The sequence below is a fragment of the Notamacropus eugenii genome, chromosome 6 (assembly GCF_028372415.1).
Source record: "Notamacropus eugenii isolate mMacEug1 chromosome 6, mMacEug1.pri_v2, whole genome shotgun sequence".
NCBI lineage: Eukaryota > Metazoa > Chordata > Mammalia > Diprotodontia > Macropodidae > Notamacropus > Notamacropus eugenii.
In genome coordinates this window covers 261,336,544-261,813,408 of record NC_092877.1, presented here as the reverse complement: position 1 = coordinate 261,813,408, position 476,865 = coordinate 261,336,544, and the positions used below count along the sequence as shown (strand labels likewise).

The 476,865-nt window shown below is 37.1% G+C and overlaps 1 protein-coding gene, 1 long non-coding RNA gene and 2 pseudogenes across 37 annotated transcripts; 2 read left to right on the top strand and 2 right to left on the bottom strand.

The window, feature by feature from the left end:
• Nucleotides 1-5,826: 5,826 nt before the first annotated feature.
• Nucleotides 5,827-13,489, bottom strand: LOC140512877 (uncharacterized). The gene is made up of 4 exons (XR_011969958.1): nucleotides 12,908-13,489; nucleotides 9,909-12,186; nucleotides 8,694-8,776; nucleotides 5,827-6,271 (listed from the first exon to the last, which is right to left on the bottom strand). It is a non-coding gene; the product is annotated as an uncharacterized lncRNA (long non-coding RNA).
• Nucleotides 13,490-29,052: 15,563 nt separating this feature from the next.
• On the top strand, nucleotides 29,053-276,014 carry LMO7 (LIM domain 7). Of its 36 annotated transcripts, none has more exons than XM_072622249.1 (35): nucleotides 29,155-29,274; nucleotides 30,244-30,314; nucleotides 110,065-110,135; nucleotides 128,991-129,060; nucleotides 164,409-164,515; nucleotides 211,214-211,244; nucleotides 212,382-212,495; nucleotides 214,279-214,477; nucleotides 215,089-215,163; nucleotides 218,483-218,735; nucleotides 219,937-220,236; nucleotides 220,581-220,784; nucleotides 222,398-223,117; nucleotides 224,234-224,263; nucleotides 229,219-229,336; nucleotides 231,441-231,583; nucleotides 233,270-233,720; nucleotides 234,395-234,703; nucleotides 244,574-244,691; nucleotides 245,907-246,068; nucleotides 247,156-247,343; nucleotides 248,270-248,330; nucleotides 250,407-250,463; nucleotides 250,619-250,660; nucleotides 252,321-252,346; nucleotides 252,673-252,777; nucleotides 254,749-254,841; nucleotides 255,292-255,704; nucleotides 258,268-258,333; nucleotides 260,354-260,403; nucleotides 262,327-262,540; nucleotides 264,222-264,509; nucleotides 272,290-272,398; nucleotides 273,703-273,805; nucleotides 275,248-276,014. In XM_072622249.1, the coding sequence occupies exons 2-35, from the start codon at nucleotides 30,246-30,248 to the stop codon at nucleotides 275,268-275,270; spliced, it is 5,382 nt and encodes a 1,793-aa protein (XP_072478350.1). In that variant the 5' UTR covers nucleotides 29,155-29,274; nucleotides 30,244-30,245; the 3' UTR covers nucleotides 275,271-276,014. The 36 variants fall into 36 exon arrangements, with proteins under 36 accessions (XP_072478375.1, XP_072478371.1, XP_072478376.1 ...); XM_072622252.1 differs by having other exon boundaries at nucleotides 29,194-29,274; nucleotides 215,089-215,181; XM_072622248.1 differs by lacking the exon at nucleotides 29,155-29,274 and adding an exon at nucleotides 29,310-29,459 and having other exon boundaries at nucleotides 215,089-215,181.
• Nucleotides 276,015-379,060: 103,046 nt separating this feature from the next.
• On the top strand, nucleotides 379,061-383,286 carry LOC140512333 (peptidyl-prolyl cis-trans isomerase A pseudogene; annotated as a pseudogene).
• A 3,475-nt stretch (nucleotides 383,287-386,761) lies between these two features.
• Nucleotides 386,762-388,658, bottom strand: LOC140511368 (phosphatidylinositol-binding clathrin assembly protein pseudogene; annotated as a pseudogene).
• Between the last annotated feature and the right edge of the window lie 88,207 nt (nucleotides 388,659-476,865).

Below are 476,865 nucleotides of genomic sequence, written 5' to 3'. Positions count from 1 at the left end.
TTGTGTTCTGACTCCATAGTTCTTTGTATGTGGATGGCATGTTGCATCATGAGTCCTTTGGAAATGTTTTAGATTCTTGCATTACTGTGAAGGGCCAAGTCTATCAAAAACAGTCCTCACACACTGTGGCTGTTACTGTGTATAATGTTCTCCTGATTCTACTCACTTCATTCAGCATCAGTTCATACAAGTCTTTCCAGAAGTCTGCCTGTTCATCATTTCTTATAGCACAATGATATTCCATTACATTCATATACCATAACTTGTTTAGTCATTCCCCAATTGATGGGCATCCCTTCTATTTCCAGGTCTTGGCCACCACAAAGTGATGTTATAAATATTTTTGTATATGTGGGTCCTTTTCCCATTTGTATAATCTCTTTGGGATACAGTCCTAAGAGCAGTATTTCTGGATCATAGGGTATGCACCTTTTTATAGACCTTTGGGCATAGTTCCAAATTGCTCTCCAGAATGTTTGGATTAATTCATAGTCCACTAGCAATGAATTAGTGTTCCAACTCTCCCATATCTTCTTCAACATTTATCATCTTCCGGTTTTGTTATTTTAGCCAGTCTGATAGGTGTGATATGGTACCTCAGAGTTGTTTTGATTTACATCTCTCTAATCAATAGTGATTTAGTCATCCAGATTTCTTTAAAAATATTTGTTCATTTAACAAGCCTTTCTCTCTCTCCCTCATTGAGAAGGAAAATAAAATAAAACCAAAATTTCTTGTAATAAATACACAGTTAAGCAAAAACAAATTCCCACTGCAGCTATTGTTTCAAAATATGTCTCACTCTGCCTCTTGTATCCATCACCTGTCTGTCAAGAGGTAGGTAATATGCTTCATCACTAGACTGCTGGAATTGTGGTTGTTCCTCGCATTGATCAGGGTTCTTAGGTCTTTCGAAGTTGGTAATCTTTACAATCATGTTATTATATAAATTGTTCTCTTGGTTTTGCTCACTTCCTTCTGCATCAGTTTACAGAAGTCTTCCCAGGTTTTTCTGACAACATCCCTTTCACATGTGACTTCTTCACAAGCTTTACTGTCCATCCAAATGTAACTATTAGCTATTCATAAACTCAACATTCCATCTCTTGGAGTATTCCTGCAAGATATTCCCTATGCTTAGAAATATACTCCCTTCTCATCTTTGCCTCTCAGAATCCTTCCTTCCAAGCTAAGCTCAGATGCCACCTGCTACACGAAGCTTTACCTGATTTCTCCCAATTAGTAGCCAACCAATCCACTAATGACTTCATTTACTTATGGTGTGCTTTGTATCTTTTCATTCCCACAGTACAATATAAGCTTTCTGAGGGCTTTTAAAAATTTTTTTGTTTCCAGAACCTACCATAATGACTTGTATATCATAGGGGATTAATAAATGTTTGTTGAATTAAAGTTGCAGGGTGTTGCTTTTTTGTGACTTATTTTCCCTGTTAAGGAAAAGATATGTATTCAAACCTGATTTTTTTCTTTCAAAAAATTTTATTTTTAATTTATGGAATAAAATAAGCATTTCCATAGCATAGTACAATAAAAAGATGATTGCATATAAGCTGCAACTCTATTACATACAACTTGTTGTTCCTTTCAAATAGACAACAAAATTATTGGGGCAGGGTTTGGGGGGGGGAGAGAAGAAAAAAAAGAAACAAACTTGATTTTTTCTACATAGGTTGGGGAGGCAGGATAGTGTTAACTACTTTGGATTCCTGACTCTACTAAGGATGTTCCAGTGAGAGAATATTCAATTTTATATTGAAACCGAGAAGATTTACATAATTACAAATCCATCAGGCAATAAGCAGTTTTAATGATTCTCTAAGTTTTGACACGATACTTAGTAAAACAAAATATTGAGTTATTTCTTATTTGAATTTCACATCTCAGGTCTTCTACTTGCTGCTTATATAATCTTGGACAAATCATTTCACCAGGGAATTCTCTACCTGGACTCCTATTGTTCAGCACCTCCCTCACAACATCCTCCATTTCACAGACTGATTCTTAGAGAATCTAGTTTCGTTGATCATTCTGGTGGAAATCAAGGATGAATGAATTGATGCTCATTTGGGAAAGAGCATTGAGATGTGTTTTCCTTTTGTTTGCTTTGCAGTTTTGTCCTGATTAAATATTTTGCTACTTCAATGTATAGTTCTTACCTAGTCTGTTAGGTACAAGTTGAATTCCTGGAATCAGCTTCTTCCTGGACTTTTCTTCTCTCTTTAGAGACCTGAAGAGAGTTTGGAAACTCTCTCTTCTCTCTCAAAGTTGAGTCAGAAGATCAGAAGCTCTCCTCTATCAGGCTCTCCTCAGCTCTGCCCCTTATCTGGGGAAGGAAGGAGCATTGACTAATCCCTCTCTACCAATAAAGAAAGCCTCATGCAAACAGGCTTTGAGCCACAGGTTACAAGTGGAAACTGGATTACATTTTGTTAGGGCTTGTCCAGGATTGGTTGGTGGAATGCTGAGCTCAATCTAAAACCACCTGATAAAACACTGCTGGTATTTCAATAGTGGACCATATTTGAACATTTTTTTTTTCAGCCTCACTCCATCTTCCCTCCTCCCCCAAGCATAAACCTTGCTAAGAAACCTGGAAAATGTGATTCAGGAACCAATGTACAGAATTGACGTACTTTTAAGTTTAATCTGCATTATTAACACTTTTTCCATCACTTCCTTAAGTCATTAGACAATCAACAAAACAATAAAGCAAACCCCAGTTTATGTTTGCTAATTTCTGAAGTACAAATGCTTGTAATGAAAATTTAACAATTGTACTCTTAGATACTGGTACAAGCTAGCTCCAGCATATCCCTATAAAGGACAGTAGGTTTTTTTTTGCGGGGTGGGGAGGTACCTACTGAATATAATGAGGAAAATGAATGGGTTTTATATTATGTTCTGTACGTTTCAGGAAATGTAAGATAGTGAGTAAGGCATTTACTGGATGAAAGACCAATAATTGCTAAAATATACATCTTCAGAGAGATTCCAAGAGAAGGGAATAGTTGAAAATTCCCAAACCCTCCATTTCTGTCAGGAACTTTTCAAGCAAGCTGAGGTCCATTAGAGGTATAAAAACAAAAGTGTGGACTATGTATGGATAATATGAGGGAAGTTGGTGGTGATAGAGGAAACAAGTCAAAGCTTATTTGAGCATGGGCTCAGATTGCAGAACAAGTTATTTATTAGTTAAGTACTACCTCAAAGAATAGTCTGATAAGAGTATGCCACAGAGATCATCACAGGATGGCTGAGGCCTGATGGAGAAAATCAACAATTACTGAAGAGTTCCAGGGATTCTGTCTTTGACATTGTATGTATATTGAAGATGCACATCCTGGGGTCATGGCTGGATACCAGTTTGGTAAGGCTAGAAGCATCTAGAATACCTATGTAGGGTCCTGAGGACCTGTCTATCTCCCAACAGGAATGAGAGAAGGCTTCTGACTTTGGGCTAAGGCAGAAGTAGCTGCAGAGACCCAAGCAGTTTCTCTGGAGTACATAGGCTAAATCCACCAAACTCAAGGGATTACTGGGACTGAGAGTGAATACTGTAAGTGATTAGACCAAGCAGTGGAAACAGTCTCACAGTTCTACAGAAATTACAAAGAAAGACATTTAAAAACTATTAAGGAAGACTGTCGAAGTTATCAAATTGGCTAGAAGACGCTGGTCTAAAAGTTGTTAATTAACAAGTACCAGTTCTGAAAAAACTTTTTATCTTATATTGTTTCTTATTTTATCTCCTATCTTATCAGGGAGTGAGTACTAATTTTTACCATCTTCCCTCCGTTGATTGATTGGTTGAGTAACCTTCTGGCTGCGACTCCGATAGTTCATGTTCTTGGGTCAATTAAATACAAGGCTACTACATTTATACATTACTTCTGGGTTTTTCTCTAATCCATTCCTTTAGTCCATTATTCTATTTCTTAAACAATATTAAATTTCTTAATTACTGCTTTATAGTATAATTGCTCAATTCAATTTCCTAAATTACAAATGCAGCTTTTTTTTTCATTCAACTCTAGATTCACATGTAATAAGGATTCAATGTGGAGTTACCTTGGATAATAATTACAATGCATCTCAGTTACTTCCAGTCCCCATTTATTTTCCTAAGAACTTCTAAAGGTCATCTAAATTCAGCTTGCATTTTACTAACAGGCCAGACAGGAACTCAACATTGAAACAAAAAAAAATTTAATTGAGAGAGAATTGTAAAACAAAAGAAACACACATCTCAGCACTCATTCCAAAGTCAATGCAAGGTCAGCTCTGATTTTTACTAGACTAACTAACCCAGGAAAGAGATCAGAAAAATGGCACAGTGAATAGGCGACCATTTTGAAGCCAGGAGGACCTGGATTCAAGTCCTATCTCGGAGTTATGGATTTGCTCTACTTCTGGGGGAGACTGGTCTCTAATGAAAGAGCCAGGTTCCCTATTCTCATACTCTTTGGTTCCGTGGATAGGGTATTCAACAGTGGCTACACCCCGGTAAACTGTCCTGGTGTATGGGCAAAACTAGGTTGAGAGTAACCAAGGGGTCTCAAAGCCATTGGTGAGTCAGGGGGTGCCTCTCCCAAGCATGTGAAGACTTCCTCTGGAGGAATGGGCAAATGAAAACAGAGATTGGTTAGACACTGAAGACACCAAGGTCATTCAACTGCATCTTGAGCCATCCTCAGTCATCTTAACTCTGTCCTGCCACTTGACTGTGATGACTTTGGAAGAGAGTGAGGCTGAGGACTTCATGCAACTCTGCCTCACTTAAATCCAATTAGGCACGAATCCAAAGACATAATCAATAGCATTATACTATTTTTATCTATCTCAAAGTCCTGTGGCAACAGGCAAGTGATGAAGCAGCAAGTGTGGATACGCTGGGAGTTGTAGTCACAACCCTGCACACAGGCAGCCTAGGCTATAGGGTCATCTTCTCACTGGAAGTAGCAGTGGGATTCAGCAGTCAATGGGGATCTGAGCAGCCTTTTAAGGATTGCACTGCTTTCCTCCTGGTGTGAGGAAAAGGTTAGAAAATGTGCCCTAAAAATTGTCTGCTTACCCAACCCTGGCCTGATTAACATAACAGGTGGGGATCCTACTTTGCTGTTGAAACACACACACAAAAACTGTGCAAAAACTTCTACAAAGATGATTTCATTGGTACATGGAATGTGCACACACATATGTAACACAAAATCCAGTAGACCTGCAGATGAACAGCTCTTGTTGCAAGAGAGCTCAGCAGGTATCACATCCAAATAGCAGCCCTGAGTGAAACAAGACTGGCAAATGGCTAGCTTACTGAATTCAGAGCTAGATACATGTACTTCTGGAGTGTCTGTAGTGAAGGGGAGCAATATGAAGCTGGTGTAGGTTTTGCAATCAAGACTAATCTAGTCAACAAACTTTAAATGCCTACCAAAAAGGGTGGCTGACAGACTCATGACAATGCAATTGCCACTAGCAGGAAAATATCATGCCACCATCATCAGTGCCTATGCTCCCACCATGATGAACCCTGATGAGGTCAAAGAAAAATTTTACAAAGAGCTGGAAACCCTTATAATCAATGTGCCAAAAGAGGACAAGCTTACAATTGTGGGTGTCTAATACTAGAATAGGCTCAGACTAACAGCCATGACAGGGAATCCTTGGATGGAATGGAGCTGGAAACAGCAACAGCAATGGTTGCTTACTCCTGAAGACCTGTGCATCTCATGACATTCTGTAAAGTCAGTCATGGCAGCACACCTGAAGAGTGCTGCTGTGAATGATTTTAAGGGTCAAATTACATAGTATAATAAACTCTATTTATTCAGCAATAAACTAAACATTGTTCAATAAAGTAAAGCATAATATTCATCCAATATCCTTAAGCAAAACATATCATCTAATACATACATCTGATAATAATAGTAACATCCTTAATCAATACCAAGTATCCAAGTAAAGTTCTTTTTCAAAATACCACACTATCCACCCCTAAGTCACAGTACAAACAATCTTCTTAATCAATATCAAGTGTCCAAAGAAAGTCCTCTCTCATTTTGACTAGAGGCTGACTTCCAAACCCCGTGGCTCTTCCTGTGTGGGCTGACCACTCTCAGCTCTTCCCTGGGTTCACATGCAGGCACCTTGTCTGCTCCTGCTCCTTGTTTCAGCTCATGGGGACTGTTCCACTCCAAACTCTCCCTGCTTCTGCCTGACAACAGGCTCCAGGGGCTCCTGTCTGCAGCTTCTGTTTCCACAAAAACAAAGCTTAACAGGAGTATAATAATATTTATACACATTACCAGCACCATCATTTCAATTCACTCATAAAGACCAACAGACAGGACTTCTGTCTGAGAAATCAACACAGATCAACAGACAGGGCTTCTGTCTGAGAAATTAACAGAGATTAGCAAACAGAGTTCTGAGATCACAAACCTTCTTCCCATTAGCAACCCCCTGCCCCTCAAGCAAGTTCCCCTAGCCCACTCACGGTCACTTCTCACTCAGCTCTACTTCTGTTTCTTCTCTCTCAGTTCTGCTTCTCTCTCTAAGCAATACTATATATATATATATATATATATATATGTATGTATATATATGTATATATATACATGTATATATAGATAGATAGATAGATAGATACACACACATATATGTATACACACACATATATGTATACACACACACATATATACACACTGTTTCCAATCAAAGATTCTTGATTGATTCAATCAAAGGCAAGACTCGATCAAAGGCACTTGACTGACTAAAACTCAATCTAGAAAAACAGCAAAGAATCCTGCTTTGCTTGCCATCACACCTTCTCTTTACTAACACTATCTTCCATTTACCTAAATATAATACTTCATGAATACACCCTTGAAACAAACATTGACATTTAATAGACTATGTGACTGGAAGGAGGATGGATAGGATGTGAGAGTGATGAAGGCAATGTGTGCTGCAGAGTGCTGCACTGATCATAGACTTATCCTCTCCAAGCTAAATATTAACATTCAACAAAAGTGGTGGCTGCAAGGCAAAATAACTACTAGAAGACTTAATGTCAAGAGATTAGAATGCTTCTCTGAACCAGAACAGTTTGTTGCTAACTTGAAGGGAAACTTGAGCCAACACAAAGTTGGCAACACACAACTGGGCAGGAAAAGGAATGGGTAGTTTTCAGAGATTTGTCATACCGTGTGTCATTTCTTCATCTGGGTCAGAACACTTATAAACGTCAAGATAGTTTGATGAAAATGACAGGGAAATTCAGAAGCTGATAAATGAAAAATGAGAACTCCGCAGGGTTTACTAACAGGATAGAAGTCAGCATTTGGTTCCATCAAAAGTCAAGCAAAACAAAGTTTAGAGAAATGTAGGATTCTTGGCTCAAGTAAGAAGATAGATGAAATTCAGTGTTATGTTGATAGTAACAATCCAAAAACCCTTTTATGATCCTTGAAGACTATTTATGGGCCAAAGACCTACGGTGCATCTCACTACTTACTGCTGATGGTGCCACATTGATTAGTGATAAGGATATGACCTTAGAGAGATGGGCTAAACACTAAACATAGTGTTCTCAATAGACCACCATCAATCAAAGCCATTGATCATTTACCTTGAGTTGAAGTCAATACCTCCCGAGTTGAACTTCCAACCAAAGAAGAGGTTTTGAGGGCCATTAGACTCCTTTTGTGTGGCAAAGCACTTGGTGCTGATTCTATTCCAGCTAAAATTTACAGGGTTGGGGGTCCATTGCTCATACAAAAGGTGATTGAAATTTTCTAGGTTATTTGGCAAGAAGAGGTTATCCCTCAGGAGTTCAAGGATGCCTCAATTATTTACCTCTGTAAAGGTAAAGAAAATTAGATAGTCCTGTGACAATCACAGTGGGAGGTGGGGTCCTCTCTCAGTCATTGCTGGCAAGATTCTTCCCAGAATCCTCCTTAATAGGATGATCCTTCACTTGGAAGATGATCATCTACCTGAAAGTCATTGTGGCTTCAGAAACAGCCAAGGAACAGTCAATATGGTATATGCTGCCCAACAACTCCAGGAGAAATGCCAGGAGCAGAACAGAGATCTACACACAATGTTTGTAGATACAATCAAAGCTTTTGATACTGTTTGTCCTGAGGGCTTATGGAAAATTATGTCCCAGTTTGATTGCCTGGAGAAGTTATTCAGTATTTGCATCAGTTTCATGACTGCATACATGACTGGCTTCTGGCTAGTGGATGATCCTCTTGAATTTTCCCAGTCACCAATAGAGTGAAACAAGGCTTGTGTGTTTGCTCTCATGCTTTTTTAGCATGATGTTTTAGTTATATTGTCAAATACGTTCAATGAGGAAGAGGATGGCATCAAGGTCAGCTGCCACACTGATGGTAAATTCTTAAACTTGAAAAGGCTACAAGCCAAGACTAAAGTGGAGGGAGAGTTGGTACATGATTTTTTGTTTGCAGATGATTGTGCACTCAATGAAGCCTCTGATGCAACAAAGTATGGATCAATTCTCTGCTGCTTGTGCTAATTTTGGTCTAACAATTAACACCAAGAAAACACAGGTGCTCCATCAGCCAGCACCACACCATCCATATGCGGAACCATCTGTTAGAGCAAATGGAGAAGTTCTGAAAACTGTGGATAAGTTCACTTACCTTGGCAATGTACTTTCCAGGGATGTACACATTGATAAGGGATTGACACAGACGTTGCCAGAGTTAGTTCAGTGTTTGGGAGGCTCCAAAGGAAAATTTGGGAGAGAAGAGGTTAATTAGACTGACTACCAAACTGAAGGTCTACAGAGCCATTATATGACCTCATTATTATATGCCTGTGAAACCTGGATAGTATACCACTACCATGCCAGGAAACTGAATCTCTTTTTTTTTTTTTTTTTTTACTTTTTTTTTTTTAATTTAACTTTTAACATTTATTTTCACAAAATTTTGGGTTACAAATTTTCTCCCCTTTTGTCCCCTCCCCCCCCCAAACCCAAGCATTCTAGTTGCCCCTGTGACCAATCTGCTCTCTCCTCTATCCTCCCTCCCTGCCCTTGTCTCCGTCTTCTCTTTTGTCCTGTAGGGCCAGATAGCTTTCTTAACCCCTTAACCTGTATTTCTTATTTCCCAGTGGTAAGAACATTACATTTGAACCTAACACTTTGAGTTCCAACTTCTTTAGCTCCCTCCCTCCCCACCCCTTCCCCTTGGAAGACAAGCAATTCAATATAGGCCAAATCTGTGTAGTTTTGCAAATGATTTCCGTACTAGTTGTGTTGTATAGGACTAACTATATTTCCCTCCATCCTATCCTGTCCCCCATTACTTCTATTCTCTTATGATCCTTTCCCTCCCCTGAGTGTCGACCTCGGATTGCATTCTCCTCCCCATGCCCTCCCCTCCATCCTCCCCCCCACCGTGCTTGTGCCCCTGTCCCCCACTCTCCTGTATTATGAGATAGGTTTTCCTATCAAAATGAGTGTGCATTTTATTCTTTCCTTTGGTGGAATGTGATGAGAGTAGACCTCATGTTTTTCTCTTGCCTCCCCTCTTTATCCCTCCACTAATAAGTCTTTTGCTTGCCTCTTTTATGAGAGATAATTTGCCCCATTCAACTTCTCCCTTTCTCCTCCCAATATTTCTCTCTCACTGCTTGATTTCATTTTTTTTTAAGATATGATCCCATCCTCTTCAGTTCCCTCTGTGCACTCTGTTTCTATGTATGTGTGCGTGTGTGCATGTGTGTGTATGTACTCCCACCCAGTACCCAGATACTGAAATGTTTCAAGAGTTACAAATATTGTCTTTCCATGTAGGAATGTAAACAGTTCAACTTTAGTAAGTCCCTTATGACTTCTCTTTGCTGTTTACCTTTTCATGGTTCTCCTCATTCTTGTGTTAGAAAGTCAAATTTTCTTTTCAGCTCTGGGCTTTTCACCAAGAAAATTTGAAGATCCTCTATTTCATTGAAAGACCATTTTTTCTCCTGAAGTATTATACTCAGTTTTGCTGGGTAGGTGATTCTTGGTTTTAGTCCTAGTTCCTTTGACTTCTGGAATATCCTATTCCATTCCCTTCGATCCCTTAATGTAGAGGGTGCTAGATCTTGTGTTATCCTGATTGTATTTTCACAATACTTGAATTGTTTCTTTCTAGCTGCTTGCAATATTTTCTCTTTCACCTGGGAATTCTGGAATTTGGCCACAATGTTCCTAGGAGTTTCTCTTTTTGGATCTCTTTCATGCGGTGTTCTGTGGATTCCTTGAATATTTATTTTGCCCTCTGGCTCTAGAATCTCAGGGAAGTTTTCCTTGATAATTTCATGAAAGATGATGTCTAGGCTCTTCTTTTGATCATGGTTTTCAGGTAGTCCCAGAATTTTTACATTGTCTCTCCTGATTCTATTTTCCAGGTCAGTTGTTTTTCCAATAAGATATTTCACATTATCTTCCATTTTTCAAATCTTCTCGCTATGTTCTGTGATATCTGTCTTTCTCATAAAGTCCTTAGCGTCCATCTGTGCCATTCCAGTTTTGAAAGATTTATTTTCTTCAGTGAGCTTTTGAATCTCCTTTTCCATTTGGCTAATTCTACTTTTGAAAGCATTCTTCTCCTCATTGGCCTTTTGAACCTCTTTTGCCAATTGAGTTAGGCTAGTTTTCAAGGTGTTAATTTCTTCAACATTTTTTTGGTTCTCCTTTAGCAGGGAGCTGATCTGCTTTTCATGCTTCTCTTTCATCCCTCTCATTTCTCTTCCCAGTTTTTCCTCCACCTCTTTAACTTGATTTTCAAAATTCTTTTTGAGCTCTTCCATGGCCTGAGCCCATTGGGTGGGCTGGGGCACAGAAGCCTTGATTTCTGTGTCTTTGCCTGATGGTAAGCATTGTTCTTCCTCATCAGAAAGGAAGGGAGGAAGTGTCTTTTCTCTGAGAAAGTACCCTTCAATAGTTTTATTTCTTTTCCCTTTTCTGGGCATTCTCCCCAGCCAGTGGCTTGACCTCTGAATATTCTCCTCACAGCCACCTCGCCTCCTGATCCTCCCAGCCAGCATTTGGGGACTGAGATTCAAATGCTGCTTCCCGCCTTAGGGCTTTTGGCGGGGGCAGGGCTGCGATTCACTGTGAGAATTAAGTTCAGATGGTCAGGTCGGGGCAGGGCTGCCTCTCAGGTACAGTTCCCTCAGGGGGTTTATGCACAGACCTTCCACAATGGATCCAGGCTCCTGCCCGCTTGGGGAGCCCCTGTCTGCAGCCGCCTCTCAGCTTCTATCTCCCAGGGGGGCCCGAGCCATGGGGGCACCCCACTCCCCTCTCGACCCGCCAAAGAGACTCTCTCACCGACCCTCGTCACCTGTAGGTGGGGGGGCTTGTGCCGCCCGCTGGAGATCCCTTCCCTGAAGCCTGCTCGGATCTGTACCTCTCGGAGCTGCGGCCGCCGCAGGTCTGGGCTGGGCTCCGCGTCTGCAGCGTGATGGACCTTTTGCGAGAGGTTTGCAGGTCCCTCTGTGGGTGGAGGGACCCGCGTGGCCACAGGATATCCCGTCTCCGTAGTCTGCTAGGATTTTTTCCTCACGGTGTCGTGGCTGCTGCAGGGCTGCCCTCTGCTCCCAGTCCCGGCGCCCAGTCCACAGCGCGAAGGATCCCCCGCGAGAGGTTTGCAGGTCTCTCTGGAACAGAAATCTCCCTCGCTCCAATATTCCGTGGCCTCTGGGTGCAGAATTCACCGTGAGTTGGTCCCCTCTAGCCGTTCTGTGGGTTGTGGGTTCAGAGCTATGTGTATGTGCGTCTTTCTACTCCGCCATGGAAACTGAATCTCTTTTGTTAGAATTGTCTTAGGAAGACTCTGCAGATCACTTGGCAGGATAAAAATACCAGACACTGAGGTCCTTTCTTGAACTGAACTGCCATGGATTCGAACTCTACTGTAAAGAGTGCAACTCTGATGGGCTGGCCACATTGTTCAAATGATGAATGCATGCTTGCCGAGAAGACTATTTTATGGAGAACTAATACAAGGCAAGTACTCACATGGTGGTCAGAAAAAACATACAAGGATACTCTCAAGGTCTCTCTTAAGAACTTTGGAATTGATTATGTGATGTGGGAGACACTGACACAGGACATGTCTTCATCAGAGAAGGTGTTGTGCTCTGTGGGCAAAGTAGAATTGAAGCAGCTCAAAAGAAATGCAAGATGCACAAATTTAGAGAATCCACCCCAAATGTTCACATGGACTGTTTGTGCTACACCTGTGGTAGAGCATTCTGAGCTTGTATTGGTCTTATCAGCCACAGTCAGACACACTTGACTCTAACATATTGATGCCAAACCCATCAACTTTTTGGTTCATTGTGTCCCCTATCCATGTGCCCTGGGGAAGATTTATTGATCACTTAGGGTGTGGCTTATGTATAGAATCTCCCCCAAATGGAGAGAAAGTACTCAATGTACAATTTAAATGAAGTATGGGACAGCTATTTATTTTTCTACACACAGACATAATGTCCAAAGACTCAAAAACTCACAGAGCACATGGACAGACAGTTTAAGCCAGAATTCATTAACTTAAAACTACTGTTAAGTCTTTCAGGAGTGTGATACTTAAACCTCATTAGAATGTACAGCAGTTTGTGGACCCAGTCAAATAAGCAATCCATATTTCATCTCAGTCCTGCACCCACCAAATAACTACATTCCTTCTGTCCGTGGTCCCTTTGTGGCCAGTTAGCTCCACCTGATAGATCTAGGACTTCTGGAGCTCAAAGGATGCCTCTAAGCCTAAACATACCCTCCTTGAGAATGATATGGTCACCTACTTGGGAAGGGAAACACAGCATGGAAAGAAGGTTGGGGGGAGAGGAACAAGCTTACCCCATTGAAGTTCATATTCACCGAAGAGAGGTAAAGGTGTGGGGAGAAAGGTTTCCACTTATTCCCCAAACCTCTTAAGAGAAAAAAAAACCTGGTGTATGAGTGAGCACCTTGTTATCATAAGAGAATCAAAGAAAGAGAGTAAGCTGGAAATTCTCTCCTTTAAACTCACATAGCACTCTGCCTCATCTCCCGCAGTTATAGGGCAGCAAAGGACAAAAGGATTGCCCAGGATTTGTTGCATAATGCCAAAGTTCCAAGTCCTTCCAGCACAGAGCAGGAAGGATAGAGTTCATTTCCAAACCTGCTGTGGTCTTGTGTCCCACTTGTGGCGGGACATAATGGGGGGGTGGGGGGTGGAAGGGAAGGACGCTTTTGCCCCTGTGTGAATCCTCCAATCAGCTCAATTCGAACAGCCTATGCAAAGCCTGCCTTACCCTAGGCAGCTTAGAAGGGGTCAGTGCTAGCTCTGAAGCTTTTCTCTCACCTCTGAGTCTGGCTGTTTTCAAAACCTACGAGCTGTCTGTTCATAGCTCAGCTGGGTTTGGCTCCTTTCAGAGAGTACAGAGGCAGCCATTCCAGGTTCCGGGGCTCTGTTCTCACAGTTCTTTGCTGGGCTTGTCTGAGCTCAGCTCTCTTTAAGCTTGGGGTGAGAGGTGGGGTGGGGGAAGGGAGAGTCATTGCTGTGCCTCTTTTGTCTGAGCTCAGATGATTCTGTTTTCTATGCTACTTCTGTCGTCTCTGTCCTGTCTGAAAGCTGGGTAGCCTTTTGTGAAGTGACTCATCTTTATGCTAAGGTGACAGACCAAAATTACCATTTTTGTCAGACATACCACAAATAGGCAACTGACAAGTGTCCCACGTTCACAAAAAATTCTAGTTTGGGGGGCTTCAAAGCCTTTAACTTCAAATTTCTAATAAGTCGTTCTTAGTAAATTAGCTGCTGGGAAATAAAACACATTGGGATCTTTGCCTTGTAAGTGCTTTTCTCTGAGGGACTGTTTTCTCAGTTCTCTCAGAACTGTCTGCATTTCTACTCCTTTTCCCAAAATTGTCCAAATCTGAAAGCAGCAGAAACACGTATCTAGTACTGAAAGAACCTTTGAGAAAGCAGCTCCTCAGAGAAAATTACTTTGAGAGAAACACACTGACCATTCTGAGAAAACCTAAAATCAGCCCTCAGAGAAAAAAATACCAGACAAAAGGACATGACAGCCAGAAATAGGCATGTCATAAAGAGGGTTAGGGCAAAAGAAAACAAATTTACTTTGGGATGTAGTGAATTAGTGATGCAGATGGGATATTTAAGGAGAGACATCTTATGGCCAGTTGGGGAAGCTGGTCAGAAATCTCAAGGTCATGTTCTCAGCTTTAGTTTCCTGATACTGCTGATGTAAGTTTATGCCACACTATTTTATCTAGGGGCAGCCAGGTGGCCAGTGGATAGGGCACTGGGCTGGGAAACAGGAAGATTCATCTTCATGACATCAAATTCAGCTTCAGACACTTACTGGCTGTGTGACCTTGGACAAGTCACTTAGCCCTGTTGATCTCAGTTTCCTCATCTGTAAAATGAGCTGGAGAAGGAAATGGCAAATCACTCTAGAATCTTTGCCAAGAAAACCCCAAAATGGTGTCATGAAGAGTCTGTCATGACTGAAACAACCGAATAACAAATTGCTAGCTAGCTTTGGTTATGTCTCCCTTCCACTCCTCCAGTTTTTGTAAATATTGTGAGGAATGGAAGAGGACTTTGATCATCCATGTAAAGTTGGAGATCATGTCATCTACTATAAATAGATAGGATTGGAAAGGAAATAAGGTAAGATCTAGAACCAACTGTGTAGAGGAGGAGGTAAGGAGTGTCTAAGAGTAGGGTAGAAGCATTGCAGCAATGCGGGTCCATTGGAGGTTGTATAACATAAATTGGTAGTAGGTGAAGTCAGCTTGATTGATGTGACAGTTAGGACTATAACCGAGCTGCTGTGATGCCTCGTTCAATACTCATTGCCCTACACCACATAACCTCCATTGTAGATTTTGTCTGGAATGTTTTCTTTCCATTCTTTTTTCTATATCTTGTAATTAATTGTAAATAGAACCTTTATAATTAAAGTTTAACCATGTTATATAAATGCTTTAAAAACTGCAAGACCAGTTCTCCCTTTAAGGGGGCCAAACCAAAAATTGAAGCTTAGAGTTGGTGTCATATTGGTTTATTTTCTCTATTATAAACCTTTTACCTGATCTTCTTGACAGACCTGATGATCAGTATAGAATCTCAGAATTCCTTAGTTTTAAAAATCAACATAAAAGCTCAGATTTCTTTATTTTGTAAAATGTAGTTATGCTTTTAAAATTACGCAGATAGCTAAAGTTGGGTTTTAGTGTGTTGTTCAATTATATGCTACTCTTTGTGACCCCATATGAGATTTTCTTGGCAAAGATACTGGAGTAGCTTGCCATTTCCTTTGTCAGTTCATTTTACAAATGAGGAAACTGAGACAAACAGGGATAAATGACTTTCCTAGGGTCACACATTAAGTGTCTGAAGCCAGATTTGAACTTGAATGTTTCTGATTGTAGGCCAGGATACATTATCCATTAGCTGCCAGTAAATTTAGGTAGCTGTATGCAAATAAACCTAAAGGCCTATAATTGATAAGTAGATACGAGTAGATCATAATGGGACAAAATAAACAAGAGGCAATTAGTATCAGCAAACATATTATCCTGATTTGGAGGGCAAGCAACAAATAATAGACAATATTGATTATTTCCAGACCCTGGCTAAATTTGTTGTTTTAAGTACTGCCAGTTGTAAAATTAATCTCTGTAGGTCCCATTAATTTGTGTAATGAAATATTAGTAGTGTATTTAAAAATGAAACACACTTTATATTTTTATTGACAAGGTTATATTAACAACCATTTTATCAAGCACCTACTATTTGTCAGACACCATGGTAAGCACTACAAATAGAAAGAAAGGCAAAAGCACTCTATCTCAAAGAGCTCACCATCTTGTGGGACAAAGTAAATACAAATAACATAAAGACAAGACAAATTAGAGATAATCTCAGAGGGAAGGCAGGAGCATTAAGGAGGATTAAGAAAGGCTTCTGGTACAAGGTGGGATTTTAGTCCAGACTTAAAGGAAGTCAGGGAAACCAGGAGGTGGAGGTAAGGAGAAAAGGCATTCTAGGCATGGGGAGCAGCCAGTGAAAATGCAAGGAAGGAGTTGGGAGATGGACTCTCCTGTTGAAGGAAGAGTAAGGAGCCAGAGTCACTGAATTGTAGAGTACCTGGAGGGGAGAAAGGTATAAGAAAATTGCAAAGGTAGAAAGAGGTCAGGTTATGAAGGTCTTTAAAAGTCAAATAGAATTTTATGTTTGAAGCTGGTGGTAATAGGAAGTCATCTGAGTTTACTGAATGTATGTGTGGGATGTGGAATTGGGGTAGAGGAATTTATTGGTGAGTCATTAGCATAGAAGTGAAAATGGAAGCCATAGGGTAGAAGGCAGTCCCATGAGGAGAGAAGGCCAAATACAGAATCTTGAGTAGTGCTCATGTTTAAGGGAAGGAGATGATAAGGTAGCTTAAGAAATAATAGAAATGGTAAAAGAGGCAGGGGGAGGACCAGAAAAATACAATGTCATAGAAGCCAGTAGAGGAGAAGGTGAGGAAAAATAGAATGTAAATTTCTTTGAGGACGGGGATTGTTTCTTTTTTTTCTTTGTATTACCAATACCCAGCACAATGCCTAGCACTGTTGTTGTTTTTCAGCCTTTTTCAAGCGTGTCTGACTTTTCCTGACCCCATTTGGGGTTTTCTTGGCAAAAATACTGGAATGGTTTGCCATTTCCTTCTCCAGCTCATTTTACAGATGAAGAAACTGAGCCAAACAAAGTTAAGTGACTTTCCCAGGGTTACACAGCTAGTAAGTGTCTGAGGTCAGATTTGAATTCAGGTCTTCCTGACTCCAGTTCCAGCACTCTATACCTAGTTTTCAAATGTAGCTGAAAAATCATACATCCAAACTAGAAAATGTGCATTTTCAAAGAGGGAAAAGATAAATGTGGCATATATTGGAAAGAAATAAAGAACAATTAGAACATGAGAGAGGCCATTAGATTTAGTAGTGAGGAAGTCTTTAGGGATCTTGGAGAAAGCTCCTTCATTAAAGTAGTAGTACTTCATATGTAACCCATAGCAAATTGTTTACCATCATAGGGAGGAGGGAAGGAGGGAAGGGAGAGAGAAATTGTGGAACTTAATAAAAAATGAATGTTAAAAATTGTCTTACATGTAATTAAAAAATAAAATACTAAAATAAAAATAAAAAATAAAACAAAAAATTAAGTAGTGGTGCTTAAAGTCAGATTGCAGAGGGATGAAGAGTGAGTGGGTGGTAAAGAAGTGAGTATAAATTAATTTTTGTAGAATTTGGGCTGTTAAAGGGAGGAAAGCTTGCCTGAAAATCTGGGTCTAGAGAAGGTAGATTTCATTTTTGTTTTTAAGCAATGGGACAGCCTATTTGTAGGCTGAGGGAAAGGAGCTAATACTGAAGAAGAGATTGGAAATATATGTGTGTGTGTGTGTTCTACTGGGGATCACAATATATTAGTAGAAAAGAAAATACGGAGCACATAAAAATGTTCTTTTCTGAGGGGGACTTACAATTGGAGGAATCACAAAGGACCTTTTATAGGAAATGGCACCTGTGCTCAACCCTGAAAGGAGTAAGGTGTTTCAAAGGGAAAAGATGAGGAAGCCAAGCAATCCAGACATGGGGGAGAGAAAAAGATAGACAAAGAGAGACGGAGACAGAGAGAGACAGAGAAGATAACCAGTGGAACAAGGTTGGTAAGGAGACATGAAAAGATGTGATCAAAATTATAGGTAGAAAGGTGAACCTTGACAAGGAGGAGATATATCCCCTTCTTTAACTTCTCTGGGCCTCAGTTTCCTCATCTATAAAATGAGGAGGTTGGACTAAATAACATCTGAAGTCCTTTCCCACTCTAACTCTATGACCCTTTGAAAGTGGATAAAAGAATGAAGGATGGGTAAAGATGTTGAAAGATTTAAAAGTGTGGAGGCAAGGAGTCAGACGCATTAACACTGAATGAACTCAACCTCTTCCATAAAGTAAGTAGGAAGGTCATTCGCAAGAGGAAGGGTAGAAGGATGGAGATAAGGCCTTGAAGAAAGGAGCTTTAGAATAGCACCTGTAGAATCATGGAATCATAGATTTAGAGTGTGAAAGGATCTTTGAGAAAATCTAATCCAATTCCCTGATTCTGGAATATGAAAGAATCAACAGGAGAACAGGAAGATTGTGGGACTTCACTTGAAATTAGATAGCAAAGAACTGGGTTAGATGTAGGCAGCATAATTTCATTTCCCTTTAGTAGTGTATTCTTTCCCCTCCCCACCCTCCCTCACCTCTCAACTACCCCCACACCAAGCCATCCTCCTTCTCCGCCTCCCCAGGAGTAGGGACAGAGGAGGCAGACAATAGCAGTTGTCTAGGTTTGGCAAGGGTGGACATGGTCAAAGGGCTGCTCCTCTGCTTGTCATTTAAAGCCCTGTGCAACTTTTCCAGGCTGATTATGATTATTTCCCCTCATGCACTCTACACTTCAGCCAAACCTTACCTTGGTGTTGTCCATAACCAACTTTTTGTAACCTGATTCTGTGCTTTGGAACAGGCTGGGCCCCATGTCTGGAATGCTTGGCTTCATCATTTTTTCCCTTTGGAACACCTTACTCCCTTCAAGGCTGAGCACAAGTGCCATTTCTTATGAAAGGTCATTTGTGATTCCTCCAATCATTAGTCCACCTCAAAAAAGAACCTTTTTATGTGCCCCATATTTTCTTTCTGTTAATATATTGTGATGCCCAGTAGAACATAAACTCATTGAGGTTTAAAGTACTTCTTACTTTTATATTCATATCCTCAGCACCCAGCACAGTCCCTGGTATCATATAGTAGGAGCTAATTAAATATGTGTTTAGTTGATTAAAGGGGATAAGATATTCAAAACTGGAGGAGAGTGTATAAATTATTTAAATGGCTGACTCTAGAATCAGGACTGAATAGAAAGAGAAAAAGGAAGCCAGAATAGGTTAGTAAATTAGGAAACTATAAAGGGAGATGAGAATGAAGGCAAGACAAGGCAAGAAGTACTTATTAAACACTTACTGTATGTTCCAGGTACTGTGCTAATTGCTGGGGATAAAAATACAAACTGAGAGAATAATTCATAGCCTCAGAAGTAGAGGCATCTAAATAAGGAAGTAGACAGAGTAGATGTGAGTTCAGATCTAGCTTCAGATAGCTGTTTGACCCTGGGCAAGTCACTTAATGTCACTCAGCCTGAGTTTCCTCAACTATAAAATGAAACTAATAACATCTACTTTCCAGGTTTGTTGTAAGCACAGCTCTTAGCACAGTGCCTGGACATAGTAGGAATTTAATAAATGGTTGCTCCCTCCCTCCCCTAAAGGGGCCTATGTTCCAAAGGGTGAAGGCAATTCACAAAAGGGACCTAAAAACTGGTTTAGGGGTGAAAGAGAAGGTAGGGGCATGGTGTTGAAAATCTGGAAAGTCAGAATCACAACTGGTTGGAGAGTGAAGGTTGGCCAGTGAAGGCCCTCTTCAAAATGGAGGCACCAGGAGGAACTCAGTAACAGAAGAAGGAAGCCTGAATGATGGAGGGATGTTCCAGGATGAGGATATTTCAGAAGTTGAAGGAAGTTCAGGTTGAGACTGTTTCAGAGGCAAAAAAGTCAGAAACTCAGCTGGAACGTGTATAGAGAAGAGGAGAGGGGCAGAACAGGTGTAAGGAGAGGCGATAATGGGCAGAGGAGAAATTCAGAATTTAAGATCTTGAAGGTGGCTCATTTTAAGTGATGGTGAGATTATTAAAATGTAACTGCCCTGGTGAGTGGCTGCAGGAGATGGAGGTCATAGGAGTTGGAGAAGTTTCAGGAATTGTGAAGAATGTTATGACAAACATGTCTGATATGGATACTGGTATCTGAAAAATGATGACAGGAGAAGGGACTGAACAGAAGACTGAGTCAGGCATTCATGTAAAAGTGGCAGGTCCATGTGGTCAGCAGATGATAGCAACAAAATAGGGAGCAGTTTGGTTAATCCTGTATCATGAACTGGTAGTCTGCAAGTGACAGTGGAGACCAAGAAGAATGCCAACCCCACCTCCAAGCTGGATGAAAAAAACAACTATTTGGGGTTAGTTTGGGAGATCTGGGAGGGACCAAGTTTTCTAACAATAGGTTGGGGATTTCAAAGGATAAAGTGAATGGGTACTTCTTCACTTCTGTCCTCCAAGGACTGAGAATTTTATGGGTTTCTCTTTGTTATAGAAATTGAAATAAAAGACAATGACTCAGCCTTCAAAGAGCAGGGACACAGCTTGGTTTTCAACTGCAGCTATTTTGAGAGCTACTGAATATAATTGTTGACAAAGAGTTTAAGTGTTTTCTAATCTAAACAGCCCCTCTGTACTGTTAACCCATTAAAATGTAAGTAGTTTAAAACATTTTAAAAGTATATATATATGTATATTATATATTTATATGTGTGTGTGTTATTTTATGTGATTGTGTAACTTTCTGTGTGTTTGTATCAATCTGTCCAACTAGCTTACAAACACCTTTCTTATGGTCAGGAAACCTATTTTATATTTCTTCGTAACCTCTATAGGAATTAGCATGGCATACAACTCATGTTCCTTAGATATTTCTAGCCTGTTTGGATTATTTTCTTGAATTTTTTAACATTCATTGTCTGCAGTGAACTTTGTTGTTCAGTAGTTTTTTAGTCATGTCTGACTCTTCTGGACCCCATTTGAGGTTTATTTAGCAAAGATAATGGAAGGGTTTGTCATTTCCTTCTCCAGCTCATTTTACAGATGAGGAAACTTAGGCAAACAGGGTTATGTGACTTACTCAGGATGACACAACTAGTAAGTATCTGAAGCTGGACTTGAACCCAGGAAGATAGAAGTCTTTCTGACTCCAGGCTGGGCATTCTATCCACTGTATCACCTAGCTGCCTTTAAGCAGTGGACTAAATAACTGTAAAATTAGCATAGGCTTATGGGCTTTGGCAGGAAAGAAATTCTTAAAGGAATATCATTCAAATTATTGTTCTATATTTTTCTTAGCTACAGTAGTAAAAATAAAACTGTCTTTACTAAAACCACAGTGCTATACTACTGTGGGAGAGGAAAAAAATCTATCCAAAATGATGATAGTACAAATTCAGTATTTTTATCAGTCATTTTAAGGCAGTATTGGGTAAAGAAGGGAATGATGAAAATTTGATTGTGAGCCAAGACAGAAGAGAATTTAGGGAAGGTATGGTGGGAAGAGTAAACTAACCTGCCCTGCCTCCCCATGCAAGTTATGTTAACTTTTCCTTAAAAGGCATTGAAATTGTCTTGAGATTTGAATGCTTTAGGAGATTAATTCTCTGGTGATAATGTTTACTATAAAATTTTGAAATAATCTCTTTGTTCTCTCTGAAGCAAACTCAGAGCGTGCCTCTTCCTATGTGAACAAAGCCAGCCAAGGCTGACTCTACACTCCTTAAGAGACCTTTAACCTAAGACACTGTATCTTGAATAATGAGACTTTCCTTTGTATCTTATTATCTATAGACATATACTATGTTATGGCATATTAGTGGTAAAGAAAATATAGACATCTTAGGTCGTAATTTCTATGTGAAACTTTGTCAAACTCTGTTATCTTGTTGTATTTACAACCTATGCAATTAGGAAATTCCTTTCTAATGGTCTAGTTAGTCACTTATGGAGATCATGAATCTGAAGGACACAGAACACTTCTTTGTCCTAAAACATATTTAAGGCTGCCCAATTCTTTGTATTGGTAGCCAGAACATTTCTGGCTCCATAATGCATTATGTTACCGTTTTCTTTAATAGGGAATTGATTAATTAATTAATTAAATCATAAAATGTATGCATTTTTAGCCTGTTGCCTTTTCTTAAATTAAGTTTTCAGGTCAACACTGGCCATTGATGCAGCTTCCTGGTTATCTGGTTACAAAATACCTAGGACCTTGAGAAGAGATAGTAATTTTTTAATTGTTTATTTTTAAGCAATAGTTAAGCATTATTAAAAAAAAACCTCAAAACTGTTTAGGTCAGGTTAGAATATATGAAAGTCCTACTTCTGCTCTGAAAACCATTTTCTTTAAGAATTCTTGGCCAAGCATGACCCTATCCTAGACCTCATTTCCTTGATCAGGTTAGACCTAGAACAGGAGGGCTAGAATGGAATTCAAATGACTTCAAGAGGAGGATGACAGTTTCATAGAATTTTGGAACCGCAAAGCTGGAGAGGTCCTTTGGAGACCATCTAGTTCAAACTTATGATTTTATAGATGGGGAAAGGGAAGTCTGAAAAGACTTGTCCATTTCTGTGCAGCCATTAATGAATGGTAATGCTGAGACCAGAAATCATATCTCCTTCCTAGTCCATTTCCATTTCCCTCCTAAAATATATTGCTTTCCTGATCAAGACCAGAACTAGCTAAAACCATGCTTGGAAAAAAGTTCTTTGAGGGTGAAAAGCCTGAAACAAAGCAAGAGAACATTCTGATGAGAATAGGGTCGGGATGTGGAGGGAAGGAGTCACAGATGATATCTCCAGTATGAATGCAGTTGTACTGGGAAGGGGTGACCTGTTTCCCCCACCTTGTACCCTATACCTTTAGAAGAGTTTGGAAAGGGGAGTCAGTGTGGAAATTCATTCTCCCAGTAAAAAGAATGACTCCTGGGATGTCAGACTCCTGGGATGTCAGCCTCCTGGGACAAAACTCCATTAGCTCTGTACTAAAGTTCTGTTTTGGGTTACTATGTTAAACTTAAAAACTTGTCAAAATTTGTTTAAAAATTTTGTAGTCTCAGATACTTTTTCTAAACTAGATTTATTAGACTCCTTAACAATCGCATGTTAAATTATTTCTATGCCTCCTTTTTATATAACACAATCTACTTTTATCTTTTAAAGGGGATATGAAAGTATATAAAGCTTCATCTTTTTAGGGTAGAAATGAATGATACAGAAAAGTGAAATGTTTAAAAAAAACTAAACACAGTGTATTTTGTAAATGTCATTCTCTTGTTTGGGTTCAACTTGAGACTAAACTCAGCATGTATTAAGTATGGCTAGGTCTTTACAATGAGATAATTATTATTCTTAACTGGAATTCAATCACAATCCAATTCCAGTGAATAGCAAACTCCTTGTTTCTCATTCCAGGTGAATTTAATGGTGAGCATCATTTGCCAGAGTATGGCAGAAAAATGAACAAATATTCTAGATGGGAAAACATTTGAACAAAAAAGGTTATATTTATCTTTGGTTATTTTTACTATAAATCCAATTTGGAGGCAAATTTGTTTAAAAGATAATTTTAGGAAGACCCTTTGTTTAATGATGTAATTTTGAGTTCCCTCAAGAATGCAGCATTTTAAACAAAAGAAGAAAAACATAATATAAAAATGTCTATAATTTTATGCCAAGTAACTTAAGCCAAATGGTAGGAAACCCCTTAAAAAGAAAAGAATACCAGAAGAACTTGAAAGCAGAGGAAGAAAATAACTTAACTGGCTCTGGAAATGATGGGTTTAGGCACATGTATTACAAGTTGCCCTCACTGGCTGATCTCTTAATTAGCTGTCTGTGCAAACAGGTGAAGGATTGATAGGGCCAGCAAGTTTTTCATCCCCATCTCTTCCCTCAACAATTTTGCCAACAGAGCTTCATCTCTCTCTCTCTCTCTCTCTCTCTCTCTCTCTCTCTCTCTCTCTCTCTCTCTCTCTCTCTCTCTCTCTCTCTCTCTCTCTCTCTCTCCCTCTCTCTCCCTCCCTCTCTCTCTCTCTCTTTTTTTCTCTCTCTAACACACACACACACACAAAACCACACACCCCTAAATCTCCCTTAATTTAGTGAGAAGGTAGCATTCACTCTCTTACCACCGCAATGCATGACCTTTCTCCATATTTTCTTACTTGTTGGAGAAATGACAAAACAGGACTTTCGCATTTTTTTTCCCCATTTACTGTTTTCCCATTCTCATCCCTTCCCCCTCCCTCCAATCCTCCAGTTGTCCTCTAGTTATTCTGTGACTTCAGCTCTGGCTTCCATTTCCAAGTATAAGGTTGAGCCCTCCTACTTGAACTTCACTGTGTCAGGGCTGGTAGTAACCTACACCTTTAATTATGATAACTGAGGTATACGTTTTTGTGGTTAGGGAGGATGATCAGGACTTGGTTATTATACTTGATGTGCTTTTGCCTTCTTTCCAAAAGTAGTTCTTGCTATTAATTAAGAAAAGGTGTTGAGCAGTAAAACAGAATTCTGGCATGAGAGGTATCTTTAAGATGAAGGGCTGTCGTCAGGGATATACCTTAGTTAGTTTCCATGAGATGTTGAAAGTCTAAGACTTTCAAGATTTTTCTTTCGCCCTACTGAAGTCACTTTTTTTTTTTTGAGAGGACCCTCCTAAGAACCAAGGCAACATGCTAGATTGTGCCTTTTGATTTGTAAATGCCAATTTTGTATTTTAAGAAGGGTAAACTAAGTAGGTGAGTAAAAGAGTATAGTTAAGGCAAGTTTCATATTTGTGCTACTCCCTTGAAGATCTCGTCAGGTTTTCTCTCAATCTATTTGTTTTTTCATATGAGGATTTCTAAGGTAATCTCTTATAAAAATATTTTAATTAAAATATATTTTATTAATGCCTTGTCTTTTGTTTTTATATCACAATTACTTATGGGAAAATGATTTTACTAAACTATCTTTGAAGCAAGATTAGAATGCATGGAATACTTGTGAATATACGTTAAAATTGGGAAGATGCAAGTCTTACCATATCATGTGACTTACTCATGGCAGCTTGCCCACTACTCTTGCTCCTATGGCTCTTCATTGGGTTGAGTGACAACACCATTAGTATGGAAGACCTCTAAACAAGCCATAAAATTTGGCTTTCAGAAATATACTGACATGAGCTGAGAATTCTAGGGTCCTGGCTTGGAGAGATGAATGCCTAACCACACGCCATTGGTGAATACATTGCTGTTCTGTTTACCTTTTAAGTGACTTGACAAACAGAATTAAACTAGGTAATGATTATGTGATGAAAGGTTCTAAACAAATTTTTAGACTAAAAAAAAAACCACAACAAAAAGCACAGGGTGGCAACAATTAGGTAGTGAAATATGGTATTATTCCCATTTTACAGTTGGGGAAACCAAGGCAGGCAGAGTTTAAATTACTTTCCCGGGGTCACATACCTAGTAAATAAATATTTGAGATCATATTTGAACTCAGGTCTTCCTGATTCCAGGCCCAGTATTCTAGCAATTTTGACACCTAGCTGCCAATCTGATTATTTTAAGGTACAATTAATTACCCAGAGTTCAACCTCCTTTTAATGATCTTTTAATTTATATTGTTGTAATCATTGTGTATATTGTTCTATTTATTTTACTCTGCATCAGTTTATACAAATATCCCCAAATTTCTCTGAACTCCTATCAATAATTTCTTAAATACATAATAATACTCCACTATATTTATAAAACTTTTTTTTTACAACCACTCCCAAATCAATGGACACCTATTTTGTTTCCAATTTTTTGCAATCACAGAGTGTTACTACAATTTTCTGGATATATATTAGACCTCTATTTCTGTCTTTGACTTCTTTGAGATACTCTGTGGTACAGTTTACTGGATCAAAGGATATGGATACTTAAGTCACTTTTCTTACATGATTCCAAAATTATCTACAGAGCCCAAATTTATCTACTGTTGGGTCAGTTCATAGCTCCATCAACAGTGTATCAGTGTTCCTGTTTTGCCATCATCTTTCTAATAGTGACCGTTTGTCATCTTTTAGGTCAGTTTTTCTTGGACTATCCCTGAATCTCACTGAGAAGGCCCTGTATTATTCTAGGATTGATACATTCAGCATAATGTCATCTACAGAATCTGTACATTGCCCTGCTCTAGACATGCAACTGGAATGTAGATGTCTTTATGCACACAGACGTACATGCCACCCAGATTAAACACAGACTGCCCAGAGTTCTCAACTGAAATAATCAGAAATGTAAAGTAGGTATGAATAAGTCTTTAATTAATTTAGAAAGAGTGAAGTACTTTGATCACTAGATGAAATCAGATGAATGCCATGCAGGAAACTTATTGGGATTGTTAGAAAAATCAGACATTCTTCTGGGACAAGGTACATTACATCAAGTCAGTTCAAGATTGAGCATTCCAGAAAGAGATTGCAAGAGTAGTCAACTGAATGGTTGGTGGTTTAGAGGATTCTCTTTTGGGAGAAGATTGAGTTGTTCTCTCTCTCGCTTCATTAGTGTCGGTAGGAATGTCCAGCATGCTGGTAGCATTGTCTCTTTCCACCTCCCCAGCTGAAGATAAAAAAAATCCCAAGGGAAAGCAGTTTGAGGGCTCCACAAAGCCACTGACCTTTGGAGTCCAGCAGAGAACTACACCTAGGGGAAGCCATGAGGATTCCTTAAAGGACCAAAAGGGCTTCCAATATCCAAGAACTGTGATTTTATCTTTTGGTTACATGAGCTTTCTAAATTTTGGTTTACTTTTCCAATGAACTTATGTGCACCAGTGAGAAAGTACCCTTATATTTCAGGGGAAATGTTTGTGTTCTTAGTATACTAATTAATATAGCTAATTGTCTGGGAATAGCTAATTCTTAATGGGAAGCACACTGGATGGGGGCTCATGGATGACATATTGGAAATCTTCCAGCTCAAGTATGTCCCCAGAAAAGTTTGATACACAAAAATGGTTATTTTAGAAGGATCAAGTACTGGGTAAGTCCCAGACTCAGTGGGGGTGATTATATATTCCATCCTGCTGTTGGCAAATACTAAGAAGGCAGAAAACTCCTATGTTTCTCAGAAAGTCTATGGCCTCCTATCCCCCACCTCTGTCTCTCTTTTCATGGCTATACTGATTAGTCTAAGGAGTAAGCTGAGTATGGATTGGCCCAATCAGAATTAGGTCAGAGCCCCCCTCTACAGGTTAATGTTGAATTTGCTTCATTTCAACAAATCCTAGTTATGTGACCTTGGGGTCAGCTCCCTAGAGAAATAGAGGAAAATTTGATACAAAATATAGTATCTTTTTTTTTCTTTTTTCAAACCCCAAAGAATAAACAATTTACAGTGTGACATTTAACTCGTAGGTATATGCCTGCAGCTTCTCCTATATTCTGGCTTCCTATTACTAGGTCACCCTAAACCCAGGAGTTCTAAGAAAGACATATTTCGATTTTTTTAGCCCCCATTCTGAATATTCTTTTGAGTTGGCAAAGCAATACTGGAAGTGTAAGATAGTTCTCAACCTATCCCATCAATTGAACTGATGTTCTACTCAAACCTCAGTAGAGATGCTAGGTGAAGTACTCAGAAACTTCATTTATTTATATTTATTTGCTTGTATTCATTCATTCATTCATTCATTTATTTATTTTACTTAGGAACTTTAGGTGTGGGTGTTGGCTTCTCCTTTCAGTACCAGTCATAGATGCTTTTCCTTTTGATGTTTAATTGTGTCTTTGCTGAGTAGTGTATCACATACCCTTGACTCTCCTTGACTGACTTTCTGCATCAAGATTAGGACTGACAAGATATAGAACTGAGGTGGTCAATAAAGTGTAGATTCCTAACTTCCCTGTTACATTTATCTTGGATAGGCATTGGAGCTGGACAATTTTTGGACCAATTTTATTGGAGATAGAGAGTAGACTGGATTGCCTTTCAGAAATTATGTGGTAAAAGCTTCTTAAAAATCAATATTCTTTCAGTGATACTATATGTACAGCCCTCCCTCACTCAAAACAGTCAAGTGCAAGTCATGTCATCATTTCTCTGATAGAATAGTCTTCTTTGGCAATGAAGGATGAACACAAGACTATATGGCAGTGACCATAGAACACCTCTACCTATGAAGAATCAAAATTTTGAACAACTCAGAGAGACCCATGTTGAGGGTAAGTCAAGTTACATCCTGCATTTTGTCAACCTTGATTTGATAAATGGTATGAACTTCCTTGAGAACATGTATGACTGTAATGGATGGGAAGACCATTCTTGTGGTCAAGGAGAGGGAGTGAGTGAATAGAGTGCTGCACTGATATTCAAGAAATATTAAAAAACCTAGAAGAAGATCTCTAGTACATTGAGTAGATCCCTGATGAAGAATTTCTTCCTTCCCTTTTCCGGAGACTATTTTGAGCAGATGTACTTGGCAGAGCAAGGCTGGTCTCATGATATACCTTTTTAGCCTGAATAATTTTACTCTAGGTATGGGGAAAGGGTATCAAATAGGCATGATGGATAGTATTACAGCGATTCACTGGAGGGCTCAAGAACATTACTGCCTAGAACTCAGTTTCAAGTCACTTAAATGCCTAATCACATAGGGTAGTGATGGTGGTGATAATTTTTTTTAATTGAGGGAACTAAGGAGCTACCCCCTTCACAGGCGAACAAGCATTGGCCGGTTTTCTTCCAGAGATTAAGTCATGGAAAGGAAAGACTTTGAAGCAAGGGGCTTGAAGAGGCAGGAATGGTATTCACTGAAGGAATTCCAAGGTGTCTTAGGTCGTTTAGACAAAAGATTGATGGCATCCCTCAAACAGCTGTCTCCGCAGCTCCTTCTTGAACCGGGTTCACAGGATGCGGCCTGAGCAGACTTACAACCGCCCCTCCTGCCCTGACGGAGATACTCAATGGCGTTCAGGTAAACAAGAGAGACCAGCCTCTCCACCAGGCAAGTTTCCAGCAATCCCAGTGTGTGCCAGAGCTGACCTGGGGGAAACCACACTGGGAGGGAGGGGAAAGGCGAAGAGAGTAGGCTTCATTCTCCTGCCTCCCAGCCTAAAGTTATTTGATCGCACAGAAAGTGAGTGGGCTGCGGGGGCGAGCTGCAGGTGACCCTCACCCACCTGTAGGAAATGTGAAGGAGGAACGAGGGAGAGGAACGAGAAGCAGGGGAGGAGGGGCTCTTTGGAGAGGGGGGTAGTTTGGGTCCCAGTCCCGACGAACGCTACCCTCACCTGCCGCCAGGAGTCCCCTAGCAGGGAGGGAATCTCGGGGGGAGGAGAGAGGGGGCTGGGGCTGCGGCTGGGGCTGGGGCTTGGGGGCGGGGCGGGGGCAGAACACCTGGTGGGAGGGCGAGGAGCTCCTCTCCCAGCTTCCAGGCGGCTCGAGGAGGGTGCCGGCGAGCGTGCCCAAGGCTGGAGTCCCAGGTAGAAGGGGCTGGCTCGGGAGCCCAGCGAGGGGAGGGGGCCGGGCGAGCCGATCCCAGCTCCGAGTCTTGGAGGGGCTCCTGGCTGGGCTGCCTCCGCGGGGCGGCTGCGTTTCCGCGGCCAGGGCACCCAAGAGGGGGAAGTTTCTTGGCTGGGAAGGATGCGATTGTGTTGAGCTATTCCTGGTATGTCGGGCACTGGCCCTGCAGCCGGGAGCTCCGAGGACTCGGTTTCCAGGGGATCCGGGAAGGGAATGAGCTCCGTTCGGGGAGGGATAGGGGCCAGAGACCCCGGGAGGGAGGGGACGGGACGGGACGGGACTGGGAGGGCTCTTTCTCCGGGAGGCTCAGGCTCCCCGGGGTGGCGGGCTGCCCTCCCCCTGGGGCTTGCCCTCCGACGTGGATTTGGCATCCCACGGCTCAGACAACCTAAACCACAAGGGCTGGCACGGCCCATGCCCAGGGCACAGCCGGAGGAGTAGGCGGCGGGCGGGCCGAAGCGGCTGCTCCACATGGCCCCGGGCTTCAAAGCAGCTGCGTCGGGGCAGCCAGGGCCGGGAAGGCTGCGGTGGTTCCGGGGGAGCGCAGAGGAGGGGAGCTGCTTTTGAAGTTCAAACAGTTCTTGGGGCTGTCTCTCTCCTCCCCCTTCTCCCCTTCCCCCTCCCATCTTCCTTCTCCTCTCGGACTGCCCTGGTCCCTGCGGACCCTGGTTCGTTTTCAGGGCTTTGTAGAAAGCAGTTTCTTCAAATTCTTGTGGTTTCGGGGCATTAACAAACTCCAGAGAGCAACAAAGGGGAAAGGGGACTGGGACCATTCCAGGCAGAGTGGAGTGACAAGCCGCGCTGCCTCTTGGTCCCCAGTCCCAGAGCAGCCTCGTTAAGTTGTGCTGACCCCCCTCCCCAATCCCGCCCCTCCTCGCCCACCCACCCATTTCTTTCTCTTTCTTTTTTTCCCTCCCCTCTTCCTCTAGTCATGGAAGGGAGAGAGGATGCGGAGTCCAACTGTGCTGTAGCATTCGCTGAAGCTCAGAGATGGGTGGAGGTGAGTGCATTCCCCCCCCCCTTTTTTTTTTACTTTCCCCCCTTCACGATCTGGTGGCTTTACAGGGGGTTCAAGGGTGACGTTTAAAACCCAAACTGCGTTATTCTTAACGACCCTTCCCTCCCTTCATCTTTGCTACATGGTGGGAGACAATCGATTCAGAAGTGGGTAGTTAGCGGGTAAACTTTTAACAGTTCGAGTCTCTGTCTGTTTTTTAGCTCCCTCTTCCCCTGCAAGTCTCTCTTTCTATTCTTTAAATTATTCTTAAGGTGCAGAGTGAAATAGGTGGTAGTTTGTCCATCACCGTATCAGGTGTCCAGATCCATGCGGACTGTACCAGGATCAGTTGTCTCCCTTGATCCTATCTGGGTCACAATCCAGAGGATGTAATGGTCTGGTGGAATCTCTGCACTAAACCAAAAGGGAGGAAAGAGAAAAATATATTCCTTTTGTTCATATATGACTAAGATGCTGTAAACATCAACCGAACCAGGTTTGTCTCTGTATGTGTGTCTGTGTGGAAGGGAGTGGGGCATGGGACTGAAGCGGCGAAGGGACTTGAAGGGACAGAGAATGGATGAGTAAATACTAAGGCAGTAAACTTGCCTATGAGATTTAGGAGAGGATCTCTAGGGGAGTTTTAATTCTCACTGATGAAGGCTGCTACCGTATTCCTGGGCTTCTAGTACAGCATAGGAGTTCTCTGCTTTCACTGTGCCTTAGAAACACCATCTTCTTGTAGTTTTCTATTCCCTAATTTCCTTTTTTAAAGAAATGTGAGCTCCTTGAGATTTTTCTCTCTGTGCCTTTACATCTACGCTTTGGGTTGAGTTTGTCCCTAAATAGGTTTTCAGGATGATTCCTGGAAGCTTATGGAGAAAGAACACTGGTGGGGAAAAAGTTTTCTCAGTAAGTGTGCTAGACTAGCATACACACACACATAATGTATATTATATACATATATTCACAAAAATGGCTTATTGGAACATTGTCTTGCACATTGGTACTCTTAGCATTTGGAACCAATGTTTATACTTTCTTAGTTTATTGAAAGATGGTTTTTTTTGGAATGAATTTTTGAAGACTATACCACACAAAATGCAATTTTTTAAAGAATGTAAGTTTTAGCAGGTAAAAAAACAAGTAATAGATTAATTTCTTTTTCCTCACAGGTTTATTTACTAAGCATCTCTTTGGACAGACATTTTGATCCCTTAGCTTGAAGATGAATTTTTTTCCATATTTTTAAAAAAAGCATGTAGAAGGCTTGAGTAGGCTAAGAAAATAATATAGAGACTCTTTAATTGAAATGAGAATAAAGGACCTCCCTCCCCCATTTGCTTAAAAGAAAATAACTTTTCTCTGTTTGGCTATATTTTTAAGTATGTACTGCAAAAGTAAATTTGCATGTATCATTTTTTTTGAGACATTGTCCTGGACATCTTAGAAGAGGAAGTGTGTGTGTGTGTGTGTGTGTGTGTGTGTGTGTGTGTGTGTGTGTAGGAGATCAGAAAGAATGGGGTATTTTTGCTGTTGTTTATATTGGACATTTTACAGTTTCTAAAAGAGTATTCATGGTATTTGTATGTGGGACTTCATGCTTCTCTTTTCTTTAGAATAATTATAAATATGTTTGACTTCCACAAGTGTGTGTGTGTGTGTGTGTGTGTGTGTGTGTGTGTGTTCTGGTTTCTTTGAACTAAAAGTTCAGTAAGTATTGCAACTTTCCCATGAACTTAATGAAACCTATATTTTAGGATCTTCCATGAAATAATCCCAATGAAGGAATGTGTATTTGTGTTGTATAATTATGTTAAGTATATAAACTTTTCCTCTCCTCTTTCCTCCAAGTTAAAGATCTTCAATGATTTTGAAATTTCCAATAAAAATATTTTTAAGTGTAAGATTATGATTTTGGAGGAAAATTACTGTGCTAGAAACTAGATAACTAATTTTTTCAAAGGATGTATCAATTTAATATAACTAGCCAATATAATTAAAAATAAATGATTCTTTTAAAATACCAGCAGCTATACAAAGGGAGAAGTGTTGTTTGTGTGAATATTTTTACTTCTAGAAAATGATAGAAAATATTTACTGTTCAGATTTTCCAATCTTAAATTTGTAACCTTATCTTTGTGGTTATCATGTTAAGGAAAATTTAAGACAAATTTTAATATCTTTTATTCTCTTAAAAAAAAGAATGAATATAGAATGAATATACAAGAATAGCTTGGATTCTTTCATGGTATCAACTCCTTTCTGACTAAACTAGAACCTTATAAATAATAAGCCATAGATAAAACCTTTTTTGACTTTCACATTTTTTGGCTTTCACATTTTCTTGACTTTTTGAGGTAGGTGGAAAAAAGAAAGATTGTTTTTTAGTTTTGTGTTGTACTTGTTGAGGCACTTTTGCCCCTTTTCTTTTCTCTTTCCCCCCCTTCCAATCTCTCACCTCTAAGCAAATTAGCAATACAAAACAGAGACTTTAATTTTGCCACTTTCTATTCTACTTTTCTTTGTGGTTTTGAATATTCAAATATAATTGGTTCTAGTGACCTTGAAGGCTCTAAGAGTACTGTTGACTACTAGTACTAGCTGTTTAATTTTTTTTCTTTCTTATTCTGATCTTACGTACTTGTGAGTAACTTGATGGAAATAAATTTTTATTATTGGGGAGGTTGTGGAAAGGGGAGGCATGTAAAATAGAGTATGAGGTTAAATGCTATAAATATCATGATGTCAGAATGCACAAGTTTGTGGTTGGTTTGATTTTGGTGGCTCTAGGTTCAGTAGGAACTATATTAGATAATTTTTTTAATGCCTTTTGCTTTTATATCACATTTCATACCTTCCCCCATCCCCTACTCAATGAGCCATCCTTCGTAAGGAAGATTTTAAAAAGATGGAGAGGTGTGGCAGTAGAACAGTGGACAGTAGTTCATCAAAACTACAAACATACGAACTACTTCTAATGGTATAGACAATATTCCACACACATAATCCCTTACTTCTGTAATGAAGGTAAGAGAGTTCATATTATATTTTTCAAAAACCTGAAAACAATATGGTTTGAAATGTAACTTGTAATATTAAAAATGTGGTAGAGCTAGTTTATGACTAAACAACTTTATTTTTAAAACCAAGTGTACTGTAAGTAGTTAGAAAGAACAGAAATTTCCTTGACAAGCTGGATTTGAACAAGGTCGTAGAGTACAGCATGAGACATTTGAAAATAATTTGCACTCTTGAATTCTGGTTCACTTCTCATCTTTATTATCTTTATTCTATATACCTTTTTTTTTTTGAAACCTCTGTCTCTTAGTTTTGTGGTTTGTGAGCACTGAAAACTCTGAGTCTTCAATGAACAAATAAAAAACCATTGGATTTGAAAAACTGAGTTTGTTGTGCTGAATACATGGGAGGGGGGGAAATAGTCATTAATTAGTAAGCTATCTGCATCCAGAGAAATAACTGATAAATAGAATTATGTATAGAATAATTGTATATATATGTGTGTATGTGTGTGTGTAGACACACACACATACACATATACTTATTTGTGTCTAAAGATAGCCAAGGGGGGGAGAAAAAAGAGGAAAATGAATTTACATGATACCTTTATTATATATTTAAAAGGAATACTAAGTTGTACACAGTAGATTTGCAGTTTCATGTATAATCATCTTCTTTAAAAAATACTATGTTATGTTATTGATTTAGATACATTAAAACAGTATATATGTAAAAAAGTAAGATATGTGCTGCCGTTCAGGGGAAGAATATGGAAGGGGTGGGGCTGGCAATTGTGGAACTAGTTTATTGTATGAAACAATTTCCCCACTGCCTCTCTTTTCTGTCCTTTGGGTTTTAATTTTTTCTGTCCAATTTTTGACCCTTCACTTTGCTGACTCCAGTATGACCTCCTTTCTTAAACACCACCAGTAAGAAAATGAATCCCTCTACTGAGACCTGTTGCCTCTGTCCTCTTGTCCTCTTTTTATAAGATTGTACTAGGTTTTCACTTGTGACTTAACTCTGTCTTTTAAACATTAAATTTTCTCCAAGCATGAATCATTCAATCAAAGGGACCATGTGACTATGCACTGTGTGAAGTGCCGGGGATACAAATACAAAAAATGAAACAATCCCTACTCCCAAGAAGCTTATATTGTAAAAGCGAAGAGACAACAGATACATATAAAAATAACTGTAGCATTAGCATAAAGGGAACAAACACAAACATGTACAAAATAGTGAAATACAAGGCAATTTTGGAGGATGTGTACTAGCATTTGGGATCAATGAACTATAAAGTTGGTTTCCTGTATCCCAGGTGGTATTTACTTGTGTCATATCTATCTTTCTATAGTATATCTGGTATTAGTTTTAGCACAAGGCTATGACCACTAAGATCAGGGATTGTTAGAAGTTATTTTTATTTAATTTTTATTTTTTAAATGATGTTGAAAATCTTTTTTTGTGTGTGTACATTACCATAGTTTCCCCTATTTCCCTACTTCTACCCTCTCCCAGAGAATTATTCCATATAACAAATAGCATTTTTTATAGACAAGCAAAAGAAGAGGAAAAAAATTCAGCATAGCTAACAAATACATCCAAAAATGTCTAACAATATATGCAATGTGTGACACTTGTGAACCTCATATCTTTAAAATATTTTGGTAACCACTTCAATATTATTGGTTTCTTTTGTAAATACTATGTATTTATGCATTTAATTGCAAATACTGTGTATTTGTGCATTTAAAGACATTCTCAAGAAGGGACCATAGGCTTTACCAAATTCCCAGAGGGATCCATATTACAAAAAAGGTTAAGGACCTTTGGTTTGATGTGATTTCTTTTTCCTCTTCACATTCTCCAAAGCTGAGCTCCTTGTCTGGGGGTAGATAATTGAGGACGGTCTAGGAATCTGCTTTTCTTCCCTTCTCTGTATTGAGTACTAGTACACTTTCTTCTGCCCTAATGCTGGTCTTTATTTTTTTTTCAGATTTTCTGCAGCTCCTGTCAGGCTGTTCTAATCTTTTTACTTCTGTAATGTTTTTCCTTAGGAAGATGCATCTGAGCTCTAGACTACAGTGCTGGTTTGGAAAATGCCAACAATAAACTTTATTTTTGCACTGTAGAAATTTTTTAAAAAAATCATTTTGTGTTTTTATGGTGCTTTCCTCACTACAGCTCTGTAAAGTAGGCCCATTCCTGGCTCTGCCACTTAATACCTGTAAGACCTTGGCCAAATTACTTCCCTTCTCTGGGCCTCATCTACAAAATGAGGTTGGACTTTAGGTTAATATTTAATTCTACTAAAGCGGAATTCTAAGTTCATTGACAGTTCCAAATCTAGGATTTGCATTTTATAGATGAGGAAATTACAACGGAAAGGGGTTAATTGAATGTGCTTTGACAATCTGGGTCTACATAGGACTTGGATTCAAGTATTGGGTAAGGGTAGAATTAGATGAGCTTTGAGGTTCTTTTCAGTTCTATGATTATGACTTACCATTTGGTAGTGGTTAAATGGCACATAGTGATACAGTGATATAACAGTATGAAAAACAAAAGAAAGTCATCACCAAATGAAATGTTCAGGGCTCAGGGAAATATTCATTACTCAAGAGACCATTTCAGAATGATGTAAAAATGATGAATGTTACAGGTAACTTTTAAAAATTTGTGCTCTGGAGGAAGAGAAAGTAATATCTGACATATGAAACGATATATTTTTCCTTCACAAGGTGAAAGTCTTCTTTTTCATGCCTTCCCTCCCCATCCTTAGCCCTAAACAATGAATAACTGAATTTAGGATGTTAGATTCAGTGATCTTCCATTGTATGAACTCCTTGGTAATGATATGAAATTTGTATAGACTGACAATTAGAGTTACTGTGGTGGATGAAGCAATGGAGTTGAAGTCAGCAGATGTGGTTTAGAGTTATAGCATTGCCTTTTACTTTGTCCTTGGATAAGTTGCTATACTTTTTTTTTAACCTTTAGTTTATCTGTAAAATAGGGATAATAGTAGTCCTACTACTTACGTATTAGGGTTGTTAGTAGCCAACAAGATTTAGAAGCTTTGCAAGTTGTGGTTTTCAGTTCTTTTTGTTTTAGTCACTTTTATTTATGGCTTGACAGAGAAATTCCTAACCTTTTAAGTTTTGAAAAAAATAAGTTGAAAGCTTGTATCTTAGTACTCTTGTAGCATAGGTGGAAATCTGTACTTGATACTCTTAGGCAAGATTTGAAACACCTTTCTATAGCCCTGCCTTGATAGTACCCAAAGTGAAAAGTACTGACCCTCCTTGTGAATTGAGTTTCTATAATTTGTGTTTTTATAGTTTTTCAGATCTTTCATTCTGCTATAAAAATCCAAGCAAATCGCAAATTAAAAATTTTAGTTTACTAAAAGTTTATTTAAATTGAGCATTTTTTGTTTTATTTTTTAAATGGTAGTCGATCAATTTGGAAATTATCATATATTGGTATTTGAATATGGCGTGTAAGTGTTGTATACTATAGGTTGTGAAGACATTTTTTTTTAACATTTAGGAATGAATTTAGGTCTGCACATACTTTCCAGGGTAACCTGCTAGGTTTGCCCTTCATTCCCCCAATTAACTGGTTGGTTTTAATTTCATTAGTTGAGAAAAGCAACTGAAAATGAAGAAATTTGTTAAAGTGTTCTTCATATTCCTTGTTATTGGCATGGAGACTACTTTGGATTCTGAAAGCCAATGGCTAGATGAGCTTAAGTCCTGGGGTGTCCAGTTTTGAGTATGGGCTTAGTATTCTATGGTAATTCTACTTGTTGGAAGAAATAGCTCATGTCAATGAACTCGTGGATTGTTGAAGGTATAGTATAAGTTGCTTCAGTCCAAGTTGTCGTTGAAGTCATTTCAAAACATGGATTATGAAGTTAAGTTTAAACCAGTGGAAATGGATTTTTGTTCCATTGATTATAAAAGTTCCGGAATCTATGTAGATATCGCTAAGTAAACCCAAGACAATTAGGAGATGAGTACTTAATTGAAAGTATGTGCAGAGTAATATTATCATGTTGTGTTAAAAAAGTATTTGTGTTATAATACCTTGAGAGTGTTAAATGTATGGCCCAGTTACTCAAATGTGATCCTACCTTCTTTCTTCCTGCTCAGGTATAGGTACTCTTCACTATTTCTCTTTAGTGTTTACCTTAGATAGAGATACTGATAAAATAGATAACACACTGTCTATACAATTTCATAATATTATAAGGAGATTATTATTCTGGGGGATATTCTATTATTTTAGGGAATATTCATTTTTGCATCTGTTTGATTTTTACTGGATGAATTTCTAGTCTCTTTTGAATACAGTTTTCTCATTGAGATCCAGGATTAATGTTCCAGGGTTTGCTGTGGTCAGCACAATGTTATCCTCAAACAGAAGTATATGAACCTTGCCATTCACAAAGAATACTTATTCCACCTGGACCTTGCACAGGGAGGGCCTCCTCTGCGACAGTGTTGAACACTGTAAACCAGGCAGACATCTCACTATTTTGTATCTTACTTGGTGCTAGTAATCAGGGTTGTTGAACAGTGGCTACCAAGATATATATTTGTCCATATTTAGAAAATGTCTTTAATTAAAATGATTTTACATCTTAGATGTACAAGTCTAATCCAAAGACCTGTTGAGTCGATAAATGTGAGAAAAGATGATAACATTCAGATCTGAGTCTCTCTGTCTAAGGAAGTTATTTGAAACTTTTCAAAAAAATTAGTTTATTTTTAATTTATGGAATAAAACAAGCATTTGCATAACATAGTATAATAAAAAAGATGGTTGAACATGAAACAGCAAATCTTATGTACAACTTTCTATTCCTTTTTATCATGTAGATTTCTTTTTTTCTTCCCCCCCAGACACAAATAAGAATATATGTGTAGAATTATTCTACACATATTTCTATTAATCACTTCTTTCTCTGGATGCAGATAGTATGTTCGGTGGCTTAAGTTTTTCACCCAAGAATAGAGATAACAGTTGAATGTTGGGTGGTAAACATAGCATTCCATTTGTAATCAGGAAAGGAAATCAGATACTTATTAGGTGTATGACCCTGGAGACATCATCTAAACTCTCTATGCCTCAGAGTCTTCATTTGTAAAACAGAAATGAAACTAGCATCATTGCTTATGGAGAAGCTCTAATGAGACGATCTATGTAAAATACTTTGCAAACCTTAAAGTGCTATGTCAAATGTGAGCTATTTCATACATCTAATTAGTCAAACAGTGAGAATTTTTAATAATACTCATATCTCAGGTTAGGAAAGGGCTTTCCTAATAGAGCAATTCTCTAAATCTTGGATGACCAAGTTTATCGGCCATCAGATGTACAAACGGATTGTGTTAGATACTGAAGGGTACACATTCAAGTCCTTCCTTTTTTGATAAAGATTTGACTTTTAAAAAAAAAAGTGCTTATGTAATAGCCTGACTCTAAACCTGTTCAGGTCAAGCTCTAGTCTTCTTGGTTAATGTGTAAATCTGAGTTACCATTAGAAGGCTAATTTTGTGCCAATAATAATGAAGAAGGAATTTATTAATAGATGGTTCTCTGCACTAGAAAAAAGCACTGACTTTGGAATTAGGAGGTCTCAGTTGAAGTTCTGCTAATTACTAACTCTGTGCTTCTGGGCAAGTTATTCAAACTCTTTAAGCCCCTATTTTCTCATCTGTAAAAGGGGGACAATACTAATTACCCTGAACACCTTGCAGGGTTGTTTGTCAAGTAAGGTAAGTACTTGACAAACTACAAACTTTTAAGTGGGATACAGATGTAAGGTCAGGGTTTTGTTTAATATCTGCTTTGTGCAGAGTAATGTGCTAAGCCTGGGTAGGCATGAGGAAGGAATGAAAGACAAGACTACTCTCTAAAAGCTTACAAATATAAATGAGAAAGCAAGATAAACACACATGAACGAGATTTACTTGGAGCAGGCATCTGCTTATGTTATATGATTTCTAGGCTTAGGAGCTTGACTTGAAAATTCTTACCTTGTCTGTTCACCTAATGGAAGAATTCCTTTCATAGGGGATAGGAAAAGTGGAATCTAGGGGAGTCATCACACTTGCTTGAATTCAAGGATCAGTTGTTAATGTTAGTGTCTTGAAAGTGAGCTTTGATAAGTGAGAAGAATGCATCAGGGAATTGATTTATTTGTTTTTGAAAGAGTAGGAGTACAAAGGAGGAGGGAAAGTGATAGATTATAGAGTGGAGATGATGAGGGATTATTATTTTTATCAAGGGGATTACTGGAAACATAAGTATCTCCTTCAGTTTTTTAATAGGACTAATCTTGAACATAAAAGGGTTATGTAATGGCAAGGCAGAATAGGATTAAGTATTAAAGCAAGTGGGAAGATAAATGCCCAGTGCTATAGAGTTTAGGTAAGGAGGCTATTAATGATGACAATTTGGATAGCAAGAAATGAGTGAGTTGGGGAGAACATAGGCAAAGATGGAAGCCAGAGGTCTTTGGTGGAAATGGGACTATCCATGACTGATGCGTTTAGTAATATAATCGTGGCAGCTAACATTTTGGTAGCTTATCAGAGTTCACAAACTATTTTGTATACACTATTGCATTTTGACTTGGGCAGCTAGGTGCTGCAGTGAACAGACTCGGGCCTGGAGTCAGGAAGGCTTGTTTCCCTGAGGTCGAATCTGGTCACACTTACTAGCTATGTCACCTTGGACAAGTCACTTAACCCTGCTGACCTCAGTTCCCTCATCTGTAAAATGAGCTGGAGAAGAAAATGGCAAACAACTTCACTATCTTTGACAAGGAAATCCCAAATGGGGTCACAAAGAGTCAGATGTGACTAAAAATAACTGAACAACAACATTGAGTTTCACTCCAGCAATAACTTTGTTCCGTCTGCTAAATATTGTTAATAAGTAAGTGATCATGTGACTCTGGATCTATAATTGTTAAATAGGAGATACATGTTACCGTAAAGTATTTGCCAGTCATGGAAGAGATCCTGTGCAGATTCCAAACCTTTCTTTTGATTGTGAGATTCTCCAAGTGATCCTATTTGCAGATCAGCATGTTTTAGTTGCATTGAACCTCCTCTGTGAAGCAGATCTATACTGTTTGCACATATACATTATACTGGAAAAATCAAATGTATAAAACCCCCTACATTTCTTATATTATGACATGCAACTGTAGCACATAAAGGCTCTGGGGCTTACTCTCCCAGTCCAATTTGAACTAAAAGTTTGGGTTCCCAGGGGAGGTTGCCCCCCCCACCCCCACCCACTGACTTCTCTACACCTTGATCCTGGAGGAGATTGAACTCAAACTTAAGTAGTTGCTATGAAACATTTCTTCTGAAATATATATATGTATATATATATATATACATATATACATACATGCATATATATATGTGTGTGTGTATATATATATACTTTCTTCTATGTTTCAGTCCCTGGGGACAGTGGACTCAAATTCACTTCTGGGTGTGACCTAACTAATGAATGAGTCTCTCTCTTACAGGCAGGATGTGGTATCTTGGCTGCTGGCTTGGTCCACTGCTTGGCTGGGTCAAGCGGGTTACTCTTCAGGGCTTGGCTGGTTTGGCTGTTGTGGCTATGACCGTTTTTGGTCTTTGATATTCATTCACCTAGAATGGGGAAAGAAGAAACCCAGCATAGGCAGAAGGAACAAAAGTACCCTATGTCCAAAGCCACATGGCAAACCAGTGGGTTTTATAATGTTCTTTCTTCCTTCTCACTTGAAAGTTAACCAGGAAAAGAAAGTTCCTCCATTGTAGCCACTCTCAATTCTGACTCAGTAGCCAATTAAAAACCTTTAGGTGACCACACACTAAGCTAACAGAAAACAGACTTAGAATAGCTGCACGTGCTCCGAAGTAACGGACAAGACCCTCACACTGCACATTTCTAGAAGCGGGCCCACACATGGGTTGGCATCAGGCAGAGCAAACCACACATACTTTAAAGTCTGGGCCTCTAATGGCCAGTTTTCTTGTTATAGAATCACATAACAGCTCATTGAATTAGTCCACTTGTATGCACTTTATACATGGATAATGAGTTTGGTTCCAGAATTGAGGACACAGGGAAGAATCTGGGAAATTGTGTAGGTGTTTTAGTAATTTCACACCCTTCACTGGAATAAGAGCTCATCTTTAATAACAGTAACCTTCAGGTGACACTATATGGTTGCTTATCATAGAATGCTAATCTCAGAAGAGCTATGTGACAATCTCAAGGGTGATGAGAAGATGAATAGTGCAACATATTGAGACGCTCTGTGCACTAGAAGTGGTGAGACAGGGTGAGACTAGGTAGTGCAGTAAATAGAGCACGAGCCCTGGAGGCAGGAGGATCTGAGTTCAAGTTTGACCTCAGACACTTACTTGTATGACCAGGGGCAAATCACTTAATCCTGTTTGCATTCTCCCCCAACCCCAAATGTTAAAATAAAAGAAGAATTGGTGAGACGTCATTGAGGCTATTGTATTAAAGGAGTTGGGCTGATCATATGCTGAGGATGAAAAAGAATAGATGGACAATGTCTAGTTTTATTTCTGTATTACTAAAAGAATAAGAGAAAACTTTTGTCCAATTGAGTAGATCCTCTGTAGAGGATTTGTGGGACCACATGGAAAAGAGTTGCAAATGACAAAGCCTGAGGAATTGTGGTCTGTATTAGTTTAGCCACACTGATCAAAGGATAGGTTCATTAAAACGTTTATCAATACAATTAAAATTATAAAAGAATGGAAAGTCTTACTTATTGTCTGCCTCCTTGCTTTTCAGATATGAGTACTTAGTCACGATCCATTTAATATTTCAAAGTATGCTTTAACATCTGAACACAGTTTGGTTTATTGGAAAACAGTGAATTGTGACCCAGTCTTTATATCATTTTTATTGGGCAGCTGAGATTTTTGTTTAAGATCTTGGGAATGAACAAATGCTTTAACATGATGAATTCAGTTCCTCAACTGTACTCCTGTCATTTCTTCCCCCTTAGGGATGGCTTTGCTATCAGTTCCTTGCTATAAATGTATTTAAAATATGAGCTTTACACTGTTGTACTGAAGAGAAGCCCTTTACGATAAAAGAAAGAAACTACTTTATTATACTGTTGAAAGTTACTGCCATACAAGATATATGCCTCTTTTCTTGTACTTTTACTATTCCCTTGCTTTCAGATACTTTTCTGATATTTGATGTTTGCCAGATAAGAAGAACTAAACATCAACATCACTATTTTACTAAATTGGTGGTAAGTGTGCACAGACTGAAAATACTCAGATAATACCTATCAAAACAGATTTATAGAAAGGTAAAATTTTGCACGCCGTGAAAAGTTAATGATGTGTTCATGTTGTGGGTTTCTCTTATTGCTAGCCAGATGGATCTATGAATACAGCCTTCTCCCATTGGTAGGTTTTCCCCACCTGAAGAATCATAGAATTTCTCTGGACCTGAGAAGTTGTCCAGTCCTTAACTAAAAAAAAGTATCTCTGAGAATGTGCCATCCTTCTTGGTCTGACTTAGCCTGCAAGATTCTGGGGCATTGAATCTAGCCTCTTCATCCTCTGCACTATATGAAATCCAAATCTAGTCTGCACTGGGGCTTTATTTTGGTATGAATTTTGTGATGAAGGGGATCATTTGCCTTCCTTTTTTTTTTTTTACTTTCAAATACCACAAACTGGAGGCATAAATGTTAATTTAGATACCCCATATGTGTGAATAGCTTTTTATGAGCAGCAGGGTCTCTAACATTGAATTTTGATACATACTGCTGCAACTATAAATCATAGACCAGTTGTACTTAAGATTCTTCACATGCATAAATAAAATTTGTGTTTTTCTGATTTCCTTTAAACTAATATTCTAATGCCCCCTATGTTACTGCGTTGATATGAGGAACAGTTATTTTCTGCTAGTGTTCTTCTAATCTGTACCCTTTAAATTGTCATCTTGGTGAAGTACTCTGAAGAAATTTGCCTTTTATTCACTCGTCATGGAAGAAAAACTCATAAAACATTTTTTTTCCACCCAGGAAATACAGTTATAATGCCTTACTAAAAATAAGGAACAGTTTTGAAGAGAAAACCTTTTGTCTAGGTGAAGACAGTGAGTGGCTTTTGGGGGTATTTATATTTGAATAGTGCTCCACTACTCAAGGATAAAGTCTACATAGCTGAATATTTATGCCAATTTTTGAGCAAAGTTAGGCTTGAAAAATGCTTGAAAGTGCCAGGGATATTACTAAGATTTAGCTTGCCAAATAGTCAATATTTTTGAAATTTGGCTCTAACCATGGTAAAAGAATGTCTTTGACTGCCACTCTGCTTTACTGTAATCCTTTTGTGTAAGGAACTGAATCTAGTTTTCTTAACAGATTCCATATGAGAGTCTGGCTTCTTTTAAAAGAGCCAATCAGAATCATTCAAATTCAGTGGTTGTGCTGAGTTTTAAGGCAATTGTCTAGTTGTTTAGGAAATTGAAATAATAATTAGTGATGGCAAAATGTTTTGCAAACTTAAAACGTTTTGGAGAAAAATTACCCCTTGAGTTGGTTATTTGAGTATCAAAACATCTGTTCTAGCACTCATCTCAACAGCTGAGACCTTGGTAAAAAAAGTGAAGGTGCATTGCTCTCCAGTCAACAAATGAGAACTGGCATGGGTAAGACCCAGACCTGGCACGAAGTTATTCTTGGTTTCATTTCTGGAGACACTGGGAATTTTTCATGATTTACTCTATAGGACTTAGGGAGCCTTATGGCTCCTTCAAACTATTATCTGTGTCTACTTATGCAGTATTTTTAAACACGCTTTGGTTGTAGGTGAGTGCTTCTTTCTGTGACGAGGTAGCTGAGTATTGTTCATGTCTGTATTTTTCCAGTTCTCCAGATAGATGGGGCTGCTGATTATTAGCAAGATTTTGACTGGTTTCACTGGTATTGTGTCACATAAGCTTGGGGAAGCGGGCATTGGGAAACTCTTACTGTTGCATCATGATGACTTTTTTTTGTTTGTTTGGTTTTGGGTTTGCTTTGGATTTTGATTGTGGTAACCTTATCTGCAAATGTGAGTTTTGGGAAAATGACTATCATCAAAGCAAAGTTCAAAGTAATTGCATTTACTTTTAGTAAATTTCATTTAGTCATAAGCACAATATTTGTTTTTAAATATCTGTGATTTCTAGATTACATTTCAAGATGCCAAATATACATTTAATGTTTTTGTACCTTTCATCTCCCCCAATTCTACCTGATTTCTAATTGCAGATGGCAAAAACACAGTTTTGAAAGTAGGGCAGGTGCATTCTGCAATCTGTTTCCCCTAGATTTTCAGTTTTTCCACTGTTTTCAAGTGCCAACTGTCAGTATATAAAATAGCAGTCAGAGAGAATAAAAAGTAAAGTCTGTTTTTATTTCTCAACTTTCTTAAGGAGTGTTCCAAGATCAGGTAACAAGTACAAGACAAATAAAGGGGAGGGGAAAAAAATCAGTGTGGCATACACAATTCTCTGCAGCCATTTTATCTTCTGAAATTAGCTGGTTTGGGAGTGAGTTTTGTGCCTATTTCCTAAAGGCCCACTTTTTTATTGCATTTTGTATTTTTTAGCATTAAAAATCAGGTTCAGTATCATGCCTTTAACTTAACATTCTCCAAAGAGAGATTTTCTACTGCTTGGCAGCTGGTGGCAGAGAGAGATATTTAAGCTATGCAATTAGAGCTACTCAGATGTGATTAAATTTACGATTGCTGTATGTTAAATGCGTAGTAGAATCTTGTGCAGTTTCCACTTGGGTTACCTACAAACTATTTCTTCTTAACCATTCCTGTGCCTGAAGAGTGAGGCATTCATTGATTTTCACAATTCCAGAAATATGGTGCCTTGGAATCAGAAGAATAAAACAGTATGTTTTTGTTGTTTTGTGATGCCAGACTTTGTGATCCTATTTGGGGTTTTCTTGGCAGAGATAACAGAGTGGTTTGCCATTTCACCCTCCAGCTCATTTTACAGATGAGGAAAGTGAGGCAAACAGTTAAGTGACTTGCCCAAGATGCCATGCCCTTTACTTCATCAGGTATCATACTACATTCCTATAAATAAGTGAATGTGAGACCCAGAGTCAAGTATTGTCAAGTAAATGTCTGAGGCTGGATTTGAACTCATATCTTCCTAACTCCTAGACCAGTGCTGTATCCATTGTGTCACAAAGCGGCCCCTTCAGAGAGATAAGGGGGCAAGAAAAGGGCAAGATAGTTTAAGAAAGGTGCAAACTCACTGTGAATGATTACTAAAGAACTAAGAAAGGGTGATCTGACTCATTTGCTATGATTTTACTGTTAGGAAAATTTTTTTTATTCTTTAGATGAGAAAATGGGAAACCTTTGTTACTATTTATTGCAAAATATATTTTAAGTTTAGATGCCCTTGGAATCTTCTTACTTTCAGTAAGATATTAAAAATCCTACTTTAATTTCTTATGTAAAATGCAAGGTGAATTTTTGTTAAGGTTCATTTCTTTCAGCCTCAGTTTCCTAATCTGTAAAATTAGGGGGTTAAATGATCTCTATAGTACTGTCCCAACTCTGGAATTTTGTGATTCTGAGATGACAAATGAAAAGTCTGCTTGCTTGAAGATGATATCTCTACCTTACACCCTTTAATTTTTTTTTTAAAGGGAGTAACTTAGAATTTTAAAGTCCTGTATTTTCACATCTGTAAGGCTAAATGGTCAGGAGACTAGGTGAAAATCAAGCAATGAATGATACAAAGTTCCTTCCTCGGTCCTATATCTGTAATTACTCTTGGAAAATCAATTGAATGCTGTACTTGGAAGATTTTTTTTTATCTGTTTGTAGAAACATTTAAAATTTTTCTTTCGCCAGAGGCCGTTGACGCCAAGCATCATCACTTTTGTCACCTTAGTTTGAATTCCTGTGATGCCCTGCTTTAGAGTACAGTTGATGGAAAATGCAGCTTCTGTTGGATAATAATTACAATTGTCATAAAACACTTAAAAGATTGCAAACCACTTTTTATAAACCACAAATACACTATCTCATTTTACCTTTATGACAACTCTGAAAGGTAGGTATTACTGTGTTAATTAAAGTGTTGTTATCCCTATTTTGCCAAATGACTTGCTCAAAGTTGCACAGTTGTTAAGTGCCTGGGGTAGGATTTGAACTCAGATCTTACAGATTCAAAGTCCATAGGACTCTCTCTGTGCACGATGATGCGTCTCATGAATGATTTGGGTGTTGAATGTGACATTACTACTTATTATGTGTGTGTGTGTGTGTGTGTGTGTGTATGTGTATGTGTTAGTGCAAATTAAAATTCAGCTGGTATGGAAGAAAATTAAAGTTCAGTTGGTGACATATGCTTACAGTTATCCCTTCCACATCATGTCTTCCCCCATCGTGGCTTTGATATATTGCAAGTCAGCATAAGAAATTAAATGGGAATTTTATGACAGTTTTACAGAAGCTACAAATGACGCAGAAAACATTTAGAAACTCAGAAATCCACATAATATATATATAGTATTATGTAACATCAGCATATTTTATCTTTTAATACCATAATAATTCAGACTTTTTCTCTGGTACAAAGGGAGAGGCAAAAATTTTTATGTGGCTTTTCCAGGTGGCAGGAGCTATAAGCCCCTAACCCCTTTGATGTGGAAGGAATAACTGTATTTGGATGAATTTTCAATCTCATTGCAGCAGCTATTCACTCCATCAATATGGATTTCTGTCTTGTGCGCTTCTTATTCACACTTTTCAATAAATTGTCCCTCAAGGATCTCCCCAGTGCAAGATGGGAAGATTGAGCATATGAATATACTGACTCTGTCTGAATCAAGAGAGGCCTAGCAGATGTAGAATTTTTGTGCAGCGTGGAGAATACATATGGCCATGAAAAAGGGGTAAATTTGTAGGGAACTGGTTGAAGCAAATAGCTCTACCACATTCTCTTCATCTTGTCTCCTGATCTGACCCTGATTTCCTTGTCTGAATCACTGTTCCTGTAATTGGTTTCTTACTCCTTTTGTAATCTCTTAGATTTTTGTACTCCCAAGAAACACTGGGGTACCTTACCTAGCATTTGGGTTTATGCTAACATGGATTCCATCTGGAACCTAATCCCCCCACTCCCTGAGTGGGGCATAGCTCTAGTACCTAAAATAGCCCCAGTATCTACTCTAATCATGAGTTTATTGTCAGGTGGTCCTCTGAGAAAGAGCTCTCCTCAGAGGAAAACGCTCATTCTTGATATATGACCATTTGATCCTCTTACTCTAGCTATATATTCTTTCTTTTTTCCTTCAAATCAAAATAGTTTTATTTCTCATTAATTGCCTCCAAACAGTCTCCAGAAGTGGAAGTCGCATTTATATAAAACTATACCTTCTTAAAATTCAGAAATAAAAATTTATAAATGTACTACACTCTAAGAGAATGATTTATTCCTAGTCTTATAGAATCATGGAATTTTTTTAACATTTTATTTTCCCCAAGCGACATGTAAACACAGTTTTAAACATTCATTTTTAAAACTTTAAGTCCCAAATTCTCCCCCTTCTTCCATCTCCACATTCCCTCATTGAGAAGGCAAGCAGTTTGATATAGGTTATACATGTGTAGTCATGCAAAACATATCCATAAACAGTCCTGTTGTAAAAGAAAACATAAAAAAGACCTCCAGAAAAATAAAATAAACAAAAAAAATATACTTCAGTCTGTATTCAGACACCATCAGTTCTTTCTCTGGAGACGCTTAGTGTTTTTCATCGTAAGTCCTTCAGAGTTGTCTTGGATCTTTGTATTGCTGAGAATAGCTAAGTCATTCACAGCTGACTCTCCTACAGTATTTCTGCTACTTGTATACAGTACATTTTACTTTGCATCAGTCCTTGCAAGTCTTTCCAGGTTTTTCTGAGAGCTGTTTTTTTTGATGATAATTTGAAGTGGAAATTTTTAAAAAAAAATTATTTTATTTGCCTTCAATGTTCTACAATCACTTTCATATATCTGAGTTTTTTTTCCCCTCTCTTCCCCTCCTCCCTTCTATTCCCACTCCCTCCCCGAGGTGGTGTGCAATCTTATATAGGTTCTACACATACATTCATATTAAATACATTTTCACCTTAGTCATGTTGAATAGAAAAATTAAAATGAATGGGAGAAACCATGAAACAAAACAAAATAAAACATAATACAAAATAAAATGGTCTGCTTCATTCTGTGATCCAATTTTATAGTTCTTTCTCTGGAAGTGGCAGGTGTTTTGCCTCAAAAGTCTGTTGGAAATTTTTTAGGTCTTTGCATTGCTATGAAGGACTAAGTCTATCAGAAAAATTCCTCTCACACTGTTGTTGTTGTGTACAAAGTTCTCCTGCTTCTGCTCATTTCACTCAGTCTTTCTAGGCTTTTCTGAAGTCTTCCTGTTCATCATTTCTTATAGCACAATAGTATTCCATTACATTCATATACCACAACTTGTTCAACCATTCCCCAATTGATGGACATTTCCTTGATTTCCAGTTTTTGCCTACCACAAAGAGAGCTGCTATAAATATTTTTGTACATGTGGGACCCTTTCCCATTTTTATGATCTCTTGAGGATACAGTCCTAGAAGCGGTATTGCTGGGTCAAAGGGTATGCACATTTTTGTAACCCTTTGGGCATAATTAACAAATTGTCCTCGAGAATGGTTGGATCAGGTCACAGCTTCACCAACAATGAATTAGTGTTCCAACTCTCCCATATCTTCTCCAACATTTGTCATTAGCCAATCTGATAGATGTGATGTGGTACCTCAGAGTTGTTTCGATTTGCATCCTGAGAGCTATTTCTTACAGTACAATAGTATACATCATAATCATATACCATAGCTTACTCAGTTATTCCCCATTTGATGGTTATTCCCTCAATTTCTAATACTTTGCCCCCAGAAATGAGTTGCTATAAATATTTTTGTACATATATATCCTTTTCCTTTTTTTTCTTTTATCTCTTTGGGAATACAGACCTAGTAGTGGTATTGCTGTGTCAAAGGGTATGTAAGAACCATGGAATTCTAGCATTGCAAGAAACATCGGTAGTCGTCCATTTCAACCCTTACCTGAAATTTTTGCTATTACATGCTCAGTAGATAATTATCCAGAAGAACTCTAAAGAAGAGGCGCCCACTGCCTCCACAAGTAGCATATTTCACTTTTATCCTAACATCAAACTTACATGTGACTTTTCAGAATTTCCTTGTTCCTGTTTGGGCTGTGAGATTGCATCTAATTCCCTTTTCACATACTAGTACTTGAAATGCTTGAACATTAACTATATATTTTAATAATGTCTTTTATTTTACTTCTATCGCTCACATCATTATAGGTAATATGCTGTAAGTTTATTTACACGCATTGTTTTTTTTTTTCTTCCATTTTCTTTTGGAAAGGGAGGAATAAGCATTTATATTTCACCTACTTTATGGCAGGCACTGTGCTAGTGCTTTGTAGTTATTCCATTTAATCCTCACAACTCTGGGAGATAGGTGGTATTATTATTATTATTTTACAGATGAGGAAACTGAGGCAAACAGAGGTTAAGTGACTTACTGAGGGTCACAAAGCTATTACTGTTTGAGGCTAGATTTGAACTCAAGTCTTCCCTACTCTATGTCTGGCACACTACCCACTTGCAATCTAGCAACCTCTAATTTCTTTTGAGATGGTAGTGTCCCATGATTTTCAGTCATGGAATATCATCAGGAAAGTAAAGGTGTTACAACACAGACTTTTGTTGCCTTGAGTAGCTTTGGATCATTAGAAACTCGCCATGTCCCCAAATTCAGTTCAGTTCCAATTCTTTATTATCTCATCATCCATTTTCAGTGTTTGTCCAAGATAGATAGTTATTCCCAAATAATTATTTATCATGTGGGATAACTCAGTGGACTACTCATCTAATTGAATGTCATGGTATGCTAGAAGGTTTTTTTTTTAAATCCATGTTGCTTTTAAACTTTTATTTCATTCTTTTTCATTTAAGAGACATTCAATTCTTTTCTCTCTCTCTGCCCTGTTTACCCCTCTCCCCCCCCCCATCCTGGAACAACCAGGAAAATAAAACCTTTGTAATAAGCAAAACAGATTGCCACATTGGTCATGTCCAGAAATACATGCATCATTCTTCATCTCAAGTCTTTTGCTTCCATCCATGTTGATTTTGCACTATGGGGAATTAGATGAATTCCTTTCATTGTGCTGTGGGTTTCTGAGGAGGTTTTGCAGTATTCTGGGCCCTGGTACAATTAGTAAGGTAACATTTGTGAATACAAGTATTTGGAGAACCTTAATAATAGGGATGCAGAGTATTTGGACTCTATGTAAGAGATTTTTTCATAATGTGATAAGTGCCTTATGTGACCATATTTATCTCTTTTATTCTGTGCTTGATATTCATACCTAGGGGATCACTGAACAAATCTTTAAAGTCACACCTGTCATAGAATGTTAAATAATTTTAGGCAGCCAGGAAGTTCAGTGGATGGGGCTTGACTCGGAACCTGAATAATGTGAGTTCTAATCTTACCTCAGACGTACTTAGCTTTGTGACACTGGGCAAGTCACTTAACCTCTGTTTGTCTCAGTTTCCTCATCTGTAAAATGGTGATGATAATGGTACTTACTTCCCAGGGTTGTTGTGACCTTCAGCTTTAAAGTACTTGGCATGCCCTAAAGTGCTTCATACATGCTATTGTTGTTATTAACATTGTGGTAGATATATGGGAGATAATTTAAGACTCTTCAGTGCTATATTTTTTCCCACTGAGTCAAATACTTGACTAAAAAATAAGCACAATAAGCTTGTGCTTTTTAAAATTATAACATTTTATTTTATTTTCTGTTCTGAGAGTTTATATTCTGTATACCTCTGTCCTTGTATGGCCAAAAGAGACTTGGTCTGCTATAGGAAATCACATGTGAAAATTGGCCTCCTTTTATAATGTTTTCCTTAAAGGTATCCCAGACATGTTCACAGACTGGCCTCATCAAAATGTTATAATGAAAAAGACATAGTAATCGATAGGTGCTGATATCTTCTTGGTCATGTTTATTTGGTAAAAGTTACTTGTCTGATCTTTTCCATTCCTTTATAATCTTTTCCTAAATGCCTTAAAATTAAGTTGCTTTTCTCCTATAGATCCAGCCATTCTTCCCATTTCCTTTTCTTTAAATATTTTTTTTTTTTCTGGGCAATTGGGGTTAAGTGACTTGCCCAGGGTCACATAGTTAGTACATATGAAATGTGTGAGACCAGATTGGAACTTGGGTCCTTCCAACTCCTGGACCAGCACTCTCCCCACTACACCACCCCTCATCATTTCCTTTTCTTAAAAGCCTCTGACACTGCCATATTATTGTATATTGGATTCTAAGATGGTAGAGTCCAGATAAGGTGGTTATATTATTGTCATCAATAAAAGCAGATTGCTATAGCCAAACTGGTAGATCTGTGCTATTTTACATTTGTTTGTTTTCTTGTAATTTGTTAAAGTCAAAACGTGCTGACCTTTAACTTACTTGGGAAATTCTCTTTCCATTTTATTATTTACTATCAATGAACATGCTTCTACCCACCTCTTTGAGGACCATGTCTTGAGAACTATTCTTTTGATTTGGTAGAACTCAAGTATAATGACTTCTTATGTATGTTAGAACACTTAAACATAAAAAATAAACCTACTAGTGGTGACATTTAAAAATTATTGGTTTTGTTTTTTCTTATACCCTGAGATGATTATACCACAAGGGATGAGGTAAAATACACATTTTTTTTTCCCTTTTGGCTGGGATAGGGACATAGGCATCTAGCCAGGCTTATGGTTTTTTTTTTTCCTTTTTAACCTATTAAGATAATAGAGAGATATAGTAATGAATGGTCCTCAAAAATCAATGGATTAGTAGTTTCATCTGTGGTGGCACTTTGGCTTTTTACCTATTATGCTTCTTCCAGTGTCTATAAGTAAGCAATCTTAAAGATACTCAGTCTCTTAACAGTTCATTTTGAGGCAAGTGACTAAATAGAAAGGCAGTTTATACTTTTCCATACCGAATAAATACCACATATATTTGCAAACAGTCTCTTATAAACTTAGAAGCAATTAGAATGATTGGTGTTTGCTGGAGCTAAGGCCCTGTGGTATGATGAAAGGATACAGGACTTAGAATCAGGAAAACTGGGACCAAATACTGGTTCTGACATTTACTGACTGATGTGACTGTATGCCAGTCACAGCCTCTTTGAGGTTCAATTTCCTCATCTGGAAAATGGGGCTAATAATGATTGTACTACCTACCCTACAGAATACTACTCAGAAAGTACTTTGGAAAACTTGAAGTGTTACAGAAATGTGAGTTACTGGATGTTAGGTATTTTTCTGTTGTGGATTATTGAAATATCATGTTCTTGACTTTGAAAGCTTTATGTTCCTTAAATAGTAATTACTGGTTTTGTTATGTGTCAGTGAGGCACAGAACACCACTATCTCCAAAGAACTAAGGATAAACAGCACACAGAGGGCAATGGAAACATGGCGGACCACTAGCTTGTGAGTTCCTTGAGAGCAGTCACTGTTTATTGCCTTTCTTTGTATCTTCATTGCTTAACACGGTGTCTGGCACTTTATAGGTACTTGACAGATGTTTATTTACTGACTGACTGACTGAGCAGGCTGCGATGTATTATCACTCAAGAATTCCAAAGAAGAATAGGAGTCAAGTATGGAATTGTATGAGAGAAAGAGAAGATGGGTTGTTTACATGTTGAGAATGACAAATGACAGGTGGGTGCCTAGAGTATCCTCTGGATGTTGGGACAAAGTAAGGCAGGCTTCTAGCATGTGGATGAACTTCTTGTGGCAAACTTCCAAAGAAAATAGACAAGAGTTGTACAGGATGGGCAAACATGGATGGATTGTGATTTGCAGGGTTGGAAGGAAGTCCCCAAATTGTTGAGATCAGAAATCCTTTGAGGGTTGAGTAATGTATAGTATGGATTTTCTATAACAAAGTTGTGATGATAAAGCAAAAAGGAATTTTATATACCTTTATTAAAAGTTACATTTTAAATTCAATGATCATCTATGTGAGGTACAAAATATCTACAAATACCTTGAGTGTCTTTGCTGTCTCTTCAGTAGTTGAAACTAGTTTTTTTTTTTTACTTTTTACTTAAAAATCTCATAATGTACATATTTATTTCCCAACTTAAAAACTGGACTCCAGCATTTCCTTCGACAATCATGCATTTATCCCAAAGTAATACATATCTATTATGCCCTGAGGTTGTCATGGCTATGCTTTACCCTAGATGCCATGTTTAGCTTGTGGTTAGTTGGATAAGGATCTCATGAACCAGGACTTGGAAAGCCGGTAGAAGAATTCAAGCCAAGAAGTTCATTTGGATACGAAACCAAAGGTTCTTGGCAAAAACCTCTTCAATCTTGCTGGCTGCAGAACGCTGTATTTCAGTACTGTAGCACACTGGAAATCTGAGGACCCTAAAATATGAAAATATTAGGCTAAGCATCCTTTATATCACCATTTTCCTGTTTTCTTATAATGATAGTCTGATGATAACCCACAGCATCACTATTTCAAATTCCTCTGGGCTTTCTAAGTGTTGGACAGGAATATTAGCTTCATTCTTTAGATATTTGTTTTCTCAGTTATCTTTGGATGCATTTTTCATACTTTAAGCACTTTTTATTTAATGTCCTTAATGAATTTATATTTGGCTATTGCTGTTGTGTGCTCTCTTTTGGTACGAGCTTTGGAGTTTTTGCTAGGAACACCATTCTTCTCTAATTGTAATACTTTGCAGAAGTATTCCCAACAGGTAGGCAGAACTATGTATGCTGGAATGAGAGGGTCACGTAGGTGATCCTAAAGTCCCTTGTGAACTCAAGCATTGGTGGTTCTGTCATACTAGACTGAAGAGCAAATGATTTGGGGAATCAGAAGGAACTTTTTAGAGAACTGATTCAATCTTCTCTTAAAAGTGAGGAAATTGACTGCTGTGAATTTTATACACGCACACACACACACACACACACACACACACACACACACACACACGAAACACTTAAGCACCGAATAGCATAGCTGTCCAGAAGTTTTTGAAAAGTCTCAGGCCCTGAGTCTGATTCTACAGGTCACATGTGAAAATCATACATCCAACTTTACAGTCATATTCCTTGGAAGATGCTTATTTGAATAACGCCGTGTGCTATTAATCTCAAAAAGTTTTGTGAAAAGCTAGGAGCAAATTTCTTGTAGGATGTTTGGCAGAAAAAACTTTCTTAAGGTCTGAGATATATAGAGAACAATTTGTAGGATACTTTGGTGCCTTACAAATAGCTCCTTGTTATCTTTTGTTAGAAAGGACAACTATCTCACCTGTGCTGCTCTATGTGTCCTCTGACTTTTCAAAGTATTTGTAGAGCCTATTTTCATGTAAATAAGAATAATATCCATCTTGCAAATGCCTTCTTATAAATGGAAAGATTAATTAAAATTTGTGTAAGGTCACAGGAAAGGCACTGGAAATATTTTAATAATATTTATGTAAGTGATATGTGATAATGCACATATATACACATAAATACATATATATGTATAATACATATAACATAGTAGTGAGCACTAAAGATTTTTTCCTTTCATCTGTGGCCGTTTATTAGGAAGAATTCTAAAAATTAGCATAAGGGGATTTAAGAGATAAATGCTTATTAGGATAATTTTTATTTTTAAATTGTTTCTCTTTGTTAGTATATTTTTCTACCCTTTACTGAGTTTAAATCTGAATATATGCTTTGCAATTCATTCTTAGAAGAAAAGTAAGGTTCTGTGAACTATTTATAGAGCAATTCCTTTGGATAGAAATATCATGGCCAGAAGACTTTTCCCCATCATATGACAAGGAAAGCTGGCTGAATCTTGCTTTTCTGTTGGCTAATAAAAAAATGACTAATGGTTTCAAATAAATGGAAAAAAAACTTTCAAAGCTGGTGAACCATGGAAAAAATATACACTGCTCTTAAATCATAAATCACTGATTTGAAACCATGTGGAAAAAAGCATAAATGAGGCAGTTGTTACTTTATTTTAACCCTCAAATCTAATTTTATTTTCAACTAGTCTCACTTCCTGTTTGTCAGTGAGGCAATATTTGTGAATAACTTGCTTGTTTCATTGACTGTTTTTTTTTTTTAAACTCCCAAAGGAGGATGTTTCCTTTCATTTCAGAAAAATTCAAGACGTTGACATTTTTTATGTTTATGTATAACCTTGAGTTCAGAGAGTGTGGGATCAATAGTGACCAAAGTTGTATTTTTCATCCTGTTCAATGTGTCTACTCTGCATATTTCTCAATCAGTTAATCAACCAGTGTTTATTGAACTTCTGTCATGTGCCAGGCAGAGACACAAGTACAAAGACCGAAACAATCCCTACTTGAAAAACACTTGCATTCTCTTCTCTTTTTCAAAGTCCATTGGTTAATGCATAGGACTGGGCTGACCTTCTGGGAGTAGGCCCCCAGGGCATGATTTAGGAGCCCCCTTCTCCCAATTATCTCTTTTGCTGTTTGGAATGTTGCTTGCAATTCCAGCATTAGTTTTTATAATTCCTTTGCATAATAGTCCTATCTCAGAAGACACAACACTTTTAAGATTTCTTATCAGTGATTCTCTAACTTTAGAGGTAGTTAGCTGCCATGTACTTTGGAGAAATCAGATGCAGGCTCTGGGAGAAGATATATTCCTTGTGAATGGGAAGAAATGCTTTAATAGGAGTGGAGAAGGTGCCAAAGACAGTTGACTACTTCAAGTATTTTCCAAGTTTTTTAGTTTTATGAAGAAAAAAAGGGTAGCAGAAGTGGAAAAACTGTTTCTTGCACATTAACGTTTGAAGCTAATATCCAAGAAGTAGGTATTAATCTGACATGAGTTCTTCCCTTTTCAGCTGCACTGAATCTTTTTCCTCCAAATGCCATCAATTCCTTGCATTTAAAAAAAAATACACAAGTCCACAAATAATCTTTGACCCTGATCTAAGCCTTTAATCTACAGACATCTCAGCAGTCAGCACTCAGTGAATGTCCTTTCTCACCCCTCATTTCTTAACCTCTTGTAATTTTGCTTCCATACTTACTACTTCACTGGAATTTCTCTCTTAAAAGACACCAGTAACTTATTTTTAAAAACATTTATTTTTTCGGTTATCAAGTATGTTTTCCTCCCTTCCACTCCTCCCCCCCAGGGGGAAAAACAACAAAATTTTAAAATAAATAAACATAACGAAGCAAAACAAATCCCTATGTTGGCCATGTCCAAAAGTGTGTCTCATTCTGTAGGTGAATGTGTCAGGAGATGTTACCAATGACTAATTTTTTAAAAAATTTAATTTAATTTTATATTTAATTCTGAATTATCTCTTACCCTCCCTCTCTCCTACCCATTAAGAAAACATTATGAATATCTATCTATAGCCAAACTAACCAAACATCTCCGTTAACCATGTTTCTTCCCCCTACTTCCCTCTAAACTCTTTGGTCTGCACTCTGATTCATTACCGCGCTATCTGGAGGTGGATTTGATTATGAATCCCCGGAACTGTGGTTGGTTCCATTGTGTCGATTAGAGTTATTCAATTTTTCACAGTTGTATGCCTTTACAATATTGTTGCTCTTGCATAGTTTATTCTCCTGGTTCTTATCTTACTTACCAATGTCTTCCCCCCTGCGTTTTCTTTGTCCTCATCTTTCTTCATCTCTGTAGCATTTTACATGGTCGTCCAATTCCCCCTTCTTGCTATTCTTATTTCTTCTCCCTTGCTTCTGTGGATGGGGACTCATGATTCTCCTTTTTTCCCTTTGACTATTCTTTCTCTGCTTCCATCCCCTAAATGTAAGTGTTCCCCAAGGCTCTCTTCTTCCCTTGGTGATCTCCATCTGCATGACTTTTGGCTGCTACCTCTGTACTGATGATAACCAATCCTTACCTCCAATGCCTTGTGTATCTCTTTAGCTCTAGAATTGAATATTTTTCATCTACTGCTAGAATCCTGTACTGAAATGTCCCATTAACACAAAATATTAATATGTTGAATATGAATTAATGATCCTTTCCCTCCCAACTTCTCCTCCTCCAACGTTTCCTACTTCCCTAAATGGAAGCATCATTCTTCCAATTACCTCTCCTCACATTATGTCATCTTTGACCTCATCCCTAAGTTGATCAATTTGTAGGGCTTTTTGATTCTGTGTAATATCTTTCGTGTCCATGTTTTCCTTTCCCTAACTACTGCTAGCATTTTCATTTGGACCTTCATTACTGTTTCCCTGGAATAGTGCAGTAGCCTTTACCTGGCTTCCTTGCCTACTTGTATATATATATGTCCAATCTCTCCTATACATCCAGGTTAATGCTCTTAGGCTATAACTCTGATCATGTTAGTTTGTTGTTATATAATAAGACTTGTGAATTTTTTTCTTTGTTAGGAATAAAAGGAGAGACAGAGTAAGGGAAAATCTAGAGGGAAATTGGGGAGGGAGGTTAATGGGAGTTAACTTGATATAAGGTAAAATAAAGCAATAAAAAAACTAATGAATCGTGCTAACTTAGTGGAATGTATACACATACATATATTTAGATACACACACACACACACCCCATACACATGCTCAGAGTCAGGAAGATTAGATGCTAACCATGCATGTTCTAGCCACTGCCACCTGGTCTGTGTCTGTTCTACCTGCAGTCTGAATCGAAGAGGCTGACAGGGCAGCTTGCTTCTCTTGCCAGCGCTCCAAAAGTTGGCTTAAGGCTGAGTTTTTGTAAAGGCTAAGATCCTTGAAGCAGGTGAATGTCTCCTGGATCTGTGCCTGAACACAGTGTCTTAATCATGCTCATTTCCTATCCCCTTTCTGGATGGTTGCTTTCTTGTTATATAGTGGGAAAGGGAAAGGAGAAGGAAGGGAATAAACATATTTACGTTGCCTACTATGTGCCAGACGCTGTGCTAAGTGCATATTTCAAGTATTTTCTCATTTGATCTTTACAACAAGCCTGCAAGGTAGGTTTCATTATTATCCCCCCTTTACAGTTGGGGCAGTGAGGTGGCACAGTGGGTGGAGTGCCTGGCTTGGTGTCAGGAAAACTCATCTTCATGACTTCAAATCTGACCTCAGACACTAGCTAGCTTTATGATCCTGGGCAACTCACTTAACCCTGTTTGCCTCAGTTTCCTCATCTGTAAAATGATCTGGAGAAGGAAATGGCAAACCACTCTAGTATTTTTGCCAAGAAAACCCCAAATGAGGTCATGAAGAGTCAGATACAACTGAAGCAATTAACAGCAACAATGACACAGTTCAGGAAACCAAGGCAAACAGAAGCGACTTGTCCAGGGTCTCACTGCTAGTAAGGAGGCTAAATGTGAACTCACGTCTTTCTGATTCAAGGCCAAGCATTCCTTCTTTTCGCTGACAAGTTCTCACTGGTTTGTGGTTATAGGAGTTGTGTTGCTTTTTGAAATGATAACTTATATTTACAGACTTTAGATACTTATTAGCATACCATTTAATTCTAAAGTAAAAAAAAAAACTTTATCTTAATTCTGTTCGCATTTTCCTCTGCTCTGCACAAACTACATAAAAAATTTTAATATATGGTAAAGTTTGCAGAGCGTTGACTTCCTTCATGTAATTTTCACATGTGAATCATCCAGCATAGACTTTGGAATTTGCAGCAGCTTTTAGCTGTCTCAATTACCTTACATTCTTGAGAGACAGCGTTACTTTGTTTGTCTTTGCAACATCCCATGAATGAAGGAGTTAGGAAGGAAGGGGATTTTCTCGGTATGCCTCCTCCTTCCCCCTCCCTTGAGGTTGTTATTCAAGTCAAGATATACATTATATACATATATACACAATATATGCCTATATATATTACATATATTACATATAATATGTAAGTATCAGTTGAGGGGGGCACTCAGATCAGAATAGGGGAGAGTAAATGACATTGCTGGTCAGGAAGGTTGTGCAGTTAAGGAAGCCACTAATCCCAAGCAATTATGTGGTTAAGAGAGTCATTTTTCTCGCTCCCTCTCTGTCTCTCTGTCTCTTTCCTCTCCTTTCCTCTCCCTTCCCCTCCTTCTCCTTCTTCCTCTTCTTCCTTTCTTTCCTCCTCCTTCTCTCTCTGTTTCTACGTCTGTCTCTCTCTCTCCTCTCCCTCCCCTTTTCTGTCTCTGTGTCTCTCTCCCGTTAAGAAGAACTGGTAGAATGTTCAGGACCCTTAGACATAATAGAGGGTTGAAGTACTGACTTCCAGGGCAGCATAAAGGCTTGAATAGTAGGTGTGGTCACATATGAGTGACTAGATCTACTCTCCTCTGCAGAAGATAGTACATACTTACCCCTCATTGGTGTCCCAATGAGGCAAGGGAGCTGAGTCATTGTTAGGGACTCTTTCACTGTGCTGCTATTTTTAAAAGATTAGGGGCAGCTAGATGGTGCAGTGGATAGAGCAACAGTGCAGGAGTCAGGAGGACCTGAGTTCAAATCTCACCTCAGACCTTTGACACTCACTAGCTGTGTGACCTTGGGCAAGTTACTTAACCCCAATTGCCTCATCCTGGGCCATCTCCAGTCATCCTGATGAATATCTGGTCACTGGATTCAGATGGCTCTGGAGGAGAAGTGAGGCTGGTGACCTGCACAGCTCTCCCTCACTCAAAGCAAAGTCAAGTGCAAGTCACGTCATTACTTCTCTGATAGCATGGTCTTCTTAGGCAATGAAGGACGAACACATGTTTTTAAAAGAGTAAACAAAATCTTTTAAAATTTGTAATCCTTGTAGTTATGAAAGACAATAGAATAGAAGACAGAGAAGGGCAGGACTAATATATCTTTGATTTATATTCTATGTAAAAATTGTTTTATTTGACTCTTGTCATGGCACTTATGGTATAAGTTTTTTTTTTTTAAATCATGGATTTTAATATCTGATGCTATGCCTCTACATTGTGGTCTTTTTTTTTTTTTAAATTCATCCATTTAATGTCATAGCCCTTTTCTTTATTTTTATGACTGCTTCCAGGTGTGGTCTTTCTGACATTTTTGTGCTTTATTATCTCTTGGATTGCCTTTGGAAAGGCAGAGTGATGGAAAGAAACATGGAAGCTGCAGAGACCTGGGTTCATGTGCTAAACCTGACACTTAGAATTTATGAGACAAAGGACAACACCCTTAACTTCTCAGTCTTAACTTCCTCATTTGTAAAATAGAATATCTGCAATATCAGTTAATATGATGTAAAATACTTTGTAAGCCTTAAAAGTACTCTGGACGTTTCAGTCGTTTTATAGTGATTTTTGTTATTACCATCCCTTTTCATGTAAGCATATAGCCACAGTTGGACACACTGAAACTTCACTTTATCATGGCGATGTCATTTGGGTCCTCTTTGAAAACGAAGGAAAACAACCAGTAGGTTTCAAAAGTTTCCTTATTTTAATTTTTTTTCCACGCAAACTGCAGTAAAAGTATTTCAGTAATTGCAATGAAAGTCCTTATTACTAGTAGTTCCATTTATGATTTCAACAAGCTTGAATTTAAAGTATTAGATGTAAAAATCATTTCTTCACTGACACTGTATGCTAATGCATTAATATTTTCCCTTCATTTGGATGTGCTGAGTTTTGGCTAATATTATGAGAGGTGCTGAAATTAGATGTCCATAATCAGATGAGATGTGCATAATATTCCTCTTGCTTCATTACTTTTCAGCCAGTCATTTACAAATTACCAAGCTGAGGGGCACAGATTAATGGCATTCCTGTCTTACAAAAGGGAAAAAAATCCCTCTGGTCATAATGAAATTGTGACTGTGGTACTATAAACTTATTAATCAGGTATATTTTGGTTTTGAGGAACACAATGTGACTTTATACGAGCTTAAAATACCCATTTAAATTTAAAGGTCATATCTATAATTGCGATTCTTTATTGGTATTAAGAATTGCACTAGTTTCATTTGATATAAATTATTGTGTATTGAATTCTTCAGATTAGACTGTTCTTTTAGTTAAATATTGAAACCATAAATTGCTTCTGCATTCTTCTTTGTTTTCCTTTATTGAAAATTATATTTGCAATACCCTCTTTGAGGCCACCTACTCAATTCCTACTCGTACTGGTTAGTCCCCAGAAGGCATCTTACTACTACTATCAGAATTCTAGGGATATCCCTGAGGGGATGAGTTTTGAGTGCTATGGTTTATAAGTTCCAAACTTATAAGTGTAGTTTCCACTTAAAATCAGCTAGACTTCGTTAGTTTTTAGCAAAGGTATTTGTCAAGATGGTCTAGCAAAAATAGTCATTACAGAAACATTCCTCTCAAAGTCTGGAGTATGATCACTCACAAATATATATGTGGTCCATGGGGAGAGTGTATATAAGCTTAAAGTGTGTAAGAGGTAAACCTATTGGGAATCTATATGTTGAATCCATAGACAACATCCACTTCTCCATGAGAGAGGCCTGGAAGCTGCTCTTTGAGGGGACTCTCGCTCTTGTGCGCATGTTTTGTCTTCTTGTCCAAACCCTCCAATGATATGGTCAATGAATAAGGGAAGGAAGGGAAGAAACTTGGCCTCCCTACTCTCCCCACAGAGTGATTTTTCTTTAGTGGGCTTACTCCAGCTAGAGTTTTCTAAACTGGAATTCTTCCACCAGTACTCTGATTTATCCCTTGACTTGGCCGTCATTGGATTGACTGCTATTTTTGTCCATGGATCCAGAGAAATGTCTGATTCTTTCAGCCTTTTAAACTGATCCCTTGATGGTATCAGCTGCTTTCATCTATCTTCACAAATTGATTGAAATCTTATACCTACTTGAAACTATTGATTGACTCAGTTAAGAGTTTTGGGTCTTCTGTTATATTAGTTGGGATGGAATCCCACCTTTACATAAAGAAAAGGATTTTATTGTAAAATAAGTCAAATAATTTTGACTTGTTTAAACACAACCACTGACCACTTTGGGTAATGCTGGTGATCAATAAATAATACTGTAAAATGAGACCTAGTAAGCATCTCTAGGAATTTTCTGAATAGGAAACTAGAATTTAGGACCACAGGTTTTGTTTTTATTGCAGCTACTCACTGGAAAAGAGAGTATTCAGAAGAGAGAATTACAGATTTTTTGGGCATGTTCTAGTTTTGAGGAGGGTAGCTAGGTGGCCCATTGGATAGAGTGCCAAGCCTGGAGTCAGGAAGACCTGAATTCAAATCTGACCTCCAATGCTTATAACTTACTATAATATTTATAACTTACTGTGTGACCTTGAGTAAGACCCTGTTTGCCTCAGTTTCCTCATTTGTATAATGAGTTGGAGAAAGAAATGGTAAACCACTCTAGTATCTTTGCCAAGAACACCCCAAATGACATCACAAAGAATCAGACACAACTGAAATGACTGAACAAGTTTTCAGGAATTTCATTTTTTAAGTAAAATTTTTTCTCTTCTAAGCCATTTGTTCTCCTTCCATTCTTTTCTCCAGAACTTTTATTTAATTTTTTCCTCTTGTTTTACGTCTTCAAGGTATCTAGCAGATCTTGTGGACTACCTAGATGACCTCTAAGTTGTGGCTTTCAGTCTCAGCTTAGAGTTGTATAGAGTTAAGTTTGCAGTAATTTTTAATACTGGACATTGTTTTCTTTGATTACTCATTTCTCCATCTTTAGTTCCTGAATTCAGGCCAGGTTCTATTCTCTTATTTGCCTTTGGGTGTGGTGGTCTGCCAGGGTTGTTTGGCTGGGCGTGATCTTGCCTTGGTTCGTTAGGTTCTTGTACTGACTTCCATTTTCCAGAATTTAGTCCTCTTGAATCTTTAAGGTTCAAATGGCCACATCTTCAGGGTCCTTTCTGATTTCTCAGGATAGAATATTATGGACTTAAAGCCCCTGGGCCTAGACTGTTGGGTTTAAGTGTTATGGTACCACATTGATCTGGTTAGCATCAAGTTGCTTGCTACCTCTCTTTTTGGCTTTCAAGATTTCTACTCTGGGACTTTCTCAGGCCTCTCTTGTGATCTTCAGACACAGAGTGTTTAAGGCTATGGGTTTCTCTGGAGGGTCTCTGGTCACTCTGGGAGGTTATCCTTTATTATTGGTTATACTAGTAGGGTACCTCGTGGCTAACTTTGTACAGTTCTGGTACAGTTTTGTACAGACTTCTATAAGAAGTTAATTCCTACAGTTTCTCACTTGAGTTCCTGACCATCTGGTATGACCTCTAGCATTTTTGCTGGAGTAGATATGTGGGAGTGTGGTGGCATATTTCCCTTTCAGAATTTGAAAAATTCTCAGATTCTTCAGTCTTGGAAGGAGAAGCTCCTTTTTGAGGCTCAAGCAATACTTTTCTCTTTGACATCCTTCACTCTTCCTTTTTTCTCAAGCACTGTACTCAGTCAGTTGCCAAGTTTTGCTGATCCTACCTCTTTAAATCTCTCAGATTTGTCTCCTTTCTCTCTATTCCTTCAGCTTTTACCTTCATCCCTTATTGATTGTGCTACTACAATTGCCTTCTGCTTTACTTTCCAAAATCCATCCTCCGTACAGCTGCCAAATTGATATTCCCAAAATGTAGATCTGACCGTGTTATCCCCCTGCTAACAAGACTGCAGTGGTTTCCTGTCGCCTATAGGATAAAATCCAAATGCCTCAATCTGGTATTTAAAGATCTCCACAACCTCACTTCCACTTAGTTCTCCAGGCATCTTTTGAGTTGCTCCCCTTTCTAGATGCTCTGCTCCCCTCACACTGGCCTAATAATCGTTACTAACTAACCTGCTATCTTGAAATTACTTTGTATTACTTTGCGTATACTTTCTTTTTGCTTAGCATATTGTATGCCTCTAGGGGGAAAAAAAGCTTCCTGAGGGCAGCAAGGAATGTTTTGTTTTTGTTTGTGTGCCCCCAGTGCCCAGAACAATTATACCACATAATTGGTGCTTTATAAAATTTTTGTGTTGAATTGAAAGAAAAATCATTTGTATCTCTCAGATTAAATTGTATATAGTTTTTAGAATCCTTTGTGCACTTAATTTAAATTCAGGTCCATAATCTCTTTACATCATCATCGAGCAAGTAAATCCAGGAGAATGGTAAAAAACTGATTGTTACTAGCATGTTATCAGTTAGTACTTCCATGTATCTCTGTAATATAAGAATGTTATTTCTGGGGTGCTGAATCATAAAAGAGTAAGATGAAAATTTCTTCTTACTGTTTATTTTTCTAATTCTTAAATTGATTTTTAACTATTGAATGAAATATAGCTAAATAGAGCTAGATGGAAGACAATATTTGGTTAATCAGAATGTCCCTTTCCCCAGCAATGCCAGAATATAGGATATTTACCAAATATCTTTCCATCACTCAACAAATATTTCCTGTGCCAGGCACTATGAGTGATAGAAGTATAAAACAAAGTCGATAGAAATATTATTAGGTCTTACTAAGTCTACTTTTTAAGCATCCAGAAAAATTGTTTTTCAAAGAGACTAAAAATGTCTCAACTCTTTTCTGTTCATCTGGTCACATTAACGCAAGGGAGAGAATAATACTCCTCAGGATGGTAGTATGTAGGAACGTGGACTTGTGTTGGTGCCTCAGAGAATATAGTCAAGTGAGCTTAGGACTCTCAATATTTAGAAATCTTATGGTGCTATTTGAACTTGAGCTGGTATCATTGCTTTATCTGAAAAATTTTCTGTATTAAAGAAAGTAGTGCAAATAACGTCAGACAATTCAAGGACGAGATATTTTTGTAGATCTGTACGTGATAATGTTTTAGAACCTCAAAGAGAAGGTTTCAGATTTTTCACTATTAGATTTGCATAAAGTTTTTTAATGTGTTAATACATTTTTTTTGGATTCTTTCCCTAAACTCATTACTTTCTGCACAGGAGCAATTCTGAAGCTTTTTTTTTTCTTGGTGTATCATGGCCCCCTTTGGTGGTCTGGTGAAGCCTACAGACCACTTTTCAGGATTATGTTTTTAAATACATAAAATAAAATACATAGGATTATATGGAAACCAATTATTAAAATACGTATATATATATATTTACACATACATGTATATGTATTTAAAAGCTACATTCACAGACCCTTGCTCTATTACAATCTAATATCATTATTGTTTGTACTTTACTTTCAAAGAGAACTGGTAACATCGAAGGGTGATATCTTGACTTAAGTGTGAAATTATATATTTAAGTGAGGCAGAGTTGTAGTCATCAGCCTCACTTTCTCTTCCTGAGTCATTGAAGTCCAGTGGAAGGACAAAAGTTAAGTCTACTGGTGATGGTCTGGGATGCAATGGATGACATTGGCATCTTCTGTGTCTGACTAAAACTCTAAGAGCTCCACAGTGCCTGCTTCAGCAACTTTCATGGATCTTGTTGGAACAAACTGTTCTCATCTGCCCATTCTCCTGGGGTAAGTCTTCACAGACTTGGGGTAGACATCCCTCTAACTCACTGACAAGTTTGGGGCCTATCAGTTACCCTCAACCTGGTTTAGCCTCTCTGCCAAGACGGTTTACCAGGGTATGATCACTGTACATGTTACAACTTCTTGGAGCCACAAGTTAGTGAATCAAGTGGACCACCAAAGGTGGATGAGCAACTTGGCAAGCCCTCACTCCCTAGTCATCCTCAAAATCCCATAATTCCCTGCAATCTAATTTATAAATAGTACAAATATGAAAATTAGATTAGCATAAGCAGTATTGGAATTTGCTCTGGCCAGTTTCCCACATAACATTTATTCATTTAAGTTTAGAGTAAGTTTAATCCTGTAAAATACATTTTGTAAGCTTAGCTTTAGTTGACATAGCTATCTGAGCATCTTGTGTGCTTGTGTTGAATCAAAGCTTTTAGTGCTTTTTTATGGTTGTGAGGAAATGAAATAAACACTAATCACTTTACTATATGCTACTTGCATAGCCTTCACCAGTGCCCATGCTTTTATCTTCAGCTTGAATACTCTTTAAAATTATGAAATGATTTATGTCCTTCCCCCCCGCCCTTTTTCGTAATTTAACTAAGCTGGTAGGGATTGGCTGTTGATTTCCTGACTGAACTAACTTAAAACTCTACTTTCTGGAGACAGCTGGTAGACACATTTAAAGCTTGGTCTCACTTGCTTTGAGTGTGTTCTATTTTTAAGACTGCCAACCAGTGATATTTCTTCTTCCACACTGTAGTCTGTTTCTTACATATTTTAGTAGTGTATGAGAGATTTATAGACTTTTATAGATCTACTTTGGGATTCTTCCTATTTTTGAAATTTAAGGGTTAGAAATGAATTGCTTATTGAAATCTCAGTTCATTCCTCATTGTGGCACAAATAAGAAATGTTGAATATAAAATAGACTTTATTTATTCCAGTTCAATGACAGTTTTTGTTCTGTACCCTTTATTTGTACATTAGTGGTTCAGTAGTTGAACTGAGAAAATAAGTGGTTTCTAAGTGCCCATTCAGTTATTCATCCAAATGTGTATATTTTTTTTAGTTAGTCATTTTTTAAAAAGATTGCAAAATATTTAGTGATGAATAAATGAATGGAAATGAATTAATTAAGGGTTATGTACCAAACATTGTGTTAAGCACTACAAATAGAAGAAGGGGACAGTCTCCGCTCTCAAAGAGATTACACTATAATTAGAAGAGACAGTATGCATAGGAGGAATCACTTGCAGGTTGGATGGCAACATTGGGGTCTGGAGTTCAAATCCAGCCTGAAACACCTACTAGCTGTGGGACCCTGGGCCAAGTCATTTAACCTCAGTCTGCCTTCCTCCCCCCCCCCCCAAAATTTGTTAATTTATTTGTTTTCAGTTTTCAATAATCACTTCCATAAATTTAAAATTTACTCCTTCTCCTTCTCTCTCCCTCCCCAAGATGACATGCAATCTTATATGGGTTCTACGCATACTTTCCTATTAAACACATTTTCACATTAGTCATTATGCATAGAAGAATTAAAATAAGTGGCGAAAGCCATGAGAAAAACAAAACGTAATGAAGGAGAAAATAGTCTGCTTCATTCTGTGTTCCGACACCATAGTTCTTTCTCTGGATGTGGATGGCATTTTGCATCACGAGTCCTTTGGGAATGTTTAGGGCCTTGCATTGCTACGAAGGGCGAAGTCTATCAAAAACAGTCCTTGCGCACTGTCGCTGTTACTGTGTATAATGTTCTCTTGGGTCTGTTCTCTTCGCTCTGCACCAGTTCATATAAGACTTTCCAGGTTTTTCTGAAGTCCTGTTCATCATTTCTTATAGCACAATAGTTTTCCATTACATTCATATACCACAACTTGTTCAACCATTCTCCAATTGATGGGCATCCCCTTGATTTCCAGTTCTTGGCCACCACAAAAAGAGATGTTATAAATATTTTTGTACATGTTGGTCCTTTTCCCATTTTTATGATCCCTCTGGAATATAGCCCTAAAAGTGATATTGCTGGCTCAAAGGTATGCACATTTTTATAGCCCTTTGGGCATAGTTCCAAATTGCCCTCCAGAATGTTTGGATCAGTTCACAGCTCCATCGACAATGAATTAGTGTTCCAACCCTCCCACATCTTCTTCAACATTTATTATTTTCCTGTTTTGTCATGTTAGCCACTCTGATAGGCGTGATATGGAACCTCAGAGTTGTTTTGATTTGCATCTCTCTAATCAATAGTGATTTAGAACACTTTTTTCATATGACTATAGATAGCTTTAATTTCTTCCTCTGAAAACTGCCTTTGACCTTAGGAATACTGCAGTGGATTATCCAAGGGAATCATCTCTTGGTCTCATAGTGTTAGACATTTTTATCAATAACTTGAATAAGGGCATAAACAACATACTTTTCAAATTTGCAAATGTCACAATATCCTTTGACTATGTATCAATTGGGAAATTGATAGTGGAATTGAATTAGAAGATAGCTATTATATCCTTGGTAAATCTTGTCTTCTTCAGGACAAACACCCCCATTTCTTCAAATGGGGTATTCTTAGAAATTTGACTCAGTTTTCTATATATTTTATAAATGAGACCTTTATCACAGATACTAGTTGTAAAAATTCTTTTCCAGTTTTCTGCTTCCCTCCCAATCTTGGTTGCATTGGCTTTGTTTGTACAAAAAAATTTCAATTTGATGTAATCAAAGTTATCCATTTTGCATTTTATAATGTTCTCTATCTTTGTTTGGTAATAAATGCCTCCATTTTCCAAAAATCTTTCAAAGAAGCTATTCCTTGCTCCCCTAGTTTGTTTATAGTATCAGTCTTTATACCTAGATCATATACCCATTTGGACTTTATTCTAGCATATGGTGTCAGGCATTGGTCTATGCCCAGTTTCATCACACTATTTTCCAGTTTTCCCAGCAGTTTTTGTCAAATAGTGAGTTCTTGCCTCAATTTCTTCATCTCTAAAATGGAGCTAATAATAGCACCTATTTTCTAGAATAATAGTGAGGATCAAATCCAGTAATCTTTGTAAAACACTTAGCACAGTGCCTGGTACATAGTAGGCACTAGTAATGCTTGTTCTCCTCTCCCCTTCTTTCTTCCTCCAGAAGGAGAGGACTCTGTGAAAGTCCTCTCTTCCCCTTGGGAAATATTGGCAAAAGCAGATGGTAAGACCCAGTGGTGCTCCATCTTACAAGAAAGGTTGTAACTGGGCAAAACAATGGGGCCTGATTTACTGCTCTTGGGAAGCAGAGAATGTGCCTGTGGTTTGGAGTAGAGTAGATTCTCTGGGTTCCTTTTTACAGATGTAGGGATGGTAGTCAGCATCCATCTGTGAGGAGGAAAGGTAGAAAGAATATTAGCGAAGTGTTGTTTAGGGGGAAGGACTTCCTTTAGGGCCTTGCCTTGCTAGGAATTTGGGCTGGGGGTGGGGTTGGGCGAATAGGAGGGAAAAGGAGGGCACCTAACATCGACTCTAGGAGGTCAATTTGGAAGAAGTGCATTAAAAATGTTCACTCTGGAGATACTTAAAGATTTCTAGCTTTTAACTAGAGGAAAAGGCAACTTTTAAATTTTATGTCCATCATGTTTCTGGTATTGTATATTGATGTTGATGTTTCTACCTAATTTGGTTTCTACTGAAATGGAAAAAATAATCACAAGCAGATTTATCTTTGGAAGTTAGTACATCATGGAGAGAGCATTATTTAGTACTTAAAGCTTATTATTGTGGCTCACATTTCCTTCTTCTTTTTATTTTTTAATCAGTTCCTGACTTTCACTGACATTAGTACGCTATAGTGGAAAGTATCTTGAAATTGCAATCAGAGGAGCTAGGTCTAAGTCCTACTTCTGTCAGCGTTACCATTTCCCATTCCTGCAGTGCATTGCTATTTTCTTTAGATTGTGGAAAACCTTCTCTGAGGCTCAGCCTAGGTCAGCCTCACCCTCTATGAAGCATTCTTTGATTCTTCACCCTCTGAAGGAGAATCCTCTCCTTTCTCTAGCACTGTGTATAGAACATTCCTTTGCCCCTATCACACTCACACTGCCATGTTTATTGGTGTATGTCTTGTTTGCCTTACTCTATCGTGGAGGAACCATAGTGCAGCGGAAAGAGTGTTGGGTTTGGAGTTAGAAGAATCTGGGTGTCTGTCCCAACTCAGACACTAAAGCTGTGGACAGATCACTGAACCAATCAGAGCTTCAATTTCCTCATTTGTAGAATGGGGATAGATGGCATCTACCTCAAAGTTTTGGGGAGAATCAAATGAGGTAATCTATGTAAAGTTCTTTATATACAAACCTTGAAGCTCTATGGAACTGATAGAAATGTCAGTTTTTCCTTTGAATTCCTTGGTCCCTGGTACAGTGTCTTTTATGTAGCAGGTGTTTAATATATTTGCTAAATTGAATTTCTGTCTTTTGACAAGTCGTTGGGCTCTCTAAGTCTCAGAGTCTCCGAACTGAAAGGGCCTTTAGTGACTATCTTGTCTAACCCATGCTTTAATAATAACTCTGTAGCATACCTGATCAGTTGGTTATTGCTTAAAGGTTTTCAGTGATGGAGAATTGAGTACCAGCAGGGATTCCATTCTGCTTTTGGATTTCTCTACTTCTTTGGAATTGTTTCCTTACTCTGAAGTCAAAATTTGCTTTTTTTGTGGTGATTTCCATCTATTGTTCCTTGTTCAGACCCTCCTGGAGACAAAGAGAACAAGGTTATTTCCTCTTTTGTTGTCATAGCTCTTTAGATAATTCAGTTCAGTCATTTTTCAATTATGTCTGACTCTTTGTGATCCCGTTTGGGGTTTTCTTGTTAAATATATTGGAAAGACTTGCTGTTTCCTTCTCCAGTGCCTTTTACAGATGGAAACTGAGGCAAATATGGTTAAGTGACTTTCTCAGGGTCAATCTGAGACCAGATTTGAAATAGGGAAGATGAGTCTTCCTAGTTGTGCCACATAGTTGTCTATATATTCAAATGTTAGAAGATAGCTGTAACATCTTTAGTAAATCTTCCCTTCTGGACAAACACCCTCGTTTCTTCGAGTGATTATCAAATGACATGATCTCAAGTCCCTTAACTCTTCTGATTGCCTTTCTTAGAATACTCTTCCTTTTGTTGCTACCATTCCTGAAGTATGACACCCAGAAATGAACGTTGTATTTCAGGTGTGACTTGATGAGGTTGGAATATAAAGGGACTGTGTCCATCAGAGCCTTAGGTGCTTTCCTTGTCTTGATGCTGCCAAGGATTAATTTGCTTTTTTTCTTCTGTCATGTTACGTTGTTGACTACTGTTGAGCTTGTAGAATGCTAGCATCCCTCGTCTCAACATGCCTCTCCATGTATAAGACTTAATACATGTGTCTGTTAAATATAATTTTCTTAGCTTAAACGCTGTGTTTTCACCTGTCAAGATCTTTCGGTTCCTAACTCTGTCACTGAGTATTTTGGCTATCCTTCCTAGCTTTGTGACATTTGCAGATTTGAGAAGTATGTTGTTTATGCCCTAATTTAGGTTATTGATAAAGATGTCTAACAGTATGAGGCCAAGAGCTGACTCCCTTGAATAGTATTCCTAAGGTGACATTGACATCTTTGTGATGACTGTGTCTGGCCATTCACCTGGTCATCCAAATCTACCTAGTTGTGCTAATAGCCTTACCTCCATGTCTCATTCTTTTCCATAAGAGTATAAACTAATTTTTATCATAAATTATTTTTACTGAACTTGTTGATAGTGGAGATATGTCCTAGACTCACATTTTGAACCATGTTAATTTAAAAACTCACTTAAAATCTTGGAACAACCTGAAAATAATAGGGTATGTGTATATGTATGTATGTAAAAGAACATGGTTGAAGTAGTATTCATGTACAGATTATAAGAAACCGTGACTTCAAAAATAAGACCATTTTAATTGCTGGAGCAATATAAAAGGTCTAAATTTGTTGATTTTATTTATGACAGATGAGTGTTAGAACAAATACAGGAATAATTAAAAGAAGGAGCTGCATTTCATTTTTGCCTTGTTCTGAGAGAACATTTTTAAAAATTGTAATTCAAAATACTAGATAGAGCAGGGAATTTGGGAAAATAATGTCAGTACTTTAATACTATGTGCACGGCTTTTCTCTGTCCTCTTGTGTATTCATCTAAAATTTTCTTTGACTAAGACAAATTTGAAACAAGCAATACTCCAGGAAGCCAGGGCCTGGAGATAAATAGAGATAAGGGAAAAGCCCTTGTGTAAAAAGTTCCCAGCTCTGGCAGCAGAGGTCAGAATACTTCTGGAAATACACTAGTTCACTTAGAGCTGAGAGTGTAATACCATAGAAGCAATGAAATGGTAGTAAGGGGGATTTTATTTCCCGCACCCTTTCCACCCTCCCCCCGTTGTGCTTGTGTACTACAACCTGCTCTTTTCAGTGTCGGTGTAGGTTAGAAACAATTGAAATGCTCTAGTACAGATATAGTACATTTCTCTCCCCATGTCTTAACTTAAACATTTTAAAATGCAGAGTTTAAAATGCCACTTCTTTAATGAAACAGACTTTTAAAAAAAATTTCCCAAATAAATGGCAGCAGGTAAAAACAAGTACAAATGGTTTGCTCTTTGAAAGGTGAACAACACCAAAAAAACCCACCCAGCAATCTAAGGGTTGGAATTATCCACATACTGATTTTTATGATAATACCCATACACTAATAGAGGAATAAGTTGTGAATTACATTCAGTTTTTAAAATGGAAATTCATTTATAAAGTTGATGGAAGGATAGAAAAAGGCCGTTTAAATTGCTGGGATAAAACTTTTGGATCTCATACATCACTAAACATTCCAGTCCAACTCCCTGACCCTGTTTTCCTGCTTAATGGAAATGATGGCATTTTGAAATTCAATTCATAATTGTTAGGTAACAGCTACAAGATATTAAAATTGTTTCTACCCCTCCCTCCGCCCCCATGATTCCTCACGCTGCCTTAAACTCTTTATCTCTACTTGTCTTTTGAAAGTAATAATGTCTGTAAGACAGGATGCTTGTTTTCAAAATGCACAATAAAATATTTTTGTAAAATAAAGTACAAATAAATTTGTGTGCTTTGGGACCTGATGGGCCTTCCTTTTCCCCTCCATCTTTCTTGGCTTGTTCTTGTATTCCTGTAGCTCAGTGAGTAAATTGAAAAGCACATCAAAAGCTATGCCTTCTTTGACTTGGTCACTCTTCTAATACAATTTAAAACAAACCATTTCTCCAAGGAGAGGGGATTTGTCTTTTAGAATCCTATATAAGAAGCAGTGTGTGAAGTGATCAATGTTGTATAAATATTATCAAGCTGTCATTACTGAAAAGCTATTATGGCTGACCAAGTTCCAGGGCATTTGCTTTGTTTCACAGCTGCCAATCCATGGTCCACTAAACTATTGATTTTCAAAACTTTTAATACCAAATATTCTTCTTAAAAACTAGGGGCTTAAAAAGATGTACCCCTGACAGAAGCAATGAAAAAGTAATACCTTAACATAGTGTGAATAGGTCCTATAAATGAAAAGTTGCAATGACTAAACCTCCAAGGAGAGGAGCAGTCTCTTGTTTTGTCTGCCCAAATGATATAGTCCTCTTGTTAAGAGAAGAGTGGGAGAGGAGAATGACACACTGATTCAGTAATAATGTTTAGTGGCAAAAATTTGTCTGTATGTTGAAAATGGAGTTCTTGCATAACAAGTACATATTGTGTTCGTCCTTCGTTGCTGAAGACCATGCCATCAGAAAAATGATGACATGACTTGCTCTTGACTTTGTTTTGAGTGAGGGAGGGCTACGCAGGTCACCAGCCTCACTTCTCCTCCAGAGCCATCTGAATCCAGAGACCTGATATTCCGCAGGATGACTGGAGATGGTCCAGGATGCACTGGGAGATCTTGGGCCCTTTAGGCCAAGGTCTTTGCAGGCACATACTTATACACTTTATTTAAGAGCATGAAAGTTCACAATTCTTAAGCTTACAATTCTACAATTACAATTATACAAATTTTCTCATCTGATGATAGCACCTACCCTCTAGGGTTATCTTTTAAATTTTATTTTAAATTTATGGATAAAACAAATATTTCCATAACGTGGTACAGTAAAAAAGATGATTGGACTTGAAACTGCAAATCCACCACATATAACCTGCTATTCCTTTCAAACATACAACAGAATTACCATGCAATTGTTTTCCTTTTTTCTCCTCCCTTCCCAGAGTTGGTTACCTTTAGAATAAATAGGATTTTATGTAAATTATTCCATACATACTACTATTTATCAGTTCTTTCTCTGGAAAATAATGCTCCAGGCTTATTGTGAGAAACACATAAGCTAACATGTAAAGGACCTTGCAGCCTTTAAAGTTGTGTGTATATGTTAGCTATGAACCTTTAAGACTTGATGCTGAATTAAGTTGGACAAGAGAGTAAAACTTTGAAAAGTTTATTTGAATTGAGACAAGGAAGTTAAGATTTATAAATCAAAAGAATTTCATTTGGGCTAATATTTTCAATCAAGGAGACTAAAGTTTACTTAATTTTCATTTATAGATTGCATACGAGTATCATAAGAAATAGCTTAATTTTCTCCAAGTACAGTTATGAAATATATACCCTTATATTTCTCAAACTCACACTGAATTCTCACCCTTGAATACAATAGGCATCGGGATTCTTATTGTAATCCTCTGTCACCTCAACTCTTTCACTTATTTTCGGTTTCTGCCTCCCCACTGGCTTATTTGCTACATCCTACCAACATACCCTTGTTTCCCCTACTGGAAAAACATCTCACCTGATTCTTCCATTCCTGCTACTTATCCTCCTGTTTCTCTTTTGTCCTTTGTAGCTAAACTCCTCAAAAAGGCTGTCTACAATAAAGGCCTCCACTTGCTTTCTTCTTATTTTCTTCTTAATCCCACACACTCTGGCTTCCAACTTTATCATTGCGTCAGAACTGCCTTCTCCAAAGTTATCGATGATCTTAGTTGCCGAATCCATTGGCCTCTTCTTCATCCTCATTCTCCTTCACCTTTCTATAGCTTTTGATATAAAGATCACTCTCTCCTCCTTGATACTCTCTTTTCTAGGTCTTTAGAACACCAGTTTCTCCTGGATTTCCTCCTACTATCTGACCACTCCTTCGCTGGATCCTCCTTCAGGTCATACTCTCTAATCATAGGTGCCTTGGATGTTCTGTCCTGGGTCCTCTTCTCTTCTCCCTTGATATCACTTCATTTGGTAATCTTATCAGCTTCCATGGATTGAATTACCATCTTTATACTGATGGTTCTCAAATTTACCTTTCCTCACCCAATGTCTCTGATGACCTCCAGGCTCACATCTCCAACTGTCTTTCAAACATCTCAAACAGGATGTCCAGTAGACATGTTAAATTCAATGTATCCAAAATAGTACTCGTTAGTTTTCCCCCTAAACCCTCTCCCACTTCTACTTTGCCTATTACTATAGAGGGCAACACTATCCTCCCAGTCTAGCAAATTTGCAACTTATGTGCCCATGAATAACTTTCATTTTCTATGTTTTTAATTTTATGTATTTTACATAGCTATGCATCTTGATGTATAATTCTTTAAATGTGGGTTTATTTCAATGATAAAATTTTTCTTTATTTATGGAGGAATTTAATAATCCACATATAAGAGGGGTGTATGTGTGTGTGTGTGTGTGTGTGTGTATGTATGTATATGTGTGTGTACATTCACATACTCTGCCACTCCATTTCATTGGTAAAGAATTTATATATTTTTATAGTCTGGAGTATACAATACTTTGACTTAGGTTTGGGAGAGAGATCCAAGAAGACAGATGCTACCTCCAACTACAAAGATGAGAGAACTTCTATAAACTGACCAATGATTCTAATTTATTCAGTGTCACTTTTACACATATTTCCACTAAGACGGTGAACATTTTAATAAACAATGATGTTCTTCAAAATATTGCTTATATTTTTATATTAAGTATGTCCCTGAAGCTCATTTGCAATTCACTGTAAATACAGAAAGAAATTACGCTTAAAAACACATAACAGGAATTGAGTTAAATACCTGGAAAATGAGAAAAAAAATCAACTCATCCCTAAAAGGTGCCCTCCAGTATGCTATCTTAGCCTGAAAATATTTATACGATATGCCTCAAAAGTCTTAGTGCAATTTAAAGCAATTAAAAAAAATGCATGAAGACTTTGGGGACGTCTTTATTAATAGGGTTACCTAGGATAAATTCATAGTTTTTCAATGTTAAGGATATAAAACAGAGAAGCGGGAGCTTGTCTCTCTTGCATATAGCAGACCTATGCCTTTGTTAAACTTTCCCCTTTGAGAAAAAGTTACCCCCAGCACCCAAGAAGAATTACTCCCTTGTGAGTCAGGTGTGACTGACTGCAGAGAGAAAGGGAGACTCTGAATGGCTGTGGTGAAACGTAACACCAGGGAGGGGAGCTGTGCTTTGGGAGAGGTTGATCCTCCCTTGTACGTGTAGTCCTTTGTCTACAATTCTTCTCTTTTCTGTTAATCCAAGCCAGAATTTGGCCACGCCTGAAGATTAGGTTTGTTCTCTTTTGGAAACTTCCCCAGTTTGATGCATTCCACAAGTTCAGTAGTAGAATGAGAAATTCAAACCTCTCTTTACCCGATAACAGATGAGAGGCCTTTGCATTATTAACATGGCTGAGAGGGCATAGTGGATTGAGTAGAGAGCTGGCCTTGGATCCAGAAAGATCTGGGTTTAAGTCCTGTCTCTGACAAGCACTGGCCAAGCGACTTATATCCTCTTAGGGATCTAGGTCAGTGGTGTCAAACCCAAATAGGAATGGGGCCTACTAAATCATACATAAGGAACCCTGTGAGTGCTTATTGATTTAGAAAACCACATATTGACATTCTCTTTGTTTTGTTGTATTTTATTTCACAATGACATTTTAATTTGGTTTCAGCCATCCTATCAAGTGTTGTGGGCACATGAATGTTTGACACCTCTGATGTAGGTAACTAATGTAAATAACTAAATAAGGCTAGAAATAGTGTTGGTAGAGGAAGTTTCCTCACTTGAGATTTCCCTATATCAACATATTTTGTATTCTCTCTTAATACCCCGCTAAGAAGCTTTGAAGTAGAAAAATGGAAGAAGACCTCTGTATCCCCTCCCCCCCCAAAAAAATTCTAGGTTGGTATTTAGTACTAGCATATTTCTACAAAAGTAGGGTAACAGTCCTCAGAATACTACGTGTAAGACTTTTTTTGAGAAATGTCTGCCTACTGGCATCTCTAATTGCAACTTGAGCCTATATCTTTTAAATCCGTAATTGAAGTTTTGAATTTGAAGGCTTGTGAAGCTTTGTCATCTTTGAATCACACCTTGTGATGTCTCAGGCATTAATCCTTGTGTGGTTGCTTGGCTCTACCACCTATGTCTGGGTCAATATAAAGGCTTGAAGGGGCAGTTGTCATAGGGTACAGGTTTGACTATTCCCAAGGTGTCATTAAAAATTAAAATTTCTTTCTCATTATGACCTTTATCAGACACCAACGTTCCAATATACATAGATGAACAAAAAAGAGGATTGCATATAAAGTCAAGACTTTCTGCTAAATAGTTTGTTTCTTAAAAGTTAATGTAAAATATAATTAAGGTAGTTGTGTAGTGTTGTGACTTGGAGTAAGGAAGGCTTGAGTTCAAGTGCTGCCTCAGCTACTTTATTAACTGTGTGACTCTGGACAGGTCATTTTGTTTGTTCATCTCTATCAGAGGGGGCATTATGGACAGTATCTGGTGACACCCTGCCTGCAGGTGAATCAATACTTCTTTTGTGGGACTACATTTCAACATGGGAGGGTACATGTAAGGAGGGAGGGGAGCAGGGGAATAGAAAGGAATCAGTGATGCACCTGGATTAAATCCAGGCTAGCAATGAAGGGACCTCTGTGATCTCAGGAAGACAGAAACCTGCAGGGGAGTGGGTGAAGAAAAGGGGAGAAAGCTTGAAAAAGGGAGGAAGGTAGGAAACCTTCCTTACTTGGGAGGTGAGAGAGGATTCCACTGTGCTCCTGTGAGTGAAGAGAGGTGGTGGGTGAAAGGAGAGGACCTTGGGGAATTTGGTATTTGAAAAGTCTGCTTTGCTGGGAGAGGAGGATCTGGTACGCCTGGGGGACAGTTGGTACTGGAGGAGTGGGGGAGTATAGACACCAGGAGGAGATTTCCAGGCAAATGTAGAATAAAGGTCAACAAGAAAGCATATAGATATAATGATGGGCTGCATAATTGGGGATTTGGTGAGGGAAAGGTCCTGTCATGAGGCTGTGTTCTCTCTTGCACCTGCAATAATTGGAATTGTTCTGGAAGTGAGGCATGGAAAAGGAGAATGCTCTATAATGCAGTGGCAGGAAGCACCTAGAGGGGGAAGCTTAGGATGAATACCTTGGAACCTTTGACAGCCTGAAGGATACAGAGAAAAGAGAGAGAAAACAGGTAATTATAGTGGTCATAAATCAGAGAACAGGGCGTACAGTAAACAGAAAGAGAAGATGGTTAACAAAGACAGTGAGAACTCCTTTTTGAAAAGGGCAACAAAAATGAAAATTTAAAACTAAGGAACAGGACTAGCTGAAGGGGAGGAGAAAAAGGGGCAACATCAAATGAGAAGAGGGAATCAAGGGTGAGGAGAGGAGGGCCAGTGGGAACAGGGCCACCTTAAAAAAAAAAGATTAAAGTGACTGAAGGAACATAATACAGTGTCTACAGTGGAAGAGGGAACTTGAAACTAAAAAGCTTCTACACAGGCAACATTAATGCATCTAGGATAAGAGGGGAAATGGTCAGATGGAAAAGAAATCTTTATATTAAATTTCTCTGATAAGGGTTTGATTTCTAGGATACATGAACTATATATATGCATACATACACATGCACACACACTGATAACCACTCTTCCATAGATGGACAAAGAATATTTACAGTTTTCAAAAGAGGAACTGCAAAGTATTCACAAGCATATGAAAGAATGCTCCAAATCACTAATAATAAAGAAATGCCGATCAAAACAACCCCAAAGCTTTACTTTCTACCCTGCAAATTGGCAAAAATGACAAAAAATGGCCACAGTGTTGGAGAGGTTGTGGAAAGATAGGTGTGTTAATATATTGTTGGCAGAACTGTGAAGTAGTACAACCCTTTTGGAAAACAGTTTGGAATTATACAAATAAAGGGTCTAAAATATTTATACCCTTTGAACTAGAGATTACATTTTTGACTTTATTCTTCCAGGAGGCCATTGATAAAAGTCTCCTTGTTAATCCAAAAATATTTATAGCAGCACTTTTTGTTAATTGAAAACAAGATAGAAGCCCATCAATTGGGACATGACTAAACAAATCATGGCACATGAATGTAATGGAATATTATACTATCCTGGAAGAAATGATGTGTGTGATGAAAGCATAGAAGTATGCAAAAATCTCTATGAACTGATAAAGAGCCATGTAAGCGGAGCCAAGAAAACAATGTTCACAGTAACTACATCAATATAAATGGATAGAACAATGACACACCAAATAATCAAAAAGTGACTAACAAAATTACAGTAGAAAGATAAAGTGGGACTCATGAGATGAGAAGACACCCCCAACCTACCACTTCCTGGAGTTGGGAGGGCAACAAGTGCTATATATCACATTTTCAGACTTTTTTAATGTGTCCATCAGTCATGCTGACTTTCTTTTCTTTTCCTCCTCTCCACAAAATACTAATTGTCATATGATGTGGCTCTCAGGGTGGGAGAGGGGAGGAATACACGGGATGCTATGGTGCTGTAAGAAACAAAGTATAGCAATAAAAACTTATAAAAAAATAAAAATGGTGGAAACCTTAGAAGAGACATTGACTTGCATCTCTGAGTCCATAATAGGGCACTACTGGACACAGCTTGTTCTAAGCCCAATTGGGAAGATTTCAGAGAAGGATTACATAGGATCCCATTCCCTGAGGCATTCTACAGTGAAAATCAGCTCGACAGGAAAGGGGAGTTCTCTTGAGCAAAGTTGTATGAACACAAACAATTTCAGCATGGAAGAAATGGGAGGCAGATATAACTAAAGTACGAACAAATAAATCATCTAAAAAAAAGTGTGTGGAAAGTAGAATCAAGAACAGGTAACCAAGATTGTATGTAAAATGGTAGCATGATCCTATAAGATTTTCAGGAACATTAAAGTGCGGGGTGAGATGAAGTTTTCTGGGAAAGCATAGTATAACAAAAATGGTTTAGGGGTAGATGGAATAATGGTAATAGTAGAGAGAAGACAGAGCTATTTACTTCTCATTTTGCTTATGTTTTTCTCCATCAAGTTAAATAAATTAAGTGGGACTGGCATTCAACAAAAATGATTGAGAGAATTGAAATCCCAGAACAAGTGAAAAGTTCCAGACTACATCTTCTGAATAGTACTGTATCACTAACTGCCTGCATGATGTCTCTACCCAGCCTCTTGAATTCAAGTGGAAACTGGTATCTTCTTCTCTCCCTTCCAAACCTCCTACCTCCTACAAATAGGTTTATATTGAGAACATCCAGCCCAGTTCACAGTTTTGGGTTGGTCAATAAGTATTTATTTATCAGTGCTATTATGTGTTAGGTATTGTGCTAAGTTCTGGAGATAAAAAGAAAAGAAAGAACATGGTTCCTCAAAGTTTACATTCTAGTTGGGGTGATAACATACAAATAGCTATTTACTTGTAAGTTACGCATAGAAAGTAGATGGAAGTTAATTTCAGAGGAAAGGTACTGGACGGGGATTGAGGTGGGAGGACAGGCCTCTTGTAGAAGGTGGGATATGAGTGATATGTTGAAGGAAGTCAGGGAAAACAGTAGGCAGAAGTGAGGAGAGAGCATCCTAAGTGTGGAATGAAGCTATTTAAAAAGCAAGGCATTAGGAGATAGAGTATCCTATGTGACAAACAGCCAAAAGGTCATTGTAGCTGGATCATAGAGTGCAGGAGCATAAAGTATAAAATGACAGCAAAAATATGAAATTGATAGATAATAAAGTGCTTTAAATGATGAACTATGGACTTAGGTGCATCATGAACAAATCATGCTAGATTCACCTCATTTCTTTTTTGATGGAGTTATCAGGGTGGCAAACTAGAGGATATAGTAAGCCTGGGTTTCTACTTTTTCACAAAGCTCTGTTAATATCCTTGTAGAAGACATGAATAGATAATAGTAGAGTTATGTCAATTTGGAATGAGTTACATCATCACTAATTCTTTGAGTCCAGTAGATTTGTTAGGTCTGAATGGATATTGTTAATGGAGGGCCACAAGGCTGTTTGCTCTATATTTGTTCACATGGTACTAAACTGGGAGGGATAGTTAACATATTGAAAGAAAGAGTCAGGACCCAAAAGATCTTGCCAGGCTAAGATGTGGAGACAAAACTAATAAAGTTTAATAGAGACAAATGCAAAATTCTACATTTTCATTCAGAGAAATCAAAGTACAGGATGAGGGAGAGGTGAGATTTAACTAGAATATAACGATAGGTTGAAAAAAAAACTATATATTTAGCCTGGACAAGAAAAGATTTTTGGGGGTCATGATAGCTATATTCAAGTAATTGAAGGACTGTCACATGGAAGAGGAATGGGTCTTGTTTCCTTGGCCCTACTGGTCAGTATGTACTGGGAACACTGGGCAGGATTTAGAGGATAAAAGATTTCAGCTCAATGTAATGAAACATTTCCCAAAATTTGACCTGTCTAAAAGTGGCCTGAACTGCCTTAGGAAATAGGGAGTTCCCTGTATGGTAAGACCTTCTCATGAAGGTTGTAGGGCTATTTGTCAGGAATGTTATAGCTGGAATTCCTTTTCAGGTACTGCTTAAAGTTGACAAATTCTGAGGTCTTTTCCAGCTTTGAGACTGTACAATATTCTAACTTGAATGTTTAGGAATTAACATGCATGTTCTCTGTCTCCGTGGTGCTTAGCCCTTTAGTTCTCTCAAGTGACAAAATAATCTTTGTCACTCCCAAACAAAATGTTCCCTCTAGTTCAGTTCTGTCAATTTGTTCCCTACTCCCCAAAGGGAAGTGTGCCTGTGTGTGTGTGTGTGTGTGTGTGTGTGTGTGTGTGTGTGTCCATTCCTGAATGAAGGTAGTGGGGTGTTCCTCTGAAGATTACCTTACCTTGACTTTTACTTTCCTTTTCTGCCTTTCAGTAATGGGTCATTTGTGCAACGAATGCTCAGCCATTTTGAGTTCCTACACTTTTATTATAGTCTGAATAACTCCTGAGGTTAAAACTGTACTCACTTAGCCTGTTTACTGAAGCACAGGTTCCACTTTCATGGCTTGCTCACAGTGATCAGCCTTTCTTCTGTCCTCAAGATGTCTCCATTTTTTGTGCTAGGTTTTAGATATGATCACTCCATTTCAGATCTCTACTATGCAAAAAAATTCAAAGTTCTCTTTAACCAGTGGAATCCTCTGATATATCCTTTGCTGGATTCTTTGGTCCTTTCCCCATGCCTATATAAATTTCCCAGGTAGCTCCTTTCTACTTTCAAAGCCTTTAAAAAGAAAAATCCAGACTGACGTTTGGTCAGCCAATGTACTATTTTGGGGTCATCCACTGTAATTTTTCTATCTTTGATAAAATAATCGTTCTGATCCCTATTCTCCTCCCCCCAGATAGATTTTATTCTCCACCTTTGTCTGTATAATTCCATGATCTCTGTTCCTTGGGATTTGCAGTTTTGCATAGTCCCCACTGCGCTCTTGCTGGTCATGTATCTCTGACATTTTACATTTTTATGATATGGTGAAAAGAATTTGGCCTAAAAGTCAGGAGACCTGGGTTTTAGTTTTGTCTCTGCTACTGACTGAGTGAACTGGGGCAAGTCAGAACCTCTCTGGGTTTCTTTGTACAATGGGACAGTTGCTTTAGATGATCTCCAAAAAAAAAAAAAAAATCCCATTGAGCTGGCTCCATATTTCTGTGATTTTGTTCTTTTTTTCTTCTGTAGTGAAGAAGAATTTATAATTAAATATACCACATATATTTGATTAGGGTAGGTATCTTGGCATCCTATCCTTCCTTTTTTTCCTGCCTCAAAGTTTCAGATACTCTTTTTATCTGATCTGTTACGGTATTTTCTTATTCTATATTCTCTAATCTTTTAGAAAGCTGTCTCTGGAGAGGAATAATACGTATGAAGCCTTTTCTGTTGACATATCTTGAATAGGTTGCTTAAAATAATTATTAAATGAGATAATTTTATTCAGAACTTTCCCCCCAAGTATATAAGCTGGTCATTAGATATAAATAATAGGTCACATTTATGTAGTGTTTTTAAGTTTTACAAAAATAGAAGGTTGTTATCCCTAAGTGAAAGGGACTTTTTGAATTTGAGTTTCCTCTTCTCTGTGTAAGTAAGATTTTCTCCTTGGTTACTTTAGGTTTGGGAGAGTATATAATTAGTTGCATTTGACTTGCCCATGAGATTTCCTCCAGAACATAAATCCTTGTGTTTTCTCTTCTTGATTCCCCCAAAATGAAATGGTAACTCAAGGTTCATGATATCTCACCTTTGTGATTTATTTATTTATTCTAATATTTATTCTAATATTATTATAGAATTCTATAATATATTTGGAAATATATTTAGCATATTATCTAATATTCTAATACTGACCTTCTATCTATGCATGTGTCTGGCTCCTATACGACATACCTGTGCCAGGTTTGGTCTGTCTTTTAGTTATTGAACACCCATCCCTCTACCTTCCATATATGTGGGTGCCTGGGGGGTGGGGTAGAAATAGCCTTTTATACATGTAGTGTAGAAAGATAGATTAATGGGAAAAGTTATAAATTGTTCAGGTAGCTTCCTAAGAGGTTACTGGGTAAGAAGGAAATTTTTTTGCCCTTTTGAGTTCCAATTGTTTCATTGTCAACTTTGATTTTGAACAGAATTTGCATTTGTTTTGTTTCAAATAGCAGAGATTCAGTAAAGACCTTGTGAAGGCAGACATGAAGTTGAAGTAACCTGGGTTTATAGTTTCCTTGGACCCTTTTGGTCATTTGAGGTGGAATTGACATGCCACATATTTGACAGTTCTTTACCCTTCTGGCTAGAGTTGTCTCATATTTGTGTGTAGTGGAAGGGAACTGAAATTCTAGTCCATATATCTGGTCATCAAAAGAATGCTAAAGAAAAATGCTAATGAAAAGATGAAAGTTTGGCAATACATTTTAGTCTTCTCTGTATCATGATTGACTTTTAGGCTGTGTTAGTAAGAGGAAGCTGCTGACTGTGCATAAGTTTTATTTGGATTTGCAATACGGAAAGTGTCACAGGACTCTCTGTTCATTGTTTGTATCAAAATGGTTTCACAAAGAACCTGTATTTTTAGATATAATGAGTAGTTCTATAATGCTTGCGCTGACGACTCCCCTGCCCATCTGTGAGGAAGGTGATATTGTAAAAAAGCTAGTCATAGTGTAGTTATTTGGGAAGGAAGGTGAGAAGTAGAAGATGATAAAGTTACATTTATGGAATAAGGTAAGATAATAAAACTGGGGAATTATGGCAGAATAATTCAGGGAGCCATCTGAAAATGACAAGAAGCGTTGAATAGCATATAGAGGGAAGGATAATAAAGGAGATTAAGGGGTTCATACAGTGCTCATAGAAATCATGTTTAGAGTTGAAGAGACTTCCATATAGCGCAAAAGAGTATGCTCAAAATAACAGACCAAGTTGCAAAATTGTTGGAGGTGATTTATTAAAGGAGTTGAAAGATTAGGAAGGGGACCTCAGAAATGAGAATCCTATGGGAGGGGGATCTACTTCCATAGTATATTTTAAATAGTTTTCAAGCATTGGCAATGAGAATGATGACTTCTCCTTTCTACCCTACAATTTCTAGAATAGTACTATGTATATAGTAGGCACTATTGGGATGAATGAATATTTGCTTCTCTTAGAATGTAAAAATCTGGAATAATCAGGAGTCAGTGTAATTGTGGAGAGAATGTAGCCTAGTTAGGATGACATAGGAATTATTCTCCCAATTCCCTCCTCCCCAATCCTCCCTCCAATTCTCCCCTGCTCTCCCTACCTCAACAAATAAGTTTAACTAAGAAAAACAGGGGCAGCTAGGTGGTGCAGTGGATAGAGTGCAGGTCCTGGAGTAAGGATGTTTTTTGTTTAGTTTTTTGGGTTTTTTTTGAGTAGAAAAATTCCAGATTTGTATTAACTTGGCCAAATTAAGTGTCTACTCTATGTACTTGTTAGCGTATTTGGGACTGATAATCTAAAGAAGATTAAGACATGATAAATTGTTGGAAAGACCTATTTCAGGGTCACTTAAGAAAGAAACCAAAGCCAAGCCTATGATCAGATTTGCCTAAGCAGGACATGTACTTTGGCTGCCATGTGTTCTCAGTCATCATGCTACCAGGTTTGGGTACAATAAAGGACAGTTAGAATAAAGATTCAGATGGGGAAGATCACCCTCTTCCGTCCCTCCAGAGAAAAGTTTGGATGGTCCTGAATAGTCTTGACTCTCTTGTGTAACAATTAAAATTAGACTAAGACACAAAGTTCCAAGTGCAATCAATTTATCAGTAAAGCACAAATTTACAAACAAATAGGACCTCAACTTCCTCAGCAAAACTATGCCCCTGAATAAGGGGGACAACTTTATTTTACAGTTTGGGGGAGTATAGAACAAAAAACAGGAAATCATAGGTGGTGAATAAGTTATGATTGATTAAAAGAGCCCAACATCATGAATGGTGAAATCAATATGATTGGTTATAGGGTTGAAGCATGGGGGGCAATATAATTGGTTGGAAATTGGGAATGAGGGGCTAGCAGCAGCCCCCTTCTTCCCTCCTGTGATTAAGTAATGTTCATTGTTTTGAGTCTAGCTGCAATCTTCAGGGACAGAGATAGCAAACCAGACTTCTTTGGATGACAACAAACCAGACATCCTCGAAGGATAGCTTGGTGGTGTAAAGCTACTAGACCAGAATCCCTGGTGTCCACCTGCATTCTTCCAGGATAACAGATTTCCTTGACAACAGTGATTAGCAAGAGAACTGCATTTCTAAACTTAACTCATTGTGGGCCAGCTGAATCCTGAACTAAGATTCTTAGGTTTTTAGGCAATTACAGGACAAAATCAATTAACTGTAAATAGAATCAATTGAAAAAGGAACAGAATCAATCTAATTATTTCACTTGGCAGATGGGGAGTAGGTAGGAGAAGGGTGGGGAGAGATGGAGATTATCCATTTATTGCATTAATAAACAAAAATTTATTTAAAATTATAATTAAGGCTGATAAGATTTTTAGCATATATAAATTCATGGGTTATGTAGATAAGACCAGCTGAGTTATTTTCTATAAGGAAAATATAAGGAGTCAAAGAAATTTTTTCTTTCTTTCTTTCTGTTTTGATCCAGGAATGATCAATGTAATAGAAACATTGCAGCATATATAAAGGAGTGACCTAACGTTTGTAGTGTTAAACTTTTTCGTAGCCGTATGGGTGTGTCTATCAGCTGATAAAGTATAGGATGTTTCTTCTGTTAACTTTTTGGAGTGGAAAAATGCAGGATTTGCATTAAGTTGGCCAAGTTAAATGCCTACTCTATGTATATGTTAGTGTATTAGGGACTGTGATATTCCAAAGAAGATTTAGATGTGATGAATGCCCTCTCTGAGTTGTAGGGAAGATAAATCACTGCTTCCATTATTATGCTTTCATAGTCTACCTTGTCTTACAAAGGGCTTTGGTGGTTCAGTGAAAGAATAGATTGCTTCTGGCTGGGCAGATCACACAAGATTTTATATATATTTCTGTTAGACTTAGAAAAATTGGCAGGTTCCATAAAATTCATTAAAAACGACTATTTTTCATATGGGATGGCTCTTGGGGACAGAAAGGTGAGGGAAATATGAGATACCATCCTGATCTTATAAATAGAAAGCATCAATAAAAATTATTTAAAACACTTAAATTATAGCAATGAGTGGTATGATGAAAGATTTTTTTAAGGGTGCTTCAAGAAGATGTCTGAAGCTCAAAGTTAGGAGCATTTTAAACATCTGGGAAAATGACATGCTGAAGGGCTGTTTTGAGAATTTGTGTGTCCTGTTTTGTATGTAGCAAAATCCTGCCATAGCAACTGTGAAAGAAATGTGAATGTAGCATCACGAGAATCTTCATCTTGACTATTGGATAGTGATGTATCTGTCCTGCATATGCAATGCATTTGACCAAAAGTATAGCTTTAACATGGGAGTCACTGAAAAAACCATTCATCATTGGCTGTACCACTTTCCAGAATATCAGCTTTGGGCTCAAAGCTCCGACATTATTATTAGTCTTACATGGTACAAGTTGATCATTGTCATAATCAGAAGCACTTATTAACAACACCCACATGCCTGGATTGTTGCTAGGAGCAGTGCAAATACAGATGAGTAAATAAAGGCAATAGTTTTTGGCTCTTTTATATCATACTCACCTTTGTTCTATTATTAACTTGTTTCCGAAATTACAGGCTTTCATTGTATGGTCATTAAGAAAGTCATCAACATTTTATATCATCTTTGTGGCTTGCCATTGTCCATGGTGGCCATCTGGCACACCTACAGGCTGTGTTGATAATTATTTCATGAAGCTTTTCGGTGTCCCCATTGCTACCTGCGCAGGATCATTGTCTTCAAATCCAGGTCCTCTCTCTCTTCCATCCTGCCTCTGCTCTGGTGTGGCTGATAAAAATGATATTTGTCGTCCCCAATGGGAGGAAGCAAATACTATTGGCCATAGGCTTCTCAGTCTTTCTTCAGACTCTAATTAGGTCAGTAACATATCTGTCAGAGGTTCATGAATTCTGCTTTTTCCAGAGTGTTTGTTGAGCATGTAGTTTGTGGGTGTTTTCCAGATGGTGCCTTGGGGGTCACTGCTGGCAAGGCAGCCCTTTTTGTTTGCCCTTATATACCATCTTTTTACCCTTCGCATGAATGTGTCTCCTCTGGATCTTTAGACACTATATCACCTTGCCCTCCTCTACCCTTTTTCTAGTTAAATAAACCCTTGTTTTCATTGTTTTTCTTGTTTATCTCCCTCCTCTTTTTACTTCTGAACTGCTGTTCAAGCTCAGTTCTGTGCCTGTTATTGCTGTGTTTCAGCTCTACTGTTAGTCATCTTTCTACCCTCTCAAAACTCAGCTTAAAAATATCTCGCTTCAACCAAAACCAAAGATTCATGGAACATCTGTGCTGCTAGTGCTTTGCCAAGAGTTTGATTAACAGTGGGTGCAGGATTAAAAAAAAAGAGACAATATCTATGCTCTTTAGGAGCAAAATCAAGTTGAGAAGGGATGATGTATGTCAATAACTATAATATATGTCAGTCTTATGATTGAGTGAGTGGTAAATTGTTCTGACAATAAGTGCTCTGGGAGCTGAAAAGGAAAGATCCCACTTCAAAGAGGTGTTTTGGGAATGGGGCTTTGAAGAACAATAGGTTTTTGGATAGGTAGGCATTTGAAGTGGAGTTGAGAGGATTCAGTAGGAAAGCAATATGAAGGAAGTCCTAGAATCAGGAAAACTAAGGCATATTTAAAGATGCAGATCCGGACAAATGGATCTTTTCTTTGTTCCTCACACATGGTCTTCTACCTCCATTCTCTGTGCCTTTATTTCTGTTTCCTCCTCATCCTATCCTTCTCTTCTTCCACCTCACAGAATTTATCTCTACATTCAAGATGCAGGGGAGGCACTATTTTTTAAAATTTTTATTTGTTTAATTTTTAATTTATAGAATAAGACAAGCATTTGTAGTGGCAAATAACTGGAAATTGCAAGGATGCCTGTCAATTGGGAAATGACTGAACAAGTTGTGGTATATGATTGTGATGGAATACTACTGTGCTATAGAAAATGATGAGCTCAATGATCTTAGGAAAACATGGATAGACCTGCATGAAATAGTGAAAAGTGAAATGGGCAGGACCAAGAGAACACTGTATACAGTAATAGCAATATTACTTTAAGAACAACTTTGAGTGAATAAGTCATTTTGACTATTATAAATACCCAAATTAACTACAAAGGACATAGGAAGGAAGACACTGTCTGCATCCAGAGAAAGAATTGAGAAATAGAAATTTGATTTTATGTGTGTATACAACACACACATATATGTGTCTAATGGTAGCAATCTCTGGGGCAAGGGGGAGGAAGGAAGGAAAAAATAAATTAATATGATAACATTATAACATTTAATAGGCACTATGCTTTACATGCTGTCTTTCCTGACACCCCAACTGCTAGTGGCCTCTGTGTGTGTGTGTATTTATTCTCTGTTTCTTCTGTATTTGCTTATATTGTTTCATCTATTATAATATAAATTCCTTAAGAGAAAGACTGTTTTGCTCTTTATATTTGTATAATTAATGCCTAGCATTGTACCTGATATACAAATATTTACTAATGCTTTTTGAATGATAGATTGATTGACTTAGAGTTGCAGATTCTGGTAAAGTAATGTTTAGAGATATGGGTGGATAGATAATCTGGGAGCATGTTATGGAAGGTCATATACAATTTTAGGAGTTTAGACTCAATCCTATAGAGAGTAGGAAGCCTTTGAAGTTGTTGCTTTTTTTTTTTTGGCAAGAGAGTGACACAGTAAAAGTGGTATTATATGGGAAGATTGAAAAGTGGCACCCAGAGTGGATGAAGAGTCCTGAAAAGGGCTCAGCAAGGTCTCACATCAGAGGTGCGAGTCTTCTCTGAACATCCCCTGCTCCCTACATACCCAACTCTCACCTGTGGCTCCAAGAAGCTGTAGCATGCTTAGTGATTGCACCTTGGTAAAACCATTTCAGCAGACGGGCTAAACCAGGTTGAGGGTAATTGACAGGCCTCAAACCCATTGGTGAACTAGGGTGATGTTTACCCCAAGCACGTGAAGACATCTCTCAATGCAATGGGTAGATGAGAACAATTTCTTCCAATGGCCATTGGTCAGACATTGAAGACACCAAGGTCGTTCACTGTATTGTGGGCCATCTCCAGTCATCCTGACTTTTTGTCTTGTCGCTGGACTTCAGTGACTCTGTAAGAGAGAATGAGGCTGAGGACTTTGTGCAACTCTGCCTTACTTAAATCTAATTCACACACAAATCAAGATATCACCTTCTCATGTCATCAGTCCTCTTCAAAAATGAAGGGTGAACGACAACTTAGCACAATACGTAGCACACAGTAAATGCTTAGTAAGTGCTTGTTGCTTGCCTGCCTGCCTACTGTGGGTGAAGACATTAACGGCATGCTTATTAAATTTTATAATGATATGAAGCTGGGATAGAGAGTTAGAATGTAGTATAAAAGATTGGGATCCAAAAAAAATCTAGAAAGTTTGGAACAAAAGACAGAATCTAACAAGATAAAATATAATAGTAGACTTAGGATTTAAAGCATCAATGAACCATGCAAGTAGAGAGATGGATTACATATAGTTCAAATGAAAAAAATTTTAGGGTTTTAGTATGCTGTCAGTAATGTAATGTGGTTGCCCCAAAATGTAGGGAGGTTTTTAGATTGCTCTAACAGTACTGTGTCCAGACAAACCAATGTGATAATCCTTTTGTCTGCAGCACTGGCCAGAGCACATCTTGAGAATTATTTTAAGTTCTGGGCAGAACAATTTAAGGAGGTCTTTGACAAACTGGACCATATCCAACTGAGGGTAGCCTGTAGTCATATCAATGATTGAAGGAGTTGGGGGTGTTTCCTCTGGAGAAAAGAGAACTTCACTGACAGACCTTATATCTACTTTCAGATCTATGAATGTGTCTGTCTGTGGAAAAGGGATTAAAGTTATTTGGTTTGGCTCAACAAAGCAGAACTGAGGACAATGGGGAGAAGTTACTGGGAAGCAAAATTTGGCTACATACAAGGCAGTATTTCTCAATGATTAAAGTTACCTGAAGATATAATGGGCTGCCTTGTTAGGTAAATGAGTTTCCTGTCTCACTGGACATGTTGAATCAGAGGCTGAATGACTCCGTGTTGGGAGTGTTGTGGGGGGAGAGGAGGATTTATGCTTTGGATAAAGCATGGACTAAATGACTTCTGAGGTCTTTTCTAATTGAATGAGTCTATGACTCTGAGTTCTAATTGGTGGACATAGAATCATAGTTGCTAGGGGCTTTAGAGATCATTTAAAATCCAATTCCTTCATTTTACTGATGTACAAATTGAGATCTATACATGTTTAAATGGTTTCTGCAACCTCTTGGTATGTGTGCATTCGGAAATTTCTTTATTATGTTGAGGCAAATTCAATGACAAAAATTGCAACTAAGAAATAGTAGACTTAAATGGGACAGTAGTATGGTTTTGACCTAAAATTTCTTACAAAATTTTCAAAGATGTATCAAAGGCAGTATGTCAGTTTCTTCACTACATTGGAAGTATGGTACAGTGGTAAAAGCGGTAAGAGCTACAGCTGGATTCAGGGAAGGTCTGGGTTCAAGTTACAGTATACTTCTAATATTCACGACCTGTGTGATGATTGTTGAGTCACTTAAGCTCTTTCAATCTCATCTTCCTGATCTGTAGGATGGGAACAGTAATACCTATAATCTTTACCTCACAAAACTTTTTGTGAGGATCAAATAGGATCATATACATAAAGTACTTTGTAAATGTTAAAGGGCTACAAAGGTGTGCTATTATTATGACTACCATTAATAAGATTATTCTTATCATCATTATTAATATGCTAGTGCTCAGGAATTATACTAATAACTAGGTGATAAGGTGTGTAATAACCATTTTCTACTGTTGGTTTTTTAATGGACATGATCTGATGTGACATTCTGAAACTATGTCACTAGATGTAAGAACGCCAAATGCAATTCTACCGTGTTTCAGGCACACTTGGATGCTCTTAAAGACATTTTGATGGAGCCCAGAGTCCTTGCAAGCTTTAGTGTTACATAACAAGCTTTGCTGTTATACCTGAGATGTTTCAGCAGGTGGTGTCAGAGAACAGGAGCTGGGATTTGTACTTTGTCCTGCCCTGATGGAATACATAATTATAGAATTTTAAATCTGGAGGAGACCTGACAGATCGTCAGCCTAGTTTCTTCATGAAGCCCAAAGAGTCCTTTGCTGACCTTTCCTACTGTTTCAGATACAAAATCAGACTGTAATTTGGATCTCCTCTCGTGCTCTTGACATTGTACTAGTTTCAACATGCCTAACCAGTTGGCAGTGGAAGCCCTACGGGGATTTTCCCTCATCTACTCTCTTCACCCACTGCTTAGTAAATGATGCTAAGGCTTTGGTGCCTGTGCTTAGCTTCAGCTCACCATTCACTATCTCCAGACCCTTGCCTTTGAATGACTTTCTACCGTTTCTTTCTGGGGGAGCTTGAATCTTATTGATTGATTGATGACAGTTTCATTTCCTTATTGATATAAACAATCTTTTGAAAGCAGCTCTATCAGGTAAACTCCATTGGGTAACTGGTAGTAACATAAGCAAAGTTTCTCATCTGTTCCCTTCATCATTCCCTTCCCATTCTGAAAATGGAATGTTAGTAAAGTACAATGGATCTGGAGTTTGAGACTTGGATTTGAATCCTGGCTTATTCCATCCATGGGACCTGAGACAAGTCATTTATTTGTTCCTCAGTTGTTTCATCTACAAACTCAACATTTATTAAGTGCCTACTGTGTGCTAGGTACTGTGTCAAGAACTTTACAAATATCTCATTTAATTCTTACCACAGTCCTGGGATATGAGTACTATTATTATTTTTATTTTTTTATTTTACATTTGAGGAAACTGAAGCAAACAGAGATTAAGTCACTTGCCCAGGGTCACATAGCTAGTAAATGTTAGAAGCTGGATTTGAACTAGTGTCTCCTGACTCCACGTCTAGGTTCTTTCCACTGCACTACCTGGCTGCCTCTGTATGGGTATTTTAATTCTTAGAGTACAAACTATGTAAAGGAATGGATGAGATTTATGGGAGGTAGTGTACGCTAATTTCTAGATAAGTGAACTGGAATAAGTGTTAGGACTGGCAGAAAATATCACAGCAGATATTTGCCACCTGTATGTGGTACAAGGACAGAGATACTTAGGATTCTGTTTTTGTTGGGGTCCTTCAAACAGTTTTCTAGTGAACAGCATGAAGACATATCCAAGTTCCCTTAGTCACGGTTCCAGATGGTACCTTTTCTTTACCTTCAGAAATCTTCTTATAGAACAGTTTCATAAAAGCTTTAAAAGTAAACATTTTTTGAGAATGGTTAGAATAGGGAGAAATAAAGGTAACCATTATGACAGTGCATCTAAATGTCTTGTCAGGAGGGCAGGAAAAATAACTCAATCTAGGAAAGTCTGGCACTGGGAAATTGTCCAGAAATAATAAATTCATCTGACTGACTTTAGAAAGATAGGTATGAAAACAAAAAATGACAAGGAAGAGTTTTTTTTTTTTTTTACATATTAAGCACTGAAATATCTCTGCATATTTTTAACTTTTTAAAAAATGGCTTGGGTAGGTGTTTGAAATTCCAAATAGTGTCAGAAATTTGGAAGATAGAAATTGTTCATTCTATAAAACTATTTAAAATGTTTCTGATTATGACAAGGATTTGAGAATATAAGAATAATCTTAAATGTGATAACTTCAGACAGTATAAGAAAACAGAGACAGATATTTAGCTTACTTTCTACCTAGAAGTGATAGTAGGCACTTAATAAATGCATGACTGATGCAATAACTATATTGTCACTATTTTTGATTTTTGAAGGAATCATTCTACAAACATTTGTTGAATACCTACCATGTGCAAATATGTTTTGAATGAAGCAGAAGTTGAGTAGTGGGCAACCATTCACTGTCTTGAAATAGAAATATTAAAATAACTTTCAGGACTACTTTAGTTACATAATATTCTGATGCTATTTAAGAGTTTAAATACAATTTATTATAGGACTCGTACTGGGTGGCATAGTGTATCATTTCTACAGGGTTTTAACCATCAATTGGAAGGTCTTAAATGCAGATCAGTAACTCTGCTCTATAATAGACACATACTATCTCCCTAAGTGAATGACATTTCCCACAGTGATGACTATCATTGCAACTTACTGGAAAAGATAAGCAAAGAATTGCTGAGACTTGTTTGTCCTTGTAAGAATGTTTCTGAAAAACATCACTTGGTTAGTTTTCTGAAACTCATGATTATAGTCAAGAAAGCATTTTAATTACTTGTTTCTTGAATTTTATTTAAATCAGTTTACTTGTTCATGACACTAAGGACCTTATTTTATAATGTTGGAATATCTTGTTTCTTTTACAATTTAAATTGAGACTTCAATTTTTCTATCTATATTTCTAGCCAGTAGACTGGAATACTTGATTCCTAAAGAGTATGGAAAAGTCATTTCATCAGATAAATGGTCAAAAAAGATTTTTAAAAGAAGAGATGAAAACCATGAAAGATCATTTGAAGTGTTCAAGATCATTAATAATCATAAAAATGCAAAATTGAACAACTTCAAGGTATAATTTCCTCCCATCGAATATACAGAAATGGTAAATGATGGAAAAAACCGATGTTGGAGATGTTATGGGAAGAGAGGACAGCTGATTAACTGCTGATGTGTTCAGTCATGTTGGAAAGCAATTTAGAATACATGTGAAACAAGCTACTTAAGTACTTATTCCCTTTGACCCTGAGATCCCACTATTGGGTTTATAGATAATCTGTATCTATGTATCTATACACCTGTGTGTATGTGTGTGTGTGTGTGTGTGTGTGTGTATGTGTATTCACAGCACTCTTTATAATAGCAACAAAGCTAGAGAAATATTTGCCTAATGACTGTAATAGGGCTGAAGAAATTGTGGTATATGAAGGCAAGGGAATGTAATTTTGTTGTAAATAATGTGAAAATGAATAATTTAGAGAAACCAAGGAAGGTTTAGATGAAATGATGTGATGTGGAAAAAAAAGCGGAAGCGAAACTTAGGATAACTAGAATGGGCAATGTTCATTCCATATTATTAAAGTTAAAGCATGCATGTTTCTTGCTAACACATGATAGCTACAAAGATAGAAAGTGATCTGTATTGTTATTGGTTGGTTATTGTCCTTTGTTCTTGAAGAGGACCAAAATGACATCACTGTGCTAGAGTCAAGTTTCAATGTGTCCAACTGTGTTTGATCAGAACAATGTGAGCTTGGAATGCTCTACCAAAGGTCAGGAACAAATAGGCTTTGTGAACTTTTGGATTTGTGCATCCTGCATTTCCTTTGAGCTGTTTCAATTCTGCTTTTCTCATAGAGCATAGCACCTTCTCTGATGTGGGCATGCCATGCTGAGCAGTCCTGTGCCAGTGTCTCCCATGTCATAAATCAAGTCCAAAGTTCTTAAGAGAGATCTTGATAGTGTCCTTCTTCTGACTACCATGTGAACGCTTGACCCTGTATGAGTTCTTCATAAAATGGTTTTTTTGGCAGGGCATTTTTTGTGTTCAAACATGTCCAGCCCATCAGAGTTGCTATCTCTGAAGCAGAGTTTGAATGCTTGGCAGTTTAGTTTGAGTAAGGACCTCAGTGTCTGATACCTTATCCTGCCAGCTGGTCTTCAGACTCTTCTTAAGACAATTCAAATGGAAGTGATTCAGTTTCCTGGCGTGACTCTGATAGACTGTCCAGGTTTCACAGGCATACAACAATGAGGGTAGCACAACGGCTCTGTAGACCTTCAGTTTGGTAGTTGGTCTAATACCTCTTCTCTCCTATACTTTCTTTTGGAGCCTCTCAAACACTGAGCTAGCTCTGGCATTGCATGTGTCAACATACAATTGTGTACATCCCTGGAAAGTATACTACCAAGGTAAGTGAACTTATTCACAGCATTCAAAACTTCTCCTTTGTTGCATCCCATGGTTCCATGTATGGATGGTGTGGTGGTGGCTGATGGAGCACTGTTACAAATATAGTATAGAGCCTTTTCTGTACTCCTCATCTTTCCCTTTTCTAAGAAGTACTAAAAACCTGTAAGAAACTCAAAGCGACTCATTAACAACCTACGATCCACTCTTCTAACCTTTTAAATACTTTTCTTTGCCGTGACTTCTTTTCCTCTTACCTTGTCCCTTTCTAACCTGGAATGAATTCCTGTACAACTTTATCTATTGAAATTTTCTTCTTCCTTTTAGGTCCACCTCAAATACTATTCTCAGCATGAGATCTTTGCTGATACTCTTTCTCCCTGCCTTTTATTTGAAAGCAATGTTTCCCTTCATTCTCCCAGGCCACTTTACTTCACTTTTAGGTACTAATAATTTTTTAAAACTGTTAGTTGTTTGTGTTTGTGCCTCATCTTGTTATTGAATTGTAAGTTTTTAGAGCGCCTTTTTCTACCCTATCTTTTCTATCCCCAGTGCCTAAGCAGAGAGTCTAGAATAGAGTAGTCAGAATAAGTGTTTATTGAATTGAATTGAGAAGTTGTGCAACTATAATTCTTTAAAGCAAAGGGACAAGGAAAAGAATGTTCCTGTCAGGAAGGAGGTGGGTCAAAAAGAAAATTGGAGTTGACAAGTAGAAGAAGACGACATCCCCCTCCCATCCTAAGAAGTACCTTATTTTAGACCTTGTGGAGCCATATTGCTTTCTTTCATAAGTTGTAAGCTAGGACATTGGAGCATGGTACTCATATTTTGTAGCTGAAGGATTCCCTGTTGCTCAGGAAGTTGGTGGAGGTGAAGGAAGGAGTTTGGGCCAGTGCTGAGGAAGTCGTGATAGCTGTATCCTTGATGCTACCATTCTCAATGACTATTCCCATTGAAACATTGCCATACACAGTGGCTATGTTTTTGATTTAGTATTAAAATGTCAGGTATAGTTTGAGTTAAATAAGTTTTGTGGGTTGGGTCAAGCAATCCAACTACTGTGTTTAATGTTGTTTCTGTGGGGAACAATGAATTCCAGTTAACCAAGGCAGAAATAAACTTTTGGCATGTAACCCATTCATAAATTGATGACTGGATAGATTTATAACTTTAAATATGTAAGTGTTTTGGATAGTGTCATCATAGGTGAGCTTAGCTGTTTTTAATAGGTTTCAGGAATTAGTTTGGTTTTGCTTCTTGCTGAAACTTGGCAAACAACTCATTGCCAGCCCTGAAGCAACTTATCCCTTTGTTACATTCTGTGTTTCACTTGTCAATTATTGTGGTTTGACAAAAATAGGAACTGGAGATGGAGCCAAATATTGGTGAGGTTATAGGAAAGTGGGCCATTTTTTCCCCTTTATTTTCAAATTATAGATTTTTGCAGTTTCATTCCTCCACCAGCTAAACCTTGCTGTATAACACAACTTGATGTTGCTGGAATTCCCAGTCAGTATATTTTAAGATAGCTATTCAGTTCTTAAATAAATAATTGAGAGTTAACTATTTGTGACTATTCGAGAACCTGTTACTCTTAACTTTCTGTCTCTCCATTTCACAATTTGTTAGTTTTTCCTAAAAGAAGGTATGTCTCCTAAGAGAAGGAAGGGAGGGGTAATTTAAATCAGTGCTTTTTGGGTACTTATAAACAACTCTCTCTCTCTTTTTTTTTAAAGCTTTGAGGGGGAAAATGTCAGCTAATGACTATTCGGTGGTTTTGAGTTAAAACAATTATCTTTTATTTCAGTGGTCTGGCTGACCCCCATGCCTGGAGGGTACTTCTTCAAGTTGAACTCAAAAGCCACGTCTGATATGAGGCCTTTCTCAGTTCCTTCTGCTCCCTGCCTGTCCCCATAATGCTAGCATAATCCCTTCAATTACCTTCTATTGACTTTGTCTATTACATATGTATGTATATATATACATGTATATACTTAAATGTGTATGTGTTGTTTCCCCGATATGATGCAAGCTTATTGAGGGCAGTGTTGGTTCTGTTTCTGTCTTTGTGTCCCAACTACCTAGCCCTTCGCCTGGCACATAATGGCATCTTAATAAACTCTTGTTGATTGAGATTAGAGTCAGTAACCCTAGTACTTGCAAAAGTAACTTAGGTATGGTCTGAAATATTATGAAATATGATGTGGCTTGATTTTTATGCAGAACTATTGTTATATTGTTAGAGCAATGTTTGGTTAACATTACTTGCTGAATATACAATGTTAGTTAACCAAGCAGTTCGCTATAATTCAGTGGTTGAACCACAATTTGAAAAGATGCTTAGCTTAACATGCCATTCTGACCACTCATTTCAAAACAGGACTAGGATATTTTAGCAGAAATTTCCATGCTTTCATGGAGTCATGTTTGAAATTTATATAAATATCAGTTTAATCTGTAAATACTTTACAAGCAAATTGAAATTTTGGCTAATCAACAACTCAGAACTTGGTAATCTTTCTTCCAAAAATGCTATCCATCTTTTCTTTCCTTAAAAAACAAAACCAAGGTAATCCAAACCTGTTTCTAAAGACGTTTGAAGAACAAAAAAACCTTAATGATTCCAGCATAGGATGAATATATACAAGATATACCTGGGGTCTCCTTGACTCAGAAACATAAGTTGTTATTTAAGGGTTGTAGGTCCTCTCCTTTCCACCAAATATATGAATCTGGTAGCTGAAATTGTACCATTTGGGATGATTTCCTTTTTGATAATTTTTAGATTTTCTTTTATGGTCCTCGTTAAAAATGTAAACATCTGGTAAAACATCTTAAAGTCCATAACCTGTTAGTGTAAGAAGCTTTGTCAGATATCTTCCCTCAAGCATTAAGGAGTATTAGGTTCCCAAATGGGGAAGGAAGCCCCTTAAAAAGCAGATGAAGGAAGCAGAGGTAGAAGAGTGGGGATACTAAGAGAAAGATGCTTGAGGCTTCACATTTTGTCCTTAAAGTCATGTGAAGGAAAAATTAGAGTTGTTACATTTGGCTCCAGAGAGCAGGATTAGGACTGCTGGGTGGAAATTACAAAGAAGTCAGTTTAGGCTTGGTATCACAAAAAAATTCCAGCAATTAGAACTGTTTAAAAGTAGAATGAAAATGCGTTGGGATATGGTTGGAGGTCTTCAAGCAGAGGCTGCCATTGTGCCATTGTGTGGGGATTCCTTTTTTTGTGGGAGTTGGACTAGCTCAGTGGTGTCAAACTCAAATTGAAATGGGCCATTAATTGGTGTATAAGGGTGTCGGGGCTGAATGTTGAGTTAGTTTGAAAAATGAAATGTCACTTATGTTTTTATTATATTTTTATTCATTTTGTTAGCTATTTCCTAATTATATTTTAATCTGGTTCAGGCTGCATTTAGGAGTACTGCGGGCCACATGTGTGTGATTCTGAATCACCTCTGGACCACATGGCCACCTCGCTCCATTCCAACTCTCAGATTCTATGGTAGTTGTAGGATAAATACTGTTTCCTTTTCTGGTGTGAATAATGGGTGCCTGAAATGTATTCCTCATTGTTTCATCATGTAAGTTGAGGAATATTAATAAGGAACTACTGTAAACATGTATGCATTTTGACATATTGAAATGATTTGGTATGTATTAGAAAAATAATTTCTCATTCAACTGGCTATAAAGCAAGCATAGCAGGCCACCCAGTTTGGAATCATGTACAAGTCCCAATTAAAGCAGATTGGAAGATAAATGTGCCCCCCTTTGATAATCTAGATTTGATGACTTATTTTGTGAAGTGCAAATGATATAAAGAATGCTTTCCAGAGAAAGAACTGATAAATAGCAGTATGTGTAGAATAATGTCATATACATACATACATACATGCACACACATATACGCATACATATTTGGGTCTGATAGTAGCCACCTCCTGGGTGGAAGGGTTAGTGGGGGGAGGGAGAAAAAAAGAAATTTACACGATAATCTTGTTGTATATTTGAAAAGAATAGCAAGTTATGCATAGTAGATTTGTAGTTTCATGTGCAATAACCTTCTTTTTTATTGTATTATGTTATGAAAATACTTGTTTTATTCCATAAATTAAAAATTAAATAAAAAATAGTTAAAACGAAAGAATGCTTTTGGAGTTTTTAAAGCTGTTGTTGTCACAAGTATTAGGAAAGGAATTGAAAACAAGCTCTGAAAATGAAAGGAATTGGTTGTTGTCTTAGTCTCCTGAGTAGCTTTGTTGATTTTCCCACCCATTTGGTATGAAGTGGTCTCTGAGGAGCTCTTAGCATGCTTGGGATTTAAGTCTCGTAGATTATGTGGTAAACTCTTAAGTGAGGGTTGGGGCCAAGGGAGTTTAAGGAAAATTCCTTATGGCTCTGGCTGGCTCTTCATACCATTGAGCAATATATCCCTACCGGTTCTTAAGTGGAGACTGGACCAAACCGAAAGGAGTACAAAGGCATCCATCGGAAAAGCAAACAAAAACTTCGAGGCCTTTATCTTTTCTTTCTCTTGATTCGATGGTAATTTCTCTTTCACTGTTTGTCAGAGCAGTAGTAGTAGCTGAAAGCAGATTTCCTCCCAAAGAAAGCCCTGCTGTTTGCTTGCTTTTCAGCCAGCCAGTGATTCTCTGGAGGTGGTAAGACAGGTTTGGTGGTAGTGTTTGCTTAGAATAGGGTAGCTGAACCCACAGCTCCACCCTTGATTTGCCTTGGTAGACTGGTTGTGACTTAGTCTATGAAAACTTGAATTCCCCAGCTTCTGTTCCTACTCCTACTACTTCCAGAGAGAGATCCTTTTGAACAGACTGCCTTCTAAGAAATTCAATGAAATACAATGTTCTTGTAGTAACTTGCACTTATTCTAAGTGTTTTCACACGATATTTTTCTTCAGGGAGGTAGATGGAGGAGGTGTGGATTTTCCCTCATTATATGTGGAGGGGGGAGGGAAACTGAACAATAAAATGATTTGTGAGAGAATTGTTCAGTTAGAGGTGGAGCCTGAATTAGAATCTTGAACTTTCTACTAGACTGTTTAATGGACTCATGGAGGAACTAGCAAGAGGAAGGACAAAGATAATTTTGTTGAACTGGCACACAAGAATGTGAAAAGATGAGAAAAAAATCTTGATGTGTGAGAAGGCAAGGTGCCAATGTCTGTCACTGGGATACTTTTTCTTAAACATTTACCTTTAAGGGGGAAGTTTTAATGTTTAATTGCTCTGAATCACTTAGCCTCATTACATAAATACATCACACCTTGAATAACTTGCTAATGAGTAAGGTTCCCAACAATTGAAAGATGATTTGAGTCACATTTAACTTGAAATGACTATATACATGTGTATATATATATGTGTGTATATATATATATATATGTATATATATATATATATATATGTCATAGCTTTGTTTTGTTTTTAAGAATTATCCATAAACTACATCTCCAGCTGTAGATTGGAACTGACAAGGGTATATCCAGTTAAATAACTTGGATATAGAAGATACTCCTTCCATGATGTCATAGCCTAATTTCTTTCCTTGATTAAAGGTTGTCCTCTTTGGCAAAGACATATAAGTGTGTTTGGAGACAACTTCCCCTCCAGTCATTCTACATAATAATAGTAGAGCACTTACTTCAATCTTAAAATAGCATATCACGTGTCACCATTTGGAGCATAGAGATAAGTAGTTTTTTCCCCTTAAAATTTGAATTTAAACAACAATGACAACAAAATTTATTTCTGTATATGCAATAGAGTACAAAAAGATTTGTAGGAAACCATAAATCTCCATTTCATACTACTTTTTACAAAAACATATAATAAATTCCATACACTGCTTTCAAAATTGTCCTGCTTGCCTGTGCTTTCATTTGAACAATCTATTTGTTTTCTTCTGTGCTTTTAAAATGTTTCAGTGAGCCTTTTCTTTTGGTGAGGGGGTCATTAGTATTGCTAGACCCTCTTTTCCTGTCCCACCCTCCTCTTCCAATTAAAGAACTGAGAAAAAGAATCCTTTTAACCAATAAACAGAGTTGAGTCAAACAAGTTCATATAGTGGCCATGCCCAAAAATGTGTGTCTCTTTTTATACCTTAAGTCCATTACCTCTCTTGTTTGGAGGTAGACAATATGCTTCATATGTCCTTTGGCTGGTCATTGTATTGATTGGTGTTAAACTTTTCAAAGTAGCTCTTCTTTATAATGCTGTTCTCTTTACATAAATTATTCTCCTGGTCCTTTGCACTCTGCATCATTTCATACCACCTAATATCTGCAAATGTCTTTTGTTTTTTCTTGTAGCACAGTATATTCCATTATGCTCACATACAAATTCATTCATCTGTTTCCCTATTGTCTCCTTAGATTCTATTTTCTTTTATTTTTTCTTTTAATTTCCCCTTTAGAATCTGAAAGCTTATTGCTTATAACTATACTTTTCTTCCCTAATTTTTTTCTTCTTTCTTCTATCCCCTCCTCTTCTCCCTTCCCCTGTTGAATTGTCTGCCCCCCCACCCTTTCCTCCATGTTTGTATATACTTGTCACACACTCTAATTATGAGAAATAGTAAGTTATATCCCCTCATTCTTCCTTTTTAAATTAACGTATTCCTGTTACTCTTTTTCCTCTTCAAATCCTTAGAATTTAGCTCCTGTGTTTTTTCTAAATATTTTGGTTTTTTAATTACACATAAAGATAGTTTTCAACATTCATTTTTGTAAAATTTTGAGTTCCAAATTTTTCTCCCTCCTTTCATTCCCTCCCCTCCCCAAGACAGCAAGCGATCTGATATAGGTTACACAAGAACAGTCATGTTAAACATATTTCTACACTAGTCAGTGTAGAAGAATCAGTCAGAACAAAAGGGAAAAACAATGAGAAAGAAAAAGCAGACAAAAAAGTGAAAATGGTATGTTTTAATCTGCATTCAGATTCCACAATTTTTTTTCTGGATAGCATTTCCCATTACGAGCCCTTTGGAATTGTCTTGGATCATTGTATCCAAGAACTAAGTCTCTCATAGTTAATCATCACACAGTATTGATGTTACTGTGTATAATGTTCCCCGTTCTGTTCCCTTCAATCAGCATCAGTTCACGTAAGTCTTTCCAAGTTTTTCTGAAGTCTGTCTGCTCATCATTTCTTATAGCACAATAGTATTCCATTCCATTCATTCAACTTGCTCAGCCATTCCCCAATTGATGGGCATCACCTCAATTTCCAATTTTTTGCCACCACAAAAAGATTTGCTATAAATATTTTTGTGCATGTGGATCCTTTCCCCTTTTTTATGATCTTTTTAGGATATAGACCTAGCAGTGGTATTGCTGGATTAAAGGATATGCACAGTTTGATTGCCCTTTGGTCCATATTGCTCTCCAGAATGTTTGGATCAGTTTACAACCCCACCAACCCTGAATTTAGTGTTCCAATTTTTCCGCATTCCTGGGTTTTTATTATTTAACTCCCTTAGTGCCTGTTGAAGTTATTAAAGGACACATTTCTTTTCTATGCACTAGCATGTTAATACCATCATTTAGCTCCTTCCAATTACTCAAATATATTTGATTTTCTAGATCTCTCTTATATCTGGTCTTTTTACAAAAAATATTTGAAAGTCTTTTATTCTCTCCCTGCCTCACCCAACTCCTCCCACCTTACAATTGTATTCTGCTTTTCTGTGTAAGATATTCTTGGTTATAAACTTATATCTACTGTTTTTTGGAAGATTGTACTAGGTCTCCTAAGACTTGAGTAGAAACTTCCAGGTCTTGTGTGATCCTGATTCTAATACCTTGATTCTTGAATTGATTCTTTTTGGATGCTTGAAATAATTTTCTTTTATTTGGGAGTTCTGGATTTTTGTCTATGTACCATTCCTGGGACTTTTCCTTTTGAAAATTTTTTCAGGGTTTCAGAGTTTGAAGTGTCTTAAAGGATAAGTTAATTCTTTCAGGTTTTACTTTGTCCTCTGGTTCTACTACATCTGGACGTTTCTTAAGTATAATTTTTTGAAATATATAGTTTCAGGCTTTTAGAAAAAAATTGTGATTTCCAGGGAGTCCAATGACTATGAAATTACCTATTGTTTTAATCTTTTAATTTTATTCCAATATTTCTTATTATTTGACGAAGTCATTGATTTCTATTTGGTTTATCCTAGTTTTCAGCAAGTCATTACTTAGAGATCATGTTGAGTCCTATGGTATTAGCAGATTTCCTCCTCCATTGTTTTAGATGGTAGATGTGATGTTTTCCTGTCTTTGATGCAATTTTGGGGATACTAGTTGATTATCACCATTGCCTGCATCATTTAGTATAGTAACTTCATTTATCCAGAACTGATCAGTAGGGTCTTAATTGACTATTCTGATCAATAAAAGTTAATTTTTATGTTAGCTTCTCCTGAGTTACCAATTTTAGTGAGTTGGGATATAATAAAATATTCTTAGCACTGAATATACACTTGACAAATTTTTATGTTTTTAATGCAGAGGTATTTAAGGATCATGAAATGAATATTTCCATTGTTGTTTCATTATTGTAGCTATAGCTACAGAAGATAATAGGAATATTAATAATTGCTCATAGATAAATTGGGTGGTGAGATTGTAATGCTTTACATTTATACAATCTATATTGAGGCCTTTTTTGGTCTTACCTTGACATTTATAGCTTTGAAAAATAATTCCTTAATATAACTTCTTTCTTCAGAAGAATGGATGGCCTGGTGTGGTGACACATGCCCCTGATCTCAGCTACTGGGGGAGGCTGAGTCTGGTGAATGAATGACTTGAGCTCAGAAGTGCTAAATGGCCATAGAGAGTCCATACTAAATCTGGCACTAATATCATAGTGACTTCCTGAAAGTGGGGAGCCATCAGGCTGCCTAGGGAGGCATGGGTTAGCCCAGATTGGAAACAAAGTAGGTCAAAGCATCCATGCTGAATAGTACTGGGATCTGGCCCATGAATGGCCTCTGTGTTTCTAGCCTGGGCAAGAGAGGGAGACCCAGTCCTCTTTCTGAGAACTCCATGCCCCCTTTTTTAAAAAAGGAAGAAAAATATGGCTATTTGACTTTTCTAGTTGTTTTGATTTGGGACAATATACAAACCCTTCACAAAGTCAGGGTAGTCTTTAAACTTATCCTGTTAAATTTCTCCCTGTGGGCACCTGAGGGCATTTGGCAGCTGAACCACCAAAATATAAGCAAACTGAAGCAATTAGGAGTCCCCAGGGAATGAATCATCATGGAGCTTTTTCTGGGCACCTGAATGTTTATAAACTTTTAAGCACCAATACTTTTCTTAGCTAACATTTGCAATGAGAAGATTTACAAAATGTATTGTACAGTGTCCCATAAGTCTTAGTGCAGGCTTAAGTTTTAATAGCTTAAACTCTTGGGACACCCTTTGTGTTTGTATAGTTTGTGAGACATAGCAGCTTTCTTTTTCCTTTCTTTTTTCTTCTTTACAGAAATTTTCTTTGAGTGTATTTCATGTAGTACAAACTGAGTTCTAGATACATGAGATTTTGTTGTGTTTTCAATAGCTTTCATCAACTTTCATTATAATTCATGAAACATTTGTGACTGGGACAGTATATTAAGTACCTATAGTGTGTAGACCACTGCCCTAACTGCTGGGCAACATATAAAGCATAATATGATCTCCACCATCTTTTAGCTTTTAATTTAATCAGGAGATGACTCATGTGCAGAAGTTCCATAACATAAAATATTACATGGTCATAAGGACATTCAAGAAAGGCATAAGTGAAGGGCTATATGAGGTCCCCTTTTATTAAAGGGGAAAGATAAGCGGGTTTGGAATAACTACAGGAGAGACCCTGTGAAGTAATAGGCTAGATTAGATTTATTAAGTGATACCAAGTGTGAAGCAACACTGTGCTAAGTGCTAGGAATACAGATACCAGCAAAAGGAAAGACAATCCCTAGTCCTTATCGTCAGGGCATAGAGATCTGAAAGGGATGACAGTCAGGTGAAAAAGTTGTACACAGAGGCAGGAGCTGAGCCAGTTAAGTAGATGACATGGGTACTTCCTCAAATGGAGGTTTTTGGGGAGGAGCTTATGGCTAGGGAAAGGAAGCAGAAGGGATGGAGATGATTCCAGCATGAGAAAGCCCCTGGGAAAGAAATGGAAAAGTAGTCTGGAGGGTCAGGATACGATATGAGATCATATCCTAAATCTAATACTTACCAGTTATATGATCACAGAGGTCATTTAACTTCTCATAGACTCAGTTTCTTCATCTATAAAATGAGCATAGCAATACCTCTGCTATCTGCTCCTAAGTATCACTTAGGATAGTTAGGTGGCACAGTGTATAGACCACTTGGTCTGGAGTCAAGAAGACTCTTCTTCCTGAGTTCAAATCCAGCCTCAGACACATAATACCTGTGTGACCCTGGACAAGCCACTTAGCCCTGTTTCCCTCAGTTTCCTCATCTGTAAGATGAGCCAGAGAAGGCAATGGCAAACCACTGCAATATCTTTGCCAAGAAAACCCCAAATGGGGTCACAAAGAGTTGGACATGGCTGAAAGAGGACTGCACAGCAATATCTCCTTCACAGGGTTGTTGTATGGCTCAAATGATATTATATAGGTAAAATGCTTTGTAGAATTTAAAATGCCAATGTCAGTTTTTTTGTTTTGTTTTGTTTTTGGTCTAGAAACTGCAGTTTCATTGGTAGAGGAAACTTTTAGTCAGGACAAATTCTCTATTAATGCCGATAAGCACCTGTTCTTCAACCTTAGAGGGAGATACCTGAGGCTATGAAAGGCTAAATGACTCGTTCATGGTCCCACAGCCAGAATGGGTCAGGGTCAGGATGGGAACCTAGTCTTCCTGATTTTGCCTTCAAATATCCATCCACTACCACACATGATCTGTTATTATTATTTATTATCATACCTTGTTCGCTTTCATTATGTTGTTTTTGTGGTTAACTTGTTATCATCTTTTTCAATGGAATTATGGCAGTAAGAGTCCTGAGAAAAGTTGTATTCTGCTATTATCCAGTGCTTTTCTGTTGTAAAGGTGGATAAAATAACTGCTTTTTGCAACTGAAGAAAACTGTTAGAATCTAAGCTCACCCTCTGTAGGCTCATTGGAGACCATCTCCTGTTATAGGTAAGAGAATAGGGATGATATATATCTCATCCTGTTCCCACATGATTTGGATGTCCTTCCAAGGTATCTATAATTTAAGAGCTTTCTGTCTATGTAGTTTATAGGTTAGGAGTAGGTGGTGACGTCTCTTAAAATGATGTTCTTAAATTTTTTTCTGAATCAGTGTTATGTCTGGGAGATTAGTAGCAAAGACTTGATCTGTGATAATGATCTGGTTTTCTAGGTATTTTCATGTTTGTATTGATAGAATGAGGATTTGCCAGGCCATGAAAGACAATAAATTTATAAAGTGTAAGTATAGTCACTAGGTTATGTCTTGCTAGTGTTTGGTAGGTGCCAGTTTTTTATAGCCTGCAGTGATAAGTTGCAGAGTCACTAACATTTAATTGCATAATCTATGTTGATCTAGTGATCTTGATTTCTAAAGGATAATACTACTATAGTTTCCGGTGGCAGTGTCTTGGTCTGGAATTGCTCTTATAAATCCATCTGTTTTCACAAATAAATTTTAATGATTCAACTTTTCAGTGCTTCTCTATCAATTGAGGTCATGTGGCTATCTGCCCCCCTCCCCCATTGGAGGTAAACTACAAATCCAATGATGAGCAGCTATTACCAGCCTTTATTATTGCTTAATGAGGTGATGCCAACTTATTCCAAAAGTATTTCTATAGGTTTTTGACCTCTTGATCAAGTTCCAAGAATTTTTATTAACTGTCTTTTTCTCTTTTTTTGACTTGGAAGCATTAGTCTTTCTAAAACTGCCTTAGTGATAGGCTCTGTGTTTTGTTACTATTATACAGATTTTTATTAGAGTAATTCCTAGGTCATTTATGATCATATTAAAATTCCAAAAGTGCATATTATGATTGTCATTGCATAGGTGTTAATACTTTAAATGTGTTCTTCCCATTAAGCTTTGCTTTCAGTATCTAGTAATTCTCTTAATATATTCAGCCCCAGTCTTCTCCTTGATTTCTTTATGCTTAATGTGTCTTACCTGGAGAACACCTAGATATTAGTAAGTATCCCCTTCATCCACTGGTTCCCTGTGACCTCTAGAGATTCAAGCTCTAAGTCTTTGTTCTCTAACTTTCCTTGCTGTATATTAATGATTTTATACTTATTCAGTCTACATGAGATTTTGATATCACCCTGGCTGGGATTCCCCTACTTTGTCGTTCTCCCATTGTCTCCCATTCCTGCACCTCATATTGGCACAATAACACTGATGATCATTTAGACTTTGAGTTTTTCCTGGGTTTGGTAGCAGTTGCTTTGTACTTTGAAGGATAGGCAGGATTGAATGGGTGAAGGTTGGAGTACATTAAGAAATAGGAAACAGCACGATCAGAGGAAAAGACAGAGGTGATAAATCCCAGGTTGCATGTTGAGGAATAGAAAATAATCCTGTTTGAACTGGAATACATAGTATGAAAAAAGGCAGGCCTGTACCGGATTATGGAGCCTGTGAATTTTATTTGATAGGCAATAGAAAGTCAGTAAATATTTTTGAGAGGAGAGACAGTCAGATCTATGTATAATGAAGATTAGTTTGACAGTGGTGTAAAGGATGGAGTTGAGAGGTGAGAAGTGGTGGTAGGAGAGGCAGAAACAATTATTAGGGGTCTGTTCCAATAATGTAGATAGATGATAATGTCAGTCTTTGCTAGGGTGGTAGTGAAAATAAGGAGGAAGGCAAGAATCTAAAAGGTGTCATTTAGATAATTACATACGAGAACTAAGGGAAGGAGTTCAACTCTTCTGGGAAAAGATTGAATCTAGTGTAAGTTGCTCAAGTAACTTTTGCATTTAGTCATCCTGAGGAACAGGATAGCAGCTTGACTGTGGAGGAATCCTAGGTAGGTCACATCCTGGGCTGCAAACTACTTATGGAAGCGTTGCTCACCCTTAAAGAGCAGCACCCCCTGCCTCACTTTTTTGCCCTGGTTCAGAGGATCAGCTAATGAGAAAATAGCTGTTAATCTCTCCTCATAACTAAATAAAGTGATCATAGTTTAGTCATTCAGTTTATGGACCATTTATTTTGAAGATTAATATAAACAGAATCCATAGAAAAGCTTGATGAGGAGTGTCACTGCACTGATTGGGGACTTGTAAGCTACAGCATTTTAACATGACATTGAATCTTCCAATACAACCTTATACTCAAGATTGCTACTGAGTGAAGTCCATTCCCTTCCTTTTTTTAAGAAGTAGAATGCTACTCATGACATATTAAATATGTACTGTCTTTGGAAAGTTGATAATACACATATAATTGTTAGATAATAATAGGTAATATTTACACAGCACTTTTATGTGCCAGATACTGTGATAAGTGCTTTATAATTATTTCATTTGATTTTCACAACAGCCCTTAGAAGTAAGGGCTTATATTACCCTGATTTTACAGATGAGGAGACTGAGGCAGAGGTTAGATGACCTGCCCAGCGTCACAAAGCAAGCAAATGTCTGAGATCAGATTTGAACTCAGGTCTTTATGACTCCAGGCCCTGTACTCTATCTTAGAACTTGCTACCACTACTTCTTAACAGCTACTTAACATCTCATTTTATGTATTTAATAAAAGGCTATGCTGCATAAGATGGTAATTTTTGTTTCCTCTAGGCTTAGTTGCTCATACTGACATAGTTAACCTCTCCATGAGGCATAAAGAACAGAGCTTAATTTCTTCTCCTGGGAAAGCATTTATTGATGGTAATGCAAACTTTCCAAGTACAGTATTAGACGCAAATTACACAGTCTTATATTCAGTCCTGAGATGTTTTTATTCAACTTGTTGCTAGCCCTGAATGAAATAAAGTTGACATTGAAATCTTTCTTTTAGGCAGTTACTGAGAAAAACTTTGAAAACAAGGATTTTCGAGCATCTCTAGAAAATGGTATCCTGTTGTGTGAGTAAGTATGCGAACTTTTTGTTTTTAATTTATAAAAAGTCTTAATTTTTTCCTTAGGGACTTGGCTTTGTTTTATTCTGGGGCCCCAGACTGTAACCTGAACTCCAGCGTGCTTTCTTACAGATGTGTGCTGTTACCCACAAAGAGGATTAGGAGGGAGTATGAACTGTGTTATTTTCATTTGTGACAGGCTAGATTCATAGATAAATATGCGTGTGTGTGTACACACATGTTTATATATGTATATACATATGTGTGTGTATGTGTGTGTGTGTGTGTGTGTGTGTGTGTAAATTTTCAGTAAAGCATTTGCCAGAAAATTTTATGTTGTCCTGGTGGACAAAGTGGAGAGATGTGTACTAAATTTAACACCTTTACGTAGATTTATGAAATCCACTTTTCCCTTGGAAGAAAGAATAAATTTATCTTTCTTGGCCTCATAGGTACACCTCATAGCAATTTGATAGGACTAGTCATGAAAATCTGTGGGAGGTTGAAAATAGAGAGGACATGAAGTTGAGAGACTCCACTAATGCATTGGCTGATAGTGAATATCTCACAAGATTTTGATAGATTGAATCTCATGTGATGAATCAGTAGAAACAGTAGAAAGAAATAGGAAATCCCACACTTATGAAGCTGAATTTTTGAACCCAAGTATGGGGGAGGCATGGCTAGATAATTGTGAAAAAAGATCTGTGGGCTTTAGTGGCTCACAAGTCCAGTGTGAAGCAGTAGTGCAAAGTTGCAACCAGAAAAGCGAATGTCATCTTTGGCTTCATTGACAGGCATATTGTCCAGGAGTGGGGAGTTGTGAGCTCCACTGTACTCTGCCTTGGTCAGACCACATCTTAAGTACTATGTTCAGTTCTGGGAATCACATTCTGGGAAGGGCATTGCTGGGCTGGAAAGACTCCAAAAGAGGGTTAGCATGGTGGTGAGACAGTGAGACTATCCTCTCTGAGGATAAGGAACTGGACATATTTAACTTGAAGAGAAATTTCTGGGAAGACATGACAATTTCAAGCATTTGAAGGGCAGTCCCTTAGAAGAGGGACCTGATTTGTCTTGATTCTGTAGGACAGACCCAGGAACAATGAGTTAAAGGTGCAAAGACATGCATATCTCCTTATGATGTAAGGAAACTTTCTACCGATTATAGTAGTTCAGGAATAGAATAGCTACCTTTGTATGTGCGGTACATTTCTTTTCATTAGATCTTTAAGTAGAGGCTGAATAATTATTTTTTAGGAATGTGTAGAGGCACAGACTGGATGAGAGGGTATTTGAAGGTCCTTTTAACTCTGAGATGCTGCAATTCTTTGACTAGATGAGTGTATCTCAGCACTTCAACTAGAAAAACAGTTCAAAGGCCAACTCTGTCATTCTTTGTATGCAAAGTTATCATTTTAATAGTATTATTATTATTAACAGTAATCTAATTTGTATACAGTTTTACATTTGTATAAAAATTTTGTAAGCAAAACTACTATTTTAATGTTATATTAATAATTTAATCTGTTTACAAAGTTATTATTTCGATGTTATTATTATTAGTAATCTAATTAATAGCCCTAGTATTGCTTAGGTAATGCTATTGGTGTTACATATAACCTGAGAATTATTTCTTTTACACTGTTGTACTATGTGTCATTGTCCTACTGTATTTTCTACTGTCTTCCAACTTTATGCTTTAAAAATAGTTTTGAGAAATAAATTGTAATCTTTATTTTGCTCTCTGGTCTATCTTTTTATGAGTATTTCATTATCTGCATGTTGTAATTAATATCAGCAAATATATCTTGGTATAAATCTCCAACACTAAATAAATTAGAAAACTATATTATAGTCAGCAGCAACATATTTTTTTCTTGGAGATTCCACATGGTGATCATGAGATAGATCTAACAAAACCTTTTTGATACATTGTCCATTTATTTTAAACAAATATTTATTGAACCCCTACTATGGTCAAAACTGTTCCTCTATTTTTGGTAGCCAAAATAAAACAACATGCCAGTTCCAGAATCGTGATGCCCCTGAATAAGTTTGCCTAGTGCAGTAGAGATTTCATACTGCAAAGGTGTTATCTTTTGGGGGGCACAAAGAGTAAATATGATTTGTACATGATGGCTTCAGCTGATGAGAGAGTCAGCAGAGGTCCAGAAGAAAGGATGTCATGATGGTATAGGTGAGGCATATATGTAACTCAGTAGATGGAGTCTTGGACCTGAAGATAGGGAGATGAGTTCAAATCCTGCCTCAGAAACTTATTAGCTGCGTGACCCTGGCAAGCCATTTAATCTCTCTCTCCCTCAGTTTCTTCATCTGTAAAATGGGAATAATAATGGCACCTGCAAACTCGGGTAATAGTGAGGTAATAAATAATAAAGTGCCCTTCAAACCTTTAAGTACTGTATAAATGGGAGCTGTTATTATGAGATACAGAATTAGAATCACACAATTTTATTATTGGGACACACATCTACTCCACCTCACATGTGATAATAGAATCCCCATTACAATATGTATGAAAATGGTCATATAAACTCTGCTTGAAAATGTGCAGTGGAGAGAAACCAACTATTTCATTCTTCCTACGGATACCTCTAATTGCTGGGAAATTTTCTCTGACATCAATTTTAAATTGGTCTCATTTCAGCTGTCACCAGTGTTCCTAGTCCAAACAGAGTCAGCCTGGTCTCCCTTCTTTGTGATAGCTCTCTCCAAATATTTTAAGGGCTGTCATGTGTCCCCTTCCCCTTATCACCAGGTCTTCTCTTCTCCAGTCTAAATGCTCATTTTCTTCCACTTATTTTCATATGGCATAATGATCTTAAAGCCCTTCACCATGCTGGTTCTACTGGTCAAAAGGGTTAGAAGCAAAAGACTTGGATTCGAGTCCATTTCCTCCTCTGTATAAGGAAGGGATTGGACTAAATGATCTTTGAGGTGCATTTCAGTTCTAAATTGTGTGATCCTATAATAAGTGAGTAGTAAATTGAAATCTTGCACACCCAAACTTTAGGAGTGTTTAATTATTTAAAGCTGCCACACAGGTATGAGAGGAATGTATTCAGGTTCAGCCACCAGAGATGTGAACAAGGACTTTAGGAAAAATGCTGTGTTCTTATTGTCACCTCACCTTGTAGATACTTGACTGTTGCACAGTCTCACAGAACATTGAGATTCTATAGCAAGTGGTTATCCTTTGGAGTCTTTCTTTTAGGAATATAGAACAGATACATATAGAAAGGTCAAGATGAACAAGAACAAAAGGGATAGTGTTTGTGCTTGGCTTTCATCCTAGTACAGTTGTCATTTATTTGAAATACCCTTTGTGATAAGTTTAGATTGTTTAATCCTTGAGGTGTCAATTCAATTGGTCATCTGCAGATTACAGTATTTTTCTGTGTAACTATTCTGTTCAATTATATTTAAGCATGTTCAGAGGGTGCAAAAGATAATCCTTTTGTAGATGTAGGGAGTGAAAGTAGTCCAAAGAGGTTTACACGCAGTTTCCAATGATTCATTGCGAAACAAGTTCTAAACAAAATCTAAGATTTAATTCGAGGTGGAAATAAGTGATATTAAGTGTGCCTATAAGGTAATGAGACACATAGATGTAGTCTTAAAAAAATCCAATAAAATCAAACATATTTAAACATACTTAAAATGATTATTTTTCAAAATGTTTACCATTATTGGAATGATGCTCCAGAGGCTTCATTGCTCAAAATACATTTGCAGCTCCTTTTGAGGATTTTTTTTCAGATTCAGTTTATGGGACAGAAAAATGATCTCAAAGCTGTACAATTATACTTTTTTAGGACTTAATTTTCACTCAGAATGTTATTACTGAACTTGATTACCTTTACTGAGTTGTGAATGACTTTGAGTATTCACTCTAAAAAGGAGAAATACGTATCACTGCTAGAGGTTATTAAAGATATGCCACATTCTTCAAGGACAATTTAAAAAGAATCCCAAAGATATTTTGAACGTGGTTTGAAGCATTTGCAGCATTATTGGAGTCCTTTTGTCCCAGCCTTTCTCCTGTGCAATCCATCCTTCACAGCTGCCAAAATGATATTTCTAAAGCATGGGTTGATCATATTATTCCCCTACTCAAGAAGCTCCATTGAATCATAGTTGACTTTAGGATTTGATGGACTTTTAAAGATGTCACAGACTCCTAGCTGCCTTTTTAGGCTTAAAGCGCACCAATGCTGGGAAAGTTATTATTTTATCCTAGTGGCAATAGAGAAATTTTTATGTGGACCTGACAAGTTAACCTTGTTCTTTCTTTTATCTTCTTATGGGGAATCAATTAATGAGCACTTAGTAAGTGTCTACTATGTCCTAGGCACTGTAATAGGATCTGGGGATACAAAGATATAAATGAAACAGCCCCTGCCCTCTAGAAGGAGTTTACATTCTATATGGGGAAAAGTGTTTATAAGTATATACAAAAATATACATTTATAAATCTATGCAGAAATAAATGAAAGCAATTTTTTTTGAGGAAAAGACTAGCAACTGGGAGTAGGGTGGAGTAGGAATAGCAAAAGGCTTTATGTAGCAGTTGCTGTTTGAACTAAGCATTGATGGGAAGGGAAATACAAAATAAGATGCAGGAGAGAAGCAGTGTCCACTTTTGAGACTCTGAAGAGAAAGGAATTCTCTGTTAAGCTAGAGTGCTAAGTAGACAAATTAGCACTTCTCTAGAAGTGTTAGGTCCTTAAAAACTTTTTTGATTAAAAAAAGACTCTTTGAAAACTGGAGTGGCTCTAGTTGGTGGAATGAAAGGCATTGTCAAACTATGCAGTCATTTGGTCAACAAGATCTTAGTAAGAGCTTACTCCATGCCAAGTACAGAGCTAAATGGTGAGGTTACCAAGAAAGGCAAACACAGCCCCTGCCTGCCCTCAGGCAGTTGATAGTCTAAAGGGCAAAGAACTGGTATAGATATATGCAAGATCTATTCAGAGAAAATGGCGTAATTGCTGGGGGTAGAAGAGACAGAGGTTTTCAGTAGCCAAAGTTACCGCAACCAGAATTGAAAAGGTATTCTTACTATAGTTTATGAAAAGCCAATGTTCTATTAATTAAAGTAGCCTTTTAGTGTGGGTAGGTACTAGACTAGAGTATGCCTAGCTTATTACTTTGAACAATGCTTCAAGTTTATATCACTTTAGGTGTAACTGATCATTCATAATGTTTTAACAGAGCAAGGGTCCTCAACCTTTTTTGTATCTTGGATTCCTTTGGCAGTCTGGTGAAGCCTGTGGACCCCTTCTCTGAATGTTTTTAAATGTATATAAAATGTGCAGGACTATAAAGGAAATCAAATATATAGCTCTCTAGTTATCAAAATATTTTTTAAGAAGTTCACAGGTACCAGGTTAATGGCTCCTTTAATAGTTCCCCTCCCCCCCAGAGAAAAATACAGGTGTTTAGATTGTATGGTAATCTATGTACTCTAGTGGGATGGAACATACAGTGAATAACAAGACATTGCTGTTTGCTTGGTGGGCAGATACTTTAAGTTTAAAATTGTATTTTATTGTAAACTCAATTGTAAAAAAATGACAAACAAAACAGGACAAACTCTTATCCTCAACCAAAGCAACAAACAAGCAAAGAAAAATGCTTTTGTCCTGAAACCCCTTTCAGGTCTGGTCAGAATTCTGCCTGCCTTGGCTCTGTTTGCTTTTTTCCCCCTTCTTTTCTTATACAATTATAATCATTGTTCATATGGTTCTTGTTTTAGTGGTTTTCCTTTCTATGACTTTGTATAGATTGTTCCGCTTTTGCTTTTATGCCTCATATTTGTTGTTTCTGTGTACCACAATATTACCCTTAAAGATTTGCTTGGGGTGCTAAGGTCAGGTGGCTCACCTAGGGTCAAACAGCTAGTATGACAGAAGCAATTCTCTAAGACTTATTAGTTGTTAAGCATGTTCAGACCTTTGTTTGTAGTGGGAGTTTTTTCATTAGGAGTTGCCTGCACCAGTGTCTCCTCTACAACCCCCACTGCCCACTCCAAATATGTTCATTCCCTCTATATAAGTAAACTCGTTTATTAGATGTTGTAAAAATGATAAGAGTATAGATGCTGTTTTTAATTCTTTTAATCCCCCTTTTTCTTATTAAGTTATTCAATCTCCATACATTTATCAAATACCTTATGTACCAGGTGATGGTCATACAAAGGCAAAGTTTACATTCTTTTTAAAAAAATTAATTAATTTATTTATTTTCAGTTTTCAACAATTACTTCCATAAGTTTTAAATTTTCTGCCCCTCCCACACTCCTCCCTCCCCAAGATGGCATGCAATCTTATATGGGTTCTACATACACACTCTTACTAAATACACTTTCACATTTGTTGTGTTGCATAGGAGAATTAAAATGAATGGGAGGAATCATGAGAAAAACCAAACCAAAACATATTGCAACACAAGAGAAAATAGTTTGCTTCATTCATTCCATAGTTCTTTCTCTGAATGTGGGTGGCATTTTGCATCAAAAGTCCTTTGGGAATGTTTTAGGTCCTTGCATTGCTGTGAAGGCCTAATTCTGTCAGAAATAGTCCTCACACACTGTGGCTCTTACTGTGTATAATGTTCTCATGGTTCTGCTCGTTTCACTCAGCATCAGTTCATGTAAGTAAAAGTTTACATTCTAATGGGAGAGAAAGTAGGCATATATGTTGGCATATGGAAAACAGTAAAAGTGTAGGAGGGTCAAACTAACCCATCATGTGGCAATCTCATGGGGGATGAGAGTGGATATCATGATGCAGGGTGTGAGCTCTGCCTCTTAGAAGCCAAACAAACATATTCCCCTCAGTCTGCCATTGATTGTTATGTTATTAATTTTTTCTTACCATGGGTACAAAGGTAGTGTATTGGTATATTCTCATATTATTCCATAAATTACTTAAAACATAAATATTTTCCTCCATTAATCAATGAATTAGTTCTAAGCCCTTTGGAAAAGCATGGGAAAGAAGAAGTTACTGACAAGGATTCCTTATACCCACTGTCCCCTCCCAATTCCTTGAATATCATCACAGTTCAACAAAGCTTTCTTCAGAATATAGATAACTCAGGTGCTTTCAGAATAATATTTTGCTCACCTCACCTCAAAACTATCAATTAACTGATTTTCTCCACATAATAAGATAAAACTTAATTTATTTTTTGTCTAGAATGAAATATAGCTAAACTCAGTTTCCCTCAGGAATTTTCTTTAGTGTATCTTCTCCAAAGAATATATTCTCCATACATTATCCTCTCCATAGTCAATAAACTTGTTCTCAAGAAAAGCAGCGAGGTCTGTATACTCTTAAGTGCTGCAAAGAGACTCTTTCTAGCCCATTCCAGTTAGCTGTTAGTTCCCATGTTTCTTTCTTACCAAAACTTACTGTAATAGTATCTACATTGTGGGAGAGGTTAAGAAAGCTGGGGTTACACAAGTCAATTTTTTTGAGGAGAAGACAGTGGCCTCTAGGACAACAAAGAAAAACCCTTCTGCAGAAGGTAGCACTTGAACTGATTCAGGAAGGTTCAATGAAACTCAGGGATGGAAAGATGGAGATGAGGAATGAATGCATTGAAGTATATAGTTTGTGCAAAGACATGGAGATGGGATATAGAGCATTGTAATGGAGCAGCAAAAAATCCTTTTTGACAGAACCATAGGGTTTTGGAATTAATATGTAATAAGCCTGGAAAGTTAGGTGGGGGCTAGCTTATGAAGAGCTTTAAATGCTAAGTGATATAGTTTTTATTTTCATCTAGAGGTGATAGGGAGCCCCTGGAACATACTGAGTAGAGGGAGTGGAAGAGGTCAGATTTCTACTTTAGGAAAATCACTTTGGCATCTGTATAAAGAATAGATTGGAGTGGGGGAGAAATTCACTTTATATCAGAACCTTTCCATGCTTCTCTGTGTTCTTCAAATGCATTGTTTCTCATAATGTTGTAATATTACATTATATTTATGTCCTGCAGTTTATTTAGCCATTCCACAATGGATTGGCGTTGACTTTGTCTCCAGTTCTTTGCAGAGCAGCACAAAAATGTTGCTACAAACATTTTGGTGTAGATGGGTTATTTTTTGTTAACAAGAACCACCTTGGAGTATAAACCTAGTAGAGGAATTCTGAATCAAAGGGTACGGAAATTTTAGTCACTAATTCAAGATTGCTTTCCAGAATGATTGTACTGATTTACAACTCAACCAACAATACACTAGGTGCCTATCTTTCCACGGCCTCTCCAACTTTGACTCTTCTCATGACTTTTGTCATCTTTTCCAGTTTGTTGAATATAAGGTGAAACATTATGATGGTTTTGATTTGAATTTCTCTTGTTATTAATGATTGGAACATACTTTCAATGTTTGTTACTAGTTTGCTTTCTTTTAAAAACTATCCAAATCCTTTCATCTCTTATCTCCTGGCACATGACTTTTGGATATAACTATGTGTATGTGCATGTATGTACATACATATATACATACATACATATCTCCTATATATCTTAGCTACCAAACCCTTGTCTGAGATATCTGTTACAAATATTTTTTTCCTATTTAACTGCTCTCCTTATTAACCTAGACCCATTAGTTTTGTTGGTGTGGACGCTTTTCAGTTTCATGTAAACATAAGGAACTATGATATCTTTTGTAACTGCCTGGTGTGATGAAGAATTCAACTTCTTTGTATAGCCATGAAAGGTGCAGGATCTATTTCTCTTCTAATTCTTTAATATCAGGGTTATGTAGCTTTTTAAAATTTATTGTGAAGCATGGAGTAAGATGTTGGTCTAAGCATAATTTCTGCCAGACTACTTACCAGTTTTCCAGCAGTTTTTTTTAAATCAAATAAGTTTTTCTTAAATATTTATATTTTTGGATTTAATCAACATTGTTATTGAATTCCATTGCTTCTGATTCTCCCTTGTCTAGACTGTTCCATTGATTGATTGTTCTATTTTTTTAACCAGTACCAAAAGGTTTTCATGCCTGCTGCTTTTTAATATAGTTTGATATCTGGAAGTACCAATCCCTTTCTTTCCTACCTTCCCCACCCCCACCATTATTTCCTTTGATACTCTAGGTCTTGTGTTCCTCCAAATGAATTATATTATTTTATTGAGTTCTGTATAGTGTCCCTCTGATAGTCTGATTTGCCTCATTTATTTTTAACAAACAGAAAATTGTAATGACTCAGAGCAAAGCAATTCTGTAATAGACTTGCTCAATTAAATTTAAAATATGATTGCAAATGTCATAGACATTCTATTATTAGGGAAAATTTTGTAGGTCGGAGCTTTTGAATTATGGGCAAAATGGAATTTGTATATATTTCATCCTAACTTCTCTTCCTTGGGCACCTAGGTGGCACAGTAGGTAGAAGCCAGACTGAAAGTCAGGAAGAGTTTGAATCTGACCTCAAACACTTCCTAGCTGTGTGATCTGGGGCAAGTCACTTAATATTGTTTGCCTCAGTTCCTCATCTGTAAAAATGAGCTGGAGAAGGAAACGGCAAACTGCTGTAATATCTTTGCCAAGGAAACCCTAAATGGGTTCAGAAAGAGTTGGACATGACTGCACAGCAGCAGCCTCTTTTCCTTAAGAGATGTCTGCTTATTAAATTTTTTTGATTGGACCTTTGATTTCACTACTGTAGGGGAGCTCTGGGTGAGGAACCTTATCAGTGCAAGTCAGTACCTTTCTATAATATAAGACAGTTGTGTGGGGCATTGAGACTTTAAATAACTTGTCCTTGGATATATGGACTGGATATACCATAGGTGGTAGATTTCTCAACCTTGGTCTTCATGGCTCTGAAGTCAGCTCTGTATGCCCTTCTTGAATATGCATCTCTGATTAATTTTTCTTAACTCATCTCTAGTCACTTTACATCTAATAATACGATCAATGGTCAGTCTTTATCTGTGCTTTAGTAGGGGTTTCTCTGAACACACCCTGTACTTTGTTGGTTTTATTCTTTTGCTAATTCATCTATCTGCATGACTTGCTCTCTTTCCTTTCTTACCTATTATACGTAATTCCAACCCATACTTCAGAATTCAGCTCAAGTGACACCTCATTTGTTCATTCATTCAACAGATCTTTATCAAACATAGTCATTGCCCTTGAGGAGCATAGAAGAATGAGGGAAATAAGGCATGTATATAAATAATCATAATACAAAATAGAATAAAATATGGACAGATGTTAAAGATTAGTAGGAAGAAGAAAACTCCTAGCTTGGTGGATCATGGAAGACTTCATGAGAAAGTGGTCCCTGCACTGGGCCTTGAAGGAAAGAAAGGATTTCAACAGGAGGAGATGGAAGAAATCTCTTCATGTAGCCATGAATCCATTTTAACCATGTGTGGAGGAAGGGGAGGCCCCTCTGTGTTTGGAGAATGGCTAGAAGTGCAGTTTAACTGGAATATAGTGTTAATGATGGAGAAAAGTGTGAAATAAGGTTGGAAGAGGAGAGTAGAAGATCTTGAATTCCAGGCTAAGAAATCTGTGTTTTCTCTTATCAGAAAGGAGCCACTGACATTTTTTGAGTGAGAAAGTGGTAGAATTGGATCTATTACGAGGGATTTTTTTGTTTGTTTTTTTGGCAGTCGTGGAAGTATCTGTTAGAGAAAGAAGTATATCCTTGTCACAATCTTCCAACAAAACCCATTCTCGTATATGCCTATTATTGAAAACCACTCTTTTTACTCCTTTGCTGATCATAGTGGTGACCAGCATATTTTTTTCAGGACTGGAAATACTATCTATTTAAGTACAGGCAATTTGCACCTATATAAGTGGGACATTCCGTAAATCTGTATATAAAATGATTTTTATGTAATGCAAATTTGCCCCTACTTGCCCACTTCATTGAGCCTACATAACAAAGGCATACACAAAATAATACTTTTATACAAGTCATAAAGTGTAGACAAATTAAATACTGTACCATGATAAACAGAATTATTAAATGAAAGGCAGAGTTAGTGATCAAGTGTATATAATACTGTACAATAAAGTTAACACAGATGTACAGTATATTACCCCTTCTCTACCCACTGTACCTAGCTTTTATCTCTGGTTGACTTCACAACTTATTTTATGATGCTTTTGAGAGATGTTTGGACAGTGGATCCCTTTCCCCTCTTCTATATTTGACAATAGCCAGCAATGTTATCTTCAACTATTCTTTGCAATTTAAAAACTCTTGAAGTATTTAAATCCATCTTTTCAACATAAGAAAAAAATTCACTCAAATAATGAAATGCTTCTGCCACCTATTTCACTAGGAATCATTTTTGGTGTGACCTCGGATTCTGAAGCTTCGCTTTCTTCTTCAGCAGTCTTTGCAGCTAGCAACTCAATCAGATCCACCTTTGACAGTTCTTCTCCATGAGTCTCAGTCAATTCCACATCATTCTTATCCACTTCGAGCGCCAGTTCTTGTGCTAACTTTACAGTCTCATTACTCCCTTCTTGGGAAGTTTCTTCCTTATCAAATCCATGAAAATTGGGAACACGTTTCAAAAATGCTTTTTTCCCAAACTCTCTTTATACATGTTTCTGTTGCATCTTCCCACACCTTTCAGAATTCTTTGCATAAATTCGAATTTGTTTAGTACGAATTTACATAAAGTGAGAACTGGCTGTATTCAACAGAGAAACTTACTGCTGTCCAGGGTATTGATGATGATTATGATAAAGAGAAACTAGTGAAGGTATAGAAGGTAATGGAACCTTCAGGATATGGAGAAATGATTTAGCTACAGTGTGACCTACTCAAGTATATTCACAAGTTCCTAGATGAAGATTATCAGCTAAAAATTCTTGCATTTTAAATGCTTTGTAACCCACTGAAGAATGAGTGAGGCAAAAATTCCTTCTGCCCTTTGTCATGTATTGAAAAAACCTCAGATTACTTAACGTTATCTGTTGGGTAGGGAGGGTCTGGACTTGAATAACTCATTCATACAACAAATGGAAAAGCTTTATGCAAAACAGAAAAGAGAAAAGTAGAGAGGTAGAAGTGGGAAATACTGCTAGTTCTGGAATCACAGGATCTACTCTGGACTCTGCTGCTTGTTATCTGTGTGATCTTGAATAAGTCATTCTTTCATCCAATGATCTCAAATATGGATCTAGATTGATCCTATAGATGTCATGGGATGGTTAAATATGCCTTTCCATAGCCCTTTTCCCACTTAAAATGTGAATCTATGAAACCTTATTTTAAATGAACATGAAGGTTTATGAAGGGTAGAAAGAGGAAACATAATGCTCTTAAGAGCAAAGACTGTGTCCAACAAAAATTGCCCACCTTGCTTTATGAACAGTTTCTTCAGTAGCATCTCTAATAAAGCCTTGGCATCAGGCATTCTAAATGAGTACCTGAAAAGGCTTTAGCCTGAAAGGACCAAGGTCTCCCACTGCATTCTGGGCCATTTCCAATCATCCTGATGAATATCTGGTCACTGGTTCTAGATGGCTCTGGAAGAGGAAGTGAGGTTGGTGACCTGTACAGCCCTCCTCCACTCAAATCAAAGTCATCTGCAAGTCATGTCATCATTTCCTTGATGTACATGGTCCTCTTCTAAAACAAAGGACAAATACAAGCAAGGTGCTAGAGCAGGAGTTCTTAACCTGAGGTTCATCAACTTATTTTTTAAAATAAGTACTATGATAGATGTTTCAATGTGATTGGATTCCTTCATAACCATATGCATTTTATTTTATTAATTTGAAAACATTATTCTAGGAAGAGATTCCTTATCTTTCACCAGGATGCCAAAGGGATCCATGACTCCGACTTTCCTAGGGCAAAGCTTTATGAATAGCAAACCAGCTCTGTTAGAATGGACAGGTTCATTGGCTGAGAAATAGATTTAAAAAAGGAAAAAAAAAACACCCAGGGCAGAAATATGTATGTGTAAAACTCGAGGACTGATCAGTAGCATGAAAGATCATGAACTATATTGAGTGTTTAGTTTTTTTTTTTTGTTGTGACTTTACTTTGACCAATAATGCATAACATGATTTATAGATCTAGAATTGGAGTGTAACCCAGGAGAAACTTGAGGAGGTTGGAATAGAATGAGTTAATAGGGATGGTAGGCAGCATAGTGAAAAGATTACTGGCCCTGGGGTAACAGGACATAGGCTTCAGGCTCAACTTTGCCACTTACTACCTGTGTGACATCAGATAAGTCACTTCATTTCATTTCAGCAAACATTTATTAAGTGACTACTGTAGATATACTAGGCACTGGAAATGACAAAGACAAAGGCAAAATAGTCTCTATCCTCAAGAAGCTTAAATTTGTTGGAGGAAAAGAACATTTACATAGATGAGCTGGTGCCAAGTTTAATACCAAATAAAAAAAATTGTTTTGAAAAGGTGATGAGGGAAGAGCGCTAACAATTATGGGATTTGAAAAGGTCACATATTGGTGGTGCATTGGATATTAGATAGTGGTGTTGGACCTGGAGTTAGGAATACCTGAGTTCAAATCCAACCTCATACTAGCTGTGTGAACCTGAGCAAGTCGCTTAAATTTGCCTCAGTTTCCTCACCTGTATAATGGAGGTAATAATAGCACCTTCCTCTTATGGTTGTAAGGATCAAATGAGATATTTGGAAAGTGCTTAGCACATTTCCTGGCCTCTAGTAAGTGCTATATAAATGTTAGGGATGATGATGATGAAGTGTGATTATGTGACACTTGAAATGAAGACATTATATTAGATGATTTTTACAGTCCTTTGCAGATCCAAATCTATGCTCAGTACTCTTACCAATACCATGTTAATGGGAATATCCAAAGGACTACATTGAGATAAATGGTTCCATTGATCGATTTTATTTTCTGCTGGAAATAAAGACTTGGAAAATAATGATAATTCTTACATTGTGTCTTAAGGTTTATAAAACACCTTATATATCTAAGGGGGTAGGCTACAGTATTATCCCTATTTTATAGATGAATATACTAGTAGTTGACTTGTGTGTAAATGTTCAGAACAGCAAGGTTTCCACCATGTCTTGCTTCTGTTCATCTTCTAAGTTCTGTGACTATCATTTCAAGTCATAATAGGATCATAAAACTAGATCTTAGGGGGACTTTAGAGGCCATCTACTCTAGCCCCCTATTTAAAAGATGAACAAACTGAAGCCCAGTTAAGTGACTTGGCAAAGGTAGAACCATAGATTAGAGATCTTCTGTCTCTAGAGTCTGTTTTCTTTATTATGTTATGCTGATTCTTTCTGTGACCTCAACTTTTGCTTAATGGGATAATAATTACATATAAAAAGTCTTTTATGCTTCACCAATCACTTGACATACCAGATCTCCCTGTATCCTAGCAAGAACCTTGTGAGGCAGGTTTTTTGTTGTTTCAGTTGTATCTGACTCTCTTGATCCCATTTGGGAATTTCTTGGCTGGGATCCTGGAGTGGTTTACCATTTCCTTCTCCAGCTCATTTTACGGATGAGGAAACTGTGGCAAACTGGGTTAAGTAACTTGCCCAGGTTCGCACAGCTCCTAAGTGTTTGAGGTCAGATTGGAACTCAGGAAGATGAATCTCTCTGACTCCAGGCCCAGGTACTCCATCCACTGAGCCACCTAGTTGCCCTGTGAGGCAGGTAATCCAAGTATTTTTTTTCTTCAGAGGTGAGCAAATAAAACCTCAGAGAAAAGTTGTCATTTGTTAAAGGTTCTACAACTAGCTAATGGTGGAGATGCCACTTGAACTGAAGAATCTTTCCGATTTCAAGTCTTAATTCTCTTTCTGTTCCACCCTACTGTCCATTATAGGAACTAAAAATAAAAAAAAACTGAAAATATTTGATATACAGCTTAATTTCAGGTAGTGAAAACAATGAGTCCTGAAGTGGTTGCATGATTTGAATCTGCATGTCGTTGTTTTGTTGGGCTGGAGTCAATGACTGTGTTTTATATATTTGTAATTTTGAACAGTGTGAATCTGAGACCATACAACACATCACAGCATTCATTATTTATACCAATCAAGATCCAGCTATATACATAGATACATGTTATTTATTACATCTATAAAATCATAAAACCTCAGAATAATGGTAGCATATGTGATCTCTGTAGAAACCTTATAATTGAGGAATCGTGTTCTCCGCCTCTCTAATGCTATATTGGAAAGATGACTGGATTTAGGTAGAAATCAGTATTGGTCTAGTTGAAAAAAACATTGTATCTATATTCTGAGGACCTTGGTTCAAATTCTACCTTCAATATGTTCCATTCCAAAAAACATATATTAAGCACCTACTGCATACTGGGCACTGTGCTAAGTGCCAGGGATACAATTGATAAAAAGATAGGAACTTACAATCTAAAGAGGGAGACAAGACACAAAAGGAGTAGGAAAGCAATGAAGGAGATGCCAGGGGTATCTGGTGCAGGGGCATCTTATAGCTGGAACCAGGCAGAGCAGTGGATGCACAGTGGAGTGAAGTGAAGTCCTGGTTCTGCCCTCTATAAAGGCAGTTATTTGATAGTCCACCCTCCAGTCCTGCAAAAGAGAGAGGAGGAGGGAAGTCTTGTCAGTCAAGGAGAAGAATCTTGTTGCTGGAGTTAAAACCAAGCAGAGCAGCAGATGCAGAGAGGAGCAGAGAGGAATGCTTAGTTCTCCATCTCAGTTTTCTTCTCTGTAAAAGGAGGGGATTGGACCTTTGAGGTTCCTTTAAGCTCTAATTTGATGGTCCTGTTATATGTAGTACCTGTGTCACCCTAGGCAAGTCACTTCAACTTCCTAGTCCTTGGTTTCTTCCCATAATGAATGAAGTGTTAGAACCAGGGAGTTCTTAGATTTCATCCGGCTCTGAAGTCCAATATAAGATCCTGTGGTTCTGACCTACAGAAATAACTACTGCCATTAAGCTCACTTAGACCCTTCAATTTGGAAACAGTTCTTCTGTTTACCCAAATCAATTCTTAGGAGAAATAGCCCAAGGACTCTTCCCATAATTATATGGATTCCATTCACGATGCCCAACTTGATGAGTTACGCTTTGTTTGCCAAAGTTGTGTTGGCGTTTTCAGTGCCCAGAATTGACAACTAAACACTGACTATATACTGAAATAATGCAGAGTTTTTCCTTAACATCATTTTTGAAGGAGTAATTTCAGGAATGTTTTTACCCTTTTTTCTAACTTTTTCATTTTTTTCTGTTTTTCTGGTCACTGTGTGCTGATGGTTCATGAGGAAAAGGATGGGAGATGCTATTCCCCCTTAGGCTGTGGCTGCCTTAGGACTAGTCAAGTCAAGTTGTGTCAAAGAAGGGTAAAATAAAACCAAACCAAAAGCAAAACAAACTCCTTAACTTCTTGCTATCTAAGGCCTTGTTTGTGTTACCTCTGCCTTTCTTTTCCCTATTTCAGGCCCTCATAGACACCTTCTCTTAGGCTGGTCATTCAGAGTTAGCTATACTAATATCTATTTCCAGAAGTGACGCTATGAAAAATTCTCTTGGCATTACTAAGCCTGTAATACAAATGAGATAACTGAAGCACATGAGTAAATTGAATAACTTGTCCAAGGCCAACCATGACTCAAGTGGGTGGAACTGGAATTTATATAACTCTCTCTTCCTCTCGCAAAGTTAAAAATGGAGGCAAACTTCCTTGAATTCCGTGGTTTTGCCCTGGCTTTTGACTTCTGACCCTAACTGATGTGTCACTGAAATATTGCTCTTCTAGGGCATAAGTTAACCTCAAAGAGCCACTCACAGGATACTAGTCAGGGATGCTAACTAATTTTTCTGGTCTATGTGAGGCTTGAAATAATTCTTCCCTAATTTTGTTTTTTCCTATGCACCATAGAGCAAATGCTTTGTTTTCTAGAATTAGATGCATATCTAGCAAACAGTGATGCTCTGCAGCTGACTTTCCTTGTCACTTTGGAAGGTGACATCATGCCTTTTGGAGCCAAGGCCTTCCCACCTTGGATTTATGGAGACTTAAACATATGGGTCAAAGAATCTGGCTTGTCATAACAGGTATAGAATGTGCTTAAGTTAATGAGGGTAGGTGTGTTATCATTTGAATTACTATGTTCTCTAAATATGTTTGGGTGTGAAAATACTTTGAAAATCTTCATTTAACAAAGTCCCAGTAATTTTTCCACTTACAAAAGCTATTTCTCTGTCTGTCTGACTCTTTTTTTCTATGTCTCTCCATCTCCTTCTCCCTCTCTCTTCCTCTCCCTGTCCCTCTCTCCAGTGCAGGCCCACATTTCTTACCTTGGACTGGTTGACAGGTTAAGTAACTTGCCTAATGTCATATAACCAGTATATATCAGTACTTGAACTTAGGTTGTCCTGATTATGAGCTAGTCTGTCCTATAATTTCTGGACATTAAAAGCATATCTGATTGGAGAAAAAATTAAACACATTCTTACTCAAGGTTTCAGTTCTCTTTTTTCCCTGATGCTTTTTTCTTATTCAGAACATATCAGTGATTTTAAAAATATTTGATCTCTTTTCCTTCCTATTTTCTTCTTTTTTGGAGCTAAGCTAAGACTTATAAAGTCTTCAATGGAAAGATCATTATTTCAGGACACTCTTTTGGTAGGTGTTAAAAAGTACTTAATAAACCCCAGTATTAGTATCATCACAGATCTAGTTCTGTAAGGGGTCTTAGAGGCTATCATATATAACTCCCTCATTTTATAGATGAGGAAACTGAAGTTAGGGAGATTAAGTGAAAATAAGAGATAGAGGCTGGATTTGAACTCATGTCCTCTGATGGAAGGAATCAAAGTTTTTTCTCTTGTACTATAAAATAGATTTTTCCTGAAAGGTAAGGTATAGTTTACTAATAATTTCAGCCCAATATCCTATCTTATCTTCCCCCTTTCCATTATAGCCAACATCTAGTACTTGCTGGGCCAGTATATAAAGTATAGTTACTATTTTCTAGAAGTTTATAGGCTTCTATCAGTGCCAAAAAGTATTTTGCTCTCTCTTCAGTGTTAAAATACATTCTCATTATGTGTTAAAGTACCAAGAACCTTAGTATAATAATAGACTCTATGGTAATTGTATTAGACCTTCCGGCCCCATCTGGAGGAGTTTTAGGATCTGAAGCTGAAAATTGCATTCAGACTATCATATCAAAGTTTTCAAGCACAGGCTTGAATGAGTTAATAGTAGGGGGAGGGGGAGCTACGTTCTCCTATATTGTATCTTTTAAACTTTTCTGCACACTTTGGGGAGTAGCATTTCACTTAATGAGGTTCCCATTGAGAAACAGTATTATTACCATGCATAGAACCTACCAAGAGAAACATAAATTATATCATTATTTTTTACATCATCATTTAATTTTCTTTTCTTGTGCTTTGGACAAGTACCAATTGGATTGACCTAAGTTGAAATGCTCCTGAAGTCATTTCCTGGCTGTTTTAAATGGAGCTAATTTTAACCATTCCCTAATAAATTTGAAACTAAAAGACAGAGCTATACAATTTACGTGGGTAGAAATTTTCATTTCTTTCAAGGATTCTTTTTATGTGGAACCTAGAAGTGAATACTAAATAGTAATTATAATATTGTTTCTCTTGATTTGGGCAATAAACAATTTTCTTACATAGTTGTTTCCTTTTTATGAGAATGTTGAGCCTGGATGTTAGAGTATTATATTCTTACATGAGGATGTCTTGTGAGTAAACCTTTCTAGAATTTTCTTTCTCTTTACTTTTAGATTCTTCATGAAAGAACAGATGTTGACAGCTTGTAATTTAATACATTTTTTTTTACATTCTCTTTCAGTTTGATTAATAAGCTTAAGCCTGGAATCATTAAGAAGATCAATCGTTTATCTACACCAATAGCAGGTTTGGTAAGTCAATTGTCTTCAGACCTAGTTTTCTTTGTATCTGAAGTACAAGTCAGTTACAGGCAGGCTGTTTTATCTGAATCTGTCATAAAAATAAAGCTTTCAGGATATATCTCAGGAATTTTTATTTTATTTTTCTTGAGTACCTATCTTTTATCTTTTCCTCCCTCTTTTCTGGGAGTTCTTGGTTTTCTCTTGATTTTTCATCTTGATTAATTTCATTCCTCCCTTTAATTCTTTTCTTTGTCATCACTGTTTGCATGGGATCTGAGATTTCATCAGAGTAGGAAACTCCCTGACTGGGAAACTTTTCCCAAAAGGTATGTACAGATGACTCACTTTAACTTAAAGTCTCAGAAAGTTGCTTTGGGCATTGATTTATTCATATGCATCAGAGGTATAGGAGTCAAACCCAAGTTTTCTTGACTCCCAAAACTGACCAAGTCATTATATCTCACTACCCATATCTGTTCACATTTTTGCTTTTAGCACATTTTATCTGGAGCGATATTATTGACCCCAGAAGTATGGCACCATTAGCTGTACAGTATGTGCTGCTTAGTTCCTACATAATAACATGATAACATATAATAACAATAATATTCCATATTTATCTAGTGTTTTAAGGCTCATCAAGTGCTTTTCTTGTAACATCCCCTGATTGTTAACTCTGGTAGAACATATAATTTTCTTATCATTTTATAGATGAGGAAACTGAGGTTCATTGAATTTAAATGACTTGCCTATGGGTAATTAGTACCATAGCATAGAAGACACACAGAAGTGTGTCACTGAAGTGACAGAGTGTATTGTAAGAGCTGCTGTTTCGTTTTTTTTTGCATTACAGGTCTATTCAGATAATTTCTCACATGTCCTAGCTGTAATCTTTAATAACTTCTCCTTTTAGAGCCTTGATTCCTTATCTGTGGAATGAAGGAATTTGACTGGAATCACACATTCTTAGATTGAAGTCAGTGAACTTATTTTGAAAAAAACATTTATTTCACTGTATTTCAGTACACTGCTAGGTGATGCAGTGGATAGAGTGCCAGGCCTGGAGCCTCAGACACTTAGAAGTTATGTTACCCTGGGCAAGTCACTTAACCCTGTTTGTCTCATCTGTAAAATGAGTTGGAAAAGGAAATGGCAAACCACTCTAGTATCTTTCCCAAGAAAACACTGAAAGGGGTCATGAAGAGTGAACATGACTGAAATGACTGAAAAACAACATTTCAGTAAAATTGGTTTCCTTGTAATTCTGTGTATTCTACTTAGGCTTTACTTCCAAAAGGGGTCCATGACATAAAAGAGGTTAAGAATCCCTGGGATCAATGAAGTTTTTCCTGTTTTAAATATTAAGTTCTACATGTGAATGATTCAACACAAACTCTTTTCAGGGTACATGCATGCCAAGAGGATATTAACACAGTCAATAATATCTTTGTAAATGAAAGAAAATTTGTAATTAAAGATAGAAGGCTGACAAGTTTTGATAAGCCATAAATCCTTTAAGAATAAGATGTCAACCTCTTTTAGTTCTGTTAACAAATGGTGAATTACAATAGTGGAAAGGATATGTAATATCACTTTGAACCATTATTTTGCGTAGCCACTTTTAAAGTATGCCCTTTGTAGGCAGTTGGATTTAATGTTTCTTTGGGAGGATCTTTGGAAGACAGAGGATATTTAAAAAAATCAGGCATCAAGAGTTTAGGTGGGAGGGAAGTTAAAAAAATCAGCTTACCCAAATATTAATGTTCAAGGTAATAAAATGGTTGCATAAAATAAACTTTTTTGTGCCACATTTTGGAAAATCCAGGCAACTTGTAATAAAATTCAGGCATCTTATACTTTGCTGTCAAAGTACTTACAGATGCTAAGTGTAGGCTCATTTAATGGTAGAAGTGCCAATGCTGCTGAAACTCACAGGTGGTCTGGAAACCTCATCTTAACATTGTGGTCAAGAGTTAGTTTGGCTCAGGGTGCCTGTTACTGGGGAGAACTTTGTTTAATACAGTAGTAATGGAGATGGCAGCCTTGGGACTCCATATGTCTCCTTGAGGAGTTATAACAGTCTGCTTCTCTTCTGCCCTTGGTTATCATGATGCTGCTAAATTTTAATATTCTTTGCTAAAAAGAACCTAGAAATAAATACTACACATTGAACACACCATTTCTCTTAATCTGGGTAACCAAGCTGTTGTTTCATAGATCCTAGTTCCTTTTATGTGAGAAAACTCAACCCAAATAGGATGTTATTAAGTTCCAATTAAAGTCAAACATTTTGATGGTTTAAAAATCGACAGAACCCAAGTGAGTTAGTTGTGTGCAGTTACTATGTTTTTAAAGTCACTAAGCTGAATAATATTAACTTGATTAGTTAAGCTAAAAGAATTTGAGTTTTGGATTAGAGAATTTTCTTTGCCGTGAAGGAATGACAGTCTAAATTTATTTGGAATTACTCAAATAGGTGAATCACTTTTTCTAACTGAATTAATTCCTGCATTTTGAATTACGGGCATGATGCTCAGTAATTTCATGCTTGGACTGCATGTATTTTGATAAAATTAATCTCTGACCCCAAACTTTGCTGTTTCTTCAGAATGTAGACCAGTGGAGGAAATATCCTACAGATTTTAGGATAGTTGCAAGTTTGGTTTATTTTTGGCCACTTGAGGTTTAAATTATAATCTTACCATTCTCTGATTAGACAGAAATATAACATTGGGAAATGTTTGGATTATAAAAATAAGATATTAAGTGTTCATATTTGGAGCTGTGTACCGAAAATGCTATCTAAATCTTGCTTTCTATCTAGAAATTTAGAACAAATATTTTCCTAAATACTTTAATTTATTAAGCATCTGTCAGCAAAGAATGTTCTCTCGAGTTCACAAAACAGAACATTTTAAACAGGGGTTGGGAACCTGTGCCCTTCTAGATCCTTGGGTGCAGTCTTTTGACTGAGTCCAAGTTTTTTGTTCTGTAAAGTTTGGATTCAGTCAAAGGGTCACACTTGAGGGCCTAGATGGCCACATGTGGCCTCAAAGCTTCGGGTTCTCAAGAATGCATGTAAAGAGCAAGCAAGTCACGATAGATTTGAGAAGCTTTTAGAAGCCCAACCTTTAAGGCATAGCTCAAATGCTACCTCTTCTATGAAGGCTTCCATGGTTTGTCCTCATCTACCCAAGGTGGATTCTAAGTGTAGTCTTAGGACTACAGAGCAGATAGCAGAACTTGTCACCTCTCTAGTTCAGGACACCATGCCCTTCTTAGTGCACTATTTTTGGCTCCTTTGTCACATTTTTGATCCATATTGAGTTTGTAGTCAACTAAAACCTCCATGTTTTTTCACCTTAACTGCTGCTTTGCCATACTTCTTCCATCTTTGTACATGTGACATTGATTTTTAGAACCCAAGTATGAAACTGAATTTACACTTACTGAGTTTCATCTTATGAGATTTGGTCCTACATTTCAGTCTGCCAGTCTCTTTTTTTTTTTTTGGATCCTAACTTAAATATTCAGTATGTTGACTGTTCCTCCTAGTATTGTGTCACCTGAAAATTTGATTAGACAAAGAAAAGTTTGGTTAGGAACTAGTACTGTAAAAGGACAGGTTCATATTGGTACCATCAGTCCATACATCTCCTTCCATAAGCCATCAGAAAGGCAAGGATTTGGGGTTTTGATCATTCTCTCTACTCCCCTTTTACCCTGTTCTCTTTCTCGTTGTTCATATGTTTTACTCATGTTCAACTCTTTGTGATTCCATTTGGGGTTTTCTTTTTTTTTTTTAATTTATTTATTTATTTAACTTTTAACATTCATTTTCACAAAATTTTGGGTTCCACATTTTCTCCCCTTTTGTCCCCTCCCCCTGCCCCAAAACACCGAGCATTCTAATTGCCCCTATCACCAATCTGCTCTCTCTTCTATCATCCTTCTCTGCCCTTGTCTCCATCTTCTCTTTTGTCCTGTAGGGCCAAATAACTTTCTATACCCCTTTACCTGTATTTCTTATTTCCTATTAGCAAGAACAGTACTCAACAGTTGTTCCTAACACTTTGAGTTCCAACTTCTCTTCATCCCTCCCTCCCCACCCCTTCCCTTTGGAAGGCAAGCAATTCAATATAGGCCATATCTGTGTAGTTTTGCAAATGACTTCCATAATAGTTGTTTTGTATAAGACTAACTATATTTCCCTCCATCCTATCCTGTCCCCCATTACTTCTATTCTCTCTTTTAATCCTGCCCCTCCCCATGAGTGATGACCTCAAATTGCTCCCTCCTCCCCATGCCCTCCCTTCCATCATCCCTCCCACCCTGCTTATCCCCTTCTCCCCCACTTTTCTGTATTGTAAGATAGGTTTTCATACCAAAATGAGTGTGCATTTTATTCCTTCCTTTAGTGGAATGTGATGAGAGTAAACTTCATGTTTTTCTCTCACCTCCCCTCTTTTTCCCTCCATTAATAAGTCTTTTGCTTGCCTCTTTTATGAGAGATAATTTGCCCCATTCCATTTCTCCCTTTCTCCTCCCAATATATTTCTCTCTCACTGCTTGATTTCATTTTTCAAAGATATGATCCCATCCTCTTCAATTAACTCTGTGCTCTCTGTCTCTATGTGTGTGTGTGTGCGCGTGCATGTGTGTGTGTGTAATCCCACCCAGTACCCAGATACTGAAAAGTTTCAAGAGTTACAAATATTGTCTTTCCATGTAGGAATGTAAACAGTTCAACTTTAGTAAGTCCCTTATGACTTCTCTTTGCTGTTTACCTTTTCATGCTTCTCTTCATTCTTGTGTTTGAAAGTCAAATTTTCTTTTCACATTTGGGGTTTTCTTGACAAAGACACTGAAGTGGTGTGCCATTTCCTTTTCCAGCTCATTTTTCAAATGAAGAAATGAGATAAACAGGGTTAAGTGACTTGCCCAGGGTCATACAGCTTTCTGAGGCTGGACTGAAACTCAAGTCTTCCAGACTTTAGGTCTGGCACTCTAGATGTTTTTTTTTTTTTTTTTGTATTTACTCATTCTGTCTACCTCCTTTCCACTCTTTCTCCTTTTTTATCCTTAATCTCTCTTTTCCTTCAAGGCTGGACCTTGTTATTTATTATAACCTAATTTATTCTGTATTCCATCATGGTGGGTAACAGCCTGAATTGTTGCTTAAAGGGATGACTTGATGGAAACATAACTTTGGGAATCTGGAGAGCAGTTCTAGCCTCCTCTCCTTCCTTGACGGTATTTGTGTAAGAGAAGATAAGCAGACAATAGGACTTCCTAGAAAGTATTCTCACTGAAATGATTCAGAGCTCTGAGGTCCTTCTGGCCCATACACCACTACTTAGTAGTTGCCCCTGGCTGTAATCTTGAGTTAGCATCTTGTAGCCCTTTAGCAAAAAGGAATTTTAAAAATTATTATCTCTTGACACTTTTTAGAGGAGTTATGTGAGATTCTTATTCAAAATACTTTAACACATACTGCATGGGAACTAGCATCCACCACTTAAGCGTTTCAGAAGATAGACAACTTAGGTGAGACAGTCCTTTCTTTCATGGGGCATCCTACTAGGAAGATATGTCAAGAGACAAATTACTATAATCTAAAGTGATGTATGACATGATGATTATGATGATGATGATGATGATGATGATGATGATGGTAGCTAACATTTTTATAGTGCTCACTACGTGCCAAAGATTGCACTAAGCGCTTTACAGTTGTTATCTCATTTCATCCTTACAACAACATTGGGAGGTAGGCTCTGTTATCATTTCCATCTTACAGTTTTAAAAACTGAGGCAGACAGAGATGAATGGTTTGTCCTGGGTCACACAGCTAAAAAGTGTCTGAGGCTGGATTTGAACATAGTTCTTTCTGACTCCAGACCCTGCCTATCCACTGCACTACTGAACTGCCCCATGTTGACACATGAAAAGGAAGTGGTCTTTTTTATTTTTATTTTTTTTATTCAAGGAGGAAATTATCAATACATTTTTTCTGCAGTCAGAAAGACCCAAGTTCAAATCCAGTCTCAGTTTGGGACAGTTTGACCCCGGGGAGGTTCCTTCACTTGTCTCAGGGTTAAATGATGATAAAATGAGAGTGTGTTCTTAAAAGTGCTTGACAAACTTTGAAGCACTACTTAAGTGCCAACTCTTTCTTTTCCTTCTCTTTCATCCTCCTCCTGCTTTCTCTTTCTCCTTCCTTTTTGCACTTTCTTCTTCTTCTTGTTGCTTCTCTCTCTTTTTTCTTCTTATTTTATAAGGAGACACTGAAGAGTTTTACCCATAGTGCCTTATGCCCCCACCCATTAGAATATGAGCATCTTGAGGGTGGGGACTCTTGTTTTTGCTTTTTTTAATATCCTCAGTGCTTAGCCCAGTACCTGGTACCTTATAAATGCTTAATAAATACTTTTTGACTGACTGAAGAGGGATGTTACTAGATTTATGCAAAAAGTACGATAAATCGGGAATAGCCTCATGATAGACTACTGTTATAGACCAGACCAAATGGATGGTAGTGATAGCCTTTACCAGGATAGTACTAATGGGAACGCAAAGGAAAGTTACATTTATAAAAGCTCTGTGACAGAGATAGCAGGTTTTGATAACTGATCATCTATGAAAGGGGAGAAAGAAGGAAGAATCAAATATATTACCATGGTTTTGATGGTGGGATTCTGGGTGAGTGGTAGTTTCAATGACACAGAAATATTGAAGAAAGCGGAAAGAATAGGTTTTGATGGAGACCTAATATGTTCAGGCTTGGGCATGTTGAGTCTGAGCTGCTACTGGGACATTTGGGTGGCGATATACTCTTAAGTAGTTGGAGATATGGGTCTAGAGTATGGAGAGGGCATGGATAGAAATACGGATATGAGAATCATCTGCCTGGAGGTGGAGGATGAAGGTGCAAGTAAATGAAATGATGAAGGGAGAATGTCAATAGAAGAGGGGAGGGCTGAAAACAGAACTTTTAAGAACATCTACGTTAAGGGGTAGCTGATGGCTGAACATTCAGGGAAGGAGACATATAAAAGATGTAGCCCAGAGAGGTAGGGGAACTAAGAGTATGGTATTTCATAAGCCAAGGAATGAGAAAGTACACTGAAGATGGATTATGAACTTCCTTAACCCCAAATGCCAATTGAATTTGGGGATATCAGGGTCACTGATAATTGGAAGATGAGTGGAGATGGAAGTAAAATTATAGATTCACAGGATCCTAACTCTAGTGCTGAAAGAGATCATTGGAGTCATTTATTCCAAGGCCCAGAGATGTACATTGACTTCCCCAGTGTCATACAGGCAGTAAATGGTAGCGCCAACATTCAAACCAAGTTCTTTACAAATGGTTGATGAGAGAGTATGGATAGTGAGAAAGCAGAGGTGAAGGGGATAGACTACTTTTTAACAATTAAATTTATTTTTTCAGTCAGTGAAAATTTACCTTCTTTCCTTCCTCCTTTATCATTCCCCCAAGAAAAAAAGAAAAATAAGTCCCATTAGAAATATGCGTAGTCAAGAGAAACAAATTCCTGCATTGTCCATATCCACAAAAAGTATCTACCTCAGTCTGCATTCTGAGCCTGTCAGGTAGGTAGCATGTTTGATTTAGAGTCCTCAGGCATTGTGATTGGTCATTGCCTTGATCACATTTCCTGTGTCTTTCAAAATTGTCTTTATAATTTTGTTGTTGTATAAATATTCTCCTCATTCTTACTTTCACTCTGCTACACTGTTTAAAAAATGTTTCTAAAAAAATTCCTTGCTTGTTTTATTGTCTGTTTGGATGGACGTTCTAAATTCCTCCAAAAAGAAAGAAAAAAACAAAACTCTTGTAACAAATAAACATGACTAGTGAGGAAAAGTGACATATTGGCTACTTTCTAAAGTGTCTGTATCATTCTGTATCTTGAGTCCATCACTCCTCTGTCAAGGGCTGGGTAATGTGCTTCACCTTCAGAGTAATACTCAGTTCTTAAATCAGAGTTCTTAAATCTTTCAGGGTTGCTTTTTCCTTTCAATGTTGTTATTGTAAAATTTTTTTCTCCTGGTTCTACTTCTGTATTATTTGTATTTATCTTCCCAACTTTCTCTGAATTTTGTCTTTTTTGTCATTTCTTAAGACACCATAATATTCCATTAAATTCATATATTATCCTTTGCTCAACTGATCCACAGTTTATAGGCACCCACTTCTTTGCTATAACAAATCATTGATATAATTTATTTTGCTACATATCAGTACTTTCCTTTTTTAAAAAATCTCTTTCAAGGTATAGGCCTAGTAGTATCCCTGGGTCAAAAGGTATGCATAGTTTACTGACTTTTGGGGCATGGTTTCAAACTTTCTTCCATCCTGCATGCTACTTCCTGTATAGGAGCCTCCATATTCTTGCATGTTTTATGTGAATTTCATGCTTTGGATGCTCCTTTTCCTTCAGTACTTGGAATCTTCAGCTCAAGAATTATCTCCTACATGTCCTACAAGTCCTTAGACTTCTAATATGCAAATGCTATGCTAGCATCACTGTTATTTTGTTTTATTATGTTCTTATTGTATGCCTGTTGGTTTTTTCCCAGTAAAATGTAAGTTCCTTGAGGACAAATATGGTTTTGTTTTTGTCTTTGACTAGTGCAGTATTTGGCATATTAATAAATGCTTGTTCAATTGAGATAGAAGTATTAGATGTAGGAATATGAATATGAATTCTCCCTCTCTCCCTCTGAGATGGGAGAGAAGTTTGGACTATAAGGGAGTCAATGAAAGTAGAGTGAGTTGTTGGGTAGTGTAAGAGGTGAGGATCCCAATGAGTTTTTGAAATTAGCTTGCTTTCCATCACTTTGTCTAGTGATAGACAGACCAGAATTGGGCATATTGAGTTGTGGATGCCTATAACTGAGGACAATGAAAGATCCAGATGGTTCCAAAGTCTTAGGCTGTTGCTAACTCACCCACTGAGTTATAGCTCAAATGACAACAGTAAAAATTTAGTTATTTTAAAAAATCTGTTAGCCTGAAGGGGAAACTAAAAAGTCACACTTCAGGATTATTGGTTTTCCTTGGAAAGCTATGAAATAGATTTGTTTTTAATATAGCAATTTTCCTTGATTTGAAAGAATGGAAACTTGTTCACCTGTCTTGAAATTATTTTGGGTACAAACGAATTTCTATTTTACTATCCATTATGGTGCTTTTAGGTCTGAATAGAAACTTAATAAGAATAATAAGCCGAATGTAACTGAGTAGGAATAGTTCTTACTTCCTGTAATTTACTTAGTAGTGCCTTTATCATTTATATGCTTTCTTTAGAAAATTAAATAAAGCAGTGGCTCTGAGGTTAGTATGCAAAAGAGAAGTCCAGCAACTCTCTTTAACCTTCTGCCAGCACCAATAGCTGTAGGAGATCCCTAAGGAGAGCCAGGGAGGAGCTAGTTAATAGCAAATAACAAAGATGGACAATTTTTGCAAGTTCTTGGTTTCTGAAGACTGACTGAACAAAGAATCTATTCTTTGGCATAAGCCATCTGTGGGGGAAAAATAAGTTTGTTAATTTATATGGTGGATTGAAATCAAGCTTCCCTTTTTAAAATATAATTTATTTTCCCCCCTCAATTACATGTAAAAACAATTTTTCACATTTGTTTTCTTTTTAAAGTTTTGAGTTTCAAATACTATCTCTCCCTCCTTCCCTTTGCCCCTCCTTGATGTGATAAGCAAGTTAATATAGGATATATATATCAAATTTTCCTTTTCATTTCAAAGAGATTGCTTTCTTTCCCCATTTACCTTGTCAATTTATCCTATACTATTAGCCTTTTACCAATCAATGGGCATCCACTTTGTTTCTAGTTCTTTGCTATAACAAAAAGTGCTACTATTAATATTTTGGTGGATATGTGATTTTTGGCATTGACCTCGTTGGGATTTATGCCTACCAGTGGAAATTCTGGGTTATGTGATTTAGACATTTTAATCACTTTACTTGCATAGTTCAGAATGTAGAATGGTTGGACCAATTCACCAAGTCATCAGCAATTCATTAGTGTTCCATCTTCCTACCATCCCTCTGTACTGGCTCTTCTATCTTTTGCTATCTTTGCCAGTTTTTTTCTGAGGCAGAGGTGAAACCTCAGAATTGTTTTGACCTATATTTCTCTTATTCATGATTTGAGTTTTATTAGGGCTTTCTTTCTTATGGTTATTAATTAGTTTTGGTTTTTTTTTTTGAGAAATCTGTGTTTATAACCTTGGACAGCTTTTTTATTGGAGAATAAAAAATTTTTAATTTGGCAAAGATGTGATCACTGATAGGACAAAGAGGTAAAAGATTTGAGAAGAGAGGTTCCTATAGAATTGACTTGTTGACCAAGGGTTTGAGCTAGGGAAGGCTAGATTGAGAGGCTAGACCTAGGGAGGTGACCTGGGGAAGAGTTGAGGGGCAGTGGATGTCACAGTGATGATGAAGAGCATGGTTAGGATTATAGGCATAGACAGAGATGGAATAATAAAATTCTGTCACAACATGAAGGGATTTAGGAGTTTGTGAACATGGAAGTGTGATACTTGTGATTGATGCAGTCAAGGGTATGAACATTTCTGTGAGTGGCTAAGGTGAAATGTACGGACAGGTCATGGGAATTGAGCAAACTGAGGATCTCAATCATTTGCGTATTTGAGGAAGCTTCAGTATGTATGTTGTAGTCTTCTAGTATGAGGACAGGAATGAGAGAGGGGAGCCTGTGAGTTCAGCTGTTATTGAGAAAGGCAAGGTGATTTGTGATTTATGTGATTTTGCTGACAGTCTCACAGAGCCAGTGTGTGTCAGCAGAGACTCTTGAATTTGGCCCAGAGGTCAGTTCTTTATTCACTAAGCCATAGGTCTCTCTCTTTACAAAACAAATACAAGGTAATGTTCAGGACAGGAGTAGGTACCAGCAACTGGAGGGATCAGGGATCAGTGAATGTCTAATGTGTGTTGAGTTTTGAAGAAAGCTAGATGAAAGTGAGGAAGGATTACATTCCAGGCTTGAAGGACAACCTTTTCAAAGACTGAGGGTAAAAAATGGAATGTCTTCTATGAGGAATAAATAACAAGCAGGCATTTTAGTTGGATTGTAGAATGTGTGACTTAAAAAGTCTAGAAAGGTAGGCTTGATCCAGATTATGAATGATTTTATAATCCTCAGGCATCAGGGGCGTTCTTCTTGAGTGTAGAAATGATATGGTCACATCTGCTTTAGGAAAATCCTTTCATGGAGGGTGGATTGGAGAAGCAAGGAATTTGGCACAGAAGGATCTGTTAGGCTATTATGATAGTCTAGGCAGATGAGGAGGTCTTCAATTAGGGGGTAGAGAAAAAGGGAGAGACGATTATGTGATACTGTGGAGGCAAACTTGACAAGACCTGGCAACTGACTGGATATGGGGAATGAGAGTCATAAATGACTGAGATTGTGAACATGGGTGACTGGAAGAATGGTTGTAGCATCCCCTCCCCCCAAAATAAAGGAAAGATAGAAAAAGGAATGGGTTTTGCAGGAGAAAGTTCTATTCTGTTGTTTTCATTCATTTTATTTCATTTTCATTTCCATATTCTTTCTCTCCCCTCCCTTACCCATTGAGAAGGCAAGAAATAAAAAAAAAACAACCCATTACAAACTTGAAGTCATGCAAAACAAATTTCCATATTAGCCATGTTCCTCCCTTGTTGAAAAAAGAGCAAGAGAAAGAAACAGAAAACTGTGCTTCAGCCTACACTCTGAATTCATCACTTCTCTTCTATCTAAAAGTGGACAGCATTTTTCATCATGAGTCTTTTGGAACTATGGTGGGTCATTGTGTTGATCAGAGTTTATGTTTTTCACAGTTGGCTACCTTTACAATATTGCTACTTGTTCCTCTGGTTCTGCTTACCTCACTTTGCATCAGTTTGTATGTCTTTCCAGTTTTTTTAGTCATCCCCTTCATCATTTCTTACAGTGCAATAGTATTCCATGACATTCATATACCATAACTTTTTTAGTCATTTTCTAATTGATGGCCATATCCTCAGTTTTCCTTTTTCTTTGAATCTCTTTTGGGATCCAGACCTAGTAGCACCGTTGCTAGGTCAAAGGGAAAGTTGTATTTTGGAAATGTTGAGTTTGAGAACTTTATATGCTACAAGGGTTGAACTCTAAGGGAATGTGTATATATATATATATATATATATATATATATATATATGTATATATGTATATATGTATGTATATGTAAAAGTCTAATATTTTGTTTTTTAATTAGCTGGAAGATCACGAAAATGACCCTAAATCCTCTGGATTCATTTGATTTAATCATAGTTGTTCTTTTAAATTTGAAATTCCTTAATGTGTGGGCAATGATCTTCTTTTGAAGATGATGGTTCAAACTCTGGTTTTGCTCATCCCTTATTTGTAATTCTGTTCAACAAATGATTTATAAGGCTGTAGATCTAGAATTGGAGAGGGCCTAAAATACCATCTTATCCAACCCACCCAAATTTCAGATGAGAAAACTGAGACCTGCAGAGGTTAAGTGGATTTGTACAGTGTCACAGGAGTGATAAGCATCAGAGCTGGAATTTGAACCCATTTCTGACCATGAGTTAGTACTCTTTCTTACTATTTACTAATTTATTTTAATTCAGCAAACATTATTTAGTGTTTGCAATGTGCCAGGCTCTGTGCTAATGAAACAAGTTCCTTCCCTCAAGGAACTTAAGTTCTATTGGATGAGGAACTATGGGAGGATGACAAGTCCACATATAAAAGTAAATACAAAATACTTACAGTGTGATTTATTGGGTGATAAATCTTAACATTACCCACTGGATTAGTTTATCACAAGACATGTTTTCATAAAATCAGATGGTGTAGTGGCCTGTTTCTATGTTTACTGTATAAAAGGGTTAATCTCTATTTAGTATTACTATCATAGATGTGGAATGTGGAAGGCGAGGCTGGGAAGGTATCTCCCCAGTCAGGTATGTTGTAGAATTCAGGAAATGTGAAAAGATGCCAACTAACTTAATCTGTTTAAAAGCATTGGTTTTCTTTATCTGCATATTATTACTGCTTAAAGAATTAACAAAATGCCACTATGCCATCTGCCACTGCTAAATAACTGTTTTTCAAGGTTATTTCTGTGGTTAATACTCCAGTTGCTATCCTGTATTCTACCCTGCTTTCTAACCCACTCTCCACCCATGTACTGATAACAAATTCATGAATAGATATCCGAGTACTTAATATGTGCCAGGCCTTGTGCTGGCATTTGGTTCTTATACTTCTGTTGGCAACAGAAAATTAAATTCACACAAAGATCTACCATTCACATTTCAAATCTATTTTCCCATAATACTGTCATATATTTATATTATCTTTTGGGAGGAGTGTTGTAAGCAGTTGGAATATCACCCTAGAGATGGAACTTGACCATGATGTCAATCACCCCAGCATTACCAAGAGCTAACATGCTTCCTCTATCTTCTTCCCTCAGCCCTGGGATAGTATAATAAGTAAAGGTGTAAATGCCTGTTTTCTTTCTTGGGAATGTCTATCTCTGGGGTAGTAAACAGAAATATTATTGCAGAATTTAGGCCAAAGGGAAATTTTTGAGTGAGTAACTGAGTATCTGTTAGTTGGTGGTGTTAAACTCAAATAGAAATGGAGCCCTGTGGTTTACTGAATTAGAAAACCACAAATTGACATTTTCTACGTTGTGTTATATTTTTATCTGTTTTGTTAAACATTTCCCAATTATATTTTCGTGGTCCTGGATATATTCAGAGAGTTGACCTCTCTGTTCTTAACTGTACTGCCATTATGAGCAAATAGATGTATGCTATATCCTTTTGAAAGGAAGCTCCTTAGGTCAAACCACGGATGTTTGTTCCAAAGAAAACTTCATCTCCTTTGGTGGTTGGTAGTGATGAAAATGAACACTTGTAATCCATCTGGCTATTGGAGTAGGCTTGTATCTAGTATGAATACTGAGACAGCTTTTTATAAATTGAGCTAGTAGTGTTATAAAAATGCAAAATTAGGAAAGTGCATCACTGTTTTAAGAGGTGGGCTATCTTTGATGTGGAGTTATAATTTTGTCAGTATAGAGAACTCCCCAATGCACCCTTGCTTTTGCTGTTCATTCATTTCATTCATGCTCTACTCTTTGTGACCCCGTTTGGGATTTGCTTGGGAAGGATACCGGAATGGTTTGCCATTTCCTTCTCCAGCTCATTTTATAACTGAGGAAACTGAGGTAAAGAGGGTTAAGCAGCTTATTCAGGGTCACACAATGGCTAGCAAAGTCTGAGTCTGCATTTGAACTCAGGTCTTCCCGACTCCAGGCCTGGTTCTCTATCCTTCTAGTTGCCCAGTGCACCCTGGCTACTTGCCTACAACTTACAGTCCTAGAAAATTGCCTAAAACACAGAAAGATTAGGCAACTTGCCCAGGTTCACATACCTTTTATGCATCTCAAACTCAGACCTCCTACTACATTATGCTGCTTCTCATTTAGTGCTATTATTATTCATGATTTTGTAGACTTAACACTGAACAGATCCTTAAAGTAATTCATTGGGAACTTAGTTTTACATATCCCCTTTTATATTATCCATCTATGGTCTCACAGGTGCTGATGTAGTCTAATTATATTTGAAACAGAAATCCCTGAGCATTGTTCATCTCCCATGATGGAAGACCTTCAGATGTGGAGAACTCACTACTTCAGGAGGCAGTCTGTTCTCCTTTGGGGCAACTCTTAAGAAATATGTGTTTTTTATTAATGCTAAGCCCCAATCTTGTCTCCATGTAACTTCTTTTAGCTCAACCCTCTAAGCAAAAAGAAATTAACTCCTTTTTCAGCAGCCAGCCCTTCAGCTATTGAAGGCTGTCACATCCATGCTAAGTCTTCTTGATTTCTCCATAGCAGACATCCCTAGTTCTTTGAAAGAATCTTCCAGTGAAATGGTTTGAAGCCCCTTGTGCTTTACTGCTGCTGTATCTCAACCCTCTTGAAGTTTAGAAGCATCCTTTAGTTCTGCCTTTTGTTCAGAGCATGAGATTTGTTAAATCAACTGTGCTGCTGTGGATTATCAGGACTAATTTGATGATCTTGAAAGAAATCAACAAAAAGGAATGCAGTTACCACACCCTTTCCCTTCAACAGATTTTTGAATCTTTTTTTATTCAAGCCTGGTCAGTTGCTTATCTTAATTTGTAGTAATGATCTGTGAGGGAGCAGAGGTAGTTTTTTAGTATATAACATTCATATTTCATTTCAAGTAGGATTGGACTGCATGACTTTATTTCCTTCTGCTTCCATGATGTTAACATTATTTGCCTAGACTTGTACTTACCTTGTAAATTGAATACATGAACGTGGGACATATCATAATTTGACAGACTCTCAATGTGGTATATAGAATGGCATGAAGGCTTGGAAAATATTATTTTAAAGTCATAACTTGTATCATGATTATGGCTTTAATCTAGGGCACTGACATTTTGACAGGGGCAACCCTCATACTCTTTCAGGAAATAGAGGCATCTGGTTGTTTGCGTAGCTGATGTCCAGAAGGCTCTTAGTTCTTTGGGTTGCCATACCTATAACTCTAATGCCATAGGCTTCTCCCTTAATTGGACTTTTCACGGACTGCCTTCTTCCACGTCTCTCCGCTTCTCCTTCTAGGGTTGTATTAAGGATGAACCAAACATTACAACATAAGCATGTAGTCAGCTCCCTCTTAACCTAGTGTGACTGCATCCAAACAGAGCAGTTAGCCCCCTTTCCACTTCCCCACTTAAATTTTTCTGGGTGTCAAAATATTTACCTATGGCTTCATTGCTTGATAATTAGGATAATTTTTTTAATCTATAAAAGACCTGCCTAAATAGAATATAAGTAGAGTTGAGCACCATTTACTTTTTTTCCTATCATCTTGAATTCATAGAATCATAATTCTGAAGCTTGATGGAATTTTAGAGGCTATATAGTCAAGCATCTTCATTTTACAGATGAGGAAACTGAGGCCTAGTGAGGTTATATGATGATCTAAGTTTAAACGGCAATTAAATTGACATGGCTATGATTAAAACTCAGATCTTGTGAATTCAAGGTTAGTGCTCTTTCCATTGTGCCACATTTTGACCTAATTATTGTTGTTAGATAGTTTATTTTGATTTTGAGTTTCTTTGCTCAATTTTCTCATTTATCCGTAGAGTAGATTAAAATAGCGGATACTTTGCCATCAAACTTGAATATATTTTATGAAGTTAGGGAGGCTAAGAAAGAAAATAGTGAGTAAAAATAATATAGATGGAGGGAAATTCACAAATGATAATTCTAACTTTGAATGTGAATGGACTGTTTATAAAATTAGCAAATGGAAATTACGTTTTTTTTTCTCCTTTTTCCATCCATCCTTCTTGCTGGGTAAATTTCATAAGTACTTACCCTTTTTCAGCAGAACAAAAATAAAAGAGTGTCTTTGGATTCCAGAAATGACTTGGATTCAGATCTAGAGACCCAAACTTTGTTTACTTCTGCCAGTCTTAAATGGGGTCTCTAGGGGGTGGAGGTATGCTAGTAGGCATATGTAATGCTTACATTAGAAGAATGTGTATTGACACACAAAGCAAGGAATTGGTAGTTGAGCCATGTAAGTTACGTGTGTACATCCCTCAAAACAGTAGAGTTTAACTGATTCTCACTTTACTAATCTGTTAACCTTATTATTCTCACGGAAGTCAGGTGAGACTAAAGATGAGAGGTTTCCCATTACTAAGATATCCATTAGTTTGAAAAAGGAGTGATAGCACTCAAGTATTAACCTCACTTAAAATCTGCTTTCCTTTAAGTATAATTTGAAATACTACTTGTTTTCAACCTTCGTATATTTCATAACTTGGACTCTTAACTACTTTTAAACCTTTGTGATGAGAAGTTCTGTGGATCACCTCCTGGACTAAAATTGTATTCACTTTTGAACAGCTTGGTGTGATGGGATGAATGTTGAAACTTGGAGCCATAGGACCCCTGAGTTCAAAATCTAGCTGTTACTTCATATCTGTGTGATCTCAGGCAAGTCCCTGAATGTTTCTGGGCCTCCATTTCCTCATATGTAAAAAGAAAGGGGTTGCCCAAGATGACTTCTAAGGAAACTTCTTTTTGTAGATCTATGACCTAATAATCTTATTCTAGAATGGGGGTCCTTAACATGGGATCCATGGAGATTTCAGTAGTCCATTCATTTGGACAGGGAAAATGACATCTTTTATTTTAATATAATTGGTTTCATTTATAACTTACTTTATGGGGCAGCTTTAAGTGATGAAGTAGAGAGAGTAATGGACCTGGAGTCAGGAAGACCAGAGTTCAAATCTGTTCTCTGACACTTACTGTATGACCTGGAGTGAGTCACTTAACCACTGCCTGCCTCAGTTTCCTGAACTGTAAAATGGTGATAATAATAGCACAACATTGTTGTGAGGATCAAATGAGATATGTGTAAAGTGCCCAGCACTGTGCCTGACGTATAGTAGACACTTAATAAAAGAATGCATTTTCACTTATTTTCCTAATGTATTTAAAATGATTATTTTGAGAGGAATCAATCGGCTTTACCAGTCTGCTAAAGGGGTCCATGACAATGAAAAAGGTTAAGAATCTCTGCTCTAAAAGAGTAAATGGAATAGGGTTATTGCCAGCTACTAAACTCTGTTCTTAAAATTAGAGATATTGTGACCCAGCTGACAAAGTGTGTTTGAGACACCAAATGTATATGCATTAGAAGGTGTCTAGGCTTTTCATGGAGTGGTTAGGTGGTGCAATGGATAGAGTGCCAGCCATGGAATCAGGAGGCCCTGAGTTCAAATATGGCCTCAGACACTGACTAGCTGTGTGACCCTGGGCAAGTCTCTTAATCCTGTTTGCCTTGGTTTCCTCTTCTGTAAAATGAGCTGGAGAAGGAAATGGCAAACCACTTTAGTATCTTTGCCAAAAACTGAAACCAAGATTTTTCTCTCTCTGGTATTTCCCTGAAGAGTGTTGTTCCAAGGCCAACTAAAACTTTCTTCCTTTCTTTCTAATGATGCACCTTTGGCCTTGAATATCTATTGCATTTTTCATTTTTTTTTAATCAGTTAAAGAAGCAGTGTTTGCAAACTCTCTACTTTTTGCATACAATTGTCTCATTCTTGAAGGCTCTGCAAGGCAAGCTTAAGATCTGGAAAGGCTTAAGAAGTTGGAAAGATTTTCTGGCCTTGCAATGGATACATATCTGTGGTCCAAGGACCAGCTATGTTTGATAAGAACCTTCAGGTTGGTTGGGAGAATGATGCTAATAGCAACTCACAGAGACTTTCTAAAAAATGAATTGTCAATGATTTCACTAATGAAATTCCAGGTCTTCGAAATATTGAAATACAAGTTCTGTTCTTCTATGGAAGTTGTAAGACCACTAATTTAGAGCTAAGAGGAACCTCAAAGGCCATGTAGTTCAACCCCCTCATTTTATAGATGAGGAAACTGAGGCTTAGAAATGTTTAGTGGGGATAATAGTTGTGTACAACTATAAGGTTTGTAAAAGGATTTTAAAACTTTATGGAGATTATCTTATTTGATCTTTACAGCAACCCTATGAGGTGGATCCTATCATTATCCTCATTTTACAGATGAGGAAACTGAGCTGAAAGAGGTTGAAGGATGGTCACATCGCTAGTAAGGAGCAGAGTAGAATTTAAACTCATGTCTTTCAGATTCCATAGTCTATCCACTATAACATCATGACTCTCAAAAAGACCTTCCTTGATGGGAATCCAAACCAGGTTGCATGGTGAAAGTAATCAGTCTCAGCTCAAAAATGATAGTTTCAGTCAGCCATTCAGCTTTTGCTCTCCCTTTCCCACTCTACTACCCTGCCCAAGTCTCCCAAAAGAATGTGTCATAAAACGTACTGAAAGACAACATGATTTGTTAGCTTAAAATTACTTTCGTAGTGCTGGTAATGATTGGGCACTACTATTCAGGAAACAAAACTTGAATTTTATTCTCAGCCCTCATCTCTTACTCATGACATTGGCACAAGCTTAGGAGTTTCTCTTTAAGATTTGAAAACTCCTTACTACCTCCCCCCACTCCCCCCTTTAAAACCCAGGATGAGCATTTCTATGCCAAGTTTCAGCCTCAAGGGGATTTTTTTTTGAAGTGCTAAAATTAACTGTAGTATTGCTAAAGCAACACTGTAATTAACTTCAGTTAGAGTTTTTAAAACTGTGGCTGAAGTGCCCTGGTAGGATTGCATTATACCTCACAGTTTTTTAAATTCAGAAACACGAAAAGTATTGGAGAGATCTTAAAGTACCTTTCTTGTTCTATGGAAACTGGAAAGAATAAACATTCCTAAGAAAGAATTATATGGTAATGAAATGGAAAGAGGACATATTTTACATTTGGGATTTCGATTCAAGTTTTGATTTAACCACACTGGTTTTCAGTTTCCTAATCTGTTAAAAGAAGAAATTGGAATTATGCCTCCAAAGCTCTAGCCTTTGAGTGATACTACTACTGAGTTTATACTCCTCCTCTTCTTCCTCATCTCTTTTCTCCTTTTTTCTCCTCGTCTTTATCCTTCTTGTTTTTAGAGGGGAGGTGTACATGACTATGCAAGGATTTATTTTGCAGGATTGTACATATTTGTAGTAGTTTTTGTTTTTATATAGAACTAGTGGGGGAAGGGAAAGGAACTGAGAATAAAAGTAAGTTGGACTAGAGATGATCTCCAAGGTACCTTCCAGTTCTAATTCCCATAATCCTATAAGCAAGTACCATAGTCACATTAAATGTGATACTCTTTAGGCCCAGATAAGCTACATCTTAGGATATTAAGAGGACTTGATTATGGAACTACTGTCAGTGACCTTTGAGAAATCAGAACAGGAGAGGTGACAGAAAACTGGAGACAGACAATTGTCTCTATTTTCATAAGGAAAATTATTAAGTAGATGGCTTACAAAAGAAAAAAAGGAAATACTGAACACTTTTTTTGGGTGATATCTTTTGGATTCGTGCGTAAATTGGATTTAAGTGAGGCAGAGTTGCACAAAATCATCAGCCTCACTTTGTCCTCCAGAGTTATCATAGTCCAGTGGCAGGATGAAGTCAAGGTGGCTGGTCATGGCTCAGGATGCAGTGGATAACCTTGGTGTCTTTGGTGTCTAACCAAGCTCTAAGCCTGCTTCATCTGCCTTCATGGCCATTGGAACAAATTGTTCTCACCCGTCCATTCCACCAGATGAAGTCTTCACGTGCTTGGGGTAGACACCTCCCTAACTCGCCAATGGGTTTGAGAACCCTTGGTTACCCTCAGCCTGGTTTGGCTTATCTGCCAAAATGGTTTAACTGGGGTGTGGCTGCTGCGCATACTGCAGTTTCTTGGAGCCACAGGTGAGAGTCAGACGGAACAGGTGGACACCAAAGGTGGAAAGAGCTCTGAAAAGGGCTCGACAGCCATCACACCAAAGGTACTGGTTCTCCCTGAACACACCCTACACCCCTATACCTACTGAAAATTAGAAACATAGGGAAAGCCTGAGAAAAGAAAGAAATGATTCCTAGAAGCTAGCTTTGTTGCACTCGATCAACCATTTCTTTGATAGGGTTACTAGGCTAGTAACTAAGAAATTGCCATAGACGTAGTAGATCTTGCTTCCAACAAAGCATTTAATAGTCTTTCAAGTTATTCTCAGCAACAAAATAGAGAATTATGAGTTAGATGATAGCATATTAAATCAAAAAGCCTTTATTAAGTTCTTGCTATATAACAGGCATAATGCTAAGTGCTAGGTATACAAAGGAAAAGAAAAAAGCAACCTTAGCTTTCAAGAGACATATTTTAATGGAGGAGACAGTATGTACATAAATTGCTTAATGCAAATTACATACACGTAGATAAAAGGTAACTTTAGAGAGGAAAGCACTAGTAGCTGGGGAATGGGAGGAGGAATGGACCTGGGAAAAGCTTTCTGAAGGTTATGTTTTATCTGAGTCTTAAAGGAAGATGTAGATTCTAAGAGTTGTGACTGGTCAAACAAATTGTACTCAGGGATTTTTTGATTTAACTATTGATTTTAACTTAGATGGGGAGTTGGAGGGAGGGGTTGGGTATTGAAAAGAGTAGTAAAGGACTCTGGTTTTCAATGACTTACATCTAACATGTCTTTCAAAAGTTAAATTATATTGCCATGCTTTTTCTAATAAACAGGTAATAAAAATTTGGTAGGGATAGATAGGATGACAATCATGACTTGGTCCATAATTTTGATGGCCTGAAACAAAAAAATATTCAAAAAAAAAGCTACAGAGATAAACATACAATCTTGGATTTCATTTTAAAAATCAGTTGCATGATTCCAGATTGGAAGGAAGTCTGTCTTGGTAGCACTTGACCATTAACCCAGTATGAGTGAATAGTATAATGTGAATGTGAAAATAATAATAAATTTAGACTAGATTAATAGAGTTTTAATATCAACATCAAGGGGAAAATTCCCTCTTTTCTGGTTAAAACATGTTTATAATACTGTGTTCCATTCTGTATCTCATATCTTAAGAGGGAAATTGACAAGTGAGCAAATCTGGAAGAGGAATGATCAGGCTATTAAGAGCTTTAGAAACCATATCATGTGAGGAATGGTTAAAAAACAAACAAAAGAAGCAAAAACTAAAGCTGTAACCTGCAGAAAAGACTCAATCTTCAAACACTTGGAAAGGTATTATGTAGAAGAGGGAGTAGACATTATATCTGAAGCCAAACTGAGACCAATGTGGGGATTTGGACTTAACAGAAGAAAGCACATCCTAAAAAGAGCTGTCAGCATTGGAATAAAGGGCCAGGGTCTCCCATTGCATCCTGGGTCATCTCCAGTCATCCTGATGAATATCAGGCCGCTGGATTCAGATGTCTCAGGAGAAGAAAGTGAGGTTGTTGACCTTGCACAGACCTCCCTCACTTAAATCAAAGTCAACTGCAAGTCATGCCATCATCTTGATATCATGGTCCTCTCCGAGAACAAAGGACAAACACAACAACAAAGAGACAAAGAATTAGCAAAAAGTTAATGAACAAAGAATTAAATGCATTCAGTTTGTTAGTTTAATGTAATTTAATAAAATTAATGAACAAAGAATTTAATAAAAAAGAAGAGAAAAAAATCAGCAAAATCAATTTACATATCAAAGTAATCTGAATTACATATGGTGCTCCACATCCATGGATCCCTACCTCTGCAAAGGATTCGGGGAGAGATATCTTCTTATGTCTTTTCTTTTGGACTGAGCTTGGTCCTTATAATTTCAAATCATTAAGTTTTGATTGTTTTGTACTTTCATTCATTTCAATTACTTCGTTGTAGTTATCAGATATATAGGTATATGTACATGTATACATATATATGTTACTAGTTCTGCTTATTGAACTTTGCATCAATTTATCTGTCTTTTTATGTTTCTTTGTATTTATCACTCAAATAGAGTTAAAAAAGAGAGATAATGCCACTGAGGTAAATGGAACTGTGATCAAGAAAGACAAAGAGAAGGCAAAGATGTTCAACTCAGGTTCAGAACAGTAACATTCCAATACATTCTTGTACCAGAATTTGTTTAGCCATTCCCTGTTTGATGAGAATCCCTTTTTCTAGTCCCTTGTCATAAAATGTGTTGCTATTAATGTTTTGTGGTATAGGGAACCTCTCATATTGTCAGGGATCTCAATGGGGTATTTGCCTAGCAGTGGAATCTATGGGACAAAGGTACAGTCCCTTTAATCACTGTCTTTGTATAATTCCAAATTGCTTTCCAAAATGGTTTGCTTTGCTTGGTTTTCCATTGAAGTTTCAGGCTGCTAGATGGTCAGAGTGTTTCTTATGTCTCAGAACAAGGTTTTTTTAGGACCCCTGGGGCTTTCTTATTTGCCTGGGATTTCCTCAGAGGTGCCCTTCACTCTTGTAACCTCTGAACACAGAAACTTGCAAGGTCTACACACATAGACCATCTATGGTCTCCTGTGCTTTGGTGTGCTGGCTTTGCTGGTGGTTCCCCAAGGCAGATACTCACGTGTATCTACACACAGAGACAGCCATCGAGGGAATTTGTTTTGCTTCACTATGTATGTTACAAAGAATTTGTTTGTTTTTCTTTTTCTTTTTTTCCTTTGGGGTGGAGGTAGGAGGGAGAGAAAATAGACTTCTGAAATGAAACAATTAGAAATAGGGAGATGTGAGAGTTAAATAGATGTAAAATGTTGTATGTGCTTTTAGATGATGACACTATTATTAATTTTACTTAAATATTTTACTTTGTTACAAGACACCTCGTGAAGTGTCAGTAATTTATAAGTTTATAATAAAAAACTATATAGCATAAAACTTTTTTAAAATAAAAGGCACCCCAAAGACTTAAAAGAAAACATATCAATAAAACTAAAGAAAAAAAAGGATCCCATAAACTCTCTAGAAGTCAATTCAGGAGGCATGAGAAATTCTCAAAAATCCTGAACACACAGAGAAATACTTCTTGTTTAGAAAGAGGGGAAGTTGGCCGAAGGGGTGGGGTTACCACAGTATCATCCATCTATATGGAATGAGTATGGAGAAATAATTCATAAATACAGAAGAAAGAAACAAGGGCAGTAAGGAAGATTGAATATGAAAGAAATATGTTGCTGAAAAATAGTGTTGCTCAACATAAATATAAGCAATGATTGTTGAGGAAAACTAAGGATTACTAAAAGTTTTTTTTTTTTTTTTTTTTTTTAATGAAGTTGTGTTAGGAAACAGGACCAAAAGAAAGGCTAACACTCTTTATTGAGATGAATGGAGCAGTGATAAAGGGTGACAGGGTACAGCTTATCAACTTTTATTTTGCTCCTGTTTTCTCTGCCAAAAAGAATGATCTTTGGTCTGGAAAGTACAGAATAATAATGACAGAGAATTGATACCTGAAGATAAGTAAGGAGATAGTAAGAGAGCATTCAACTGCCCTTATTTAACTCAAGTCAACAAGCCCAGAAGAACTGAATAGTAATGAAACAACTGGCAAATGTGATTGCTGATTCTTGAAAGATTGTAGAGAATGAGAATGGCACTAAAGAATTAGAGGAGAACAAATACTCAGAATTTTTTTATGCAGGAAAGAGCAGGGATTCTGAAAACCATAGATTAATGAACTTGACTTCAGTCTTTGGCAAAATTTCCAAATGTTATTTAAATGATGGCTAGTACATATTTTGATTTTTTTTCCTTGATAATTTCATGGAAGATGATGTCTAGGCTCTTCTTTTGATCATGGTTTTCAGGTAGTCCCAGAATTTTTACATTGTCTCTCCTGATTCTATTTTCCAGGTCAGTTGTTTTTCCAATAAGATATTTCACATTATCTTCCATTTTTCCAATCATCTCGCTATGTTCTGTGATATCTGTCTTTCTCATAAAGTCCTTAGTGTCCATCTGTACCATTCCAGTTTTGAAAGATCTATTTTCTTCAGTGAGCTTTTGAATCTCCTTTTCCATTTGGCTAATTCTGCTTTTGAAAGCATTCTTCTCCTCATTGGCTTTTTGAACCTCTTTTGCCAATTGAGTTAGGCTAGTTTTCAAGGTGTTAATTTCTTCAACATTTTTTTGGTTCTCCTTTAGCAGGGAGCTGATCTGCTTTTCATGCTTCTCTTTCATCCCTCTCATTTCTCTTCCAAGTTTTTCCTCCACCTCTCTAACTTGATTTTCAAAATTCTTTTTGAGCTCTTCCATGGCCTGAGCCCATTGGGTGGGCTGGGGCACAGAATCCTTGATTTCTGTGTCTTTGCCTGATGGTAAGCATTGTTCTTCCTCATCAGAAAGGAAGGGAGGAAGTGTCTTTTCTCCAAGAAAGTACCCTTCAATAGTTTTATTTCTTTTCCCCTTTCTGGGCATTCTCCCCAGCCAGTGGCTTGACCTCTGAATATTCTCCTCACACCCACCTCACCTCCTGATCCTCCCAGCCAGCGTTTGGGGACTGGGATTCAAATGCTGCTTCCCGCCTTAGGGCTTTTGGCGGGGGCAGGGCTGCTATTCAGTGTGAGAATTAAGTTCAGATGATCAGGTCGGGGCAGGGCGGCCTCTCAGGCACCATTCCCTGGGGGGGGGGGGTTTATGCACAGACCTTCCACAATGGATCCAGGCTCCCGCCCGCTTGGGGAGCCCCTGTCTGCAGCCGCCTCACAGCTTCTATCTCCCGGGGGGGCCCAAGCCATGGGGACACCCCACTCCCCTCTCGACCCGCCAAAGAGACTCTCTCACCGACCCTCGTCACCTGTGGGTGGGGGGGCTTGTGCCGCCCGCTGGAGATCCCGTCCCTGAAGCCTGCTCGGATCTGTACCTCTCGGAGCCCCGGCTGCCGCAGGTCTGGACTGGGTTCCGCATCTGCAGCACGACGGACCTTTTGCGAGAGGTTTGCAGGTCCCTCTGTGGGTGGAGGGACCCGCGTGGCCGCTGGAGATCCCGTCTCCGTAGCCTGCTTGGATCTTTTCCTCACGGTGTCGCAGCCACAGCAGGGCTGCCCTCTGCTCCCAGTCCCGGCGCCCAGTCCACAGCGCGAAGGATCTCCCGCGAGAGGTTTGCAGGTTTCTCTGGAACAGAAATCTCCCTCACTCCAATATTCCATGGCCTCTGGGTGCAGAATTCGCCGTGAGTTACTCCCCTCTAGCCGTTCTGTGGGTTGTGGGTTCGGAGCTATGTGTATGTGCCTAGTACATATTTTGAAAGGGGAAGCTAAGACCACTAATACTCAGCACAGAATCATCAGAAATAATTTCTTTGGTTTTTTTTGACAAGACTATTAAACTTTTAGATGAGGGAATACTATAGATAGTGTTGTATCACCAAGGCAATATTTACAGCACTGATGGCAAATATGAATATGCTGTTGCAGTTCTAACTTGCAAAGTATAACACTCTCCATATAGAAGGCAGAAGAAAAACATTTATTCAGACACCAGAGAGCCAAATCCATCATAGCAACAAAGGAATACATCATAGTAACCAAGAAGTCTATATTTTCAGGCCGTCCCACAAACATCCTCAAGCAAAATGCCCTTCTCTCACTCTCAGCCAGCTGCCTGCTTCCTTTCTCTCTGATAGCTCTGAGTAGTCTGACCAATTTCCTCTCAGTTCTCTTCCAGCTTTGCCTCCTCCCTTTCTGTTCTACCTGTTCAGCAAGCTCCTCCCACCACATGTGACTTAGTTTACCATATAATTTAAGTAAATCACATGGGCCTGTTAATGGGTGGGAAAGATCTTCAAATTAACAAAGACATATGAACAATACAAGTGTTTACATAGATTTTGGCCCAATGTCTTATGTTATTTGTGTGTAATAGAGTTAGACAATAGTATAGTTAGGTGAAGTGAGAATTAGCCTCATAACTGAATCCCAGAATTGCTCATGGACAGGTTCATGAGCCTGGATGGAGCTCATCAGATGATGTGAAATTAGCCAATTGAATGATGTGACTAGGATAAATAAAGACCTTGATAGGTAGAACAGTGAGCACAATAGAGCAAGATGAAATTTAATGGAGATAATTATAGAGTTTTTGTATTTATGTTTTTAAAAAATCAACGTCTCCACTATAAGATTGTCAAGACATGGCTATACCTCTGTTCATCTGAAGAAGATATGCAATTTTAGTGGACTATACACTCCTTCAATTCTCCCATATCCCCTTCTCCTTACTCAAAGATCAAATACCTTGAATATCTCAAAATCTCTTGACATCACCTCCCACTCTAACCTTTTTCCCCCTAGTTTCTAATGGAGGTTCTTCTTACCGTGGTCAACTACTCTGTGTATTTGTATCCCCTCTGGAAGACTGCATCCTTAGTCAACACATTCTCTCTTGAATCTTCAACCCCTCCATATCTACTACTTCCTCCCTTCCTGCCTTCAAGTAGGTTCAACTCTCTCACATCCTTAAAAAAAAAATCTTCACTAGATTGTACCATTCTATGAAGCTATCAGCCTGTGTCTCTCCTTTCTCCTCCAACTCTTTGAAAGAGGTATTTATACTTATCTCTACTTCCTCTCTTCTCACTCAATCTTCAGCTTTTTGCAATCTGATTCCTGACTTCATCATTCAAATGAAGCTCCTCTTCCCAGAGTTACTAATGCTAGGTTAATGAAATAGCTTCCTATTACTCTTCCTGCTCCATGTCTCTCACTACTCCAGTCCATCTTACACACTGCTGCCAGATCTGACCATGAAATTCCCCTACTCAGTCAGCTTCCAGTGTTGTCTTCTTGCATCTATAAACTCCTCTGTTTATCTTTTAAAGCTCTTCACAGCCTGTCCCTAACCTAACTTTGCAGTTTCATTGGACATTATTTCCCTTCCCACACTTTACAATCCATCCAAATGGACATCCTTTGTGTAACTTGTAACACTCTTCTGTCCCTGTTGACTTTATACTGGCCATCTCTCATGTCTGGGTTGCCCTCTTTCTTCATCTCCACCTCAAAGAATGTCTCTCTTCATCAATAAAAGAGCTTAGACATCATCTTTCAAGAAATTATCAAGGAAGACTGATCTGATATTCTAGAACCAGAAGGTAAAATAGAAATTGAAAGAATCCACTGATTGCCTCCTGAAAGAGATTCCAAAATGAAAACTGTTAGGAATATTATAGCTAAATTGCAGAGTTCCCAGGTCAAGGAGAAAATATTGCAAGCAGCCAGAAGGAAACAATTCAAATATCATGGAGCTACAGTCAAAATAACACAAGATCTAGCAGGTTCTATATTAAAGGATCAGAGGGCTTGAAATATGATATTCAGGAGGGCAAAGGAGCTAGAATTATAATCAAGAATTACCTACTCAGCAAAACAGCATAATCCTTCAGGGGAGAAAAATAGACATTCAATGAGATAAGAGGACTTTCAATCATTCTTGATGAAAAGACCAGAGCTAAATAGAAAATTTGACTTTCAAATACAAGACTCAAGAAAAGCACAAAAGGGTAAACAGGAAAGGGAAATCATAAGGGACTTGATAAGTTTAAACTGTTTACATTCCTACATGGGAAGATGATATTTGTAACTCATAAAATCTTACTCATTATTAGGTTAGTTAGAAGGAGCATATAGGTATGAATTGAATATGAAGGGATGATAACTAAGAAATTAAATTAAAGTGGGAGAGAGGAAATGTTTGGGGGAAAAAGAGAAAGGGAGAGACAGGATGTGGTAAATAATCTCACATAAAAGAGGCAAGAAAAACTTTTGCAGTGGAGAGGAAGAGGAGGGAGATGAGGGGAAGTGAGTGAACCTCGTTCTCATCAGAATTGACTCAAAGAGGGAATAACATACACACTCAATGGAGTGCAGAGATCTATCTTACTCTATAGGAAAGTAGGAGAAGAAGAAGATAAGAGAAAGGAAGGGGTGATAGAAGGGAAGGTAGATTGGAAGGAGGAGGTAGTCAGAAGCAAACACTTTTCAGGAGGGACAGGGTAAAAGGAGAGAGAGAATAGAATAAATGGGGGTGGAGGAATAGTATGGAAGGAAATACAGTTAGCAATAGTAACTGAAAAAAAGTTTTTCTGATAAAGGCCTACACATAGAAAACTTTCTATATAAATAAAACTTTCATATCTTTGCATTTATATCTCCATAGCCCAATGCCTGACACATAGTAGGTACTTAATAAATATTTTTGATTGATTGAATCACCCATAAAATCACATTATAAAACTTGGAAATAATTTTCTAATTTATTTGAAAATCTTCTAGATGAAGAATTCCAGTGAATTTTGAACTCATTTCCTAAAAAAAGTTACAAAATGCAACATCTGACCAGATTAAAAGAACAACTGATTCTAATCTAAGCAGATGGAGATTTGCCAGCTTCATCTCAACAAAGAAACTGAAAACTGTCCTGATTTAATATGCACAGCCAAGAATGTTCTTCTATTTAGATCTACATTATCTTTGTGAGGTGCTTTTTTCCTTTTACAACCATGAAAACAAAAGATTGAAATAAACTCAATTTCAAACATGTCTTTTAATTACCCTATTATGGAATGAAATATTAGGCCATATTAGTTGAAGGATAATGGTAGTGGGATTGGGTAGATACTCAATAGTTGTCTGTCATGAGAAAATAGAATGTGACCCATCTTCCCATTCTCTGATTGGCTGATAAAATAATTCCTTTGGGGACATGCCACAGCTCCCACTTTGCTCTAGATAACCTTGTGTCAACAAGACACATGACCTTAGAGTCAAGGTTGAATGAAGCCATTTGTAGTGAGCTCATTCTGTCTGTTCTGTTCCTCAAAATGCTTCTGCATCCTCTGTCTTTTCATTCTCTTTTGGTCCAGCCTGTGAAGAAGATGCAGCCACTCTTTTTGCCAAGATTAAGTTCTCCCCTTGTACTCTTGATTCCACCCTTTCTGGATGCATACCCCTTTGGATGGCACACTCAGGAATTTCTTGTTTTCTGGCTCACTTCCTTTTTTTGTGCAAATGTACCATTCATTTCCCCTTTCCTTAAAAAAAGAAAACTTCACTTTTTTCTGCCATCTCAACAAACTCTCCTTTCCCCTTGTAGTCAAATTTCTTTAAAAAATAGCTTTACTTCCTTATTTCCTCCTTTCTTCTCAATGCCTTGAAATCTAACTTTGCATCCCACCACCGAAATAAAGTTTTTCTTTCCAGGTTTGCCAACAATTTCTTAATTGCCAAATGCACCAAAAGATGGTAAAGTAAAAAAAAGTAAAAAAGTAAAAGATACTCAGACCTTACCCTTTTCCATTTCTTGACAGATTTTGATATTACTGACCACACCTCCTTGGCCCCTCCTTCCAACTCCTGAATATTTTCCCTTCTCTCAATTTCTATGATACTACGCTTTTCTGGTTCTCCTACCTACTCCCAGTCTTCTTTGTTGGATTGCCCATCTTCTGACTTCTTATTCTCCTTCTTCCTCTTTTTCTTCTTCTGGTTCCTTTTCTTTCTCTTTCTCCTCTTCTCCACCTTGTCTCATTTTGCCTTAGCATTCTCATTTAAAACTTTCCACAGTCTATTTCCATCACCCACTCTTCCAGATGTATTTCACATTCCTTTCACTGTTCATGCTATCTTCCATCTCTGTGCACTCCTGTGCAATTTGCCCTCCATGCCTACCACACAAATGACTACAATACAAATCACCTGACTTTCACCTATTTAGACTCTCAGATTCAAGACCCAGCAAAGATGCCACTTTTTTCTTGGTTGATAATCCTAGTTGTTAGTGTTCTTTTCCCATTCTCAAATTACCTTACTTTTGCTTATCTTTGTATATGTTGCATACTCCAATAGAATGTAAGCAGGAACCATATTTTATTTTTTGACTTTGTATGTCCTCCATGACCAAAAGAGTCACTCAGACATCGAAGATACTTAATAAATGTTCATTGAATTTTCTTGAATTAAATGACTGATTCTGTTATTTCTTTTCCTATCCCATTCTGTTGCTGCCTAAACCCAATGTCAAATGCTTTTATTTTGGAATAACCTCTAACGTTTAATTATTGCTGTGATGTTCAAGAGATTGCTTTTTATTTGAAAAGATTTTAAGTCCACTCTCTTAAATCAACATTGAAAGTTGAGGAATCTTGATGCTGGATTAGAAAGAAGATAAGCTATTTTATGAAACATGATAAAATTCCTAAATAATTTAGAATTTTACTAGTATCTGCCAAATGAATGAATATTAACTCAAATTATGTTTCTTAATAGATTAGAAGACAATTGAAGAATGATATTCTTTGATGCATACACTTATAAAAAACATTTAGCCAGCAGGGATAGGTATAAAAGGAGGCTAATACCAAAGATATGATGAATTAAGCTCCTTTCTTTTTTTGCTGAAAAAGTTCTTCCATGTTATGGACTAGATGATCCCAGAGGGTCCTTTCAACAAAGTAATTCTGTATGATACATTTTTTTGTTTGCGTGTCTCACTATGCCCAATATTCCTTTGATTATTACTTGAAGGCTTTGGAAGGGTTATGCATCAAACTACTGAATCATGGGAGAGGAACATTTTTATTTATTTGTTTTGAATGGGAGGATGAGTGGAGAGAAGGGAAACATCGAAGATCATCTTCTCTTAGTTTAGAATTTTTGCCAAGGGCTTGTTTTGGGAATTAGAATTTCTGAATATGTAGGCAGAACACTGACCTAGGAATCAGAAGATTGTGCTGCCCATCTGATACAGCATTTTATCTTCATGGAAAATTTTGGTAGAAGATATAAACCAATTTCAGTAGGAAAGTGACTCAATATCTGCATTTAAATCATCAATTTTATAACAGGTCCAGTTCATTCATTGCTGATTATTAATAATCTTGAGTCATGTTGCTAGATTCATGAACTATTGATAATTTGTTTCAAATATTTAATAACCGAAACATTTAAATATGATTTGTTTGTAAAATGTTTACCCTTAGGAACTGTATATTCACAATTATGTATATTTACTGTTGCCATAAAATGAACAGGTGCTTCCCATTTAGTATGATTAAAAGTTTCTAGTTCTTTGATAGCAAATGTTTAATAATGAAGGAATTACAACTCTTCAGTATTTAAAAAGAGCTGTGAGTGAATCTTTGTGAGCATTATCCTCTCAATGTAGGTCATAGCCTCTCAGTGTCTTAGACAGTTTTATGAATTGCTAAATTCTCTAAACTGTATTACTTGGTAGTCAACCTTCTGGTGATGAACTCAACTGAAATTGGCTTTTTCTTGTCCTTGGATAATAGTAACAACAATATCAACAATAATTGTTAATAACAATAAAAAGATAACTTTTATGTGGTACTTACTATGACTCAGTCACTGTGCTAAACTCTTTACAAATATTTGATTCTCACCACAACCCTGGGAGGTAGATGCCTTTATCCCCCCCCCCCCTTTTTACATTTGAGGAAACTGAGGCAAACAAAGATCAGGTGATTTTCCCAGGGTCACATACACAGTCTGAGGTCAGATTTGATATCAGGTCTTCTTGATGCCAGGTCCAACCCTCTATCCATCATATCCTCTAGCTGTTATAGTTAGGAACTGAGAGCTTTCTATTTTGGTGGTGGACCAGCTACAGTTTGCCTTCCATTCTTAGAGACTTTGAGGATCCAAGGTTCACTTTAGAGGGCTAAGTGAAAGATTCAACTAAAACTGACTAGAGTTTTATGTAAAGTAGACTCAGAAAGTTCTCTCTGCAGTCTATATTTAGGAATAAATTCCAACCTGCTATTTTGGATTTTTAATTTCTCTGTTACATAGGCAACTCTCAGAATCTTAGCAGTCATCTAGTCTAGCCTCCCACTTTTTTTAAATCTATGGTGAGAGGAGCTACTTTTTTCCCCCCTTAATGCCTTGAAATATCAGAGGAAGTTCTCACAGTGAGGTTATTCAACATGATGGGGAGGATGGTAAAACATTGATGGATAGGCTCTATTCCTTCTTGGTAATCTTAGTCAATTGAACAGAGCTCAAAGTGATGGCAATTAACTTGAAGAACTATCAGGTAAAGTGTGAAGATTTCCTGGTAAGTCCTGGTCTAATGATAGAGAACCTCTGATTTAATCAAAGTTCTTATTTTATAGTTGAAGAAAACAGGCCCAAAGTAAGTGTCTAGCTCAAGGTAACACCATTATTCAGTGACAGAACTACAGTTATAGTCTGACTTCAAGGAATTTAATTATGGTTTGACCAAATTAGTTATTTATTTTGTTTGCCATTTTTAGGTGAAATATTTGTTTGTGTGACAAACACTAGAAGTTAATAGTAAATACATCCCATTTCATGAGTTGAGTTGGGTGTGGTTTCTTAGTGTGTTGATGAACATAAAACATTTGTTTCATAATTTTATATCTTCCCTGAGGCAACTGCCTCCTAAGGTGCTTTGAAATATAAGAGTAAAATTTAAATTACTAGTGGGCACATGTCCAGAAGCTACCATTTAAGACAAGATACTGATCACAATACATCCTACCCTTACTGCATAAGTCATGTATACTTCCAAAAATTCTTCCTTTTAAAAATTTTTAAACAGCAATTCAAATGGTTTTCTTTTATTTTCAGACTGACACAACATATAACCCACCTTATGATATTTAAAAGTAAAACTTCATTACATTATTTGCTGCTGGTATATTTGGTGTCATTCTGTATATTTCAGCCTGTTTTCATCTTGTGATGTTTTAAAATCTTTGAGAGTGGTTCTTCAAGAGATGAGTGTTTATTTATCTCCATCCATCTATTCATATTTGCCAAGCAAATAGATGCTAATTTTCATAACAAGTATTATTTTGCTTATGAATTTATTTTTAGCATTTTAACATTACTCGACTGATTTTTTTAAACATTTTATATTAAATTAAAATCACCAATTGAGAAACCTTCTCTTCTAATGCTTTTCTTTTTATTTTCTTGAAGTTATGAAACTGTATTCTTTTAGGATTTGAACTTTTACAAACACCACTATATCATTCTGCTTAAACTGGCCTCTGGAGGCTGTGTTTTCTCCTCTGTTTAAGACAAACTCCCCCCACCCCCAAAGCCTTAACATTGGAATCTCTAATTAGTTGAAATCTTCAGAGGTGAGTTATACCAATCATAAATTGCATGATTTGTTGCATGAACTTCAATAAGGAATTGAGTCTTGACTCCATTTTTTCAAACTTCCAAAAAGAAAATCTTTTCTTTTTTTCTTCTCATGAATAGATGTCGATTGAGGACCTTCACCTTGGAGTTGTCTGGGATTTGGGCTTTTGGATCTATTTAATCTTTGACTCATTCTTACTAAAAGTGAATCAGGGCTTCCAGCTTGCAGTTCAGTAACGAAAGCTGAGCTTTACTGCTCCACTCCATAACAGAAACCCCACACCTCTGGTCATAAATACCTCCTGTCCCTTGGTTTATCAGGAATCATTGCTCCTTATCCTTTTATGTTTAAGGTCATTTTTCCAATCCTCTCTCCTTTTTTCTTCAAGGATCCAAACGCTTCTGATCACAACTAATTCAGTTTTCTAAAATATTCTTGTTTTCTCTATAACCACCCACTTTGACCTTTGTCTTATAGGGATGTAAAGCTTTCAAGTCAGGAAAGACAGTAGTTGCTTTTCTACCAGGGCCAACTGTTGAGGGGAAGAGAATTCAGTTCCATGACAGCTCATATGCCAGCTAGTGATGTGGTATTGCCAGCATGCCTGAGTTTTTTCAGATATGCTTTGGCATGCCAAGCCCCTGTGAACATGTTATGTTCCCTTTCATGTGTGGGACCATGAGAACAAACTCTCATGGAGTTGGCATTGGGGACAAAGTACTGATTGAATTATCCTCTCAGAGGGTAAACATGTGAGCTATTTAGACGTAGCCAGAATGTATCTGGAATATACTCCATATTAGCATTTGATTTACTCTTGGCATGTAGTGTCCTTTCATTCTATGTGAATGAAAATTAGTTGTTTTGTGAATCAGCGATTCTTTTTGGAATTAGCTGTGACCGAAATCTTTAGGGAAAGGGGGTGGGGAGTGGGGGGAAAAGAGGCTTTCATTTTTCCAAAACAGTTCCTGTGGCAGGTGCAGAGGGTGAGTAATGCACACACCTAAACTCTGTAACTTAGCCAATGAAAAAGAACCTCGTCCTGACTGTTTCCTACGTCCTGTAGTATGGTTTCTCTCTCTGTCAAGGGCTCACTGAGCAACCAAACCCAGCTTCCAGGTGTGGTATTCCACAGCCCTTCTGTAATTTGTGATCATAGAAACAGAATGTTCCTCCTCTTATTTCTTCCCTGCCAACAGTTTCTGGGTGGGTGAATGTCAGTTGTTGGAGTTATTTTTAAAGAGGAGAGGTGAGGCTTGTCGTGCAAGGCTAGAAAGAGGGCGTTTGTTTGCAGAGCATAGCTGACATCAAAGTGTAGATTACTGCCTAGTGGCTAGGCACTTGTCCTATAACAGGTAATGTTTAACGTGCCAGTCCCAAAGATCACAAGCAACAGCAGCAGCTTACGTCCGGGGATAAAGGATTACTCTAGTTCCATCCTGTGAAAGATTGATCTGCTGCTGCCTATGTCTTTTAAAATATATGGGTCTAAATCTATATGAACACATCTTGCTGCCTCGCTTTTTGGAGCCTGTGACTGGGCTTTGAAGTGTGGAAAGTTTTATCATAAAAAACTTGCAACCTCTGCTCTGGGGAGTGCTTGGCTAAGCAATCGCTTTCCGCTTCTTTTCACAGGATAATATAAATGTTTTTCTGAAAGCTTGTGAAAAGATTGGATTGAAGGAAGCTCAGCTTTTCCATCCTGGGGATCTACAGGATTTATCGAATCGAGTCACGGTCAAGTAAGTTTCACCTGTTGGATATCTTAAAAAAAACAAAACAAAACTATGGAGCTGTACTGTTTTCATATTCATTTAAGTGAGAAGGCTTATGGAAAATACGTAGAAAAGGAAAAATTTCCTTTTTATGGTGTTTCAATGAGGAAATTTCTAAAAGTGTAAAGTGGGCTGAGGTGAAATGTAGTTGATAGAGGATGTGTGTTCTGTGTTGCAGAAATTTTAATCTGTACAGTAAATGAATTTGCTTGTTAATATTTTTATTCTTATGTAACAATTTTTTTTAAAAAAGATGAAGACAGCCATTACAATCATAAAGAAATTTGATTTTTCTATATTTAAAACAATCATAAAATGGAATTAAATAATTGCTTTGTTCACACCCCCTTTTCCTTATTCAAAGACTACTTTCACTAAAAGAAGAACTGGATAGTGATAAGGGATATATATATGTGTATATGTATATATATTTTTACTATTTGTATTGCTAAAATATATAGGACTAACATGGAGGCTCCTGAATCTTGTGATTTTTAAATAAATAGTTAATTTATTATTTTAGAAAAATTGGAAAAGAAAATGAAAGTAAGAAGTGGTGTTGGATATTTGCATTTTAAATTGTTCTTTTTGCTGTGGAAATAATAATGTCATTTAAAGTTTTCGAAGGAAATCTGGCTAACTTTATTTTTGTGAGATTCAGAAAGCATATTCTACATGTCTTGCTCCCACAAAATCAATAATTAAGTACTTCCTAAAACACATGACAGGAAACAGTTTTTTACCGAATTATCTTGCTTTTTAATAGTAACTGTTTTCTTGCTGTCATGATTCTTAAGTGTGATATAGGTAGGGCTAAGTAATTTACAAAGGTCAAGTAGAAGAAAATAGAAAACTGTTCTAAGAGAAGAAAATGAAAGATCATTTCATATCAGGCTCTAGAAATCCAACATATATGGTTTTAATTGCTAATGAACTCACCTGTTGTGGAGGATTGCTTGTGTTTTGTTCATTGTCTTACACTACTCACCCTGCACCCCCTGTGTTATTGTGTACTAGCAAAAGGATAAAAATATATACATTGAAAAACATTTTGTGTTTCATTCTCAATTGGAAAGGTGAGGGGTTGGAGTAGGAGGGAGAGAAGGCAGATTTTTTCTGATTGAAAAAATATAATTCAAAATAAGAAAGTTGTTTTGACAGGTTCTAATTTGGGGGACTTGGTGATATGTAAAATGCAAACTATTCACTTCTCTGCTTTGCAAGGTCATGTTTATTTTGATGGACATTAAACATTTTGATGCATTTGCTCTAATCAAAACATTGTTTTGTAAGACCTATCTGATGGGCAAGAAACTTCAGTTTTGAGAATTCTTTTTTATTTTTTTAAAATCTAGTCTTTTCTTGATTGAGGATAAACATAGTTCCCTGAAAAAAATTATAGTTTAGTTTGCCACTTTGAAACTACAGTGTTTGGGCTGGTCATGAACATGGCAAAACTTGTCTCTTGACTCTTAATTTTAAAAAAATGCTTAATAAAAGCTTGCCTAGGTTCCATTTTATAAGATTTTATGGACAAATTGTTAAGTAAAGCCAGCATCTTGGCTCTGAATTGAGTGAAATTCAATTACTAACAAAGTGAAACTGGAAGGTCACATGCAAACACACACACACACACACACACACACGCACACACACGTAGTTGTAATTGTAGTGAGAAATATGCTGAACAACTTGTTTCAGTACAAACCACAAGTCCATAAACCAAGGTGTGTCTTGGTAGCAGCGCTATAATAAAATGACTAATGAGTGGAAACCTTCATTATACCTGAGAGCCCTTCCTGTGTTAATCCCATTTCCTCTTGATCATGGAGAAAAAGGAATAATTCTGGACCTTCCAAGATGGAGGCTAGAACTATAGGAAATGAAAAAGCTTTTTTGACTGTCTGTTCAGCTTTTAATTCACATGGTTTTCAAATGTTGATCAGAACTTTCTTATGCTACTTTTAAAAGATCTGGTAGGTTAAAGGAAAGTCTATCTATGCTTACCAAATAATTTGGATTTATTTAATTTTTAATAAGTATATAATTTGCTTTTAGTGTATATATGATATCTCCTGCTAGTCCACAAAAAATATTTCTTTTCTATTTGTTAGTTTGATACAATACAAACAGATTATATTTTCTATGGAATCCTGGCACCAACTGACATTCTATTTAAGGTGGGTGAGAATTGAGGGTAATTGCCAAATTTACTTTTCCTAGGGGAAATTTTAGAGTGAGAATTACTTATTATTTTTTCCTCTTGGCAACAAAATAGAGAGGAAAAAAAGATTAGTGTTTCTTTTCCTGGAATTTTAAACTCAAAACTGATTTAAAAATACTTTTTAGCTATTTAAAACACTTTAAAAATCAGCAATTCTCTTATATGAAAACAAATTTATAGTTTTACAAATACTGATGTGTATTTTGGGTCAGAGTTGATCCTTTGGAATTTTTATAGCAGTGAGCAGAGGATTGTCCTCTAAATACTTTTGACCATGTTGTTCTGCATAAAAATTGAGTAAAAAACCAATAATGTTTATCTCATTTTAAAATGGGCATATCAGAGTGTTATAGATCTCAGGCTTGCAAGGACTTCTGAGTACAACTCGTCTGAACCCATTATTTTACAGGTGAGAAAGCTATTGTTGCTTAGTTGGTTTGTGGTTGGGTCTGACTCTTAATGACCCCATTTAGGGTTTTCATGGCAAAGATAATGGAGTAGTCTACCATTTTCTTTTTCATGCCATTTTACAGATGAAGAAACTGAGGCAAATAGGGTTAAGTGACTTGCCCAAGGTCATACAGCTATTAAGGTTTTGAGGTCAGATTTGGACTCAGGAAGATAATAACATAACAATAGTTAACAAAGGAATGGACAATATTTATATTTTATGTTGGGCATTGGTAACTGCATTTTAAGAAAGGGGACCAGTGTAAACATATGATTCATATGCTGGTGCTCAGGGAGGGGAGAGAAGTCTCAGGAATTGTGTATTTGTTATGTGTTCAGGGTCAGTCATATGAAGACAAATAGGAGGATTAGGAATTAATAGAATAACTTAATCCAGATTTTGAAAAAAGGAGTTGTTCTTCCTTTGCTTCAGTTTCGGTTTTAAAGGTTAGTCCACAATAAAACCTGTATATAACTAGCCATATAGAACTAATTTCAGAAAAAGAACACCTGTTAGCTCATTCGTATTAGCTGTTTACATTCCTATAGTTAAGTCCAATTACTTGATTTTTTATTGAGATCTCCTCCAATAAGGAAATAGTAGTTATCTGAATTTCCTATTCATGTTATGATTTCATGTATTATAGGGATTTTGGTTTTTTCCAGCTTTGAATATATGATTCTATGACAAACAGTATTATGTGTTTATTAAGCTACATGGGCATTTTTGAATGCAGGGGTCACATACAGAAAACATGGTCTTCATTGGTACAGAGTGAAGCTCCGTCTATACTCTCCTAAATGCAAAAAGACAGCTTCGAAAAGAAAGATAATTGCTGTGACATTGTGGTTAGCAACAAAAGGTACTGCTAGGGGAAGGAACGAGTTAGGATGCTCAAGAAGAGTTGATCGTTTCTCATGGCATACAACTAGCAAGAAAGATGCAGGGCAGACTGGGAAAAGAAAGCTAAGAGACTGAGATGAAAGGGTGAAATGTAGGAAATCTAAAGGGAAAGACTTTATATCTTTTAAATGTCCATGCAGACTATACACACAGATACATACATATATATGTATATAGCCTACTAATATATACACACATACATACACATATACACATAAACACACACATACGTGTGTGTGTGTTCATGTTGTCTCACCCATTTGATTATAAGCTCCTTCAGGGCAGGGACTTTTTGCCTGTTTTTGCATCTCTAATGATTAGCACAGTGTAACAAATACGTATTGGGTGAACGATTGATTGATTGACTATATTTCAATTTTGGTGCCTACTTTCTGGCTGACAATAAACCCCCTTCCCCCAAACCCAACAGTCCCTCTGCTTTTTACTATCTTTCTCCCCCTCTCTCAGTCCTGTGGTTTTCAGGACTATTTATATTTAAGACCATTTTTTTCTCACAATGTGACTGTAGAAAAAGGAATGTATATTGAAACTAATTTGCTGTATTATATTCTACCAGAGAGAGAAAAGGTTACCCAAATTCCAGTATTGATTTATTCCTCCATTTTTATGGAATCTAAAAATTCACACATACAGTATAGATTTTGCAAAAATAATTATGATGTTGAAAGTATTGTGATGCATATAAAAGATTCTAGTAGTGGTTGGAGAATGAAAACAGTAAGAATCTGTATGTTGTCAGCTGCCAATTCCACAGGAACAGCAAGAGTTAGAAGAGAGAAATCTTTGTTAATATTTCTTCTCCCTCACCATGTGAAAATAATGGTTTGGTGTGATTTTGGCTTTTCTCTAAAGTTCAAAAAAATGTTTCTTGATTTCATAGAATAACATTGTCATTACTTTGGGAGCAAAATTTCCAGATGACATAGTTTTTCAAATAGCATGACAAATTGGGGTTGAGGTGAGTGGATTTGTGTGTATTCATTATTCCTATGGATGTAAATTTACCTGCATTAAGTTTCTCATTTGACACCTTATTTTCCAATCTAACTTTTGAAAAATCGCATACTTCTTTTTTTGGAGAGAGTTACCCCATAACTGAACCTTCTTTATGAGCTAGGTTCTTTCCAGTTCTTTGAATCTCACTGATATCCAAATTTGGCACTGTAACCTGAGTCTAGTGACTTCCAGCTGTCAATACTGTTACTATTTTAAAATGTTGAACACCTCCTACCAAGTGGTTAGGAAAGAATAAAACAAAAAGGGATTTTACTGGACTATGTTCAATCAGCTGCCTAAATCATTCCATGGAGTAGTTAGGGAGAGGAGCCACATTAACCCTTTTAGGACACTGTTTTAGTGCATTTGGCAGGGCAGTTAGTACTTAACAGTAGTTCTCATCAGAGATTATATATACATCCTTTATAAGGGAATTTCTTATTACCACAAATCTATTGGCCACTAAAAACTGTGTTGAGGTGTGGCCCTATGTAGCATCCATATAGGTAAAATTTCAAAGATGTTACAGTGTATCCCAGATTTTATTTTATTCCCTATTCATCTCTCTTTCTTATCATTTCTCCTTTAGTGTCTGGTTTCTTTCCAGCTCCTACCATCTCTCTGGGTCTCTGATTCTTATTCATCCAAACTTAGTTGTCCTTCATCCCATTCCTTGAAACTTTTAAATAACTTGGCTAGAAGAGCTAACATCTTAGACTGAATTAGGAAATTGGAAAATAATGATGTGATGAATTAAAGCTGATAACATTTTTATGTTAATGGGGCTGCCAAAAGAGTGACTAATACTGGCAATTTTATATACCCTGAAAGACACGGGGGAGAGATTTGTCTGGAGAGGTCTTTAGATGTCCTTTAAGTCATAGCATGTAAGGGCCATGTCCTCTGCTACCGTTGTGTGATTGACCATTCCAGGCACCAAAACTTCTTAAGTACGTGCCTAATAATGAAAACGTTATTTACCATTAGCAATTAACCCGCGATCAGGTTTTGGTTTCAGTAGTATGAAATTCTCTTTTGTCTGAACAGCTTCATTAAATTATTGGAGATTTTAAACTTGGGCTTCTCAGTTTCAGGCTTAGTCTGTGGAATCCCATCTCTTTGGTTACCTCAGAGGTCTTCTACTTGAAGATAGTTGGTAAGGAGGAACTCACTACTCTTTGAAGCTATTCATTGAATTTTTTTTTTTTTATAAAACTTCATTTCTTAGGAATTTTTTCCCCTTATTATATTGAATTTTGAATTGACTTTATGGCAGAATCAACTATATGGTTTGTGGTGGCCAGCATATTCACTTGTGAATAACAAGTCAATCTGAAGAGTGATAATGCTTATGATGCTAAAGAAGAAAATAGAGCAGTATAGATAGTAAAGTGCCTGCCTCCATTTATGAGTTGAACTTTATTTATAAGGTCTCTTCTAGCTCTAAGTTCTATGATTAAAAACAATATTGATAAGAAGTGGGCCAGGGACAGATCTTTATATATTAATAGCTAACATTTATAAAGCATTTTAAGGTTTTCACAGTTCTTTAAAATATGTTGACTCATTAGATCCACTAAATTTAGATTTATATCCATTAAATACAATGTTTCCCTAAAGGGTGGAAACCAATCCTTTGGTTTCATTCATAAAACCAATTCTTGTAAAACTGTGTTTTTACTTAACCCACATCTCTCCATTTTATCCATAATAATGAGAGACTTTAATAGAATTTCAGCATCCTGAAAGTCCAAGCCATACCTGAAAAATTTATTTCCCCAGGAATGTAACTGATAAATGGTCAAGCAGCCTTTGCTTTGAAGACTATCTAAACCCTGTCTAAACCCTTTGCTGAAACTGATAGGCTGTGTTAGTAGCATTTCTTGATCTATTTATTTATTGACCCTATCTACAAAGGAAATAGGATGTGTAGCTTGATTTAGATTGCAGACAACATTAAAATTATTCAGAAACCTGATAACTAATTAGAGGACAGTTTTTAAAATGAACATAGCCTTCATCTGAAGACTGAATTTAAGGAGTTTACACTAACTGCTTATTAATAATTAATAGATTTGGGGAGATTTGTAGATCCCCCTTTATTTTCTTTTTTCAAGACCTCAGTCTCTGAAAGTCAAGTTAAAATTCTTTTTCTGACCCAACCCAGACCTATAAGGAATCTCTAATCTCAGGTGAATTCTATTCAATCATGCTTGGGTGGAGACAGATCTTTTTTCTAGATAGCCCAAAGCTGGGGGTGGTCTGATATAAAGAGAGTTTCTCTGTCCAAGGAAAACATTTTGTCACTTTCAGCCCCTCATTTTAATATAACTCACCTCCCATGGTGTTATCCAATCAGAGTTGATTGCCACCCCTCAGGAACACCTACTCTTTGAAGGGTATATAAGCTGTGAACCCACTGCCATGATTGTCTTTGGTTTAAGAGAAATGGGCAAATGACCATTAAAAAAAATAACATGATGGTCTTATTAATAAAATGATTAGATTACCAAGAAACTATGTCTTTTGAACCTTTTTCAGTTGCTGCACTTAGACTGCCTTGTAGTCTGTAGAGCAGGCACTGAATAGGTTATTCTGGGTGTGGTGAAAGATGAACTTGTTTGTCCAGTCCCCCTGAAAACCCACAGGATGCTTGTTTGTGATTATGGGCTATGGGTAGGAATCTGTTCCATAGCTAGAGATCAAAATGAAGTTATCTTAGTATTCCTGAAATGTGACAACATGTGACTGATCTCATTAAGACAAGTAGGGATGGGGAGACAGGATTAGAAGCTAACAAATTTGGTCCTTTGGTCTTTGTTTACCTTTAGCTTTCTTAATCCTACCACTTATTTACCATGATATAATATTTATTTTTTCTTCATATGCAGTGTTATTACAGAGGTGAATAGTAACTAAATATGAATCATATGATCTTGGATCTCTCTCTAGGACAGAAGTGTTAAATATGCATCCCACAATGCTCCTGAATGTGACCCAAATCAGATTAAAATGGAATTGAGAAATATTTAGCAAAATATATAAATGAAAATACAATAAAATATAGGTAAAATTACATTTTTTAAAACTGTTAATATGTGGTCTGCAGGGGTCCTTTTGTACAGATTAGTGGCCCCTGTTTTCTATTTGAGTTTGATGTCACTGTTTTAGGGGAAGCAGGGTTAGACAGGCTAGTTGAAAAAGAAGTGAAGATTCTAGTGGATTGTAAACTCATCTTGGGTCAGCAGGCTGTCACCACTCCAATATCTATGCTAAGAAAATCTCAAATGGGGTCAGCAGTGTGATATGGCAGCCATGAAAACTAATGCAGTGGAGATAATGAGGTTACAGGTGGAAAGATAGTACCCAAGATTAGGAGGAATGATAGTCTTGCTTTGGTCAGATCACATCTGGACTTTTGTGTTCATTCTTGGTTTCATATTTTAGTAGACCGTTGACTTTCTGGAGTGTCTGGGGATATACCACCAAGATGATAAAGGGCAACAAGTTCATGTAATAGGAAGATCAGTTGAATGGAGAAGAGGAGGAGACTTGGGGATTTATTATATGTCTGAGTATTTGAAGAGTGTTTGATGTTAGGCTTGATGTTAGGAATGTTAGGAATATTTTCCTGATGATTAGAAATGGACCAAAGTGTCATGAACCATCTTGGGGGAGGAAGTAGGTTCCTTCTCACTGAAAGTTTTTGAGCAACTGTCCAATATGTTGGAGAGGTATTGTATTATTATGTATGGATTGGACTATATGATCTCTGAGGTCTCTTCTGGGTTCTGAGATTTTGTCACGGGTCTGCTTTAGGATGGAATTGTAAGTGCTAGCATTTTGGATTTCTAATGTATGACACAACTTTGGCATTCATCAGGACATTGAGCAATAAATGAATACTTTCTAGGTTGTCTGACTCTAGCATATCTAATTTATAATACTTGGAAATTCTGTTTTCAAAAGCAACATTTATGGTAAGAAAACAAATCATGAATAATTGAAATACTTGGCAGGACAGACAGAGCAGAAGACAGGATACCCCAACAAGCACTGCAGCTTAATACTCTTAAGAGAATGAACTTCCTCATTCTTCAGTTGATAAACGGTCAAAGGATATGAACAGGCAATTTTCAGAGGAGGAAAAAATGAAGGCTCTCTATAGTCACATGAAATCTAAATCACTATTGATTAGAGAAATGCAAATTTAAACAACTCACACCTATCAGATTGGCTAACGTGACAGAAAAGGAAAATGATAAATGCTGGAGAAGATGTGGGAAAACTAGAACACTAATGCATTGTTGCTGGAATTGTGAACTGATCCCAACCATTCTGCAAAGCAATTTGGAACTATGCCCAAAGGGCTAGAAAATTGTGTAAAACCTTTGATGCAACAATATCACTACTGGTTTATATCCCAAAGAAATCATAAAAAAGTGAAAAGGACCCACACCATACAGAAATATTTATAGCAGTGCCTTTCGTGGTGGCAAAGAATTACAAATTGTGGGGATGCCCATCATTTAGGGAATGACTGACTGAACAAGTTGTGGCATATGAATGTCATGGAATACTGTTGTTCTAAGAAATGATGAGTAGGTGGATGTCAGAAAAACCTAGACTTACATGAACTGATGCTGAGTGAAGTGAGCAGAGCCAGGAGAACCTAGCAACATGGTGTGATGATCAACTTTGGTAGACAACTCTTCTCAACAGTACAGTGATGTGAGATAATTCCAAAAGACTTGTAATGAAAAATGCTATCCACATGCACAGAAAAAGCTATGAGGCTGAATGCCGATCAAAGCATGTTATTTTCTCACTATTTTGTTTGTGTTTTTTCTTTCTCAGTATCAGATACTTACTAGCTTGGTGACCCTGGGCAAGTCACTGAACCTCTTTTTGCCTCAGTTTCCTCAACTGTCAAATGGAGAAAATAATAGCATGTATCTCACAGGGCTGTTGTGAGGATTCAAATAAGTATTTGTAAATTCTTTTGCACATCATAGTTGCTTAATAAGTGTTTATTCCCTTCCTTTCCTTTAACTATAGATGAGGCCTTCTTAATTATTAAAGTCCAGTGGACATACTTTTACTTGATTAAGAATTATTTCAAATTAGTTGCAAGTATGTACTTGAAACAGATAGAACAAAAATACCTTAAGTTAGACCTGCCAGTATTTCAGGCTGGATTTCCTCTCATTTATTCAGAAATAATAAGAGTGAGTGGGTTTAATCAGGAAAGTGTCCTGGAAAAGTTAAAAGTTTGAACCATGTTTTAAAAGGTGGGTTAAAACACTTTGTAAAATGATTATTTCCAAGTCTTCTTCTCTTACAACTCATAATTCTTGCCGTTTGGGAGTGCGGAGTACATATAGTAAAGGAATGATTTAAGTCTGGTATTTTATTTGTATCTTACTTATCTTAGCAAAATGGGTGATATTGTATGTAAAACAATGTAAAGTTCACGTATTAAGAATGATAATTCTCTGTGTAGGCAGTAAAACGTAGCTACAACTTGGAACTGCTGGTTTGTCAGAAGCAACCACTTGGAATTTTAGTGAATTCTTTATACTGTTAACCTTGTTAACCAGTTTAAATTTCATTTATTTATTCTTTGATCAGACAGAGTTTTTATATTGGAAAAGTTGAAGAAAGTTTTAGATATTTTCATAGGAAAATGACTGTCATTATTGTTTCTCCTTCTCCCCCTGCCCCCCATCCCACCAAAAGAAAAATTCGAGCTCAAAATATGTGAAGAGCTGTGTGAATATTTAAGAAATTCTAAACAGAAAATGAGCGGATCATTAGGTAGCAAAATATGATGGATGTTAAGTGGAGGCCTAATTGCCCATCCATTCTAGATTTTTCAAGACAATCTTGATTTAAGGAAAAGAAAGTGACACTGAAAAGAAAGAGGACTCTCCTTTGTCAGTCTAAGTTATTTCTAGTAATTGGGTAATTTAGGGGATCAGAGACGATACAGGAAAAGGCAAGAGTATCAGCAGCATCTAGAATAAAAAACTGGATTGTAAGCCCTATGTTTGAATACTAATTATTATCTACTAGGTTACTGTAAGGCTTTGGATAAGTCATTTCAACTCCTGGGATCTCAGTTTCAACATAAGTATAGTGGGAGATTGAACTAGTTGATTTCTAAAGATACTACTTTTAGATACTTTTTTTTTCCACTGAAAAGAGAAAACGGTGGAAGTGAGCTCTTAAAAGAATTTCCTAAAGTTATTAAATAAGCAATATAGCATTGGAGGGAGCATAGCAACAAGTTCATAAATAGGTCCGATTTCTCCCAGAGGTCAGCTGCTTGTATGGTACTCTCACTCTTGGCCTCTTATTACCACATCATGGAATTCTCTGGGGAAAAAAAAAATTCATGGTATCTATTACCTATTGACTTTTCTTAAACAAAACAAACTACCGTATTTAAAAATCACAGCCACTTAAAGTAATCTGAAACTCTCTCAGCAGTTAAGAGTAAGCTACTTAATTGAAAAAATGATTTTTTTCCTCTATCCTCCTCACCCCCAGGAGGAATGACAAGATGACATGGGAACCTAAAGAAAAATAATTTGACTTTTCTTTTGGCCCATATGAATGTACATTCTGCAGGATTTATATTGTCCCCTTTTGGAGAACCTAGGAAGAAAAGCAAATTCTAACTTCGCCTTAATGACTACAGATTATAAATTCTATTATGTCAGTATTAAAATCCTTAAATGAGGAAGATTTTGAAAATAATCAAAAGCGATTTGCTTCGGCCTAAGTTTTAGTTTCTTTAGTGTTCTCTCTCTCTAGCCTGTTAAGAATAGGTATGTTCAGTATGACTGGGCATTTTACTTGGTTTTCATGAGTTCCTAATGCATGGTGACTCCTTTTTGTCATCAGGTTTTGACGGAGGGGGTAAGGAGAAGGTGAACTATGACCTCTAATATTTCCAACTTTAAAAATCACAGAATGGAACAGTTATAGAATCTGCAATGTTTTAAGTATATGTGCATCAAGTTTGAGTCCATTATTTTATCAACTTTGGTGGAATTTCCAGTCATTTTTTCCTGAAATAATATATGGGATGAATTCTCTAAAATGAATGCCTTCTCTTCCATTAAAAGCAGAATAACGCAACTCTTAACAACAAAAGAACTACAGCAGCAGCTTTCCTTATCAGGCAACGTTGGATGGTAGATAAGGTGGCTGACCTTGGAGTCTGGAAGACCTTTCCTTGCCCTGTGCCTCCAGCAATTTCTAGGTGTGAGACCATAGGCACCTTGCTTAGCTGCTCTCGGAGCCTCAGTTTTCAAATATATAAAATATATAGTTCCTCTTCTATGGTTTTCTCATATATAAAATAAGGATAATAATACCTACCTCATGCAATTGTTATGAGACTGTTAGTACAATGTTAATAATATTTACATAGTCCTTACTATGTTCCAGGAATTGTGCTAAATACTTTACAAATTTTATCTCCTTTGATCCTCACAACAGCCTTGGGGGATAGGTTCTATTAGTAACCCTATTTTACGGATGAGAAAACTTAGAGGTTAAAGTGACTTGGCCAAGATCACGCTGTTAGTAAGTGAGGTCGGATTTGAACTCAGGTCTCCCTGATTCCAGGCTCATGCTTTATCCACATTATCTCTCTGGTGTTTTCTTTCTGTATTTAAATATGCAGGAAGGTTGCTTTTGTGAAATTATTTACGAAGAGTCCATCAGCAGACATTTGCCAAGTGTTTCCTGTGTGCCAGGCATTGTGCTACATGGTAGGGATATACAAAGAAAGGCAGATAACAAAAACATCCCTCCCCCACAAAATATCCCCAAAACAACAGCTGGTACCTACCCTCAAGGAACATAGATTCTAATGGAGGAGACTACTTATAGATAATCAGGAAAGTACAAAATATATACAGAGTAGATGTGTATCTACTGACAGAGGAAGTCATTAGTAGGTGGGGGTGGGGGAACACAGGCTTCCTGGAAAAGAGGTATCACTTTTAGTTTAGGCAGAATCAAATGTTCTTTATCCAGAACCCTATCTGAGTTACTATTCATACTGTAGAAAAGTATCTCTTGAGTCTTCTCATCTATATCTGTTGTAACTCAGATTATGGCCCAAGGAATCTGAATGAGAATACGGACCATCTCTGGGTTCAAGAGGCTTTTGGGGTTTTGTTTTAGTAGACAAAAGATAACAACCATAGAAAACAGAAAGGCCTATTTAGAAGTTATGAGAGTAAAATCTCTCTATTATAATATTTCAACTGCAAATGCTCCACAAAGAAAATAAAAAAATTTAGTTGTTTTTTAGTCATGTCTGACTCTCCATGAATCCATCTGAGGTTTTCTTGTCAAAGGCACTGGAGTGGTTTGCCATTTTCTTCTCCAACTCATTTTACAGACGAGGAAATTGAGGCCAAAAGGGTTGAGTAACTTTCCCAGGGTTACATAACTAGTGAGTATCTGAGGCCTGATTTGGACCCAGGTCTTTCTGACTACAGACCCATCCCTCTATCCACTATACTACCTAGTTTTAGATACTAAATCTATTGAGTAGAAGGCTGATCAGTCACATTGATTATTAGCTGAACTTCCACTTTCTGAAAGTTTAAGGTTAGAAAGTGATGATTACTGTTATCCTATTATCATTCCAAGAATCTGCAATTAAGTGAAATGACTTACTTGTTCAGAATTATAAGGGTGGAGATTTATCAGAGCTTAAAATTCCCCTAGACCCCCTTCACTGTTAGTGCTTTCTCCTTATTGATTATTTCGTCCATCCTGTACATACTCTGTTTGTACATGGTTGGTTGCATGTTGCATCCTCTGTCAGAGATGGTTTTTTTTTCCTTTCTTTGTATACCCAGTGCTTAGCACAGTGTCTGACATAGTAAGGACTGAATAAATGCTTGTCAACTGACAACATGTGTCTCATATTTATCCTGTGTTCACTTGCCACCTATTTGAGACTGACGGACACAGGCAGTTTCTGTTGATTGATTTAATATGCTTTTTTGAAATTTTGCATGTCAGTCTCCTGGGTTGAACTGCAGCAGGAGAGGGATTTTCTATTTGTATTTTCTATTTGTTTGTATTTCCCTCAAAGAGCCTAATGTAATGTTTTGCACATGGTGGATGCAGCAGGTTAACAGAACACTAAGATAAGATTTGAGAGTGTTGCTGGACATCTTGTCATTTAAGGGAACTGTCTTTATGTGGGAGTCTAATTATGTCTGCCTTATGAATGTAAAACTCATAAGCTTTTTCTCTAAATGTCAAACGGTTGCTACACATTTTTACTGCAGAGGAAAGCTTCAATTCAAAATGGAAGCCTGTAACAAATATCTTTGAAATTAACCAGCTGCAGATGATCTGATTTAATTACGTATTTTTTTAAATTTAAAGAAGACCATCTAGTCAGTTGGGGAAAAACAGCTGCTTTCACTTAGCCATTACTGGTTTAACAGAGTCTGATTTTACATGCTTTTTGAACTATTTAGAGTTAAGGCACTAAAAAAATCTAAAATATATCCTAGAAGAACAATTAAATATTGAATTGTCTCATTGCACTATTAATGTACTGATGGTAGTCAAATGAATACAGTGCTTGATGTTATTTTAAATGAAGTGGTGAGCAGAAAAAAAACAAACAAACCTCCCAACTTGCTAGTTTGTCATTTTATTTTATTTTTGGTTTACCAAGATCTGGGAATAATTATGAGAAGAGTCAATGTATTTGTGTAAACAAGTTGGCAGATACTTCAGTAACAAATTCCTTCTCCTTAGTGTACTTATAAGGGAAGTGTGTTGGGGAGAGGGCATTTTGCTTTATCTTTTACCAAATTTTAATTATAACAAGGTGGTGTGTTCTATAAATAAAGCATAGGTGTCTATCAATGCAGAGTATAGGCATCTCTACTCTAATCTCACATCTGAAATCTTAAGAGAGCAAAATGTTTCCTTATGGGTATGCAATTGAATCCATATTTAGTTAAGGGAAGAGTAGGCGAGGAGTGGACCCCTGAATTCTTCTAGGTTGATGATCTCTCCTCTCACTAAAATATCTAAATATACTGATCCTTGAACAAAAATTAACAGTTCACATTTTTGTAGAACTTTATGGTTTAGATAGTAAAAATATCGTTTTCCCCATTTAAAGATGAGGAAATTGACACTCAGTTAAGGCTGCCATTTGCCTCAATCATCTGACTTAGCTAGGGCTTTATCCAAGGGCGTCTTACTCCAAATACACTGGATCATGATATCTTCTAATGAACAAAGCCTAATGACATAGGCTTTTATTTTTTTGTTCCCCTTCCCTCCACTAATATGAATTAAACTTAGTCAAGAGTTTGAATGGCAAATTTCTTTACTCAATCATTAAAAGCGTAGTTACAGAGAATGAGGTTGGTACTTAAAATTGATCTCTGCTAGCAGTCCAGGTATAGGTTTTATACTGAGATAGTATGGTTCTGGTAAGGAGGGGTGATGGGGGTGCTGCTGCAGGGAAACATGGTGATTTATCTCACTTGCAGATATTAAAATTTAAAAATATATTTTTTTGACCTAACTTGTGATTTCACCAGTGAAGGGATCTCCTGGAGTAACTTTCTCAGCTAGTCCACATGGGCAGTTTTTCTTAGAATTTAGAAATTTTCCTGATTAACTGAGATGTTAAGTGGCTTGCTCCAGCTCATTCATCCAATATGCATCAGAGAGAGGATGGGAACCCATGTTTTTCTGGTTTTGAGGCCGACTCTATATCCAGTAGGCCATGCAGTCTCTTTTCAAATTTAATTTTTAGAGTCACATGACTGCATTCCAAGAAAGAACTGATAAATAGAAGTATGTATAGAATAATTTTACTTATATATTCTCACTTGTGTTGAATGGTAGCCATCTCTAGGGAGGGGAGAGGGAAGAGAAAAAAGAGAAATTTACACGATAACTTTATTATATTTTTAAAAGGAATAGTAAGTTATACATAAATAGATTTTCAGTTTCGTGTGTAATCATCTTTTTATTATGTTATGGAAATATTTGTTTTATTCCATAAATTAAAAATAAATAAATAAAAAGTCGGTGGCAGCAACCGTATGCTGAGCACTAAACTTATGTTTAGAAGCAAAAGTAAGAGCAGAATCTTTTGTCACAATGATTAGTAATGCTTAACAGGGAAGATGGTATGGGCTTCTTAGTATTTTTTGTTTGGTTTTATTTCCTTAGCTACACTAACAGCAAAAATGGCATATACCTATACTGTTTATACAGAGTCCCTTCCACTACCAAGATGCCGTGAAAGGTGTGACTGGGGCCATGTAAACTATCCAAAGAGCCTCTGGAGTATTGGATCAAGTATGTGACTAGAGTCAGTTATTTCTGATCTTGTCTTTATCATGCCTACTGTGCGGCAGTGGAAGGAAGGCTCGCTCTGCAGTCAAAAGACTTAGATCATATTCTGCTTCTGACACTGCCTGTGTCATTTTTGGAAAGTCTCTTAAGTTTCCCATGACCCCTTCATCTGTGAAATGAGGGGGTTTGGGCAAGATGACCTTTGAGGTCCTTTCTAGCTCTAGTGGTATGATTCTATGACTCTTTTAATTAGTATCATCTTTGTTAGTGTACTTGAGTTTTGTCTTCTACCAGATGACATACCGGGGGCTTGAAATGGTTTTTGAATGAACCAAAGAATGAATCATTGAAATATTCCTCTTGGACTTGTTCTGTTTGAGGTTGAAAGTAAACTTAAAATGTATTATAGGTTTTGCTGACTTTTTTTTGAGTCATGTGTTGTCACTGAAACAGTCATGTGTGGGGTTTGTACAACAAGACCAGCTGCACCCTAAACAAACAAAAAAGTGTCCCACAGATGAATTGGTTTTAGGTCTTGGCTATGTGAGATTGCCTTCTATAGTGTTAACATGGAAAAGACCTTATTTAAAAACCACTCTAATACAAAAAGAATGTTTTACAATTCATGCCTTGTCTAACTTCACAAATGGATATTGACGTTACTGACAGAATTTAATTTTACACTGACTGGCTGAATGAAAACAGTAGCGGTACTTTGGTTTTATATATATCTCTATGGAGATAGAGATATATGCACTTATGCATTAGAAGTAGTATGTTTTTTTTATCACATACATAGGTATGCGTGTATATATATCTATAGTCTATATTGATATGTATAAAACCTATTGCATTTAATTATGTATATATATATATATATATATATTCACTCAAAGTTCCCCTACTATTTTCATCATATTTACAAATATATATACACATACACTTACACATATTCCTACAAGATACTGTTTTCATTCATATATCTATATCTATGTATATATATATATATATATATATATATATATATATCTATGTCTATAAATGCATATTCACAGAAATGCTCCTGGGGTTTTATAACTGTCACATAGATACTTATGAGTGCTTGGCCATGGTAGTACATGTCTGTTCCAGATTTTAGATTACAAAATACGATATTTCTAAACTACATAGGTTTATGCTTTCATAATTTGACTTTGATTTTCAGCATCTTTAATGTGAAATATTTTCTTAAATAATAACAACATTAAATATAATGATATTTAGAAGACTCTTTGCCAGAGTTATAATGCTCTGTTTTGGGAGGTGGAGGTGAGATTTTATTGGTATAGGGAACTTCTAGTAAAGAACTTCTGTCATTGCAGATTATATTCTCTACCATTTATATTATGGAGCACAGAAAGATTAAGTGATTTATCCATGGTCACAGAGCCAAAATGTACCTGTCAGGTTTTCCTGGCTGCAAAGCCAGCTCTTTATATAACTTAACTCTGCCCAAACCCATCTGTGTCAACAAACACATAGAAATTTTTACCATCTTTTGCTTAGGTGCTATTCTAAGAAGTAAATGCTTCTGCTCAGAAAGTTTAAAGTTGAATATTTTGTAATGTGGAGGATAGATAGAACATGAGATTTAGAGTTGAGATGACTGGTTCAAACACTGTTCTTAGACATTTAATAGCTCTGTGACCCTTAGTCTTGGAGCCTCAGTTTTCTTATCTGTAAACTGAAGTAAATATTAGCACCCACTTCCCAGGGTAGTTGTAGTGATTATAGGGTAAGGTATATAGTTAAGTGCTTTGTACACCATGAAGTACTATCTAAATGTTAGCTATTATTATTATATCAGTTAGGAAAAAAATGACACAGAGGCTCATGACTTAAGAAACTGAAGAAACCCCCTTTGTAATATGCAGGTTATAAATAGAGAAAGAGTGATAGATAGTCTGGATACCTGCCCTTTACGGTCTTTAAAAAGAAAAAAGAAACCAGACAGGACTAGTACTACTCTTGGGGTGCCACAAGACGACTTGTAGCAGGTGCTAAGCTTAGAGGCATCAAGTGTTACGATAAATAGCTAGCGTCTAATTCCAGGAAAATGAAACTCTTCTCTAGTTCCCGAAAAGGGCTGAGGCTGATAGACTCATAGGCTCATACATAGAAGGTTAGCAATAGCAGGAATTTAGAGATCATTTGTTCCAACCCCCTAATCCTGAGATAAGGAATCCTACCAGTGGTGGACTGGCTGACATTATACAACTGGTTAATGGCATAGTCAAGACTTGAACTCAGATCCTTTGACACAAAGTTCACAAAGTGCTTGACTCAGGAAGAAAACTTGGTAATGACTCAACCACAGAAACTCTTAGAGGTGGTTAATCACTGCTTTTTAAATAAACGTCATTGAGCTAAATGGTCTTTAAGGTTCCTTCCAACTTCCTAGATCAATGATATAATAACTCCCTTTCAATTAATATGATTTTTATCAGTGTATGAGTTTCATCTTCTCCTACAGCTTTGGAAGTTTCTTAGGGAGTGGTGGGGGTAGACGATGTGTCTTATTCAACTCAGAACACTACACATCCTAGGTAAATAATAAATGTTTGTTGAATGAATGAAAGACTGAATCATAATATTCTCTTACACATGCTCTGTCCAAGGCTGCAAGTCAGGGTAAAATGTTTTACAGAGTTTGCTAACTTTATTTTGAGTCATGCAAAGACTTTTTTTTACTTATTCTGGTCCTTGCTGATTGATCACAGAGTCAAGTGTCACCAATTCACGTGGTGCATTTATATGAATCTTTCATAGTAAAATTGAAGAATCTTCTGGTAAATTGATAGTGACATCAAAACTGAAACAACCGTTGATGCTCCTGACAACTATACAGTTTTTTTTTTAGAAGTATGAACAATATGTACTTAGAAAAAGCAAAATGGTGGACTAAATTCAATCAAGTACAGCAAATTGGTCTTAAATGAAGCATTGCTGTGTTGCCCAGATTACTAAACTCAGATAGTAAACTGAAGTGATAATGTAAACAATAGGTAGACTTTTTATGGTCTCCTCCATGTGGCTTAAAGAGCCTCAAAACATGAAAGGGTTCACCACTATAAGCATTTGTATGTCTACTCTAGGCAGGTTATTCTATTAAATTCTCTGGGAAAGACACTTTAAGAATTCAATACGCATTAATGGCTTAACAACACAGACAGATCAAAGGAGATGAACAAGTTTCCCACTTAAAAAAATGTTTATTTTGTACTATTCTGTACTTGACAAAACATCAATTAACTTGAACAGTTCTTTATGGAAAAATCTAGAAAAGCAGGATGACTTATGAAGCCATGAATCTCTATGACAAACCTTTGACCTTCGAGGTAAACAGTTTTCTAAAGAAGAATTGCCAACTCTCAATAACAGTTCCAAGACCGTTCCAAATAACCAACAAGAAAAAAGCAAATCAAAACAGCACTGAACAAACTGGTAAAGATGAGAAAAACACATATAAAATGTTGGAAAGGCATATTAATACAATGTAGGTAGAGTTGCAGCTGTGACCTCGTCCAACTATTCTCTAACACAATTTAGAATTATACAAGAAAAATCATTAAATAAACTTTTAAATACCCCTTTAACTACATATCTCACTGCTGGCCATATAATCTCCAGAGAGGTCAAAGACCAAAAAAGGAAACTTTCTATGTATATCAGAACATTTTTTGTGTAGCAAAAAAACCTGGAAACTGAGTCATACCAATAGATTGGGGAATAGTGAAAAAATTTTTGGTTCATAAATGTAATGTAACATTATTGAGATTCAAGAATATGAGAAATTCGGAGAATCATGGAAAGACAGAAGCAAAATAAATCATGTTTAAATAATATAAGCAGAATAATATATTTTGCATAAATATTAAAAAGGAAAGCATAAACAAAAAGAGCATTAAAATGAACCTAGACACTGGTGTAAATATAATGACTGATCTTGGCTTTAAAGAACAGAGGAGGAAATTCACCTCTTACTGTGCATCAAGGCAGTGAGAACGTTGCTTGTGCCATTGGACATATTCTGTCACGCCCACTGGTTTTCCTTAAGAATTTTTCTTTGTCACAAGGGAAGGTCACTAGTGTTGGCAGAATGAAGGAAGAGAAATAGAAAGAAGGACTAATTCAGAATAGACTATAAAGTAGAAACAAAATACATCAATGAATCTTTTATAAAAACCACACTTGATTTTTTCATTGTTAAGTGCAAATTAATATATGTATACATTACACAATACACAAATAAGTATTGGCATTTACATATATCCATATGTAAATGCATATACAAATGAGTATAGTATTATTCACAGATGTATATGTGCATACATATATAGAAATTAATATAGTCATATACATATGTATATAATGGAGGAAAGAAGGGCCTGTTGTGTTCTAAGGTCCATGGGGTCATGAAGAGTTGGACGCAACTGAACAATAACAATATATACAAATCAGTATAGTACACATATATGTACAAATGTATATTATATTAACACATATTAATATTAATATAGCATTATATATGTATGTACAAATACAAATTAGCATAGTATTATACATATGTATTTTACAAAGTAATATATATATGTGTGTGCATACAAGTTCATATAGTATTAGTCATGTATATGTATTATATATAAATGAATATAGTATTGTACATATAAGTATATATGCACACAGGACCAGCCAGTTGGGTAACTCACCTCACCCTCTCTTCCTCTCCTTTTCCTCTCCAAAGGAAGATCAATTTGGATGGTCGGAAGGTGCCCAGTTAACATGGGGTTTACTGACTAGTTTCCTTCTTTCCTTCCTTCCATCCCTCTCTTCTTTTCTTTCTTTTTTTTGTTCTTTCTTTCTTTTTCTTTCTTTCTTTCCTTCCTTCCTTCCTTCCTTCCTTCCTTCCTTCCTTCCTTCCTTCCTTCCTTCCTTCCTTCCTTCCTTCCTTCCTTCCTCTCTCCCTCCCTCCCTCCCTCCCTCCCTCCCTCTCTCTCTCTTTCTCCTTCTTTCTTTTTTATCAAAGACCAAAAATTAAACCCATTTCTCCCTGGATAGATTGGACCCCAATAGGTCTCTGTCCAGGCACCACTTAATGGCTGTATTTTGTGTCCTCTTGGCTCAGAGTGAATGTCAGTAGTAATTGTTTCTCACATTAAAGGGGCCATCCCTTGACTTACTTCTTAAAGAGGCCTATTCACTGAATGGGTGTCACCTCACTTAAAGTGAGAACCTGAAAAGGCCTTAGTCTAAAAGGGCCAGGGTTTCTCATTGCATCCTGGGTCATCTCCAGGCATCCTGATGAATATCTGGCCAGATGGCTCTGGAGGAGAAAGTGAGGCTGGTGACTTTGCACAGCCCTTCCCTTACTTAAATCAAAGTCAACTGCAAGTCATGTCATCATTTACCTGATGTCATGGTCCTCTTCGAAAGCGAAGGATGAACACACAACAATACAAATTAGTGTAGTCTTATAAATACATGTATTTATGTGTATTTGTATGTATACACACACACACACGATGCTCCCAAAGGTTTAGTGGAGCACAGCACTAAACATGAGATGTTTAGTGGAGAAGAGGTTGCTATCAATAGCAGAAACACTTGAAATATGATAAGAAGATGAAAATATAGGGAATTTCCAGCAATAAAAACTGCCCTAGGCCTTTGACAGTAGGGGCTAATGACCCCAACATCTCACTAGACCCTGAGGTCACCATTATTAAAACTCAGTTCAGTGATCAATGCTCCTAAGGATTACCCTAAGATTAAGTGTACTGTATTTGAGGAAACAGCAAAGTCTGTAATGGTACTTGCAGAATTTTCTGTGTAAAAAAATTGTTAATTTCTCTAAGCTTCAGGTTACTCATGTATAAAATGGGAGAACGAATGCTTTCACCTACTTCACAAAAGAGGTATTAAAATGCTTGTTCATTTGGATTGGTTTCATAGTCATTTCGAGGATCAAATGAGATTATATGAAGTGCTTGGTAATCATAATCCTTGATATTAATATATATGCTTTTAAAATATGACTGTCATTTCCATGTAAATAAATACCAGATCTACCTTACCTTTTGTAAGCACTTATACTTCTAGTTGTCCTAAAATACCTTCTGTCTAGATGCCTTAACTTCAGTTAACTGGTGTAAAGGCTCTACATGGCATACTTACTTAGTGTTAATTCTTTGAAGAGCATTGTTAAAATGCACTGTCTTTGGGAGTGGTGCCATTAAGCCAATATTATCAATTAATATCCTACTATGAATTCATTTGTGAGATTTTTCAAGCCAGTTTCCTTGTAAGGGCCAAAAGAACTGGAAATAGGGGCAGGGGAGAGAATAGGAGATAATATTGAAGGCTTGACAGGAGCCTTTGTAGGGTAAGCCAGAGTGGGATTCCATATTATATAGTCTTCTATCTGTGGATGAAATCATAAAAAGAAAAAAAAAAGACATTTGAATCACAAGTCAGGGTAATCTAGGAAAATAAAGCTCTGGATATGAAGTCTGAGACCAAATCCTTGCCCTGACACTTACTGCCTCTAATAACCCTAAAGTCAGAAGTTACCATGCCTATCAAGATGTAATTTTCACATATTAAAAAAAACAAACATGAAGGGTCTGTGTTAGATGATTTCTGAAGGTCCTTTCAGCCCTGAATCTGTGATTCAAATGGGGAACTATTTCAGCTTATGCTTGATTACACAGGTTAGTGGGGTAAATACAAAAGTTTAATTGACAGTAGATAGCCTGTTTTATAATTTTGAACTATATTTTCATAGCTTGAAGAGACCTTAGAGGTTATTGAATCTGCTCCCCACAATTTACAGATGATAAAATTAAGGAAAAGAAAGGTTAAGTGACTTGTCTAAGGTCATATGACTGGTAAGTGCCTTAGGTGGAATATGAACCTTAATCTTCTTGACTGCGGGCTGGGAGATGGATCAGTGGATAGAAAACCAGATCTAGAGTCAAGAAGGCTTATCTTCCTGAGTTCAAATCTGGATTTAGACGCTTACTATCTAAGTGACCCTGGAACAGTCACTTAGCCTTGTTTGTATCAATTTGCTCTTTTGTAAAAAGAGCTGGAGAAGGAAATTGCAAACCAGTCTAGTATCTTTGCCAGGAAAACCCCAAATGAGATCACAAAGAGTTAAATGTGACTGGAAAACAACTGAACAACTTTTTGACTCTAAGTTCAGCACTTAATCCGCTATGACTCCATGCTGCTTTTAGGGAAACATTCTTTCTGGGGGAAGAGAAATCTCAGGGGACTATAGAAAAATCACCGTCAAAAGCTTTCCAGAGGAGAAAGTGAGGCTAGTGACTTTGCACAACCCTCTTTCACTTCCAATTCCTTTGCAAGTCAAGGCATTCACCTGCCTCATGTCAACTTTGAGAATGAAGGACAAGCCCTGTCAACAGTACTAGCTACATCTTGGAAGATGTTATTTTTGATCCCTCTCCTACCATAATGGATAGTCCCAGGAAACTAGCAATTAAGAGACAAGTTTTTAAAGCTTCATGTTTGATTCTGGTGATGATGGTTTCAGGGTATGCTCTGTCTCACAAACAGGGAGGATATCATTTCCCTAATCTATTGTTTAGCTACGTACTTTCATAAGGTAGAAATTTCAGGTTTCTTATGCTGAGAAGGACTGAGGAGGGATGCTGGAAAGACCTGGATTCAAATCCTTACTTCATACTGTATGTACAGTTATGTCCTCTTTGTAATTCTGGGTCTTCACCATAATAGAAGAAGATCCTGCATTTGAATAACCTTTAATAATTTTCAAAGTGGATTTATTGAAGTCATAGAGGGGACTCATTTTTTAGGTAGGAGTAGGGCTGGATGTAACCTAAGGATCCTTTGATCTCTGGATCCTATGATTGTCAGGTCTTTTATGCAAACAATTCTGCCAAAGTAGGCAGGGTTGGTATCATTTATTCCCATTTTGTCCATGAGAACAGTAAGCTTCCTGCGAGTAAGAATCAAGCTTTATATTACTTTTTCAATTCTCTACTTCTCTGAGAGTAGGAATCAAATAAAAGTTTGACAGCTTCATCTTTTTGCCTTGCTGTTTTTCTATATTTGCTGCTCTGAAGTTAAGGGTTGATGTTTTCATTTAGAACTTTCTGTAGAAGGAAAAAGAAATACTCAGTGTTCTCAATTTAAAGTAATTTCATCTCTTTGGCTTCCTTTGGGATCCTAAAACCCCAAGAATTTTGGTTGGGAAAAGTCCTCCCAAAGCAATGAATAAGGCTACATTAGTGAATATTAAGTACCATGTAGTTGCTATTTTTAGGGGTTCTTAAAGTGTGTGTATGTGTGTGTGTGTGAATGTGTATGTATGCATGTATGTATGTATGTATGTAATGGAGCCTTTTGGTAATCTGGTGAATCTGATGGACTGCTTCTCAGAATAATGTTTTTAGATGCACAAAACAGAATACTAAGGTTTACAAAAGAAACCTATTATATTGGTATTATTTTAAATATTTTAAAAAGCCAAGTTCATGGACCTCAGAACTGTTGCCCTATTGGGCATATGTATCTAAGGCTCTTGGCTCATAAAGTAACTCTATATGTATCTTATTTTTTTCTGTACAACTTTCATTCTCAGGAATTCCGGTTAATGACGTCTAACTGAAAAGGACAAAATTTCAAGTACAGCTGAAACTTGCTAATGTATTGTATTGCCTATCCTAAAAGTTAAATTTTTACTTATAGATGACAGTTATAAAAATGACACAAGGATGATGTCTTTTCCCTCACTAAACTAAGCAATGTTTGTGCATGTTACTAGAAGCGAATCAGTTTGTTAACAATGTGTTAACAACATAAGGGAAGGAGACAAGGGGCAAAGGGGTCAAATGGAGAGATAGCAGGGGAATAAAAGGGACGTATGGGAAATTTTTTATCCAGGGAATGCAATCTCTGAGTCCTAAGTTGCCTACTGTGCAGGAAATACATCTCTGTTTGTGATTGGGATAATATTATCACTAAATATTATCATTAAATGTTTAATTTAAATTAATTAATAAACTAATTAATTAATGTTTAATTTAAGTTAATGTTGGAGAAGTAGGTTTAGCTTTCTAAGAATAGGAACTATATAATACATAAGAGGTGTTAAGCAGTTTGTAATGATTGTGATTTGAAGTCCCAGCTCATTATTCAATAATGGAAGTTTAAGGATTTTAGTAGGGAGGATCACAGAGCTTTTCAGTCTAGTGCTTGCTACTTTCAGTGCTATAGTAAATATTTACTTATAAGTGTGCATACATATGTAATCCATATGCATATCCTTTTGGTGAACTGAAAATCCCTCAAAGTAAAATTCTTAAAGAATGCTGAATACCTGAAATATAAGATGGGTAATTTTGACTATTTTCAATTAAAAAATTTCTTGTATAAATAAAATCTATGCAGCCAAAAATAGAAGGAATATAGAAAACTGGAAAAAAACTTTCATAGATAGTCTTTCAGATAGGATATGATTGGATTGGAATGTTATTGTGGTGCAGGAAATAATGAGCTAGTTGGTTTAGAAAAACATGGAAAGACGTAGACTTATGAAAGAAGATGCTCTCCACTTTCAAAAAAACAGATGACAAGTAGAAATAAACAGTATGGTCTTGCATATATGTTTGCGAATATATATGTGTATGTTAATAGTTATCTATGTGTGTGTGTGCATATTTATATGTATGTGTGTATATATATGTGTGCATATATATGTATGTGTATATATACATATATGATTGTAGCATTCTTTAGGGCAGGTGTGGATAGGGAGGGGAAAAATAAAAAAAAGTAAAAATAAAAATAAAAAAATAAAGTAAAAAGTGCACAATAGAGAGCAAAAGAAAACCTACAAGGAAGCAAAAAAAAAGCTGAGCAGTTTTCAAAACAATGTGTAATATTTATTATATAGGTTTTCTTGAAATGGAAATTTATTGTTTTATATTGAATCTTCTCTTATGTTCTGCTGTGTATATGGCAGCGTTTTTTTTCGCTTAGTTTGTATTAAGTTCAAAATAAATTTTAAAATTTAGAAAAATAGAGAATACTATATACCAATTAAAGAAATATGCTAAAAGCAAGAATCTGTATGGTTAATCCAATTCTCATCACTAATGTATCTTCAAATCCATCTACACCTTCAAAATTCTCAGTAAAATTCAGTGCTAGTGCCTCTCATAGTTCAGTTTATGTACTGAACACTGCTTCTCAGCCTGCAAAAGTCTGAAAATGTGTAAGGAGTCGTTTTCTCTCTTCTCTACAGAGGAGATGCATTTATCAAGGCTGGTACCTCTGTTACTTCCCTGGCTCGTTTTCGTCCTCACCACTTCCAAACTTTATTGACTGCCGCTGAAACGGAATAGTCAAATAAATGATCCTTCAAAAAGAATTTGTTTTGGTCTTGATTTGGAAGAGAGAAAGTGGTAAAGGAATCAGCTGTAGGTTATATGACATTTATTTGGAATCTTTTAAAAAGTAGATGACATAAAATAGGGATACTTTGGAAATAAGCTTTTAAAAACGATTGAGGAGTTGAGGTAAACATAAATATCCAAGTATTTCAAAAAGAATGTATTTTCTCTGATTGTGCTCATACATTTCGCACTCCTCTCATTGGTTTATATAGGTAAGGCCACTCCATGAATACTGTTGAGTCAAATGCTTCTTCTTCCATGAAGTCTTGCCTTAACTCTCCCCATCCAACCCAACTAGAAATTGTTCTCTGAATTCTCATGGAACTTAGTCCCTTTCACATGCACTTACCACATTCTATTGTTGTATGTTTTCTTCATCCCTCTTTACTAGATTGTGATCTTTTTGAGGACAGAGACAGTATTTTATTCATCTTGGTATCCTATTCAATACCTAGTCCACAGTGTTTTGGACTTAGGTGCTTAATAAATGTTGGTTGAGTTGTATTAAATATCTTTGTGTGAGTATGTGTGCGTTTTGAGATGAATGGTTTTGACAGCCTTAAGTCTGATCATTTCCTTCTGTTCTCTTGCTACTTATACAGGAACAGACTATTACCAATTAGAAGGAACTTTGGAAATGCTTAAGAGAGAAACTTTGATTGTCTAACTTTGATTTTTTAATTTTCTATGGCCCCACTGCCAATAAACAATTATGAATTCAAAGGTTTTTTTTGTTTTGATAGGAAAGAACTGTTTATGACACATGGACTTAGAAGATGCTAAATTCTACATTATAAAAATCATCTCTTTGCAGCTTCTTTGGAATATATTTTTCCCCATAATATAATCAAGTTATTAAATGGTATGAGAACAATAACATTTAGCTTTAGAAGAGATGTTTGGTTTGAACCTTTCTTTTCACATACCATTTAATAATTGTGATTTACCCAATTAATCTTATTCGTTTTTTTCATATTAGGATTTACTTTTGAGGAATCTTGTTACTTGTGTGTTATTTGCAGCATTTTGTTCTCTCAACCCAAGATGTGTGCTTATTTTTGTGCTAAGTTGTCCTATACATAGTCTAGCTAGTTGGTACCCAGAAGTGTCAAATAATAAACTCAATAGAGTCTTGTCATTATTGTAACTCCCTTGGTATAAACACTTTGAGGAGCCAGGTCAGTATGTAAGGGTAACAACAAATGTGAAGGCATTTGCGGATTTTAGCCCTCTGCATACCAGAGCACAATGAGGCATGTTGAGTTTTTCAGTCAACACTTAAACATCTTTGGCATTAAGTCCAAACTTTCAACTTTTGTGTGAGGTTTCTGTGTTTCTTCCCTTCCCTTCTCCCCCAATCCTTTGTAAATGAATGAGCTATTTGTGTTTTCACTTCTAATTGAGTAATGTTAAAGAAACTATACTTTAATTTACTTTTTTTTTTAAATGAGGAAGAAGTTAACTAGTGGAAGCTTTAGGCTTAGTTAAGATGAAAATTTGACTCTTAATGACTTAACCTCTATTCATTGCTCCTGTGGGATGAACTAATGCATATCAAACCCAAAGAATGTTGTAAAGCATGAATGACTGCCAAAAATCTAAATATCAATTTACCAAGATCTCAAGATCATTTTGACTTCAGTCTGGTTCACTGAACACTTCTAGCACCTATTCTGATAGAAGAGATAGTGAAATAGTAGATAAGATTCTTTTAATGGGACACAAAAAGAAAGCACATGCAAAAAGTACCAAGTGAATAGCTTATATAATGCCACAGAGTACCTGATTTACATATCCTCACAGTCATTCCAGAAACATCATATACATATATTTATACTGACCCCAAAATTTTAGTGTAGTTTTAAGCTTGAAAAACTTCAGAAATATAAGTGCTACAAAGTTACAAAAAATATCATTTGAAATTTCAAATATTTGAATTTCTTTTATATTTGTTTAGTTTTATGAATTTTTAATAATAAATTTTAATTCAAATAAAACATGTACAACAATTTCTGGATGACTCTTGCTCAGACTATCAGATTAGTAGAGTGCTTGACTCTCCTTAATTGACCACCTTTGTGATCTGATCTCTTTCTATTAGACTTTTTCTCATGGGGTCATGTCAAAATTTTCATGAATGAGTCAAAATTTCATTCTTTGGATGATGTTAAGGCTAGGATTACAAGTTGAAAATTAACTAGAATTTTAGTAAGAAACATCAGTATTTTAAGATTTTAAATTTATGGTTGTTTGGTCATTTCTGACTCTTCATGAACCTATGGTCCAACTGTCTACAGGGATTCTTTTTGGAGGCAGGAGGGACAAAGGTACTGGAGTGGATTGCCGTTTCCTTCTTCAGTTTTATGCAAGCAGGTGTTAAGTGACTTGCTTGGGGTCACACAGCTAGTAAGTGTCTGAGGGTAGATTTGAACTCTAGTCTTTTGGCCTCCTGTCCTAGTGGTCTGTCCACTACACCACCTCGCTGCTCCAGAATTTTAAATATTCAAGTGTTATTTTCATAAGTTCTTAGAATTTGTGTGTCTGAAGTTCTTAAAGCTTAAAACAGCACTAAGACTTTTTGGGACACGTATATACCCATATAAATACATATGAGCATTGCATATGTGAGGTATATATATAACAATGCTATAGTGATACTGGAGTAATTTCAAGTTACTACTATGGAAAACGTGGGATGCTGAAGGAAAGACAGAAATGATAGGGCATCTGTTTGAAGGAATGACATACGTGATGTCTGAGGAGTGGTCATAAGAAAGTCACATATGCTAAACAGGCTAGCTTGGTTAAAGTGAAGGGCATGGAGTGGTAGAAATAGGTTATGTAGATAGTTAGAAGATGCAGTGTGACTTGACTCCACTTTATGAAGCATAGGACTAAAGCTGGCAGCCTCTGTAGCCTTGTGTGTAAGGGAGTAACACTCTTAAATGATTCTTTAAATACTCTAATTTTAAATGTATGTAATTTATTTATGATGGTTTGGATAGGAAAGAATCTGAAGGTAGTCCATTTAAATGTTGACTTTCTCCAGCCTCCTCCCTGCCATTTTAGGTTCTGAACAGTATTGTAGCTCTTGGAATAGAAAGAATTCTAAGAAATGTTGCATAGGAAAAATTGGTAGAGTTGGTAATGCATTCAATAACAGAGGGTAAAGGGAAAGATGTTTATAATTCCAAGATTAAAAGCTGTTGGCAGTAATGGGAAAGTTGAGGAAATTTAGAAGTTTCTTGATTTTATTTGTTAAAATCAATGTCTTGTCTGTGTTCATTCTTCATTTTCAAAGAAGACCATGCCATCAGAGAAATGATGACATGACTTGCACTTGACTTTGTTTTGAGTGAGGGAGGGCTGTGCAAGGTCACCAGCCTCACTTTCCCCTCCTGAATCATCTGGATCCAGTGACTATATATTCATCAGGGTGACTGGAGATGGCCTAGGATGTAATGGGAGACCTTGGCCTATTCAGGTACTCACTTAGAGTGAGGTAATTCCCATTCAGTGAATAGGCCTCTTTAAGAAGTAATCAGGGAATGGCCCCTTTAATGAGCAAAAGAAAAAAAAATAAGTAAATCAAGCTGGGAGGAAAAGAGCAACAGTTACTACGATAATCACTCTGAAGCCAGGAGGGTCCTGAAAAGAGACTGTAAGTACAGTTTGGCCAGGGACCTAATGTTGTGCCATATATGGGCGTCAAAATACACACGAACATTGTTAGCATCAATGTCTTGTAAGTGTTCTAAGTGATGAGACTTAAAAAGGAAGACAAATCAGGGTCTTCATAACCACAATCTAAATATAATTTTTTTTGACTGATTATTTCTTTAAAATTTGCAATTGGTCTTTTATTACATTTTTACAGATTTTTAAAATACCAAACCTTCTGTTGAAGTCAGAAATTATAAATTTGAAAAGAAAAAAAATCAAAATGTGGTGTATTCAAGTGGAAAATGATTTTCAAGGCAACATAGTGGGCTTGCTTTGAGAGTTTCTTTAAAAAAATATTTACAGCATGCCCTACTATAGGCATGTTGTCTTCCACTTTTTCCTATATATGAGATTCCATCTATATATATGTATGTATACATACACACATATATACACACATATATACATGTATATTCACACATATGTACTTTGATTTCACTAATTATTAAACTCTACCTAAAGTAATTACTTTTTCTGGGTAAGAGCATTTCTTGATTGAATCAGTCAACTGTAGCATTCTGAATCAGAATGTCTGAACATTGTCTCTGTACCTTTGAATCAATCAAAGCCATCGTATGAGAGATTTGATCATGCCCTCAGGAACTTGTATAAAAGGAACATATTATCTCAACCATATAGAGATACTACGGGTCTGAAGTACAGTATTTCGCTGGCATAATCATGGCTACCATATAATTGTCACACCCTGTTTTTTCAGTCCAAAAATTGGTTTATAACCTTTCATAGCATAATTGTGGCATAGTATAATTCTGTTCATCATGCTGCTTAAAAGGTAAACAGAGTATTAATGTATTCACTAGGGGTGTATGGATATATATTTATCTCCCAAACATTGCAAACTCCGAGCTGAGAATTCTCAGCCCATGAATTTCTGAAAGCTGACTTGCACTCAACCCAGTGAAGAGTCATAGATGCACGGAGAGGTGGGGGCAGGTGAAGCTACCATATTTTAACATATATTCATGAGTATTCCATGCATCCTAATCTTTGTTTTCTATAGTTTTATTTATTTATTTTTAGATTTTGACATTCATTTTCACAAAATTCTGAGTTCCCATTTTTCCCCCATCTTTCCCCTCCCCCTACCCCATAAGACCTTGCATTCTGATTACCCCTTCCCTCAATGTGCCCTCCCTTCTATCACATCCCACCCTTGCCTTATCCCCATCTTCTCTCTTTTCTTGAAGGGCAAGATAGATTTCTATACCCCATTACCTGTATTTCTTATTTCCCAGTTATATGCAATAACAATTCTCAACATTTATTTCTAATACTTTGAATTCCAACTTCTCTCCCTTCCTCCCTCCCCACCCATCCCCACTGAGAAGGCTAGCAATTCAATACAGACTATATATATGTTGTTTTGCAAAAGACTTCCATAATAGCCATATTGTGTAAGACTAACTATATTTCCCTCCATCCTACTCTGTCCCCCATTTATTCTATTCTCTCATTTGACCTTGTTCCTTCCCCAAAAGTGTTTACTTCTATTTACTCCCTTCTCCCATTTGCCCTCCCTTCTATCATCCCCCTCACCCCACTTGTCTCCTTCTCCCCTACTTTCCTGTAGTGTAAGATAGATTTCCTTACCAAATTGAGTGAGCATGTTATTCCCTCCTTAAGCCCTATATGAAAAGAGTAAGCTTCACTTTTCCCCTCTCACCTCCTCCCTTTTCTCCTCCATTGAAAAAGATTTTTCTTATCTCTTTTATGAGTGATAGTTTGCCCCATTCCATTTCTCCCTTCTCCTCCCAATATTCTCCTCTCTCACCCCTTAATTTTATTTTTTATAGATATCATTCCTTGTGATTCAACTCAACCTGCGCTTTCTGTCTATATGTGTATGTGTGTGTGTGTATGTGTGTGTGTGTGTGTGTGTGTGTGTGTGTGTGTGTGTGTGTGTGTGTGTGTGTGTAATCCCTCTACCTACCCAAATACTAAGAAAATTCAAGAGTTACAAATATTATCTTTCCTTGTAGGAATGTAAAAAGTTCAGCTTTAGAAAGTCCTTTATGATTTCTCCTTCCTTTTCACATTTTCATGCTTCTCTTGATTCTTATGTTTGAAAGTCAAACAGTTCTGGTCTTTTAGTCAAGAATGCTGAAAGTCCTCTGTTTCATTGAATGACCATTTTTTCCCTTGAAATATTATACTCAGTTTTCCTGGGGAGGTGATCCTTGGTTTTAATCTCAGTTCCTTTAACTTCTGGAATATCCTATTCCAAACCCTTTGATCCCTTAATGTAGAAGCTGCCAGATCCTGTGTTATTCTGATTGTTTTCCACAATACTCAAATTGTTTTTTTCTAGCTGCCTACAATATTTTTTCCTTGACCTGGGAACTATGAAATTTGGCCACAATATTCCTAGGAGTTTCTCTTTTCGAGTCTCTTTCATAATGGATTTTTTCAATATTTATTTTGCCCTCTGGTTCTAGAATATCAGGGCAGTTTTCCTTGATAATTTCATGAAAGATAATGTCTAGGCTCTTTTTTTGATCATGGCTTTCAGGTAGTCCCATAATTTTTAAATTGTCTTTCCTGGATCTATTTTCCAGGTGAGTTGTTTTTCCAATGAAATATTTCATATTATCGTCTATTTTTTCATTCCTTTGGGTTTTTTTTTTTTTTTTGCAACTTTTTGGTTTATCATATAGTCATTAGCTTCCCTGAATTCCACTCTCATTTTTAAAGAACTATTTTCTTCAGTGACCTTTTGAACCTCCTTTTCCATTAGGCTAATTCTGTTTTCTAAAGCCTCCTTTTCCTCGTTGGCTTTTTGGACCTCTTTTTCCAATTGAGTTAGCCTATTTTTCAAGGTGTTATTTTCCTCAGCATTTTTTTGGCTCTCCTTTAGCAAGCTGCTGACTTGCTTTTCAAGCTCTTCCATGGTCTTGGCCCATTGTATATTCATTTTGGAGGTACTGGATGCAGAAGTCTTGACTTTCTCTGACTGTATGCTTTGTTCTTCCTCATTCAAAAGGATGGAAGGAAATACCTGTTCACCAAGAAAGTAACCTTCTGTGGTCTTATATTTTTTTTCCTTTTTTTGGGCATTTTTCCAGCCCGTTACTTGACTTTTGAATCCTTTGTCAAGAAGGGTCCTAGTGCTTCTGCTCACCTCAGGACCATGCTCAGGGCTGAGATTCAGATCAGCTACTCAATTCCTCCGGAGGCTTTATGCTCAGTGCTCCAACAATGAAACAATGGATGCTGGCTGCTGCTTGCCTGCCCTGGCTAGAAGCCTCTGCTGCCTAACCTCTGCAGCCTCCTTGGGCCAGGGCCAGAGGTGGACCCTGCTCCCTTCTCACTCAGGTTGAAAAAGCCCTCTCGCTGACCTTTGATGCCTGTTGGTCGAGGGATCTGTGAACTGCAGCTGCTGCTGCTGAGGATTCCGCCCCCAAGGTCTGCTCCAGCTCTGGTCCTGCTCCTCCCTGCGCTGCGCATCAATGCTAGGCTGGGCTCTGCTCCACATCCAGTGTGATGGATCTTTCCCATCAGCCTTCCAGGTCACCCTGGGCTGGAAATCTCCTCCACTCCATCTTTCTGTGGCTTCTGCTGCTCTAGAATTTGTTGAGTCTTTCTTTACAGGTATTTTATGTGCTGTGGGGGAAGAGCTAAAGTATGTACATCTTTCTACTCTGCCATCTTGGCTCCACCCCCCGCCCCCTATGCATCCTAACCTTGCACCAAAAAGAGATTAGTAATAAATTATTTTTAAGTAATACTGGCACAAATTTTTTTTTTTAAAAGCTTCACATAATGGTCACACCCCGCTTTTTCATAAGTATTGTCTTAAAATCTGCAATAATTATGCAGTGAAATACATAGAATGAAAAACATAAGGAGAGGGGGTAATATAGATTAGAACTGGAAAGAACCAGCAGTCAAGAGTCAGCCAGTGAAATGAGAAAGAAGACAGGACTGAGCTGTGGCAGAGAAGGGAAATATCAGAGGCATCTCAGAATAGAAAATTTGGATTGATATTACTGTTGTACCCACCTACTCAAAGAGAATAGTCTTGAGGAATACATTTGCTCTTTCTCCAATTTCTCCTTCTCCTGCCTGCCTATTCACAGACACTATATAATATTACCTCCTTTTTTTGACCTAAACATTTCCAGTATTTTGCCTCAACCACAAACAAGCCAGTTAAGTAACTCTCTCTCTCTCTCTCTCTCTCTTTCTAGTTCTTCTCTTTCATAGAACAGGCAAGAAGTAAAAACTAAAATGGACTGTGGTAAAGAGTACACGATCATACCTGTCATCTATCTTATCTGTCAATCACCTTTTGAGTTTCTTTTGGCTTTATGTTCTGATTTCTTCATCTTTTCATTTTAAAGATAGTTGCTATTCTTAGATGATGGGTAGAAATTTCTAGAACTTATTGGTATTCCTGCCTGATATAAAAAATATTGAATATTTTGACTTATTAGGCTTAAATAAGTCCATTTATAACATAAATATATATCTATATATCTTAATATTTATCTATCTATCTGTCTATCTATCCATCTATCCATCTATCTATCTATCTATCTATCTATCTATCTATCTATCTATCTATCTATCTATCTATCTACCTACCTACCTACCTACCTACCTACCTACCTATCCAAACCTTTAACTAGAAATAGGGTGAGTGAATAATTGTTCAGTTCTTACCTTTGTATTATATTAGCCTCCCGGAGAGTGTAACAATAAGAAAAAAATTGTCTTGTATAGTTGTTTGCTTATGACTTTTTGATTTATTATTTATGGATGCCTTTTTCCACCAGTGAATGCTTTGCAATAGTAGGAAGCCTAAACTTTCCAAATTATTTTTGTTATCTCAGAATTGAGTCATGATTGTTGGTATCACTTCTCAAGGCCAGAGAGAGGGCTTTGGGTAATTTTCCAACTGTGTCTAGTAATTTAGTAGTCTCATAGTGAAATAAATAGCATTAGAGCTTGACTTGCTTCTGACCTTTGGGAATGAGAAATGGAGTATATTTGATGTACTTATGATAGTTAAGAAATTAGTAGTGCAAGCATTTGTAGGAACATGGGATCATGGATTGAGAGCTGGAAGAGAACTTGCTCAAGTTTAATCATGTGGTTTAAGTTTCATATTAGAAGAAATGCTGCTTTCTATGTAAAGAAGATATATGCTGAAATTATTGTCATGTTTCACTTTTAAATGGATAATAATTTCCTTGACATGAGTACTTCCTTCCCAATGTAGCTCACAGCCTTTTTTGTTTCTTTTTTTGTTGTTGTAGCAATCAGGACTAAGTGACTTGCGTAGCTCCTAAGAATTTGAGACCAGAATTGAATTCAGGTCTTTCTGACTAAGGGGCAATGCTCTGTACTCTGTGCTACCTGTGTGCCCTTTCACAGCCTTTTAGTAGGTGACTTAATGGTGGACCACAACAATTCATTAAACTATGTGATGATTTTCTTTGAACTTAGATAGGGTGGTGTTCAGACCGTATACCACATCTTCAAATCCTTACAGCTTGGTAAGACTTGTCAAAGTTTGTGTTCTGATGGCATAGCCTTTAACAACCCAATGTTGCCTTCACCCTTAGGTAAGACTACTGCAATAGAAGATGCATGAGTGAATTGTTACTCCCACTTTTGGAGGAAGTACCAATGATGAGATCAGAGATTCATGAAAATATGGAAGTAAGGACATTTAGTCACTCAACATTACTAGTGAGAAAGAGTAGAGAAGAGGAAAAAGTGGCCATAGTCAGAAGTTTTGAGGGCATTGCCTTATTTTGGGAATTCTGGGTCCCAGATGGAAGCCATATCCTCTCTTTCTCTCTATCCTTTTCATCCTCATCATGTTATTCATTACTAAGTAACCAATCAAAGAATCATTCTTCCATTGTTTGGAAATTTCTCTGACAGTGGCATCTGTAATTTATCTTAAGATTGCTGAACAGGAAGGACTACCTTCTTGAGTTGAAACAGTGGAGGGGTGGGGATAAGAAGGGCTAAGAGTTAATTATTGTGTGTTCTTCCTGCTGACTGTAGCCAGCCCACAATAGTAGAAAAATATGATTGTTGGTAACTAACCATAATCACCAATATTTGACCTGATGTTGATTGACTCATAGCTCAGCCAACCAGTAATGGTGGGAGAAGGGAATGAGCTCTCTGTGCTTACATTTTAAGTGCCCTCCAACTATCCCTAATACCTCCTTAAGAAAATATTCCTTTATGGCACATAGCCTATGTAGGCATTAATCACTATATGTAAATGTCACCTTTATTATGATTAGGTACTTGTTATCTTTGATTTGGAAAAATCCCTGTGAAACACCAAGTGTGTGACCTTGGGCAAGTAACTTAGTCTCCCTGATACGCAGTTTCCTCATCTTTGTTCAAAAAAAAAAAAAGAAAGAAAAAATCTGAGTTGAACCAGATGTCATTGGTATGTTAGAGCCACTGTCATTTCTATCTTTATGGTTCTTTCTTTGTATACTGCCCACTAGGCCCTTGCCTAAGGGCTCTTCTGGACCCTCCTGGCTTCAGAGTGATTATCAATACTAACTGCTGCTGTTTCCCACCCAGTCTGATGTCTTTCTTTTTCTTGACCTCATTAAAGGGGCCGTGCCCTGGCTACTTCTTAAACAGGCCTATTCAATGAATGGGAGTTGCCTCACCCTAAGTGAGTACCGAATAGGCCTTGATCTAAAGAGCCCAAGGTCTCCCAGTGCATCCTGGGTCATTTCCAGTCATCCTGATGAATGTCTGGTCACTGGATCCAGATGGCTCTGGAGGAGAAGTGAGACTGGTGACCTGCACAGCCCTCCCTCACTCAAAACAAAGTCAAGTGCAAGTCATGTCATCATTTCTCTGTGGCATGATCTTCTTCGGCAACGAAGGACAAACACAACAACAGCACACAACTTCCTCAGACTGGTTCTTCGGGCAAAAAGAATTAAGAGGAGGTTAATATAATTAAATTCACATATGTAGAATGTAGGCCAAGGCCTGTTTTTAGGTTAGTTGTCATAATCCTTATCTAAAACTACTTTAACTATAAATTTCAGAATACTGAAATTCTACTTTGGGGTTGTTGTCTAAAATGGATATAGAGTAAGTGCTTCTTAGTTATTAATTTCAAGTTATGCAGTAGCAAATCTACTTAAATACTCAAAGGAATCGTGTTTTCTTTGGTGTGAGTACCTCTTCCACCATCTGAGACTGTACCTGAAAAATTTGTTACCCTTTGGCCAAACTGGTGATGGGCCTTTCCTTACCATTGTGAGGAGGGTCCTTAGATCAGGAGTGTTTATAGTCATTGGTCTATATCCTAATGGGAGAGAGGAGTAAGGCTTTACCAGTTAGGGTTAACCTAGAACCCCTGCTAGAACTTGTATTTTACTGTCATAGGTCACCTTTGGAATACAATGATGCATTAAAGTATGACTGCAGAGGAATGAAAACTAGCTTGCAGAAGAAGCCAGACTACAAGGGTTATAACTGATAACAATGATGATAATAGCTAATGTTTATATAGCACCTACTATGTTCCTTCCAAGCTCTATGATAAATGCAAATATTATCTGACTTGATCATCACAACTTTGGTAGGTAAGCACTATTATCTTACATTTTATAGAAGAGAAAATTGTGACAGATAGAGGCGAAATGACTTATCTAGGGTCACACAGCTCATAAGGATCTGAGGACAGACTTGAATTCAGGGCTTCATGATTCCACATCAGCCTCTTTATCTAATGTTCTACCTTGCTACTTCTAATAAGGCAATGAGAAAACTGAAAACAAGACCTGTTTTTTTTTTTTTTCTTATATCTATTATGGGCTTCCACTGAGCCTTTTTGAAGACTGACAGATTGATCATTTCCCTTACAGTTTTGACTTTTTTCCTAATAACTACCAGGAAATAATCATAAGATGATAGAATTAGTGGTGAAATATTATCTTATTTTCACAATAAGCCTGGTAGATAAGCTGCTATTATTATCCCCATATTAAGAAAGAGGGGCACAGAGAGATTGAATGACTTACATAGTCACACAGCTAAGTGTCTGAAGCCTGATTTGAACCCAGGACTTTTTGACTTCAAGCCCAACAATATCCACTGAGCCATCTAGCTGCTTCCCAGGCTAGGGAAGTCTGATATTTCTGAAGAGTATTTGTGACTCAGTGTTGTTAATTCGACATATTTGCTCTCTTTTAAATGATGTCATGTTATTTTTAGTATAGGAGAGACAGTGAAAATTAATATCAAATTATTTATAGCAAGACGATAACTCTTCAGTGAAAACATTTGGAATGGAGATAATATTTCTAGGGCCAAGATATTGGAATTCTAAAGAGTATATTTCTCTTGGGAATTTATAGTTAAATATGGAAATCTTGAAATGTCTGTATGCATCCATACCAATGATCGGGAATGGCATGGCTTCTAAATTATGTAATGTAGATATATCACAGTGTGAAAAAAGTTTGTTGTTCTGCACAAGTCAGGTGGCATTACATTTTGTGGCATATGGAGTTTTAAAACCTATGAGTCATAGTAGCTTCACATCCTTGGAAAGATGTCAAATGGTATAAAACTTTATTTTCAGGGATGGAAGAGTGGGTGGAGAGGAGAGAAGGATTTCATTCTTTTAGTTGCTATATTTTGCAATAATACATCTTAACTTTTGTGGGTGGGTAAGTAGTGTTTGATAGCAAAAAAGTAAGGTGGATATATTTCTTCTGGATGTTTATGAAGTATTTTTTCCCATTCATTATTTTCATATTTCCTTGTCCCCTCTCTCTGTTTTTCTCTTCCTTCACCACCCAACCTTGTAGCACAGAGATCAAAAGTAGTGATAATTTTTTTTTTTAAATTTGAAGTGCAGTGCTAGATTGAGTTTGAAATTCCATGAATAATTTATTAAGTGATGCAGGACTGTAGGTTTATTCGGGTCTACAAGCATTTACTGAGTACCTGCTACGTGTCAGGCACTGGGATAGGCCTACAAATCCAAAGAATGAAGCAATGTCTACTTATATGGAGTTTATGGGGGAAGCAGGAAGTACATAGATAAGTAAATAAATATATGTACATATATAAAAATAACATATAAGTAAAAAATAGCAATATTAAACTAATGTAACAAATATTATAAATTAGAAGTAAATAAATTAGTAAATAATTTAAAGTAAGTTTAAAGTTATGAGTTAAATATTAATATGTAATAAAATAGAAAAATAATAAAACAAAATATAAATAGAACAAATGCAAAAAGCAGTTAATGAAAGGTAGTTTGGGAAAGCACTAGCATGTGGTGAGTTTGGGTGGAACTGGAGAGGAATCAGCAAAGGCTCTCGATGTGGACAGAGGGAATCTAGTCTAACCCCTGCATTTTACAGTCATCAGCTTCTTCTATTTCTTATGGTTGTTGTAGAAAGAGGTGGTCAATTTTCTAAAAATTAGAAAGGATTTCATCATAGTTTCCACCAAAATAGATAACAAAATCCTTAGTTCCTTTGAACTCCTAGGATCTTTTTTTTTTAAGGTCATCTCTGGATGCAAAACATAATTTATATGTGAAACTAACAGTGCCATTTTAGGCATCTATTTTGAATTGTTTTCTCACCAAAATATTGCTTGTAATGTTTCAAGAAAGCGTGCTTTCACTTTGTCTTTCTTTGAACGAGGCATTCATTTAAATTCCATTCAATAGACATTAATTGCCTACTATAGGCAAGGTTTTATGGGGACTAAAGATACAAAAAATGAAAAGTGGCTCTGTTGTTAAGGAGAGTAAAATTGTTTTTTGGGGATAGGGTAGGGGTGGATAAAATGTAAATAATGTTTTGTATGATATTTTTTGAACCTCTCTTTTCTCATTTAAAAAATAAATAGGTTAGAGTCACTTCTTGATCCCTAAAGACACTTTCAGCTCTGCTGATTTAGATAAATGCAAAAGAGGGCTGCAGAGAAAGTGCAATGAGAAGCTTTCACCTGGAGGGCAGTGAAATTCTCTGGGTGGGTGTGACTTAGATCTAAGATCTGATCTCTGCTTGCCTCCCTCCTCTCCCTTTCCTGGTGGAGTAGTGGCGTCCAAGCTGGGGGATTGGCTGGCTAGGATTAGGGCAATATTCGTTCTCTTATTTGTGTATGTATGTGGTTGGGTTGAGATTGGGTAATGGCGAAGTTGTGAACAACTCTAAGACTAGTAGTTGTAGAGAAGGTGTTGATTTGCATTAGTAGGAAAAGTTCCTTATTGGGAATTTCCTTCGTCAAAAACAATCACAGGTCTGGTCTTATCCTAAACTGTGAACAATAAACTATAAAGGCAGTAATAAAGGAGTGCCCTGGACTCTGGTTAGGAGAACAGTTCAGATTCCAGCTATTTTAGTGACTAGCTGGGACACCATGAGGCTCTATACATATATCAGTTTCCTTCCCTCTAGAGTGAAGAGATTGGACTAAATGCCCTTGTAATTCGGACATTTAAAGATTGGGAGGAAGCAACAATTCAGTCAGCCAAGCCCTTCTAATTTCATTCTAGCTCTCAGGAAAAAAACTCCCTGATTGGGTGACTATAATCAGGACTGGACTCTGGATTGGCTTTTCTGGGTTTGGACCTTGAAGGCGGGTCCATGGGGAAGTCAGAGATCAGCCAGTGGGTCATTCAAGGCAACTAATACCAGGGTGAGTGGATTTCTGACTAGGGGAGTGGAGGGGTCTTCTGAGAGCTAGGATTGGAAAAGTTTTTTAAAAGTCATTCAGGTGAAGGAAGGGAGTGGGGAGAACTGGTATGGCTTCCACTGAGCCCTTTTGAAGACTGACAGATTGATCATTTCTCTTATAGTTTTGACTTTTTTTCCTAATAAGTACAAAGGAATAATCATAAGATGATAGAATTAGAGATGTGAAATATTATCTCATTTTATTTTCACAACAACCCTGGTAAATAAGGTACCATTATTATCCCCATTTTAAGGAAGAAGGACACAGAGAGGTTGAATGACTTATACAGTCACATAGCTAAGTGTCTGAAGCCTAATTTGAACCCAGGACTTTTTGACTCCAAATCTAACCTTATTCATTGAGCCATCTAGCTGCTTCCCTGGCTGGGGAAGTCTGGGGTGCAGCTCTGTGGTTCTGTAATATGATTCAAGAACTTGAAGGAGGCTTTTTAGAAATTCACCTAGGGATTGCTATAGAGCAAATAGCTCTAGATTCTAAGAATGAGACGGATTGTGTAGTGGTTAGAGCCCTGGACTTGGGAGTCAAGAAGACCTGGATTTGAAACCTGCCTCAGATAGGGCAAGTTACTTCCATTCTCTGAGACTCAGTTTGTTGATCTGTAAAATAATAATTACAGTAACATCCAGGTTTGTCATGAGGATAAAATGAGAGAATATATGTAAAAATGCAAACCATTAAATTCTATATAAATTTAGTGATGCTCCTGCTGATACTGAGGATGCTTTATTTTTGATGTAGCCATAGAACCCAGATGGTGAGTTGGACCCATAGACTTCTGGTGTGGTGCACTTACTCTCTAAAAGTGTGGAGATCTAGGCTCTAGTCTTATTTGTTTGAATAACAAATGACAACTCACTTCTCTGGGCCTCAGTTTTCCCCTTTGTAAAATGAAGGGACTTTGTCAAATGATTTCTAAGTCTTGAGAGATTCCTTGGGCTACATTAACACCTTGTTCCAAATGGATAAGTTTTCTGGTTTCAGATAATCTCCAAATAGAAAGCGAATAAAATGGCATTTTTTTTTTTTTGGAATGAGTTTTTAGGTCCTTTGAGAAATTCGGGGGTGCTTGGCTTAGACTGGCACTGATTGACTATGCAAGGGTGGGGTAGCCTGGCTTGGAGCCAATCTGGATGTTTCTGCAATGACACACTAACATCTTATTTGTTTGCCCAGCTCCCCAGCCTGGTCTTTAGCCAGAAGTAATTTCCTATCCTTAGTCCAGATGCTGTGTGACTGGGGAAGGAAAACATACATAATATGAAAGGCACTCTGGTAAATTTCATTTTGCATTTGTCCTTGCTAAGGGGGAAAGAAGGGAAGGTTTAGAGAAATTCTCGTGCGTACAACTGGTCTCCTCAAATCTCTTCTATCTGGATAATTAGGCAATTAGCCTGGGAGTTTGTAGTTTTCTTGTTCTGCTTGGCAAAGGTAGGAATAGGTTGATAGCCAGCAAAAGCATCTGTTTTGTCTATACTTTCTGGGTCTACAGAAAGAGGTTATCTACCTTTGGTAATTTATATTTTATTTAATTTAGAAATCTTTCCACATCTAGGAACCAGAGATGTTGGATAACTTGTTGCCTTGATCAGAAAGTAACTTTATTTTCATTTATTTACATGTCTTGTAATGACTGTTTAGCAACATCCTTCACTCTCATCTGGTCAAATGCAGAGCATTTGCTAGTGGCCACATATATCTAATCTGGATGACTGCTTGTTCGATGTGTTGTAAGAGGGATTCTTTTGGGGGTATAGGTTGCTGCTGATTTTTTTTTTCTATATCTGTGATTCTGCCAGGTGAACCAAGGAATGATGATAACTATTCAGTCTGCTAAGTTCTTGGTTACACCTGTTAGATGCAATTGTTAGTCTCTTTGGAATACTGGATGTCTTACCTTCTGAGACTGGCATATGAGCTTCATAAGAATGATTTTGCATAGAGGGCTACAAAACTATTCCTGTTCCTTTTGGACAGCTTTGGCCTCCAACCCTCTTTCTATAGGGACTGTGCATACTTGGGCACATGCCAGTTCTGTTATCTATCTCTTAGAACTCTACCATAGGGGAGCTTTTGTCCCAAAGAAAGATATTTTGTGCTCCCCACTTATTCCCTGAATCCATGAGTTGTCTTTGGACATTGGTTTTATGTTTCACAGTTAGCTATATTGTCATTCCTTTGAGATTTATTGATAGAAACTATGAGTGACATCAGAGTAATAACCATAAGATAAACTGCCTTACAGGGAAAGGGTTGGTGTTGGAGAGGATTATATTTTAACTCAGTGAAAACAATAAAATTCACATAGTTTTTAAAGACATTTTTGTTTAGTTTTGAGTTCCAAATTCTTTCCTCCCTTTCCTCCTCCTCCCTTGAAGTGGTTAGCAATCAGATATAGGTTATCCTTGTGCAATTATGTCATACATTTTCTTATTAGTCATTTTGCATACGAAGACTCAAATAAAAGAAAAAAGAGAGAAAATGAAAAACAGCATGCTTCAGTCTGTATTCATTCAGTATCACTTCTTTCTCTGAAAGTGGATAGTATGTTTTATCATTAGTCCTTTGAGATTGTCTTGGATCGCATTGCTGACAATAGCTAAGTCATTCACAATTCTTCACTGAAGAACATTTACTGTTACTGTGTTACTGTGTACAATGTTTTCCCAGTTCTGCTCACTTCACTTTGCATCAGTTCATGTCTTTCCAAGTTTTTTTGAAATCATCCTGCTTGTCATTTCTTATAGCACAATAATATTCCATTACAATCATATACCACAGCTTGTTTAGCCATTCCCCAATTAGCCACCACAAAAAGAGCTGCTGTGAATATTTTTGTACAAATGGGTTCCTTTCCCGTTTTTTTTTTTTTTTTGGATGTTTTAAAGATACAGACCTAGCGGTGGTATTGCTAGATCAAAAGGTATGCATGGTTTTATAGCCCTTTGGGCATAGTTCTAAACTGATCTCCAGAAATTCATATAGCTTTAATCTCTTCTCCACACCTTTGTCATAATATTATAATTCCAAATTTTCTGAACTCTTCTTATTCTCTCAAAGATTTTTTTCTTATCAGCTTAAGGAACTCTAAGTTAACAGACATGGGCTGCATCAGGCTCCTAAAACATTTGGGCAGAAAGATAGGATAGATGTTTGCACAACATTATTCAGCTTTGATAATGAAGATTGTTCTAAATGACATATCAAAATGGGTTGTGTAGGAACACATCTGGCTCCAAGCAAGTCAACATTACCATTCTCTCCTCCCCACAATGATCTGTTTCAGGAGGCAGTGAGTTGTGCCACTGTGACCTCAGGAAGCAAAGGAGCAGCCCAGTTACCAGCTGCAGTGTGGTGGAATTTGCTGTTTGGAAAACAGTGAACTCTATTTTAGCAAATGATTTACTGCTTACATTCCTGGCTTTGCCTTTCAAGGATAGATACTCATTAAATCACTGCTATATGTACCTTTGTACTGGAGGGTGTTATAAATGCATATGATTAGCAAAGAATGTGAAAGGTTATGCAGTCCAAACTTGAAAGTGCTGATCTCAAAATAAGGAACACATCTTTTCTGCTTCCAGTGGATTGCCTTATAATAAAATAAGGAAAATGAAAAGGTGGTGAGCTAAAAACCTTTAAAAAGTGCCCAAGAAAGGATTCAAGAAACCTCTGTTAATTTCCCTCCATACACTAGGTGATACAGGTGTTTTTTGGTCTTTTACCATAGGTCTTGAGGAATCATTTTTGTTCGTCATCCAGTTCTACATTCTATTTGATCAGCTTTGCTTGTGATAAACCTTGGCATTGCCTCTTCCTGTCTTATATCTCAATATCTCCAGTAGTTGTTCTTGCATTATCCTTCCTGGAGTAAACAATGGTACATTTTAGGGAGTGGGACTTAAAATGGCTCAAGTAGTTAAGCAATGGATTGAAAATATGAGCTGTGAATTCTAGTTCCTGAACTGTGGATTTTTGGGGAATTTTAGTGGTGTTCGTAGCAGACTTTCAATTGCCTTTTAGAAAGGAATAAAGAAAACTAATAGACTATAATGAGAGCTGAGGCACTTTAAAGTTTGCAAAACACTTTACATAGCATTATTCCCTTTGATCCTGACAATACCCAGTAAATGCTGCTATACAATGATTCCCATTTTTCAGATGAGGAAATTGGAGAAGAGAGAGGTTAAGTGCCTAAACCATAGCTATTAAGTATCTGAAATAGGATGTGAACACAGTTCTTTTTGACTCCCAAATCTAGCACCTGATACTGTGTAAGGTGAAAATAAACAATAGAAGGTATTTAATAGTCTATCCTAGCCCCTTAATGTCCCACATTAAAAATTGCATTGGCTCAGTAGGTTATGATAGGTTTTTTATTTCTTGAGACTTTGTAAAGTTGGAAAAGGACTTTAGAACTAATCACTATCTTTATCCTTTCTAACATCCTTCATGCATGTTGCTTTTATATGATTTGCATTTCCTACCTGACCGTACTCCTGTAGATTTCTTCATCCTGCCCACAGGAACCTTATCATCATTCAGGCATTCATCAGTTTTGTTATGCCTACCTCCTCAGTGCCCTCTGTCTCTGGGACTCCTCTGTGAGTGGAGGATGGAGTGGAGAACTCCTCTCCAAACTTGCATTTAAGGAGAATGCCTCCACCAGCCATCTCTTCATTTTCCACAAGTGCTGTGCTCTAAGACTGGACTGTTGCATCATATCTCCTTGCTGGGTACTTTCCTTCTCCATGTCCCCAACTCTTTTTTCTGTGTTGTCTTCTTTCGTTAGGTTATAAGCTCCTTGAGGACAGGGATTGTCTTTCTCTTTCTTATTTGTATCCCCAGAACTTAGCAAGGTGCCTGACATATAGTAATGCTTAATAAAAGTTTATTGATTGACTATTCAAGCAAGTCCATTTCCCTGTGAAGACTCTATTGCTTATGTGGTTGATAGAATGCTGTATTTAGAGTCAATATTGCCTGTTCAATACGTACTGCTTGTGTGACTGAACATGTCACTTCATCTCTAGAGCCATGCTTTTCTCATCTGTAAAATAGGAATTTTCTCATCTGTAAAATAGTAATGCAGGGTGTTCCAAAAATCTTAATGAAATTTTAGTTCTTAATAAGTCCTTAATAAGCTCAAAGCTACACTAAAACTTTTGGAGTCCTCTCTACCTTGTAGTACTTACCTCCCAGGCCTGTTTGTGAGAATCGCAGGAGACCCTGCACATTGCAAAGTTTAAAATGCTGTATATTTGAAAATCACCATCATCATCATCTTTACTTTCTTTATTTTCACCCCAGTCAAATTTCTGTATTCAGATGAAAACTACTTGGGCTAAGGTAGCTTAATGTTTTTGTTTTAAAAGTAGCAAAGCAATCTCGTGTACGAACCTGCTGGTGTTTACTGTGGAGTGAGATGGCAGAGGTGGTATTACACAACAAAGACTTTAACTTCTCTCTGTTCAGATTATGTTGAATGAGATTAATGGGAAAAGGTATTCTTATTAACTGGGACAGAGAATTTACACATCATTTTAGAGAAATTTGCTCACTTTTATCAACATTTTATAGTAAATGTGAGTGGGGAATGATTTTATTCTTACCTTTAATGGAGCATCTGCTTTCTGAATCATCAGAAATTCTTAATATTCGAAGTAGGAATTAATAAGTGGTTTTAGCTGGATATATTTTTTTAAGTTTTAAGTTTTCATATAATTGAGATTTGTCTTTTTTCTTTGCAGGCAAGAAGAGACTGATAGAAGAGTGAAAAATGTAAGATACCCTTCTACCTCCACCCAAATTGTGTCACCCTTGCATGTACTAGCTAATAAGCTCTGCTTCTTTTACAAAGACCCTTTGTTTTTGTTAGAAATCATTCATTTGTGAAATCCTAAGTGCATTTGCCTCTAGACATTGCTTGTGCTTTCCTGAGTCTTATTGGATAAGGAGGGTAGTTGGACTATAATATGAAGAGGGCAGTGGTGGCATTGGTATGATTAGAACCAGTACAACATTTTTTTAAGACAAATGTTTGTGTGTATATGAGTAAATGGTGTAATTTGAAAACTATTTGAAAATCTGATTATGTGAAATTTAAAAGTCATTTTATAGAATTTATGAAAGCAAAGGAAATTTTATGATAGAAAGGAAATTGAACAATTAGATTTTTTTCTCAGTATCTTTGTAGTATTAGGGCTTTTGTTTATGATCTGTGTAATTAATTATACATTGTAAAACTATAATTATATACCTCTTGATGTGATTAACAAAAATGGAAAGAGTTTCTGGAAATATTTTCCCTAGACTAAACATTTTAATAAAAATTCAAAGCTCTATAAATAGGTTAATTATTGGTTTTTACTCATGTGTCTAGATACTACTTTGCTATGCTAATTTTAAGTTTTATATTAGTATATTTTTATTATATTTATGTTAGTGTATTTATTTGGCAAGAACTCATCTCCACCCCTTAACTGCTTAACATTTCCTCTTCCCTCCCCTCCCCCCAGAATATGTTGTACAGTTTATCAACATATTCAAGGGCATCTTTAGAATAGCAGCAGAAAACTCTGATACCTTTTAAAAATGTTTTGTTCTTTAGCCTTAAAGTACCCTGAGTTGTGATGTAGCAATTTTTTTCATGTTGTTTGGGTTGGAAATGAGTTAAATGCTTGATTAATTTTTTTTTTTTTTTGGTAAATAGTATTTTATTTTTTCCAATTACATGTAAAAATAAGTTTTCAACATTTATTTTCTTAATGCAATTTTGAGCTCCAAAGTTTTCTCCCTCCCTCCTCTCCTCTCCCCAAGATGGCAAGTAATGTGATGTAGGTGATACGTGTGCAATCATGTTAAACATATTTCCATATTTTGACTATAATCTTAATTTGAGATTTTTTTCCTCTTTAGGTTTTGATTACCTTATATTGGCTGGGCAGGAAAGCACAGAGCGACCCTTATTATAACGGTCCTTACCTTAATCTGAAAGCATTTGAGAATCTTTTAGGACAAGCTCTGACTAAGGTAAGGAAATTTTAAGTATAATATAGTGTTTTAAGTATAATATAATCTCTTATGTAACAAATACAATATGCTATGATATAATCTTTATACTCTGACAATTTTGCATGTAAATATTTGTCAATAGGAAACACCTTGTTTAGCCATCATAGATGGGAATTAGGATGCTGTGACATTAATGTACTGGTACAAATCACCTTATCTCTCCAGTTTTCTCATCTGTAAAATGAAGGAGTTGAATCAGGTTGTTCTGCAAAGCTCCCCTTCCCCCTTTCCTAAAATTCTATGATTTTGTGATTCATAATAAACATTAGTCACATTAATTTATAATATTCTTTTCTAGAAGTCTGATAATTAGATGTCAGACATTATTATATATTAGCATTTGCCAATATATGACATTTACAGCACATTTTTTCTATTTAAAAATGGTTATTCCTTTTCACTTTGTAAACCTTGAAGTATTATAAAAGTGTTAGTTGTTACTATTATTAATATTATGTTAATTGTAGATAATTTTCAAATGATAGTTTGTGAAATTTTGTAGTTCAATTTCATTTCAGAGGGTTTAGAAATAAAAAGAACCTTAGATATCATATCAGTGCCTCTTAAACTGTGCGTTGAGACCCCATATGGAGTCATGAAAATTTAGCAACAGTAAAAGGTTTCTGAATATGCAGTGACCAAAAATTAATTAAAAATCAAATGCCTAGTGAATCTGAAGTGTTTCTGGCAGCACTGGCCCATGTTATATCATACAACATTACTGCAGCCTTGGTTCTGAACACAAAGCACATGCACTTTGCATGGCAGCTACGAAAACTGCTGAACCCTGAAAAGATATTGCAAGTGGAAAAATTTTAAGAAGTCCTAATATAGACTAATCTCTTGGATTAAAATCCTGCCTCAGAAACTTACATGTTTTGAGATCTTGGGGAAGTCATTTAATCTACTTGATGTTTTAATTTCCCTACCTGTAAGACAGAGGTTTGGATTTGAGAGTCTCTGCAGTTCTATCCTAAACTAAATCTTTGATCTCATTTACCTTTTTTGGAGGGAATCCTTTATCTTATTTGTAAAGAAAACTTAGATCCAGAGAAGCTAAATGATTTGTTCAAGGCCACAGAACCAGTAATTTATTGTTTTTCAGTCATTTCAATTGTGTCTGACTCTGTGACCCCATTTGGAATTTTCTCGGCAAAGATACTAGAGTGATTTGCCATTTCCTTGTTCAACTAATTTTATAGATGAGGAAACTGAAGCAAACAGAGTTAAGTTACTTGCCTAGGACTAATAAGTGTCTGAGGCCAAATTTGAACTTGAGTCCTCCTGACTCTAGACCTGGCACTCTATCTACTACACTATCTAGTTGCTTTAGTAAGCTAGAATTTCGTAGAATTTAGTAAACTGAATTTCGATTTCAGCCAAGGTCCTCTGATTCTCCACACAGGTTTTTTACTATTAAACCAGGTCTGCCTCTTGCATCAGTAACACTTTTATATTTTTAAAAATTACTTTCCCATCTTTCTTATTTTTAAGCACTATTAGTTACTGGAGAGGGACTTACCATGTAAATGTAAACCAGAAGCTGGTTTTAACACTTATTTGTCCTTTGACTTACATGTCTAGAAAAATTTGTCTTAGGCCCAGTGGAGGAAGCCCAATACACCCATTGACTGCAAGTACCTTTTGAATGAAATATGCAATCAAAAATTATTAGTAATAGCTAATTAAATTCCTGGAAAGTTAAACTAACCCACTGTTAATTAAAAATAAAATTCTTTAGGCACTTGAAGACTCCAGCAATCTGAAAAGGAGTGGCAGGGACAGTGGCTACGGAGATATTTGGTATACTGAACGTGGAGAATTTCTTAGTCCTTCAGCCTACCACAAAAGAGACGATTCCTTTGATAGCTTGGACTCTTTTGGGTCTAGATCATTCACAAGTGGTTCGTCAGATTTAACTCTGAAAGGGGGCAGTGAAGGTAACTTAATTTTTTTTTAAAGTTATCCAAATAATATATTTTTCCCTGGATGAAAGTGTATGTGTAGTTGTTGGAGGGGATATGGTAGGGAGACATATTTTGGGACAGATAAAGCTAGAAAAATTTAAGGTCACTAAGCAGTTGTGCAATCATATAGCAATGTTGATATTTTCTTCCTTTTAGTGTAATTTCCCCTTTCTTCTCTTCAAATCTATGTTTCTGGAATTTTTAAAAAAAGTTGATGACATAAAATATGCATACCTGTTTAAGACTCCTTAGACCATTACTACTATAGTGGGATGTCAGTTGTCTGTTAAAAAAAAAGCCACGCATTGTTAGTGGCTTGATTTTACATACTACTCATTTCTGAAAGTTACTCAGAGAAACTTCCCTTGTCAAAAAGATGTATAAAATGGGAAAAAAAATATAGTTCAACAAAACCGACAACACAATATCATGTTCTATATACAACATTCTACATCTGCAACCCTAAAGTCTTTAGAGAAAGGAGCATTTCTTTATCTCTTTTCTTGTACCAAGTCATGTCAAGTGTTTCTGACTTTAAAACTCTGCAAGTTCCTGACTGACATTTATCCTGACTGCAATTTCAGGCAAGGAATATTCCTTCCTGGAAAATTCCTCTGGTTCCACCTTCTTCAACAGGAAACAGCTGCAAAATTGGAATTGTGAGTCAGACTGTCACAGTAGGTTTTTTTTATCCTTTTGCTTAATTCATGTCTAGATAAAAATTTGTTTTTCTTGAACTTTTGAATTCTTCAGAATAAACTCCTATTTGCCAACTATTGCATTTGTTTTGAAAAGCAGCTAAACAATCAAATATATTCCCTTTTAAAGTAGATTCATGAATTCTCTTTCATCAATATTTCTGATGCTAGTTACAATTAGTTTCTTCTCAAGGTATTTGATAATATATTTTCATAAATCCCTGTAGTTCATTGTTATTTTTATTTGAGATAATTTTTAATACACAGTTCACCTGAGTGACTAAACCATTAGGGGAGAAATTATGATTGAAATTCTTACTTTATTATTGAACTCTCTAAAGAACTTGAAACATTTAGAGTGTGTGTGTGTACAATCTGTATGTGTGTGTATACACACACACATACATATATATGTATATATAGATGATAGATAGATAGATAGATATAGATAGTGTCAAGGAACCATAATGAGAAGATGAAAGAGAAATGTGTAGGAAAACATAAACATCAGAAAATTCAGAAGTATTAATAATAGTAGAGATGAATCCAAGTCTCTGCTTTAGGATTCATGTCCCCATAAAGGCCAATAACATTGATCTCTTGCTCAAAAATACTCAGTGACTCCCCATTGCCTACTGAATTGCTTACACTCCCTCCTTATCTTGGCATACATAGTTATTTAAAATTGATTCCCAAGTAAGCCATATTTCTAGCTTCGTTTCAGACCTTCCATTTTATGTGTGCTGTATTCTAGTTAAATTGTTTGACCTATGGTCCCTCTTTTTATTCTCTATTCTTTCCTATTTATACCTGTTCTCCCATTTTTATACCTTCACTTGTTCTGTCCTCTCTGTCTAGAGTCCGCCTTCCTCCTTCACTCCCACTTACTGAAATTCTTTCAGTTCAAGCAATCATCTCTTAATAATGTCTTCCTTTCCTTTTCCCCAATTATTCCTACTTGACATATGAAAAGCATACTTTTCATAACCTATATGGATTTTTCCTCTGCATTTGTCATATTGTCTTCATTACTCTCCATGTAAAATTGTAAGCTTGAGGTATAATTATTTATTTTCCTATTTGTGTCCCCACTTACTAACATAGTGCCAAAGACCTAGTAGACTCTTAAATTTTTTGCGAGGGAGGGTAATCAATTGATTGGAACTGTAGCTTTCTCCAATCCTGACACATCTTGGACAAGAAATACTGACAGTGGTTTTAGAATGATGGTGGTTAAGGCTTGGGTGTATAGCCAGTGAAATAAAATGAGTTTCCTCTTTTGGGGATTCAGTGAATTCTATTACAAAACACCTGATATTTATCAAGTTAGTATAATAAATTGAACATCACTAAGTACTTCTTTAATAGACTTAAAAATAAAGCCAATTTACTAATTTTTATTATTCTTTTTCCATATAGGACTTTTTTGGGGTGGCTTTTCCATTACTAACAAGCATTTTTTGAGTCAGTCACTATGGTACATTTGGAGTTAAGTAGGTTTGGGGCTCTCTACATGTGACTCCAGACTTCTTTTTGTGCCTTTGTTTCATCCTGTTCACCTTCGTGTAGTCTGTCACAGACATTTCCATCCTATGTGATATGAAGTAGCAGCTATCTTAGCTTTCATTTCCTCATCAGTAAATGCAGATGTTTGTATCACATACCTTGAAGAATTGTGGGAGAACTTTGTAAATAAAAGTATACCATTCACTAGTGAGTAGGGTTTTAAAAAAATGACCAAGTGTTTACTGTGTTTAGACACAGTAACAACACAAGACACAAAATAACTCAAAATTTCAGCTCTTGGAGTGAAATGATCTAAGTTTTAGTTATAAATTTTCATTAAATGACATACTTTGACAAAAGTTGCTAGTGTGTAATGTTGTTGGAAAAAACACCAAACACCAGACAAACAAATTGAGCACCCATAGTATTAGCTACTTGCCAATTCAGGCACAAACTCTAAGAGGTAGATTCTTAACTTCTCTTGGTGTTATGGGCCCCTTTGGCCTTGGTGAATGAAGCCTGTGGTTTCCTTTTCAGAATGTTTTAATGCTTAAGATAAAATACAAAGGATTTCAGATTATATTGAATTTATGAAACTATTTTTAAAAATTCCAAACAAAAACAAGTTAATGAATCTCAGGTTAGGAAACACTGATGTAAGAACTTTCATCCCCTTTTTCTTCCTCTAGCAACTTGGTGTACTGTCTTTTTCCTATTACTGTAGCATTTTGGTTTTAGGTCTGTACTCTCTCTGTTAGCTGCTGTAGATTCCCTCTCACACTTGGGAAAAACCTCATCAGCTTAGATTAACCCTAGCGACCCTCAGCTTGCTATCTTTTTCTTGCCAGCTGTGTCTTCCATTTCTGCCAACATGCATTGCTCTGAAAGGGTGCTGTTGAACAGTGGTGCACGTGACAAAGGAAAAAAAAGTGGAGTGAATGTGGTAGTAAGAGAAGGGGAAGGAAGGGAAAGAGATGATATCAGCAGCAATAGTTGGCTGTTGGCAACTATATTCTGATTGGAAAATCAAGCCCCTTTCCTTTTTATCCCTCATAAACCTCCTGTCTCTTTATTTTTATCTCCTTTTGTCTCTCTAATGATAGGAAATGTGTTTTGTGCTTATTTAAATCAGAAGACTAAAAATGGATTCACTTTAAAAAAAATTTGTGCAAATGATTTAGCATCATAATACAAATGTTCCCAAAGCTTTTTCTATTGCTACCAATGGTGAACAACTTAACACTTGGCCCACTGCTTCCATTTATTTAGTCACTGATCCAAGATTTTTTGAGATTTGTCTGTGTGTCTCTCCAACATAGACACACATGCATTTATTTACTATATTTGCATTGCTTTAGTTAAAATTAGTTAATTACCTGGGGATTATTTTACCACCTTATTTTAAAAAGATATGACTTGATTAAGACACAATTTGCCATGCAAAGTAGGTTTCTGGAAAACTGTGGGGTTAGGGGCTTGAGTGGGAGGGGACTGGAAGTGAAGATGGTTTGCAAGAGATTAGCACTTTGTTTTCTGCATAGAATGTGGTACAGTGAAAGAATGTAATGCATGTAGCTCCAGTATGCAAAGCAAGTTCCACCTAATGGTTCTTATCGCAACTTCATGACAAATTTCTAAAAATAATCTCAGCAGTTAGCATCAGCAGTGCTGAGTTTCCAAGGGAAAGACAGAGCAAGTAAGCTGTGTGGGTTTCAGTTAGATGCAAAATCTGGAGAGTAAAGCAAAAAAAAATTATATGTGCGCTTCTTTTTAGGTTGTGAGAGTGACACAGATTCAGAACTCACATTCAAAATGCAGGATTATAACAAGGATGACATGTCCTATCGAAGGATATCAGCTGTTGAGCCCAAATCTGCTCTACCATTCAATCGTTTTTTACCCAACAAAAGTAGACAGCCAACCTATGTGCCTGCGCCGCTGAGGAAAAAAAGGCCAGACAAGAATGGGGATAATCGAAGAAGTTGGGCAAGTCCTGTGTATACTGAAGCTGACGGAACCTTCTCAAGGTACTGGTGTCAACATTTTCAAATTCAGCGTATTTTGTGATATTATTTTGATACAGTACTTAACTATGGCAGAGAAAATAGATTTTGGATGTTCTTTGGTAATTTGTGTGTAAATGGTCCCCCTCTCCCTCTGCTCTTATTTTAGTCCTTCATATCTGAACGATTTCTTTCTTCCAATTTAGAATATCAGCATGTGATTTAAAGTTCATATTTTAAATGTATATCCTTGAGTTTATTGGTATACCTCTCAGTTTACCAGGCAGTTCTTAGGGGTTTCATGTTCAGTGTTGTTGTTTTCTTCAATTTCTTCCTATTTTGATTGACCTTACTCAGTGGAGATGAAAAAGAATCATTTTAATTTCCCATCAAATTAGCAGAGCAGGAGGTGGTTTTTCAAATTCAGCTTCAAATCTGATGGTGATGTGTGACTGTGACAGTGGTTCAGATTCAGAGAACGAACGAAGGTTGCCTGACATAATTTTGGATGACTTAGCCAACCGTAGATTCCGAGTGAAAAAGAGGCATGAATGCTCCTCAGCATCTAGACAGCTTTCCATCTTGAAAACCAGCCTGCCTCAGTCTTGTTCACAAAAGCTTTCTACAACTGATCCTTTAGCTTCTGGATTCAAGGAAATGATGAGGTCAGAGAGATTTGTATTGGATCTGAATATCTACCGTGCTGTTAATTCATTTTAATTCAGAAAGTAACACCCCCGAAAGTGTCATTTGTTTTCCTTCCCTTCCTTTTCCCTTCCTTCCCCTTCCCCTACTCCCTTCTCTTCCTTCCATCCTTCCTCCCTCCCTCCCTCTCTCTTTCTTCCTTTCTCTCTTCCTCTCTCTTTCCTTTCTTCCTTCCTTCCTTCCTTCCTTCCTTCCTTCCTTCCTTCCTTCCTTCCTTCCTTCCTTCCTTCCTTCCTTCCTTCCTTCCTTCCTTCCTTCCTTCCTTCCTTCCTTCCTTCCTTCCTTCCTGTCACTAAATAATTGTTCTAAGTGGCTCCAGTGCTTCATTTGGTTACTCTGTGGTTGTGATCAAATGCATCTATAATGCCTTAACTTTGTTTTAGGGATGCAGTGATGAAAGTGAGAACTAATTTGCTTTGTTCACAGTGGCGTGAACTTTGTGAGCCAAAAAGCATGCCTTTTGTGTACTCCTTGTCAAATTGCTCATAAAGTATCTTAACTGGTTGGATGTTTTGAACAGTAAACAGAGGAGGAAGTGGGACACTAAAGTGGAAAACAGGCCAACAATAAAAGAAACTTCAAACTCCTCTAGCTATTTGGAGGAGGAGGAGGAAGAGGAAGAAGATGAAAAAGCAACAGGCACACCAAACATTGTAAAGGATGATCTTTATGTGCGCAAGCTAAGTCCAGTAGTACCCACTGCAGGGAGTGACTTTGATAAGTTTCTCCCCAAAAGTTGGACTCCGGAAGATCTGAGTTGGAAAAGAATTAGAAAGACGTCTTCTTACAAGCCATGGTATAAGGAATTTCAGGGATTCAGGTTTGTCTTCGTGCATGTTTCTGTGGAACTTGTATACTTTGACTTGACTCATTTCCTTTTGAATATATCTTTGTATACAAAAACAGATGTGGGGGGAGGCAAGTTTCTCCGTACTGTTCCTGGCCAGGTCACATCAGCACTTTAAGCCTTCAAGTTTATTTTGGGAGATATTAGATTTGGAAAGAAATATTTAATTGACAAATTTAAGAAATGCTTGGCTCCTGAAAAAAAGAATTCTCCTCCATAAGCAATTATGACTTTATACTATTTTCAGTAGTTCTATTTTTTTTCTTTTCCTTCTTATTTTTCTTCCCCTCTACCTTTCCCATATCATGGCACAATAGAAGGAATTCAGACTCAGAAGATGGGAATTCAATCTGTGAACAAAACCCTGCCATTTTTAGTATGGCACAGAGAGCAGGGGGAGGTTCAGATGGCAATTGCCAAAGACGGTCAATCTTGATGGACCTCACTACCAAACAAGCCCCCACATCATGGAACAGAAATACGGAAAGGAGATTCAGTGATGCTTCTTCTGATAGACCAAGGTTGATATGATTGCATGAGCCTGACCCATCTGAAGAGTGATCTTAGATTACCTACTTGCTTCTGCAACTACACTAACCCAAGCTGATGTGACAATCCTGTTTTTATTATACTGAAGCATGAGATGCCATTTCTTGAATGCATTCAGTATGAAAAATGATAAAAATGAATTTTGGCAAGCTTATGACCTTGACATTTATATAGATTAAGAAAGCACACATCTGAAACTTCAATTTAAGCCCTTTTAAAAGTAGAGAACAACATACCTGTGGCATAGCAATTTAAGATGCATTTAAAAATATAAATATTTAGAAACTTTTACAGTTTTATAGTTAAATGCATGACAAAATATTTTGCTAAGCGCTTTCCAGTCATTTAAAATAAAGATCCAAATATTTCCTTTTTCTTTTTCTAAAATTGAAAACCTCCTTCTCTGATTCCAATCTGGAATTTTATATGTATAAGGAACTACCTGTGTGGCAATGTCTTCCATCACCATAGATCAGCAGCTCATTTGTAACTTGTAACTTCCCAAAATATGAAGAAATTTAGAATTCTTACCAGTGGCACATAGTGTGTGTCAGAGATAGCTCTTAAACCTGGGACTAGCTATTTCTAAAGCCAGCCTTCTGTCCAATATGCCAGGCTAGCTTTCTATTATAACCTGAAAATATGTGGAAATGTTCAGTGGATAATTTTATAATCTCTTTTCTATGCTAATGATTAGGCATTTTAAAGATATTTTTGAATTCTGTGCTTCCCCTGAAATTATATATTAGGGAATATGGAAGCAATATACTTTTGATAAAAGAGGACCTTATAATATTTATGATCATCATTATCATTTCATACGTGCAGGAGAAATGAAAGGATTTATAAATAAGAAGAGTGTGTGTAGAAAAAGTTGAGTTCAAGCCTGATGGGGAGAACAGAAGAAAGGAGAATAACAGTGCATTGTCCTTCTGTGTCTGTGCATTTTAAAAATTTTTCACAGACTGCGATATGTCTATTAGAGTATTAATATGTCTCCCAAATTTGGCAGTTCCTCATTGTTATTCTTCTTCTCATTAAATTAATTTAGGAAACACAGCACAGAATTTGAATCATAGGAATTAGTTAGGTTCATGACCCTGCTACTTACTACCTGTGTGACTTTAGGTGAGTTACTTAAGCTCTCTGTGCCCCAGATACCTTACTTGTCCAACAAGGACAATGGAGCTTACAATGCAACCCAGCTGTAGATCTAGGATCCTTCCCTGGTTAGTATGGTCAGCTGGCATGAAGACAATATTTGATAAACTAAACCTAGGCATAACACTTGCCTTTCAGCAGAGAAATCAGCTTAGTCTAATTCTTTGGTACTTCTGATTTCCTCCGTTGGGCTCTTTTTAGTTAATTGAATTAGTTTTCTATATTTTTTTTTACACCAGATTGTGCAATAGCAAAGGTATGTTATGGTAGGTTCCTTTCCCCCTTCTCCCCTCCCAGATAGAACAATCTCTCAGCCTAAGCACCTAAAAATATTTACATATAAATATTGTTTAGTTTGTCTCATTTAGTTGCCTTTTAAAATAGTTTCTAAGATTCTACCTTCCTTTTCTTTTATATGCTTCAGTCAGTTTTTATTACTTCAGGCCTTACAAACATATTCTGATGACATCTTATCTTCTGAAACAAAGACCAAAATTGATCCCACATCTGGCCCAAGGATCATAACATGCCGAAGGAATGTCTTCTATGCCCCGGGCTACCGAAGAGATGATACTGAGAATGGAATATTGGATCCTGACTTAGAAAATGATGATTACTTTGTTAGGAAAACTGGGGCTTTCCATGCAAACCCTGCTGTTCTTCAAGCTTTTGAAGATTTTAGAAGGTTCTCTGTACCAGATGATTTCATAGAGCGAGATATAATCCTGCAACAGAGAGAAGGTGAACCTGTGCTTCCAAATTTAGAAAAAGATGATATGATTGTTCGCCGAATTCCAACACAAAAGAAAGAGGTGCCTTTATCAGGAGCCCCAGATAAATACCACCCCATTCCCTTTCCAGAACCTTGGACTCTCCCACCAGAAATCCGAGCCAGATTTCTATGTGTACTTGAAAGGACGTCTTCATCAAAAGAAAAAAATAATAGCTGTAGAGTCTTAGTTCCATCTTCTTGTCAAAAGAAGGATGATATGTTGACCCGTAAGATTGAGTCCTGGAAGCTAGGAACAATGGTGCCATCCATCCATTTCACTCCTGGTCCATGCAGTGAAGAAGACTTAAAAAAATGGGAGGCTATCCGGGCAGCCAGCAAAGTTAGGCACAAGAAACGACAGATGGTTGAGAGGTCAGAGTGTGTTTCTGCAAGAATTGCTCATTTATTTAGCTGATTGTCCTGTCTAATTCTTGTGAAAGACGGCAACGTTGTGTGTTGCTAAACCATGCATGCCATGTGCAAATTTGAAAAATTTAGTTTATTTTGCTTTGATAAAATTACTCTTGTCTGGCAGAAAAAAAATAGTGCAATACCATATTTGTATCCCTTGTTCCCTTTTAAAGGTACATCATTTCCTTCTTTAAGTTTATCTGCTCAGGTCCTATAAAGAATGTATATTCTGAACTCCCAAACTTATGAAACTTGCTTGTTACCTTAAGCAAAAGCACAATTCTCCATTATAACCTGAGATTCCTTGGAAAGAGTTAACAGTTTTCCTATTAATTATTGATGTCCAGGCTTTTTGTAAACAACCTGGATATGTTTTGTTTGAGATTGTGCGGTAGGGAACGTGTATATGATGTTGATTTAGAAACTTTTCCTCAAAAATATGGCATTGCAAATTCCATTTCTCTTAATTTTGGTTTTGTCCCAGATTTTCCCGAATTTTAGTTATTTGAAACATTTTTGCTTTTGACATGAGGCTTAACAAGGTTAAATGCAAACTCTGATGAATGTAAAAATGCATGAATTTCATTAGACCTCAGCTACTGAAATTCGTAGAGTCATCTGAGCTTCATGTTTATATAACTATGGTCATTTTTGAAATGGTGCAGTCTGCATTTATGTGTTAAGTGGTTTGTATTTTTGGTGTTGAATTAGAGGTGGACAAATTAGATGAGATTTATTTGGATTAGCTTAATTGATTAGAATGCATCTCAGTTGTATGTGGTATTCGAAGGATCTAAAGATGAGACTTTTTTTTTTAAAAGGATTGCTGATTTAGGTATAATTAAAGACACCTAAAGGATTTTTGCCTAAATTTCATCAGATTTTGAGAAGTGTTATTTAATAATGTTGACTATGTATTCTACAATATGGATAAATATATAAAAACATTTTTACCTTTTAATATTTGTCCATCTCTAGTTAGAATAATTTGTGCATAAAATTTTCAACATTCAAGAACTAACACAACCAGAAAAAATATTAATGACACTTTTAACTTTTGGTTTTCTGGTTTCTTAGACTCTTTCAAAAGATTTCTGATGAGAATGGGTAAGTTTTGTGGAAAAGAATGGAAACCTTTTCTACAGTGTTTCTGTAATTTGTGACTGATAATGCATGTTTATTAAGGCCTGGGCTAAACTGGGGTGCTGTGCGTCATGCATGAGGCTTTAAAATGTTATATGTTTAGGAAAGTTTAAGGAATTTAGGAGCTATGTTCACATCATTCTAGTTCCTAAAATATTACATTGGAGAAAATAATGGTTAGGCATTTAAAAGTCGACTCCTGACTTTTCCCCTAAATGTTTTGAAGGCAAGAGGTAGTTTTAAGTGACAGAAATACTTAATCAGAAATGTAAACGGATCAAATGGTATTTTAATTACTAAATAACCAAAAGAATATATGTGAAAATTCAAGTTCTTGTTAAATGTGTCATATTAAAATCCAAGTGTCTTATTAAAATCCAAATTATAATCTCTTTCCTGAAAGAAATCTTATGCCTGAACAAGGAATGTCAGCATTTATCCATGTAGGTTCCATTCCTTTTGAGGTTGTGTTTGTCCTTCATGACATGGCTTGCAGTTGACTTTGATCTGAGTGAGGGAGGGCTGAGGTTAGATTACTTTAAAGGGCATTATTGTTCATTTTAAAAAATTGTCATTATCTCTGTCCTACAGCTCAGATGATAATCTCCTTGTCAGTGGTACATGCATTTGGAGATTATATTCTTAGATCAAAAGTTAATTTTCTGATAATAATTATTGATTATATTGATTCGTCCACACTGTTACAGTCTCCCTTATAGCTAATCACAAGAGATTTCAAGACTGTTTACAGCAGGGGTGGGGAACCTGTGGTCTTAAGGCCACATGTGACCTTTTGACAAAGCAGCACTTAAGAATTGAGAAGGCCACATGTGGCTTTAAGGCCTCAGGTTTTCCACCCCTGTCTTAAGGGTGTAAACGCCATTCTTTATTTAGTATACTCAAAACTTTGAAAGAATTAAGATAATCAATAATTGCTAAATGTATTCAGTAACAATCTATCCACAAAATAAATTTGATGAAATTTCTGTGATTTAAAAAATACATAAAACTTTAGATATTTTTTTTTCCATTATGGCTATAAATCTGAATTAAACTATAGATATCAGAATAATTCAATTTTATCATGTAATTCACAAACACAGAATACAGTTATATTTAACTCATTTGTCTTTCTACAATTAATATATAGAATAACCATTAAATGTTTTTAGGCAATAGTAAGGAAAGTGCAAAACCTGAAAAAAAATAACCTGCCAAAGAGATGTTTAAGTAATTTTTGGTCCTTAATCAAAAATATCTTCTAAAAATGTTACATTTTTACATTTTAATTCTTCATGCCTTGTACCATGATCCCATTCTTTTAGGGTTCAGGAATTTTAGCTCTCCTGAAAGGTTACTTATTTCAAGTAAGTTGAAAGCAGTAGAAAATAACTGAGAAGTTAATATTTCATAAATTAATATACAGTTTTTAAGTATAAAAGGTAAAAGTGAGTTATTGGGCAGGTCCTTGATAGGCAAAAACTTTTCTATCACCAGTTAAAAATGATTTCTAGAATATTCATTTTTATACCTCATTGGCAATAAAAGAGACTCCATGAATCATATTTAATCATTCATGTTTGCAACTCACTGTGAGGAATTATTTTAACTTGTTTCAAAAACTCGCTTTACAACCTATTTAGAATTTAATGTTTTCTTTCAAAATCCTTTGTAATCTAAGGGAAGCCTTAAAAACATACATTTCAGATATGCTAGTAAAGTAATTTATAAAAAAATGAGCACTAGTTGAGGACGTATATGATCCACAAGAGCATCATCATTTGTGGCTATTTGAATAGCTACCCTTTCTAGTCTCTAAATGTGGCTCAGCTGCCTGAATGGAGCCAAGACAAATAGAGAAATATGAATGTTGTGGTTCAGTATGTTTATCTGTGGTTATAATTAGTAATATTATTGTTTTCTGTAGTTTGTATTTCAAGATTCTGCCACTGATAGTAGTTTTAAGAAAATGCCCTTAATGCATCACAGTAGCAAAGCGTTTGTAGGAATTAAAGTAGTATGCCCAGTAAATTGAGAGTTCTGAATAATGACTGTCTTAGCAGATTATGGAGAATAAATACAATGTAGTGTGAAAGTCTTAGTGGAGATCCTCTTTATTCAAAATTCATCTGTCTAAAAGATTTCAGAAAAATTACTTATGGAATCATGCAAGTTGTTACAATACTTTTACTGTAATTAAAAATCCAAGTGTATACAGATTACAAATAGAAATTAGATGAAGGTTAGGCTTTTGATGTAGGGATTGTTTCATATTTATGTTATTTTTCTGTGCATAATGTTTTTCATGAAGTTTGTAATACTTCAGAGCCTCCATTGCTCATTGTTCTGTCTTATTGCAAAGTAACTACTTATGGAAATGCCATTAACGTTGTCTCTTTGGCAGGAGTTATATTAAAGGGAAAGCAGCGCACTGTACCTATCTAAGTCTTGGCTTTGTAATTTCTGGCTTGCTTTTGTTGAGCTGTTAACATTTGTCAATTTTTTGGCTTGTCTAGCAGGGTGCATCGTGTGTGGGAGGTATTTCACATGTGCATGCTTTTATGTTGCATGGATTTTGGTGTGGTTTTATGAAATTCAAAAACTAGTACTTATTTGATGGTTGTTGGCAGACGTCTCTAGTAATCAAAATTTGACATAAGAGTAAAAGAGTGTACAGAAATAATTTTATAGCATGAAATGAAACCATATAATCTGTTGCCAATATCAATAGAAAACAAAAACTAATTAAAAGTAGCTTTATAATTGAAAATAATCAGCATTCATATATGTTCAACTAATGTATTTTTAGCCAAAAGGTTTTGACTGACTTAAGCACAAGATGAAGGCATAAGAGAAAACAGCCCCCTCCAAACAGAAATGAAAATAGGTCTGAGCTGCATCCGGAGAGATTGGAGCATGGATGGGCAGCTTTCCCATTTATAGGAGTTGTAGGTTCATATTCTAGCCTTGTGGTTCTAGAGGTTGGAACCCAAATCTTAGAAATGAAAATTCTTCATCTCTTTTCCTGACCTCTCTTTGTAGTAATTACAGAGCCACTGAACAGTATTTGGCAAGCTATATTGACATCTCCCCAAGTGGAGCCCCACTCTAGCTAGCAAGAATGTGGTTAAAGGTCAGAAGTGAGGTATGATTTCAGATTCAGAACCACACATATGGCCTGTTTCATCCATAGCTGATTCAAGTTAAAGGAGTGAAGTCCCCAATTTATGGTGTGAAATTCATTCCATTTCTTGTAAGGACTGACTTAGGGAACTTCTGACAATGTATTTTTGGTCCCTTTGGTTCTTTATAAAGTTTCTTTTTTATAGTTTTGAATCTAGGAGCTTCATGAAATTTTATTTAGAAATCAGATACTTCCACAACTAATTAAAGAGCACTATCATCCATTTCCTTGGAGAATTTGGTATCTGGATTGTCTTGAGTAGAGGTCCAGTAGTAGCAGCAGATAGGTAGAGATGTTATGGAGAGAGGAAGAAATTGATATTTTTTTTTTAGGATGCCCTGAGTTCATAATCTGTTCCTTTTTATTTACATATTTTCTCTTTCTGTGGCCTAAAGCTTTATTACGTAGGCTTCCCATCGACTAGTGGAGGCCAACTAGAAGTAAGAGCCTTCCTAGGACAGTGACTTGACCCAATAAGTGACTTGACCGAGAAAGACTCAGGATAAATTCTGGGCTGGTCCAGAGTCCCTGAGACACTTTTCAAGTGCTTCCCTGGTTCCAGTACATTCTCTGTCTTAGTCAAGTTAGGCTTCTTTACTGTCCCTCGAGCAAGACATTCCCGTCTCCCAGTTCTGGGCATTTTCATTGGCTGCTCTCCATACTTGTCATTATCTCCTCATCTCTACTTCCTGGTTGCCCTTTTCAAATACCAACTAAAAGTCTACTTTCTACCTCAAGCCTTTTCTGATCTTTCCCTCTTAATTCAAGTGCTTTCCTTCTATCGATTATTTCCAGCCTATCCCATGTACAATTGTTTGTACACAGTTGTTTGCATACTGTCTCCTCCTTTAGACTGCACTCCATGAGGATAGAGACTCTTTTTCCTTTTATTTTTGGTCTCCCCAGAACTTAGCATGGTATGACATATATAGTAGGCACTTAATAAATGTTTGACTAACAAAAGAGAGAGAAAACACACACACAATTATAGTACAAAATTGAGTATGATAAATTCTGAAGGAGAGGTACAAAGTGTTATGGGAATGCAAAGTTAAGGAAAAATCACTCACGTCAGCAAAGAGTTCAGTTATCATAGCAACGAAGTGTGTCAAGGATCATGTAGTGATCAATTGTGTCAAAAACTTATGAGTGGTCAAAGGATAATAAAAAGAGTTTTTAAAAAAATCAATGGGGACTATGGATAAATAATTTTCAATTGAGTGATGAGGGTAGCCACGCTCACAAAGAGCAGCTTGTGTTTTTTCACCAGAATCTTATAAAATTTGAGGAGATATCAAATTATAATTTTAAATATCCATGTGACTAAAATGTGAGGCCAAACCTTAAAAAATAACTGTGGAGGTGAGGGAAACAGGGATGTAGCTATGATGTGCTTGTAACTACATTTAGTACTTTGCTTAAAGTATTTAGCTTAGTTAGATAAATAATTTGGTCACTGACATTTTGAATGTTGAACTCTAGGCTTAACCATTTTCAGTGTAAGCCAGTACTTTTTAGCAAAACATTTCACATTTGTATTTAATATTAAGGATCTAGTTTCTGGTTTTTAGGAAAATACCACCAACACATGTGATAGTATTATAAAATCATCTTCCTAAAATCAAAGTGCTACAATAGAAATAGGAATGGAACCTCTCGGTACATATCCAGTCTTCTGCTTTTTATGATATTTAACAATTGTACATTTTGGTAATCCCAGATCTTTTGGTTGCAGGAGCAAATCTTTGAGCGATATCACTGCAGACGATGTACATAACTTGCGCCAACTGCGCTATGAGGAAATGCAGAAAATAAAATCACAGCTCCAAGAACAGGACCAGCAGTGGCAGGATGTAAGTACTTATTCCCAAAAGTTGGGAGAAAGGATAATGAAGTGTGGTCTATGCATTGACATGACGGTGAAAATTCTTTTCCTACACACTTTCTAAAGTCGGTCTGTAGTCAACCATTACCCTTTCTTGGCATCACAGCCTTGTTTGGTTTGCTAGTATTTTCTTACAAGATTTTGAGATATTTTTGGTTCTGTATCTCAAAAATAATTATGAGAATGATTCTATTCTCTCGTAATATTCTCAAAATTTTAATCTCTTTAAGCATAAGAGTATATGTATGTGTGTATGCAGGGGAATGGTAAACTATTAGCAGGATGGAAGGTTGAAGTTCAAAAGATAGTTGTTGATTGGGATATATGTTTGCTACACTCATATGAGGAAATTACCTTGCTTGTTGTCTTTATACAGAATAATACTAGTTTGCATTTGTATAGCTCTTTGATGTTTTAGAAAATGCTTACATGCATTAGCAGAAGGTCCAGGATAAAGTGTTGGAGGTCACTGAAATGCCTCTTATGAAGAGATACTATAGGAGGAGTTCAAGAAGTATGGAGGGACAAAGACCTGAGCAGGCACATAAAAATTTAAAGGCTTTAGAAATTCAAAGAAATGACAAACATCTATAGTTGCTGAAATAGTATTTAGCCTCGATCCTGGGGGATTACATCCAAGATTTTGAGAAAGAGAGTCGCTGAGAACTGAAGCATTTAGAGGAAGGTCACTGGGTGTCAGTAGATGGACTATTTGAATATAGCAAAACTTAGGATGCAAAGCGTTGAAGAGTAGCCAAGAGTGGTCAGCTGATCAAGTTCTTAGGATTGGAGAGACATGACCACGTGTTAATCTAGTCTTTTAAGGAGCCATTCAAAAAGAATGCTTTAATGGTGGAAGTTTCTGCATTTTCCACTCTGCTTCTAAACACTACCTGTTCTCTAACTTTTAAGTTCTCTGTTTCATTGAGGACAAAAAGCTTCACTGTGAAGGAACAGTAACTTGACTTTATTTTCCCTAAATATGTGGTAAATTATCAGCACAGAGGCTAGATGAGAACTAACCTGATACAGGAGCATTCCTATAAAGTGTTAAGACAAATTAAAACTCAACTTCGTTACATGTCTACTGATGTTTCCCATTTTATTCTTATTAAAAAAAAATGGAAATATTTCATCTTGATGTGTCACTGGCAGTTTGGGGTCAAGGACTGGAATAATTGCTTGGTTTTAGTATACACAGGCCTCATGTGGATTGCCCTTTTTTACTTCTGGAGGGTGGGTTGATCGTGAGATAGGGTGCATAACCCAGTCTGGTATACAGAACTTGCAGAGGCTTGTTCTTGTCCTTATTCAGTGTGGAAAACCTCCAGAAGACCAAGTCATTTGTTAAGTCCTCCTCAGAATATTTGAAGTCCCTGGAGTAAAAAAGTAAAATAACTTCCTTGGTTCATTGAGGATCAAACTGGATAGAATGCCTTGGGAGTGATGGGTGAAAATGGCCCCATGTTCTTGAGGACCTTAATATATTAGTCTGCATAATGCCCTTCAGGACCCTGTCATATCTGCATGTCCCCTGCAGTATTTGCCTTCTTAGGGGTGATCAATCATTACTCAATTAGTAAAGTCACTATTAATTGGGTTTTAATATTAAAGCATTTTTTTGGATTTAATTTCTCTAAAAGTGTTAAGTAGTTTAAAAGTTCATCAGTGTTTCTGACTCAGCATCTAATTTATAGGCACTTAGTGTTCTTTGTGAAATGGGTAGTAGACAAGGTAGTTATCTAAAAAACAAAAAATGGGGTCTAGTTATTAGGTCATATATGAGAAGGAGGGAGAGAAAATGAGAGAGAGGGAGGAAGGGAGGGAGAGAGAAGAGAGAGAGAGAGAGAGAGAGAGAGAGAGAGAGAGAGAGGTGGGGGGAGAGGGAGAGAGAAAAGAGATCAAGCCTTGGTACAGAAACACTAGGTATATGAAAGAAAATAGGGGCACCTTGGCATCTAGTTTGAATAAATAGTTTCAGCTGTGTAATGGGATACTCTGGTGCTCTCTAACTGGTAGACAGAAGTGTATAGAAAGTCAGGTATACTGGTGCTAATGTGATTTTGTGTTAGGACCTTGCAAAATGGAAAAGTCGTCGAAAAAGTTATACTTCAGATCTGCAAAAGAAGAAGGAAGAGAGAGAAGAAATTGAAAAGCAGTCTCTTGAGAGGTCTCAGAGGAGCTCCAAAACATTTGGAGAAATTCTCCAGGACAGGTAAGAAAGCTGGCTTGCATTTGTATTTTTAAATGTCTCCAGTTTGAGCTGATGAGACAATGCATTCAAGTAGCTGCATTTCATAGAAGCTAACCTTAGAAATGGATGTTTCCTTTCCTTTTCTTTCCTTTTTTCTCCCAGCTTAACATAGCTGTTGTTAGAACCATTGACTGGCAGGTTAATCATTTGTAAACCTGTACTCTGAAATGCAGTGAAAATATTCAGGGTTTTGTTCTAAGTGAAAAAACAAACAAAAACCCCAAACAGGATGTAGTAAGTAATGCTATGGCTTTATAAAAGCATTTTGTGCTTAAAATAGGTAACAATTTTAACCGATATATTCTTTTGTCATTTTAAGAATGAACTGATGAAAACTGCTAATGTGACAATATGCTTGTTTTTCTTTTGTTAAGTAATTTTACAAATTTTATTAAAATAACTCAGGTGTGCATATCTCATGAAATGCACATTCAATCTTCCTTGCAGTTTGAATAATGCAAAATTTTCCCATAAAAACAAAAAGATATTATAATGTGAGCTATGATCTTGTGTGTTGCAAGAGAATACAGAAAAGGATATGGGAGCTTTCCTCTATGCAGTTACTATACGAAACCCTGTTACACTTCCTTGCCAAAGAGAAAGCAAATATACCTTATAACAATAATGTATAAAAGGAAATAGGCTAGTGAATTCGACAACACTCTCTTTGTGTTGTGGAAGCCAGCTATAACCATAGTTTCATTCCTTTCATTGGTATAGGCTGAACGTGAAAGTTGTGTGCTTGTAGAGTGAGCATTTTGTATTCAGATTAACCCCTTTGTGAATGTAAAACACAAATGTGAATCAATCATTTCTAGCAGAGTTTTACAGAGTTGGATGAAATTGGATACTAAGCTGAAACTGACAGAGGTCTTTAAAACTTTATGTGGTTCTTTCATTGCTTTTGTTCATAAAGAACAAAATTGTATAATTTAAACAAAATAGCTCAACATTTTTGCTTAAAACTTGTTTTTAGACAATGTGATATGTTAATATCAGGTGTTATGTGTGTTTATTTTTGTGTATGTGGATATGTGTAAACATATATAATATATATATAATAAGTTTTATAAAGAGAACTTATATCATAGTCCTTTAATATCTTTCATAGATTTTCCTTCCTTTAGGATGCATGGGGTGGGTAAATTGTTGGATTTCTAGGATATAAAGTCAAATGAAACCACAGGGCGGCTAACCAGCCATTTAAAAGTATGCACAATTGTTAGTCACTTTAATCTTGAGTCCTGAAAGGAAAATTACAAGTTTTCCCCTCTTTTCTCCCATCCTTTCTTTTCTTAATTAGTGTGAATTATTATTTATTTACTATTTTGTGTGTTAGCTATCTGAATAAGAACTGTAACCTTACCCTTTGTACCAGTGCTCGGCTGTAGTTTTACCAGTTTGTAGTATTATTGGAAAGAGCTTGGGTCTTAAGAGGCAAATGAAACTGGGTTTGAATCCCGGTTCCTATACTTGCTAGCTCTGTGACCAAGGGCTCCAGACCTTTGGCTTTCCTTATCCTCATGTTGCTCATCTTTAACCTGAGTCTCATTGTGCTGTCTCCCTCCAAGGATTCTTGTGAGGGAAAATGCCTCTTGTAAACTTAAGGCAAAGTATAAATGTAAGGTGGTATTCTTTTCCTTAAAGGGAAATCAGAAACCAAGAATCCAGCAGCCATCGGCAGAAAACATTTGATCCCGAGAGAATGTATTCTTCTAATGATGAGGTATTCAATGAAACAAAAGTGTCTCCTGCATCAACTTTGACAAGAGACAGTTACCTGGATGAGGGAAGAGAGAAGGAAGTGACTTATGGTATAGAGAGTGGTAAAGAAACTTCTGCAAGCCTTCCAAAGATGGAGGACTATGGAACAGCTGAAATTCAGGTTCCTTCTCAAAGCCTGACAGAGAAACAGAGCTCAGTCTCAGCTTTGTCTTCTAACCATTCACTGAGTACACAAATGGGACCTACTCGGGTTTCAGCATCTCTACCCAGAAGTTACCAGAAAACTGATACATCTAGGTTAACATCGGTGGTTACGCCAAGACCTTTTGGTTCCCAGTCAAGAGGGATCTCATCACTTCCCAGATCTTACACGGTAAAAACTTCTCTGGGATCTTCATTAGTCTTTCTTGTAAAATAAGATGCTGGGTGTCCTTTTGTAAATAGATTTAACTTACCTGTAGTTGATCTCCATAGAAGAGCCAGATGGGGTAAAACAGTTTTCCCTGGAGATTTAGCTGAAATCCAATATTTAAAATAGAAATATACTGTAAATGGTAGAGATGGAGAACTTATTGGGTTCAGTCGTCTTTGAAAGTGGGCTGAAGCATTTTGGAGCAGGTTTCTATAGAACACTGCTTAAGGGGAATAAAATGACTTTAAGACTTTTGAACATGAATATCCTAGGATTTTGTGGCATGGATCTAAATGAATATTGCATCCTTATTTTGGAAAGTTAGATTAAAAATATTTTTCTTAATTTTTCCCCAATTGTTTTTGTTAGATAGTATTAAAAAGACTATTGACTATTTTGTACGTGTTTGCATATATTGCTTATGTGTTGTCTCTCTGAAAGGGTAAACAGCAATAGATATATGGGAGTGAATAGTAGCTACGGAGGGTCTTTGTGCACCCTCATTTTGACTAAGCTGATAGACAGTGTAGAGGCTTCTTAACATTTTAAAGAAAACAAAATATAATAAGGAGGAAAGGGGAGGAAAAAACCAAACTGAATGACCCTGTCAAAATGGTGTGATTCTCTCATTTTAGATGGATGATGCTTGGAAGTACAATGGGGATGTAGAAGTCACTAAAAGCATTCAAGAAAGTTCAAGAAGTGGCTCTTTCTCAAAATCAGATGACAGCCAGCTTCACTCAAACTCAACCTTGAAAAGTGTTGAAGAGGAAGGAAAAGAAAGTGAGAAGACAGTGCCATCCACTGCACCTGTGTATTTGCCCATTTTGCAAGAACATGGTGCTTTTCCTAAATCAGAACAGTCTTCAACATCAGACTCTTTGCCAGTTTCTGAGTCTTTAGAAGGGAGAAATTCTTCATCACCTGAGTCTTCAAGGACAAAGGTAAGTTTGGATAGCCTATAATTATCTTAGCCACTAGCCCACCATGCTTAGGTCTTCAATTGTGGTCATTCAGAAAATGGTAGCATATATGACCTCTAAGAGAGCACTGGGAAAAAGTAACCGTTGTAAAGGGTACTTTGGAAGTATAGCGATCACATGGACTAATCTCCATGGTTCACTGGAATTTTCTGTCTACTCCTCATTTCAGTAGCTTTTTGGCTCTTGTCTAAATATGATGACTTGAAGCTCAGTGAATCACATTGGAGTTTTTTGTAGTAGCTCTAAAGTATATTTGGGTTAAGGCAACCTCTTCTTCATGAAGGAGCTTGAGAATGATGATTTCAGGGATATTGGAAGACATTTTATGGTGGGAATTAGTCTTTCTTTTCCACCTTGTTTACTCCTGCTGAATTTGGTAATTTCTTGGAAACTGTACTCCACTGTTCTTAATGCTTTTCTTAATGGAGTTATTTAAACTAATTGTGAAAATAAGAACTGTTAGCCTTAAAATACTTAATCCCTAGATAACCAGTAAATCCATTGAAAAATACTAAAACTAGCAACATTGTTGATGGATCATTTGTAAATTTTTTTCTCTACAAACACTAGAATGTACCAAACTGGACAATTTATGTGATTATTAACTATTGAGCTCTCTCATTATTAGATAATGAGTATATATTGAATAAACACCTTTTTAGCTATTAATGACTTTCTTTTCTCCTTTCTCTTTCTCCTTTCCCTCTCTTTGTCTTTTTATTGTTACCTCCCTCTCTCTGTCTCTTTCCCTTTCTCTCTTTTCCTCTCTCCCCATCCCTCTTTTTCCCTTCTGTATTTCCCTTCTCCTCTTTGTCTCTCTCCTTCCATCCCTTCCCTTTCTCTCCCTCCTCACTTCCTTTTCTGTTTTTCCATCTCTTTCTTCTCCCTCTCTCCATTTTTCTTCTCTCCTTCATGTCCCTCTTTCTTTTCCTCCTCTTCCCCTCCCTTTCTTCCTCTTGCACACAAAGAAAATCAGCAACCAACAGAATCACCCCAAAATGGCTGATAACTTCACTTTGGGCATTAAGCAGTACTTAGTAGTTCTATTGGATTAACCTTGCATTATTATGGTGCTAGGTTGTGCTTTTGTTTTTGTTTTTTGTATTCAGGGTAGGAGGGAGAACACAACACTGAATCTTAACCTAGAGTGGATTGATGAGGGAGATTACTTAAAATAACTCTAAGTAGTCTATATCTACATATAAAATAATCCCAGCTTTTTTTAGTATGCAAAAATTTTAAACTTCATATCATTAAAATCACAAAGCATGGATTATTTTATTGCATTGTTTCTAAAAATAGACAATATTTTACTAGGGCCAGAGAATTCTTGAAAAGTGGGAAAGAAACTTCCATTTCCTTGGAAAAACAAATAAGAGGTTGAGATATAATAATAAAAGTGAAAGAGCTTTGGTTTATGTGGCCACTAATAAGGAAGCTTATCTCTAACCTGTTTAGCATCCTGTATTTATTCTATAAGTACTGCCCCATAGGTGGTAGATAGTACCTGTCTTAAGGATGGCAGCTGATGAGGTGATCTTGAAGGTCTGAGAGAAAATTGATGTAGAGTGAATGTATTCTGGATTTTAGAGCTTATCAGAGTTTTATCTGTCCAGTAAGGGTTTCATCATTAGTGAATATAGCTGCTTCTTTGTCACTAAACTCAAAATAGAAAACCTCCAAACAAAGTAATGTTGTTATTTGTTGAGTGGAACCAAAGAAGTTATCTATAAATTATTTTACATGCTCATTTTTGGGTATTTAATCACCTATCTTTAGATATTAGGTGATTATCATTGTGCTTGGAGGTCTCAGCAGTTAGATGCAATTAATGTATGAAATTTGGTCCTTCCTCTTCAGGAGTTGGTAGTCTATGGAGGAGGATCTGGTATGCAAACATAAAAAACCATTCAGAACCACACAGAGCAGCTTGTAATCATTTAATCAACATATAGTAAGTTCTTACTATATGTCCCGCAGGTACTGTGCTAAGTGCAGGGGATGTAAAGAAAAATGAAAATGAACCCTTCTTTAGATTATATTCTAATGGGAGAAACCACATGTAAAAATATAGGTGAATATACGATTTAGGAAAAATACCTACAAACTTACTTTAGAGGGGAAGGTACTAATAGCTGGTGGGACTGAAAAAGGCCTGTTACTCCAGTCAGTAGGTGAGCAGATCATGTTGCTCAAGTTTTAAGTATAGGGCAGTGAAGGGCAAGATCGAGGGAGATTTGAATTTTCTGAAAGCTTTTGTGGAGAATGAGAGGATTTGAACTGGTGTTTCCTTGAAGAATATATAGGCTGTCTAATACCAGGGAGTACAATGGACAGTATTTCAGGGAAGGCAAAGATAATACCAGGAATGAAGAAGGGATCCACTATGGCAAATGTTAGGGATATTATGAAAATGAACTTGAGTAAAAGACTTCTCTATTGATAAAATATCTGAAGGTTGTTGAAATTGGTTAGGAAGATTAACCTGTAACTGTGTGAATGATGGTTTGGAAGTAGGAAGGCAAAGAAAGGGGATATTAGTGTTGTCCCAGGAGCGATAAACTTCCTATGTGTGTGCGTGTGCCAGATACGCACACATATACATATACAACATATGTATGTGTATGTATGTGTGAATATATGCACAAAATATACATACACATATATACACATTATATATGAATATAATTATGTATAAATTATATATAATACATAAACATAACTAATTATGTAATTACATAAATATGAATATATACATATAGTGTCTATATAATAATCGCTCTTTGATGACAGAGATATAGAACTGTGAGAGGTCTCTAAGTGATACTGTAATCTTGTTTTAAAGATTATGACACTATGGCTTTCAAGAGGTTAAAGGACTTGACAAAGGTCACATGGTAAACACAAAAACTGAGATTTGAACCTAAATCTTGTGACTCCAAATCTAATACTTTTTATTATAACCTGATGGAGGCACTTAATAAATGCTTGTTGAACGGTACCAAATTCCTTTCCATTCTTGTCTGTATTTTGTTTGATGCAGACCCTCTTATTATTTGGTAATCTTGCTCCTCTCTTTCCTCCTGCTCCCTCTAATTAACCCTTAGTGCTTGCTTCTTACCATATCCTAGAGACGCTCTGGACACCTAGGTGGCACAGTGAACAGAATGCCAGGTTTGGGAGTCAGGAAGACTTGAGTTTAAATCTAGCCACACACTTATAGCTATGTGACCCTGGGCAAGTCACTTAACCCTGTTTACCTTAGTTTCCTCATCTGTAAAATGAATTGGAGAAAAAAATGGCAAACTATTCTAGCATCTTTGCCAAGAAAACCCCAAATGGGGTCAAGTAGAGTTGGACATGACTGAAACAATTGAAGAACAGCAAACAGAGGAGATGTTCTAGTACTAGGTCTGTAATATTAGAATTGGTCTTGACAAAAAGAGGTAGGGAGACCTGTTATAGCTGCTGCCATTTTACCCTTAAACTGCTGCCACTTGGTACCTTAGGGCAGATTTCATTAGGAAGATCTACTGCCCCCTCCTTTGCAAGAGACCTAATCCTTTTTCTCACTTCAGAGCTGCTATCTCCAGTTCCTGTGAAGAAATGCTTTGGATAGCTGATCTGGAATAAAGTGATTTGTGTTTCCTCTGAAATGTGGAGTGTTTCTTAAGTCTTAGTGAAGTTTTAAGCTCTAATAGCTTGAAATTATACTGAGAATTTTGGGACACCCGCTATGGATCTATCTTGTCTTCTCTTATCACTTGTGTGACTAATATCTCCTGTAAATTGAGGTGACAGAGTGAATAGAGAGCTGGGGATGGAACTAGGAAAACCTGAATTCAAATCTAGCCTTAGTCACCTACTAGGCTTTGTGACCCTGGACAAATCATTAAGCTCTGCCTGCCTCAGTTTCCTCTACTTTAAAATAAAGATAATAATAACACGTATCTCCCAGGGTTGTTGCAAGGATCAAATGAAATAATATTTGTAAAGTGCTTATCATAATGCCTGGTATATAACAGGTGCTCAGTAAATGGTTATTCCCCTCCCTTCTCTGTGAAAAAGAAGATGGAAAGGAAAGAGGATAGGAAGGAACTTTTCCCCTTACCGATTGCTCATTGTTGCTGGCTATGAATTCCCTCTAAGTACTTGGGACTGGTCTCTGTGCTGTCATGGGCTAGCTAGAGAAAGAGAAGAAAGCCTTGCCAAAAATAAGAAATAGTAGAATTGAAGGAAAGCAGGTGAAACTCTTGATTCCAAACTCCCTTGGGATTGGGAATTTGGAATCAAGAAGTGTGCCTTAGGTTTATACTTCAGCAAGATCTGGGTTCAAGTCCAGTTGTGGAGACTTCCTATTTCTGTGATCTCAGGCAAGTTAAATTAACCTCTCTGAATTTATTTCCTCACATGCAAAATAGAGATTAAAAGTACCTGTAGTACTTTGTAGTGTTATCATGAGGTTCACATGGGATAATCTATGCCAAGTGCTTGTTAACCTTAAGGCAATGTATAAATGTCAATTATTATTTGTTATTATTTTTTCATTCTCATCTTTATGTTCAATGTAAGTTGCTGTTGCTGTTGCTGACCATTGAACACCTCTTCTCACCCTCCCCCCACCTTATCCTGCCCTACTGGATCCCTGCCTCCAGGCCAGGAAACCCACCATTTGTAGTTAGTTTGGCTGGTAGGGAAGAGGGAAATACTCTAGTCACAGAACCAAAGAATTTCAAGGTTGGGAGGGACCTTGCTCCATCTCATTCTATCTATATTCCACTCCTCCTGTCCCCCATATCCTCCATTATAACACACCCACTATGTGCTCATCCAACATTTGTTTGGACACCTCCTATCAGAGGGAAAACATTACCTCCCATGGTGGCTCACTTATATACATGATGGTTAGCTTTCATAATTTTATTAGTAAATATAGTACTTTAGTGTTAAATGTTCTTTTGTGTTTTGGCCTGGGAACTAGGCGATGTTAATATGGTTTCTACCACCATTTTGAACATTAGAATTCATGACACAGAGACAAACAACTGATTTTCAAACATCTTTCTGAACACAACGCCTTGTCTAGTTTTATCTGTATGCACCCTATATACTTGCCTGTCCCCTGTTTGCAGTAATCAGTTATGGAAGTACAGAATGTTGGAGCTGAAAGCAACCTGAGAATCCATTCAGTCTTGGCCCCTCATTTTACAGATGGAAAACTCAGAAAAGACTTGGTTGATGTTCAGACATGACAGTTAAGGTGCTAATTATTGTTGTACTGAAATACATTGAAACGGTGTTGGGGCAAAGTATATTTCTGAGATTTCTCAGGCTTGAGCGTGCCAAAATATATGGCTGTAAGGTATATGGCAAAGATGTATCTTTGAATCTCTAATTTCTAGGTAACTTCATTTCGCATAAGTTGGTGTTTGCCTTCTTAAATGTTCTTTGGGTAGCCATGAAGGGCCTATAGCTTCTACTAATAACCAATTCTGATTTTCTAAAAATAATAATTTAATATTTATAATAATGTATTATTATAACATATAATATATTAATGATATATTATTAATAATAAAGATATAATTATGAATATGTAATTATAATAATGACATGAAATACATATTCACGAAAAGGGTAAAAATATTAGCAAAAGAGTGGGACAAGGATTTTTAATGTTCACTAGCTTAATACCCTTTTATAACATGCACAAACAGCATCCTGTGTGCCAAGCACTTTTCCATGTGGTGTTGGAGTGGGCATACAAATTTCAGATAAAACATGAAACCTGTAGGAATGTCAAATAGCATGGAAAGAAAACACTAACACAAATAGCTGCAACTCATAAATTTACATAAATGCATTAGAGATTTTGTAAACAAATGTTTCTCATGCAACTCTATGTACTTTTATTATTACAATTTTTTATACATTAGCTAGAAGCCAATTCTGATGCAACTTTATGTATTTTTATTATTACAATTATTTTCTACACATTAGCCAGAAGATAACTGGGGAGAATCAGTACAGTTAACACTTGAGTTGGACCTTAAAGGAAGTGTTAAGCATTCAAGAGGTGAAGAGGGAGAAGCAGAAATTCCAGGCAAAAGGAATAACCACTTAGTTGACAAGCATTTAGTAAGCCTTTACTGCCAAGTGCTGTGCTTAGCACTGGGGAGACAAAAAAAAGGCAGAAACAACCCTTACCCTCAAGGACCTTATGTTTTAATAGAAGAGATGGCATATGTAACTAAAACCATATAAGATAACTGCAGAGTAGACAGAAGGCAGTCTGAGAATGAAAGGCATTTATGCCTCAACAAAAGTGTCTATAATAAGAGCAAGTGTAAGAGAATTACAAAAGCACAATGCATATTCAGGGGGCAGGGTATTTGTTTGAGGATAGAGTGAATAGAAAGGAATAGGATGAGATAAAATTGGAAAGGCAAAATGTTGTTAGATTGTAGAGGTCTTTGAATGGCAGGTGAAAGAATTTTAACTTTTTCTTTGGCAGTTGTGAACTAGTGGATGTTTTGAAATAGTCAAACATTTAGGCTAAGTGCTGGGGATACAAAGAAATGTAAAAGACCGTCCCTGCTTGCAGCGAGTTTACTGTCTAATGGGGTTCTCGAAAAAACATGGAAATAATGGCAAACTATAGAAAGGATAAATGGAAAATAATCTACAGAGGGAAAGAGACTAGAAGGGGTTTTGTTGATGAGAACAGAGAATGGGGGAGAGATTCAAGAAATGTTGTAGAGATACAGTTGAAAGAACTTGACATCTGATTGAATATGAGAGGCAAGAGAGAATAACACCAGGATTATGAACAAGTACAGAGTGAATAATGATGTCAGAGACATATATAGTGGTATCAAAAAAAGAAAGTATATTTGGTGAGAAATAAGTTCATGTTAAGAACATGTTGAGTTTGAGGTACCCATAAAACATCCTAGTATTGTTATTTAAATAATAGTTTAAGATTTCAAAATAATTGTTTGAGTGAATACTTCACTACTCACTCTACTCCCTCTTAGAACACCCAACAAGAACTAAAATCCCATTTTTTTCCATCTTACTTTAGCTTACACTTATTTAAGGTCAAACTTGTTTTACTATTGAAAAAGGTTGAGCTGATGAATAGCTTCCTAAGTAATAGGCAGCACATAAATGCATGAGACTGACCTTGCTTTCATATCGTAACCTTGTGTGGCCAAGTACAAATATTCACCAGCTAAATATTTAATCAGAGCCAGGAACTGAGTTTATGGCCACTATTTCAAAACCATCCTTTATATATTATTATTGTTATAGTACTTATTTTTATAATTATGTAGTATATAATAATATATATTAATATATTATTAATATATTTATGTATATTATTTTCAGAATAAGCCAAATCAACATTTTTTGTAGGATCATTTTAAGTATAAAACTATTGCTTTTGACCTATATTTATTGCACACATTGGCACTGCCATTGCTGCTGAGGGCATAGGGTGAATACTTAGCTAAAGTGAATCCTATTTTGGAGAAATATGATCAGTTTTATGATGTTGATTTATAGATCATGATAAACATCTTCTCTGTTTTATATCCTATTGTAAAAGAGAAAATTAACAATGAAAATAAAGTACTGCTTGCGAGTTCTGCCCTTTTCCCTTCATCCTCTACCTTCCCTGCCCTTAAACCAGGAACTAAGAACTTTAGCTTTTCCCACCCAATTAGTGAAGGACAAAAAATAATGAAATAATGACTTTTCTTCATATGAAGCTTTTAAGGAAATACGTGGTGGTGTATATTTTAGGGGGAAGGAGAGCAATAACCTTTCCTGGTTCTTATAATGAACAGTTTATATCTGAACAGAATCATAGAATTTTAGAGCAAGAAAGAATTGTAGAGACCATCTAATCAATTTTTCTCATTTTATAGCTAGGAAACTGAAGTCCAGAAAGGGTAAACTAGTTTGACCAAGGTCATATAAGCTAGTAAGGGACAGAGCCCAAACTCGATCTCTGGTCCCTTGACCATCCCCCTTCCCAATCTATTTATATTTCTATTATATTTCATTAATCTTCATTATTTTAGAAAAATCCACTAATGGTATAATAGTAATCATAATGACACATCTATATAGCACTTTGAAGTTTGCTAAAGCATTTTACAAGTATCCTATTTGATTCTAATGACGGCTCTATGAGATAGGTACTCTTCCCATTTTATAGATGTGGAAAGTGAGTCTAAGAGCACCTTTGTGACTTGTCCAGTGTCACACAGGTCATAAGTATCTGAAGCAGAATTTGAACCCGTGTCTTCTTAACTCCAGAGCTCAGTCCAATATAACCTCTACTTGTCCATAGCTGCTATCCATCCTCTTCACTGTCTCTCTTAGAGGTCCAGCATTCTTTTTCATTAAAATCCTTCAACAGAGATTTCACAACCTTCTCACCAAATGGCAGTCTATCAGCATATAATCCATCTGGTCAGGAAGTTCTTCATGTCTTTCCCAAATTCCTCCTCATGTGGGTTAAGCTCATTTCTTTTCATCTTCTCTTTGGTGTAAATGGATATTGACCACTAACCACCATCTGCAAAGTAGCCTTTTATGTATTTTAAAACTGGTTATTAAATCCCACTCCTGTCTACCCCCAAATCCCCTCTTCTCCTTTGCCAGTTAAATAACCTCAATTAGAACCTTGAAAATCAACCCTAACATTTCATTCTTTGGCTTTACATAGCATTGAATTCTGTAGTTTTGTTGGTTTTTTAATTCTTATTTCAGTTGGTAAGAGTGGTAAAGATAGAAAGAAGTCAACCTTTACTGAGTCCTCATTTTCATTGACTCATTACTACTCTCAGTGTCCCAAGGTTTGGGGTTAAGGAGTAGTATGGATGAATAATCTCTCTTCTTAGCAGGATGTTATTAATGTTCAGTCTTATGAAAATAATTGTTATTATTTTCAATAAGGATTCACATATGTGTAGTACTTTTACAAAGTGACTACCTTATAGCAAACCTGTTGGTAGCTAATATTGCAGGTGTTATATTAATTTTTACAGATACAGAAACTGAGCATAGATATTAAATGATTGTCTAAGGTCATATAGCTTAGCTAATGAGTGGCAACATAAAGGTTCTGACTCAAAGTCTAAGCATGCTTTCTAAAATTTCCTTAGAGTAAAACTTGTTGAAGTTACTCATGACCAGTTTTTATTAGGTGGATGCCATTATTTGTCTTTTAGATATTGAAGATACTGTTGAGAACAAGTACATAAATCCTCTCCAAATGCATGTATCATGTTTAGGTGAGCATGTCATTAATTTGCATAGACACCTTCCAAAAATTTATACTATTTCATAAATACTATTCCAGTGTATCTGAATGTATCCACTTAATGTAGCATTCCCTAGGCTTATGAATGGGGAAATTTAGGCAGGGGCTGTTGTCACTTCGAAAATGCTATTCTTGATCTAGATCTTAACTGCCAAACTAATTAATTTAGGTAGTGAATTGGATTTAGGCAAAATCCAATATTTTCAATTTTTGCTTTGTCAGTAAAGATATTATTGGTATTGGGAAGAAACCTTCTTGTATTATTTTTGGGTATAAAAGAGAAATGCATTGATATCTGAATTATAGAACTATAACAAATCAGCAAACAAGAAGATTTTGCATAGTTTGTGGAACAGAAAAGTCCTTTCCTATTTGTTTTCTCCTAAGATAATTAAAGTGTATTCTGTAAGCTTCCTTATTTACTTAGTGGATGGACTTTCCTCATGTAGATGCCAGATGACACTTGATCTCACTGGGTCATGTTTCATTTTCAGGATCGGTTCAGTGATATGAGAATCATTATGATCCACAACCCTGGGAACAGTGATACTGACTTTGGGTTTACAGTAAGATGGGATTTTCCCGGAATCTTCGTGCAATCAGTTGAAGCAGGTAAATTCCTAGTTTAGCCTCACTGTGAACTTTATTTTCAGGTGGTATTTGGAATGGGTGTAGCTAACTGAACTGAATGAATTTCAGAGAGCAAGAGAGAATGTATATGCAAAAAAATACATCAGTGAAGGGAAAAGACAACATTCCCTTGGTTTCAGAAGTCTTAGTTTTCAGAATTGAATGCTTTCACCTTTCTATCTTTCCTTTGTCCTATCCAAAGAATTTTTCTTCTAGATTCTCTTAAATTTTTGTCCCTTGTAAAACTTTATGTTTGCCTGATGCTTTTGAAATTTTATATTCTCAAGTTCTCAAGAACAGTAGGAGATTCAGGAAGTATTTTTTCTAACTCAACTCCATGTTTTTCCTACCTATGTATTTTAAATTATATAATTCATAGGTACTTGGAATAAGTGTAGGTGTAACTACTATGTCCCTACAAATCCTTGAGTGTTCCCCAAAGAAGAATACCTTCCCCTTTGTCTAGTGGTATTTCTGGACATGTTTAACTGGAATAAATTATTTGTAATATTTTGTAAAATATTGGCTGAATTCAAACTAACCCTCTTTTGGTTTGAATGAAGTTGAGGATATGCATTTTGGGGAGGATTTGGGTAGGAAGGGGAACAGATATTGATTGTTCTAGTGGACATTGGTAAAGATATTGATCTAGTCTTTTAACTTTCAAAAGTTACTAATGGGAGGCAATCATTTTAATTGTTGGAGAACATTACTCTTAAGTGGACACATTTAATCCTGTTTAGTTCTGGTACAATTTTGGCATTAGATTTTGAAACCCAGTCTTGCATGTTTTAGAATTTTTCCATTCAGAAGTGACTTTTAAAAATTATGTACTACAGTGTTTTAATGGAAGGAAATTTTTTTTCATGTACCAGGTAAGGTTTTCTTGTCATTACAGTCTTGAATTGTTTTTAATCAAAATGTCAGCTAATAAATGGAAAACTCTATAATATTTTATTGTATAGTTCACACTAAAATTTTCATTATATTATTTTGATTTATTGTAAGACTTTCTATACAATTCTATTTTGTCAGTCTTCATGCGTTCACACATATTCTATCTGAGCAATGATCAGAGGAAACTAGCACAATACTTGCTCCCTCCCTCCTTTTTTTTTTCTGAAATGAATATGCTAGTTGACCAAAAAATGTCGCTCAATCAAACTGATGTTAAATTTACTTTGAATTTTTTTTTAGGTAGCCCAGCAGCATTATCTCAGCTCCAGGTAGATGATGAAATTATTGCTGTTAATAACACTAAGTTTTCAAATAAGAACACGGATAAGTGGGAAGAGATCATGGCTAATGCACGAGAAACTGGAAACCTAGTTGTAGATGTCAGGCGTTATGGAAAAAATGGTAAGGAGTTATTTGTTGCATGTGTTGTGTTTGTACATATGTGCTTGTATTTGTTCTTTGGTTGAGGGTCTTGACTTACTGCAGCAACATTTTTAGAAAAGGTGTTTTATGATAATGTGAATGTTGTCTAGTGTGTTGTCTGTAAATTTCTTCAGTAGCAAATATGCTGAAAATTATCATATCTAAGATCTAGTATAGACATTCTACCATGCATTCATGTATTAAAGGACTTTGTGCTTGAAGTTCTTCAATAGTTATTTCTTAGGTATTGAATATTGCATTTGTTACTATTTTACTTAGGCTAGTTTTGGATCTGTAAAGGAAAACAGGGTACATAATGTTCTTACTGTTGATTCTTAAAAAATATGTGAGTATTTCTGGTTACCATTCACAACTCTAATTATAATTTAGTGGATACATGATCTCATCAATGCAGTCACTCCCTCCAGTGTTACATAATGTGACTCATTCACTTTCTCATCCTGTGTGATTCTTATTATCCATATCTTCCCATGTATTTTTCATAGGGGACCTCTAATGTTCGGAGGTCTTCCTCTAGTCTTTTAATGTTATTTGGGTACCACTGCAGACCTTAGTGGTGGTGGTGGTGGTGGTAGTAGTAGTAGTAATAGTAGTAATAGTAGCAGTAGTAGTAGTAGTAACAGCAGCAGCAGCAGTAATAGTAGTAACTAACATTTTGCATAGCATGTTCAGTTTTATAGGATATTTAATTTACATGATCTCATTTATTTTCTGCCTTTTGAGGAGGATGAATTACCTAGCCTCATCTCAATCCCAGCTATGACCAATTTTCTGGTGATTTCATCATTTAATACTAAACCTTGGCATGTGGTATATTTCAGTAAATTTGCTTGTATGTTTTGGGATTTTTTTTTTAATTTAACCCTCTCTTTTGGGGAAGGTGGTCTGCCTATGAAAGCCCTAACACATTTCTCTGCTTCCTTCCTGATTTGTCTTTCAGTTTTGTGTTTGTATTTTTTCTTCTTTGAATGTATTGTCAGTAACGTTGTTCTTTACACTTTGACATCTACCTATACTCATTCCTTGATTTCCATGTGCCAATCAGACTGGGGCAAAGACCAACCTTCCCTGCCATTTATACGGCATAAAACCCTCAATCTCACCAGTATGGCTACCAAAATTATAGGTTCACCTGAAACTAAGTGGATTGATGCAACTTCTGGAGTTTACAATTCAGACAAGGCTTCAAACCTTTCAATAAAGAGTGATTTCTCCGAAAGTCTTCAGAATTCTGTAAGTTTGATTTTTCAGAGATGGGAAGTGGTTACTCTAAGGGAACCTCCAATAGAAATTAGAGGGGTTAGAAATTGGGAATGAAAAGGGTTTTGGTTTTGTGTTTAGCCCAATTACAATATTTTTTATTTGCTGTAAGTTTTAGGAATGCTATGCAATGGTAAGATTGAAGTGGTAAGTTAGGGATACTTAACATATTAGTTATTTTATGTGATGGTTTTGCATCACATAAAAAGCCAGAAGATTCCAGAACTGAGTTGCTGTGTATTTGCTATCAAACTTTCAACTTCCCTATATGCACATATATGAGAGTTATGTTAAGGAGAACTGTAGGATATGAGGTGAAAGTGAGAATTTAAAATTTAAGTTCTCAAAATGATAATTTTATGAGAAATTTGTTTAATTCTTGAAGCAGTTATTATTGTAGAGTTTTCAAAAGTAAAAGAATATTCTCTCTATGTAGAATGTAGATGCTTCATTTAAATGGAAATGTTTCTTTTAAATATGCATTTAGCTTTGTTTTGAGAAGATTATTATAATTTTCCTGGGACAGTCCCCCTTAGAAATGTTTAGTTATGCTTCTGTGTTGTGAGAAAATAAAACATATATTTTTTACCTTCATTACTAATACAAGCCAATGAATTGTAATTGTAATTATGCTTGTAATGTTTCCTGGAAAATTATGACTGGTTTCCCTTAAAACCAACAATTCTTGTAGCTAATCATTAATCCTTAACCAAATGTTATAGAATACTGAAACATATTCAAGAGTCAGCAGCATTTAATAACCTACATCAATAGCCCACCAACCTTACCTCTTTGGAAAATGTTTTCACTTAATAGGAATAGCAATGTTAACTTGGTTCATGAATTATTAAAACCCATTTGGAGAAAATAACATCCACTGTGTTCTCTTCCCTTCACAGAATATTGAAACAAAAGGAATAAATGGCATAAGTGGTGAAAACAGCTCTACTGAACCCAAAGGTAAATGCTCATGGTATAGCACATCTCTATGAAGAGAACAGGTGTAGGACTCAGATTCTACTGTTGTAACAATTAATAATTTTGAATGAAATAAAAACTGACCTGCTGCAAGTTGAAACTAAAAGTGTAGGAGCACCCAGATCCAGTTGCAACCAGGTGGACTGGAGCTCAATTATACTAAGTGCTGAGTAGCTCTAGAATGGTGCTTGGAGCCCTGGCAGCGAGGTCTGGATCTCAGGATGCTGGTTGTAGTCTTTTCTGAGTAGAAGGGAAAAGGAAGATTAAGGAGCTCAGTCCTTTCTCTACATGAGATATTCATCCCAGTTTTTGAAAGGGGTCATGAATCTCTCTTTTTTTAAAAGACAGATATTTTTTAGTAGATGCGCAGCAGAGTAGAGTAGTGGATAGATGGTCTATAGTCAGGAAGATCCAACTTTGGGATTTCAGTTCTGGCCTCAGATACTTACTAGTTGTGTGACCTTGGGTAAGTCACTTCATTCTGTTTGCCTCCAACTATAAAATGAACCAGAGAGGGAAATGGAACCCCAACAAAACCTCAAACAGGGTCACATAGAGTCAGACACTACTGAAAAATGACTGAACAACAACATTTTGCAGTAGAATCAAAAAGGGAGGAAATAAATTATGCATTTTTGCCAGCTTTGACTGGTATTTCTGAATCAGAGCCTATTTGGTGATATTAGAAGTTCTGTTTGGCGGTTACTATGAGTGGAAGCAACTTCACACGAGGAAACAGATGAGAGGATCTATGTTTTGGGGTGGTTGAATTGCATACCTGATAGGATGCTGGACTTGGAGTCAGAAAGACTTGAATTCATGTCCTGCCTCAGATAGGCATAACCTCTCTCATCCTCTTTTTCTCATCTATAAAATGGAAATAATAATAGTTTCTGCTTTTCAGGGTTGTTTTGGACATCAAATGAGATAACATATGTAAAGTCAGTTAGTCAGTCAGCATTAGATTTCACTGTTTAATGAATCCTTAGAGAGTTGTGTTTCTTTTAAAATTTTTAAATTGTTTTAAATTTAAATGAAAACATTAAAAATTTTTAAAATGTTTTAAAATTCTTTAAAATTCATGTATAGAGAGAAAGGACCAAAACCTTCAGCTAGTAAATTAATATCAAGTGACAATATTATCTGCATTCTTTTCGGTTGGTCCAGGTGGAATAGTGTTTAGCCTAAAACCACACGAAAAATCAATGGGAGCTAAGAGAATACAATTTACTCTACTTGTTCTATAATCTAATTAGCCTTTCTCATTGTTATCTCTAAGGTCTTGAAACTGGATCTAGACTTTCTAGAAGCACTGATATGTTTTCAGGAGCATTTAACTGAATTTTTTCATTTATTTTCATATTCCAACCTCCCCTCTCCCACGATTTTTAGAAGTCAGCTCTCATTTCTGGAATTTCTATGTGGTTGCTTTCCTCTCCCTTCTTGGGTAGTGGTTTCCTATAGCACATAGAGTACATGCATAGTGAAGATGAATATACATCACTGCACAGTGGTTTTTTTTTTTTTTAATGAGATTTCTCTTAAGAACACACTCAATATAGATGGAAAATCAGTCATTTTAGTTGGGTATGAATGACACTTTGAATGTCATAACTGATACTTTGTTATATCCCTCTGGTAAAATGTGTTACTGAATCAGTTTACTACTTTTACTAATTTGAATGCTGAGTAACCTACTAAAAACATCTGTGTATCTGCATTAAAGCATTCCATATCCTCCATTGACTTCAGTTTCTTTTTAGTGGTTTTAAAAGAAAGGCGTGACTGCTGCATGAGGCAGGAAGCTCCTCATCCCTGAGGGCATTAAAGCAGAGGCTACTTGTCTGTGATGTGGTAGAGACAATTCATGTGTCGTGGGGGGTTGGACAAGATCAGTCATTCCACAAGCATTTCTTCAGTGCTTACTGTGGGCAAGATGGCCTCAGTGGTCTCTTCCAGATGTCAGATTTTATGAAATGTCATTTATTTTCCATGGGTTGTAGATTAAAATGAGTAAGACATGGTATTGATTTATTTTCTTTTTCATTTTTCAAATAGCATCTGAACCTATTTCTTTGAAAAACTTAAAAAGGCGATCACAATTTTTTGAACAAGGTAAACCACACAGCTAACAATTCATGTACCTTCATGAAATTGTTTCCACTATATTTCCTTCCTAACTGGTCTGTGGTGCTGGGTGCTAAGCCTCTTCAACATCATTTGTTGTTGTTATGACCAAGCAACATAATCCATTTCCATTCTTTCCCCAGGGTCGTCAGGTTTTTCTTACAGTTCATGGGTCTACCTTTGTGGTAATGGGTCTTTGTGTGTCCTTTTTTTCCTGTAAAACTTTTTTTTCCCCTCCTAAACTGAAACACAAAACTAAAACACCATACTTCTTTCCAATGGGTAACAGTAAGAAATGAGGAACTTTGTTCAAGCCTGACTGCTCCCTGTATAATGCATACTATTAGATTACACCAACATACACTTGATTCTAAGTTTTAAAGGGTTCTTGTTATAGATATATTTTCATTTTGGAGAAAGTTCTTTAACAGTAAAGATCAGGTTAATTTAGAGGGGACTTTTTTCCCCCAACGGAGAGTCCTGGAAGGGTTTGGTGCTTGTGTGCTGCCCTGTTAATTTGGAAGTGACTTTAAAATAGCTCGGTTATGGAAGCAGGAAGCATGGGAGTCTGAATTTTCGAAAGAACCTCTATGTTGGTGTAGTCCTATGGAGCCTGCTGCCTTTTGTTTTGCTCTCTGCATGCTGTATTTTTTCACATTTTCATATTCATCTAATACTTTACCTTGGTAACTGTCATGTCTCAACTTTGTGTTATCTCTGAGAACTTAAAAATAAGAGCTGACATCTGAAATGTGGTGGTACATTCAAATCAGGATGTGCTGCTGGTTTCTAATGTTACTGCTTCTTACTTTTAAGATTATTGAAATATTGACAAACTAGCTTGATGACCACTAGTAACTTTTCTTGGTTTGAGCATATGAAGTATGGAATTGAGCATTCGTTTCTTCTCAAGTGCATTCTAAGCTTCCTTGTTGACCTATAAATAAAAGAATTCAAGCAACTTTTATTATTGAGTCTCTATGTGTAAATTGTACTTGTGCTCTCATCGTAGCGTGTTTGATTCTTTTGCTTAAACCCAATGTTTCTAAAGCCTAGTAACTTGAAACATTACACTCCTTACCCCGACTGGCCAGGATAAAGCAACTAATTCTCTCCCCCATTTTAGTTTTGGCGTACTTTTCTCTAACAGACATTTTTCAGAGGAGATGATTTTTTAAGATTTTGAAGTAGCTTTGTTTTAATGTAACAAGTTATAAAAGCCCATTAACTCATTTACTAATACCTAATGTTTTCGAAAACAAAAAATACAGTTTGTGGTATATTTTCCTTAATTTTTATCAGCATAGCATTCATACACACACACACACACACACACATTTTAACTAGGAGAGTACAGAGAACAAAATTAAAGATTATAACTACATTTCACCATAAGGGAATCGTAAATGAAACATTCACTCTATAGTGATTCTATTTGTAGTGGTTACGTCTTGGCTATAAAATGAAATTTAAATCAATGCAAGCACCTAAAACATTACTTTTGTTGCTACATACCACATATCTAAGCATTTTAGTGCTGGAAGAACAACTTCTAGTAGTAAGGCAAGCTGTGTCCATGGAAGAGAGAACACTGAAAAGCTTCCCTGTAAGCTCAGGAATATACCAACAAGTCAAACGAACAAGGACTATTTTTATCTTTTTTAACTGATATCTTGAAATATGACTAGTCACTGATGGAACTCAGGAATGAATAGATTAAAAAAATCAATGTCACTTAAAAACACGAATATTGGTACATAAGGTATACTCTAATATCATTTTGGGGGAGGGAAAATTTCATAGTAGTAAATTTCTAACTTAATGTATTTTCCCATTATAATACAGGAAGTTCTGATTCTGTGGTGCCTGATGTAAGTAGCATTTATTTGTTACATTGCTGTAGATAAAATGATCTTGGTGGGGTGGCTGATTTCTCTGCAGAAATACTTGCTATTCTTTGGCATGTTACAAGAAATATTAGCAAACTATCTTTCTGAATTGAAAACATTAGTGATTTTAAAAACCATGAATTAAAAACTTCACAAAACATTGTGTCGATTTTTTAAAAAGTATGCTGGACCTATAAATTATAATCTTGTATCTTTGTGGGTACAGTTTAGTATTTCCTCTATCCAAAATAATTTAATAAGTTATATATCTTCCTCCTTTTCCTACTAACTCCCTTTGGAAATGTTAGCTTCCAGTTCCAACCATCAGTGCTCCAAGTCGCTGGGCTTGGGATCAAGAAGAAGAAAGGAAACGACAGGAAAAGTGGCAGAAAGAACAAGACCGTTTGTTGCAGGTACAGATGAATTATATAAATGATTAGATCCTAAATATTGTCTATTAATTGTCTTTCCTAGTCAGTCCTACAATGTATTCAAAAACATTGCTAAAAAGCGATTATTTAAAAAGAAAAAGAAAGAAGCATGACAGAGCTTAACTTTGGAGAAGAGGTAATAAAATACACTCTTCACTGGAGAGGTGGGTTGCCATGGATGCAGAACATTGCCTACACTGGGAAACTAATTGGATATATTAGATAGTTTTACATAACTGTTCCCTTGTACCCTCCAACCCCCATTTTTTTTTCCTTTATTATTCTTTGTTACAAGGGATGCTCTCAGGTTAGACGAGGGAGTTGCATCTGGCAAATGATCCAGAAACAAAAGATACTAATGAAAGTGAAAGAGGATGAAAGAAAATATTATTAAATCCACAAGGTAGTTACGTAATTGAAAAACTTTCTGTTGAGTTTGGTTCCAAATGTAGGAATGAATCAATTAATTATTAATCATTCATTAAGTGCTTACGCCGTGTTAATTGCCAGGGATACAACAACCACCAAAGGAAAAACAGTCTTTTCCCTAAAGGAGTTTTCATTCTAATGGAGGAGACAAAATGTGAATTAATAGATATATTTAAAATTTATAAAGTAGATTGAAATGAAGCCTTAGAGGGGAAAGCTATAACAGTTGAGGACTGGGGAGGAGATCAGGAAAGTGGTATCAGGGCTGACTCTTGAAGAGAGTCATGTCATCATGGAGCCAGTCAGTATGAAGAAACAGAAGACCACTAATGGAATGTGGTGTGTGAGAAATGGCCACTAAAGGAAATATGGTATAATATAGTATAGGATTGTAAGATTATGTCATACCTGGAGAGAAGTAAAGTCTAAGAAGAATGAAAATGTAGGAAAAGACCAGGTTGTGAAGAACTTTAAATGTGAAAGAAAACGATCGTTGATGCTACAAGTAGCAGGACACCACTGGAGTTCATTGAGTAGGCAAGATGATAGAGGTCACATCACTTTGGCAGTCATTGAAAATGGAATAGAATGGGGATGGACTTGAGGCAGGGAAACCAATGAGGAGGTTATTCTGTAGTTTGGGAGAAAAAGTGATGAAGGTGTAAATTATGGTGGTGACTGTGAATGGAGAGAAGGGGACGTATAGGAAAGGTTCTGTGGAGGTAGAAATGGCAAGTTTTGGTAGCTGATTACATGAGGTGAGTAAAAGTGAGGATCTGAGGATGACAATAAAGTTGTGAACCTAGGTGATGGGGAGAGTGTTGGTGCCCCCAAAGTAACAGTGGAATTTAGAAAAGGACAGAATTTTAGGGAAAAGAAATGAGTTCTATTTTAGTTGTATTGAGTTTGAAATACTTGTGGATCATCCTGTATGAGATGTCCAAAAGGCAGTTGGTGATGTGAAGATGGAGCTCAGGAGAAATTCTAGGACTAAATAGAGAGAGGGAAATATATCTGCATAGATATAGTTATTGTATATTGACCTCTGTATCTTAAAGAGAGATACTTTTGTAATGTGGGGAAAATTTTAGGCAGTCCAGCTTTTTTGGTTGTACTGTATGATGCTCTCCACACACTTTTCAGAAAATACCATGTCACATCCCTTTCGAAAACAAAGCAAGTCCATACTTAAATTTTGCTTACTCTTGCATTGTCTATGCAATGCTATTTTTTAATTATATCATGTCTGACAAAGTTCTCCAGTTATCTTTAAGTAAATGATTTTTAATGAATTTAAAGCAGAGTAATAATGAAAGATAAAAACAATTCAGTAGCACCTTATTGTCTATTTTAATGGAACCCAGGAAATTTAATATCTCTGGGTTTACTGTGTGATGGGTTACATTTAAAAAGGAACTCTCTACCACATGAAACATTATATGTAAAAGTTTAGGGTTGCTAGCACTAAAAAATTAAGAATAAAAGCATGTTTTTTGATGATAAACATTTTGCCTTTCTTGATAGGAAAAGTATCAGCGTGAACAGGAAAAACTGAGGGAAGAGTGGCAGAGGGCTCAACAGGAGGCTGAGAAAGAGAACTCAAAGTACTTAGATGAGGTATCGTTGGCATGCGCCTTGCCCTTTTCTGTCCCTTCATTTCACTCACTGATGCAGTTGAATTTAGGAAAAGAAATTCTCCATTTGGCTGGTCTTTAAAAAGGTTTGCCTATATAGTTCCTTTGAAAGACAGACTTTGATATGCAGCCAATATTCTCCTCAATAGTTAAGCTTTATTCTTCTAACTCCTTTATAAATATAGTAATAAAATAGCAGAAAGGTCTGCATCTTTTAAAAAAAAGAGTCTAAAATTATCCATCTCCTCTCTTTATTAGAGCTGAAGTATCCATGTGTTTTCGTGTGTCAGTGCTTTTCTTTTGATGTTTTTTAGAAGTCGTTACCGGCTCAAGGATGTGATGAACACCATCTAAAATAAATGCTAACAAATGTGCTCGTTCTGTGTATATTGACACACACTCTCTTTGCTTATTTTTCCCTTCTTTTATATAGGAACAGATGGTATTAAAATCAAATAGGGTCTCTCTCACTTCACGTGAACCTGCTCTTGCCAACTGGGAAACAAACTGGAGAGAAGAGATTTATCCTTCAGACAGGGAAAAAAGCAGAATTGAGGAGGAAGAAAGACTCCATCGTGAAGAGGAAAAAAGAAAATTAGAAGAACAACTTCTGCTTGAGAAAGAGAGAAAAATAAAGGAACTGGAGGAAGAACAGGAACGGCGGGCAGAGATAGAAGAACAGAGGCGGCGGGCAGAGATAGAGGAACAGAGGCGACGGGCAGAGATAGAGGAACAGAGGCGACGGGCAGAGATAGAGGAACAGAGGAGGCGGGCAGAGATAGAGGAACAGAGGAGGCGGGCAGAGAAAGAGAAAGAAACTTCAGTGCAGATATATCAGTATAAAAGGTTGGTGCCATAGCCAAAGTGCACTTGTATTTTTTCTACTCGTCTGAATCAGACATATCTATTGTTAGCTTATGGTTGCAATTATCGGCCTGTTTATAGTCTGTAACACATAATTTGAAAATGACTTGTTTTGACTCAAGCACACAGCTGCCTCAGGATTCTATCAAGAAAGAGGACACCATCTAATTTATTTATGCTTTCGGATGAGGTTTTGTCCTCACATCTCTTCTGTCTGTGCTTTCTACTCTGACAAATTCATCCATAGCTTCAACCATCATCTCTGTGATGGGACTTATTCACAAACAGGTTATCTCTGGTCTGAATTTCTCTTCTGAGCTCCAGATCTCTTTTTATATATATATATATATATGTACACACACATATACATACATATAAATATGTACGTATATATGTACACACATATATACATATATATGAAAATATCTCCATTTGAATGTTCCCTTTTCACTTTAAACTCAACATTTCCACAGCCAGATGCCTTGTCATCAACTTTTCTGTTTTTGTTTTTAAATTTATTTTTATTTGTTTTTAACATTCAATAAAAAAAATTGAGCTCTAAATTCTTTCCCTCCCTCCAGCTCCTTCCCCACTTTGAGAAGGTAAGCAATATGCTATCAATTTAGTTATCAAGTATTGAGTACCTATTTTATGCCAGACACTGTGCTAGGTCCTAGGGATACAAAAACAATAGATGAAACTATCTATTTGCAAAAGTCTTGCATTCTAATGGAGAAGAAAACAATTACATTTAAAATATATATATAACAAAAATATAAATTGATAAAAGACATACATATACATGTATATTTGTTAAAAATAAGGTAATTTGGCAGATCCTGGCAGTTAGAGGAATCAGGAAGAATTTTATGAAGGTGTTGGCACCTAAGTTTATTCTCACAAGAAAAGAGAGACTCTGAGGCTAAGGTGAGGAGGGAATGCATTCTAGGTACATGGAACAGTCACGTTAAAGCACTACACAGGAGGGGGAATGTCATACATGAAGCAAAAAGACAAGGTTTGGCTGGATCTTGGTCATTTGGGTCAGTCATGTCTAGTGAGGCTGGAATGATAAGCTGGGGCCAGGTCAAAGAGGGCTTTATAGTCAAAACAGATGGATTTCTATTTTATTTGTAGAAGCAATAGGAAATCATCATTATCTTCTCCCCTAATCAAATATTTTCTACTTGCTAACTTCCCTATTTTTACTAAAGCCTTTATTTTCTAGCTCTGATTTTCCTTTCTCCCTTTTACCCTATATATATTTGTACAGTCTTTAAGGCTTGTTGATTTTGTTCCCCCAAATCTGTCATGCCTATCTCCTCCTCATTCCCACTGCCACCATGGGAACTTCTCTACTTCTTCTCTGGACTCATTCTAGTGATCTCATTTGTTGAATGTGTAGTTCTTTCAGGAAATCAAAAACAGAATTTATTTTCAAGCATAAATATTTGTATTTTTGACTCATGTTTTTTAAATATCTTGAATTGATGTAACTAGGTGACAGAGTGGATTAAGTGTTGGAGTAAGGAAGTCCTAATTTCAAGTCCTGCTCCAGATGCTTACTGGCTATGTATGTCTAGCAAGACCAGAAATGTAATTGGTGCCAGGTTGAAGAGGACTTTGTAAAGAAAATGGAGCAGTTTATATTTTATTGTAGAAGCAATAGGAAACCTGGGAAAGTCACGTAACCTCTGCCTGCCTCAATTTCCTCATTTATAAAATGGAGATAATAACAGCTAGCTTGACTATAAAGATCAAGTGAGATAATGTTTGTAAAATGCCTTATAAGCCTTAAAATGCTATATAAATGTAAGTTATTATTATTCTGATCTTTTCATGGTCTATGATTGTATAAATGGCTCAAGTTTCCATAGAGTTTCTTCTCCCTGAGGACCTCTAAGCTTTTTATAAGATTAATTCTCCTCCCTCTCCTCATCCCTCCTACTCCCACTCAAAGGTTCCTGCAAAAAATAATGAGAGAGTACTTGAAACTTAGGGACCTGGGATTTCGAGCTGGAATGGACCATTTAGTCCAACCATGTTATTTTACAGGTAAGGAAATTGTGCCCCCCAAAAGTGAAATGACTTTTCCACAGCTCATGAGGATAGTAAGCAGAAAAGCCAAGTTTTCAACCCTGACTTGAGGATTGTGTTGGTTAAACTACAAAATGATGTATCTCCAGGTGAATTTTCTTTTACATGGGAACGAATCCTATTTGAATTTTTACCTCCAGAATTTCCAAGAGGAAGTCTAATAAACAAGCATAAAAGTTGATTGAAAGTTTTTGCTGATACCTCAGTTTAGATCTTATCTCACCTGGAATCATGAAGGTGCTACTGAAAGCTTCAGAATTTAGCTTTTTAAAATGCCTTTGGTGTCTTTATGGTTGAAATACTTTATTCCTTATACAAAAAATGCTTTTTTCCCTCAGTAGCCACTGGGAATATTATCCTTTTGTAGGATTTATTATCTTGCAAATGCGGAAAAAATCTTTTAACCTTAATATTTTAAGTTTAAGAAAATTCCTTTTCCCTCTTTTAGGCCTGTTGATCCCTTGGAAGTTTCAAGGCAAAGAGATGAGTCAACAAATCTACTTCCTAGTGACAGGTTTGTAAAATACTGAATTACTGCCAAGTGGGTAATGATTTGGCTTTAGCTGATCTCTCAAGGAGAAGCCAGATATTTTGGAATCACAGTTTCAGCTCCTTGCAGAATTAACGCAACCCTTCATCCTTTGTGGGATAAATGGAATGCTTGGCAGGCCACTTAACTTTTTGAGCAAGAAGTATGGTGTGAGAAATACTTGGGGTTTACCTAAAAATAGAAGTCCTACATGGACATCAGAGAAGGGAGAGATGGCATCTAGTTAGGATTGTTCAACTTGAAACCCTAAGTCAAATTTCGAGAGAAAGGATTCTAGATATTTAAGAAACTATTTCTTAAAAATTTATCTCTGAAACATTTGATTAACTTAAAACAGTAATTTTGAATTTGTTTTCCAATTTAAGCCAGTTAGGTCTATTATAGTCTCTAGACCTATGTTTCAGTGAAGCTGTTATCTTCAGTGGGTTTTGACTCTGCTTCTGCCTGAAGTTTTCTTTGCCTTTGGTGAAAACTGGTACCCAAAACTTCAGTCATACTGATAATTAGTTGTACGAGTGAATATGATACAGAGCTGATAGGATACAGATATATATAGCTGATAGGATATAGGATACAGGAAAGAGAGAATTGAGTAGGGGTACATTGATCTTGGACCTATGAAAAAAGTGCCTGAATGATCCTCTTTGGAATTATTTTCTCGTGTATATATTCATTTATACACATACGACACATAACATACATTTATAGACACACACATGCATACATGTGTTTGCATGTATGTTTATATACATATACACAATACACAAACACAGTTCATTTATATACATATTTATACGTATAAACATATTTGTGTACATATGTGCATATATTTGTATTTTTATATATCTTATAGGATTATATATAGGCTGGTAAAAGGAACATTGCCTTTCTAAAGGAATTGATTTATTTATAGAAGTCTGTCTCATGTAACTTAGTATCTTAGGGAAAACTAATTAGTATGCCAAGACAGAAACCTTGGTAGCATTAGGAATCTTATCTCCAGGCAGTAATGATACATCTTGCTATGGAAATCTTGATGAGGTTTGCCAGGTTTCTGGTAATGAAGTGAGTAAATAATAACTTTTTCTCAAAGTAAGTAAATAATAATAACTTTTGGCCATAAATAGTAGGTAGCCTTTTTCATTTATTTAGTGTCTAAGACAATGTAGACCCAATTTTCTGACCTATCTATTCAAGTACATGGGGTTGCTAACCTACAGGGTGACATTCTCTCCAAGTGTTCATAATGGCAGAAATATTGGACTTTCATATTTCAAATGTGATAAATAGCAGATTTTCTCCATTCACCTTAATATCTGAAGTTGCTTAATCTTGCCCTTTATAGTGGGAAAGAGAGAGTAAATCATGTCTGGATTTAGATTCACAAGCTCCACCCTTTTGGGAAGTTATGTTCTTTAAGATGGGACATTGATTCTTTGGGGCTGTAGGATGCTATTTACCGTAGAGCTGCTTCAGAGCAGCAAATGGTATATACTCTTCTAGCCTGAAGGAGTTGATATAACTTATTTCAAGAATATTGATTAGATATTGAGATAATCCCTTTGGAGGAAGGAATCTTAATGAAAGTTTCTTTATATAAACTTCATGAGTTTGATTAATGGAAACAGTCATTCCCATTTTAAGGAGAAAATGGATTTGCAAAAATCACCTAAAAAGTATTGTGCTAACCATTGTAGAACTCTAGAGGAAGTGCCTGGATGAATTTGTTTTCATCATTATCATGTAGAAGTTCTCTATATTCAGAGCTTTTAGGAGCTACTCTTTAGCATATATCGAAGTTTCAGTTCTCTAAAATAACAGTAACTGTCATTTGGAAAAAGGAAGAAAAGATTGATGGTTTAGAATGTTGCATCTTTAGTTTTATAAACTTCTTAAGTATGAATAGAGCTTTCCTTTTAATTATAAAGGCATATTTATGTTAAAACTGACTCTCAGCTTTAATATATTGGATTTTATATTTTAGGAATAAATCAAGGTCTACTACTGAATTGGATCACTCCACAAGTAGAAATGGTAAGTTTAAAAATTCTTAAGAATAAAATTACATTGTGGTATCAAACATCACGATTCAGGCCATTTCTAAAGTCAAGAGTCAAAGATCCCAAGTATGGTTTCTGTTTTTCGATTCATTAAAGTGTTTCTGTTCCTCCATATTTCTTCTCCTCCTCTGTGAGGATTACCTTAGTGTTATGTTCTGTATACACTGGGGTCCAGGCTGTAATGGAAGCTGTTTTTAGTGAATTTAGAGAGGATGTTACGTGCTGAAATGTTTATTCAATTACAAAAAGAAGTTATGTTGCTCACCTTTGCCAAGTCCATTGAACATTGAATATAAAAGATTAAACAGGATAATTACTTTTCCCAGAACTGTTTGTATTTGAACCCTATTAAAAAAGAGAATGAAATAATAATAACAGTAATAATAGAAATCTATCTATATTCATTTATGTGTGTGTATATATATATATATATATATATATATTTTATACACACAAACATATATGCTCACATTTTTATAACATTTTACTGTTGAAGAAGGATTTATTTATAGGAACCCATTGAACTGGGTAGCACAAATATTATCCATATTTTGCAATGTTAACAGCTTCTCTAAGCAAGTGGACTATTTCCCCAGGCATCTGACTTTGTCACCTAATTTTTTCACTTTTGCCTCATTGCTTCTGGATTTTTTGATGGATTTAATTTCTGCTAGCAGTAAGGGGATTTTCAAATGGAAATGTGTTTTTTTAATATCTGATAAAATTTATATTATATGTATTGCTTTGCACAAACATAAAAATAGGATTCTGTGAATAATTATTGGGTACATTTCACAAAACGATGAACTAAGAACTAAATTGGAGGAAAACTATAAAGAGATAAAAACTGAATCTGGAGATGGAAAGGAGAAAAATTCTCACTGAAACTTTCTGAGCCTAATAAAGGTGAGGCTATAGCTTGAAAGTGTTTATATCACTCATTTCAAATAATAATCCAACCTAATACGCTCTGGCTTATGAGAAATATTGAAGAGTCTAATTGTAATTAATATATCTAATCACAAAGCTATATGTAAATGATTTCATTTCTGAAATAAAGGAACCTGAGACATTTATTAATGAATAATTGGATCTCATCTAATGGACAAACCACTGGGCAATCAGTAAACATTTTAATTCCTATAGTTTAGTTAGGTTTTATTGTTGGATTTGAACTCACCTTAGGAACTTACACGAGTGATGTAAGCTTGATTTGGTTATGCTTAGTATTTGCCTTGTCTTATAGACAGATTGAAAACTTCTTTGAGGGCTGGCACTGTATTTATAGCTCAAGGCACAACACAGTGCATTGGGTGTACTAGACACTTGGTTATCTTTGTAGAATAAGAAGAGTACAGAATTCAGTCCCAGCATCCAGCTTCATGTTCTGACTTACTAGCGTTGTGACCTCTAGCAAGTCACTCAACCTCTGAAGAGTCTCAATTTCTTTATCTTTAAAATCAGATACTAATATTTGAATGACCAAACTCATGAAGTTATCTTGAGGAAAGCTGTTTTTAAACTATTAAATGCCCTATATTTTTGAACAGTTCTGGTCTTTTTGTTATTATTGGTTGGAATGGGAAGCATTTCCTGGCAAAAGACTATTTTGCACAATAGAACTTGAAGGTGGCCAAAATCAAGATGGCGTGACTTACTTTCTCTCTTTGGCAATTGTGTTCATTTTCTTTTTTACATGTCCTATGTAGTATCACTTTCTGTTGAACTGAATATTGCAGCAATAAGAGAAATTTAGTCCCTTTCCTCTATTATCCTATCCCAGAATTTATGTTAAAACATGCAAATTGGCATTTGGCAATTTTATAGCTTTTTATCTTCACCCCTGACTGAAATTTTATTTTCTGTTTCTGACGTTCTTGATGTCTTTTCAATTTAGGAAGTAACAAATATTTGGACCGGATTGGGAATGCAGGTTATTCACAGAAAGGTTCTCGAAAAGAGCAGGCCACATCAGAAGCTGAGATGGAGAGGCAGCAGATCCTTCAGGAAATGAGGAAAAAGACCTCCCTCCACAATGACAACAGCTGGATCAGACAACGGAGTTCCAGTGTCACCAAGGAGCCCATCTCCCTGCCTGGCCTTATGAGAAGGTGAGAGCTGTACTGATACTCTTAATGCTTTACTTTTACTTTTCAGCTAGGAAATATTTAGCTTCCAGGCCTCTGGGCTATTTAGGAGCTCAATGATCACTTATTTTTATTTCTTGTTCCAATTCTGCAATTCCATGAGCAAAGTTGGGTGGCGCGGTGAACCTGGAGTCAAGAAGAGAGGAGTTCATATCTAGCCTCAGCCACTTACTTAACTGTGTGATCCTGGGCAAGTCACTTAACTCAGTTTGTCTCAATTTCCTCATCTTTAAAATGAGATGGAGAAGGAAATGGCAAACTACTCCAGCATCTTTGCCAAGAAAACTCCAAATGAGGTTATGAAGAATTAGATGTGACTGAAAAATGATGGAAAATGGGATTAAGAATAGTAATCCAAGGGGTTGTTATGAGGAGAAGATAGGCAACATTTGTAAAGTGGTCAGCAAAATTCAGAGTACTATACAAGTTCTTCTCTTCCTCTTTCCCTTCCCCCTCCAAATGATAATCATGGTGGCTGGGAACACTTGGAAGATGCAGTTGCAGAATTCTGCTTTTCTTCAGGGCTGAAAATGACTTTTTGATGTATATTCTATGGCATTTGGTTCATTATTTGTTTGTTTATTACTAATGAGTTAGTAATTAATTTGTAAATTCACTTTTATAGTCAATATTTCATGATATGAATATATATTTTATACATTAAAAAAGTCTTAATGAAGGCAACTATGTCAGAATGTTAATTTAGTTTTAGGTATTAAAGATTTTGACTTAATTGGATATCCAAGATATTTTATTTTAGATTTTTGATGGCTGTTTTAACAATCCATGTTTAGAATTAATGTTTGTAGAAGAGTATGAATATAAATAAATCTCTCTACAATGTAGAGGTATGCATCAGAGTTGTGTACATTAAATTAAGGTAATTTTTATTAAATGAAGCCTGTAGAAATTGTCCTGTTATATGAACATCTTCATTCTTCTATTTTGTAAGTTTGAGAATTTTTTGTATTGAATTTTCCTAGTATAGCATATTGGCAAAGACATATATGGAAACTTTTATTGAATAATTATAAATTGTTTTCTTCCATGTTCCCCAATATTAAGCATCCTTTTTACTTGGCACTCTGGTACAGAAGCATCAGTTATGACCAAAATGAATGTTCATTAACAAATGGATGATTAAAATTTTTCTTACTTTTTTTAGCATGAAGATAAAAATAAATTTTCTTTGTATGTGTGAGCTTGGTGGGGCTGTGAATAAAGTGCCAGTCTTGGAGTAGGAAGACTCCTTTTCCTGAGTTCAAATCCAGCCTCATATACTTACTAGCAGTGTGACCCTGAACAAGTCATTTAGCCCTATTTGCCTCAGTTCTCTCATCTGTAAAATGAGCTGGAAAAGGAAATGGCAAAGCACTCTAGTATTTTTGTCAAGAAAACCCCAAATTGGGTCATGGAGAATCTGACATGACTGAAAAAAATGACTGAACTAAACTGTGAACTAAGTAGTCAAATGTGCAATACCCAATAAAATTAGTCAAAATTTTATTGCTTATTACTTACTTATTAATTATTATATAAATTAAAATAAAAAATTTTAATGGTTTGTAGTGACTTTTGAAACTATGACTTCATTTTAAAACTGAGTATATTGGGATATAGTAAGTTTCTCTTGTTTGTGTTTCAGAGGGGAATCTCTAGATAATCTCGACTCCCCCAGATCAAATTCATGGAGACATGCCCCTTGGATGAATCAGTCCACAGGGTTTCACACTTCTTCATCTGTGCAAGACTTCAGTCGTCCACCTCCACAAATGGTGTCCACATCCAACCGTGCTTACATGCGAAATCCGTCTTCCAGCTTGGTATCTTCTGCTGGTTCTGTACGAACGGGATCTTTATCAGCAGCACCTTCCCCATCACCTCGAACACAATCCCCCTCTCCTTCTCAGTCAGGGATGCAGCAACGAAACAGGTATGATGCAAAAATGTTTCTTTCTGTTAGCTATTATTTTCCTTCTGTTGCAATAAAGGAAAACTTTTAAACCATTTTTTTTTAATGGAAACACATTCTTATCCACAATTTCCATTGGGAAAAGGGAAAAAGTAATCTCTCTTACAATATGTGAATTTTTTTATTTTTGCTATTTTCTGATATCCAAACTCATCAATGGTTTTCTTAATTCTTTCCAGATGACACTTATGACATTTATAGGTTTCTTATAAAACCACTGTAGAAAATTTTAAACCTCTAACTTTTTGCCCATGTCTCTCTGTTTATCACTAATAGCCCAGTATGGTGAATCATAAAAATCTATAGAAGCTCATGAATATATTTCCACTTTATGGTCAAAATCTGTTTTAAAACAGTGTATTTTTTTCAAAGTAGACGTTGTTTGAGATCATTTTTAGAGGAAAGGGTATAAGAACAATAATGAATTAAAACTGCATGCAGCAGACAGACAGTCTATTTAACATGCCAAGTCAGATTTTAATAAGTAATAACGTGCCATATGGATAGCTCAGATGTAGAGTTTTACTTTTACTTCTAAAGAATGCTCTCAAGCTTGCTAGCATCTTGTTCCTCCTACATAGATTAACACCTGAGTACTCTCTATTTCTAGAATTGAAAATTAGTTGTACTATTATAAGTCTAGAACTTAGCTAGTGATATCTAATGCCACCAAGACAGACCATGGCTCATAGAGAAGCAAAAATGTGGGAGAATAGGAGCTGTTTTTTACAATAATAACTTGAATCATGAGAACTCAGGGAGCGCTCTAGTAACTGTCTTTGGCTGAAACTTAAGTAACTAGAAGTTGAAATTCTATCTAAGGCACAGTATTGCCTTCTAGGATGTCAGATAAGAGTAGTTAGAATAAGGTAAAACATTAAACACCAACTAGCACAATAGTACGTATACCAAAAAATGCATAATATATACATTCTGAGAGCCTGGGTTGGAAGGAAGGAATAAATGGGATTAGATGAAGATTATTAGGACTGCAAGGGTTGATCTGACTTATTCTTAGCTAAAGAAGGTAGTTAAAGGGACCTGCCTATATATGTGGCCTCAGGATGGTAGAGGTTCTAGATGTTGAAAAAACATCTGTGATGAAAATGCAAAGATATTTCTATTCTCCAGGCTTTTCTGGGCTTACATCTCCAGCATTTATTCATAGTGACTATAAATTAACAGCAATGGAGCATAACCTTTAGAAAGCTGGCTTTGGAACCAGAAAGTCCTAGATTCAAGTCTTCCTCTGATGCATACTGGCTATGTGAGCCTGGATAATTTACCTATCCTCTCAGTGCCCTAGGTAATTCTTTTAAGATGTGAAATTGCCAGGCATAGTGGTGAATTCCCTGCTGCTTGGGGAGGCCAAGGGTGGTTGATCTATTGAGTTCAGAGCTGCAGTAGGGACAAAGTCCATGAGATGTCCACGCTAAATATGGCACCAATATGGGGAACCTCTAGGAGAATAGGGTCACTAAGCTACCTAAGAAAGGATGAACAAGCTCAGATCAGAAAATGGGGCAGGTTAAGCTCCCTGCTTATTATTTACTATATGTATTGATTGCTATTGGGATCAGGCCTGTGAGTGTCCACTGGTCTTCCAGCCTGGGTGAGGTAGGGATATCCAGTTTCTAAGGCAACAAAAAGTGGACCCTCCAATACAGAACAGATGCTGTCCTGCACTTTTTGAGGAAATAAATTCTTTACCAGGAATTTTCTGAATCAATGTATTTACAGGCTTAGTTTCTGTCACCTTACCTCTAATCAGTGCAGCAGAGATAGTCAAGAATTAAAAAAAAAATTAAAAAAAGAGCAACATGGCCTTGAGATAGCTCACAACTTTATTTGGGGAGGTAACATGTACACATGCAATATTTATTACCCAGCATATCAATCTTTCTTCAACAGAACAGAAATGAGAATTTAGCAAAGGATATTTCTGAGCAGAGTGCAAAGAGACGTCATGAAGTTTGTGTGCCAAAACTTTACTCCCAGTAAAGGCTCTCGTTCAGATCCCGGTTTTGGCTCACAGTTCTAAAAAGCTTGGTCTTCTGGTTTCTTTCTTTCTTTTTTGTTCTATTGATATTGATTTGATTTATTGATATTGATTTGTTTTATTGATATTGATGTTTTATTGGTATTGATTGATGTTGATTTGTTTTATTGTTTTATATGTTTTTATCTTACATTTTCATATTACCACTATTAAATGAGAGATCTCTTATAACAAACTATAAAACAATTATGAAAAACTAACAATTACAATGATCTCATCTGAAAATGTATACAACATTCCACCTATGTAGCACCTCCCCTCGGGCACTTAGGTGGTACAGTGGATAGGATACCAGGTCTGGAGTCAGGAAAACTCATCATCTTGAATTTGAATCTGGTCTCAGATACTTACTAGCTGTGTGACCTTGAGCAAGTTACCTAACTTTGTGTGCCTTGGTTTCCTCATCTATAAAATGAGCTAGAAAAGTAAATGGCAAACCATTCCAGCATCTTTGTTAGACATGACTAAAATTGGCTGAACCACAAAAGCGCCATACACACACCCCTCCCTACATCTTCTCTATTTTTTCTCCCATACCCCAAAGTAGATTAGAAGAAACAAATGAATTGGAAGTCCCAGAGATCTATTGGCAATGGAAGTGACAGAATCATAACAAGCAGACAGAGATTTTAAAAAGCATGGTGGCATTGAGCCAGTTAATATAGCAATACATCGCTCTGAGAGGGGCACTGGGGTCATCATTGTGCCCTAGCATGCTATGATAATTGATGTTCATGATGATGATACAGAGTTGCTGGGGAATGGTTGTTCATGTTTATTATACCCTTTTTGGTACTTTATGTATTTGTAGTTTCACTGAATCCTAATAGCAACTTTGTGAGTAAGGTTCTACTGATATTATAAAGCTCATTTTACTGATGAAACAACCAAGGCTCAATAAGTTGAAAGATCATGACCATAGTCGCACAAGTAAAATGTCCAAAGCCAGATTTGAACCCAGTTGTTCCTGGATTCCAGATGTATTGGACTCTTTGCTACACTATGTAAGTTCAGAGGAGTAACATGTTACTCAAGATAGAATGTGGGGCTTGTCATAAAGAACAGTGAAATCCCAGGTCTTTGATGTGTTTATATTTAAGAAGAAAAGAGACATATTAAAATCTTTTTTCCACTCAGAATGGCTCAAATAAAATGTGTTGGTATTCAGAAAAGTAAACTTTTGGTCCTATAAAACTTGACCTTTTAAAGCAACTAATTCTTCAAGGGTTCCAGTTAGTAAAGATTTCCCTGTATAATACTAGGCACCATCATGAGTGACTGCCATATATGATGCATAGATCTAAAAAGGAGTTCAAAGGGTGGGGAGAGGACAATAATTTTTGGCTTGGTGGGGAAGGATTACACTGTTCACTCAACAAATAGGTAGCCCATGCTTATAGGGGATCTGTTGTAGTAAATAATTTGTACAAGTAACTGTAATAAAAGACAGAATGCAGTTAAACGTTGTAGTTAGTAAGTTCTGATGCAGATGTGATTACCCCAAGCTGGAGTGATCGAGGGAGTGATCTTCTATCAGTCAATCAATATCTATTAATCATCTACTAAATGCCAGACACTATGGAAAACGCTGGGTAAGGTGCTTCATGGAAAAGGGAACATTTTAGCTGAGCCCTTTTTGAAAGATGAGAAGGAGTTTTAACACATGGAATTGGAGGTTGATGGACAGTGGGGAAGGGGATTGCTGATCAAGGAGAGGTTCTTAACCTTTTTATGTTTTATGGTCTCCTTTGACAGTCTGGTGAAGTGAATGGGACCCTTTGCAGAATAATATTTTTTGATGCATAAAATAAAAATATGTACAATGACAAAGGAAACCAATTATATTGAATTGTAAAATCAACTTTACAGATTCTAGGATAAGAAAAACAATGAGAACAAAGTCCTGGAGAGTGGGAAAGTCTGACAGGGATAGGAACCTGTGGCCTTGAGGCAACCCGTGTCCTCTAGGTCCTCAAGTGCAGTCCTTTGAAGCTGAATCTAAACTCACAGAACAAATCCCCTTAACGAAAGGATTTGTTCTGTAAAACTTGGACTCAGTCAAAAGGCCACACCCAAGGACCTAGAAGGCCACACGTGACTTAGACGTTGCATGTTCTGCATCCCTGGATGAATGTGTGTGAGACACTGAGTGGTCCTGTTTTGTTATAGTGTGAGGGTACTGGAGGGAAGTTAAAAGAAAATAGAACAAAGGAAGCAGTGCTGGGTAGTCATGTATTTTAGAGGCAAGAGCAAGGAGAGGTTCTAGCAAAAGATGCAATGAAGTAGTCTGAGAGCTAAGAACTGAACTGGAAGCTCTAAGTGCCTCATACTCCTGCCAGGAAAAAAAAAGTGTGTGTGTGTGTGTGTGTGTGTGTGTGTGTGTGTGTGTGTGTGTGTGTGCGTGCATGTGCGTGCACGTGTGCATGTGCGTGTGTATGTTTAGGGGGAGCTGGGCTAATAAGAGCTCACATTTAAACAGCATTACCATAATGTAAAGGCTCAGTTAGTGAGGTAAGGCAAATGGAAACTGAGATTCAGAGAAGGGAAATGAATTGCTCATGTCACACACATGTAAACATAGGAACTGGCATTTAACCTCAGTTTTGAGTATTCAAAATCTAAACCGTCTTTCTAGTTTACAACTTTGCCTTTCCAGGCAAGAGAACTTTCATTTCACAACTAAGAAAAGAGCCTGGTTGAATTCCATTGCAATGCAAAGGTTTGAATGAGTTTTTATCAAAGTCTTAGAAATCTTTTTGTACCTAGGCCTGTGAATGACTGATGCTAGTTCTTTCTGGTTTTGGCAGGGGCAAGAGAGAGAGAGACTGAGAAAGGCATTGACGGTTTGAAGTGAGGTAAAGGGTTTTGACAAACAGTAGGTAAAAAGTAAAGAACTGGGAGACAAAGAAGAGCTGCAGAAGACAAAATCGGACAGTTTCCCTAGCATAGGTACTCCCTACCTTCAGTTGAAGCAGGATAGATAGAAGCCAAAGGGGAGGCACTTTTGTCGTGTAGCTGAAGTTGTTCTTAGCATTGGTACAGGAAGATTTTTTTTTTTTTAAATATGGGGGTTTACTTTTTATGAATCAGTTGCATTCCAAAGAAAATTTTCAGTTGGGATATCTTGGTAATTCAGAAAATTTGAGTGCATCAGTATCCATTAGGGGTTTTCTAGACAATTTTAATATTTTGTAGTATGGGGAAATTAAAAATTCATATTCCCTCATCAGCACAGGAACATTGTAGTCTCCATTTTGTTTTTAATACTAAAAATGACTTCAATTATTTTTAATTTCTAATTTCTATTATGAAATATTACAACACATTTTCACATTCTACTTGAGCCCCAACACACTCAGCTTGTTCAAGCAAGAGGTTTTCTGAATCTGATAGCTGAATTTCAGTTTTTTTTAATATACAAATTAATTTTGTAGTGGAGAGGACAACATAGTGTAGTGGACATGGCCTAGTGGATAGGGCACTGGATTTGGAGTCAGTAAAACCTGAGTTTGAATCCTGCTATACATATTTCTTAACCATGTACTTCTGGGCAAGTCTTTTAAACTCTCTGAGATTTAGCTTCCTCATTTCACAAAGATTGTTTGTGAAGATCAAATGATTATGTATGTAAAGTGCATTGCAAAACTTAGTATCATGTTTAAATGGCTGTCATTATTATCTTATAAATTGTTATTGAGATCTCTCTTATTTTTACAGTAACTCACACATTTTCACAGATATCTCACTTCATAACCTTAGGGAACTGTCCTCTATAACAAAGAATTTTTTTTTGAAGGGAAAAATCAAGAAAACCTAACCAAAATGCAATCCCAGTTCAGCTCTCTATGTACAGTTCAACACATATAGTCTCTCCTGTATTGTAGGAGATACAATTTTACATCTCTTGAGGGGCCAAGCTTGGTCATTCTAATTTTGTAACATTCAGCATTGTTTGCTTTGTTCTTGTCAGTATGTAAATTGCTTTCTTGGTTCTATTTACATCTCTTTAAATCAGCTCATATATGTTTTCCTATGTGAGGTATTACTGTTATCATTATGAAGGTATGAAGTATGTTAGACTGCTAGTACTTTGGCATTTTGCAGTTACCAACATGTAACCTTAGAGTAGAAGCACCATTTAATATTGGCTTTTCCAAATTGCCCATGGATTTCATTAACCAAGGTGACTATAGATGATTAGATCAAAAGTCTAGCGTAAGACAAAATACAGTAAGTATACCATCAGTATCTTAGATACTATAGAAATAATTGCATAGATGATCCTTCCAGAAGTCATCTGGTCCATTCCCTTATTGGAAGTTACATGACACCTTCGGCATAAAAGATACTGTAAGCAAGATGGTAACAGTACACTATCTCCTATGCCATTGCCAAGAAATACTTGAAGATGGTGTCTGCATTTCTGTCCTTGAGGTTGGCTACTGAAAAGGAAGAATTTTAGGTTTGGTTCTTGGTTTAGTCATCCCCTTGTGTTATCCAGTAGTTAGGACAAAACCAGATAAAGGTAGAAACATGGAATAAATTAGACAGGTGACAGTGCTGGGATATAAACTATTCAAGTGCAGATACATCTTTTGAATTCATCCTTTTCTTTCAACTCACAGCCACCACTCTAATTCAGGTCCTCATCGCCTCTTACCTTTTGGCCTCCTATTGGTCTCCCTGCTCCTACTCTTTTGCCTCTCCAATATAAATAATCTTTCTAGAGTAAAGACTTAACTACGTCCCTCTTCCACTCAAAAATGTTCAATGACTTTCTCTTTCATCTAACATAAATTATAAACTCTTGAATTTACCTTTGAAGGCCTTCCCCAATCCTGCCACAAACTGCTTAGTTAAGTTTACTTATAGTATTCCCTTTAGGGGAAGCATACTACACCACTATGCTGAATTTGGATCCTAAGAACCTGAACTAAAATACTAACTCCCTACCTGTGTGACCTTGGGCAAGTCACTTAACTCATCCAGACCTCATTTTCTCATCTGTTAATTAGAGGGTAGGACTAGATGACCTCTCAAGTCATTTTTATCCCTAAGTCTATGATCCTCTAATTCTTCCTATAGCTGTGTTCCAGCTGAGCTGTTTCCTGAACTTATTGATCCTGAACTCAACCTGTCCCTATACCTAGAGTGTACTTCCTCATTAGTTGACTTCCCAGAATCCTGTCTTCCTTCAAGTGTCAGCTCAGGTGTCCATCTCCTCCATGGAAACCTTCTCTCATCTCCAGTTGTCAGTATACTCTCCTTACTCAAATTATGTTACATTTATTTAGGTGTGTTTATACTTTGTACTCCCTGACTCTCCCATAGAATGTTAGCTTCTTGAGGGCAGAGACTTTCTGTTCATTAATGTTTTATAATTATATAATTTTATAATTATACAGATTGGATTAGCAACATGAAAATGTCAGAACAAATTATTGCTGCAGTGTTAAGTGTAGTTCAATGAGAAAGATATTTTAGTATCTCAGTGCCACAATCACTATATTTGCATTTCTACATAGTTAAAATGTTTTCTGAACATCTACTCCTTCTTATGAAGAAGTTTTTCTTTAAAGAAGAGACTCCAACTTCAAGTGTGTAATATTAATGTTAAGATGCCCTCTATCTTTAACTACCTTGAACAACAAGGCTTCCATCCCATTCTTGTTCTGTGTCCAGGTCAGTCAGTGGGAAGAGAGTGTGCTCCTACTGTAATAACATTCTGGGAAGGGGAGCGGCCATGATCATCGAGTCTTTGGGGCTTTGTTATCATTTACATTGTTTTAAGGTGAGAATTCAGAGAAGCAACATGAAGACTGGGGCTTGGCTTGGAGAACGCATGGCTTCTTGGATCGCTGGTTGTGGGGACACTACTAACTAGGCTTATGCTTCGGGCATCAATCCACGTGGCCTTTCTGCTGAGTTTTCTACTAATATTTAGTTCTTAAAGCTTGAACTTAGACGGTTTGATTTGGAAGCACCACTATGATATCCTCAAAACTCTGGCACATTCTTTGATTCACTGAACAAAGTACAACCACCTTTATGTTGTTATATTTAAAATATAGTTTTTGTGTTTTGTTTTGTTTTGCTTTTCCAGGGGTGGAGAGTGAGGGTGCTTGTAGTCAAAGGTCATCTTTAGAGTGGTTTGCCCCTGGAATATCATCAAATATATGGTGGTAAACATTCTTTAGGTGTAGATGAATGGTATGAGAAATATAGAGGTCATGGATTTATTTCATACCCTAAGTTTTATTTGCTATTGAAGTGGAGACTATAAAAATGAAAAATGGCTATAAATTTTAATCATATTCCCTATATGTATGCACTTGACATTCCACATTTAAAAAAAAGCAATTGACATAGTTTTTAAAAAAGGCTGTAATTTTTGCCTTTTGAGATGCTTATTATTAGAGAAATATTATGTAGTTCCATTATCTGAGGAGCACTTCCTTTGAGAAGGGGAGTAAGTGTAGCAATTGTCTCATTGTCCTATAGGACATAACCACCAGGCTTGTTCTCATTGGTGCAGTGGCAGTAGAGACTTGTGTGTTGGCTTACCAGAATAAGCCAAAGTGTTTAATGTTCTCCAAATACATGAACAAAGTTGTGGGGCCAAAATATCCTTCACTGAAGTAAAGGTTCCATGTGAGTAGTAGGTTGGAATTTGTTCTGCATGAAATCTACCAGGAGCCCACCTCAGAAAGCTGGGTCCACATCCCAGCCTTCATTGATGAAAGAGGTAGGTCTTCCATGTGATGCCATGACTTTTCTCCCTCTCACCCCACCCCAGGAAACTTGAAGATTAAGATTTCATTAAATTGATCAGTGATTCATTTCTGCCTCCCAGCATATTTAGAATGAAAGTTGGCTTGATGTGGTCAAACTCATGCCTCATCTGGAGCACCCCCTTCTCATCTGCTAATCATTGCATTTGCTTATGCTCATATTGGTTAAGGGAATTAGAAGCTGCTTCTCTCTCTCTCTCTCTCTCTCTCTCTCTCTCTCTCTCACAAAGTGCTTCTATTCATTATTTCCACAAGCAAGTTCTTTTATGGCACAGATAACTAATTATTTCTCTTTCACTTTCAGTGTGTGGCCTGTGAGCGTGACCTTGGGGGCTCCAGCTCCGGAGCAGAAGTCAGAATCCGAAATAATGAATTGTACTGCAATGAGTGCTATCTCCGATTCAAATGTAAGAGAGCAAATCAGAGAGAAAATCTCTTGCCTTTTAAAGAGACCTCGGGCTCCCATGTACATGCCTGATTCTGCAACTGCTACCCCCACAAGCACCCTGCCTCAGAACCCCCATTTTTAGGAGTACTTTTTGTATAAACTTAAAAGCTACCTCTTTCCAGGGAGTGTTTGAATAGAGTTGGGTGATTGCTTAGGATGTCAGCACAAGAGGGTAATTTATGATGTCAAGAAAAAGGGGTTGGGGGCAACTAGAGAAGTAGGAGTTGTCCTCTATGCTGACCTCCTGGGAGTACACAGAACCCTAAGCAAGATTGGCTAAAAGGAAAATAAGACATTTGAAATTAGTTCTCTTAAGAACTAATTTTTTTCCTTTTCATTGCTTTCACCTAATGTTAACAAAGATCTAACTTTAGACTTTTGGATACGTTTCTTAGAAAAATAATCAAATAAGGTTAATGGTTTTGAATTTTTTTTTACTATAATATTTCCTAAAAATGAAAAGTCAAAAAAGAACAAATAGTTGTTAAAGTTTGCTGTTATTATTTTGAGGTTGTCTTTCTACACATTTCCCCCCCAAAAAGCAAAGCAATATTTCTCAGGGTTATTTGGGCCTTCAGCATCTTTCTTCTGGAGACTCAAATTTTTGAAGTCCCAAATGCTACTTTGTGTCTTAGCATGTGACACTTTTGTTTTGGTTTAAAAGAATGTCTTTTTTTAGTGTGTTATAAACCATAGGAAAATAAAGTTAATGGACTTGGCATATCGTTCATAGCTATGTGAATGCAACCATGACTGCTGTTTATAGTTTGGACAGCGATGCTGGTAACCTGTGTTTCTTCTTTATCAGCAAAACAGTATGATTTTGAACTATGAGGTATTTATATAGACCTTTATTTGCTGAGTGCCTTATTAATGACCTATACTCAGCCAATTCTCTCTTTTCTGTGGATGGATTATTCTTTCAGTGGGTTATCTGTTATGCTGAGGTTTCTAGCTGTTAAGCCACATCCTGGACTGCTGACCATGGGCTCATGGTATGAGAATGTCAAGGTTAGGCATGTATTAAGTTGAATATTGTCTGTCTTTCTTCTGGATTAAATTCCAGAGCCAAATCTGGATTTTTTTCTTGGGGGCAGTAGTAATTATAATTTTGTACAATTGGTGCCCTCTCTTCTCTCCATTTAGCACAAATAAGTGAGAGTTGGATGTAATTTATTCCTATCCAAGTCATTCAATTTCATCTTCATTTTGCAAATGAGGAGAATCCTTCTGTCCAAAAGATACAGTTGATTTGTCCAGTGATTGAGTTGCAAAGCTTACTTCACTCAGTCTTGATGATTTTCTCAAAACACGATTGCTGCTAAGCGTCCCGGATACTCAATATTGAACTCTTTCTGAATTTAAGTGTTTTTCTTCTTTCTTTTCTCCTTGCCCGATCAGCTGGACAGCCAACCTCCATGTGAAGTTAACCTCCATACGAAAGCACTGTTGCAGATAGAAGAAGAGGTGGTTGCTGCTGGTGTAGATCTATAAATATATATTGTATGTCTTTTTTTTAAAGAGTAACTTTTTTTTGGTCTGTCTAGATTACCTAGGAACATTTATATCCCTCATGTTAACTGTATTTTTTTTGTTATTTATAAGAAGGTAATCATGTTTTGGGAAAAGCACAGTATTCACTTTTGAATTCAGCATATTCAAAGCACAAGGGAGAACAAACACTTATCAATAATAATTTCAAAATATTTTTGAGGCTAATAATTCATATCTAGCTTGACTTTTGATGGTGTATGAAAAGGATGTTTTTTGAAAGAAAGAATGCTCTTAAACATTATTTGAAATAGTTAATTTAAATATACTTGCAATGGTTGACTTTATTTGTAATGTATACCACAAAATAAGTAATGCAGACCTATTGCATTAATATTTGTTTTCTGTAGTCTGGTTTTCTAACTTGCCTCCCATTGTGATTTTTTTCATATACATATACAATATTCTTTTTTTTTTTTTTTGGATGAGGGGGACTCTTGTATTGGTTGATCAGTGGATTTAGTTTTGAACAATTCACTCTTGAGAGTTTCTTCTCTCCACTAAGGAAATGTCACTATGGCTTGTGTAACAAAAGGTTGCTTTTTTCTCCCCAAGAGCTAGTGTATTTCTTTACTGTTCCAACTGCATTTGTAAATAAACTTGCTGATGCATTTAAATCACGTTTCTTTTTTTTTATTCTCTTGCCCTCTAATTTTGACACTGAAGTTTCCAATTTAAGTTTTTCAGCAAAACATGCTTTTGTCACACCTGAAAATTATTCTCATGAGCATTCATCTTGAGGATGTGCCTCTTACTGCTTCCTTGCCTAAGGTAAATGGTAACTTGTCTTTGTGTACAAAGTCCTTATTCTTTTGCAGCATAGGAAATGCAGGATAATGTGACATTGGGTTCAGAAGACTTTTGGGGCAAGTTATACGTAAGCATTTTGTGAAAAGGAAGCCTACACTGGAATAGCAAAAAAATACAGCAGCTTAGCCTAAGTTATTTGATAAATAGGAATGAAATCTTGCTTAATGAATATTCTGTTTACAAAGGTAGTTGGTAGACTGTATAATATAAAATTACAGGAGAGTGGAGAGAATGGTCTTGGGAATGGGTTATAAATACATAAAGCTGTCAAATGGTAGGAAAAAAATGAGATTATGATTCCAGTTTTTAAAATCACATAAGCAAATTATAATCCTGAAAATTGGCTTCCAATAAAAGTGACTTAAACATGCAATAAATGTAGATTTTTTTCCATACACATTTTTTTTTTTTAGTATATAGGACTGCAGGGGTTCATGAACAATACATTAAGGTAGGAAGGTTTTTATAGTAATACTAAATTTAAGAAGAAAGGGAGTATGACACTCTACTTGTTTATCACTATGAAGAATTTAATAGAATCTTAGAATGTTCATGGTTCTATTTTCATTGATTTAGCAAGAACACGTAAAAGCACTTGAGATAAACTAACATCTGTTGTTATTCTCTTTATATTTCATTTTTGGTGAAAGGTATTGGGCAGGATGTCTTATATGTAGTGTCTTGCTTGCTGGATTTACTGAGGAGTTTAACCTTTTTATTAATTATAAAGACGGTATAATGTCCCCAGGGAAGAAACAGCTTTTTTGACAAATGTACGAGGAAAGGGCATGAGTCATTTCAAGCAGTCAAAAGCCCAGCTCCTGGCCAGAAACCACAAACAAATTGCTGTCTAATGAAGTAGCCCCAGATACACTGATAGTGGTAGGAGTAAGTATGGAGCAAATAAGAGCTTTCATCTTTCCATATGAGGTTTTTTCTTTTGATTCTCACTGATAGAAGGATAAAGATATCCCTCCAACTCTTCATTGTGTATATAACTGAGAAACTCTGACTTGGGAATAGAGCGATGCACTTAGGCATGAAGGTGACTGCTCAGAACATTGCATGAATCATTAGGTGAACAAATTAGCATAAAAATGTGGAGAATGTGATATCACTCAAAAAGATGACATTATTACACTCAGAACTGGGCTTCATACTAGAACTTGAATTTTCCCATTTCCAGATTAGTGTATAATCTTATTAACTTGAGGGAATCCTCATCAGTTTTTAAAAATTTTTTTATTTTAAAATTTTAGTGTAATCTTTTGTTCTGACATAATGTTAATTTCCAAATATATCCCTTCCTCCTCCCTACCCCAGAGAGTCATGTCTTGTAACCAAAAATAAAAAGGAGGGGAAAAAGCAATTTGGCAAGGCTAGACATCAACTGAGTCTGATATTTTATGCAAAGTTTCAGAACCATGATCCTCCACTTCATCAGAGAAAGGAGGGAGAAATATTTTCTCATCTGTTTTTGAGGATCAGATTCGGTCATAGTAATTACATGGTATTTAGTTTGTGTGTGTATTTTCCTTCCATTTACACTGTTATTGACTGGTAAAATCATTTTCCTGGTTCTTCTATATATCTTCTCTACAATTTTTCATATTCATTGTTTTTTTAAGGAACTGCATTCCTTAAATATTAATTAATTAATTAAATATTAAATATTCCACTGCATTAATGTAATATTAACTTTTTTTTAGCCATTCCCCTCAATAAGCTTGTTTTGTTTCTAGCCTTTGATGTGTTCTACTTGGTCTGAAAGAACAGGACTAGGAGCAATGAGTGATTTAAAGTCTTGATGACAGGAAAAGCTTCCTATATTTGAGCTCTCCCAAGTGGGTTCCCTTGGAGATAGTGAGAGTCTCCCTATCGCTGAGGTCTTCAGGCAAGCACTGATCACTTGTCAGGTTGGTTGTAGAAGGAATTCTCCTTGAAGTGCAAGGTGGACACAATAGTACTTTTCAACCCTGATAATTCTAACAGAAAGATCTGATTAGTGACATCCGAAAGTGTAGTACAAGAAAACTCACACATGATTATTTTATATGTGAATAAATGGCCTTCTTATAGACCTCTCATTGTATGGCACTGGATGATTGAAGAATTACCCACTCTGTGCCAGAACAAAACAGCAGCATGTTCTTGAAGGATTGTTGAAAATCTATACAATTCCCAAGTATAAAGTGAATTATCTTACACCATTCAGATAGCTGAGTCAAAGTGTAGAAGCCTTGGCCTTTATTATAAGGAGGTAATCTTTCTTTTCACTTGTAGTAGTTTATGTTAAAATTCTTGTGTGTTTCTTAGGGACCTATGGGACACTATATATGAAATCGCAGGTGATATAAACACCCAATTTTATAGAGGAAGTAAACAGATATTCTGAAAATGTGGCTGAGACAAAGTTTGACATCCATTTTTAGTTATATAATCAAGTGAGCAAGTTCATCTTTTCATGCTATCTGATTCATGTTACATGTACAATTCTGATTTCAACTTAGAATAGAAGGTAGTTGTCAGTGATGGATATAACCTAGTTATATGTTCTGTTATCTTCCTCAAAGACTTTGGGCATGATTAAAGACTCTAGCCAAGTCTAGGCTGAGGAAAATGCTCTGTGTAATCATAACTCCACTAGAGGTGAAGAAATAAACGTCCTAAGTTGGCTTAATGCCCTGGATAGTGTTTAGAGTACTTCCCATGCCATTGATAAAAAATTAATTTTGTCCTTATAAACATGACCAAAGACTATTTATTTAGGAAGATGAAACATATATGTATGTGAAATGTTTAATACCAGGAGTAGATAGCATGTGGCTCAATGAACATTGGTACTAACAGGGGCTAGAAATCACTGTGTTCTGGAGTAATTAGGAAAAAAAAGCTTCATCAAGGGTCATAGGATTATATATGGATTGAGGGCTGGGAGGGATGTAAGAGGTTAAAAACTCTTATTTTACAGATGAGGAATCTTAAGTGAGTAAAGTTAGAGAGGTTACTACATACAGAAGTAGTATGGGCAAGAGGTGGGCATGGAAGGGTTTAGGTGAAGAGGTGAAGGGAAGAAGTAAAAAGTAAGAAGACCAACCTGAATGGAACCTAGGATTTGTGCTAGAGAATGGTTCATGATAAGGTTGAAAAGGTGGGGCTAGATTGGAGAGAGTTTTTGAATATCAGATTAAGGAATAAGGATTATACCCTGGAAGCAGGGATCACAAATATTGGGCTAATTAACAGCCTGGTTCCCTTCCCCACCAAGGTATATCACACAACCCTTTGTCCTTTTGTTCAGAGGTTTTGATAGCAGTGCAAACAGAAAGGTAGCATAAACTTTACCATGAAAACTTTCATTTGGAAGGACTCCTCCAGACCATAAAGAACAATTGATAGTTTTTGAGCTGGATAATGATATGAAAAAGGGGCATTTTTAGGAAAATTAGTGTAGCATACCAGATGTGGGATGGATTGCAAGAGGGAGAAAAAGGCTAGAAAACGAGTTGGAATAATTCAGGCATGAGATGATCTGAATTTGGGTGGTGGCATATTTTGGGAGAAGAAATTAAGGAAAATAAATGAAAGGTGTTACAAAGGAAGAAATGTTGGGATTTAGTGGCTAATTAGTTGAATTTGGGAGGGGTCGAGAGGAGGACAAATATCAAACCTGAGTAGATCAGAGAGGATCATAGAACTTGAAGCAGGAATCATTTCATTTTTTGATGTAGAAACTGAGTAGTAAGCAGGAAAGCTGTGGGGATTTCTCTCAGGTGGACCCTTGCAACTCTAGAATTCTTTAATTGTGGTTTAGTTCTCTGATGAACATATGCAGAGATAGAGCAGCTGAGGGTATTTGTGACTAAAATTTCTGATCTGGACATGCAGCTATGAAAAATCAGATGTATTTTTAGTTGCAGTGAATGTGTTTGTCCTTTGTTGCCAAAGAAGACCATGACATCAGAGAATTGATGACATGACTTGCACTTGACTTTGTTTTGAGGGAGGGAGGGAGGGCTGTGCAGGTCACCAGCCTCACTTCTGCTCCAGAGCCATCTCAATCCAGTGACCAGATATTCATGAGGATGACTGGAGATGGCCCAGGATGAGGCAATTGAGGTTAAGTGACTTGCCCAAGGTCCCACAGCTAGTGAGTGTCAAGTGTCTAGGGTGAGATTTCCTGCACTGGTGCTCTATCCACTGCACCACCTAGCTGCCGCTAGTTGCAGTGAAAGAATTAATTTGAATCACCTCTAAAAATTGACAGTGATACTTACAGATTATTGTGAATTCCTAAAAAATCAGGCTCATAATGTTTTATGTTTCCTCCATCGTCATCATCATCATCATGATCGCATTTACTATGTGGCACCTGCTGTGCTAAACGCTTTACAATTATTATCCCCTTTGATCCTCACAACAATCCTGGGAGACAGGTGCTATTATTATCCTCATTTTACATATGAGGAAACTGAGACAAACAGGGGTTAAGTGATTTGCCTAGGGTCACACAGCTAGTAAGTATGTGAAACTTAGATCTGAACTCAGTTCTCCCTGACTCCAGGACTGGTGCTCTATCCACTAAGCTACCTACCTACATAAACTCTGGCAAACCTTATTCCTCGTTGGTTAAATTTCTACCCTTACTGTTTGGTTTGTAAACTCCCAAAAGGCAGAGACTCTACCTAATCAGTAACGAATGGCCCAGGACCTGATCTACCTGGGGCTTGCCTGTCCTCTCCCCATCCCTCCATCTCTCTCTGTCTCTCTTGCAATTGGAATTTCTCTGTAATGCAATTTTGCACATCATGGACTGTAATTTTATCTTCTGAACACTTTATGGTCACTAAACATTTATTTCTCTTGAAACCTCTCCTAGGTGGATTAATATTATTATTTGCCTTTAAAATAAGGTAGCGAGCAAAAAAGTTGTGTTCAAGGATCCAGAGGAAAGAAAGTGGTAATGAAGCCAGATGTGAAGGTGGCAAATTTGGTGGCCTATATTTAGGTTACTAGCTTATGGCTCTTCATATGTTATTTGGCTTTACAGCCAAGTGGGCAGTTTCAGTTACAGCACTGCCCTAATTATATGAAAATGAGTCATGGAGTCATAGAATTAGAGAATTATAAAATACCTTAGAGATCTTCCAGCTCAGTCCCTTCATTTTACCATTGAGGCAGTTGAGGTCTAGAGACTTGCCTGAGGTCACAGAACTGGTTAGGAACAAAGCTGGCCTAGGCCCCAGTCTTTCTGACTCCTGGTCCAGGATTGATTCTCTTGTACTCTACTGTTGTATGTCACCAATCTGATCTCTCTGTTACTATTTCAGGTTTTAAAGTATGAGCACTTAAAAAAAATCAAATGTTGGCCTTTATTAAGGACCTTTCTCTGTACAAATACAGTGCTAGGTACTGGGGATTCAAATTCACTTCAACAAACGTTTGTTAAGCACTCACTCTGTGTCAGTCACTGGGATTAATTACAAAAACAAATGGAGTAGTCCTTGTCCTCAAAGAACAACTTTTGTTTCTGTATTTATGAAAAGGACCAGGTATGTTGGTTGATGTAAGAATTTTTAAAAATAATTTTACTATATAATTTCTCATAGCTGTGAAAAATGCACTTTAAATAAAAATTATTATGAGTGAATTATTCTAATGTTGCTTTGAAATAAAATTTTTCCTCTTATCTCTAGTATGTACAAACACATTGTGTCAGTTGTTGTAGCTTGAGGTATTCCTGAATTCTGCAGATTGTACTGTTAAATCATTCAGTTGTTTCAGTCATGTGTAAGTCTGTGGGACCGCATTTGGGGTTTTCTTAGCAAAGATACTGGACTGGTTTGCCATTTCCTTCTCCAGCTTATTTTATAGATGAGAAGATTGAAACAAATAGGGTTAAATGACTTACCCAGCGTCACATACCATGTAAGTATCTGGAGTTGGATTTGAACTCAGATCCTCCTGCCTTTGGTGGGAGTGGAGGGTGGGAAAGGGGGTGCTCTATCCACTGTGTCACCTAGCTGCCCCTGTTATTTTAAATAACGTAGCATTGTGTCCTCAAGCTGAATGTCAGTTGCTTGAGGGCCAGGGCATTGTTTTGTTACTAATTATTGTCTTTGTTTTTCTAGCGTCTAGCCTGGTGCTTTATAGTAGGTCTTAAAAATTGAATTTGGAGAAAAATAAATATTCAGCTCTTGATATACTTTCTACTAGATCCCACTGATGTGGAACATAGTTGGAATTCTTTTGTCTTTGGTGTGTTCGTCCTTTGTTGCTGAAGATGACCATGCCATCAGAGAAATGATGACATGACTTGCACTTGACTTTGTTTTGAGTGAGGGAGGGCTGTGCAGGTCACCAGCCTCACTTCTCCTCCAGAGCCATCTGAATCCAGTGACCAGATATTCATCAGGATGACTGGAGATGACCCAGAATGCAATGAGAGACCTTGGCCCCTTTATGCCTAGAAGGAAGAGTAAATAAAGTGGGGAGGGATCATGATATAATGGAAAAAGACCTAGCTTTGGGGTCAAAGGACTTTAATTCAAATCTTGCTGCTCACGATTATTGCTTCTGTGACCCTAGTGAGTTGATTTAATTTCCCTTGGCTTTGGTTTCCTCATTTGTAAAATGAGAAGGCAGCTAGGTGGTGCAGTGGATAGAGTGCTGACCCTGGAGTCAGGGGGATCTCAGTTAATTTCTGGCCTCAGACACTTTCTTGCTATGAGACCCTGGACAAATCACTTAACCCTGTTTACCTCCGTTTCTTCATCAGTAAAATGAGCTGGAGAAGGAAATGACAAGCCACTCCAGTATTTTTGCCAAGAAATCCCTCAGTGGGGTCATGGAGCAACAAACGATGAGAGTGCTGGCCTCCAAAGTCCCTTTCAGCTGTCATCCTGTGACCCTTCAGGAAGTCTTCTCTGACAACTCTAGGGCATGATGTTATCTGTCCCATGTTAGTGAACATATTAGCCATATACTCTCTACTACCTCTGTCACTTTTATTCCTCTCTTTCTTTTTAGACATTCCTGTAATACTGTATTCTTAACTTACCAGCATTTGGGCATGAAATAAAAACGTTTTGTAAAAAATGCCTTGTCTCCTCACTGTCTCCTCCTTCAGGTTCCATGGGTGTAACTGTCACTCATTTGCAAACATATAGCTAGCCTCAGTTCTCTTCTGAACTTCAGCACCATCTTTCCAACTCTCTCTTGGACATCTCCAACTCAACGTGTCCCATACACAATTCATTTTTTGTCCCTAAGCCCTTCCCTTTCTCCTAACCCCCCTCTTTCTGTTACTAGCACCATCAGTCTTCTAGTCAGCTAGGTTTGCAATCTTAAATCCTCTTTGCTGCTTCCTTCTCCCTCTCCAATGACATCAGTATCTACCTCCACAATATATTTCACAATCAACCCCTTTCCTCCTCTCACACACTAATCACCCTGATTCAAGTCTCCTTGCCTGGACTATTACAATAGATTGCTAATTGGTTTCCCTATTCCTTCTTCTCCCTAGTCTTTCGGCTCTCTAATCCATTCTCCAGAGAGATGTGGGATGTAATATTCCTAAAGCAAAGATGTGATCTTGTTGCTTCCCTACTTTTAAAAAAAGAAAATTTAATGACTTTCTTTAAAAAAAAAAAAAAAAAAGAAGCTCTAATGGCTCCTTCCTGCCTCCTCTATTCAGTTTTTAATGCTCATCATGTACCATTCTGGGTTTATGAGGCATTACTCTCCTTATATTCAACTTTAGTGAGTTGTGTATAATATTCCATCTTCTTTCTCTAGGCTTTGTCATAGTCTGACTCTTCCCCCCTACCCTGGCCCCAACTCCTGAATCTTCCACTCATGGAATCCCTAATTTCCTTCAAGGTTCAACTTGGAAGGAAATCTGTCATGACTCCCCTTCCGTTCCTGATGATCTCAAGAAATTATTCTGAGTCTACTTTGTGTGTATTGAATCTACTGTGTGTATATGAATATGAACATGGATATATATGTATGTATATATACACATATATGTATATATATATGTGTTCATATTTAACTGTTTACACATTTTCCCACAATAAAATAAAATCCTTGAAGGCTGAGAACCATTTTTTCCTTTTTCTGTCCAGAGCCATGTTAACCAGAAAATGGAGGATTAGATATATTTTAAGTCCTTCTGAACGCTCAAAACTTCCCAAAATAAGAATTATGTGCCAAAAGTAAAGTAACTGCAGCTGTCTCTGCAGGCCAAGACACTTAAGAAGTCTAATCTGATGAATTAGCATCAGAGAAGCTCATCTTTAATCCTTGATATGCTCACTCAGCAATCCCTCCCCTCACCAGCCCCCATACTCTGGCAGGTCAGCAGATGCCAAACCTACAGGCTTGTGCTCTGGGATCCACCCAGCAATTTTTCTTTTTTACTTCTACAGTCTCTGACACCACACCCTGCTCTTACTCTCTGCATGGTCTGCAGAGGGTGGCAGCCCACCTCAATGACACTCAGCCTAAGTAAAAGGGAACTGGGGAAGGCATCAGTGTTTGTGGGGGATTTCTAACTAGGCCTCAGAGGGGATGCCATCCAGCTGGGGCCACTTCTTTCCTCCTAAAAGGGATTGAGGTGAGTGAAAAGTGAGTTCCCCTGTGGGAGCAGAGGCTGAGACAACTTTTGAGTCCAACCCTTGGGAGAACCTGGCATTAAAGAGAGGGTCAATGAACAACAGGGTAATGTAAGGAAAAAAAAGGCCGAAATCACTAAACTCTGTGAAAAATTTTTTTGAAAAGCAGATGAATCAACAAGGAAAATTTTAAAACAGAAGGAAAAATAGCCACCATGTTGTCTAAACACGTCTAAATGTATTTTGATTATCAGGTAGAGTATGTGACTCATAACCAAGTACTAAATCAAGACTTGTTAAAAGCGTAGATATAATTGTTGTGGTCATTATTACGAGATACTAAACAGGACATTACTATTCTCAAATCGTTTTCAGAGGCTTGACATTCTGGATTAAGTAGCTTGTCCAGTCACACAGTCATTAGGAGTCAGAGGTAGAGTTTGAAACTAGGTCTTCCCAAGGGAGGGTGTTTTCTCTCTGCTATGCCTGCTGCCTCTCAAGAGAGTTAATGTAACTCTAAAATGTATTTATTTTCCAAGAGAACACATGTTGATGATTCTAACTGGATATACATTTAAACACACCCCTTTAGTAGATTATAATTTTTAAATTTTGAGATTCTTACTAGGAAATAGAACAAATCCAACATTTACAATCTTCTTGGTTTTCATTTTCTGAGTAATAATGGTTATTTCTTTTGTAAGTTATTTTCACCCTTTAAGGTATTATTTATGAATACTTAAGAAAAACTATCAAAGTGATGGCATAAAATGCTTTCCTACCCAATTGTGAAAGTTGACACTTAAACAGTGGGTCTTCTTTAGATCTATGAATACAGGAGTTCAAAATTAGTGTCAACCAAACAAAGGATTTTGCCTTTCTGTGATACCTGCTTCTATCTTTGTCTGTCTTTGTGTCTATCTCTGTCTGTCTTTTCCTTTCTGTCTCACTCCTTCCTACTCCTTTTACCTCTTTATCTGTCTCTGATTGTCTCTGTCTCTTTCCCTTCCTTTCCCTCTATTTTCCTGAATAATTGTGCTTATTACTTAGTCCACACTTGGATTCTGCCCTCAGAGCTTATCATTTCTTTGAGAACCAGGACACATTAAAAATGTTGTCCATTCTACTTCATTACATCATGAAGTAATGTCTTGACTCACACATGAATTGGATTTAATCGGATTTAAGTGAGGAAGAGTCCAGTAGCAACATATGCTTGTGAAGGTTGGACTATAAGGGAAGCTGAGCTCTGCAGAATGGACAATTTCAAATCATGGTGCTGGAGAAGACTTTTGAGAGTCCCTTGGAAAACAAGAAGGTCAAAGCAGTCAATACTTAAAATCAATTCAGGTTATTCACTGGGAGATCAAATACTGAAGCTGAAGCTTAAACATTGGCCACATAATGAGAAGACATGACTCACTGGAAAAGACTGATGTTGGGAAAGATTGAAGGCAAAAAGAGAAGGGAATGGGAGAGGATGAGATGGATAGATGGTGTCATGGAAGCAATTAACACGAACCTAGACTTTGGCAGATAGTGGAGGATAGAAGGGCATTTCTTGTTATGGTCCATGGGGTCATCAAGGGCTAGACACAACCGAATGACTAAACAACAATATCAATGAAAAAATAGTAGCATAAAGTCATCAGCCCCAATCTCTCTTCCAGAGTCATTGATGTTCAGTGGCAAGTGAATGACCTTGACATCTTCCATGTCTTCCCAACTTCTAAATATTCCGCAGCTTCTGCTTGGGTTGCCTTCATGGCTGTTGGAACAACTTGGTCTCATCTGCCCATTCCACCAGGGGAAGCCTTCACATGTTGGGGGTTGACATCCCCTTGACTCATGGACAGGTTTGAGGTCTTTTGGTTACCTTCAGCCTGGTTTAGCCTGTCTGCCAAGATGGTTCACTGGGTGTGGTGGCTGGCTACACATGCTACTGGTTCTTAGAGCCACAGGTAAGAGCTGGTTGAGGGTGGACACCAAAGGTGTTGTTAAGAATAACAATAAAACATCACCTAGAACAGTACTGGGTACGATTGCTCAAAAAATGGTAAAAGTGAATGAGTGAATGAGCAAAAGAATGAATGAAAGCTTGTTCCCAGAAAAATCATCTCATTCAAGCTTTTAGAATATGTCAGACCCACACAACCTTATTAAATTTTATCCCTTCTCTTGTGTGACTTTATTTTACTAATATTTTGAGTTTTAGCAACTCCTGAGAAGTCTATTCCATAGCATCATAAGACAAACGAGTTTGGGCACTAGTTCTTATTTATTTCTGACACTAGGTGGCAGTGTTTAAATGCATTTAGCACCCAATGGTGGAAAATGGCAGTTTTTATTCTGTTTTATGACCCTTTTTTCTGAGTTACCACCCCCATATTAGTAGTCTGTGCACACCCAAGTACCGTGTCCTACAGTAGACTGGGTTGAGTATTAACAGTAAATTTAAATGCTTATTGCTCTATGCAGAGCAAATCCTGGCTGTTGCTGTATAAAGCAGAGTGGTCCTTATTTCTTTTTCAAGTGGCTACACCAGATTGTGGGGGTTTTCTACAGGATGAGTGAATTTGTGCATCTTTCATTACACGAGAAAAACAGAGTTGTGATTCCAGGATTCTTCCTGAGAATGCAGCAGGTTTGATAGGAGCTGTCAGGTTCAGAGAATTTCAATGTGTTCCTTCCACTAATGAGCTAAGCAGGACTTGGGGCACTTAGGCTTGTTTCCTAAATCTGTTTGTACCAGAGAGAAGCATCTGCTGGGACACCAAGTTCCAGAGTTTTCCAAAGTGCCAGTGGGATCTTTAAATTTAATTTAAGTTGTTAAGGTTGGGATAAGGGGTAAGGAAGAAGGGAAGAGAGAGACAGAGAGAGATATCCTGGAAGAGGAAGAAAGTTTTCAGTGGACAGAAACAGGAGATCATGGCACTATAAAATAGTGGCTCAGATGAGGAGAAATACTAATAGGTGAATAAGCAATTCTCCTTTCAGTTCATGTTGCATGGATGTTAATTGAGCTGCCTCAGTTTTTCTGAGGAAAGAAGTTAGTTTGGACAACTATAAAATCCACAGATAATCTGATCTGCTTCTTTTTGGACATTGCCAATCATCTTTTAAACAAACTGTGGAATTGGTTGGTTTATTTGACCATCTGGTCAATTTTAGAGTCAAGGAAATACCTATAATATGGGTGACAGAAGGCACATAAACCAGTACTTATCATAGGAGGATCAGATATAGAGAATGTTTAGCCTGGAGAAGAGAAGACTGATTGGGGACATGATAACTGTCTTCCGATATTTGAAGAGCTGTCATTTGAGAGAAGCATTTAAATCTACTCTAGTGAGAGAGAAAAGAAATAGGGTCAACACGTTGGAAATAACAGGATGACAGATCTCAATTCCATATGGAATGGTCTATATGTCTCAAAAGGCAGCCTTCTATTATTGGAATTGTTCACACAAAGGCGTGAACTGACCTTTGATACTGGCCCTGTATAATATTATACAGGGTTTTCATTCTTTAGGAAGGTATTGAACCAAATGACTCCTAGTATCCCTTCAAACACAGGGCCTGTGTTACTCTGACATGTATAATCATTTGTTTAATTATTTAGTAATAGCTTATGACATTTTTACCTTTGAGGAAGTTTCCTAATGACTAAGGTTCATTTTTGGGGGGTTAAACTAGTGGTTACAACAATACAGAAGAAGCACTATTACCTTATGAGATCATTTCTGCAAAGGACTAATATGTCTCATGGAACCCAAAATATTCTGATTACGTTTTTTATGAGAGGTAGCTTAGTGAAGTGAATTTGGAGTCAGTTAGAACTAGGTTTACGTCTTATCTCAGACGCTTCTTGCCTGTGTAATCCTAGGCCAGCCATTTAACTTCTGTGCTTAAGTTTCTTCACCTGCAAAATGAAGGTTTGAACCTGACAGCCTTCAAGGTCCCTTCTACCCTGAAATCTAAGATTCTGTGATTCACATGCCTTAATTTATTCACCAACAATTATCTTTGCCCTTCTTGGATATAGCCTCAGTCTGGCTTTTGACCATTGTTTAACCAGGCATTATGACAATTATATTGGATTGCAAAATCAAAATAATCCTACTGGATGAGAGAACAGTTAAGTAATTACGTTGTTGTTGTTAGTACTTCACATTTATGTAATGTTTAAATGGCCCAGTTTCCCTCCAGTAAATGCTACATATACTGCAATATATAATTTTCATATGGTTTGGGTTGGCAGCACTTATAAGTACCTCATGGAAGGATTGGCAATAGCTCATCTCTCACTTGAATTGTCTGAAAGAAGCAAAATTCAGGAAAACATCATCTTATCTATTTCTATGGCTGATTTCTAATTTATCAATTCATGAAACTCTCATATTTAAATATTAACTAAATAACGTAGGCCTATGCATACTTTGAAAGATCCACGATTTCATTATTTTGGGTATACCTTCTACCACCAGAGTCTACAAGCCCTTTTCTCCTTGTTTTGAGTTATGTCATTTTTCAGTCATTCAGTTACTGAGTTGTGTCTATTTGTAACTCTGTATAGGGTTTTCTTGGTAAAGATACTGGAAGGGCTTGCCATTTCCTTTTCCAGTAGATTGGGCAAAACAGAGGTAAAATGACTTGCCTAGGGTCACACATCTAGTAAACATCTGAGGTTGGATGTGAATTCAGATTTTCCTGACTCCAGGCCCAGTGTTCTATCCATTGAGCCACTTGGCTACTTTATTTTGAGCCATGCTTGTCCTGTTTTCCCATGACACTTTCTTTTTCTTTCCTTTTTAAAAAAATTTTTTTCACATTAATCATGTTGTAAAGAAGAATTAGAATGAATGGGAGGAGTCATGAGAAAGAAGAAACAAAGCAAAGCAGCAAAAAAGAGAGTATATAATATGCTTCCACCTGCGTTTAGACTCCAAAGTTCTTTCTCTGGATGTGGACAGCATTTTCCATCACAAGTCTTTTGGAGTTGTCTTAGATCCTTGCATTGCTGAGAAGAACTATGTCTATCAAAGTTAGTCATTGCACAACGTGAATATTACCGGCTACAATGTTGCCTTGGTTCTGCTCACTTCACTCTGCATCAGTTCATATAAGTCTTTCCAGGTTTTCCTGAAGTTCACCTACACATCATTTCTTATAGCAAAATAGTATTCCATTACATTCATACACCATAAGTTGTACAGTCATTTACTAATTGATGGCCATCCCTCACTTTCCAATTCTTGACCACCACAAAAAGAGCTGCTATAAATATTTTTCTACATGTGGGTCCTTTTCCCATTTTTTGTTTTCTCTTTGGGAGCAATACCACCTAGAAGTGGTATTGCTGGGTCAAAGGGTATACACGGTTTTATAGCCCTTTGGTCATAGTTCCAAATTACTCTCTAGAATGTTTGGATTAATTCACAACTCCACCAACAATGCATTAGTATTTGAATTTTCTCACATCTCCGACATTTATCATTTTCCTGTTTTGTCATATTAGCCAATCTGATGGGTATGATGTGGTCCCTTAGAGTTGTTTTGATTTGCATTTCTCTGATCAGTAGTGATTTAGAGGATTTTATCATATGACTATAGATAACTTTAATTTCTTCCTCTGAAAACTGCCTGTTCATATCCTTTGACCATTTACCAACTGGGGAATTATAAATTTGACTCAGTTCTCAATATATTTTAGAAATGAGGAAATTTTTCCCTAGCTTTCTGCTTTTCTCTAATTTTTGTTTTATTGGCTTTGTTTTTGCAAAACCTTTTCAATTTAATGTAATCAAAATCCTTCATTTTGCATTCATAATATTCTCTGTCTCTTGTTTGGTCATAAATTCTTCCTTTCTCCATAAATCTGACAGGTAAACTATTACTTGCTCTCACAGTTTGCTTGTAGTACCAGCCTTTATATCTAAATTGTGTACTCATTTTGACTTTATCTTGGTATACAGTAACTCTTTCATGAGGCAGTTAGGTGGTATAATGGATAGAATGCTGGACATGGAGTCAAGAAGACCTGCGTTTGAATCCTTCCCTAGATATTTATTAACCGTGTGATCCTGAGAAAAGTTAACTTCTTTCAGCCTCAGTTTCTCATCTATAAGATGAGAAATAATGAGAGAATCTGCCTCACAAAATTGTCAAGAGGAATAAATGAAACGATGTAAGTAAAGTACTTTGCAAAACTTAGAACACTGCATAAGTGTTAGTTATTACTATTACTATTGTTGTTGTTGACATTTTATAGAAAATCTATTCACATTGAAGCCCTTAATGTTTCTGGGAAATGCTCTGATTCAGTAAATTTTCATTACATTTATCTAATTAGAACAAGTCTGCCTTCTCTGTTTTCCTTTACCCCATACCCAGTTCTCACACAGCCCAGATATCAATAAAATAAAAACACCAAACATATCCTGACGTTCTATATCACAGTCCTCCCCAGTCAATTTTCAAGTTTCTACCTCTTTGACGAATGTGCTTTTCCCATGGGGTAAAGGAAGTAGATGTGACACTTTTTTCTTTTCCTTTGGTATATCAGGAACTTACAATGATTATCTATTGCCCATCATTTAAAATCCAAACTATGCACAGAATCTTAGAGATAAATGACACTGCAAAAATCCTCCTATCCATCTCTTACCTGAAAGCTATAGCCTCTGTGCTATTCCTGACAAGCAGCCATCCAATACATCCTTCTGTCAAGTTCTCCATTGGTGGGGAATCCACTAATTCCTGAAAAAGCCTGTTCCATTTTTAGACAGTCATAATTGTTTCATCTCTTTATAAATTGTTTTTGTACTATCTGCTTTGAAAATTACTCTTCATAGTAGAGAAAAGACAAATTAAAAAAAGGAATTGAATAATTTTGCCTTCTTTTCACTTTCAGTTATCTTTCCTCTACCTCAAAGACCGGTCACCTTCCTTCTTTGATCTCTTGCTGTCTAACCCTTTTTTATATTTTTAGCATCTTAACACAAGTTTTAGTATACCCTTTTCATGACAGGAAACTTGATTCAGAGTTAGGAAGATCTGGGTTTACATCCTACTTTAGATACTCATTGTCTGTATGATCCTATGCCAGTCATTTAACCTTTCTGTGCCTCAGTTTCCTCATCTGCAAAATGAGGGGTTTGAACCTGATGAACTTTAAGATCCCTCTAAGCTGAAATCTGAGAATCTATAACTCACAAATTTATTCACCAGCAGTAATGTTTGCCTTTTCTGAATCTATACTTGGTTATTGCTTTGATTAGGGTGCTTAAGTCTTTCAAAGTTGTTTGTCTTAACAGTGTTGGTATTTTATAAATGCGCTACATCATTTCAGATACATTTTCCCAACTTTCTCTGAGCTCACTCCTTATGGCACAATAGCATTTGATTATATTTGTATACCATATTTGTTCAACCATTCCCCAACTGCTGGTCACCCCTTTAGTTTATAGTTCTTCACTACTATGAAAACAGCTGTTAAATTTTTAAAATAAATATTGATACTTTCCCTCTCTTGTTGATCTCTTTATATCAGAAGCTTAGTAAAGGTATCAATTACTAGGTCCCAAGGTGTGAACAATTTACTGACATTTTGGCATAATTCCAAATGGCTTTCCAGAATGGCTGTTCCAATTTATAGCCTCCAAGGAAGAGATGAGATACTAAATGGTGTCAGAAGCTTCAGATCTTCTTTTTTGAAAATGAAGGATGAACACAACCTGTGAGTAGACTGAGCTGCCTGAGCAGGAATCCAGCTAGCTGGGTAACCTAGCTCATCCTCTTCATTGTGTCTCTTTCTCCCCTTCCTTTGGGATTTACTGGCTAGATGACTTTACTCCCTTCTCTTCCTTCCATCCTTCCTCCCTCCCTCCCTCTCTCTTTCTTCCTTCCTTCCTTCCTTCCTTCCTTCCTTCCTTCCTTCCTTCCTTCCTTCCTTCCTTCCTTCCTTCCTTCCTTCCTTCTTTCCTTCCTTCCTTCCTTCCTTCCCTCCTTCCTTCCTTCCTTCCTTCTTTCCTTCCTTCCTTCCTTCCTTTTTTCCTTCTTTTTTTCCAAAACCTTAAATCCAGTGCTCTCTGAATCCCATAGGTTGGACAACAATAGATCCCTGCCCAAGCGCCACTTGATGGCTGGCTTAGAGTGATTATCATTAGTAACAGTTTCTCTTTCCTTTGCAGCTTGATTTAGTTTTTTTTCTTTTGCTCATTAAAAGGGACATTCCTATTCACTCAACAGGCATTACCTCCCTCTAAGTGAGTATCTGAAAAGGCATAGCCTAAAAAGGTCAAGGTCTTCCATTGCATCCTGGGCCATCTTCAGTGATCCTGATGAATATCTGGTCACTGGATACAGATGGCTCAGAAGGAAGAAAGTGAGGCTGGTGACCTTGCACAGCTCTCCCTCACTCAAAACAAAGTCAAGTGCAAGCCATGTCATCATGTCTCTGATGCCATGATCTTCTTTGAAAACAAAGAATGAACATACAACAACCACCAAGAGTATATTAACTTACTTGTTTTCCAGCAAACCTCTCCAGAATTTGTGGTTTTTCTTTTTTGTCATGTTTGCCAATTTGACTGGTGTGAAATGAAACCTCAGAGTTGCTTTAATTTGCATTTCTTTTATTAGCAGTAATTTGTACAATTTTTCATATCGGTATTAATAGCTTGGAATGCTTCCTTTGAACAGGAAAAGGTTCCTATTCAAAACCTTTTAATTTATGAAAGGAGGAATGATTTTTATTCTTGAATCAATTCATTATATATCCTGAAAAGAGACTTTTATCAGAGAAACTTGATGTAAAGATTTTCCTAGTCACCTGTTTCTATTTAATTTTAGCTGCATTGATTTTGTTTGTGTAAAACACATTTTAATTTTATGTAATCAAAATTGTCGATTTTATCTTCTGTAACTTTCGCTAGCCCTTGTTTGGACATGAATTCCTAGTTCCTCTGATTTCTCTATACTGTATACTTTTATATTTAAGTCCAGCAGTATATTCTAGTTACAAATCATATCTAATCAAGTCCAGGTTAAACCTGTGATACTAAATTTACCTACACTATGCTATGTGTGGCTTTGTAAATTTTTCACCTTTGCTTATCATAGTAATCTAATTCATAAGGATATTATTTTGTAACAGCACAGACTTAAACCTGAAAGACAGAAAGCTCACTGATTTCTCATATCTGTGATGGGATTAGGAGAAATTTACAAACTGTCTTAAGTACTGTCATCACTGAGATTTTTAAGACCACCTTAGTTATTGGTAGCAAGGTGAACTAGGTATGGCAGAGCATGAGAAATATGGGAGTAGTAATAGAATCTTTTCCTCACCACATCTCTGTGCTATAAGAACATTTGGGGGCTAGAAATTGCCCCTCAGCAGTGACCTGAGATCAGTTGAATCTTTGGCTTGGCTTACCTTACCTACCAAACTAGCCCAGTCTTTATTTAGGCCAGTCATGATCAGCTTCATTTTTTTTAAAAATGTTTTTAGTCTGTCAGGAACTCTTCACCAATAAAATATCCAAGTTTTAGATTCAACATCAATTTCTTTCTCCCTCCCCCCTCCATGACCTCCATTATAAAACAGTGGGGTTATAGAATGACCACAGAGCTAAGTCTGCAACATCCTTCTTGAGAATATTTTTGGAAAGTAATTCAGGCTGCTGATAGAAAAAAAAATGGAACAAATTATACCTGTGTACCATACAACTCTGAAACAGATAGAATCATTTATAAAATATAGGTGGAATGAACTTCAAAGATAACCTAGCTCCATTTTACAGATGCAAAAACTAAGAGTCACAGAGTAGGTATCCAAGAATACTTGAACATGGGAGCAGGAAAACCTACGTTCAAATTTTGCCTACGTTATGTGGTCTCACTGAGTCTATTTTCTCATTTTAAAAATGAAGGTAAAAATCTCACCTAGTTGTGAGAATCAAATGAGATTATGTATAGTACTTTGCAAATCTTGGGGAATTATACAAATTTCAGTTATTATTATCAAATTTGTGATGTAGAATTATTCTATTGATGGCACCTAGTAGAAATAAACTCAAAGATTAAAAATGATTACTAGATTTGGTAGCTAAAATAATTTTTTGCAGATGTATATATTTAATAAACGTTAAAATAGATATGATTTTAAAGCATTAATTGTTGTAAAAATGAACTATATAAATGATATTCTAAACTCTTTGGTTACCTTTAGAGGAGCTATGATTTGGATAGTAAAAATGTCAACAATGAATGATTTAGAATAGCTGATACTGATCCATGTGTCACAAGAGATTTCAAAAGACTTTGAGCTATAAATTATTGGATTTTAATTACTTCATCTCTATGCATCATTTAGATTTAATGGAGTATATTTTATTGAGCATTGACTATAACAGCTCTAGCATTTACCCAGGTCAAACTGGAGGTGTGTCTTTTTGCCCACAGCATGCTGGGAGATGGATTCTTTATTCCTTATCCCTAATTTGACACTTACTACTCATGGAATTTTGGGTCAGTAACTTTGTAAAATGAAGAAATTGAAGGCACTTGTCACCCAACCAGTCTCCAGGGTGCTGTGAGAGTAGTCGATACAAGTTGGAGTTCTTGGCAAACTTTTATAGAAATTACTTACTTGAATAATTAGTAAAAAACAGAGCAATCAAAGAAAAGGAGCCTGAATCATTTTCATAGTGTAGTAAAACCTGGCAGCTTACATCTGTGCATTAATAATGGCATTCTGACACTTTACTCTTTCTTATACATATCTTTGATTCTTTTCCCACTCTACCTAAACAAAAGGCATCTGGGTAATTTACAATTAAAACGTAGAATATTGGATGATGTGCTTCAAAAACTTTTTCACCATCCTTTTTATTTCCCTCTTCCTCAAATGAAACCTCTAGCAAGACATGCGATAAAAACTTAAAATGCTGGGATGCTCTGGAGATTATCCAAACAAATAATTAATAACTTTTCATCTATTCATAAGACTATCCCTAAAATAAACTCACAGGGGGAGAAACACTAATCGTGAGGATATTAAATACTGTAATGAAACACAGAATAGCAGATGGTCCCTTGCTGGCAGGGGTGAGAGAACCAGGGGCAAGGAGATTTAGTTTTATATTACTGATTTCCTTATTAATATGTTCATTATTTTACCATGGCTACACAATACAAACTCAACATTTTATTCAAGTCCATCATTTAAAAGTCATGTTTTAAATGATCAAAGAGTCCTAGGGAATGCGCAATTAGGAACAAAGATGGTGTATTGTGTTCAGATATGGGATATGTGTGCATGGGGCTTTTCTATAGAGAAAACCCTGGCTTCAGAGAAGGATGAACTCCAAGGACAATCTAGCTAATCTTAATAGCTATTTTATTTCTAAGCCTTAAGTAGCTCGTCTTGGCCCTAAGGATGTAGAACATACTAAAGAGAAATGATTCACCATGGAATGGGGAACTAGAATTAATCAGTCATTTAAGCTGGAAGTGCCCTTAAAGATCATAGAGTTTGACCATTTTGTTTTAGAGATGAGGAAAATAAAACCCAGAGAGGAGAAAGGACTTGTCCAAGGTCAGACAACAAGGTTTTTGATTTCCAAACCACTGTTCTTTCCACTAGATGGTTCTGGCAGTGTGAGGTTAAATTCAATTGAATTTAACATGTTGATTTATGTTCCAAAGACAGGTGAAATTGCTATGTATAGACAAAGAGCCTAAGGCATGAAAGGATGTTGCATTCTATGTCACCTTTTCATTCTGAGTTTTGTTCCTTCATGGCACTGGGTGATCTCAATGGATCAAGGAGGTTTCAGCAGGGCTGAAAGTTACTTCTGTTCCAAATTAGGTGGTCTGAGGGTGTTCCTTTCATCAAGAGGGTTCATGCCTACCAACTAAGGAGGTGTATGATGTTGTACAAATAGTGTTGGGTCTGGAGGAGAAATTCTGAGCTTAAATTCTAACTAGCTAGTTACGTGACTAGGGGCAAGTCAATCTCCCTAGGATTCTGTTTCTTTGGATGTAAAAGAGGGTTCATAGTACATGCATTTCATACCTGGTATTTGTAAGGAAAATGTTTTGCAAGCTTCAAAATACTGCATAGTTGTAAGTTGTTATTAATAATAATGAGACCACAGTTGTTCCTGCTCTGTTGGCTGAGAGGTTATTTCCACAAACCATTTATAGTTAGACCATGAGTTAGTAGGAAGTTGGAGATCAACTACTGGAGTCTCTTTCCACAGAATGCTTCATAGGTAGTCAGCTAGTCTTTGCTTGAACCATTCCAGTCCCATGAAATTCATTACCTAATAATTTCATTGTGGCATAATTCTAAAATTTAATAATAATACTGAAATTTTGTGGAGCACTTTAATGTTTGCAAAACTTTGTGAGTATATTATCTAATTTAATCTTGGCAGTAACACTTTGAGGGAGGTGCTTTTACCCCCATTTTTATCAGTGAAAATGATGAGATGGAAAGAAATTAAATGAAGTAGCTATGCACCCCAGAGGATAGTGTACTGGACCTGGAATCAGGAAGATGTGTTCAAATCTAACCTCAGAGACTTATAAGCTGTGTGAACTGGACAAGTTTCTTTCTTAACCTTTATTTGTCTCAGTTTTCTCAACAATGAAATAGGAATAATAATAGCTCCTACTTTCCTATTGTTGTTGTAAGGACCAATTTGTTAAGTGCTCAGCACAGTGCTTGGCACATAGTAGGTATTATATAAAGGTCTATTTTCTTTCTTCCTCCCTTCCTTCTTTCCTTGCTTCCTTGATCACAGAACTAATAAGTGTCTGAGGTAGGATTCGAATGCAGGTCTTTCTGACTCCAAGACCAGTGATCTTTTTAGGAAGTTCTTCCAATATACAGTGTTCTAAAAGCTTTAAGAGCTTCAAACCGCACTAAGTTTTTGGAATGCCCTCAATAGCTTAAATCTGCCTCCCTATGATTTGTACTCTCTGGTCTTCCTCTTCCTTTCTGAGCCACAAAGAATATCCAGTTCTTCTTATAGAGTCTAGCTTTTCAAGAACTTTGAAAACAGTTAGTATGTACCTCTAAGTGTCTTCTATTTTCTAAGCTAAGCATTTTCAATTCCTTTGATTGACTCTTGTAGAGTAGGGCATAGTTTTAACACAATGCTACTGGTGCTATTTGAAGTCTTCTGTGTAGGATACTCCAAAAACTTACATTTTTCAAGAGGCCAAGAACCAGGAAGAACTTGTGGAAAACAAAGTGCAAATTCTGGAAAGTGCTGGTGTAAAAGGGCCATCAGGATCACATGCAGTTTAGCACAGTTTTTCTTACATGGCCTATTTTTGTACTGTGTGATGCTTATTTGGATTTCATTGTGCTCGTTGTGTAGCATTTGTTCTGTGGCTGAGAGTTTAATTATTTAGTTATTTATGAGTGCATCTGGGCGTAAGTGCCACAGTTTTATTTCTGTGACAGATTCATGGTCAGTGAATTTTAGTAATTAATGAATAAATTATTTCTTCTCCATAAATGCCTCTGCAATTTGTGATTTCCATAACAATTTATGATAATCCAAGAAAGGTTTTTTTATTAGTTCAAAAATCCAGTGTGAAATGGAATTAAGGAAGATAAGTTTATATTGCTTTAATTAACAATGTTAATTAATATTCAATATGCATATGGTATTGAATTGGCATTATTTGATTAGATTCTGGCTGCCCAATAGCCACATCATATATGAATGAACCTTTTTAAAATACATTTTGGATTGTTTAGGATGAATTTCTGCATTACTGAGAAATCTTTAGTCTGTCTAGTAATCCCCTGAGCATATTTCTTGAACCCCTACTTGCATGAAATAACAAATAGTGTGCCCCAGAAGTCTTAGTTTTTTGAGCTCTATGTGGAGTGAGTCACAAAACTTAAAGCACCATATAAATGCTACCTATTATTATTGTTATTATCATCAATACCCAGTAAAATCAATGCATTGATTTGGGCTATAAATGTGTTTATTTTCCAAAAGAAAATCTTTACCAACATTATTTTGAGGATCAAGAACTGGAAAGAACATCACTATTTCAGTGTATATCTTTAGTTGTAAAATTAAAAAAACCCAGCAAATATATATTAAATGCCTATCACACGTGAGGAATGTCTAAGATTTTGGTGATAAAATGATGAAAAGGAAACAGCTCTTGCCCTCAAAGAGCTTACATTCTGCTCAGGGAATAAGATGAGTACACAAATGAGTAAACAAAGTAATTTCAGGAAGGAGAAAACACTGATGGCTATGAATGAAATGAAACTGGGAGATCCTTAAAGAAGGTATTACAATAAATAGTCCAAGGGGGAAGTATTAAGAGACTGAACTATGTTCAATTGGTTATGTGAGAGGAAGGATATGAGAGATGTTGCTAAGATTCAGCAACTTCTGGAGCTATGGAGAAGGAAGATTCAAGGATGACTCCAAGGTTGCAAACAGGGACATCTGAAGGATGATGGTGTCCCCAAGAGATAGATAAAAAGGAGTCTGAAGAAATGATGGGTTTTAGGAGGGAAAACAGTCAGTTCCATTTTAGGCATGATGAGTTTGAGACACCAATGGGACATCCAGAATAGACAGTTGGTGATGTTGTGCTGAAGTTCAGGAGAGAGACTACGTTGGATTATCTAGATTTTGGAATCACAGAGATGATAGACAAACACATGGCAACTGATTCAATTAACAAGAGAAAGTATACTAAGAAAAAGAGAAGCCAGATAGATTCTTAGAGGATATCCATGGCTATGGAGCAGGAGGTAGATGATAATCCAGCAAAGGTAGCTGAGCAAGAGGAATCAGGTCATAGAATCCAAAAAAGAAAGACAGTAGACAGTGTCCAAAGCTTCAGGGAGATCAAATAGAATGAGGACTGAGAAAAGATGTTTGGATTTAGTGGTTTAGAGATAACTGGTAATCCCGTAGAATTTTATTTCTGTCAAGTGGGTGGGGTGAGAAGTCAAATTCTAAGTAGTAGAGAAGTAAATAAGTGGTGAGAAAATAAAGACAGTGAAAATAAATAATTTTCTAGGTGTGAGAAACAGAAATGATATAGGATAATGGCTCAAGGGAATCTTGTTTTTCTACATTTCCTTTCACCATTTAAATCTGCTTAGAAAATAAAACAAATTAAAAGTTTATGACAATTTATTACCTTGGGTCTATATTTGTGGGTCTCGTTTTTTCCTCAGCTGTCAGGGAGCTTTTAAGTATTGTAAATAAAAATCAGAACCATAAGATCCTGTCTCATTTGAATCACCCCCTAGGCAGGAACAAAAAGTGGCATTATTGGGATACAGATTTGAACCTTAGTCTCTCTTTAAAAAAAATTATCTTTACATATCTCAGCAGTTCATCGGTTCACTGGCAGCATCCATTCTGCTTATTCTCAAATAAGGTGACACATAGCCCAAAGTAATAAAATCTATAGTATTTATTCATGTGACAAAAAAATTTTAAACTACTTAAACAAAAATTGGATGGTTAACTTTATGGAACAGAATAAGTTTTGGAGTCAGCTTCTTTTCCAGTTGGTCAGAGAGGGAGGAGATAAAGTAATGATTATGCTTTATGATCTGATACCTATTCACACAGGAAGAAAGTCAGCCACCATTTGTAACTCAGACATTCACTCCTCATAGCTTCTAATTGTCCCATTCTGGTTATTAAAAGAAAAGACAGCTGTGTCTCCATCTCTCCCTGTTCTTCTGTTTGTCTGTCTGTCTGTCTCTGTGCCCCTTCAGTGTCTCTCTGAATAGGAAAAAGCAATGCTGGATTACATTTCTCAGAAGTTTATGTAGCTAATCTCTTGTCTCTGCCTACATAGGGATCAGACTGGCTCTGTAGCAATTTGCTACATGGGTATTGCTATGTTTGCTACATGTTCAGCAGCAGTGTGAGTAGGAGTGGAGGAAGCAAATTGTGGTGATAAGCCGTGGTAGGTTATGACTGGTGATAGGACAATGAAGTGAGTTATTCAAGGGTAGCTTTTAATGCATGGCTGAGTCATAGACATAAGTGTGTGAAAGAAGGCTAGTGAGGTCAGAACTGGAGATGGGATGGGGAAACAGGTGGCATAGAGGGAGACTTTCAAGGATAATAGTAAGATTTAAGATGTGACTAAACATAGGAATTAGTGAGGGAGAGTAAAGGTTGTAGGTCAAGCAAATGAGGAACTGGGAGCAAAGGATGCTTGAGGGAACATAAAAGGTGAAAATCTGAAGTCTGTGCATGAACTCTGGGTCTAGGGGTGAAAGTGAATCTGTACACCTGGGAATATGTTCTCCTTGAAGAAGTGACTTCCAGTCCATATGATTGAGTAAATACAAACAAAACAACCCAATTCCCATATCCGTATTACAGAAAAGATAAAAACGGGTTCCAGATAAAGTAATAATTCTGTCCATGTTTGTCCATTTTCAAAGAAGACCGTGACATCAGAGAAATGATGACACGACTTTCACTTGACTTTGTTTTGAGTGAGGGAGGGCTGGCAAGGTCACCAGCATCACTTTCTCCTCCTGAGCCATCTGGGTCCGGTGACCAGATATTCATCAGGATGACTGGAGATGACCCAGGATGCACTGGGAGACCTTGACCTATTCAGGTACTCACTTAGAGGGAGGTAATGCCCATTCAGTGAATAGAACTCTCTAAGAAGTAAACAGGGAATGGCCCCTTTAATGAGCAAAAGAAAAAAAAGAGTAAATCCAGGTGGGAGGGAAAGAACAACAGTTAAAAATAATGATTAAGAAATCAAGAGAAAACATAACAAGTACCTTCATCCAACTGAAGGTGATGAAAAGGGACACCTGGAAAGCTGTAGGCAATAAGGAAAGGCTCAACCAGAGATGTTGGGGTGAGGAAAGCATAGGACTTGAAACTCTAATAGCTTGGGATTTCTCCATCCAAGAAGCCTAAAGGCAAGTGACACATGCCCATTCACATGGTCTTGAGAATCTAGAGTCCTCCAGCAAGGAATTCCTTTTGGAAGTTAAGCACCCAAGATTCTCAGGTCCCCCATAAGGAAATGAGAGTTGGCAAAGCTCCTAAGAGTGAGCAGCAATCAGTGGGCATGCACAAAGGGCTCTGAAAGTTTGCAACAAACTGACATGAGCCAGACCTGGTGATTGTCTCAATGCTCCATGTGGGGGAAATAGATAAGCCTGGAATCTGTTAGATTTTGTACATATCAGACACCAGTAGCAGACAGGATGATCCCAGGTAATACGCACTGACAATAAAAAGGGGTCTCCAAAACCAAGCATGTAGAAGCGGTTGGAGCCTGCCTCTGACAAAACTCCTATTTCAGAAATTAAAGCTAGAAATATGAACAAACTTCTGTTTACCAACAATAAAGAAGTTTTATGGATCCAGGAACATTCAAGACAGATGCCTAGAGAAAGAGTGATTTCATCAGGAATGCATGCAGAGCTTCAAATAAGTGTGTGGTATGGCCACAAAGTTTATTAGAATTCTTGGTTGTGATAAGACAGAAGGATGCAAAAAAATTAAATGAGAATTTCTAGAGGAAAGAATTGGAAAGGGAATAAACTAATGAGTAAAGGAGGTCCAAAATCTTACCCAAGCAACAGATTTCCTAAAAATTAGAATGGACTAAATAGAAATCAATGACTTTATGAAATAAGGAATAAAAGGGGAAAAATCATTAGATTAAAAAATATAATTCATGGTATTTCTTATGAAAAATGTTTGCTCTAGAAAAGAATTTTAAAAATGTAAGAAATATTGAATTATCTGAAAGCCATGACAAAAAAGAGAGTTTGGATACCCTATGAGAAGAAATATGAAAATTTCTCAGATTTATTATAGCCAGAAGAAGGTGGGAACCATTTCAATTCTGTCTTTGTAACCCTGTTGTCTAGTACAGTGCCTCGCACTAACAGGTGCTTAATAAATGCTTTTTGGTTGATTTAGTTTATTAAATCTAGGGATTTATGATGCTTGTGTTATTGGGGGCTGGATTCAATGCAAACCCATAGCTCTATAACCTTATGTAACTGTATAACTTAGAGGATGAGGCACTCCCTGCAGTCAGTCAGAATATGGAACAATTAGTGCACAGTCTTCAAATCCCAGAACATACAAGTCTTCTACTTTCTTTGGTACCCTGAGACTCAAGATCTCATGAGAATTTGGTGCCTTTTGGTTTAGACTCTCCACTGCCTACTGAGCTAGAGTGTGGCACTTCAAGATCCATGCAGTCCTGAGACCCAATTTAGGAATGTAAAAATGATAACTACTTAAGGAATTATCATTGATTAAAGTTTATATGTCCTTGGAAAGGATAACATATTGAACTTTATCAACTACTAAAATGCATACAAAGCAGTTTTCCCGATTTCAATATGACACCTTGTTGACAACTCCCCATTGAATGAGACAGAACAGGTGAATTTTGACTTGTGAGTCAGAAGCAAAAAATAAGAGGGGATAGAATGTTTCAGACCTACAATGCTTTTTAAAGAAAGAAGACTCATGTGAGGGGAAAACTGCTAAAAAGGGAGATGAAAAAATTGAAATGCTTTGTATTTTGCATAAAGCTGAGACTGGTCATCTTTCAGCTCTGGTTCTGCTCATGTTACTGTTCTGTTTCAGTGATGTTTGACTCTTTGTGACCTCATTTGGGGTTTTCTTAGCAAAGAAACTTGACTGATTTGCATTTTCCTTCTTCAGCTCATTTTTACAGATGAAGAGATGAGGTAAACAGGGTTAGGTGACTTGCCTATGATCACACAGGTGGTTCAGCGGATAGAGCACTGGCCCTGGAATCAAGAGGACCTGAGTTCAAATTCAGCTTCAGATGCATACTAGCTGTGTGACCCCGGGCAAATCCCTTAACCCCAAATGCCTCGCAAAGATAAAAAAAAATAAAAATAAAAAATGCTTTAAAAAAGTGATCTGAAAGTCCATTCAATATCTGAAAGATTCATTGTGATCCACAACCCAAAGGAGAGGCTTCATCCATTAAGTTGCCAGTCATAGCAGTAATAAGATCACAGTGTACACTCCAGAATCAACTTTCTATAGCACCAGACTATTCCTGCCTTTAGGGTTGTCTGGAAAAGGTTAAAGAGGATGGGTTTTGGGGGCAATGTAGCTTTGATACTAGGATGATAGTGATTAGGAAAGGGCAATAGTTGTTTTGCAATCTTGTTGTTGTGTTTGTCCTTCAATAAAGTATTTATTTTAAAAAAAAGCATCTGAGGACAGATTTGAACTCGGAAAGACTCATCTTCCTGACATGCTCTGTACCAGCTACCTGCCATGTACTTTCCATGGACTCTTGGTAAAGAGAGATTTTGCTCTTCTGTGTTGGTTTTCTCTTCTTTTCTTTCAAATGTACTTCTTACAAAGCTAGATTAGCTGTAGAATACTCATAAGGACTCATCTTTTTTCACAATTATATCGTGCATCAGTATTGAAAACATGAGAAGTGTTCTCAGTATTTCCCGTTGGAGAACTAACAATAGAATATGAACTTCTTTAGGGAAGGGACTGTCTCACTTTTATATTTGTTTCCCCAGTAACTAGTTTAGCGTCTCGCACACAATAATAATTTAATAAATACTTGTTGATTTATTAATTACTAATAGACTTAACAGCTTCCTTACATGGTTCCATTCTAGTTTTTCTATCAGAATTATTATATTGTTCTAACTCCCAAGCTTCTTAGCCTTAGTGGAAGGCAAAAAAAAAAAAAAAAATGGTTTAGTTACATTAAGATGCAGTAGCCAAATCTGAATAGTCTCTATCATGGAGCTAAAGTTTGTTTTTCTCTAAGTGTTGTGCTGTCTGTGTAGATCAGATATGTCTCTATATGGGATATCTAAAAGTATAGACTTGAGAGGAGGTATTTGTAGATATCTCCAGAATTTTATCTACTCTTCTCCAAGGTTGATTGTGATTCCTGCTGAAGAAGGGGCTGTGAGTTTGGCTTCTCTATTCTCCTCTGAGAGGGGTACCAGTCTAGAATTATATCTATCTTACTCCTTAAATATAACTGGACTAGGGGCAAAATCTTTGTTTTCAATTTTTATTATTAATTTTAAATTTTATCCCTCCTCCTTCCCCACCTTCACCTTTAGAAGGCAAGAAAAAAAACCCCATTATAAATATGTATAGTCATGTGGAACAAATTCCCCATTAGCCATGTCTAAAAAGGAAAGAAAAGAAGAAAGAAATGTAATCCCTGTCCCAACATCCATTGATACAGGACTTTCTCTTTATTGGTGGAGATGAATGCCCTCCTCTACATGAAGCATGGGGAATTCATCTCCACCAGCATCAATAGACTAGGGAAAAGAGTTAAGGAAGGAAAAAAAAAAGAAAATATGCCTTATTTTGTACTATGAGTCAATCAGTTCTTTATTTGGAGGTGGCTAGCATGTTTCATCTAGAGCTCTCTGGAGTTGTGAATGGTCATTGTAAGGATGAGTTACTAAGTCTTTCAAAGGTTATTAAGTCATGTGCTTTTACGATTTGAAAGCAAAAAAAAGTCCAGTAAATTTTTTGAGCCTTATCTCTTAAAAGTAAAGAGAACAAAAAGTTTGTACTTGCAAGATTACCTCTTTCCCACCAAATTCTAATTACACAAAATGCCATCACAGATAGTGAATATCAAGTAAATCTATTTTATCTAAGCAGATAGCAAGGAGAAATTGGAGAAAGGTATGCAGATTAGAATCTGCCTTATATTATATTACATTAGAATATATATTAAAATGCATGTTAGAAAATACACTAAGAGAATGAGCTCTGTTAATGGGAACTAGATATTTCTTTTTTTAAGTTTTAAATTTTTTTATTTTTTCCCCAATTTATTAATTTATTTTTAGTTTTCAACATTCATTTCTACAAGATTTTGAGTTCCAATTTTTCTCCCCAGCCCTCCCATCCATCATCCCAAAACACCCTGCATTCTGATTGCCCCTTCCTCCAATCTACCTTCCCTTCTATCATACCCCTCCCTTCCCTTATCTCCATCTTCTATCTTTTCTTGTAGGGCAAGATAGATTTTTATACCACATTACCTGTATTTCTTATTTCCCAGTTACATGCAAAAACAATTCTCAACATTTGTTCCTAAAACTTTGAGTTCCAACTTCTCTCCCTTCCTCCCTCCCCAGTCATCCCCACTGAGAAGGCAAGCAATTCAATATAGGCTATATATATGTAGTTTTGCTAAAGACTTCCATAATAGTCATGTTGTAAAAGATTACCTATATTTCCCTCTGTCTTATCCTGTCCCCCCATTTATTCTATTCTCTTTTGACCTTGTTCCTTCCCAAAAGTGTTTACTTCTAGTTACTCCCTTCTCTCATTTGCCCTCCCTTCTATCATCCCCCTCACCCCACTTGTCCCCTCCTCCCCTACTTTTCTGTAGTATAAGATAGATTTTTATACCAAATTGAGTGTGTATGTTATTCCCTTCTTAAGCCAAATGTGATGAGAGTAAGCTTCACTTTTTCTCTCTCACCTTCCCCTTTCCCTCTCCACTGAAAAAGCTTTTCCTTGCCTTTTTTATGAGAGATAATTTGTCCCACTCCATTTCTTCCTTTCTCCTCCCAATATATTCCTCTCTCACCTCTTAATTTTATTTATTTAGATATCATTCCTTCCTATTCAACTCACCCTGTGCCCTCCAACTACCCAAATACTGAAAAAAGTTTCAAGAGTTACAAATATTACCTTTCCATGCAGGAATGTAAACAGTTCAGCTTTAGTAAGTCCCTTATCTTTTCTCTTTCCTGTTTACCTTTTCATGCTTGTCTTGATTCTTGTTTATCAAAGTCAAATTTTCTATTCAGTTCTGGTCTTTTCATCAAGGATGCTTGAAAGCCCTCTATTTCATTGAATGACCATTTTCCCCTTGAATTATTATACTCAGTTTTGCTGGGTAGGTGATTTTTGGTTTTAGTTCTAGTTCCTTTGACCTCTGGAATATCATATTTCAAGTCCTTTGACCCCTTAATGTAGAAGCTGCCAGATCCTGTGTTATCCTTATTGTATTTCCACTCGTACTCAAATTATTTCTTTCTGGTTGTTTGCAATATTTTCTCCTTGACCTGGGAATTTGACTACAATATTTCTAGGAGTTTTTCTTTTCGAATCTCTTTCAAGAGGTGATTGGTGAATTGTTTCAGTGTTTATTTTACCCTCTGGTTCCAGAATATCAGGGCAGTTTTCCTTGATAATTTCATGAAAGATGATGTCTAAGCTCTTTTTCTGATCATGGCCTTCAGATAGTATCATAATTTTTAAATTGTGTCTCCTGGATCTATTTTCCAGTTCAGCTGTTTTTCCAATGAGATATTTAACATTGTCATCTATTTTTTCATTCTTTTGGTTTTGTTTTGTAAATTCTTGGTTTCTAATAAAGTTATTAGCCTCCATCTGCTCCGTTCTAATTTTTAAAGAACTATTTTCTTCAGTGAGCTTTTGAATCTCCTTTTCCATTTGGCTAATCTGTTCTTTAAAGCATTCTTCTCCTCATTGGCTTTTTTGGGCCTCTTTTGTCATTTGAGTTAGTCTATTTTTAAAGGTGTTAATTTCTTCAGCATTTTTTGGGTCTCCTTTAGCAAGCTGTTGACTTGCTTTTCATGATTTTCTTGCCTTGCTCTCATTTCTCTTCTCAATTTTTCCTCCACTTCTCTTACTTGATTTTCAAAATCCTTTTTGAGCTCTTCCATGACCTCAGACAGTTGTGTATTTATTTTGGAGCTTTTGGATGCAGAAGCCTTGACTTTTAGGTCTCCCTCTGATTGTTCTTCCTCATTGGAAAGGATGAAAGAAAATACCTACTCACCAAGAAAGTAACCTTCTATTGTCTTATTCTTTTTCCCTTTTTGGTATTTTCCCAAACAGTTACTTGACTTTTTAGTTCTTTGTCAAGGGGGAGGGTACAATCAAGGGAGAGGGGTTTATTCCTCTCCTTGCCTGTGCTCTGGTCTGTGAGCAGGATTCCCTCTCCAGAGCCCCCACCATATCTGCCATGCCAGGACTCCTTCTCACCCCAGGACAGCCACTCAGGGCTGATATTCAGATCAGCTGCTCAATTCCTCCAGAGGATTTAGGCCAGGGCTCCAACAATGGAAGCTGCTGCTGTCTGGGGCCAAGGCTATACCACTGTGTTCCCTTCTCACCCAAGTGAGAGAGCTTTCTCACTGACCTTTGAAGCTGTCTTTGGAGTTTGTGAGTTGAGGAATCTGGGACCCACAGCTGCTGCCTATGGCAAGGTGTCTTGAAGGCCCCACAGTCCTGTCCTTGCCACAGTGTGGCCCACACTGTGCTGTGTTCAGCTCCACACCTGGGCTGAGCTCTACTCCATGTCTGGGCTGGGCTGTGCTCTGCTCTGTGCCTGTGAAACTAGATATTTCAGTTCAATAAAGAAAAAGACCACAATATCACCCAATATCTAGAGAGGCAATATGGATATCAGAGACATGTTGAGGAGCTGTATTTGCCTACATATTTACCATTTCTAAAGACTTTTTTTCTCTCTCAATCTTGGAGTCAGTTCCAAAGAGAGTCTGGAACTAAACATTTTCTCTCTTGAAGAAATGAAGAATACGTCTCCTTTCCAATGCTCTTATGCTAACAATGCCTCTCACATGGTCACTTGGCATTGGGTCAGCATTCTCTCTACATTTTGAAGGCAGAGTACAGCAAAGAGGGGGTTTCCTTCCTCCACCCACCTTGTATGGGGGTTCCATTTCTATTTACCCCAACTGCAGGCAGATGTCTCTGCTCTGAGCAGAATGAGCAGACCTGGACATTATGTTGCTCAGGCTTTAGACAGGGCTGTGTGATTTTTGAATAAATAACCTAGCCTCTCCAAGTCTTGGTTTTCCTTGTCTAGAAAATGGAACTGATAAAAAATTCTCTGCAGTTTCTTACTCTCTGTGCTCATGGCAATTCCAAAACCAAGCTAGAGTCAGAGAATATATACTGAGAATTCTTCCACTGGAAAGTTTTCCATTTACTTGCTTTATAAATCAGAATATTGTCACAGATTTGCTATTAAGAAATGCTATTTTTGTTCTTAAGAATAATATAAAGTATAGGGTTCCTAATAATAATTGATATTCACATATCTCTTGGACATTTTTTTAGCAGCTCTATACACATCATCTTATTGGAATCTCAAAAATAGCTTTATGAGATGGATATTATTCCTACTTTACAAATGAGGAAATGGAGACTCAGAGAGTATACATGATTTGATCACACACTTAGTAAGGACCAGCATCTGGAGCTGAACACAGCACTTTCTGACTCCAAGTCTGGCATTCTAACTTCTTCACTAACCTCCCTCTCTCCAATCAAGGAAATTGAATTCTGGTCATTTCCCCTCACTCATTTGGAAATTTCAGACAAATGACTTAGCCTTCCCATGTTTCCTTTTCCCTCCATGTTCAAATAAGGATACAGCTTGCCATTTTAACAAAATTCACAACTCAGAAAGAACATCTTTACTATGTGGGTTGAGACATTGATTCTGATTTGTGAGAAAGATTGAGGAATTGTCTTCTCTGGAGGGGTTTTGAAACAGGTCTGACAGCTTCTTTTTTGGGTCATTTACAAGTAATCAGACTAGAGAACAGTTGTGGGTCACTTTTATTTTCTGAAGTTTCTCTAGAGAGCCAGTGATATGGTCCTGAAACCTTGGTTTGGGAATCTGTAGACCTGGGTTCTATATTTGGCTATACCATTAACTAGTTGTGTGGTCTTGGATAATTTAGCCAAATTCCTTGGGTCTCATTTTGCTCATCTATAAAATGAGGAGTTGGATTAGATTCTTTAGGGTTCCATCAAGGTCCAACAGTCTGATTCCTAAATAGCATTATCATTTTTTATACATGGCAAGCATTCATTGCCACTAATATTGGCTTATCGTTTTGATATACATGGTGGCCTTTTCTTCCATAGACTAAACAAGTTTACAATTTTCAGACTGTTCTTTCAGCTCAGCTACGTATATTTATACCTAAGAATAGAGGTATAGGTAGCTTAGATATAGGTAGCTCTATACCTAAGTTTTTTTTTTCTTGCTTACCTTTGCATGTTCTCCATGATAATATGAATATTTCTTCAACTGTGAGCTCCTGAGGGTAAGGATTTTTTTGCTTCTTTGTTTGTATCTTCGGGCTCATGACAATGCTTGCCACATATCAGGCATTTAATAAATAATTGTTGATCTGACTAGTGCCTAAAACTTCTAGGTGAAGTACTATCTATGATGATCAAAAAATGTAGAGCTGAAGCAGAGCTTAGAGATCATCCAGATTGCCTTCTTTTAACAGATGAAGAAACTGAGCTCAGAGGGGCCAAAGTGACCTTGCCAAAGGTCACATGGCAGAGCTAAGACTAACACCTATGTTCAAACCCAGTGCTCTCCACTAGGCTAAGCTACCTATTTGCATGTTGCATGATAAATAATTACAATTAAAATGAACTTTCTTCTCCATTTGATTCATAGTCAAATTCATTTTGATGTTTGCAGAGTCCTTCAGATAGGTTCTTGACAAATTACTTTCTCACCATTAATTTTGCGTGGCTAGGATTTAGATTTACTTCTACCTCCCATGCAGTGTCTTCTATTTATTCTCCCTGAATTTCATTCTATTGAATTCAAACCTGTCCTCTAATTTAATCAGGTCAGTTCTCTCCAAAGTAAAGGAAAATTCTACCAGCATCTGAGAATGTGTTTTTCAATTGATTTGTCATTTATATTGATGATTGAAAATAGAACTCATTAGAGGACTCTTCTGCAACTCATCTTGATGTTGCAGTAGTCTTGACATTATACGCTGACCAATTTTGTTTTGATTGTTCTTTTAAAGTCAGCTGCTCAATCTTCATTTGTCAAGATAGAAGTTGCCTCCCTCTAGCTGCTGTTTTTTCCATTCATCATTTGAATACATGTTTTATATGTATTATATATGTTGATATATACATATATAAACACATCTCTATATACATATATACTATACACACACATGTATACACACACACATATGTATTTAGTTAGTTAATTAGGAGTAGAGGTGACTTAGCGGAAGAAGCTGTGTCTTGAGAACCATACTACCTAGTCCTCCTCTAGTATCTCATTAGGACGTGGAAGTGGCTGGATTCTTGAAGGTTATGTCAGTGTAGCACAAGTTCTGGCTGGTAAGTTCTACCCAGAATGGCTTTGCATCATTCCAAGTACAGAGAAGATTATTGCTAGGAGGCTGGCAACTTAATGCCACATTCTTTGATGATGGCAGTTCACAAAATAGAGGAAATACTAAATAGCCCTTGGTCCTTTACTTCCCTTTTCCACTTCTTCAGGGAGTGGCAGAAGAGTGGAATGAGGAGGCAAGGGTGCTTAGAATGATATAATTTTTAGACCTTCTCTGAACATTAATTTAGTAGCTGTGTGATCCTGAACAAGTTATTTAACCTCCGTTTGCCTTAATCACTTAATCCACAGTATCTTTGCCAAGAAAACCCTAGGGACAGTATTGCTGCTCTATGATTATTAAGGTCATGAAGATTCAGTTGCAACTAAGCAACAACAAAATATTAATTTAATTGTTGATACCCTAGATGTGGGATCTTTGCCTAATGATCAATAAGTAGACATAGCACTAGAGGAAATCAATTATAAACATCTTGAAATCCTCACTATGAATGAAACCAGAAGATAAAAAGGAAGTTGCACCTAAGTAGAAGGATGATTGTGGGTTATATTTGGTAAAGCAAATAAAAGTCTGATTAATTGGTTTTATTGTATATTCAATGGCAACATGAAACATACTTTCATGGAAAATTTGGATCATATCATATTTTAGTGCTCATGATGAGTATTTGGAAAAATAGTTTCCAACCAAGAAAGTAATTACGAGACATTGGAAGCAAGATTTGAACCTTGGTCTCTGGACTTCAAGCCTCACAGTCTATCCACTAAGCCAGCTTACTTCAAGAAAAGAATTGGAAGGCACTTTAAATGGCAAGTAGAAAATAACACGAGAAAAAATAAAATATTTTATATTCTATCAGCCAGGAAATTATTCATTATTGATTTGAGTGTCTTTTCCAAAATAGCTGTTTGTGTACAATAGGGACAACTAATGTTTTAGGGCTGAGGTCAAAATTAAAATTTAATCAATACAAAGCTAGAAGAATAAAAATTAGAAAAATGTAATGTAATTAAAATAATTCCACCCTGACTTGCTGATGCCAAAAATTGGCAATTAAAAAAAAATTTTCTGAAGAGGTTGAAGCTCTAGCAATTAATTGATCCTACCAAGAGATCTTAAGAGTCTAGTGATAACTCCAAGCTACCAAATACTTGATCTCCTTGCCAAGCAGAGAGATATTATCTGCCAAAAGCAGCAACTGTTTAGAATATAAACTCATTTGTTACATCTCATGGAGAGGAATTTGTAGATGATGATGAATTGAAGCAGAGATAAAATAAAAACAACCAGATTTTGAAAAAGGTTGGTGAACAACTTAACTAAGTCATCCTGAGGATATTTAAGGAATAAATTGGAAGGAGGAGAAAACATATGGAACATGGGAAAGACTGAAAATTCATTGTAACATCCTTTCACTAATAAGACTTTGGAGCTACCATATTTTCATTGTAACATTACAGTTCAGTATATCTTTCATGAGCAAGTGTAAAATGGAGCTGAAGAAAAAAAAGGTAGATATAAGCAACTGGACTGGACCAAATACAAAGAAGACTAGCTCTGCCCTGAAAGTGGTGCAATATTGAGGGCATTGATGGCTTGATTTTCAAGGGACCCGAAAGACGAGAAAATATTAAAAGCATTGAAAAAGTATTATTAAAAAAAAGTAATCAGGAAAGTATGAATATCTTCTGACCCCTATAACTGGTTTCTAATTTCTATGAATTTTTTGTGTGAATGCATACATTTGAATGGTATCCTTGATGAAGTTTTGAAAAGGAGACAGCTAAATGTTTGAGATTTTAGTTCACGTAAGAAGACTATGTCTGTACAATCATACAGTGACTAGAAGGTGTGAATAATAAAAGATCCCATTAGACTTGTTGACTATTTGATTCAGTAGAGCAAACTGCTGCCTTAAAATCCCTCCTTCAACAATCTATTTCCTATGAATGTTAAAAGCATATGAAATTTCTTGAAATATGTAACAACAGAGATAACTTTGCTCATTGATCTGATAATTATTAATAAGTAAGGCATAAAATAGTGAAACATGATCACCAAAGATATCTGTCACTTTTATGAAGGATGTTCATTACAAAGTCCAAATGAAAGAGGTATTCCTTATAGATTGTAAGTCTTACTGATGAAATTATTCATGAATCCCATTGGATCAATTTGTATCAAGCCCTGAAATATTGCAGAGCCTTCTCATTTGACTCAAAAAAGCTCAGAGTAGTTATCACAATAGAAAAAGCTAATGGTGAAAAATGCTTATTGTTCCTCCTATGATGTGAAGTTGGTTGGACAGCCAATAGAGTTCTATCAATATAAATCAAGACATCAACCTGTGATGTCATTGGTCCTCTTTGAAATGGAGGATGAACAACAAGAAGATTCTATCATCCATCCATCCATCCATCCATCCATCCATCCATCCATCCATCCATCTATCCATCTATCTGTTCATCCGTCGGTCCATCTGTCTGTCTAGAACAGATGTTGTAAATAGATAATGAGAATTGAATAGGAGGAAACTAAATTAGAATGGTCTTTGGGAAATTATGCAGTTATTTTTAAGATGATAAACTTCTTACTGAAACCAAGGTCTGCCTTCTTATCTTCGTTATTCTCCTGCTATTTATGCAAGTCATGGAACACTATAGTTTTAAAACTTGAAGTTGTGAATCACCTAAAGAGGACTGGAAGATATGAATAGACTGTAGTCCATTGAACAAAACTAAGAGTGGTAAAGTTATGTGTGAACCTGTATGTGTCACTGGTACTTCTGCCATATTAAGGGAATTCCGGGAAGGACTCCAGAATCTTGAGTGGGCTCTTTGTGGCAGATTTATGAAAGGACTTGGACAAGCGTGGCACAGAATGGTAAGGCATGACTGAGTTGTGGATTACATTATTGGAGAGAAGGATTTCAATGACACTGTAGTTCCTTTAGAGTATTAGAGGATTTACAGATCATTTAGTCTACTCCCCTCTTTTTACAGAAGAAGCTGAGGTGAACAGAGGGAAATGAATTTCCCCAAGTTATCATATCTGAGCCAAGGCTAGAGCCTGTATTTAAACCCATGTACTCTCAATTTATATCTCTTATTCCTTCCATAACACCATGCTACCTATTTACATTTTGGATATATGATGCTCCTTTAGATGAGTCCTTTAAATTAAAATTTTGTTCCCCCCTTATATCCATATTCAATTTATTCCTTTATTTGCAGGGTCCTTCAGATGTATTTTTGTCATATTATTTCCTCAAAATTCTTTTTTTTTGCATGAATGGGATTTATATTTTCTACTACTTCTCATCCAGTGTCTTCTATTTATTCTCCCTGAATTTCATCCTATTGAATTCAACCACTCCTTTAATTTGATCAGATCAATCTTTGTCTCCAAAGTAAAAGAAAATTTCACCAGCATCTGCAATGTGTTTTTCAATTGATTCTTCATTTAGGGGAAGATTGAAAACAGGACCCGTAAGAGAACCCTTATGTAACTCATCTTGATGATTTCTCTTATCTTGACATCACATTCCAACCAGCTTTCCTTTGTTTGTTGTTTTTTAGTCAGCTGCTCAGCCTTCATTCATCAAGACAGAAGTTACCTTGCCTCCTGTAGCTGCTGCTTTTTCCATTTGCCTTTGTGATTTTCATGTCTTAGAGGTAAGGATGACAGTAGAAGTAGCTGTACCTTGAGAATCATACTTTTGTCAATTCAACTTAAACCTTACATCATTTGATGATTGAACAATTGATTGAATTTTTGAACAGTGATTGAAAAACATCTACCTATTGGGTGATGCCATAGGTCTGATATCAGATTGTGTAAATAAAGTATTTTTTAAAATAGTGTGTATTTATTTATTTTTAGATTTCGACATTCATTTCCACAAAATTTTGAGTTCCAATTTTTCTTCCCATCTCTCCCCTCCCCCTCCCCTATAATACCCTGCATTCTGAATACCCTTCCCTCAATGGACCCTCCCTTCTATCACACCCCACCCTTCCCTTATCCCCATCTTCTCTCTTTTCTTGTAGGGCAAGATAAATTTCTATACCTCATTACCTGTGTTTCTTATTTCCCAGCTATATGCAATAATAATTCTCAACATTCATTTCTAATACTTTGAATTCCAACTTCTCTCCCTCCCTCCCTCCTTGCCTCCCTCCCTCCCTACCCATTCCCACTGAGAAGGCAAGCAATTCAGTACAGGATATATATGTGTCATTTTGCAAAAGACTTCCATAATAATCAAGTTGTATAATACTAACTATATTTCCCTCTATCCTACCCTGTCCCCCCTTTTTTATTCTCTCATTTGACCTTGTCCCTTCCCAAAAGTGTTTACTTTTAGTTACTCCTTTCTCCCATTTGCCCTCCCTTCTATCATCCCCCTCACCCCACTTGTCCCCTCCTCCCCTGCTTTCCTGTAGTGTAAGATAGATTTTCATACCAAATTTAGTGAGCATGTTATTTCCTCCTTAAGCCATATGTGAAGAGGGTAAGCTTCACTTATCCCCTCTCATTGTCTCCCTTTTCTCCTCCATTGAACAAGATTTTTCTTATTTCTTTTATGAGTTATAACCTGTCCCATTCCATTTCTCCCTTTCTCCTCCCAGTATTTTCCTTCCTAACCCCTTAATTTTTATTTTATTTTTTATGGGTATAATTCCTTCTGATTCAACTCAACCCGTACTCTCTGTCTATGTGTGTGTGTGTGTGTGTGTGTGTGTGTGTGTGTGTGTGTGTGTGTGTGAGTGTGTGTATGTGTGAGAAAAGTCTCAAGAGTTACAAATATTATCTTTCCATGTAGGAATGTAAAAAGTTCAGCTTTACAAAGTCTTCTATGATTTCTCTTTCCTGTTTACCTTTTCATGCTTCTCTTGATTCTTGTGTTTGAAAGTCAAATTTTCTATTCAGTTCTGGTCTTTTCATCATGAATGCTTGAAAGTCCTCTGTATCATTGAATGACCATTTCTTCCCTTGAGGTATTATACTCAGTTTTTCTGGGTAGGTGATTCTTGGTTTTAATCCCATTTCCTTTGACTTCTGGAATATCCTATTCCAACCCCTTTGATCCCTTAATGTAGAAGCTGCCAGATCCTGTGTTATCCTGATTGTATTTCCACATTACTCACATTGTTTATTTCTAACTACTTGCAATATTTTCTCCTTGACCTGGGAACTCTGAAATTTGGCCACAGTATTACTAGGAGTTTGTTTTTTGGGTCTCTTTCAGGAGGTGATTGGTGAATTCTTTTGATATTTATTTTGCCCTCTGGTTCTAGAATATCAGGGAAGTTTTCCTTGATAATTTGATGAAAGATAATGTCTAGGCTATTTTTTTTATCATGATCATCACATAATTTTTAAATTATCTCTCCTGGATCTATTTTCCAGGTCAGTTGTTTTTTCAATGAGATGTTTTACATTATCTTCTATTTTTTCAAACTTTTGGTTTTATTTTCTAACTTCTTGGTTTATCATATAGTCATTGGCTTTCCTGAACTCAATTCTCTCTTTTAAAGAACTATTTTGTTCAGTGAGCTTTTGAACCTTCTTTTCTATTTGGCTAATTCTGTTTTTAAAAACATCCTTCTCCTCATTGGCTTTTTGGACCTCTTTTTCCAATTGAGTTAGTCTCTTTTTAAATGTGTTATTTTCCTTAGCATTTTTTGGTTCTCCTTTAGCAGGTTGATGACATCTTTTCAAGCTCTTCTATGGCCTGAGCCCATATCATATTCATTTTGGAGGTACTAGAGGCAGAGCCTTGACTTCTTCTGATAGTATGCCTTGTTCTTCCTCATCCAAAAGGATGGAAAGAGATACCTGTTCACCAAGAAAGTAACCTTCTATGATCTTATTTTTCCCCCTTTTTTGGGCATTTTCCCAGCCAGTTACTTGACTTCTGAATCTTTTGTCAAGAGGAGGGTCCTAGTGCTCCTCCTCTCCCCAGTAATGTGTTCAAGGCTGAGATTCAGATCAGCTGCTCAGGTCTCCCAGGGCCTTTGGGTGGGGGTGGGGCCACCACTGAGAGCTGAGGTTGAGATCAGCTGCTCAATTCCCCCAGAGGCTTTAAGCTGAGGTGCCTGGCTAATGGACCCCGGCTGCCTCCCCATAGCTGCCCACCACCCCCTGCTCCCACCACCTGGGGCCAGTGCTGAGGGATCCCCATTCCCTTTTCTCCCAGCTGGGAAAGCCCTCCCACACTGACCTTTGAAGCTTTCTTTGTCACTTGTGGGTTGAGGGATCTGGGACTCTCCCTGCTGGGAATTCTGCCCTAGAGGTCAGTTCGGGTCCTGTTCTCTCAATGCCCTGTGGCCAAGGCTAGACTCCACTGCACTCAGTGGCCCAGTGAGATAGACCTTTCCTGTCAGCCTTCCAGGTTACCTTTGGCTGGAAACCTCTTTCACTCTGTTGTTCTGTAGCTTCTGTTGCTCTAGAATTTGTTGAGAGTCATTTTTTTACAGGTATTTTGTGGGCTGAGGGGGAAGTGCTAGAGTATACATGTCTTTCTACACCACCATCTTGACTCCCTAAATAAACTATTGTACTAACAGGATATGGGGCTTGCTTCATGTGGGAACTGAAACAGCTACCCCAGGACAATTTCCTCATCAACATGGTGAATATCAGGAAGGGTAGTTATGAGAACTGACGTGGGCATCAGATGGGGGAGAAGGACATGAGTCCAGCATAGTTACGAGAAAATCTACTTGGGATGTCAGGTCAGGAGAACTGGAGTCCTCAGAGAAGACAGGAAATTAACAGGGGTAAAGGTCAGAAGTATTTTTTATAATCAGAAACAGTTAATATATTTTATAGCTATATATAACCTTAGAAATTCTAGAGTACAATCAATATGCTTATGTATTTGCATCAATCACTATTTTGAATGAATCTGTAGAGAATATGATTGTTAAAATTGAAAAAGATGGTAGTAGTGGGTCTGATTTAGAACATGATCATCATTATCTTCACCAGGAGTTAAACGGGCACAGGATGAAGTTACAGCAATCACATTTTCACAGCCTAGCTAGCTCCCACACTTTTTTTCTAGTCAGCTAGGTGGTGTAGTGAATAAAGTTCTGGGGCTGGAGTCAGGAAGACCTGAGTTTGACTGCAGCTTCAGATACTAACTGTGTTCCCCTGGGCTTAACCTCTGTTTGCCTCAGTTTCCCCTTCTGTGCCATGGGGATAATAGCAGTACCTACTTCTCAGGGTTGTTGTAAGGATCAAATGAAATAATAATTGTAAAGTGCTTACTACAATGCCTGGCACCAACATTCGCTATTATTATTAATATTATTGCTTGTTCAGTACTTCCCTTCAGGCACGACATGCTTTAGCTGAATGGACCTTTATACTGTTCCCCATATAAGAAATTCCATCTCCTATCTCTATTCTGCCCCACAGATTGCTCTCTATACCTGGAATTCTCTCCTTCCTCACCTCTACCCTTTTGGAACCCCCAGCTCCCTTCAACACTCATTCAAGAATTGTGTCCTATAATTCTTTCTTCATTTCCTCTTGTTGTAAATGTTTCCCTTTCCCCTAAAATTATTTTTATTTTTTGTTTTGTTTTTTTGTATTTTCTTATCTGTAAACATTTCTGTTCCTCAGCTAGAATGTGAGTTTGTTGAAAGAAAGAACTATCTACCTTCTGTATTTAACTCAGTACTTAACCCAACATCTGAAACATATTAGATGTTTAATACATGCTTATCAATTCGTTAATTCTTTCATGCCACTACCATCAGAAGCAAGAATATCTGGGGGTCCAAAGAAAAGGACAGCAAGAGACACTGAAAGCAGGGTAAGTAAAGATGAAGGAGAGGGAGGGGAAGAAATTCTTTTGACTGTAACAAAGAGGAGAAATTTCTCTAAAGGGAATTCTAAAAAGTAAGTAATCCTATCAATGTTTAGCAACACCTTGTCAAAACATTACTATATTTTCTGCTTTGTTGTAGTCAAATACTTGGGCAAGTTTAAATCGGCACTGGAGTTTTAAATCTTTCGGAAATCTGGATGAACCCAACCAATTTTCAGTTGAAGTCAAGGAAGCCTGGGGTTGAATTGTGCCTTAGATGTTTACTAGCTGTGTGAATCTGGGCAAGTCACTTAACATCTTTCTGCCTTAGTTTCCTCATCTGTAAAGTGAGTGTAACAATAGCATAAGAAAGTCCTTTGTGGGAGGATGTAGGGTTTTCCTATTGGCCTTTGCTTTTTACAACTGGGCTTATAGTCTACTTGCCAGGTATCAACAGAGGTTAAGTCGTTGTCCAAGTACCTGATTTAGTTCTAAGGAGAAGCCTGTGGTCAACCAGAGACATTGGAAAACAACTTCTTAATTAGTTTTGGTGTTAAGAATAAGATGTAAAACAGTGGGAGTCAGTTCAATTCAACGCTTTATTGCAAGAGATAGAGAAAAGTAAAAGGGGAGAGAGGGAAAGGAGACCCAACATACAACTCAGGCATACACATTAACTTAAGGTCAGTGTTGAGTTGGGGGTCACAGAGATATGAAACCTTTCATCAAGAAGGGGTGCTCCAACAAGAAGAAGACTTCTGCTGGACAGGAGGGTGTGCTCCAAAGTGGCTTTTGAAGGATGAGGTTCTTATGCTCTGATTTTGGGTGACCTTCCTGAAGTTGGCTGAGTTGTACATCAGGGGTCAGGGCAAATATTATTTTGGGGGTTTGATATCAGGGAGAAAAATAAGCTGTTGATAATAAAATATTATTTGGAGGCCATAGCTATATTAACCTCCAAAAAATGTTGTTGTCAGTATTTTTCCATCAGTATGTTGCATAGACTTACAGCCTCCTTAAGCAGAGATAGTCATGACTGTCTCAAAGCCATATAACAATAGTATCTGATGCATGCCATAATCTACAGCCTCCCTTAAGGGGAGACCGTCATGGTGTTTCAAGACCCCCAGGTCCAGTCTTGTAATGTATGCATGAAATCAAGGCAATATCATTCTTGGCATAATGGCTAGAATGATGGATTTGGAATCAGTTAAGACCTGACTTCAATTCTCTGAAACTCTCCTTTTTTTACCTGTAAAAAGAATAAAAAATAATAATCCTTGCTTCACTTGGTTGTTGTAAGGATCAGATGAAATGACAAAGTGTTTCGCAAACCTTAATGTGCCAGTTTTATTATTATGTTATTATTAGCATAAGGATTCCTTCTTACATTTGTATTTTACATGGAGCATCCTCTGGGATAATAGCAGGTACTTTTGTTGAGAATCTTTCTCCCTTTGCTTTGTTCCTATTGATATTAAAAGGGCAACTAGGTGATCCAGTGGATAAAGTGCAGGGCAGGAAGACTCATCTTCCTGAGCTTAAATCTGACCTCAGACACTATTAGCTATGTGACCCTTGGCAAGTCACTTAACCCTGTTTGTCTCAGTTTCCTCATCTGTAAAATGAGCTGGCAAAGAAAATAGCAAACCACTCCAGTATCTTGGCCAAGAAGACCCCAAATGGGGTCATGAAAAATCAGATGCAACTGAAAAATGACTCAACTACTTTTTTCTATAATCATTTGCAGCTCTATGGCATCTTCTGAAATGATTAACAGCAGCATTGATATTAAGGATTGGGAGATTCTATATTTGTACCTCTGAAGGAACTTTGTTTGATCTTAATTTATATAAATATAATTACACTTTTATCCATTTCCCATTTCAGAGTCAGCACTTGATTTAAAATAGGTTGGAATGAAGTGGTTGTATTTGCATGCACTGTCATCTTTCCATTGTCCTCTCTTTTGCCCAACCTTCCCCCCCCCCCCCAATTTGGTGTTGGTTTTCACCCTACTGGTTATAGCATCCTTCTTCCCCCAAATCCTCTATGACTCCTACTGACCCTTGAATAAAATGTAAAGTTCTTTGACATTCAAGGACCTCCACAATTTGTCACTAGCTTGTTTTTTTTCTAGGTGTATCTCATATGGAGCCCCTTCATAACTGACCTACTCTTTGGAGGTAGTGGGCTCTCTTTCATTTGAGATTTTTTACACCAAAACAACAGCAACAACAGTTGACTAACTGATACCAAAAATCAGACAGGGACAGAAAACCTGCAAGAGGACCACTAGTCCTGCTTCCAGCCCAAACTTCATGGCCATCATTTGAGGAATCAACTCCTGTGGAGGAGAAGCCAACCACTTCTACCACTTGGCAACCAAGCACCACTCACAGGGCAGGTAAACCAGGCTAGCTGAAGCAACAAGACATCTAGAGGGAGAGGCAGGAAGCAGCATGTACCAGGCAAGTCAAATCACTACCACTACCTTGACTACCTTCTCCCCTCAGATTCTGATGGAGTTAGCACAGTACCCTGAACCAAAGAGTCTTGGGAAGAGTAATGCTTCCACCCCAGTGCCCTCAGCCATCATCCTGGAAAGTCACCTCTGTGGACTGTTCCTTTAGGTGTTACAATCACATCTACTGAAGACCTAGAAAAGAAAATTTTTCTCTGGCATTATCAAATGGTTCAACACCAGAAGCCAATATAATTTTATTAGTGAGGGTGTCATTAAAGGTGAAACATTATTTTGCTTGATACTGTACCCAGAGGGCCATGGGACCTTTCTATTTGACTTGTAGCTGAGACCTTCCCTACTGTGTAGTCTCCCCAGTTAGGAGTGTGAGTTCCTTGAGGACAGGGGCTGTCTAAGTTTTCTGTTTATACACAGTCAGTACTTAATCAAAGCTTCATTCATTCATTCATTCGTTCATTATTCATTCATTCATGTCATATTGGATGATGATATGACAGGGACAACTTGTGTTTAGCTGATGGATTGGACAAGATGGATTCTGAGATGCCTTCCAACAGGCTGTGAGCCTGTCAAAGTCAGCTAAATAACTTAATTCTTGATGGGCAGAGTTTGGTTTTGAATATGGGAAATGTGAAGTGGTAGCAGAGGTGGCCAAGAGAATGTTTTGCAGAAAGTTTGTCTGATTTCCCTTTTTATTTCAATGTTAGCCAGCATTATATTAGGCCTCTGATTGTGGGTGACCTTTTTTTGTCAAAAACCAAAGCTCAATGAGCAACTAATAATTTCTATTAATCTAGTAATTTCTATTAGATAACACTTTGTGTTATTTAATGATGATGATATTTAAAACTTTAGCATGCTCCATGCCATCTGTTATTTATTTCTTGCCCACTGCCACAATCTGAGAATTTAATCTTGGCTCAGGTTTTGAATGCATATAGTATGTCTCCCTGCTGCGCTTTTCCCTGATAGTGGTAACTCACTTTGTACTTTAGCCTTTCTGACTTGGACCTTGCATTGTACAAGGTTCTTTCACATTTGTCCTTGGTAGTCTATCTTGCTTCCATTTTGCCTAAAATTAGTCTTAGCATCTCAGGGCTTAGAATTTCCTATTGCTCCATCATATGATGAAATTGCATTAATTTAAATTCAAAGGATTGAAAAAAAAGGTCAACTTGGAAATGAGGATTTTGATCAGATACTTGCAGGAGAGCAAAACACCTGTTTCATCCATTAAGCAAACATCCATTAAGCGAACCAACGTAACTGCATATCAGGGTGAGGAAATAAGATTTTTAAAGGCGATGTTGAGGCTGCATCATCATTGCTGGTCAGTGCTCCATCACCTTTGGAAGACTAGAATTATATTACTACAGGGTTAGCTTGAGGTCGATAAATGTGGGGATTCAGAGGTCCAGTCATTCTGCAAGGTCAACTACCACCAAGACTCTTTCAGAGGCCTGGTTTCCTTTCCTATAATTAATGCAAGCTTTGGATCTTTATCCTCCTGAAGGCTCCCTCACTGCAGTCTAACTACCTAAACTCTTGACTTTCATGCAGGAATAAATCCTTCAGTAATCTAAATGAGCATCTACTATATGTGAGGCATTGTGTTAAATGCTGGGAATGCAAACCCTCCAATCAAAACAGTCCTTGCCTTCAGTGAGCTTGCATTGTACTTGGGGGATATATGAACGTGTGTTCATCCTTTGTTGCTGAAGAAGATCATGCCATCAGAGAAATAATGACGTGACTTGCACTTGACTTTGTTTTGAGTGAGGGAGGGCTGTGTAGGTCACCAGCTTCACTTCTCCAGAGCCATCTGAATCCAGTGACCAGATATTCATCAAGATGACTGGAGATGACCCAGGATGAGACAATTGGGGTTAAGTGACTTGCGCAAGGTCACACAGCTAGTGAGTGTCAAGTGTCTGAGGCGAGATTTGAACTCAGGTCCTCCTGCCTCCTGCACTGGTGTTCTATCCACTGCACCACCGAGCTGCCCACTCGAAGGATATAGCATGTACATAAATAAGTACATGCAAAGCATTTGGAGGGAGAGAACCCTAACTTGAGGGAGGGGGATGTTGTTAGAAAAAAGACTCACAATCCAATTCAGTGCACTCCAACAAATATTTTTAAAGCACTTACTTCATGCAAAATACTATGGTGGAAAGTGCTAGAGAGGCAGAGGACAAAATGAAAAACTTGTCCCTACGTTTTACTGGAGGAAGTGGCAGCTGTAAAAGGCTTCTAAACTGAGCTTGGAAAGAAAGATTATGAGAGGAATGAGGAAGAAGTGCATTCTAGTGCAGTTTATATAAATGCACAAGGGTAGAAAGAGAAATATCACACCTAAGAACTCAGTTTAGTTAGAATATAGAGGCTATGCAGGACAAGGATGGGAAACAAAACTGGAAAGGTAGGTTGGAGCCAGAATATGGCAGGCTTTAAACTCCTAGCTGATAAGTTTAGGGGCAACTGGTAGCTATTGAAGACTTTTGAGCAACAGAACAACATGCTCAGATCCATGGAAGGCTGAAGTAAGGTTATTTTAGCAGCTGTGAAAAATATGGATTGAAAAAGAGAAAAATGGAAGCAATGAAAATATTTATAAGGCTTCTTCCTTATTCAACCTTCTCCCTCAAGTCCTCTTGATTATTACCATAAAAACAAAGATATGGAAAAGATTTTTCTCCTTTCTGCTCCCCAGTAGCAGAAATCTTGGATCTCTGTCAGTCAAGATTTGTGCAGTAAATGGTACAGTCTCATCACCAAGATTAAAATGATAGAAGCAAGCAGTAATGAACACATTGATAGAAAAACAAGCGCCCTGCTATAGATCCTGAGATGTACAACAGCAGACCCTTGTTTAGAAAGAAGATTAAGCTTTCCATAGACTACAGTCCTGACTGACAGGAGATCCGAGGCTCTGTTTCAAAGACTAATGGCTTTTTTAAAAATCTGGTCTTCAGTCTCTGAGATTAATCTCCTACTTTTCTAGGCTGCCTTATCTTTAAGGCATACAAAAACATGGAACCACATTAGAATCATTAAAACAGAAAATATATGTACTTGGAGGTACCTTAGAGCTCCTTTAATAAAACCTCTTCATTTTACAAATATGGAAACTTAGGAAGATCAAGTGATGAGCTAGCATCACCTAAGCGGTGTAGTGATAGAGCACTATGCTTGAAGTTAGGAAGACCTGAGTTCAGATTCTACCTCAGACAGTTACTAGCGCTGAGCAGGTCACTTAACCTCTCTCAGATCTGAGTGTCATACGTAAAACAGGCATAATTAAAAGTATCTACCTCACAAGGTTGTTATGACGATCAAATCTTAGAGAGCTATATAGATGTTGGCTATTATTATTGTTATGTGACAAAGGTCTTATGAAAGTTTATGAAAGACCAAGAATTAGACTCTAGGTGTCCTGCTTTTGTTCTAGTGCTTTTCCTTTTTCAACATGATTCCCCTAAGTCAAACATTAATCACCATGGGATATCTTGAGGTTCTTTCTTTAATAAATTAGGGGAAAGAGTGACATACTTTCCCCACTCCAAAGCAATAAGGAAGTCAGTCTAGATAATCTTTTCTTAAAGTTCAGGAATGGTTTGCCATCTCTGTAAGGCCAGCCCAGTACCATATGTCAGGACCTTGGACAGTAATGACCTATAGGTCAGGGCATATCCTGCTCAGGAAATTCATACCCCCCCAGTTCATAAAGCACCATTAACAAATTGTTAAGGAGCATACTGGTGAGAACACAAGCTAATGTTTGGGAATGATAGCCATCCACCAGGTTACTCAGAGAGCCTTGAAAGCAGTAATAGCCAATGCTGTGGGGACTCATCCAGCCAGCGGAGGTATATGAGTTGAGTGAGACATCTTTGATTTGTTTACATGTTATATACCCTCAAAAGAATATAAATTCTTCTAGGGTAGGTGTGGCTTTTCATTGTAACTTTGTACCTTGAGTACCTAACTGCTTAGTAGGTACTTAGTAGATGCCTTTTGGATTGGATTGAAGAGTGAATCCAATGTGATCTGTGAAAACTGCCAGGGAGCAGTGATCCCAAGGAAAGAGTGGGGAGGAATATAAGTGGTAGCTTATATTAGTGGAACCCACGTAAGTTTGTAGTCTGTGATGAGGCCTGTCTCACTGACTCCTGTCTAAGCTGAAGTGATCTGAGATTTCTATCAAAACTTAGTAATAGGCAAGGATAGAACATGGACCCCAGTTGCCTGTACTAGTCTGTTATGAGGTCAATGTGTCTTTTTGGAGGTAGTCTGGACATTGTCTGAACACCTCCAATAAATTCTTTTCCAAGAAGACTAGATCTAGATTCTTGTTATTGGGTGAATTGCCCCAGGAAATGCCCACAGAACTGACTTTTAGTTGCCATTCTGTTTCCCTAAGAACAGCATCTCTGTGAAAGTATTGTCTGTGGAGACATGTCAGAAAAATCATTTTATCCCCAATTAGCATTAACAGGGAATGTGACAGCTGAGTTTGTGATGCTGTTAGCAGCACAAATTCCCTTGTCTCACCAGTTCTTCTGCTGCCTACAAATCCAAAAAAAAGATAAAAGAAATCCAACTGACAAATTACTTGTGATATTTTTCTTTACCTGCGAAATAATTGTGTGTTTTCTTTCCTTTATAAAAACCAGAAAAAGTGATCCAATACTCTGATGTTATGTACCACTTTCTCATCCCTATTTGAAAAGGTTTAAAAAAAACCTTCAGTCTTGATTGGATACTTGATACCTGTAGCCATGACATATCCCCTGTGGGAATTCACTCTTCACTGCAATGAGCCCTGTTTGCTTATGGCTTATGCCAAATGAGATAGTTTTTCTTACAGATCCCTGCATGCTATGATATTCTAAATTTTTAAATTTAATATAAACTCATAGTTTATGACGACTCATTGTTCAGTTTATTCACAGTCTAGAATTTCTCCTGGAGTGCTGAATTTCCTCCTTCCTCTTCATATTTCCTATTCCCAGAATTCCATTCATCTTTCATTGCACAAATGAGTTTTCTCAGGAGGAGTTAGACTTCCATCACAGACCTTCTCTCCCCTTGAGTCCAGTTAGAATTTTCCCAAGAGATGCAAATCATCCCATACTCCCACAGAAGTTGGTTAGTGTGGTCCAATCTCAGATACATAGATTACTTGCCTTCTTTCTTCTCTGCCTTCTACTTTCTGCCTAGGACTGAGATGAGAAAAGCATGGCCCTCTTACATTTCCTGTGTTTAACTAAGCATCTTCATGATGTTAAAAAAAACACCAAGAAAATTGCTTAAGGATGGAAAACATAAAATATCAACTACCTTATGTGGTATCTGTTCATCTCTTTTGCTATTTTTTTCCTTTGTCCCTTTTAAAATTTGTCATGAATGGATGATTTCCTTAATTCTGTATCTATATGTGATATTGAGTTCTGAAAAAATGGAGGGAGAAAATAGGAAGGGCCCACAGAGGAGATTCCTTGGACAGCAGAAAGGCACTGGGAACCTGAGCTGGAAATAGAAAGAAAATTAACTTAAAGAAGGATTGCATATAATGGAGTAGAAACCTGAAGATAAATTTTTCCTAACTCAAAATTTTGCCCAGAGCAAGCCTTGGGTTTCATTATATTGGGACTCAGGAGACAGAGATTCTAGTCCTAAGTCTACTGTTAATTTGTTGTATGTCCTAGGTGGTTTTTTAATGAAGATATATAATGAAGTCCCTGGACTAAATGACCTTTGCTGACCATTGTGACGCTAATAATCACCAAGGGCCAGGAATACATCTTGGTGCCAAATTTCTTGACAATCTCATTTTGGTCTCATCTTATACGTGAGACTACTCTCTTTATCTTCTTTCAAGGATTCTGATCTTGGGTTCTACAAACTATTTTTGAAAATATTTTGATAGCCAATTTCAGTATAATTGGTTTCTTTTGTAATCCTATGTATTTTATACATTTTAAAATATTTTTATGAGAAGGGGTCCATACGCTTTCCTAGTCTGTCATTAAGGGATCCATGACACAAAGAAGGGTTAAGAATCCTGGCTCTAGGAAAAGACATTCAATTCAGCAAATATTATTAAGTGCCTACTCTATTTTACTGTTTTAGGTGATAACATAGAAAAAAACGAAATAGTGACTCCCATCAAACTACAAATATTTTCATCTTACCTGTACTACAGTATCCTTCCCTTCACCCTTCTGTGTTAATAGGGGCAAGGACAGTAAAAAGAAGATTGATTCTGGAGATAGAGGATGTGGAGTCAGATCTCACTTTTGATACTACTTGAGTGACATATGTCAAGTCGCTTACTCTCCCTGTTTCCTCATAGGTAAACTGAGAGGGTCAGACTAAACATTATTGCTGTTGTTCAGTCATGTCTAACTCTTCATGACCCCTTTACTGTCCATGGGATTTTCTTGGCAAAGATACTGCAGTGTTTTGCCATTTCCTTCTCTAGTAGATTAAGGCAAACAGAAGTCAAGTGACTTGCTCAGGGTGACACAGCTAGTAAATGTCTGAGGCTGGATTTGAATTTAGATCTTCATGACCCTGGGCCCAATTTTCTATCCACTGAGCCACCCAGCAAGTCCTATCTAGCTTTAAATCTGTGATTTTATGGTCTTACCCCATAAGACTTTGGTTCAATCTTTCCTTCACTTATAAACTTTTTTTGAAAGACACACAACTTTATTTCTTGTTGACTACAATTCCTTACTGTGCTTTTAGTTCCATATTATTAGGTTTCCATATGCAACAACTTCCTGAAGCTTCTCTCTCAAAAAATCACCATTTTCTAATTTCTGTAACATTCACTGTTTTTGCTCCACATTTTCCTTGATCTCATGGAAATATGGACCTCATGCCAAATGGAAACTGGAGAGGAAAGGATATTGAGTAAGTGCTTTAGTTCTCCAGTATTCACTCATAAAGGATTATTACCTTATTAAGAATTATGGTTTGTTTTCTGTGAATTTAGCTGTAATTACTCTATATATGGTACATAAGTCATTTGTTGGAGTTTAAGAAAGTGATTAATCCATCATCTTTTTATCGCTGGATGTTCCTTCCACTCCTTCTGTACAACCTAAGAAGCCTTCATGGAACAGGCAGAATTTGGGGGAGCTGTGTAGATAATGGAAAAGGGCATTCTAGGTACATGGTGGGAATCCTATATACATCTACATACTTCACCTTGGGGCAATTAAATGCCTCAGAGCAGGGCTTCTTAATTTTTCCGTATGTAATGGATTTCTTTAGCAGTTTAGTGAAGCCAGTGGACTCCTCAGCATAATGTTTATTTTCTGTATTCATAATGGAAGGAAATGTTAAATTTCAGTTAGGTGTTAGTAAAAACAAAGGTGTAATATATTTTTTTCTTATCCAAGTTCATGGACCTCTTAAATTCTTATCTTTGAGGCAGGAGCAGATTATCACTAAGATAAGCTGAGGGCAGTCTAATATACAGAAGACAGTGAAAGGAGTGAGGGAATCTAGGGAACTCTGGGAAGGGCATTGAAGCTGTTCTGTGACCAATGACCAGACAATTAAGTCATCAAATGGAGTTTATTATGGTTTAGAAACTTGAAAGATGCATCGTTTGTCTGTGTTTAAAACATGGAGTTAACTGTCCTTGATCCCAAAAGTTTCTTTCAGTCCCTCTCCAGAAATCAGCAGCTGCTAGCTAAGCTCCTCTCTTATTGGTTGCCTAAGAAGAATGAAGATTTTTATCTGTCTAGTGACTCATGGGAACTGAGTGCCAAACTCCATTCAACTGCTCCACAGTGATGTAGCTGACCTAGAATTTCCTTAAGCCTGCCTCTTTGGAAGCTTTCTTGTCTCAGTTCTTGGGACATGGGGGACACGGTCAGGTTCTGCTAGGTTTATAAGAGATAATATTGAAATGAAAAATGATTGTTCAAAAGAAACGAAGTCAAGAAAAGCTTTGCACCTTGAAAGCAAAGTCTTATTTGGAATTTGTGAAGAAAGGACTGCAATCTCCTCATTTGCAACATAGATGCCTGCTACTAAGGATTCTGTCAGTCTGCATCTGAAAGCAAAGTCTCACTTTGCCTAGGTGCTCCCCTCCTTTCAATGATGTGTGGAGGAAGACCGGGCCTACAGAGTCTTGTAAAGGAAAATAGGTAGAAAGTTTAGGTTTCTCTCAGAGCTCCCATGCATTGTCACATAGCAGGTCTGTTTACAGCGGGCCTTTCTCACAGTCCAAGCTATTTATTTTGGTTGCTCAGGCACCACCATGTCTCTCCATGGGAACAGCAGCTGTACTGTTCACCAAATATATTTATCTCCCAATCATGCTGCATGCTGAGCTGGTGAAACAGATGCATTTCTAATGCCCACTTTACTCCAGGGTAGCTTGACTGCTGCTCTCTTGATTTCCACAGTGACTAAGCTGCAGGGTGTGTACTACAGTACCAGGAAAAAAAAGAATCCTTTACCCATCTGGCCCTTTAAATGGTGAAGTTAGGGCTGGGTAAATGTTGTGGATAGTTTAGAAATTACCCACTGGTAGCAGACACTGTCTTATTCCTAGAATGTCTAGGGACTCCTTTGGAGATCAGTGGAACTGTGTAGAGAGTGGGTCTGGAGGCATTGGTCTAAAAAAAGGAAATTGTATGTCAGTCCTGTGTGGTGAACCTCTGCCTTTAACTGTAATTTGAATTGTTTGGCTGGTCTGATTGTTTATCTGGACAAAATTAGATTTTGCAGTTAAAGTCATATGAGCATGAAATTACGCCTTATTTCAGTTAACTACAGGTATTTCCAGCCACTTCTGCCCCTGCTGGCCCACTGTTCCTGTGGAAGGCACTGACTGTGGCTCTTCAGATGAGGTCATTTCTGGAATTCTGAGTAAGGTTTAGGCTCTGAGGGAATGACTCCATGACTAAAATATGTTGATAATAATAGCTAGCATTTATAGAGTGCTTTAAGCTTTTCAGAATTATGTATGTATATCTAAATGTCCCTGATAATTATTTTATGAAGAACTCACACAAAACAAGCACTCACATGGTGGTCAGAAAAAAGTGATACAAGGACCCTCTCAAGGTCTCTCTTAAGAACTTTGGAAATGATGGGGTGACATGGGAGACACTGGCACAGGACCATTCAGCATGGTGTGCCCACATCAGAAAAAGTGCTGTGCTATATGAGGAATGCAGAATTGAAGTAGCTCAAAAGAAATGTGAGATGTGCAAATTCTGAGAACCCACCCCAAATGTTCACATGTACTCTGTGTCTGATTTGTGGTAGAGCTTTTTGAGTTTTTATGGTTTTGATCAGCCACAGTTGAAAACACTGTAACTTAACTCTAACATAGTGATGTCATTTTGGTCATCTTTGAGAATGAAGAACAACCATATGTATGTGTATGTATACATACATATATGCATTTACATATGTGTGCATACATACACATATAATTACATATATGTATATACATGTATTCTTAAAACCATCCTGAGAAGTTGATGTCATTATTATTATCCTCATTTTATAGTTGAGAAAAGTGATGCTGAAAGAGGCTAAAGTGACAAGGTCACACAGGTAAGTTAGTTTTTGGAGTAGGATTTTAATTCAGGTCTGGCACACTGTACCACCTAACTAATAATATTAGAAACAATAGGTACTTGTTAGGTATGGAGGTTTTACATTTTTTTTGGCAGTTCCTGATTTTTTTCCTGCGTTTACATTGGAAATGGACCAATTAATTTCAGAATTTTGCAAGGGATATGTTATGAAAAGGAAAAAAATCAATTCAGCAATAAAAAAAAATGTACTGGAGATGAAATCAGAAATAACTTTTCTAGGAGTTTGGCTTTGAAACAAGGGGGTGGGGTGGGAGTGAGGGAAGAATGGAGGGAGGGGGAGAGAGAGATGATCAGTTAAGAAGAATAGGAAGGTATTCTAAAGATGGAAATATTTGTAGGCATATCAGGAAAGGAGCCAGTAGATAGGGAGAAATTGAAGATAACCTCATGGTAGCCTAACACTTGCCAAACAACCCATGGAGGGTACATATGTCCAACAATGCAGAGCGGCTAATATCCTCTGATGATGATATGGCACTGCTCTCTGCTCTTTGCTGGGCACATTTTCTCTCTTTGATGGATAGTGCATCTTCTCTGGGTGTCACAACCAGTCTCATGGCTGTTGACCTGCTCTTTGCTTCCTAATGCTGTACTTCAATTTCTAGCTTCTTCAGAATCAGCTGAGTTTACTACCTCTATTTGGTGAAGATTTAAAAATCCTAGACAAGTATCTGACTTAGACTTAGGGAATTCTTTTAAACCCTCATTACATCTCATAAGATGAAATTCAATAGGGTTACATATAAAGTCTTGTACTTGGGCACAAAAAGAAAATCAGCTGCATAAATATTGGATATGGGAGACATAGCTGGGCTGTAATTGTTCTAATAGAAATCTGGGGCTTTTAGGGAATTTCAAACTTAATGTGAGTCAGTATAATGTAGTAAAAAAAAAAAAAAGTGCTTTTACTATAAATTAGGAGAGACACAGCTTCCAAGAACAGCGAGGAGATAATCCCATAGTACTCTGCCCTCATGAGATCTTATCTGGGCTATTTGGTTCAGTTCTGGTCTCTATGGTTTAAGGACATTGGTTAGCTGGAGAATGGCTGAGAAGGGCATCTAGTATGGTGAAGGACTTTAAGCATATGTTATGTGAAAATTGGAGGAATTGAGAATGTTTACGTTGGATATGAGGAAACTCAGGGGGGCATGATAACTGTCTTCAAGTATCTGAAAGGCTATAATGGGGGAAAGAAGTGAGAGTGGTTCAGTTTGGTCAAGGACGGCAGAAGTAGGAGTGAAGGATGAAAGCTCCAAAGAGGTCAATCTAGGCTTAATGTCAGGAAAAAACTTCTGGCAATTAAAAATGCCCCAAACTGGAAGGAGCTTCTTCAAGAGGTGATAAATTCCTTATCTTTAAAGGTCGTTAAGCAGAGGCAAGGCAACTATTGTTACGTATGTTAGAGTGGGGATTCCTTTCATGCACAGGTTGGACTACATGAAGTCTAGCCCTCTTGAAGTCACTTTTCTAATAGACTCTGTAATTCTATTATCTCTGATTTGAATATTGTATCCCTAGGGGATTCTGTTCAACATACCCCTAACCTCACAGAAACTGTTGTAGAAGCTAGGGCAGCTTCCTTTTCAAGATCTTTATTGAAGTTAAGGAAGAAAGAAAAAAAGAAAGAAGAGGAGGAAAGAAAGGAAGAAAAGAGAGAGAGAGGGAGGGAGGGAAGAAGGAAGGAAGGGAAAGAAGGAGGAAAGAAAAAAAAGACTAGGCTCACATTTCTACCTTTCTTATTCAAATTTGTCAACTGCCAAATTTGGTTCACTGTTCATTGGTTTACTCATATTTATACTTACTCTGCACCACGCATTAAAGAAAATATTTTAAAACCACTTTTTTGAGAAAAATATTAGGTCTATCATGCCCCAGAACAGCAAAATGAGGCTTCATGTATAGGAACTAGTATGTGACATAGGGTTATATTAAACCAGAAGGTATCTCAACACTTCCAAGTGACATATGGATGACTTCGTATATTTTGCATTTTGCTAGTGGGGAAGAGAGGCAATGTAGTACAAAGGATAAAGGGCTAACCCCAAAGCCAAGAAGAACTGTGTTCAAGACCCACCTCTGACACATAATGGTCATGTGACCATGGAGAAGACATTTAACCATTCAGTACTCCAAACAACTCTTAGAGATTGTAAATGCAGACACGGTTCTGATCTGCATAGAAGAAGGAATTTCTTTTACCGGGAGTTCTCTAAATAGCAAAATAATGGGTTCACAGTCTATCCCTATTCCATTGGTGGATAATGGGAATAACTAGAGGAATGGAGTTATCTAGAAAGTCCCTTGAGTGATTTGCCATAATAGAGGTTTACTTGTTTTATTAAATAAAACTTGTTTTATTAAATGTCTTATTTTTGGTTGAGGACATTGATAACTATTTATTCTGTCATTGTATTTATGCTTTCTTGTGGTGGGAAAGAACTGGAGACTGCAGGAATTCTCATCAGTTGGGAAACGACTGAATAAATTGTGGTAGATGATTGTGATTACTGTGCTTTAAGAAATGATGAGCTCGGTGATCTTAGGAAAACATGAAATCAAGAATGAAACGAGCAGAACCAAGAGAACGTTGTATACAGTAACAGCAACATTGTTTCAAGAACAAGTTTGAGTGACTAAGTCATTTTGACTATTATATATCCCAGATTAACTACAAAGGATGTACAAAGGACATCTGGATCCAGAGAAAGAACTGAACCGATAAATGGAAGTATGTATAGAATTATTTTAAGAAATATCTGTATTTATATCCATATATACACACATAAATGTATACATATACATATATACACATATATAAAAGAAACATACATATACACATATATGTGTATATATATATATGTTCCTTTTTTCTTTTTTTTTGTTTAATGTTAACCATTTCTAGGGTGGGGGAGGGAAGAAAAAAATAAAGTTATATGATAATCTTATTATATATTTAAAAGGAATAGCAGGTTGTACATAATAGATTTGTAATTTCATGTATAATCTTCTTTTTTCTATTCTATTCTATTATAGAAATGCTTGTTTTATTTCTTAAGGTCATAATAAAATAAACACATTTTAAAAAGGTATTTATGTTAATTCTATTGGCTCCCTATTACATCTAGGATCAAAAAACTCCTCTGTGGCTTTTAAAGTGTTTCACAACCTGGTTCTAACATGCTTTTCCAGACTTATTTCAAAGTGGTTCCCATCATGTACTCTTGGTTCAGCAAGGTTAGCCTTACTATTCCTCACACAGGGCATTTCATTTTCTACCTTCACACAAATTTTCCTCCATATCTGGGATGTGCTTCCTCCTCACATTTACCTCTTGTACTCCTTAGCTTCCTCCAATGCTCAACTCAAGTATTACCTTCTACATGAGGCCCTCCAGTTGTTCTTGTCTCTCTAGATTACCTTGTTTTTATTTTTTCATATGTAGTACACTCTTTGAACTACCCTCAACTTGTGATCCTAGGGTAAATTCCCTCAGGTGTGCACAGATAATCCACGTTCAAAGTACTCAGTGGATTTGTACTCTTAAAACTAATTGAAAGGGAAGGGGAAAAGAAAAAGCGATATAGCACCTACTATGTGTCAGGCATTGTACTAAGCTCTTTATACATATTATCTCATTTGATCTTTACAAAAACCCTGCAAGGTCAATGCTGCTATCATTCCTATTTTACAATTGAGGAAAATGAGGCAAATAGAGGTTAAATGACTTGCCCAGGGTTATACAGCTAATAAATATTTGAGGTTAGATTAGAACTCAGGTGTTTTCTGACTCTAGACCCAACAATCTATCCATTGTGTCACCTAGCTGCCAGCTAGTATTCGTTAATGGGTTTACTTTCAATAATCAACCAGTTGACAGAATTAGCTCAAGGAAAGGAATTTACTGAAAAGGCATAGCATGAAAAGAAGTAACAAAATATCCCACCCATAATCACTTAGGGCATATTCTCTCATGAACACATAGTATCAGTGGGAAAAATGAGCATACACTAGTATGTACACTAGTAGATTAGAATTAGAAGAGAAACACACACTTACACGACCAAGGAATCTTTTGCTCCTGGTACTCATGTCCTTTTTATTTTGTGGTCTCCTCAAACTATTCTCCCTGGGGCAGAATCCCAAATTAGTTGGGTTTTCTGGGTTTGATCAGGCCTAGATGGAGAAAGAAATTCCCTTCTCAAATTCTTGTTGCTCAGTCAGAGACTCTCCCTTTGTGCTTTGGGGTTTTCCTTGGCAATGACACTGGAATAGTTTGCCATTTCCTTCTCCAGTTCATTTTACAGATGTGGAAACTGAGGCAGACAAGGTTAAGTGACTTGCCCAGGGTCACAAAACTAGTAAATGTTTGAGGCCAGATTTGAACTCAGGAAGCTGAGTCTTCTTGACTCTAGGCTCAGCATGTGTATTACCAAGGCAATATTCACAGCACTGGTGGAGACTATGAATTTACCTTCCTGATGCCAGGCGCAGCATTCCACTATGCCTACGCAACCCTCTCTTCAACTTGCTAAAATCTTAAAGGTGCTCTTCCTATGCCCTAGAGAGAGAGAAAGAGAGAGACTAGGGATGTGGTTAACCCTTCAGCCAGTCAATGTTGTCTTGTAATTTAGTCAAGAAAGTGAATGAAGAACTTTCATTTTTTTAGATTTAAATTTATTTAGGTTTTCAACATTCATTTCCAGAGGATTTTGAGTTCCAAATTTTCTCCTCATCCTTCCTCTCCCCCCACCATGAGATGGCATGCATTCTGATTATCCCTTCCCCCAGTCTGTCCTCCCTTTTATCATCCCCCCCTCTTATCCCCTTCCCCCTTACTTTCTTGAAGGGCAAGATAGATTTCTATACCCCATTGCTGTATATCTTATTTCCTAGTTGCATGTAAAAACAATTTTTTAACATTTGTTTTTAAAACTATTAGTTCCAAATTTTCCCCTTTCTTCCCTCCTCAGCTACCCACATTGAGAAGGCAAGCAATTCAATCTAAGTTATACGTGTGTAGTTATGCAGAACACCTCCATGATAGTCATGTTATGAAAGATCAACTATATTTCCCTCCATTCTATCCTGCCCCCCCAATTATTCTATTTTCTCCTTTGACCCTGTCCCTTTTCTAAAGTATTTGCTTCTGACTACCCCTCCCCCAATCTGCCCTTCCTTCTATCATCCCCCCATTCCTGTATTGCCTTTCCCCCTACTTTCCTGTAGGGTAAGATACCCAGTTGAGTGTATATATCATTCCCTCCTTAAGCCATATCCTATGAGACAGTAAGGTTCATTCATTTCTTCTCATCTTCCCCCTATTCCCTCCATTGTAAAATCTTTTTCTTGCCTCTTTTATGTGAGATAATTTATCCCATTCTATCTCTACCTTTCTCCTTCTCCCAATACATTCTTCTCTCACCCCTTAATTTTATTTTTTAGAAATCATCCCTTCATATTCAACTCACCCTGTGCCCTCTGTCTCTGTCTCTCTCTCTCTATATATATGTACACATACACATATATAAATCCCTCCAACTATCCTAATACTGAGAAAAATCTTGAGTTACAAATATTATCTTTCTTTTTTTAAAATATGTAATTTGTTTTTCAGTTATTAACATTCACTTCCACAAGAATTTGATTCAAAATTTGCTCCCCATCTCTCCCCACCTCCCACCCCAGGACAGCATGTACCCCATCCACCCCTTCCTCCAGTCTGTCCTCCATTCTATTACCCACCCTTCTTTCATCCCCCTTACCCTTTATTTTCCTGTAGGGCAAAACAGATTTTTATACTCTATTGCCTGTATAGCTTAATTTCCAGCTGCATGCTAAAACAATTTTTAACATTCATTCTTAAAGCTTTGAGTTCCATATTCTCTCTCTCTCTCTCTCTCCACCCACCCTCACTGAGAGAACAAGCAATTCAATATAGGTCATACATGTGTAACAATGCAAAGTACTTCCATAATAGTTATGTTATAAAAGACTAACCACATTTCCCTCTGTCATATCCTGCCCTGCATTTATTCCATTCTCCCCCTTGACCTGTCCTTCCACAATAGTGTTTGCTTCTGATTATCCCTTTCCCCAATTTGCTGTCCCTTCTATTATCTTCCCTCTCCTTTCCTCTTCCCCCTTGCCTTCCTGCAGGGTGAAAAAGATTTGTGTATCCAATTGAGTGTGTGTTATTCCCTCCTTAAGCCAAATCCCATGAGTGTAAGGCTCAAGTATCCTCTCCCCCCTCTTCCCCTCCATTGTAAAAGCTCTTTCTTCCCTCTTTTTTGATGAGATGATTTGCTACATCCTACCTCTCCCTTTCTCTTACTTCTAGTACATTCCATTAAACAGTAAATTTTATTTATTTTAAGTATTATCCCTTCATATTCAGCTCACCTTGTGTCCTCTGTTTATGTGTATGTGTGTGTATATATATGCATCCACACATATACCCATGTACATATACATACCTCCACATATATAATGTACACATACATACACACCCATACGCACCTACATATATATGTATATATGTACATATATGTACACACACACACACACATATATATACTCTCTAACTACCCTAATACTGAAAAAGGTCTTGAGTTATATAAATAATATCTTTCCATGTAGGAATGTAAACAGTTCAACTTTAATGAGTTCCTTAAGGCTTCTCTTTCCTGTTTACCTTTTCATGTTTCTCTTGATTCTTGTATTTGAAAGTCAGATTTTCTATTCAGCTCTGGTCTTTCATCAAGAATGCTTGAAAGTCCTCTATTTCATTGAATGTCCATCCAGCTTCCAACTGCTCCATTCTAATTTTTAAAGGAGTATTTTCTTCAGTGACCTTTTGAATTTCCTTTTCTATTTGTCCAGTTCTCTTTTTTAAAGCATTCTTCTCCTCATTGAGTTTTTGGACCTTTTTTACCATATGGGTCAGTCTACTTTTAAAGGTGTTATTTTCTTCAGCATTTTTTGAGTCTCCCTTCAGCAAGCTGTTGATTCACTTTTCATGATTTTCTTGTATTGCTCTCATTTCTCTTCCTAATTTTTCCTCTGCCTCTCTTATTTGATTTTCAAAATCCTTTCTGAGCTCTTCCATGGTCTGAGACCATCGCATATATTTTTTAGAGGTTTTGGATTCAGAAGCCTTGACTTTTATGTCTTCCTCTGATGGAATGCTTTGTTCTTCCTTATCCAAAAAGATGAAACAAAATACCTGTTCACCAAGAAAGTAACCTTCTAGGGTCTTATTTTACCCACCTTTTTAGAAATTTTCCCAGTTAGTTACTTGACTTTTGAGTCCTTTGTTGAGTGGAGGGTATTCTCCAGGGACCTGTAAATTCTCAGTTCCTCCAAGGTGACACAATCAAGCAAGAGGAATTTTCTGGCCTGCACTCTGGTCTGGGAGCAGCCACAAGCTTTCCTGCCCAGGATCTGTGAGTAGGATTCCCTCTCCACAGCCACAACCAGTTCCACCATGTCAGTGCTCTTCCTCTCTCCAGGACTACCACTTAGTACTGAGACTCAGATCAGTTGCTTGATCCCCCAGGATCTTTAGGTGGAGGGCTCCAAAAGTGGACTCTGCTGCCAAGTGGCTGCCCCTGCCCTGGGGCTGGGGCCAGGCAGTGCTCCCTTCTCACCCAGTTGAAAGAGTTTTCTCACTGACCTTTGATTCTGTCTTTGGCGTTTGTGGATTGAGAAACTTGGAAACTACAGCTGCTCCTAGTGATTCTGTGCCTTGGATCCTGCTCCAGTCCTGTCTGTGCAGTACTGTGTGGCTAAGGCAGGCTTGTCTGTATTTTGCTCTGAGCCTGGTGTGATAGACCTTTCCAGTCAGCCTTCCAAGCTGTCTTGGGCTGGGAATCTCTTTTACTCTGTCGTTTTGTGGCTTCTGATGCTCTAGAATTTGTTTAAGGTCATTTTTTTACAGATATTTTATGGTCTATGGGGGGAGAGTTAGAATAGGTCTGTCTTTCTACTCCACTATCTTGGCTCCATTCCCCAAATATTATCTCTTCATGTAAGAATGTAAACAGTTCATCTTTAGTAAGTCTCTTATGATTTCTCAATCCCATTTACCTTTTCATGCTTCTCTTGATTCTTGTCTTTGAAAGTTAGATTTTCTATTCAGCTCTGGTCTTTTCATCAAGAATGCTTGAAAGTCCTCTATTTCATTGAATGTCCATTTCCCCCCCTAAAGGATTCTATTCAGTTTTTCTGGGAAAGTGATTCTTGATTTTAATCCTAGCTTCTCTGCCCTCAGATTACCATATTCCAAGCCCTCTGATCCCTTCATGTGGAAGCTGCTAGATCTTGTGTTATCCTAACTGTATTTCCACAATATTTGAATTGTTTCTTTTTGGCTGCTTGAAATATTTTCTCCTTCACCTGGGAATCCTAGAATGTGGCTACAATATTCCTAAAAGTTTTCCTTTTAGTATCTCTTTCTAGAGGCAATCAGTGGATTCTTTCAATTTCTCATTTACCCTCTGGTTCTAGAATATCAGAGCAGTTTTCTTTGATAATTTCTTGAAAGATGGTGTCCAAGTTCTTTTTTTTTTTTTTGATCATGGCTTCAGATAATCCAGTAATTTTTAAATTATCTCTTCTGGATTTATTTTCCATGTCAGTGGTTTTTCCAGTGAGAGACTTCACATTGTCTTCTATTTTTCATTCTTTTGTTTGTGTTTTATAAGTTTTTGATTTCTTCTAAGGTCATTAGCTTCCATTTTGCTTCATTATGATTTTGAGGGAATTATTTTCTTCAGTGAGCTTTTGGCCCTCCTTTCCATTTGTCCAATTCTTTTTAAGGCATTCTTCTCCTCATTGGCTTTTTGGACTTCTTTTGCCTTTAGGAATAGTCTATTTTTAAGGTGTTTTTTTCTTCAGTATTTTTTTGGGAGTCTCCTTTAGCAAGCTGTTGACTTGATTTTCATGATTTTCTTGCATCACTCTCATTTCTATTCCTAATTTTTCTTCTATTTCTCTTACTTGATTTTCAAAATCCTTTTTGAGCTCCTTCATGGCCTGTGACCAATTCATATTCCTCTAAGAGGCTTTTGATGTAGTAACTTTTACTCTGCTGCTCTCTGGTTGTATGCCCTGATCTTCTTTGTCACCAAAGTAAAATTCTATAGTCTGAGTTCTTTTGCATTGTTTGCTCATCTTCCCAGCCAAACAATTGAGTTTCTAACTCTTTATCAAGGTAGAACTATGCTTCCAGTGGGGATGTGGGTGAGCGTACTATCCCAGGCTTCAGGGATTTTGTATCAGCTCCTTGATCCCTCACCATCTGTGGGGACAGACCTCTGGTAGCAGCTTCTGCTGCTGCTGCCATCCCTACCACTCCTACCTTCCTGGGTCTGGGGCCGGACCTGGCCAGACTTCCTCTTTCACCCAGGTCCCACAGAGTTTTCTCACTGACCTTTTTGATATTTGTGGGTTGAGAAGTCTGGAAACCACCACAGCTGTCAGTGATTCAGTCCCCTGAGTCCTGCTGTGGCCCATCTGTGCCAGTCTGCCTGTTCTCTCTTCCCTGCCTTGTGTGAAAGATCCTTTCTGTGGACTTTCTAGGTTGTCTTGGTTTGGGGACTTGTTTCACTCTGTCATTTTGTGAGTTCTATAGCTCTAGAATTTGTTTAAAGTCATTTTTTACAGGTATTTGGAGAGCTTTGGGGAAGAGCTCAGGGAAGTCCCTGCTTTTTCCATTCCCCCCCTTCCCCAAAGAAGAACTGTTAAACTGTGGTTATCCCTTCCACGTCATGACATTCCCCATCACAGTTTTGATATGTTGTGGGTTAGTATAAGAAATTAAATGGAGATGTTTTTGGAGTTTTTTGGAAGCTGCCGAAAATATGCCAAGGGCAGCATATCACAGAGAGCTTATGACTATTAAATACTCAACCTAAATGTTACAATAAGGTACTGTAAAGATCCCATGAAAGAAAAAATATCAGACTTTTTCTCTGGTATGAAGGGAGGGTCAAATGATTTTATGTGGATTTTCCAGATGATTGGGGTACTGTACCCTAACCCCTGAGATATGGAAGGGATGACTGTATTTCTAGAGGAATAACAAAGGGTAAATGTTTCTTTACATTTCCTTTAAGATAGGAGTTCTTAACCTTTTTCTGAATCGTGAATCTCTTGGAAGTCTGGTGAAGCCAGTAGATCCCTTCTTAGAATAATCTTTTCACATACATAAAATGCATAGGATCACAAACGAAGCCAATGATAATGAAGATATCAAAATATTTTTAAAAAGTTCTTTAATTCTAGATTAATTCTGCATTACCTACCCCTTATCTGGGAAATTTATTTTTATCAAGTGGGCTTTGGAAAATTCCATTAGGCCTTCCCCATCAGCTCCCTCCTCACAGATTTGTATGTTTGTACTTATATTTATTCATACATTTGTTGTCTTCTCTTCCCCCACCTCCAAACCTCTCAAACAATATGAGTTCCTTGAGGCAGGGACTATTTCACACACACACACACAGACACACACACAATCCTTTGTATGTGTAGTGCCTAACATATGGTGGGTGTTTAATAAAATCTTGATAATTTATATAAATATAAATAATAATAAATAATATATATGTATATATATCTCAGCAAATTAAATAAAGAGGGGGAACTAATCTTTTCCCATGGAGCCAAGTAGACATTCTGCAGTCTTAGAAATAGCATATTCCCTAAAGTCTTCTCCCAGTGGCTCATCAGGGCGTGGAAGTAACTCTGGCATTTGAAGTTTCCATCGATAGAATACAAGTTTTATTTCTTTCTGCTGGCATCATCTACCAAGATAAAAAGGCTTCAGATACCACCAACAGTGGGCTGTGTGTCTGTTCTTAGAAAACTAGTCTCATTAAATTCAGAAGCCAGAGGGATGACTACTAGTTGATGAGTTTTTTCCTGTTATAGCAGCTCATGAGGACCATTAACTGAGAATAAAGAGGGACTATGATAGGTGTCAGTAGAGTGACATTGGACTCATCCAGATGAAAGTATGTGTACTTGAAATCTGAGTAAATAGGATAGAGTGTATTGAATTTACTTCTGCTTTAAATAAGGGATGTGATATGATTTAAGCTTTGTTGTTGTTATTGGTATCTTATATGGACCTCTCCAGGAGCTCAGACATGATTGGTTACCTCTTGGCAGCTAAACAGTTATTTCTGGATACTCTCTTGTCCTTTCCAATGAACATACTTTTAAAAAATAAAAGCACAATCTGTTTTTTGGCAAACTGTCAAAAGCAATGTCCCCCATAGAGCAGAAAAATGAACGACAGCTCCCTTTGCAATGGATGGAATTTAAGACTGAGTTGCAAAAATGAGAAAATAAGATTACAAGGGGGAATGAATTGTTCTTGATGAGTAAAAATAAGCTCAAAGGCAGAAGGGAATAAAAACTGTTTGCCTAGCTTGTAAGAAAACACCAGAGAGGCTTTTGAGGATAATAAGCCTTAGCATTTTATAGTTCTTCATATTATTTTAAAAAGTGCTTCCTAGTAATTAAGAGTCATTAATCAGATATTAGCTGCAGGCCATTCATTGAATCAGTGGCTGATTTAGATTGAGAATGAAGCACAGTCCTGGGGATTGGGAGCAGACTTGATCTGTTTCATGCCCATCAAGGAAAATTTAAGATTTAAGAAATGCGCTAGACCCCAATTCCAAATATAAAGGCAACTCAGCATATTAGAAGGAACAATGAGCTGAGAGTGAGGATTTATGGGTTATAGTCTCACATCAACTACTAATTTTACTTCCAATTTTGTATCATCTTTATGGACTTCAGGTCCCTCTGAAAAATTCTGGTAGTGGCAGGTGGTTCTTAAACTTTTTGATTTCAGGGCCCATTTGTATTGCTTAATGATTGTTCAGAATGCCAAGAAATTTTTCTTTAAAGGGGCTTATTTATTGTTATCTTGTTATGTGTGTGTATATATATGTATGTATATAGTTATTTTAATCTCTGTTTAAAATGTTTTAGTATTATTATGAAAATAACTTTGACCTAATGGACGCTCTTTGAGAACCACTGGTCTATATGATTTCTGAGATATTCCCAACTCTAAAATGGCTAAATTAAGTATGATTCATTATTACAATTATCTATAAAACATTTTATAGTTTTCACGTACAATATAGCCTATGAAATTCCTTCCCACCTTGAAATGGGGGTCTTATCGTGTTATAGATTGAGGTTCCTGTGAAAGAAAAATTGTAAATATTCATACGTGCCTTTTGCCGATGATGAAACTGAGATTCAGAGAGATTATGACTTTCCTAAGGACACACAGGTAACAAGTAGAGAAGTCTGAAGTTTGGCCCAGGGCTTTTGATTCCAAACTTGGAGCTTTTGCCACTACAAAATCTCTTATATACTCCTGCTTTCTCTACTCTGAAATGATGTCCCCCTGCTGCAAGCACTCCATCTTCTTACACTTGGACTATTGTAATAGATTGCTGGTTGGTCTCCTTGCCTCAAATCTCTGTCCATTCTAATTCTTCCATGAAAGTTCCATTCAGCTATCAGTTATCTTCTTGAAGTTCGGGCATGACCACCTCCCCATCCCTCCAATTCAATAAAATCCCATGGCTCCCTATTACCTTCAAGATCAAATGTTTTTTAAATTGTTTTTAAAGCCCTTCTCAATCTTTCGCCTTCCTACCTTTCCAGTCTTCTTATGCTTTATTTTTATTTATTACAAGAAGTTGTAACATATACTGTGGCTATACCTTGGTAAACCATCTCAGCAGACAGGCTAAACCAGTTTGATGGTAACCAACAGTGAGTTAGTGGGATGTTTATCTGAAGCATACAAAGACTTTCTCTGGTGGAATGGGCAGATGAGCCAGGAAGGGGGGCTGAAGCAGGCACTGTGCAGTGTTTAGAGTTTGGTCAGACACAAAGACACCGAGGTCATTCACTGCATCCTGGGCCACTGCCAGTTGTTCTGACTTGTCTTGCCACTTGACTTTGATGACTGAGGAGGAGAAAGTGAGACTGATGACTCTGTGCAACTACCTCACTTAAATTAAATTCATGACAAAGTCAAGACGTCATTTGTGGTGCCATTGGTTCTCTTAGAAATCAAAGAACAAACCACAGCAAAAAAAAAAAAAAAAAGACTATTTCCCTGTCCATATTCTCTGATCCATAGATATTGGCCTTTTTCTATTGCTTGAACACAATATTCCACTTTTCCCCTCCATGCCTTTCCATTGACTGTGTCCCATGCCTGGATGCTCTCCCTCTTAAGCTCTCTCTCCTGGCTCCCTTCAAGATTCAGCTCAAATTCTATTTTTTTATAAGTAAATTTCCCTAGTCAACACCACTGTCTGGCTCCTTTCATTTGGGGTTACCTCCCTTTTATACTATATATCTCCAGTTTGTACATAATTGTCTTTCCCGTAAGAATGTGAGATCTTTGAAGGCAGGGGTCCCTGTTCTGGCCTTTCTTTGTCTTCTTGACATATTGCTAGCTGGGTTCAATTCCCTCCTGGGATTTGTAGTTCTCAGTTTGGGAAAAGAAGAAACAAATTCAGGGTCAACACTGGAACGAAGCAGGCACCTTTGGATGAAGGTGCAGTGATAGGAATTTTGGGAGACTATTGAGGAGAACTTGGAGAGACGAAGGGAAAGGAAGTGGTCTTCCCTTAGTAGTGAGTGAGTGAGGCAGCATCTGCTGTTATCTACATTTCCATTCTGCAAGATCAGGAGAGATGACCTCCATCTAAATGGACAACTGCCAGACCTAGAGGCCTGTGTGGGCTACCCAAGTCTTCTTACCTCACCTCCGAGGTCTTCGGTTGGCCAAAACCGGATGCTCATATGAGAGAAAGGACGTTCCAGAGTCGAACAAGGGTTGAGCTTTATTTCAGGGTCTCGGTTACAAGTGCAGGGGGATCTTCCTTAGGAGGAAGAGGGGGAGATTTCCTAAGGAGGCTAGGATCTTAAGGGATTGGAAGTAGAAGGACAAGCGGGGAGAGAGGGGGAGGGGAGAGAGGAAAGAAGAGAAGCGGAGCCTACTGTCCTTTTGGCTCCTCACGTGCTAAGAGCTTTCAGGCTTCCTCAATCCTACTTAACCTTCAGCCGCATAGTTTGCATCTGAATACCGTGCTGTTAGATAACAATAGTGTGCCCAGATCCGGGACAATCTCGAGGGCGGGGAGATCTCTCTCCCATCACGTTTCTCACGGGAAGAGGCGGAATTACTCGCGATAGCTCGGTTCACCTCGATTCCCTGCCGTTTCCTGGGGGGGTCTCGTGAGAGCTCTAAGATTTAGAAGCTCCCACCTTTACCCGCCCGAGACTGTCCACACGGAATTGAGCTTCCAATCCCAACAGACAACCCAGGAGGGGTAGGGATGTGTGGTGTGTGCGCGTGTGTGAGACTATGTACTTTAACTTTTTTTTACTTGTTTGTCCAGGGACAAGGAAAGTTGAAAGAAACAAGCCAGTGGAAAGAGGAACCCTCATTTCCAACCGTTCCCTGTTTCTGCTTTATTTCTGTTTGTGCTCTTTTCTTTTCTTAAATTTATGCTGCCAAAGGATGCAAATATTGGATTCAGTATTATTTCTTACAAACATTTGTGATCAACCCTGTTCTTATGTTGCCTTGAAGCTCTTTTATTTGCAGCATAAGAATGCAATGGGAGCCACACGAGGGGAGGGGGGAGAGAGAGAGAGGAGGTAGTTCTTGTCCATTGTCTTTGAGTGTACACGCTCTAATTTCAGCTAGCATTTATATCAGAGTACTGATTTCACATTCATTAAGTTGACCTTTGAAGCTAATTTTATGGAAATAAGATTCCAGTAGGAAAAGTCTTGGGTCAGTGGAACTGACATCTTGAAAGGGATTAGCATCTATTTCCACCCACCTGCAGAAGGGCTTAGTGGCATTTTTCTAAGAAAGGTACATCCAGTGCCAGTGGGGAACTTATTATTTCTTCCTCCCTCAATTAATTATTTCCATCTTTAAACAGCATATGATTCCAGATGAAACTGGGATAAATACAGTTGTCCATGGAGGGGGGGATGATTGCTTATTTGTCTATCCTGGAAGAACATGACTCAAAAAATGCTGTTACTTTGGCTGACTTTTTACTTCTTCCTCCTTTTATGTATTTTTAGATCAGCAGATGGATTGAAGACCTAAGGTTAGGATTGTCATACTTGGATTTGGATTCTTGAGGAAACTGAGAAAGGCTCCTTCAATTTTAATTACTGAGTTTATTAATACAGAGCAGCGACTAGGGTGGAGAAACTGGAGTTTTGTTCTAAGATCCCAAAAGTTCCAATTTCTTGTCAAGTATTCCAGCAGTTAGGAACAATTGAATGTCACAGTTACAAAGAATAATTATGTAAAATAGGAAGTTATCAAATGCCCACTTCATCCTTTCTGCTCAGTTTAACCAGGTGAGTTATTCCCTGGTTATTTCCTCAATAGAATCTATTCTCTCATTAGAATCAGCTTTGTAGTAACCTAGGGTTGGCTTATGAAGTTCAGTGGAGTCTCTGTCTCCCTGGGCTTTCATGGGTTATTTCGTAGGATTTCCTTCACTATGAACCCCCAAGGTCTGAAGTTTCCTTAGTCACCCCCCCCCCCCCCCCGCACTGAATTTGTCTTTAAAAGCTGGTTTGAAGGTATCTTGTATCCTGTGTTTTCTGAGTATATTTTGTGGTACTTACCTACGCTTGTAATATAAGTTGCAACTCTGATAAGCTTAAAGCAATCTTTGTGTTTTTCTTCTTTCCCATATTTGAATAGTGTAATGTTAAGAGCACAGTGGATTAGAGATCAAAAGATATGGATTCTAGACTTATGTCTGCCCCTGGTTTTCTGGGCAAACACTTTATTCTCTATGGCCTTTTAGTTTCCTTAAATGAAAAATGAAAGTGTTTGGTTAGACTATCTCAAAGATCTCTTTTTTAAAATTTTGTGATTCTATACTTCACTGATTTAGTTATTTTCTATCACAAGTTTTAAAGGTAGATTAATCTAAAAGGATAGACACATACTTGTTCCACTGAGAAACATTGGGAGTCTCTGCTCATTAGGAAACTTAAGAACGTTAGAAGTCACCCTTGGGCCAATGTCTGAGACTCTGATGTCTAAGACTCTAATCTAAAATAAGGCACAGATTGACAAAAGGGACAAACTGAAAGGAATCCCTGTCAATGTAGAAATGGAACTCCTCAGATACAAGGACTTGAATGAGTACTTGAACGTTTTAATAGCCTTTCAGAGCAAGCTGGGAATCGGGGAGAAGGGGTAAAGAATCGTCAGCACTGAAGCTCTCCAACATTGGTTGTTATAATGCCAAGTTAACTACTTATGATGAGAAAGAGTCTTGGAGAGAGTGGAGGAGGTCTCTCATTGAGGTAACTAGTTTTAACTGGGCTATTTTGAGATTGTTTTCAGATAACCCCCACAGTTATGTCCTTTATTTCTTGGTACTGTTCAAGTTGTACTCTTCTGATTGTAGATGCCTGGTGCAAGGCTGATTACATATTTAGAAATGAGTTTCTGGCACCCTAAGGTGTTTCTCTTGATAATTATATACTCCTGACTTGTTAGCTTTGTGCCACTGTTGAGTTTTGCTTAAAGAAATTAATTCTGACTATTCATTGGAAGGACAAATACTGAAGCTGATGCTTTAATACTTTTGGTCACATAATGAGAAGAAAGGACTCATTGGAAAACATCCTGCTGTTGGGAAAGACTGAAGACAAAAAGAAAAGGGGATGTCAGAAGATGAGATAAATAGATAGTGTCAGAAAGTAACAGACATGAGCTTGGGCTGACTTTGGGAGGCAGTGGAGAATATCTGATGTGTTATACCCCAAGGGATCACAAAAAGTTGGTCATGATTGGGCAAGAAGATTGACAAGAGTTTTACCAATTATTTTAAGAGTGCCAAAATTTTTTCAAGAAAATAGCACAATATAAGCTCTACCTTAATACTTCTCTCATAGACAGATTAAGTGGATGAATAAAGCATTTATTAAGTGCTTATTTAAGCCCAGGGAAAGAAGAAAATTTTTTCTTATGATTTCTGTGTCTGAGTGTTTCTACCAGAAGTTTATGTGCTGTTTGTAAATCTTGTACTTAAATTACTTAGATGTGGCTCTATTTCTGTTTCTTGAGATCCAGAATTGGAATAATCAATCAGAATCCATGCCATCAGGAAAGAAAGTTTGTAGAGAATGGGTTATATTTGACATGGCCAAAAGAGTGTACTGTGGAATGCTTGATGATTGATTGATTTGTTAATTAGGGAGAGTAACAATGGCTTACCATGGTTTCCTGTGGTTTGCCATGTCTTCCTCTTTATAAGATGTGAGGTGGTACAACATAAATCTATTTATTTTTGTGTATTGTACCCCATCTTCTTCCTCGACCATAGCAGTGTGCTTGAAACAAGGTCAACTGGTCAAAACTATAATATTACTCTTTATCTGATGACTACTAGCATGCTATCACATTGGGAGAGCACAACAGTGAAGGATGTTGCATCACAGGCACATATTTTGCTCCATTGTATACTTGCAACTTACAAAAAAAAAAGCAAGGCATTTTAATTCAATCAATATTAATTAATGCAGTGTCAGGCACTGAATTAGGCACTGGGATCCAAAGATGAAATGTAAAATAGTTCCTGTCCTCAAGAAGGTTATGAATGAATAGAAAGGCTATGACAAATACACAAATAGGTGTAAGCATTTTGTATAACTTCCTGTTGAGATTTAAAAATATAGTAATGCTCTTAGGCCTATCTGGAAGAGGCAGAAAGAAAACAAAGAGCAAGGTTGTGATAAGTACAAAGGGTAGATGTATATAAAGTACAAGGGGAGAATTTGAGAAGGGACATTTCACAGTCAGAGAAAGCTTCATGGAGAATGAGGCACCTGAACTAAGAAAGAAAAGGTTTATAACAAATGGGGTTGAAGAGGGAGTGAGTTCCAAACAGAAATGTGCTAGATCAAGACAAGATTGGAGACCAATTCCACTTGATCGGAATGTAAAATATGAATAGGCAAGTAATGAATGGAAAGAAATAATATTAGAAAGAAATTTTAGAACGAGGTTAAATGCCAAACTAAGGAGATTGTATTCTTATCCCAGAAGTAGTGGGCAGTGATTCTTCTTGCAATTTCTTTTTAATGCTGTCTATTCGGACATATTTAGTTTGTGGCAAAGCTTAGAAAAAATAAAGTGTAAACAATTGTGTTTTTCAACGTCTTCTATAGCACTGTTTCAATATATTTTCAGCATCTTTGAATAGGATCTGTTTTGTGAAGAAAATAATACATACTTTCTGGTTCCCTGCCTCCCCTTCTCCTAAAAAACACGTTTCTCAGAGGCTTCAAAGTTGCTTTTTCTTTCTGAAAACCTCAATGACTGTGTTGCTGATTCTCAGCAGAGTATGACTTAGTTCCTACAATTATTCCCTGCTCGTGTGCCAGGGATTACCTTATTTTCTTTATTTACATTCTGCCTCATCCTTCAGTGTGCTTCTTTGATAGTCTCCTGACACATTTCAACTTTTTAGGTCACATGTCTTTAATGCTTGTGAAGTTCCCTTGAGAAGCCATTTAATGCAGTGGTTTGTTAGTACTTTACAGATGTGGGGAAACAGGTTGGGTGCACGCATTATCCACTTATGAGATGATGACATTTCTGCTTTTTCCCTTTTATAGATGGGCTTAATTATCACGACAGGAGTACTTTATAGCCTTAGGTTTCCAATGGGTAGGTGAGTAAGAGGCTTTCCTCAGTTTCTAGCCTGGCCTAGCTTATATTCTCATACATTTTATCCATGGAGATTGCATGAAAATGAACAGGGCATTCTTCTCTGCTTTTCTGATCAGCTCTTGTATGCAATTTTAAAATCATTCCATTCTATACAATTAAGATTGGCAAGGTGATTATCATACAAACAACTGATAGAGGAATATAGATTTTACTGAATTAAAGTTACTGTGGTTGAAAAATGTAAGATATCAGGAATCTGTGTCATACCATGTCATATATCTTCTGCACAGTCATAAAGGGCATGAAGTAACCTGATATTAATGAGTTGAGTCTTGTTATATTTACATTACCGATAAGAGGAAAAAGACTCTACCACGATGATTTATGAAACTCCATTTACTGGAAACAGTCATTTTGTTCTTTATCAGCTCTGATTTTTGTTACTGAACACCTGGAGATAGTTCCATATTATTTGTGAAGTATTCCACGCTAATGAATCTTGGTTGAGTTTTAACGAATTACAGTAACTGAACAATTGTGTGTCTTGGTTAATTGGATTTTCTTATTATAATTGAAAATTAGGCAGAAACCCTTTTTATTGGAATTCTATAAGAGGTAATCTTTCTAAAAAACCCCCAAAAGTCCATTGTCCTGCCTCAGCAAGTGTAGTCTATTGAACTGAATCAGATTTTTCTTTGGTGATTGAAGATTTTGTTGTATCTCAAGGCCACCTTTTGGAGCATTATGGCAGGAGGTTGGGAAGGCTCCTAGGGATATTACAGCTGTTGTGTCTCCAGCAGCTCCTTAAAGGATTAATTTGGGAGCAGGGGGAGTGGAAAGATGGGGGTTATTGTCAGAGGTATTTTCATTACCTTTGACTGTCTGTGGATTGCTTCCTTGAGCTCCTGATCTAGTTAGTGACCACAGAAGGGAAGTTGTATTTGGTATCCTTCTAAATCTTGGATTATATGCTTTTAATGCTTAATTATCAAAGTAATTTTTAATTGAATTTCATGGCCCATGAGTGCCTGTAACATTTTAAAAAAATAAGCCTTGAGCCTACTGGACTAAGCCAAATTTGAACTTAGCCCATGATAAACATCAAATACTAAAGTAATTAGAGAAGGTGCAGGAGATTGGGTTGAATCTACACAGACCCCAGGACATATCCTTGAAGCTTGTTTTGGGTTGTTTGTTTTGAATTAAACCATAATAACTTATTTTGTTATTTTCTTTCTGATTAAAAACTGCGCATGGAACAACTTTTAGCTGCAATTCCCCAAAGCTGGGTTTTAGCTATTGCTAGTTTTGCTGTAGTATGAAACACTGTAAAATATAGCTGAGGTGGATATCTTTTGAAGTCTCGTCACTAGTCATTGGCTTATTTGAATATGGAAGCCACAAAATAGCCCTGGCATTGATTGGTTCTACTGACACAAAAATGCTGTCCTCAGTTCATAGGTTGACACATTTCTATGTACTTGGATACACCTAAGGATACCTGATCTTGGAAAAGATCTCCCCATTATAATGACAATGAATGCCTCTTTTCAAAATGCTTTAAGGCAAAAACCCATATGACAACCAAACAGAGACAAGAAGAATCTTGAAAATGCTTGGGAAAACAGTCGTCAATTTTTCCCTGTATGTTGCATTGGAATATATTTAGTTACAGCTAATTGTTGCCATGAACAAACACTATCCGTTATCATGGAAGTTAGCAGACTTCCATTATTTCATTCGGGGATCTAAGGACCACAGAAATTGTTCCATTTCAAAATTCATTCAAACTGCATTGAAAATTGTTTTATTGTTTTGTAAGGATGAGAGAGACAGAAATGTTATGCATGTGCTCATTATATTGGGATGAGGCTTTTAAAATGCATTTTATTTATTGGAAAATACTATAGTCAGGTATACATACCAATTATTCATTTTTCCCCTCTGGTTCAGAGGATATGATTAGAGATTTGCATTTTGTCTTCATCATTTCTACTAATGTCAGGAAATGGTTTGGTGTGGAGGGACAAGACAATAAATGAGAAAAGGAGACTGGTCTTAGGTCTCTGCTAGCAACTCTTTTAGGGTTACTTTTGACTCACCCTTTGCACTAGCCTCTCATATCCAATCAGTTGCTAAGTCCTGTCATTTCATCTTCTGCCTTTTGTCTCCTCCCTATTCTTACCCTTCTTGCCACTCACTTGGGGAATTGCAACAGCCTCCTCCTATCAAGTCCCCCCAATTCTGTTTTCTTTCAATCTACTTTTCACACCATTTTCAGATTAATTTTCCTTATATCTTTGAGATCTGGCCAAGTTAGTACTTTGCTTAAAATTTCTACCCTTCCATCTGAATAAAGTTCAAATTCTTTTGTCTGACATTCCAGTCCTCTACTCTCAGAGATCATTTTGCCTTTCTGGTCTTATATTACTCTCATCTACATACTTTAACAGTAGCCAACATGGACAACTCTTTTCCTGGGAACATACCCTATGTCTAGAGTATCTTTTTTCCTCCCTTTTATTTACCTATGTCCACTCTGAGAACTTAACCTGCCAGTCAGTCTAGTGTGAGTTAGGAGAAGGAACCCAGAGGTGGTGATACATAGGGATGAAAAAATTATCAACTTGAGAGGTTAAATAACTTGTCCAAGGTTACATTGTAAGTGTTGGTGCCGGGGCATAAATACAGATCACTAGACACTAAGTCTAGCACTTTTGCCATTATACCACACTATCTGTCTGTCTCAGTGTTATCATCTCATTTGCAAATCTATACTTATGAAACTCTTAAATATTTACAAAATCCTTTGGAATTACACAGGCTTTTGAATTCAGCTGTTTCCTCTACATGGGATCCAACATAAATTGCCCTACAGAGAATTATAAATCTGTTTGTAAAAGCTTGTCACATTTTTAAAAAGGCTGACAGTAAATCTTGTGTCAAAAAGGAATCAAGCTCCCAACAAAGGTGAAGCTTTATGGACCAATGTTCTTATTGACTCCTATGGATGCTCTACTCAGTCCTGCAGTAGACATCACATTTAATTTCTCTACCACTTATGTCAGTTATTTATAACTTCATAGACTATTCAAACTGGGAGGAATCTCAGAGGTCAATCATTTCAACATCCTGGTTTTACAGGAACTTAGTGATGAATGATATAGCAAGTTTGCCAAGTAGAATAAGAATGCCATCAAAGATGCTCTTGTCTTACTGGAATATTCTTATACCTTTTAAACCCTTTCCCACCTTTATTCATGTCTGAAGGCTATCTTCCATGTCTGGAATGACTTGGCTCTGCTTTTCCTTCAAGGTCTTGCTCTGATATCTTTTCTTCTGAATCTTCCTTAGAGGAAAGTGATCCCCATAGCATTTAGTCTAGAACATTCCCTCAACTTTGATCATATTATCTTTCATATCATTCTCCTTTTGTGTATGCCTTACCATCTCATATTCCTACTTCCCCATTAGAGTATAAGCTTTTAGAGGGAAAGAGGAATGCCTGTATGTTTTCATATTTACATCCCCAGTTATGCTAGGCACTTAAGAAATGTTTGTTGATTTAAATTGAATTATTTCAATTTAGACTGACAGGAAGAGGAATACTTAAATAATGCAAAATTTCGAGGACAGAAGTTTTCCTCATAGGGAGTTGGGTGGTCTTATGCCATTATCAAGGATATTAATAGAACCCTGAGAAATGCAGGGTTGGAATGCTGGACCTTGATAGTGAACAGTCCCATGAAATCACTGTCCCAAGTACAGGCGCTCCACTTTGGTGACCTTTCCCACGCAGTGGTGTCCTAATTATATATTCTAGTCCATCAAGAGGGTCACTGCCATCAGAGAGCTCCTCTTAAGAATGGAGTCAGCTAGTTGTCCTCACTCAAAGGAGCCCAAGTTCTTTGGATGTCATTTGTTGGTCTTAATATGTAAGAAGGATGGATGGTGATGGGACACAGCTTTCACTAAGTGCACCCAAGTAGAGGAAATTGCAAATGAGATGGATGGGAAGCCACCCAGGAGTACGTTAATCCAGGATGACAGCATCAACCAGGACAGATGTGAAGGAATCCGAGTTAAAACTGGACTGTAAACTCTTTGAGGACTAGGACTATGTTGTATGCTTCTTTCATAAATTCAGTGTTTTCTGCATGGCAACTGGGAGGTATAATGGATTGAGTGGTGGACCTGGAAGGCTGAATTCAAATCCTGCCTCAGACACTTACAAGCTGAGCGACCTTGGACAAGTCTTTAACCTCTCTCAGTCTAAGTTTCTTTATCTATAAAATCAGAGTAATAATAGTACCTACCTTACAGACTTGTGAAGATCAAATGAAATTACATATGCAAAACACTTTGAAAGCCTTATAAATTTTAGCTATTATTATTTTACAATAGGTACTCAATAAAATTTTGGTGATAATGGCATTTAAATATTTAATGTTTGATTATGGAATTATTGTTTAATAATTTTTAGTCATGTCTTACTCATGACCCCTTTTGGGGTTTTCTTGGCAAAAATAGTGGAGTAGTTTGTCCTTTCCTTCTCCAGTTCATTTTACAGATGAGGAAACTAAGGCAAACAGAGTTAAGTGACTTGGCCAGGGTCCGAGCTAAGTGTCTGAGTAAGTATCTGAAGCTAGATTTGAATTGAGGAAGATGAGTCTTCCTAACTTCAGGCAGGTCTGGTACTCTAACCACAATGTTACCTAGCTACTTCTATTATAAAATTAGTTTAGTTAAAAGTGATAGAGTTGTAGGATCTGAAAGAGGTCTTAGAGATGTTCTAGATAAAGGGTTGTTCACCTTTTTATACCATGGACCTCTTTGGAAGTCTACTGAGACATATGGATCCCATCTTAGAATAATGCTTTGAAAAGCATAAAATACATAGGAATACAAGGAAAATCAATTAATATCTTTTAAAAAACGTTCATGGATCCGAGGTGTTTTAGGATCAGTGTTTCCTCCATGTACCCCCAATATTGATTAGTTTCCTAATTTTTTATGGGCATAAAAATTGGCAGTTTGGACACCTCTAACTTGGTGTCCCAACTTGAGTCATGATAACCTGCCCCTCTGTCCAGATGAGTTTTCATGTAGAGATGAAAGAAGCTGTGTGTATAGAAGGTCAGTATCACTATATTTCGCTGCTGCACATTTTTGTTTTGTTATGTAAAATGCCTCTTAAGGCATAAGGTAAAATGCTTTTTGCTAACTATTCAATGATTTACAAGTAAGCGCCTCTCTTTCCCTCTGAAATTGAATCTGAGCTAACAAACTGCTGCTGGGCCTGACCCTAACATGAGGTTAAGAACTTCTGATCTAGACCAATCCTTACATTTACAGAGAAGCAAGCAGTGGCCTGGAGAACAAAAAAAATGACTTGCCCAAGGTCACATAGCTAGTGGTAGAGCTATTCCCAAGTTTTTTTTACCCTAGGTCAAGTATTCTAAAACTCATCAAAACATGTTTTGGACTTGATATCCGTTCTAATCTCATTTATTTTATTTTATGCATTTAAAACTTTATTCTAAGAAGGAGTCCATAGAAATGACCATATTGCCAATGGAGTCCCTGAACACAAAAATGGCTCAGATCCCCCTACTTCTGTTATGGCTTTAAATCTAGTTTCACATGCTTGGTCTTTCTTCCAACTCTGCCCCTGTTTGAACACTTACTCTAAGCTTCACTTGTGCCTTAGTACAGCATCCTTCTCTCTGTAAGTCTGTTTCCTTATCTATAAAGTGAAGGTAATGATACTTGCTCTAACTATCCCATAGGGATGTTATGAGAAGAGAGTTTTGCACACCTTAAAATGCTGTCATTCAAGAGCTTTCAAACTTAAAAGGATTTATAAGCCTTTAGAACCTTTGGAAATGATTTCTTTAGCCCTTAAGAAGGTGATGTCACATGTTAATTTTGGGAGGCCTTTTTCCCTCTCAAGTAATACTACTGTCAGTTGGCCCATTTTTGAATTCTGAGAATTAAGAACACATTTAAACATTTGAGAATTATGGACATTTCAAGTGGAAGGAATATATTTCAGATATGAGAGGTATCATGATCTAGTCATCATAATAGTATAATCTTTATGATCATAACCTCTCATCATTCTATCTCTTCCCTTACCTCATTCCTTCTAAACATTCTAATCCTTAGTATGAACTCCTGTCACTCCACTCCTCCCTCTTCTCCCAGTTCATGGATTTTCCATGTTCTCACCTCATTTCCCTCCCTTGAGTTTGACCTAATTGCTGGCCAGTTCAACTATATGTAACTGTAGATATAAAGCTATTTTCACTTGAATTCCTTGTCCTCTTGTCCTATTGCCAATCATACCTTGCCAAACCCTTGTCCTAGCTTGCTCTTAATATTTGTATTCTCTGCTTATACTCTTGTGTTGCTGAACTTGCCTGGAGAAAGTCACATAGCCATTCCAACCAGGAAGACTATGAATATATGTTACTAAGTTGCAACTGAGTTTTCGTTGCTTTATAGAAATCCTTTTCCTCCCTTGATTGTCTTTCTATAATTCTTCACAGTGGCTTTTGCCAACCTCTTCTTGTCATGTCCCCTACCCTATGCACAGAAATAAAACCAAGAGGGAGCTCACCAGAGGACCTCATCTCCTATCTTGCTGAGAAGATTTCAATCCTCATGAACCCTCTCTTTTTCCCTAGTATAAACTTTAAATTCTCATCTTCTTTGTTTCAACCTCTTCTGCACAAAGGCAACTCTTTTATTCCTGCTTTTCATACCATCCCATCTTGATTCTTCCTTTCCTGTCTTTAAGTCTTCCTTAATCTTGCATTATCCATTGGCTCCTTCCCTGTCAGTTATAAAGAAGACTAAATCTTATCTTTCAAAAACAGATTTTAAAAAACAAACAAAAATCCTTATCTTACCATCCCCTAGAGCTACTATTCTTTATCTTACTTCCCTACCCAAACAACTACTGTTAATAGTCCAAACATCTTTCTACTTAACTTTTCTGAAGCTTTGGATACTTTTTTGCCAATCAGTCTCTTCTCTTGATAATGCCTCCTCCTTTGGTTTCTATGACATAATAGGCATGTGCCTTCATACTTGGATGAATTTTTATTGTTAAGGGTTTTTCATTTTGGTTGTAACTTAATTTTATTCTTTTATTCATACACTGATTTTATTTGGGGGCTGCACCTGAAATCAGATTTCCCATAAGCATTGAAACATGGTGAAACTGATATTGGCTTTGCTGGCCTTTTCTGTCCCCCTGCTATCACTGAAGCAGCCTGATTGTAATGGAAAGAATTCTAGATTGGGAGCCAAACATCCTGAGTTTGAATCCCACCTCTATTACTTGCCATTTGGGCAAGTAATCTCTCTGACTCTGTTTCCTTTACTTTAAATTCAGGAGCTTGAATTAGATAATCTCCCAAGTCTCTTGTATGTCTAAATCAGTTATACTGGGTGATTCACATATGTATCTACATATACTACAGAAACTATAAACAAGATGGTAGTTGTACTCTTCCAGCATCTCTTTTTATATGTCTTTCATTTCTATGTGTATCCTTTCAATTAAAAAAAAATTGGTGAAACTTTTTTGCATTATTGTCATTTTTTCAGTAATCCACCCCTCTATTAAAATTCTGCTTTGTAACAAAGACAAGCAAATTGACAAAAAAAAGTCTGATTGTGTATGGACATTGCACATATTCCTCCCATTGGGAGAAGGAAAATATTTTTCTTCGCTAATCCTTTAGTGTGGAGATTGGTCATTGTGTTGATCTGAATTCTGATGTCTTTTAGTGTGGTTTTCCTTTATAATATTGCAGCCATCTTATTATCTTTCTTCTTCTGTCTTTGCTCTGCATCAGTCTATCCAGGTCTTCCTAAGTTCCTTTTGATTTCTTAGATTCATTTTTAATTACTGTATAATAACATTCAATTTCATTCACACATTATGTTTTGTTCAGTCATTGCCTGATCGATGGATTTCACTTTGTTTTAGTTTTTTTTGCTACTGCAAAAATATTGCTATGAATTAAGAAATAAAAAAGCACTTTTAAAGTAGTTATTATGTATGCTAGGTCATAGGAAGGTTTATTATTGTTAAAAATAAGTAAATTAACCTGTGTGAACTTTAAAAACAATAACCACGTCTAAATACCTTCCTTAGAACTGGACTTGGAGTTACAAGATATACATTTGAGTTCTGAGCTATATAATCCTTACATATAGTAGATTTGTTGAGTGAATTCTGGAGGCTTGTCTAACTTCAAGGTATAGAGTTATTAAGAAAAACAACTAATATGATGGGTGAATTTCCAAGGTTTCAAATATAGGCACCCATAAGGTTCTAAAGAAATGATGCCAAGCTGTGTGTGGGTGCATCTATGTCTGTCTTACTTATAACCGGCATGTTCATAATTTTATAATTTTATCTTCTTGGCTCAGACAGGTGAATTTGCATAGTATGCCTGAGTCTACATGGTGTGGTAGAAAGAGTGCTAAATTTGGAGTAAGCATATCAAGATTGAATCCTACCTTTAATAGGTACTACTACCTGTGTGACCTTGGGCTAGATTCTTAACCTCTCTGCGCCCGTTTCCTCATATATTAAGTGAGTGCATTGCCATCTCTTAGATGGCCTTTAAGGTCCTGGAAAATCTAAATCTATGATCCTATGAGGTCATAGATTTTAGAGTACAAAAGAATGTGAATCCTACTGGCAGTAGGTCACTGGCAATTGCCTGAAATCCAGTGCAGCTCTTTGGTCCAGGATCAGTGTCCAGGTTTAGCTGCATCACCAATATTGCACATGCATGTTTCTTCCTGATAAAAATATAGTAGAATAAATTGGCCCTTTACTCTTGTGTCTGTAAAGAGACTGACTGACTGACTGAATGAATGATGAAAATAGTGGTTCCCCCCCCAAAACCCTCAGGCAATATAAAGGACTGTATATTGATTTTTTGGAGTCTGTGAATCTGTATGTGAATCCATGATTAAACAAACATACCATTTACATACCTAATTAATTAATTGGCTCCCTTGTTAAGGTAATGCTGCTAGGGGTTAATATAATAAAAACACATTTAAAAAATTTGCTGAATTCATGATATCTTTTTTGCCATCTATTTCCTCAGTTGTTGTATGGTATCATTCAAGGGCCCATTAAAATGTTTGATTTTAAAAATGAATTCTTATGGCTGTGATGGTAGGAAATCATTGGAATACAGCCTCCTTCTGGTACAAAGTTTATAAAAACCCCTATATTCGTCAAACTTCTGGACCAGTGCCTTCCTCCAGGTCTCTAAATAGCTTATTAAAACTTGTAACTAGGAAATCTACCCCACAATCCTCCCACAATACTTGTTCCTCTACCTTGCTAGGATTTGAAGAATTGATATCTCTGAGTGATGACAGTTTCTTGCAGTTATGTGGCAGCTGTCAGGATCTGACAGACAAGCCCATCCGAGTAACAGTGATCTGACTCTTGAGAAACTGAAATCCTTTTCATATCAAAATGTGAAATAACAGTGGTGTTGTGTTTGGGAAGAATGCTCTGCCAAATAGCTGTTCTCTCACTCTACTCTTACATGTGCTAAGGACATCATAAGAAATCACAGTTGTATGCTGCTGAGTTTGCAGCATCCTATCCCTTGAGCCTGGTAACATCCCTATGGGGTAGGTATTGTCATTAGCCCCACTTTACAGATCCAAAAAACTAAGGCTCCCAGAAGTTCAGCAGCTTGCTCATGTTTGCTCAGTGAAAAAATATTTGAGGTAGTATTTGAGCCCAGGTCTTTCTGACTCTAAGTTTAGCACTCTATCCATTATGCCACCCTGACACTATCTATCTATCCAAATCTTGGATCCCCAGTACCTAGGAGAGTCCTTGGCATATCATAGGTACTTAATAAATCCCTATGGATTGATTGATCTATAAACACTATTATCGTCTTCAGAAATGCTAAATGTTTCAGGTGTAGGATACTTTATAAAAGAACATTTTAAATTGTTCTGATTTTTTTTTTAGGATATAGAGTACCATTAAAAACAACAACAACCAAGAACGCCCCCAATCCACTTCTTGCACAGTGCCTTTAACTTACAAAGCATTTTGGGCTTGTCAAAAATATGTTAGTGGCACAAAGTAATGCACACTATTGGGAACAAGTTGGGAAGATTTATTTAAATCACATGCTAAGAGTTTAAAAAAAATTTGAACATCAACAATATGTTGGGATTTGACTTAAAAAATGAAAGATAATTGAATCATTGAGGAGAGACTGCATCTGAATTACATTTACTCTTGCATCCCACCACCTGAAATATCATGAGTAATGTCCCAATTTGCAGTAATAAAGGAACTAGAATAGCTGATTCCTCTATGGCATTAAAGCCAGCACTTGGGTTTCTTTGCCAAAGCTTCCCCAAACTCAGGAAGAAATGTAAATCTTTGCTTTGTTTTTCCTTGACCACATTTATTTAGATCTCAGGAAAAGCAGAGATAGGAATAGGTTATTAGACCAATTTGTAGTAAATGTAATTCTCCAGTTGTCAGTTGTCGAGGAGAGAAGGGGCCATTAAATATATATACATGTATATGTACATATATTCTCCATTATATTTTTAGTGACTTGGCTTTTGTGATATTAGCAGTGATTTTTTTATTGGTTGTCCTAGCAACCTGCTTTGCACATTTGCTCTTAAAGAAACACCATGGCTTTATTTAACATAGCCAATATGTTGTCTTTGGCAGTTTGCTCCACTTGCGTCTGCCTGGTGTTCTAGCTTCTCTTCCTGTTGTAGCATTTATCAGCCATCACTGAACAGTAATGTGTTCCATTTGCTTGGGTTTTCTGTCTGGTTACATGTAGGTATGGGGACTATTTAAAGGAGAAAGAACATCTTTATATTTCACCAGTGTTCTGCAATTTTAACAAGAAGTGACTTTCCAGAGGATTTTATTGGTTGCTTCCAAAACAACTGGAATAATTTGCTAAAGTTTTCTCAGGGGTCTCTTTCCATAGCTCTCCTCTTTTTAACCTCTCCTTTGGGCAATTTTAATTTTCCCCCCAATCTTTGACTTTTTGTGCTATCTCTACTACACATTCATGATACTCTATTTATTGTACTAAAATGCAGGTTTAGAAATAGTCTCTTAATAAGAGAGTTAATTCCCTTTTCAGTTCACTTTACACCAGGCTTTCGCAACTGAAGTGGGGAGAAATGAGATGGGACACCATCTCTCCTCTTTTCAGGGGAGTTTAAAAGCATTCCTTTGCTGATCATTGGACTTGCTTCAAAGGACCATGCCATTTTACAGCCATCTAATTGCCTTACCTTCATCCCAAGTGATGCCCAAGTCTTCCCACATCTATTTGGGAGTCATTTGAAAGGTTGTTTTATGCCAGCATAGCTGTTATATTTATGCTAAAAAAGACTGAACAAGGATGCTACACCAGTAAAGTAATCTATTTTCATCTAATCTGTTCTATACATTCCATTCAAGCATTTATTTTGTGTAAGGCATTGGGAAATGTTGTGATGAAACTAGAATGCTGCTTCATGGGAAATAGACCTAGTGGGAGGAATTCAAACCCAGTCAGTGAAGTGACTCAAAGTGAAGCAGATGGAATACCTTCTTACCATCCTATTAGACATTAAGCTTCTACAGAGTTTTTGTAAGAGCTGGGTGAGTGATTTTTCTTTTGTCTCAGTTATTATGAGAGAGGGTAGTAACCCAAAGCAATACAATGAGACACAATGCTCTGTGGCCTGAGAAGACAATCAAAGGAAAATCTTTGTGAACGACATAACAGGAGAAGGAAATTCATCTCTTGTTCTCTAGTGTGACTCTTCCTGGATTCATATCCCGGTGCTGACTCTTTCTTCCTGTTTGACCTTGGACACATCACTTAAATTCCTTGGACCTCAGTTTCCCCATTTGTGAAATGAGGAGGTTAGACCCACTGACTTCTGAGATCTCATCCAGCTCTAGATTTATGATCCCCTTATCCTCTAATTCTTTTGATGTCATCTCCCTCCTCCCATTTTACAATGCCTTTGCTCTTTTCTTCCCCTTCTCTGGCTTTCTTTAACTATTTCATTCTCTTAGCTTCTGTTCCTTCTTTCACTTCTGATTGTTGTCACCAGAGGACTGGTCTACAGATGCCCGCTTTCTTTTATCATTCTGGAAAGATAAAAGCCAAAAGACTTTATGATCAAAATCTATAAAGTTATGAAGCATACGGGAAGAGTAAAGAGATACTAATTGGCCAAATCCCTCAAATATAAGTACTGGGAAGCCTTCCATGAGTCTTGAAAGAGACCATTCAGCAAATTCAGAACAAAGAGAAGAAATCAGTATTTCTTATTAGATAGCAAATAAAGTGATGAAGATGAAATGTTTTTGAAAAAGTAAAACTGTTACTGGCTTTTCCTTGGGTCATGCCCTGACACCTAAAAGAGATTGTCTTATTTCCTTCCCAGTACTCATCTCTGTCCATGAAAATCTCTCTCTTCATTGAAAAGGACTCAGGGGTTTCCTTCTCAATGAAGTCTTCCTTGATTTCCCACCAGCAACACTAAACTGACCTGTCCTTCCTTAAACATCTTGTGGCACTTGGGCTTAGTCAGCCTTTGTACTCATTTCATATTGTTTTTTTTTTTTTTTGTGCCAAGTGACTGATAGCCCTCAAGAGCAGCTTTTTGTGTCAGGTTTCATCTTTTTAACCCCAGAATGTAACATAGTGAGTTTCACCTAGAGGGCATATAATGAATCTTTGTTGAATTGATTGGACATCAGTTTTTTGTTTCAGTATAAATCTGTGATTTTATGAGCCTGTCTTGTAGTGTATATAGCTTTAGAGAGTTGCATGGGTTGTATCGTTAATGCACTTTTAATGGAATGGAAAGATCTTTCCCATCCATTAATAGGCCCAGGTGACCTGCTTGAGTCACCTGGAAGCTTGAGTCACTTGAGTCTGTGCTGGAAGGAGCTTGCTGAATGAGTAGAACAGGAAGGAGTGGGGCCAGAGCAGAGATGAGAGGAAATTGGTCAAACTAGTCAGAACTGGGAAGGACAGAGGAAGCAGACAGCTGGCTGTGGGTGAGAGAAGGGCATTTTGCTTAGGGGAGTCTGTTTGTGGGAAGGCCTGATAATGTGTAGAGACTTCTTGGTTACTGTGATGGATTTCTTTGTTGCTATAATGGATTTGATTTTTTAGTGCTGGGATTTCTTGTGTTTGGATAAAATGTTTTTCTTCCACTTTCTATATGAAAAGTCTTAAACTTTGTAGTTCAGAACTATGCCAGCATATTCATAGCCACTGTCGATACTTGAATATTACCTTGGCGATACACGGGGACACTCAGAGGTTGAGGGACTTGTCCACACAAATGGATTTATTATAGTGATAATAACATAATAATTATAATAAGCATTTATACAGTACCTAGTAGGTGCCAGAAACTTTAAAAATATTATCTCATTTGATCCTCATAACAAACTTGGGAGCTGTTATTAGCCCCATTTTACACTTGAGGAAACTGAGGCAGACAAAATGATTTGTCTGCCAATGATTTGCCCATGATCATACACTTACAACTAGTAAGTGCCTGGTGCTGGATTTGAATTTAAGTTAGCTCTTCCTAATCCCAGGCCCAGTGCTCTGTCCACTGCATTGCTTAGTGGTGAGACTTGAACCCAGGAGGTCTTCCTCTCTCTGAGGCTAGTTCTTTATCCACTCCTTCATGCTATCTTACCCATATATATCAAGGAAGAAAAAAGTTACGTAGCTTCAAAATATTATTAGTACAAGGAAAATATAAGGTATTATCACAAAAACCACCTGGGATTCACTGAGATCATTCAGGCCTGTGTTTTATGGCGTCCAGAACGATGCTAGACACATAGCAACAATTATTCATTTTATGTTTCAGTTTTCTCTGTATTAAAGTTTGAGGCTAAATGATGACATGTCTTATCTGTGCCTGTGACCTGTATACGTAATCTTCTCACTCTTACAATCCTCCCCTCCCCTCCTCTCTCTTCTCCTTTCTTCTCTTCTGTGTTCCTGTCCTCTGGTGTTCTATCCAGGGGCACTACACTCCATGCCCAAAAGCTGCCTTTTTTCCTTTGGATTTTCTGGCTACATTTCTTGTTCAAAGATCAAGTCTTAAACCCAATTCACTCTGGAGCTCATAGATGGAAAAAGTTCCCACCCACCTAGTACAGAGTGAGTGTAATTACTAAATAGTAATTGTTTCTCTTTTACCCAGGAACCCTGAGAGTCTTCCCCTCCCAGTCTGATTTTTTTTTTTATTAAAGGGGCCATCCCTTGAGTAACTTCATAAAGAAGCCTGTTCATTGAATGGGTGTATCTCACTCAAAGTGAGAATGTGATGAGACCTTAGCCTAAAATGTCCAGGGGCTCATATTGCATCCCGGGCCATCTCCAGTTGTCCTGATGAATATCAGGCCAGTAAACCCAGATGGCTCAGGGGAAGAAAGTGAGGTTGGTGACCTTGCACAGCCCTTCCTCACTCAAATCAAAGTCAACTGCAAGTCATGCCATTATCTTGATGTCATGGTCCTCTTCGAGAATGAAGGACAAACTCAACAACAACTATCTTAGTGGATTAAAAAGTCAAGTTAACCACATTGTATCATCTATTGAGAGCTGAATAAAGTGGCAGTTTCTGATACTAGTTGGGCAAGTCACTTGGCTTTTCTGAGACTCAGGTACCTTATCACTAAAGTGGAGGTCAATAATATTTATTGTTATCGACTCTCTCTCTCTCTCTCTCCCTCTTTCTCCCCCTCTCCCTCTCCCGCCCTCCTTCTCTCTCTCTCTCTCTCTCTCTCTCTCTCTCTCTCTCTCTCTTCTCTCTCTCTTTCTCTTTCTTCTCTCTCTCTCTCTCTCTCCCTCCTTCCCCCCCCTCTCTCCCCCACCCCTCTGTCTTTCTATCTCTTGGTAGCCATCTCTATTTTTGCTCCTTTCTCTATCAGATCAGCAGTTACTCAGGTTATAAAAGGTTAAAATTGAGATTTCAAGTTTCTAAGGACATCCCTATCACTCTTGTTTCCCATGTTGCCACTTTTTGTCTACATGGAGACCAGTGTTGCCAGTTTACACTGCCCTCTACCTTCCTGAGAGTAACAAGGCAGTGTGGATGTCTCAACTAGATGGTTACCATAGGGAATACAATATAAAACTGCACAATCTCAGAGCTGGAAAGGATCTAAGGGGCAATTAATCTTAACCTAGAGATGAACAAGAAACCTTCCTAAAAGGTACCTAGTAAGTGATTATCCAGTCTCTCCTTGAGGACCTCCAGGGAGAAGAAATCCTCTATCCCTCAAAGCAGTCCTTTGACTCTTAGTAGCTTTCATCCATTGCTCCTACTTTTGTCTTCTGTGTCAAGAAGAACATGGCTATTTTCTTGTCCACGCTGACAATTCATCAAATACTTTTTTCTTTTATTTATTTATTTTTAGATTTCAACATTCATTTCCACAAAATTTTGAGTTCTAATTTTTCTCCCCATCTCCCCCCTCCCCCTACTCCATAATACCTTGCATTCTGATTACCCCTTCCCTCAATGTATCCTCCCTTCTACCATACCCCACCCTTCCTTTATCCCCATTTTCTCTCTTTTCTTGTAGGGCAAGATAAGTTTCTATACCCCATAACCTGTATTTCTTATTTTCCAGTTTTATGCAATAATAATTCTCAACATTCGTTTCTTTTTTTTTTTTTATTAATTTTTAACATTTATTTTCACATAATTTTGGGTTACAAATTTTGTCCCCTTTTCTCCCCTCCCCCCCAAACCCGAGCTTTCTAATTGCCCCTGTGACCTATCTGCTCTCTCCTCTATCCTCCCTCCCTGCCCTTGTCTCCGTCTTCTCTTTTGTCCTGAAGGACCAGATAGCTTTCTTGACCCCATAACCTGTATTTCTTGTTACCTCGTGGTAAGAACATTACATTTGGTCCTAACACTTTGAGTTCCAACCTCCTTAGCTCCCTCCCTCTCCACCCCTTCCCCTTGAAAGACAAGCAATTCAATATAGGCCATATCTGTTTAGTTTTGCAAATGATTTCCATACTAGTTGTGTTGTATAGGACTAACTATATTTCCCTCCATCCTATCTTGTCCCCCTTTACTTCTATTTTCTTATGGTCCTTTCCCTCCCCATGAGTGTCAACCTCATATTGCATTCTCCTCCCCATGCCCTCCCCTCCATCCTCCCCCCCACCCTGCTTGTGCCCCTGTCCCCCACTCTCCTGTATTATGAGATAGGTTTTCCTATCAAAATGAGTGTGCATTATATTCTTTCCTTTAGTGGAATGTGATGAGAGTAGACCTCATGTTTTTCTCTTGCCTCCCCTCTTTATCCCATCACTAATAAGTCTTTTGCTTGCCTCTTTTATGAGAGACAATTTGCCCCATATAACTTCTCCCTTTCTCCTCCCAATATTTTTCTCTCACTGCTTGATTTCATTTTTTTTTTAATATATGATCCCATCCTCTTCAATTCACTCTGTGCACTCTGTCTCTATGTATGTGTGCGTGTGTGCATGTGTGTGTGTGTGTGTGTGTACTCCCACCCAGTGCCCAGATACTGAAATGTTTCAAGAGTTATAAATATTGTCTTTCCATGTAGGAATGTAAACAGTTCAACTTTAGTAAGTCCCTTATGATTTCTCTTTGCTGTTCTCCTTTTCATGGTTCTCTTCATTCTTGTGTTAGAAAGTCAAATTTTCTTTCCAGCTCTGGTCTTTTCATCAGGAAAATTTGAAAGTCTTCTATTTCATTGAAAGACCATTTTTTCTCCTGAAGTATTATACTCAGTTTTGCTGGGTAGGTGATTCTTGGCTTCAGTCCTAGTTCCTTTGACTTCTGGAATATCCTATTCCATTCCCTTCTATCCCTCAATGTAGAAGGTGCCAGATCTTGTGCTATCCTGATTGTATTTCCACAATATTTGAATTGTTTCTTTCTAGCTGCTTGCAATATTTTCTCTTTCACCTGGGAATTCTGGAATTTGGCCACAATGTTCCTAGGAGTTTCTCTTTTTGGATCTCTTTCAGGCGGTGTTCTTCGGATTCCTTGAATATTTATTTTGCTTTCTGGTTCTAGGATCTCAGGGCAGTTTTCCTTGATAATTTCATGGAAGATGGTGTCTAGGCTCTTCTTTTGATCATGGTTTTCAGGTAGTCCCAGAATTTTTACATTGTCTCTCCTGATTCTATTTTCCAGGTCAGTTGTTTTTCCAATAAGATATTTCACATTATCTTCCATTTTTCGAATCTGCGCGGTATGTTCTGAGATATCTGTCTTTCTCGAAAAGTCCTTAGCGTCCATCCGTACCATTCCAGTTTTGAAAGATCTATTTTCTTCAGTGAGCTTTTGAATCTCCTTTTCCATTTGGTTAATTCTGCTTTTGAAAGCATTCTTCTCCTCATTGGCCCCTTGCACCTCCCTTGCCAGCTGAGTTAGGCTAGTTCTCAAGGTGCCAATTTCTTCAAGATTTTTTTGGTTCTCCTTTAGCAGGGAGCTGATCTGCTTTTCATGCTTCTCCCTCATCCCTCTCATTTCCCTTCCCAGTCTTTCCTCCACCTCTCTAACTTGATTTTCAAAATTCCTCTTGAGCTCTTCCATGGCCCAAGCCCATTGGGTGGGCTGGGACAAAGAATCCTCGATTTCTGTGTCTTTGCCTGATGGCAAGCATTGTTCCTCCCCATCAGAAAGGAAGGGAGGAAGTGTCTTTTCTCCGATAAAGTACCCTTCAATAGTTTTATTTCTTTTCCCTTTTCTTGGCATTTTCTCCAACCAGTGGCCTGACCTCTGAATGTTCTCCTCACACCCACCTCGCCTCCTGGTCCTCCCAGCCAGCATTTGGGGACTGAGATTCAAATGCTGCTTCCCGCCTTAGGAATTTTGGCGGGGGCAGGGCTGCTATTCAGTGTGAGAATTAAGTTCAGGTGGTCAGGGGGAGGGCCGCCTCTCAGGCACGGTTCCCTCTGGGGGTTTATGCACAGACCTTCCACAATGGATCCAGGCTCCTGCCCGTTTGGGGAGCCCCCGTCCGCAGCCGCCTCTCAGCCCCCACCTCCCGGGGGGGCCTGAGCCATGGGGGCACCCCACTCCCCTCTCAACCCACCAAAGAGACTCTCTCACCCACCCCCGTCAGTCACCTGTTGGTGGGGGGGCCCGTGCCGTCGCTGAAGATCCCGCCTCTGGAGCCCTCTCAGATCTGTGCCTTTCGGAGCCTGGGCCGCCCCCGCAGGTCCGGGCTGGGCTCCGCGTCTGCAGCGCGACGGACCTGTTGCGAGAGGTTTGCAGGTCCCTCTGTGGGTGGGGGGACCTGCGTGGCCGCTGGAGATCCTGTCCCCTTAGCCCTCTCGGATCTCCTCCCCTCAGTATTGCCTCCGCGGCAGGGCCGCACTCTGCTCCCCGTCCCGGCGCCCAGTCCGCGGCGCGAAGGACCCCCTGCGAGAGGTCCGTAGGTCTATCTGGGGCAGAAATCTCCCTCACTCCAATACTCCATGGTCTCTGGGTGCAGAATTCACCCTGGCTTAGTCCCCTCTAGCCGTTCTGTGGTTTGTGGTTTCGGAGCTATGTGTACGTGCGTCTTTCTACTTCGCCATCTTGGCTCCACCCCTCAACATTCGTTTCTAATACTTTGAACTTTGACTTCTCTCTCTCCCTCCCTGCCTACCCATCACCACTGAGAAGGCAAGCAATTCAGTAGAGGTTATATATATGTTGTTTTGCAAAAGACTTCCATAATAGTCATGTTGTGTAAGACTAACTATATTGCTCTCTATCCCACCCTGTACTCCTTTTTTTCTAATCTCTCATTTGACCTTGTCCCTTCCCAAAACTGTTTATTTTCTAGTTACTCCCTTTTCCCATTTGCCCTCCCTGCTACCATCCCCCTCACCTCACTTTTCCCCTCTCCCCTACTTTCCTCTAGTGCAAGATAGATTTTCATACCAAGTTTAGTGAGCATGTTATTCCCTCCTTAAGCCATATGTAAAGAGAGTAAGCTTTGCTTTTCCCCTCTCACCTCCTCCCTTTTCTCCTTCATTGAACAAGATTTTTCTTGACTCTTTTATGAGTGGTAGCCTGCCCCATTCCATTTCTCCCTTCCTCCTCCCAATATTTTCCTCTTTCATCCTTTAATTTAATTTTTTTTGTGGATATCATGTCTTCTGATTCAACTCAATCTGTAATCTGTGTGTGTGTGTGTGTGTGTGTGTGTGTGTGTGTGTGTGTAATCCCTCCACCTACCCAAATACTGAGAAAAGTCTCAAGAGTTACAAATATTATCTTTCCATGTAGGAATGTAAACAGTTCAACTTTAGTAAGTCTCTTATGATTTCTCTTTCCTGTTTACCTTTTCAAGCTTCTCCTGAATCTTGTATTTGAAAGTTAGATTTTCTTTTCAACTCTGGTCTTTTAATCAAGAATGCTTGAAAGATCTCTATTTCATGGAATGACCATTTTTTCCCCTGAAGTATTATCCTCAGTTTTGCTGGGTAGGTGATTCTTGGTATTACTCCTAGTTCCTTTGACTTCTGGAATATTGTATTCTAAGCCCTTCAATCCCTTAATGTAGAAGATGCTAGATCTTGTGTTATCCTGATTGTAGTTCCACAGTGCTCAAACTGTATTTTTCTAGTTGCTTGCTATATTTTCTCCTTGACCTGGGAACTCTGAAATTTGGCCACAATATTCCTAAGAGTTTCTCTTTTTGGGCTTCTTTCAGGAGGTGATTGGTGGATTCTTTCAATATTTATTTTGCCTTCTGGTTCTAGAATGTCAGGTTAGTTTTCCTTGATAATTTCATGAAAGATAATGTCTAGGCTTTTTTTTTGATCATGGCTTTTAGGTAGTCCCATTATTTTTAAATTGTCTCTCCTGGATCTGTTTTCCAGGTCAGTTGTTTTTCCAATGAGATTTTTCACATTACCTTCTATTTTTTCAATCTTTTGGGTTTTTTTAACTTCTTGGTTTATCTCATAGTCATTAGCTTTCTTGAACTCCAGTCTTTCTTTTAAACAGCCATTTTGTTCAGTGAGCTTTTGAACCCTCTTTTCCATTTGGCTAATTCTGCTTTTTAAAGCTTCCTTCTCCTCATTGGCTTTTTGAAGCTCTTTTTCCAATTGAGTTAGCCTATTTTTAAAGGTTATTTTCCTCAGCATTTTTTGGTTCTCCTTTAGCAAGGTGCTGACTCGCTTTTCAAGCTCTTCTATGGCTTGAACCCATTTCATGTTCATTTTGGAGGTACTGGAGGCAGAAGCCTTGACTTCCTCTGATAGTATGCCTTGTTCTTCCTCATCCAAAAGGATGGAAGGAGACACCTGTTCACCAAGAAAGTAACCTTCTATGCTCTTATTTTTTTCTCCCTTTTTTGGGCACTTTCCCAGCCACTTCTGAATACTTTGTCAAAAGGAAGGTCTTAGTGCTCCTCTTCTCCCAGTACCATGCTCAAGGCTGAGATTCAGGTCAGCTACTCAATTCCCTGAGGAGCTTTAAGCTGGGCTGCTTGGACAATGGACGCAGGCTGCTTCCTTGGCCACCATAGCTGCCTGCTGCTGCTGCTGCTGCCACCACTGCCTCTGCCACTGCCTGGGGCCAGTGTTGGGGAGACCTCATTCCCTTCTAGCCCATCTGGGAAAGCCTTCCCACACTGACCTTTGGAGCTTTCTTTGTCACTTGTAAGTTGAGGGATCTAGGACCCTCCCTGCTGGGAATTTTGCCCCAGAGGTCTGTTCAGGTCCTGTTCCTCCCAGTGTCATGAGGCCAGGTCTGGGCTCTGCTCCACTCAGCGTTCTGTGAGATAGACCTTTCCTGTCGGCCTTCCAGGTTACCTTTGACTGGAAATCTCTTTCACTCTGTTGTTCTGTGGCTTCAGCTGCTCTAGAATTTGTTGAGAGTCATTTTTTACAGATATTTTGTGGGCTGTGAGGGAAAGTGCTAGAGTATATGCGTCTTTCTACTCCATCATCTTGGCTCCACCCCCCCCCCCCCCCTCATCAAATACTTGAAGAGGACAGTCACTTTCCCCAAGTCTCCTTCTCCTCAGGCTAAACATCCCTAGTTCTTTCAACCAGTGTTAATTTGATATGAATCCTGAAGTTTATACAAGTTTGTTCTGAATAGGGCAGAGTACAGTGAGGCTATCACCTTCGTATTCAACAAAGAGAAAGATCATATTAGCTTTTTGGAAATAGTATTTTGGAAGTAATATCATGTGATTGTCTCAAATAGAAATTTTCAGTTCATGAAAACTCCTATATAGGAATTTTCATAATTTTTGTCACATATGTGTATATATATGTGTGTATGTGTGTGTGTGTCTGTGTACGTGTATTTGTTTGTATGTGTTGTATATATATGTGTGTGCATATGTATATATATATATACATATATATGGAGAAAGAGAGAGAGAGAGAGAGAGACAGAGAGAGAGACAGAGACAGAGAGAGAGACAGAGAGAGAGAGAGAATTCTTTATAGTCTAGTAGGATGCTCCTTTCCTGCTTACCTTGTTAACATCTTAGCAGCAACACTCAACTTTCTTTCTCCTGCCTTACCAAGTTACCAATCTGTACATGGGATCAGCATGTGCATAATAATTGTTTAGAATGTAAGAGTAATCTAGAGTCTTGATGGAGTTTAGGTCTGTAAAATATCTTGCTATGATTTTTCTTCTACCCCAGGAGTAAGATAAGCATGTTCTTGGCTTTTCTGTGTCTCTGTTTCTTTTTCTTTTTCTAATTAATTAATTAATTAATTTTAATGTTCTGCAATCACTACCATAAAATTAAGATTTTAACCCCCCCACACCTGCTCCCCACTACCCCCCTCCCTCCCCAAGATGGCATACAATTCTGTATAGGTTCTACCTATACTTTCCTATTGAATACATTTGCACTATAGTCATGCTATGTAGATGAACTAAAATAAATGGAAGAAATCATACACCAAATCAAAACATAATACACAAACACACCCACACACAAACATGATCTGCTGCATTCTGCGAATGAATTCCATATTCTTTCTCTGAGTGTGGAAGGCATTTTGCCTTAGAAAACTGTTGGGATTTTTTTTTTAATAAGTTCTTGCGTTATTATGAAGCTCCAAGTCTACCAGAAAAAACTCTCGCACACTGTGGTCATTGCTGTGCACAAAGTTCTCCTGGTTCTGCTCCTTTCACTCAGCATCAGATCATATAAGTCCTTCCAGGCCTCCCTGAAGTCTTCTTGTTCATCGTTTTTTATGGTGCAATAGTACTCCATTACATTCATATACCATAATTTATTCAGCCATTCCCCAATTGATGGGCATCCCCTTGACTTCCAGTTTTTGGCCACCACAAAGAGAGCTGCTATAAATATTTTTGTACATGTGGGACCCTTTCCCATTTTTATGATCTCTTGGGGATACAGTCCTAGTAGGGATATTGCTGGGTCAAAGGATATGCACATTTTTGTAACCCTTTGGGCATAGTTCCAAATTGCTCTCCAGAATGGTTGGATGAACTCACAGCTCCACCAACAATGAATTAGTGTTCCAACTCTCCCACATCCTGTCCAGTATTTATCATTTTCTTGTTCTGTCATTTTTGCCAATCTTATAGGTGTGATGTGGTACCTCAGAGTTGTTTGGATTTGCATCTCTCTAATCAATAGTGATTTAGAGCATTTTTTCATATGACTATAGATATCTTTAATTTCTTCCTCTGAAAATTGGCTGTTCATATCCTTTGACCATTTATCAATTGGGGAATGACTTGTATAGTTATACATTTGAGTCAGTTCTCTACATATTCTAGAAATGAGGCCTTTATTCCCAAGCTTAGCTGTAAAAATTCTTTCCCAATTCACTACATCCCTCCGAATTTTGGTTGCATTGGGTTTGGTTGTGCAAAAACTTTTCAGTTTAATGTAATCAAAATTATCCATCTTGCATTTCATAATGCTTTCTATCTCTTCTTTAGTAAAAAATTCTTCCCTTCTCCATAAATCTGATAAATACACTATTCTTTGCTCCTCCAGTTTGTTCATGGTATCAATCTTTATACCTAAATCATGTACCCATTTGGACTTTATTCTTGTGAATGGTGTCAGGCATGGATCTATGCCTAGTTTCCACCACACTGTTATCCAGTTTTCCCAGCAATTTTTGTCCAACAGTGAGTTCTTATCCCAGAAGCTGGGGTACTTTGGTTTGTCAAACAGGAGGTTGCTATATTCCTTGCCTACTGTGTCTTGAGTGACAAGTCTATTCCACTTGTCTACCCCTCTGTTTCTTAACTAATACCAAGTGGTTTTGGTAATTGCTGCTTTATAGTACAATTTGAGGTATGGTAGCACTAGACTACCTTCCCAAGCATTTTTTTTTTTCATTAGTCCCTTTGATATTCTGGATCTTTTGTTCTTCCAAATGAATTTTGATATTATTTTATCCAGCTCTAGAAAGTAATTATCTGATAGTTTAATTAATATGGCACTAAATAAGTAAATTAATTTAGGTAGAATTGTCATTTTTATTATACTAACTCAGCCTACCCATGAACAACTGATGTTTTCCCACTTACTTAAATCTGGCTTTATTTGTGCAAAAAAGTGTCTTGTAATTGTGTTCATATAATCCCTGGGTTTGTTTTGGCAGGTAAACTTCCAAGTATTTTATAGTGTCTACCCTAGCTTTAAATGGAATTTCTCTTTCTATCTCTTGCTGTTGGACTTTGTTGCTAATATATAGGAATGCAGAAGATTTGTGCGGGTTTATTTTGTAACCTGCAACTTTGCCAAAGTTGTTTATTATTTCAAGTAGTTTTTTACTTGAATCTCTGGGATTCTCTAAGTATATCATCATAGCATCTGCAAAGAATGATAACTTAGTTTCTTCTTTGGCTATTCTTATTCCTTCAATTTCTTTATCTTGTCGAATTGCTGCAGCTAACATTTCTAGTACCATATTGAATAGTAGTGGTGATAATGGACATCCTTGTTTCACCCCTGATCTTATTGGAAATGCATCTAGCTTATCCCCATTGCATATAATGCTTGCTGAAGGCTTTAAGTAGATACTGCTTATTATTTTTTGGAAAGTTTCCTTTATCCCTATGTTCCCCAGTGTTTTTAAAAGAAATGGGTGTTGTATTTTGACAAAAGCTTTTTCTGCATCTATTGAGATAATCATGTGGTTTTTCTTAATTTTATTGTTGATATGATCAATAATGCTAATAGTTTTCCTAATATTGAACCAGCCTTGCATTCCTGGTATGTACCCTACCTGATCATATTATATTATTCTCGTGATAAGATGCTGTATTCGTTTTGTTAAAATCTTATTTAAAATTTTTGCATCTATATTCATTAGAGAAATTGGTCTATAATTTTCTTTTTCTGTTTTGTCTCTTCCTGGTTTGGGTATCAAAACCATATTTGTATCATAGAAAGAATTTGGGAGGACTCCTTCTTCCCCAATTTTCAAAAATAGTCTATAAAGTATTGGAATTAACTGTTCTTTAAATGTTTGATAGAATTCACTTGTGAATCCATCTGGCCCTGGAGATTTTTTCCTAGGGAGTTTATTGATGGCTTGTTCAATTTCTTTTTCTGAGATGGGGTTATTTAAGTATTCAACTTCTTCTTCTGTTAATCTGGGAAATTTGTATTTTTTGAAATACTCATCCATCTCGTTTAGATTATCGAATTTGTGGGGACAAAGTTGGGCAAAGTAATTTCTAATTATTGTTTTAATTTCATCCTCATTGGAGGTGAGTTCACCCCTTTCATTTTTAATATTAGTAATTTGATTTTCTTCTTTCTTTTTTTAATCAAATTGACCAAAGGTTTATCAACTTTATTAGTTTTTTCATAAAACCAACTATTGGTTTTATTTATTAATTCAATAGTTTTCTTAATTTCAATTTTATTAATCTCTTCTTTTGTTTTCAGCATTTCTAATTTGTTATTTACTTGGGGATTTTCAATTTGTTCTTTTTTGATGCTTTTTCAGCTGCATGCCCAAGTCATTGATCTCCTCTTTCTCTATTTTATTTATGTAGGCATTGAAACATAAAACTTCCCCTAAGAACTGCTTTTGCAATATCCCATAAGATTTGGTAGGTTGTCTCATTATTGTCATTCTCTTGAATGAAGTTGTTGATTGTTTTTATGATTTGTTGTTTAACCTACTTCTTCTTTAGGATTAGATTATTTAGTTTCCAATTGATTTTTGGTTTATCTTTCCATGGCCTTTTATTACATATAATTTTTGTTGCATTATGATCTGAGAAGGATGCATTGATTATCTCTGCTTTTCTGCAGTGGATTGTGAGATTTTTATGTCCTAGTACATGGTCAATTTTTGTAAATGTTCCGTGTACCGCTGAGAAAAAGGTATATTCCTTTCTATTACCATTCAATTTTCTCCAAAGACCTATCATATCTACCTTATCCAGAGTTTTATTTACCTCCATAACCTCTTTCTTGTTTATTTTGAGGTTATATTTATCGAGTTCAGAGCGGGGGAGGTTGAGGTCCCCCACTAGTACAATTTTGCTGTCAATTTCTTCCTTCAACTCGCCCAACCTCTCCTCTAAGAATCTGGATGTTATACCACTTGGAGCATACATGTTTGGTAATGATATCGCTTCATTGTCTATGGTGCCTTTTAGCAGAATATAGTTTCCATCCTTATCTCTTTTGATTAGATCTATTTCTGCTTTTGCTTTGTCTGAGATTAGGATTGCTACTCCTGCCTTTCTTACATCAGCTGAAGCACAATATATTCTGCTCCACCCTTTTACCTTTATCCTATGTGTATCCCCCCATTTCAAATGTGTTTCTTGTAAGCAACATTGGATTATGGCTTTTAATCCATTCTGCTATCCGTCTCCGTTTTATGGGAGAATTCATTCCATTCACATTCACAGTTATGATTACAATCTGTGTATTTCCCTCCATCCTCTTTCCCACCATTTGTGCTTTTAGCTCTCCTGTCTCCCTTCCCCTCCTCAATAGTATTCACTTTTCACCCCCTCCTCCTGCAGCCTTCCCCTCCTTCTTTTAGCCCCCCTCCCTTTTACTCCCCTTTATTCTTCTTGCTTCTTCCCTCCCTTTTAGCCTCCCTCCCCTTTCTCCCCTCTTCCCCTCCAACTGCCTATAGGGCTAGTTAGGATTATCTACTTAAATTTATTGTTCCCTCCTTTAAACAAATCAGATGAGAGTACCTCTCAAACAATGCTTATCTCCCTCCCCTCTTTCCCTCTCCTATAATTTTGTACTTTTTCCTGTGATGTAATTTGCCATTTTCTGCTTCGTCCTTTTCACACCTCGTGTTACAATCCCTTCTCATACTTAAATCATATTTTTATCATGACATCATTTATTTTATACCCGTTCCCTCTATGTATATCCCTTTTATATTTCATAATAACTGCACAATTCTCAAGATTAACAGGTATCATCTTCCCTTATAGGATGGCAAACAGTTTGCCCCAACTGAGTAACAAGTTTTTTTTGTTTTTTGTTTTTCCCCACTGTTTACCTTTTTATGATTCTCTTGAGATCTGCATTTGAAGATCAAATTGTATATTGAGTTGTAGCGTTCTGGTCAGGAAGCTCTGGAAATCCTTCAGTTTGTTGAATGACCATCTCCTTGCCTGAAATGTTAAGCTGAACTTTGCTGGGTAGTTGATCCTTGGTCGTAGTCCCAACTCCTTTGCTTTACAGAATATTGGATTCCAATTCCTTCGATCTTTTAATGTAGAAGTTGCAAGGTCCTGTGTGATTCTGACTGTATCTCTTTGATATTTGAATTGTTTCTTTCTGACTACTTGTAGTATTTTCTCCTTCACTTGATAGCTCTGGAATTTGGCAACAATATTTCTTGGAGTTTTGAGTTTGGGATCCCTTTTGGGAGGGGAACAGTGGATTCTTTTGATGACTATTTTGCCCTCTGAATCTAGCACTTCTGGGAAGTTTTCCTTGATGATTTCCTGGATGATATTGTCCAGACTCTTTTATCCATCATGGGTTTCTGGCAGGCCAATAATTCTTAAATTTTCTCTCCTGGATCTATTTTCCAGGTCAGTTGTTTTTTCAATTAGATATTTTACATTTTCTTCTATCTTTTCATTCTTTAGATTTTGTTTGACTGATTCTTGCTGTCTCATTGAGTCATTAGTTTCTACTTGCCCAATTCTAATCTTTATCAAATTGTTTTCTTCAGTTAACTTTTGCATCTCATTTTCCATCTGTCCAATTTTTCCTTTTAAGAAGTTATTTTCTCCAGTTATTTTTTTGTACCTCCTTTTCCATTTGACCAACTGTTCCTTTTAGTGAGTTATTTTCTCCAGTTAGTTTTTGAACTTCCTTTTCCATTTGTTCAATTTTCCTTTTCAAAGAGATGTTCTCATCAGTGAATTCTTTTCTCATAATTTTAAAATCATCGGCCAGTTTATCTTCTGTTTCCTTCTTCAGCTGTTCCAGGAGAGCTGGTTGTGCTTGCGAGAAGTTCATAGTCCCTTCTGAAGTTTCAGATGGAAGTACAGTCTCAGCTGTGACCTCTTTGGTGTTTGTGTTTTGGTACTTATCCCCATAGAAAGATTCTATGGTTTTTTCACCCTTCTACTTTCTCTTGTTCATGATGTTGATTGAGTGTTGTGGCTTCTGGTTCTTTCAGTCAGAAGCTACCGAACTTTGTGCTGAGCTGATGTGTGAAAAAGCTAAAAGCAGGTTTTTGTTTTGTGTTTCCGGGATCAGCCCTGGGGTTAACTTGTTAAGTGTGGGGGAGGAGTGGCCTGGTCACAGGAGATCTTCTCAGCTGAACTGAGAAGGCAAGCTCAGGGGGTGGTGATCCCAGTTTCCCTATTGTCTTCCCTTTTCCCTTGGAGTGTTGAGGCACACCTAGATGCTAATGCATGTTCCCATCCCTCTTGGGGCCCCTCTCCTGGTGCTGAGGCTTGCCTGGGTCCTAGCACGAGTTTTCTCTGCTCTGGGTCCTCTGTCCTTCTGGTTTGCCTCCGCCACAGTAGGAGGAATCCCCCTTAGCTATTTTCCTAGCTTCAGGTGTTATGAAACTATTTGCCCTCTCTGCTGTTCCTGCTGATCCAGGATTTTTCTGGGGAAATATTTTATGGTTCTTTCACGGTCATCAAGTGGGGGAGGAGAGAGCATTTACCAATCACTCCACCATCCTGGCCCCCAGAAGTTTAAGTAGGTGACTTACAGATGTTTAGTCTTTGGGCTGAAAATCTCAGGAGCTGCTGCACTAATATCTGGCACTCAGCAGCTCTCACTGCCTTGGCTAGGCTTGTCTCCCACCCTTGGATGCTCCTCCGCCAGTTCCTCCAGCCACTCTTGGGTTTTCCAGGCCCCTTCCCCTCCGCTGCTCTGGACGTGTTGCATTGTGCGCTGAGGGCTCACCCCCACGGGACAGATCCTTTCCGTGGACCTTCCAGTCTAACCTGGGCTCCAAATCCACCACAGTCTGTCTCCCACTGGATTCCGCACCTCCAAACTTTGGTCAGATTCTCCTTTCAGAGGTATGCAAAGGAGTTTGTTGAAGAGCATAGGTGAGTTGTTGCTCTCACTCCGCCATCTTGGCTCCACCCCCTCTTTCTCTGTGTCTCTGTTTCTTTATGAAGGAAAGAGTGTTACTAATCAGATATGATTAGAACTCTCATTTAGGAACTACAGGGTTGTTTGTTTTCTTCTTTGCCTAGGCAATAAATATCATCTTGCTAACTTTCTTGCTAAGTTACTTGGCTAAGGAACATTTTGTCATCTTGTATCCTAAAAATAATTGTGAATCTGGAGGTAGTTAGGAGACTCCCTACATTCCTGTGGTTTTTCCATTCTGAGAAAAACTAAAAGTGCACATAGGGGACAATGGTGTGTACACTATGTCAGTATCACTGATAGTGGAGCAGTTCAAGTCACTTCAAAAGCATAGTATCACCCAGAAAAACCAAGAAGTCCTTCATGAGCATCTTCTGTCCCCCAAAACTGTACAACTGCCTGTGAGAGTATTTGTAATACACAAATCTGTTCTCAAGAAACTTATAGTCTAGTCAAGGAGATGCAACTGACAGATATGACACAGTTAGAAAACAATGGGGTAACACACACCAGGAGATACTGCCTGCAGGAGCCCTTGGCTTCTGTTTATACCTCTAGCACCTCCACCAGCCCCAGCCATAGGGTTGTGACCATGGCCAACCTCATAGTGTACTTCAGTATCACTGTTGATATCCAGACCCTGGACCTCGTTACTTTCCAGCTATTTGCCAATAAGATTCCAGAGACAGCAGAAAACTTTCATTCTCTAAACACTGGAGAGAAGTGATTTGATTACATGAGATCCTGCTTTCATAGAATAATTCCTGGATTTGTGTGCCAGGGTGGTGACTTCACACACTAAAATAGCACTGGTGGTAAGTCTATGTCTTAGAAGAAATTTGCCTATGAAAATTTCATCCTGAAGCATACTGTTCCTGGCATCTTGTCCATGGTAAATGCACAAATGGGTAGTTTTTTCATCTATTTTATGTCCTAGTTTTTAATCTGTACCACTAACATTGATTGGTTGAATGGCAAGCATATGGTCTTTGGCTTTGAACATCATGGAAGCCACAGAGTGATTCAGATCCCGAGATGGCAAGACTGGCAAGAAAATAACCCATGCTGACTGTGGACAACTTGTGTAAATTTTTAAAAAACATATATCTTACCTTTTCTTTAATACTCTATTTTTTGTTTTCTTTTTTTAAAAATTAGTTTATTTTAAACAATACAAAATAAATGAAGAAACATATTATAAATTTAAATATTAAAACCTAAATATGAAATAAGAAAAGAAAAAAAACATTGCCATGTGTTCAGCAGAATGTGAGAGGATTAAAAATGTATAATAATAAATTTCCATGTCAAGAAAGCCTATAAAATAAATGCTATGCATAGTGTTCAAAGTTATCTATATTTTCTTTGCTTCCTTGTAAGTTTTCTTTTGTTCTCTGCTGTGTCAAACCATTTTTTTGCAGAGTATCCTCAAACTGTGTCTGCTTTCATACCCTGTAATCTTTGTGCTCTTATTTGCTATAATTCTCTTTGAATTTAATTTCCTTTTCCTTTCAAAAGTTTAACAAGGTTACTAAGTTAAGCTCATAATTACGAAATAAAAACCAAGTTATAAAAAAGAACCTAACAACTTGGGAGTTGATGTGGGGTGGAACCAAAGTCAGAAAAAGGTGAGACTAATTTAGAGACTTGAAGAAGGGCATGGTTTGGATTAGTAAGGCATTCAGTAATCACTCATGCTTTGAGGTTTCCACAACACATTCCTCACAACACCTCTGTGAGGTAGACAGTATTGGAATTATCACCCCCATTTTAGAGATGAGGAAACTGAGCCTGAGAGAGTTAAAGTGAGATGCCTAAAATCAAATGTGTAGTAAATGTTTGAGCCAAGATTTGGATCTAGGTCCTTTGTCCAGTGTCCTTTCCACTATAACATATTGTTTCTTCAGAAAAAATTGTCATTGCTTTTTGGGGTCTTGGGTTAGGTTTTTAACTAGTATTTCACTGCTGGCATACCAAAACTGTAATAAGAATTCTGGTGGTGCTGGAATAGTGTTAGTTATATATGACCATAGATTTGGAACTAGAAGAGAGACCTTAGAGGTTGTCTAGTTTAACATAATCATTTTGCAAATGAGGAAATTGAGGTCCACGTAAGTTGGCTTTCCCAGAGTCACAAGTACAAATACTGGGATGTGAAGCAAATTCTCCTAACTCCAAATCTAGTATCCTTTCCACTGCACTATGCTGCAGTCCATCCATCCCTTGCTCCCAACTCTCGAATACAACAAGTCAAAGATAACCATCCATCTAACAAGCTACCCAGGCGTGGAATCTTCATGTGGGCTTCTTTCATTTCCCACCTAGGTCTTCTGCTTGAGTCTTTGCAAAAGGGGATTCCAGGGACTGCTGTTAATTATAGACTCAATTCTTTTGCACCTTGTAATGCAAAAAGGTCTGTCCTTTGAAAACACATACTTATCATCCTTTGCCTTGTGTTAAAATTTACCTTTAAATGCAGTAACTATGAAGTCAGACAAATGTTTACTGGAACATTGATGCTCTAAATATCTTGGATTAGAAAAAAAAGATCAATTCTAATGAAACAATATGTAATTCTATTTGTGTGCTCTACATTGGCATGCTGCTGAGGAATCCAAAATGACTATCGTATTCCTACAGGCATTGTGTCATTAAAAAAAATACTGTTAAAATGACTTGTTTCATTTCCTTTCCTGACTTTGCTACATACATATTACACATGGTCTTGAAATTCAGGCTGGAGTTTTGAATAATGCACTCTAAAAATGAAATACGAACTAATTTCTTAATATTGGTTTATGTGGGAATAGGAGTAAACATGCTGGGTCATTTGGCTTCACTATTCAGCAAATTATTTACCTGCTTCCTTGAGATATTGTTTGGCTTATCTGAATTCTGTCTCAAAGATGGATGTGAGTCATTCTCTCTCTGTCTCTTTCTCTCTGTTTCAGTCTCTATTTCTGTTTCTATCTCTGTCTCTTTCTTTTCTTTTCCCTCTCTCTCTATCTCTCTCCTCTCCCTTCCTCTTTTCTCTACCTCTTTCCCTCCCTCCCCTTCCCCCTTCTCTATTATAGGTAAACTATATTTCTAAACTATAAAACAATTGAAGACTGCATGCCATTAATAAGCTTGTTGATTATCCCTTAGTGACAGACTTAGCACACTAGAAGGAATATTAAAAATCTAGTATTAGCCTTGGGGGGAAAGGAGTTAAAGCAGAATATATAATCTATCACTGGAATGTATCTTCTCTGAGGGTAGGACAGGTCTGGTTTCTATGTGTATCTTCCCTGGTGCACAGTCCTTTGCAATATTATGGAAGGTATCTGATAAATGGTTGTTGAATAAATGAATAAACAAGAAACCGGAGCCAGTGTCATCTAATGAAGGCTGCAACTCAACTGCTTTAGAAAACAGGCCGTTGAATTATGAACAAAAGTCTTCATTCAGGTATTCTCTACTGATTGTTTGATTGATGGTTTATATTCATTGGGTATTGAACCTAAACCTTGACCGATACATAAAAACAGAATAAAACAAAGCAGAGAGGTAAACCAGTCTTTCAAAGCTAAATTTCCAAAGTTCAATTACAGTGATTTTCATCACTGCTGCTCTTTGTAAACAGAAACCATTATCACTCACAGTTTTTTTAAAGTGCTTAAGTTACATGTTTTCATACCAGTCATTCCTATCTGAGGAAAAGATGCTTCCATTCTTTGATATACTTGTGACCTCACTGGTTACAACTGGTAATTTCTGCATCAATGCAGATCACTATTGACAGTGTTCTTATTGTATGTGGTTATTATGCAGAACCACCTTTAAAACTTTAGGAATAGTCTATTTAAAGCACTCAAGGCCTTCCTCTAGGTGTTTTAGCATTTTGTGGGTCCATCTGTTATCCTTTAATTTTCCAATGTGACCAGCTCACCTCCTTTTCCAATCATAAATGAGATACAGTGCAATGTGGAAAAGTTGATGGATTTGGGTTCAAGTAACCACTCTTATTACTTGTGTGACTTTGAACAAGTTCTGTAACCTTTCTGAGCATCAGCTAGGTAATGAGGGGGTTGGACTAAATAATTTCTAAATCTCCTTGCAATTCTAAATCTGTGATCCTTTGTCTTTTATGACGCTTCAACCCTGGAAGTCATTGTTGACAATATATAGCAACCTATTTATGTTCACCATTTGTGTTTACCATTTGTGTCCTCTGAGCTACCTATAATTTTAGTTGTTCAGAGATCATGGGGTTCCATTTATAGCTATGCAGCTTTGCTAGGAGAATACTGGGGTTAAAAAAAGATGAATTTTGCTTCAGGGAGAGGCTTGACAATCATGGAAGTTTCTGCACAATTCCCTAAATGTTCAATAGCCTGCTTGGGGCAATTCTGGTCCCTGATCTTTGTCCATGTGTGGTGTGTGCCCCAATCAAGACTAATGGACTAATTCAATAAATTGGCTCTTTTGTATATGTCATGATTTGATCAGTAGACATTCTTCATCCACTTGATTTTTCCTGTGTGGATTGTTAGGCTGATCTTTTCTGAGTGGCTATGGATTTAACTAAGAAGGGTCTATATTCAGACCAATGTCATACTCAAACCTTGTTTTTGGGATAAAGGGCATAATGATTTAAAAAAATGCAACACTTTAAGTTTACTATTTGGCAAAGTTTTACAGTTAAAAGGGCATGCATTAAGATCTTTTCTGCTTTCTGTGACAGATTGCTCAGGTGTCATTTTTGATTTCTATATTCATGTGCTTATTTTGTTTCCTTCTGTAGGTATGCTTACTTCCCCAAGTTGCTGTCACTAGAATGGCTGACCCACAGGTTCAAGAGATTAGGTTCACTTGAGGAAATACAAAGTGATTTTCTCTGATCATAAGATCATCAAAGAGGCTTAAAACAAACCCTAGACCTTTCTAAATGATGGATTTACTCTTTTAGTGGATGAAAGGCAGTAAAGCTTTGGATTGATGGTTCAAAGGCATATATATTTAACTGTTAATGATCTTTGGGACATTCCTACTCACCACTTAGAGGGAGCATTAGCGTACTGGGCAATCTGCCTGATGCTTTCAATGTCTGTGTCACAGAGACAAATAGATCAGATAGGGATGTTGCCATGGTAGGCTTAGGACCATTTCAGCTGTTACTGAGAAGAGGGACCAATTGCATGGTGACCATGCAGATAATCAGAGTCACCATTACTAATACCATCAGACAGGAGGTTGTATTGAAGCAAGGCTCTTCACTTGGAGACAGTTAGGTCATACATAGAATTATCAGCCTAATTGGAAAGCTGAGGGGGCAGGAAGTGAGGGGAAGTAAAGATCATATTTTTTTTGTTAGGTGGAAAAATAAAAATTTATGTCCCTGCCAGGTAAGAACTCTCTGAGTGGGGCTTTGAATCAGAAATTAAGATACTAGACTATCTACTGATCTACAGATTTCTGAGTAAGGGTGAGACCTGGAAACAGGGTCATGGTGATGAAAGAGAGGGTGCTGTTATGCCTGTTCATCTATAGTTCCTTATGTTGGGCCAATAAAGGAAAATAGTATGATTCTTGGGAAAATTTTGTGGGACTATAAAGAGTTTATTTGATTTTGGAGGATAATATGGAAAAGCTGACCCTTATTCCAAACCAAGTGCAGCAGGATAATAGAGGTGGCCACACAGAGACTCTTATCAAAGGTAGCAAATGTGGGGAAAGTCTGTCAACTCTGCTGGGATGTTCAATAGGTTTTGAGGGTGGTACTGGGACCAGTGGGAGGTAAGTAATTCCTAGAGACTAAAATGGAAGCAGATAAATTTTTGACTGTCGTACAGAAATCAGGAAACTGATGGGAGAGTATGACAAAAGAGCAAAAGTACTGGACAAATATTGAAGTGAAGCCACAAAGAATATGAATAATCATTGAGTAATTACATATATTCCTAATTACTTCTCTTTCTCTATCCTCTTTTTCATAGTTACATCTCCTAACAAAACATAGCCTGCATTCACTGCCTGTACTTTCTCATTTGGAAAAGAGGAAACTGAGGCAAATAAAATGAAATGACTTGTACAGGGTAAATGTCTGAGGTCAGAGTTGAATTCACGAAGATGAGTCTTCCTGACTTCAATCATGGTGCTGTATCTACTGCGCCACCTACATGCCTCTGTTATTGCCTAGAATGCCATTAAAAAGTCCAACAAAATAATAACAGTGGGTCAAAAAAAATTTTAGAGATAGTTATTTACATAGGAACTGTGCCTACAGAAAGGAGGGGGCAAAGTGTGCTTGAACCTCTGATTGGGTGGCAGAAATCAGAAGACAATAAGAATGATTGGTGGTGATTGGGATCAGAGGAGCTGGTAGCAGGTCTGTGATAGGATTGTGGTAGTTTAATCTGGGGCAATCTTTCAAATTAGTAATTTAATTTTAATTTCTAAATAATATTGTGGGGTTAAGGATATTATGGTGGGCACACTCGTGAACTTGAAGTCAGAAGAGTCCTTTCTTTGTCATTGATTATGAGGAACAAAAAAAATTAATAAGTGATTTTCCCTTCAAGAGAAAACTCTCACTTTTGCTAAAGCATTTTAGTATGCAACTGAGCCAGAGAGAATATAAGAAATGAGCTTCCCTGATTCTCTCTTTGGCTGAAAATCCTGGCCAGCTATTGTGACAATCTGTTGGTGCTGGCTCTTCCGTGAGGTAAGCTGATGCCAGGCTTTCAAACATTCACAAAATGATCTGTTGGCTGGAATGGTGCTATCCTTATTCTTCTACATCGTTTTGTCATTCTTTGCCACATAAGCAAAAAGACTCCTCTACTGCCAATGGTGGTCCTGGAGTTTCCTTCTACAGATTCCATTCATGCTCCCTGGTGAGTGTCAGTTGGTGTGTTGCCATCTGTCTTTGTGTTATTAACCCACGCAATTGGGCACCATGCAGTTCTTTTGCATTGTTGTTTTCTTTTTCTGTTCGGGTAAATAATATGGTACTGTTATTATGTATTCTGGGGGAACATTAATTTTTTTTTTTTTTTTTTACTAATGACAGACCTCCTTTTTAGACAGGATCTATGCAGAGGATACCTCTACTAAAATTTAGTCCAGCTAACTAAGAGGGTATTCATTTAAACCATCTCTGAATGTGTGGTAAGTAGCCAGCCCTCAGAAGGGCAATCCTTGACATACTGGAGCTACCTGATAAGGTAGCGGGAAGAGACTAATTCCTGTTGGTCACAGCTACCCCATAAGAGCAAGAATGATAGACCAATGAATTTCATGTGTTCAGCTGAATTCACATTCTCAGTGTCTGCATAAGCAACATCAGGCTTTGGAAGCACATTTTCTTTCTTTCTATTTCTCATTTAGTTGTCAAGGTGACCTCTTGAATCCTATCCATATTGAGATAATTATCACCTAACTAAAGACTTTTGGTGGAGGGTGGGTTAGCGTTGGAGTACAGCAATGCAAAATCTGTCAGTTGATAAGAAGCAATTCTAATCTAAAAACAACAACAGAAACAAACCGTGTTCCCTCCCCTCCCTTTTTGCTTATTTTATAATTGAAAGTATGCACTTTAGCTTGACCTCACGATTCTTCCTAACCCAAGTACAGAAATCAGTTTTCTGGTAATTCTGTAGTCTCCTAATGAATTAAGATGGAACACTCAAGACATACCTCCCCACCACTATTATATAGCTTTCAAATTACAATTTTAGAGATTATAGGCAAAAATAACCAAGCAGGTGACTGAACCTATCCTTTGCCAAGAGAATATCACTCTCTGAATAGGGACAAAACATTTGGTATCTATCCAATAACTGAGAAGAAAACTGCCCAGTGTAATGCGAATTAAATCCTACACTAGAGATTTATTCTGAAACCTTATTTTGGTGTGAAGATGACCCAGGGTTCTTAAAGTCTTTTCCAGAGGAATGTTAGTTAACTAGCTGATCCTACAAGTCAGAGAGGCCAGGGTAGAGACTCAAGTGCTTGAGAAATAACATCCTTAAATTATGAAACTTTGGCTATATCAACTTCTAAAACTATTAATTACATCATGGAGGTGTCATAATTTGCAGATGAAAAGTGAAAAAATAGATAAAATCATTAGTTCTTGTCACACAAGTTTACAACCTTGTCTATGAGTTTATTTTTGATGTTAGTATGTGCAAACATATGCATATATACACATATTAAAATGGATATATCAACATATTTATATGATAAGCAACTCCTTTTTTTTTCAAAATTAGTCACTTTTTATTATATTGGAAGATAGTGCCCTGGTTCTAAATCTAGGCTACCCAAATGGCGTTTGTTCAGTCTCCTCTTCTTTCTGTCAGTGGTGAGCTGTTAGCACATCTCCTGCCCTTGGAGCTCTACATGAAATGGCTCTGGGGCCCAGGAATGGGGGCAAAAATATTGGTGGTTCTTAAGCCTGCTTGTGCATAAATCAAGGGCTGGGGGCTCCTCCCAGTGGAGTCTATACCATGCCATAGACAGGCAGCTGATATGCAGTCATTGGATAGGATATGGGGATAGGCACCATATGTGGAACAGAAGAGAAAGCAGCAGGACTCCAAGTGGTTGATGTGCTAGTCTTCACCTGCCAGTTCATTCCCCCTGCCATTTTCTTCTCAGGGGGATGACTCCATTGTATGTCAGATTTTTGGGGGCTTGCTCCAAAGTCAAGATTTCCCATCAGGTTAGCAAGGGAGGTGTCCAGGTCATTCCCAAGGACTGGTCCACTTGGTTGGCTAAGTGTAGCCTCTTGGTTCTCCTGAACAGCTAAGGTTGATGGGGCTGGGGCATTATCATTTGCTGCTGTGCACTTGGAGCCCGGTGACCTTGTTCCAAACACAAGAGTCAAAATCCATAACACCTTCTGAAGGAGCAGAACTCAAAAAAGTTGTTGGAGGGAGCCTTCTCCAGGTCTGGCTTGGGTGAGTTCCCATAGCAGCAGTAGTGTTCTGTGCAGTAAAAATGAAGGCAGGTTGAAAACCAAAGAGATCACTAGAAACGTTGGCCAGATTGGTGGGTGGCGGCATCACAGGGGTAAAAAGGTTGGCAGCAGGAGAGGACCACCATGTTTTTCCCTGCTAAAATCCTTGAAGACTCAGCCATGGAAGCAGTACTGGGGATCACTGGAATTTCTTTGAAATGTTTCTCCTTCAAAGACTGCAGTTGAGTCTGGTCATCATCCAATGTCTGTATCTTTTGCGTCTCAACCACTCCACTAAAGGCCTTCCCAGTATTGGTAAGTGAGGACACGGCACTTGACAGGTTGTTTCCTCTGTAAGCTGCCAAAAGCTCCTTGGTCCTGCAGCCTTCCAAAGAAGCCACATGTTGTTCTAGTGCTTCAAACAGGCTGCTTGGTACCCGAGTCAGATTGGGAATATCAGCTTGATCGATCCCAACTTGCTCGGCAACTTTCAGGAACTCAGACAGCTTCGCCATCCTTCCCAGGAATTTCTTGTAACTCTCCAGCCCCTCTTTGCACTGGTTCTTCTTCATGTCAAAGTATTTTTCAAGCAAGTTCATAATCCTTCATTGTAGGCTGTGAATAGCCTGATGGAATCCTTAAAAAAGGTGCATGAAGGACAATTGATGACACCATTAGTGAGTTCATTGGGATGAGCATCAAAATGAAGCAGAACGTCAAGCTGGTTCTGAATAACTGGCAGGGTGTTCAGGAGCTTGTCAGTACCCACGGACCTCATGACTCCATCAGGTCCTCTCTTCATTTTGGTGAAGTCAACTGCTACCAGTCTATATGAAAGGGCCTTTTCATTCAAGTATCTGCTGTATTGCCTGATGAAGGTAGACATATCATAACCCTTTATGACCCTTTTATCTGGGAAGTTGCTTAAATTGAACAGAGTATTTCGTGATGCAAGGTACTGCATGAAACACTCGTTGCCATACATCATGAGGTGGTGGGATGTGATGAGAGCCTTGAAGACAACCACCCAGCTGCTATTGGCTGTACGTTCCAGGAGTGTGTCAGCCAGCTGTGGCATGCTCATGTTCAGCTCATTTGTGCAATGAATCAGGTAGTCCAGGTGTTTCTGCTTGGGTCCCATCATTTCGTGGGTGCTTGCCTTGCGGATGACTTTAGCCAAGGCTGAGCCTGTGATGCTGTGCTGCGTGGCCATAATCTGGTGGGTGAGAGACTGACCAGACATGGTGCCTAGCTGCCTGGAGCCCGCCTGGGATATCCTCCACTGGGCTGCAGGCTAAGCAACTTCTTTTAAAAATTTTAATATTTTGATTTGTTTTTGTTCCAAATTACACACAAGAACAATTTTTAGCATTTTTTAAATCTGGGTTCCAAATTATTTTCCTTCCTCCTCCCTCTTTGAGAAAGCAAACAATTTCACATGGGTTATACATGTGCCATTATGAAAAGCATATTTCCACATTAGTCATGTGAAAGTCAAGAAACAGAGTAGAAAAATTAACAAATAACAACAAAAAAAGAACCTGGCCATAGAAAGTTACCATGGTGACAGGGAAGATCAAAACACAAGCTCCAAATTCAACAATGTCAAAACTGGTACATTCAACGCCTCAAAGAAAATTGTGCATTGGTCAGGCTAAAAAGAATTCCTAGGAGAGCTGGAAAAGAATTTCAAAAATCAAATAAGAGAAGTGAAGAAGAAGAAATGAGAGCTATACAAGAAAACTGTGAAAGAAAAAATACATGGCTTGGTAAAGGAGGCACAAAAATACTGAAGAAAATAACAACTTGGAAATAGAATAGATCAAATGCTAAAAGAGTCACAAAAATCTACTGGATAGAAAAGTAGAATTTGCCAAATGGAAAAAGATATACAAAAATTCCCCAAAGAGAAGAACTATAAAGCTTAAATGGCCACATGGAAAAAAAAGGTAGAAAAATTCAATGAAGAAAAGAGCTCCTTAAAAAGTAAAATTGGCCAAATGGAAAATGAAGTACAAAAGCTCACTAAAGCAAATAATCCATTAAAATTAGAGTTGGGCAAGTGCAAGTTAATGAAACATCAAGAAATAATTAAATGAAAAGAGAAAAGAAAATAGAAAATATGAAATATCTCATTGAAAAGACAACTGACCTGAAAAATGGATTCCAAGTTCTATTGTGCTAGATCTCTTTCTTGTCTTGGGACTATGATCCAAGACCATGACCTGGATCTACTTAAGGGCAAAGCAACAGAGTCCTGAACACAGTGGAAGTAAAGGGAGCCCTGTAATTTTCTTCTGGCTGGTTATCTGATCCCCTTACTGCCTGTGGGCTGAGAGATCTGGAAGCTGCTGATATTGACTCAGTTGTTCCCTATGCCTGCTGCTGGCTTGGTATTTTGTGGCCACTACAGGCACAGTCTGTGCTGGATTGAGCTCCATTCTCACCTTCGGGCTATAGACATTTCCTGCTGACCTTCCAAGTTGTCTTGGTCAGGAAAGTTGTTTCATTCCATCCTTTTGTTGGTTCTGCTGCTCCACAATTCATTTTGAGATGTTATTTTAAAAATTGTTTGTAGGGGAATTTGGAAGAGCTCAGATGACCCTGCCGTTTCTCTGCTATCTTCGTTCTGCTGCTCAACAGGCAACTTTAGTAATTTTTCTTACAGGTATTTTTTTTTTTTTTTGCTAACTCTAATTAGTTTCAATATTTTCTGGTGAAAATATACATACAAATATACATACTCAGAAAGCTTTGGAACAAATTATCATACTTTAATTAAAAACAAAGAATTTCTGTTTCTAATAGGGTAAGACTTTGGCAGGAAACTGAAACCCTTAGGAGCAGAGGTGGTATTTTCATCAATATTGACTCAGCCTACCCATCAGCAGTTAATATTTCTTCAGTTGTTTAGATCTGTCTTTATTTGGGTGAAAAGTGTTTGTAATTGTGTTCATATAATACTTGGGTTTGTCTTGGCAAACTTAACTCCCAAGTATTTTATCCTGTCTGCAGTTATTTTAAATGGAATTTCTTTTTCTATCTCTTGCTCCTGGGTTTTGTTAGTAGTATATAGAAATGCTAATGATTTTTGAGTAGTTTTCTTTCTCTGTTTTTGCTCTCCACAGTAAAGGTACCAAAACCATATTTGTGTCATGAAAGAATTCAGTAGGAATCCTTCTTTATCTATTTTCAAAAAATAGCTTATATAGTATTTGGGATCAATTGTTCCTTAAATGTTTTGTAGAGTACACTTATAAATCCTTCTGATCCTGGGGATTATTTCTTAAGGAGCTTATTGATGATTTGTTCAATTTATTTAAGCATTCAATTTCCTCTTCTGTTAACCTGGGCAATTTATATTTTTGTAGACATTCATCTGTTTCATTTAAATTATCATTTTATTGGCATATAACTGGTCAAAATAACTTAATGTTTTCAGCTTCAGTGGTTGTGCATTTACCTTTTCCATTTCTGATACTAGTAGTTTGTTTTTTATTTCTTTTTTCAGAGGGGGTAAGGCAAGGCAATTGCGATTAAGTGACTTGCCCAAGGTCATACAGCCAGTAAGTGCCAAGTGTCCAAGGCCAGATTTGAACTAAGGTCCTCCTGACTACTGAGTGTGTGTGTGTGTGTGTGTGTGTGTGTGTGTGTGTGTGTGTGTGTGTGTGTGCGCGCGCTCTATTCACTTCATCACCTAGCTGCCCTTTCTCTTTCTTTTTAAAAATCAAATTAATCAATGGTTTATCTATTTTATTGCTTTCCCTATAAAACCATCTCCTTGTTTAATTTATTAGTTTGATGGTTTTCTTTCTTTCAGTTTTATTACTCTCTCCTTTGATTTTGAGAATTTCCATTTTGGTGTTTCATTGGGAATTTTTCATTTGTTTTTCTTCTATTTTTTTTAAATGCTTGTCCTATTTGTTGATTTGGTTTTTATCTCTTTCATTGATGTATACCTTAAGAGAAATACTGCTTTGACTGTATCCCACAAATTTTGGAATGTTGTCTCATTGCTGCTTCTCTTTAAGGAAATAATTGATTGTTTCTATGATTTATTATTTGACCCATTCATTCTTTAGGATTAGATTATTTTGTTTCCAATTAACTTTTAATCTATGGTTCTGTAATCCTTTATTAAATGTAATTTTTATTGTATTATAGTCTGAAAAGGATGCATTTAATATTTCTGCTTTTCCATATTTGGTTCTGAGGTTTTTGTGTCCTAATACATGGTCAATTTCTGTGAAGGTACCATGTACAGTTGAGAAAAAGGACAGTCCTTTCTATTCCCATTCAGTTTTATCCAGAGATCTATCATATTTAAATTTTCTTAGTTTGTATTCATCTCCTTGATGAATATTATTCAACCTTATTTCTAATTTATTCAGTGGTTATATTTATCTAGCTGTGAGAGGGAGAAGTTGGGATCTTGCATTTTCACCTGTAATTTATTTAACTTTTCCTTTAAGAATTTAGATGCTATCCCATCTGGTCCATATATATACATTTAGTATTTATATTGCTTCATTGTCCATTGTTCCTTTTAGCAAGATGCAGTTTCCTTACTTATCCCCTTTAATTCGGTCTAATTTTGCTTTTGCTTCTTCTGAAATCACGATTTCTACTCCTTCCTTAATAACTTCAGGTGAATTACAGTAGATTCTGCTGCAGTCCTCTTTCCTCTGGTCAGTTTTTTTATTTATGAAGTATTTCACATCATCTTCTATTTTTCCTAATCTTTTGACTTTGTTTAGTTTTTCCTTGATGTCTCAAGAAGTCATTAGCTTTCACTTGCCCAATTCTGATTTTTAAAGAGTTCTTTTCATCAGCAAATTATTTTACTTTTTCCATTTGGTCAATTATGTTTTTTTAGATGTCATATTTTTGTATCAATATTTTCAATATTTTTTCTCTTTTACCAATATGTTAATTGCCTTTTAATAATTTTCTTCCTTTGATTTCACTTCTTTGCCCAGTTTTTCCTTTACCACTCCTATTTCATGTTAAAAACCATTTTTTAGCCCTACGAGGCATTCTTGTTGTACTTATGTCCAATTTCCATTTTTTCCTTTGAGGTTTTTCTGGTAGCTGTTTTAATTTCTTGTCTTCTGAGTTTGTTTCTATCTTCCCTGTGCTTCTTTTATTTATTTATTTGCTCCTTTTCCCACCCCGTTTCTTGATTTAGAACTTTTTTTTAACTTTGGGCTCTGTTCCCAACATGGTGGGGTGTAGAGGCATAATCTCAAGCTTTACGCTTCTCATAGTGCTCTTTTTAAAGTTAGTTCTGGTGGTTTTGATATTTTTGGTGCTTCCAAATTGGTGTGATCTGGGGAGAGGTGTATTCATTGCTTTTTTGGTATGTACTTTGGTCTTTACCCAGGAAGGGCCCTTGATACTTTGGAATTGCAATTAATACTGCTGCTTTGGGTTACTGATCCCTTGGGACCAGAAATGATACTGCCCCTCTAGGCTTCCACTCCCTCTTGACCAAAAGTGCTCCTCCCTCCCCTTAAATTATGACCCAGAAGTGGATGCAGGCAATGGAATCACCAAACAGCTTCTGGCCCTGCATCCAGTGCTAGCACAGGGATTCCCTGTAGTTTCTTTCTCACTAGTTACTAGGATCCTTTACTGTTTCTGTCTTAGGAACTCCTTATGCTGCTACTACTTCTGTTACTACCACCTAGTCCCACCACTGGTGTTTCATCCACCGGGGCTTCAGGTCAGCCTCCACCCTCATGTCACACATCTCTCTGATCTCTTAAATTGTTTTGAGTTGGAAGAATATTTCACTCTAAGCTTTTATTGGCCCTGCCACTCTAGAATTCAATTTGAGGAAATATTTTAAAATTGCTTGGAGGGGAATGTTTGTTAACTGACTGATGGTCTGATAGTCCCACTGTGGTCTTTTCTCCTTTGAGCAAAGGCTAGATGATCACTTGAGTGTCTTTAGTGGGAATCTTTTTTTAGATAGAGGTTGTACATTGAGGCCCTTTTAACACTGAAATTCTATGATTCCTTGCAAAATTCTAGAACCAAACATTAAAGAAATTGAATAACTTGCCCAAGGTCTCATAGTTTGTAATCAACTGGAAAGGATTTGAACTTGAGTCCTTTGGCTTCAAAGTCAACAATTTTTCAACAGTACCTTGCATTTATAGCTTTGGAATTTAGAAGATATATAACTTAGACCTTGATAAAAGATGCCTTTGAAAGGCCTGGTTGTGAAGAGTGGGATATAGGTTGAAAATGACAATTTCAAATCAGGGAAGAAATTCTAGGATAGATTAAGGAAAGAATCTCAGTAAGTTTAATGCGAATAACTTTTGTCAAGAGGAAGACCTGAAGAGACAATATTTAGGTGGGAAAAAATTGAGGAAAATATCAGTGTTCTTATTAAAAAAAGTTGAAGATCATGACATTCCTAAAAGGAAACAAAACACCTTCAAGTAGCATGTATTAGATGATCACAAACAAAAAGCAGAGGAAAGGGTTTATTGGTCCTTAGCAGACCTCTGAATGCTCTCCAAAACTCTGAATGTATTACAGATGACATAATACATCATGATAAATGTGGAGTGGATTATCGATTGAGAGAAGCCAAGTATTTTGTGAGATCAACAGAACTTTACCCGAAGTTTATAGCTACAGCGGCAGAAGAGTACAACAAAGGAAAACTGATTATACAATGGCTTAGAGAAGAAACAAGAAACAAAACCCAGAAATCTCCCCGTTCCCCACTGCAAAGCTGATCATAGGATGTGAGAGTGGATGGACAGAAATAAAATGCAAAATAGAATTTTGCTAATGAGAATGTGAAAAGGTTTTGGTCCAGATCCAAAGCTCCACTAAAGTACCAGAAAAGAACTCTGCTTAGCAATGGTCGCAAAGGTTAGGCAAGATCAGAATTCATAAATTCGAATCTCAGATCTTTCAGTGACTTGCTCAATCAATACGATGGTGTCACTTCCCATTTATTTTCTTTGCAAAGAAGAACATTGACAAAGCTGTTCTCAGAGAACACTTCAACACTTCAAGTGCAACTGCTGTGCTTGAATATGCTCCCAACTGCAAAATTCTTCACTGGCAGTAGCAGCAGTCATATTAATGCTTGGGTTTTCTAAACAACAATCTCTTTATCCCCTTCCCCCTCTTTCCCCTTCTCTCTTTCTCTTTCCCTTTTCTCCTTCCCCTTTCTCTCTTCTTCCCATTTCCAGTCTCCCTTTTGCTTCTCCTGCCCTTTCTTGTTCATCAGTCCTCTTCTCCTCTTTCCCTCATTCCCCCTTTCCCTTTCCTTTCTTCTTATTTTTATCATCTCCTTCCCCTCCTTCTTTGCCTTCACCATCCTCCTGCTTTCTCCTTTTCCTTCTCCCTCCCTCTTCTTTCTTCTCCTCCCTCTTTCTTCTTCCTTTTCTCCCTCCCTTTCCCCAAATCTGATTATTCCATCTGTTCCTGTTACTTCCCAGCATCAAAAATTATGCTCTATTGGTTGCAGATGAATTTTTAAAAATTTTATTTTAGACTCAAACATAAGAACACAAATACAGAATATAAGAAACAAAAGCATATCATAAACTTAAATACAAAGTTAAAAAGAATAAAAGACATGTCATATGCATAGCAGGACATAAGAGAATTCAAATTATGTAACAATATATTTTCATTTCAAGAAAGCCTGTATGATGAATTATACTTTTGTTGAAAACTGTCCATCTTTGCTTCCTTGTGAGTTCTTTTGTTCTCTATTGTGTACTTTTTTACTCTGTTCTTTTCTCCCTCCCCCACTCCCAGAAGGCTATAGTTATAGATACATACACACACATATACATACATTTATAGACATATATGTTCCCAAACCTATTCTACACCTGATCTTTGGTTTTTATGTTTATGCATATCTCCTTTCCTATGCCACCTGTCTCCTCTACTTAACTTCTACCCACTGCCTTGTCCTCCTATCAGTTGCCTACCCCCCTCGAAGGATCCCTCCTCTATCCTCCCATTTCCATACATTTAAACACCCCTCAATACCCCCTTTTACCTAATCCCTCACCCTCTCCTCTAAAAATCCCTCCCTTGTCCTCTCCCCTCTCCCTATACACCTATCATTTTATTTCCTCTGAATTTAGAAGATTTTTATATTCTTCTAAATATATATGTATTATTCCTTCTTAAACTCATTCTCCATGAAAGCAGGTTACCAGAACTACCAGCCCACCTCCACTATCTAATTCCTCTGTATCAATTCTTCCTCTTGCACCTCATTTGTATAAAATAATTAGTCTTTTTTACTGTTCCTAAATGGTTTTACTCTTAAAATTAATATCACAGTTGGGTTTACCTCTATCTTTGTTATGAGCTACCCAATTATTCATGAGTCTTAGACATACATTTTATATATATAAAAGGTAAATTGTCTTTATCAATCCCTTGTAATCAGTCTTTGGTATGTACATTATATTTCTCTTGATTCTTGTATGTTGAGTTTTCTATTAAGTTCAGAAATTTTGTTAACGAAGTCTTGAAAGTCTGAGAGTTTACCAAATATCCATTTATTTTCATTCCAAATGATACTTAACTTTCATTGGTATGATATTTTTAGCTGGAGCCCCAGTTCTTTTCATTCTTTGATATATTGTGTTCCAAGACCTGTGATCCTTTAATGTCTCTGCTGCTAGGTTTTGTGTAATTCTAATTGGACTACTTTTGGCTCCATCATATTTAAATTGTTTTAATCTTGATGCTTTTAATATTTTTTTTGAGCTAGAGGTTTCAAAATTTTACTATGATATTCCTATGAGTTTTTGCCCTAGTATCTCTTTTAAGTGGTGATTAATGGGTTTTTTCTATTTCTACTCCCCCTTGTTCTAATTGCTTCAAGACAATTTTCTTTAATTATTTCTTGTATTATTGTATCAAGATTCTTTTTCTGATCATAACTTTCAGTTAGTCTAATTAATTTATATATTTTCTCTTCTTGATCTATTCTCCAAGACTGTTGTTTTTCTTATAAGATGTTTCACTTTCTCTTGTATTTTTTCATTATTTATATTTTATTTAATTATTTCTTGATCTCTTAAAATTTCTCTGGCTTCACTTTGCCCAATTCTAACTATCAAGGTGTCATCCTTAAGATTCTGGATTTCATTTTCTAATCAGTTGACCTTCCTTTCATTACCTTATTTTTCTTAGATTATTTATATATATAAATTTAGTTTTTCCTCCATCTCTGTCATTTTATTTTTAAAGTCTTGGGCCGGTGACCATTTGATGTTACTCTTTGGGTGTTTCTTTACTTCAATATCCTATTCTGAAGATGAAATCCTGTCATCTCTATCCCCATTAACAGTTTTTTATGGTTTGATTTTTTCTCCTTTGCCTGCACATTTTTTTTTTGTAAGAGCTTAATTTTTTAATCACCTCTAACCCTGGGGTATGGGAAATGGTGCCTCTTGCCCCAGATCTTCAGTTCTCCCTCTAGTCTGGAACCAAAGTCAATCCTCCCACCTCCTGTAAGTGCCTGCAGCCAGGGGTGTGCACCAGTACCTCTGCACTCATTGGGCAGATATGTGCTGGATCCTTCTCATAACTGTTGCTCTTCACAGCACTGTGGGTCTGGGGTCCCTTATCAGCAGAGGGTCCTTCAATCTTGTTGGACTCAGACTTCCAACGCCCCCCACTATCCTGAGAGTGAAAGTTCCTGTGGCTGGGGTTGAGGTAGTCTCTCAAACCAACTAACCCCAGGGCTTACCACTTGTGACTTTTTGTTAAAATGGAAGCTAGCTGAAGGTGTTTACTCTTCAAAGGGACCAAATTTTGACTTGGAATTTTTTTCCTATCTTCTTGAATTGTCCCAGGTATACCCCCTGCTGTACACCTATTCTCATTTATCTCCACCCACACTTTTTCTCTCTCTAAGGTGCTATTTTAACTTTTTTGTGGGGAAAAATCTTGAGAGCTTGGAATTTTCTGACCTACTCTGCCATCTTCCCAGAATCCTCTTGCAGATGGATTTTTACAAGATATTCTTGTCTCATTGTGTTCCTGTTCACTTTCAGGGAACACATTTCAATGCTCATATTCAACTCAAATGAGACTACTTTGCATATCAGAAAGGTGACATAGGAAAGAGACTTCTTTAGAAATTCCTCTAAATTCCTTATATACTCTCAAGTGCTACATGTGATTTGCCCAACCTTCTTAGAAGAAATGGATTTAATTTTATTTCTTTAACAAATTTGTTTTACTAAATATTCATTTAGCACTTGGACAAAGCTGTGATGGTAAATGTTTAACCATCAGCTGTTTGGAAAAATACATTCAGGATGCTTTTAAGTTTAATTGGTATTGTTAACATTTTCTACATACCGTTATTAAAACTAGACAGCAAACAAAATACCAAATCAATTCCTGATAGTGTTTACTGATTTCTTGAAAACTTAATAGTTGGCTCTCTCCAAGTCACAAGCTGCCTCCAGCACAACCCTGCCTGTACATGAGGTCTTTTTGTTAGGTGTGGGGATCCAAGCCAGAAATAAGGTATATTTCCTGCCCTGTAGGAGCACAATCTAGGCACAGTATAATAAGCATGCATAAATAGCTAGAGTTCAAAGGAAAATGTGACATTAACACAAGGGACGCATAATATACGATGAAAATTCAAAGGAGCCAGTAAGTGCTTATGGCTGGAAGGGGGAGGGTGATATCTGAGGTGGGTCTTGAAGGAAAAATCAAATTTCATCTGGTAGAGGTGAATAACTGGATGGTAACTGTCCTTAGTGGCAATGTAAGGCAGATGTTTCCTGTGGAGAGGACAAAATCCTACATTACATTAGGAAGACAGCAGTGTCTAGGATGGAATGGACTGGGACAAACAATAGGGGCAAGGTGATCAATTTGAAGAATGCATTGCAAAAATCAAGGGAATATAGAGAGAAGACCCTAACTAGGTTGTTGGCAATGGAAGCAGAAAGAAAGGAGACAAGGCAAAAGACTTGGTGTCTGATAAGATATGGGAGGTAAGTTGTAAAAGATTCAAACCTGAGTCTTCGGACTCCAAAACCAGATTGTGCCCTTCCCACCCTCACTACTGCATCATGTAGCTTTCCTAGCATATCTCTACTTCTCCTTTCAAAAAAAAATTTGTTTTTCTTTTTTGCTAAGTTTTATGCTCACTTGGGGCTTATCCCCAAGGACATACCACTTTATGCAGAAATTCATGAAGGAATTCCTTGAAGATGACTCTGCTGAACTGTTTTAATTATTCAGTCTTATGTGAGCCAGATTCCATAGGAGTGCATTAGTCACTGGAGGAAGCTGAAATAGCTCTTTCTGACCACAAGGGGGCCATTTCCTAAGACATTATTTTAGTTGGTTACATATGGTAGCATCCTTTCCACTGGGGAGCATTTTATTTCTAGTAGTACCTACCAAATGTCTAGAGAGTTGATTCTGCATTGCGAGGATCTGTTTCAAGCTAATGTTTTCATCCATATGGGGAGGCAAAGAGGGATATGGTAGATACTTTATGTGAAATGATGAATGAAAGGGGCAGGAAATTAGTCTGGGTGAAATGATGTCATGGTTGACTTGTGCATGGGTATTGAGCATAAATGGAGCTGTTAGGCATATATCAACTACGATTTTGTTGAACATATATTTATTCCCCTAGAGTAAGTTTTTTATACTCACTTCCCTGATGGTAGCCATATAGAGAAATAGGAGAGGACATTCTCTCCAGATATACACATACACATACACTATACATTGACATGTATACACATATATACATGTGTGTATATGTATTATATATGTTTATGTGTGTGTATATGTGTATATATACAAACACATCTCTGTCTGTCTATCCATCTGCTTGTTTATCTATATACATACTTACCAGTCCTGCACAGAAGAGAGGTCTAGACACACAAGAATCACAGCATACATTCATGAAATTAACAGGATAATACATCCAGGAGGAAATGTTGCTAGCATCTTCCTGTATAAGAAAAGGGTAATTCAAGGTCCCTGCATGCCAACTTTGAGTCCATTATGCCCATGCCTCACATATGAAATTGGAGGATCTCACCAATGATCATTAATGAATGTTCCAGATACTGACACATAGAGTAGATGAGGGAAAAAAAAATCACATTTGGTTATTGGGAAATATCTCTAGGGAAACATCAAAAATGATGAGCTCTAGGGAGGGGTAAATGTTGATGAAATGATAAGTACTTTGTTCATATCTAGGTAACTGAGCTGATCAGAGTTGCCTCTAATACTGATAAATTTTCAAGTCCTTGAAGATTATTAAAAATACATTTGAGGAATGTAAGTCAATTGGAATTAGACCACATATACATTTCATTCTGATCTATGACTAGGAAGCCATGGATTTCGTAAGAACAAGGAGCAAAGCTCAGTTGAACAGTTACTGGGATGACCTATTACTGACTAGAAAGGAGTGGCCCATTCACACTTTGTAAAAGGCATGTAAAGAAGGGCTCATACTTCTTTTCTCATTTAAGTGAAGAAGTTACTTGAGCAACCTAATGGAATTATAGGACAGTTAGCTATTGATTGGCTGAAGGATAAACCATTCTACTTACTACAGGTGAGAGAGAGAGAGACAGACAGACAGACAGAGACAGAGAGACAGAGACAAAGGGACAGAGAGAGAGTAAGAGTCCTGTGGGTGAGCAATATGCCCAGCAGAGATCAGGGGAGACATCATGTGAACAACATGAAATGACAAATAAACAAACAACAGACTTTATAGTGTGCTTGTCCACGTGCATGACACTCTACTAATATGCTCTATGCATGCCCTCTCTTCCTTCTGGCTTTGTGTGTATTTATGGGAGACCATATTTATGGAGGATATGTATTCATTTTTGCTGTTCTTACTATACTATTTCAATAAATGCCTTTGCCTTAAAACTTATGTTCTTCTATACCTGATGGGTTAGAGTAAAGGTGAAAGCATCAGTGGGGACTCAGGAGAATGGACCCATAGAAAATCTTGAACTTGTGGAAGTCATTCCCTCAGAGGACCAAATCTAAAATTCAGGTTAGGGGAAGGGGAGTAATCTAGGGGTGATACAACATATACATTTGCAATTTCTGCTGTTCTCTCTACGACTCTCGTGATTATATGAAGTGACTGAGTTGAGCGCTTACACAGGGAGAAAAGCTGTCTTAAGAGACAAATGAATAGTTTTGTAAGGGAGCACATCTCTACCCTGAAAACAGTTGATTCAGTGTTCTGGCCCCCTGGGCTCTGACATCAGTAAACTGTTCAGAATTATATAGAAACCAATGTTTGGAGGAGTTTGAAAGCACACCTAAGTTGAGCTCTACTCTCCATGATGACCACATGGGGTATGTCTCCAGAACAACTTCACAGAGTTATATCTAGTCATTATGCCCAATCAATCTCCCCAGGAGGACCTGAAAAAAAGTTAGTTCAAGAATAATCCATATGTGCCTGTGAATCAGTACTGAGAGTCAGCTAGTCAGTGACTTTAGGGGAAAAATATTAGAACTAGTTTTGTTTATTCATTTATGGGATAGGTCTGTGATATCCGTAATATTGCAAACTCCCTCTTTCCAATGTAGAGCTGTATGTTTCTGCAACTTGCAGTCTTAGAATGCTGTTGGGGGGAGGCACTTAGAGAGTGCACTTAGTCTTGGCCAGGTCACATGGCCATTATATGTCAGAGACAAGTTGTATCAAACTTGTCCTGACTCTAAGACATTCCCTCTATCTGTTATACCACAATGTTTTTTTTTTGTGGTCTTAACATACACACACACATACTTATACACACATGTGTGCATTTATGTATACACATGTACACATACATACACATATGTGTATGTGTATATATACATATATACACATACACACATATATAAAATCAGGGATTCCACTGAGATCGAGTAGAATTGTATATGTGTCTTCATCACCATTGGATTGATGGTTCTCTTAAATTAAAAAAAAAATAGTTAACTGTGAGGACACTATACATTCTGAACCATAGGCGAAATGTCACAGAAAAGTCCTCTTCCAGTTTACTGATACAAGAAATTCAGAATGAACCCCCTTTTTTTTTTTTTTTGGTGAACCCAAGTACTGGACAAGAGGTAGATGTTACTCCATCACATAGTTCAAGTCTTAAATTCACTTTCTTTTAGCTAGATTGAAATAGTGATTGCCCTGTTATTACCTGCTTTTCTCTGTACCTTTGTAGCTCAAGAGTAAGAGGGGAAGAAAAGAAGGCATAGACAGTGAGTGGAGATAATATCAAGTGCCTCCTTCCTATCTTTTACCATCTTTCCTCCTGATGCTCTTAGCATCACTGAGCTCTCACCTGGATCAGAAGAGGTCTTAAGAAAATCAAACAAGATTAGGGGAACTTCAGAGGCAGGCACAACCCATCTCAGAGATGGAAGATGTTTCATTTTTCACTTGCACATTTTCTCACTGTTGACAATCCAGCACCAGTCTTCCTTCCCTGCTTTTGAGAATAGTGCTTCCAATGTGACAGTAGGGAGAAAACTGCTGTGCTTCGTTATGTCTTTAGCCATCTCCCCAGAGAAGAAATGATCTTCTTCCAGCTCCTGCCAATGCTCATAATGAAGATGGAGAGTGTTTTCATTTGATCCTTAGGTTGTGTTTTGGTCCTGACTGTCATGTGGAGTATCATGACTTATTGCTGAATTCAGTGCGTTAACTAGACAAGCCTAGAAGTCCAGGATCTGGGCTTTGTTTTTATTATTACTAATGCTCAGTCATGTCAGCATATATACATTTAAATTTCTGCTGTTTGAAACAAATTTATCATTCTTGTGGACTTCATGGAAGAACTCTCAACCACATTTTTCTCATTGTGCAAGCCAAATTGTACTGCCAGCCAAAAGATGCAACTTTGGGACTGGATGCAAGCTGAAACTTTTTAAAATTGAAAAGAATTCCTTTTAGCAGACACTATATTGTTGAATATACATGAAGAAGGATGGCATAGTGCATTGAGAGCTTACTTCAGAGGCAGGAAGGGACCTGAGCTTAAGTTCCACTTGTGACACATACTGGATGGATGACCTTAGACAAATCATGTACTCTTTTGATGCCTCCTTAGCTCTCAATGACTAAAAATTGAATAGCTATTGCCAATGTGCATTAGTAGAGTGATTTTCATCATTGAGGATTTCTTTACATTTATTAAATCTTAGGTCTGGACACTGACTCCCCCACCCCCTATGCAGAGAAGGAGAGAGAGAGAGAGAGAGAGAGAGAGAGAGAGAGAGAGAGAGAGAGAGAGAGAGAGAGAGAGAGAGAGAGAGAGAGAGAGAAACTGAGAAACTGAATATTATACATACATGTTGTAGTCAATTTCCTGAGAAGGCAGCATTGTATAAAAGATAGAGCTTTGGATTTGGAGTAAGAAAGACTTAGATTCGTATCCTGCTTCAGACCCTTATTTGCAATATGTACCTGGGCAAGGTACTTAACTTCTGTGAACTTTACTTGATCTGTAAAATTAGGGACTCATTGACATTTAAGAGCTCTTCTACCTCTAAATCTCTGAACCAATGGTACAAGGTACACTAAGGCATACACATGATACTTGCATTACTTGAGTGGTTCCTAAGCTGGAACTTCCTTAAATGGACAAAATCAGATCTTTCATATCTATTTCTTTGTATGTAGATATAGATATATCCTCTGCTTGAAGGCGCAGTATACTTATGGTATACTTATTTCTCATCATCAGGGATAAAGCAATAGCACATAGTAGGTACATAATATATATGAAAAAGAAGAATTTTCCTTTTTAAGGTTTTTAGCATGAAGCATTGGTACTCAAAATACCCCAAAATCCTATAGTCTGTTTCCTTAATTTTACAAATGAGGGAAATGAAGCCCAGGGAATCAAAGGGTCTGGTTTAGAGTCACAGGTAGTGATTGGGTCAGGATTAGAACCTGGGTCTCTTGAATTCCAGTCCACTACTGTTTCCACCATATTATCCAGTTGTCAACTTTGGCCATTTTACCACTGGCACTACTGTTGACTTGCTTCTTCCCACCTGAATGAAATGAATGAAAAAGCATTTACTAAAACCTTATTATTTAGAACTGTACTCAGCACTAGGGGCACATGGAAAAAGCAAAATAATTTCTGATCTCAAGGTGCTTACGCTTTGTTTGGGAGAGGCAACACATAAAAGAAAGTTCAATTATGAGTCATAGAAATCCTAAAGGCATAATGGTATGGCTGTTGGCAAGGGCTGGGGATCCTTAGGTTGAATCAATATATCAGATGACAGTGCCCAGGAGTCTAGGGAAGGGGTCATAATGGTAAGACCTGGTGATCCTTCATCTCATTGGAAGAAATAGAATTGGTTTGGCTCTACTTATCCAAGTAATTTCCCTGTAGATGATGAATCTTCCTTATTACCTTCATTTTTAAGTATCAGCTCATCTGTTCTATCTAACCAACTCCAGATCAGAACATGATTGCAAATCCCATCCAACTTTCTGCTCCAACCATCTTATTAGTACTGTCAGCCCCCATCCACATGTCCCTTGTCCCCTTCTATCTCTTGCTTTGAGCAAAGCAATCAAATCAATTTTGCCCTTGCTTCTGGAAAGGGTATATTATTGATTCTATAATGGATTGACTCACATTCCCTATAGATTGAGTGGGTCTCCAGGCCAAGACTCTTTTCCCTGGTCTCCATTTCTTTGTATGTTTTGTTTTTCTTTATTAGAATATAAATGTTTTTAGGGAAGGGACTATCTTATTTTTGTATTTGTCTCTTTGGTCCTCAGTATAGTGCCTGGAAGATGGTAAATGACCAATAACCATTTTTTGTTAATTAATTTTCATTCACTATGCTGTCACACTTAAAATTTGTCAATTACAAGTGGAATGAAAAATAATCTTATATCTACCAAAGAGTATCAGCTAGGTTGGATCTACAGGAAATTTTAGGATCAGTTGTTTTGACTTATTTTACTATCTAGTTCTGGAAAAATGGTTGAATCAATTGCTTTGCCTCTTTCAAATATTTTTGAGCACCTACCACATGCATAATATTGTTCTGAGTATGAAGCCTATCTGTCAAAGTCACATAGGACCCCAAAGATGGAGGAATATTCATCCAGACACCTTGCTTTAAATTCACATTGAACTTGAATTGTGTCTACAAAGCAATACTAGTCATTTTTAATAACGGCCTCAAAGATCCATGCATCATTGCCAATTTGTCTTCTGGTATGGGTCAGGAATGCTTGGTTTTATTGCTGGTTCTGCTGCTAACTTTGAGCTTGAGCAAGTCACTTATCCCTCCATAAAACTCAGTTTCCTTCTCTTTAAAATAAGAGGAATGAATTAGACATCTCTAAGGACCCTTCCAACTCTTTTATTCTGTGGTTATAGCATGTGCTGCTCAATGTTATTAGGCAATGTCCAACTTTCGGAAGACATTAACTAGTTCAGGAAATTCTAGTGTTTTTCCCCCTCACTGGTATTTTTACTGCAGTAAAAGCAACCTGGTTGAAAAGTCCCTATTCACAAGAAATCCTCTAGAAGGTGCCAAGGAAATGGGACAGATTTACACTGGCCTGAAGAGTGCGGGTCGCCCCCTGGCCCAGCGCTCCTCTGTGGTCATTAGGACAAGCAAGTCCCTGCCCATGCAGACTGATGCGGAGCCACGGAGTACTATGAAAATTACCCACAAGAACCAAGCGCCAATGCTTACGGGACCCCCGCCGCAAACCTGCTTCTTCTGCTCCACTGCCCTGAGAACGCGGAACCTCAGCAAAGAGTGAGCCCAGCTGCTTGGGTCTTGGCACCAAACGGGCATCCTCTGGCTTGTGAACGTTCACTTTGGAAAAGCTTCGACCCGTTTTTATCGTCTGTACATGCCGCCAGCCCTTGGAACTAATTCTACAGTGTCTGTGCCTGAGCTAATGTCCAATTCTGCTGTTAGAATATTTCTTGTCCCAGTTTTAGAGGCATTTTGCATGAAGAAAGCAAATGTTTCCATAAAGTGATACTGCATATATCCGCGGCATGCATCCCCATGGATTTTTAGGTCTCTCTCCACGTACCCTAACCCTGCCCCGCTTCTGCAGCCCTTGCCGCTTAGTAGCTTGTGGGAGTAGCCTGTTGTGAAACATGAAAAGGGAAATGCCAGGAGAAACTGATAATCTATTATCCAGCCCAGATCAGTAACACCAGGTGAGGATGCTCACCCGAGGTGGCTAGTGGTCTATTATGTCCTTTAATTGTTTTTAATGGAACAGAGAATAGTAGTTGCTGAAATGTTTGATATTGCCAATTAATAATTTTTAAAATGATCCAACGTGCAGCCAGATAACTTAATCACAGAGCACAAAGAGATTGAAAACCAAACCCCTTCAGTCATGCCCTACTATCACCTACGGTTATTGTGCATGTTCCAGCTCCTTCTGAAAGATAAATATACATATTCATTTCATTCAAAATTGAACTTTCAGTTGATTGGTGAAATTAGGCAATTTTAAAGGCATTTTCATTTTCATTTGTAACATTTGTTGTGAAACTCTCAGAGCATCTTTAAGCCATCAGCCCTATTCTTCTTTTTTTTTAAACTTTGCAAGTCATGCATTTTTCAATAGCATTCCAGATTTATCAGATATTCTGCCTTTGGTTGTTCACATTATAAAAAAAATCCATCAATTTCATTGAATTGTCTCAGCCAAATGGAGAGGTCTGAATATATTAAAATAAAAATAAAAAAACCCCAAACAAAACAATCTTTGTGCTGAGGATTCAGCTTTCAAATGAATATATACTGACTTCTTTTCCTAAAGCTAAAAAAACTGGGCATAGAAACTATGAGATCTTTCCAGCTTCTATACCTATTGGCTGGTTAATTATTCATTAGATCAGTTCTGCAAATGTAGATTTACATAATAAATGTTAATGATTTGGAAGAAGTTGTTAAGGTCTAACATGTTAATGATTCATGTTTCCTAAACTCTTCAAATGAATATTTGTATAATTTCCTTTTCAAAATCCAATAAATACATATTTACTGGATTGATTATGGTTTCATATTTCATTGCTAGTCCTCCTGTATCTTGTAGTACAGGAACAAAAAAGTGATAAGAGCTCTGTCCTGGGAATTGGGAGACTGAATTCTAATTCTGATTCCTCTTATTGGCTAAGGACTGCGGCTTAAATTATATCACCTCTCTGGGTCTCAGTTTCCACAAAGTGAAAGACGTTGAACTAGATGATTTTCCAGGCTTGTTTTAGCTTTAATTATTTGTGGAGCAATAATAGGCGCTTTGCATATCTTTTAATGAAGGTCAATCTCAATTAAACAGAACCTGGATAGTGGGAAGTGTGCAAATATTCAAATTCTCACTAACATTTTTGTATATTCTGGACTTCATTTTGTGAGAAAGACAAAAAGCAAACAAACAGTCTGAGATAAGGGATTTATTTAATCAGACTATTTCTAAACTATGCCTGGGGGTCAGGACTCTCTGGTTTATCTCCTACATCACAAAGATCAGACAAGACTGGCACCTTAGTAGCAATAACACAAGATAAAGAATAGTAGAAGAGAAAAGCAGTAATTCATGGGAGATTATATCAGAGAACAGAGAGCCAGCAATAAAGCTAAGGGCCTCAGATGTCTATAAATAAATGCATACAATATAAACAATAAACAGAGGGAACTAGAGAGTTCAATGCACAGAGACCAATTTAACCGATGAGTTATAGAGGAAGATCTACTCATGTGAGCATAAAGGAGCCTGAGAGGACATATGAGAGGAGATCCAGAGAGAGGTTAGGGCTGCATAAATAGATGAAAATCACAAGCATAGAAATGATAATTGAATCTGTGAGAGCTGATGTGATTAACAAGTGAGATTGTATAAAGGGAGGTCCTAGAGCTAAGACTCCAGGGACACTCATTGTAAGGGGCTGTAACTTAGAAGAAAATTCAACAAAAGAGACAGGCATGTGTGAGCAGACAGGAGAACTGGGGCAGAGAAGCTGCTGGAAAACTAGAGGTGAAGCAGTATTAAGGAGACAGAGGGTAATCAACAAACAAGGTCAGAGACTGTAAAGAGGTAAACAAAGGATTAAGAAAAGGTCATAGATTTGGCAGTTAAGAGATTATTGGTAATTTTGTAGAGAGCCATTTCAGTTGAATGATGAAGTTGGAAATCCAGGAGCCTGAGGGAAGAAATATGGTATAGAGTGTTTGGATGATGACCGTTGGAGGTAGTAATAGCACTGATATTGTTATAGAGGTGTATAAGAGACCACATAGATAGAAAGAGAAATGAGATGAAGACTTTGGGAAACAGATCATTAACCTACAACAAAAGAGTGATGTAGTGAGAAGCAACTTCAACAACATGAACATTCTTTCTCTCTCATTTTTAATTGAGCTACTATGTGCCAGGCAATGTGCTAAGCACTGGGGATGCAACTAATGGTGAAAGACTCCAGGGTCTAAGAGTCTAATGGGAAGACAATACATAAATTATTATGTACAAACAAAATATGTGGAGGATGAATTGGAGATCATCTTAGAGTGGAGGTAGTAGCACTAAGGTAGATCAGGATAAGCTGAAACCTGAAGGAAGCCAGGAAAGTTGGGGGATAGTGACGAGAAAGAAGAGAATTCTAGACACAGGGGGGAGTCAGTGAAAATGCACAGTATGATGGCAGGAGTTGGGAAGGAGAGAAAAATGATGACCCAGGGATTGAATTTCTTGGGGAAGGGAGTGAGTTGGAAATCTGTAGATTAAAAGACTTAACTGTCTGTAGGCAAATCTACACAGAACACATTGAGTGATAAACGTGTATTGAGTGAATGCCAATATTTATGCTTTTCATTTCTTTCTCGTCTTATTACTATCACTAGCATTTTAAGATTTATGGAAAATAATTATGGGAAAGTGGCAATCTTGCTTTTCTTCTGTGTTTTGGATATTTTGGGAGAAAGTTTAATATTCCTCCATTGCAAAGATGTTAGTTTTCTTATACATACATATATATATATATACACACAGATATATATATATACAGATATGTGTATATGTATATATATATGTGTGTGTGTGTGTATGTGCTTTAAATCATATTTGAATGTGGCTTATATTTTTTTTGAGGGGGGAGGATTTTAATCATAAATGAATGCTATATTTTGTCAAAGGCTTTTTCTGTATTTAATGATACCATCGTGTATGGCTTGTTTTAAAAATATGATTAGTATAATTGTTTTCCTCATGTAAAAAGAGTCTTGTATCCATGATATAAATTCAATTTGGTCATATTTAATAATTTTTGGATACATTACTAGAGATTTTGGATTATATTTGGATACATACTAGAGATTATATTTACAATTTTTGTAACAATGTCAATTGGTTATAGTTTTCTTTATAGTTTTCTTCATCTGATTTATTACTTCTTGGTTTAGGTATAATAATTATATTTTTTTCTTATAAAACAGTAGAATGGATATGGTGTGGGAAGAACAGTAGAGCCAAGATGGCTGAGTAGAGAAAGCATTCGGCTGAGGCCTCTAAATTACATTAAATTCCCCTCTAAATTACATTAAAAAAATGACTCAAATCATATTTTGGACTGGCAGAATCAACAAAAGGTCAGACTGAGACATTCTTCCAGCCCAAGACAACATAAGAGAGCAGAAAGAGAGATCTGTGATATGAAGATAGAGGTTGGTCTGGAACCCAGGTTGATGAAACACCAGTGGTGTAACTAGGAGGTAGTGACAGAAACACCAGCAGCTTCAAGAGTTCTCAAGCTAGAGACAGTAATGGGTTGGCAACTGGTCGGAAAGAGATTACAGGGGACTCCTATGTTAGCATGAGATGTAGGACCAGATGCTGCCTGGCAATTTTATAGTTCAAAGGCAGAGAGAAGCACTTTCTGTCAAGAAGGAGTGGTAACCCTGAGGAGCAGTATCATTTCTGGTCCCAAGTGATTAAAGACCTTGAGAAACAGTATAGTTTTTGGTTCCAAGGAAGAAGAAGCCCTGAGGAAGAGTAGCTATTGAAATCTCAAGGGATTAGGGGCTCTTTCTGGATAAGGACCAGAATGTAGACCAAAAGATCAATGAACACATACTTCCTAGATCACACTGCCTTGGAAACACTGAAAATCTCCATACGCCTGGAACTAGCTCTGAAAACAGAAATGCAAAGAAACCTGAAGCTTGAGGCAGTGCCCTTCTTTCTCCCCCTTCTTCCACCCCAGTTCTGGGAAGAGAGCCCAACATTAACATAATGTTCCAAAACAAGAAATAGCACTCTAACAATAAAAAAGAACCTGACCATAAAACTACTATGGTAACAGGAAAGATCAAGCCAAACTCAAAAGAAGACAATGAAGTCAAAACCACTACCAGCAAAGTCTCAAGGAAAAATAAGAATTAGAAACAAGTCCAATAAGAATTCCTAGAAGAGATTAAAAAATGATTTTTAAAATAGAGTAAAAGTGGTAGGAGAAAATTTAGGTAAAGAGATGAAAGCAAAGGAATAATAGAAAGACAATGAACAGGCTAGTATAAGAGACCCAACAATATTGATGAAAATAACTTTTAAAAAGCAGAATTGGCAAAATGAAAACAGATAAATAACACCTTGCTAAAAAAAAATCATTCCTTAAAAAATAGAATTTGGGTAGAACTCAAAAAAAGATGTAATGAAACAATTTTCTAGTACAAGATAACTTAAACATTTCGCAGGGAAGGCCTGTTGCTTCAGGGTGAGAGTGGAGCACAGTCTAACACAGGCCACACCAATGTAGATCAGGCCCCAGCAAACCAGGAGCAGGCCTTGGGGCAACTGAATCAGTTGTGGCAGTGGTGGTTTCTAGACTTCTCAGCCCACAAACAGTAAGGAGGTTGGACAATTGGTCAAAAGGAGATTACAGAGGTTCTTTTGCTGGCAGCAGGGGACAGATACTGTTGCAACGCTCATACTTGGGTCTGGATCACAGTCCTGGGTCTCAGTCTCAGGGCAAGGAGGAGCACTATTATGCCAGAGCTTGTGACTTTAGGGGAGGAAGGTCCCTGGTCACAGTTTCAGGGCAGGAGAGAGTGCATGTAATCACTCACAGATGAGTGCTTAGTAAGAAGGGCAATAAAAACATCTCCCTGTAGATCATACCACCTTAGAATAACTGAAAACTTACAGGTCTCCAGAATTGCCTCTGAAAACAGCTCCATAAAAACCCTAAAGCTTGGGATGGTGTCCTGAGTTAAAAGTCAAGAAATAGGCTGGAAAATGAGCAAAGAGTAAGAAAAGCATTATTGGACTATTTGAAAAGCATGTTAAAAAAGAGCCTAGACATCATATTTCAAGAAATTATTAAGGAAAACTGCCTTGATATCCTCAAACCAGAGGGTAAAATAGAAATTGAAAGAATCTATCAATCATCACATAAAAGAGATCCCAAAATGAAAACTTCCAGGAATAACATAGCCAAATTCCAGAGCACCCAGGTCAAAGAGAAAATACTTCAAGCATCCAGAAAGAAATAATACAAACACTTTGGAGGCACAATTAAGATAACACAAGATTTAGCAGGTGCCATTGTAAGGGAGTGGAGGCCTTGGATTATGATATTCTGGAAGACAAAGGAGCTGAGATTACAACCAAAAATAACCTACTAGGAACAATAGAATATAATACCTAAAGGGAAAAAAATGGATATTTAATGAAATAGAGAACTATCAAGGATCCTGATGAAAAGACCAGAGCTGAATAGAAAATTTGACTTACAAATACAGGACTCAAGGGAACCATGAAAAGGTAAACATGAAAGAGAAATCATAAAGAACTGAATAAGGTTTAACTTTTTACCTTTCTATATGGGAAGATGATACATGCATCTTCTGAGAACTTTTATCATTATTAGGGCAGTTAGAAGGACTCTACATAGAAGGAGGGTATGGGAGTGAGTTGATTATGTGTGGAAAATTGAAAAAATGTGAGAAAAATGGATGACTTGAAAAAAGGGGAAAGAGAGGGGAAGGCAAGGAAAATTATGTTGCATAAAAGAGGCACACAGGAAGAGCTTTTACAGGGAAAAATAGTGGTGGAGGGGGAGCAACACTTAAACCTCACTCACATCTAAATTAGTTAAAATAGGGAGCACATATATACAAACATGTATATATATATATGTATATATGTACACACACACACGCACAAACATGCACACTCAATTGATAATGGAAATTTATCTTACCCAACAGGAAAGTAGGAAGGGGGAGGAAATAGCAGAAAGAGATGGTGATAAAAGGGAAGGCAGATTAAAGAAAGCAATAGTCAGAAGCAAAACAAACTTTAGAGGAATGATGGAATAAAAACAGAGAAGGATAAACAAAAGAAAGTGGGATGGAGGGAAATACAAACTAATCAGAACTGTGAATGTAAATGGGATGAATTCACTCAAAAAAACAGAAGCGGACATCAAAATGGAGTAGAAACCAGAAGCCAACAATATGTTGTTTAAAAGAAACACTCTTAAAACAGACACACACAGAGTTAAAGCAAGGGGCTAGATCAGAATCTACTATGTTTCACCTGAAGTAAAAAAGGCAGGGGTAGCAACCATGAGCTCAAACAAAGCAAAAGCAAAAATAGATCTAATAAAAGGAAAATAAGGGACAATGAAGAAACAAAAATGCTAAACATGTATACACCAAATTGCATAGAGTCCAAATTCTTAAAGGAATAGCTAAATGAATCATAGAAGGAAATAGATAGCAAAACTATGCTTGTGGAGAATCTTAAGTTTCCTCTCTCAGAGCTAGATAAATCTAACCATAAAATAAATAAGAAGGAAGTCAAGGAGATGAATAGAATATTTAAAAAGTTATATATGATAGACCACTGGGGGGAAAAATACTGAATGGGAATAGAAAGAAATATACTTTTTTCCCCTCAGCTGTATATGGCATAGTAATGTTAATGTAAGGTTAATGGTAGGTGGGGGGAAGAGTTAAAGATCTTCCCCACCCATTAATAGGCCTCATATACCTTTTGTTAGTTTCTAATAAGGCACTGGGTGATGAGGGTCCTGCTCTCTAGCTTTGAAAAGTGTATATATAGTCTGAGGTGAGGTTTTACTTTAGGGCTTATGTTTTGGAAAAAGGTTCATGTTCCAGATGAGACTCTGGATAGCTGCTAAGGAATTCCCTGGCTTTGAATACCCAGATGTTGGTGCTTCTCTCTGTGATAACGACATATATGTTGTCTATGGTTAGACAGTTGGTAGCCCTGTCTGTTGGTCTTTCTGTTATAATTTCTGCTCTTAATTTCTGTTTGCATTTTCTCTGAAGTTCAGGGTGTTGACTTTTTCCCCTGATCTAAAAGAATGACATATGTACCTGATTAAAATAGATTGTTGACCCCCCAAAAGTTGCTTTCCTTGTAGATAAGCAGACCTCAGAACCTATAGAGCAGACCATCATTTCTAAAATACATAGAGAACTGAGTCAAATGTACATGAATACAAGTCATTCCCCAATTGATAAATGGTCAAAGGATATGAACAGGCAGTGTGCTGGGGTCCTTGGTGTTACAAGAACCTTCACAAAAATTGACCATGTTTTAGGACATAAATACTTCATAACCAAATGCAGAAAAGCAGAAATATTAAATGCACCCTTTTAAGACAATGATGTAATAGAAATTATACTAAATATGGTGCCATAGAAGCATACATTAAAAATTAATTGGAAACCAAATGATGTAACCCTGAAGAATGAGTAGGTCAAAGAAAAAATTCATAGAAACAATCAAGTATTTCATTAAAGTAAATGACAACAATATTCCAAATAATATTATTATATTCTAAATAATATTCCAAAATAACAGGAATATTATAAGGGTGATCAATTGTGAAAGACTTAGTTAATTTAATCAAGACAATGATCCCAGGTCGTTCCAAGGGACCCATGATGAATGATTCTATTCACCTCCAGAGGGTGAACTGATGAACTGGAATGCAGATTAAAGAACACTTTTTTTTTTTTTTTTTTTTTTTTTTTACATCAGAAATGTTTTATTTCACAAAATTTTGGGTTACAAATTTTCTCCCCTTTTATCCCCTCCCCCCCCAAACACCAAGCATTCTAATTGCCCCTATGACCAATCTGCTCTCTCTTCTATCATCCCTCTCTGCCCTTGTCTCCATCTTCTCTTTTGTCCTGTAGGGGCAGATAGCTTTCTATACCCCTTTACCTGTTTTTCTTATTTCCTAGTGGCAAGAACATTACTCGACAGTTGATCCTAACACTTTGAGTTCCAACTTCTCTTCCTCCCTCCCTCCCCACCCCTTCCCTTTGGAAGGCATGCAATTCAATATAGGCCATATCTGTGTAGTTTTGCAAATGACTTCCATAATAGTTGTGTTGTATAGGACTAACTATATTTCCCTCCATCCTATCCTGTCCCCCATTACTTCTATTCTCTTTTGATCCTATCCCTCCCCATGAGTGTCGACCTCAAATTGCACTCTCCTCCTCATGCCCTGCCTTCTATCATCCCCCCCACCCTGCTTGTCCCCTTATCCCCCACTTTCCTGTATTGTGAGATAGGTTTTCCTACCAAAATGAGTGTGCACTTTATTCTTTTCTTTAGTGGAATGTGATGAGAGTAGACTTCATGTTTTTCTCTCACCTCCCCTCTTAATCCCTCCACTAATGAGTCTTTTGATTGCCTCTTTTATGAGAGATAATTTGCCCCATTCAATTTCTCCCTTTCTCTTCCCAATATATTTCTCTCTCACTGCTTGATTTCATTTTGTTTTAAAGATATGATCCCAACCTATTCAATTCACTCTGTGCACTCTGTCTCTATGTATGTGAGCGTGTGTGCATGTGTAATCCCACCCAGTACCCAGATACTGAAATGTTTCAAGAGTTACAAATATTGTCTTTCCATGTAGGAATGTAAACAGTTCAGCTTTAGTAAGTCCCTTATGACTTCACTTTGCTGTTCACCTTTTCATGGTTCTCTTCATTCTTGTGTTTGAAAGTCAAATTTTCTTTTCAGCTCTGGTCTTTTCATCAAGAATACTTGAAAATCCTCTATTTCATTGAAAGACCATTTTTTCCCCTGAAGTATTATAGTCAGTTTTGCTGGGTAGGTGATTCTTGGTTTTAGTCCTAGTTCCTTTGACTTCTGGAATATACTGTTCCATGCCCTTCGATCCCTTAATGTAGAGGCTGCTAGATCTTGTGTTATCCTGATTGTATTTCCACAATACTTGAATTGTTTCTTTCTAGCTGCCTGCAGTATTTTCTCCTTGACCTGGGAACTCTGGAATTTGGCCACAATGTTCCTAGGAGTTTCTCTTTTTGGATCTCTTTCAGGCGGTGTTCTGTGGATTCCTTGAATATTTATTTTGCCCTCTGGTTCTAGAATCTCAGGGCAGTTTTCCTTGATAATTTCATGAAGGATGATGTCTAGGTTCTTCTTTTGATCATGGCTTTCAGGTAGTCCCATAATTTTTAAATTGTCTCTCCTGGATCTATTTTCCAGGTCTGTTGTTTTTCCAATGAGATATTTCACATTATCTTCCATTTTTCCATTCTTCTCTCTTTGTTCTGTGATTTCTTGGTTTTGCATAAAGTCATTAGCCTCCATCTGTGCCATTCTAATTTTGAAAGAACTATTTTCTTCAGTGAGCTTTTGAATCTCCTTTTCCATTTGGCTAATTCTGCTTTTGAAAGCATTCTTCTCCTCATTGGCTTTTTGAACCTCTTTTGCCAATTGAGTTAGGCTAGTTTTTAAGGTGTTAATTTCTTCAACATTTTTTTGGGTCTCCCTTAGCAGGGAGCTGATCTGCTGTTCATGCTTTGACTTCATGTCTCTCATTTCTCTTCCCAGCTTTTCCTCCACCTCTCTAACTTGATTTTCAAAATTTTTTTGAGCTCTTCCATGGCCTGAGCCCATTGGGTGGGCTGGGACACAGAAGCCTTGATTTCTGTGTCTTTGCCTGATGGTAAGCATTGTTCTTCCTCATCAGAAAGGAAGGGAGGAAATGCCTGTTCGCCAAGAAAGTAACCTTCTATAGTCTTATTTCTTTTCCCTTTTCTGGGCATTTTCCCAGCCAGTGACTTGACCTCTGAATATTTTCCTCACACCCACCTCACCTCCTGATCCTCCCAGCCCGTGTTTGTGGTCTGAGATTCAAATGCTGCTTCCAGCCTCAGGGCTTTTGGCGGGGGCAGGGCTGCTATTCAGTATGAGATTATGATCTGGTGCTGAGATCGGGGCAGGGCCACCTCTCAGGCTCAGTTCCCTCAGGGGGTTTATGCGCAGACCTTCCGCAATAGATTCAGGCTCCCGCTGGCTTGGGGAGCCCCTGTCTGCAGCCGCCTCTCAGCTTCTACCTCCCGGGGGGGGGGCCTGAATTATGGGGGCACCCCACTCCCCTCTCGACCCGCCAAAGAGACTCTCTCACCCACCCCTGTCACCTGTGGGTGGAGGGACTTGTGCGGCCGCTGGAGATCCCGTCCCTGAAGCCTGCTCGGATCTGTTTCTCTCGGTGCCGCAGCCGTGGCCGCAGCAGGTCTGGGCTGGGCTTTGTGTCTCTAAAGAACACTTTTAAAAAGCTTTCTTTCCTTTTTTGTTTTATTTTGCTTGTGTTTTCTTTTGCAACATGGGTAATATAGAAATATATTTGCATGACTTCACATGAATAATTGATATAAAATTATTTGCCTTCTCAAGGATTAGGGAAATGCAAGAGGGAGAGAGAGAATTTGGAGCTCAAAATTAAAAAAAAAGTTTAATAGATTTTTTTTACATGTAATTGAAAAATATTTAACAAAATAAAAAATTATTATATAAAGATTGATACCATAAACAAATTAGGAGAAAAAAGAATAGTAAATTTGTCAGATCTATGGAGAATGGAGAAATTTTTGACCAAACAAGAGATGGAGAACATTATGAAGTACAAAATGGATAATTTTGATTACATTAAATTGAAAAGTTTTTGCACAAACAAACCCAATGCAACCAAGATTAGTAGGGAAGCAGAAAACTGGGAAAGAATTTTTGCAGCTAGTGTCTGTGATAAAGGCCTCATTTCTAAAATATATAGAGAACTGAGTCAAATGTACATTTGTACATGTACAACTCATTCCCCAATTGATAAATGGTCAAAGGATATGAACAGGCACTTTTCAGAGGAAGAAATTAAAAGCCATTTATAGTCATATGAAGAAAATGCTCTAAATCACTATTGATTAAAGAAATGCAAATCAAAACAACCCTGAGGTACCACATCACACCTATCAGATTGGCTAAAATGACAAAACAGGAAGATGATAAATGCTGGCGAAGATTTGGGAGAGTTGGAACACTAATTCATTGTTGGTGGAGCTGTGAGCTGATCCAACCATTCTGGAGAGCAATTTGGAACTATGCCCAAAGGACTACAAAAATGTGCATACCCTTTGACCTAGCAATATCACTTCTAGGACTATATCCCAAAGAGATCATAAAAATGGGAAAGGGTCCCACATGAACAAAAATATAGCAGCTCTCTTTGTGGTAGCCAAGAACTGGAAATCCAGGGGATGCCCATGAATTAGGCTGAACAAGTTATGGTATATGAATGTAATGCAATACTATTGTACTAGAAGAAATGATGAACAGGAAGACTTCAGAGAGGCCTGGAAGGACTTGTATGAACTGATGCTGAATGAAAGGAGCAGAACCAGGAGAACTTTGTACACAGCAATAACTACAGTGTGTGAGGATTTTTTCTAGTAGATTTAGACCTTCACAGCAATGCAAAGACCTTAAAAATTCCCAGTGGACTTTTGAGGCAAAATGCCATCACATCCAGAGATGTGGAATTGAACTACAGAATGAAGCAGACTATTTTCTCTTGTGTTTTGCTTTTTTCTCATGGTTTCTCCCATTCATTTTAATTCTTCTATGCAATATGACTAAAGTGAAAATGTATTTAGTAAAAATATATGTGGAGAACCCATAAAGATTTCATGCCCTCTTGGGGAAGCAGGGAAGAGGGAGAAGGGAAAGAAGGAGAGAAAATCTAAGATTTATGAAAGTGATTGTACAAAACTGAAAACAAGTTAATTAATAATAAAAAAATAAAAATAGTTAAAAATTACAGAGTAGAGCTTTCTTTCTCAATTATTAAGAATATTTTTCATAGCCAAGTAATAATTGCTTTTTAAGCATTTCTTGGAATTTATTTGTAAATATGTCTATAGTGGTGTTATATTCCCCGTTTGATTATTCAGTTATAGCCCATTCAATATTGCTTTCCTTTCTGTAGTACAGTGGTTTGCATAGGGTAGATGTTTACCAATGTGTTTGTGTCTAGTTTTTTCTGAAGGTCCTACAACATTGTGTAGCTCTAACTTTCATCATTTTTGCAATTTATTGGATGTAAAACAATACCTCAGAGTTGTTTCATTTTGTATTTCTATTATTAGTGATTTGAATGATTTTTCATATGATTGTTAATAAGCTGCAATTCTTTTGAGAACTTATTCATATCTTTTGATCACCAAGAAGAATAGTTTTTGGTCTTATGAATTTGTAAGTCTGTTAAGTCAACAAGCATTTATTAAGCCCTTATGTGTCAAGGACAGTGCTAAGCACTGGGGATACAAAGAATAGCAGAAAGGTAGTCAAGGAGTTTACATTTTAAGGAGGGGAGACAGTATATTAAAGGGGGGGGCTACTTGGTGGCAAGGAGAAGATATCTGAATGGGAACATGGTGGCAAAGTCCAGAGAATGAGAGCGGGGTAGTTGGTGGTCTAGAGCCATTTTCCAAAATGGAGATTCTGGAAGGAACTCAACACTGGGAGTAGGGACTTGTAGAAGTGGAAACAGGAGATACTTTTGTTATATCTTCTGGTCTTTTAAAGGAATGAGTTAATTTGAAATCAAAGAGGTCCATCCATGTGTAACAGTAAGCACTCTGACATACATGGGGGAGAGGGGCTGCTATCACAGTTCTTTGATCTGCTTTTCCAAAAGGAAAGGCAACTTTTGAGAGGTCAACAATCACTTTAATCAAACACATGTATCATTCACTTAGTTCAGAGGGAAAAGTCAGCACCCTGAACTTCAGAGAAAACACAAAGAAATCAAAATCAATAGACATGCTTCCAATTGTCTGACATAAGCAATACATGCATCCAACTGTCTGACCATTACATACATACATAGTTACCAGAGAGAAAACACCAGCATCTGGATTTTCAAAGCCAGGAGGCTGCTTAGAGGCTTCTCAGAGTCTTGTCTGGCACACAAAGCTTCTTCCAAAAAGTAAGCCCCAAAGTTAAGACTCACCTCGGAGTATTTAAACATTTTTTCAGAGCAAGAGGGCATCACAACCATTGAGAACCAATGCCTCATTAACAAAAGGTGCGGGCCTTCCTACAAATCTTTCCAGGCCCATTAATGGGTGGGGAAGATCTTCCCATTAAAAAGCAACAATATTAACAATAAGCAAAAATGCATTATCAATATGCCATGTTAATAGAAAAAAACCTGCCTACTCAATATATTATTGCTTTGCCAACAACTATTGCTTGCACTACTACTAAAAATAATGCATTTTTATAGCACTTTAAAGTTCGTAAAGGGCTTCACATGTTATTTCATTTGATCTTATCATATGGCTCATTTCATCCTCTTTTCTGTGACTTATTCTTCTGCCTTGGGCTGAGTTGGGAAGGGTCAAGTAATTATTCCCCACAACTTCACAATCTAGAAGGTAATGAGGTGTCAACAGATAATTTTATTGCTAAGTAGGCAAGGCTCTAGGAATTAGGTACAAGTTAAACAATTTTTCCCATAAGCAACTGGTATCAATGATATCTTAGGGTAATTCTGGATTTCTTTTGTATTTTTTTCCCCATCCTGTTCCTTTCAGTGCTTCCAGTCATTTAAAGCTTCACTTTCTGATATTCAGTAGCATATGATATATTTTTCTTTTTCTTGTTATTAGATTTAATATTTTGTATTTTTATAGGTAATCATTTTTTTTTGAATTCTTGATTTGACTAGCATATAATTGAACTTAAAAATTCTGGTGATGAATTTTATTTCTTCTTTTGTGTGTGAAATCACTTTATTTTCCTCTATTTCTTTTAGCATGTTGTCAGTTTTATTAGTTTCTTAAAATAATTGTTTATAATTTCTGTGCTAGTCTCATGTTTTTCCATTTTATCTGTTTCTCTGCTGATTTGCAATATTTATTCTTCCAAAAAAAAAAATTTATTCTTCCATGCTTGTTTTGGTTCGTTAGTTTGTTGATTTTCAAGCTTTTTAAGAATTGCATGTTTAACTCAATTGGGTATCTTACCCTACAGGAAATAAATTGAGAAGGGAATAAGGGGGGGTGAATAATAGAAGGGAGGGCAGAGTGAGGAAAGGGGTAATCAAAATGTATACCATCTTGGGTTGTGGGGGGAGAGATGAGGAGAAAATTTGAAACTCAAAATCTTGTGGAAATGAATGCTGGAAATTAAAATTAATTAATTAATTAATAAAAAATCACATATTTAGTGGTTAATCCTCTTTTGCTGATTTTGTAAACTATATTTGCAGAGATATGTTTTTTTCTGAGATCTGCTTAAGCTTCAGTCCTAGATTTTTGAACATCATCTCATTGTCATCGTTCTTTTTTTACATAGTTGTTTCTATGACTCATTCATTTACCTATTCATTAAACATTTACTAAGCACCTTCTATGTACCAGACACTATGCTAGGTCCTGAAGATACAAATACAAAAGTAAAATTGTCCTGGTATGCAGGGACCTTACATTTTATAATAGGAAGGTCTTAGTCTACATTTAGATTTGTGTCTTTTACTTGTGTTCTCTATATTAATTAATATTTGTATTATGTTTTGTAAAGGATGTATTTGATACTAATGTTTTAAAAATTATTCATAGTTTCTCAAGGACAGCTAGGTGGCACCGTGGATGGTGTGCTGCCCCTCAAATCAGGAAGATTCATTTTCCTGAGTTCAGACCTGGCCTCACACACTGTGTGACTCCAGGCAAGTCACTTAAGCCTGTTTGTCTTTGTTCCTCATCTGTAAAATGAGCTAGAGAAAGAAAGGTACACCACTACAGTAACTTTGCCAAGAAAACCCCAAATGAGGTTATGAATAGCCAAACACTACTGAAACAATTGACCGACACCAACAATAAATAACTTCTCTGATCCCTAGACCATAGTCTATTTTTGTAAATGTTTCACAAGATGTGAAGAAATATACATATATGCACACATACCCACATACTCACCCACATTATATATATATATATATATATATGTATATATATATATATATATATATACATACATAAATTAATGTTCTCATTCAGAGGATACCTAAAGATTTTTAGATCTAACTCTTTTTAGCAATATATCTGTTTCAGTATGTTCTTGGAAGTTTCATTTTTTTTTTTTTTTACAATATGTCTGAGCCTTTTTTCTACTTTCTGGATGACAAGGAACCTGGCCACTGACCGAGCCAGAACATATAGGAAGAAATCAAAGGAAGATTTTTTCACCCTTGTGAACAAAGAGACAGGGGACATATAGATTGGAATAGAATAGAAAAACATTTATTACTTATCCTTTTGTTCAGGTTAGAGGAAGGGGAGAGGATCACAGGAATGGTAAGTAAAGTCCTAGAGTAGTCTATCTCCCTCTCTTTTTAGAAGCAATAGTGGTATTAATTTTATAAATATTTCCAGAGCTAAAGGTGGTATGAAAAAGGGGTCCATTTTGCTTAATCAACTGAACCTCAATTGAACCAGTTAGACTTAAAACATGTGGTTGTCCTTCCTTTTCCATAGTTTCATTTCATAAGATTATTATAAGTAATAATCAAAACCCTTTTATACTAAGAGAACCACATAAACCCTTCAAGGTGGGTGGAATCCTCTGATTTTTCCTTTTTATTTTACTTCTATCACTGGTTTTCACCCGTATTTTTTTCTTATGATTTTCTTTCCCTACCTTTTTTTATGCTGTGAATTCTCTCAAATGTTTGCAGGTGTTATATTACAACTTTTAATCTCCATCTGCCATTCTTTTGATCTGTTGTTTTGAGATTATTTTACTCACTTGCCTCACAGGCTCATCTTAATTTCAATTTGCTTCCATGCTTTTAGTACACTATTTTTTTGGAGTATTTCTGTGGGTTTTTTCCCCCCCAGCATGCAGTATATTAGATCTCTTTTGAAAAAGAAAAATATTGAGAGTAGTTTAGTCTACTTCTAGAAACTATCACCAGGAGAGATGGATGAAGCAAAATAATAAATGTAAGAGAAATTTTCACTTCTACTAAATAAACAGAGAAACTTTGAAAGAGGGTAATTCCAGGTAAGGAAAGAATATGTTTAAATTAAATCATTAAAATACGTATAAAGTTGCTTAGTATTTAATTAATCTAGCAATGAAACTAAAAAATTCAAATGAAGAAGAAAATATATTTTTTTGTTCTTCAAAATTAGACATAAGAGTTGGTTGTATTTGTTGCATTATGTAGTAGTTCAAAGATTGATTATGCCATTGGCTTGGATAATTCCTTGGTGGATGGCAATCAGAACCACAACATACCCTTCTTGCAGGGGTATGCTGGATTCAGCTTGGATTGGCTCCTGAGAAACTATTGTTACATTTTTAGTCCAAGCATTTATACCTTCAAAAATCCTAATTGCCACACAGATCAGGGCTTGATTATTGTTTCGTTGATTTATAGACTTAAGAAAGTAAAGGAGAAAATGGTGACAATGCAGATTAAACTTTCAAAAGCATGTCTTGTCCCTCATCTTTTTTCCCTCCTTTTTTGCTGGAGAGCAGGTTGTTAAAAAATTTGCTAGCACACTGTTACCTTCTTGGATGACTTAATGTGTTGCTCTAGCTTAAAAAAAAGTCATTGCCTGGTGGCCCACTCTCTGGTGCTGAGTCATTTTGAATTTAATTTGGCTTATAGACCCACAACAAAATCTGTCTACCAGCCCATACTCAAAAGCTTTCCAGCTTAGTGCTTTGTATATACTTTCCTACCTCCTATCTTTGTGTCTTTGCTCATGAGCTATTTCCCCCATGCCTGGTGTTCTCTCTTCTTGACTTCTACCTTTTGTAATCTCTAGCTCTCCTCAAGGTTCCCCTCCACTGTGTCTCCTTAGCTCTGCCTCAGGAGTCGGGAAGATCTGACTTCAAATTTGCCTTCAGACACTTACTAGCGGTAGGAGTCTCAAAAAGTTACTTCACCTCTGTCTGTCTCAGTTTTCTCTACTGTAATAAGGGGTTAATAATAGCATCTATTCCCCAGGATTGTTGTGAGGATCAAATGAGATAATACTTGTAAGGTGCTTTCCTTGTAGTGGACCCTTCGTTTCTGCTCATTTCCTCCCCCATTCGCATGGCATAGGGGCTAGATGACTTGACTTAGAGTCAGAAAGCCTGGGATTTGCTGTCTACTTCTGACATTTACTAATGGTACAACCATGGGCCCACTGTTTAATATCATACATATTCTGGATTTAATTATCGTTACATGTATGTGGATTCTTCAAGATGGTGATTGTTTTTGCCTTTCTATATCCAATACCTAGCATCATGCCTGGAACATAGTAGGCATTTAATAAATGCTTATTGATTCAAAATCCATTAGTACGACTTTCAAGAACTTGTGTTCCATTAAGATAGCTTTGTAAAACCTGGTTTTACCTACATACCAATATGTGGCTTCAGTATAAGATTTGAAGGAAATGTGACTTCAGTGTATTAATCTAAATAAATTAAAGGTCGTTTAAGAGTCTTGAGTCATAAGGGATTGTTCAGCTGAGGGTCTGAAATTGGATCAGCCTGAAATAACAATGAGTTCAGATGTGATAAATGTACTGAGTTAATCAGGAAGAGATGCCTTCTTTGTATCTGGAAGCTCTGACAGAGAAGTCTGTCTCCATCCATGCAGGGTCCCTCTTAAGCTCTGGTGATTGGGAAGAAAGGACATTTGGAGACTCAAGTTCTCATGGGGCCTCTAAAATAAAGTACGAATAGGCTGCTGGAGCCTGTGTAGTCTTGTGGAACTGTATAGCCCAATAAAGTGGACTACTTCTGTGAGGTTGGTAGAAACACTGTGCTAATAAGGCCAAAATCATGGACTTTATTCCTCTGTGGGACCTTTAGCTTCATTCAGCTTCACAGCCACAGGGTGGACACCCTTAACTTTAAGCCAATTAGCTTACAAACGATGCCCTGGAATCACAGCGGAATAGCTCTATGTTTTTGTTGTTGTTGTGTGTGTGTGTGTGTGTGTATATGTGTGTGTGTGTGTGTGTGTAACCTACCATGAATTCCAGGGTAATGTTGGGGGATCCACAATAAGAAAAAGAGTCACCAGAGCACAAGAAATTATCTGTTTTAAGACTGGTTGGGGAATAGGATCTTCTGATTAATCTAATGTTTTGGTTAAATGAAATTTGCAGCATTTTGTCTGGTATCTAATGGATTATAATACAGTTCAGTACTGATTATAGCTTGCCTTTATATAATCACTACACAATTTCCATAGATCTTTTTTTACAACAGCTCCAGTAGTTGGGTGGTACAAGTGTTATCGTGAAGAAAGTCAGTGTGGAAGAGTAGATGGAGAGTGGGCCTTCTTTGGCATTGGTTTACCTAAGTTTACATCCTACCTCTGACCTGTAGTGGCTGTCCTAGGACGTTTGTGACACCATACTATTGTATAGACAGTATATTACAGAAGAGTTGCTGATGTAGATTTGCAGAGAGATTTTTTTCTCCTACATCAATGAAATTTCAGGTCCAAACCACTGCCTTATGTCGAAAATGTTTAAACAAATGAATGAATTAACAAACAAATTAACTCAGCAAGCAATCTGAGACTGATAGATGTGTAGTGAGGAACTCAGGATTCCATGGCCAGTATTATAACACTCAAACCCAAGGATTCTGACTCCAGGGTCAAGGGTCAATGATTATTAGAACTACAGAGAACATACTTTAATCTTTGGTGATTCAGGAATTAGTTTAGACTCTTGGGGCCTTTAAGGTAATTATTATATAATCAAGTCAGGTCAGAGAATTCTAGTTGATAGAAAAACACTATTATGCCTCCTTATTAGTAACCAAGAAACTGGTTTTTCTTAGCTGGAAGAAGAAACTGAAGAGTTATGTCAGGTGGAAACTTCTTGGGATGGGAAATTCCAGGAATATTGCTCTTGATGGGGAGGAAAGGGACACAAGGTGGATGTGTACCAGTAGTGAGTCAATTGTGCACAAAGGTAGGGACACACTAAAGTTATTTCTTCTCTGTTTTCTTTCTTTTGATTCACTGCTGCCTGGACAACTGGATTTGCTACCCCTGGAAATTTTTTGCTTCATTTTAACTTATTTATTTGCTGTATGCATTTTCAAACCTTGGGATTTTATTTCCAGATAAAGATAAATTGATTTTTGTCTCATTCTGAGAGTGTTTAACATGAAGGAGTGAACCATGTAAGGGAGGGGCAATCAAAAGGGCACCTGAGGCCACTTGACTTAATTATAAGCTTCTATTAAGCTTCTTTGATGACTGTACAAAGAGAGGCTTTACTATCAACCCTTTAAACTAAAGCTTTCCAAACTCTGGAGTACTTTGGAAAGTGATTAACAAAATAAGGGAAAATAAGATACAACCTATTGTTAATGTTAATTTGTATTTTTTAAGTCAATCTGCTGTCTACAGGGACCTGTTTCTATGTGAGTTTGACACCTTTGATGTGGAAGAAAGAGTCTTGGCTCAGGCCTCAGAGAATTTGGTTTCAGATCCCGCTTCAGATGTGTACTAATGGTATAATCTCGGGCACGTCACTTAACCTTTGTGAGTCTCAGTTTCCTCATCCATAAAATGAGAAAGTTGGACTAGAAGATTTCTGAGGTCTCTTTGATGTTCTATTTCCCTGATTTCCTTGTGATTCCCATGAACAATTAATTGTGCTAAATAATAGACTTTTTTTTGATGGAGAAATATATAATCCTTTTGAAGGGAAAATCTACTAGAGCAACTAACTCTAGTACAAAGGCAAAAGAGAGATTCTGTGGTGGAAATATAGAAACACAAAGCAAAAAGCCCAAATTTTGATAAAAATGATCCATTATACTTATTATTGAACAGGAATTGTTGGTGATTATTAGAAATTTCGAGCACTATGTTTGAATGGTAGGGCTGCTTTAGCTAGAGATCGCATGAAACCTAAGATGAGAATTATCCAGTGGAAATTAGATCTTCTTATTTAATTATCAAAAGTAAATTTAAAAAAAGTTTTAAATCTGTGATAAGAATTGTTTGTATCAGTATAAGATTGTTTACAAAATTGCTAAATGTAAAAAAAAGCTTCATTTCACAGGAGAGACATTGGTTCCACCTAGAGTCAACGTTATGGTTAAAACGGCGCTCAGTTCAAAGAGCTTTGAATGGGTTCATTTGTGCAAATTATGATGGGAGGGTGATTTGTCCATATGGCCAAAAACCTGTTTTGCTGAAAATGGAAACACTAGATATATTTAAAGACGTTCATTTGATTATATTGATATGACATGTTGCTAAAGGATGTTAGGGAAATTTTGTTACTTTGAAAACCAATTAATTAAAGAAAATTTCAATATAACTGACAGAATTTTTAATGAAAATTACATATGGGAGGAGCATTTAGAACTCTGCAACAATGGAGCTCAATTGATAGCAGGGCTAACCACAGGTCAACAAGTACTAATTTAGAATGTGGTGCCTTTTGCAAAATGAATTAATTATTTGCTTTACAATTACTTGTCTACTCAGGAGTAAGGAGTTACATGCAATATTTCAAGTTGTAAAAATTTCGTTTTAAACATTTATAAATATATTAAGAGAAAAGCTCTTACAAAATTTATTACAGTGATCCAAATTTCACTGCTGCTTATAATATTTTTCTTGTGTGAAGCAGAGATTTCTCCTGTAGTTGTTATAAAGATAAAATATTGACCTCAATTAGTGGTGGAAAAAGAATTATGAACAGTAATATCATTGGTGACACCGTGTTGAGGGAAACTTGGTGAGAAAGCAAGCCCACTTATATTAGTAATGTTATTATGGTCATTATTTTATGTTATAAATATAAAAATTATAAAAGATTTTATCCATAAATATATCTATTTATTTGTTTTATGTTTAATAATTCTTATTATAAAATAATAAATTCTTAATTTTATTTGAATAAAATATAAACTAAGAAAATTACTTGTGTAGATCATTTTATAAAAATAATTTTTTAAAAAGACCATTGCTAAAAGACCATTCCATAAAATTTGGAAGCCACCAACTTACACTATTATATAATAATGTGGTTTAGAATAACAGTGATCTTTTGAAACTCCCTAATTTTAAAGGACAATTATATCTTGCTGGTCTCTCATTAGTTTAGTTTAATGATGTCCTTGGCCCAAGTTACCAACTCATTAGTTTCCATTAATTAGAATTCCAGGGAATTTAGTTGAAATGTCATAGTCTTAATTACATTAATGAATGAACTTGATGAATGTTTAATATTGTAAACAACATGATATTGTAAACAACATGAACACATGATGAACACAACCTGTATGTATGAATGTTGTTTTTCTATAAGAACTAAAATATACAAAATTCATTCAACTTTTAAAATGTCAAAATAAATACATTTTGAGGTTTTTTTTTTTTTATATGACATTACTTTTTTCATCTCATCACTTTTAACTCTAACCAAAGGGCTAAGTAATGTTCAGTTTCTGAGTTTTAAGTCAGGTTTTAAGAAAATGTGCCTCTTAGGGTATGTAAAGAATGAGATGAATTTTTGGTGAACTTTGGGAGTGAAATATGCATTGGATTGGATTATTTTGATTTTGAGGGGAAGGAAACTATTCAATTTAACTTTTAATATTTCTTTCTTTGGTTGATTGGGGGTGGGGGGAGGTGCAGTTGAATATCTCCTTGACTCAGTGTAGACTAAGTTCACCATTAGCGGAGTACTACACACTTTCTGTGTCATCAGAAACCTTTTTGATTGGCTTGGGACTGGACCAATGCGCCAATGAGCTCATTCCACTGGGCTCAGTTTCTTTTTGAGTGTGTTCTACAGGGAAGACCTTGTTCTTTTTGGAAGCCATGAAGGAATGTATTCTATGGCGCTATCCAGAGGCAATAGGATGGATGCACTTGACTTCAACATTCTATGCTATATTATTGTGGAACAATAAGGCAAGGATGCTATGTGATTTGGGGGAAGGAAAACTGAATTCTGATTAATACGATCTAGGTCTGAATCCTTACTCTGTGACTTACTACTTATGTGACCTTTGACAATTCATTTAAGTTCTCTGAACCTTAGGCTCTTCTTCTACAGGATGAATGAGAGTTGGACTATCACTTCTGAGGTGCATTCTAGTTGCAAATCTATGAAATAGCATTTTGAATATTTTAACAGTGGTGTAGAAGGTTGCGAAAAACAGGCCCTTAGTAAATACTTAATAAATGTTTGTTAAAGGAGTGAATTAATCTTGATGTGTTAATCAGAGCAAACTGGTTATATCATGCAATCCAAGTCATAGATTAATCATTAATTAATAGTGGAATTCCACTTTCTTGAATCCTTATATGACTAAGAAAACTCTTAGTCTAAGGTTAGTATGTAGGGATAATTTAGTTCAATGCTCTTTATTTTATAGAGAAAGAATCTGAGACCTGGAATGCCCAAGGTCACATACTTAGTGGCAGAAGTGGAACTTGAACCCAGATTCTCAAACTCCAGTGCAGCAATCTTTCAATTATGTTGCCCTGCCCCCCTCTTACCCCCCCACCTACCTTAAAACATTTTTTGGGGGGCTACTGAGACATAGTAGTTTTTGTTGTTGTTTTTGGATGCATTAAAAATGCAGTTTTACTCATTAGGTGAAGGGTAAAGGAAAATACAATAACTTTTCTGATTATTTAATAAAGCTCTGCTATTTTTATTGGGCTATCAGACCTTGGTCAAGGTCATTTTACAGAAGGGATCAACTACATTCCGAAGTGCTTCATCAGCAAACATTTAAATATTTTTCTCGACTGCCTTAATAGTAAAAATATTTTGCAAATGTTTTCTCTGGGGTTGAATTTTCCCCTGATAGTAACCAGTACAAAGGTTTAAAAATGTGTTGAAAATATTTAATCATTTTTATAGGCCAAAATAAGACATTTGCTGTGTTTGTGGTTGTGATGCCATAGAAGGAAAACTGTATGACTTATCTGTTTAGAAAGTATTCTAATATACTATGCCATACTTAAAAGAAACAGGGTTGAAAATGCTAGTGTCAGTAGATTTTAACTTGACTGGCAGTTGAGGTTCCTTTGCAAGAGTTTAAGAGGGTTAGAAACATTTTTCTTCTGGTGTGTAAATGTGTCAGAAACAAGGCAATCTGGGGAGGCTTTCAATAAGAAAGGTTACAATGCTAGTCCTTTTGAACACAAGGACTGACTCTTTCTTTCTTTCTTTCTTTCTTTCTTTCTTTCTTTCTTTCTTTCTTTCTTTCTTTCTTTCTTTCTTTCTTTCTTTCTTTCTTTCTTTCTTTCTCTTTCTTTCCTTCCTTCCTTCCCTCCCTCCCTCCCTCCCTCCTTCTTTCCTTCCTTCCCTCCCTCCCTCCCTCCCTTCCTTCCTTCCTTCCTTCCTTCCTTCCTTCCTTCCTTCCTTCCTTCCTTCCTTCCTTCCTTCCTTCCTTCCTTTTCTTCCTTTCTTTTCCCAGTACTGAGCACGGTGGGGTCAGAATTGTTCTCTCATACTGGAACTAGTGTTTGAGACAGAGTGGGGTTTCAGATAATTTGTAAATCCTGCAAATCTATAGGATCCTTAATGTTAGCAGGTTTCTCTCAGCAGTGGTTACTGCTTGGTTATTTTTCAAGTTTGTCTGACATATTTCCCTGGAGACCAATTCCCTTCCTAACACCATTGAACTTTAAGATTCTGGTCCTTCCACACAGACCATTTACCTCTTCTTTCTTTCTCCGACAGGTTTAAATCCTTGTTAGACCAGATTTACCTGAAGCCTAGAGATGAGATACACCACAGGTATGTGTAGACTTAGACAATATTTCAAAAACATATCTGCATTTTGGAGATATTTATTTTTTCTGGTGATGAGCTTGTCTATATATTTTTTACATATGCAATTATGTAAAACATTTCCATAGTTAGTAATTTTGTACAATAAGATGAGAATAAGAAAAAAATGAAAGTAAAAAATTGCATGCTTTAGTCTGTATTTAATTAATATTAATTCTCTCTTTGGAGGTGGGTAGTATGTTTCATCATTAATCCTTGGAGATTGTCTTGGATCATTGTATTGCTGAGAATAGATAAGTCATTCACAGTACTTCCTCAAACAATATTGCTGTTACTGTGCACAACTCTCTCTTGGTCTGTTTACTTTACTATGAGTCAGTTCATGTAGGTCTTTCCAGGTTTTTCTAGAATCATTTTGCTCATCATTTCTTATAGCACAATAATATCCCATCAAAACCATGTACCACAGCTTGTTTAGTCCTTCCTCTATTGATGGGTATCCCTTTGATTTTCAATTCTTAACCAACACAAAAAGAGCTGCTATAAATAATTTTTGTACAAATAGGTCCTTTCCCCTTTTTTGGATGCTTTAGGGATATAGACTTAGCAGTGGTATTGCTGGATCAAAGGGTATGGACAGTTTTGTAGCCCTTTGGGCCAAGGGTAGAGATATTTCTGCCCAAAGTAACACAGTTGGCTGATTATGACATTCCCAAGCTTTTGCCATTGTAGACCTGTCTATAAATTGAAAAGAAAGAAAGACATTAGCTCACTCAAGACATATGGAAAAACAGACAGGACTTGACACATTGGAATATGATATTTTTCTATTTTATTGAAGTCATGTGTAAGATATCTTCTTTCCAGATTTGGATGGTGTTTCATAATGCCAATGTATTTTTTTTTAACCAACGACTCTTTCTTTCTGTTTTGCCTTATGATTCCCATAGATTGGTATTTTCTAAATTTCTTAGATATTCCAGTACAGATGAACTGTTGCTTTTTTATTAGCCATGAGAACCAAACCACTTCCCCATACAAGTACAAGTTTGGCAGCAGATGCTATGATCATATTAGTAAACTTCTGATTGGTAGAACGTTTTTGTTTTTTCAACATTTCCTAAGAGAACTGGGAGTGGTCACTTACTGACATGGAAAGATTGCTGTTGTTTATCCTTTGTTTTTGAAGAGGACCAATCACATCACAGGGTGATGTCTTGACTAGTGCTTGAATTGGATTTAAGTGAGGTTAGAGATGCACAAAATCGTCAACTTCACTCTGTCTTCCAGAGTCATCCAAGTTCAATAGCAAGACAAAAATCAACATATGATTGTAAGCATTAGCAAAGTGGAATTTTATTTTTTTGGAATTTAGTTTCCCAGTTTATAGACTTTAGGCTAAGACCCTCTATTTTGGATCCCTTAGCCTGATCAAACAATTTCATTTTCAGTGCAGTTCATATTCAGTAGGACATTGGTTATCCACAGTGAACAGAAGCATCTAGAGATGCAGGGAATGATAACCAGTTTATGGGTAGACTATATCTGTTGGTTCTTTCAGTGCTTCCCATCAGGTGTATAGGTGAAAACTGCTGTCCTGAGCTAGGCTTATGGAAGTGACTTATTGGCACCCTTGTCTCTTGGGAGCTTAATGCTGACCATACCCAAATAATGGTCCACCTTCCTGTCCTCCCCTCAGTGAGTATATCAGAGATGTCATACAAGTAGGAATTGAACTAAGGCATTGGCAGATAGTATAAATACCTTCTAGGACATTAAAATTAATATCCAAATCAACTTTTGTACCTCAAGGTATTTTGAAAGAATTCTTCTATTTATTGAATCTTAATCTTTTTATGGAAAGTGTAAGTAAGAACTTGACATAGTTATCTAGAAATCTAGAAACCAATGGGATTTGAAATGAGGTTTCAGTGTCCAAGTAAACAGGTTGATGCAGCATTGCAAAGTAAACAAGTAATTTCTAGGTCTTTTAAACAATCTGTTCTTATGACTCAACTAGAGGCAGCTTTCCAACATTTGTTTTGTTTCCCATAAACATGTCCTCAATATGGTCTGGGGCTAGGTAAAGAGTTCACTTAGTTTAAGGACTGAGCCTTAGATCAATCAATGAGTAAATAAAACAAATATTAAAAAATATTAAAATAAAAACTTTATTTATTATTATATAAATTATCAATATAATTTATTATAGATACATAATATATAAATAAATTATTATATAAATTATCAATATAATTTAATATTAATTAAAATTAAAATAAAAAATTAATACTATATATTAAGCCATGTGTTAGGCACTGGGACTATAAATTTAAAGGTGAAATAATACTTATCCTCAAAGAACTTTCATTGTACCAGGGACAGGGGGAAGGAGAAGGGAATAGAACATGTTCACAGATAAGTAGATAGAAGATATGTACACAATAAAAACAAACAAACAATTTCAGCGGAATGGCATAAATAACTGGGGCCACCAGGAAAGACCTCTTGAATGAGGATACATTTGAATTGAACCTTAAAGGTAGCTAGGGGTTCTAAGAGTCAGATGGAGAGGCAGAGCATTCTAGGGATGGAAACCAATCTATTCAAAAGCATAGAGATATGGAACCTCTTATAGAGGGGAACAATAAATAGACTAGTTTGGGTGGTGTATAGCATGCCTGAGAGGGAGTAATGTGCAATCAGCCTGAAAAAAAATAGACTGTGTCAATCTTATAGGTTGGGAGAGCATGATTGGGAAGGGTTTAAAATGTCAAATTTGTGTTTTATTCTGTAGGCAATACATAGTCACTAGAGTATTTTGAGCAAGTGAGTGACATAATCACTTTGCGTTAGGAATGTCAGTTTGGCAGCTGTGTGGAAGACAGTCTAAAGATTAGAGGCTAGGAGACCAATTAGGATGCTGTGGCCAAAGTCCAATGAAGAACTGATGAAAACCCAAAATAGTGTGGTTGTGGGGTGAGTTAAGAGAAGGAGATGGATTCAATAAATATTGAGAAAGAAGAATCTATAAGAATTGGCAACTGATTGATTATAGGAGGTGAGTGGAAATGAAAAAATGACTAGGAGAATAATGATGCCCTGGATATAAATTAGGAAGATGAGGGTGGGTTTAGAGGTCAAGATAATGGGTTTGGTTTTGAACATATTAGGTATAAGAAGACTATTACACATTCAATTGGAGATATCCAGCAAGCAGTTGGATATTTGAACTGTTACTAGGTTATTAAAAAATGCAAGTAAGTATAAGGCATAATCTCTCACTTCTGTTAAAGCCTTGATATCTAGTTATTCATCAGCACTCAGCTTCCGGTGTTTAGATAAGGCATTTGCATTTGAGGCAACAAGGAAGACTATATGAATTAATAACATATTGCAAATATATAGCTATATGTTCTCAAGAATATAAATAAAGACTAAGCTAGTGTTTTTTATTTTGAGATGTAGTTCCTTAAAGTCAATGAGGCACCAAAGAATGGATCCATTTTCCATAGCTATAACTTGATTTTCAAGTATCAAGGTTTTGATTTTAAAGGATTAGGGACTTAAAGCATCTATTCTTGTAGAATGCTTTGCATTCACTTTTCAGGAGATTTTCTCTGGTTGGTCATCAAATATTGGCCATCCAGATAATGATCATGGGGAGTTGAGCACCACATTGGGAGCTGAGCATCACAAAGACTAGTGAAGCTAAGCTTATATAGGACTACTGAGCTGATCTCTTTGATTAAGTTGGTTGGTTGATTATGCTGAATAGTGAATTGGACTGATTCCTGCTCCCTCTTTGTTAAATGGATCATTTGATCAAATTAATGAAACCAGTCAATTGTACTGATATGCAGACTGAGATTAGGACAAATCTTTGAGTGCCTAAATGCATTATTTTCTTCATTTTAAGATTTTTTACTTTCTAGACTGAAACTGAAGAAGAGTGGTTGCTCATCAGACAGAGCACAGATGCTACATAATGAGGTTGTGTATTTATTTTATATCAATATGAAAGCATGTCTGTGTTGTTCAGATATTTTATCAATGACTTGGATGGTGGCAATAAAGGTAGCAAGTTTATCAGATTTGTAGATAACACAGTCTTGGAGGAATAGCTTCGCATATTGAAGAATGATCCACACCCTAGAAGGGATTATGGTACAGTTCCAAGATGAAGAGGTGAAGAGGCAGAGCATTCTAGGGATGGAGACCAACCTATTCAAAGGCAAAGAGACAGACTATGGAACATCTTATACAAGGGTGGTGTATAGGGTACCTGAGAGGGCATAAAGTGCAACATAAAGCTAGTGTTGGATTTGGAGTAAGAGATCCCAGTGTTGAGTCTTAGCTCTTCAAGTTACTAGTTGTGTGTGACCTAGAGCAAATCACTCTAACTTTCTGCCCCTCAGTTCCTCATTTCAAAAAGAGGAAACTGTTGTCTAGTCATGCTTCCCTAAGCCTGCATTTGCAGCATAGATTTTTATTTTATTTCAAACTTAGCTCTTTGTATATTTACAAATTACATTTTGTCTTATTTCAGTCCATCATTCTAGCTATTGAAGATATTTGGAATGCTCTCTGTTATCCAAATGTCTCTGTTGTCTAAGCTTTGCGATATCTGCAAAATTGATAAGTAAGTCTTCTATAGCTTCATGTAAGTGATTGATATATACCCCAAGTACTTTACTAGATACCTTCGTTCAAAATGTCTCTGACCCACTCATGGCTACTTTTAGCTCTGATGTTTCAACCATTTACAAATCTCTCTAACTGTACTATTATTATCTAGGCCATATTACTCTGGCTCGTACATGAGAATATAATGAAAGTCATTGTCAAATGAATTTCAAAGAAATCTGGATTTACTGTATCTATATCCTTCCCTTGATCAGCCATAGTGAAATACGTTTGGAAGGATGTTGGCAAACAGGAGTATGACTAGAGGTGGAGAGGAGTTGAGTTAGGGAGTGGAGGAATAATATACCAAGAAAACTAGAGAATGCCATATGGGGATCTCAAGTTGTTTAGCCCAGAGAAGACATTAGGGGGTTGTAGTGGCTATTTCCAAGTAATTTAAAGGCTGTCAAAGGGAAAAAGGATTAGCCCTTTTCAGCATGGCTCCTGGGAGGAAGAACTAGGAATAATTGATGGCTGTTACGCTAGGGCAACCCCTTAGCATTTTGCTTAAGTGGGATTATTTTTTGGGGGGAGAATCACTGGCAAATCACTTCACTAATCACCTTTCTCCTTGCTCTTTAAGCAATGTAGTTTTTGAGAAAAGATTATAATCCCCTTAGAGAAGATTCATTTAACAATAACAAAAGAAAAAGTTATTTTCTATCTACTCCCTTTCTAAATGTTCTAAACTAATTGACTGACATTTTAAAGCTTTTATTCTTAGAAACATGAAGGCTTACTTTGTTAAAGGTAAAACTTGACTTTAAAAGATTTGAGTTAGTTTTAAAACTTGCACCTAGAAGCTTTGTGCATGTTGCAAACTTACAAAAACATTTCCCTCATCCCTAATCAAAGCTATTGGGATTTGCTGCCACTAAAAGTAATAAACATGACTCCAGGGATGAGTATAAAGTCTTCTCATAGGGAATGGAGAAAATTCTAAACAGTTTTGAGTCAGAACCACTTATAGGCCCACAGTTCCATCTGTTGCCTGGAACAGTTGAGGAGCAAAGCCATGAATCAGAAACTTCTGTTTGTGTAGTTGCTAAATGATCGCTTGTGTGTTCCATTTCAAGGATTATTAAGTCCTCTCTAAAGCTCACAGACAAGCTCTTGCTTTCAAATGACACGTTACTTGACAGTCCCACTTGTGTTGTCCAAGAATGGAATGAAAATCTCAGCAAAAAGCATGATGTCATTGAGAATCTGGGGAACTGATATGACACATTTTGGGGCAGTGAATGATACCACTTTTGCATATATCCCCAGATGAAGAGAAATTGATGTTCATCAAAAAACTGGCTTGAGTTTAACTCTAAAGGCTTTTAGATTGGTCCTAGAGTGTATCTTCTTGATTTCCATAACATGCTAATATAAAAATTAAAATTTTAGTTTTGAAATTTGATAAGAAGGTCACTTAAAGATTGCATATGATGATGTCACTCTCAAGGGCTGGCATGAATGAAGATACCAGAATTATCCTATATCTATGGTTTGCAGAGTTGAGACCAAATCTGAAATGAGTGTTACCCTCAGTATAGGGAGCATGAAAGATACAAAGGATGTTCTTGGAGGACAAATCCAAAGGACCAAAAGCCTGGGAACTGAACTGAGAGTAAAGTTTAAAGCAGTCAGGAAGATATAAAGTCAGAAGATATGAATATATACACTCTGGCTGAGGATGTAGAAACCCTTGAAAGCACTGGTTCTTTTTTTTTTTTTTTTTGAAAGCACTGGTTCTTGATAGGCTAGTATTGAGGTACTTTTTATTGTGGTCTGCTGGTTTGGCAGAGCATGAGTTTGCAGAATGATCATGTTAACATAAATCATTATGGTATCTAAGATTTAGTGTGAAACATGTTCAGCTTCATTGGGTTTTTCTTAGGATCTAGACTCCTAGAATTAAAGATACCTCGATGATCACTTAGCCTAACCTGTACTTGAAGCATAAACCCTTTTTTTTATCACCTGATCATTGCTCATTTAGCATTCACATAGAAGTTGTCTAGTGAGTTTCTTACCATGTTGCCTCTATCTTTTAGAATAGGGGTTCTGAACTTGGGGTCTGTAGATCCCTGGATGTCTGTGAATTTGGATGGGAAAAAAATGATATCCTCACTTTCACCAATTTCTAACTGAAATTTAGTGTGTTCTTTAATTATTTAAAAACTTGATTCTGAGAATTCCATAGATTTGTCCAGACTGCCAAAGGGATCCACAAAGTTTCAGATTCCCTGCTTTAATAGAATGCAAGTTCTTGAGGGCAGAGACTGCTTCACTTTGTTATGTGTGTGTATGTGTGTGTGTGTGTGTGTATGTGTGTGTTTGCATGCTGAACCCTTAGCATAACACCTAACATATGGTATACAGGCTAAATAAATACTCATTGGTTAACTGAAAATTATTTTTTCTCCTTAGATTTTCAAAAAAAAATGAATGGTTTGCAGTGATGATTGACATCACTGAACCATTTTCACTAGCCCTCTGGGTATGATGATTTTACTCAGTGGCTGATAGTCCAAGCTTCTGCCCTCTCTGGGAGAGGAAACTGAGCAGCGGGAGTGCTGGTATAGCAGTTTTTCTCAGTATCTACCCAGACCAAGCATCAGTTACCCAGTGACATCAGAAAAGAAGCATTTTGCCTGTACAGTGTAATGTAATCAAAAGAATGCTAGAGTCAGGAGACCTGGGTTCCAATTCCAGCTCTACTCCACTTGCTCTGTGACTGGTTAGTTCCTCAGGCTCTGTAAGTAATCTCATCAATAAAATGTGGTTCATGATACTTTTGTTATTTATTATCCAAAGTCCTTATATGACAGTGTAACTCTGTCAGAGATTACACCTTCCAACTTGCACTCACACAGGTTTGTGTCTCAGGAGACTGGTTTCTATCCTGAGCCTCTTCTTTTTTGATTTCCATTAACTATCATCCAAGACAGATCAATTACTACTTATAAAGGGTGTTTACTGAGAAGGTACAGTACGAATAATTGTTATAAAACATTTACCTCCTTCTCCCCTCTAAAACCCCCAGGGTATACTCTCTCACACATATACATAGAGTCTGGGCAGGTAGATGGTGCAGTGGATAGAGTACCAGTGCAGGAGTCAGGAGGACCTGAGTTCAAATCTCTCCTCAGACACTTGACACTCACTAACTGTGTGACCTTGGGCAAGTCATTTAACCCCAATTGCCTCAACCTGGATCATCTCCAGTCATCTTGATGAATATCTGGTCACTGGATTCAGATGGCTCTGGAGGAGAAGTGAGGCTGGTGACCTGCACAGCCCTCCCTCACTCAAAACAAAGTCAAGTGCAAGTCATGTCATTATTTCTCTGATGGCATGGACTTCTTTGGCAATGATGGATGAACGCACGCACACATAGAATCTAGGGATGGGGAGAATGGAGCCAAACAAAGTAAAAAGTGCAGTGGGGGTAGAGAGCAGTATCAAAGGGTAATTTTCAATATCTGGCCCTGGTAGTCCTTTGTAGAGTAGTTATGAAGTTCCCTTTATGTGTAATTCTCTGTGGGATAGGCCACTCAGGTGGGCTGCAATAACCCATGACTTTTTAGGGTCCATAACTGGTGTCCTCTCTAACATCATGCTCCCTGAAGCTGCCACCATCTTTGAACAATCATCTTCCCACATCTGTTGATGCTGCTTCCATTGGCATTGGCCAATATTTTATAGAGGTTGCTACAATTGCTACTCAGCTACTCAAAATTTCATCTCTGTATCCTCATTCACCTATGATTAAGAATGAACAAAGTAGAGACAGAGGTGTCTATGTGCTGAATAGTAGCCAAGGAGTCTCTCCTTATTCGGAGCCACAAAGGAAGAGATAACTACTGAGGTAGGCTGCCCATTGTATTGACACATTAAGTTCATTTCTCAAAACCCAGTCATCAAGTTTTCTAGCTCTAGAGGTAATTAGGGGACATGTTTACATCACTTTTGTGCTCTCTGTTGTGGGCTCTTCAGATCTACATGGCTGTAAAGTGACTTAGCTCATGTTTCTTTGTGGTTGCTTGAACTGAATTCAGGCGGGAAATATCAGCACATACTTCAAGGTCTTCTCAGCCTGTTCCCTTCCCCCACAAGCTAGTCTATCCCTATTAAATGAGGAAAGAGCTTCATGAATTGCAAAGTGCAGTATAAAGGTGAGTGTGTTGTCACTACCTTCCATATCCAGTAAACAAGTAGCTTTGCACTTGATGTTATTGTGAATGTACCTGCCCTGAGTCCTTGACAGCATGAAATAAGCCCCAGAAGTAGGAACCGAGAGTCATTCCCAGCACCATAAATGCAATCCTAGGAAACTGTTCTTAACAATTATTGAAAACAAAGGTACCTTCCATTCCAGCCTCGCTTCCAGGATTGACTTTAGAGTGTGTGGTTGGTAACTTTTCAAATAGAGTTATGACTGTGAGATGGGGGGAAGGGTGGCATTAGTGCTGAGAGAGACATTTATGAAGCTGTAACCATTATCAGAGCCACTTACCAATAATGATACATCGCCTCGTGTTTGCATGTGGTTTCTTCCATTGTGCTTTAGAGACCATTGTAAGCAGTCAAATTGCTTTCTGTGCTCAGAAATGAAATCACAGGATCTTTCTAGTCATTGAGATGGGGCAGCCATCTGAACCCACAGAGAGCCTTCTCCAAAGGGGGGAAATCTTTCCAATTTTCTGCAGTCACCCACTCCTCAAAGCAAAGAACAGCAGAGAAGTCATTACAATGGGAGAAGAAAATACATCAAAGTCTTTGCCTCTAATTTGACATGTGGCAGTTTAGCTAAATTTATGCCCAGAATAGCAGCAAAATGCTGGTTGTTAATAAGACCCATCATTATCATTAATGCCTTCAACAGACAAATTAGCTTTTATTTATTGATTGAAAGAAAGCCTATTTTAAAAAATCTTTGAAGAACTCAATGTGGTCTAAAGATAAAAAATGGTGCTACTTAGCATGTTTGCATTGGAAACAAACTGAATGTCTCCAAGTGACAGTAACTGTACATATATTTTTTGTTTTAGAGTCAGACAATTTCTGAAGTCTGTCATCTGCTCTGATCCTATTTAACTCCATACTCAATGAGACCAGCTAAGTGAATACTGATTCTTATTCTTGGACTAGAAGACTTAGGATAAATGGAAGAATGCCATTATCTGCTTGCATGCACTTGACCTTTAGAGTTGCCTATCAGTTGGAAGGATTTTTTTTTAAGTGCTTAGCAATATTGACAATCATTTTTATAGCCATCTAGAGGAAGGCTGGGATAATCATGGACACTAGTTAAACTCTGGCATTTTGCTTTGGAATCCCACAATGTTATCAGCTTCCACAGCTTTTTGCTGTCTCCAACCAATCATCCTTTTCTAATGAATTAAAAAGGGAAGTTAAAATAGCCAGGAACATATAAGCAAGGATTCCATCAAAATGACTGTTGCACTGACAATTCCATCAGAGATATCTTGTGTATTACTGACAGCATTATGATTTGAGGACCCTGCTCACCAGGGGTGAGGAGAGAATTGAGACATAGCACTGAACTAGGGGATTCTTATTTTCCTTCTGTCTGTCTAGTGTCCCCTAATAGGGAAATTTCCTTCCCACTGGAGAAAATGAGAGAACGAAGAAAGCTTCTGTGTTTTCTGAAGTAACATGGTCCTCAATCAGTCAACAAACTTTTCTTAAACACTTACTACATGCCATGCTAGGTGCTGAGAATATAAAGAAAGAAAAAAAAATCCATGATGTCAAGGAGCATATATTTTAGTGGAGGAAAGAAAATGGAACACGTAAATAACCATTTAATACAGAGTGTACGGAGGATACTCTGAAAGGAAAAATGTTAGCAGCTGTGGGACTGAGAAAGGTCTTATGCATGTGGTCTGTGAATTGAGTATAGAAGGAAGCCAAGAAAGTTAAGAGGAGGTGAGGACCTTTACTTTGAGGAGTGGGTGAGGGCAGAAAATTGGAAACATCTCTTCTTCATGGTGAGGAGGCAGATTATCCCAGACAGTAGGGACAGCCACTGAAAAGATATGGATTTGGGAGATGGAATGTCATGTGTGAGGTGTAGAAAGTAGGCCAGTATATCTGAATCATAGAGTGTGTGTTCATCCTTCATTGCTGAAGAAGACCGCCATCAGAGAAATGATGACATGACTTGCACTTGACTTTGTTTTGAGTGAGAGAGGGCTGTGCAGGTCATCACCTTCACTTCTCCTCCAGAGCCATCTGAATCCAATGACTAGATATTCATCAGGATGACTGGAGATGACCCAAGATGAGGCAATTGGTGTTAAGTGACTTGCCAAAGGTCACATAGCTAGTGAGTGTCAAGTGTCTGAGGTGAGATTTGAACTCAGGTCCTCCTGCCTCCTGCAATGGTGCTCTATCCACTGCACCACCTAGCTGTCATGACATGGATCATAGAGTACATGGAGGAGGAATAATGTGTAAGAAGACTGGAAAGATAGGAAGATGTCAGATAAGGAAGAATTTTTAATGCTTAATAGTGGAGTTTATATTTGATCCTGGAGATTTAACAGGGACCTTCCTGAACTTGAATGTCTCCAAGTGATAGTAACTGTACATATATTTTTCGTTTTAGAGTCCGACAATTTCTAAAGTCTGTCTTCTGCTCTGATTCTATCTAACTTCATTCTCAATGAGATGGGCTAAGTGAACAGTGATTCTTATTCCCAGACTGGAAGACTTGGGATAAATGGGAGAATGGAAGAATTCCATTCCACCCCTGGAAGGGGGTGGCATGTTGTTAGATTATCAAAACTATGCATTAGAAAAATCACTTTGGTAGTTTAGTGGAGGTTGGATTGGAACAGGGACAGAGTAGAGGTCAGGAAGACCATTTAGAAGGTTGTTGCAATGCTTCAGGAAAGAGATCATGAGGGCCTAGACTCAGTTTATGGTTAAATGAATGGTAAGAAGGGAAACTGTCTGAGAAATACTGTAAAGGTAGAAATGAGAAGGTATGATTTTTTCTTAATAAACAGCCTGTAATAGTGAATTAAATACTTTGTAGTAAGAAAGATTTGTGTTCCATTGCTGAATTTGATATTAGTTGTTTGACTACAGACAAGTGAGTTAATCTCTGTCTCAGTTTGCTCATCTGTAAAGTAGGATGATAATACCTCTAGTAGCTAGCTACCTCATGGCGCTCTTGTGAAGACCAAATGAAATAATGTACGCAGAGTGTTTTGCAAACTTTAAATTGCTATATGAAAATCTGTTAATTATTATTCTTGAAATAAATTTCTTTTTGTCAAATTTCAGTAGTTGTGTAACTGCCTCAGGCTCTAGACTTGCTTTCATTGCTGTACAAGGGAAGGGTCTTGGATTTATAAACAAGTGGTTACTCACTTCTCTGTAAAATCTCTTTAAAAAACACAACGCAAAACAACCGCTATCTTAATAGTAATTTATATTTACTTAAGGGCAAAAACCTCCAAAATAGCCTTTTTCCAGTGTCTCATTGTGGTCCAGAGCAGCACTTAAAACTGTGGGTCACAACCCCATAGTGGGTCATGAAAAACTTGGCAACGGTTAAAAGGTTTCTGAACAGCAGAAATTAAAACATTATATTGTATTGCATTGACCATTGTGTTCGTCCTTCATTTTTGAAGAAGCCCATGACATCAGAGAAATGATGACCTGATTTGCAATGGACTTTGTTTTGAGTGAGTGAGGGCTGTGCAAGTAATTAAAAATCAAACACAGAATGAATCTGAGTGTTTCTGGCAGCACTTGCTGGTACTGAGTTGTGTAACTTCATAGCAGTCTCTATTCTGAACATGAACCATACCCACTTTGCACTGTGCATGTCCTTAGGCCTTGTGACACCAACCAAAGCTTCCAAAATGAGAAAAGAAATGGAAAAAGTTAAGGATCCATAGCTTAGAGACAAACACTGACATCTTGAAGTCCATGTTGATAACAGGTAGATTCTACCAACTCATCTGGAAAAACATATAATACAAGATTGCTGATTAATTGTATGTCAATCATTCAAGGACCAGTCTAGCCACGTTCAGTAAAATTTGTCCCCAGGTTTGGTGTAAGGTAATAAATTTTTTGGCCAAAGAAACTCTAACAGTTACAGAGATATTGTGATCTATGTTGGTAAAGGGAGTACCTATGCCAAAGAAACCATCATCTTTTGAATATCTAAGCAAAAATGGGTGAATAAAAAGCCATACCCTGTGAACAGCACAGTATGGTGCTAGGCTGAGGTTGGAAGATTATCAGTCATCTGAGCTCTGAGATGGAAGTCTCCTGAAAATCTTTTGCTGCTTTTATGCACTAGGCAAAGCAATTATTTTATTTTGAATAGAATCTTCACTTCCGCTAAACTCTTAATGCATTTGCACAGGAGGAGATACAAAGGTAACGAAAATGTAGTTTTGCTTTCAAAAAGTTCACCATTGAGTAGTGGTAAATAGCTAGCACGTATGTAGTGCTTTAAGGTTTATGAAACATTTTGCAAATATTTTGTCATTTTTCCCTCAAAATAACTCTGAGAGGTAGGTATTATTATTATCTCCATTTTACAAATGAGGAAATTGAGGCAGTCAGAGGTTAAAGGACTTTCCCAGTTAAGTATCTGAAGCTGGATTTGAACTTAAGCCTTCCTGACTTCAGATCCAGTTTTCTATCCATTATCCACTGAGCCACCTAGCTTCCTTTATACATAGAATATGGAATAACCACATACACAGATAAATACAATATAAAGGGTGACATAGTGCAAATGAGGATACAACGTACTGAGATGAGATGATGGAAAGAACCTTGCTTTGTAGATCCTACACCTCAAGATTTCATCAGACCCCTACAATGAATTCCATGTGTGTAGTGGGAATAACGGGAAAACATAGTAGAGGTATTACGGGAGAGATTGCTCAGCCAAGTGCCCGATAAATATTGGATCCATAACAGGAAAGATATATCATAGGAAAAAGTTCTTGCAATCATCCTTTCCCCACAATAACCTTTTCCCCCCCTAACACATAGATAAATGGACTAATCTGAATTCTACCTCCATTTAATTCCAGAAGGTGAAGGTGGTAAACCCCCTATGATTCTATAAAGCTATTAACTAATCAATCAGCAAACATTTGTTGTATACGTTGTGCTAAATAATGAGGATAGAAATACAAAAAGCTCCCTCAAGGAGCAGGAACTTTCACAATTTAGACAGCCAAAGAAGGAGGAGGAACTGAAATGAAATATTGTTGTAGCTAAGCATCTCACAAAGTTGTTGTGAGGATCCACTAAAGGAGCATAAGGAAATGCTTTGTGAGCCCGAGGACTGGTCTTTCCCTAGGCCCTAGGTGACTGAAAGTACTCCATGTTTGACCACTGACTCACCTGCCTATATATTCAGAAGTTCCTACATACCCAACTACTGTATTGATCAACTACATTTAGGGTTAGGAATGCTAGATTAGCAAACTATCTGTTTAGGAAACTTAATCCAATCCAGGTATACTAATCGTAGCATCCTTGTAGTTGATAAGGGGTTAGGAGAGTTGGCAGTATATACCACTCAAGGCTTCTACACCCATTCTGTGCCTTATAGTTTCTCTCCCATTCAGTTCCTGTGAATCTGCCTAGCAACAACAATCAGATATAAGGGCAGAGACTCAGGAGACTTAAGCTTTTGGTTAGAGCACACATATCATTGTTTGTCCAAGCCTCTTGCCTCTGATGTTTGGAGACCTTCATATTCAGAAGGTTTACTACAAAATGATGACTTTTTTCCTTGTAAGCAGAGTGATTTTTCCCTAAGAGATAAGATGTTGGGATTGGTAATGGCAGAGAGTAATCCATACTGTTTAATCATGAATTCTTAAAATACTATAATAAATATTGTTGATTTTTAAAATGTATGTTAGTGGTATTTTTTGTTTTTATGTAGCCTCTATTTTCCCTTGTAGCTCATCTCTTAGCACTTCCAGAAAACTATTCCTTCTAACAAAGGATTGCTGTTTTTTAAAGAGAAAGATGAGAAAAGAACTCAACAATACCAATCACCATGTAGAAAAGAATATCTGATGTTATAGGCAACATTAGTCATCTCCTCAAAGGATTGGAGAGAGGTGCTTTTTCATGTCTCTTCTTTGGAGCCTGGTCTTCATAATTTCACAGCATAGAGTTTTGATTGTTTTGTGATGGTTGTTTTTTCTGTTTGCATTGTTACATACACACACACACACACAGAGTTTGGTTTTATTGGACTCCACTTACTCCCTTCTGCGTCAATTCAAATAAATCTTATTTGTAATGTTTTTGTTGTACCTTACATTATAGTAACATTCTATTGCAGTCATATATCACAATGTCTTCAACTATTACCAATCAATGTTTATCTGCTTTGTTTCTAATTTGTGGCTACCATGAAAAGTCCTGCTATAAATATTTTGGTATATATAGGGTATTTATTTTTACCAGTTACTTCCTTAGAATATATATCTGGGAGTCGACTCTCTAGGTCAAAGGATATGGATATTTTAGTTACCTTACTTTTTAAATTCCAAGTTGCTTTTCAGAGTGGTTGTACCAATTCATAGCTCCACCAAAAATGCATCAGTATGCCTACCTTCCCATGACACCTCCAGTGCTGACTAGACCACTCTTTTGCCATCTTCCCCATTTTGCTGAGTATGAAGTGAAACTTCAGAGTTGTTTTGATCTGCATTTCCCTTGTTAGTAATTTGATACGTTCTTTCATGAAGTTATTAATAGTTGTTATTCTTCTTTCAACTATTGTTTGTCCTTATCATTGACAACTTATTTACTGGGAAATATATTATGGGAGAGTATGGAAAAATTTGGTTGCTCAGAGAAGTTCATCAGTATTGTATACTGGTGTCAAGATGGCAAGCTTGCATGGGTTCTGGATAATGGACCATGCTCTCACCAATGGAATGAGACAGGACTGTGTGCTTGCTCCTATGCTTTTTATTTTAATTGAGCTATTTACATCATTTATTTACTTATTTTAAGTTTTCAACATTCATTTCCATAAGATTTTGGGTTTTAAATTTTCTCTCCCTTCCCCAAGACAACGTGCAATCTGATATAGGTTCTACTTATACATTCATATTAACCATTAGACATGATATAAAGAAGAATTAGAACTAATGGGAGGAACCACAAGAAGAAACAAAACAGAACAAGAAAAGGACAGCAAACAGTATGTTTCCATCTGCGTTCAGACTCCAAAGTTCTTTTTCTGGATGTGGACAGCATTTTCCATCACGAGTCTTTTGGAGTTGTCGCATATCCTTGCATTGCTGAGAAGAGCGAAGTCTATCAAAGTTAGTCATCGTACAATGTGGCTGTTGCTACGTATAGTGTTATCCTGGTTCTGCTCATTTCACTTAGCATCAGTTCATGTAAGTCTTTCCAGGTTTTTCTCATCCGCGTGCTCATCATTTCTTATAGAACAATAGTATTCTGTTACGTTCATATACCACAACTTGTTCAGCCACTTTTCAATTGATGGACATCCCCTCAGCTCTCATGCTTTTTATTTTTAGCATGACGTTTTCAGTGGTGTGGTCTGACACCTTTAATGAGGGCAGTTATTTATCTTAAAGGTGGGTCAAGACAAACGTGGAGAGAGAGCTAGTGTGTAAGTTTTTATTTATAGATGATTATGTATTTAATGCAGCCTCTGAAGCTGAGATGCAGTGGAGTATGAATTCGTTCTCTGTGGCTTGTGCTAATTTTGGCCTTATAATCAACACCAAGAAAGCAGAGGTTCTGCACCAAGCGACACTGTATCATCTATATGTGGAACCATTGTGGATAAGTCCACTTACCTTGGTAGCATACTTTCTGGGGATGTACACATTAATTATGAGGCTGATTTACACATTGTCAGAGCTAGCTCAGAGCTGGGGAGGCTCTAAAGGAAAGTGTGAGAGAAAAGAGGCATTAGGCTTCCTACCAAACAGATGGTCTACAGAGCTGTTGTGCTGATCTCATTGTTGTATGCCTGTGAAACCTGGGCAGTCTACCAGCACCATGCCAGGAAATGGAGTCACTTCCATTTGAATTGTCTTAGGAAGAGTCTGACAATCACCTGGCAAGATAAAGTACCCGATGCTGAGATCCTTTCTTGAACTAAACTGCCAAATATTCAAACTCTACTGCTGAGTATGCAACTCTAATGGACTGGTCTTGTTGTCTGAATGCCAAGTATAGGTCTGCCTGTTTTATGTGGAACTCACTCAAGGCAAATGCTTGCATAGAGCTCAGAAGAAGTGATGCAAAGATGCTCTCAGGTTTTCTCTGAAGAATTTTGGAATCAGTTGTGAGACATGGGAGATACTAGCACAGGACCATCCAGCTTGGTGTGCCTTCATCCAAGAAGTTTCTGTAATCTATGAGCTATGCAGAATTGCAATAGCCTCCCCCCAACTGCCCCTCAAAACACAACACATGGGATGCACAAATTCCAAATGTTCATATGGACTATTTGTGCCCAACCTGTAGTAGAGCCTTCTTAGCTCACATTGGTCTGATCAGCCTTAGTCAGAGACATTGTATCTTGACCCTGACAGAGTGATGTCATTTGGGTCCTCTTTGAGCACGAAGGTCAACAACCAACCATTGGGAATTACTTTTGTTCTTATACATTTCAGTTATTTGACTACATATCTTAGACATCAAACAATTTTATTATAAGTACTATGTTAACATAATAGAAATAGTTAGGTGGTTCAGTGAATACAGTGCTGAGTCTAGAATCAGGAACACCTGACTTGAAATCTGACCTCTGATACTTATTAGCTATGTGACCTTGCAAATCACTTAACATCCTTTACCTCAGTTTTCTCAACTGTAAAATGAGGATAACAATAGCTACTCCCTACTTTCCAGGACTCTTGTGAGGATTGAATGAAATAATATGTATAAAGCTCTTAGGACAGTACCTGGCACACAGTAGGCACTTAATAAAAGCTAATTTCCTTATCTTAACAGTAATAATAATTCTATAGAAACAGCCTTTGAAGTATTTGGAAGAATCATGAAAGGGGAGGATGCTTGTGGGCAGGATGAGAACCTTTCCGGGACACAGAGGGCAAGAGAGTGTCTCATTTACAAGTATTTTTCATAGGGCACGGAATTTAAAATGACATTCATAGGAGTAATTCTCAAAGTGGGTAATGTAATCAGCTCTTTTAGAAATTGGTAGGCCCCAGCTCAATGTCTGGTGCTCACCGTGACAAGTAATGAAATATTGCTCGGAGGTCACATTCAGTGCGGAAAGCTGCAGACAGGAATTCTGAATTTCAGCAATAGCACTCACATGCTTTTGTGGTCTGGGGTAAATTACTTCTCTTTCCTTATTTGTTTGCCCTGGGAAAGAGAGATAATAATCACCATCTATATTACACTCCCCAAAGGGCTGTCAAGGAATTGATTAATTCATTTCTTTATCGTTGTTGGTAATTAATTGAAAATGCTCAGGGGACAATATGTATTTCCTTGCTGAACACTGGCTAAGTTTTTGTTGAAAGCTATATATGATGTTGGTGGTTGAATATAACTTTAAAAATATTTCCTATTTTAAAAGGTCACCTTGTGACTGCATTTTTAATGAATGTACATTGACTGACTGAATGGATGGGTGGATAGATGGATGGATGTATTCTGCATACTCTTGATAACAAGACTGGGTAGATCAATGAGCTGCATCGAATTTGGTCAGAATAGTAGGGAAAGTGTCAATTTTGCCCCAGTTAGAAGGTTCGGAATGCTGAGAATTCTTTGAGCTATCCAAGCCACAAGAATGATCCACAATGACTTGTTTAAAAATAACTAGCAAAAGTGTGTGTGTGTGTGTGTGTGTGTGTGTGTGTGTGTGTGTATCTATCTATAACTATATAATGAAATCTCATGATCATTAATATATCTCATGTATAACCACTGCATGCATTAATTAGAGTTTAGCCTCAGCATGATTTACTTACGTAATTTGAGAGTTGGAAAGGGATCCATATATTCCACCTTCTTTTTACTTGGAGGACCCCCTCATACATGGACTTCCAGAAAAGTTATCCCCAGTTAAAAGCACTTTATGGTTCTTTGTTGTTGTTTTTCATTCATTTTCAAAAAGGACCACTGGATGATGTCTCAACTAGTGGATGAATTGTATTTAAGTAAGGCAGACTTGAACAAGTTGTCAGCCTCATTCTGTCTTCCAGAGTCGTTGAAGTTCAGTGGAGACAAAAGACAAGATGATTGGTGATGGCTCAGGTGAAGTGGATGGCCTTGGCATCTTTGAAGTTTGACTAAGATCTTAGCACTCCACAATTACTTACTTTAGCTACCTTTGTGGCCATTGGAACAAATTATTCTCATCTGCCCATTCCATGGGGGGACGTCTTCACATTCTTGAGGCAGATATCTTTCTAATTCACTGATGGGTCTGAGGTCTTTTGGTTACCTCCAACCAGACTTATTCCATCTATCTCTAACCTTCTACAGTTTATGAGCTCCTATCAATAAATTTCCTTTTGCTGACCAGTTAGAGGATACAATCTGTAACAAAGACATGTAATCGAGTAGCATCCCAAATAAAATGGCATGAAGAGATCACTATGTACATGAGATACATTTTCTCACAGATTTCAGCTTTCCCAGTGGTAAGAGCATGTACACAGAAAATACATGTCCAAGAAACCCAAAAGCATATACTCAAAGGACCCATATGTTCACTGTGCAATAATGGATCATAGACATGTGAGGAACCTGTTTAGCTAGGGCATATATGTGTATAGGGCATTACATTTAGATACACAAGTTTAGGTCAACTCACATCTTTGATGCTAGAGTGTTACCACTGCCTTCTGATATAATGTCATATAATGACATTATTATTGGTTGTTTTCCATTGGGTGCCTTATCTTTGCTTTCCATTTTCTTTCTGTCTCTGCTAGGTATCATGTCTATGTCAGGATTTCCCTGATGTACATCTCAATTGATATGTGGTTGATGAGCTACTTTCTGCTACCTTTATTACTGGGCCAAACATCTGCTCCTCATTGATCTTATCTACTAAGATCCACCACTCTACTATAGGCCTTCATCTCTTTACCTGGATCAAAGCAATAACCTGGTGGGTCTACCTACTTCAAGTATCTCCCCATTCTAATCCATCCTCCATTCAACCACTAAAATGATTTTTCCAAAATGCAGACCTGATAATGTCACTCCCCTCACCCTCTCCATCCAATCAATAAACTCCAGTGGCTTCCTATTGCCTCCAGGAACAACACAAAATGCTATGTTTGACATTCAGAGCCATTCATAACCTGGTTCCCTCCCACCTTTACAATTTTCTTGCACCTTATTCCCCAACATACACTCTTAGACCCAGAGACACTGGTCTTCTGACTGTTTTGCAAACTCGACCCTCCATCTGGCTTCCATTAAGTCTCAACTAAAAGCCCACTTTACAGAAAGGCTTCCCTAATCTCTCTTAATTCCAGTGCTTTCCTTCTTTTTGTTCATTTCCTACTTATCCTGTATAACTTGTTTTGTATATTGTTTGCATGTTGCCTTCCCTGTTAAATTGTAAGTTCCTTGAGGTCAGGGATTATCTTTGGCCTATTTTTGTATCCCCATTGCTTAGCGCAGTACCTGACACATAGCTGGTGCTTGATAATTTTTTAATTGAATGACTGAATGAGTATAGTGGCTAGAAAACTTTTTTTCTGGAAAAAAACATAGTGAATTCTTTTGGTGTGTAACCTAGACTATCACATTTAAGTCAGGGTGATAATAAAGTATCAAACAGAATGCCCTGGCTAAGATTAACTCTGTTCTGTTCTTCTTATTACCTTTTGCCTGGTTATGACTCTAGTTCCATGGACCCAGAAAACTATCTGACTTGGGCACAGAAATTTTCTTTTAACTCCTGATATGACCCTGCATTTACAAAAGTCATTTTGAGGACTTCCTCCATCCTAACCCAAACCTATAGGAACTATTTTGAGGAAGGGTACTGAGTTAAATCCTTCTTTAATTATTAGGCTTAATACAAAAAACTAAATAAAGGCCTCTCTGGTGTGCATTTCTTATTTGATATGTTTGCCAGCAACAAAACCTTATTGTACCCAATGTATATAACTGAGAAAACTTAGAGAAAGTAATGACTTGAACAACTACTCAGAGATTGAGTGGCAGAACTATTATTCTAATACCTTATGAAATATATAAGCAGACAAAAAACACTTAGATCTGTAGTAGAAACAAAATGAAGGGAAACCCTCCTCCCCAGATTCTCTCTACATTTAATAGACATAAATTCCTTAAATAGTAGATCACATGCAAAATATTCTTATTTTTTTTCTAATCTCACCATTCTTTTAGGCTCTTTCTTTTCCCAAGCCACTTACATCTCCCATTTTTCACACCTTTTTACAAGCAAGTTGAAATAGAAGTCTGAGGCAGTTATCCAGATTATTTATCCCAAAACTACTTTGTCAGAAAAAAACACATTTACGTTGTGCTCTGCAGTTAACAAAGTGCTTTTCTCACAATGATCTCATGAGTTAGATAATACAAGTATTATTATCTCAATTTTTTTGAGATGAAGAAAGTGAATAACATTGAGGTGAAGCGATGAACCCAAGGTTACCCTACTAGCAAATGCAAGAATGGGGAATTAAACCTAATCTTTGGAATTCCAAATCCAGGGCTCTTTTCACTATGCCGTGATTCTCCCATAATTACTTCCATTCGCCCCCTCACTTTGAGTCAGGTTAAATGCCAGTTCTGAGAAATATTAGAGTATTAATGTTATTTATCTAATGAAAGCTTGTTGTATGGAAAGAGGAACCAGGTCAATGAAATGAAAAATCAGTTGAGTCTTATAATCTTTGAAATCTAAAAGCATAAATAAATTGAGAATGATTAAGGACTTATACTTCATTCAGGGTAGTTTAGTTGTAGTTAGTGTCTGTGATATAAGTAGTTAAAAATGCACCAAAATCAAAGAAACAAAAACCAAACACAAAACCAAACACAAATCCCAAATTTCTGTGTCCTCAGACCATAAGAATTTTGAGTGGTAACACCCCTGCTGCTTGATGGAGCCATGAGATGTGGTAGAGAAAGCATCACTGAGAATCAGGAGACATAGACCTGGCATCTTGGTTTTTGTTGCTGTCTTTTAGGCTGTCTCTTGGGCTGGGACTCAGTTTTCTCATCTATAAAATGAGAAGATTGGACTACATCAGTGTTATCAAACTTTAATAGAAAAGGGGCCCCTAACCTTAGAGAAGGATTCCTGTAGGTCACTTATTGACAGAGAAAATTATTTTGTTTTATCAACACATTGAAATTAGATAAGTGTTGGAACTGTGTTTTACTCTGCTCAGGTAGCACCTGAGAGTGTTGGGGTGGTGCATTTGACACCTCTGGACCAGATGAGTGCTAAGGCTCATTTCAACTCAAATAAGCTATTTTCTGATATTCTGTGCTCTAATGTCCCATCCATCTCTAACCTTCTATCCTTTCATCACTGTACAAAAATGATGTTTTGATGTACTCCATAAGTGACCTCTAGTTTGGTGTTTTTTTTTTCATCTAGGAGGATGCTTCCTTCTTCCCTCCTTCCTCCCTCTCTCCCTTCCTTCCTTCCTTCCTTCCTTTCTTCCTTCCTTCCTTCCTTCCTCCCTCCTTCCTTCCTTCCCTCCCTTCCTCCTACCTTCCTTTCCTTCCTCCCTTTCTTCTTTACTTTCAGAAACTAAGTTAACATCATTTACAAGAAACACAGGCCAAACAGGATCATCTAAGGAAGGGTTGAGAGAGGTTCAGGAAAAGATTGTTAATGTTTTGTTTTTTGGCTTTTTTTTCTTAAAGATTAGCAAGTTGGTAGTTTGGAATGAATGAGATTAAATCTATTAAATTTATGGAATAACCAAAATAGTCACTAGATTGGAATTTTTTAAAAAGGATGAAAACTTATGACTTAAAAAAAATGAAGCAACTGATTAATGCTAAAATGTGTTTCTGCATTGCTTAGGGGGAAAAACGAACTGGAATCAGATCTTGACAGTTCCACCTCAGTCACCATAGCCCAGAAAGTGAATGTCAAAAATGTAACTGGCAGGGGAAGGTGAGTCATGAGGGGAAAGAGACCTGCTGTGGGGGAAGCAGGAATTGTTAGCATGTAACTGGTGTGGCACGAATGGATAATAATGTAAATTAAAGCAAGGAAAAGAATGTTGCTAAAAATGGAACACTCTTCCTTGAGAGCCCAATATGTAATCCCTGAACCATGAGGCTCTGGACAATAATAGTAGCCAAGCCCTGGAGTTCATTAGAAATGGAAGTAAAATCTTAGCTTTGGGCCCATGTTGCCTATCACAGAAATCAAGATTTTATCTTTGTAATTAATTCAGACTCATGAAACGTTCTTGAAATTCCTGGAGCAGTCACATCTCTGTTAGTTTCTAGTTTTGCATCAACAGAAAATTCCCTAAAGTTTTTCAGTCTGTCAGTCTTCTTATATTGTGGTTTTTGTGACCCTTTAATACTGGCAAGAACTCTAACAAAAGATCCCATTGAAGCAATTCTTTTGTGTGTGTTCCAGGAAATGCTTTCTGCTCAGAAAATGTAATTGTTGAGCATTTTGGGGAAGGATGTATGATGGGGATTAGGACAATGGAATTCAGAAAGAATAGCAAACAAACACACACTTGAAATTGAGTTTGTCCTTTGAGGAAAGAGAGTGTGGCTGGGCAAGTGTACTGTTGCTCCTGCTGCAATAAAGACCTTATTCAGTCCTTGGATAGAGCACCTCCACACTCCTTTTTCTGTTTTGGTCTGTGTTTATCTGAAGGCATGATTGCTTTGTCACAAGATGTGCTTATTTTTGGCAAAATTCACCCCTGTCTTTGGTTGAGATGCAAATCATAGATGCTGTTGTGCTCAGAATATTCATATGAAAGGATCTAATCCACCCCCTTTCTATTATATACCTATGAGGTAATTTGGATCCAAACAGGTAAAGAGACTTTGCTGGAGATCACATACCTAGTAATGCACAGCCTTGGAATTCCAATCTAGTTCATTCAAATCCAGCACTCATTGCACTGTGGCAGTCACAGGAGATAGATTCAGGTCTTAGGTGTCCTACTAACCTATATATTGCATTATACTGTTATATAATATTGTGTGTGTGGTTAGTCCTTAGTTCTTGAAGAAGACCATGACATCAGAGAGATGATGACATGAATTGCAGTTGACTTTGATTTGAGTGAGGAAGGGTTGTGTACAGCCTCAATTTCTGCTTCAGAACCCTCTGAGTCCAGTGACCAGATATTCATCAGGAAGACTGGAGATGGTCTAGGATGCAGTGGGAAACCTTGGCCCTTTTATACTAAGGTCTTCTCAGGTTCTCACTTTCAGTGAGGCAACACCCATTCAGTGAAGAGGCCTCTTTAAGAAGAGAGTCAAGGGGTGGCCCCCTTAATCTCTATGATATACTACTGTTTTATCCAGTTTTTCACATAGCAGATATTTAAGAAATGCTTGTTCAATGGAATGGAATGACCTTTGACATGTTCATTTGTCTTTTCTGAGTATCAATTTCCTTATCTGTAAAATGAGGAGATTCAATTGGTTAATCTCTAAGGTTCCTTCTTGTGCTAAATCCTATGATCCCATGTTTGTTCCTTCCTTACCCCATGAATCTTTGGTGAAAGCTTGAATTCCAATGAAAATCTTTTTTCTCTATCTTTGTGCATAAATTTATGGCTTCCTTTTCCCCATCATCTATTATTTGCACCTATATCTTAAAAAAACCTGACCTGATTTTTATTCTTAACATAATAAACACCAAATAAAATGACTATTTCCACATACATTGTAGAACTAAAGAAGAGGATTATACATAAAACTTTGGATCTCTACAGATACAGAGCTTAAGTTTTTGTTAAAAAATGCATAATAAATTCAATATTTAACTTTCTAAGCCATATTGTTTCTGAACCCTGGTTTTATTTTTTTCTTTTCTCATTTTTTAGAACCCTATTCCTCTCTTTACATCTCTCCTCTCCACCTCTTTATCCTCACCTGTAGTTTCTAAGACAAACTTTGCAAAAGGAATACTCATTTTCAGACCATGGAGACTAATTTCTGCTTGGGAAAATATGGATACTATATTTACTTGCTGCTATGAAAAGACTTGCTCATACTACTATTGTATTCCCTGTATTCATGGAGTTTTATAGGCTTTGAGTTTTGTTTTGCTGTGCTGTCTTTTCTCTTCCATTCAACAGAAGTAGGGCAAGAGCTTCTGTGGCTCTTGGCCCTGCCTCACTGATCTCTAGAATTCACTGTGACCTCATGGGCTCCTTCTGCAGTAGCTAAGACAGTTGCCAACTAGTTCTGTGAATAAGGCTTTGGTTCTGTGAACTGTGAGCTGAAGGCTGCGCCTGTTTTGCTATCTGGAAAATAAATTAAATGCTAATAATCCTTACTATTGGGAAAAAGACTAGAGAATCAAACACAAAGCCCAAGAAATAAAATAAACACTACCACTAAAAATAAACCATAGCCTTTAGATTTTAACAGTCTCTGGGAAAAGAGAGTGATCAAGTATGAGATAAAGGAAAGACAATGACCGACATAATGCTCACATGGTCAGAGTTAAATTAATAACACTCCCACATATTTTTTGAGAGTCAGAGGAATAAATGGGAAGATATTGGTCTCTCTGAAGGCAAAAACAGGAGGCCTAATTTCAAGAAAGAACCATTGAAGATAGTAAAATTGGCATAAGAAGGTGGAGAGAATGAATTAGTAATTCTACAGGGGCTACAACGGTTGAGGTGAACAGAACAAGCATCGTTGTGATACATAGACTACCAGGAAAACACAATAAAAGACATAAGGGGAGAAACTTTTTGTCAAATTAAGCATTTCCCAGACAAGTACCATGCTTCATGATTCATCAGCTCCCACGAAGATAGATAGGTCAAAAGAGACTAGATGATAGTCATAGAAAGGGGCTATTTTTGGGCAGGATAGCTTCATTTTAGCTCAAAGGCAGCTAAGTATATGTTAGGGTAAAAAATATCATTCCAACATTGGAAATTTGAGTAGAAATTTTTGGCTCAAAAGTTACTTTTAAAGCTTTGATAATACTATCCCCAAAACATTACCAGGGTTGGAATGAAGAGCTAGGTTGTTTCTTTTTGGTATCCATATCTTCTAATATCTTCGAGCTTTATGGCAAAGCCATAGTTTCATGTCCAATATATTTTAAAAACATTGCAAATTGAAGGTCCAAGCAAAAATTGCACCATATGGATGCCATCATCCATGAATTCTGTGGTCATCAATTCTGGTGATAAATTGGCAAAACTATCTACCTGTCAGATAATATGTTTGTTATTCATAGAACTGCTATACATGGATCAACCAGAGAGCAAATCAAGATGGTGTGTAACCAAGACTGAGATTTACCTTGGACAGGTAGTGCAATGGGAAGTGTTCTCTGGCTGTTTTCAAAGGATCTGGATTTGAACTCCTTCTTTCATGCTTAATACATGTTTGACCTTGAGCAAATCACTCAACTTTCATGAGCCTCAGTTTTCTTATCTCTCAAATGGGACATGTTCAGATTAGCTCTACCGCTATGATCCTAAATCACTTTCTTAAGGTGGATCTTAGTTTCCTTATTCAATTCAGCAAGAATTTATAAAGTACTAAGTATGTGTAATAAACTGTTCATGCTGGCAGACAGCAAACATTCTGGTGGAGCAAGGGTAGAATAAGGAGAATAGCAAATATGAAATATGTATCAAGGAAAATAAAGTGATTTGTGGAAGGTAAGACCATGAACAAATTTGTGAGCTTTGTAAATTTGTGAAACAAAAGGTTTGAATTACATGATCTGTGAGGTTCTTTTTAGCTTTACCGTTCTATAATGATTTGGTGTGGACAGTATATACATATGTACACACATACATACACACATATACATATATACATGCATATATACATATGTGTTTGTGTGTATGTGTATGTATATATACATATACATATACATTTTAAAAACATTGCAAATTGAAGGTCCAAGCAAAAATTGGACCATATGGATACCCTCATCCACGAATTCTGTGGTCATCAATTCTGGTGATAAATTGGCAAAACTGTCTACCTGTCAGATAATATACACATAATATAATACACATAATATACACATAATATAATAATGTACATATAATATAATATATATACAGACACATAGGCTGAAGGAATTCAGTCAATTACTACTTGATTCATTGAAAGTGAACAAACTCTCCCTGAAATCTAAATTTGCATAAGACTATACACAAGGTGATGAAAGGAGATGTAAAACTGAATAAGGCAGATTCTGCTCTAGAAACTTACAAAAAAGGTTGCTATGATATCAGAATTGATATCAGAAGACTTACTGAGTAAGTACAACTTCGGCTATGTCTTTTCAGAAAATTTGGAATTTAAATAGGGGGAGAAGAAGAGGAAGGGAATGAGGAGAAGGAAGGAACGGTGTGGGACTTTTAGAGTTTATGGCTATAGCTGTGTTTGGTAGGACTGTCTTCTCTAGTAGAATATAAACCAGTTGACATCAAGGTGTGTTTAACTTTTGTCTTTGTACACCAATGCCTATCAGAGTACCTTGAAAATAGTAGCTTCTTAATGAATCCTTTCAGATTGACATCTATAATCTCAGATGCACTTATATTAACATGTCCTCATTGACATTACTTGAGGACCTGGCCAAACTTTTAGCTTGTACCATACCCGAAAAGTTGGCACAAATTTATCCCAAACCATGCCTTAGGGTTATCATTATTCTTTCATCCACCCCTACCTCATAGAATTCAGGATTAATTACAGGAGCTATAAGCAAATTCCTTTTATTTTCTTTCTTTAAGAAATATCCAAGTTCTGCACCTGCTATGTCTCCTTGGAAGGCTTATCTGGAGGTCACTGCACTTTATTCTTAGCATAAGAAAATACAGAAAACTCATGTCTTGATTTTGCAGTCAGGACCAGCCCCCTGAGAAATGAAGTTGGAAGTTTCCAAATAGTCCGGTCACCTGGATGTGGAACCAGGAAGTGTCTATTAGGCTGTTGATAACAGTCACATTCAGGGTTTTTTGTTTGTTTGTTAAATAGCATTTGCACATATTAAACTGTTGAATTAGCTTGGGCATTGCAAGATGGAACCTTACGAAAAAAATACTAGCAGCTGACATTGGGGAAGTGTTATTTTTCCATCAAAATCTATGGAAAGGCAGAAAGAAATTTTTTTAGAAAAAAAGAATCTCTCAAACTCCGAAAACAGTTCACCTTTGTACAGAGGTGAGAAAGAAGATTGCTTCTTAAATAAGGGTTTTCTATTGATTTGAGAAGTATCAGTTATACTTACCAGAGCTAAGACCCTAGAATGATTTTTATTTTCCTTGTGGCATTGTCCAAAAGGAAAGATGAAACGTACTGTGGTTACTTGAGTCTAGCATTAAGATAAACTTAAATGATTGATTTTTTTCTAAGCAATTTTTATTCTTTAAACCCACATATACTTCTTGATGCCACCTTTGAAGACAAACAGGCATCTTAAAGTCTCATTTGACTTTCTTTGAATTCTCCTCTACAAAAACTTAACAAGTAAAACGCCACTTGTTGTAGCGTAGATGACTGCCTTACTTCTTCCAATGGGTTAAGCTTTACTTGGAAGCATTGGAGAATGAAAAGAAATTGGTGTGCACATTTCCTTTTGCCTTCATTTAGGATTATTTCTGCAGTTCAGAAAGATAAGTAAACAGCTACAGGGTGCTTGATTCTGGAGCTCTTCCCTTGGATTTTTCTTTTTGATCCGGGGTTTCAAATGTTATATCAAGCAGAAAACCAGAGTATAGTGAAGGAAGCTACTGTAACATAGTCCTTGACCTTCAGAGACCCAGGAATGTCCTGCAGGAAATTTGAGAAAATTTGGTTATTCACAATAGCCTGCCTGATTTTGGAGAGGAAAAAGTACTTTGGTCAGATAAAGTACTAAGGTCAGATAAGCATCAAGACTCAGAGATAGCTGTGTGAACCAAAATATGAAATTATTTGAATGTTCCCCATTGTTCATTGATACGATCTTGCTGTGGAGATCCTCGCTGGATTGATGAATATCATGACAAAATCACAAATAAGTCCACGGAAATAAAAACTTGATAATTCTATGTTAAAAAAAGACAAAAAACACTATTCTCAAAAATCTTCCCAAAGAAATTACAGAAAAGGCAAAGGTGAAATACCAGAAAGACAATGTTAGCTTCCTTAAGTCTTTAGAAGCCATGTTTTTGTGTATTGAAGATTTCACAAAACAAGCTAGAAAAAAATTGATCAGACACATATTGCATTAATTTTTAGATACCCTCATCAACTGAAGGTTAAAATACATTTTACATTAGCTAGGTTGCATAGTAGTTAGAGACTGACCTTACAGTCAGGAAGACCTCAGCTCAAATCTGTTCTCAAATACTAACTAGTTGTGTGACCCTGAACATGTCATGTAACCTCTGTTTGCCTCAGTTTTCTCAACTGTAAATTGTAAATAATAACAGGACTTACCTCTCAGGGTTTCTCTGAAGATCAAATGAGATATTTGTAAAGTACTTAGTACAGTGCTTGGCCATGCATTACCTATGTAGTAACGTATAAATGCTTAATGCCTTTCCATTTCCCTTCCGTATGAAGATGTCTTTCAGTAATTCATAGAACTCCCTCTGGTATACTCACCCACCTCAAACTAGCACTGATTGCTTTCTCAGGTCCTGTGCATCTAAGCTCCTACAACTATAGCTCTGAAGCCCCCACCAGTGTTCTTCCCCTTAAGAGCCAGTTAGTAGCCAGAATTGGTAAAGGCAAACTAAAATGGCATATTAAGAACAATACTTACAAAATATTCTTACCATAATCCTGGGTCATGGTATCCCATAAAGATCTCTCTCTCTCTCTCTTTCTATCCATCCATCCATCCATCCATCCATCCATCCATCCATCTATCTATCTATCTATCTATCTATATCTATCCATCTATCTATCTCATCAGTTGAGAAGAGTGGTCACAAATTTAGAATACAAAAATAGTGAAGCACATATGTTTGGAACTCAAAACTCTGATACTCAGAACTCACAACTAAGGCAACTGACAGCTCTGGTGCTTCAGAACCTCAAAACCTTCATTGATTGCCATGGCTAGCTCTCTTATATATTCATATCCAAGTTTTCTTCTTTGTTGCCAGAGGTCCAGATCTTAGAAGATACTTTCTCTTTTGAATGACTGCTTCCTTATATACAAGAGTATATGTAGAGAGTGTTTCTGTTTTCTCAGCTAAACTTTAAACTTTCTCAAATGGACTCTCCAACTTCTAGATGGGGTCTACTTTCAGATTTCATGGCTAATGTAGGTGAAAAATCCTCCCTTTTCCTCCTGCCAAGAAATTAAGAGACAAATTCTTCCCCAGCTGCTGGTTCCTGTTTTTAACATTGAAATTGATTGGGCTGATTTTTTTTAAACAATCACCTTGGAACATTTATAGTCATTCTTTATCCAGGTACATTGATTCTTTCTGACTTAGAGAGGTCTTGATGCTTCATAAAGAGATAATAAGCTGTTAACACTTTGTTGAAACATTAATATCTTTTTGTTTGGGATTATATCCTATTGCTAAATCAGCTGGGAAGGGTGGTGGGAAACCAAATCTTTCCCTTCCTTCTCCTTGTTACAAACTGAAAGGATTTTTTTTTTAGAGGTGAAAAACAAATTATGCAAAATCTTCTTTCCTTTTGGAAATAGGCTCAGTGTGGAATTAGATCTAGGATCTCTGTCTTTTAAGGTGGGTGTGTCAATCTGTGGTAATGAAGATGGTGTCAGAGGAACCTGTCAACATCAAGATGCTGTTTGTAGATAATGGAGATAGTAGAGAAATACCCAAGTGAAAAGTATAATTAAAAACAAAAGAACTGCATATTAGAAACCTTAAGGGTCTAGAGTCAGAGGATCTGTCCTGAAATACCAGCTCTGAGACTTATGCTTATTTGACCTAGGGCAATTCATTTTTGCTCTTCCTGTATGTTTTTACTTCTGAAAAATGAAAGGGTTGAAGTAGATAGAAGAGGAAGGAGGAGAAGGGAACCAGTATTATTAAGTGCCCACAACATGCCAGGCACTGTGATAAGTACTTTATAAATATTATCTCATTTAATGTCTTAAATCCTTTCTAGTTCTAAATATGATATAAATAATATATTTATCATTTATACCGAATTACCTTAGCATTCTCTGAAGAATTAAAGTTAAAGACCACCCAAAGGAGTCACATGGTAGACATGAATAAGCCCCAACAAGTGACTAAACAAGAATTGTACAAGAGAAGTACAGGAATACCTCAGAGACATTGCAGTTTGGGTGCAATAAAGTGAACATTGCAATATAGCAAATCACATGAAGTTTTTGCTTTCCTAGTGCATATAAAAGCTATTTTTACACTGCACTGTGGTCTATTAAGTGTGCAGTAGTATTATGTCTAAAATGTACATGTCTTCATTAAAAATACTTTAGTGTTAAAAATGCTAATCATCACCTGAACCTTCAGTGAATTATAATTTTTTTTTTTTTTTTTGCTGGAGGAAGGTCTTGGTTGCTGAGGTTGTATCAGGGTCGTGGTTGCTAAGGGTTGGGGTAGCTTTGACAATTTCTTAAAATAAGACAACAATGAAGTTTGTACATCAATTGACTTGTCCTTTCACTTAAACCCTTAGAGGCCAGTGTAGGGTTTTCATTGGCCTAATATCTACATTGTGTCCCAGGGAATAGGGAGCCCAAGGAAAGGGAGAAAGATTGGGGAATCCATGGAGCAATCAGAACACACACAAGAGTTATTGATTAACTTTGCTGTCTTATATGGGTGCAGTTCACGATGTCCCAAAACAATTACTAGAGTAATATCAAAGATCACTGATCGCTGATCAACACAATAGATATGACAATAATGAAAAAGTTTGAAATATTGTGAGAGTTACCAAAATGTGTCACAGAGTCATGATGTGAACACATGCTGTTGAAAAAAAAATGGCACAGATAGGCTTGTTTGGTACAGGGTTGTCACAAACCTTCCATTTGTAAAAAACCATGATATCTGTGAAGTGTAATAAAATAAGATATACTTTTAGAGTAACAAGATATAAGCTGAGATATGTGATGGGCAAAGAAATCAGGCTTGTCTGGTGGTCAGAGTGTAGAATAAGTTGGACAGTAGGGTTTTTCATTACTATCCATCCAAAATTAGGAGAACTGGAGGAAGATACTTGACACATTAGGTGAACCACTTGTGGAAAATTAGTAGGGACACATGGACAGCATGAGAAGATATGAGTTAAGAGTGATCTGCATTGGTAAAAGGAACTTCTATGTCAGTTAAGTCACAACTCTATCAGTGTCTAAGTATTATATAGCACCCTAATGATTATATTGATCAATTAATGAAAATTAATGTTTTTGTAAATTACATTTGATAATACTATATTCTTCCTGTTTACCTATTCTTTATGCTTTTTTATCTCTTTTTTTGTTTTAGCAAAGAAACCCCTTTATCTAAGTCAATAGTAAAACAGAAATTAGAGAAAATATTCACAGGAGAATACATAGCAGACATTACAGAGTAAAGGAGCTTTCCCATTAGAAATGAGGCATCTCAACTCATTTAAGAGTCTCAGGTCTCATCCAAGGAGATTAGTGTCTAGTGTAATAAGCTAGGGAATGGGAACATGATGGAGACTGTTAAGTCCTCTCATGTCAACTCCCCAGAGTATTTTCCTTCAGCTACCTAGAATGGGGTTGGCATCACCCGTCATCTTTCTCAAACCTGCAAACCAGACTGCAGAGCCCAAAGAGCCCTCATGGTTTATTACTAACAAAGTTTGATTGTTTACTCATAACTTAAAAAAGAATTAGGTGGAACATCATTCAATTGGTTTTTGCTAAATAGACAAGAAATTTGACCAACAATAGGAATGCCCTGCACAACTCTTCCCCTCCCAAAATTTTAGGTATCTTTCTCTGACAAAGAGAATTGCATTCATCTACCAGGTGAAGCTCTGCTGTCCTGAACAGCAATTTTTGGCTTCCTAAAGAGGGTATATCTTGAAGAAATAATCTCCTTGACCTGCAGAAGAATCTTTGAGTAAGAGGAAGCAAGATGGCAGAGTGGGATAGAGCATTGGATTTGGAGTAAGGAAGTCCTGAGTGCAAATCTTAAATTAGATACTTATTAGCTATGTGACCCTTCAGAAATTTCCTCATCTGTAAAATGAGGATAACAATCGTACCTTCCTACAGGGTTTTTGGAAGGATCAGATGAGATAATACATGTAAAGCACTTTGTGAGACTTAAAGTACTATTTAAATGTTAAAAATAATTATACAATAATAATTGTATTATATTATCATATTAACATCATTAGTCATACTTTGTATATTTTTATCTCTCATTTTAAATTATTATTAGCTAATTAATAATATAATATTATTATGTAGTTATTATCATGTGGGAAAGTATAGAAGGCTAGACATTGTTCCTATCCACTGGGAGAGTTGAATTGAACCTGGCACAGCAATGGAGAAAGCCACTGATGCATATTCGGTTCTATCATAATTTCATTTACAATTAGTGAAGACATACACTTCAGGCATACAGCCTTAAGACTTGACACTTTTCTCACCACTGGAGCAGCTAAGTTATGGGAACACCTAAGCTAAAGCTTAAGGTCATGAAAATATATCCATGAAGGTGGAGAAACTAGGTCCTGCCCAGCTGGAAGAGAAAAGGAGAGGCAGGAAACATCTGGCAATGTCATATTCCCAAAGTAGGAATCCTCCAAGAACAAATATCTCACTTTTCTTCATGTTCAGCCAGATCAATCTCCAAAGCCTCACAGAGAGCTGGCTACATTTAGAATAAAATTCTGTCTAACCAAACTGTAAGAGGTAACATAATACAGGGCAGAGAGCTGGCTTTGCAATCAGGAAGAGCTGTGTGGAAATCCTCGTGATGGATCAAAGCAACATTAGCCATGTAACCTCAAGCAAGACAATTAACCTCTCATTTAACATCTTTAGTTACTTTAAGTGACTGATCTGTCTTGGTAGAGAATTTAGTTATTGGGAGTTCCCTATTTAGATCCAATCATCACATCAGACCCAACCCCCCCCCCCCCAGAAAAAACCATTCTCCCCCTACTTCTCAACAACAGTGACAATAAAATCAGATAATGAAATTCTACTGTAATATTTTGGCCAAATAATTGTCCATTTATAAAGTTGATTAATATTTTATGATATCATAGTTTTGCAAGACCAGATTATGAAATCCTACTGCAATGTTCTGGCTGATTAATTATCCATTTATAACATGGATTAATATTTTATGATCTATTTTTGCACGATCAAGAAATGATATTGGGCAGTTAATCTCTAGGGGTGGGCTGGAGGTAGCTCATTCTTGTTCCTGAGGGATGATTGTTAAATTTTCAGTGTGAGCATCTACTCTTCAGAAATTGGCAAATACTACAAATCAGGACTTGATTTATTGTTTTGCTGATTATCTAGATTTAAGAAAGTGATGAAGAAAATGTTAATAATGTATATTAAACTCAAAAGTGTGTCATTCATAGATTCTTTTTTCCATAAAGAATTAGTTGTTAAACATTTATCAACACACTTCTGCTTTTATCTCTCATAAAAAGGTTCATAGCACAGATCAAAGAAGTCTTGAGATATCTGATATTCTACAAACTAAAAGACTGTACTTAAAGTTTCCCAAAATGATTTAGTCATAGAACACTTTCGTACTTAAAATATACTGATGGAACTCAGACACTCTTTGGGAGGATGGAGAATACCTCTGGGATAAAGGGAAAATGGTAAAGTAAAATAGGAGAAATTCAATCTCTTCTCCCCACCCCAAATGTTCTGTATTATGAATTTGTGGATAGAGCCATAGTTTTATATTTAATATTTTATAAGTAAAATGAGGTTAGTAATAAAATTTTCACATGAAATATCTAGTCACATCATAAGGAACACAAGGTTACCATGGAACACACTTGGGAAAATAAATGTTCAAATAGCACTAGAGGACAAAGTCACTCCCGAAGTAAATTTCCACACTGATATTTTGTGGTTCTTTGTGACTTTAAATTAGAACTCAATAAGTTATTATCTAGGGCAATTGGACAAGCAGCTCCTTTCCTTCAGGACAAAGGAGGAATCATAGGTAGGCTTCCAAAATATGCTCCAGTGTCTCAGGTGAAACATCCACTACAAGGGATGAATTTAGAAATGGAGAGTTATAAGTGTTTGCTTTCAGTCCCCTGTTTTGCTGGTGCATGTTGCTGTGACCCATCAGGCCATTTTGAATGTTCCTGTATTTATCTTTGGCTTGAATGGTACACCATGACTTAGCCATTTGTAAGCAAAAAAAAAATCCTAGCCTCCAAGCAATTGATTATGGGATGAGTACCTGAGGGAAAAATTATAAATTGAAGCTTATTCTCACCTGACCTAGCCTGAACCCACCTGGCCTTTAAAGGGATTACTGAGCACCTCAATTTGTTGTAAAGGCCAAAACAGTAAAAATCTAACCACTTATAAAACAAAGAATGCTATACGAGGTCATTGATAATTATGGAGGAAAGCAAGATTCAGTAACCCTCCTGAACTGTTACCCATGGTTATACAGAACAACTTAGTATTTTTCAAGTTAGGATTGCTTAGGTAAGTCAGCCTTCCACTTACAGCTATGGCTGGTTGCAGTTCTGAATTTCTTTGGTCATATTTGTTCCTTGTGGACCTTGATGTTTTGGCGAATAACTTACCTAACTTCTGCAAAGGAAAAGAACCTATATCTGTGTGCAATCTAGCTTTATTCCTTTGTTTGAACTGAATCAACCAGCAGAAGCATTATCCATGGCTATGTTAGTTGTGACTGGCAAGAATGTGAATCTTTCCATTAGTCTTTGACAGCAGTGCTAGACTTTCTCGATGAACTGCCTTTTCAGTGCTGATAGACAAAAGCAGTATGACTTTAGCCTTAATTTAGTCATCTAGGGACATGCTTAAATGCTGTGTAAAAGCTTTGAATATTCATTAACCCAAGGGAGCCAATTTCCTCAATGATCATTCTGAAGGAAATATGTTGTGAAAGGTATTTAAAATTCAGTGAAGTAGAAATTACAGACTCTCTCTCTCTCTCTCTCTCTCTCTCTCTCTCTCTCTCTCTCTCCCCTCATCTTGTGCATGATGTCAAATTTGGTTAATTCCAATTATTTGCCCTTCTCCTTGGCTGTCCTTTGGTTTTGGATGACATGTTATGGCTCTCATCATTTTTATTCTTTAAGGGGTTGGGTAACCTGAATATGAAAAGCAAAGACTAAAAATTAATACTTCAGCATCCACAGAGTCTTTGATTTCATTTCAACTAATCTCTAGTGAATTGCCTCAAATATTTGAGGTATATAGGAGTAAATGAGTGGCCCAGAATAAGTCAACTTAGTCTAGTTTCTAGTGTTAGAAACAAAATTTGAAGTCAGTATCAGAATTGAGTTTTGAACCCAGTCTTCCTGACTCCAGACCAATACCTACTATAGATCTAAACCAATCTGTTTGTTCAATAATAGAAAATTTATAATGATAATTATAATAATATGTTAGAAGTGAGCCTGTCTAACAAGCCCCCAACGTTGAGAAACATACTCACCTTAAGCGATGAACAATACCTGTTGTGCAATCTGGAAAGCTTTTATTAATCTTTACACCTTCCCAGTAAGGTTACAGGACAACTACAACAAGTTCAGAAAGATGGGGCTTCTTATACTGTTTTCCTGAACTTTGGATCTCCCACGATACCATCCCCTGGCCATGTGACTTTATGTTTTCCTCTCTGATAGGCTTTTCCTCACACAGCTCACTGAGCCTGTGCATTAGTTACTGACCTCTAATCTGATCATGCTAAGTCACAGGACTCTGTGGAAACAGAACTTCCTTGTTTTCCACATAATATAATAGAATTTATAAAGGGTGTTAAGGTTCATAAAGCACTTAACAAATATTATTTCATCTGATCCTCACAACCTTGGGAGGTGAATGCTATTTTATCTCCATTTTACCGATGAAGAAACTGAAATGGACAGAGGTTAAGTGAATTGCCTAAGAACACACAGCTTTTAAATATTTGAAGTTGTAGTTTACCTCAGGTCTCCCTGACTGCCTGGTCCACCAAACTATCCATTGCACCAATTAGTTGATTAATAATTGTATGAAAATGGGTCAATTGGGTGATTACTAATAGTTATGAAGATTGGCTGTTTTCTGCCTTCATTCCCCACCTTTCCTCTTTCTCTAACTCTTTTTAATCTGATTTCTGGCTTTGTTAAGTTGCTGAAATTATTCTTTCAAAGGTTACTGCTTATTTCCTTTTCTTTAAATTCAAAGATCTTTTTTTTTAGAGATCAGCATCTTTCATGTATTTAACATTTTTTGCAAGCTACTCTTTGTCTCTTTCTCCTTCCTTGGACTCTTTCCTTCCTTGGCTATAGTGTTTCCTCTCTGTAGCATTAAACATATTTAAATTTTTCTTCTCTTTGGCTTTTGTGTTGTCTCACCTATTACAATATAAACATGGAGCTTAGGGTCTTAAATGTCTCCACATTAGTATTTCAATCATCTTTTCTCCCTCCCTCCCTCCCTTCCTTCCTTCCTTCCTTCCTTCCTTCCTTCCTTCCTTCCTTCCTTCCTTCCTTCCTTCCTTCCTTCCTTCTTTCCTTCCTTCCTTCCTTCCTTCCTTCCTTTCCTTTCTTTCCTTCCTTTCATTCCTTTCTTTTCTGATTCTCCTGTAACCTCTTTGAATTCTCTTTCATCTTTTGCTTATTCTTCTTCCTCCCAACTTCTAATGAAGTTATTTCCTAAGGCTTAGTCTTTGTCCTTTTATCTCATGGTATTTTTCATTCTTATGCCTTCAGCTATTATATCTAAATAAAAGACTTCTACATCTATATATTTAACTCTGGCTTCTGTTCTTAGGTCCAGATCCACATTTCCATTTGCCTGGTAGACAAGTCCACCTGGTGATTTCAATTAAATATGGACAGAATTGATCTGAAAAGTACTACAATCATGCTTTCTTGTTCCTGCAGTTGTAGAACAATTAGTAATAGTAAGAAGAACAGCATCTATAAGAGAAGCATGAGGACAAGGAAAAGGGAGAAAAGGGAGGGCTTGTGCTGGTGATGATGACTGATAATTGATGATCCACAGAAATTTGAGACCCTCCATGATCTGGAGTCTTACTTGGTCCTACTCTGAGCCCTTACACATCTTATGCTATAATCAAACTAAAGTACCTACTCTGTACTATTCTATTTCCTAATCTTTGAATGTGCTTTTCTATTGTCTTGGAATGGCCTTTCTCCAATCTCTGCTTTATAAAAAATTCCATTCATCCTTAAAACATAGCTTAAAACATTTTTTTGCTCATAAAACCTTCCATGATCCTCTGAACTGAAAATCACTTCTCTCGTCTTGGCACATTTTCCCCTCCACATTCATTTAGTACTTTTGACCTTCTGCCTTATATTGTAGTAATATGTTATATATCTCCACTCCCTTACTGTTTCCTCCACAGAGCCACCTTCCAGCATATAGCAGGTATTCAATAAATGTTTGCTGAATTAAATTGAATCAACTGATCAATAAATATCTTATTAGAGTTGAATACAACTTTTTTTTCTATGGCCCATCTGTCCTTCTGAGTCAGTTCTAGGGGTTTCAATTGAGAATGTTAATGAGTATCCTTACTGAAAAACATGAGTCACTGGCCACTCAAACATTGAAATCAGTACTGAAGCTTTCATTATGGTTTGTGAAGCTTTCTTGATAAAAGCAACATTTATTGAGCAACTTCTGTGTGCAGAGCACTGTCTGAAATGATGTGAAGAGACACTAATAATAGAGAATGTACTCTTTGTTCTCAAGGTGTTCTCAATTTAGTTACAAAAATAGAATTTGCCCAACCCTGTGTTCTTTGAGCCCTTGAACTGTTTAGAAAGAATTATTTAATAAGGTAGGGTGGATCTGACTGAATTCTGCAAATCCCACTAGTAATAGATTGTTAGAATTGCCAGGGACTTAAGAATAATATCTTTTAATCTCAAATGTTGTTTGAGACAGATAGATGTCTTTTGAGGTGTCATATAGTATTGCATAGTGGGTAGCACAGAGAACTTGGAGTCAAGAGATATGGTTTTAAGTCCCAACTCTACCATTTGCAAACTGAGAAATCAAGAAATCATTTAAATTCTTTTAAGTCTCAGTTTCTTCATATGAATTATAGACTTATGTAATGTACACTGGGTCTCTAAGGCCCTGTTTACATGAAGCAGTTGATGAAAAGCCTGGAAAAAAAGTGTTTTTGGGAAAGGAAAATATTTCTATTTATTGTCAAAGGAGGTAAGATATTGCTACTGTTATGGATAAAGATTTTGATAACTAATATAAGTGGAAGAAAACTTTGTTTTTAATATAAACTGCTAAAATATGTGCATGAAGAAAAGCTTTCAGATGGGAATTTGCACAGTTTAGGAAAGATGATCTGTAGTGTGGATCTCGAGAATCTCTGTCAACAGCAGAATAATGTTCTGAGCTTGTGGGAAAAGTTAAGAATTATAAAGAGGCAGAAAAAACCCTTATATTTATTGAAAACAGAGAAATCTGAGTGTGAAGAAACAGTTTCAAGAGCACTAAAGAAACAGACTGTCTTGGACATTTAAGAGAAGGCTTGATAGATATCTCAGCTAATTTTCAAATGCATATTTTATGACTAAAATGGTAAAACTAAGAAAATGAGAAATCGCAAACATTTGGAGACTGGGATATGACTGAAAAGGGCTGTTGGATTTGATAGGCAAAATATGAAGAATGAGACTTATGAAGTAAAATGTGAATCACGGAGTCAGAAGGCTCTCTTTGAAGCTATTGGAGCACAGCTAAACAATGAAAATATAGCAGGAGAACGTCTAGAGAAGTGGGGCCTGGATAGAGGAATCAGTTAGTGGGAATCAGTTGAGAGGTTTCAGCTGACTGATTCCTGATTGGTTGGAAAGAACTGATTTCATTGGTCAAGAGCTCCAGTGACCACTATTGCCTTTCATTACCACCTAGCACTGGAGAAAGGAAAAACTTTGTATAAGGGCTTGTTGCTTTCTGCTGCTGTCTCTGGCTTGAGAAGGAAAAGCAGAGGGACTTGTGGGAGTTTTTTTGGGGGGGAGGGGCATTTTGCTGAGCCGACTTAATAGAATGAGCCTGAAAGGTATTGCTGTGAGTTTTCTGTTGGCTATACAGTGCAACATCCAAGTAAATAAATATTGTTTGTCTAGATAGCCCAGAGATAATGTGATGAACTTAGCATGTCTATGACTTAAATGAACGTTGCTATTCACATTAAGGGTTAACACTTTTAAACATCCTTTTAAGGGTGATAGTTAACTCAAAACAGTTTATAAAGGCTGTGTTCAGGAGAGAAGAGAAAAAGATTTCACCAGCTGTAAAGTGATGAAGATAAATAGCCAACCAGTGAAGAGAGAGGTTTTGTATGTTGTAGATGTTCCTGATGGACTTGCAACATTGAAGCCTGAAGTTTGGAGCTGTGAGTTGCCCTAAACCCATGAGTTTTCCTCTCTAGTACTTATTTTACCTTACTATTAAGTAAATATTTGTGCTTAAGTTCTAAAAGATGTTGTTACTATGAATGACTGGTTGTATAGGTAGAAAAACTTTCAATGAGTGCTGGAGCACTGGAGTGATGAGTAGGGCAAGTCCAGTTCACTTTAACAGTATTATCTCTGGTATCTGAGAGTTTGAATGTAACCATTGGTAGTGATCTATCTCTGGGAACTTAGGCCTGCTAGTGTGAGAGCCATAACCCGTGGAATGGTGGGGGTGTTTATGTGTTAAATTGTTGGTAGATTTTACTTGTAATATATGTGTTATATTGTGAGGACATTAGAGTAGCCCACACCATCACTGCCATTACATTTGCGTTCACACAAAAGAACATTTTAGAACACTGCTATTTTTTATTTGAATTAAAGAAATTTAGCAAATACCTTGGATATCAATTGAAGTACTTCTTATAAATGGAAATCCAAGAATTCCATAGGGTTTAAAGTAAAGAATGAAAAGGCTTGAAAATTAATTTTTTCATATGATTTATTCATAATATTGTCTGTTTTGAATATTAATATTATTTCAATAACAATATAGTGAGTCCTGCTTAAGGTTAAACATGACTTTATCTCCTCCCATCAAATAAAAAATGCTTATTTCATAAAGTTCTATTTATATGATATACCCTATATTTTGAAGAAATAGTTTTGATGGAGTTCCAAACAACTGTATCTATGGTTGACATGTCTGCTACCTTTCTTTGGTAAGTATAATAGTGAATTCAGAACTAGTACCTATTTCCCTAGATGGCAGGAGGGGGAGTTACAAGCTTTAAAACAAACATATGTGAATTTGGCAAACATTCATTGACTTCAAGAAGCTGTACTAGGAACTGAGTATACATTGACAAAAACAAAATAATCAGTGCTCTCAAGCAAATTACATTTTTTAGGGGATGAAATGGGGAGTGGCTCATAGCATATTTCAAAAATTCTCACAAATTTGGAATCTTTTACACTTTTTAAAGATTGTGTCATGGTAGATTGGAATGATGGCCTTTTGACACAACATATCTTAGATGGCTCATCCTTATAGAACCTTTGTGATATTTATCACTTTATGATTCCCAAAGAAATATATAAGCTATTTGTTATTTGTGCTTCATTCTCAAAGAGGACTATGACATCAGGAAGGTGATGTCATAAGTTGGAAGCAAATTGGATTTAAGTGAGGAAGGGTTGTGTATAGTCACTAGCCTCACTTTCTCTTCCAGAGCCATCTGGATCCACTGACAAGATATAAATCAGGATGCCTGGCTATGGCCCCAGATGCAGTGGGATATCTTGGCCTTTTTAAGCTGAAGTCTTTCCCAGGTCTCAGTCTGTCAGAAGACTCTATTTTTAAAACTCTCTATTTCCTCATTCTTGGGTCAGTTGTCACAAAGATACTGAGCAGTTACATGATGCCCAAAACTGCACAGCAAATTAATGGCAGAACTAGAACTTCCCAGGTTTTTCCATCAAGTCTAGTCAATTAGTATTTATTAAGCACCTATGACTATGTTAAGATCATTCTTAGGAGTCAGAATTGTAGAGTTATTAAAAATAAAGGAGAAAAAGGTTAATATATGTATATATATAATATATAATACATTAACCTTTTCTGTATATATGTAGCATATATATATATATAGAAATGTATGTATGTAGAGAGATAAAAAAGAGACAGACAAATAAGGAGAGAGAGAGAGAGAGAGAGAGAGAGAGAGAGAGAGAGCACGCTAAATGGAACCTTGAGAAATAACCATGTCTAACCTGCCTTTTCAGGCAAGTGAATGACTAAAACATCTAGGACAGATGGTTTTCTATTCTTGAAATCTCCAGGGATGGAGACTTCATAATTTCCCTTTGCAGAACATTCCAGTTTTTGATCATACTGATGGTCAAGAAATTCCATATGTCCAAATGAATCTATTTTAATTTGGTTTAATTTAAGCCTATTTCTGTGGTTCCCTCTTCGGGAGATGAAAGAAATGCTATTCTTCCATATGAAGATATCAGGAAAGTCAGTCCTTCTTCAACACTTTAGTTTCATTTATATCTCTCCCAGAGCATCATGAGAGTCTCCTGGTTAAACTCTCTACATCCTTCTCTAATCCATCCTTTACAAAGAGGTCAAATTGATAGTCCTACAATGTGTCTGATCATGTAGCTTTGCTGCTCAACAAATTTTACTGGCTCCTCATTGCCTCCAGGATAAAAGAAAGCCTCTTCTTGGCCTTTACAGCCCTTCACAATCTGACTCCAGCCTACCTTTCAGGTCGATCACATTCAGGTTGATTCCCCTCATGACTGATTCTTCAGTCAGACGACCTACTTGCTGTTCCACACACTCAATTTTACATCTCAGTCAGCCAATCAATAAGTATTTATTAAATGCTTACTATGTGCCTGGAAGCATCCAAAAAGAAAGATAGCCCCTGCCCTCAATTGGTTTACATTCTAATGAGGGGAGATGATGCATAAAAGGAATCTGGGAAGGGGTAGGTGGGACAAAATTATCTGGCTCAGAGACATGGCAAAGATGTCTGGAGTGCAATTTGGTAAGAAAGGAAGACATGGCTGGTCTGCAAGCTCTTCTTAATTACAGGTTCTAGGAGGAGTCATCTAGTTAAAAGGAGGGGCCAGGGGATGAAGTTCACTTCTGATATATGGATTTAATGGCTAGTGTCATCTTCTAGGATTGAGAAGTTTCTGGGACACAGCAAAGTCTAGAATGTGGCCTGGTGAAAAAACAATCTCCAACTTCCAAGGCTTTGTACAGGTTGTAGGACATACCTGGAATGCCCTTCCTTCTTTCCTCTTTCTCTTGGAATACATTTCTTCCTTTAAGGCTTAGTTTAAGTACCAAATCTTTTAAAGAACTTTACTGATTCCTCCAGTTTTTTTTTTTGGTACCATCTTCACATTTGTTGTTGTTGTTCAGTCATTTCAACAGTGTCCAATTATTTATGACCTTATTTGGGATTTTCTTGGCAAAGATGCTGGACTGCTCTGCCATTTCCTTTCCAGCTCATTTTACAGATGAGGAAAGGAGACGTACTGGGTTAAGTGACTTGACACAGCTAGTAAGTGTCTGAGGCCAGATTTGAACTCATGAAGATGAGTCTTCCTGATTCCAAGCGCAGTGCTTGATCCCCTGAGCCACCCTTTTTATTTAACTTATATAAACCCTCTCTTTACTTATCTGTGAACAGATTAGAAGAACTGAGGGATGTCTCATTTTTGCATTTGGATACTTAATGCTTATTATATCCACATCATTTAGTAGATGCTTAATAAATGCCTATTGATAGAATTCCTGCTGGTAGTTGACTTTTGTTAATGAGTTTCTCTGAACTTAGATTGATCCTCAATTGTCAGTAAATTGCCAGTTATATACTCATAGCCTTACCAATTTGGTGGAAACTCAGAGTCTGAGATACACTGGAACAGCCTTTGCAAATCCAACAGTGACCTCAGTGCCATGACAAGATATAGGAACAAATCTCCAGGAGAGGAAGTCCACCTTTAGCCTTCAAAGGCTTTCTTAGTTTTTCTTCACTGGACCTACTTTCTTCTTCCTTAGGTCTAGGGTCTAGCTCTATGAGTAGGTCTAAAAATTTTGAATTGTAAATGATTGTAGATTTAGTCTAATACAGTGCCCCCATTCCACAGATGAGCAAACTGAAGTTAAGAAATATGAAGTGACTTTCCCAAAGTCACATAGCTAATAAGGGGAAGTACTGGTATTTGAAAGATCCTCTTTCCATCTCCTTAAATTTAGTATTCTTTTTGTGATATTTCACTACATTTTTGTGGCAAACTTTGAGGGCAATCTTTTCTGGAGATTTTTATTCCCACACTGTACATAATACTATGCTGAAGACCTAATTAATACTAATTGTATCATTTGTAGTCTTTAATGGTTTGAAGCTAAGTGGTGAGGTGGATAAAGTGTGGATTTGAGTTCTGGAAGACCTGAATTCAAATAATTTCTCACAGACTTATTTTCTGTATAACCCTGGGTAAGTGACTTAACCTTTCCCAGATTCATTTTCCTCTTCTCTAAAATAAGGATAATAATAGCACCTACCTCACAGAGTTGTTGTGAGGACCAAGTGAGATATGTGTGAAATTCTTCACAAACCTTAAAATATATTTATATATATGTACACTATACATACACATTTATGTATACATACATGCTGTTATTATGGATGTGATTTTGTAAGATGCAACTTCCAACTAGAATATAGCATTTGAAAGACATAATTTCATAACCTCATAAGCAATGGGTTAAGTAAAAAAGACAAAAGAGGAGCATTGCAAAAAGCAAGAGGATATAGTCCTGTGTTGACATTCATGACTCTAAGGAAGAAAGCATTTTGGAGGATCAGTCCAAGGTGAAACTGATCTTTCGAACCTGCCCTGAGGTGCTGTCCATGGTACTCTTATGCTACCTCCTTGTCTGCTCAGGGCACCTTATGAGGTGTTTCCCACAGACTTACCCTTCTATGCTGACATCAAATCAGTCTTATTACAGTCATTGGTCACCTCCATAGCATAATGAGGTACATTAACCTCTGCTTGCATTGAAACTGTTCTGTACCTCCTCTCTTGTCCAGACTTCAAGTTATCGTTTAGCTAACAACAAATGTTAATCTATCATAATGTACTAATCAGAGTGGCTTCCTCCCTTTTCCAGGCAACATATGTGTATCCTGATAATGCTTTTCTAGAAATAGGCATGCAGTTATTGTATTGTTTCTGGGGCACCTTTCATAGGACAAATTAATATGCATCAGTATTTTTAAAAACAGGTGCCAAATTATGGAAATTCAAGCAAACAACTCTGTTTCAAGTTCTGTCTTGACTTTCATCCTTTGCTGCTTCTCTTTATGGTTATGGAACCCTGACTTCTTTATTGAAACAAAACTTGGGATTGTCCTCTGTTTATTGAAGCACACATTTTGTTGTGTTTAGGCCTCTGGACCATTCCCACAGGAGATAACATTACTTCCTCTCTTTCTCTACTTTCCATTTCATTGTCTAACCTGGGTGAGGGCAGGTTATATGAATGTCATAAATTTCAAGTCAAGTAGGAATGAAAGGTGCATGATGGTAGGGGCAGAGAGATTTTGGGGGCCTTTTTCCCTTTAAATCACACTTATTTAAGTGGTTACTAATCTGTTTTAGACCAACCTTGTTCTTCTGGTTTTCTCTGTTCAAATCTTGCAGTAGCAATGAACAAATTATTTACTACCAATTTATAACATACATGTTATGTTTTCAGATAGAATAATCAAGTTTTTTAGAGGTAATTTTGGAGGTAATATGGCATAATTATTAGAATACTAGTTTTGAGTTGTTCTGATAATTAGCTTTCTAAGCTTGGATGAGCTACTTAACCTTTCTAAGTCTCAGTTTCCTCATCTGTAAAATGGAGATAATGATTCATACTTTATCCTGATCTCAGGACCATAAGGATCAAGTGAGAAAATATATTTGAAAAACTTGGTAAATCATAAAGTGGCTACACAACTGTGAGCTATTCTTATAGTATCCTAAACTATAAACATTCCACTCATTCTGACTGTATAGCCATTACTGGATTATGACTGTATAGACCCTGCTGCATCGCTCCTTGTTGCCGTGGGTGATTGTGGTTATTGTTCAGTCTTTTTGGTTGATCCCATTTGGCATTTTTATTTGGCAAAGATATTGCAGTGGTTTGCTGTTTCCTTCTCCAGTTCATTTTACAGATGAGGGAAATGAGGAAACTGACTCTGCAGGACCACACAGTTAGTAAATGTCTGAGGCCAGATCAGAGTTCAGGAAAATGAATCTTCCTGGCTGCAGACCAGGTACTCTTTCTACTACTCTTTCTAGTGGCAGTTACTATGAGTACAGGATAATAAAACAGCTTGTTATATAGTAACATTGAGGTGCTTGGCAATGCATTTAGCTTTATCTGTATATGTTTAGCTTTGTGGAGAAAGAGGACTCCACATGTCTCACAGAGGAGCTTAATTCAGCACAGTCATTCCTGGGTTAATAACATTAGCCAGTCCTGACTTGTAAACACCCAGAGAGTGACAGGAGAGAAAACAGAAAAGCAGAAATATGTTTGTGGGGCCATATGTGCAAATAACCCAAGGCTTCATGGATGCTTCCAATACACCATAATTAAATCATCCAGGGCCAATGTGACTTGGCCTCTGCTTTCTTTCTGCTTTTCTTTGCTTTCCAACAGTGGTTTCTCAATCAGAATTGCTGCTAAATAAGAACTTGTCACCCATACCCCCTCTTTTTCACTCTCTGTCTCTGCCTCTCTATCCCTGTCTCTGTCTCTCTCTTTTTGAATGTCTGCCTGCCTGTCTCTTTTCCTCCCTCTTCCTCTCTGTTACTCTCTGCTTCTTTCTCTCTCTGTTTTGTCCTCTCTCTCTCTCTCTCCTCTCTCTCTCTCTCTCTCTCTCTCTCTCTCTCTCTCTCTCTCTCTCTCTCTCTCACACACACACACACACACACACACACACACACACACGCATACTTGTATCTGAGGATATTTATTTCTGAAATGGTAAAAACCCAAAGTGTGAGATGTATCTGTTGCACATGCACACTTGCATAATCCTCAATAAAATACGTCACAAATAAAAATAATAAAGTAAAATGAAAAGGCAGAACCTGTGAGTGGC

Coding starts and splice junctions, on each gene's coding strand:
- LMO7 (XM_072622252.1), top strand. CDS start 30,246: ATGGAAGGGAGAGAGGATGCGGAGTCCAACTGTGCTGTAGCATTCGCT. Junction 212,496..214,278: donor TAGGACAAGCTCTGACTAAG/GTAAGGAAATTT, acceptor AAAATTCTTTAG/GCACTTGAAGACTCCAGCAA. Junction 262,541..264,221: donor CTGCCTGGCCTTATGAGAAG/GTGAGAGCTGTA, acceptor TTTGTGTTTCAG/AGGGGAATCTCTAGATAATC.